This window comes from Neolamprologus multifasciatus, chromosome 22 (assembly GCF_963576455.1).
Source record: "Neolamprologus multifasciatus chromosome 22, fNeoMul1.2, whole genome shotgun sequence".
Taxonomy (NCBI): domain Eukaryota; kingdom Metazoa; phylum Chordata; class Actinopteri; order Cichliformes; family Cichlidae; genus Neolamprologus; species Neolamprologus multifasciatus.
Window position 1 is genome coordinate 23,366,109 of NC_140459.1, and position 576,716 is coordinate 23,942,824.

A 576,716-nucleotide genomic window follows, 5' to 3' on the forward strand; every position below is an offset into this window, starting at 1 on the left:
CAAATCACAACAGTAGCATCAGGATGCTTTATATTGTAAAGTTAAAGGCAATAATAGTGTGAAAACCCCCACCACTCCACCCCAAAAAGCACTTGGCGACTCAGGGAAGGAAAAACTCTCCTTTAACAGGAAGAAATTTCCAAACCAGGCTCAGGGAGGGCAGCCATCTGCTGCAAACAGTTGGAGTTGATCATAGAATGAGAGACCGACTGTGGAGAGAGCCAGAGATTAACAATAAATGATTAAATGCAAAGCAGTGTGTGAACTTGAATTCTTGATTGGTGTTGTGGACCAGTGTGTAATGGCATGGTCACGTTGAACATAAGAGTCTAAGATGATTATCAAGACCTTGTGGTTTTAAGAAAAACAACAATTACACTAGTGTTATGAACTTAAAGTTTAGCTGAATGTGAAAGAATGCCGCTGTTCCTGAAAGGGCATGCATTTAGCCGTGCTGTTGGTAATTAGTGTGGTGGTGGACAGGTTTGAAAAACTACTTGTGAGTATGTGCCCACATGCTCAGTTGTAGATTTTCCTCAACCATTCAAATAAACCAATGCAGATGAATGGATGGCAAAGAAATGATGAAACTAATGAAAAGAATTCGTCAAGTCGTCAAGGCCAAACAGAAAAAAACACTAAGAAAAAAAGCTAAGCTGCAATACATAAAATAACAACAATGACAAAGACTCCATGGCTGAAAGGTGATTTGAAGCGAGCCCCTGCCAAGCTCCCTTTGCCACACAAGAAGGTTTAAAACTGTACAAAAGAAAAGTCAGCTTTACAAGTCTCAAGACACCTGTTTAAAACCATGACAAACAAGCCTAATCAAAGTGTCCACACAGCACAGCGCCTGATAGCCAAATTGGAAGGAGCGCATGGTTGTACAGCCCCACTAACTAGCAGATGCTGTTCAGCTGTGGCATTCATGGCCACAACATCACAACTTCACCAGTGTTTTGTTACTGTTGTCTCTTCTCTTTCCTCTTTGTGCGCCATTTTACTTGTGTGTTGTTTTTTTTAACTAATACACAACTTTGCAAAAAACACTGGACTCACCTTTGTGTTGACTCAGTAACATAATTAGATGAGTCCATTGTTAATTCTTGATGCGGATTGCACATCTTGTGTACTCCGATCCGCTTTTGCAGTTGAGAGAATGTATATGGAAAAAATATGAATGAGGCATCCATAAAATATGTACTTATTCATGGAGATTAGGGGATATTTAAGACATTTCTAATTAAATTCAGCAGATCCAAGGTGTTTTGCGAGAAATCCCCATAGCCTGGGTCCATTTCAGTGATTGTAATGGAAGAAAAGCAGAAGAGAGTGATTATAAAGTAGCAAAATAAATTGCTTTGCATGGTTGCCTCTAGTGGTGTATCAGACCCTTTATGATCCTTTGCAGTATCTTGTTGGCCTTAGTGGTTTCTGTGCAATAACTTGTGGAGAGTATTAATTAAATTTTTGTCCTCGGATCGTGTGTCATCACTATGATTCTCCACTCCATTGCTAAAGAAAATAAATTTGTCATCATATGCACTGCTATAGACTGATAAAAATAACACTTTGACAGCACATCAGATCTCAAACTATTTCGTTTCTTTTGATGGAAATGCAACCTAAAGACAGATCAACTCAAAGACATCCTAAAAATCAATGTGAAAAAATGATGGGGCAGCTAGTCCATTTATCAGAGATTTCATTGTAGCAACTCAAAATGAACTTAGTTTGTATGGCTCCCACATGCCTGTACACATGCTTACCTGTCAATATCAGGGCATGCTCCTAATGAGATGGGGGATCCTTGGGGATCACTGAACTCTTGGACAGTCTGAGGTGCAACCTGGCAGAGTCAGATGAAGCGAAACATAATGTCCCAGAGGTGTTCTATTGGATTTAGGTCAGGCAAACGTGGGGGACAGACAGTGGTATCGATTATTTCATCCTCCGGGAACTGCCTGTATACTCATATGAGGTCAGGCATTATTGTGCACCAGGAGGAACCCAGGACCCACTGCACCAGCTTAGGCTCTGACAGTGCAGCATTTCATCCCAACACCTAGTGGGCAGTGCTAATCCTGTTCCTCCTTGATAAAGGCACAGATACTGATCCTGCTGATGGGTTAAGGGCCTTCTACGGTGGTGTCCAGTTCTCCTAAAGGCACCGGTTGTCTCTGGGAATGTCCTCCATGCTCTTGAGACTGTGACTTTTGAGTTCTCGACTTTATTTTAATAACCACGTTGTAAAATATTGTTTTCCCTCCTCCAAGTACTCATGTTCGTCTATGCATTTTTTATGACACAATACATGTTTTTTTAAGCGTGTACACAGCATGCTCATACATAAATCTGTAAAGCAAAGTGAAGACACACGGTGGGGTTTCCTCTCTGTCCAATACTTCAATGGTGAAGCTGAGCAGAGGGGAAATCTTTTTCTTTTGGTTCCATGAGTAAGTTTATACATCTCCTTGTTTTCTTATTCTGCTTGAGTAAAAAGAAAAAAAGGGAACTTTGTATTTCTATTCTGTTTTAGACGTGCCGGTATATTTAGCTTTCAGCTTGATTTCCCCAACAAATGTTCGAAATGAACCAAAATTGCTTTCCTATTCTCTTTCTCTGTTGGTGCTTTGATTCATGCTGCATCTGATTTTACAATTTTTATATAGTAACTTACTAAGAGACAGTTTAATGCAGGGATGTTAAACTCATTTTACATAATAGGACGCATACTTTGACCCTAAGTGGGCCAGACCAGTAGTGGGCCGGTTTAACCTACACATTTACTCCCTGAGAATGATAGTGAACTATGAATGGCCATGGCAGAGTTCTTTATCAATCAGAATGATCTGCAAACCTTATTCAAATACAATTAAAAGACCAAAATTTAAGCCTTCCTTCTTATATTCCAAAGCAGTCTACTGGGCCGGATTGGAGTCTTTGCATGGCCAATTCTGGCCCCCAGGTCTTATGTTTGACACCTCTGATTTAATGTGTTTACAGTATTCTCGTGTGACTGAAGCCACATCAACAGAGCTAAGCATTTGATTTCCCCGCTGCCTTTAAACTGTGATTACACGTCTCTCTCTTTGCTCTTCTGGCGCTGGTGTCTAAATGTAGATGACAGATTGAGTCCAGTATGAAAAACTACAGAGAGACTCTGGTCTTTTGTGGTTACGTGACATTCGAGCAAAGAGATATTTAAAAGTAAAAAAAAAAGTAAACCTGATATTCTGTAGTTTTGTGTTATTTTCTGTCTCCCCCCATCTTAAACTGAGAGGCTTTATGGAGATGTGCCGCGGCGCTCTAGTGACGGTTGTGAGTAAAAAGAGTAGGTATTGTATGTCGAAAGACACGTCAGAGAGTGGTGGAGAAAATGCAATCAACTACACACTCTGTGCTGGAAAAGCTCCCAGCCATCTGCCTTTGTGGGAAGCCGGTTGAATAAACACAACAACACCAAACCCAAAGGCTGCTGGAAAGGCTCCTTTGTTCAGCTCCTCGGGTATTTCTAAAAATCAAACGATCAGTCATTCCACTTCAATCACCGTCTGCCACCGGTCAGCCCCGAAGTGAATGAGGCAGCAGCACACCTACTCAAATCCCACACAAGTATGAGTGAAGACCTTTCCACACTACTTGGGCACTAACAGAAATTTTCCCACAGCGCAAACTTAGCGTTTCCCTCATTTCTTTTGTTTATCTGCACACGGATCAGCGCTTCTTCTCTGCTCTCTGTAAATCTTTTCACCACAATCACTTGGCTGTGTTAGTACTGCAGGATATGTGGTTTTCCTTCAGAAGAGGGGATTGGCTGAGAGTGGAAGCCGGCCCCTTGGGATTTTTGAAGACAGGCAGGTAAGACCTAGATCATTCTTCCTGTCTGTATAGGGCTTACTGATGCACTCGGAGCCAAAGCAAATGTGTTACAGTTCAGGTTCTAGTGGCCACTTGTCTTTTTGGATCCTTTGTATTCATAAAGAGATGCATTTGGAGAATGAGAAATGAGGTAACGGATCCATTAAATCGAGAGAAATAACCTTGCTACTAATAAAAGTCAGTTTAACTTCCGTACCATTAATGCAATAATGCATACAGTGTGTTACTGTCCTCGTGAAATTATTGTAAGCACTGAGTCTTTTGGACTTTGCTTCACAGTGCCTAGAGAAATCTGATGATATTTTGCTTTCCCAGATTTCTCTTGTGTTGCATGATACTGAAGCATCGTGATCATGATCACAAGGCGTCGACACCTTTCTGTGATATAAATATATTGTAATTAAAGCTAGTGGCCAGCCACTGCATCATAACATGCTAAGAGTGACACGCAGGCCTGAGGGAAGGAGTTTTTGGCTGTGTCAGCATCTGTCTATAAAAACTAAAGCACATTTACAATCAGCCGGCTGGTTGAAAGTTATTATCCAAGGGGATGATAACCTGGTCGCTGACTTTACAAGAGATTATATGATGTCTCAAATTATCTGTGAAAGTAGGAGAGCAAGTTGTGAAGTTTCACTTGCACAGCACGTATTATTGCAACGATAGATGCACTCCACCCTCAAGTCTTCCTTTGTTTTCTTTGTATTATTATAAAGTCTTTACCTTACAGTATAAAGCACCTTGAGGCAGCGGTTGCTGTGATTTGGCGCTGTATAAATAAAACTGAACTGAATTGAGTATGTGCATTTCTGATCATCCACACACCCCCAAATCTTCCTTTTTATGGAGACTGAAATACAACCCCAGATCCAAAAGAACTGTCCATAGAATGTAAATAACAAAGGAATACAAGAATTTGCAAATCTCATAAATGCACATTTTATCAACAGCAGAACACAGTAAACAAATCACAATGTCTAAGCTGAGAAAATGTACAATTTTAAGAAAAAATATTATCTTATTTTGAATTTGCTATATAGGACAGAGCCATGTACAACTGCATAGAATCTTTTTTTTTTTTCTTTTCAAATGTCTGGGAACTGAGGAGAGCGGCTGCTGGACCTCTGGGAGAGGAATGTTGTGCTATTCTTATCTGTTAGGATTCCAGCTCATCCACAGTCCTAGGTTTCCATTTCAGATGTTTATAAGTGGTGAAGGTCAGGACTGCATGATGGTCATTTCAGCACCTGAACTCTTCTACTGTTAAGCCTGCAGCAGTAGTTTAGCACAGTCTTACTGAAACATCAGAATCAGAATCAGAATCGTGTTTATTGGCCAAGTATATGTGCAGACACATACAAGGAATTTGGTTCCAGTAGATGGAGGCTCTCAAGCACAGCAATGTAAATCACACGCACACATAAACACACACACACACACACACACGTCTATATATACATTACACATGCATACACAAAGCTAAACCAACTATAAATAACCAATCTAAACTTATATACATAGAATACAGAAATGAAGTGGAATGAATAAAGTGCAGTTGCAGTCTGGCAGTGGGAGCAGTGTGACAGGTCAACTGTTTAGAAGGGAGATGGCGAGGGTAAAGAAACTGTTCCTATGTCGGGTGGTCCTGGTCTGGAGGCTTCTGTACCGTCTGCCAGAGGGCAGCAGATCAAAAAGTCTGTGTCCAGGGTGTGAGGGGTCTGTGATGATTTTCCCTGCCCGTTTCCTGGTTCTTGAGAGGTACAGATCCTGGATGGAGGGCAGGGGGGCGCCGATGATCCTTTCTGCTGCCCGTACAGTCCGCTGCAGTCTGCTCCTGTCCTGTTTAGTGGCTGCACCATACCAGACTGTGATGGAGGAGCACAGGACAGACTCAATGACTGCAGTGTAGAACTGGATCAGCAGCTCCTGTGGAAGACAGGAGACAACTTCCCCAGTTGTCTCAGGAAGTACATCCTCCGCTGGGTCTTTTTGAGGATGGAGTTGATGTTGGTCTCCCACTTCAGGTCCTGGGAGATGGTGGTACCCAGGAACTTGAAGATCTTCACAGTCGACACAGGGCTGTCTGATATGGTGGGGGGGGGGGGGGGCAGAGTTGAGGGATGTCTCCTGAAGTCCACTGTCATCTCTACAGTTTTAAGAGTGTTCAGCTCCAGATTGTGCATGCAAGAACTTCCCTGAAAAAGTATCATCTCCATGGGAGGACATTGCTCAAAAGCTTGTATATACTTTTCACTGTTAATGGGGCTTTTCAGATGTGGAGGCAGTCACTGCCATAATCACAGGTCCACCCCATACTCTCAGAGATGCAGGCTTTTGAACTGAGCGCTCATGGTCTTTGTTTAGTGTGGAGTGTTCTTAAAACTATGCATTTTTTCCGGTGGAAACATTTGATATATTTTCTGTTCTGTGAATAAGTTAAGCAAATGCAGTGCAGCTCACCACATTTTTAAATTAACTTTTTACACAGGACCATTTTTTTAAAATTGGGTTTGTATACCTTTCCATTTGGAAATAAAAGATAAAATATTGCCTTCGGCATGCAATATAAGCCCTATGGAGTCTTCATGGGCCATAATACAGTATGTCTATACACATAATATAGTCATACTGTAATATGTGCATTACAGATACACATATGTGTAACTATAATGCTATTAAAAGAAGAGTCACACAAAATGTCACTGCTGTAAGTGATGCAAATATGATGAGATGAGATTTATTTATTATTTATTTATTTGTCAGTTGCAGGTCTTTTGCCCACAACCGAGATGACAGACCTTGCCGACCGTACATACAATACACAAACATCACATTGGGGAGACAGGTCAGGCTAGGTAGCGAGGAAAAAAAACATTGAAATGTGTAACACAAAAGGATAATACAGGAATGCACAGATATCAACACACCATAGCACAATAAACACAGACAAGCAACATGGGAAAGTGTTCCAGTGTGTACATCTGATCTGGGACCGCTGCAATCTTCGACTGCGCCTCCAGCTGACCCGATGTCCACATCAGAGGGGAGGTAAGCGTTGGAGGTGGCGTTGGATCCGGGGTAGGGAGGGTGATGCGTCAGTGAGTGCTTATCAGTATATGTATGTGTGAGCGTGTCCATAGTTCAGCTGAGACAGTGTCCTTCGCCCTGCCAGGCTAAGTAAACAGTCTTCCAGCCAACCCAGGTGGCCTTGCCTGGAATGGGAAGGAACAGTCTAAACACAGTCGTTATCAGGGAGTTTTTGTTCGGCTCCAGCCTTGAGCCCACAGCTGGTGCCGAAGGGGTAGCCAGATTATGATGGTAATTTTTCTTTTGCAACAACTCATGAGAATTTCAAGCTGTTCTTTAACACTCCGACACTGGTCTCTCAATCTCCCGTTGGATAGCCGCGAGTTTCTCCATGATGTTATTTATTCTGTCCGCTGCGTGCGTGGTTCTGGTACACGAAGTGACAGATAGCTAAACATATGCCGTAGGCACTGAAAGCGTTGAATGATGAGTCAGACGTGAAAGTAAAGTTGAGGGCTGTTTACTTGTTTGTCTTCATCAATGTACATCTTACAGTGCTTTCCCAGAACTTGTGAAACTACAAAAATACAAAAAATAAATATGCTCAATGAAGAATTATGCATTTGCTTCACATGGCGAACAGATTTAGGTATTTATATATAAATCTCTCCAAATATGCATAAATCAATAAAATATACATCACTCACTACTCATAAAGATGAAACACAATTCAAACTTACAAACAAAGCTTCTCCATGGCATAACACAGGTGGATGTTGAAGGATTAGACAGGGAGACTTCTGATACACCTCATTGTGCAAATCCCCAATACTAAAATGGCTTCCTGCATTACCCCACTCAGGTGACTCTAATCATCCAATAGAAAACAGCTTCCTGTATTACCCCACTCATGTGATCCTAAACATCCAATAGGAAGGAATACAATCCAAACCACAGAAAAAAATCACTTGCCCGCAGTCTCCCAGCTAACCACTAGGAGATGCTAAAATTCTCAACGTGCACATAACATTACATTATTAACCTTCAGTTCCGTGGTGTTGTTATTCTTTTGCTCAAAGAGCAGGTTCTGAGACCTCACGACCGCAGTCAGCTGTTCCAAAATGTAATCCAACGTCCACTCAGAGGTGTTGTTCTGAGTGGACTTTTCCTTGATGTAATCCAATGTACGCTCAGAGGTCTTATTCTGAGTATTCACTGCAGCCGTAAGCGCCTCCAAGCTCTTAACCATGCTGCACTCAGTGAGCCCTTTCTGAAAAGTCGCGCCTCGTCCCATCGTTTCAATCCCAGCGGGCAGCCTTGGGGCGGTTTGAACAGCCGGTTCCACTGTCTTAATTCTCCGATAAGCCAGGGCCAAGCCAGCTCCGATCAGCAAGAACCCAGGTTATCATGGTTCCGAATAGGTAGATATCTTCAGTGTCCTCGATCGACAGTCCCGCCAGGCACACGACCCTCCATGTCTGCCACCCGTCCATCGTGTACCCGGCAGGGAAAGTCCCTCCAGGGCACTCGGGCTCTCCCGAGCCCAGACTTCTCATTGAGAAAAGGGTGTCAGTAGCATTCAGAGACTGTGATGGCTGCACTTACAGCCACACAGTGGTAATACCCACCATGTTTGTGTAGAGGCTTATAAGTAACATTGCATTCACATTCACTTTCTTTAAATATAGGAATTAATTTACAAGACAATAAATAACTAGTTTTGGTTTAGAGTTAATTCACATATCCACATAACACTGCATTCTAAAATAAGTGCGCACATCTTAGTTTACACTGTTATGTATGATTAATCTTTTGTTTTCTGAGTTACCTTATGCCGAGCTCACACTGTGCAATTTTTTCAGTCGCGCGATTCAGGTTCTGCTCAAACTGTACGATTGACTCACAGGGGTTAGAAGTTCGTAGGTCACGATGCCGGGTCTCACACTATACGACCCGATGCTCTGATGCGACCTGAGTGCTCACACTGTGCGTCCATAAAATGAAGGTTATAACAGAAATTCTGTCGCTCGCTCTCCCTCTGTCTTTCACTCACACAGACACGCACACCACCGCCATCAACTTTGCTAAATTGCTAATGAAAAACATTGATCAAGCAGCTGTGATTGAGCAGCAATGTCTATCCAACTATTTTCAGGATAGACATTGCTGCTCAATCACATCGACTATGGTCGTGATAATTTTGTGAGGCCACATCGAAAAGGCTTGGATGAGCTTTCCAAAGTTCTACAAGTGCCTCCATCGCTTGTGTCCAGATCACACGCTGCACTGCCGTGCTGCGCCATCTTTTTCGCTGTTTGCGCGTGCGCAGTGTGAGAAACTGCGGTGACACCCTCACGACGGTCGCGAGGATTTCAAACAGGTTTGAGATCCTCACGACCAAGCGATTGATGATCGGGAGCTGGTCATGAGGTGTTAATCGCTTCTCGTTACCCCACATATACTACACGATGCACGACGCACGATGAAGGCCAAAATCGGGCCGATCGCCAAAACGGTCGCACGACTCAAAAATCGGCTCAAAATGGGCCAAAAATCGCACAGTGTGAGCCCGGCATTAGTTGCAGCTGTTCCAGTCCCTTGATTAAGGAGCCAAGAGGTGGAAAAGGGGCGGAGCGAGCTTTAAAGGAAGACTACAAATTGGTTTATGCCATAACTCGGGACCATGGTGGGGAATTGGAGTTCATTATGTTAGTATTAGTTAGGTTTTGTGTGTTTTACCCCTTCTCGTGTTTTTTGTGGGCTGATCAGCCACTATTTAAGTTTCCCCTTTGTCTCCTTAAGTTAGGTCAGTTTGTTTAAGTTATCAGTAGTGTTGTCAACTTTGAGTAGAGTTTTGTTATTTTGACCTCTTTTATGAGCCCAAGATTTTGATTCTTTTTGCATGATTTAACCAATTATGTTTTTTGGGTTAAATAAAAAATAATTTTTTTGGACTTTAACCTGTGCCTAAGTTTCTTACACTGCTCGGTCCATCACAGAGACCAGTTGATCAGATCCATAATTCTCTTTAGGTTTTAGAAACAGACTGTGAGAGAGTGTTCAAGGGAAAGTAATACAAAAAACACGAGACTAGACAAGGACATGAGAACTAAGCAAGGAAGATAAGGGAGAGGAGAGGGGGAAAAGTGCGTCCGCCTCCTCCAAGAGCCAAAAGGAAAGTGACATGACATTTTTGACAGTAACATTTTTTTTACCGATAAGTGCTGCACAGATAAATTAAACGTTTCTCAGAGGAAAAACTTCTTAAGTACCGACTAAAAATCCCAGTCATGTGGTGTTCAAAAAAGCAAACGCTCATGAATACGTGACACATCCTGTCGTGTCAAACACTTCTGCTCTTAATCGGTGCGGTGATTCAGCAACAGGCACCCACACTTTAGAATCTTAACCCTCTCAGGCTCAAATTAAACTTTTTGTTGCTAATGCACAACCAAGTCCTGCAGTGGTACTTCTGAGTAAAAAAAACCCTCATAAAATATGTATGTGGGGTAATCAGGTTGTTAGTTTTTAACTGCTGCAAATTGGCAACGCCTGCCTCGAGAGGGTTAATAAAGCATTCCATTAAATGCTGAATGTCAGATGTCTCTGGCTCATAGAGCGACAAACAAGATGTCAATGCCTTAATGCCCCAACTCAGGCAATATAACATTATCAAAGGGGACACACATACAGAGTCCACATCAAGAGGTTTGAGAGGTGGTTTCACAAGTTTCTCAGCCAGATGATTACAGGATTCTTTTCCTTTTCATCCACTTTTTACTTCTCATTTAGGACACCAAAAAGTACTTTATTTTGGGTTTAAACACACTCCTTCACAACAACCCGTTAGATTTGTCCCGTAAGCTTCCTCTTTTCTCCTTTGCCCTAAGACTGAGTTTCAGTTTAGTCACTCCATGTGAAATCGTTTAGCTTTTTCCTTTTTCTTCCAGCTTTTTTGTTCAGTTTTCCATCATTTTCTTGCCACACCTGTGTTGAGGTAGTCAGTCAGTCTCTTCAGTGTATGAGCTGGCAGGTTGACTGAGACTCAAGCCTGCCAGTGTTTGTTGCATTTCCCCAGACTCCTTGTGTGTTTTTGTACTTCCTCGTGATTGTGCATGACCTGTTGCCTGACTTTTGGACCTTGCCTTTTTCCTCATCACTTGTTTCACAAACAAACACCTGTGTATGAATATATCTACCTGGATAAAAGATTGGGATTTTTGGATTGATTATTCAATGAGCAAGCTAATCTGGAGGATAGCTGTAAGAGTAAAAGAGAAAGCCACTGTCCTCATTAGTGGAAGGACCACTCCCCTCCACAACTGAGGTACCAGGGAGTTAGAGTGCATGCCCTCATGTTTCCTAATTTTTTTATTTTTATTAGTTTATATTAATTCACCCTTGTTCAAAATACGTAGTAATGCAGGAGCCTAATATAGGTTATGATTTTGACTATCTATATAGTTTATTGAGCACTTGACGGAGTTGTAAAACAACTATTGAAATTAAATTGGGATGCTTTCAAAAGTGTGTGTATATATATATATATATATATATATATATATATATATATATATATATATATACTCTTTAAGCAAGCAAACTACTGTTGAGATATTACTGATTAATAATATACAACTTGAGCTGACTTCTCTCCCTGACTTTCTCATCCAGACTTGTTTAAACATTTTTACTCGCTGCAAAAATATTGCGAACACGAGCCATTGCATCACATTTTCAATTTTGTCTACATCTGCACCCAAAATCACAAGATGCATTGTAATACTCCTTCTGACTCAATTTCGTGTAGTGTATTTCTTGTTTTCTCAGATCATGAAGTGTGCGCATGTTTGCAATTTTTTTTAAAAAGAAAAAAGAAAATAAGCTTGGAGCCATAAATTCCAAGCTTATTTTGACATCAGGTTGCATCAGGCATACAAGTACACCAGCAAAGACCCATTAAGATGTTTACTGGTATAGTGGGGGGGAGTCATTATTTCATCCATGGCTGAATTGATCATTTTTTTGCTAGTGTCATTTTAATGGAGAGAGACAGAATATCAACACATTACATAAAAGTATTGGCATGGCCATGGCCATTGAGTGGAATAAATATTTGATCCCAAATCAAAACATGAAACTCAACAATAAGAGTTTGAAGTTGGTCACCAAGTTTGAACACATGTCAGGAGGGATTTTCGTTCACTCCTTTTTACACAAACTCTCTATATCCTAAAGTTTCCTGGTTGCTGCTTGGCAACCCAAAGCCTGTCCATTTTCCCCTCAATCTGGCGAAGTCATCCTGTACCCTCAGCAGGAAAACCACCCCTTGACCGTGGGGATGGTTTGGGTTTGGGTCATAATCCTTCTTTCAAACACAACAGGTCGAGTTGGTTCCAACAAGCTTGATTTTGGTTTCACCTGCCCACGGCACGTTCTCCCAAGCCTTCTCTGAATCATTTAGATGTTCACTTCCAAACTTAAGAAGGGCCTGTACATGTGCCTTGTTGAGCAGGGGGACCTTGTGGGCACTGTAAGATTACAGTGATGTGGTGTTCTTGGTGACTGTGGTCCCAGCTGGTTTCAGATCACTAACAAGCTCCTCCCATGTAGATTTAAGCTGTTCCACCAGGTCTACAATCTTGTCCCTGATATCCTTTGACAGCTCGTTGGTGGTTAGAGGTTGGAATAGGAAAAAAAAAAAAGATCTTTGGACATGCTTGTACACATTATGAGTTAAGACCAGGAGTATCTGTTTTGAACGACTGATTGTAATCTGTGTCACATACTTAATGTGATGTGATTTTTCTGTGTTTTTGGTTGATATTGGGGTGGCTGTAGCTCAGGTGGCAGAGCAGGTCATCCACTAATCAGAAGGTCGGTGGTTCGATCTCAGGCTGCATGCCAAATATCCTTGGGCAAGATACTAACCCCATGTTTGCCTACTGGTGGTGGTCAGAGGGCCCGGTGGCAGCCTCGCCTCTGTCAGTGCGCCCCAGGGCAGCTTTGGCTACAATGTAGCTTGCCATTGCCAGTGTGTGAATGACTGAATGTAGTGTAAAGCGCTTTGGGATCCTTAGGGACTGAGTAAAGCACTATACAAATACAGGCCATTTACCTTTTTTTTTTTTTTTTTTTTTTTTTTACCATTCTGTGTCTCTAGATTAAAAAAAGTAACATAAAAATTAGAGCAAACTTAGAAACACAAATAAAATGTGGTCATTCACCACAGGACATCACTGTAGTGCTTATAAAATGAGTCCGTACCAACAGGACATGAAAAGAAAACACCAAAAAGAGCAAATGACCCACAAATGCAACGCGCACCAGGAACACTGGATATATGGCCTTTCCTCTTCCCCCCTTAGAAAGGCTATACACAATACATACATCATACTATACATTAACTAATGATTATGGGTTTGAGCCAATAAACACAAGCATTCACCCAAGTGGTAGGTTTTATGTTTTATTCCAAAACCTTCAAAATAAGTTTCAAGTTCAAGAAAGTAGAATAAGCTTAGACACAATGCAAAGCATCATATACAGACAGATAAAATACATTTTATATATTGCAGACAAGCCATGGTGGGTCTTACATATGTACAGTATGTATGTAAACTTTTATATACAATCTTTTTTACATATACAAAAAAAGCCTTGTTTCTATTTTTCTTTGTATATATTTATATTTATATATATATTTATATATATATATTTATATTTATATATAGATTTTTCCTATACTCCCCACTAGCATTTGTACTACAATAATGAAAAAGAAAAACATTTACATATATGTCAATCCATTTTTTCTTTTTATATTACAAATGTATTTTCATAAAAATATATCTCTGTACAAAAAAAGGTTTTTTTTTATTTGTTAACATATTCTCTTATCTCAGAGACATTTCCTCTGCAGTTGCTCTGTCGTTGCACAGTCTGCTTAAGCTCACGTTTGTCCACGTCGTCACCGGTAAATCCTTTTGGTGTACAGCGAGACACCGACACTGGCTCTTTGCCTTTCGCCGTTTTGTCTTTTTTTTTTTTTTCTCGTTGAGGCCTTTAATGGCCATGTCGAACCTGCTTGGGCATTGCGGGTTTTTCAGTCTCACATAGAGACTAGTTGAGAGATTTACAGAACTGGCTTGAAAAAAACATGTTGAAAGAAAACAAAATGAAAATATGGGACTTTATAAGTTTGTTGCCATGGAAAAACTAACAGGAAAAATATCTGGTAATAAAAAAGCAGCTCTTTGTAAATACTTTGCTATATTATACTCTAGATAAATTGGACATTCTGTTTTTAGTCCAAAGATAACACATACTGACAGTTTTTTTTATATATTTTTTTATCCATTACTGCACACAAACAGAGAAAAAGTTGTGGGATTACAGATATTCAACACAGTATAGATAGATAAATTCTGGTGCACTCAGTGAAATGAAATACATTCAGTAGTTTTTGAGCAATAAATCCAGTGATCTGATCATGAATGATCCTACTACCACGCTGCTCGCATTTCACATTGAAAGAATAAAACTCATTTAAGCTTCAAAGCTTTTCAAAATACATCCCTTCCCTCTCTCCCCACGCTTTAGTCCACTAGAAGAGCTGAAATGGGCTGAATAGTGAAGGCAAATTGCATGGAATGGGCCTGTAAAACACAGTGGGGAAGTTGAGATTTGTTGTCTGGCCATCAATATGTGGTGGCAGTGAGAGACGGGAGATTATAAATGATAGCTGATGCAGAACATGTCACACGGCATAACTGATGGATCGCTCGGTTTTTCAATACATGTGCAGTGCTGTCCTGTGCTGCGCGAAGAAAGGGAGAGCCCTTGGTCGGGTCCCTGACTGCGAGGAAAACTCTGTGAAAGACCATAGCTGTGGTGTGTTTCATTATAGAAGAGATGGGAGAGCAGGACAGAACCCAGAGCTGTGACTGGCTGATAACGAAAATGAACTGAAGATGAGCGCCGTTTGCGTCTTAAAATATGCAAAGAGAACCAGGAAGTAGCCTGCTGCTATTAAGAAAGACTTAATTTGGTCTCTTAGAGCACGGCTTCATTGAGAGCTCTGCGATCTGGACTTCACTCTCTTTGAGAACTTTCTGGGCTAACACTAGATAGGTTAAATACTTCTATAGATGTACTGACCATTAAGAGAAATGTATCCATAAAATGGTTTGGCTTGACATAAAAAAAACAACAGCAGAAATAAATTAAGCAACATCAAGAAGTGACAGAATAATAAATCTTAATTTTTTATCACTATATGTCTAATTCTAAATCGTCTAAATTTGGATAACTTTCTTTGGTTTATTTTTTTAAACTCGCAAAGCAAACAGAGGGCAAACACCCAGCCGAGCATGAAGCCAACAACATAAAATCCTGGCCATTAATCCTTGCACACCAAAATACAGTACGACTGAGCACACGGCTCGTTTGGGGGGGAAAAAACAAACTGATGGTGACTCTGGCACGAACCTAACAAGCTCAGATTTTCAGTGAGATCAAAGATTAAAAACAGATCTAAAAAGCCTGCGGACTCTTCAGTGTGTGTGGGTTACTCAGGCAGGGATAAGGGCTTTACCGAAAACCCTAAAAGACTTACATTTCTAATATCTGACATAACAAGAGGAAACCCCTCTTCCCAAAGAAAAAAAAATCCTAGGAAAGATACTGGAATTCCTTAACATAAGAACACTGCGTCTAAAGCATATTTATGATATAAGGGGGTAACAAGGCACTATAATTAACATAAAGTGCTTTGTGGAGGTACGAACATGAAAAAAAGAAAAGAAAATTGTGTTTGGCCCTTGAAAACCTTTTTTTAATCCTTGAATTTGTGGTGAATGAGCCCTTGTTAGTAAAAACAATCATATTTGTGTGAGTGTTTGCTTCTGTATTATGTTAATCCAGATTTATAGTGTAAATCTAGGCAAACGGAATTGCTTCCTCTGGGGTTCGTGAACACGCCGTCCTTATTTACACGTGTTCGTTTGATCATTTTGTGTAAGTTGGGGAAAAGACCGCTTGAAAGTGCCCTTAACAGAAACTGCGATTTAATAATGAAGCCGTCCACTTTGCTGACATATTTGGAGCGATTTCACAATAAAAACAAATGATATGCAACGTGCAACAGCCACAGAAAACTATAGGAACTGAGTAGCAGTTCCTTTGAGATTATGCACGAGCGACTTCTCCGCTCCCTGTGAAATATCCAGGGTAATTCAATCGTTTCCTCTCCCATCAATTCACTACCAGAGCAAGCACGGGGCAATATTCTATCTGTACGGCCGAGATAAACGCGAGCTTTAAAAGTAATAAAATTGTAAAAGCAATTACCGACCCACAGCGAAACTGATTGAAGAAACAATACGGTGATTGGTTTCAAAAGGTCTGGAATTCTGAGGGAAATTATGTACAACGGGCAAATTTAAAGACATAATGTATAATAATAAGAATAACGGAGCAACAAAAATCCATAAGATGAATTTCCTTTTTTGATTTCTAACACACTCACACAAAACTCACACACAAAAAAGGAACTAAAGAAGTGAAAGGGATCTGAGCGTGTCCTGATATTGGGAATGTAAAAATGAATTTTCTTATGGGGTTTGATAATGAAGCCAAAATTAAAGCAAATTAGACGTAATGGCCCAATTTGCTCCTGTGAAATTCGCACACTATTCACCTCACTTAGCAGCTGCAGGTTAGCATTTACAGGTACGGGAGCAGGAAGTGGAGCAGGGTGTTTTTGAAAACATCCTTTCCCTCCTCTCTTTCTCTCTCTCACACACACAAACACACACACACACACACACACACTTAATACGGGTCACAAAGCATTCGTATTTTCATCAGACGTGTCATTCACCAGCCAAGGTAGAGCCCCGCTGTTATATTAGATGACAGTTTCCTCCTGTGTTGCATTTTCAATATAATATTTTTTTTTGCATATCACTCCCCAGTCGCCATAGATATGGGGAAGCGTTAGCAGCAAAGACATAAACACTTTTTTCGACCCCCTCCCAAAATCGTATTTATCATTTCCAATTTAATGCATGGGGAGTAATCAGTAGGCCAGCGACTCCCCTGCTGTCACAGCTCTGAGGAAGCCTTCTGCAACATTTTTATGAAGCGCGAAGACAAAACAAAACATGTTTTTTCTTCTTTTTTTTTTTTTTTTCCAAAGGGGAGCGAGCTGTCAGAAGTGAGCTTGCAAGAAAAAGACCTGAATGTAATCCAGAGGGAACGCATCTCTAACCCGAGCGCCTTCATTTGAACATTTCCAGAGAGCGAGAACATGACCTCACTTTGATCTTTGTTTTCCTAAGGCCAAAGTTTAGCGGAGCTACTGCTGCAACTTGTGTCACCTTTTAATCCAGTGAAACGAGCAAAGCTGGATCCGGGATTAAAAGAAACTTTGAAAAAAGAAAAGAAAAAAAGCAGATAGTGTAATCTAAATACAGATTTGCTGTCTTCTCGAGGAGAATGTGCTACAGTCTGGTTTGTTGCGACAAGGTCCTCAAGGGCCTCAGAGCAGAGGTGGCGGCATGGTTAAAAAAAAAAAAGCCTGTTTTTGGAGCAAATGTCAAGAGTACTTCCCCTTGCTTAACCTTTGATTCAAGTGTGTTAGCTTGAGAAGTGAATTTGTCTCTCTTCAGTCCCTTTGATCTATCTGATCAATAGCTACCAACCAAAAAGAAAAGAAAGAAAAACGATGGAGACTGGATTTATAGATTGTCGACGTTTAATTTACTGGTTTCCGGAGCCTCTGAGTTGGCGTAATCCTAAGATCGTAAACTCAATACTTTCGCTTCTTAAAGCGACAAAAAAATAAAATAAGACAGCATTGCGTGTTTGGTTGGATTTTTAGGGTGAGAACAGATGAGGGGAGCTACAAGATGTGCACATGAACATACGCACTCACACTCGCATGTACAACTCTCACTACAACCTCACTAAGTGCTTTTTTTTAATTTTAGCAGCCCAAGCTACCTTTTCACCCCTACACTGGACACAGCTGCCTCGCCAAGCAGAATTTTATTCCTGCTACAAAAAAAAAAAAAGATGAAGTCGAGTGTGTCTGTGTGTGTGTGTCTCCAGCAAGGCCTTCAAAGACTCACTGAATTTTTAATTCATCCTCTGCCAGAAACTGAGGGGTCCCAGATGATAGTTTTTGAGAACCTCAGGAGTGGATAGCTGGGAAGAAAACTGGCGTCCAGCGACTCAAAGAATAAGGTGAGCAGCATATAAGAGCGAACACAATAAAAATAGCAAATGAGAAAGAAAAAACAAAAAAACGAGAAAGATGAATCGAAACAGTCCAGACTGTCTCCCTCAGATTCACGCACAAGCCAATACGGCGCTGCCCGTCTTACAGTTCGCTTGCACAGAGGCCTCCGTAAGCTACAGGTATATTTCTCGACTTAAAAGTTTACAGGTAAATCCCTTTGGGTTTAGGTGGTGAGAAAAGTCATCACAGCTTTGCTCCCAGTCGTACTCCCCGCTGGCTGCAGTTTAAGGTGGAAGCTTTTCCTCAAAATATGGAGAATGACCAAGAAACCACGTAAAGTTACGAAAAGCGCGTTGTTGTTGTTGTCGTGTGTTCAGATGGTTGTCTTCACGTGGTTTCTTTCTGTTTGTTTTCTTATCGCCAGCAGGTAAGCGCCTTTTCCGCTGGAGATGTTTCTTGAAGGTATTTCAGCAAATAAAAGAATCTTTGTCTTGCCCTCTGCTCAAGGAGCTATAGATGTCCTCAGCTGGCACGCAGGCGAGGACGTGATGCACCTCTCGTCCCCGGACTGAATCGGTGACGTAACAGAGGATGAGTGTGTAGAAAATGGTGGGGAAGGGTGAGGGAAAAGGAGACGATAACCAATGGAGACGATAAAGATGACAGAGAGCAGAGAAAATATATTCATTAATGTCATTTTCCCATGATTCCAAATAACCATTCTATTTTTATAAACAAACTACACTGGATTTATTTTATACAATTAATATGATGGTGTGCGGATCAAAGGGAAGACTGTAGGAGGAAAACCAATCCCTGGTTTTTTCCTAGACATAGAAAAGTCTTCAGGGAAGAAGGTAAAAGGTTGAGTCTGAAACTACATTCTGAGAAACTGTGTCTTGCTTCAACAGTTGTGGCGCCTCAGATGTGCGATTATCTCAGGCTCACGTTATCTATTCTCATAGAAAAATATGAAATCATGGATGCCTGAAGGTCCAAGTTATTTTTGTATCGTGCAGCCAGGGTGACCCAGCGGTGGTGTGGTACTCACCTTCAGAGGAAGCGGTTGCTATACAGCTGTGCACACTGTGCTGACTGTGAACTCTGTCTCATTGGCCATGATGTCAGTGGGTTGGATGTTGCGGTCATACATAGGGTTCTCGAAAGTGGCTCGCCCGTTAGTGTTCTCATGGCCCACGTAACCATTGAAGGGAACTTTGGGTCTTCTTCTAAAAAAACAAAAACAAAAGGAGGTGCGGGTGGAGGTGGATGAACAATAATCTTTATCCACTCCTAGCACCAGATGTTCCTAATGTTGTGAGCATCCACAATCTGCTGTGTCATGGTTACGAAGCAAATTTTCTCTGCAGGGAAGGTTTCCTATTATCACAGATTTTCTCATATTGAGGGTAACATATGCCTTTAGTGGATTTAAAAAAAATTCTATTTGAAGTTAATGTATTTTGGAGGAGGATGCATATACTCAAGCAAGAGCAAACTTCACCAACTTGGAAAGAACTTCAAGTAAACATATTCCCTGTCAGCTTCTCTTATATGCATGTGTTTTATTTCCCTTGTCACTTGTCTTGTGTCATATTGGTCTGCTTCATGCCTCTGCTGCTCCCTGTGTTTGCAGTGTATTGTGTATTTTGAACAATAAAGCATGTGCACCTCAATATTCTAGCAGGCTCACAAGGTAAAAAAGAAAAGGAATCCGAGGAATATGGGTAACCTAATCACTGATGCAATAATATTGCTTTTATAAACATAGGGAGAATGACTTGAATAGGATGCGGCCACTTGGATGCTTCATTTCCTGAAATGTGATCGCACTAAGCATTTCTTCAGCACTGTCAACAAATAAAATAAGCTATCAGAAAATGTTGTTTGTCATTTTTCTGGTCTTATTCAAGGACACTCCTTCTTGAATAGTGAAATAATAAGGATCAGCTTGGAGTTGTAGTGAGCCTTACCTGTGTTTGTAGAGGTACAGAGCGAAGCCTGCAATGATCATGGCTATAAAAGGCACTAGGATGGCTGCTGCCACTGAACTGCTGTTGGAGGCAAAGTTGTAGCCTTGTTGGTCTCTGCTGGGATCTAAACTCTCTGGAAGAGAGACAGACAAGAAGTTAAGACATTACATGAGCATTACTTCAGCGTATGACTACAATTAAGTCCCATAAAAAAAAGTTCCAATAAACAAAAGTGATATTATCCTCCTCAGTTCATTAGTGGAAATAAATAGGATAACAATGTCATAAAATAATTTGTGATGACTGAAGAAGCCTACCAGGAAGACTCCATTTATAAATAATAGCCCGAGCAGCATAAACTGGCTTTTTTTTCCTCTTCTTGGTTTATTGCTTTACTTTAGCTTCATTTCACCCCCTGGGAATGTCAAATTTCATTATCCTAACAATGACTCTTAATTACTGACATCAAAGCCCGACAGCTATTAACTCATTTCAGATTCATTCTCTAATTTATGGAGGTGTGTGTCTGTAACAGCAACAGCGGAGGAGTGACGGCCCACCTGTTTGCCACGGAATGCCAAAAAAGCTCCAATAAAGGACGAGTGACAAACAGGAAGGAATTAAATTAGTAGGTTGTGCGGTGTTTGCCAATCAACCCCCCACCGCACACAAACAGATGCACAAACACAGGCAGACCGCGCTGGCGGTTACACCGCCGAGTTAAAAACACAACGCAAAATGTCGACAAATTAAGTTGGATTCTTTCAAAGATGTCTAGCCCACCTCCCACACACGCATCTGCTTTTTTTAATTTAAATAAACGCTTAAACTTGCGTACACATGAATACCCCGGTATAAGCCCCAACCCTCGGTATTAATTAAGAGCTGTTTGCTCAATCAGTTTGTTGTAGCAGGATGTGCATGTGTGTATCTGTGGACCGCACCCGCTCTTCAAACACCTTTGTCACTACAGCAGATTTTCACATCCACTTTCACCGTGTACACACACACACACACTTAATCTATGTTACCCTCGGCGTAACTTCGCGCTCAATTCCAAATTCCTGCTTGTATCTGATCCGTCTTTGTACCTACACTTTGGCTTCTTTAGTTTGTCTAGCAGCCAATATGGAAGCGTCTCCAGCGTGGGCTTTGCTTTTCAAAAGCTGCTAAATTCCTCTGAAATATGTCACTGCAAATACGAAAGCAGCCAAAGCAGCAGCAGCATTTGCTATTTAACTGTTTATGTGAATACGAGATATGACATCATGTGAGCAGATTAAAAATAAATAAATCTGGAGGACAACGGATCTATTTTAAACATAACAATGTCACAATTCATTCTTCCTCTACTCGTTTCTCCGTATAGCGCAGCAACCTTTAATGAATACCGTGAGCTAAAGAGACTCGGAGCGAGGCAAAACCTATCACGGGTACGTGAGAAATTAACAATGCTTAATCAAGCGTCCCTGACTGCTGATGGAAGCTTAGGACACAAGTAATATTTCATTTAAGTTATTATCAGATTACTATGCAATTTAAGGTACCCACTCAGAAATCACATTAAGCCCAATGTACGGTTTCTGTTATAGGAACTTTAAATTCACGTCCCCAACTTTTCCCATTTTTTTTGTGGATTTGCAGCTAATGTTTAAAATTTATTGATGGATATTTGCTGTTACGTACATGACACATTTCCTCTCTGCTTAACAGGTGGCAGTATTCTTAAACCAGAACTAATAGGAAGAATAATGTATAATTAAAGAATAAATGTACAGCAATACAATTAAAAAAGGGCCTTAAATATACTCTTTTTTTCATGACACATTTCTGACATAAAAGAAAGCCATGTATTGGTGCATTGAAGCATTGTATGTCAGGTGGATCTGACACAAAAGCAATGTTGCTTCAGGTTTAAAGGTACAGTATGTAATTCTAGGGATATTGTTCAACAGAAAAAATAATATTGTACTTATAAATATATACACTGATTAGTGAGCCATAATAGCTTCCAACACACTGATGCATTCTCCTAAAGTAATACTTTAAAAGTCCATAGGAGCAAGAGCTTTTCTTGAAAACAGTGGACAAGAAGGACATTGCCATCCTGTCTTCCTTCTCTCACTCCAACCAGTCACGGCAGATGGCCGCCCCTCCCTGAGCCTGGTTCTGCTGGAGGTTTCTTCCTGTTAAAAGCGGGTTTTTCCTTCCCACTGTCGCCAAACTGCTTGATCATAGGGGATCAAATGATTGTTGGGTTTTTCTCTGTATGTATTATTGTAGGGTCTACCCCTTACAATATAAATTGCCTTGAGACGACTGTTGTTGTGATTTGGCGCTGTATAAATAAAATTGAACTGAGTTAAATTGCTTAATTGGGTCTTTTGTCAATTCAATTCAATTTTATTTATATAGCGCCAAATCATAACAGCAGTCGCCTCAAGGTGCTTTATATTGCACAGTAGATCGTACATTAATAGATACAGAGAAAAACCCAACAATTATATGACCCCCTATGAGCAAGCCCATTGTCCAATTTGTTAATGTATATTTTCATCATCTCTTTCTCATTATATCTTTCTCCTCCTCCAACACTGCTCTCTTTCTCGTCCCTCATTTCTTCCTCACGTCATGCCTCATCTGGTAAACTAAAGTCAGGGTGCTAACAGATGAAAACATGTGCAAACATGCTTTTTTATACCCGATGTTGTTGCAATTAATCTTTGTTAGCAAATTACACATGGGACTATCCTGTCTCCACACAGCTGATAACGAGACGGCTAAATAACAACAACAGCTTGTTATGTTTGAGTCTTGAGTGTCCTAAAAATCCGTCTTTCCCTCTGATAAACCATTTGATTACATGTTAACATCGTATGAGAGTTTATCTGCATTGACTTAAACAATGTTAGATCTACTTCAAAGAAGTTTTCACTACTGTCAGCTAACAGCAGTCCTTACTGACAATAAAGTTCAGGATGTCCTCAACAACTCGCCAGAAGTGAGCTTGACTGACTCATCGACTTGTATCGGACTCCGTTCACAGTTTTACAGCTTGCTCCAGGGTACATAGATTTGGGCACATATTGACAGGTAAACAGCGGACTGACCGACTATATACTCTCTACAGATGAAGGGCGGCCAGAGTTGTTTTTCCCTAATCCTTGATCTTAATCCCCAATTTCCTTAGGGGTGAATAAGTGGCCCCTGTAGCAAGGATTCTGCACTTGAGTAAGAAATCTGCTGACAGCTAGTGGTGAATTTTTACACACTGTACCTTTAACACATAAGGCATGTATGAGTTGCATAATACATCACAAATTTGAGACAGCATACAAGGCGTGGTGAAAAATGTGCCTTAAAAAATACTAATGCACAGTTCATCTACAGCTTGATTAAACAGTTCTTGGGTGCATGAGAAGATCTAAAGCTCTGTTCATGTCTTTCATGGCTGTTTTTACTGCAACTGCTACGTTTCGATCTGTCAGTGGAAGTTTTGTTCCGTCCATTTGCACTTGTGCTTATGTGAGGCGCGGCAGTCTGTCAAAACAGCGACCCTTCAGTTTGATTTTCATTTTCGAGGAGTGGACAATGTTGCGGGAGGCAAATATGGCTTGTGGGGCAGATGGTGATCAAAGATTGTGTACGTGTAGCCAAAAACCTCCTGCGTTTTCAAAGTGCTCTGCGCTGGCTGGAGATGGCAGGTTGGCACACACTTGATGCTGTTTCCACTCAGCGCTCTCCCCCTGGACGCCTCAGGGCGTTTCAGTAGAACGCTACAATAACAGTCTCACCCTGGGGGACAGATTTACAGTGCATAACCCCATGTCTAAAAGAAAAATAATCGAACAGCATGCTCCAGGTCACTCTTCAACTGACGGTTTGCTTTTGAGCTTAGAAACAAACTGTGGACCCTTTGGCAAAAAACTGCTGAGATGGACCCCCATCACCGGGGATGATCATCCACATGAAGGCGAGGTCAGGTTAAAAGCAAAATTTGAATTCTGTGGAAAAATCGTGTTCGCAGTGCAAAAGGAGGTAGATGGGAAATGTCAGATCAGACTGCACTCAGGACAGATACTAACTTTAAATCAGTTTTAATTGATTCAATGTTTTAATCTTATGGGCTTGTTTCCAAAACCTACTGATCACACCTTGTATGTGGACAGCTGTAACTCTTTGAAAAGCACTTCTACATCTCTGGCAGCAAAGATGAAGTTGCTGAAGGAACCACAGAATGACACACAGCAATGAACAGATAATATTTACTACATGAAAACTGCCAGATATGAGGCTACTTGGCAAAGACTACAGGTGTCAACAAATAACTGTCAAAGGAAACATTCTGTTTAGCTGTTTATGAATGTGAGTGTATGGTTTGTGTATACGGATGTCATTTGTGTTTGCCTCTTGCTAGCTTCACAGGCACATGATCCTAAAGAGTATTTACACTTTACAGATAAGTGAAACCCACCACAGTGTATGCTGTAAGAGCTTAAGGATATTACATACATCTCAAGTGACATTTTTTTCGAATAGAAATCCAAAGAAAAAGAAAACAACCAGGAGACCACTCCTGGTTTCTGTGACCAAGTGGACCACTCACTCACCCAGTCTCTGGAGACCAAATTGGCCAAAGCCTTTTCCGGTGACAACTCCCTGGTACACGTAGGAGTTGGAAGAAGAGATGTAGGACACCTGGGGAGAGAAAGGATTGGAAGACAGACGCTTAATGTGTCACATCCCGGCTTCACAAAGGAGCGTATCACCAAAGTGTCAGCAGCTGGTGCACGCAGAAAATGAAATATCACGTCAAAAGGAGCTGAGAGGCACTCGCGTGGCTGACATTTAATGTGACGGGTTTTTTTCTTCTTTTTTTCTGATCCAGAGAACAAACATACGCACACTCAGCCCCGCTGCACACATGTGAGCTTGTTACCCAAGAGGATTACACAGAGGATTCGCACCGGGGCACACTTAAAACACTCGTGTGATGTGCATCGTATGACACATACGCATGTTTGAATAAACATAACCGCATTTACTGTGACCTGCTTTTTTTTTAATTAATCGGGAGAGAGTGTATTAGTGGTGCCTGAGGTCGGAGGATAATATGGGAGAGTAGAGTGAAAGGGGGTGGTGTGGGTCTGTGGAGTCCTGATTACCAGGCAATGATTTAACTGACATTTTAATTAAAGAGAAAACTCTTGGTGGGCCCTCCATCTCCCTAGAGTGACAAGGTTAGTGTGCTCGACATAGTTCACAATGTAGATGCGTGTGTGTATGTTGTGTAAAATCTTTTCAAGTACAACAAGAGGTGTTGTTCTGGACCAGAACCTTGCACTTACACGTCCATCTAGGGACCAGTTGTCCATTTTGAACTTGTTGACAAAGATCTCCACGGGGCCTCTGATCTGATGAACCTGTAGCACCAGCTGAGCATCCTCTCTCTTATATGTACCTGCAGAAAAGGGGTTGCAGTTATTTCGGAAAAACAGACACTCGTTTGATAAAAAGACGTGACATTTGCTCTGAGTCAGCCTCTTGTTGAGTTCATGTCGACTCTTTATTCTGTTTCTGTCTGCCTGTCGTTACCTTGTGAATCCACCGTAGGAAAACGGAACTCTTATGGATAATGGCAAGTCACCAACACTGTCTAATAAATGTATCTAATTTTAAGCTTTTAGGAAACGGGTGCAATGTGGTGCCCTCTTGAAAAATGTTTCAGTATTCTACTTTCATGTTCCCCTCACACTAAAATGCATTTTTGAGGAGGCACAATAGACACGTGCATGTCAGAAGTTTCACCAGCATGTGGCAGGCCGCAAGCAACCCGTGTGAAACATCAAAGGCGTGCAAAAGAAAATCCTGGAGCAGCAACATAAGTCCAATCTCCTTTTTAGAAAAAAAAAAAAAAATCAAATCTTGTACTCTTCTTCCTTGAGAGCCATTTAAAATTAACATATTTTGTCTTAAGACCTTAGTGAAACTTTTGCACTTTTGATAAACTGACTGGCTATGGCGCTGTTTTGCCAAGAATTACTGCAGGTAAAAATACATTATTAAATCTTGAGACGGTTCCCAGCCTCGAGGCACAAAGCGCAGCCTACTGGCTTTAATGAATCTTTAATTTTCTCTGTATTTATATTGTGTGTTCTACACATGACATGCAGCGATAGGCGTGCCATTAAACAAAACACACAAAAAAAGAAACTGCGAAGGTGCGAGAGCCCAATCGTTGCTGCTCGCTGCTGTGATTCATACAATAACTCGCATAGTAACACACAGTTGCTTAAGTTTTATTAAACAGCGTTCCCATTTCACTTTTATTCCCCTTCCAAGCAAGGCAATTTGTAATGAAAGATTATGGCCGACAATAACCAACTTTTTTTGTCACTGTCAATAAACCCCATAAAAACCTACAGTGTATGTGAAGACAACTCAATATAACACCTCTATAATAAAGATATCTGTCAGCCGGTGCCACAGCAGGTCTTACTGATGGGTTTTTAATCGTTTACGGACAAAACCGAGTTCTGGAAATGGGAAAGCTTTGCCTAGGCAGAGGAAAAATCTCATCAGACTTCCCATTTAAATGATGGATCTATTAAAAGATAAAATTCATAAAAACAATCTTAAACATTTTGAAAGCTAGTTAAAAAATGGAAATTTATAGTTTGTTGCTCAGTTTGTCTATTGAAAATATGTGAATACTACATATAAATACTACCAGCTACAGGAGTGAAGTGTCCAGGCTGCTACTGATGAAAATTTGATGATGATTGCAGCTGTGCAGTGATTATACCACTGAGAATAATATAAAATGTCTGCTGCTTTGTTACAGCAGCAATAATCTAATTCAAGCAGAGACCACACTGATTTCTTGCTTCTTGAACTCACTTGAAATTTGGATAAAAGCAAACTCAGTTGGATCTCTGATATGAGAAGCAATTTAGAAGAATTGACCCACACAGACTGTTTTTATAAGTGATGTTTTTCTTTTGAAGATCTTGAGTTATTGTTGTACTCACCTGCCAGTTTAAGTTCTACTCCACTGTGGTCGATGAGTGTCCCATTAACCCGGTTGCTAAAGGGTTCAAAGGCAGTGATGCTCAACATAGCTGGTTGCTTCTTCCCGAGGTACTCGTAGGATCCCCTCCAGAGGGAGTTCTTAGCAAATACACCAACAGGAACTGAAAGACAAAGGAAGGAAGGAATAGTAAAAATAAGGTGTTTTATTTTGCAGAGAGGGTTTCTGCAAAATTAACCTTGGGATTACAAGTCTTTGATATTTGACACATGAGTTTTTGAGACCTCTAGATCTTCAGTTTGATTTTTTTAACCCTAAACCCTCGTATGTTTTTTGTGCCCCCATAGTGAGGAAGTATTGTAATTGCTTCCGTTTCTTTGTTTGACTGTCTCTCAGTTTGTCAGCAGCCTTGAGTCCACAGTTTTCATGTTATTTTTGAATGTGTGATGGTAGATAACAATAAGAACTCAAGCTGATTTAATTTTGGTGAAAATCAAGTCAAGGTTAAGTTTACAACACATGTGAAAATCTGTTAAATAGCTATATTTGTAATAGATGGACTACACAACAATTTGCTAGGCCTTGGTGAACATGAGTACCTAGGCTGGCGTTTGACCTTGACCTTTACTGTTAGCACCCAAGGTCAAAGCTTGAAAACAAATTTCCATATCAGGTAATATATCATATTGAGAGAGCTATACATCGAACTTCAGGGAGATTTGCACTCTCTGAGTACTAAACAATCATTTGCACAAAAATCCTGGATGTAGCAAAAATATTGCAAATTGATATTTAAATTCTGTCTTTTAAAGAATTCGTCAGAAGGTTCAATAAACAAATGTTTGGAATGTACAGACAGATTTCCCATGACAGTTCAGGACACGATTCGCAGTTCCTGCACAATTCAGCAGAAAACCTCAGACTACGAAATCAGCTTAAAGGTCGAACTAATCACTGAAATCAGGTACGTATTGTAGATAACAAGGTTTCACACGACAATTTTCTTTTGTTATAGACTTTATTTGAGCACATTTAGGAGTTTAAGTATGGTAATCTTACATCCCAGGAGTGCCTTTCTTACCTGGGTGCTTGGAGGACGGCTCCTGCACTGGCACCACCGGGCCCCTACCACTTGGGCGAATATCAGCTAAAGAGAGCACAACACACACTATTAACAGAAGAAAACAATAAACCTGAGTATCCTGTAAACAGGTACAGTGTGGGCCTCAAGAAGTGACAAAAGAAGATCTCATTTCTACTTTCACCACAACAGCTCGAAGGTAATTGCAGTAGAAGGATGTCACCATCAGCACTTCCTGTCTACGCCTAATAACCCCTGTGGTGGCCAGACGGAGGGCTGCCTGTGATAGGACTTGAGTCATGTGTCAAAAAGCAGATCAAGTATCCCTGCGGCGTGAGAGACACGGTTTCACAGCTTCAGCGGAAGCGCTTTAATAATGCCTTACTGCACACAGGGGGCCGCGGGAATACATCACAGTAGTAAACATACACCCACGCAGGTAAACAGAGCGGAGAGGGCTTTACTCGCAACCGCAAACAAAGACAGGTATACTGATGGTAGTTTATGAGGACAAAAAAAATCACCTCGGATAAACGCATACAGACACAAGGAAACATGCACATCACACACACACTCCCACTGCCTTGTACTTTATTAGCTGCCAGTCTTTGATGGAGCTGCCCTTCCATCACTTCACCCACAGGCGCTGTTAATATCCTGTATGTGCTAAGGCTCTCTCTTTTTTGCCTTCACACTTAATGGCATGGCCTTAAAAACACCCATCAGCCTATATATTTCAGCAGAAGCCCCGACATGGAATCTATCACGTGGATATCCCCAACTCTAGTGCAGCTTTCTCTTTCAGCTATTAGCATTTCTCTACCCTACATAATCGTATGTCGATTACTCTTTTTTTGCCCCCTCCATATGTATTTAAGTCAATGAAGGTATCTTAATGGCAGTCTATTTGTCTTCTAGACCTTTTTAACACTACTTCACCATTTATAAGAGCTACTTCTGCTAACCTAATCAATGGGAAGCATTGGCCTAATCAAGTTTTGCACCCTTGCTAATGATACGAAGCTTACGCGTTTGTGCGTGCTTCTGTAGGTAATTCCATGTAGTCTAATTGCGTGATGGATGGGCCAACCTACCCTGGCATGTGTCTGAGAATAAGCGAGCGTTAACAAAGCAATTCATCAGGATTAGCTGAATCTGCGGTTTTTCCAAATTCTTTATCTGCCTCAATAATCCTTGTAAATACACATTATGGAGTCGTGCATGATAAATACAGGGTGTTTTAAGTGTCTAATACACGTAGCTATGTAAATGTTGAAAGTAGATCATGTGCACACAGCCATGTGCACACATTTTTAGTCTTACATTGTTTAGCCATGTGAGTGAAATTTAGCATCAGAAAAAACAGCAAAGCAGGTGCATGAGCTTTTTGAGTGTCGAGCACGTCTTCACGTTCCCTCGTGGATCGAATGTAACAATGTTTATACCTGCACACAGAGGCGGTTTCCCTGACCAGCTACCGTCGGACCTGCACGTCCTGTGCTCTGATCCTCCGGCCAAGTAGAAGCCGGGCTGACACGTATAGATCAGTGTGTAGCCCAGGGATGGCAGTTCAATGGCTCTCACATCAGACTGGGCTGGCAGCTCTGGCTGGCTGCAGTGGTGGGCTGCAGAGAGAGGGAGGAGGATTAAAAAAATAGTAGAGAAAGGGGACAAAAAAAGGATGAAAAGATGAGCGAGATCAGGAATCAGATGAGAGACAGTCAAGAAATAAAGGAAAAGTTTATACAGCAGAAGAGAAAACGTGACAATGGGTTAAGACAGAAGTATGTGGGAGATATTAGCCTCAGCTTGTTATTAGATTGTGTTCTTACCAATGCACTCAGGTTGAAAGCCACTCCAAGTGAGGTTTGGTAGGCAGGTGCGAGAAATCGAGCCCTGCAGTAAGTAGCCCTTTCTGCAGCTGAAGAACACCGTACTGCTGATCTGTAAATGAAAATACATTTTAAAAAAAAGAATAAAAATCCAAATAACACCTCAGTTTTTACTGAAGTGGAGCTGCAACTTTGCTATTACACTTGCCGTTGTCGGGTAACTAATCACATTAACAGCGTATTACAGCGTGTCGCTCGGAGTACACCCAAAACCAGAACATCAAAAATAAAGCAGCTGTAGGGGATTCAGCCGCCATTTATTGTATTGCTTATTTATTTCATCATTTCCATCTGGGCCCTTGTCACTCAACTCTGTACAGAAAATAACAAATGAGTACAGACAAAGAAAACATTCTCAATATGGTATCAGAAGAAAGACAGATGTGGGCTGAGCGGTGCTGTAACATCAATATTGCAGTAGCCATTAAGTCATGCCTGTTTGCTCACATAAAATAAGTATTAAAGGAGGGAAATGTACAATACGAACGGCATTAAGGTAAAAGAAAAAAACACATTTTGGGGGTTTCATCACATTTTTAATATATGGAAATCAATTTCTGGAGTGACCACATTTTCTCACCTGGTAGCCCTGGCTGTTGTTCTGATTTCCAAAGAGAGGTGTGCCAGAATCTCCACAGGTAGTGTGACTGGGATCTGAAATACGCCCCCACACACACACAAATACAAACACACACACACAAAAATGCTTTGATAACTATACTAACTATCCCCGCAATACAGAAGGTCCTCTAAACACACAGTACTGTGCAAAAGTTTCAGATTCTCATGCATCACACGGTGCCGTGATTACTGATGGAGGTAGTAGTACAGCTCGCAGAGGAAACATTTTATTGTATTTAGGTGGCTTTGTGATTTTATGTCAGCTGAAATGAATAATAACAGTAAGCTGGGTTCACTTTATAGTTACTTAATGGAGAATATTACTGAAGGAATGAAGCCCAATACTTAATGTTAATCAACTGTTTTTCGATGTGTGTGTCATTTTACTTTTCTGTTCACAAGAACATAAACATTCTCAAACAACTTTATTTTAGCTTATAGAAATAAGATAAGCTATAGTATAGTTATGGTTTAAAGAATAAAGAGATAAAGACAAGGAATGAACGGGACTTTTGTACGAGGTTTCAAAGAGATTTTGAACAGTTTTTTGTGAAGTCATCTTGTTTTCAGTACGGTGAACAAAGCCGCAAAAAGGAAGCCGGTGTTGTGAACCAAGGTTTTGCGAGAGGCAGAATAAAGCAGCAGCCATACAGTAACTGTGCAAATGACATTCATATTTTTTATTGACTGAATCTCACTAAATCTTAGTTTAATCTTTCCAACATGACACATCTGGTTAAACAAAGTCCAGAAATTGACTGCGGCCTTAATAAATTCCTGTTTACTAGCAGCAGGGTCAAAGGTTTGCATGTGTGCATATTTTAAAGTATCCAAATACCACAACAACCCCCAGGGCTGGAAACATTTATTTTATTTATTTAATCTTTAATCTGTTCCTGACTTTCTGAGTGCCTTTAACAACAACCCCCTCATGGCTTTAGCACTGCACACATCACAAGGATAGAGTTTGCATTAATTGGTGAAATAAATCCAATTCAATAAGAAATGTTGTACATTCTATCAATAAGGACCCTGGTGCTGTCAGAACTACAGCAATTTTGTTATGGTGAAAATAGATTTAACTGAGTCCGTGCTTGCGTGGAAAATGATTCAATAAATTCTTGTACTGGCTTTAAATAACTCCACAAGTTAATTCTGACTCGTGGAGTTAAGCAGCTATTTAGCTAGGTCTAATGGTTTTGCCTGTTTCCCGTTGTACTTCTTGGTGGAAAATGGCAACCGGAACTAAAACATGAGCAGAAAGCAGTAATCAGACCAGCCAAAGAGAAGCTTCTGTCAGGTTCAAGCTTATTTTTATATTGTTATATAGAGGCACTGATTTCTGTGCTGTTTTAGGATTATGGACATACCCAATAGGCTCAAATCATCATGAATGCAGAAACAATCATGCTTACCTATGCAAGACGGCTGCGTGCCACTCCAGGTGCCATCATACTGGCAGTATCTCCGCGATGAGCCGACTAGGACGAGTGGCGGGTCACAGAAGAAGGAGACGGAGGAGAGATAGGTGAAACCGCTGTCCTCCCTTCTCCCCTGTGTTGGCATTCCCGGGTCTCCACAAAAAACAGCTGTAAAGATGAAAGCAGAGAGATGATGTGACCCACTGTACGTTTTGCATTTTAAATAGATATTCTTCTGAGGACACACGCTACACTATACGTGGGTAAAACAATGTCAGAGAGAAATCATGACATGTAATTTAATAGCGATTCAGCATGGCGCCACTTACGGAAGCACTGTGGTTTCTCTCCACTCCAGTTGCCGTTGCCTTGGCATGTTAACACAGTGGGTAGGGACAGCTGGTAACCTTGGTTGCAGGAGTAGCTTATGCTGGAGCCCCAGGTGAAGTCTGTCCCAACAACCTGTCCATTAGGGATGGTGGGTGGTGGACCACATACGATTGCTGGAAGGAAACAAGGATGCATTAGAGGACTTTTATGTTTTCTGTCGGTTTCAGTGTTTTAATGCAAAAACTGATAGAGGTAAAAAAAAAGGCTAATCATGCTGTAACCCAAAAATACAATCAGGTCAACGTATACAACTCTACCTTTACAGAGAGGTTTGGTGCCATTCCAGGTGCGGGTCTTGGTGCAGATGAGAGAGGAGGCCCGATCGGCATCCATGGTGAAACCAGGGGAGCACTGGAACGTGACCGTGTGGTTGTAGGTGAAATCATTCCCAAATCTCACCCCGTTAGCCGGCACTCCGGGATCGCCGCAGTTGATTACTGGAAAAACATAAAGGTACTAAAAAGTAGATTCAGCTTGCTACCCTGTTGTGTCTGAGATATTTGACAATTTGATTATTTGCAGTAAAAAGAGCAAACACAAACAAGTTAATAAATGTATATTCAGAGTGACAACAGACCGAGGCTTATAATGAGGTGCTATAGGCACTTGATCCAAGTAGTTTACCCCCAAACTTTGTGTAAAACACAAACTGAAAATGTCTGATGTTACTGAATGGACCATTAACCCTTTGTTAACTTATAAACAACCTATTTTAGATAACACTGGGTTTATGGCACACGAGAGCTATGATAGTGCAACTATCATAGCTCTCTTCTTGTAGTTTGTTTCCTATTTTGAGTTTTTAGGATGCAGACACAAAATCTTGTGTTGAGTATCCGTCTGTGGTCGCTCCCTATAGTTCCAAAATGAACCACATTTCTCCTTTATTGTACTTTTTACATCCTGCAGGGAAAACAGCATGATAGAGTAACAACAGAGAGAATTCCACAGTGTGACTCAGCAGCCTTGCTGCTCAGCGCTGCTGTAAATATCAAAGAAGGAAAATCCAGGCCATATGACAACTTGAGCTTAGATGCCTTGGGACAAAAAGGCACTGCAAAATGTGTACATGCATGTTTCAGCAATATTCAATACAGGGTGAGGGAGCTGGTCCTCTTGGAAGTGGAGTGTCTCCTCTTTTCCCGGCAAAGCCTGGCTGGCAAGATTCTACCTGGAACCACAATACCTTTCCAGGACTGTCATCTCTTGAACAACACACACAGAACTGACGCGCACTGAGATCATTCCCCTCTTGCATAATATAATAACGATGCAAGTATAAGTTTTATGTACAAAATCCAGTGTCATTGCCACATCTTCCCGTTCCAGTAGCCATCTTTGTCAAGCATGGGCTTGACAAAGAGTTTTTCTTTCAAATCAATAGAAATCCTTCAGCCAGAATTGCTTCGCCTCACATGTGCCTCCCTCTCTGCCTCCAGGTGCCCTTCCAAAGAGCTTCAACACGTACTGCATTCACTTCTATGAATTACGTAGTTCTGAAATCCATAATGGGGCTGCTTAGGGCTTTATCCCCTCCATTCAGAAGAAACTGGTTCTCTTAGTGACCTCTATTTGCTGGGGTCTCTTGGTTCTGTACAGCAGCCACACGTCTTTTGTGAGACATGATGACAAAGGGCTGTCAGTCAGGCCCTTGAAATGGACCATGAATCGTACCAATTTCCTCCAGCTGAGCCAGTGAACCACATGAGCGATCCACCACTAAAACAAAGGCCACTAGAAGCAATTATTGTGACTCACATGTTCTCTTACAATTCTTGTGGAGCATTAAATAACTAAATTTTACATTTCCCTTCTCTAAAAGGTCTGGAATGATTTTGACCAATCTGCAAAGCCTACGTGGAAACAAAATCAAGCACAGAAAACGAAACTATTATCATTTAACTATTGATAATCTGACAGTCCTGAGAAGTTCTTTTGTGGGAGCTGTTAATTACCTGAGCACTCAGGCATGTTGCCGGTCCAAGTCCCATTAACAGTACAGTGCCGGGTCAGGAGTCCAGTAGAGTAGTAGCCCTCCCTGCAAGCGTAAGTGATGGATCTGGAAAAAGTCAGGCCATCGTGAATGAGGATCTGGGCATTCCGTGGAGTTCCTGGATTTCCACAAGAAACCACTGCAAATAAAAGAGAGAAAAAAAAACAGAGAAAAGAGAGAGAAACCATTAAAATAAGTCATATTCATTTACCGATAACCAGCACTAGGAAAATAGAAGAGATGTGAAAGATCATTAGGTCTTTGGTGTGGAATTTAATTTAACTTAAAGATCAGAGACAAAAGTCTGAATGATACATGAGAAATTATTTAAACCTTTTTTTAAATTCCTTAATTTCACTCATTTATTTTCTATTTAACCTTCAAACCTTTCACTCTAAAATCCCAAAGCCTATAATTACATATATTTATTTAGTAATATGCATAAAGCATATTATTTCAGTGTTTCTTTTCTTGAAGGTGACTTCCGCATCAATGTAAAGAGTTTTATTTGTATGCATTTTGGAAAAATCAAACGATATGTATTTTAGGGGTGTTTCTCTACAAAATTACTTTTAATTAATCGACATATTTGATGTGCATCATCACTCTGCTTTTTTTCTCTTTTTCTCTGTTCTTCATCCATCCACCCTAACACTACTCACGCTCCCCTGTGTCCTGCTTCATAAGTAACTCTGCTTTGATGGACACATCCTTTGCACAGAAAATCCCTCAGTGTCTGTCCGGCCGCCAGCAATGGTTCTGTTCATTACTGTCTCCAGCTTGCCCCGGGCCCTCAGAGCCCTGTGGACATGATCGGCCTCCCTTAATGACCAGATGTGGCCTGGCCCTTGAAGTCGGTGCCAAGTGAGAACAGGTGGGCAACCTCAGCCAGTGGGCATACCACACACATACCAGAGAGGCATCGACACAGTGTGAGGCGAAGGAAAGACGTGGTCGTGTCGGTGGTGGTGGTGGTGGTGGTGTGTGTGAGAGAGGGGACTGTGTGAATGTGTGGAGGGGTGCTGAGAGCACAAGTGGAAACAGCCCATGAGACTGGATGATGCTTCTGGAAATAACACACTCTGCACTAGGATTATGGAAGAAAAGGGCCAAGTTTATATGGAGAGCAACAAAAGGGCAGGGACAAAGAAATACAACCAGATAGCTGCCAAGAGACCTCGCCAAAATGGCAAACCGAGCGTATCAGTGATTCTATAATTCTAGAGTGCAGAAAGAAAAATGTAGTTTAACACACAGAGGGCAACATAGAAAAAAACAGGAAAAAATGTATGGGTGTCTTTGGAGTAATACTCCTATTACTATAGTACTTCTAAAGCTGATATTAAAGGGAAAATAGAAAAAAAAAACTATATATTGAATATGCACATAGATAACGTTTCGGGTATAAAAACCATAGTCATACTCACTGATGTGTTAATAATCTAAACTTCAAGCACACTCACACACACTTCTTTCCCTTTTCCTTTCTTCCAGATGTTTGATGGAAGAATAACTGTGCTGTTTTGTTTTCTCATTGTGCATAATGTCTTCTATTTCAGCAATATTAATAAAGTGTGCTTCAGCGAAAAGCTTAAATCCATCGACTGCGCACAAAATACACATTCAGCAAACTATTTTGGGGTTTTTTTGCCTCCCAAATGACTGCAATGGAATAGACGCAGTGTTGCACAAGGACAAAAATGCAAACCTTTATAGTGCTCAATAGAGAACGCATTCTCTGTAATGTGCTCTCTTCTGTTTAATCACTTACAAATACACAATAAATGCATATTTTACGAGTTTTTCAACGAAACTGAAAAGGCAACACCTAATTACACAGTCGCTGATTGTCGCGTTAGTAATAACCATTTCCAGCTGATGATTTTCTGATTCTTTTTTTTTTTGGATGTTGCTCCACTTTGGACTTGATGAGGCTACTATTATCATTATTCACTCATTCGCAAGGTGCTCACCCGTCATTAAGAGCACCTTGGGTTTTCATTGTCTTGCCCAACGACATTATGGTGACATGAGGAAACTGAGGAACCAAACCTGCAATTAGTGAACCCGCGCTGCCACCTGAAGCACAGTTTTGGTAGATATATTTCACTCATTACGTGTCTGTTGCACTAGAAATTAAAAAAGTCAAAGCAAACTTTGTGCATAAATTACTAAAATAGAGCAAAAGGAAATGTAAATGTGTTATTTATGTGCTTATATATCTCCCCGTACTTTTCCAGGTTCGGGTTGTGGTGGTTTGCTCAAACAGGTTCTCCAATTCCCCATAAGGAATCTTGAGGTGTTCCCAGGGATATGTAACCCTTCTATCATCTTCTGGGTTTGCTCCAGGGTCTCTAGTTGGACATGTCCAGAATATTTCCACAGTACACAGGGGAAGGCACCGTGATCGGGTTCTCGAACAACCTCTGAAGCAGCTGTTGTATTCCAAGCCCTCACTTGATACTGGAGCGCCAAAAGCTCAAAGGCGAAGGCGGGTTGGAACTTCAATTGACAGCTAAATTGAGGGCTTTACCTTAGTGCTCAGCACCCTCTTTTCCACAATTTGAAAGATTCCACACCAATCCACCTATTGATCCTATCTTACTCTTACCTCACCAAACCCCAGTATTTTTAGAGCTCTTCACTCAGGAGAAGATTCAGTATAATAAAATCTCTGAAAACACACAGATTTTCTGAAGTACAGCACTCACTGTGAAGTACCTAAATTATCACCAGGTATACGTTCACGACTCCAGCTATATGCTTCTAAAGACCTAAAGACAGCCAGCAAATAGCTATGATTTTGGCACTTCTTACTCTGACAGTACACAATCGTTTCATGCACACATGCAGCTCTCAATCAAACCTCACATGAACCTTTAATATCTCTGTAAGGGTGATGATAGAAGGAGACAAGTCCATACTGCATATATCCATTCAATGGTTAAGTTTGACGACTAACATGATCTCGTTCCTGGAAAAGCTCAGAAGTCAGATCCAGTTGTTGAATTGATGTGTGAGTTTCAATTTACAAAAACATGACTCGACCGCCCATTTGTACCAGCCTATGAAAACAAATAAGAGTGTATATTCCTTACCATGGCACTCTGGTTGTGTGCCCAGCCAGCTTCCATTGGCCAGACAGGTTCTCTCCGGAGAGCCCTTCAGCGCATAGCCTGGCTCACAGCTGAAGCGGACAACACTGCCCACCGTAAACTCCTCTCCTAGACGGATCCCATGCACGGGAACGCCCGGATCACCGCACAACCCAGCAGCCTCTCCTGAAAAAAAAAAAAAAGACGAAGAAATAAAAACTAAACGTAGCACGAAACAAATAATTTCTGACAACCCGAACACATATGAGAAATGTGCTCTATATTTTCTCACCTCACTACAGAGTCAGTTACTTCCAAAACACATTTTACTGCTCTTTATTCAGCACGGTGAACACGTAAAAAATGATGTGACTTTTTCATTTCACTGCTTTGACATATCTTTTACACCTTCCTTCAATAATTCCAGGTCTTCCATTTAAACAAGCTCAAAACGCTTAGCACTGCTGCTCATTTTACAAGGCGCCATCCAACATCGCTTTAATAGCGCACAGCTAAGAAAGTCAGCCAAATCTTTATAAAAATGTTGTGTTTATTGCCTGTCGAGAGAACACTGGCAATCTGCAGGATATACTGTATATGGATGTCATGAATTATGACATTAAACTGTCAGAATGGTACTTTATTTTAAACTGCTTGTGTGTCTCTATGTCTGTACTTTGTGGATATGCATTTGGATGTATGGGCTTCCCCACAGCCTTTCTCCATGCGCGGCTATAGTTGAATCCCTGAAGCAAAGCGCTGTTAGAGGAGTGGGAGTACGGGGGGGCGGGGGGTGGTGACGTCTTTATACTGCTTCATAACCCGGCTGAAGTATGGGCATTGATGTTCCTCAGTCTAATGTGAGCAGATTAAAACAGTTTTATGGAGGACACTTTCTTTGCCCTTCAGTTCTGTGACACAGACAGGCAACTCCATCTTTGGTCCACCTACTTTGCTCATTACCTTCCAGCAGCTGCCACCTAAACTCTTTATTTGTTAGCATGCCGTTGTGAGGGCCTCAGTGTGACTGGGCGATGCTATTGCATTTGAATAATCAATTATTAGATGGAGAAATATGCAAAGAATGCAAAGAAACGCAAAACGTGTGGCTTAGCACAGGAAACACCCCCAAATATGAATAGAATTTGGATGGTTACAGTCTTTTCTTATGGATCTCCTTCAGAAAATATTGTCAGGTTAAGCGTTTCGAACTCTCATTCTGGGTGTATTTTTCCATACCAGAGCAATGTGGTGGCGAGCCGCTCCACTGCCCATCCAGCTGGCACATTCTTGTTGTATTGCCAATGATGCTACGCTGACCGATGCAACTGTAGCGAATGACGGAGCCCACTGTTCGACGGTCACCTGAAATCTGGGTGTAAGGAGGCATGCTGGGGCGGTCACACAGCACCACTGTCCGAACAGAGCAAAGAAAAGTTTTAGGCATGTTGAATATGTTGATTTAAAATGAATACAATACGTTATATTTACTAACAGTGTGGGTATCTTTCCTCTGCTGTAAAGTTGTAAAAAATAATTATCTGTAAGAATAGCTAAAAGAGCTGGTGTAACATCACCCCTTAGTTTTTTGGGCTCCTGTTTTGAAGACTGAAATTGAGCATTTTGCCTATTACCGTGTTTTTGTTTATTTAAACCACAGACCAGGAACGATGGGTCAGTCTGACAGAGGAACCAAGAACGCTGCCTAATCTGATGGTAGTAAGCCCAGGTGCCTTAAAGCAGCGGTCTCCAACCTTTTTTGTGCCACGGACCGGTTTATGCCCGACAATATTTTCATGGACCGGCCTTTAAGGTGTCGCGGATAAATACAACAAAATAAAACTAGTACCGGTACCGAAAAAAAAGAAAATTTATTCATAACACCAGGAAAACCGAGTAAATGATAAAAACAATAACAAAATAACGCTGAAAACCGATAAAAACCCTGAAAACTATACATTTCACACCTGAGCCTCAACTCTCGCGGCCCGGTACCAAACGACTCACGGACCGGTACCGGTCCGAGGCCCGGGGGTAGGGGACCGCTGCCTTAAAGTATACCCTCTGTAAATGTCTATTATAACAACAAAAAAATAACACAAACAAAAATATTGTATTTTAATAAGTAAGATTTGAAACTACTCATTGAGGAGATCAGTTCATCAGGAAAGTGTTTACAAAGATCATAAATGAAGCCTTAAAAATAAGGTTTTTGTCTCATATACTTCTATATAACTCTTCAGGAAGAGTTCAACCAATATCGGATTTTCACTACCGATATCTGAAATATCAGCCGATATAAATACACTGATTTCCTTAAAATGTGTTATTTGTACTAATTTATGAGTCTGCTCTGATCAGCTGGTTGTCATGTGTTCCAAATGCATGTGTTGCCAGCAGGGAAGTTGAAGAGTGCCCTCTAGTGGCCAAACTGTGCAACATCAATAACATGACTGAAGGGTGTTTCTCCTGTCTCTTCTTTACTTTTTTCATTTTCATATCAGCTGTTATCAATACTGATACCAATGTATTAGGAAATAGCCAGTATCGGCTGATAACATCGGCCAGCTTATATATCGGTGGGGCTTTGTTTGCAAGCAGAAGAGTTTATGCATTACGAACGTTATAAAGGTTAAAATTTTAAGCAAAAGCGATAACAACACACTACTGTTTTAAGAATTTTTTGGGGGGGTTAAAGTGATCTTTTTCAGTGTGTAATGCAAACAAATAAACAAAATAATATGCCTCATCACCTACAACAACCCAGAGATTACTCACACAGGCATTTGGGTAGGGAGCGGTCCCAGGTGCCATCTCCCTGACAGGAGATCGAGCTGGTGCCCAGCAGGTAGTAGCCTGGACTACAGCGATATGACACAGTGGTTTGGAAGCTGTAGCGATGCGGCCCGCTGGACAGTACCTGCCTAATGCTGTTCTCCACATGTCCTGGCTCTGTGCAGTTAACAACTGAAAGAAAGGAACACAGAGGGGAGCGAGGGAGTTAGCGAGACTGCAAAAAACAACACATTAAGCAATAATCATTTACATTTTCCTTTTTACAGTTAATAGCAAGAAAGATGAAAGAAGACTCTCATACTGGTAATAGACCACATGTCCTGATATTGATATGACTGTCTCCCACATAGAGATGTGGGAGACAGTTTTAGAAGCATAGTTTTTTTGGTTTATTTTTCTTCGTGCCAACTCTGTCCATTACTTTCCCCATCGACTGCTTCCACCAATCCATCTATTCACCCCAATCCAAATGAAGTAGGAGGCAGACTCCGGAAATAAACATTTGCTTCATTAGAGGCAGACTCCTGCCGGCCGTCGTGGTGCAGAGATGGTGATGGATAGAAAGCTCACAGGAGAAGAGGCACCATGTCAGTTTAACACCAGATGGAGAGAGTTAGGGAAGGGGAGAATGAGGGATGAGTGAGGGACAGCACGGGAGAGGGTGGAGGGCTGTGCTGTACAAAGTTAGTGAGAAATAGGCCCTGATAGTGGAGAATATACTAAAAGTCGTAACAGAATGTGAGCTGAAGAATGTTACCAAAGCAAGCAAACTGAAATCTGATATTACCTCAACAAAGTCAGCACACAGTGGGGAGCAGCTGCTGTCTAGTCTATACCGTTAACCGCCACTAAATGTGTACTACGGAGCCAAAGTTCTAATGGCCTCTACAACGCTGTCTGGGAGTGCCTACGCAGCCATTATGCCCCAGTTGGCCCTGCCAGTCTCGCCCCCATGAGTATGCCTTAGCTACAGCCAAAATGAACCTATTGTATGCTAATGTGCCTAAAAGCTTGCTCATTCTCCTGCTCCCAAGCTGGCCAGCACAGCTAAATCATCCCCCAAATACCTATTATAATGTATTCCTTCCATCGGAGCGCTGACCTGTGGTGCCATCATTTACAACTTACCGCATAATAACACTACAAAGCGCATTTGAAGCAGTGGAGCTGCTTCAGCGCGAGGCTTTCCAAGCTTGGAATTCAGTTTTTGAAAAAATGTACTCAGGCAACACACACACACACACACACACACACACACACACACACACACAGAGACACTCCAAAGCGATTCAACACTCATCTACAATGACTGACCTCCTGGTAAATTCTTGTGTGTGGAGAGAGGGGAAGTAAAAGGATGAAAGGAAAAGACGACTAAAATGGGAGAGGGGAAGAAGGGATGAGGTAATTCATCTCTGTTCAACTCAGAAGTGGGAACCCTGGTTACCCTCTCCTCCTCTTGGCCTTCTGTCAAGTAACAGCCCTGTAAGTGGTATGTCAAAGGGTCTTTTTTTCTATCCTACGTCTCTTCGCTTTTATCACCGTAAGACAAACACGCACGAGTCTTCCAAGAAAGGCAAGTATAGCTGCAACTAAAATTGGTGATTAAAGAGGGGCAGAAGACTGGCTGCACTGACGGTGCTCTTGTGTTCCCTGCATTATTGATGGAGCCTATGGACTCTTATAGTTAAAATCTAGACCATGGAAATCATTAGCTTTGTCTGACTGACTCCTGCCCTTAACCTTTTTTCTGCCTTCTGCATCTATTTCTCTCTATGTTTTCATCTAAGAGAAAAGCTAAAGGTTTAGTTAGAACTGAGGTGTTATTACTGCACAGTTTTCCACTCAGGGAGGAAGTACATGCCAGACAGGAGAGCACACTTCACTAAATACGCCTCGATTGCTGTAATTACGGTGATAAATCTGATTGACAACGAGACCTCTAAGCTACTTATGTCTCCACATCAACAGTGGGGATAATGGCCGTCAAACGCACGCATCCTCCACCAACACAGCATTCACATAAAAAAAAGCCCCCTCAGAGTCAGCGTCTGCATCGAAACAAGGCCAATGCTAATATGATGTCACTGCTAGAGCGAAGAGATTTAAAGCGTATGTCTGGGAGAAAATCTCGCCTGCTTATGCATGCAGCAGCCAAATGCGCTTCTCCCCTTTTTTATTAACCAAAGAAGCATTCCTGTGAGACTTGTAACCTCCCCCATCCCATCAGAAGTGTCGAAAAAAAAAAAAGAGGCCACATTCTTTTTCTCCTCATTTAAAACAAACTCATGAGTCCATCAGTCTCCGGTTCTGTCACTGTCTTGTCACATTTAGGGCCCGACCTTGCGAGCGGCCCGTTTCTGTGCCTGTCACACAGCCTCAGTTAGTACGGACTTAGAGACAGACACGAGTGCCTGAGATGCGCCGCTTGTCACGAAAACACTGCCAAATTAAAGTCCTTGCCTCGCTCATTCAAAGCAAAGCAGGGTACTTCTTATTCAGAGCTAAAGCCAGGACGCGGGTCTCCAAAGGCGGCTGCCTTTCATACAAGCTCAAGGATTCTACGATTGTTTCTTGGCTCTCTCTGCATGGTTATTAACTGAGTTTGTCTCTCTGACAGACAGGTGAGCCTAAGGGTGTAACAGAGCCAGCTAGGCTAAGAGGAAATAATACGACATGTAAATATTACCCAGAACCTCCACAGACCATATGGTTGAAACTGCGGTAATTAAATGATCCGGTCTTCTCTTTGAGTTTTCATTTCATTTTCCTCTAATACGTGTCAGTTAAACTCTTCCTCTCCCCAGGAGCTGCTGCGCTCTCATTGTGATTGGGGGAGAGTAAAAAAATACCTGCACCTCCATAAGCAAGGGCGTAGATACAAACTCACTTTTTGCATCAGGTACCAACGCTAGCGTGGTTTCGAATACCTCAACAAGACTTGTGCCTAATGCCAGACTATTGTAACTCATCATTATCTCAGCCTTTGATCCAGCTGATCCAGACTGGTGCAACAAGAGTACTGACAGGGATGACAAAGAGGGCGCATATTCCTCCCACATTAGCTTCTCTTCATTGGCTCCTTATTAAATCTAGCATTGAACTTAAAATCCTATCCTGCTCCTCACATACAAGGTCTTGAATAATCAGGTCCCATCGCATTTATGTATTTTTAACTGTCATCTCTTTCCACAACTTTCCACAACACATCTGGTCATTGCGTTTTCAGTGAGAGAAACTTTTCAGCTGGAACTTCTTCAGTCTCAGCTGACTGCAGGTTTCTTCAACCTTATAAACAGTACATTAGCACAGTGACTGAAACTAGGATCACTAGCGAACAATGGGCTGTGAGGTCATCATTTTTTGTATATTAAAAATGGATGCATATATTTTGAAATGATGGAGTTGTCTTGGATAAACTGTCACACTAGTTTGTCTACACACGGCTAATTAACCAACTTTGTTTCCTTTGCTTTTAATGAAATAATGAACGTCACACTGGCCACAGGATCTGGTAAAAGATGACATCCTGCACATATATTTTTAGTGTCTATCTTCACATGTATTCTTGTAATTGCAGCAATAAGGTACTGAGCATTGATTTGGCACTCACTTTTACACCTGGGTAGGATGTTGCTCCACTGCCCGTTGGCCTGGCAAGTCGATTTTACGGCCCCTTGTAGAACATATCCAGTATTGCAGATGAAACGCACAACATCGTTTAGGTTAAACTGGGTTCCTTGGGTCATACCAAAGGTAGGGTTGCCAGGGTGGCCACAGGTGATGGCTGAGAGAGTAAAGGGAGAAAGAAAGTCATGTCTACACACTTGCTGAGCAGTTGAGCGAATGAATGGGCTTAACACCACCACCTTAGTAAGGCCTGTATTACAAAACAAAAAAAAAAGATACTCAGTAATGATCAAAGCTCTAAAGCCACAGGCTCTACACCAGTGACATGTCTGATTTTTGCTTTAACCGCTGGCATCTTGTAAAGTAATCTTCTTACAAAATTATTTGTATTAAAAGAGAAATACCATGCATTATTTTGGAATAATAATTTTGTCTTTGTGAGTAAAAGTGCAAAACATATATAGAAGCTTCTAAGTAAAAATGCTTGCAGCATTAAAATAACTGGTGATTAGTGCCAGCAGGCCCAAGTATAATCACTATGAACTGGCAGACAGTTAGTGAGCTATGATCAGAACAAGACAACATGTGTGTCCATTTACTAAAAATCACTGCGGCACTTTAAGCAGAGAAAGTCGGATAAGCACTAGCTTACACCACACACAGCTTTACAAATAATAGGTGTTTGCTGTGGCACTTACGAACACAAACAGGAGTATGTCCTGACCAGTGGTGATCCTGTTCACAGACTCGCACTGACACTCCAATGAGCCGAAATCCTGGGTTACACTGGTACACAACGCTGCCTCGATAGTTATAATTCTCCCCAATGATCTGGCCATTCACTATTGGCTCTGGAGTACCACAATGGCCCGCTGAGGAAGAGCAAGAAAAAAAGAAAAAAGTCCCACGTAAGTGTTGCTAATAATGTTTGAAGCAAAGTGTAGTAAAACATTTTAGGGTGTTTAAGCTCTCACCCAGGCACTGGACCTGTGTTCCACTCCAAAGCCCGTTGGACATACACTCTCGCACCCGAGAGCCCACCAAGGTATAGCCCGTGTTGCATGAGAAAATAGCTGTAGCTCCATACACAGTAAGGGTTCCAATCTTGTGTCCGTTCGGTGGAGTCCCAAGGTCCCCGCAGGAGATGACTGAAATGGGGGGAAAAACACAAATGGGTATAGATTCCCATTGTTTAGAAAACAGTTCTGTTTGGCTCCATTCTTTTTGTTTGGGTCAGATGAGCAAGATTTGAAAAGTGTTTAAAGTAAGAAAACTGTTTACACTCACTCTCGCAAACTGGGCGAGGATTTGGATAGTTCCATGTGCTGTTGGCTTGGCAGCGAATTACCCTTTGACCCCTGTAATAATATCCTGGGTCGCAAGTGAGCATCATGATAGCATCATATTGGTTTTGAGTCCCATAGATTAGCCTCCATCTCCCATGTTCCACTGCAGAGTGACCAATGTCGGGGCAGGTGACAGCTGGAAGATCAAAGATCAAACCATAATTCATTCAGATTAATTTTTTTTTTCTTGTTGGTGGTGGTTTTTTTTGTAATGATTTGTTTTTTTTCTACTTGTGACTGCAAACCACTACTATACTCACGAATACATCTAGGTGGGGCCTCTATGGGGCTCCACCTCCCAGACTCCTGACAGATCACTGAGGTGGTGATGGGCCCCGAGAGCCGAAATCCAGGGTTACATTGATAGGTGACTCTGGCTCCTAGAGAGAAGTCCTGGCCAGCAATGCTGCCATTAACAGGAGGAACTGGCATTCCACAGGACATGACTGGGAAAGAAATAAAGGGAATGCAGCAGGTAGGTAAGATATCAAAAACTAAAATGCACAAACCATCTTTGTATGGAGGGTGCTTAGCTAACAACTGGCTTCCTGTACAAACACACTGTGAAAGCCTTCACCGATGTGCAGTAAACATTAGCTTGGGCCACCATCTGCACAATATAAACAGTCTAGTGTAGAGAGAACACATGCAATTCATGTGGAGATTACACCTGGTGCAGACTTGACCAGACACTGAATGGCTGGCACTGGCAGCTCTGAGTTTATGCTTCAGCTGATTTTGTTAGCAGGGCTGGTGGAAAGTAGAATGTGGAAATAGAGCTTTTAGATTTCATGCTTTTGTAATAGAATAAAGGCGAAAATCTGAACACGCACACAAACACATTTCACTGATATTGGAACTCGATGAATGTGACACAAAAGCCTTGTGAAATCTAAAATGCTACTTAGTAATTTTTTAAAATAGACATATATTACAACTCAGTGGTTTTATTTGTTATGTTTTATTTATTTATTTTCTTTCAACAAGCAATTCAATCAAACATCTGTGTAGGTTTTGTTAAATATGGGGAGTTTCAAAGATCGATTAAACTGCTGGAGGTTTTCAAAAAGTGACAAGCAAACAGGCTAAAACCCAGCAGATTAACACATAAAGCAATTTAACTGAAGATCTTCTAAAGCAATAATGAAGTGTGCATCCTCTAAAACTGTCTTAGGGCTGCAGGTGACATTATCAAACTCTAATCTCAGAGATTCAGAGAAATTGTTTTATCAAATCATGCTATCACAATGTCTTCTTGAATCCCAGTTGGCTAAAGTGTGTTTTCTCCTTGAGCAATTCATTACTTTTGAGAAACAGTGCGAGAGTAGATGCTGAATGAATCAGAAGGATAATGGTGAAAATAGTTTTATGAGCAAAATATCGAGGCCAATCAAAACTATCTGACCCCTTTACTGATTTTATTAAACATATTTGTTATTGACTCATCAGTTGCTGCTGCCGACCGCTCACCTTGGCAAAGCGGGACCGGTGCGTTCCACTGGTAGATCCCCTGTGCAGTCCGCGTACAGGTGGCACTGCTTTGGCCAATGAGACGAAAGCCCTGGTCACAGCTGAAACGCAGGGTGCTGCCGAGTTTTGTGCCTGTCAGACTGTGCACTGTGCCATTTACTGGGCTGTTTGGAGGGCTGCAGTAGGCAGCTTTGACAAAAAAAAGGAAAGAAAAGATACAGGAAAAGATAAAACTGAGTGCAACGAGGACAACAAACAGTTACGGGCCAATAAGATGCAGTTGTTAAAAAAGAAGGTGACCGATTAATGTTCTTTCAATAGTCCCACATCCCTTTTTCATCTTCTACCCCAGGTGACATAAAGGAGGATACGAATTCATACAAGTGTTAACCTGCAATTTCTTTCCGGCAAACCCCCCCAAAACTACTTGAGACAAGAAAAATTGATTAAAGAAAAATATTGTTCTGCAAAGCAAAACTGGAGTTTGTGAGCTACCCCAGAGGAGATTCATAAAAGTGACGGGTACAAAAAACCAGGAACAAAGTGGCCGTTGTTGTTTTCGGTTAAAATTGGTAGCGGCGATGATCATTCATCGTGGCAAATGGTGCCGACGATGGAGTCCAGGTTTCCAAAGAACTGAAGGCTCCCAGGCCTAAACTGTATTTTTGCAGATTTCACAATAGCGTGGCACATCACTGCACATCAGCTGAAGATTGAGGGAGTTTAAGTAAAGAAACGCAGATTGTCAAAACGGTTTTCAATTCATGCAACGGGATAACGGGACATAGGAAATGACGCTCGCTGAGGGAACTGCTGACTGCATTACATTTTTAACTTTTCAACTTGCTAACATGTGGGAATGGAAATGGCCTCTCTTTCAAGTTAGTGTGAATTTTTTAAAAACAGACAATCAGATGACTCTCCCCTGCTGTATAAAATCTTAAAGCCATGTCAAAGGTTAGGATGTTTTTGCCCATTTTTAAGCTGTTGCTACCTTGAAGCATTTTTTTTTCCCAAGGCGAGAGGCAATTTGAGCCTTTTCAAGTGAGCTGACAGATCTTTTTGTGGCACAGAAGGGATGTTAGATAAAACACACTTTATGCAGAATTTGACACTGAGGTTCACTAAGAAAGATGTTAGATTTCTTAGGCGATGATACACGGCAGTTCATTGCAGGCCTTGGGCTGTCAAAAGCGGTGTCTGAGCTTAATGTTGAAGAGCCAGACATCTCCACTCTCATCAGGAGGATGGCTTCTCATTAATGTTCTTCTTGATGACTACACAGATAAGAAACAGAAGACATGCAAACCCAAATTAAATACCCTGCAAAGGTACTGTATATGTTCCTCTGCAAGGCCTTTTCCTGTCAGTCACTGTGACTGGCGGCTTCTGAGCCACCCTTTAGTTCAGTTCTTTACTTCTATCTGGGTCTAGCTCATTTGCCCTTCTTCCGTGTTCATTTCTACTTGCCCTGTTATACAGTTTGTCTTTTTGCAATCAACCCTGCAGCTGCCGACAGAGTCGGGCTCACTGTAAGTTAATTGAATCCACGGAGAAGATGAATGGAGCAAAACAGTGAGGGAAGTCTTGGATGGAGAGTAAAAACAAGAAGTAATGGAATGGAATACCTTCCCCTTCAGAGAAAAGATGGATTGATGAGGAGCATAGCTGAACACAGTCCTATCTGTTTCTTCCTTCCCACTAAGATACCACAAAAGGTGATTCCATACAGACCGAGGCAACTCTTGGGTTCTCAGACAGACCTCAGTCTATGGCTTAACCCGCTACAGCAAAATCCGTCAGTGCTTAGGAAAAAGATATAAAACGAGGCAAAAGAAAAATAGGGCAGAACATCCGGTTGGGGAGACAGAAAGCTCCACTGAGAGGAGGGGAGAGAGACGATTAGTCAATCTGGCTGAGTGGTGTTGATACAGAACGGAGGGAGCCTTTTAAATATTTACACAGTCATAATTCACAGCGAGTTATGCAGGTGTCGTATACCAACAGATCCTTCACAGGAGCAGGACAAAACAGAGGAATAATAGACAATACAAGACACAGCGTTTACTAATTCCCGAGTGTTGCAGATGCCTACCACCCCCACTAGGTTGTCATAGAGATGGCTGATATTTCTAGCCATTTCAGCTGCAGTTGGCAGTCCAAATATTGGTCTCCTTTAGAGAGTAAACCGAATGCACCACTGAAGAGGCTGAATTTACAAACGAGGTCCAGAATTCAAGTCAAGTTAATATTCCCCAGTGTACATATGAAGCTGTCAATGTCTGCCATTCCACGCATTTTAAGCATTTCGGTGTTGGCCTTGAATTTCATAAAGACTTGAAAACTTTAGAGAAATTCGATTTCTAAAGAAGCCATGCACCCAATGCTAGCAAATCGCTGCTTTAGACTCACCTGAGTAGCGTATGCGGAAGCCTTTGTGGCTGGTAGTGTGATCGAAGGACCAGTGCAGGTAGACTTTGTTACTGGAACTGGTGATGCTGAGCGGACTGGAATAGTTACCACTTAGTGTGATTAGGAGAGGACTCTGTCTGGATGGGCCTGGATGAAGACATGGGTGAGGGGAATGATGATTTGAGAGGCATCCAGCTGTAAAAATCACAAGACTACTAAAAAGGCACGGTTTTTATCTTTTTTATTTAAGTTTTTACGTTCTATAAATGTGAGATCAATTCTGTAAAGTATATTCTAGTCAAAAGTAAAAAACAAAAATGTAATGAGGACACATAATTTATATACATGTATATGTATATGTGTATATATATGTGTATATATATATATATATATATATATATATATATATATATATATACACACACATATACACACATGTATATAAATTATGTGTCCTCATCTTTATCCAAACATAAGCACAGAAGTTTGAAAAATATCACAATTTCCTAATCTTCTAATGATGGGGGGAAAAATAAGACTTCAGCCCATAATTGGCTTGGCAGCCCCAAGGTTAGCAAATGTCTGTTCCTCTACACTCGGCAGAAGATAAAAAGCACTAATCAGCATCACCAGTGTATACGATCACCACTTTCTCAGAGCAGCCTGGCAGAGATGCTGACTGTACCTCTAATCACATGCAAATGTACAAGGCAGATGTAGATGTTCTGTCACCATAAAAGGGAGCCTACGTTTGATTTTCTGTTACTAGTGGCAGAGAGCTTTGTTGGGAATAGTGGATTTAGCCTTCTGGCTTATTATAGCCTTTAATTGCAGATACAGTATCTGTGAAAATGACTCTTTTTGCCAGGGGATATGTGAAAGGAGATATCACAGGGAGTCCAGCTGGTAATCCAGACCAAGACTAGGAAATGTAATGCTATAAACCAAACAGGTACAAACAGATAAACACTGTCGTTTATGTTAGCACTGATGAACACAAGTTCTCTGTCTTAACAGATGCAGTCACTCACCATCAAAGATTTCAAGCTCATCGAACTGACGGCTGGTCTGGAAGTGTTCGATAGTGAAAGTGATGTTGTAGCCGGGTTCTACCTTAACCACCCAGGAGCAGGACTCAAAGTGGGGAAAACCGTTGCCGGGCGACTGACTCATGATGACGCCCGTGGAGGCTGTGAGTATCTCGTTCATGGGACACGTCACTGTTGACAGAAAGAAACAGCAGAGAGACAAAATGTATGTATTATTGTGACCTACAGGAATGATGATCTGTTCCTGTATTGTCGTTTCATAATTGCGCAACGCATTCAGCAATTGTTCATTTGTTTTAGTGGAATCAATTTACCTTGAAACACAAATTGGATTGGTTAGAGCCATACTGTTGCTGGAGGGCAACTCAATGTGACTAAAAGCATAGCTAAGCTAATTGTCATTCTGGTCCTGATGCTGTCACGGGGAAACAAAGCTGTCCATGCTAAGTCACTCCAGGAAACGGCTTATACATCATATAATAATACTGACTTGCCATTAGCGTATTCCCTCTTCTTTTCCCATTGTGAGTGTGCGACAGATGTGATGCTAACTCGGTGGTTAACGCTCACATCTGTCTCAAAGTGCCTTTTTGAAGAGGCACGTCTGGGCGGACCTCATCCCTCCGCTCATCTCATTTTCTCCCTCGTCTCCACGTCATCCTTTGACATTTTCTAGTGGTTTCATTCCATATTATCAGACAGCACGCAGCGCTCCTGTCTGTTGTGGTTTTGCTGCAGTGCTGTAAAGCCAACCTTTTAATCTAACAGAGATGTCTGCATGCACACTGCGGCCCCATAAACAAGCTGCAAAATGAAAGGATGCAACATGCTGTTATGGCGACACAATGCAACAGCTACACTGTTTGTTTAAATACTACTTGTCTTCACTGTCTATATGCATAGAGAAGATGAAGCTGATGTGTAATAACACTTTCAACAAATCTAAAAAAATCTTTGTAGTTGCACACAAACAATAAAAAAGGATTTTTCTACTGCTGTCATTACAGCTTATAATAGTTTCCATAGAAAATTATCTAAGAACAAATTTTGCCATACCTAACAGTATTTAACTGTTTTAACACAGAAGCCCTGCTGCAACTCAATTTAAATTGCACTGAATTCAAGTCATCCAAGTCATGGTAATCCCAGGCGCTTGAAAGGAAAACAAGTGAACTACTTTAATTTTTTTGACGATGTTTCACCTCTCATCTGAGTGAATAAACCTTAGCAGAGGTTGTCCCTTAGAAAGGTCATTGAGCCACTATTAATCATGTGTGTCATCACATGAGCCAAGATGGGAAAAAATGCGTAGGTCATTACCTCCAGAGGTTTCGGGTGAAACCACTGTGAGGGCTTGCCCAATCCTATAATGTGACCCTATCAAGTCAGCTGATGCAAGATGACTCTCCACCTTTTGATTTTAGAACTGAGGAAGCCTTATGGATGAGAGGTGCAACATCTTCAAGAAAACCTCAAAGAAGTCCAATCATTTTCTTTCCAACCTCCTTAGACTCAATTCATTGCTATTTATACGGCACCATATAACAACGTGATCTCAAGGTGCTTTATATTGTAAGGTAAAGGCCCTAAAACAATAGGAAGAAAATCCCAACAGTTAGACGAGCCTCTAAAAGCAAACATTTGGTGACTGCGAGAAGGAAAAACCTCCTTTTAACAGGAGAGAACAGGCTCAGGGAGAGGCAGCCATCTGCCGAGCCCGCAGATGAAGGGAGGGAGACAGGACAAAAGACGTGCAACCCAACAGTTTAAGTCCTGTTGAAATTATGAGTACATCCATTCCAACTAATAGCAATAAAAAAAAGAGTACATTTAAGCTGTTACCAGCCAAAGGCTTTAAATTCTTTCATCGGAGAAATCATTAAAAACACACACACATACATAAAAATGTACTTACAAACCGCTTACTCAACCAGGTGCTCTCTCTGCATGCGCATAGATTTTTTGCAAGCATTTGTGTTTGTCAAACAAATGTGGCAGAAAACTTTGCTTGGGGTATAAAGTACCTGCCGTGTGCTGCAATTTTAATACCCAAGCACTGTTTTACCTTAGGGCAAAGGAAGCACTTGGCACTTTGAGGTCCTTCACAACAGCTGAGAAATCCTGAATTCTCTGACTCGAGCTCAAGCTGTGTGCCTCTTTTGTTGAGCAATGTGAAGCGACTATTAACTTGTAAATAGGTGAGCCTGTGTGTGTGAATGAACAGTTGTGCATGCTTTGGTTTGTTCATCATCTTCTCTGTGTTCATAGGGGGAAAAGATTATGAAATTTGCATAAAAATATGGCAGAAAGCCTTGGTTTAAACAGCATCTGCAAATAATTCTTCCCGTTTGTTTTACTGGGGTTGGTGTGTCAGCTAGATGGGATTTATTCCCTCAGGAAATTTCGGATAATGTCAGGTAAGCTGGCATGTAAGAATTATTTTCTGTCAAATGTAACCATTTGTTGCATTTGCTACATTTCCCTAAGTATAATGCTTCCAAACAAACAATTAATATTTGTCAGTGTTCTTCATCAACCAAAAACAGCAGTTTTTTAAAAAAAAAAAAAAAGAAAAAGAAAAAAAGAAAAAAGAAAATAGCCTGGCAAAGTACCACTTCTGGCATCGACTTCTGGAAGTAAAGCAACATTAATCACCTATGATCCTAAATTCCGAGAAGACATTCCCCAAGTCTGCAAAAATCATTTACAACGTCAAGCCCCTCAGTGGATATGAGTCGAAAAGGTTTAAATCCGTCAGCGATAGTGGAAGTGATTGCACCTGGAAGTGGCATATAAAATCTAAGAGTGAAGTTCATTAAATGATCAATTCTCCGAGGATGAGATATGTGTTGTCAGTGACCTTTCAGAAAGCCTGGATGTGTCTTCAAAACTCCCTTCAGCTTGTCTCGGAGCTGATGGAAAGAGATGGGCAGGGGCGCTTATCTATAGGCTGCTACTTATTAAACTAATCCACTTTGAAATGAAGCATCACTCTGGCTGTAAACAAAAGGGTATTAGGGGACAAATCTGACAGCTGGAAAAAACAAAAACAAAAAAAAAAGTGAGTGTGTGTGTGTGTGTGTGGGGGGTTGCTTCGACACACAAGGTGAGATCAACGCTGATAGAGCTCAAAATGAAATCTCACTTTAATGAGGCGAGGAGCGGAATAAACAGGCAGCAGGGACAGAGTTCTGTGAAGCGTCCCTTCTGTTTGTGGGGAAACTGTTCAAAGTTTGCAAATATCTTCCCAATCAAAGATGCAGTGGAAGGCTCCACAGATTTAAATGCCCCTATGCATAATTCTACTATATATCAAGCTTGAACTGCTGCATTGCCATTGAGATGGCTTTTAATTAGCATAAGCCGAGGTCCGATAACGAGACGAATGAATAGGAAGGGCCACAACATAAGTATTAATGTGGATCAGGGCCTAACAACTCTTAGAAGTCAGGGATGACAATGAAGATGGGAAACGAAGGGGGTAGCTGTAATCCATTCTAACAAAAGAAGACAGGGGCAGAGAGAGAGGGGGGGAAAAATCGGAGTACGCTGAGCGGAAGAGAGATAAATGAAGAGGCGAGAAAAACAAAAGGGGACAGGGATGAAGAAAGCTACTGTAACTAGCTGGGAAAGTAATGTGATGGATTATTATGCAGGTTTTAACCAGAAATCTGTCTGGGGGATAAACACAGGGACTTGGACTCATCAGAGCTCATTGTGTTTTCATTAATGAATTCAAGCAACACTTTGTACTGATGCTGCAGCTTTGTGTGTGTGATGCCTGAACTCCCTGTGGTCTCTGCAGACAGCAAATGTAGTTAAGGGGCATGGGTTCAATACAACCCAGTGTAATCAAATAGAAGGGAAATCAAATGCTGAACCAAGCCACCGGTTGCTCCGATGGCAGCAAATACGCATCTGGATGACTGGCAACTGTTCTCTGAATTAAACAGCTAAAAAACAAAAGATGGTAGGTTTTATTTCTCTGCCTGTATGCCAGGTTTTTGGGAAGGTAGAGACAGATAGATCTGGGTATTGACAGACACCTGTGTGTTATAAGGTGTGTGGGAATGCACGGCGCTCTGTTTTCAAGCAGCCTCAGACAATGACAAAGAAAGTCTGGGGAACAAAGGCTACATGTGTTATGTAAGAACATAAGTCTGATGTTAGTGAGTCATGGGAGAGAAGTGAGTGTCGAGTGAGGGAGGAGGGGAATGCAGAGGATGAGAGAGGATGCTGGCGCCGAGGGGGCAAGGAACACTGCAGACCCGGCTGTGGTTCCAGGGCTGCTCTCTTGGAAGACTGTCACAGAATGACAACATCCACCGCTGCGTAACCCAGACACCAGCTAGACCGGCGTGGAGCTGCATACAGTATACGTATACAGCGACTCGGTGTGTGTTTGTGTGCGGGGAGTGAGGGCTGCTAAATGTGCAGGGAGGGTTTTGCTTGTCAGAGCTAGAAGTGGTGATTTGATAGGTGCAGCTGCAGCCGGCATGTCCCCTGCATTTCAATGAGCTGTTGCTCTTCGTCTCTTCACTGCCCTCCAACTAAGTCTCTCCCTGTCTCCCTTTCTCGCCTTGCTTTTAAACTCCAGCCCCACTCTCACTTACTCACTACCCTTCTGCTCATTTAGCAATTTCTCCTCCATCTTTTCCAGGCCAGTTTTTTGGCTTTTTCCAGCGTATCCAGAGTTATACTCAAACTGCTCTCTTCCTATCGGTTTATCTTTTGACCCTCTTCTCTCTCCCTCTCATTCGAGCATCGTCTTTTAACTTTTTTCTCTGCTTTCAGCTCCCTCTTACTTCCTCAGCTTTTGCAGTCTCAGGCCTCTCCGTCACCCTGACCTGTGTCTGTGCAGGCAAAATAGGATAAACACTGGAGAAAAGGGGTGCAGGAGGTAGGTTGTCTGTCCTCAGTACATTAGTCAGCACTGAAGCAACTGAACCTATATTAAAAGGCACTGAAAAATTACTGGATTTTATGCATTAGTTCAATTCCATTTTATTTATTTAGCGCCAAATCACAACAACAGTCGCCTCAAAGTACTTTATATTATAAGTTAAAGAGCCTACAACAACACAGAGAAAACTCCAACAATTAGATGACCCCTTTGAGCAATCACTTGGAGATGGTGGGAAGAAAAAAAAAATCCTTTTAACAGGAAGAACCCTTCAGCAGAACTAGGTTTAGGGAGGGGCAACCATCTGCCAATGTTCCATGATTGTAAACACTGTAGGCTTATTCTTGCACATATAGAGGTGCAAATATCTGTCTGTGGGGTAAAAATGGGTGGCAAATAAATCCAGGGAACATACATACAAGGGACTGCCTTGTTCCTCTCGCTTTTTGACACTTTCGGTATTCTCTCACTGGGTGTCCTAAGCACTTTCCACGTCTCCATTATTAGCCTATACATAGTTCCTCTTCCCCTTTCATTACCCTCTTGCTTTCGTCTAATTCTTTTTTGTATCTCTCTCCTTTTTCACCTCATGCTGAGAGCTTTGCATATTTTTCCTATTTAGTACACTAAATTAGTTGCATTTATCAAACTTCGCCTAAACCTCCCTCTCGCCCACCACCTAACCCACAAACAGAACGGGACACACAAAGCATTATTAAATGAGACACACATTTCCAATAAAGAAAGAAAGAAAATGAAAGATACGCTTTTATGATACTGTGAAGCACAAACCCCTTTATGCACCCAGTCTCTCGCCCCGAGGAAAAGTGGCGTGCACAACGTGCAGCATTACGATGTTATAGCGCGTGCAGTGGGTGCTGCGTTCCTCTGGGAGGACGATATCTCAGCATGTAGAGAGCGCCACAGCAGCCGCGCTCGGCCTCATGGGAGCCAAGCATCATCCGCCGAGATGGGAAATGGTACCAAGCTGATATCTGGCTGTCGCTCCCAGACTACAAGCAAAAAAGGGGACCCGCAGGAGCAAGAAAAGAGGCGACGCTCCATGTTTGAGTCATCAGTCCATGATTAGAGCTAAGGGATACATAGCACTGCTGAAAATAAACTCATACAGTCCCTCTTGGAGGATGAAGGCAGTGTTGACTTGTGCTACATATAAAACATTATGATTCATCAGACTCGAAAATGGTTCGATGCATCTTAAGACAGCTTAAACATTTTGTGTGTTCATATTCAGACTGGCCCTGCTGTTTCTGTGTTGGTGCACTTAGAATGTGTGTTTTTTACACCATGTGCTTGATGCTATTTGATCAGCTTAAATGTAGGAGAGGATAAAAATAGTACAGGCAGATAAGATTACTTTGGAATACTGTAAGTTATTTCTTTTGACAGTAAAGTGTCTTAACTATCACAAGAACTCATGACCAGTAGGACTTACCTATACCATATATAGTTCTGACATACTGTTTATTTCACAGCAGCAGAACTCTTTTAAAAAGCCACTTAAATGAATGACGTCATGTTCTCTTTTTATGACATAGAGATGAGATTACCATTTGTCTTCTTGGTGCTTTTTAAGCAAAATATACACTTAGTGGCAGTTACATGTTGCTAGAAGAGGTTAGACCCTATTTTTCTTGGTGCTTGGTGCTATTTCTCAGAGATTTTGGTACATGATACATGATAGCGTCACACAGTTAATGCAGATTTGTCAGCTGGACATTCATGATATGAATCTCCCCTCCCACCATATCCCAAAGGTGCTCTATTGGATCTGACTGAGATCTAGTGACTGTGGAGGCCACTTGAGTACACTGAACTCGATGTCATGTTAAAAAATCAGTGTAAGATTATTTGCCTTTTGTGGCATGGCATGTTATGATGCTAGAAGCAGCCAGAAGAGGTCATAAAAGGATGGACATAGTCAGCAACAGTACTGCGGTAGGCAGGGGCATTAAACAACTGCCATACAGAAGCCCAAATTGTCAAGAAAATATTGCCGAAACTAATACACCTTCACCATCAAACTGAACTCTTAATACAACAGAGGATGGATCTGTGCTTTCGTGTTCTTTATGCTGTTTTCTGACCCCACTATCCAAAAGTTGCAGCAGAGATCATGACTCATCAGATCAGTCAGTGATTTTTTTCAACTCGAAACAGTCTGACCTCTGGTAAGGCATTTTCTCCAGTATATCAACAATTTCTGAAACAAATCCATGCCACATTCAAAATCTCTAAAATGACCGTTCATCCCCATTCTGAAGCTCGGATTGAATTTTTGCAGGTTGTCCTCACTATGTTTACATGCTTAAATGCAATGAGATTATCAAATATTTGTCCTAATGAGCAGTTAAACAGTAATACCTAATGAAGTGGCCAGTGAGTTTATATTTAGGCCATGAGGTAAAATCCCAGTAGACCAGCTGATCTCAGTGGTGGCCCCTGATGACTCAACCTTATGAACATTGGCAAATTTGATGTAGGGCACACTAGTTAAGGTGCTTAAGCTTCTGCAAGATTCTTCACAACCCATCACCGTACTATGTCCAACTCAGCGTTGTATACGTCACAAAAATCACCTCCCAACCATTTGATGTGTACAAGTGTGCTCAAAGCTAGGATATCCAGGGATATATCAATGGTACTCCAGGATGTTTTCAAGTTGTAAACAAACACTTACCATCACATGAGGGTGGAGGGCCCTCAAATTCCAAATGTGTACCTAGCCGACAGGTCAAGATGCTGTTTCCACTTAATTGGTATCCCGGGAGACATCGGTAGCGCACTATATCACCTGAAAACAGTGACGGACAAAGGAGAGCTACAGTCAAGGTCAAGGTCAGAAGCAGTAGCATTAACTGTTATGATACATGTAAAAAGTGCTCCTTATAAAGGATTCTATAACAATACAGAAGTTATCATCAGTCATGTGTTTCAGTGAAAACTGGGATGAATCTGTGGACACAAAAATCCCCATGGGATCCTACAGACACTATGTCAGTGTTGCTACTTTTATGCCTCTGAATAATAAAGGTCAAATACAGTGGGGCAAAAAAGTATTTAGTCAGCCACCGATTGTGCAAGTTCCCCCACTTAAAATGATGACAGAGGTCAGTAATTTGCACCAGAGGTACACTTCAACTGTGAGAGACAGAATGTGAAAAAAAAATCCATGAATTCACATGGTAGGATTTGTAAAGAATTTATTCGTAAATCAGGGTGGAAAATAAGTATTTGGTCAATAACAAAAATACAACTCAATACTTTGTGCAAACATAACCTTTGTTGGCAATAACAGAGGTCAAACGTTTACTATAGGTCTTTACCAGGTTTGCACACACAGTAGCTGGTATTTTGGCCCATTCCTCCATGCAGATCTTCTCAAGAGCAGTGATGTTTTTCAACTTTCAACTCCCGCCACAGATTTTCTATGGGGTTGAGGTCTGGAGACTGGCTAGGCCACTCCAGGACTTTCAAATGCTTCTTACGGAGCCACTCCTTTGTTGCCCGGGCGGTGTGTTTTGGATCATTGTCATGTTGGAAGACCCAGCCTCGTTTCATCTTCAAAGTTCTCACTGATGGAAGGAGGTTTTGGCTCAAAATCTCACGATACTTGGCCCCATTCATTCTGTCCTTAACACGGATCAGTCGTCCTGTCCCCTTGGCAGAAAAACAGCCCCATAGCATGATGTTTCCACCCCCATGCTTCACAGTAGGTATGGTGTTCTTGGGATGCAACTCCGTATTCTTCTTCCTCCAAACACGACGAGTTGAGTTTATACCAAAAAGTTCTACTTTGGTTTCATCTGACCACATGACATTCTCCCAATCCTCTGCTGTATCATCCATGTGCTCTCTGGCAAACTTCAGACGGGCCTGGACATGCACTGGCTTCAGCAGCGGAACACGTCTGGCACTGCGGGATTTGATTCCCTGCCGTTGTAGTGTGTTACTGATGGTGACCTTTGTTACTTTGGTCCCAGCTCTCTGCAGGTCATTCACCAGGTCCCCCCGTGTGGTTCTGGGATCTTTGCTCACCGTTCTCATGATCATTTTGACCCCACGGGATGAGATCTTGCGTGGAGCCCCAGATCGAGGGAGATTATCAGTGGTCTTGTATGTCTTCCATTTTCTGATGATTGCTCCCACAGTTGATTTTTTCACACCAAGCTGCTTGCCTATTGTAGATTCACTCTTCCCAGTCTGGTGCAGGTCTACAATTCTTTTTCTGGTGTCCTTTGAAAGCTCTTTGGTCTTGGCCATGGCGGAGTTTGGAGTCTGACTGGTTGAGGCTGTGGACAGGTGTCTTTTATACAGATGATGAGGTCAAACAGGTGCCATTCATACAGGTAACGAGTGGGGGACAGAAAAGCTTCTTACAGAAGACGTTACAGGTCTGTGAGAGCCAGGGATTTTCCTTGTTTGAGGTGACCAAATACTTATTTTCCACCCTGATTTACGAATAAATTCTTTACAAATCCTACCATGTGAATTCATGGATTTTTTTTCACATTCTGTCTCTCACAGTTGAAGTGTACCTCTGGTGCAAATTACTGACCTCTGTCATCATTTTAAGTGGGGGAACTTGCACAATCGGTGGCTGACTAAATACTTTTTTGCCCCACTGTAGCTACACAAATACAGAAACAGGAATTCATCTCTGTTGTCTTCAAAGGGAATGAGATCACCTGCCCTAGGTGATGCATTTGAGGTGTGTCTGAATGGACTGTGTATTCAGTGAACCTAGGCAATAAAAACAGCCAAAGTTAGAAGCTTCATGAATGCTTCAAAATGCTACGGTTCTGCAAATCTGCATGGGAACAACATTACATACAAAAAGGCAGAAGTGTCAGTGTCGTTGTGTTTAAGTGCATGGGTCTTATTGTGACAGCATTTCCACCTACCAATTTTAAATTCCTTGCTTGCCATCAGAATCTCAGCATTAGGAATGATGGGGGGAGGGAGGCAGTACTGTAGTCTGTAAGCTGTGAGTGCATCAAAGACATGAAAGGAGTTAAACAAAGCATATATGTAAATCAAGAGCTAGAAACAAAGCTAGATCCACACCATGTACAAACCTTGATAGCTGATACGAAAGAGTCCACCCTTCTCTGTATTACTACGGAACCGTATCAGCACCTGATTGGATGTGCTGCTGGGTGGGTCGTTGGGCTCTCCATCAGTAAACACACCTAGTTTCCTGGCTGTTTCTTGTGGACCATCCCTAAAAATGGAGGAATGTTGCAAGTCAACCATAAATGCAAAAACAACAATACGCTGGAAACACCAGCCTATGCTCCAGAGCTCACTTGTATAAGAGCCATAAAGAACCTTAAGGGTCTGTGATGCAAACAAACTACTAAGCCACATGCCAGATTATTGTCAAGCAGCTTCAGAAGAGTATAATCAAGCTGCTCACACTTCAACAAACCCAAAGAGATTACCCCTCGCCTGTTTTGGATGATTATGTTAAAATAAGGTAGAATTCAGAGATACAGTAAGCGTGGAGTGACAGGTCTCGACTGTGGTGCTCCTGCTAACAGCTATCCAAAGGGAGTGTCTCTGGAAGCTGTGGCCCAGCCTTGGCAGTCCCCTGGTGTGGGCATGGCCGATTAAGCCAGCTCCCAGATTCCTGCCACAACCATTCAGCTTAAAAACCATCTGTCTTTGGCTGTCAGACTGGGCATGGGAGATTACAAGCAGCTCTGGAAACGGCTGGCTAGGGACTGCTGCCTGACAGCACTCTAGCCAAGCCGCCATTAAGGGGCCCATTTCCTTGGCTCAGTAGTTCAGTGGATAGATACACAGCAGTGGTAGCTGGAAAATGGGGAACAAGATAGTCCCCCATCTTGGCTCTGTAGGAACTAGCTGGGAAAGATCAGCACAGCGGGGACCATTTATAGATGAGAAACAATACGATACAAAGTGGACATTTTGGCTCGCTTTAGCCATGTTGACTTAAATTATCGATGGTCTAAAAAAGCCTTAAACAAATTTCTATGAGTAGCACAAACAGTTAAACGTAGATGTCACCAGAAAACCATGTGGCTCTTTCATGTGGTCATGTTGCCAGGTTGGCTGGCAGTCAGACCTCCTGTCTCACTGAGAGCTGGGACCTTTGGAAGCTTTGGAGGATCAACTAGAACTGGCAAACATCATGTATGCAAAAACCTGGCTTTGGTGCCACATATGGCAATTTTAACCATGTATTATGGAGGTGATGAAAGGAAGCTTTACCCACTGATGCTCAGTCAAGCACAAAGGCAAAAGTGTATTTAAGACATCGTATTAAAAGACAAAAACAACAAATAATCAAAGATTTAAGAAAGTCTGATAACAAGTTCTTGAGAATTTCTGAGACGATGGTGAAGTTTAATACTGCTTTCCTCAAAATAACTTTCAAAATAACAAACTGTCCGCATTGTCTCATTGAAACTATTTCTGCATATCTGGAGCCTGTTACGCTGTCATTTCTTACCAGACAGTAATGAAGTCGTGTGGCCCATGAACTTGAAGGAGGGAGAAGTTCAGTTTGATGCCAAATCCAGGAGCCACAGTAATCAGCCAGGAGCAGTCAGCTGAGCTTGGATACTCCTCAGGGTAACTCGGGGAAAAGATGGTCCCATTGTCTGATGTGATGTTCCCACCACAAGGCACTGAGAGAGGGGGGTGAAGACAGGGAAAGTGTATATTTTATATAGGCAGGACAGATACATTAGGGTTGATACATAATTCAGGCACAATCAGCAAAAAAAGAGTTTTTCATCCCTCTCTCCTCCTGCTTCTCTGCTCAGTGTCTCTTTCCCACTCTCCTTCACTTTTCGACTGGTGCCCAGGCGCTTGTCTGAGCTAAAGATTAGCCAGTAAAGCCTGTTAGTAAGTGGGGACTTGGATGGAGTGTTTTGCTAAGATAAGGCCTCAACCCTTTCCCATTGGGGCAGTAGAGAGGGAGTATGGAGATGAGGCGAGGGTTTCATGTGGATGAGGCTTTTGAGGTGTGTGTGTGTGTGTGTGTGTGTTTGTGTGTATATATGTACAGCAAGTGTAGAAGGGGTAGATATGTGTGAGTGTGCAAACTCTGAGTGACAGGAAAAGGTTACAAGTGCGTGTACACTGATCTGATCTGGCAACACTAGAACCCCACATGTCGATACATGCCTGATACCCTTGAGTAAAAAAACAACAACAACAAAAAAAAACCAACAACTGCACAATCACAAACAGTAAATCACACTCAACCACTATTCATTGCATCACATAAATGTCTTCATTTGCTTTGGAAATGAACAAGTCCTTCACAGTCCCCAGGAATTTCTAACCACAGCTCAGCATTACATAAAAAATATATCTAGTCAACTCCAGCTTCCTGAAAAAACCATATTATTTCTGCCAGTAATTTTGTTGTTTTGATGTGTATTAAATCTACCAAGCCCAAAGCAGAAAACACAATCACGCAGCACTGCGCAATCTGAACACTCTCTATCTTGCTTACTCTTTTTCTTTTAAAGACTAAAACACCTAAAACACTTTTAAAACACCATTCACTTTCTGATCTAGTAATAATGAATTCACATTTAAACCTAGATTTCTATTGAAACATTTCCAGTTCTTGTTTAAATATCTTCTTAAGCTTTCATGTGCACAAACATTAATCATTAACCACCTTATTCTGTATACGTCACTTCCTGCAACCTCTAGTTTGTATATGTATTAATCTTTCGCAGAATGGTTCAATATTATGATTCCATGATTCCGGAAGCCTTGAGCTAACTTCAATTGCATGAATTTAGCGGTTTCCATTAAGGCTGCTCCCCCTTGTGGAGAAACAAGACATTAGAACCATTTTTCCAACATGCTAGTTAGGAGCATTACCACTTGTGGCTGCACTTATTATGTTACTAGCAGGGGATCTCATTATGGTCACAGACCAGTCAGTGATTTTAAATGACTGTTATCTGCAAACACATCCCTGTAACTGGCCTCAAATTATGCCATCCATAGATATATTTTAAATATCCCTTCAAGGGAATCCTAACAATCCTGCTGGTGGGCAAAGGGAAACCTCATATATACACTGTGGTGGGGCACAGAAATTTAGAGAGCGTAGTAATCGCTGTAGTGCAGGAATCTTAAGCAACCCAGAAGAGGTTTTCAGCTTGAGGACACACCCTTGCATGTTTTATCCTTGCGTTTGTCTTTCAGGTTATACGTTGTGGGCCGCATGTTCACGTTATAAAACTGCCAATTGTATTCCTGTAGCGGAGAGGCCCTTCTGCTGCTGCATCACCTGTTAAATGAGCTATCGATCAGGCCTATTGATTAAACCCCAGACACTCTATGGAGTTGCACCTCCGGTTGACGCATTGACTGTAAAGCTACTTAAGACTTGTGTGAAGAAGAGTATATGTTTGCTTGTAGAGTTGAACAGGCATGAACAGAAGAGTAAAATTCAGTCGACTATCTCTTAAAAAACAGAAAACAGCAGCACATTTGTCAAGTATTAGCGCCAAAACTTCACATGTTGGAACTCCTCATGTCAGTCTTAATACCAAATCAAACAAATTAATTGTGTCCAAATGAGTCTAAATGAAATCTTTTTAACTCCAAAAATGTTAGTCCATCTAAAGCCAGGCCTTGGCCATTATTAATTTATTAAAACATTCACACATGTTAACCGACACAGATGAGAATTGACAGGATCCTTTACCAGCTAGAAAGCTGTTGGGTCATAATAATATAGAAGTTTTAAGCATTATTATAGCGCTTAGTCTGCTGAGAGACATATTTTAAAACGCCCAAAGTCACTTATTGAGGCAATGGTTCGACCTGGCCTTGTGTATCTCAACAGACCTCCAGTTATTTTTTTTAATATTTTCATTTAAGAAAAAGGTCTGTTAATTGCAGCAGTAATAGATTCACAAGGTGTGCAAAGGAACCAACCTCAGAATAAAGTGTCCCTGCATGAGCCAGTTTAAAAAAAACAACAAAATATGTTTTTTCCAAGGCACAGGGAGGCTTTGATTTGTGCATGTCTATGCATGCATTTAAGTGTATGTGTGTGTATACATGTTTATGTATATGTGTGTATATGTGCATGTGCATCTATTTCTTTAAATGTGCATATGTTTTGGCATGTTACTGGGGTTATGAAACCAAATATATGTAGCAAAATGTAGAATTTAAGGTAGGAGGTGAGAAGTTTGTGCTTTTTCCTACTGTTTATTCCCACTCCTAACTACAGTTTTATCAGGGTGAGCCAGGGTGAGCAGGAGATGAGGGGTGGGGGGGTGCTGTCTTATTTAATGACTCATTTCAATGTAAGCAGCTATCTCCTGGAAGTTTTCAGTCTTTTGAATATGTGGCTTTACAGCTGAAGGCCCCTTGTGTTTCTTAATGTTCACAGGCCTCCCAAATACTGCACAGACTTTGTTAATGATCTCAGTGAACTGCTGTCTGTGATCTGTGTTGATTTCGACTGTGTAATTATTGTTGGGGATTTTAACATCCATGTGGACAACCCTCAGGACAACGGGACTAAAGACCTGAGTAACATTCTGGGCAACTTTAGGCTGACTCAGCATGTAACAGAGGCCACACATAATAGAGGACACACTCTTGACCTACTGATCTCCAAGGGCCTGAGCATTTCAAAGGTTACTGTGTCTGATGTGGGCCTGTCTGATCATTACTGTGTTTTCTTTGAAAGTAAAATTTCAGCCCACACAAATATATCAACAGCAGTGATCACAAAACGGTGTATAACCGAATACAGTAGTGAGATCTTTAACCAGGTCTTCCCATTAACACCTGACCTGTCCAGAGGTTCAGTCAATGAGCTCGTCAGTAGCTTCAATGCTAAAATGTTAAATGTAATGGATACTATTGCTCCCATTAAGGTGAAGGTTATCTCTGGAAGGAAAAAGTCTCCCTGGAGAAACTCCACACTGGTGAAAAATGAAAAAAGAGAGTGTAGGAAAGCTGAGCGCAGATGGAGAAAAACAAACCTCCAGGTTCATTATGACATCTATAAAGTGAAACTTCACAATTATAATTTACAACTGAGGAGTGCAAGGGGTCCTACTTCTCTGACATCATCACCAAAAACAGTCATAATGCTCGGGTCTTATTTTCTACAGTTGACAGGCTAACAAACCCTCCTGTGTCAGTGGCAGCTGAACTTCATTCGACCATGGCCTGCAACGACTTTGCCAAATTCTTCACAGAAAAAATCCAAAAGATTAGACAAGCAATTGGTACATCAACAGCAGATTCAGGATATATACTGTGTCCACCAAAAAACAGTTTAAACACCATCAAACAGTTTCACCCTATTAACAGCAAAGACCTGGAGGACATCTTAGGTCAACTGAACTCCTCCTCTTGCTGTTTAGATGTCCTGCCAACAAGTTTTTTCAAAAAGGTCTCAAAGACTTTGGAGTCAGACCTGTTACAGATCGTCAACCTCTCTTTAATGTCAGGTGTGTTTCCAGAACCACTAAAAACTGCTGTAATAAAACCTATACTGAAAAAGGAGAATCTTGACGAGACACACATGAACAACTACAGGCCGATCTCAAATCTCCCATTTCTAAGTAAGATCATTGAAGAAGCAGTTTCTCAACAGCTCAATTACTTCCTAAAACAGAATAACTGCTATGATGCCTAACAGTCAGGTTTTAGACAGAACCACAGCACTGAAGCCGCTCTGACCAAAGTCTTTAATGACATATGTCTGAATACAGACAGTAGAAAAATGTCAGTTTTACTTTTACTGGATCTCAGTGCAGCATTTGATACAGTTGACCACAACCTATTACTCAAACGACTGGAGAACTGGGCAGGTCTTTCAGGAACTGTACTAAACTGGTTCAAAACATACTTAGAAAACTGGAAATACTTTGTATCAATAGGTAACTTCACATCTGAGCAGACAAGTATCACATGTGGAGTTCCCCAAGGTTCCATCTTGGGACCCCTTCTGTTTAACATTTACATGCTCCCACTGGCACAGATTATAAAGAACAACAAAATAAACTATCATAGCTATGCAGATGACACACAAATATATATCACAATGTCACCAGGAGACCGAGGCCAGGCTCTTGGTAAATGCATTGAGGAAATTAATGACTGGTTGTGCCACAATTTTCTCCAGCTAAACAAAAACAAAACTGAAGTAATAGTCTTTGGTGCCAAAGAAAAATGATTACAGGTCACCAGAGAACTTCAATCTATACACCTAAAAACCACAAACCAGGCGAGAAATTTGGGTGTAGTGATGGATGCAGACCTAAACTTAGAAAAACACATTAAGACAATAACAAAATCAGCTTACTATCACCTCAAGAATATTTCAAGGATAAAAGATCTGATGTCTCAACAGGACCTGGAAAAACTAGTCCATGCATTCATCTTTAGCAGGCTTGATTACTGTAACAGCATCTTTACAGGTCTACCTAAAAAATCAGTCAGACATCTACAGCTCATTCAGAACTCTGCTGCTCGAGTCCTCACTAAGACCAAAAAAGCTCTGATGTCTTTACACTGGCTGCCTGTCCGTCAGAGGATAGACTTTAAAGTTCTGATGCTGGTCTATAAAGCTCTGAATGGTTGAGGACCAAAATACATCAGTGACCTCCTGACCCAGTATGAACCTTCCAGATCCCTCAGGTCATCTGGATCCGTTTTTTTATCAGTTCCCAGAGTCAGAACCAGACACGGAGAAGCTGCATTCAGCTTTTACGCTCCGTATATCTGGAACAAACTCCCAGAAAGCCTCAGATCAGCTGAAACACTCAGTTTAGTTTATTTAAATCAAGGTTGAAGACTCACCTATTCTCAGCTGAATTTGAATAAAACACCAAATCCACACTTTTAAGCTTAAATTTCAAAACTTACATTTTAACTACTGATTTTATCTACTGTTCTGATTTTATCTACTGTTTTTTTGTTTGTTTTTTAATCAATTTTAAATCATGCTTTTTATTTGTTTTTGTTTTTAATGTCTCTGTAAAGCACTTTGAATCACCTTGTTGTTGAATTGTGCTATATAAATAAACTTGCCTTGCCTTGCCTATTAAATAAGTTTAATAGGATTATTGTTATGTTTATATTTTTCTGTCGTTTTCGCACTATTGTAACATGTTCATAATAAAGCCTTATTTATATTTATATTCATTCTATATCCATCTACATGTGTGGGTTAATAAGCGTCAAACTACTGGTCAGATATAAATAAGACCAGAATAAGATAGATTTAATCTAGAGTAACTTGTTGCCTAGTAGCAATAGCAGCCTTGTGTTTGAGCTTATTTCAGTGCTATTAATGAAGAATGGGTCGTTATGGAGACAAAGCATACTAAGCTTTTAATTCATGTACAACTTAGTATAGGTGGCAATGGCAAGGATATTAAAGGAACAGTTATAGAAACTGAAATAAAGGATTACTAAGTGCTTTATGGTAATAATAACAATCTAGCGTGGTACTAATAGAGATGCTAATAACAGAAGTTCTTTTTTCTATTTTGCAGACTTAATTCTTGTCATAGACAAAAGGGGGAAACTGAAAAAGGTGTTTTTCTCAAGTATTTGAGTAAAATAAAAAAAACAATCTAAATAAAAAGAACAAAGAGATCAAACAAGAGCACAAATATCTAGTTCTGAGACATGATAATAATGCAAAGTGGGCTAGTGCAGGCAAAATAACAAAAAGAAGTCAAATTTAAATAGTAACATTTATACCCATTGAGAAGAGTATTTTTTACGTGTTATTAATTTTCAATATGCTATGCCTCTACTGCCACGCATACCGAGCTAACCTTCAGCATGGACGGGAGAAAGAACAGAGTTATGGACATAAATCAGAATTGGATTTGCTCTATGCGCTCCCTGAAGACGAGTCTGGTATTCTGGGGGTTTCAGGACTGAGTGATTTGTCCTGGATTGATTCTGCATCTGATGGGTTTTCATCTGACAGTTATCCAGAGTCTGCACGACAAGTATGCGCTACACAAGTATGCTATAAATAGCCTGCAATTATTGAAGTGGTTATAAAACACGGGCTTCTCTTCAATCGTGTGTTGGTTCAACAAATTCAACAAGAGCAGAACACGCGCACGGTCAAAGACACACGGGAAACCACAATCTGCATGTTTGCGCACAACCCTGAGACGGAGAAGCTTATTGCTCTATTATTTTATTGTCACTTTATGTGAAGCAAACAGGGACTACGGGAAGCATTCCTTATCAAACCCTGTGTTTTAGAATGACCTGTCTGCAGCTTTAATAGCTGAACTCTTGCTGTTTTAGCATTAAACCAAACGTTATTTGGGCATTAGTGTGGTTCAGTTCACAGGTGCATTTATGCCATTAAACAGAGGTATCTCTAACCTCTTCATCAGACCACAAACCAGGCCACAGCATCAGGGCAAAAGTGAAATACGGCAACAGTCAGGACTTATTCAAACACATATCCTCACATACAAGCATATGCCCACTTTGAGTACACATGAATACACAAAGTACTGAGTGCATGGATGCATACAGATTACTACATATATGCATTTTAATGGGTAGTATTCATTAGCGGAAATACTGCATTAAGCCAGAATGAAATGAAGCATATTAAATGCTTTATCTATCAGTATTACAAAAATAAACTGTTCATTTATACTAAGTACTGATATCATAGGACAATGCAACAGTGTTTGAATAATAACAATACTAATTCTTCCCATTAACATAATTAGAATAAGAATTTTATTATACCACAATAAGCGTATCGCACACACATGCAAGTATAATTTTCTTTCAGGTCCCTGGAAATAATCTTTCAGCTTCAAACTGGACGTGACTCATGAAAAAGCCCACATACAAGAAAATAACACGAGTGCGAGAATAAACTCTATCTCCTGTTCCCGGCGCCTTTTCACTCGGTTGCTCCTCCTTTCACTCCCATTTATCTCCCCGCTCGCCCATTCAAAGTTCCAGTGTCACGGCCATCACCTCTCTCGGTAATTTTGCCGGCCTTATTGAATAATCGACGCAAGAATGTGGGTCAAGGACGAGGCGAAAGAACAGCATCCATTACTTTTCCTTTCAATCCAGCCTCTCTTTTATTCATCTTTTATTTGTCTCCGCTTCTCTTTAGCGCGGTATTGATTTTTCGCTGAGGAGTGCTTTGCTTCATTAATAGGGGATAATAATTCAGTTTAATTACATTATTCATAATAGATAATCATTATCTCCATGGCCACACTTTGCTCTAATGATGTAATAGTTCAATACGTTACAGTTTTAACAGCAAGTTATGGTTTTATTCGTTTCGTTCTGCGCACAGCTGTCCTCTTGTTTGCTCGCATCACTTACCTTCACAGCGAGGGGAAGGGTGATCCCAGTTGCGGGTGGTGCCGTGCTCACAAGTGAGGATGGAATGTCCCGTCAGCTGATACCCGGGCAGACACTCGAAGGAAATAGACTGGCCCACGTTGTAGCCAGCACCCACCACCACCCCGTAGCGAAAAGGCTCTGGATCTGGGCACTCCTGTAGCTCATAAGCTAAGGGATAAAAGAAGAGAAATTTGCTATTAAAGCTAGATACATTCATACAGCTATGAAACTTAAACAGAGAATCATATTATTTTCACATCAACAAAGTCGATCAGGAAAGTACGTTTCCTAAAGGCTCACTGTTCTGATGATTGCTGTGGTTGTGAACGCTACCCGCATGGATGTTCAAATAGTTTTTCTCTTACTGTCTGAAGTTAGCTAACAGTAGCTATCAAACCACTAAAGACTTGCCTTAATGTGTGAATACTCAGCTTCCAGACAACAACACTGTTATAGCGGAGGATCCTCTATTTTTATTTCCCACTTTCAATTCCCCTTCATCATGTGTCTGTTGTTCCTTAGGCACAACCTCCCACTCACTCCTCCTCATCCCCCTCCGCCTTCTTAGACAGGAGTTTTCAGAGGAGAGAAAAAAAATGCCTAAGGCAGGTTTGACTTGTACCAGAGGAGTATGATGCAGTCATCAGAGGTAGCGTGGGTAAATAATTCTTACTTTTCTTATTCCTATTTTTTTTTTCCTTTTGGATACAAAACCAGGGCAAGCAGTGAGCCTTGAAAAGCACGAATATAAATATGACTAAAGGAATTGATTTCTATGGATCACAGCTTCTCTTTGTAGGAGATAACTCATGCAAATATTGCAAAAAAGGGGAGGGGAGGGATGGTATTTGCAAATATAATGCTTGATTTATATGCTAATGTACACATAATTATGTAAATGCACAATGCTACCTTTCGATTTGCTGGCTCGTTTGCTGAATCCCAAAACACAAACTTAGTGTGCCTGTTGCATTTGCGGACCGGGGGAATTTATTCCTTGCAGACGTGCAGATATGCAATGAAGCCTTTTATTGGCACATGCTAAAGCAATCTTTGAAGTGATCAGCAGTTTTATATACAGCTATTTATCCGGGGAATTCACTGCCTCTCTGCGCTGATTAGTTCTTCAGAGTCAGTTATAGCACTAATTCAGTAATGTTATGGCTTTACATGAATAAATTTCACACTGAAGCGACACTAATAGTACTTAAGTGTACTTGCTGAAATAAAAGTAAACACTCCTGAAGATAATGATTGATTCGTTTCCTTCCGCAAGATGAAATTCATCACTGTGGCTTTCACTCTTATACTGATTTTAGAATTGCTTCAATTCAGGCAAAATAGCTCTGATATTCTTTATACCGCATTAGTTCTGATACGTGCATTTGGCACTCCTCTGCTGAATCACATTTCAGTAACAGGAAAAATGGACTGAAGCAGCCTAAAAGTGCCACAGGTGCTGGAGTAACGCATGCAGAACAAAGTAGCTCTGAATATTGACACTGGCCCAGCTCTGCAATGGGTAAAATAGTTTTGGTTGATATTTTTAGTATTAAAAGCATATAATAAGTCTGCTTCCTCAGACATAATCCAAAAGTTCAGATTATATCCCACCTCTAGTCTCCCGATCTTTTAAAAGGCCATCACATTTGGATACCTACCCTGGTACTCAAACCTGAAGCCAGGCTTGTTCTGCGAATGGTCACTATGGAAATAAATTGTGGTCTCGTGGGAGGTGGTGAGAAGGGAAGAGGGAACATCCTGGCCGCTGAATCTGCCAATGACAGCACTTGTTTCCAAGGGCCCATTGCGTATCTCAAGGAAGTCGTGGTTGGCTTCAGTGGAAAAGTTGAGGAACTGTATGTGGGCTCCTGTTTATAAGAAGTGGATAATGGCCATTAAAAAACAAAATTACATTGTCTTCCCAAAAATACTATCAAAGCTAAAGTAGGCGAGTCATTCCGCTTCTTATTATGTGCAGAAAATGGTTGCAATTCAGTCGTAGCACTCAATTGACATGAGTGAATGGACGGGGCGAAAACAATTGTTTACAATTATACCAGAAATTAAATGACACTGAATGTCCTTTATTTTTGTATTTACAGGGGAGCTGATTTACGCATGCTGGTACTCAAGGATTTGTATTGTAGCTTAGTCACATCAGAAACCTACTTGAGTGAATAGGAAGCAGCTTGTTAAGGTGACTGCTGTCAGGTGGCAGCTGCCAGACTGCTGTTGCACATTTCATCCGTGAAATCAAAAAGGTAAATGTGGTAAAGTAGATTGTGGCGCTCTTATACTTACTTAAAAAAAGTATGAGAGCACCCCTATTTTGTGCGAGTAGCTAAATGCTGCCCTCACTTATCCGCACCAGAAATATGAGTGCGGATTATTCCTGAGAAGTTGTCATGGCAGCTGTATGAACCAATGTAGTTCTATTATACCTTCATGTAGAAAAGAATAGTCGTATTTAGGCTGTGTAACATTCTGGAAGATAGCACGCTTAAAAGAAGGGCTAATGGTGCTAGCTCCATTAGTGTTAGCCACACCTAGCATAACTAATATAGCATTGTATGTGTGTAATGCTACACATTTCAGCAATATTTGAAAAACAATTTAATCAAGGCCAACTAACCCCAAAAATGTTTATCCCACTATTTTTCGTCTAGGGCTCCAGATAGTTGCATTTATTTTAAACTACCTCTTGAGAGCCTTCTAGACACGACTGTCATTATCAAGATAAATCTACATGTACAAACACTGTCACTCCACGGTCCAGCCTTACAAGTTGTACAATTAAAGGTTCTTTAGTGTAGAAATGCCAGCGTGACACGCTGTAAGAGCCTCTCATGTCTCTCACCGTAACCAACTGGCAGGTAGATTCTCCAGGTGCAGTCACTGTTGCTAGGGTAGTTGCCAGGGAAACCGGGACTGAGAATCATGCCCTCCATCTCTTCCCGAATTCCACCACACTGAGCTGGCAGAGTCCAGACAAAGCATTTCATTAGCATCCGCAAAAAAGTGATTCAGCCACATTACAACTATTTTACAAAACAATGATCTGCTCAGTCATCAGATTCATAAAAAAGGATGTGGGTGAGAGAGGTGATGAGGTGCTTGCAGATAGAGCACTTGAGATACAGTTTGAGAGGGTCCCAAAGTAAATACTACAAAACCTGGTCATCCTTTGTTGAATATGTGGAGAAGTTGTCATTTGCTGAAGTATGATGTAATACTGCTTTTATCTGTGTTTGGGTTTATTTCTCTTTCTTTCTTTAAAGCCACCCACTATCTGTAGCAAGCCAAAAAGAACTGCGCACAATGCAGCCTCCCCCTTTTATTTATGTATTTATTTTATTCTATTTTTGTTTTGTTTTTTGGTGGGTTTTGTTTTTTTTTTTTTTGTTTGTTTATTTGTTTGGTTGGGTTTTTTTGCCTTGTTCACATGGTAGAACTTTTTTTTTTGTGCCCATAGCTTACACATTCTCCTGCATCCAACTGGTTTGCCACTGCGTGGCGCAACCAGTTTTACAAGGGCAGTATTTGTAATCGCAATTTAAGTTATATTTTTCTGCACTTTTGTCACATTGGAAAATCATAAATAAAATTGTCAAAATTTAAAAAAAAGGATGACCATCCTTTTACTGAAGCATAACAGAGGTGAAAATGAATTTAAAGCCACAATTTTTTCACTCCAGTCAAAATAGTTACAGATCTTATTAGCAACGATAAAATGCAATGTATTTTATGTTAAAGATATCAAAATAAACTTAAAAAATACTGATAAATGTATTAAACATTTTACATCTAAAGATGACAGCAACTGGACAGGGTATCTCAACCACCAATGAACTCTACAGCCACCTTATACTTTTATTAATCACAAGATATGTGATTTAGCGGTGCCGAGTATGGTATACTTTGCTGTCCTTCATCATCCTCCTTTTATGTTAAACCGCTTATTCAATAAAAGCATTTCTTTGATTGAAATCAAGGACTAAGTCTCAAAAGAGATTTAAAAAAATGCACGGAAATAATTAGAGGAAAAAGGTGATGAGATCAAAGAGGATGAAAAGAGCAAGAGATCATGTCGCCGAGATGAAAGTATACTGCAGCTAGTGGTAAAAGAATTAGCTGACTCAATGAAAAAGAATGAAAGAGGCACTGTTGGGAGGGGGAAACAGGCAAACATGGGGGGGGGAGATTAAGAAATGAATGGGACAAACAGGCTATGTGTCAAATAGAGAAAATCAAGGTGATGTATCATTGTGTCTCTGCAAGGAACAAGTGAAGGGTTAAATGTAATCCTGTAGCAGTGAAAGCCTGAGGTAATCAGGAAACTGCTGATGCCTGTAAACACGATGAATCTCCCACCGACTTCAACCAATCATGGTGTGAGTTGGAACTAATTAGGGTATAGTAGGTTGCTCCAATAAGTGGAACCACTTTGTCAAGGTGTTCTAACAGACAGGAAACACTTAAAGAGAGGAGCTTTTGCAGTTACTTTCAGCGTGTTCGCTCAGCTTTCAAGGTAGCAATATAAATTCACTTTAAAAGTGCAAAAGCGTGCACAGCCTCAAGCAAAAAGACAAACAATTGACTATAACCTTTTCTTTTGCTGTCTTGTTTTAATGATTTTTGATTGGGAACAACCTTGGGAGGAACTTTGTCATCTGCACTATACTATTTAATAATAAAGTAATTCATTTCAAATACTTTGAATCACCCAATGAAGATCCCCAATGAAAGGAAAAAGCTGGTATTTAGAAAAGACACAGGACGCAAACAGGAGGGGGCAAGGACACAAGGAGCAAGTAAAGAAAGGCGTTTTTACCTATGCAGAGAGGAGGTGGGTAGTTCCATCGTCTGACAGTTCCAGGCATACAAGTGATGTGCGAGTTCCCCTGCGAGAAGCGTCCATGCACACATGCACAAAGACAAAAGTACGGGGGAAAAAAGAGCAGGCAATGAATTAACTTGTTCGCTCCACTGTCACTCATCTGTTGCTCCAATTATTTGATCCTGCTGCTTTTCTCTACATGACTTCATGTGGCGCCTAAAAGACTAAATCCATCTGAAGTGACAGAGAACGATAGCGGCATATAAAGAGCAACATACAGAGCGAGAAAAAGACAGGGAAAGAGTGCGGAAAAATTCAAAGCCATTTCTGCAAAGCCAAATATGAAAAACCGACTGGCATTTTTCAGAAAATTTAAAAGCCCTTGCCGCAATTCTTAGAAAATTGTCATGAAAATGGCAGAAAAATGTCACATGTGCATGTTGGAACATAACAGACTGACAAAATAGACTGTTTATAATCTGACAAACTCTAACAGCCAGGCCATTAGAAGTCTTCAAATGTTCAATGTTTTAGAACAAAATCTCAGAAGTCTGTGGCTATAACATTTATTACGAAGGTATTTGTTCAGCATTGAAAGAACAGTAATCCTGAAGCTGGGGATAGGTTTCATGATGATGATATATGTCAAAAGCAGAGGAAAAGCAGTCTGCCAGCTGATAGAAATGAACTAACACAGGAGAACAGATTTACAAAACAAATTTAATTAGAAATGCCGTACAATTTATTTATTAGACCTCAGTGATAAAAATAATGTGATTTGATGAGCAATGCTAAACATAAACACACACATAAAAATATTGTTAATCCTTGTGAAAATGACTGTTCGCACAGTGTTCCCAAAACCTTTTTGGAAATTTGGTCATTTTAGGGAAACACGTCACTGCCACCGCACCAATCGAGCTTACTGAAGTCTACAGAAAGGAAAATGCTAAGCACAACCAGTGAGAAAATAGGAGTGACGTAAATCCAACCTGGCATTTTAATGTGAGAACAAGGAGTGAGAACTGACGGATACACATAGTCTCAATGGAGTACAAATAGAATTTGTGTGAACTACTGTACCCAGTGTTCTCCTCCGATGTCACCATCTGTCTCCTGAAGGACAGATGACTTCAGGAGCACTTTTTTGAAGGGAATACAGAATTCTGATTTCTCAGCACACCAGCGCCACGGCCTTCATATTATAGCTAACAAACCGAGGACACTTGTCAACATGCTTTGAATTTGGATGGTAACTTTCTTATAAGCTTATTGGGAAGTTTAGAAGTATAAAACTACAAAACTAGTAAGTTACATAATGAAATGTAACTCTTGCTTATAGATATTACTTACATTTTATGAATGTACGACACAACTTCACTGTTGGTTGTAAGGTGTTATGCAGCCAATTGTGACTAAATGTGTCTGCAGCCCTAGCTGGCAGCAGCACCACCGTCTCTGTGACAGCAAGTTGGTAAGAAGGCAGAAGGTAAGACAGATGACAGCTGTGCTAATCAGGGCAGCTCTTCATCTAGAAAACAGTTCTATTTGTGTCAGTGAAACTGAAATATAACACTCGGCCACAGCAGTGTGTAATTATATTCCGCACCACCGTGTTTCTATTTACCAAAGGAATACTGACAATGCTAGCGCTGCTAATGTTATCGTCACAAATCAGACAGTATATCACAATGTGCGCGATGTCATGCACACTGCAAAGTCCCACACATTTCAGTGCCATTTAATATATCACATTATTAAATAATCTGATTATGAATTTGTGTGTTTAAGTCTCACTCTTGTCTGTGTGAATTTTCTGACTTTAAGGCTATCTAGTACCATTTTTCTTCCAGCTGTTTGGTTTTTATCAACTAGCCAATATCATCAGCTGATATTAGTTACTGTGGCTACTTATTTGCTAGCATTTCTCATGGCCAGTGGATGAAAGCAGAACTAGGAAAATCACTATTGAACCACGATATGAGAACTGATATTGAATAGTTGAATTGACACTGTCCACTATTCTTGGCAACACACGTTTGCCAAAAACACAACAACCAGCTGATCCAATAAAAGTCAGATATAAGGTAAATGAGTAAATACACAATTACACATAATACATGTTGGGAAAATCTGTTTTGTCTCTGAAATAAAGAAGAAGAAGAGCTTGGCTTTTTAAATCACTAGTGTCAGTCATCAGCAGTGTTGGGACTAACGCGTTATTAAGTAACGTGTTACAGTAACTACGTTATTATTGTGGTAACGAGCACGGTAACTAGTTATTACAGTATGCCAAAATCAGGAACGCGTTAGTCGTTACTGAGATTTAGATAGGGTCGTTACTCGTTACTTTGTGTGGTGGCTATCGCGGAGCTTCCACAGATTCTGTAACATTAGCAAGTGGTGGAGGCAGCAGGTGGAGGAGGGAAAGGGGACGCAGAAGGAAAAGAGACCCGAGGTGGCTGCCGGTCCAAGTGTGAACTGAACTTCAGGTAAGAAGTTATGACCTGCAGGCTATCCGAGTCAGATATAAACCAAGTTTAGGTGGAGTTTATTTTCGTTATTCTGACTTTTTCCGTACTGCGTACTAGCTAGCATGACAGAGTTTCTATACAGCTGGGTGGGTGCTATGAAGTTAATGATGTTGAACTTTATTTTGTTCATAAGTTATTAGAGTTGCCAACTGTACTGTCTGGTATTCAGATAAAATATTACGCGTTTCTTATTGAGGTGAAAATGAACACAGTTTGTCCCATAATTCAGCTACAATGAAAAAGACACAAAGCTGGAGTTATTCTGTGTCTTTGCTGCACAGCTGCCTCTTCTTCTTTCATTCTCTCCCCACTCTCTCCTGTTTCTACTTCAATCATGAAAACTGATCAATGATCAGCTGATCGGCTCTCTTGTTTGTTTATCACCCACTTTGCGCCAGAAAGAGGAAACCAGCCAATGTCGCGTTAAACAACAGCAGCACGTTTAAGCTTGATCAGCAGTTGTTAGAATTTATTTAATATTAATTTCTAGTATCAGCTGATGTTTGCTGGAGCCACAGCTGCAAAAAAGATAACCCCAGGATCCTTTTTTAGGTAGCTGACAGCTGGTAACTGTGCAGGTGCGGATCTAGCAAAGTTTTGCCAGGGGGGCAGGTAGGGCATTAACAGGGAGAGGTGGGCACAAAGAAGTACTTTTCTTTCTTATTCTCATTTAAAATGTCTAGCTTTTAAAAAATAATTATCTGAATCTTACAACAAACGATTGATAGACTGATGCATATATACCATCAAGACAGTGTACATCACTGTCACATGAAAACAAACAGCGTTTGTTTTCATTCAAAGGCTTTATGATTTTTCCTATAATGGTGGGCCGGTCTCTAGTCAAAACGCCCGGGCCGATTTTTTGTCCCAGTCCAGCCCTGTATGCAGCTCATCTGCAGTGTGGTGTTAACTACATCTACATCTTCCTATTTAGAAGGCAGAATTTCCGAGTTCTGAGTACAATCAAAGCACCACGACTGCAGTTTTTGTGTTGGATGTAAAAGGCGCACATGACGCTGTGACGTAGGCTAGAATCATGGCAGCGGTCAATGATGGTCCAGGCGTGGGATTTCTCTCGTGGAAATATGCACATTATCTTTTCCTTTCTATTGGTAGGTGGCACAGTGCACTTGTGGCAAGTAAGCAAGCTGGAAGACTGGCAAAGTTATGGAAGCAACACATTAATAAGAGAATTCTGAGTAAAACCAAAGTTACTTTCCCTAGTAACTAGTTACTTTGAAAGTAACGAGTAACTTGAAGTAACTGAGTTACTTTTGATAGAAGTAACTAGTAATGTAACTAAGTTACTATTTTAAAGTAACTTACCCAACACTGGTCATCAGTATAGGTCTTAAAATCCTATATTGGTCATGATTTACTTCCAAGTTAGTCATCTGGCTTTTACAGAACATAATACAGAACCCATACATGGCACCTGTTAAAGCCAAAGCCAGGGTACTGTCTACCTTATTGCAAGTTTGCAACAGACTATAGAGAATAAAAGTGATCACTTGCAAGAAAACTTGAAATGAACTAAAATAGCCAGAAGACCAAGTCCATCTATTCAACTTCTGTTTCTCTTTTTCTTCTATTCTACATCCTGACATATCAAAGTGCTGTAAAAAAAGAACTGCAGCATGAGCAAGCAAGTGAACAAAAGCAGGGCTGACAAGAGAGACACTATTGAAGGTGAGATTCAGCTTATTTTCGATGGTCATACATGACAGAACTATATGAAAGTTGGAGAGTTTACCTGTAGCGTATATCCTGGTTCACAATGGAATGACACCACGTTATTCATCTGAAGGCGCTCTCCAACCTTGATACCATTCATAGGAACTACAGGCTCTGGACAGTTAGTCAAAGACACGGCTAAGTGGATGATGAATGGAAACAAAAATATGGAGAGGGAGAAACAAAGGGAGAAACAAAAAGAAAAATTACAACAAGAGAAAATATCAAATAAACCTTAATGTCACTCTAAGAAGAAACAAACACTGTTTGAAGAACATGTTTTTTTTTCCCACACGACTTACTTTTGTATTCCAGCCTGAATCCAGCTGCAGACACGCTGATATCAGAGAAAAAGTGGAGGTAGAGTTGGTTGGAGGTGCTGTTGAGCAGAGCTGGGACCGTCGTGCCTTTGCGAGAAGATTAACAGTGGAGTTCAGGAATGTTATCTCCTCTATAGCTGCTCACTATAACTAACTATGCGTGAGTTGCAGGCAAACAGCTGAAAAGCGCGTCTGTTAGCGGCACAATGGTACGACCCATTGACTTTTTCACAAGTAGAGAATTTATTCCAATATTTAAGCAAGTGTTCAGATGATAAAAACCAAAAACTGTTCCAAAAGAGACAAAAAACTGCAACCTGATATTAGCAACTCAAACTAGTATGCCACTTTTCTGTCATCTCTTTACTTCAGGGCAGATCTAACATTTACTTTTGGTCTTGTTCCAAGCATAAGTTCCCTGTTGTTGCATTCTCGCTCTGACAGGAGTCGCAAAGATACTGTAAACAAACATTTGTCTCAACTCCACAAAGAATAGCATAACCTTTGTCCAAAGGCAGCAAGATTTGTACCAGATTAGAACTGAAACTGAGCTACATGTGGCAGCCATCTTTTTTTTTTTCTAAAGAAATCTATGCTTTTGGTTAGTAAACACAATATCTCTTCCAGACTGCAGGCTCTGCTCTGTGAAAAGTAATGAGGCTGTTTTCAAAATATGTTTTATGTCCAAGGTTGCACACATTAGACACGTTGAGGAAAATAAAGGCATATATAGAAATGCATATCCGGCAATACCCGAGAAGCTGCCAAGCATGGTGTCAGTGTTGTCGCCTCCGTCAAACACCTCCAGCGAATCCCAGTTCTGCTCTGTCACAAAGCTGATTACCTGGATCTGAGACAGGGAACAGACAGGGAGAAAGAGGGGGCGGTAGAGGAACACAATTAGTGAAATGTAGACCAAAAAAAAACAGTAAGGAAAGAAAGAGAGAGGGATGAGGGAGCAGATCTGGGAGGATTATGGGCAAGAAAATTAGAACGAAAGAAAGTATGTGAAGCTAGTTACTGTAAGTCAAGGACTAAAAACATGGTATTTGGTGATATCTACTCTTACTTTAGGGTATGGCCTGAAAAAACATAACCCTGCAGAGTGATTAATAGTCCAAGTATGAAAAAAAGATATTTCTATGTACAGCTCACCGGGGTTCCAGAGAAAACAACAGTAGTTATGATTGCTGCGACAGCCTCTCAGAGTATACAGACATTTTTAATTCGGTTCAAAATACATAAAGAGGACACGAAATGTCTGAAAAGCCAAAGAATAAGACACGATTAATAAGGCGATGCTTAATTAGACTCGCCTCCTTTTCCGACTGCGTTCAAGTGGTGGGAATTGGATTTTAAATTAAGAAGACTGTGCGACGTGGCGAATGCTGAATATTCTTCAAAGAGACTAAATCTACAAATGACAGTTGCGACCAGTAGGAAAACCAAAATAACACATGCTATAAGAGTAGCAGTCTAGATACCAAAACTTATTTTGCTGTTAAAACAGAAAAAAAACAAGTAAAACATGCCAAATTCTATGAAACTGACAACGGATTTTGTTTTCCTCAGTCTTTGTTGTCCTTTCTTTTTTCCCCCACTCTCCTTCTGAGCCTCCCCTTTTTTGTTCCCTCTCACGTCCATTCCTCTGCTGTCTTCTCTGTTTCTGATGGTTATAGATCGGATATGAGCCAATTAAGGGGGCTGTAGGGGCGCTGGTGCACCAGGCTCCCGGAGAGACGAGGCAGATCACAGATTGATCTTTCATTAGGGGGCCACAGCAAATGTACCAGCAAGGCACCTCGCTCCTTTAAGTTCTCTTCTAGATCGTGACACTCCAATCTAATGTGTTTCGGGGAGCTGCTGGAGGAGAGCAACAGTATGGAAGGCAACAAGAAAAAAGATGTCTGCATGAAAGAGAAGGAACAGGGGGGCAGGATTCTGCTGCAGAGACATAGATACAGAGCCGTAAACTCTCTTAAGTTTGCAGTGACCGTGTAGCAAATTTGCAAATGTGTCTCTCTCTCTGTAGAAATATTACAAAGAAAAATGATGGCATACTATCATTTGACTGTACCTCCAAAGTCAGAAATGCATATGTAAGTTTTGTGCTGTTTACCTTTTGGAGGATTACACAGTGTCAGCTCTCTGCTGTTATTTCTGGTCTACTTCCCCTCCAAACAAATGCTGGCGTGAAGTGTGGCATGCTAAGTGTGCCTTTGGGCCATGTTGTGTATTTGACCTGCAAGGACAGTCAGCTGAGGTAGGGGAGCTAATAGCTGAGGGACGCCACTGAGGTTATTAAGCACAGAGGCTGAAGCATAAGCCTAAAAACTTTTCTGTCAGGCAGATCCACGGGGACCTTGCCCAGGTTCCATGAGATTCCATCACGCACGCATCGCGGAATAAGAATATGCAAACTGAATTAACTCCCAGGAAAGGAAAAGTAAAGTAATTGAAGAGGTGATTATAGGAAAATTTATTTCAGGTTGTACAATCTCAAGGTTCTGGTATAGTGATCTGCCAAATTTAATTTGGAGCCTTTAAAAAGGCCCAGAGACACTATCACCTCGCAGCTCCCCACAACTGAGAGGCCTGTAAAAGCAATACATATACATATACTGTGTGCAGCACCATTGATTGGTCTTTGGTAAGCTGAAAGCATCTCGTCACACAGAGGTCTGTTGTTAAAACAACAAGGATCATAAAGGCTAGAATCTAGAGGTGGACAACCAACTGTGAATGGCTTTAAAAAAGTGGTCAGAGACAGTTTAAAAAAGAGATTACTCTGCATGCTCAAGGACAGGCTGCTGTAGCTCAGACAATGAAAGCTAATGTGGTCTTACGCTTATATCCTATATGTCTATAGGAAACCTATAGAAAACCTTCACCAACCCAGAACCCCAGCATAGATGCCAAACTCTAACTATAACATGCCGTTGTAAAATATATTTTCAAATGTGATTTTACTTTCCATAAATATAATCAGAGCGGGGTTTCCTTGGGCAACGTGGAATTGGAAAGGGATTTAGGGGACTGACTGCTAACGTTGGTGAATCTGCCTCTGGTTTACCAATCCTATCATCCAGGAGGTGGTCTGATGCCTACCAGAAACTTTATTGTACAAACCTGGATTCCTGATCCTTCGGGAACTGTGATCTTCCACACACAGTTGAGGCTGTTGAGGTAGGGCTCAGGAAATCCAGGAGATAAGATGGTGCCAGTTCGCTGGGTCAGATTACCTCCACATGGAACTGTGAGATAAGAGGATGAGGTTACTTTAAAAGTGTGCAAAATGCAAAGAGAAACAGATCATGTAATAAACATGCTCGTATCAGAACCAGAATCAAAATGCACACGACAACGACATGATCCGCCTGGTTTGTGCTTGCGCACACAAACTCCTAAGGAGTGTTTACAGTCCTCAGACAATGTCCTCCCAGCTTGTCTTGTTCAAGTCACATCTGGCGACAGCACAGGAGCATCTGCTTCAGCTGTAAGCTGTGTATGAGTGTGTGTCTTCGTATAAGCATGTTGAGTTCTGTGTGCGCATCTGTGTGTGTGTGTGTCCATCGGTGTGTATTTGTGACCCTGAGCAGTGCCTGCCACCTGCTCGTTGCATGGCTGAATCTCACTGTATAGCTACAGGCGATGGCTGGCAGCCCACATCTGTGTCAAGATGGAAGCTTGAAGCTCAAAATATCAAGTATGTGAACCAGACAGAAGGAGAGAGAGAGTGAAAAGGCAGTTTTTGTGTGTTTTAAGTATCCGTGTCCTACCTATACAGCTGGGTATCGAGCTGTTCCATTGTGCCAGGGCATTGGGAACGGTTAAACATTCGATAGCGCTCGATCCCTCCAGCACGTAACCAGGGCTGCACTCGAAGCGGACCACAGCGCCGACGGCAAAGTTGTTACCCATTCGTCTGCCATTTCGGGGCTCGGGGACTGAGCTGCACTGGGTGGCGCTGGTCCGTGGCACGGCTGTGAACAGGAAGGATGGTGATTTGATTTGAGTCATTATCCAGGATACTTTAAATTAAACAATGTGTAAAAGGCTGCTGTGCTTCTACGTAACCTGGAGTTAGAGATACCGACCTACTATGCTTTACATTTGAGTAGGGGCTTTAGAAACAAGCAGTTTTAGTTCCTTGCCTTTTAAACCAGGAGTCTTCTGATTGGCTCCCTCAATAAAAACAGAACATATGACCAACTGTGTGCCTGAGATGAACATATTAGGAATCTCCACCTTTGTTGACATCATCCAGAGCCAAAGGTGGGGAAGTCTGTTGTTTCTAAGCATTTACAACCCTTGAAACTTTATCTTTTGACTCACATGGATTACCTGCACATACGGCGTCATGCTAATTATATAAAACTTATTATTTGACCATGACAGGAAAAAAAAGAGCATAGCAGCTACTCTTTAAATGTAAACTACCTACACATTTAATATACAATAGAAAAATCTCACTACTTGATTTTGTGATTTCTTTTTAGTGTCTATGTCAGTGTGATCACAATGCCCAGAACAGACAATACAAAATATGATATTCAGCTCTGCTTTTTCCTTGGCGTTGTTTCAGCGTACTTGCCAAAAAGAAAAGAAAAAAAGGAAAAAAAAGTATTATTTATTCATTAAACATTCTTCGGGGCTGCCACTGCCTTTGGATATCTACAGCAAATGTCATTTCTGGTACAGTGCACTGTTTAAGGGAAATAAGAATTCAAAAAAGCCCCTCTTGGGGGGGAAAAGAACAACGGGGAGTTTAAGTACAACTTTTTTGCACACTTTCTGCAGATGCATGCGCTCGAGCACATCACGGCTGAGACAGCGACTGAAGGTGAATCCTTGCAAAATCACTCAGCAAGTCATCTGATATGGACACGGAGGGGGGGGGGTATTCGAAGAGAGGGAATTAAAAAAAAAGGTAACAGAATTTGTTTCGGAGTGTGTGATTGTGCGTGCGTGTGTGTGTGTGTGTTGCACACTCACCCTGATAGACCAGATGGAATCCTCTAGAGCTGGATTGGCCTTTGGAGGTAAAGCGGATCAGGATTTGGTTGGAGGTTGCTAATGGCAACGACTCACCTGCGATAAGATCAAGGTTTTTTAGCAAACAAATCTTTAGCAAAGCGCTTTGTTCTGCATCAGTTTACGTTTGTGTTGCTTTCTGGTTACTGAATCACCAGCTCTGTTAATTTCCTCCCTCCTGAATGTGAATCCTGGTGACTATTTTTAGGAACTCGTTCTGCACATCCAGCATGAAAATTAAAGAAATGCAAGAGCTAGGGAATCTGCAATGACTGAGCGAAAGAGGACATTCTGCAGGTCTCTGGATATGGATATATTTAGAAGTACTATTCATGTACTGCATTGCAGGAAAGTGCAAAAAGAGAAAAAAAAAACACGTGGGTATCTCATCCGAGTGAAATCTTGCTGTTTGGTCTAGAGCTGTGCTCGGCGATGTTACGCTTTCACAGAAAAACTCACTGGGGTGAAAATATAACATGCTTATAGAAGGCTTTGCACCATCTGTGGTGCATGCAAATGCATGTTGATTATTCAGATTAGCTTAATACTTTGCAGCCACAGAGTACTCTGTTTATCTTCCATACCTGTAGGAAAGCCAGAAATATCTGTCAGGTACATTGTGACTAAATGGTAATCTTGCTTATTGGCACTGATAGCATTGTGCGAGGGTGCAACTGAGCCTCTGACTGCAGTCTGCCTATACCAAGTGACGTCCCGAAGCATAAAACCTGCATTTGATCAGCGTATGGGCCTCACTCTCTATCATGTTCTTGTTTTTCCCGGTTTGATAATTGTTTGTGTTATTCCAGCTGGGCTTAGGCAACTCACGTTCCAATTTTTAGTTCTCAAGAGTTCCCCAGTTCCCCATTAATTTATAAGGTGGGGTGTCAGAGTAGATTTAAAATAGTACAGCATGACTTTTAAGCGCTGGAGAAGCAGCTGCAGTGACCAGACCTCCTGTGACTTTTTGTCCCGGGCTGTTTCCGAATTACGGAATCAAATTCAAGGTTGCATTTTTCACCTGCTGCCTAAGGCTCTCCACAATCAAGCTCCTGGAAGTCTTACTGTACAGCTTAAATTGCTTTGGGTAATTGGTGTGAGCAGGCCTTTTGATAGCGCTCTTTGTTCTTTGGGTAGAAAATTCGATTTTTAAACTACACGCAAGGACAATTTACTAAGAATTTAAGGGGTTCGCCACATTACGAGACTCTTTACTCTAATAGCATTAGTCAAATAAAATGTGATTATACCGAGGTCAAAAACATCTAACTGTGAAACAAATCCTGAGAGTACGTTTTTTGTTTTGTTTTTTAATTCCTAAAAATTACCCATACCATCCCCTGCAATCCCCATTAGCCCATATTGTAATTACACAAAAGAAGAACCCCCATGATGTATCCAGTGTGGTGTAAAATTTGTTGACTGACACAGAACATGATACAAAGCGTGATCATCTCTGTCTCTGCCTCTCTGTCTTTCTCTCAGTGTGGTGCTGACTGGCGTTCTGCTGTGAATCTCATTACTCTATGTCTGCTTGCTGTCACACTGTAGTGGGAGGCAGACGTGCTTAACCTCAGAGGCAACATCTGTGTGTGGATGTGTGCGTGTCTGTGTTAGTGAGTCTCACTGAGTCTGCTCTGTGCTCTTAGGTTTTCTGAGAGCTTCTGCACCTTTAAATGCAGTGTCCTGAGATAGCTCCAGCGGCACAGTTTCTTAATGAGTCATCACCGCGAATGTTCAGGTTCCACTGCTGGATCCCAGAGCATGCTGGCTAGTTTATTAGAGGAACCCTTGCTGTGTGCTGTCATGGTGACAGTGTTTCATAATTTGCTGCACAGGGCAAGTATCCGTGCAGTAAGAGCAAACACGTGTCAGCATGTAACTTACTGGCTCTCTGGCCATTGTCCAGCATCCCGACCACTTTGTCCTTAAAATGATCTTCAGCACTGATATGTGAAAGGTTAACGAGGTCAAGTCTGACTTTGGCTGGGATCAGTGCCTGAATTTCAGTGGTAGTTACTTCTGTGCACCGATAAACAGCGTCAGCGAGAAAAATTCTGGCTGTTAAAAATCACAACTAAACAACAGGTTTAGAGTTAAAAAAAAGAGTTAGTCAAGTGTGGATATCAGGCGGTGAATTTTAATTCTGCAAAGTTACATTTTGTGTTTATTCTGCAGTGAGCTGAAAGGGGACTTTAGCAAACTCTAGTCCTAGATGGCCAGGAGAGAGACAACTGCCATTTCCTTCGCTTTTTTCTTTTTTTCAAATCGATTATTAAAAAATTAGCATTTAGATAGGTGTCCTTGATTTCTTGAATCAGTCATTTTGTTCTTCTCTTTTCTAATTCACACCTTTTTTTTTTTTTACTGTTAATTTATTCCACATTTCATTTCTTCTTATTTTATTCTGTTTTTCCCCACTGCCTCTGATAACTCCCAATCACTGGAATTTCTCTGTAGAGAAAGTATTTTACCTCAATAAGCATAAAAGGAATGAAAGCATACAGCTTTACTGAGATCATTTAGTAGAGAATCTGTTTTCAGGGTCTGCATAATTACAGAAAAAATGCTCCGTGCTTTGACTTCTGTGATTTAACGTGTTTGGCAAATGCCATCCTGCCATTAACCAAAAAACCCCAAACTGTACTGTACATACTGATAACATCTATATTTTGACATGACAGCATGTGTGACGGAAAACAGATTCAACTGAAAACGCAGGAGACAAAAGTTCCACAATCTAAATCAGAGCAGAAACAAGAACTGATCAAATAATGGTATTAATAAAGTCTACCAACTAAAGTAAGTGTGGACCTGATAAGAACCATGTAAAACAAGGACAGGAAGTGGGTGAAAATAAGGTGAAATACATCAGAAAAAATAAATAAATAAAAAAGCTTACAGATCATAATGGAAAACACATGAGGCTAATTCCGTGCTTTGTACGCTTGCACATGTAAATGTTAGTAGATTTGTAAGCTTTGCTGCTTTGGTATGGTGAATGGAGATACATGCTTCTGGTTTGTGCCTAATTCAGTGGCAACGTGTGGGCTAAAATCTCTCTTCCTTTGCCAAAGTGTGTCAGCTTTGCTCTGCCATGCCTGGTTAGATAGCTCTGCGAACCTGCTGCCTCGAGTCCGTAGTTAATATAGCATCCTGTTTATTGAGCTGTAAACTGGATTTTCTGAGGCTGCCCTGGACACAAACCAAAGTAATCATTTTGCTTTTGTCAAGCCACAGGGCGAGGGCAGGCTGAGACGGAGGGGTGCCCTAAACTCGGCACCTTTTCACTCACACCCTCTTCAGAGGTTGAACCTCCCCGATTACAGCCATTGCTTTTATAGCCTATCAGTGCAGTTGTAGTATTTATTACATCCATTCATCAAAAATAATATGGCACACATTTAGTTATTTTTCGCCTTTTAACTTTTAACCTTAAAACTGTTGTCCTTTTTTTTACCATATTCCACTCTCATAACTCTCTTTTAGTGAGTTGTGTGCGCATGTGTGCTTCACTTTCTGTAGACATCTACTCAGCACTGCTACACAAGTGGGCTCTTTATACACTAGTGACACACGAACCACTGTGTTGTATTTGTCTGCAACACACACTTGATTCAAATATGACAGTTTAGGTTAAGTTTAAGTTTAAGTTTGGACTCTGACCTAATGACAGAAAACAAAAACTGGAATTAAGTTACTAAACAAACCGAACATGGACTGTCTGGTTAAACAGTACTATCTATGTGCCGTAGTTCATCATCTGTGGCTTAGAAGCACTAGCAGAACTGCACTGTGCAAGTCTAGCTTTGTAGACACGGCCAAATAAACGACTGAATTTAAGATTATTTAGCACCACTCATGGATGTAATGGGAAGACACAGATATCAGCTCAAAAAAAGTGAAGGTAAAGTGCTTGTTTAAATGTATTTGAATCATACCACCATTACGAAAATTGAAGGTTTTCCTGTAATTGCTAATGTCATTAGCTAGGTTGAGCTTGAGGTTGAGGCATCGTATTGCAATATATATGGAACGAGTGCAACACCGTTACTTTACATAGCAAGCTGACGTCATAAACCATTATCTTATTTATCTTTCCATGTAACAATTAATATTAAAAAAGTATCTATCCAGTTGTTCCACTAGTTTAAAAAAGTAGAATTTATAGCATAAACAGGCACCTTGTGGATCACTGCACTTGTTTGCCTACATAACTACATAATTTGTGTAATACCAATTCAGGTGTATGCTCATGCAAGGCTTGAGCCTGTCTGTAGATATGTTATCCCTGTGACTCTTGTTGTCACTGCTGAATTGTGTTACAGCTCAGTGGAGCCCACCTGCAGCCACCGCGCTTCTGTCTGCGTCAGCACTGTGTCTCTGAGTTTAAACGGATCCTTGTGAAAAGGATAAGTCTAAGACAACAATTTTATTCAGTCCCCTGTCATGTCAAGAATAATGGCTTCAAATAGTCAAACCACTGTTACTGATTTGGAACGAGCTAGTGCTGAAGATGAAACAAAGCTATACAAATGTGCATGAGTCACGTCTTGCCTACCTCTAGTTGCATGTAAATAGCTTCTATTTTTTGCCTCCCTCAAGTTTGATACCTGCTGAAATCGGAATCGTGTATTCAGGCATCTGAAATGTGCATGTGTGGGTACCTGTGTGTGCTCCAGAGAGCGAGCTAAGAACGCGGGAGTGCTGCGTTGCCCCATCGTAAACCTCCACGATGTCATTCAGGGCCGTCTGGAAGAAGGCGAACTGACTGAAGACCACTAGGAAAAACAGACGCAGTCATGAAATTGACATCAGAGAAGAAATGACTCAAAAACAAAACAAAATAAAAGTACTCATCATCCAAAAGAATATTTTCAACACCGTTTGTAATCAAAAACTCTCCTTTAAAGCAAGCTAGATAATACCGCCAGTTATGACAACACAGCCAAAAAAACCTGATATTACAATAGAGATCAGCAATCCTGTCTGGGCTTGATTGCCTGTCAGGAGATGAAAGGCTTTGCAATGACAGTCAATCTGTTGTACAATGTGTAGCTAAATCTCCACTACAGTGCTTTCATCCTTTCAACCCACCCTTTCTACTGCTGTTGCCTGAACATATTCAGCCCCTTCACAATCAATCTGTCTCGTTTACTCGCAGCATATATCGCAGGTGGAGAGTAAAAAAAAGAGCAGAGGTGAAAGAGGGGACTACTGCTCCTCCATCAAAGTGTGGTTCCTTATGTTCTGAGATCCACTTATTTGACATGATTCAGCATCTATAATCTCCAGCATCTTCAGCGATTCCCATTATTTGTGCATCCTCTTCATCTGCGTCTCTGATAAGAGAACCCAGTCATTGCGGCTACACCCACCCTGTCCTCTGCATTGAAGAAAATAGCCTATCATTAGCACTAGTGCATCAGCCTAATGAGAAGTGGCAAGAATGGAGGCGAGAGCATTTGTGGCTCATCACGACAAAGTGAGTTGCCTTGGGCCTCGCTGTCATTTTCCAAGAAAATGCAAATGTGGACTTTAATTATTTCAATTTCCTTTCTCGCTTCGACTCGGCCGAGCGAAATACGCTGCCGACAGGTTCCAAGAAGGATAGGTGCCCGGTCGTTTTGGAGCAGAGCCGGACCTCTGAATGAGCATCATGACCTCAATATTCAAAAGACTGGGGTGAAGTAGCCGAAAGCCAAACACATGCCCGCCACTGCTTTTTTGGTGTAATTTAACAATGATAGGACGTGAGCTTGCCCCTCGAGAGGCATGGTGCTGATAACTCATTAAGGAGCCAGAGGGAAGAGAAGAGGAAGCAGGAGATAAAAGGAGAGCAAGACAGAGCGCCCGAGATAGAAAGTGAAACGGAGCGGGATCCCGAGCAAGCAAGTGAAACATGTTTAAATCTGAGTATACGTGCTTGTGCTGTGTTGTGTTCCTCTTCCGACACCCTTTGCTTTCTGAATAAGTTCCTGCTCTTACAGTATGGCATCACATATTGGAAGAAAACTGTGACCTTTAAGAAGGAAATGCCAAAAAGCGGCGAAACTTCGGAAACTCTGGATCTAATTATATTTCGGTGGATGCGTGCCTCTGAGTGACGTGTTATATGACTAGTGTATAAGGCGGTGATTAAATGGTTCTTCCACAGTGATGTAAAAAAGTATGTGTAGCAATGAGACCGATGAATATAGGGACTATCAATCACTCTGCGATTTAAAAATAAAAAAAACATTTGGTAAGAACTGAACGAGGATGGGAGCTTTTACAAGTTTGACACAAACTTTCTCTCTCCGGTGCAGCTTTCGCTAAAAATATTTAGTTATGGAAACAAACAATCTCAAGTGTTTTTCTTTTTATTCTCTTGCCTTCAGCCTTGAAAAATATGTAGAACTGAGTGAGGCACTTGAGCCTTGTTTGAGCCTGATAAGGAATTTTTTTTTTTTTTTTTTTTTTGGCATTACAGAAAAATTGCATCTTAATTAAGCACCAATAATTAACCACCTTTATACACCGGCACAAAAACACACAATAAAACATCTGCGAGGAAGAGTGTAAAAGAACGCTCTCACTTCTTGGCTTACCGTAATCTTTGGGCACGACTACAGAGTACAAACAGGTTCGTGCGCTGCTGTAGTTACCGGGGTAACCAGGAGACAAGACCACTCCCTCTGTACCAGTGTACTGTCCACCACATGGAGCTGCAAAAAGACATAAATGAGAAATAAAAAAGAGACAACCAAAAAAAAGGAAAGAACAAGGCAAACATGACAGGAAGGTCTACAGCCAGAAGTGGAAGATTCCATTTCTCTCCCCCCTCCTCCTACCTTTCCATCCCCTCTGTTCCATCACTCCTAAATTACTTTTCTTGTCTGATTGGGCTTTCAGTGGAAGATGTCCCCAGTGTTTGTCACAGTGAAATTGCAATGTTTTCCAAGTGTCCGTCTGGGTTAGCCTGGGCGTGCTGAGACCCGGATTGCTTCTACTGGTTAAAGCCCCCCAAAAAATGCTCAGCACACGCTTGTACCCTGAACCCTCGTTTCCCCACGTGTGAAAATCTGCGTGGTATGAGCTTGTCTTCCACCTGGCATACAACTAAAGCTTCACACTGTGAGAGCCATACGATTCTGTGGTGTCAAGGATCTCACTCCCGGGGGGTGAGCTAGTGAGCCAGTCGTGTCATGGGAATATCAGAGAGCAGTCAGAATGACGCGCGTTCCGCTGTGAGCGTGAGGGGAATATATGCAAAATAAGCAGCACTCTTTAAATTAAAGCTGCGCTTGCACAACTATTAATGTTAGCAAAACCCACACAGCTTTGCACATACACCTGTAGGACACTGCTCTGTGGGAAAAATAGCCTAATCGTATAGACATGTTTACACGTGACAAATCTATAAGCACTGATGTGGTTTGTGTTCCTAACAACCGTCTCCAGATGTCAGTGTTTACCAATGCAGATGGGTTTGGGTTTGTTCCAGCTCGGCTTGCCGTCCACCCCCATGATGCAAGTGAGCGTTGGGTCTCCCTCTAGTGTGTAGCCACTGTCGCAGTGGTAGGTGACGGTGGAGCCCAGCTTGAGATTGGTGCCCACCCGTGTCCCATTGCGCACCAGGCCAGGCTCAAAGCAAGACTCCCTAGGGTTCTCTGCAGAGAGAGGTAACGCAGTGGAAAATCAGTGACAGAAGTGAGCAGGCGTTGTTATTTCATGAAAGGATTTTTTTTTTCCTGCATCCAGCTGTAGCCGTGATACTAGAACAGAAGCTGTTTTCTGCCTAAGGTTACTGATACACTTGGATTTCGAACTTCCCTTCCTCCTTTGTGGCTGCGTTTGCTTTCACCCCCGCCCCACCGTTTCCTGCAACTCTGTGCTTTCCTCTGTCAGTAAATATATCTCACTGACTGACTGCCACTTTTCTCTCTAGCCCTTGACGGTGGCCTCTCATCTGTGGCTGCTGGGGTATGTATGGCTGTGGAGAAAGACAGGCAGCTGATTGAGAGTGGCATGGCTCTGGCCCAAGGTCTGCTGACTGCACACAACCGCCTCTCAACCAACGCTTCGCTGTGCAGTCAACTAGAGAAGACAATGCCCATACGCAAGCTTTCTTTGTCAAAGACACACACACACCTACACTCGTACCCTGCCAAACTTCACTTGCACAAAACCTGCAACCGACCACACGCATCAATCATCACTTCTGAGGTCATAAGAAAGATGTCTTGCTCAATTTACCATCGCATTGTTCTCAGGTGGAAAATGTACACGTGAGTGGAGGCCTGTCAATTTGTCACACTTCACACCTTTACTGCTAAAACAAACACGGGGGGGAAAATGCCCAAAGCAATTTAATTCAATCTTAAAACCCAGTCCACTTTCCCAGCAAACGTTAATATTTGATGACTTACACCCAGCGTAGGAAGGTGAGTCAACTGTTTTCTCATTAGGGAAATTTCAACTGACACTTGAGTGTCTGACAGAATATATGTTCAAGAACCTGAGCTGTGTCAACAGGAGCTAGCTGAGTGCAAACTTTAAATAGGGAACACTGTAACAATGTTCATATAGCAGAAGTGTTTCTTAAAAAAGGTTGACTGGGATATATATATATATATATATATATATATATATATATATATATATATATATATATATATATATATATATATATATATATATATATTTCTTCATACATTCTTATATATTTCTATACTGTGTATTGTGTATTTTGTTGTACAGTTATTTTATTTTCAACGTTAATTTTTATATTTTATTTTATTCCTTCCTAGTTAAATTTACCCTTTTTAATTTTCATATTTATTTCCTATCTTATTCATAGCCTTTTCTTTTTTCTTTAGGTCACGAGCAGTTGTGTAAGCATTTCACTGCATATCGTACTGTGTATGACTGTGTATGTGACAAATAAAATTTGAATTTGAATTTGATTTGATTTGAAGTACATGGTGTATAAGATCAAATTTCTAATTCATTGATGACAAAATTAGACACACAGCAAATAAATGTTGAATTTCTAAGCTGAAAGTTGGGGAACTAATGATATCACAGAGTGCTAGGGCCAGGTATGTCTGCTGACTGCCACTACCTGCTCTAAACAAGGGTTGTTTAGACATGAACCTTGTTTTGATATGTCATGAAAAGAAATATATATATTGGTGGTGAAAACATCTTTCAACGATAAGAAAGATGTCAGCTAGGACGCCCTACCCTCACCCTCGACAAAAATACCCCAAGCTTTTTGGGCTGAAGGGTAAAAATGATGGACATAAAAAGAGACAGCAGAGCTGTGATAGATATAGTCGGCATTAGGAAAGGGCTGGCCCTTGGCACAAGCTGGTCTGTAGAAGGTTGGTCACCCCAATAAAATGAGCTGATTTAACAAGCCTTGACCCTGATTTACAGATGTGAGTGAAGATGTTTTTTCCATTTTATTGTTGTGTTTTTAAAGGAGACATTTAGTGGTAAATTGCAAGAGAGCCCAAGATTTGATGAAGGTGTTGGATTAGAGAAATAATGTGCATGTTTTTGTGTGTAAATGTCCTTGTCTGTGTCTTGTGAGTGTCATTTAAATGTGGCTCAGGTATGGAAAGTCTTTGAGTCCACATATTTCCCTGGAGAGCCAAAGTGAAAAGCGTAAAAGACCTAATCAAAGGATGCCTGAGACAAGAAAACAGAAAGACATAAAGACTGCTCAGTGAAGAGGCTGACAGCACCTCGGGCGCATTTTGTAATACAATTTTCAGGGCCGGGTTGACCAAATGCCGGATCAGGCCAACTCGTCGACGTGCTGTCTTCTCACCAACCAGACCCGAACTCGCAGCCAAACGCGCTTTTGTGCCATGTTGTTTGTCTGAAACCGAGGAGGTAATTTATGTATTATTTGGTTATGGTTCATTAGTGTGGAGAATTGGAAGTGGGGTGAGGGAGTTTTTCGAAGCCACACACTGGGTCCATCTGCTCTACCAGATTGGCCATACAATAGCACACACTGCAGTGAATGTTGCTGGGAGTGAGTTAAGGGGTAGACTCTGTAACGCTGTCTTGCCGAAACATTGTTTCTCACTTCATTTAAGGACAGTTTGCCAATGAGTTGTAGGGCTGCGGCGCATAAACAGGTAGAGTTCTCAAATCAGCCGACTGCTTGTACATCAAATCCTATCTGAGTGTGAGCTAAGAAACGGGAAGCTTTGGGGTCAATCTGGAATTGGTTAAGTGTCTGATACCTTAAACAACTCTAAATGAGGTAGGGAGACTTAGGAAGATTTAACACTGCTCTCTCAAGCAAAGCCCCTAACATAGATGCTGTGTCTAATTTACAGCTTCCTCAGCATCTGTGTATTTGCTAGGAAGTGAGGTAGTCCCCTACAAGGCTGAAACAAAAATGCAGAACAAAAAGATGTGCAACACAATCCTTAAACCAAGTGTCCCTCTGTGACCACTCATGAACAGATACATTTGGGTCCCCTGAACAATGTGCTGCGGTCAACCGTGCTTAGACATGAGACAACAAAATGCTGTTTGCTCCAATCTATCAGAGGCCCTTAGTGCAGCTGCACCGATCACGAGCCGACAGTTGTTTGTTTTCAGAATTCCTGCTAGGAGGTGCATGTTAATAATGACACCCAATCAGGCCATAGCAGAAACAGGGAGGTTGCGATCAGGATGCTGCAGCGCAGACAACCCATTCTTTCACTGGAGAATGTTTTCACACTGGTAATCGTATCCGCTCTGGACTACACTAAAGGGAAAGTTAAAAAGAAACAATCTGCAAGGTCGATAAGCAGCAGAGGGTAAATGTACTCTCTCTACGCCAGAGGAAGAATTTTAAAATGTGAACTGTTCGGGGGATAAAGCGGCGCAACCTTCTTGAAATCTGCTGTTTTGTTCACAATTATAAGATGCTGGATTTGGGAAAAAAAAAAAAAAGCCAAAATGAACACTTTAATTCTAATGGAAATGCAAAAAAGACAAAACAACTCTTTCTCCCAGCTTCACTGTTTTTATCCAATTAACCAAATACTGCATTGCTTTAAGGCGTTCCTTAAAGCAATGCAGGAACATGTACCTGTGTACTGGAGCACAAATCCATTGCTGCTGAGAGAGGCGTCGCTGCGGAACGCCAAGAAGAGCGTGTTGGAGCTGCTCTCAATGCGATCGGGAACATCTGTGCCATAAAAGCTACCCAACAAGGGGCTGAGGGAGTCCGGTCCATCATAGATGTGCAAGAAGTCATAACTTGGCTCCAAGCTGAACCTGGTTAAAGAGAATAACATTAAAAATATAATCACATAACTGCTGCTTAGATAGGCTGCAAGTAAGGTAACATAGCTTTACTAGGATGACTTTGAAAATAAAATGCGAAAAGTGGAAAAGGTTAAAAGATCAACTGAAGCATAAATCCCCCCCTCTGTTGAAAAGTCAAAACATATGCGTTGACATTTTTTCCTCTTTTTTTTTTCTACTGAATGCTTACTGGTTGAAGGTCAGAGAGATGACATAGTCCTGTGTGACAGTAACTGTCCAGTCACACTCTCGTCCATGAGGATACGGTTCAGGATAGTCTGGAGACAGAATCAGCCCACTAGGACCTGTCAGGTTCCCGCCACATGGAGCTATGACAAGGAAGAAATCCATTACAGTTCACTGCAGTCAAGGAGCAAACAGCAGTGGCATCTGGACAGCAACTGAACTGCTATCAAACAACAGAGCTGATCTCAGTTTATCTTAAGATGCTGGAATCTTTTATTTTTCATCGCATAGATGTGTGTTTCATTTTATTTGAGAACTCACTGATGAGTGTTCTTCTTAGCATTTATTGTTGGGTAAGACCAACACATTTCTAGTATGAGCCTCCATCATCCCAGTTAAAAAGAAATAAACAACAAATATGATCAAAACAGAGGACACACAATTGTATGGTGTATACTGCAAGTGAACCTCAAATAAACTATATATAGATTACAACTACATGATGCTGCCAAACAAAAAGAGTCTATATAAGTGAGGAAAATATGCAATGTTTAAGCTGGAAGAAGGATGAAACAGAAGTCCTATTAAGTAGTTAAAATAGCCTGCAGGAAACAACTCAACAGTAAATCTTCTTTAAGCCTTTTGGACTTTGATAGCCTGGATTTATATAATGTTTTTTTTTCCCTGAGATTGTGCTGATGGCTGATTATAGCCAAAAAGAGTTTGTTGTTCTCAAAATAAATACTAATCAGTGAGTGTTGGGATTGTGTTTGGTCACCAAGTGTCCCTAAGCTTTGGAATCTGACAAACTACTACCTTTAAATTTTTATTTTTCTAATGCATTGCACAAGCGATCAAAGTGACAACTTATAATGAAAATCAATTTGAAAAACAAACGAAAAACGTACCGGTCAAAAATTGCCCTAAAACAACACAGCTACATAGCTGTAAGAACCTCAGCTCCTACTCTATGTGCTGTGCAGCTTCCCCACAGGACGTTGGAGCAGCAGTTGATTGATCTAACTGAAACCTAGCTAATGCACACAGATGTTCTCTTACCTCATTCTCACCTGTGTCAGAAGTGTCCGATTGTTCGCCAAAAATGATCTAATTAAGCTAAGTGCTAATTAAATAAGGCAGCTAATCACAAGCTCTTAATTGCTATTGTTAATGACTTCACACTGTTTAGCAGAGAACCACGTGCGATAACATATTAACACAAAGACTGTACAAAGAGTGTAGGTCTGACTGAGAGGTCTGTGTTGTTATTGAGGAACAGGATAATCAGATCTCTCTGTCTGCCGCAGTGACTTCAGTAAATGTCGAGGGAACGTGGCAATCAGGTTTGCCACTTAAGATTCACTTAAGGAGTCTGTTAAGTAATCGAGTTAGGAATTTGTATTCTCCACCTGTTCCACAAAAGTCAAGGCCAGTAAGAGGAGATATACAGTAGACTGTATTAGGCAGGCGGCAGGAAATAATACGACTATAATAAAATACGAGGAGCCTCAGTCTTAGCACTTGCACAGCAGTAGTAAAGCTGTGATCCTCATCCATACAGGCTTTCGTAATACGGATGGGGTTATGTTGTAGAGTACCTGTGCATGTAGGAGGGTCTGGCTGCCAGAAGAAGCGACCATTGATTTCAGTGCAGGTGATCCTGTTGGCCCCCTGCAGGATGTAACCCGGATCACATTGGAACACCACATGGTCTCCGGGTTCCCTGCTGTCGCCACCGCGGGTCCCATTAGTAGGCATGCCTGGGTCATTGCAGGAGGTTGCAGTAGACACTGAAGGAGCAAAGAAAGGCTCAGTGAGTGAAAGAGCATTTAATGGCGCACGATTAGAAGATGAAAAGAGGGTATTATTGTCATCTCCTGCAGTGAAATGTGCGAGAGCTGAAACTGGTCCCACCCAGTCATGTTCATTTAACATTCCCATCACTTCCTATCATCCTTCCCCCCTCTCTCTCTCTCTCTCTCTCACCAGAAAACTGAAGAGCGAAGCCTTGTTTGCTGGTGAAGAAGTCTGTGGTGAACTGCAGGTTGATAGTGTTAAAGGTGCTGTGGACGTCTTGGGGCAGCACTGAGCCACTTAGCTCCCTCAGCAGGACACCTCCGTCCTGGGGCCCATCCCAGATCCGAAGCACATCATGGACCTCTTCCGTGTGGAAAACCAGGAAATGAAGACTGAAAAAAACAACAACCAAAAAACCAAACAAATAAATAAAAAAAACAGACTTCAGAGGCACTGACAGTTGATGGACGAGTCTTTGTGATGAAATTAATGGAAAGCAACCTCAGACAAAAAAAAATAAAAAATACACAAAACACCTCTGGAAAAAAGAAGAAAACCCTTATATTTAATTATGTTACAACCCACATGTCCTTCTGATGGAGGGAAGACAAGAAAGGACTGCAATTGTTTTTCAATACATATTAAGAAAAAATTACCCCTGTGATAAAGCAACAGGTATAACGTCCGCATTTTCTAAAATGCAACGATGTGTCTGAAGACAACCAGGAGAAATAAACGGATTACCTCAAACCGTATATGTTAAAGAATCAAATTACAACAGGTAATGTGATTAAAGGAGGCAATGACAATAGAGGAAAGACAAAAACACAGTTAAGGTCAAGTGTAAACGGGGGAAACAAATAACTTTTTAAAGCGAATCACCGACGCCGGATCCAGAGCATTCAAGGGATGTTCCACAATGTCAGTCAAACAGATACATCTGCCACAGCATTTAATAGTTTCAGTCTAGACATCAGAAAGATGATGCTGTCAAAATATCTACCCTTCACTTTGGCTTAGACAGCTGTCAGCCAGCTGGTGGTCCGATGGATGTGAAAAGCACTATAGCGTGCGGTACGTGTGTGCCTGTTTGTAAGTGCGGTAGCCTCGTCTGTGCCGTGATTCATAATGACGCATAGTTCGCAGTGACTGCGTGTACGTTCGATTTTGGACAAGCTGTGGAGGAGTAAAAGGGCAGAAAGTAGTGCAAGCTAGATCAGATGGCATTTGTTGACTTTGCAGCTTTACCCTGCAAGAGAGACTCAAACGTGTATTTATGATCATTTAAATTGTTGCTTTGATTTTTTTCTTCTCTCTCTCTCTGAAACACACTGCTGTCTGGCAAGCCTTCAAAATACGTGACTATAAAGTAATGAGGATGTGCTAAACTGTTGTGCTGACACAGAATAAAAGCATTTATCACACAGTTTATTTGTCTTCTAATGTGCTGCAGCAATAGAAACACAGTCTCTAATGTTGCTTCAAGCGCACTACTTGTACAAATTCACCGATACACCTTCAATAAGAGCTCAGATGTGCACAGGCCAGAGGCTACCCGCACAATGTGCCGTTTGTGTTTGTGTGTGTGTGGATTTTGTATTGGTGTAAAAATGTCAGAAAATACTAAATGGTGGTGCAAAACTTTAGCGGGAAATTAACTAAACTAACTAAAAAAACAACTTTATGTTAATTCTCTAACAAACATTTTGGACCAAGGGAAATTCCTGACACTTTCCCTCATGTTTCAATAATTATAGCATTAATGCAAAGCAACCAGCTGCATTCTGAAGTTAAAGTTATAGGAATATAATGCTTACGCTGCACTTAAGTTCAATTGCTTTAAAGAAAACAATTTGTAGAGCTGTGTATATTTCTATTTCTGTTTTGTGAAGAATCTTACACGAGCTTTAAATTTCTATAAATTTTACCAGTGCTCACTTTTTAAAGAAAAAAAATATGTGACTTGAATGGTAATCTGTTTCCCAGTATCCTGTGAATGCTGGGGATCGTGGTCCTTCACGTGCTTTTACTATTCTCATGGCTTTACACACAGACCCACACAGAGCCTTGAGGTATAGATGATGCAGAGGAGAAACAGCAACCCACTGATATGTCGGGTTTAGCAACAAGTTCCCACCGTTTCTGCATAATTGGTGTCAGACTCCGATTCCCATACTGTCTGATGTGTGAGCAGCAGCCAGAGGCTACCCGCACAATGTGCCGTGTGTGTCTGTGTGTGTGTGTGGATACTGTACGTAACCTACTTGACAAGTGCTGTCGCAATGCTTGTGAAAGAAGTGCACATAAAACAAACATGTGCAGACAGGCGGACCAGTAAATATTCACATAAATGAACACCGATAGCTATTTTAAAGGACACGCAGTATTACATAGTCTTACATAAGCTTTGATGCTTTTCACACAGATAAGTAAACCTGCTACATTTATCAGGCGCATTGGAGCCTTTGTGGGTAATGTGATATAATACTCTCGGATTAAAATGCTATAAATCCTGATGCACACGTCACTTATTTTTACACCACTGTCTGCTAATGGTAAAAACATTTATTGTTAGCATGGCTCTAAGAAAACTGTGAGTTTCTTTTCCTAAATATACCACTCTAATCTATCACTAAAATATAAACTTTAGCGATAGAATTTCTGAGATTTTTCTCAGAATCTGCTATAGGGCCATAATATGCTTTGATGCTGAATAGTGAAAAGTAAAGTTGCACAAGGATTTTTCACTGGCAAATCCTAGTTATGAGCTTCTTTTTGTTTGTGACCTTCATCAGAACTTTTGGGCTTAGCACCACACATGAATATATATTGGTATGGCATCACATTCACAACACAAGCTTTCATCTGATAAGAAACTGGAAGAAATATCATTCCTTCTCATGGTATTCATTTCCCTGCTAATCTTTCTGTTGCTAAAATGCTAATCCTACTAATGCATAGATGAGAGATCTTTACATTTTTTCTGCTTAATGGCAGAGAGAGTTATACCTTTACATTTTTATAAACGCTAAACAAAAGAAGAAAGAAGAAAAAAAGACCTCTTTAGGCTGCTGCCACTGCAAACAAAAGTCTGATGAAACAGATCTCAAACTTTCAGTGGTTTGAATCAAAACGTGGGTGTAAGTGTGACCTTTTTTTAAAAAAAATCAACTCCTGCTGAAGAGCACTTGAGCAGGACAATTGACTCTGAAGTGCAGCAGCAGAAGAAAGCGACTCTCCTTGACGGCTCACAGGTGTAAGTAAACAAACCTTTTGCACATGCCACAATTGCGATGATCTACTGAAGCATTTCTCACATGACCCCAAGCGTCATTATATTTGTAGTAGTTCGAGTGTTGCTCTGCTAATATTCCACATGCTGACTATTCCCTTCACTTTAAGCAAACAAAGACTGCGTTCAAAGGTCTCCATCCCGGTCATGTACGTGCCTCTGACAGTTAGATGCTTGTTATGCAAATGCTGTTATGAAACCCTCAGGTACTGTGATCCACTTACGCTCCACCTCCCCATACTTTAGACAGGAGATGCTGAAATGTTTCACTGAATTTGCCAGATTGAATAAATGAATAAAACCAAAAAAAGATTTTTTTTTTAAAATATATGTATGGGCATCTGCCTTCTTGTTTAGACATATAAATGTGTGCTCTTGTGTGTGTGTACTGAGACAATATTGATTTTGTGCTTGAGCATAATGTTTTTTTGGGGGGAGTGGGGGATTTGCCTAATCCAGAATGTCAGAATCAAGCACAAGTCACATGTTGGACCGACTCACGTGTAGAAGAATCTCATGTCTTAAGTCAACCAAGCTGTTTAATAGCATTGTGCCCAATTTCCAGATGTGTTTCATTACACCTCTGTGTGGAAAGACAGAGGTGTAATGAAACAAGGAGCAAACACAAGATCAATGTTAATCATTGCTGGGTTGCTGGAAGAAGAGAATACTAGCAGGAGAATAAGAAGTTGATGGCAAGCAAAGGAAGCTCTGGATATAAGGATGAGCAGTTGGATTGATAGGATGGACGTGGGGGTGCATGTCGGGATAACTGGTTTCTTTTATAGAGCATCTGAACACCGCATCTTTTTTTTTCCAAGTCGGGAATGAACACTCGCATGTGAGGGATGCGAAGAGAGTGACATCTAGAATACAGAAGGAGAGTAAGAGTCCTGCAGGACGATGGTAAGAACACATGCTGACATTAGAGCTCTCAGAAGAACACGTGCAAGACCATTGAGAATGTACTCGTCTTTTAAAGAACCAATCCTCCTGGCAGGCATTTTTCTTTCACTATTTCCTGATTTTTTTTTTTTTCAGAGGGACCAAGACCAGGAAGACAAATGTTACTTTCCAACTACGAAGCAAGCCTCCCCACTTAACTCAAGTACTTTGCGGGGGTTGGGGCGGGAGTGAGGTACAAGAAAGATGAATGAAACAACATATTGAGAAAAGTGGGTATTACAGTATATCTCGCTAAGGAAAAGGAAATTTGGATCTCTGCGTGCAGTTAACGTTTTGTGGAATCACAGGGAACCATGTTTTGAAGTTTACGGTGAGGGGTCTCCTTTTACACTCAGTCCCCTCTTAGCAAGATAAAATGGTTCAATCAAGTGTCAGAGGAATCGCCGCGAGGAGACGAGATGGAGAAGAGAAGGATGGAAGAGATTTCTTAGGTCTCTTTTGATTCTGCCTTAACTATTTTGTATTCATATGATAGAAATAGAGTGTGTCGGGAATCTCTCATATGAATACAAAACAGTCTAGCTGCAATCAAAAGTCCTGTGGGGAGTCTTCAGAGTAGGTGCATGTGTGCATGAAGATGATAAATAAGTAAGTATGTGCGGATGCGTATGGATATGTGTGGTGTGAAGGGAATGACAAAGAAAAGAGATGTAGAGCGAACACACTCCTGCAACTCTTTTTTAAAACTAATTGAGAGCGTGTGTATAAAGCAAATGTCACAGTGAAAGCTAACCTCATCAATAAGTGTAAATGTGGCCTCTGTGGGACTGTCCCTGTGGGATCATTCATCAGGATGGAGACGCATTTATACAGCAGGCTTTAAAAAAGACGGAACAAACGAGACGGTACGGTCGGCATCTCTTCGCCGGCTGGACACCTGAAAAACTCTGCGGTCACGGCGATCTTTGTCCAGTTCATTTACTGTGAGGCACATGATGTAATAGCATGTAAGCAGTGTTATCATGCAGAAGAAAGTAAGATTGCAATTATTCTTAGGCAGGAAAAGGTGTGAAAGAAATTGGAAAATGAATCAGTGAGATAAAAGCAGAGGCTGAAGACACTCCCCCCCCCCAAAAAAAAAAAAAAAGTGTCCTTTGGTATTGATGCCTTGATGTGGTGAGCTTATGGTAATGGTGAGACAGATTTGTCACTCTAAACTCACATATGGATGCTTGTAAAGTGGGTAAGTGTCATGGTTACACCGTGAAAGAGCATTATTGAATAAGAAGACTTGTCTTTTTGTCTCCAGTAGTGCAGAGGTTGGTGCACCAACACCAGATAATAGCTTGTGCTATCACTGACGCCAAATCCTTCTTCTCACATACATGTTGCGAAATCAGGCCCAATAGTACCATGTCACCCCAACAGAGCACTTTGCTCTCAGACTGCAGGCTTCCTTCTGGTTCCTCAGGTATTTAAAAGTAGGAAACAGACCTTTTCAGTGAGTTCATTGTGAAACCTGGCCCCACCCTTCACAATGAACTCACCCGAAACTCTGGCTGATTGGGACCCACACCCAGTTCCACACCTTGGCTCAGGCGATTAGAGAATCATCAGGGGGTCCTTTTGTCCCTCTGTGGGGGGATACTCCCACTAGGTTTAAATCTGGGACTCTCCACCATTTGACCTTAGAACTGAGGAAGCTTCTCGGATGAGAGGTGAAACGTCTTCAAGTAACTTAAAGAAGTCCAGACGCTTTTCTTTGCAAGCTCCTTTGACTCTTTTTTCAGCACTTTTCACTCTTTGTGTGTATACACCACTCTGCATTTAATCATGACTTATTCCTAATCTCTGGCTCTCCTCCACAACATATCTTTTGTCCTGTCTTCCTCGCATCACCCCAACTGGAAACGACAGATGGCTGCCCTTCTCCGAGTCTGAGTATGTCGGAAGATTCTTCCCGTTAAAAGGGAGTTTTTCCTCCCCACTGTCACCAAATGCTTGCTCATAGCAGCTTGCCTGATTGTTGTTGTTTTTTCTGTATTATTGTAGGGTCTTTACCTTATAATACAAAGTGCCTAGAGGTGACCGTTGTTGTGATTTGATGCTGTAAATAAGACTGAATTCAACTGAATTGAATTCAATTGACAGAACTGCAATATTTGATGCAGTGGGATGAGGCTGACCACATTTAGTTTCTTCTCAGATTTATCCTTTATTCCAATTATAGCACTGATGCCTTGCAAACAGTTAAAACCAAGTTCAATATCATAAATCCAATCATGTTATAAGTGACCAAATTAGAGTATATGTTTTCTTACTGAACACTGTGTTTAAGATGAACATTTACAGCTTCGTTGTTAAGTTTACTATGTGGTCTGCAGCAGTAACCACTGAATGTTACCTCAGTAAAATGGCTCATTGCCTCCCTTATCATCGCAGTTTATTTGATCTTGTTATTATCTCTTCATGCCTATAATCCACTCTTTGCCTCCTACCTATATTTTAATTCCATCAATGTCCCCAGGTAACCCTGTCTCTAGGCTTTATATATGTAAGCGGTCACTCAGCACAACTTCTGGTCTCTCACACTTACTCAGTACAGTTTGATTAGTGTGCTACCTTCAGCTACACCACTTGATACACAAGGAATCCCTGGGCTAATGCATTGCAAATTCCTCTCAATAATGAATTTCATGCGTAGGATCAAAGGCACGAGCCGGAGCATACCTTCTAGAGGAATGCCAGGGAGCCAGAGGAAGGGACGACACTAATGAACCTAAACTAGCAATCACGAGGGACCTGGGAATGTCAGATGTTCAAGATATGCAGCGGCATTCACACATACACAAATCTACGATGACGACATGCCGAACATGTCTTTTTAAAGACATTGTTTGGGATGGAAAGTAGCTATGAATCAGACACTAACCAAACAAAAACACAGAAGTCCTGAAACAAGGAAGAGTAGCACGATTAAAAGTGACACATTAAAAGGATTAACACTACGGCAAAACCTCTGCTGTTGTGTTTGGGTGAGTGTTGTTGTATATATTTGTGACTAGATATTACTCCTCATCAATTATGATTTATTGCAATTCAAGTATACTGGAATACAGAGGCACACATCAAATAACAGTGTAGTGCATATATAAACATGCATTAGGCATGATATACATTATTAGGATGAGTATGAGATCTTGTAGTGGAAGTTAATCCAATTAGTGATAAGAGATCATAGATCTCCCACTTGAACCTTTTTATTGTGTACCTATGGATTTAGGGGATTCTCCCAGAGGCTGAGGTACACTGTGCCATGAGACTTACACGATTATTTAATCAGATTTAATTGATGCTCCATCACAGCACACTGATCCAGTACTATTCTGAATAAATGATGCATTTCTATACCATTCTATATACCTATACCACTGTATGTATGTATATAATATACACACACACATATATATACACACATATATATATATATATATATATATATATATATATATATATACATACAATTTTAAGACTTGGTAAGGACCAGATTATTTTTTTACCCTGAGATATAAAACCTTAGAATTTATAGAAAATGCACTTTCTTTTTACCATGGCTTTAACATCCTAATGACTTCATCATGTGTAAACACGTGTAAACTGCAGGCTCAAAAGAACTCTGTAAACTCTTGCCCAATCTTACATTTATAAGAACACAAATTGAGTGATTAAACAAACACACAGAAGCCTGAAGGTGTTTTTTCTTCCTCCAAGGGCAAGAGTAATGGCTACGTATTGAATTATGGAGGTAAGACGAGGTGAGGCGAGGTAAAGAAGAGCAAATAGTTTCATTAACAGACTGACAACACCAGGGGGTGAAACGATGAAAATACTGAATATAAACTTAAGTTTCTATTGATCAAAAGTGCAAAAGTATCAAACAAGGAATGTATCAAAACCAATACAGCCTGCAAGATCTCTCAAAAACTCAGAGCGCTTGACTTCCTTTTTTTTTTGTAGTCTGACATCTTTAGACTCAGAGGAGGCATTTCCTTTCAACCAGTTGTAACTCAGCTGTTGGCCAACAGTAGCTCACTGAAGATTGATTACACAGCAGCCTGTGAAAGTAATGAATACCACTGCAAAAAGGGGGTGGGCTAAATTGGAAGTATATTGAAAGGTGGTAGATTGAACGAAAGCCTGTAAAAAACAATGTAATCAGAAAAGTAGACGGAGAGCAAAAATAAAAATTAAAAAAAAGAAACCAAGGACTGTTGTTCAGACCTTATAGTGCTTCCTGGGGCCGCCTCGATGGTCCACATGCAGTGCAGGTTGTGCTCGTATGGTGCCGGGTAGCCCGGAGAGAGGATACGACCGGAAGGCTCGTCTTTGATGGTGCCACCACACTCGGCTGAAAAGTAGAGTAAAAGCAGCGAGGGGGAATAAAAGAAGTTAATAATGATTGCTACATCAAAGGTTAGCATACTTAACAGACCAAAAGTTGCATTACCGCACTTCCAGTAAAGTACAGCTCATCGCTTCCCTCGCATCATTATTAATTATTGACATAGCAGTCAAATTCTCCAATGTGACAGACTCCATCATGTAGTTTGAAATTTGAATGATAGGAGGGAGAGCGGCCAAGTCAATACACTCTGTGTCTCTTTGGCTCAGCAAAGGCAATTCACCATCGTAACCGTGATCTCATCTTTGAAAGCTGATGGAATTGTTGACTGAACAACACAATATTCAATTCATCAGACTCCAGTTCACTGCCACTTTTAAGGAAGTGTGAAGCGTGTCAAACGAAAGTATAGGTGCGCAACACGACAGGCTGTGAATGACTTGCTCATCAGACGAGTGCCATTGTTATGAGTGTGTGTTTAGTACTAGTGGCTGCAGTCAGTATGATCTCTCTAGTATCATATCACAGTTCACAAAACATAACCAACATAAACTCAGTCTCTAGAAAATTGTCAATACAAAAACACATTCTGGAAAACAGCAAAGCAAAAACCAGAGCGCCAAAACAATCTGTCAAGAAAAAGGGGAACGAAATCGGGTTCTTTTCTAGTAACTTAAGTAATAAAGTGCTTTCAGAAATACTATGACTGAAAAGCAATTTTCAGCCCTTCCTTCAATTACCACAAACTACTCTGAATAAAAAAAAAAAGAAGAGAAAAAATGTTTAACATCAGATTTTAAGCGTTTTTTTTGTTCCCGTTTTGTGAGGCCACTCTAACTGACAAGAAGATGTTAAAAGTGGCTCGTGTTTCTTTTCCTTCCCCTGAGAGAAAAATGGATCCTTCAAACAGAAGGAAAATTGAGGTCTGGAAATCATACTGATGATGATGGTGATGATGGTCTGTGAAATCCATCAGTGACAAGTAGGCCTTGTACTTCAATACAGCAACTAAACACAGACACGCAGGGAGAAAAACAGAGATTAGGAAGGGGGGAAAAGGGGACTGACTGCAGGAGCACTTAAATTAACATAAGATTGTAGTACTTTACAAACTGACCATCAGAGAGGGAGAAGCTGTGATTTCTCCACAAACAGACAAAAATACTTTGTTACCTTTTATGCTGCAAATATGTCATTTCTTCTAAATGCAAACAAATATATTTCTGTCTTTCAAACCTCCTTATACAGTACATTATACACCAAACAGGCATAACATAATGGCCCACGTCCTCACTTTAGGTTTGACAGCATTTTAGTAGATAAAGGTGAATGGCTTAAACATGAATTGAGCCGTGGTTTGGGGAAGCCCTCGAAGAGGACTGACGGCGGCTCCCGAGCCTGGCAGATCCCCATGTACTAAATAGAAGTGAAAGAATTGAAAACGGGCGAGAGAGTGGGGCATGAAAACAAGGACGAACAACTTGTAGAACTGGGGGATCATATATAGATAAGAACCGGAGAGAGTGTGCTTGGAGGTGTGGTCCCGCTCCTGAAATTCAGATACTTTATCTCCAAATATTCCATATATCATGGGATATATCAGGGAGCAAATGAAAAGTTTTTCTTGATAATTGATGTATTAGAAACGAGGAAAATGGGCAGGCACAACAATTTGAGCGAGTTTGACCGATAGCCGGATGACTGGGTCAGAGCATCTCCAACACTGCAGCTGTTCTGGGGTGTTTCTGGTCTGCCGTGCAGTATCTATCAAAAGTAACAGTGGTAAACTAATGCTGAGTGATGGCCTGCGTGGTCCGATTCAATGAATGAGCTACTGTAGCTCGAACTACTGAAAAAGTTCATGCTGGTTCTGATAGAAAATTGTCAAAATACACAGAGCATCACAGTTTGTTTGGGGGTTGCATAGCTGCAGAGCAGTCTGGGTGCTCATGCTGACCTCTGTGCACTGCCAAAAGACCCAACAATGGGTATGTGAGCATCAGAATTGGACCGCAGAGCAATGGAAGGCTAACTGGGTGGATGTGCGTCATTTACCTGGAAAACACCAGGATGTAATAGCTGGCAGAGGCAATGTTCTGCTGGGAAATCGTGGGTCAAGCCATTAATGTGGATGTTGCTTTGATATGTATTACCTATCTAAAGATTTTGCAGACCATTTACACCCTTTTATGGAAACAGTATCCCCTGATGGCTGTAGCCTCTTTCACCAGAGTGGCCTTTGAGCATCGGTGGGATATGCTAGACAAACAGGTTCGATCCATGGAGGCCCCATCTCACAATTTACAGGACTTAAAGGTTCTGTCAATACCATCTAGGTGCCAGATACCACAGCACACCTTCATGGGTCTAGTGGAGTCCATGTCTCAACCAGATGACCAGCATAATATTAGGCAGGTGGTCACAATGTTATCCCTGACTAGTGTACAAGTAACAACGATCACCATAGCCTACATCTGGTTACTGTTGCTAAAACCCCCCATTAAGAAACAGAATAATACACGCATACAGACAATGTAAAGAGTTTATTCTTAGTTATAAAAAATAATTATTTGACAAACATGTCAAAGATTAAAAATAGAGGTAAAGTGCAAAATAAAAATAAAAATATGAACATAATATTCTTCACACTCCTGCTGAGGCTTTCGGTCTATTTTCAAGCTTTTCCTACCCCTTATTCTTTTTTTGTGCTGAAGAAAACTTGCTGTTTCGTGGATTGAAAAGGCAGTGATCTATCACAGTAAGACAAAGCCATCGCTTTCTTCTTGCCTTATGACCTAAGAAACTACCGCTCAATGCTGCCATAGCAGTATAACTCCCCGAACCACTCTACCCCTTCAATCTCTGCCTCCACATTCATCAAAGTTCAGCTCAGCGTCTCTTCCTTTTGTCTCAGTCTCAGTGGTTTTATTTTTTTCCTTTTTTTCCCAGAATACTTTTTCAGTATGATCACAAATGAAACCCGTGAAGTCATGTTGCTGCTTTGCAAATATGGAATTTCTCTCTCTCTCGTTTTCTGTATAGTGGGTTATCATTTTTGAATGACATTAGATGTGCACACATACCCGAACATAACAATAATAACATCCCGGTGTCCACATCAGATTCAACCTTGCAAATTTCTTCTTCTGTGACTTTCAGTATACACCAGACTCTCCCCCCCCCTTTTTTTAAACTCCGTTCTCCTTCCTGGCCCTTCCCGCTATACCCTTCCCATCTGTGCTCAGTGTGTCCTCACTGCGAGAAAATAATCCCGCCATTACAAGCAGAAACAGTCCCTCATCTGCTCCTAAATTCACTCCGGATGTTAAGCTATCATCTGCAGTGAAAGGAGCATCGGGAGGACAAACGTGTTCGGGGAAATACAGTTTGGCGAATGTTGTTTATATCCAGACATGAAATTACCTGTCAGTTTGGTTCGGAAAGGGAGCAGAGCAACACTATTACAATCACCTTGGCTGATGTCAAAGAACCCCTTTCTCCCTGGTTTTCTTCCTGACAATGTCCAAAAAATGTCTCTGGGTGGGTTAGCATGATACTATATATATATATATATATATATATATATATATATATATATATATATATATATATATATATATGTCTGTGTGCCAGAATATATGCATACAGTGTCTGCGGTGGCTGGCAATAAGTGACGGGTGACTTGTAGATGAACTCTGAAAATAAAATAGAGGGATCTTCCGATAAACTTTCATGAAATTATCTCCATCAAACACATTTTTGAAAGTCTTCAGAGTACAGACGGGGGGGTTAAAACCTTGCTTCCTGGGCTCAGGGTTGCTGCTGATGTAGTGTCTTTTTTTAGAAAAAAAAAAACAGAGTGAAAGGGGGAATTTGCAATCATGATGCAATATGAATATAAAAAGAAAAAATAGAGCACAGTCATTTTGGATGAGATAATGCACTGAATTGCTGGGAAAGCAACCAAATGGATGCCCCAGAATAGCAGCGCTAAAACAAACCACAGAGCTTTTTTTCCAAACTGGTATATTCACATTGTTATTAGGAAGAGGAACTAGGTCATACATCAGCTAAAAAAACTGAAGCCGGCTTGGATTAGCCGTGCAAACTATAAAGAAAACACAGATAAATGCTGTAATATATGAGGATGCAACACATAATGCTACTTTAACCGGAAATCTTTGCCTGATTTTAATACCATATATTGTAACAAATAGCAATGGAAGAAAAGGGAATTACATACTGATGAAAGACATGATACCATAGACTGATGTAAAAGTATGTGATACTGCGCAACATGTCATGCTCTTACACACTGCACTTGAATATGGAAACATATATATATTTATATTATACCGCATTATAGGTCCACTTCACCACATTTCTGAGACAGTTTTAGTTTGTTCACTCCAGATCACTCAATCATGTCTGTCATTGTTTAAATAGCTTTTTTTTTTTTACTTCTTGTTTCTCAAATAACTTGTTTACTTCTCCCAAAATCTCACAGACCACTGATGCTGAGATACAGCTATGATGGCCCCTAACAACATTAGGACTGAGTTGGAAGTATTTTAATACAAATCACAATATTTTCCTAAAGTTTACCAAGTAATCTTGGGGGGCTTTGGCTCACGAGGCACAGTAGGTCACCCGCTGATCGAAAGGTTGTTGATTTGATCCCCGGTTGCTCCAGTCTGCATGTCAAAGTATCCTTTTCCAAAATATTAAGCTTGAAGTCACTTTTACTGTGTTGATTGGAGTGTATGTATGCTAGATAGAAAGAACTCAGACGTAGAAAAAATGTGCTTGTATGAATGCATGTGTGAATGAGGCATGTTGTATAAAGCACTTTGAGTGCTCGAGTAAGAAAGTGCTATTTAAGAAACAGTCCATTTACCATTTAACCAGCGAGTGAAAGTGAAAATAAAAAGGACGGGCAAACCTCCCTACTAAAAATAACAACCCCCCCTCAAAAACTTTACCTACAAATGAAAGTCTTCCAGAGGGCAAACAAGTGACTGGTACCGCTTTAACTTATCTCTCTATGTCCATCATTGCTATGTCTGGTACTTCATGGCACCGGCACCAAAGGACACCTTGTGTGCATCTGTGCAACAGCAACAGTGTCTGACAGAAAGCAGTTTTTTAAGCCTTAGCTATTTTATTTTTGCATTGGAAGTACGTAATTATTCATGTATGCAACAGTTGAATTTAGCATGTTAAGATGTCAAAAACCTGGGTTAAAAAACCCAAAACAAAACAAACTTAATAAAATGCAGTGCAAATCTAAACAGAGCACCCAGTCGGCTAAGGTCTTTGCTGTTTTAAAACTTCACAGTTCAAAAATCTCCAGCCAAATTCAAAGCGATCATACTCACCAACACAGAGTGGAAGGGGGCTGTCCCAAGCCCTCCTTTCGCCCCTCAGGCAGGTGAGCACCTCAGGACCCTTCAGGGTGTAGCCCGGGTCACAGCTGTAAGACACGATGCTCCCTGCAAAATGACCCTTGTCCTCCCGCTTGTAGCCAAACTGGGGAACACCTGGATCCTCGCATTTCACGAGCTCGAAACCTTTAGCAGAGAGCGAGAGGTAAAAAAGAGGCAAATTCGGATGGAGAAGAAAGAAAGAACTGTTGTGCTTTTAATGCGCCAAAGGCAACAAAGAGAAAATTGGACAAAGCAAGCACAAACTACACTCAAAAGAATTTTAAAAAAAAGTACATTGTATTTGTATGCGCAACAGAGTGAGTTACTTACTGGTGAAGTGTAGTTCAAAGCCTTTACTGGTGTTATCCGCATTGCTGATGAACTCGAGCCACATAGAGCTGGAGGTGGAGTTCAGGGTTGTGTCTAGCAGCTCGTTGCCTGTAAACACCCCCAGCAGGCGAGCCTTATTACTGCTTCCATCAAAGACCTGGACGGAAAAGAGAGAGAGAGTGGGAGGAAGTATTGGAATTAGGAGAACCAGGTGCGCGCACGCAGATATGCTAACAAGGCGTCATACAACTCCCACCACCCTCTCACTTTGAGTAGGTCATCCTCCTCCAGTCTGAAATCCCGTGCCCGTAGCTGAATGCCTTTGCCAGGCTGCGTCTGGATGGAGTAGATGCACTCATGGTTGTTGCCGTAGTAACCGGGGTAGTTGGGTGAGAGCAGCACCCCTTGCATACCAGTCACAGATGAACCACATTCAGCTAGAGAAAAAGTAAGAGAGCAGAGACAGACAGAGAGAGAGAAAGAGGTGGTGGTGGTGGTGGAGAGAGCAGAGGACATGTCAATCGCTATATGCTTGAAACTCCGAGTGTATTTATTCATGCTGTCATGTGCGGGGAGATGGGAGAGGTGATGGGGGGAGGAATATGGTCACTGACTAAACCTGAATGTTGAGTGGCACATCATCATAATCACACTGCAATCTGAATATGATTAACACTAATTTCAGCTCTATCTGAAAATTACTTTTTCTGAATCACATCAGGGGGGGAGACTTGGGGGAAGACAAAGTTTTCTATTAAAAAAAATGGCAGCCAGAATTTAAACGGCCACAAAGGCACCCTCCTTTTTTTAACTTTGAGAATGCACCCAAGTAAGATAAGGTAAGGTGATGGGGCTGTCTTGGAGGCATGTGGAGAAGAATCAAGTTTCTAAAATGAGGTTGAGAGTGATAGCAGTATGAAAATATCAAAATGTGTCTCTGGTGCCATCCTTCAAAGACCTGAATTCATCTGGAGGGCAAACCGAAAACCAGCCGGCAAAGCTTCAGACAACTAAACAGAAAGCAGAGCGAGTAGGTTTTTGTCAGGAAATTGACTGACCTACTTTACACACGCCTAAACTCTGCGAGCAAACATTTAGAAACAAATCATGTATTAACCGAAATGCACTGTGACGTCACCATCGCGCTATTCACTCGAGTCTAATTGCTCGTTTTCAGCAGCGTGTTAAATTATCTGCGGTTCCAATTACGTTCCGAGTTTAGACACAAAAAATAAATTGAATGTGCAAATAAAGTAATTCGTGCAGTTTCCAGTGTTTCCACATTAAGTTCCATTTTAATGGTGCTTTTAGTTTATTAAAAGCTGCCACGCTGAGGACAAACACAAGTAGGTCAACGATTGCCATGGTCACTGATGCACCTATCATTATCGTTACGAGCATTAAGATGAATTCATTTTCATATCAGAGCCTAAATGCCCATTAAGGTTTGCCGCATCACAGAATCAACACACTGACCTAAATCTTCGCAGTCTGACCCAACATGTTTCACATGCATTAGCAACAAGCACCATCAATAATTAACATATTTAAGCTGTTTAATGCCGTCCTCATTAGAACGGTGGCACTATGTAATTTGGACAAAGTAAAAAAAAAAAAAAGCTCAGTTTCTGGGAAGTTATCCAACGACCAGACAAAACTTGCGTGTATGGAGGGATGATAATGAGGAGATTTGAAAGGGGAATGCCTCGCTGTCTAACGTGACTGACACTTCTGTACATTTCTTAATTGTGGGGGTGTGTGGAAGGCTAATGTGCTGGTATGGCATTGGGAGATTAGAGAGGTGGGGAGGCGGGGAAGTGACAAAAGCCAAAATAAAGCATGTGACCACCTACCAACACACCTTGGCAGAGGGGAGCTCCACACCCGCCTCCTGCCCCCTAAGCAGACCACCCTCGCTGGACCCTCCAGTCGGTAACCTGGGAAACAAGAGAAGATGAGGGCATCGCCCACTCCGTACTGCAATCCCTTTCTGGTGCTGTAAGGTGGAATTCCAGGATCTTCGCATGGCTCCAAATCATAATCTGGAAAATAGAGAGAAAAAAGTATGAATTTTCAGCACTGGCAAATAAAGAAAGTGGAATAACAGTTTTGTCTGTGTGGGTTTTTTTTATCTGCGATGTGTAAATGTGTGAAACGGGCTAATTAAGACTTCTGTCATGCTACGAAAGTTAAGAAAATATTTCAAAAAGTAAAAGAGGGCTAAACCTTCTGAAATATGACACTTTTCTTCTAAACCCAAGTTCACGTCTAAGGATCAGAAGCCCATATGTCATTTATTAAGATTATTCAAGCAGAGCCTTCAAAGGGACTTTGCAAGTAATGAAACCATTCCAAACATTAAATCTTTCGTCCATTCAGCCACTGATAAGAATTCACACTTGCTATTTTAAGCCATCAATAACAGCTCATTAGATTTCATAAGAATCTCTTCCTTCGGCGTCCTAATGTTGAAATCTAGAAATGCTGTGAGAACAAAGGAGGCAAATTATGCTCTCAGTAGGTAAAGGGTCATTAGTGCTCGTTTCTACTTTATTCATTTAAAATGAGTCCGTTTTCTTGGTGTTAACCTATTTTACTATTCATTCTTGAGTACATGTAATCACAGATTTCCAGAGGACTGTTTGTATCAATAACTTTTTCAGAAACCATAATTATTAAAACTACATGAAGAAATGCATGATTAATGTTCTAAAGCAGGGATTTTACATTCTGGGGCACATGCAGCCCACTTTGATCTTAACAAGGCCGAACCAGACAGTGAAAATACACGATAAATGAGTAGGATTACAGAAAAAGTGATGATAATTCATAGCGGACTGTCCTATATTTATCTGATATTGCATATGTTTTCATTCATTTGCAGAAAACGTACTTTTTAAAATTGTGAAGTCAAACAAAAAAAATGTTCAGAAGGCTTTAAATCCGTAAAACTAAATTTATTCTCACCAGAGAAGGTGATGTTGAATCCCTCATACGAAACGGAAAAGTCAGACAGGAAGCGGATCTGTGCTGTGTAGTTTCCAAACAGCCCTGCGCTGAGAGGCGGAGGCAAGGTGGAGCCCGTCAGCCTCCAAAGTGGCTGAGAGAAGCTGCTGTTCTCTGTCACCAATAAATGATCGTGAGGGCTCTCAAGGTGGAAGGTGTGGAAGGTGAACTGGACACCTGAATACGAGGAGATGAAAGAGCCATTGTTGAAATGTTTTGGTTTTTTTTTTATCTTTACATAACTTATATACGCATAATAATAAACATCACATACATAATAATCATGAAGGTGGAAAAAAACATTGAAAACACAATATTTTCTATATCATAACACATACAGTACAAATTCCCTATCCTTTTCCAAACACGTCTGCACCTGTGCAGATAAAGCATCTGCAAATAAGGCTCAGTCAGTTTGATATGAGTGCTCGACCAAAGGCTGGAGAATCATCCCATGGCGCCGTAGCCTTAGGCCAGCCTCTCAGCAGCCCGGCCTTACAAAGACAGCTTGTTCGGCAAAATAAAAAGGCCACTCAGTAGAGGGAAATGACATTGTAACAGAAATTGAATTTGACTGCCGCATGTGTCGACACGGAGTTTCTCTGCTAACCTTTGCCGTGGGAGGTCTCGATTATCCACGTGCAGTTCAGGTTATGCGGGTAAAAGTCTGGGAAGCCGGGAGACAAGATGGTGCCGGCGTTGCCCTGGATGTAACCTCCACACAATGCTGGTGACGCGGGACGAATGGAAACAGTGGAAGATGGATGAAGGAGAGAGGTGAGCGCAGAAGCAAAATCAGAGAGGACACGAAGACAGAAATAACGGTCCCCACAAATAAATAAATAAATGCTAAAACCGTCTGTGCAATTCCAATGTGGATGAATGCATTTTCCAAGAGGTGCCCTTCAAGATGGCACACAAAAAGACCGAGTGGATGTTAACAATATCATTAGAGAGGACGGGAGAATCAATACTGTCCTTAAATATAAAAGCATTTACAGACGAGGAAAAAGGGAAACATCAAAGGGTATGTTCACTGCCGCACATATAAAACATTTCTGATGAAATGAAGCAGAAACTTTTAAAGTCTAAAACAAGAGTCCTTGAAAGAAATGTTATCGTCTCATATGGATTTTATAATAACTCAAGAATATATAGCTATTTAAATGTGATGCAATATGAAGCAAAGTGCTTAAAATGATTTCTCATGTTTCATCTCTAACAACACACAACAATGAGTTTAGCTTTAATCTCATTTATGTGTGGGGAGAAATCTGGCAGGGGGACCATTCATTTCTAGGTCAATATTATGGAGCGTACCATCACAGCTAGGCAGGGGGCGACTCCACTGAAAATTGGGTTCACATTCTAATGGCTCGGAGTCACTAAGCGTGTACCCTGCGTCGCAACTAAATGTCACCAAAGCTCCGACGTAGAAGTCGTTCCCGTGTCGCTGCCCGTTGACGGGGATGCCAGGATCCACGCAGTGATCTGATTGTAGCTGCAGGGCTGCAGAGTGAAGAGAAAATAAAGGATAAATGACATTTGATCAGAGGCAGACACAAAAGGCTCAGAATTCACCTGCAAGTGTAATTATCATAACGGGTTACGAGGAGGTCAACAAATGTTCAAGGGCAGTTTACTTTTATCAAACGATTCTTATAAATAATTCAAACGCATATCATTTTTCCACAGAAATGAACCAATAAGAAGTTTTCAAAGTACTCTTCTGCTCCACCTCGCGTGGTGAAGTTGTGCTTATAGTGAATTATTGAAGCTTTGCAAAGATTTCGCCACAGAGAAAGTGGAAAAGGTTGCCAGTATATGCTGCAAAGGTGGGAACGAGGCTAGGCAGAAATGTGTAAGTGTGAAACCACGGGAGTGTAAATACAGTCTCGAGCTTGGCAATATGTCAGGGCAGAAATATATGAAAGAAAAACCCATTTTCTTTCTGATTATACGTATTCTAATAACAGTGGCATCGTGGTGAATTTACATTTACATCTACAGCCAAAACTGAATAGCTTTCACACGTGCAGTACAGAAAATAGGCTACCCAATCTACAGTCGGGGAAACAATTATTTGATCCCATGGTGAATCTGATAGTTTCCCTACTTCCAAAGAAACAAACTGTCTCTAATTCTTATGATAGTTTCATTTTAATGGAGAGAGACAGACTACCAACACTGCATAAAGGTTATTTAAATCGATTTGCATGTCATTGAGTGAAATACGTATTTGATCAAAGAACATGACTTAATACTTGGCGAAGAAACCCCTGTTGGCGAACAGTCAGTAAGACTGTAGTTCCTGTAGTTGGTCAACAGGTGGATTTTGGTCCACTCCTGTTTACAGAAACTAAATCTTTCAGGTTTCGTGGCTGCTGCTTAGAAACTCATATTTTCAACTCCTTCAACAGTTTTTCTATAGGACTGAGGTCTGAAGACTGGCTAGGCCACTCCATAGACTTAACGTGCTTCATCTTTAACAACTCTTTTTTTCCTTGGAGATGGTTTGGGGTCAGTGTCATGCTGGAAGGTCCATCCATGACCCATCTTCAGTGTTCTAGCTCAAGGAAGGAGGTTCTTGTCGATGATTCGGCCTTGTTCTTTGGTTCCTCAATTAGCAGAAAAACAGCCCTCAAGCAAAATGTTTCCATCTTCATGCTTGACTGTGGGGATGGTGTTACTTGGGACATACTCGGGATTTCTCTTTCTCCAATCACAGCAGGTGATTGGAGCTCAGTTTTGGCACTTTCTCCCTAGCCTTCTCTGAATCATTGTTCACGGGCAAACTTAAGATGGGCATGTGCATGAGGCTTCTTGAACAGGGGGGACCTTGGTAGTGCTGCAAGACTTTAGTCCATCACAGTGTAGCGTGAGATCAATGGTGTTCTTGGTGATTCTGGTCCCAGGTGTAATCAGATCATTTGCAAGCTCCTCCTGTGAAGTTTTATTCTGATCCACCACCTTTCTCATGATCATCCACACCCCATGAGGAAAGTACGGCACCAGCAGTCACTTTCTCACCAAGCTTCTTGCTAACGGCCTTTGGCAGGACGACAGTTTCGCCCCTGATGTCCTTTGACAGCTCCTTGGTCTTGGTTGTAGGGGATCAAATTCATATTTCGCTCAATGACATACAAATCAATTTATAATGTTTATGTATGTATTTATGTGTTTTCCTGGATTTTGGTTGATATTCTGTCTCTCTTCATTAAATTAGAGCCTGCTCATTTATTAATAAGAGAGCAAACAAATAATTATTCCCCCACTGTATATGCAACAGATGTATTTCTTTTAGCGTCTGTGGTGCATAAGTGAACAAACTGCTTCCTGTGTCACTGTGTTCAAACGTGGTAGGCCCTTACTTTCATAACGTATACGGAAGCCAATGTCCGAGTGGCTCTTGTCAGTGGTGAATAGGAGATACAGGAAGTTGGAGGTGCTGATCAGGAACTGGGGAACTTGTGTGCCCTGGTAACTACCAATTAGTGGTGAAGAGGGAAAACGTCCATCTCGCACCTCGAGGACATCATAGTTAACCTCGGTGCGAAACCTGAAAACACAAAGCAAAGCTTTTTTTTGACTGCACCTCACAAGATCCGAGACAATAATGTATGACTTTAGTAAATGATTGTTGAAATAAAGAACTAAACAATCATAGTATTTGTAATATGCTAAAAATGTATATGTGAACTAGTCTGTCTTACATGAGTATCTCAATTCAAACCTCATCATCTTCATTGTTAAGTCAGATCTACAATAAATGCAAAGCTCGGTTACAAATCAAACAAAGTGGAGCCTGCCCTGGAGCTCCACACCATCACACAACAGTGACAAATCCACTGGGACTTCTGTCCATTTATTTGAAATTAAGCAGCACGAAAGCAGAATATCAAACGAACAGACGGGAGTCTACAGGTAAGATCTGCATTAGTAGATTGTATCAAAAATAAGGTTTCTCATATTCCATAAATATATTTGCCTTCTGCTAAATTATCAGGGAAAAGAGATCAAGAGTGGACAAAGAGCTCATTTTCACTTCTTATTTTAATCTGTGCTTGACTAACTGGATAAAACTTGATGAAATGAACAATCTGTCAAGTAAATGAATCAATATGGTCCTAACCAAAAACAGGCAATGTAGAGAATCCCATCTAAAAATGTATTTTTGACATTTAGCCAGTCAGTGTAATAACAGTGGTAACTGTAAAAAAGCGATCGATGGTGCTTTTGGAGAATCCTGAGACATTTGGCTTTGGTGGGTGTATGCAGTATTTCAATAGCATGTATGTGTGTTTCCGTCTTTGTTGCCTGAGCCACTTCATCTTCAAAGCGTGAATAAATTGCTTAGTTTCAGAACCGTGTCATCTAAATGAAGCGGTTTGTGATATTTTATTGATGTTACATGAAAATTAAAGAGCAACAAACATTTACGCGCTATTCATTTTGCATGGCCCGCTGTTGTGGAAGCGCTCAGGATGAGCCGGGTTAGCGAGGATGAGCCTCAGTGAAACACTGATGTAGCATTTTATCCTACGACTGTCACTCTCTCAAACATCAGGACAAATCACATCCACATCCCATTTCCACAGTCTCTCTTGACAGACCATCTCAACTTACATAGCCCTTTGTATTGTGTGTGTTTGCGTACTTAGGGCTCAGGATATCAAATGAAAGCATCAAACCCCTCTGAAGGACTTTAGTAAATAAAGCAGTATTATCTTGGTTGGTGGATGTGTTGAAGTGCATTAGATCTACTGCATTACTGCGATAAAGGAAAGGCATTGGGAGAGGTTAAAGTGAGACATAACGATATAAGAACACAGTGATACAGTGAGAAGGTAAAAGCAATAAAAATCCAAGCCTGTTATGAGAAAACAGAAAGTGCTGGCACAAGAGCAGTTGCTATGTGGGTGACTCACTTGTCGAAGATGATCTTGATGGGGTAGCCTGGAGGAGCCTCAATGATCCATTCACAGTTAAGGGCCTCCTTGTATAGTTCTGGCCAGCCAGGGGAGAGGATGATTCCACTGGGAGCCTTCAGATCCCCTCCACACGGGGCTAACGCAGAGAGATGAAATGCAGGTAGAGAAAAAACAGATTAAAAAATAAAAAATGAATGCACGTCTATCCTGGATGATGTATGCCATTGCCCACAGATGTTCCCATGCATCAGCTGGGGCTCATCCCATTTCTTTTTGCTGCCAAGGTTTATCTTATGGAAGCTGGTGACAGCGCGCTTCAAGGTTAACCGCTTCTCCCGGAACACGCGTGTCAGTGTTTGTGTGTCTGTGTGCACGTGAGCATTTATTACGCATTTGTGTGCCACCTACGCAAGGAGTCAGGGTTTTAAACATATCATCGAGCCCTTCTCCCATCAAAAAGACAAAACGGGACGTCTTTGATCGCTAGCACAAAAGACACTTGAGTGCGCCGACCCCTCTCCTGCACCCTAATCTCTGTTACAGCTCACTTTGCCGCATCTCCTTTTAACTGCCTATCCTTAACCAGAACACACGGGCACGGTGGACGGCTTCGTTACTGTGCCAGCTCCTCGCTCCCTTTGAAGTGGAATGATTTAATCAGCCAACTCAGCATACTGAAGGACATCTATAAAACGCATTACGCTACAAACGCAGGGGTATGATAGATGGAGGAACACAAAATTGCTGTGGCACACGGGGGTGGGGTGGTGGGGGGGTTGTGACATGTTTTAATAGTGGTGCCTCCTTTGCGTATCACGGACAGAGAACCTGATTAAGTCCCTTGGAGCTCCAGCCATGGTGACTGCACCTAAAGCGGCTAGTTAATGGCGAGTATTATCTAAACTAAACTACTTCTTGGTGATAGTTCATTGAGTATTGAGTCAGGCAGAGATGATTGTTCAGTTCTCTCTATATAAGCAAATTATGGCCGCTGCATCACAAACTGGAAAGAACAAAGCCTCCGGGTCATCACCAGCTTCAATTTGAGCTCAGCTGTCACTGACATAAAGTTACTGAGAATGGAGTAATTAACTATATCTCCTTTAACTATTTGAGAAAAATCAAATTCAGGTGGAATTATTACTATTATTAGTATTATTTTATAACATTTTTGCGTAATTAGCTAGCTATACCATCAAAACTACTACTCGCGATTCAAAGTTTGCTAACGTTTGTATACAAGAGGTGACAAAAACTATTTTTTGGGCGGTATTTGAGGCAAATAGCTGGCTGGGTAGTACCATTGGGAGATAAGAACTGCAGAAGCATTCAGAGAGACTGGGACATCAAACCTCCAAAGTCCAAACTGGTACAGATATTTTAATCTCTCTTTTTTTTCTCCTTAGTTTGTTTTTGCAAGTCGTATTCTGAACTTAGTTTTGAACTTTTTTTGTGTGTGTGTGTTAGAATTTTTTATTATTCTAACCAAATAGTCTTTTATCTTTGGGACATCCTGTGAACCTTGGATATTTTGCATATAGAGGGTCATACATTTTACTGAAGTGCTTTTTAGAAGGACATAAAGTAACTAGTAGAGTGAACACCAAGGTAACGAGGTGCAGTATATAATAAATAAATAATGTGGATTTTTTCTGATATATACAATTTACTAGTCTTCTGTACAGAGAAATGTAATGAATAAATAAAATAGAAACACTAAGGTTCTAGCTCTTTGTTACATGCAGAAATAGAAACGGGGGAGCAATTTGTTTCAATATGAAATGTAGATCATAGATCGTCTCTGACTTCCCTGCTCCCCTTGGGTCAACCTTCCCTTATTACTGGTAACATTTTATGTACTTGTTCTTTCCCTAATATGGTTAAAAGGATATTTAAGAGTGATTGGAGCGTGTAATCTAAACCTTTGAAGTCCCTGCAGCTGTACGTATGTTTGTCCAGGAAGGGGTTTTCATTTGTTCTGCTCCATATTTTTCTTCAGGCATCTTTTAGCAAAAGGATTCATTTTCCTCCAATAATCTCTTCAACTGCTTAGGTGTCAGCCACAAATGGTAAGCCAGAGGTGTCAAGCATAAGGTCTGGGGGCCAGAATCCCCTTCAGAAGGATATATTCTCCCGTTTAGCTGTGTTATACCTCCAGGACAGTCCGGGTGATGAGCTATCAGAAGTTTTTTTTTCTTCTAACGGTACACACGAGCCCTCTTACACACCTTCACAGCGAGGAACAGCGTTGTCCCACACCACATTGCCGTCCTTGAGAATGCAGGAGATGGTCAGGGAGCCATGGGTCTTAACAAATCCGTCCTCGCACAGGAATGAGATGGAACTGCCCAGCTGAAGGCTCTCTCCAAAGCGTTTCCCATTAACCGGCACACCCGGGTCTGGGCACTCGTTGTGGCGGAACGCTTGTGGAAGTGCAGAGAAGAGATGGGGGTTAGGAGCACAGAGTCATCTTTTAGAAGACTTTAGAAAAAAAACACCACTATTACAGACTACTTAATACATTAGCTATAAACAGGAAAAATACTTTCCCTGTTGCTTAAAGTCTTTGCTTGATAATGAAATGGAAAAAGAGTCTATAATTCTGCTGATATTAATCCACATCACATGCTACACGTCCTGTGTGAAGACTCCAAAATAACTGCTCGAGTTTCAAGACAAAACTTATTTTGTCATTGTACCGTCAGCACTTAGCCACTCCAGCATGTAACAAGCGGGAATTTGTTTCACTTAGTCACACTGATTCAACCTGCTGCAGTCATTCTACAGGGTGGGAAACCACACCGTATGCAGATCATCAGTGCCAGATGACACTGCTGAAGTAATCGTGAGGTAAACAAACAAGGGCAATTGCTTTCATGCAGCCTCACAACTTTATCAATCAGGCCTCTCGATGAAATTTCAAGTAGAAAGAGCACAAAGAAACACAGTCATACAAGAAGAGTCATAACCCTGAAACACGGCCTGTAAACAAATACATCACCTCGGCTGCTATCTCTCTCACTTACTCTCACTCTTGTAAACACATGCGATGGTATTTGACGCGTGTAGGTGTTGATGAATCCCTGTTCTGTAGCCACTGGACCCAAACCAAGTGCCAGCTACACCTCATCCATCACAAATATCTTATTCATTAACGCGCCAGAAATTGCCTAAATACAGTTTGGCATGTCCTTAATTAACATGAATGATGAAAGTTGTGTGCTCAGCCCCACAACCTCCTCAAAAACCGTCCTGCAGTTAGATGACACTGTTCTCGGGAACAAACCGTCATCTTCAATTAACTGCTCGTGGCATTCGTTCGGCACGGTTATTTATTTATTCATCTAGCATGCTAATTAATGCATTAGCCGCCATGTGTTGTCCACATTGTGGCTTTCCAGATGCACCTGGGCTTGGTTGATGTCGTGTCTGCAAATGAGCTCGTGCAAAGGGGGTGGGGGGTGGGGGAGTGCATTCTGGCCTTGCTGAGCCGATATAGATTAACATCAAAGAGATATTTTAGTGAGAGCCGAGGTTAAGTTGAAACAGGATGAGCAATCTTCACAGTATACTGTAAACAGGCATCATTGTGCACTGGATTTAATGAACATATAAATAAACAGTAAGAAATCTCTGTCATGGAGGGGATTTGATTTAAATATCCTAATACAAACCCAGCTGCAGCTGCGGCTATCCTCTCAGGGCTTTGTTAAGTGTTAGAACAAAACTTGTATGCCAATGCTGATTCATTGATTCATACTATAAGACATATATGTAAGACTATGGCTCAAATTGACTAAATGTGGCAAATTAGCGTCTGAGTGCAGTGCCTACATACTGTACTCGTACTGTAGGTGTGGTTAGTTTTATGAGTGATTTACAAAAGTTGTGCTGCTTACTAAAAACAAGGGCAGTTGGTTTATTTCAATATCATGCGCAAAAACACAAGATGTGCTTTTTTTTTGCAGTGTTAAGTATCGGTGTATTTATGTTTATATCAGCTTGCATGCTTGATTTAATTAATCTCTCACCATATTTTACAACTTGCGAAAGGAATTCTCAGAAATACGACTGCAACAGGGTCAGCAGCAAAAACCTCTGAGCTCCCACCTCCTACACGCAATCCTGACAATCTGCAATCTGCATTCCCTTTGTAAATACCAACAGCACTTTTTTTTTAACGCCAAAACCCAGGTCGCGCTGGCACACTGAGTTAGCAAATCTGGCCTTAACCATAGTAGATATTTGCTGTATATATTAATATGTAATCATGTTGACTGTATTGTTTGGCTTCTAATTACATTATATTGATTCTGTTCATTTTTTCATCTTTTTTTGGGGGGTTGCCAATCAGCCAGGATTTCGGGTGAACTCATAAGGTGGATAAGGTGGGGCCAGGTTTCACAATGAGCTCACCCGAAACCCTGGCTGATTGGGACCCACACCCAGTTTCAGACCTTTGCTCAGGCGATTAGAGGATCATCAGGGGGTCCTTTTGTCCCTCTGTGGGGGGATACTCCGACTAGGTTTAAATCTGGGACTCCCCACCATTTGACCTTAGAACTGAAGAAGCTTCTCGGATGAGAGGTGAAACGTCTTCAAGCAACTTAAAGAAGTCCAGACGCTTTTCTTTGCAAGCTCCTTTGACTCCCTACCGAGTTATTTTCTTTGGCGTAACGTAGAAGAATTTCAATACCAGGCTCATAACACAATAGTGTGCATGCAATGAGTCCTGCTTCCAAACACTCAGAACAAAGTATAACCATAAAAACGGTTTACCAGAACTGCAGCCAGTGTGCTTCTAGAATTTCCTCAGAAGTCAGCAGCTACCCAGCACAGAATATAATGACCACAGGTGCAAATGCATCTGTCAGGTAAAGATGCTACATCTTCGCTTGGGTTTTATTTAGATGTCAAGTTTCTATTTAGACAATAAAGTGAGGGTTTGTCATTTTTCTTTGAGTGTCTAAGTAATGTTTAGCCAGTTTATGCAGTCTATGGGAGACAAGCACAGAGATACTGTGGATGATTCATGAGCCCTATTGTATGTGTGCGCGAACACTGACACACACACACACACACATACTGAAAACATGCACAAACAATTGAGAATACAAAACATCCAACGGTCAATGTGGGCTTTTGTGATAAGCTTTAAAGACTTCACTTTATCTCCTTTGAGGTACTTACTTGTAAATGTGATGTTAAAGCCTCTGTCTGTGTAGGTGTGGTCAGTCAGGAACTCCAAACGGGCTACATGCGCACTGGTTGTTATGGGAGGAGGCAGGACATCACCAGAGAAGGTCCCCAGGATAGGAGATTCAGCCTGACAAAGACAGATAACGATTTTCTGCTGAGACCAAAGCTATATTCAGCTTAAAAATCATTAAAAAAACCCAAAACAAGATCAGACAGATCCTACAGTGAGGTAGACAGATAAAGCGATAAAGTCCAGTGAGACTGGAAGAAAGGTTGTTTAACTTGTACGCATAATTACAGAGGCTGCTTTTCCTGCTGACAAGCACCGTGACTGATAGACAGGTCAGCAAAGAGCATTTCAAAGTAAGCGAGGACATCCGCTTATGCGCTACCTTTCCCCCATCCTTGATGGAGAGGAAGTCAAACTGCTTCTCCATGCTGAGGTCGTTGAAGGCCAGATTGATTCTGCTCTCAGGGTTGGTGATGATGAGCCACACACAGTGCATATTGTTTCCGTACTCCTGAGGGTAGTTGGGAGATAGCAGCACCCCCGATGGAGTGGTAAAGTTGAAGAAACAGGAAACTATAGGAGAGATAGAGAGATAGAGACAAAGACTGCGGGTGAGAGGAAGAAATACAGATAAGCAACATAAAAATGAGAATTGTTCAGGAGACTGAAAACAAGAGGCAAATTCCATTTCCTTTGCTGACAACAAGCCACTATGACTTGATTCATTTTACTGAATCTGTACCACCTCAAGACACACGTGCCGTAGACATATTTCATAAGAAGGAGACAACTCCAATAACCACCACTGTGCTGACAACAACCTCGGGCGACGTGCAACCTAATACATGTTACATTTTAGAATAACTCCACTTTTGCTGTGTTCACCTTCCTGTCCCCACTATTCAAGCAATTTAAGGTGTCGACCGTGTAAAAACACTACAGACTACATTAGCATTTAAGTCTGGATAGGAACAAAGTGACACTTGAACGATGATTCAGGCACTCATGTTCACTTTCTCATGGGGTCTTATCAGTACCGTAATTGTCGGGCTATACGGCGCTACTTTTTGCACAAGCTTTGAACCCTGCGGCTTTTAGTCAGGTGCGGCTTTTCTATGGATTGTCCATGATTTTTGTCATATCGTAAGACGATTTGTTTTGTTTGTTCCACTGTTGTACGGCACTACGTTGCCTGGCGGAAGGGCATGTGATCAGACACACAGTATCGGGGTTCAAGAGTGGTATGTTGGTCACATGTCCATCCGCCAGGCAACATAGTGCCGTACAAGTAGTGCGAAAAACAAACTTCAAAGTAGCGCTATGCTTTCAGTGGGAGGCGTGGATGACGAGCGGAGATAAACTTGCGAAAAGCAAGTTATGCTCAACTCCACCGGTGGAATCTGACAGCGTGGAAAAGTGTGAAAACATCCATGATCACCAACGGATGTCGAAGGGCTGGACTGCTGCATGATGGAGAGGAGGACAACGCCACGGCCCTTCTGAGGGTGTTCGACACCGACACTGACAACGAGGATTTCTTTGGTTTTGAAAGTGACAACGAAGGAAAGAAGCTGAGAGTGGATGACGCAGCCATCCTGAGCCTGTTCGTTTCCGACACTGGAGAAGAGGACTGTTTGTTCCACTGTTGTAGTGCGCAGGAAGATGGTGGTGAATGACTGACTTTTCTTCTTGTTAAAGCCGTGTCACTGCACCTGAGCCTAAAAGGTAGTCCGAATCTATTTTTCTGGTGTGCTGTAGGTTATTGTTATGTACTACATTTGTTACTCATTTATGAAGCACAGTACATGTTTCGTACTTGTAATTACCGTTACTTGTACATATACCTAAAAAGTTATGCAAATATGTGCCCATAACTTGTTTTTCAAAATATTAATAAAAGGGGTGTGTCTCCAAACAGCCATCTCTTTCCTGACAATTCCCTTTGTGCATATTCTCTTACATATGATAAGTCAACATTGAAACACCTGCGGCTTTTAGTCAGGTGCGGCTAATGTATGTACAAAACAGGATTTTCCCCTGATTTTGGCTTGTGCGGCTAATATTCAGGTGCGCTTTGTAGTCCGGGAAATACGGTAATTGCTTATGCGTGCCTTACTGGTCAGATCCTGTGACCCTTTTCCACAAGACAACAAGACTGCCTAGACCACCAGCAGTTAATTGAAAGCCATGGTTGACATTTTTTGTCAGTGCAAACAGCTGTTGCATTGCTAAATTCTTCAGTTTGTCACTCTTCTGGTGACTACATGCACAGGAGATAAGGCGAGCAATATGTTGAGCATTACGTGACACTTTTTTAGGTGTCAGTATGGACAGAAATTGCTTCTGAAAAGCATCCAGATGAACGTGCACGTATTCTTAGGCTCATCAAAGGGTTACAGATAATCAAAGGCATCATTTTAGACAAGGCAAATTAAGAATGTTTGCTTTACTAAGGTGTCCTAGCTGGATACATTATACTTTTAGCTGACAGTAGGACCTAACAAAAATCAACAAATCTCATTTAAGCATGATATGCTGAGTGACAAGGAGGATAAAATAAGATGCTTGGTAAAAATAAACGTACTGGCAACTCTCTCACTATGAAAACACACAATTGAACAGTTGTACGTTAGTAAAGCATGCGATCACATTTACAGCGTCATGTTCAACGGCAAAAGCAATCCGGCTGCACTGTTTCAACATGACTATAATATTTTGTTAAACGTTAACTAAATAGCCCATTTTTTCATAGTATTATGCAGCCAAAATGACTTTTGGGCCAGGAAGCTCTCTGTCATTCAGCTCTGTGATGTTTATCTGCACACTGCAGCTTTTTGTCCATCCTATTGTCTCATCAATAATACAACAGTGGGTATTATCTGCATGGTCAGCTCTCTTCCCTCTTCTCCTCACCCTCTAATTCTCTCACTTTGTGTTTGTCTTTCATGGTGTTAATTAGCTAATAATCCCTGCTATTGTTTCAAAATCCACAGCCTCTGCAAGGCAAACTGTAAGGATAATGTGACAATTTATTATGCAGCCCTCCCTGCACTCGTCCGTGCGAGCAGTGTTCGATTCATGCACGTGTGTGCGCGAGGTGCACGTCGAATCGGAGGGGAGTCGTCCAGTAACTTACAAACGCAGCTGGGTTTCTTAGCTGACCACTGGTTGTTCTTCTGACAGGTGATGTTCTTCTTCCCCACCAGCTCGAAGGCAGGCAGACACTCGAAGTACAGTCTGTCCCCGTGACGGAAACCTGTCCCCTCCCGCTTGCCGTAAGCTGGAATTCCAGGATCTCCACAACTGCCTTGCTCAATCTCTGCGCAGGTGGACGTAAATACATAAGACAGAACAATTCAGCAAGCAATAGACTTGTGCACATTTCTGTGTCATGCAGAGAAAGATGAATTTGTGGTGTACACAGTACAACTACAGAGAGAGAGAGGGAGAAAAAGCCTGCTCTGAGATGGTTCTGTCCCCTCCTGTTGGGGTTTGTAATGTTTGATAGTTTTATTATTGAGTTTTCTGCCACATCTGTTCACCTAATCATTGTCCCCAGTATATATGCCCCTGTTTCTGTCGGTCATCTGCCACATTGTACTCCTAATGTCACAGTTCTGGGTCTGTTGGACCCAGTATTTTGAGTTTATTATGTTTTGGTTTATTTTTGCATCATGGATTGTTTCTTGTTCTCTTGTTGTGGTTGTGATGATTATTATTAGAGTTTCATGTTTCTGTTATCCATGTTTTAGGAATTGTGGTTTCAGGTATAGTTCAGTTCCATGTGTCATTTTCTGTCTCTCTGTGTTGAGTCCGTGTCTCTGAGTTGTGATTCATGTTTCCTGTTTTATTGTGAAAGTCTTTGTCTTATGTTAGTGTGTGCAGCTTGGTTCCCCCCGTCACGTTAGCCCTGCTCTCTCCCAGCTGTGTCTCCCTCCTGTTGCCCATTCCCTCATTACTACCCTGTGTATTTAAGCCCTGTGTTTTCCTGTGCTCGGTGTCGCGTCGTACCCTCAGATCCTGCCTGTGTGTTCCAGTTAGTGTTTTCATGTTTGGTTTCTGTTTTGTTGGTGCCAGCAATTGACCCTGTGCACGAGAAAATGCTAACTTCCTGGTTTGAGACCGGATGTGGGGTTGTACATTTCCGGTAGCTTTACTTTGCGGTCAATCGCTACTGCGAAGATATACTCCAAAATTGATGTCCAAAACTCGAAAACGGAACGATCGCGTTAAGTTACAAAGAGGAGAAGGTGGGAACACTCACCACTGTTGTGTCATAAAAATCTAATGATCAATTTTGACGTTTAAAGAGTTTAGATCGATCAGTTGTTTACATCATTAAACACAAGCAGAACTGCATTACTGCATGCAGAAGACACATCGTCCACATTCAGAAGCACATCTCTGTATAGTGACTGGTCTTATGATTTAAACAGGCAAATGTTCAGCATTCAAACTACAGGTGAACAATAGTCAAACCAGATGTTTCCCCGTTATGTCGATATCAGCTAGTCAAGTACACACCTACACAGCATGTTAACAAACCGTGAAAAAAAGCCACACAAAAAATTAATGATTGCTGGTAACGGTTTCTATACATTAGTATTTACGAAGGGTATGTTGTGACTTACCCTCAAAATTACAGCGGTCCCTCGCTATAACGTGGTTCACCTTTCACCTCGCTGTTTCGCAGATTTTTTAGTGCAAGTTTGCATGCTTTTTTACGTCCTGCGTCCTGATCGCTGCAGACGATCTCCTCCGTCTCTCCTGTACAGTACAGAATCGCTGCATCTATCGCTAGCAGTGTGACTCTGAAGTGCAGTGCTGTATGTCCACGATGTACACGAAACGTTTTGCACCGTCAAAAAATAAAATTGGCTACTTGATTTCACCTATCGCTGGTTATTTTTAGAACATAACACCCGCATAAACGAGGGACAGCTGAGAAATATAACATTTGAATCCATTTTCTCTTTTCCCCTGAGGCGTGGGGGAAAAATATCGACAAGTCGATGAACATCATTTACAGATATATTGGGTAAATGCCCGAGACATCTATAGAAATGTAAATCGCCACTTTATTTATTTATTTGCTTAACTTGTTTTGGACCATAAACAGGGCGCGAATAGGACACCGGAAACAAAGCTCCCCACAGGAGTTTCTGCACCGGAAGTAGCATATGCTAACGTGCACATAGTCAATAAAGCTGTGGTTTTCAGTTATATTTCCGTCTCAGAGTCCTGCACTTGGATCCACATCTCCACCTGCCCGCACACAGAGCCCTGACACTTAAAAAGTAAAGGTCTGACTATTTATTTAAGTTTTTATTAATGTAGTTAGTAGACCCTAGCTTGTTCTTCCTTGAAGTCTGCTAATGTACTTGTCTGCAAAGTTTGCATTTGCTGACTGAGCTCTGTGTATGACAACTACTCGGATGAAAGATTTGGATTTTACTTTGTCGCCCTCTGGAATCTGAATCTGGATCCTCTTCCTCATGAAACTACAACAGATATGATTATAGCTCCCATTGGTTTTTTCCATCCATCAATTTTCTTTCGTTTATCCAATTCTGGGTTGCACGGGGCCTTAAGTCTATCCTCATCCCCCATAGGGCGAGAGTTGGGATACACCATGGACAGGCTGTCACAGGGCTGACACAGAGAAACAGACATACATTCACACACATTCACACCTAAGACTATTTTAGAATCACTAATCAATAATTTAGAATCAAACATCTCTTTCGCTGAAAGAGGACGTTTGTAAAAATGGTGATTTGGAGTCAAAATAATGGAAAATACAATGAAATACAATACAATGCTGCTTAAGCACCAACTCTCCGATGAACCATTGCAACAGCACATTCCCTGCCCCCTTTTCCTTGCAGCGGAGTAGCAAAATACATTTTTAACTCACGGGAAACACTGAAGGGCACATCGCATGGAGAATAAGAGCGGCTCCACATTATCTGCATCAAGCATTTATGCAAAAGTGTCATTATGGGAAATGCAGTTGTTTACCACCCACAAGATCAATATGGATTTAATCTCTGCAAATTCAGAACGCTGATAAGTCCGGGCTTTGTTTCAGATAACGCAGTTTGTGCATAAACCTTCACTGACTTTGACGTTTACCTTTGTTGACGCCGACATGAATGAACTCCCTGTCTCTTTACGCACTGTTTTCCACTTTGGTCTCTTTACTGTGTCTTTGTTTTCCCAAACTATTACCTTCTAATCGTGCAAATCTCCCAAGTGCTTCTTCCTCCCCCCACTGTCCCATGGAAAATGTACTCCTCGACTTACTGTGTGACAAACTACCTCGTTCGTGTTGGGAGCTGATGTGAGTACTTCACGACTCGTGCGCAAAATGCACCCGCACCTCTGCGACCACTCTTCTTCCTTAAAACCAAACACGCCAATTTCATTATTGCAAGATTTATGCGGCCTCCTTCGTTCACTAACTCTTTTTTTTTTTCTACTTTTCTCAGGTCTTAGATTGCAGATGGGAATGCTGAGGCATCCTATTGAGGCATCTGGATGGGGGAACACAGAGAGCGAATAAGCTCATCCATCCAGGAAATGATGGCAGGGCCTAATACGATTTTAAATCGCACCGGGGGTGATGCTGGGTATAAATCCATACTCAGCCCTAACAATGATCATCATTTAGAACACATATTTAGAGCTCACTGCTGTTTGGATGTATGGCTGTCCTGAGGCCGCCTCATTCACAAGACAACTCATTGATCTTACGTGGAAGTCACCTTTAAAAGGGGTGGTGGGGGGGATGCTGAAAGCAAGTTTTGAGGTGAATCCGAGAGAGAATGAGAGCGAATGGAGGGAATGACAGAAACCAGATCTGTAAAGAGAAATCCAGCTGTAACGCAAACACATATCTACATATTAATGCACACGCGTGCAAACACAAACAAGATCATGCAATCACTTGTTCGTCCCTACACCCATAGGCCTCTCTGCCTCATGGGTCCCTCCAATTACAACTTTAGGAAAAATTGGCTTAATATATAAGAATCCTTTGAAGTGTGTGTGTGAGCGTGTGTGTGTGTGTGACTGTCTCTCTTGCTTAAAACATATTTATAAAAGTGTGTGTTGCACATATGAAAGCATCTTGTACACAACATACACAGGGTGGTAAGTGAACAAAACAGCTGCTGATTCTCATGAATAAGGGAAGAGATGTAAGGGCGTATTTGTCGTCCTTCCCTGACATTCCAGAATAATCCGGGCAAGTTAATGGGACTCGGACTCGAATTACTGTCAACAGCTACACTGCAATCTCCTAAGGCCTGGGATGACAAAAGGACTTTATTTGTCAAGTTTATTGGTATAACCCAGTACTGCACACAATGTCTCAGTGGGCTCTAAAGGCTCTCAGTTCCACTACTGAATCATCACTGAATTGCAGTCGCATTTAAAAGTACATGAAGATAATGGTAACCTTGCAATGAGGCGAAAATTCAAAATTCTGTCAACAGATGCTTTCTCAACTGCTGCTTTGCTAACAGATGATTATATGCAATGTTTAATCATAAACTGTTAGTGCCCTGCACAATGAATGGGCTGGAGTACTCAAAATACAAATGACATGATGCTTTGTCCTCAGTGTTAGCCACTGTCCCATTGGTGCGTTCGTTTGCATCTGGATAACAATAAGTTCAAGTGTTTCATATCACATACCCTCAGTTGTCAGTATAAAGCACGACAGTGGTTGGGTTTTAGGCTCATTTGCATTAATACTGATTTTCTTTGCCAGCGCTGCATTTTCAGAACAGACAGAGCCCACTGCAGAGTGTGAGCAACCCACAACGTATGGGTAAGGTGGGAGTGTGGGTTCTGGTATGACTGTGTTTGCAATTACACTTGATGATCAGGCTTAAAATACAAGTAATTGAGAATGCAAATTAGATTTCGGGTGCTCCAATCTGGGAGGTGAAGTGGTTCAAAGCGTTTCTTCCCCTTCATTAAGTCGAACTCATTGTTTTAATTACACTTTGGTTCGGCATGCTGCTCCACTTTTGCTGTTATTTTTACTGATGAAAAATAAGCATCTGTGGGCAAGGGAGAAGACTTGCTGTGCTTCTGAGAGGCAAACAGCACACTTATCTAGAAGAAAAACCTTGGCAAACACCCCGTACTCACATGCTTTCACACTAGAAAACAGAACGCACACATACTCATTCACAAACCCACACTTGTATCTGATCTTCAAACATCCGTGCAAAAACACACATTGATCTATTGTTAAAGCTCACACACACAGACACGTAATTACACAGAGATAGACGCACTGGTATTAGACAGTAGGATGAATGTAGGTAGATGACCCACTGACTGTTTATGACCAGTTTAGTGAACGCAAATATGAGGTCTTGAAATAAGGTTGTTGTTTTGTATTGCAACATGAAGTACACAGAGATCAGAGGGTCTAAAATGTCATACCTTGTTATGATTTGAATACGTTTCATTATAGAAAATAATATATTATACAACTATATCAAAGTGGCTCCATTTTAATAGCATTCTTCTAGTAGCATTATCGTTACTTAGTCTATCTCTCCTATGCTCCACTGTGTGCGACACGGAGCTGAAGGGAAGCAGACGTGACATGTAGCTGGGGAAATAGAGAGCAAAGGAGAGAAGCAAAACAGCAGTAAAGACTCAAACTGAATTAAATTGAAAAGAGGACACAAACATCACCCATAAATTACTCAAATACTTGTTTGCTTATGTTTGGTTAATGTTTCTTTTTAATTCTTTGTTTAGTTGTTTTGCTGCCTGAGAGCTCCAGACTCAGAGGCACTGAGATCGCACGCAAAAAGGGAGACTTAATTTTCTCCTATAGTTCCAATTACTCTTCTTTTCCTTTTTTTGTTTGTTTCTTTGGGGGGTTTTTTGGTAGATATCATCCACATATTAGTTGTGTTCGTGATATGCCAGTATTGTGGTTGGCACCATCGCCTCACAGCAAAGAAAGTCCTGTGGTTGAATCCACGGCAGGCTGGGGCCTTTCTATGTGGAGCTTGTATGGTCTGTCTGCAAACTCTGGCGTCCTCCCACAGTCCAAGGACATGCATGTTGGGTTAATTGGTGATTCTAAATTGGCCGTATGTGTGAATGTGAGTGTAAATGGTTGTCTGTCTCTCTGTGTCAGATTGGCGACCTGCCCAGGGTGTACGCAACCTCTCGCCCTATGACAGCTGGGACAGTCTCCAGCCCAACTGCAACCCTGAATTGGACAAGTGGAAGAAAATGGATGAAATCGATGTCATATTACTGTTTAAAGTCTCATATGAGACAGATGCATAAACTCCAATGATTATGTCTTTGAAGCTAAACTTGGGATGACACATACTGGGAAGACCAGCAGCCAACTGAAGAAAAATGTGTTGTGTTAGAGCATATGATAGTTAGTCTTGAGCGGTGAGTCACAACGCATAAGCGTAACTGATCTAAAAAGAAATCCACTCCTATTTCAAACTGTAAAAGGAGAAAGTCGAGATTTAAAGTCTAACTATAAAGACTGCTTTTGCTTTTTAGCATCAGTGTACCACCGCACCATGATGACTCACTGCACAACCTCTAAAAAATACTTTACCATTAACATGACTCCCCTTTGATGCTACTCCTAAGATGATTTAACCTCCTAGGACCTGGCGTCCACATATGTGGACATCACATTTTTCGATGTCTAGACCGAAATACTTAATTTTTCCCTACAAGGGCTTGATATCCACTTACGAGGACATTATACTGCCACTGTTCTATCGAAATTTAAAACAAATGTCCTCATATGTAGATCTCATTTTTGTCAGAAACAAAAATCAAGTAAAAAAAAAAAAAAAAAAATCTGGTAATTCTTTGTTTTTACATTCACCAGGTCCCAATCGACGCAAATAGCAGAGAAAAATTTAAATGCATGCCATAAAAGAGTTCGGGTCTTAGGAGGTTAAAGAAGTTAAACAATCCGTTTTAAAATGCAGTTAACGAGCCAGAACCAAAATATATACAGTAACCTTACCTTCATAGGACACCTTGAAGCCCAACGAGCCACTGGTATCATCTGTTTTGAAGTTGAGCCACATCTGATGACTGGTGCTCACGACAAGGTCAGGAGTAGTCGAACCAGACAGACTACAAAACAAGAAAAGCCAACATACACCTTATAAAAAGACATTTCTTTCTGTTGAATATTCTATATCTTTGTGCAATTTTTTATCAGCAGTAGAAGTGCTTTAGCTGTGGACTTGTCATCAACTAGAAAATACAGAGAGACCTTGTTTTTGCTAAATCATTACACAAATTAAGAACTTTACAAATTTTGTAAGGAATTTTAAGCTAAGAAATGTTTTTATCCTATCCCAACACTTACATTCAAAATAGCAGGAGACAACAAAGTGTAAAATGAATGCAAGATCAGTCAATGCCACAGAAGTAATTTAATCTCATTTGAATAGTAATTCCACCCAACTCTAATTAGGAAGGGTATAGCTGCAGAGTAAGTGATTAAGGGTTCTAATTTTAGTGACAGAACATGTAGGATGGTGGGATTGCTACTAGTGTCTGGATAGATTTTTGTTCTCTTTTACAGGCTTTTGGTAATGCGCTGAATGTCTGTGAACTCCTAAGCACTTGTGAGAGAAAGTATAAAATGCTGCGCGTCTAATGTAGCACTAAAAAGCTTGTCAAAAATAATAGACAAGGCTATTATATAATTTCCACCCAGACAAGTTATATCAGTATGCTAATAATTTCCCTGTAAGCTAATCACTGTCTAGAATACTGTCCTTGTTGATGACCTACTTTATGTTTTTGTGTGTTTTTTGTTATCGTCACCACCCTTTTAATTGTTACTGTTAGATCCAAAACAAGGACATTATTTCCCTTATGGGAAAAAACTCTTGTCGCATATTCACTCCAATAGTTTCTTTCTACTGCTAAACTGTCAGAGCACAGTGTCTTGAAATGAAAAGAGTGGATTTGATTGGTTGTGACTAACTGCCTATAAAGCCCATTTATGACTGTGCCGCACTAAGGTTACATGCCTCTGACCATAAAGTTACAAAAAAATATTAAATAATTCCCTGCACCCTGCACGCGCTCGGCTGCACCACTGATTCTCAAAAAATATAGTCCTGAGTTTAACAGTGCTGATAGCTGCAGTATATTCTCCAGTACTAAATTGTTCTAGTTTGTTTGTGTGCAGGAGCGCAAAGACTCAATTACTCTCTCTACTTTTAAAGCATAAAGAAGTCCATAAAGGGGGGAGGAGAGGGAGGAAAATCTTTAATTGAAGAGATTAAGCCATATTCAGTGTTTGTCCTGTGTGTGTTGTTGGTGTTTGAGCAAGTAGACAAAAAAATATGAATGTGAGGATGATCTCACATCAGCAACCCCTTCCTTTGCATACTTCTCCCTCATTTATCTCCAACCTCCCCCTCCTGGTTTCCACCCCAGCTCGGCAGCCTTGCATAAAAATTGATCTATAAAAACTTTATTAAGGTGGTAAATTTCAGCACAATTAATAACAACATCCTGTGAATTGTTATGGAGCATCTGCTAGCGCAAACTCCATTAGGGGGCATCAATATGCAGTTTTGCAATGCTGCGCCACATGGCTGTGATCTTGTTTTTAACAGTGAAAAGAGAGATGATTGACAATGTGGTGCGACATCTATTTTTCATGCCCTGCTGCATCAGGTGGTGATGAAATAAAAGAGAAACCGTAGGAAAAAAAAAAGGGCTGGAGGGGAACAGGAAGACAGACGGGTGCTGTCGGGCGCGGGGGGGAGGAAGAAAAGGCGAGTGTCCCACAAAGGTGAGGAGGAAAGAGAGCGCGAAGGCAGAATATGATTACCGGGAACATGACTTGCAAAACTGAAACTGACGGGTAGCTAAAAGAAGTTAGAGAACAGAGGGTAGATTAAAGGCAGGAGAAAACGAGGTCAAATGAGTCACTCACACGTGGAAGATGGTCTTCTGGTCTCCCACTACCTCGCCGTCTCCAACCGTCAGCGTGTCGTAGCCTCGCTCCAGGTCAAAATCTTCAAATGTCAGCTTGATCACCTAGACAACGGAGGGAACATCAACGAGACAAACGAGGGAAGCAGATGCTTAAATACTCCCTGAACCAAATGCAGAGGAGAGATCTCTTCCCATCTGTGACTCTCTTTTCCTCTGTTCATCAATCCATCATACATCAGTTTTTTTTTAAGATCTGTCCATCAAACTTCCAGCTGTATACACTGTAGTAGTATTTTTACTTATTTATTTTTTGTTATTAGAATTGTTTTCTCCTTTAAATCTCATACTGTGTGACCTAACAGCTCGGTATTGGTATTTTGCTTCCATGCTTCTGTAAGTGTTTACTGCGTCTGCTGATTATGAACTGTTTCTCGCTAATCAAATATCTGATTGCCTGCCAGATGGTCTGCACGACCTTCACTCTTGCCGATCATGCTAGCAGCTTTCAGTTGCCTTCGTGGGCTATTACATGTGCCTCTCTATGCATACATATATATATATATACACACATATATATATATACATTCCAATAGGATCATTAAAAAGACTTTGTTGCAATCTAGTGTATAAATCTTTTCTATGAAGATAAATCATGATTTCTTATGAGTGCAATTTTAGGTCTGCGCTGCAGCTGAAGGATAAATCAGGATAAAAACAAGGAAACAATAATTGCGTCCTAGCCGAGGCAAGCGAAGGGGTCAGCTCTGAACATGCAAACAAAAACGGTTTAATTATAAAAGTGCGGAATATTAATAACAAGGGAAAAAAATAGAGTGACAGAGGAGGCTAAATAAAAATAAAAAAGCCAAACAAGGAAAAGTCTTTGCCTCCTAGTTTAAATTGGCTGCCACTGATTTCCGCCAAATTCTTAATGTTTTCAGAGGGCTGAGAGAGAGCAGGGCCTAATGAAAAAGCTTATATAAATGCAAATTGCATTCTGTCCTATGTTAAACCTAGTTCCTAATGAAAATTGCCAAGGTGGAGAGGAAAGATTGATGGTGTGTAGGCAAAATAGGTCAGATCGCTCGATAAATAGAGTTTCATACCACAAACTCATCTCCCATCTGCCAGCCAACAGGTGAGGTACAGAGGGGGTGAAGATAAAAAAAAAAATCGAGAGGGAGAGAGAGAGCACAGCAGCCATATTGTGAAAGAGTTGTAAAAAAAAGAAAAATCATCCATACTGAACAGCTGACGTAAAACCATGTCTCCGAAACTGTGTAAAATGTAAATATTAAATGAAACAAACACTCCTACAACTTCCAAAGTAGTTGGTAAAAGACAAGAAAATGGAAAAGAAGAGTTTCTGATGCAATTGTTTTGAGAATTTTATCATTTGCACTACTTCATATCACGCAAAGATTTGGAGAATTCAGAGAAATCTCTATACGCTTGAAAGAAAGCTTAAAAAAACCACAATATTGTATTGCCGTGATCTTCAGGCCCCGCAGGCAGCACTGCTCTGAAAGGAGGCGCGACTCTTTGAAAATCACTGCATGGGCTCAGATACACTTCTGAACACCGTTGTCAGTGAACACAGTTTGTTTCTGCATCCATGAAAGCAAAGTAAAACTCCAGCAGGCAAAGATAAAACATTTAGAAAATCATGACCGTTGTGTCCTCTATACGGGGGGGATGGGGTGGGGGAGGTGTCTGGCTCATCCTACACAGCCCCAGGATTTGTGATGCGAGGGTATGGGAGGTGCATTACTGCACACGGCATACCCTCACACAATTTAAACATCTGTTCATATACCATTTATTCTGAATGATATATACACGATTTGGCGCAACATATGCTGCCCACAGATGATCTCTTGCAATGAAAGCCTTGCTTGTTTCATCAAGACAATGCCAAACTGCATTCTTCAAAGCAACAGCACGGCTCTGCAGTAAAAGAGTCACGGTTCTAAACTAGCCTGCCATTTTGTGCCAAATGTTCCAATAAAAACATTTAGTTAAAAAAAATCCTATCATAAATGAAATCCTATTGTAAGCAAGACTGGGGACGACATTTCGTTTTCTGTTCTGCAGCTGCTGCTCTAGAATATTTAACAGTATTACATAACATATGAGCTATTGTAAATACTTGAATAATCCATAGGCACATATACCCGTCACTGTATCCAACAAGGTTGAACTAAGCATTATATATAGAGGGCACAGTTAGTTCATCTGTGGACTGGAAGAAAACCTTGCAGCAGCTCCGTTGCCTGTATTTCTGCTTCTGTCAAGTCAGCTGTAAATCCCTTGTAAGTCTGCTGCTGTGACTTAAGTAAAGAAACCCCAGCTCTGAATGTCTGCCCGAACACTGATTATTTATTAAACTATTACATACACCCTGCTCCTGGTAAATACTGCAGCATCCTTGCGGGTCATTTTTCCACCGCAAACCAGACACGCACAGTTACATGCATAGGTTTTAGGCAGTAATGACAACACGAGAGTGCTTTTAAAAATCATATATATTTAAACGAGTTCATTAACATTATAAGTAGCATATTAATAAGAGAAAAATCTCATTTCTGTGGAGATCATTTGCTTTAAAAGAAGAAAAAAAAAACATGACCTGTATTCAGTCGATTTTTCAAAGCACATTGTTGTTTTACGTTGTCTCAGAGCTTTGTCGGGTCCAGAGGATAGCTCTGTGCAACTTGGTGTAAGTCTGGGAAGTTGGGGCCACTTTTTGGCTTTTTCTGGCATAAATGGATAAACACATGAAGATTGCCAGCTTCAAACAGCTGCATTTAGTATCTTTGGGAAACTATGAAGCAGCACCACTTGACAAAAACCCAAATTACTTATCATGTCATGAGGCTGGTAGGTCTAGCAGAGCTTTGTCACGGCTCGCCCACCCCCCTTCAGACTGAGGCTGTTCTGCCTCAGTCTGCTGGCTGACCTAACATTTCTGGCTGGGCAGGAATAGAAGCCCATTATGTCTCTAAACAGAAAGAGCAGTCTCTCTCCATCTTCATCTGAACCAGTCACAGAGCAAGAGGCAGCGTAAAGTACTGGTGTCTGTTCCAGCAGGCTGCCTCCTGGGTATACCCAAGGGTGTCAATGTTTGTTTGTGTTTGTATACATGCAAGCGAAGGGTGGACTTTTGTGGGGGCATATTAGATCTGACTCCCCGTCCTCCCTTGCCTCTCACCTTACATAGCCTCTCTTCTATCCGGCGCAGTGGAATAAGAGAACGGATTTGTAAAACCATTTTGTTTGCGTTCAGAGAAGGATATTTGGCAGGATAGCAGCTGGTTGGCCTTGAACACAACTCCAAAGTCAATGGTCTGAACAGAATGGCTGTGACACTTTCATGATATCCTCCAAGCATGCTCTCAAAACCTCTCCATTACTCTCCTGTCCATTGTACTCACTCCTTCTCTCCCTCACCACAGGTGTTTCTAACAACTCACTTTGTCTTTTGCTGGCTCGCTTCCAGTGCTCTTTCCCCACCTTTCATTTTCCTTATCGCTCACATTTTTCAATAAGAAAGCTCCCGTCACATGGTGTGTTGAACAGCCCCTAAAGTGTCCTGTAGCAATTATCAAAAGCATAAAATGAGTCATCTGTGTCAGAGAAGCGCTTCCTCTGGAGCTCCTCCCTAAAAAGGTGCAAACTCATCAGGCAGCTGGCAACTAAAGATACCACTTACGGCACCGCTGGAAATCTGTGCTTACAGCGGCAAAGCAAAATTAACACCCTGCATTGTTGCTTCAGTTCTGTGTTTCATGACATTTACCTTAGATGTGTCTGTCGCCGTGATGACCCAAGTGCAGTTGGCGTTGTTGTCATACTGAACTGGGTAGTTCGGAGATGTGATGACACCGCTGGGTCCTCTCAACTGGCCTCCGCACATTGGTGCTAAAAATCAAGACAGAGAGGGACACATGTTCAATGACAGTTTAAATACGTACTTTCTGTTCATAAATCAGAGAAGATAAACTGAATGTTGTTTGCCTTTTGTTCCATTCCTCCATTCATATGCTTCCCAAATAATGACTGTAATATTACCAAACACCACTGGCTAAAACAAAGCCCCAAACCTTTGACATAGCCTCCACCGTGTTTTAAAGATGACTGTAAACACTCACTGCAGTTCATCTCTCCTAACCCCCTCCGTACATACTGATGTTAATTTGAGCCCCCCAAAAAATAATTAAATTTTGTATTCATAGCTCGATAAAACCTATTTCCACTCATTTTCAGTCAAGTTCTTGTGTAATTTGGCAGACCTTCACCTTTTTCTCAAGTGTCTTCTTGACAGCCACCCTCCCACTGAGATCATCTCTGACGAGACTTCACCAAACAGCTGATGGGTGAAGTGAAGGGCCAGATGTATCTCTCAGTTCTTGTCAGGTCTTTGCTCAATCCCCCCCCCCCCCCCCCCCTTTCATAAGGACATGACTTTCAGATACTTTTTATCTGTCTGACTTGCCTTTTGTGCACTACTGTTCTTGTTTTTAGTTGTATTTTAAATTTATTTTAACTAAAAAATTAGTTAGAACAGATTCAGTCTTTTTGCTACAGAGGCTAAAGATACAATTTAAGATTGGTTCGTTGACAGTTACATGTAGACAAAACACATCATCTCTTGAGTTTGGTGCTTTTTTATGCTTCAGTGATTCATAGGTCAGTGTTAGCTGTGCGATATGACAAAAATCTCATATCCCGATGTAAGACATTTATCGTCCTGACAACGATATAAATCACAAAAAATGTAATATTTTCTGTAAATTCTGTGAATCTCGGGAAACTCGACTTGCGTTTAGTTTCTCCAGCTGGGCGTCCTTTACCTGGATTCGAGTCTTTTAACCGATACATGAAACTATACATTTTTAGACATAAGTTGTAACGGCCACCATTTTCTCTCAAAGTTTGAGTCTAAGGTTTATTTTTTAGCACCTGATGGCTCTTTTTTTGCTTCTCATCCGTAAACTCTCTGCATACTCTTTCTTGTGATTCAGTTTATTTTGAAAAGTCTCAACAGGATCTTGAGCTTTATTGTGAAATGTTTACGCGGAAAACACACAAGCGGACAGCGCAGCCACGCGATGGTTTTACCGTCATTGTTGCTAATGAAAACATGTAAAAACAGACACTTGTCCGCCCATAGTGTGGTTATATTAAATATAAGAGAAAGAGAGAACTTTAAGAAATTAATATAGCCACTACAGTGACCGTCAAAACGATGAAAAATATTGCTGTAAACTGTTTATTTTACGACACCACGAAACAAACGATAACGTAATAGGAAACAATAGACGTTTTTATAACGTCATCCGATATATATCGTTATATCGAACAGCCCTAAGGTGGCCTAAGAATTATGGCCTGGTACAAGGACTGGACTGAAAATGAGTGAAGGCCAATGTCCAGAGAAACACTTTGAGAGACCTTTAGAAAACCTGGAGAGCTTTTACTCAGTACTACTTTACCTTCATTAGGTATTTGATGAAGGTCAACAGTTATATTTAATTGGCACAAGACTTTTGCACAGCACTAAAATCTGCATCAAACTCACATCTGGACCGCATTTACAACTAATCCTACTGTCATGGTCCTGGGTCATTTTGACCCAGTGTTCTCAGTTTTCCTGTGGTTTTGTATTTTGTTCCTTATGTTCATTGGATTGTTTGGTTTGGTATTTGGATTCCCCCTGTGTCCATGCTTTTATTGTGGCGTTTGTTCTAGTACCGTGTTCCCGTCCTTTGTGTTCTGTGTTCTCCTCATCCCCTCGTGTATTCATCCTTGTTCTCTGCCTCTCTCTCTCTGTGCTCATCTCTGTGTACTGTGTTGTGTTTAAGGTCCACATCTCGGTGTCAGTATTTTCAGTTTCGTGTCCTCCCCGCTCGGTCATGAGTAATTGTCCTCAGCTGTGTTCCCCGTGTGTTCCCACTTCCCTCATTACTTTCTGTGTATTTATGTCAGACGCTGTGTCCCATTTCAGGGTCTGCACGCTTGAAGTACGCATTTTAAGTGCGGTTACGTCACCGCCACGCGACGACGGCTGTCCCAATTCGAAGTGTACTTGAAATGCATACTCCAAATGCGCCGTCGATTTCCCCAAATATCAAGCGTGGTCCGGTGCACGCTTCGTGGTCCCATATATCCCACAATTCATAGCGCGGCGGTGGGTGTGGATAATTTTGCCGCAAAATACGGCAGAAGGGAGCTGCCAAGAGTGAACTGTCAAAAGTAAGTACTGAATATGACATCACTTATTCATGTGCGAATGTTTAATAATGAAGAACATTAAAACATTGCTGTTGGCCACATGTCGGCAAAGTTATGTGACACTAGTGATGTTTGTACTTTCAGCATTAACTTGGTTTTAAAGCCTCTACTTCTAAATATACATATAGTCGACCTTAATCTTACAGAGAATCTGATGATTTTATGGATAATTAAAGTCAGTCATATATCCACAAACACAACAAGCTGAAAGTCAGTGATATAGATTATATGTGTATTATATATATATATATCATAATAATCTGACAATACTATAATATTGGCCATATTATATTTACATTACCATAGTGAGATGACTTTAGTCTCATGAACAACATTAACTAATTATTATTTACTAGCTACTCTTGAAATGACTGTTCAGTACAGAAATGAAGCCCTTGAATCATGTTTTACAGTCCCGTGGTCTCAGCCTCAGATACTCAACTAATCAAAGTGATGTCATGACAAAAATGATTGACCAACAAAACATTTTTCTCCTTCATTTCTGTCAAACAAAGCTGTATGTAACGTGTCTCGCGGTTAGTATCATGGTTGCTAGGCAACCTGAACAGCGCGACGAAGCATATACCGTCCCATTTCACAAGCCTCTCACTTCCGCACTTCTCGTACTTATAGTACGCACCGTACGTAGTACGCGTAGTGCGCGTGCTTCAAGCGTGCAGACCCTGAAATGGGACACAGCCAGAGTGTCCCTTTGTTCCGTGTTGCGTCGTCCCTCTAGGTTGTGTGCATTTCCCGTGTCTTCCCAGCGCCTCAGCTTTAATTTCTCCCAGTACAGTTTTGTATGACTTCTTATGTTCCTGTTAATAAAGACCTGCCTTTGAGTTCATCCCCGTGTGTCTAGAGCCGTGCATTTGGGTCCTCTCTTGCCTTCACACAGCCGCCGCATGACACCTACTGGTTGTGCCTTAACCCCAGCCTTCAAATATGAAATAATCAACATTGTGTGTATTTCATAGTTAACTGTTTTTTTTAATGTTGTACAAATAAGGTGTCTGAGCCCCATTTTTCTATTCTCCTACAGATGTTCTCCTTTTTAATTCAATCCAGCTGCTGCTAACGGCTGGCGTTGTGATTGTATAGGACAAGTGCATTTGTACAGCTCGAGCATATTTCCTTCCATTTTACATGCATAACTATACTGGATGGATGTTAGGCTTAGAGCACCGCTAAAATACAGGTGACCTACTTTGGATATTGCGCCTCAACACATCCTGTGTAGTCACAGATGAAGCACTATTGACGCTGTTGCTCCTCCGCCAAAGTGCTGCATGCTCTGCCTCTTGCACGAGCACAAGAGGCGAGCAGCACTTTGAAAAGAGGAAGATGTTTGGCAAGTGATTGGTAATGATAATGTGATAAAAAAAATAACATGAAATTAAAAACCACCGTTGCGACAAACTCCAGGGCTCCCTCTGAATACTCGACTTGATTTAGTGTGGCAGTATGAAAAAAGCAGACTAATGAAAGACTCAATAAAACATGTTAATCAGGGTTTTACCACAGGTCTAAAGATATACTGGAGAAAGACTCTTTTTATAAATACTGTCATCTTCAGTAAATAACACATGAAGGAAAACAAACTTGATGATTTCATACTTAAATAAAATAACGAAATGCGACGAGTGCTGCATATCTACAGGGAACACTGTCAAAAAAATGCAAACAACTAATTACGAATCAAATAGCACAATTAGATATTCTGACTGAAAAGAGTAGATGAGCAGTTAGCATACCAAGCATCAGAGTACAAGGTGACTTTCCTTATCAATGCCCGAGGGTGACTGCTTAACACAACTATTAAACACCCTTCAAACTGAAGTACTTTAAGAAAACAGTGTGTACGTGTGTACATATGTGAAGGGGAACCTGAAAGTACTTGAAAGAGCTTTAGCCAACTACCCAGATTTTAATGAATTGTGTCTAAGCGAGGTCCTTTGGGTGCTCAAGCCCCACTCCGTGGCTCCATGCTCCACCCCTCTCTCACCAAATCACCCCTATTAAAATTTTAAAAGAACTTTGGCGAAGTTAAGGAGTGAGTAGAGTAATTAATATGAGTTGTGCTGACAGTGAGGGTGACCTTAACGAAAATAATACAGCAGGAAGTCTACTGAAGCCATCACGTTCTCTCCAATTTCTTTTCTTTTTTTAATCACGGGGATCATTATGTCTGATACATCCTACTCTGTGTACTTGGCGAGAGACATGAAAGTGCAGTGGGCTAAGCGGCAATCAAATCTGCAACGGAAAAAGAACCGCAGCTTGGTGTGCGCAGGAAAGGAGGTACGAATGAAAAGGGAACCATGAATTTTTTATAACGTGAATGAATCTGCACCCAGAGGTTTTTTTCCTGTGCTAATGATAGTGCTGTTCAATTTAATGATGACTAATGCTAATTTAGGATACAGATCTTCAATTATTCCTAGATGATGTTTAATCTTTATTTAAACATGGGGAGCCAGAACAAAGGCACAGTCCCAAAGGTTAAATGAGGACAATCGAAAGGGCAGTTACACTGACTGACTGTGGATGTTACGTCAATGTCTCTTTACACACACACACACACACACACACACACACACACACACGCAGATAAAGAAAGCCAATTTTTCTTCTCCAAATTACGGCCATGTCAAGTCTTGACTGACGAGAAAGAAATATATACCCACTTTTAATACAACTTTTTAATTTAATGTTTTTGAAGCAACTATGAAATGAGATGCAGCTTTCCCATTTAGACACCACGTCTTAGGTTGTTTCGAGAATCCTTGGACTTTGTGGTGTAAAAGGTCTAGTGACAAATTAAAGGAAAAACTTTGGTAGCTCTGTTGCGCTGTGTGAGGCATTTTGCTGGCATTGTTCTGTTCAGCCACTACAAATCAATATTCTCTATCTTATGATGAAACATTTTTATCTTATTTTCTGGGAATGAAGACGCACTGAATGTTCATGAAAAAGATGTGAATCATCTCCTATGCCTTTCACAGCCACCGGATCATCACTCAATTGACCACGTGAGAGAGATTTTTGTTGCTTTAGATGCACATCTATCATTAAAAGATAAAATGCGGAAATACCTGTGAAAGAATGGTACAGTTCAATATCATGACCACTTGCCTAATATTTTGCCAATCCCCCTTTTGATTCAAAAACAGTTCTGACCCTGTCTGTTGTATTGCCCGTAAGATACTTTCCATACTGGCATAAACCTACTCAAAGTCAGGGGCGTAATTTCCGGGGGGGTTAGGGGAGTTATAACCCCCCCAATAATCAGACCCAACCAATATAACCCCCAATAAAAATAAGAATTAACTTGCATAAATAGGCTGTTGATTTTCTTTACTCATGGTACTCATGGCTTCAGGTATTACCAGCAAAATAGTTGCATGTTTAATCATATGGGTATTTACCCAGATTTATTTATTTAGTTAGTTAGACAGAGATCTTGACCCCCCCCCCCCCCCCCCCCCAATGTTCAGCACAAAGTTACGCCGATGCTCAAAGCAAAGCTGAGATTTTTATCTTAGATTATAATTTATAAGATTATAAATTTTCTTAGAATAAAAAGAAACTCAAAGCAACTAAAGGCTGGAGAGACCTTGAATTAATGCAATATTCCCAATTTTACAGTTTGCTTTTATATTTACAGGAACACTAACAGATTTAAATATATATATATATATATATATATATATATATATATATATATATATATATATATGGTAGATTCTCAAGTTACATAAACAATGTACAATGTTTCAATAAACATATAACCATCATTGGTTACCAAATCAATTCTTATCAAGTTATCTTATTGAGTGCTGCATATGAGATGAAAAATGAGGGTAACGCCAGCAGGAAAAACAACAAAAAAAAAAATATATATATATATAAAAAGATCTCTGATCCCTTCCCCGGCCTGTCACAAAATGGCCACAGGTTAGGAAAACATGATTGATGGGCAGCACTTTGCCAGCATGGCTAAACAACAGGAAGCGAGAGAACGCCGGCCAAAGGTCAAAGTCAGGCCAGTCACAACATAATAGTGAATACTGAATCATGATACGGAGAGACCGAGCACCTATACAAAATGACAGCAGACCTGCCCACAAAAGCGACTTGAGCACTTGAGTATGAAATATAAATAGAGGTCACACCGAGTCTACCTCCATTACACAGGTGAAAAGATGAACAAGACACGTCAATCCTTACCTCTGCAGATGGGCCGATCGTCACTCCAGCCTACGTAGCTGTCTGTCACTCTGAGACAAGTGATGCTCTTCGAGCCCTGCAGTTCATAACCCTCGTCACAGGAGAAATGCACTGTGGCTCCTCGCCTGCAGTTAGGTTGCACACAGAAAAAACACAAAAAAAAAAGCACATCAGCACCACAAACCCTCCTGGTGCAATTCACCATTCAGCAGTGGATTTGCAGATGAGGTATAAATATAAAGAAGAAAAGTTTAGTGGGAAAAAAATACACATTTGTTTTGCCTTTCCGCCTGTGATTTCCCATAGCGAGAGATGGATGTTTCCCATTTGTCTGTGTTATCGCTGACCACTGATAGGGAAAATGGCTCAGACAGGAACAAAACTCCATGATCCCACTGGTAACATTTGTTTCTCTGTGCACATTTCTCTATTTGGTTTGGTTTCTGGGGCTGTCTATGGTGTGGCATCAGGTAATATGGTGCATGCTGGAGAACAATAGATGATTTGGTTTAGATGATTTCAATTCAATTCAATAAACTTCGTGAAGCTAAAACATTAATAAAGATCTAGGAGACTGAAATAAGGATAAGTCTGAATTTTGAAAAAAACATGATTAGCACTGCAGTCCTCATATTGCAACGTTCTCTGACTAATGTAGATTGTTTCATTATTAAAACAGTAAATTTTACTGACAAACTAAATTGAGAGAAAAGAGGAAAAAACCACTGAAAGCAGAGAACTAGATTACATTTTTTGTACAAGCCATATACATTTCTAGTGTAGGGAATAAAGACAGAGATAAAGCCTATTAGGGTAAACTCAACTTTAAGGACAGTAAATAACAGAGATGAGAGTCTTTGCTAACCAAAACCTATTTTCTATGATGGCATTGTCTCAGTCAGACAGCTCTTCTTCAGGAGATGTTAACCTATTCATCTGCAGATAAAGTTATATTTTCTCTGAATATACTGATGTACCTGCTTGTTTCTGTTTTTTACCTGAAGTCAGAACCTTTTCTTTTTCCTCGATCTGGAATCCCAGGATCCGGACACATGTTGTGGCCCTGTGCTACACCCATCTGAGACACTGACAGGCAAAGACAGAGATAAAACATTAAAAAGATTCTGACAAAATCAATATATATATATATATATATATATATATATGCTTATCATTAGAAAAATAAATGTTATCCTTGTCCACGGTTCTTAAATTGTCTCAATGGGTGCAAAACTGGAAAGTGAAGTGTAACAAGGGGTCAAGTAAACATAGTGAGCTGGGAGAACCCTGACTGAGCAGGATGGGTCAAAGTTCTGCTGGGTCCACTGAGCGTGACACCTGCTCATTGGCCAGACTCCAGGTCTGTGGCAACGCGGGACAGAATTTCCGACAAAGGTGAAAAAAGCTATGTTAATAGATTAATGTTAATCTTAAGTGATAACTGTTTAATAAACAGGAGGACAACAATGTTAAAAAGTCAGGGAAATTAAGCCAGTATGTAAATATGTGCTTAAATGTCAGGCTTATGCATAGTGCACATAATGCTTTTAATCTTATCCAATTAAAAATAAATCATTAAACAAATACGCTATAAACTATAAAGAGTCGGTGCAAAATCTGAGCAGTAAGCCAGAAGAACTCAAAGATTAAAGAATAAATAAGTAACACTTGAAATTTAAATGACAAATCTAAAAGAGGTTGAAGCTATGTTGAAGTATAACAAATACCAAGAATGCTGCAGTTATTTATGTTACAGTTCTGTGAGAAAAAAATGAAATATTTTGAACTTTATTTACCATAATGCTTGTTTTTCAAATACATACTCCCGGCAGTCAAAAAATGCAGAAATGCAAAGTGAAGTACAGTAAGGCAAATTAATACAAATTGAAACATAAGGGTTAAAAGCACTGTGGGAGAAAGAAGTGGATAAAACAACAGTAAATGGCCTTGAGGCAGTATTGAAATTACCACCTCAAGGCTCCTCTTTTGTTCAACAGGTTGTTATTAAACCCTTAAACATCCATCTCTGTGTCACTCTACACAGGTGACTCATAGCTGTCACGTTGCTAACGTTACAGATATTTGAAGAAAGCGAAATCGGTTGTCGCATAGTGAAATCCAACACACGATGAGAGGAAGAAATGGCAAAGAAAACACGGCCAATGCAGTTACTGCTCTCCATTTGTGAAGTACATCTCTAGCACAGACTGTGTGTCTTTTTTGTCTGTTCCCTATTTGACAGTCAGCAGTCACTCTTGTTTTTCTGGCCAAAGTGTAGTGCAAGAGAGAAACCTTAAAATGACTTTGAAGATGTGAGACAGGCGTCTTCTCAAAAGCCTGACAGATTAGCTGATGAAACAATACAGTAGGTTTGCCACTGATGGAATTCAAGCAGCATATTCCGAGTGTCTATATGCTTTCTGGTATTACACCTCGAGTCACTTGTGTTAGCTTGTAGCTGAGCTGCTGGACACTTGTCAAGAAATTCCTACATGTTATTATATTAAAAGTAGTGCTGTCAGCGTTAAACTTGTTAAAATGACTTTACTGCCATAACCGCATCAATGCTGCAAATCTCCGTTAGCAAGTTAAAGCGGATAGCCCCGTGTGTGGGGCTGCACGGCGCTAACATGTTAATGAGCTAACCGCGCTAATCTGCTTAGATGTGCAAAGGTTTCAGCTGAAGGCACTTTAGGCATCACCTTGCTGGTGCAAAAATATAATTTAATACCTGACATCGTGTTATCTTTGGCATATTTCAGCTTATCATGATTCAACTTTGATCGTCTGTAGACAACGGTGCTTGATCCCATGAGGTAGGTGCTTGAACGATTCATAGGCCAATGTGAGATGACTTCATAAAGATAACACAGAAAATGAGTTAAAAAGCAGCCAATGTTCAAAGAAAAACTTAAAAGAGCTTCAGAAAGCCTGGAAAGTTTTTTTTTTCAAGACCACTTTAAAATTACAAGTCTGGATCCTTGGAAGCAAAATATTGAATTGAACTATTAGGGTGGCTCGTGACTTTCTCATCCTTACAAATTTCTTTGGTAACACCTAACAGTTTATACAAGTAAGTAATTATGAACGGCAATAACATACTTACTAAACTAATGCGTAGTACTAGCCCGTTAATGAATGATAAAAAATACTCGAGAGAATTTCATCTAAAGGTTACAAATGGGTGTAAGGCGTTTGAACATAGTGGGCTGCACAGCTGTGTTAGCGTATCCACAGCATATCCATTCATCTTCTAGGAGGAATGTTTAGCGGCTATTTACATTAATTCAAAAGACATTTAGCATATAGGCCTAAGAAAAGAGGCGGAGAGGCAGAACCTGAAAACTTAACAAACAAATTCCAACTTGAACAAAACATCTTAGTGCAGAAGAGAGAAGAGAGTGTGGCTAGCCCAATTTGGAGATGATAAAATGTTGCTCTGTGCTCTTCTTTCATACACATAACTTGTCAGCTTTCTCAGCAGGCAGCCAATAGATTTCTCTTTCCACAAACAGCGTTAATATATAACAGCCTTCCAAGCCTTTTATTTCGAACATGACGTAAAATGACTGACAATCCTATTTTTGTGTTTGTAAGAGAATTTACTATGAACAAACGATTGCACATTTAAACACCAGTTAGCATACCTACTTTTTCCATCTGGCTTTGGTTACAGTGCATGTGTCATTCTTTAACTGTGGCCTGAGCTGACATCAATAAAAACCTCTACAATGTACCCCTGAATTTGCTAACATCAAACCCCAGATAGTCTCCTTTAGTGCATCATTCGAGTCTTTACGGTTTTCGGTTTCAGAATTATATGACGGAGTGACTTATTCAACCCCGTCTTCATCTCCGCTACAACTAAAAAGATGAACAGCACAGCTCTCTATAGCACTCCAGGCCAAAAACAGTCGGATATCAAATCGCGCTTTATGGACAAGACCTCGAGCAGTATTAGGTGACATTTTTAATAAGTTTCAGGTCAAACTCTGACACAGAGGGGGCAGTAAAAACTTACATCTATTCCACTTTTTCTGTAACATTTAATTACAGTTTTAAAAAGTGTTTGATGAGTGGAACCTGGGGTAGTAATGAAGTTGAAGGCAGTTAGGTATCCATTGATGCCTGTATTCAAAGCACAGGCTTGCAAGGCTGTGCTTTGTTCCTAATTTTAATGACTGGGCGGAGGCACAAAACTCCCTAAGCATTTCAATCAGGGAATATGTGCTAAAAGATTGCAGGCCTATATTTTTACCTTTGTACTGGGAAAACAAAAGACTAATGTTGACTAATTGTTGTATTGTTATATTTATCAAATAGTCCCTGTGTCAGATAGCCAAGTACAACAAACAGCTTGGTAGTTGTTGACTACTGTAGACTACCTTTTGCATAAACTAACAGGGAAACTTTTTTTCTGTGTGCTGTGTCAGCCTTTAGTTAAGCTGTCAGTTACTGTTAATGCCTACCTGATCATCAATAACAATGCAGGTTATGTTCAGCATCCCCATGTGTGAATGTTTTCATGCAATAATGTCGTAATAATGCAGTGATGTGAGAAAATAGTGGTGCTGGTGGCGATGGAGCACTGCCAGCCCTGACTTTACATTCATAAAGACTTTGAAATATTGCTATAAGCTCAGCCTTCTTCATCTTAATCTTTCCAATGCCAAATTATAGATGTCCTTCATGATAGATAGAACTAATTCCACACTTGCATATACTGAATACTTGTCTGGGGGACTTAACACAGTGACCAAATGTGTAAAAAAAAAAAAAAAAATCTTATGGTTGTAGAAAAAAGGGAAAATTAAGGGCTGTAACTTACACACTGATATCTTATGGTGGTTGTCTTTGCTGGGCAACATCTTCACACCCCGGGACTTAAGTTCAGTCATCTTCTTCACTGTAGAGAAAACATAGAAGAGAGATTGGAGTGACATGGCAGAAAGTGATGCCCACGTAGTTCAAAAAAGGCACTGCAGTTATGTTCAAATCAACATTTACAAATCAATTGTGAAACTAATGAAACACTGTAATGTTAGAGAAAGAAGGTTCTGGTTTTAAGGCTCCTGGTTGTCTTTTCCCTTTGGAGTTTCATGTTCTCCCCGTGCCCATGAGAGCTTCTCCAGCTGCTCCGCCGTCCTCCCGCACTCCTAAGACATGCTTGTTAGGTTGATCGGTGAGTCTAAATTGGACTTGGTGGGAAATGGTGTGGAAGTGGATGTGAGAGAGCGTGTTTGGTTGTCTGTCTCGCTGTGTCAGCCCTGTGATAGACTGGCAGCCTGTTCAAGGTACGCCACATTTTGCACTGTGTCAGCTGAGAAAAGTTAAAGATCCCACAGCACAAGATGATAATGAGAAAAAATGGATGGATGATAAATTTTTAAATCTAAAAATGACAATAAAACTGAAAAGATCTACAACACACATTTATGTTCATTTATAAGAGTCACACCTCTTACAGTGGTTCATATTCAGGAAGCGATTTCGACAATCACCATGTTTTTGATTGTGGAAAAAAGGGTTCTTAGCATAACATCATTTCTTCATTAACAGGATGCAAGGGCATCCAAAAACAAAAGTTTAAATGGTTTGAGTTTGGTTATAATTGCAACGGAGATTAAAAAAAGGTAATCAGAAACAGGAGGCTTGTTTAAATGCATATTTATTCGCCAATTTTCAAAAACACTATCAGTATTATCTGAGCTCCCCTTCATAGTCGTCCTGTTTAATTACTTTGACGCTCCCTGACAATGGAACTTCACTTGTTTTCCAAATGTGTTTTCATCCCTTCCTCTGTTTCAGCTGCAGTTTACTTCAAAGCTTATCTGAGTCATGTGTTAAAAACTCTGTTTATTATGTGTCTAGAAGGGAAAAAAAATCTGAATTACAAAAAAAACTCTTTTATTTGATTTGTTAAACTGATTAAAGAGGAAGAAAAAAAAGGTATAAGCATCTTTCAAGTAAGAAGACTAAGCTATTAGATGCTGGGTTTGATGTGGTGTGGCTGATTATTTTCCTACATATAAATAAAGGACACGGAAAACTAAATAAGGTAAAAAGGAGGCAATTAAGATATTCAGTGACTTTATCACTCCAACAAGTCACTGCTGTGGAATCATGGGAGTTGTCGTGATGAGAATATGCAGTGAGAGATGGGAACAGTGGCGTGAGTGTTTAATCTAATTAAAGTATTAGTCTAACGCTTCATTCCGATCTTCGAAACATATTTACCTACCACTGAACCTGTAATCCCACTGGCTCCCTTTTCCAAATCCTTCCCTCATTTGTCTCTTCTATCTTATTTTCCTCCATCGCTGATATTTCCAGCAGATGGCTGGAGGTGAGACCCTTAGAGATCACCTCTTTTGGTGGACAAGCTAATCCTTTTCCCCTGCTCATCCCTTCTCAAAGGTGATCCCTGAACCTCTAAGAGTAATGGAACAGGAAATGGATGCCTGGTACAAAAAGGATTTTGTGTTTGTGTGTGTGTGTGTGTGTGTGTGTGCGCGTGTCCACATGTATGCTTCTGTGCAATTATGTGGCACTCATAATAATGCTCCTGTAATCATCTTTTTTTTTCCTTTTTCCTGAAAGCATTCACAACTATTCTGTGGCAAATGGGCTCCAAGAATAGAATAAAATAAGAAAGAAGCTCATGAAGTGTCTGAAATGGCAGAAGTTCATCATGTGGGGATTACAACTATATTCTGATTATGGCACTAACCAGTCGTTTTTTGGGGTCTCCAAAAATATAAATGATTCTTTGTTGGGAAAATATTAAAATCAAATATCACAGACGTGTAGCCACTGACAAAAGGCCTTTTTAGCAGACCTGAACTGAAGACAAAAAGTGGTCTATAATTTATTCAGTAAAATCTCTAATGAGCCTCCCTCTTTAAAATATCAACCGTTCTCATGGTCTTACCTTGGTATTGGGCACTGAAACCTCTTAACTTATGGTTGCCATCTGAAGTAAAGTGCAGTCGAAGCCAGTTCTTGCTGCTAATGATGGGCGAAGGAAGGTTCGGGCCAGTAAACCTGTAGGTAGAGACGGAGAGCTATAGACTTTTGGAGTATTACCACAGTGATTTAACATGCAAATGCAAATGTAGCAGATTGGAAACAGAGGTGATGCATTGCATATCCCAACACTCCTGCACACTGAATTTATTCTAGGTTAAAGGCAAGGTATGAACCAGTAACTCCAGCACCTGCATTGCCACTGATATACTTCTTCAGCATACAAATTCAACTAATGAATCTCTTCTCAACTTTAGATATTTTAAGCGTCTTCTTCTTTATTTATTTTGTCATATAAATCCCTGCAAACCAAGCGCACATATATACAAACTAAATCCAGTTATATCTGCCAGTGCAAGAAAGTGTCTCTGCTTACAGTGTGCTTCTGTTTTGTGGCATAACGCAATTATGTAATCCATCATGTTACCAATAAAGCCAAGCCCAATGGCAGACAATATATCGCAGAGGCTGGCAGAACCTGTCAGTCTTCCCGGTGATTGTCTTGTTTGTTTATGGTAATTATAGCAATGTTTCAAAATTAATTTGGCCATGACTTGCAGATGTTAAAATGTTACACCTTTAAGATCTATCAAAGGGAGGATCTGGTACTTAAGGGGAGCTGTAATGTTAACAACTCTTAACAAAACTGTAGCCTGGTAAGAAAAAATGGGACCGGGAAAGACCAGCACTGACATTAGCGGAGAAAATGCACTCCCTTTATTGCTTTGGAACAGCAATAGTGAATTACACTTCACAAACACTTATAGTGCCTCCTGATCTGTATGCTAATGAGGGCTGTTGCTTACCAAGCACTTCTTCGGTTGTTAAAGCCAAAGCCTTTTGGGGGCACATCATGTTTTATCTTGAGACACACTAACATAAGCATTCACAAATGCTCCTACACACATACAGTATGAGCACCGACACAGTGAGGGATACATTTGAACAAGGGTTTGCATAAATTCCAATTTCCCTACTGTAAACTGTATATTTTTCCCAGTGATGTCCAACTCATCTGACCAACCTAGATAAGTGTTTAGAGTAGATACATTCTAAGGTGCACCTCCAACTATCTCTCCCATTAATAGAACTGGATACAACGCTTACGAAGGTAAAAGAAAATTACATCAAAATTTAAACTGAGCAATTAAACTAGATACCACAGGTGGGAATCACTAAAACACCGCTACACAATATTATCACACACTCATGATTTTTTAAAAATATCTTATGATGTGATGAGCATTGCAATACAATATGTTGTGATTTATTACCTTTTTTTCAACTGCAAGTTATGTCCTCAACGTTAAACTTTGTCAGTCTACATTTTTTCCAGTAAGATACATTTTTCTCACGTCAAGCACATTAAAACTCCCACAAAAAATGACATAAATGCTGTCATAAAACAAAGTCAGTCTGCTATTAATATCTATCCAAGTTAGACTGCAACTGTTTTCAGAAAGGTTGCGTCCAATCAATTGTCTTGTGGTTGTGAGCATGCAACACTTTATTTTAGATTTGTCAAGCTAAGCATGTCCAGTGTTGGATGTTTTTTTGGCAGAGTCGATTAAATGTAACTTTGCTTGGCTAACATTATCTCAGGATGATGGCGCATGACATCACTGCTGTAGTATTTTAATCCAATTAATAAAATATCAACATTTGGTGTCCTTGTATTGACACAATACTGCCACAGAAAATATTGTGATCCTATGCTGTATTATATTTTTTGCTCCCACCACCAGGGCTGGACTGGGACAAAAAATCGGCCCGGGCATTTTGACTAGAGACCGGCCCACCAAAAATGTGACGTCATTCAGGGGTAAAACCGCAAAGGATTCTGGGAACTTGTGGCAAGCGGTACTAGCGCATGCAGGCTTTCAATTGAACTCAGTTACACAGCGATAAAAAAAAACACAAAAATGGCAAGAAACTGTTGTATTATTAACTGCAATAGCCGGTGTTGTGCCAAAAAGTGATTGTCTGCCAAAAACTGATTTCCGGTATTTGCCAAAAACTGATTGCTCGTATTTAAATTGCTATAAGTAACTTGTTGGGCTATAATATGTGAAACATATGTCAAATGCATCCCTCATGGATGACATAAAGTCATATTGAGCTACAAACAACATTAGTGTAACAAGGTAGAAGCCGCAATCAGTCTTTGGCAGTGACTTTTATATAACCTTTATTTATGCCGTTAAAAAAAAGTCTAATTAACATTAAAAATGTATTTTGTAAGAAGTAGTTGGACAGCAGAAATGGCTCAAATATTACAATAGTTCTGTAAAAATATTTAAAGTGGGGATAAAGGACCGGATTGGTTATAATGTAAGTACAATAACACAGAGTTGTAAAGATACTTGAAAAAACAGATAATTTTTTAATTCCATATATAGCCCCTTTGTAAACGCTGTTCACCGAAGTCTATTTACCAACATAGATATTACACATAAAAAAAACACAAAAACATTGGAAATCAGTTTTTGGCACAACACCTGTTGCATGACAGCCACGGGAAGCCGACGGGTAAAGAGATCGGTTGTTATCGGATTACGTCGTGGAAATTGTTTAAGCCATGTTTCCGAAGTAACAAAGAGCCGATGGATGGCCTATAAGATTGCTAAACAAGGGGGAGGGTGCATCCGACCTCCTCGGCTGTAATTGGTCCAGCCCAGAGTCGATCATGACCAATTGGCCAATCCAACACCTTTCATTATTTATACCCTTCCAAAAAAAATAAATAAATAAATCGATCGGCCCATAAAAACAAAAAATCGCCAGCGGCCCACCAGGCAAATGCCCGGTATGCCCAATGGCCAGTCCAGCTATGCCCACCACTACTAGATACCATACTGCAATGGGATCAGCTACTGGATGATCTCATACAGCTTCTTGAAACATGGCATTCATTTCAATGTCAACTACTTAAATACAAACGTTTTTTGAAAGCATCACTTATGACAGCAACTCAGTTGTGTTGGCAATACCACTTCTTAGAACAGCAATGCATTTCCACCTGTGTTGCAAAACTAAATAAAATGCTCATTTTGAGTACCACCAACATTCCAGTAAAGACTCACACAACTAGCTGAAAGAAACGGAGCGCAAATAGGGCAAAAACCTGAGCCTGAATATGTTAACAAGTAGCTCAAGTGTTTTGCTTATGCTACAAAATGTTTCCAAGTTCTAGCTCTGACAGGTTTGCCACACCATGCAAGTTGATAGGATTGATTTGTTAGGCTTATTATGTATGGAAACGCCAGCTGCCAGAATGCATTGTTCTTCCTACATTGCAGTTTCAGAAATATTCATAATACTCATACTCATAATATGTATTTTAGCTTATAAAAGACACCATATTAATACATTATTAAGAAAAAAAATATTTATATTAGAGGGGGTCATATTTAATGCCTAAACAAAGTTAAATCCATGGATATGCCACAAAGCAATCCAATCACATGCCCCGTCCAGTATTATACACACTGGGATTATCTCAGTGGGTTATTCCTTTTCCCTCCTTACACTGTGGTCTAAAGTCTGCATAGAACAATCAAAATGAGCCTCAACCCTAAAGCTGTGTTTTTTGAGACTGGCCATAATTTACAACAACAACAAAGTGTGTCTGCATGCCTTTGGGGAGGTTTGAAGAGAAGAGGACAGATAACGAATTGAGGGGCCTTATGTTGTGTCTGTCACATGTGCATTTAAAGCTACACCACTAAGAAAAACACAGAAGATCCAAATCACCACCAGCTCTTAGCACCAGGCTGGGCACTGAAACATTGTGAGTACTAAATTTCATATCAGTGAATTACAGGAAATGAACACCCAACTCACATTTATGCCCAAAGGCCTTCAAATGCCAGATTTAATATAAATTCCTCTATTGTGTTGGAGGTCACTGCACTTATCCAAAACTCCCTTTAGATTTAAATGCAATCAGGTTTAGTTTTATTAGAATGCAACACTAAACCTTAGACTAAAGTTTAAAAAAAAAAAAAGCTCTAGCAGAGGATGGCTGGATAGACTGAGAGATTAAGAAATCAATAAATACAGAATGAGGCGTTGACCATAAAAATAATTTCAACCCAAAGTCACACCTGCCTTTCACTGCATGCCCTTTGCTTTGTTCAAAAACTTAATGTTTTAAGTTGAAAGTAGAAGGCAACGCAAAAAGTCCTCATGGAGGTCTCCTCAAGGGTAACGTGGCTACTTCTATAGCTCCTTTTCCCTTCAACCTCTTGCTCTCTGTCCAGCCATATTAGATTTTATGTGGAATTGTCCTGAGAGTGCAGTACTAAATAAGTTTCCATTTCCAGGCCCCAAAGCTCCTGAGTCTGAGTCACTCTTTTGATGATTGTCCAAGAAATGTATTTTGGAGCAAGGCAAGGTGATAGAGGAATCCAGGGGGAGGCAGAGGGGGGTATGCCTCGCACTTAACTGTGGTAACTGTGGGGACTGACCTTCGAACATTACACTGAGACACAGCGGCTCCTGATAAACAGTTTGTTTTTGTTGCTATCTTTTAAATGAATGCTATCAACTTTTCTACAAAGCCTGATAAGTTACAGTTTAAATGTACAGGCGACATCCAATTAAAAGGTACCTAAAGGTGCGTATGCATAATGCTGTTGCTTAGACTTGTATTTTCACGATAATATTATAACTGAAGGTCTTAGGAATATGCAGGTCCAGTCAAATCCAATTACAAAACACTAGCACAGAGGTGCTTTCCATATTGATGTGATGTGACTTATTAAATTGTTAATGCCTTTCAAGGTTTCGAACAAAGGTCATCGTCGTCAGGCAATTCAGCAACCTTTTCCAGTGAAATTGATCCTTTTTTTCCCCTGCTTTATATTCATCGTTTCATGTCATCTGTTTTCTGTTCTTGGGCCAAAGTGTCAAATTGCTCTATGCATAATCAGTAAATGGGCGGAGTTTGGGTGCCAAAGGTCACAAGCTGCACATTAGGATCAAACGCTTTAAAGGGTCTTTCAGTGCATGAATTCGCTCCGCTATATTATCTGATGACCATACATGCGTGCCTGTGTGTATGTGTGTGTGAAGAACGTTCCTATTAATTGCACCTACTTAGGCAGATCAATCAGAGCTCTGCTCAGTATGCTGGTCCAGGCACTTATAGCAGACTGGGAGGGGTCACAGTGACTTTACAGCCAAAACTTTCAGCATTTTAATGAGGCTATGTGAATTATAACACAGGTCAGCTTATCCAGATGTATGTGGAAAACACATGCTTGTACCCGCACTTCCAGCTCTGAATACAAGTAGAGATATTGATAAATGGGCGGAGGTGGCTGTAGCTGTAGCTCAGGTGGCAGAGCGGATCAGCCACTAACCAGAAGGTCGGTGGTTCAATCCCAGGCTGCTCCAGTCTGCATGCCAAATATCCTTGGGCAAGATACTAACCCCATGTTGCTCTCCGATACATCCATCGGAGTGTGAATGTGTATGAATGTTAGATACTTAGCACTTGAGCTTAGAAGTGCTTGTGTGAATGGGTGTGATTGGGTGAATGAATTAGCTGTATAAAGCGCTTTGAGTGCTCGGACAGAGTAGAAAAGCGCTATATAAGAACCAGTCCATTTACCATTTACCATAAATTCTCTTTCTCCCACATTGACAGTCACTATACATACTCTAATGCACATTAGAAAATTACATCCATATAGCATCCTGTTGAGGTAAACTAATCAGTGTGGATGTCCCTTAAGTCCAGAAGGGTAGTATTAAAGCTCTGGGAGTGGAGCTGTACTTATGACCTTTATATGTTACTCTGAGCAGATATACTGGTGTTTTAACCGAACCACCACTGCTCCAAACAACAAAGAATCCTCAATGCTGTCCATTCATTTCTTCAAACGGCAAGCACCCAGGCAGTAAAGAACATCAACCTTACACTAGAAGTTAAAGCCAAAGCACAAAGAGAAGCCCTTTGGAGAATTACAGCATGTCTCATGGGTGTGTGCTTAACTGGACTGGAGCGCTCAGTGATAAAAAAGGGTGTTGCAGTGTATACCGAAACATGCACTGACCAAGCAAAGCTGCAGACCCATCAGCGCCAACATGCCTAGTTTATCTGTAGATTCCTTGCACCAACACTGTTCCTTTCTCTTCCCTCAGCCCTCATGTAATATTTATGGGCAGACCTCTGGCCCCATCAGAGAGCCTTGTTAAATCTCCTAAGGGATTCTTTTCTTTCTTTTCCCACAACTCATTTTCTACCCTCACATAACATATGATATGGACACTGATTGTAAGAAATTTTCTTTTGGGAAGAACAACGCACTAGCCTTTATCTTTGCTTCCGTCTCCTCACTGTATATTTGCAGATTTTTCATTTTTCAGTCTTATCTGAAAGCGCTCTACAAATCACCTACAGTGTTTAAGTCATTTTACAATTACAAGGTTGGAGATAACGCTAAAACTGCCATTTGACCAAATATCCTGCAGTTCATAACCGGTCGTCAAACACACATTCAAATCCAGACCGGAATCTGTTTTTCAAAGACAGGAGTAAAAGGCAAGTGTGCTTTTGTTGAGGATGTATTTTTCTAATTTTGGTACCCATGCAAATTAAAAACTCAGTAGCTACTCTGGCATGATGATTTATTTCTTTCATCTAAGAAGAGGGTTATTCAGCAGCCACACAAGCACAAGTGTTAAGCTAGGAAAGTATGAACTCATTTTTCTCCCAGGGGCATGGTATTCACATCAAACAATAGCTTCTTTCACACTGCAGAAACTTGGACTAATAATAAGTTTGTGCAGATGTTAACAGGAACTTATCACCCCTGTCTGTTTCTACTGTGAGGTAGGATCCATATGATCAGTTGAGAGCATGCCAAAACAGCATAAAGTTTGAATCCAACTATAGGTCTTAGGGCAATACAGCATGTGATAATCTCCTGAGTTGTGTCCACGGGCAGAAATGTTTCACTTTATTTCATTTTCATGAACACAAACTTGTTCTGAAGAGTCAAAATTAGTCAACATTAGGTAATTCAAGGTCAGAGGAGGTCTAAGTACACCAAAGACTGAACTCCAAATTCCACACTATCAATGACACTTTCCTTTGCACTCATTACCTCTGCACTTTGATTTTATATTTTTATTCACTCTTTAAATAGGTCAAGGCTTTAAAACCTCTCAGTTTAGAGTAACGAGTAGGATACTTCATGTGGCTGAATGTGTCACACCTGCAGTGTGCACTATGTATGAGGAAGTTGGACTATATCTGTGATAACCCCGTGTGATTAATGGATGGAGCTTTCCCACTACCTGTGATGCTAAAAGAAAAATAATGCAGCTGTTATAGAGCACTTTGGTTTAAAGAGTCACAGGTTAATTCACTACACAGTCTTATACAGATCTTTTTTATAATATCAGAATTATAATTTCAACTCAATTCAAGTTATTTATACAGTGCTAAATCACAACAACAGTTGCATCAAGGGGCTCTATATAAGGTGAAGACCCAACAATTATACAAAGAAAACTGAGAAATCCAAATGGAAGCTGGTTCAACAAAAGGGCCTGACAGCTGAAGCCTTTGTCTCCCATTTTACTTTTAAAAAATCTAGGAACCAAATAAGCCTGCAGTCTGAGAGCAAAGTGCTCTAATGGTCATCAAGGATTTAACAGGGAGCCAATGAAGAGAAGCCACTATAGGAGAAATATGGTGTCTCTTTCCAGCAGCTGTCAGTACTCTTGCTGCAGTATTTTGGAACAACTGAAGGCTTTTCAAGGAGTTTCCTAATAACAACAAATTAGTCCAACCTAGAATTAATAAATGCATGGACTAGTTTTTCTGTGTCAATCTGAGACAGGATATTTACAAGTACAATAACCTCAGTTTTATCTGAATTTAAAAGCAGAAAATTAAGAGGTCATCCAGGTCTTTATAGCTTTAAGACATTCCTGCAGTGCAAATAATTGGTGCCTGTTATCTGGTTTTATGGATAGATAAAGTTGAGTGTCATCTGCATAGCAGTAAAAATGTACGCTACGCCTTCTCATGAAACATCCCAAACGAAGCAGAATTGGTCCTAGCACGGAGCCCTGTTGAACTCCATAATTAACCTTAGTGTGTTTAGAAGATTCTCCATTTACATAAACAAATTGGAGTCTGTTAGATTGATATGATTCAAACCGCTGCAGCGCAGTACCAGTAATACCTACAGCATGCTCTAATCTGGACTAATCGAGGTCTAGCAGGCCTATAATTAGCTAAGACAGAAGGGACAAGAGATGGCTTTTTAAGAAATGGTTTAACTACTGCCAGCTTGAAGGCCTGTGTTACATAGCTGATAATTAGAGATAGGATGATCATATTAATTAAGATAAGTTAAGTCTTTGTTGCCATTTCACAGTCATACTTAGTACAATTGGAAAACTGTCCCACATCAGCACTAAACACAACTAAACACAACACAATAAACATTTAAAGTGAAAGAAAAATATATAAATTTGCGCAAAAAATGTGTGAATAATAAATTCAAGAATGAATGTTCATTGCACATTACATTGCATCCCCAACATGCAGCTAAACATGTCAATCCTGGTCCGATTGAAGGGGGGACCAGGGAAAACTAATGTCTGACAATGTTTTGGCAAAGTTGCACAACAATTCAATATAAATTTTATAGATGTAACCGGGTGTCATTACTGCTCATGTGAATTATTATTTTACAGAGTTTACGTTTACACTTAGCCAGCAGTTTTAAATATCCCTCAGTGTCGTGTGCTCTGCTTCCTGGTAGACAATTCACTGTGGTTGCCGGTGTGGTTTTTTCACTTTGAGATGAAAAACTTGAGGTATGTTGTTTTTCAAAGTGATCTTGGGCGGTTGCTGTTGTAATGAATTATTGCACTCCACGCGGTTCCTGTAGACGGAAGTAAAAATGCTTCCATCGTGGTTTAGAGGTCGTTAGGCCAACAAAATAAATGGTGCTGAGGTCACACCCACTGTAAATTTCCAGAAAGAACTACCTGAATTCACATTTGACACAAATCAATTGTTCTTCTACTGCTCCATTCCAAAATATTAGAATATCATTCAATAATGTTTTCCACAGCTGTAGCTGTAAAAGTTCCAAATGCCATCTTCAGACCTTTCAATGCACCACAACCATGGACACATGCATACTGGAACAGCCACGGGACCCATGTTTGTATTTTTTGAATATCCCCTATATTACTGGATTTTCATTTCTGATTTCTTGTAGTTTTGTAGTTATTTATCATATCCCTATTGAAAGATCTGATTATAATTTCTCCTTTGGTTTTAGCTCTGTTAAAAGTTTGATGCTCAACACTGCTGAGATTATAAATATTTTCATTCCCTATGTTTTTTGATCATTTCTTCTATGTAATATTCTATTTGTTTATGAAGCCAGTTGGCCAAGTCGTGGAGTGAACTGCGGTAAAAATGAGGTACTTTGGGTCTTTTTTCAAACAGCAAAAAAGCCAAAGAAATGTGAAGGAAAAATGGATCAACAGCACAAAGTCAGTTTGAGCAAGTAAAAAATTTAGTGCAGCTTGTTCAACAATTGATCCCAGCATCAATGGGATTTATTACTCTTTCTCAAAAAGTCAAGACAGGTGTAGACAAAGTCACAAAGAGCTATTGAATGGACTCTGAGAGAAAGCCATACAGAGCTTAATGGCTAAGATTATTGAATGCTTTACTTCACCAAAATGACCTACAAAGGCCCAAATTACTTGTCTGGCTAAGATAAACTAAAGACAAACAGAGACACTGTCAGTTTTCTTCCCCTTTGTTTAATTTCTGCCAAATCCAATTGACATGATGCCTTACCATCATCTACAAGGAAGGTTGTTAAAGACAGGCACACCCGTATACCAATCACTCACATGACACAGTGCAAAGCAATATCGGTGCAGCAGGTATAATCCTCTGGGTACTGGATCTTTAACAGTGTAAAAACAAATGAGTTTCCAAGGTCACTCTTAAAAGTGGCAATGATAATTGAGCCCTCCCTGTAGATCTATCAAACACAACAATAAACAAAAGCCAATAATTTCCTAGGGCCGATTACAGGGACATTATCCTTCTATGCTACAGGGCACTTGAGACAGAGAGAAAGAGGTGGCAAAGCAACCATCACAGCGTGACAGATAAAAGCAAAGTAAACATTTAACACATAAATTATAGGAATGGACAAAAAAAGTCCAGGCGAGCATTATTTTGGGGAAAAAAGTCCATTTTCAAGGCTGTGACTGGATTTAATGCGTATGATTTAAAAAATAAAACAAAATCTCCCACTACCATCCAAGCTCACTGAATAGATCTGACAGCAGCACTTCCAATGTTCAGTTTTAGTTACTGCTCTCCCTTACCTAATAAGTAATGCTCTCTGAAGTGTACAACAACAATGTAGAGGGAAAAAATGACAAGTTGTAGATTTAGCAAAAAGTGGAATAATCTTTACTTTTCTATTTTTTTCCCACTTTTTTGGATAATATTAGCAATCAAATTACCAATACTCTCACACTTTCACATATCTGTATGTGTGTGTGTGTGTGTGTGTGTGTGTGTGTATGAACATATAGCAATTTGCACATGCATCTATGTTTGTTTCTATTTGACTAGATTTCATTTTTCCTCTTTGTATCGTGATGCACTCCAACCTACGGTGTGCTAAAATCACTGCTCTTGGTTTCAGTACATACTAAAACATTTTTTTTATTAGTTTAGAGGTTCATGTGATCATTAAACGCATGCATGATTTAACAGCAGCCCATTAGTAACAGCAACTTACTGGCATTCATAAAACTAAATGGCATATAAACCTATGTTGCTATGCAATGTGCCACTGTGCACTTTTTATGATGAAGGCAGGGAATAGTGCAGACTCAGAATTCTTGCCTTAAAACAATAAGCCCCAAGGCTCCCACGGATTAAAGGTATTAAAGGGCAACACAGTACAAACTGAAATAAAGGCTGACATAAAATATAATGCAAGCTAATTAATCACAAGTGGGGGAAATAAAATGAAACAGCAAATACCATTAAAATCCACCTACATTTATTGTGAAAGCCTATTTATAAGGAATTTAAAGGAATTGGTTATTTTTTTAATTGTTTTTTTGTCCTTGTCCTCCACATTTCTTTTTATTTTCTTAACTAAAACCAAACCAACAACTGTCTGCTTTAACAGCAGGGAGTGAGGGTGGGAGAATAGTGTCACGGCGAGGTATACCGGCGTGTTTGTGAAATGGACCAAAAAGTTTTCAACATAAAAACAATGACATGACCGTGACGTAACCGTGAACAAGTACCTGTCATAGGCAAAAACTATGACTCCAAACATGAACTGGGACCTTTCCAAATAAAGGTAAGGATTAATTGGTAAGGATGAATCAATACTGACTTATTTGTAATGCCACAGTGATGAGAAAAAAACAAATCAAAACATGTACAATTCCACACTTGTACTTGTCCATTAACGTGGATTCAATGTTATTATGCAATCGCAGTCTTTTTGTTGTTTCATTTTTGTTACACTTCTAACTTATCCACACAATTTACAGCTGCTTCCTAGGCTCAGTTGTTTACTTACCTCTTATTGTTAGTTGTCTTTGACTCTTTGTTCAAATTTCACTGCTGTAAACATCCTATTCCAAGATTTCCAAGTTGTTATTTGCAAGAACATGGATTATGTTTGTAAGGTGTCCATATTATTGTGCTTGTAAATGTTCTGGGAATATTGTTAAGTTCAATAGTGTAATGATTTAAAAAATTACCATTGGATTGTGAATATTATAAGTGATTGTCCGGAAGAATTAAAAACTTAAAACTACCAGCATCTCTCTGTCATGACATATGTTAGACTTAGTGCTATCTGACTATCTGTTCAAACTGCAATACTGTGAGTTACCAAGAAAAAAAACAATTGTTTTCCCATAGACCTAGTTATGTGTCTTGGTTTTTCAGACTTCGGCGAAAGGGAGCTGAAAACACAGCAGAGAGATAGCAGCTGAATAACTGAAGTTAAACTGTGTTGTCAGGACCTCTGATTTGTTTGATGTGATAACGTTATTTTCAGCCACTTTTGACAGCACTAACTCAGATGACTTCACTCTGGTGCAAGCATCTGAGGTTGCTTTTATGCAAATTAGCTGGTGCTGTATAGTTTTTAATCACAAAAAATTACGTCCTCCCCATTCAGAACGCTCACGAAGCAATCAGGCACAAAGTGATGGCTCCAAAAGCAAGACAGCTATAGGAAAGCTGAATTGTTCGCATACATAGGAAAGGTCTGTTCTCCATTATAGTCTCGAATGCAGGGAACGCACCGTGCTTTTTTGGTGCAGAAGCGAAACGGTGTGTCTTTTCACGGCGTTCTATGGATGGGATTTGCAGAAGTCTCCAGAATTTTAAATCAAATAAAAAGCAGTATTATCTACTTCTGGTGAAATATTTGAGGTGTACATTTGTGCCTTGCATCTCTTCCTCTGTGGATAAAATCTATTTTCTCTTTACAGAAGTCATCTTCTTCCACCCCATTAGGAAACTGCTGCTTCTAAACTGGATGACAGGAGTTGATTTGATTTGAGGCCGATCTTCCCTTTCTTTCCTGTGTGTTCCACAATCACACCAGCATCACGACTGCGCCGTAAGTCACCACATTTACAAAATCAGTTGGATATACAGATATATCTCTCTGCCATGGGCTTGTCCTTGCCATTGCAAACACTAATATACATCTTTAACCAAATTTATTGAGCCAACGAATTTGCAAATGACGCTGCCAATGTCTTTCTTGGAACATAATATATATTCTTTCTCTTCTTTTTAAATCACTGCCTTTTAGTCTGATTAAATCATTTCTTTTTTTCTTAGTTTATCTACATAAGCAGGACTTATATTACAGCTGAGGCAAGTTTAGTATTGTATTGAGATTCCAGAAGCTTAATTTCTTTGGAAAAAATTGGTGACCTTATTTCCTTCTAATGAGTTATAAAAAACAAAACCAGACTAGGACAGAAAGGTAAATCCTGCAACACATTACATTAAATGAAGCAGCAATGAAACAGAAAGCTGTACATAAAATACACGGTAACTTGTGAAATATTGCAATAACATAGAGACAAACACTGCGACAGACTGGTGGCCTGTCCAGGGCTTACACTGCCTCTCTCCCTATGATAGCTGGGATAGGATGCAGCCCTCCCCAAGACCCTGAATTGGATGGGCAGAAGAAAATGAATGGATGGATGGATGGTTAGAAACACTAGCTCACTTCATACAATTATCTTCCTCCAACCTTTTTTTCCCCACATTTCTAGCATTTCTAACCAATATTTTGTCACATATTCAGTTCAACCCATTCCTGCTCTGGCTTATTATCTGGAGAAACACTTTGCCTTAAAAGTCCTAACTTTGTCCTAACAAAAAAGAGTTAACACTTATTGATCCATGAGAAAAATTCAAACTACAGCCTGAAACTTACTGAGGCATGATTTTGAGTATTAACTGAGCTCGTGAAGGTCAAACCTCCATGCGATGGTTTTTTAAATGGACGATGTAATTATCAAGAACTTTAGCTTCATGTCAGTGTGATGCTAACAGCCTGTAAAGCGTAAAGTGTTTTCCTGGATTTTCTTCATGCTTTTCTTTTCTTTATTAGAAAATCGGTGCTGAAGAAGCTAAATGTCTATTGATTTTTTTTGTTAAAGGCACATGTTGTCAGATGGTTGACTCCTGCATGTTATATGAGGCTCTAAGACGAGCTGTAATGAAAAAAAGAACTCCAATCTAATGGACAGCTGATGGCCTTTTAATCACTTTCCACTCATCCCGACTCGTCTGGAACTTGTGGCACTGCTCACTCAGTGTCATGTGTTACACTGCATTTGTTTTTCTCACTGAGTTCCTAAAATACAGCCAAAGTTTTTCCTGCAAAAGTTTGTTTTACAAGGTTTTTCAGATTATGCGCGTGTCAATTTGCCCAGGTAACGAGATAAGATTAGAAATTTTTAATAGTGAAGAATAGGGATGGGTATCGAAAACCGGTTCTTGTTGAGAACCGGTTCCCACTGTTTCAATTCCTTGGAATCGTTTGCCATTTTTGCAAACGATTCCCTTATCGATTCCAGTCGCCCCGAATGACGTCACCACGTTGCGGAGCGTCATTTACCTGGCAGGAAACATGGCGGCTCAAACGCTAAAAAGTTTGGTTATACTTTACGAGAACGGATGACAACAGGGCAACTTGCAATACTTGCAAAGTAGATATTTCATTTAAGGGAGGAAACACTACGAATATGCAAAAGCATTTGCTCACAAAACACGCGATAACCTTAAATGAATGTCGTGTTTTTAATTCCGCTCCGGACTCGTGAATCTCAACCCAGCAGCGGCGGTAACGTTTGCACGTCCTCTCCCGTTAATACGGCAGGTAAATAATCAACTAACAGTGCATATTATGTTAGCGCGATCTGCCTTATTACAAAACCTGCCATTACTGTGCATTTAGGTGACCATGATGAGAGAGACAGACAGAGGCTGGCTCAGATGCTGGCAGTTCTTGCTACAGTCTACCGGTAGCGTCTCCTTTCAGGCCAGGATAGAAGAATGTCACCGAGCTGTGACTAAGTTTGTGGTAAAAGGCTTGCACCCATTTGCCACAGCAGATGCCCCCGATTTTCGGTAAGTGAATGTGTTTAATTGTAGGCAGGGACATTATTGGATATTCTTGTGTAATTGCTACAGAAGAATATTTATTTTATTATTTTACATTCACAATTTTTTTTCCTGGGGACCCTGTGACACCCCATTGAAGAGCCGTAGGTTGGATCTGTTAAGATCTCACTGTTGGGTTTGTAAGGCCATGTTACTCCTAAATTTCTATCTTGTTCAAAGAGACGATATAAAACAAAGATCTAAGCTAATTGACCTTAGTGTTCTCCTTTAAAAAAAAAAAAAAATCGATAAGAGAATCGATAAAGAATCGAATCGTTAAACAGAATCGAAAATGGAATCGGAATCGTGAAAATCTTATCAATACCCATCCCTAGTGAAGAATATCAAATGTGGGTGAAAAGCTGTTTTGCAGAGAACGGAGTAGAAGAAGGACAAAACAGAGAAGAGATGAGAAGCTTCCAGAGGACACAGAGAATGAGTCATCCAGGCATCACGAACTGCCAAAACCAAACCACACCATCTACTTTCAGTGACTTCCTTTCTGCACAAATCTTCCAACTGTCCACCCACAGCATTTTCTTCCCCCCTGCAGGAGTTTCATATATTCTTTTTTTTTTAATTAGATTGAGGGTTGCTGACAAAGCCCTTCATTTTTCATTCAGAGACTCTTAATGCATGAACTCAAATTGATTCAAAACAATATATATATACAGTTAGGTCCCTAAGTATTTGAACAATTACACAATTTTTTTTTTAATTTGGCCTCTGTGCGCCACCACAGTGGACTTTAAATCAACCAATCAATGTGTGATTGAAGAGCAGGCTTTAATTCACAGGGTTTAATAAAAGTGTTGCAATTGTTGAGGGATTATAGCTAATTCGATATAGAGACCCCAACATCAGAGGCTCAAAAGCAATTGGACTCAAAAGCAGTTACATGGCCTGTTTGTCGTCATTCCATGATGAAACAGGTGCATAGAAGATCCGGAGCTGACTCTGAATGTGTTGTACTGGCGTTTGGTACCTGTCTTACTCTCCTTCATGTTTAGTTTTGGGACAATATGTGATGTCAAAATCAGCATTATCTCCTCGGCTTTCTCTTTCAAATTCAAAACAAGGAAGACATGAGGATAAAGATGAAATGGCAGTGAAGAGTGTTTCTATTACGTCCCACCATCTAGTGGCTGTAGGATAAGAATCATAAAAAGTGCCGTGACAAAGTTAGAACAAACAGGTGGACGATCGGAAAATGCCAATTCCAAATCCAGATGGCTGGCACGGCTGAGAGAGCAATGGAGAAAAAGCTTCTAAACAACGACTGTGGGCTGGCAACTGACCAGGATGTGATCTTTGATTATAGCAACTAGGGGAAGTTTGCAACTGCTTAAGTTAGGCTACAAAATTAAAAATAGAAAAAAGGAATAATGTGTAGATTCATAGGCTCATAGGCAAGTGTTCCAAACCGGATTCACTAACATAAACAAAGAAACACTTGAAGAGAAGTATGTGCAGGCACTAGAGCACACAAGCTCAATTAAATGTAGCACGGTGTTAATTAGCCAGGTATTTTAATTACAAATGTTCAAACACACAAATTTATGTGTACTCACTCTCATGTCGCATCGCCCAAATGGAGACTTGCGGGTATGTTTGGTCTCAGTCTGTTCAAAGTCATCTTTGATCCTTCTGCCACATGTTACACAAAACTTCAAACAGGCCAGGTAGAATTAAGCCTTTAAGTTATGTGGCAAAGTGGAAGCAGGCCAAGTTCTCTTCCATTATACAGCAGAGAGCTGAGATATTCACTCTAGCTGATACAGCCTGATCTCATTTTCCATTAGCTTTTATTGGCCGCCTCGTCTAAATCCATTTGTGGGAGATAACATGCATTCCTATAGTCTTTTATGGCTATACACTTTTTTCCAGCTCTGAAAGATATTAATCTATTTCATGTGTTTCTGCCTTATATTATTGTGTTACTTTGCACAATGCTGAGAGAGCGAGATCACAGGTAAATACTAAAATGGAGAGTGGAAGAATGGAGAACATGGCGAGGTAGGTAAAAAAGGCAATCACTTGTACATCACACATGACCGGGATGAATAAAATCACCATCCAGTTAAAAGAGTCCTCTCCATCTGCTTCTCCTTGAGTCAGCGCTGACATTTAACCCCCAGCTTGGTGATAAAACCACCTCTTCTCTATGATGCAAGTGTGCACAACAATACAAATGACTGGAATGCAACTGAAAGCACACACAGCAGATGTGGAGAAAGAACTTCACATCCAGCCAAAAGTGTTGTTTTGCTACTCTTCACCAGTTAAAATAGAACTTTGTATCAGTTTGCATCAGCACAGAAAGCAGAGGCGAGTCTCTAACCGTGGCTCATTGTCCCTCTTAGCAACATTTCCTGGGATGTGTCATTTTCTTGTTTACCTTAAGATCCATCTTCACCGGTCTGGGGATAAAGACTGTTTTGCCCTCAGCAGAAATTAATGCAATTGCGGTTCAACCGAGGTCAGTTGTGCAATTTTCAACCCTTGCAAAAAAAAGGTGCAAAGTCAGCCTTTAATTACATTCATCCTTGATTTCATGCTGCTGTTCACAGTCGCTCCTTTTTTCCCCCCCAAAGATGAATTACCCACTCAGAGATAAACTCCTAACACCTGACCCCGCACACACGAACACACGCACATATATAGTTGTGTTGTTTTGAATATATAGCTGTTTTAATGCACCAACCACCACCGACAGTTGGCTTACAAACTGCACAAACAAGAGAAATAAATAAATACCCCACTGATCTTTCTTAATCAACGTATGGTGCTGGAAGACAAATTCCACTTATGCGCTAAACAGTGAGTCATCTGAAAAACAATTCTGGATGTCCCCAGCTGTAATCAATTCTCTTTAAAAGTGAAGAAAACAAAATGTACACAATGTGGCAAGAAAACTGACTTTTGGCGATATTTTTCTTTTATTTACTTTAGGCTTGTTTCTGACTCCAGGCAAATATTTCACCAGTTAGGTCTGCTGATAATGAAAAATATTTCTACTGAGTGCTCTTCGTCAATGACAAAGTTCTATTACTCTCTCTATATGTTTCTGTACGTAAAATCTGAATAAAATCTGGGTCCATGGAGGACACTGCAGTGATGGCTGACACATTTCCTGGATCCTCATTCCCTCACTATGAGGATTAATGAAGCCCTAATAGGCCCTCTCATTAGTCTGGATAGTCACTGACTACACTCGAAAAACCTGGAGATGCTTTAACAGTTCTATACCGTTGGGCATTATATAAATAAAAATGTAGAGTAAGCCCAATATGCAAAATGCAAAAGCTATTCGGTCCTGTCCCATAGGGGCTGTCAGCTCAAAGGTGACGTCTGTCACCTGAGAGGAAATCGGAATGATGTGACGTAAAAAGGTTCAAACATGCCCTCGATTCACAACAGCTACTACCCAGGAGTCATTAGAGCGGACAGACATAAATCATTCTTTTGACATGTGCAGTGTGAACCCGTATGATCTCAGCGCTCACATGGCCACACAAGAACCCGACAGACAAAACTGTGCAAACACAATGAAGCCTGGTTTAATGATGCTAAATGACTAGTAATAATCATGCTTCTCTGTCTATGTAGTAATTATCAACACATTAATCAGCAGCATGTCTGCCAGCAGGAAGTGGGCATGCCAGACAGAGCACAGGACAGAGAAGAATGAGTGAGAGGTACAAGAGGTTCAAGCCACTCAGATCTATTAAGAGCAGTTATTTAGACTCCGATTTGTGGTAATTGGGGCTTCTGGGTATTATGAGTAATAAACATTGGTCTACTCGCCATTTGTCACAATGCTCAATACAGAGCTTAGATTGTTAGGTTTTAAAGGCGCGGATGCTTGCCGTCATATAACTGTAACTGAACAATAAATGTCCAGATGAAATGTCCTTAAGAAGGTAAAGAGGCGGTTTATCAACTTGAATAGTCTAACGTTATCCACAGCCAATAGGTTTCTGCAGCACATGGTGCTGAATGCATTTTGTTTGAAGTGGTTAAATGATATTCAGATGTAACATAAATGTCCACAGAGTAAACAGAAAGATGGTAACAGAGACGAACAAAAGAAGAAAGAAACAAAGGCATGCCTGCTTGAGTGAGAAGCAGATTTTTCAACCTAATGGTTTATGAAAAGTTGAATGACTCTGTGAATGTGGAGAGGTAGGCGATGACAGCTCTAAATCAAATCCTCCTGCCTTACGTCTGTATTAAGAGTGTCCTTCACCCTCATCTGGCTATTTAAAGCAACCGAATCCAACACTTACTGGTCTTTGCTCAGGCAAGTAGCACACATCTGAAGACACAGACATTAGCATGCGTGCGCAGGTACAGTTGTAGGTGTTTGCATTGGCATTTGGCGACAGCTGTTTCCCAGCTGTGCGCTCTCTCGCTCAATTTCTGCTCTCGTCACTTTTTTCTTTTGAGGCGAGTTGCTCATTCGCCGAGCAAACAAACTCGATTTGCCTCTCGAAAATGGTTTCGCTAAAAGTGCACGGCAATTGTTATTAATCTCTACTTAGAAATTCAAAAAGGCGACATAATGAGAATGACGGCAGTAACATCAGATAATTGGGACGGGAGCAGCCTAATGGCAGCACAATGGTGGCACTGTCGTTAATTTCGCTCTCATTAATACTGGAGCCCTGAGCAGGAGGCACTTAAGAGGAATCAAACAGCTTGCTGGGGTGGATGTGTGAATGGTGTGAATGGGGTGAGCGGGGTGGGGGGGTGGGGCTTTGATAGCATCAAAGTCAGGAAAAGTTCAGCCAAAAAAAACCAAACAACAACAACAAAACTCTTTTGATTAAGATAAAAATATATATGTTTAAACCTTCAGCATGTGAGTGATGCAGAAAAAGTATAAGTATATAAGTATATCAGTATATCAGTATATAGAGTAAAGATGGGGTATGGTGCCAGGAAGGTACAAGGAAAACATTTATAACACACAGCAACACAAAGTACACTGCAACACAGCAGTTCATAGACACATCTACGCTACATCGTTTACATGAGTTCCCCTATATCTAAATACATCGTGGTAAAAAAAAAGCTTTCATGCATTTGATTCCTCCAGGCCATCAGGGCATCACAGGCTGAGTATGCCTGAGCCTTACTCTGGCGAATGTGATTACAGTAGCTTTGGCAGAGACCTTGTGTAAGCTGTCAATCAACATCAGTCTTTCCCTGACAGAAAGCGAGCCTGCAGTAACACAGTCACTCAGAGTAAAGTAATGCAAGTTGCTATGCTCTGTAAGGAGAGGAGGGGAGCAAAGCCCTGAGGTAGAGCCTTGCCTGGCTAGAATTTGTTGGATAATTTTAACCTTTCCTTTTTGTATCTTCTCTTTTTATTTCCAGCTTTTATTCCCACAGGAACTTTAGCATTTCTTGAAGTTATTCATCTCAAAAAGAATACTGAAAAAAAAAGTTTTAAGGATGGTCTCGGGCTGACAAAGACGTCTATCTGAAAGACATGAGCACGTTTAAACTCACAGAAGTCCGTTTAGTGCAAACGGGGAATACTTTCTTTGAAGCCACAACAATTACAACTGCTTGCAAATCAGTCCGCTACATTTCTGCTGTTTAGCTCATGAAGTTCAACAAAACTAGAAAATGTTTTGATTTTCATTATTTTTCTTTCTTTCTTACTTTTACTGTATATTGATGGGATATTTACACCGAAAGACTATTTGGTAAATGTTGTGATAATGCAAAATGTGTCTGCTCTTGACATAAATCTAGTTAGTTTTGCTCCTCTTGCATAAATAAAAAAAATATTTGCAAATAACATATCTTCAGATTATTTTTTTTAATTTATAATGTTTTTCTTTAATCAGGAAAAAGGCTTTTTTATGTTTCTCGAAAACAATAAAGTATTTATTGCAAGACAAGTAATTATAGCAGATTTATTTTTTTATACATTTACTTGCCTTTTTATTTCTTAGCTGTGACAATGCCAAACGGAAACTGTGATTTGTCTTCCAGGCTGATTGTTTAACCAAGGTAATCAGGAGGTATTTTTTTTTACCACTGTGAGCAAAATATGCCAACCGCACTGTATAAACAATGAGTCATCTCTAAATTATATGACATCTAAGGATGCACATCGTTAACAACCACTGATAGACAACATATTATAATAAGTGGGATTTTCACTTTGTGGTTAAAAAGAAAACAATGATATTCACTTGTCAAAAGCCATTAGACACAAATGTATTTGTTTGCAATATAAATGTGGGATAGAGGAAAGGGCAAAGAAATATGAAAACAATAAAATCGTACCACTTCCTTCGTTTTGAACTCCAACCAAGAGAATTGAAAACAGACCGGGGCTGTAACATGCAAGTATGTTAAAAGCTCTGTCCATCTTCCTTCCTCTGTCTTCCCTTTACACAGAAGACAAAGCATCACATAAATAATCCCACTGGACTCAATTAGGTAAATAAAATATGCGACTTTAATGCCCTGCCCATGAGCGCCCAAATATCGTCCCAATGAACACCATATTATTACCGCTGTGTGAGTATGTGCAGGTGTGCCTGTTGATATTCACAGCCTTCTGTCTTGGGATCTGCCCACAAAGCTCCCTGAGCAGTAGTGTGTGCTTAATAATTAGCATGAAATTCATCACTTCTGCGAACAAACGACTGGCTGGCACAGAGGGCTGCCTCGGGAAGGGATGAATGCTGTGAGTGACTATCATTTTCTACCTGTATTCAGTGATGACTAATGCAATGCCTGAATTTTTTTTTTTTATGTGTAAGTACAAGGTAATAACCAGAACACGCAGAAGACAGAGCAGTAAGGACCTTGTCCTACAGAACGAGCTAATATATATGCCAGAAATAACATGAAGATGAGACTTGGGGTTGGTTAGCATGGTTGGTTAAACCATGTTATGTAAACGGGAGAGAAAAAGTCTAAATGATTCAATTTACAAATTCCCATAACCTGAGTCCAAATAACAAATCAACACTAACCGTGATATCCTAACTGGGTACATACATACGAAATACATGCTAGATGTAAACTGTATACACACCCAAAAATATTTATGGCCAAAATATTAAATGCTAATTTTATTTGTGGAACAAATTTGATCAAATTTGTTCCACAAATAAATGTAAAATGTTCAGTTTAATGGAATCTGGTCAAATTAAATGTTAAATTACACAATTAGCCAATAGCTTCTGTATTATTATGTATTTAGATTGTTACATTTTCAGTCTTATTTGAAGCATCAAGATTTTTTTTTTATGAAATTTATGACAGAAATATAAACAGCTAAAAAAAGGTTTATTATACTAAAATTGTAGATATACTATAGAGTGCTGTATTTAAAGCTCTTTCCAACATATTGTTGGTGATGCTTACTGTAACTAGACAGTCCTACACCTCAGTTACTGTTATTATCTGTATTAGCCACATTTGCAGCTAATGTATTTTGTTATTGAAAAGTTTTTACTTTGCCTTTGTTTCTTTTTAATGCAACATGAAGAGCAAATAAGCATTGTATGTGTTACAGTCTGATGTCAGCATGGACACTTACACACAGCTTTATTCAAACAGATGTGGCTTGTAATGTGATGCTGCATACATTAATGGTCCTTGTAGCCCACACACAAAAACTACACACAGTTATCAGGTTTTTCATGGTCTTTTGAATTTCCTTCTCCCGTTTGAATCATCAAATAGGAAAAGGAAATTTTACTCGACCGATTTTCATTTTCCTTTTTGTGGTAATCGGAGTGAAACAACAAATGGAATGGAGCTCCATAAACTCTATTTGACCTTGGTCTGATTTGGATACCCTGTGGCCATTTAGCCAAAAAAGTAGATTCTGATCATCTGGATATAGCGTTTTCAGCGGGAGAAACGTCTCATCACTCGTTCAAGAGACTCCTTTGGTCTTTTGGCTCCTCCGTACCTATAGCACATCCTTATTGCCTTCCCCCCCCCCTCCGTACTGGTGCCAGTATTTGCTGTCCTGTGTCTCTGCATCTCTACAGTGGCTCCCTCTCTTTCCTTGCACATTTGATGTGAGGACCACAGCTAAAGCCTGAGCTACAGTAATCTCCTGTGGGGTTTTCTGAGCCCTAACCAGGCCAAGGTTTGGAATTGAGAACTTGGCACAAAGAAAAAAAAAGGACGAATATTGACAGAATATTAGAGCACAAAATGCATCATCAATTCCCTTTTAATGTGCTGCAGATAATGTGCTGCGGCGCCTTAATTTTTAAGGATTTGTTTTTAAAAATGGCTCACAAACTAGCTATATCTTAAAAACTATGCATCAGAGATTCAAGACAGATCACTAACAAAGCTGTATTTATCCCATCAAAATGACAAGGCTTCCAGTTTGATAATATTTCAAGATTAAAAAAAAAAAAATCACAAAAGCATACATTTGTTAAACAAAGATGCCAGTCACCACGCAACCTGACAGGTAAGCGTGACAGTAAATACAGCTTTTAGAAGCATTAATGACATCAAATCTAACAGGTAAGCTAATACAGCATAGAAAACAGAAAGGCTTAGGGCACACTAATTACGGATTTTGGACAGTAAGCGTGCTATCGAGCACAAACTGTCGGATGGGGAAAAGATATACAACTCTCATACAGTAGTGTAATATCTGCTTTAATGAACTGGGACAGAAAAGAACAAAAGGAAAAAGACTGGAAGAATCCCAAAGTGGAACTAAACCCTTTGCTAATTTGGCACCAGTTTATATACGACCAGCATCTACAGGAGCAAATGGCCACAGAGGGCTTTCAGAGTTCTTGGAGCACTACCATGTAGCATTACTGAACCCCAGAGGCAGTCCGGATAGACAGGTGATAGACGTGAAAAACAGTTGTTACAATGAGTGACAGCCTAATAGTTGATATTTTATTCTCAAAATTCTGCCCAGATAGCAAAGTCTCACAGATAATGACTTCTAAGAAGAGGAGTTTGTTAAAGTCACAAAGTTCTTTTATGCAGCAAGAATCCATTATGCTTATTAATTTACTTTCAAAAAAAGGATAATAATCATAATTCTTACTGTGACTGTTAAAGCCCTCAAATGCCACATGCTGTCAATAAGAAAAGAATCTGGGCTGACAAGTCTAAAGTAGAAAATCCATCAAATAGAATGTCCATTAACAAGTGCAACACATTCATAATAAACTTAAATTAGCCATAAAAGCCCGACGTGCAATTGTAGCTTTAAAAATTGCACCAAATAACAATGCCTTTCTTTCTTTTTGTCAACACTGAGAACATAGCTCATCGTCTATGGCGGCTAATTTTCCTCCAGCTCGTTGTGAATTTATTTTCTCTTTGACAGTAAAACGACTTACAGGAATCTCAGGCGTGTTACACTTACAGAAGTCTTTCAGAAATGATTTTTTTTAAGGTTTGCTACAATCTTGTAATCTCAAAAGTAAACTTCTTAATAATATTACAATTTCAAGCTGAGGTTAGAGTAATCAGGTCAAGAACCTTTTAGACCCCAGCATGTTCTTACATTTGTACGTACTGTTTTAGAACCGTAGCTACAAAAAAAAAAAACCCAAACAAGTAACTTTGTGAAAAACAAAGAGTCAGTACCCCCATTCCCTTACTAATGGCTTTTATAATAGCCGAAGAAAAGTCAGATTGCTCTCAAAGCAACACTGTTTATCTATTCTAATGGTGCCATTCATGGCACATTAAAAGGGGTAATTTTTCTTGTTGTTTTTGAAAAGAAAATACTAAATTATTGCTCTGAGTTAAAGCTCTATTACCAGCATGAAGGGTTTAAGCAAATGCACTTTGGGTAAAACGAGAGGAAAAAAAGCACAAGCAAATTTGTCAAAGAATAGAATTCAAAAAGAATACTTAAATTCCAGTATTATGAGGTACGGCATACTTCAGTTCAGACATCATTTAATTTACGCTGAAAAGAGATTTCATAACCATGGAAATGAATCAAAAGGTTTCTTCACATATTGTAGGTAATTACCCTACAGCCGAGTGCACCGCCAACACTGGGACTAATTATGAATACAATGGATGTAATGCAAGAGAACCAACACCAATTTATACTGACCAAGTAATTTCACAACATGCCCTTCTTAGCTCCAGAAGAAAGCCAGTAATAGCTGCCTTTGGATAACGTGCCCTTCATTTTCGTGCGCTTGATGCGGGAACTCGTCAGGATTGTAGGTCTTAAAACTTAATTAACCCTTCAGCTCTGGCACTGGTCACCAAGCAAACATACACAACACACAAGGGAATGAAGTTATTACCGTAATTGTCGGGCTATAAGCCGCTACTTTTTCCACAAGCTTTGAACCCTGCGGCTTTTAGTCAGGTGCGGCTTTTCTATGGATTGTCCATGGTTTTTGTCATATCGTAAGACGATTTGTTTTATTTGTACCGCTGTTGTACGGCACTACGTTGCCTGGCGGAAGGGCATGTGATCAGACACACAGAGTATCGGGGTTCAAGAGTGGTATGTTGGTCACATGTCCATCCGCCAGGCAACATAGTGCCGTACAAGTAGCGCGAAAAACAAACTTCAAAGTAGCGCTATGCTTTCAGCGGGAGGCGTGGATGATGAACCGCGATAAACTTGCGAAAAGCAAGTTATGCTCAACTCCACCGGTGGAATCTGACAGCGTGGAAAAGTGTGAAAACATCCATGATCACCAACGGATGTCGAAGGGCTGGACTGCTGCATGATGGAGAGGAGGACACCGCCACGGCCCTTCTGAGGGTGTTCGACACCGACACTGACAACGAGGATTTCTTTGGTTTTGAAAGTGACAACGAAGGAAAGAAGCTGAGAGTGGATGACGCAGCCATCCTGAGCCTGTTCGTTTCCGACACTGGAGAAGAGGACTTTGGTGGTTTTAGTGCGCAGGAAGATGGTGGTGAATGACTGACTTTTCTTCTTGTTAAAGCCGTGTCACTGCACCTGAGCCTAAAAGGTAGTCCGAATCTATTTTTCTGGTGTTATTGTTATGTACTACATTTGTTACTCATTTATGAAGCACAGTACATGTTCCGTCTTCTAATTACCGTTACTTGTACATATACCTAAAAAGTTATGCAAATATGTGCCCATAACTTGTTTTTCAAAATATTAATAAAAGGGGTGTGTCTCCAAACAGCCATCTCTTTCCTGACAATTCCCTTTGTGCATATTCTCTTACATATGATAAGTCAACATTGAAACACCTGCGGCTTTTAGTCAGGGGCGGCTAATGTATGTACAAAACAGGATTTTCAGGTGCGCTTTGTAGTCTGGGAAATACGGTATTATTAAAGTTAAAATGATATCATTAACATATATATGCAATTCATTACATGTATCCTTATAAACCAATAGGTCATACTCCATTATGTCAGCAGCAGCATTAAGAGCAGTGCGAACAGGTCTCAGGTTGGATGCAGGCCTGCAGCCATGCCCACGTCCGTTGCCTTACCATGCCAACACTGTAAACTGATCACCAGTTGTTTATTAAAGCATATGCACAGGAAAAATGGCTGAATGTTTATACAAGCGTTTTTCATGTTGAGCCACAATATAGCCTCCACAGCTGGCCCTCTGTCAAAGGATCAGCTTTATCCCTGATCCATATCATCCATGCAAACAGCGCACTAATTATCCATGCTAAGACAAATCACACTGTTTTTTCCTGGTTCACTGGCCACAGCACCTTCTGTAATCCTCTGTTATCACACAGTTGGGGAGGATAGTGCAGCTAATAATACTGTGATATTAGCAACACTGATCTGCGAGTGATAGAGCGAGACGGCGCTCGGCGTTAATTCTGTCTGCACGAGGCCCCAGACCAGACTAATCCCTGTTTTAATTATTATTTTTTTCTTCCTTTGTACCCTTCCCAACCCTCATCAATGTTCTCTAATCATACCATCTAATTAAAAAACAGGAAGGGCGGCAAACAGGCACCCTCAGTGTCAAAAAAGACGGAAGGGTGTGATGTCAGTGGTAAATGAGCTGCACATGTTGGCACGGGCGTAAAGCTTATCGCTTGTCCAACAAGACACCAGAGAGAGCAAACACCACCCTTGGCATGTCTGTGTGCATACATCCAATTAAAAAGCCAACACCTAGAAAAGCAGATCACCTAAAGAATGAAACTGTTTTTGATGACTAAAAATTTAAAAAATTCTGATGTTAAAAATGAACGTGCTTACAGTCCTGCCACCCAGAGGCGCATTATATTAGAGCTTACTCGAGATAAAGTTTATTTATTTATTTTGGATGTCTTTCTGTCACTGCTTCTGTCTCATCTCGTCTGTGAGGAGAGTGGGATTAAGAAAGATTGCAGTGCTGTGGGATCAATATGATCCAGGCACCTCTCTAGCACTCTCCAAAAATCTCTACCAAGCAAAAAGCCACTTACAGAAGGAGTCTAGTGGATCATATAACCACTGTGCTGTTTGAGCTTTTGCTTCACCTCTGTAAAGGAACAACTGCATTTGCAATGAGTTTAATTGGTTATTTAAAAAAAACACATCCATCTGCTTTAAATGGTTCATACCATACGCGCAACCATTCACACTACTGTAGAATAAAAAACGTTAAAATCATGTCACCAGTTTTCCATGTACGGGTTCGACAGTGCAGCTTAGACTTTCCTATGGTGAATTTCAACACTGCCTGTCACCTTTTGCCTCCCCACGTTTATTGATGCAGTTGGGAAGAGTTTTTATGGAGGCTCACGGCCGTGCAGCCTGTAATTGCCGGTCAAGGCACGTTCACCAGAGTTCATAAAGGTTCCTCTGTAAATATATTCAGGTTGGCCTAGTGTCACCTCATACAAAAAGACAGGCTCTGTCTGATGAATGGGAAGAGGACGGGTATTTCATTGCCACACAAACACACCGCACAGGAGCACCAGACGAGTGAATTCATACCGACTGTACAAACTCCGGCATACACACATGCAACCTGTCCTGCTGTCCCAAAGAAGATTAAGATATATTACACTCCAAACCACTGAGCACGCCCTTGCTTTATTTCACCTTGCAGGTTCCCTCATTTTCCTCTCCTGATCCTTCTTTTCTTCTTTCATTACCAGCCACTAATGCGAGCTTTCCAAGCCTAAAATGCAGGGATATTTAGCCATGAGTCTCAAATTGTGTAGAACAAGACCTTCACTATGTGAGTAATACTGTCCTCTGAGGTGAGAATGACTAAGCCTAAAAAGCTAGTGCATCAACTCAGGAGTCCAGAGTGGGTTAGCTTTAAAGCTACTTACTATTATTTTTAGAGATTTTAGTCAAATGTACTGTTTTCAATTATGAAATTATAATAATAAATACTAAATACAAGGACTTATTCACAGACATAAGATCACTCCACTACTATCGACACAACGGTGCTTAATTCAATGAAAGCAAGCTGAGTTGGTTAAAAATATATATAAACTATTAAGATACACATTATAAAATGCAGTTTTTTGCCTTTCTTGTTATCTATATTTCCATTTATGGAAAGACTGGGGACGTCACAAAGACAGAAGGGATGTGCTGCTGTTGAGCAATGACCCAGATCAGACGATGACATGTCCGTCCACTCTGGGGATGCTCAGGGACCAGATGTTCTGCTGTTACTGCATCAGGGTCACACTGCAAACAAAGATATTTTTTTATTCCCCTTTCTTGTCATAGCAACAACCAATTATATGTTAAATAACTATAATAATTAATTGAATTGTATTAATGTTGATCAGATGCTAAGTTATTTGTCCTTTTTCACTTGTGTCTGGTTTGGATGTTTACATTTAGCTTAACAAATTACTAATCATAGGTGTCTCTGAGTGGCCAGTAATACGATCACCTCATATAAACATCACTATAAGACAACAAGACCTTTTATGCTCAAGGGCTTTATCCTGATACGGAGCACAAATTCACAGTTTCAGACTTTCGGACTACTTTCAAGCACTTGTGGAACATGCAGTGCAGCAGAACCATTTCAAGTGCATGTGTATGTAGTTACACACGGCATCAAACAATCGGGCCTAATGGAATGACTTTGCTGTACTCATCCTTGCAGTCCTGCTTTTACAATTTAAAATGAAAATCCAGTCTCCTCTGTGACAGACCACTGACTGCAGCACTTTTGGCCAATTGATTTCATACATTGCTTTCCTTCTAAGCCGCTCCTCTTCCCACTACTTCTTCCTTTTGTTTTATCAGAGCTAATTACTGTGATTGATTAATTGACCAAAGTGACACCCCTTACAGCTCTGTGACACCCAGTGCTGCACCAATCATACTTGGAGAAAGTTTAAGGAACGACAACCTTTTTCTTGGTTATCCTGAGAAATTGCCTTTATTTTTATTTCACTTTTACTTTTGTTAACTGCTTAAAAAAAAGGAAGGGAGAGCAGAAATATACAGACTATGTGCCACCAGCTGAAATTCAAATTAATTCAACTTTATTTAAATAGTCCCAAATCACAACAACAGTCACCTCGAGGTGCTTTATATTGTAAGGTAAAGATCCTCCAAAATGAGCAAACACTGGGCAACAGTGGAAAGAAAGAAACCTTCAGCAGAACCAGGGTTAGGGTTAACTGATCCTACACTAACTATATGCTTTATTTTTAAAAAAGGAAAAAATTAAGCCTGATCTTTTTAGGGAGGGTTTCTATCTCCCAAATCTGGCAGCTTGTCCCACAGAAGAGGTGCCTGATTCGGATTCATCTGTATGTTGCAGGTATGTGCTTATGGACCTCAAACACCAGGGTGCTCAGATGCCCAAGTGTACAAAACCCTGGCAGAGAACAATGGTGTTGACCAAAAGCCGTCAATATAAATTTCCATACAGCGTCTTTTGATCACACCACAACAAAAGAGCCTCTGAAGTAAACCATCCTTCTTAAGGTTATCTGCACTTGACCCAGGACATGATTTAAGGGATCAAAGCAAGCTGTGGGATGAAGCATCAGTAGAAGCTGCAGATCAAACACGAGCGTAAAACAATTAGTTTCACAGGGGTGATAGATGATGAAAGACAGAAAACAAGAGCATAATTGTGGTTTTGACCATACTGATAGATGACCTTTCTCTGTTAATATAATTAGTTAAATAATTAGAAAGGAAGAAGGAAGACGGACGTGACTGTTAAGCAAAGACGATGAAAAGCTTCGGGGATTACAACTAAAAAACTGTCACAAAAAAAAAAAACTTGGATAAGAGGATTATTTCAAAAATATGTTTTGTTATCGTCATAAATGCACTACGGCACAACTGCTGCAGCGATGCGGACAGTACTTTAGTATTCAAGTTCTCCCTTGAAGCTGCGATGGAAGAGGTGTTTATTAAAGTTATTTCTGAAATATTTTTGGCATAAATGAAATGATATATCTTTAAAAAAACATCCAGTCCATTTGGAGGCCCAGGGTGCCAGTGTGTGTAACTTAAATATGCCTCTGTGTACAAATTATAAGCCATTAGTGCATCTATGTGATTACTAAAAGCAACATATTGGATCCCAAAGGTGCAGTGCTTGGTAAAAACAACTAAAAAGACACCCAGTCAGGGCAGAGTGATCTGCCACATTACCTCCAAGCTCTGTGTGCTCTCTGGTGTCACTGGGATGGGGGTGAGGTAACACATGGCTAGACATGCTTACACAGACACGCTGCTGCATCGGCTGCTCCGGTTTACACGGAATATTGACTGATAAGCTGCTGCACCTGCTGTTTTTAAACGTAACGCAGATGATCAATGACAATTAAAGCTGCATATTAGTCACCAATCTTCATGTGTGCTGAGGTGTAATTTTGCCAGTGGAACGGAAATAGTCACCTTGGGAAAACACAGGTATGCACATGCAAGCCTGGGAGGTTGATAGAATCCATGGCTGAGCTTTTTTTTGTTTTGTTTTTTGTTAACCTTCCTCTCTGCACTCAAACATACCTTCTCCTCTCCAGCTCTTAGCCTGAGCAATGTGACAGAGTGAGTAACACGGTGTAGAGTGCTGGGGTGAGCCAATCTGCAGCATGGCACCAGGTGTTGGAGATAATGTTCAGCTGGAGAATTTCTTGGCGGGTGGCACAAACTTCATCATAAATGCTGCTTTGATCAATGGCACGTTGCGGATTGAGTCCTCAACCAAGTGCTGCTGCTCATAAATCTGAACTCCGGCAAACTTTGAAGGCCCACAGTGGCGCGACTGGCAACAAGAGCTATTGATCCAATGGTCAAGCAAAGGCTAATAAGCAAAACTGTGCTTGAGTGTAGAAAGCTAAAAAAAAATAAAATAAAAACTAGAAAAGAAGTACACAATGGGAGCGCAGACATTTAGGAACAAGCAGAGGCAAAAAACAACTATAGGCAAAAAATAAAGTTTAAAGGCAGACACAGCTACGGTCTGAAGGTTAACAAAGAAACCGTGTGTGTAAGATAGAGAGAAACTGAGATACAGCTGCTGCTAAATAAGAGGGCGTGACATTTGTAGACAGATAGCACATCTTTTCATTGCTCTGATGTGAGATCCTTGAGGTGTCAGGGCATCATAACCATTAGCCCTGAGGGATTTTTCATTTTAGTCCCATAAGCTTTTAAATGAAAAAGTTTACAAGAGTGCAGTTGTGGGACTTTAGTTATGCAGACAAGCCTTTCCAATAGAACATAAATCCACATCCAAAAGTGATGCATTATATATTACTTGTTACTTAATGCATGGCGTTAATTATTCCCTGGAGAAATGAATTTGTTAAACCACTGGTTACATTACTTTTGCATTACTCTGTAACTTGGTGTGAGATACATTGCCATATAGCCATTTAGCAGTATAAACCTCAGGCAACAGTCCCACACATTGACATAAATCCTGATCCTAATGAAGACAAAAAAAATTATTAACACAAAACTGACAGCAACGCTGAAAACCAGCCCAAAGAGCACTTAACAGGGATCGGCAGCAATTCTACTGGAGAAGTGTGAATGCTGTAAATAAGCCTGACCATCACTACTGCTTTTGTTACCTGTTGAAGATCAGGCTCGTTCTACTTGGCTGAGCTCGGTGTGCACGAAGCTGTTAAATCTCTCTTCTTTATTAGCCCAGAAAGTAGATTGTGTTCATCTGGACTTTACGTTTTTTAGTGGGAGAAATGTTTTCATTTTTTCAAGAAATGAGCTTTCTACATGTGACGTTTTCTTACCATCACGATTAAGCACACATCAAGATGCTTTGTGTTAGCATGTGATGTTGCAGAAACTGTTTTGCAGCAGTTGCTTCTGTCCTGGGTGAAATTTGCACTTTGTGATCACATTCTTGTCCCTAGCAAAAAGCTGTGGACAGCTCGACCATCTTTCTACTCCGTCCACATGGTCAGTTAAGTGATTATAGCACAAGTATGCAGAAAAAAGGCAAATAGAAAAACAGTAAAAGCCAATACTTGTCTACAGTAACCCGTGTTTCAAAGGTAATGGGTAGCAAGCTCAACTCTTGAAAACTTGCCATATCTAAATGGTAAAATGGTAAATGGCCTGTATTTTATATAGCACTTTACTAGTCCCTACGGACCCCAAAGCACTTTACATATCCAGTCATCCACCCATTCACACACAGGTGATGGCAAGCTACATTGTAGCCACAGCCACCCTGGGGCGCACTGACAGAGGCGAGGCTGCCGGACACTGGCGCCACCTCTGGCCACCACCAGTAGGCAACGGGTAAAGTGTCTTGCCCAAGGACACAACAACTGAGACTGTCCAAGCCGGGGCTCGAACCGGCAACCTTCCGCTTACAAGGCGAACTCCCAACTCTTGAGCCACTATCTATCACTTTCTACCCATTTTCCTGAGCTTACTTTTATCTTAGATGATCTGTACGCAGGATTTCCGATAACAGCCCCGGTTACTGGATTTCAGTTGACAAATTAGACCATTAAAATGCCTTACAGTAACAACACAGGAATTTACGAGACATAATGTAAATGGTATGGTAAATGGCCTGCATTTGTATAGCGCTTTTCTAGTCCTTAAGGACCCCAAAGCGCTTCACACTACATTCAGTCAGTCACCCATTCACACACAGGCGATGGCAAGCTACATTGTAGCCACAGCTGCCCTGGGGCGCACTGACAGGGGCGAGGCGAGGCTGCCGGACACAGGCGCCACCGGGCCCTCTGACAGGCGCCACCGGGCCCTCTGACCACCAGTAGGGGTTAGTAAACATGGGGTTAGTATCTTGCCCAAGGATATTTGGCATGCAGCCAGGAGGCAGCCTGGGATTGAACCACCGACCTTCTGATTAGTGGCTGACCTGCTCTGCCACCTGAGCTACAGCCACCCCATGTCTGAGAAACAAAGGGAGTAAAGCAAAACATTTGCTTTACTACAGCAGCCTGTTTTGTGCAAAAACAGGCCCGAGCATACGGATAAGAAATGTATTCAACATTCACAATGAGAAAAAGCGCCCACTCAACCGTGACACAGTACACATATTTATGCAAAATGCCCCTCCGTACGCTGCAAATGACCTGTATTCAGATGCTGGAAATCACTGTCTGTGTGCCCAAATGTACATATAATTGTGTTTTAAAGCAAAGCATGAGTGCGTAATCACCTTTTCTTGCACTGTCAGTCAAACGCTGTTCACCGGAGAAGCCGCACGATCACTCACTTCCACACACACGCTCGCCGTGACCGTTTTATAACATAAAAAAATAGCAGCTTCGCAGAGGAGTCCCAGTGGGAGGGTGTGACTAATGAATGTGTTTTCCTCATGGCGAACAACAGTTGGCATGTTCATGACACATCTGCATACGGTAACAACTCTCACAGCTGTAATACAACATGCACATGACTGTATACAAAGCAGGAAAATGATCATCTTGAGTAAAACAGCTGAGTTTAGGAAATCTCACGAGCCCTGACATGAAAAAAAAAACAAGTTTTCCACTGTCTTTTATAGAAGGAGAAGAAAGAGGCATTTATCTCCACAAAAACGAAACACACTCATTTCTCTGGAAACAAAAGAAAAACAGCCCCCGGACTCAGAAAGCTTTTCCAAAGACCACTCATTCACTCACTCACTCTCAGGTGAGTCAACCTAACAGCCAATCAATATATCCAGTGTTCTGCACTCCTCTCCGGCAACTCTTTATCTCTTTCTGCCTCTCTCGTACACACACGGACGCGCTCCCATCGCCAGGACAGGTTGACACAAATCAGCACGCCGGGGATAATCCATAGGCTGGCTAAATGTCAGCGTCTCAATTCCATAAAGGCGTGGAGTTAAAACAGACACGAGAAAGCAGGAGGTTACCTAGAGGGATCAAAACTCAATGGGTTCTCAGATCTCCAAACAGGAAGAAATAAGTTGCATTTTCCCAGGGAGCAATGTGTTTTCAGAGATGGTTGCATAAAGAAAAAAAAATCACCTGGGAAACAGAAAGAGTTTGCAAAAGTTACCCAGATAGAAAAGAAAAAGACGATTTAAGTTTTTGTTTGGAAACACTTTCTTTAAAATGGTGCAATCGCTTAACTGTGATGTGGCATTTTTTTTACATAAACTTTTTTTGTAGAACCGAGGGAATAAAGCTAATATTCAGACTTCTTTCAAGTACAGATTTAGGCACTTTATACTCTCTATTTACAGTATTCAAGCTGCTGTGGGAGTTCCTTTCAACATCTCAAGAGAGCACTGCTGGTAGATGAAAATGTATTATAGTGCTTTGAAAAACAATTGAGCACCTGAGAAAATTACAAGTCAAATAGCTGTGAGTTCCACTTAGTAGCTAGTGGGCAAATGAGGATCTGGCAGTTGGTTAGCATCGGGCATTATTTACATTGCCTCAAAGTGGATGGTGATGGGGAAGAAAATCAATGTGGATGCAAACAGTGTAACAGCAGAGTAATGTGTTCCCCTGGGCAAGCAACAGTGAAGAAGTCCTGTCAGGGTACCGCTGAGCAGAGGCAGAATTCACCTAATTCACTTGCCATTTTTACCAGGCCTTTCCCGCTGCCACATTCAATCCACATGCACATCTCAGCTTGTGGAGCTGGTGTTCAGAGCTGTCTTTTTCTGCCGCCTCTTCAGAATGCTAATTCCGTGGAACTGCCAATTAAAGTGCAGGATGGTAGAGATCGCATCCTATCAAGATCACATTCAGATATTCACAGAGGTGACGTCCTTGTTGGTGACTGATGGTGTTAATTGTGGTTCGTTCTCTCCCTTTAGCAACACATATACAGACAAACATGAGCGCAACAAAGAAACTCAGAACATGCAAGCTTGACTTGCTTTAGTTTAAAATGCTGTGGATCGATGGTTTTGACCACGATCTCTTGGCCCTTCCTTTTTGTGTCAGATCAATGAACCTGTCAGTCAGGTATCAATCAATAAAGTTCAGACAGATTCCCACATATTGAACGACGTTTGCAATCGGATAGAGGGAGACCGACATCACCCACTCAAGAACAAGAAAGCGTTCTTGTCATTTGCAAATACCAGTAATTTATAGTGATATATTTCTTAAAGCCAATGGAAAGCAATACAAGATTGAAAAATGTAAAAAAAACAAACAAAAACAAGTATTCTCATATTAGCGACATGACCCTTTGGAGCTAAACTGTAAACCATAAGATCTGAAATACAGAAACAGCTTTTAAGCTTAGCAGCTGTGTACACACCAGTGTCATGAAATCAGAGAGCGTATTTGCATGATGAGGAGAAGAGAGAGAGCGCATCATCAACCGTCAAGCCCCACTGAGTTGAAGGTTCACTGATCCATTCATTCACTGAGAGCAGAAAGGCTTTAGGTCAGCGTCATCAAACAGCCAAGCCTGACCTCTCTAATTGGCCACCAGCTGCGAGTTTTCAATCCTTGCACCCATCTCTCAACTTCACGTCCACCCTCTTCTTCAAAGGTCCTGCCCTTCCTTTCACATGTCGTCACGAGTGTCTGCTGATTCCTTTACTGCTGTACCATAGCATCCCTCTTTTGCCCTCACCAATCAGCCACAACATTAATAATGATCTTTGTCCTCTTCTTGGAGAGTTGTTGAGAAAGAAGCTTTGAGCTTCACACAAACACACGAGGTTACAACCCTCTTCTCAAATCATCCCTGAAAGGTTTTTTTTTTTTGGCCAGGCACATTAAGGAAAACCACTGCCATGAGGATGCACAATGTCTAGGTTGGTGCCCAAGCTACATTAAAATGAATTCCAAGACCAAAGGTTTACAAGCAGAACAACGCCCTGAGCATCACATCGCCTCCTACGGCTTATCTTCTTCTCCTATTGTATCCTGCTGCTATCTTTTCCCTAAGTAAACCAGCACCCAGCTGCTCACATTATGTAGCAGAAAATGCAATTCATAAGACCGGGCCACATTCTTCCATCGCAATACTCGCTGTGATTCACTTCACTTTCTTCACATCCTTAGTACTCCCCGCTCACTACCTCGACACATAGGTAAAGTGGGCTGATGAGTTTTTAAAAATGAGAAAAAATAGCCAAAACTTTTTCAAATCAGTGGTACAGTATGTGGGTAACACTTAAGCTAGCGAAACAAGAGAAAAACAAGTGAAACAATAGATGCAAGCCAGCTTGTCTGCATCGTGTCCTCTGTCTCTTGTACTTCCTTTTCCTTCCAATGTGCATGATCAACTGTGACTTGCAGTATCCATCGCTTGCCAAAGCCTTTCTGCCTCCTCTCTAGTGACTTACTCCCTTCTGCTCTTCCTTGTTCTTTAAGACAGCAAAGCCATGCTGCAGGTGCACCACTATAGACGCCACTGGCAACAACTGCCACAAAGATGACACAGCCAGTAGAGAACTGGGCGCCTCCCCATGACAACATAGAGCAAATCAAAGTCTAGGACAAGAAGCTGATGACATCGTAAAATATGCAAAAGAAGCACAGTCAGGCGGCTGTCTGTGGGAGCCCAGAAAGCGATCAGCTCTCCACTGGCCAAGCAAAGATTCAAAGAGACTTTAATATCACTTTTTTTTTCAGTTTTAAGACTGCTCAGAGTCAATCAAGTTCTTCTTGGGAAGTATTTTTGCTTAACTACTAAGCGAATGAGTGAAACCGACATGAGGTTTCCTGGGGCCCTCTCACTCTGAGATGACTTCTCATATATTTTTTCTGAACCTGTTTCCCTTATCAACAGTCTTTTTATCCTCCTCTCTGTCTCTCAGAGTCTGTGTCTCAAGTGTTAAATAGCTCAGCCAGTGCTACCCCTTGTCCTTTCCTGCCAACTGCCTGTGGCTCTAACTCCAAAGTCCTCTGTCTTTCTTTTTTTTATCTGAGCTGTCTGTCTCCGACACGATCCTGAAACTAAACCTGCATTTTTATGTCATATCCGAGACAGAGGCAGCATGGCAGATTTTCCTGATGCATAAAAATGCATCTACCTGTATTCAACCAATATATAAATATATATTTGTTTTTCAAGCTAAGCTTGGCTACGCGTGGTCTCGGAAGGCACAAAACGCCGGTGTGTATGTGTGAAAGAATACATCAGCAACAATTCTTTAAGCAGCAGTGAAAATATATTAAAGTGGAGCTGAAAGTGTGAATGCTTTAGCGTGCATGCACCGTTTGTGCTCACGCGGGCTTCTCTCTGTTTCCGCGAGAATGGGGGTGAAACAACACTTTACGGCTGGCGGTGGTAATCGAGCTCTCTAATTACTTCCTGAGCTGAGAGAGTTGTCAGAGAGAGGAGGAGCTGCCACAGATGGTGAGAGACCCACGCTGACGCCAGGACATCCTATCTCTTCATCATTAGAGCCGAGCATGTGTGTTTGTGTGAGACTGAGTAATCGAGAGAATGAGTGCGAGCGTGTGACCATGATTGAGTGTTCAAATTACACTTTAGAACCAGAGACCATATGATATACCCAGGCTGAGTTTGTAATATAAAAGCTAGGTGCTGCCTATCAAACAAATTACTGTTATCGCCCTATTTCATTTTGAAGCTAGTACCAGCTATAATCCAGCTCCACCAGACCTGTACATACAGTAACACCAATCCACTTCCAACCATGCTTCACCACACTCATTCGACCACCTGAAAACAAAAAAAGCATGCCTGTGGTGCATTACCTCTCCCCCCCCTTCTCAGCTCTCTCCCCAGATAAATGCCGCAAGCTGACTACTCACCATTGCGAAGAACCTTCAGTGCCGCTGACCTCCAGCAGGTCATAATCGTCCTCCAGCTGAAAGTCAGAAAAAACCAGGGCAATGGTGTCTCCCGGCTCAGCCAGCACAGTCCAGGTGCAGTCGGCATTGTTGTTATATTCAGATGGGTAATTGGGAGTAGTTATCACCCCACTCTGGCCCCGCAGTGTCCCTCCACATCCGTCATCCGCTGCAGAGAGAAACAGAGATGTGAAAGAATTAATATCAGAAGAAAAATCTTTGCAAAACAAAAATAATCACAGACACGTGAGCGTGAGGTGTACCGATCGCTGAATGTGTACAGAGGGGTTGCGCAGATAGATAATGGTGGTCGACGTGTTCGGCAACAACTCGTCACTCAAGGTGATTTTTATGTAGTTTCCCTACGTTGGTAGTAAAATGATAGCATTATTATGAGGTTGATAATAAATTAAATCTGCCTTGGTATAACCAGTACTTGCAACACACGTTTATTCAAGGACTTGCATGACCTTTAGAGTTATTGTGTGCTTGTGTGCGTGTTCGGAACAGTTACCTTGATCCATCATAATCATCAAATGATTAAAAACAGGAGCACATTTGTGACTGCTGATTTGATTTCTTTAAATCAAAGCGTAATGTGACTGTGCGTTTGCAGACACGTTCATTTATCTCGTCTCCTTAACTTTTTTTGTTTTTTCCCCACGGTTCTCCACTGTGTGTGGGAACCTCAATTGAAGAGTGCAGGAGTGGCAGGTGAGATATTTTACACATGTCAGCCTTCCATGCTGCCCACACCAATGCTATTGGTAATCAGAGATGCCACAAAGAGATATGAGGAGTCTGGAAACCCTAGTGTACAGACAACAGTCAATGGTCACGTTTGACTGTTGAAGTTATCATAATAAAATCTGATGGGGTAGTTTCTGGCTTGAACAAAATGAGTTCAATGACAAAAATCCCTCTCAAACATGGTTAAAGCCTTTTGAAAATGGACACTATTTATATATTTTTATTCTCCTATGAGGGTCTTGGAAGCAAACTTTTCCAATGACAACAATTATATGATTTATTTCAACATCTTCCAAAATTATATTCTATAACTTTTTTAGTCCATTTCTTTGGAAAAGAACCTAGGTGGTACTGTAAACTTTCCACCTGTTAGGAATACATTTATAAGATATACATGGTGAATATCAAGTAAGAAGAGAACTTTTAATTAAGGATTTTCCAGTATACTGATTGATACAGGACTGCCAACAAATATGAATGCAATTACTGAAGCCAGTGTCTGATGTTATCTGTTATTGGCAGATATAAGTCATAGCCAAGTTTCTATTTTATAGCATCAGCCCAGAATTTCAGGATTGGTGCATCCCTACTTTTAAGTTTTTGGAGCTTTCTGAAGAAAGGCTAATAGGACAAGAAAACGTCAGCACACAGATGAAAACATCTGTAGATGTCTGTTTCCACGACACCAAACAAACAAACTATCTTGAGAATAGATAGTTTTGAGAAAAGATGTTGTTGACCATCATCATAAAACTGGTTCAATTCATTTTTTAAAAATCCCTACAATCAGTTGACCCCCTGTGAATGAGTGCTTGGCAACAGTAGGAAGGAAAAACTCCCTTTTAACAGGAAGAAACCTCCAGCTGAACAACACTCAAGGAGAGTCAGCCATCTGCCACAACCCATCAGAGGTGAGGTACACTGGGGGTTACACACCACTTTTAACATAGAGAGTGAAAAGTGATAAGCCAAGAAACGCTCAGTGCGTCATGGAAAGCCCCCAGCAGCCTAATATATACCATAAGAACCACAAGTAAGCCTGCAGTCTGAGAGCAAAGTGTTCTGTTGGGGTGATATGGTGCTTTGGATAAATTCTTCAATAAGATGGGGCTTGATTATTTAAGAACGATGATGTGAAGATGTGGGGATAAGTTAATTGGATAATCCGAATGAATGTGAGTGGGAATGGTTGTCTGTCCCTGTGTGTTGGCCCTGCGACAGACTGGCGACCTGTCCAGGGTGTACCCCACCTCTCGCCCTATGACAGCTGGGATAGGCTCCAGCGCCCCCCGCGACCCTGAAAAGGATAAGCGGAAGCGAATGGATGGATGGATGGATGGATGTGAAGATTTTAAATTCGACTCTGGATTCAACACGGAACCACTGACCAGCAACAGATATGACTTCCTAGCCTTATTTATTGCAATTTACAGTAACAACAATAATAATAATAATAATATTTTTTCCTCTTTTTTTACATTTTATTTATCTTTTGGCTACACATTATCTTTCTGCCACAGGCTAAATTGCATATTTCCAAGCTCAGGAGCATGAAATTGTGTAGTGAGTTACAGCATATTGTTCCTTTGTCTGCAATTTTTGCCATAGGCCAGAGAGAAAGAAGTCATAGGATTTCAAAATGCCCCACAGTGCTCTTACAGTCGTCAGGAAGCGGGGAAAGCAGCATGATGCAACTTAATGCAACGTGGGGGGAAGTGATTAAATTCTGATTAATTCAGATTTGTGTTAATCAAAGCAACTCTTTCCCGCCTCAACGGTGCTTTAAGGAGACCATTAAATAATAAAGCATGCATTTAAAATGTTGCCAGGTTAACTCCCCATGCCAGCTTCTGATATGTTCATTACAGCTATGAACAATGCAGCATGTGACACTGCCTGAAATACAGCCTTCTTTCATTTATAAATCAGTTCACAAATCTGTGAACAGAGGGGACATGTCAAAAGAAGTTTCGAACGACACTTCCACAGTACTTGTGAAGGTGTGTGTGTATGCACGCATGTGCGAGTGTCTCTGAGGACATATCTGCATCACCGCGGAGTGGGATTCATTATATCGAGTGGCCAACTAGCTGTGTGTGGCGGTAAAGAAGGGAGGAGGAGATCAAAAGTGTCTGGCCCTGTCTATCATCCACTCTACCTGTCACCACCACACTCCCCCTGAGGGAGGGCAGGAGAGTGTACGGGCGAGTGGAAACCTGTGAGGTGTGAACCTCAATAGAAGGGAAACTACGACAGAAGGGGGAAAAGAAGGGGATGAAGAGGATGACAGGTGACATGCGAGGCTGGGTAAGGGAAAAGTGCAGGAGGAGGGCGGACGATGAAGAGAGAAGAGAGGTGCGTGGCGGGAGGGGCGAGAGGTGATCGTTGCAGTTGGAGTGACAGGAAGTAGAATGCAGACAGAAAAAAGGATGAGGAAGTGCATTGATATTCCACACAGGACTGTTTCTTCACACTTGAAGGGAAGTCTCCGACTCCTCACTCTTGCCTTCACCTTGACTTTTCCCCGTCACTCTCTGAATTTTCAGAGCCGGCACCGGCCGATGCAAGCACTGTACGACAACGGAGCCAAAGCGGGTTGTACCCACAGAGTATATGAAGCCCGCTCCCCAAAAAACTTCTGAACCGTTCAGTATGTGAGGTGTGCAGAAACTTATTTAATTTTTTTCTTCAGTCAATTGTAGATGTCAGACTGCTTCCCACGGTTGAACAGTGCATTTTTCAGCCTGTCACTTAGGATGTCATGGTTCTCTATTAAATGTTAGGAGCTGCTTCGATTGCTCTGAGAGTCATGGCAAGATATAAGACATAAGCATGACTGATGCATGCAAGCTATAAAAACACATTAGTGTTTAATATGCATCCAGAAATCAATCCTTATATAAGACCAGCAGAAATCATGAAAGCTATATCTGGGACTTTCTAATCACATGTGACCGACTACAACTAAAAGTCAGAGTGTCTTTGCAATAAGCAGGATAATGGATGCGTACACACCAAACATAAAACGTTGTGTCAGTGTGATGCTGCAGGTATGTGCACTGACATTTAGAACTTGTCAGAAGTAAGCTTATTTCTGGAAAGATATGCAGCAAAAAAAAAAAAATAGCGAGAGAGATGAGGTGTGGGTCTGAGCACAGAAAAGCTCAGAAAAGGACGACAGTGGAGACGGAAAGGGTGTCAAAATCTGAATAAAAGACTGATGTTAAATCCTTTATATGTGTACTCGTATGATAAGCAATGACATTTTTAACAGCTAAAGAAAAAAACAAATTGGGCACAAGACAGGAAATGTAAAACATTATCTGTGTCATCAACGGCTGGCTTATCATCTTTGGCCCGACAGTGTTGGCACGTTGGTCCTCTCCTGTGTCCAGAATGGTGACTGTGCCAAAATGTTCTCTCTGCTCCCAAAGTACAGTGCAAGTTCTGCTCTAGCACATATGGGCAGGCTCTATAATTGGAGTGACATTAACAATACACTTATGCATTATGAAGGAGCACTCAGGTGTACACGTTGACTTTTATGTGGCACCAGGAGACCTCAATTAATCACAGGGGAAATTGCCAGTTTCTAAAACTTGTTGGCGTGTAATTTCTGCTGAAAAGGTGACATAATCACATCCTTCAGTGCTTGAGTGATTTTTTTTCCCCCCCAGGATGGAGCCTTGGTGGGAATGGGGTGAGGAGATTGACAAAGCTGAATTGGGGTCTAAACAGAAATTCTCTAGGAAGCAAACAGAAATGAAAGAGGGGACAAAGTTATCGTCGAGAAAATATAAATGACAAAGAACCGTGATTTTGAAATGCATGCAAAATAATCTCCCATTTTAATGTGGAGAAAAGGCATGTGCATGTGCCTGCGTGTGACAGGGAGGGTGGGGGGACTGTGCTGGCGCGTGGTGCCCAGCCATGTGTGCTCCTATGTGGGCTTCCTGACTCCCGGCATGGCTGCAGATGGCATAGAGTCTCAGCGGTCTGCTCAGCAGGCGCACTGACACAAACCGTTGGCCACACGGACACAGTGACACACACACACACACACACACAAGAAAGCAAATGAATATAGATGGTCAAGCAGTTTTCTAGGAATTAATCTTTTATTCAAAGACCAATCTTGCAAACTGAAGTACTATAGTGTCACTTTTGCCTACAGTGTAAGTATTTTCAAGAATCCTCATGTTGTGTCAGACAACATGCACTGGCAGGTGTCGCTGCCACAGGGGTGCTTGCAGGGAAGGACAACTGGCACGAGCGCCTGACTGGGAGCTAACACATGAGGTCCTGCCATGGTAAATAAGATATCAGAATAACCACCGAGAACCAGTGTCAGGTCATGTAGAGGCATGTGTAAATATACTGTATGTCGGTGCATGCGGGCTGGAGAAGCTGGTTTATCCACCTGGTGGAGAAAAGACTAAATGAGCGAGACCGATTGCTCTTCATTCCAAAAACAAAGTCAGTTATTTTTTTATAGCAACTAGTAGCTATAACCAAAGCAGATTTCTTGTTTCTTTTTCTTCTTTCTTTTAAACAAAGCATGAACTTTTTTCCATAAAAATAAATGAAAGGCCTCACATAGGGGGTGGCTGTAGCTTCCTACTTACCTCTGCAGTAAGGAAGGGGGAAATCCCAGGCTGCAGTACCAGCTGAAGTGGCAAGGCAGGACAGGGTGGTGTGACCCTCTAGAACATGGCCCGGGCTGCAGCTGTAGCGGATCTTGTCCCCGATATTAAAAGTAGACCCCTGCTGGTGGCCGTTGAGTAGCTTTCCAGGATTACCACAAGTGTAGCTGGGCAAAGCTGTAGAAATAGAAGGGGGGGGAGAGAGAAAACTGACAGTAAACGAGGCGGGTTGTGGTAAAGTATGTGGCACTGCATCACGTTAGCACTGCCAAGGGCCAGAAAACGAGGGAAAGTCTGATGACAGATTACGACACACAGAGCCATCTGTTCATGGCAACATTTGCATGACCCAAGCAGCAACATCTTTCCAAAACAAACAGATAAACAGATAAAATCTTATCTTCTGAGATGTGTGCACATAGTTACATGTAGTAGCAGAGCTCCGACAAGTTGACATAGTCGAGAAATTCCAAATGCACTAAGTACTGTTTTACCTATCAGGGTAGTCGCTTGAGCACGCTATGTTGACCATCGCTGCTTGTGCAATCATGTAGGTGCATGCAAAGGAGCACGCTCACTATTGGTAGAACCTTGACTAATTATGTATTATTATGTAAATCAAGTTCAGAGGAAGTTCAGCCAATCTCGTGTCTGTGAGCTCATGTTATGTTCCAGTGAAAGACACAGTTTCCATGTACCTTAATGACTTACGCCTGAACAGCTAAGTCTATAACACATTGCTACAGTGCTATATAGGAGTGCAGTGGATTAGAGCTTTGCTCTGCATTTCAGACAGTAAATCCTTAGAGTGTGAGCAAAAGGGCAATGACCAAACATACATCATACACACACACACACGTACTCTGTGTCACCCAGCTTACTGTCCCGGTCACACACTCCCACACAGCGAGGGAGCTGGCCAGAACATGTGCTGGACTTTGGATGAAGCTCAGTCCCTCAACAGGAACTGGGTTGAACTCCAGCGAGGACAGAATGGCTCCTACACAGAAACACAGCTCGCTGGCACCTCGCCATCGTGCTCAAAACACACTCAAGTTTTTTTTTATCCTATCTAATGTCTCCAGCTCTACAACGCATTACCAAAAAATAAATAAATAAAATATTTTTAGTCGTCTCTTACTGACTGCCCAAAAAAAAAAGCATGTCTTAAGAAAATTTTGCCTTTTCTTTAATTAGAAAATGTTTGTCATTTGTTTAAATAACTAGCTCTTAACATTCATAAAGACGAGTGCATGACTGGCATGTTAAGATGCTTCTTGTGATCCTTTTCTAGGGAAAAATATAATGCAATGATCTTTTTGTCGTGCTGCTTTGACGCAGAAGAAATGCTTTAAGTCATACTTCATTTAAACCCTAAAACTCCCTTTTTGTCTCTTTTTTCTTTCTTGTGATTGTTTGTTTTCATGTTTCAGGTTTCCTCACTCTAGTCTAAGCTAAAGACTTCCTCACAGCAAGGTCTAACAAGGACGGATCAATCATTTCACCCCATAGTGCATTCTACAGAGCTGGAGCTGTGGAATTAACTGGCTGGTAAATAAACTGCAAACAGTTTGTGTCCAGTCCACGCAGCAGACAACATGACCTCTACCAGTGCGATTTGAAATGTCTTTGTGTGTGCGCGAGCATACTCTGCTACTCCCAGCTGTGAAGCTAACAGAAAGAAACCACTCCAAATGTTGTTTATGTAAGTAGCTTATTACAACTTTTAGTTAAGTTTTAAAATGTGTCACGAGCCACTTTATGTATGTTTTAACCTAAACTATAATCTCTTGTTAACCTCAGCCAAGTAGTTTTGTTGCACAGACGTAACAGCAAGCGAAAATAAAAGTAAAACTAAACTTAAAAATAGTCTCACACAAACCTCGGGCTCCTTCTCGAACATCATGTGTGTTTTTGACACCGCCAACCTCGCCTTCCTCCTAATTTTATTCCTCATTTTAAGCTGAATACATTATACAGTAGTTCAAGTCAGGATTGCCTACAGCTGTTTTTGCAAATGCACTGCAGCTCTGAACTTTTCCAGACATTCTAAGTCAGACATTACACTGTTTAAAATGCATGCACCCTGGTTCTTGTGACGTCTGATACCCATGATTTGCGTCAATGTAAGATTATTGCAGTTATCTGTCCTGTGCACCACAGCTACCGAGTGGGTGCCCTGCCCACTGCCTGCTTTACTAGGCAGACACCTTTTTCTAAAACCGCAGTGTTTCCAGTAGCTAGAAAGCGGCTGATGCAAACTGCACCCTGCTGTGTGCTAGACGTTGTCGTAACACTGTCTGAACGTCAACTTCAGACAGCTTTCTAACCGTATCCTCCTGACATTTTCAGGAGTTTATATGTGTAAACAGCTTACATGGGTTGATTCAGATGGTAAGAAAAAAAAATATGATTGCGAAGGTGGAACTCATATCTAAGTCATGATTAGATACAAATTTTAACTGTCTGTTAAAAATCATAGCATGAGCAAGATTTCTTGAAGAAACACAATAAGGCATCTGCTTAAAGATATTCATTGTAAAATCCTGTGTTTAAAAATAGTTTCAAACCTTTGAAAACTAATAAAGGTTATTAACAGAATGTGAAGACACAGCCACTTTGTATGTATTGTGTTGAAAGAGATATTAACTGAAGCCAAACTGGTCAGGCTGTGCCTTTATGCAATTCCATTTGTACCATTAAGAGGTGGAGAAATAATCCTAAATTAAGTTCACATCAAGCGATAATGAGGTAAAAAAAAAACAACCCAAAAACAGAAGGAGAGTCTGGGTTTGTCCAATTCTCATGAGAAGGCAGGAGCAGGAAGAATTTCAGTTTGAGCTCTTGTTGGCAGAGGTGGGACCACACGTGAGGAGGCAGAGAAAGCACTTCAGAGAACCGATTGACCCGGAGAAGTGTCGAACTGTGTGAAAAAAAATGTAAAAAATTGGCAAATCTGTCCAGCAAAATTATGTGGCCAGTGCGAGCGGCTGCCCTATTGAGATAGGATAGGTAGGTGAGTCTGATCCATATTTTTTTTTTAATTATTATTAACCTTTATTTAACCAGGAAAATCCCATTGAGATTAAAAACCTCTTTTTCAAGGGAGACCTGTCCAAGATAGGCAGCAGCAGGTGTCTCACAGTTACAGAAATTACTCAAACACAGGCAGCAACAACACACATGCAACAATAAGTGAAAGAATACAAATAAAATAAAATAAAATTCAATAAAATTCAAATAAAAATAAATAAATAAATAAAAAAATCAGTTAAAATGACAATCAATCTAATTGAAACAGTTGCATGTTTCAATTTCTCGACTATGCTACGTTTGTAACATGCAAAATGTTCACATGGGTTTTATGTGTCCGGTGTATAAAGGCCTTAACAGGTAAAACACTGCCTCTTGTGGTCAACGTTTGAATTAAACTCTGCACTGAATCTTTGCATAAAGTATCTTCCTGTTTAATTTTCATATTTGGACGAAGGTATTTTTGACCGACAGAATAAAAATTACTTTCATTTGCAAATGTCAGAGAAAGTTAATACATTCCAGTATTTATACATTGGATCCGTAGATGCACAAATATACATAAAAGCACCAACACACTGTGTAAAGTGATTATGGAGTACAGGGCTGAATGGGTTGGTCTCACCATGTCAACCAGAATTCCCTGATTAAACGAGTCAGTATGTTTGCTATCTATGGATATGCCCTGGCTTTAACACTGTTAACCAACAGCAAAACATCTGAGTCAATTCCACACCCCTAACATTTCCCTATTCTTCTGAAGAGGGTTTTTTAAGAGTAAAACCAGTAGTGACTCACAGCTGCACTTTGCACTTCTGGCTCCATCCCAATCAGTGATTTCACAGCAGGTGTTTCCCATCATCTGTTGAAGGCAGAACACCTGCTCACACGCTAAAGATGCCCTACGCGACTTGCTGCTGATTTACCTTTTAAAAAACCTGGTTAGTACTTTTGTACTCTCCCTCTGGCACAATCCAGCACTCTAATGACAGGCTGACATGTCAATTCCACACTCTGCTGTGTCACAGCCTTTATTTTGACCAGCCGATGCTACCTTATTACAGCTTCCCTTCCAACATTACCACATTAGCATATACACAAGGACTCTGCTCGATTAGCATATTAGCTGCCGGGACTGACTTTTTTTAGTGCTGCAGTTTGGCCACAGGGGGCTCTGTTGCCAAGCAGGAAATGGTTTTGACCCTGTCATTAAACCATGTGAGTCTGAATCAAAGTCACTGTGAGTGTTTGATACTGAAGGCAAAGGATAGAGGAAGACAGAAACATGGAGTGATGCACAGGAACAGAGCTCATTCTTACAGCCGACAGTTTGACTTGAGTAAATAACAGCATCAACACTGGCTGCATTCCATTTTAGACGTGCCAGTACTAGAGCCCTGATATTGTACATGTTGGCTTACCGGCATGCCTAAATGGAACGGAGCCATCGGTAATGTTATTAGTTACACCTGTGCTTTTCCTTCTTACAGTCAGAATGTCTGCGAGGTCTATTTTTAGACTGGGATGACAGATGCGTGAGAAAAAGACATGAACACAGACTGGATGTGTATATTTGTGTGTCTACAAAATAGTGACAGAGACAGCGAGATGAACCAGCTGGCTGATTTCACTGAATTAAAACTGACTGAGGGCGCAGCACTGTCAGAGTGGAGATGTGTTAAGTATGGTAATGCATGGACTCTAATACACATCCATGTGTGTCTGTGTGTGTGTGTGTGTGTGTGTGCGTCTTTGCGTGTCTGCATGTAATAATCCCATCACACTCTTCATTTCAGGTTATTAGTTTGGGCAGTAAATTAAGTCTAATAGTGCCATTACCCATGCAATCCCCAAACAGGGCTAGGCCTGGAGCGCAGATATAGCACATACATTTTTAACCTGCCGGTGAATCATCAATATTGCCTTTACTCCCACAATGTGAAGCAGTTACCAATGAGCAGCAGGATAGAAAAAGATGTATTTGCTTCGCACAAAGGAAGCGAAATGAAGTTTTTGTCTTGGCTTTGCTATTCTCCCTTTGGAATGTTCCAGAAAACAAAAATACAAGTTGAGCAAAAATGACGCCTCTCTTTACATAACAGAAAAAAATAGAATACCGAGGCAGCAGTGTATAAAGACAACCAGCATTTAAAAGCTCATTTATCACAGTCTGTTCCATTCATACCTGCAGGCTAAATCCTAAACATAGAAACTAAGAAAATGGGAGAAGCTTGGGGGGGGGGGGGGGGGGGGGGGGAAGCAACATAACATTTTTTCACTTTTTTCTCCGTTTACTTTACATGTTTTATATATGTGAATTATTTTCCACACAATTTACAGCTTTCATAAGGAAAGAAGAGACATGCATTTCTTCCACCGAGTTTGGCTCATGTCGTTATATGGACTATTCCTTTCCAACTGGTTGCATCCCACCCAACAGCACCAGCCATTTGGTGTTCCTCATGGCAGGTCCATAAGTCACTTGGATGGGTGATTGTGACAAGGCCTGTCCCTGGAGCCCATGTGCTTTAAGCGCTTTCGCTGCAAGTGGTCGTCCTCATCCATCAGTGTAGCTAATTCTACAACACACAGCAGCTAGAAGTAGAAGTATGAGAACACGCCAAAGTGCACACAAACAATCAGCACAGGCACCTTGCCATCCATCGCATCATCCATCCCTCACGTTCTTTTCATCACCTTGCCTCAACTCCCCATCCTCACTCATTCCTGCTTCCTAGAACAGAGGATGGGATGGCCTCTGACCCCAGTGTGATTGATGTGCTCACTTCCTGGGTGTGTTCAAGCCTGTTTCTCTATTTGTCATTTTCTTTCTCCAGAAGAAGGAAAAGCTATCTGCCCTTGCACACTGCCCAACACATCTGTCACAAAACAATTATTAGAAAAGGCTTACGTTGCAAAATAAAGGCATCATGAATCTGTAGTGCTGTAGTAAAAGGTGTCACATGGGCAACTTAACAACTGATAATAACAAAGTAACGACCGGTTTTGAGATTTTTTTTTTTTTTTTTGCAAATTTAGAAAAACTCAGAAACAGAATTTGGTCATGAAGAGTTAAGTCCCGTTTTAGTCCTGCATTGAAGACTCTTTGGCAGTAGTCACATTTCTGCAAATGCATTGTTGAAATGTGAATTCAATAAACCAAAATTCAATAAAACAAACAATTGAAAACAACAAGGGTATGAATACTTTTTGATCCCTTTGTAAAAAGCTGCATGTCATCAACTGCAAGAGCCAAATGATAGGTGGGAAAAGAGAGCTTTGTTCGAGGATAGATTTGTTTGTTTTACTTGGGTTAAGTCGACAGTAGTAGGAGGGACAGAGACTATAAATCTAAAAATTACAGAAAGTGCAAGGAAGAAGAGAATTGAAGCGTGTTGAAGGGATGTAGAGACACAGGTTGGAGCCTGTCTCGGTAAAGTTGATGCAACATCACTCCCTCTGCCATGTATCAGATGGGAGTAGAAGATGCATGATTGACAGTGTAACAGAGCAGATAAAGTATATGCGCACAAATATAGCTTGAGAGATACTACGGAGGTGCAGAATAAAATCCATGCACTACGCAGAGATTTGCTATTTCCTGACTTGACTCGTCTCATCTGCTTTTTTTTTTCTTTCCAATTTCCTTCTATACAAGTTACATCACTGTAAATAAATACAAAGCAACACAATGGGAAAAGACGCGCTTGTGTGTAACGGTAATTTAATCCAAGTCATTTTCACGCAAGACTGCAAGAGAGATCCAAACAGGCAGGTGGCAAGGACTAAACAGCTGCAAAGATTTTGCACCATCATAAATTGAAAGAAATTGCAGTTCCTGGCTCTGACTTCAGCCTGACTCAACTCTCTTAAGACTATTTATGCCTTTATGTATCTGTGCAGGAATTTACATACTTGTATTATGTTGAAAGAGAAGCCACATGTGGGGTATAATAACCTAAAAAGGTCATAAAAAACAACAATTAGCTTTAATGAAATTTACTAGAGTGGAACAAACTTTGAACAAGGAAGCAAAAATAAGAAAAAGTTGCCCAAGCAGGCAAAGCACAGCTCAGGTCAGGCCAAAATAAATCTCCAAAAAGGAAACCCGAAGACAAGGGGACAAAGCAGGAAAGGACGCAGGCACACTGATGAAAAGATGATTAATGAGGGAAGATACAAGACTCTAATAAGTGGCCACAAATACATGAACTCTAATATTCTAATTATTATTTGTCCAAAAGCCAAAACAGATTAGAAATGCCCTGTTTAAATGACCTAAATCATAATTAACCAGTAGGTTAAACCAGTGGGCTAGAACCTAAACAATTTTACTGTTTTAAATTACTTAACTTTCTAATCTTCTTTTGCTGTGTTCCTCCTGTACATACATTGCATATGTTTCATAGTTATAGACTGTATATAAAAGTTGGACATAGACATTGTAACACCACTGATCAGCTGGTGAAATCCCATTGTAAGCGCTTCTGTTGCCATCTTTCTGTTTTGTGTGGCAAGAGAGACATGAATCTAACTTATACTGAACACTAATAACAGAACAATCAAGAAGTAGGTCTGTCCCAAACCATGTCTTGCTTTACAGGCCTTTTTGATTCATACAAGACTATTGTATACTAAATGAGTATCCCCTTGTATTTACCAGACTTTAAACTCATCAATAAAGTTTTCACTGAAGTGTTCACTCAAGGCAGCTGAAGGCTGCTCTCATATATCGCGCTATGATCTTTTGGTTGGATACCTGTTTGTTTTGCAACCATATGCCTCTTATTATCCCTTCCTGGTCACTAGAAGGAATGCAGGTTTAAAGCACTTCCACACTGGCTTCACTTTTCAGACAAAGAAGCTGTATCTGGCTTTTATATACCAGCTATAGTAAGGAAGCAAACTAAAAATTGAACTTCCCAAGCTGAACTTGTGCTCTGTGGATAGTTTGTCTTTTATTACAAATGATTACAGCAGATTTCATTAAGCCTTGACTAGGAATTGGAAAAAAAAAAGTCAATGCATACCTCCACTTAAAAAAGTTTATGGTCTAGGACTAGACTAAATCTATGGCTTGGAAACTGTGCCCTGAAGAAAATAAGATTAACAGTGACCATTATGCTCAAAAGACAATAGATATCTTATTCCGGGAGGCGATCAAACTTCTGCCAAATGAATAAACTGCTGATTAAATCAAATGCACGGCATATTCATAGTCATGCTTTTCCTCATGTAAACACCGGACTGTAACAAAGTCACAACTCATACAAACAGCTGACCTGAAATCTTAACAATCAAATAGGCTATAAAAATACCAAGGGAGGTCCCAAAGTGTAAGAAACGTAGCAGAGAGGCAAACGGGACATCCACAGATTATTAGAATAGAAATAAGCACAGGAGATATGGGGAAAGGAAAATAAAAACTATCGTTACTGAACTAAAGTCATACCAAATTCCTCTTTCCAATCCCTTCTGCGTGTCCCTTTCTTTCCTCTACATCTTCCTGCCACGCATTTGCAAGTGACATTGCAAGATCGATTCCAACACACAGGTGCATTAGCTCAATAAGCAGTTTCTGCTTTGTCAAGCAGCAATTCAATCAATGCCTGCTGTTCCTTACACATGGGCAGGACAAAAGCTGGCAACACCCATCACTTCTGCTTAGAGAGGCTGAGAATGCAAAAATTAACTCACCCCCCCCCCCAACCCCTCCACCCCCCCCCCCCACCCCCCCAGGCCTTGTTGCTTTCTGTCTTCATTTTGAAGGAATAGTAGTTTTACTTCTTCACACTTTGTTGATACTTTGAAAAAAATATCCACATGATATAAAAACTTAGTCTTAGAGTCTGGACCTAAACTACCTAGGTAACTCATTTTAGGATAGAGGATTTCATCTAAATTGCACACTACAGAGGCCAGAAACCAAAAACAGTTTAAAGAATTTCATTTGATTTAATAAATTTACCTTAACATATTTTTTTTTTTATCACAAATTGTTATTTCAGTACCTGTGCCGTGTTCTCTGCAGAACTAGATTGTAGTGATGCATTTTGATTACTTCGCTTAGCCAGATTTAGATAGGCAGGGGAAACCCCTTATCACTACTGCTGAGTGTAATCACATTTGACAGTGTTAATAAGTGGAACTGTGGGTGCAGGTAATAGTTAATGTTTCACTGTGTGTCGCTGCCTCAGTGGTTCTTGGTTGAGGATTCACGAGATTTATTGCGCAAACACAATAAAAGACACACACACACACGAATGCATATAAATACAGACCGGATTGAACTCAAGATATTCTCATTTCCCACGCACACAACAGCAGGTGCAGTAAAAGGGCCAGTTCCTGTGTGGGAGGCGCTGAGGTGTGAAGGAGAGCTCATACAGAATTGATGGCTGCTGACAATGTCTGCAAAACGGAATAATGTGCCATTCAGTAGCCATTCACTATATATGAGACTAAACTAAGAGGGATCAGGGAGCATGAGAGACTTCAAGGAAAGCCAGAAGACAGATGAGAGACAGAGCTGAGGGAGCTGGGAGGAGAGATCAGTACATCTGTGTACAGCCTTGACTCTGTCTGGATTGAAGTATCTATATCCCCCTGGCTTCCCAGGCTTATCTCTCTACTGACATTACTCTTTCAAACAATAAAATCGCAGAAATCCTGCGGTCACCACTGCAAGCTCACGTACACAGGTTCACACAGGGACATTTACACTGAATTAAGAAGATCATACGTGAATATCTGGTGCACTGGTTTGCTAAATGGCTCACAGTTCATCACTGGTGATACTGTACTACAGCGTGTGTCGAAATAATGAAGGTGTACCGATACAGCTGATTTGGCATTACACAGAGCATTGTGCAATTCTGAGATCGGAGAATTGAATTAAAACAAGTCTATCAAACCTTAAAAGTGATAAGGACTGAGAGATAACACTTGAAATCAATACAACAATAAGACTCATCTTTCCCTTTAAAACAATCATAGATCCTGATCATTCTTTACAAAAATGTAATGTATTTCTGGGGTGGGGGTACAGGGGGCAGTGTGGGGCAGTTGACAGTATAAAAGGTGGACTTATCCATGGTGACATCATTCACTGGTTTCTGAAGGCCTGTTTTGAAGCCTTGAGATTAGCATTTTCACTGTCACCATTTTGGTTTCAAAGAAGTGGCATGTGACATGGTGGGGAAGGTTTGACTGTGAAAGTGCTCGCATATCTGGGATAATCCTCCTTTTTGAAACATAGTATGACCAAAATGAGTGACTGAGCCCATAAATCCAACAAGAAAGTGTTTACAGAGGTCAAGTCAGAAAGGTATTTTGACATAGACTTGTATGGGACCAGAAGTCTTTTTGTAATGCCATCTGGCAGTCTTCAGATAGAAAGCAGGTTTAAGGTACTTTCCTTTGGAACCCAGAACAGTTCCACTGTTAATCATTTTGTGTTTTAAAAATGAAACCTACTTAATTTCACATTTCTTGTTACTTAATGAAAGAAAAAATAAGCCATGCCACATCCTCATAAAGGTGCTTAGAAAACTAAAAAATGTTAATTAAAGAATTAGTGCTAACACCAAGTACCCAGTCGCGGCAGATGTCCGCCCCTCCCTGAGCCTGGTTCTGCCGGAGGTTTCTTCCTGTTAAAAGGGAGTTTTTCCTTCCCACTGTCGCCAAAGTGGCTAAGAATTAATTAAAATAACTGATGCTGATTAACTCAACCTGCTATCTGCGAGTAGAATTCTGAGAGTAGAATTACAAGGGTTTACACAATTTAGTAGAACATATTTATTAAAATGTGTAGGAAGAAATCAGGATGAATTGCTACAATTAGTCCAGTTAGAAGCTCACAGCGTCAAAAATGCCTGTGTGGAACTCATTCAAAACAACCAAAATGAGGTCCAGCACAAACTGTGTCGTCTGCAACAGTTATGCACTTGAGCGTGGTTTGGGTTGGAAGTGGCCTTGAAAGAACAGATGAATGGGTGCTAAAGAATACTGAATAGTGTTTTGCTTGCAGCAAATTACAACACAAGAAGAAAATTCCACACAGTAGTCTCCATTTGGCGAAATAAATTCTTTAACATTTGTATTTACGGTGGACACTTTAATTCATCATTAGAAAATGAACAATTTCACCTCAGCATGTGTCTAGAAACACTGTCACTGAAACATCACAACACCCAAAACACATTTAATATTTATCCCCTTGGGAAAATTAGTATTCATTCAAAATGTCATGGCAACGCAGGCAGTGGGTGTCAACACCATTCTTGTTTGACGGCCAAGTTTAACAGACAGGTGGACCCTCAGAGGTCCTGCAGGTGGGGCATAAACTAGAATTCTCAGCGCCTGTTGTTTTCCTGCATTTTGTCTTGCTTTGCCATTCCCTGAGCCAATCCTCTTTCCCCCACTCTGCAGGTTGCCTTGGAAACAGTAAGGGCCCACCAGAGAGGACATTGCGAGGGGAAGTGTTGATGCATAAACGTGTAGGTTTGGGGGGGGACGCAGGAATACAAATGCATCTCTTTTCTTTGTATGCAGTGGTGGGTACGCTCATTAATATATAAGTCAGTGCACTTCCATTTTCCATGTTGTACACAGGGAGATATGACTTCAATACACTGTGGGTATGCGGTATGAGAACAATAAACATCCTAACAATAAATGTATAGAGGCATCCATCAACTCATCAGGGGAGATCAGGTGTCACTTCAATCCACACCTCATTAACCATGTCTTCTTTCGTTCGCTTTACTTTTTCATGACTTTAGTTATCTGACTTGGGTAGTGAATCAACCAGGCGTGGCTTGGTGAAGCAGAGGTACTTTGGCAAGTTTAATCAATACCTTTATTTAAGATTAGCTTTCCCTTAAATTTCACTGTCTTTTAGTTTCCCTGATGTCTGCTGTGGTAAAAGAGGAGCGAATCCCATACTCATCTTGTGCCATGTTTAGGCGTGTGAAAAAAAATATTTTTGATCTAAAACCGCTGATCTTGACATCAAAGGCAAATCAATATTGATATCTGATAATTTCCTATTCCCTTTCACACTCATAATGGCTATCGATTTGTGCACAAGATTATTTATACACATTTTTAGTCCATATTAAATATTATTGTTATTAATATTATTGGGCAAAAGACACTTTTAGTTTGACATGGCTGTGTTATTATAGCTATATAAGAGGAGAGGCAGTCTAAAATGGGATATTGGCAGTAGAACTGACAGGCGTGTTGGAATCGAAAGTGCAAACTGACTGAAAAGTCTCCCAGAATTGAGGGTTATATACATTCATTACTACTTCTTCTAAATCAGGTGCTATTTGCTGCAAATTTGTATCGATTCTGTCTTTAACGTAGTTTCAAAATGCTAAACCTGAGGGAAATACAGGTGAGTGCTCTGTCTGAGGAGAGCAGCACAGCCAGTGGTGTCTAACATCAATTTCACAGCTTGGGTCTTTATGAACAAAGCATTATTGATTAGAGCTCTGTGGAGAACGACCTTCAAAAAATGGATATATGCAAGCAATGTTGCAAATACCTGGTAACCGTGACCACCATGGTAGACAAACAGACTTTTTTTGTTGTTGTCACGTCCTTTAAGTAAACTTTAAAAAAAAAATGCTTAAAAGTTTAAAAATTATTGAGGTTTTAAACTAAATAGCTATTATACTGCTTACCAGCCTAACAACCCATATGGAAAAGATATATATAAATCTTATAAAGTTTGTATCTGTCTTGTGTGAAACTTGTATGAAAAGCATACAAGAGTAAAAACAGATATAAGATCCCTTGAAAAATTATATAATGAAACTTGTATGTTTTGGATACTTACTAAAACAATATATGAAAGTAATGAGAAAGTGGCCACTTTCATGAGTAAATCATGTAAGCCTTATATGATTTACTCATGAAAGTGGCCACTTTCATGAGTTAAGTCATATAAGTTTTTACTATTTCTTTTCCATATGGGAAGGGCAAAAACAAATAAAAAGTTATATAGCTAAACCCAAGTTTTGTTTAATATCAGTTGCTGGTTTCTGGTGCTCTAATGCAGACTGGCACTTTTATAACTAATAAAATATAATATTGCGCACCATGTTAACAAAATGCCAGCATCCTAACAAAGGCCTTCATGCACAATAGGTCAACTGAAGTATCAAAGTGTTGCAGAACAGGGTACTGTACACTCGCTAACTCAGAGAGCTGCCCTCTTTCTTTACGCTCTGTTTCACCAGTTAGCTCATCCTCTTGTCTTTTTTTTCCCTCATGGTCACGAGTGCCTGATCTGCCTGTGTGGCCGTTGGTAAAGCATGACAATGCATTTTTAATGGTGTGCTGGGTTTAAATTAACCAAAAAAAAAAAAGCTGCGAAAGGGCTTTGAGAAACAATTTGTCAATGTTAATAGTTTCTGAGAAGACGCCTAATTTGAACAGTTAAATTGTTCTACCTCTATTATGAGAAGTTTCACTGATTCCACGTGAAGCATCTGTTGCACATATAAAATCGCTTCATATTATTACCGGGCCTGTAATCTTCATCAAGTAAACCACAGTTAGATCATTTACAATAGTATAATATGCTACATTCAATCAAGTATCGAACTGTAGTTATATGGGAGGAGCTGTGTAATTAGAAAATCAATTTAATTGCTGGGTTCTGTTACATGTCTAGTGTTCTGCATTAGAAATCCCTTTAGTTCTGACTCGCTATTATGACAATATGATAATCTGTCATAAGACGCGCTATCTTAACTATCCTCCATTTAACCTCTTGTCTTTTCCCACCCCCAACATGGGCTATGTTGCCTTATTTTTTTAACATGACTCAATGTTTTTTCTATAATTAGCATTTCATTAAAGAATCGTGTCTAAATAGTGTTTACCTTTCTTTTCTTTTTTTTTTCACTTTAACCTCTTCTGGTCTAAACGTATCTGAGTGATTTCAGGTTAAGTATCTTTTGGGCATGCTGGTTTCCCACTACATATTCCCCAAGCCAGTCCCTTATTTTGAGGTTCTCAGGAGATAGTGGATGCTACCATCATGATTTAGTTTTCTACTTATGTAAGCTAAGGTTCCCTATTTTTCTTTCTTTCTTTTTAGATTTAAATAAATGAAGCATAATGATAATGATAAATATATTTCATATATTTTCCCACTAATATCCAATGAAATCAGCAGAACTACAAATCCATACACATGCCATTCTGGAAATATTCAAAGGATGGCTCTAAATCATGTGGTAGTTGGGGGAGATCCAAGTAAAACCCATAAATAAACCCTGTGATCATCTCACTCAAAGCACGTTCTTCAAGAGCTACATTATCCCACATACACAGAGGCAGAATTTAATTTTAGGTGGTGGTGGGTAAACATGTACACACTGACCACGTCACAAGCATTTGACAACACCCAACTTTTCTTTCGTATTTGTTTGGGGTTTTTTTACATTACTGTAATGAGATCCAGATGTCATAATTACTAGATGTGGGTCTCAAAGCTCATAAATATGAACACCATTAACAATATAATTGTGTTTTTTAAGTATTTTGTAAAAGTCTTTACTTATGTGTACATTTTAAAATTTGCACTGCTAGTTAAAACTGGTTCCATTTTTTTCTACATAGATAAAAGAGATTAAAAAAAATATCTATTGAATGTAACATGCTCTTTTCATTTGAAGAGTATTCAGTAGCTGTACTCTGACACACAGATATGGAGTGGTTGCGAAGATGAACCAGTAGAAAAATAGTCTTAAACAGTTGGGGTAATTTTCATGGGTGTCACCAAGTAGATGTTATAAAACATTGACATAGACACTGTGATGAAAACAACTGGTTTTAGACTGTACATTTTTAAGCTTTATGGGAGTGGGAGGCCCGAGCAAAAATCGGCCCCAGTATTTTTGGTCCAGGCGGCTCACCATGAATGGCCAGTAAAAAAAAAAAAAAGTTTTACATCTTAGTTGTTTAGTTGTACTGTAGTGCAGCATGTTACAGTTAAAAGCTACACTTTAGCTATTAGCAGTGGCTCATGGTCAAAGCAGCCATTTATTTTACACGAATCTCTCCCTTCCTAATTATACCCTCCATCTATTTTCTTGCCACGTTAATTACACCTTCCTCTGTCTCTTCCTAATTCTCTTGTTGGGACTGCTGTCCCTCCTCTTGCACTTCTCCAAGGCCAGTGCTAGCAACAGCAATTATTTGCAACTGCGAGGGCTTCTTACTAGTTGTTGCTGGTTCCACAGTTGACGGCCGCTAGCATGTCGGTATTTCGAAACACTTTGCTGCATTTATTTCTAGCGTCTCTTTCTTTTTCTCAACTTCTTCCACACTAAATTCTGTTCTACAAGGTGCATGGGCACACAGGGAAGGTAGGGGAGGGGTTGGCTGAATTTAATTAGATTAGATTTAATTGGTCAATCCAGTGACAGCAATGAAAATAAACCATTGGGCTGCTATCAGTGCTTGCAGGGCTGGTTAACAGCTGCCCTACAAGAAGTGACCTTTAGCCTGTAGAAATAAATTGACCAAAAAAACCCCCCAATTATATTGACCCTTTGGCCCACAACTGGGTTGGCCCACCAGGCAAATAGCAGATTACCAATCCAGCCTTTTGGTAATCTGGCATAATCCTGTCACCCAATATTAACTATTTGCCAACCGTCAACTGTTCTGGCATTCATAACATCTAACAAATGAAAACTAAAAAGGTAAAGAAGAGAATGAAGAAACACCATTCAACCATGTTATGAGTCTTGACCACCCACCAGATGGCACTCCAAGGTGGCAGCAAACATGTTTGCAACACCACAAAACAAGAAGTATTTGATCTGAGCAGAATAAGACAGAGGTTATAAGTAAACAAATAACACAAATGTTAGGGAAATATGTTTATCATATTTATATCAGCCTACTGATATATACAATACTGGATTTTGAAATCAACAAATCACCAAGTATCAGTCTTACAATTCTTTTCTTTCCAGGCTCCTTAGACCAGTCTTAAAATTCCTTTATTGTTCAGGCTCTCTTTCACACAGACGTCCCTGACATATTGCAAACAAGTGGCTGATGTCTGTCAATTATGTTAGTTCTTTGGTTCATACTACTTATCATTCAACTGGGAGACAAATTTGAAGACATCAACACTTTGTTCAGCTTTAAGATAAATATATCATGTGCACTCCTTCGGCATTTCCCTTCTTTTACAGGCATTATGTTATTTCCACCTTTTACCAGCCTGTGGTAACAAGAGTGAAAAATGCGTTAGTCATCTAAAATCATACTCTAACAAAATGTATAAACATTTGCACCTCTACATTTAACTCATACAAAATGTCAATTTTCCATCCCTCCCACTCTAAAAAGGCTAAAAACACTCACACTGCCTTTTGTAACAAAACACCTCCACTTGCTCCTAGTCTTTGCCTCATTACATCACTGAATAGCAACTGCGAATTAAGGCCTCAAACAGAGAACGCTGCAATGCCAAATGATGGGTAAGAGACAATCACAAAACAAACAGGTGTGGCTTCACTTTATGCTTCAGTGATGGCGCATTTGCACTGTGAGCTCAGGCAAGAGCTTGTCAGGCGCAGACAGAGGCAGACAGTGTGACACACTCAAAGAGGAACACAAATCAACACAAGGATAAACACGAATCAGTTAAAGGCCTGGTTTCTATGTGACTATGTGAAGATATTTGTCTGCCTCCGAGTAGTCTAGAGAAGAAGGTTTATTTCTTCACATCACCTCGCTTTTGTCTCCCCACCACCCACCCCCAAATAAATCATCATGAAATGGCCCGGACTGTTTCGCCGCCGTCGGTGTCAAAACAATGGAATGCAACTGAGTATGGCAAACATTGATTCTCTGTAAGTGAAGAAGAACTAGAACAAACACAGCTGACCCAGGTGATTGTGTATTGGGGCGATGATATTATGCCGCGCTTGTTTCTGCGTGCCTCTGTGCATCTAAATGTTTGCCCATATTGTTTCCTAGTTTATGTCTTTGTGTGTGCTATTCATAAAGATTCAGCACTGGGATTTATCACAGTATAGACAGCATTATTAACAATCCAATACAAGACAATCAGCAATCTTATAGCTAATCAGTAACCATGCCTTTCAATACTCAGTATGTGTCTATTAACAGTCAGTGCTTTCCAATTAAATTCACATATTGGTAAATATATAAGAAAATTCAATCAAAAAATCTATACCGAGACTCTGTCAACAAAGCGTTGACTACACTAACAACTTCTCAGAGCAAATATGCTTGATCTTAAATATGACCTTTTGACATTTAGGTGAAATACTCAACTGTCGATAAAGTCTGAAATGGATGACCAGAGAGAATTGGCGATGGATGATCAATAAATCTGGCCTGATGAATGGCTGCGCATTAGGGCCGCCTAGTAAACGGAGAAATGATTAAACACAGCAGCCAAGAAGGAACCGCTTGGTTGATATCAATTAAAGCAATGAGAGAGAATGCACCAGCTCCGGCTCATAGCCATCGCCGGGTATTTCATCACAGATGTTAACATGCGTGCAAGGCAATCTTAATGATATATTAGATACCACAGCCACTTAATGATAAATGCGGGTTCATTCAAATGGCCTTTACTGGAGTCTTCGGCAAATACGCTTTACGCTGTTAAAAGTTTAATTCCAATCAAACTAGCTGGTAAAATGCAATTGAGGGGAAAGACTGCATCAAATACCTGACAAAGGTGAGAAGTTGATTATATATAATCTTTCTGAATTTCCATTCAACTCCGACACCTCGACACTTTCTGGATCAATAAACTGTCACACTAATTTACCTGTGACAGAAGAACGTTAACAAGCCAGTAAACACCATACCATCCAAAACAATAGATAAAAAGTCTGCTGAGGTAGTGCCTAGAGTTTCTTGAGCATCTTGATAGTCGCAGCGTATCCGCCGGCCTTCCTCCCCTCCCACCTGCTGAGCATCTTTGTCACATAGTGCTAACACACAATCCCTGCTAGGCGATCAATACAGACAACTCTTTTTTTTTTAATTTAACCTTTTCTCCTTTTGTCTTTGGTGAGTGAACCTGGCATGAAAGCATGGCAATCCCACCTTTGTATCCTGCAAGTTTGTCCTTTCAACTACCTAATCATAAATGGACATTTAATGCATTCCAAGTCCTAGGATTTTGGGGCCATATTGCTTACACCTAGCACATATTCCTACATCAACAGTTGGCAGTGAAAAAGACATATGCCAATTAGCTATAAAAGAAAAGAGCGCATAAGTCACAGAGCTTTCCACCAGCCACTGCAAAGCCTTCTTTGTGCTGCATGCATCCAAGTACAAAAGGAAATTCATCACCTTAGTCTCAAATGCAGATACATACTTGAGCACACTGTACACACATGCACTCGCGCGCATATTCAGAAGCACGTCTCCACCTCATCCCATCTCAGAAACAATGACACCCTAATCTGAGGACAATACGGGCGCTAATCCACACAAAACAGGGATTGTATGCAGAGACAAACACGGGAGCGGGGGAGAAAAAGAGCTAGCATGCTAACAAGCAAAAGAGGCTAATCCTGATAAGAGATAGAGGCTCGGAGAGACGGATAAGCATTACTGTTAGGGCAAAACCGATGGGGTGGGGTGGGGTGGGGGGGATGAAAAGGGGAGAGGGAGAGAGAAGAGTAAAACCCCAGACATTATAAGATGACAACAAAGTTTTAATGAGTTGGTAATTCACAGTGCAATGTTGATGAAAGCAGATAAAATCGACAAAATATGACAGCTGCCATTCCAGCTAACAAAATCAATGGAAACCATGTAAACATGAGTCTGTGTGTTGTTAACACGCAGTCAGTCACATATATTACACGCCTGTACAAGACCACAGTTTCTTGGTGGTTTTTTTCCTGTATTTTTTTATGTAATGCCACTAGAAAAACAAGTAGGTTACCAAAGTAACATATTTCTCTATGATGGAAACGAAAATCAAACAGATTTAATCGCGAAGAAGGCGATAACGCCAAAAAGATTAGATTGTCTTGGTCGGAGGAGTCAAACTTTAAAAAAATGAACGCAAAGTATTTGATATTAGCTCTACCACAAAGCTTTGCAAGCTCAAACACTATTAATGATCTCCAAGTGTGCGTTGTACATAGCACTGGAGTTCTTTCTTAACACCCCTCGCTGAACAGGGGGCATCGTTTCTAAAGGGGAACTATGACCCCTACTTACTGCAAGCTGGTTGATGGGGGTTATCTCAGGCTGGAATTAATTACATCAAAGTCTACAATCCAGAGGGCCGAGCAGATGACATTTACAAGAGGCCAACTGAGGCGCTTAATTACACACTTTCATAAAGTAGTAGAATTAGTGTGCCAGACTGGTGCCGCACATAAACATTGGAATAACAACGATAGCAACCTTTTGGAGAAGTCGCACACAATGGGGGTTTTAGGGATGAAGTGTTTTGGGTGACATTTTATGCGGTCAAGCTCAAAGTGCTATGTCAGAGGAGAAGTGAAAGCAGTTCAGGTCCCTGGTACTTTTTTGGGGGAGATGAGCTCACTGACTAAAAAATGCATGGCTGTGGAGATGGTTGTGCGCTGTGCGTGAGTAACAGTGCAGCAAATGTGCAGGGTTGCGTTCTTTCTTTTCCTCTGACCTGCTTTTTGCAATGATACATTTCCATCAGGGTGCAGCAACAATATTCCCTCATAGCTTCATCCATTACCTCAGCGCGCTGTGTCATCCTTGTCTTTTTAGAGCTCGCACTTCTTTCACTGTATTACGTCTTCCCAGTTTGTTGCTCTATATTCCTCTTCTCCTTCTCCATATGCTACAAAGAGACCATCTTCTATCTCCATGCTTCACCCTTGTCTTTCTCACCGCTTCCCTCCCAATTTGTTAAGATGCAGTCAGGGTACGGCCTATTGGTGCGTACCCTGTCAGTGTGGAAACAGCAGGGAGCACAGAGGAGTCCTTTCAGAGAAGAAAAAAATAAATACAAGCATGTGACAAACACCTTCACGTTCACCCTGCACACCACAAGCTCTGTATGGATGAGAAGTATAGGAATGCAGACAGCTGCATGCCATCACGCACACAAGCAGATAAACAATACTGGCAACACATCCTACCCCCTGGCCCAGTGTTCGCCTCACTTTGTCTTTCACTCTCTGCCATTGTTATGGTGCTCACACCTCAGTCGCCCTCCTGCTGGGACAGACTTCCTTTCACCAACACACGCTCAGTTCTATAGAAAGTCATATGCATTCCTCACCGACACACAGGTAAAAAACAAAACAAAGCACAGCAGTTAGTTTAGGAAGGCCAATAAGAAGTATGAGAAGCGATTGCAAAACCGTGAAACATTCAGATAATGCGCATTATATTCAGTATTATACACAGCATTGCATAACTGGAGAAAGAATCATATCACACAATGTTTTATCCTTAGATCTTACACATAAGTACAAGCCACTGGAAACCACCAAAGATCTTCTGCCTTGCACAATTTAAAATAAAAATGAGAACATACATAACAAAGCGGAATGAAACCGTTTATAACTCATTTATATTGCATGGAATAGGGAAAACCTGTATGTTTATGCCCACATTTACTTAAACTGTGATTAAATATGTATTGCACACAGTGACACACTCCAAGCTTCAGTTTCCAGCCTTGGACGGGAGGAAAGTAGTACAAGTATTGACTAAAAACTGAGAGCTTTAACAGTGGGTTTTTTTCATGAGACATTAATAGCAAACATTTATTTATTTATCCACCCATCCATCTATTTTTTACTGCTCATCCAGGGCTGGGTCAGGGGGTGGGGCTATGTATATATATATATATATATATATATATATATATATATATATATATATATACATATACTTGGGGTGCAACAATACTCGTATCAATATTGAACCGTTCGATACGGTGCTTTTGGTTCGGTACGCATATGTATTGAACAATACAGAATTTGACGATGACGATGTTGTCTGTGTTGAGAGCTCAGTGGATCTGCGTTCGACTACTCTGCCTAGGCTGCACTGTCAAGTGCAGAAGATCCACTGAGCACAGCGCAAGCTAGCAAGACAGAAGCTAAGTTTGTTGCAACATGGCAATTGCCTCAATGCTAGCTGAAATTGAACCTCCCCCACCCTCATTCAGATCTGGCGTTTGGAACTATCTTGGTTTTCATGTGAAGTATGAGCCTGATGGTAAGCGTGTCATGGACAAAAGTAAAACAGTATGTCGGATGTGCCACGCAATGCTCAATTAGTGGGAACTAGTGCGTTAGCGCAGTTAGCTTGATAACGTGTTGATGCCGTCCAGCCCCACGCACGGGGCGATCCGCGGTAGCTCGTTAACGGAGATTTGCCGCGTTATGGCGTTAATGTCATTTTAACGAGATTAACGCTGACAGCACTAGTGGGAACACAATGAATCTGACTGCACATTTACGCCGACAGCATCCTAGTGCAAAGACAAGTGGAAGCAGACAAAAACAAAAAGCACGCATGCTACAAACTTTACCCGAGTCATTTAGACAGCGTTAGCACATGACTCTCCTTATGGGGACCTGATATGTTTAATATGCTGCTGAGAATATAGCTCAGAAGAAGCGTATAGTATAGCTTTTATTTTGGAAAGAGCCATTTCTCTGTAATAAACTCTCTTTTCCAAAGATTAGTGATTTCTCAGATAGATTTTTTTTTTTTTTATTTTGTTGTTTTGGTAACATTAAATTTAAAAACTGTACTTTTGAGTTAAAATATATATTTATAATTTTAATAAATGACAAATTAAAGAGGCATGAACATATTTTTGTATCGAAAAAATATCAAATTGTAACACCAAAGTCTCAAACCGAACCGAACCGTGAATTTTGTGTATCGTTGCACCCCTAATATATATATATATATATATATATATTGTGTTGCCTGCAAAGCAGTAACAAAAAAAAAACTTCATAGGTGAACATATGCACACACTCTGAAACACTGCAAGCAAACTCATTCAAAGCGATAGGTTCACAGGGAAGACGACCTTTCTGTGCGTGCTCTGGTGCACAGTGAGTGCTACGTTTATGCGTGTTCACAGTGTGTGAGTGCGTGTGCCTGTAAAGCTTGTGTGTGCAGATGTGTGCACATGTCTGTGTATACCCATGGTGTGGGGTGTTGTTTTCCACCCTTTATCTGGAGAGCAAAACAACAACTTGTCCTGACCGCAGACTAGACCCTGTCTTACCGCCCATTCACCCAGAAAACAAATAGAGGGCAAGAAAGAATGAGGGTAGAGACCAAAAAACAAATAAAAAAAATGAGTGTGTCTTGCAATGCTGTGCAGAGCAGACATGCCTGGCAATGACTCGTGGGGCAATGGGAACTGTCAGGAGCTCTTTTCGCTCATGTCGGGTCTATAAAAAGAGGAACAGAATAAAGAAAATATGAAAAATAATTCCAGAAAGGCTCAGATGTGGGATTCAGTATCAAATATTAACATAATGTGAAGCAGGGAAAGGCAGCTGGTATGATTTCAACAAATACAATTCTCCTCTAAACCCCACCAAACCAGTCATTTTGAGTTAGGAACAATATAACGCATCATTACACTTGAGCTAAGTCTAAGAAGCTTGTCTCCAACTTCACTCTCTCATCTGACAAGTACAAATAATTTAGATTGTTCAGAAGTCAGAAAACATTTAACTGCCCCTACAGGGAATTTCACATGAAGAGAAAAGGAGCCAGAAAGAGTAGTTTCTCATAACTGTCAGAATTTTTTCAAGTTTATTTTTTCTTCTCACTTTTGTGGTATATACAAAAAGCTGATTTGAAAAACAAGTGCACCATGGGTACCATGGTTGCCAAAGTTCATCAGCATTTCTTGAGAATTGTCTGACTGAATTCAGTGGAGAATAAAAGCAGAATGTGTGTTTGTGAATGCCAGTATCCATGAAAGATGTATGAATGAGTGTGTGTGTGTGTGAGCTCAAACAGTCTTCATTAGGCTGACGGAGAACTGCCGCACAACAATCAGCCATTAATTAAGTGTCAGAAGCATTTAACGGTCAGACACGCTGGCGGCCGATTCCCATGCCAGACACTAATAACAGCCACAATCTGCCAGAGCGGAAGCTCTGCCTACCCAGACGTGCCAGACAGCCCATATTTTCAAAGAAAATTAGTAAATACACATAGTAAAATTACAACCATAATAGCTAGGCTTCCATTTAATATTAGCTAAGTTCAGGCTCTCCAACTCCATTCTAATCTTAAGCACGTGTTCCTTGCCGTCCTACTCTCAGTATATCTGCTTGTCACTGTGACATTCTCCCTGGAGCACATGAACACACGCAGTATATCCAAGATAGAGAAAGGAAGCAGCTGTTTTTAGGAGCAGCTCTTGATCTGTGTGGTAACTATATTTGACCCACTGTCTCTATGACAAAATTAGAAAGCCATTCTGCTGTTGTGAAAGCAGGTGTGTAATTTGCAAACACACCAGGACCACCAGGGACTTTTTTTGAGACGTTTCTGACCAAGAAGGAAGAAGCCTTAATTGACCTAAATTTAGCTGGATCTCTCTGGAAAAGCAAAAATAGATATACACCATGAAATTAGCTAGAGCAGTTGCAAGAACAACTCAGCTTTACTTAAGTTTTGCAGGAGCTGGTGATTTATAGATGACCATAACTACATTTATCCGAGTCTCAGATAATAAATAATACATCTGTCAGATTAAAATATGCTTGAAGAAAAAATATTAAGATACAGGAAATAATTTTGCTAAAATGTTTAATCCAGCAGGCGGTCCACAAAGTCAAGCTGCATTTGAGGCAAATCAGCTCATCTCAGATCACACATCAGCTTATAGCTCAGTTGATTACCTTTCAAACATCCAACCTCATGTAACCCACCTAAGGTTAATATGCATCTGCAAGCTGTTTTGCAACCCATCTCCACGCTACTTCACCTTTTAACGTAGTATCCAAATTAATTATTTTATCTACTTATGTTTATTTGCTCTTACAGCCTGACTTTTCATATGTTAATGGCATTCTGTCCTATGTTTTCCACATGTATACATGTTAAAGGGCCCAGAACAGACCACTCAAACCAATATGAAAGAAGGAATGACGATATCAATCTACTGCCCATTACCAAGGCAAAAATGGCAAAAACACCAAATTTCACGCTACTTGTGCCGTACAATACTATACAAAAGTCTGGATCCACCTCTCATTTCATTATATTCGGTTATTAAAATGGAAAATAGGTGCAGAGATTTATTGAAAAACGTCAAAACATAGTTGTAAATATATACAAGGCAAAAAAAAATTTAAATCAAGCTTGAAAGTCAATATTGATTATTTAAATGATCACCTTTATTCATCAACACAGTTTGAACTCCTCTAGGTAAACTTTGTTGAGATTTAATTAAGTAGTCTTCGGGAATATTTCTCCAGGCTTGTTAAAAGCCATTCAAAGCTCATCTTTGGATGTTGACTACCTTTTTTGGTGTTCTCTGTCAAGATTATTTCAATCATTTTAAAGTCTTGGTTCTGGGGAGGCCAATCCATGACTGATTTTCATTTTGTGTTTTCCTGTCCAGGTATGCTTTTATTGTAATAGCAGTGTTTTGGAGATCTCTGTCAAACTGAAAAATAATATTTTTCTGCATTCATAAGCTTGTCAATTTTGGCAAGAGCCCCAACATCACTAGCTGAAGACCCAAATCATGACAGAGCCTCCGCCGTGCTTTACACACTCCCTGTTGTACCTCTCTGCTGACCTCCTCTGTAAATACTGACAAAGATTTGAAGCAAAATTTAGATTTGTTGTCGCTGATTTTGTGGCAAGACATGCCAAGTTTTCAGCTAACTGTCCCTTCTTGTTGATTTTGCATTATTTTGTGAATTCAATTAATAAAATGGGAACAAATTATGTGTTTTTGCAGCAGGCCGCTAGTAACAGAGTGCCTAAAGATATATGAGTGATTCATAGGTCAGCGCTATGTGGCTCAATGATTGAAGAAAAACTTCAATAGACAATCAGAAAGCCTAAAGAACTATGGCTGAAAACGATTTAAAAACATTACAAGATCCACCCCCACCCCCACCACCCCAAAATAGGCGTGGTTTAAGACCTTTACATGGTATTGTACTTTTAAAGGGAAATATAAGTACTCCAGTACCCCTAACAAATGAGACATTAGCATAAATGGCAATAATAATAACAATAATGATAATAATAATATCCCCTGCTTGTCAATCCAAATGCCTGCAATAAGAACAGTTAGTATTATCAAAAGCTTAACATAGTGCCTACTGAATGGACTGAGAGGTTAACATCCATGGCTAGCATGAATAAGCAACAGACCTTTTTCTACAGCAGATGTTTTGACCAGTCATAGCAGGTGCAATTATTAGCATTAACATCTTTGTTCCATTTAGCAGTCCCACTAAACCATGACAGTGAGCCAGCACGCACATTACCAGGGCCCTGAAACTAACACAGCTAAAGAGAAATGTCATGATTAATTTTACTAATTACACCTGTGCTTTTCCCGCTGTGATCTGTCAAAAGGTCTGCTGTAAAAAAGCTCTGTACATGTACAGTGATATTCTTTTCATTAGGCTACACAGAGATTTAGGCTAAAAACTGAATATTTGAATCAGATAGGGAGGAACAATCTGATCAAAGAATAAATACCTGTTCTGAAATGCCTGCACACAGGGAAGGAGGTAAATTTTGTTTAGTTTTTACAATATGAAAACCCAAGGAACCAGGAGAAACAGTCAAATGAAGTTGATAAACACAGTTTAATCATCATAATTAAGTCTAATCAGAAACACAGGATCTACCAAAGATATATTTGGTCATACCTGGACAAATGGAATAAAAAGCAATGAAAAACAAGAACATAGCAAAGTTCTTTGTGGATAAAAAAAAACAACTCCAAATTAAGACCTATGTATGTGACTAATACCCTGGCAGAGGTTATTTAACCTGACTTGTTTTGTGTGGTCTATAAATATTTGCAACTATTAACAGACATCACTGCTGTAATTATAATGTATATTAAAACAAGTTCATTTTGGGTCGAGTTCAGGTAAATGTGTTCTGTTTAAACGTACTGGAGAGCTCTTAAATAATTCAGCAATAGCAAATGGAACAAAAAATCATTATCCTCTTAATTTATTTTGCGATTCATTTTATGACAATGCTGATATAAAACCATCATTTACTACCCCTTTCATCTATGCTTTTCAGATTCGCTGCATAATTAAAGCTTTAATTGTCATGGCAGCACAGCCAACTGATATGTCATGCTTCTCCTCTGCTCTCATCCTAACCGGGTGAAGGAAATGGTCTTAAGGGGGAATAATAATAATGACAATAATTATAATATCATCAGCAGTATCAGTTTATGGGTTCAAAGCATTTTTGCATTCACTTTAAGTAAGAAGCCAAACTGCCCCCAGTAAACGCTGCAAAGGTTTTAGTTTTGACAACGCCAGTCAACGTCACTGTGTATGTGAATGAGGTCTGTTGAGGTTATGAAGTATTTCCACATATTTTCTAGTAAAGGCAGATAATTTAGTATGCCTGCACACAGGGAAGGAGGTAAATTTTGTTTAGTTTTTACAATATGAAAACCCAAGGAACCAGGAGAAACAGTCAAATGAAGTTGATAAACACAGTTTAATCATCATAATTAAGTCTAATCAGAAACACAGGATCTACCAAAGATATATTTGGTCATACCTGGAGATAATTTCAGCTCACAGGAAACTGATCAACGTCAGACAATGGCAGATGGTGATGAATCGCGCACATGCAGCAATCAATATGGTCCATCAGGTACTTCTCAGTACGTGCCCCTAGTTTCAAAGGCCAGTTTTTTTACACATATGCTTTTTAGCCACTTTAGACCTAATTTTAAACACTGCCTGAAGATATCTACTCAGATTTATGGTGGCTAGCAAAAATGATCAATATATTGACACATTTCCTCCTAAACCCTGCTCTTCTTGAATCCCTCTGTTTAATGGCCGTCGTGTTTTGTCAATCTTGCCTAGAATAATTGTTTATCCCAGTCAGACAACACTGTATACCATATTTGTTGTTGATACACTCAAAATCCAAAAAGAAGATGTAACTGTTTCACGTTTTTCACACTATGCAAATAAATAAGAATCTATTATAGTGGACTTGAGCCTCCCAGCTCATAATGAGCTGATAGAAAGGCTATCTACCACTGCTACTACTACTGCTACTACTACTGGTAGTAGTAGCAGTACTACTGCTACTACAGTGCTACTACTACTGCTACTACTACTGCTACTACTACTGCAACTACCACTGCTACTACCACTGCTACTACTACTGCAACTACCACTGCTACTACCACTGCTACTACCACTGCTACTACTACTGCAACTACCACTGCTACTACCACTGCAACTACCACTGCTACTACTACTGCTACTACCACTGCTACTACCACTGCTACTACTACTGCTACTACTACTGCTTCTACTACTGCTACTACCACTGCTACTACTACTGCAACTACCACTGCTACTACTACTGCTACTACCACTGCTACTACTACTGCTACTACCACTGCTACTACTACTGCTACTACTACTGCTACTACCACTGCTACTACCACTGCTACTACTACTGCAACTACCACTGCTACTACCACTGCTACTACCACTGCTACTACTACTGCAACTACCACTGCAACTACCACTGCTACTACCACTGCTACTACCACTGCTACTACTACTGCTACTACTACTGCTACTACCACTGCTACTACCACTGCTACTACTACTGCTACTACTACTGCAACTACCACTGCTACTACTACTGCTACTACCACTGCTACTACTACTGCTACTACCACTGCTACTACTACTGCTACTACCACTGCTACTACCACTGCTACTACTACTGCAACTACCACTGCTACTACCACTGCTACTACTACTGCTACTACTACTGCAACTACCACTGCTACTACCACTGCTACTACTACTGCTACTACCACTGCTACTACTACTGCAACTACCACTGCTACTACCACTGCTTCTACCACTGCTACTACCACTGCTTCTACCACTGCTACTACTACTGCTACTACTACTGCTACTACTACTGCTACTACCACTGCTACTACCACTGCTACTACTACTGCTTCTACTACTGCTACTACCACTGCTTCTACCACTGCTACTACCACTGCTACTACTACTGCTACTACCACTGCTACTACTACTGCTACTACCACTGCTACTACTACTGCTACTACCACTGCTACTACTACTGCTACTACCACTGCTACTACCACTGCTACTACCACTGCTACTACTACTGCTACTACTACTACTGTAATTTGTAATTCTATAAAAAAAAGAGAGAGAAAAAGAGTAATGATAGAGAAACTGTTTACCATGCAAATACAGGGGTAGCAGCATGCTTGTTTTCACAGCAGAGGAAAATGTGTAGTGCATGTGTGTCCAAGCACTCACACACAAACACACACACACACTCACAGAGACAAAAGTGCATTCACAACCTGTCCAGTCCAGCAAGCACTCAAGAAAGATAGGTGGGTAGCAAGACTGGAAAAAACTACAGTCAGCAGTGGCTGGGGTAAGATATCAGAGTTTGTCAGAGATGTATTCAAAACCCATTTGCTTCATTACAAATGACATTCATCTGAATAACTTCTGAATCTGAATGCAATTTCCAGCAAATTTAAAAACCGTGCCTAAAGCAGCTACTGGCAGTTTGAGACCATGCTGACATTTAAAGTGACCACTCCCTTTTCCAGTTTTACATGGAGCCAGACAAGAGTCGAATATTGCACACCCAGTTTTGGGGGTTTGTGTGTGTGTTTTACATGAATACTGTACTTAATTGAGGTAATCGGTGTCTCTGTAACAGTTGCATGGTACTGTTTTCTATTTTTGGCATGTTTGTCAAAGCTAAGTAAAAAAAAACCTCCCTAGCAAAAGTAATGCATGTAAAATAATAATAACTTTAACCTAACTGTGTGCTTCACTTCTGTAAGTTGTAGCCGTTCCAATATTCAACTAATGCTCACAATGTGGACTAAAACATAATTTTTTGCCAAAACAGAATGCTTAAAAAAATAGATAACACTGTGAGAAAGGTATAAACATCTGTAGAAAAAAGACAGATACTGCAATATGGCTGATCTTTACTGAATTTTACTACATTTCTCTAAACAAAGGCAATTTTACCAAAGCAAGTGGCAACAGCATCCAAGAAAAACATCTCTTTCAGCATGTTGTAAAACCTCCTCAAGCCCTCACAAACACACAAACAGGGTGATAATATACCCCTCGCGCCAATGTGTATTACTCCCTGTGGAGAGAAAATGGAACATTAGGATTTGCAGGATTTGATCCCAGTCTACACTCTCTTCTTTTGCCTCTGTCATCACACTTCCATTTGGCCAATATCGCGACTTAAGAGGACGAGCCTCATTTTTCAATTAGGCACTAAAACTCACTTGTGCTTCACTGCTCTCTCATCATGCTCATCTAGTCACCCCTACCTTCTTCCCACTCAAAATAATAGAGAAGACAGAGGGAGAAAGGGCGGGGTGGGGGGTGGCGGGGCAGAGTGCCACATAGAGACAGTATTGTAGATCAGCTCTGATGAGTGTGGGAGAAAAGCCGCTTTGTTGGAGTGACTCCCTCTGCTGCTCTTTTACTCCCTTTCAAAAGAAATGTGACTGCCTGTGATGACATTATAGCAAATCATTTCAACACATTTCATTTTTTGTTAAGTCTCCCTCGTTAAAACACAACAAACTGACACACTTTTCGAATGTAAAACAGTATGAAATTAAGTAATAGTGGCGATATGGATAAAGGTGAGGCTGGTTAATAAAGTTTGCACTCATAAAATGTTATATTTTATGAGTGCGTCTCTTTCCCCCTCTAATTTCAGACACCTGCAGTGACTTGCTGAGGAAGCAGACTAAAGAGTCAGACTGCCTGAGTCGTGCAGCAGGGCTGGCTGTGGGTTGCTTTTTTTCTTTCAGTGACCCAGTTGGGAGGCACATTGACTATGCAACTAAGACACAGACGGAAGACAAACTTGGCAGCACATGACTGGATAATCATCACAGTACATTCATATTAAAAAGATGGGGAGGGCGAGCGAGTGAGAACATTAGGGAACATGCTACAGAATATGGAAAGCATCAAGGATGAGATTCAAGGTGCAGCAGAAGCAGGAGGAAAACAGGCAATGGTGGTTTGCAAAGGACTGCAGCAAGACGCTGAGCGATGGAAGTTCATATTTCAAGAAGTGTTTCTAATGTTCTTTGCCTCCGTCTCTATTGCTACAGATTAAAAAGGAATAAAGACTTTAGAAAGATATGGAGAACAGAAAGAGAGGAATAAGACGTTGGGGAGGGGGGAAAAAAAGAGTCTGGTGGTTGCTATGGCGACCAGAGGGGAGAGATTCCAGAGTGGTCTCGGCCATTACGCAGTGTGTTGGGGAGCTGGACTGTGCAGCACTTAGGCTTATTGCAGTGTGGGCTGAAAAAGAACAGATATCTAATATAGACGAGAGGGGCTCACACCAAAATGGTGGCTGGAAAGCACAGTGCTAATAAAAAAAAAGGGGGTTGAGTACTGAGGTGCTGAAGAAAGCCAATCAGGCTGAGCAAAAAAAGAAAGAAAGAAACAAAAAAGGTTTATTTCATTTGAGAAAATGGGAAGAGATCTAGTGGGTGAAACCAAAACACACAGACAGAGTAATGTCCACATAGCAATATATATATATATATATATATATATATATATATATATATATATATATATATATATACATGTACATGCAAATATATATATATAGAGTCACTGATCCCCTCCTACAGCAATCAAATACAAACACTCTGCTAGTAACAAAGCCAAGCTACCATCTTCAGCTAAGCAGTGGAGTCATATATAATAACAAGCACAGCAGCTTATAAGACAGCAGCTCCCTGTACTTGCCTTTAAGATTTAGCAAATGGAAGCACAGTTAATTTCAATTATCTTTTTTCTTGATTAAAAAAAATTATCTAAATGTTGTCATCATTCATTTCCATGATTGAAGATGTTTCTTCCCAAAGAAAGGGTTCTCTGGTCATTTTTTCCCCCGGCATATCCTCTACCGCAATATCATCCCTGTATGGCACAGCTGTACTGTAGTTATAAAAACAACAACAACAACTAAAAAACAGCTTATATGGGATATAGAATAGCTAGCAAAGCTATATAAATGCATACATGTTACTGCTTATTTTTATATTTGCATATCCGCAATGGAAATCCAAACCACACTGAATAGAATTCTAAAAAGATGTAAGTTTAAGGTGAAAATCATTTTTCACATTTAACAAGCTGGAATCACAGCAGAGGCGTGATGCAACCAAGGTGCATTCTGGGTAATGCAACCTACAAACAGCTGGCATTCTTTACTTGTGTAAGTTCATTATTCACAAATCTGCTTTCCCTGAGGAAAAGATTACACCTACGACTTGGACTAGAACTCTTATATGGAGGGAAAGTAAACAAAAAAACTGAGAGAAAATGATGGAGATACAAAAAGAAAGATGGATGCAGGTAACATGTCGTTTAACAGGGTGATTATGATATAAACTTGGTACATGAAATACAGTAGCTACACTTAAGATGAGCTTGGCATATAGTTATAAAAGGTGCTTGCTATGAGACAACAGAAGGAGATTGTGTAGAAATCCATTATGCATACAGTCTTGTGGTTGCCCATTGCATTTTACTGCAATAAAAGAGGGTGACATGTGCAGTTAGTGCAGAGAATAAAGACTGGTCATGTGCAGCGTCCCTTGTTGATATGTGTATTTGGCTCAAATGGAGTGCAACAAGCTGCTTAAACGCACAATAGTTTTGGAGACAAAGAATACAAACTGAGGAAAGGGTAATCTGATATGCCGAGTTCGTGCGAGAAATTGCTGAAATTGAAAAGGCAAGAAAATGAATGTCACTTCACTCATAAGTATAATTTAAACTTCCACGTGGCAAATGGCAGATACAGGTGCGTTCCTGAGATGAGACTGGGGGATCGCTGATTATGTACAATCTTTGGTCAGTGCCTGCTCTTGTTCCCTGCTGTCTATTTCTGCACATTTCTAACTGTGAGCTAATCAAATCAAAGCAGGCAAATACCTCTATGCCAGCAGCTTCTGGTCAAACCGACTTTAAACGTAGCGGCACAAAGCGGTGTGTCAGCTTCCATGACTTCTTCCTGCTGTTTCTTGGCTTCCAGGGTAGTTCAATTGCCGAAAAGTCATTTGAAACTTCACATTTCTCTCACAGCTTCCAGGTATGAGGTTGCCAAACATTAAAAAGCAGTGGAAAAGATCTATTGTGAAATATAACTGGGAGAAATTAGATTAAAATGCAAAATCTCTTTATCTCTTCACTTAATGTTTTACACAAAATCGAATAAAAAACAGGTTTGTTTCGTGTTTAGTGTTTCAATTGGTCACCGTGGAATAAACGAGTGACCAAGCTGCTGTTAGGAGTTTGCTGATTCTTATCATTGTTCATTTTAATAAGTAACTAAATAAAATCGATCTAAGAATGGAGATTCATTACCTCTAGCCTTTGTACAGTACCAGGAGACATTCCATGTGTGCCAAATGGTAAAATGTTTTAAAGGAAGAGCAGAACAGATTAACACAACTCCATGAAAGGAGGAAGAAAAAGGGTGGTGGCTTCACATCTAAGAAATAAGGGGTAAGAGATGCTAAAATTCTGATGTGCATATACTGTGTAATACAGGCCAACTGTGGGTGGTCTCCTGTCCATTCAGTTACAATAAAGCACTGCTATGCTTTATCTCCTGTATTTTTTACTCTCCAATTAACATTCACTCTAACCTGCAGGGCAGCACCACATGTCAACTCAACAGGGCCCCTCTCTTTTTCCCTATACAGGGTCAGTGCAATTGGTCTTGCCAATGTCATGTGAGCTGGGAGACAGGTAATTATTGCACTCATTTCCCCTGGTGCTCCACAGGTTTGCTATCGGCTAGCCTCTGTTGTACCACAGCCACCCCGAGATGTGGATTAATTTTTTTCCCTTCAGATCCCCAAAACACAAACACTGAGGTTGAAGGTTAAAAGGGGGCAAATTTACTTCAACTTAGTAGTGATCAATGTAACTTTTTTTCCCCCTATTATCAAATGTAGTATCGAGTCATGAGCAAAAAACAGAGGATTTACAAGGTTGAAGGTTAATTTACACTGGTAACATTTATCAAGTTTAAGCTGTTTCCCCCCTAAAAAATGGTCATTTGGAATTGTTACATTTTTTGGTTGTTCTTCAAGTAACAAATTCTTATTAGTCCGGTGATTCATCTTTTTCACAGAATCTAAAATTTGGTGTCCAGAACACAGTCAAAAAAGGAAATGTATTGTACAGTGCAGGTTTCTGAACGCTTAGCTTTGAGATGTGCTAATGACAGACTGTAGATCAATAGAATAACAATTTCTACAATCATTTTTGCACTCAAAACTACTGAAATAACAGGGGACCAAGCACTGGGGCAAGTTTAATGCCAGTGTCAACACTTAACAAGTGGATTCACGCAGCTTTATTGACGTGTGTTATCAACAGTACAGTTTGTACATAGGGGTAAATGATTGCTTACAGTACAAAGCAAAAGTAGTTGGTCTTGCAGTGAAACTGTTCAAACTACGAAACACAAAGCATCTGCAGTCTTGGCATTACTTTAGTTGCCATTGTAGTTTTGCAAACTTATTTGCAGCAAGAGACAGTTAAATCATCCAAGGTCAGAAGCTACACACGACTGACAGTCTTGTACCCACTAGTGAGAAAGAACGATGCAATGTCCCAATTGCCTCCCAGTGGAATTAACAAACAGACTCTTTTATTTGGCTTTACATAGTTACACAGTGTGGTCTTGGGCTTTCTGAGTCTACTGATGTTGCTCCAATGAGCCACATCCCTGCATTCACAATATCTCAAAAAGACTGACAAACCCATGTCAGGTAATTAGCCTAATTAGTCACTCACTTGTATTTTCTTCTCCCTAGGCTCACTGCTACTCCTACATGGAAGTGAAGCGTGCTATCATTAATATCACCTCGCCATGGATCATAAAACACTGTATGTCACCATGATAAAAGTGCTAGCCCTAGCATGAGAATGGAGAAATGATAACCCATACTAGTCAGATAGAATGGCTTTAAATTACACTACCAGATGATTGAATTAGTTGAGTACCCATTGGTTATTTTGTACTGCAATGACTCACCCATTTTCAGCCCTTTTGTTACGATAATCAAGAAATTTGTCTCAATAGCAGCAATATCAACAGTGTTTGAAAAATAGCATCATTTTCTAAATTATTTGCATTAATCACTCACAAAATACATTTTAAAAGTGACTTTTAGAACTGAAGATTTTTTTTTAGATTCAGTTTAAATGAAACTATGCACTGAAAGACATTAAAGCAAGCTATGATAGCGGGTATTCTATCAAGATGGAAGTTGAGTTACCTTCATATGCAGCTTTGAATCCCTGCCCGCTGACCGCATAGTCAGAAAGCAGCCACAGTGTGAGCCTGGAGCCCGTACTCACAATTGGTGGAGGCAGCTGGAAGCCAGTTAACCTAAGAACAAGTGGACAGAAGGACATTAACGGTGAGACAAAAAAAAGAAAAAAAATTAAGATCCAATCAATAGCACAGTTGGTTGCAAGGTCAGGTATGAAGCCCACTTCCATCACACCAGCTTCTATTAAGCCAGCTGTTACCTCAGACATTCAAGGATCACTTTTGTATAACGAGGCTCTGAATCATCAGCAAATTATTAAAATGCCAAGACCTCAACAAGACAGTTAACTAATTTCTTTCCATCAGCAAAGACACAGTAAGTGCAATCATGTATTCACAGTAAATTAGAAACACAGCAGCCAGTGTGTGAATAAACAAACAGATAGCAAACATACTGTCAAACTGATTCAACAATCATTTCTAATAACAAAGCCAGTAGTTTGCAGATGTGATATTTACATGGCCATGTGTCTGGTAAAGGCGCTTTCCCCACCAGCTTGGTGAAGCAAACCTGCTTCTAAATAACTCTCTATTTATTTTTTAATGTTTTCATTTTAATGTGAATATTTAATGAATTTTACTTGTAAATATAAAAAAATATCTTTAGCCCTCTTAACCTTGGAAATTGTCCTCCTCCTTTGCAGGATTCCCAATTTAATAAATAAGAAATAAACATATGCTCACTGCTGCGAGTATAAAAACACAGAATATGTCTGATAAAACGCCAAATAACACGACAATCAATAAATGATTTGTTAATTATTGTGATCCAGATTTATACACACTAGAACTCTGAAACCTCTTTTGCAGATTGGTGGTTGCCTCGGATTTGTCCGTGTCATACGCCGTGAATAATGTGCATAATACCAAACAATATTCTCTCTCCAAGAATAGATGAGATCGCATAATGCATACCACAACACATATTACTTATGCATTCATGATATTTGATGTTGTGGCCAAGTGGCCCAGGTGCACATGACGCACACACACCCCCGGACCATGACAGCACACCGAAGGCAGTAGCAAAACATCGGCAAGGCACACGAGTGCACATTTAGGAAGAGTTCTTACATAGTCAACCAGAAAAAAAAGAAAGGGTATTGGCATAACATTGTCAGCTCTGTTGGTGGATCTGCTTATGTAACATGGGGTACAACGCACAAGCATATTTAAGATTATTTCAATAAGCCTACATTTAGACTGGAACGGAGAGTTTTCTGTAATAACAACCAAATTCTATTTCCAAGTGGGCCAATTCTAAAATAATTCAGGTGTTTTCCTATCTCTGAACTGATACAGAACGGTGCCTTTACAAACAAACTCTCAAAAACTACCTGACCAAACGTTCTCTAGCATTGATAAAGTGAAGTGCTAAAAAAGATGAGCTTTTGAGTGTTAAGGAACATCTCGCTTGTGCTGGGCTGGACCCCCTTTTGGCTTCAGAACTGCCTTATTTCTTCATGGTAGAGATTGAGCAAGATTCTGGAAAGATTTTGGTCCATATTGACATGATAGCATCACGCTATTGCTGCATATTTGGTGACCACAGATCCATGACTCAAATCTCCTTTTCTGCCAAATTCCAAAGATTTACTGAGATCTGGTGACTCTGGAGGCCATTTGAATTACGTGAACTCATTGTCATATTCAAGCGACCAGTTTGAGGTGATATGATATACGATCCTGACATGACACGTTATCCTGCTAGAAGCATTCATCAAAGGTGGCTACACTGTTGTCATAAAGGAATGGACACAGTCAGCAACAACACAGGAAGGCTGTTGCATTTAAATCAATACCAATGCTCAGTTGGTACTAAGAGATCTGTGAATAAAATATCCCTAAATCCCTACAAGAAAACAACAACACTAGCCTGAATTGGTGATATAAGACAGGAATGATCCAACAATAAAAGCCACTCAGTTAAAATGAAGAGAAAATCAAGAGTATGAACTGCTGACAGAAGACAGCATGTATCCATGTTTCAGTTGTTTTCTGATCCTACCATCTGAATGTCTCAGCAGAAACAGACAAGGCAACATTTTGCCAGTCTTCTCTTGTCCAGTTTTGACCAGCCTGTATGAACTGTCCCTGTTCTTTTTTGGCACCCAGTGTGTTTTTTTTGCTGCTATAGCCCATTTCTTTCAAGGCTGGATTCGCTGTGCATCTGGAGATACTCTTCTGCATACCTTGGTTGCAACGAGTGCTTATTTGAGTTACTATTGTCTTATTATCAGCTCATATTAGTCTGGTCATTCTCTTCTGTCATCTGGTATCAATGAGACATTTTCCCCCTGAGGAATACTGCCTACTGAGTATTTTCTCTTTTTTAGACGTTTCTCTGTAAACCATATGCAGGAAAATAGATCACCACTCTCTGAAATAGTCAGATTAGCCCATCTGGCACCAATAACCATTGAAAGTCGCTTAAATCATTCATTGCATGACACCAGGCAAGGCAGTCAACTGCTTGAAGCCCCATGCCATTTGGGGGACCCAAAGGGCTGACAAACTTTGAACTTCTGTTTAAACCTAATGACTAATAGATCCAGAATGTGCTAAGACAAAATATCTCCCACAACATTACATCACCACCACTAGTAGGAACCAAAAACTAACTTGAAATTGTATCTTAATTTTGTTACTGGCTATTAGAAAAAAAGACATAATTTGATCTCCTTGACATGGGCCAAAAACTTGTGGTAGGGACATTTGAGGAAACTGGACAAGTGAAGACAGAAGACAAAAAAACATGTACAGCAAATGAACAGGATATGCATATGAAATATGAAAAAACTCTGTTTTTCTTTTCATCTTTTGCTGGTTTGGGGGATCTTATTAAAACTGATGACATTATGAAAGCAGATAACTATAATCAGAATTCGATTTACAATGCAATATAATCTAAAAAGACGAACACGCTATCTGTGCAGTAAAAGCATACCTGGAGAGAAACTCAACCCCGACCTGAACATTACTGAAGCAGTGTGGGATCATCTTGACAGAGAATATAGCAAAAGTTCACTTCAGTTACTAGCTGTAGCCAATTAGCGAAATAACGAAAAAAAAAAACATAACCTTGTAGCCAGAAAACCCAAAACTCTGAGGATGCACACATCGCATTTACTGCTTTCTGTATCATAAGATACAAGCTAGGTAGCCATTATATACAAATAATAAAATATATACCTATTGACCTCAGTAATTTATTTAGTTATAATCCAGACTTCCCCAACTCCAAATCTATTTTTGTTATTGTTGTTGCTGTTCCCCCCCATTTTTTTTTTAAACTAAATAGTTTCACTGGCCGATATTTGCTTCCTGATGTGCTTGCACAACGTGTGTATGGTTCAGTGCCCCCTGGTGGAAATAAGATAAAACTGTATTTTATACTTTCTTTTTTTTCTTTTTTGGTTTATCAAAAACTACTTCCAGGGGGATTTTGTTTGTTTGTTACCAACACAAATTAAAAGGCCACAGTTTGCATTCAAAATATACAAATGTAATAGTGTCAGATAGGAAAATGTCAATGTAAATGACATTTTTTCGCCATCATACCATGTAAGGTGAAGACTGAACCATGTGAAAAAAAACAAATCTATCAAAACTTATGTACTTCTGTTCCAACTTCTTTTGGACATTTAACCTTTCTTATTCTTCAACTCTATGACTCTTTTACACCATTTCCCTCTCCATCTGTGCCCATACAAGCTGCTCTGAAAGGCCCGGCATGTGAGTTGCTGTAGATGGTAATTCTTGTAGATCTGTGAAACAATCCTCGCTGCTGTTTTTTTTTAAATTGATTTATTTTATTTAACTCACAACTATGCACTCCAATCTGCTGCTGGACTTTCTGGCTCGGCTTTTGCACCTTCTGTTCTCACTCGCAAGTCTGCCATGCGCCTACTGCTTGACAGTATACTCGACATTGAGGGACGGAAAGTTGAGCTTTTTGTAAATCTCACAAATGAAGTGAACAGAAATGCTTTTAGAATCTCCCACTCCGAGGTCTGTTTGAGCGGACATCTCAAACTGAGCACACACAGGTTCCCCTTTCATCTAGATGCAAAGTATCAATCATCGTTTGACTGTAGTGCACCTAAGTGAAAATAGTTTAGATAAGTGAGCCTTGTCTTATTATGGCCTGCTTACAGCAGCACTTTTGCAGGTTGCGCTATTCAATCAGTGTTTACCATCCACACAACAGAGATGCCCACATATGCATGCTAATTAAAAATTAAAAATCCAGGTGTCCATTGTGTCCATTGTTCATTTGTGGCCAGTTACCACAGACTGATTAATCTGCATACAGTAATGACTGTGTGTGTGTGTGTGTGTGTGTGTTTATACGTTTTACATCCCTGATTTACAGATTCTAATAACAGAATATGTTGCCCACCTAACTTTTAGCTCATCTTTGAAGTTTCCCTTCAATTTAAAACATCCTCTCTCTCTCTCCCCCTAACTCACTGCCTGTGTATCCCACTCTTTACAATCTATTACATTCTCTCACTTTTATCTCTTAACATTAAGAGAGGCCTCTGTGTTTCAACTAATCCTTAAGTGGGAAAATTGCAAAACACCAGAACCGGAGGGATGTGTTGGACCAAAAAAAAGGTGGAGAGGACTTTATTAAATGTGTGATTTTACTCCTCTCTGTGCGACACACATAGGGGGATATCAGCTAAATGATGGGACACATGTTCATGCAAATGGCTCCTTCGCTGACCGCAAATTGACTTGGAAGGCAGCCATCTTGGTTCAGCAGGCAGGGCGCTGCTGTGAAAAGGGGGTTTGACAGAGGGTATCATGGAGCAGCTAGAGAGGGGAGCAAACTGGCCTCTTGCATAAGCCAGAAATGTCCCTGAATCATATTTCCAAGCTAAGGGAAAAGAAAATGGATACAGTTGAGAAGCACAAAGAAGCTGACTTCACAAGCAGAGGTAGATTAAATTTTGCAGTGTGATATGGGCTGTGGCAATCTGAGGAATGCAGCTGCTATTGTGGGCGGGGGGGAAACAGCTGGGGGATTGCCTGTTATCAAGGAAAAGATGCGAGATATGATTGCAACCGAGCGATATAAAAGAATGGATTTGCAGCACAGGTATCTCAAGTGAGTGGTAAAGTGACGGAGGGAGGACGAAGGAGAGTGAGGGACACGGGAGGAGAGAGAGACACACACAAAAGTTAAGAAAAATGACGCTGTTATGGGAAATCATTGGCTGCTTCTATTATATAGAATGCTGAGTAATATCAGAAATTAGGTCCTCCCGTGGAGAATAATAGGCGTGTGCGTGCATGGCTGCATCCAAACAGAAGAATATATGCTGTGTGTGTAAGTGTTTACATAAGCTCTCGTGTGTGCGTGCATATGTGTGTGTGTGTGTGTGTGTGTGTGCATGTGTGTGTGTGTAGGCATGGAAAAGAGCAGAGGTCTATTAAGAGGGCTTTCCACCTGACTGGCCTCAGCATCATCTCAATGAAGAACCTCTGCTTCCAATTATCCCACCACTACCCACGGGAGCGAGAGCAGGAGAGACGGACAGATGGAGGATGGTAGACAGGGTAAATGTGTAAGAAAGATGGCTGTATTGAGGAGGAGTGGAGACGCTGCGATGAAAGAAAGGCCCGCTGAGGTAGACGGGCAGAACGCAGGCTGGCATGGAAGGCGAGAGGGGCGGATGCAGACACCTCAACAGCCATGAGATGGGCTGAGGATGAGGTAGAAACTCCACGGCTAATACAGGAGTCACAATTCGGGAGACGTGCGAGCACACGCGCATGCTGTTTTTACTCATTCGAATTTTTTTGAGCGCGCATGTGTGTGTGTGTCCTCTAAAAGAAAAATTAATGCATATTCACAGCTGTAAACCGACAGGGACTAAATCAGGTCATTCATCCTTTAATCCTATGCACTTTGTGAATGCGTGTGTATGTGTGTGTGTGTGTATATGTATGTGTGTGTGTGTTTGCAGGGTGGAATGTAACCACAATGCTGATGCAGCTTATTTTCTCCCAGAAGGAGGGAAGAGGGAAGATAAAAAAAAGAAGGAAAAAATAGATACAGCAGCAAGATTTTGATGGCTGAGTAGAGGGGAGACATTAGCCAATAAATGATGGGTGGTAAGAGAGAGACATGGGAGGGAGGGAGTTGAAGTGCAGAGAAAAGAAATAGGTGTGTATTTCTACACGGGTTTGTGCAAGCGTGTGTGTGTGTATGTGTGTGCGTATTCTTTCTATACGAGACCCTGTGCAGCTATATCTTGTCAGTGGTCAAGGCCAAGGGCTGATGCTCTCCTGTGCTCTGTAAGCTCTAACTCTCCACTGACTGCCTATCACACTAAAAAGCAGTGCTTTGAACTAGTGCCCTACCACTGCAAAACACACTCACTCACACTCACACACACACACACATATATGCAGAAGCAATGAATGGCTCTAGTTAAATCTGCTCTGTATATTTTTAAGGCAAAAGAATATATCTTAAAAAAAAAGAAGTTGATATAGTTGCTGGATTCAAAGCTGTGCCCACTGAGCACGCCTGTGTGTGACTCATCACTAGCTCTACTTACAATTTATAAAAAGCTGACCTTGTTGCCTGGTGGAGGTTAAAATGCCCCCCCCCCCCCCCCCCCCCCACACACACACACACAATTTGATTCCCCCGCTTAACAGGCAAAGTTTCACATGCAATTAGGCTGCATCTCTATCAGCCTTCTTTCCCTACTTGTTGGGCGAGCTGTAATGTACCCCGTCACTTTGCCCAAGGCCATGATCTGGCCTTGATAGAGCTGCCTTCAGCTCTCTCGCTTTCAGTTCAAATTCTTGGCATTTAACGTGTATTAACAGTAATCATAGTGGATTTGCAGGAGCTGACACTTTTTTTTTTTCATTTCTATTAACCACTAAGTTTTCTGCCCGTTTAGCCTGTTAATTGCAGCTTAGCCGCAAAGGTAAGAGTGCATCAGCAGCATCAGCAATTTGGAAATCTCACACACAGCTTCCCCAAAACACATCAATATTTCAAACAGGGCTGATGTCTTTTTTTTCTCTTTTTTTTTGACTCAGACTAGTTCTTCCCGTCTCCATCGTGAAGAAAGAATGGGGCTGTGTCGCGCAGCTGATCATTAATATTCATACGTGGGTGACATCACAAGGTGTTTGCGTTTCGCGGCGAAACGATAAGGGGTGAGGGATCCTCTCGGAAGTGCCTGATGCTAAATGCTGATGGCGAGATAATCAACCACAGTCAGTTCCAGCTAAAAGACAAACTGCAGTGAAGTCATTAACAAGCTGGTGTCTCCAGAGAAAGAGAGAGCAACAGTGTGTGTTAGAGAGAGAGAGAGAGAGAGAGAGAGAGAGAGAGATAGAGGCTGATAAGAAGGAAAAGCAGTGGAAGAGAAGGTGAGAGGAGGACTGAGATAGGAGTGGGAGGAGAAAATATTAGCAGAGACTTGAGGAGATTTGAACAGATGAAGTGCTCCAGAGAAAACAGGAACAAATAAATAGAAGTGTATGTGTGTGGGGAGGGGGGGTGTTGGTTGTGAAAAAAAGATAAAATGTGAAAACCGTTTTTTTTCCAAGCAGGGGGGGGGGGGGGGGGGGGGGGGGGGGGGGGGTGAGGAAAAGAAGTAATGCAATAATGGAGACAAGTAAACTGTTTAAAGAGTTTAAAGAGTCATGTAATGCTTTTTGGACTGAAAACAAAAAAGGTGGTAGACGCACGACTTCATCTGCACACAATATCTCAAGTAACGACCAGAGCTGGAATAAAGGATGAGGGAAATGATTACTGATTACTACCTATTACAGTGTGTTATTAAGACTTTTATATAAACTTGGACCCATGTGTTTACTAGCACTAAAGCATCTACAGGTCAGCGAGTGCTTTTGACTGTTTTATCTAAACATTATGCACTTTTTAACAGTGTATTACATCCTCATGTTATTATCTGCATCTTCACAGCACCATACTTAACTTCAAGGCTACAGAGCCGGTTGACCCCGATCTACAGGATATTACAGGGGACCTGTATTCACCAGCTGCTTTGTTATGTACACCTTGCTGGTACTCGGTATTAACTCGGTTGTTACTCAAGAGGCAGAGCAGGGCATCTACTAATCTGAAGGTGGGTGGTTCAATCCTGCTCCAGTCTGAGTGCCAAAGTATCTTTGGGCAAGATATTGAAACCCAAGTTGCTCTCCAGTGTGTTTCTAGGAGCATGAATGTTAGCTAGAATGGGTGTGAATGAGGCATGTTGTATGAAGTGCTTTGAGTTCTCTGATGGAATAGAAAAGCAATACATAAGAACCAGTCCATTACCATTTAGTAGGCTAGACCCCTCTTTACCTTCAGAATTGCTTTAATTCGTCATGACAGAGCTTCAGTGAAGTGCTAGAACCATTTAGAGTCCACACTGGTCCATACTGACATGACAGCATCACGCAGTTGCTGCAAATTCCTGAAACAAATCTTTCCTTCTACTTCATGACCTGGTGGATTGCAATCTGTCAACTGTGGAGGCCTTTGAGTACATTGAACTCATTTTCATGTTCAAGAAACCAGTTTGATCTAATCTTTGTGACATGGTAAGTTATAATACTGAAAGCTACCACCAGAAGATGGGTTCACTGTGATCATAAAGGGACAGAAAGGTCAGCAACAGTACAATGGTCGGCTAAAAGATACTTGGTATTGAGGGGCCCAAAGCATGCCAAAATATCGCCCATACCAGAGCGACTAAAGCAGGATGGAGCCACACTTTAATGTTGTTTGTGCCAAATTCTGAACCTAAGATCTGAATGTGGTAGCAGAAATCAAGTCTAATCAGACCGGGCAATGTTTCTGCAATCTGTTGGGTCATTTTTGTGACCCCATGTGAATTTTAGCCTCAGTTTCCCAGCGTGGTCTTCAGCTGCTCTAGCCCATCTTCTTCAAGATTCCACTTTCTGTGCATTCACAGTATGTTCTTCATACCTTCTTTATGACAAGTGGTTACTTAACTCACTGTTGCCTTCTAGCCTTTCTCCTCTGACCTCTTGAATCTACAAGGCATTTTCACCCAGAGAAATGACCGTTGTCTGGAAATGACAGAGATAGTTGTGTGAGGAAATCCCAACAGATCAGCAGTTTGTGAAATTGCCTGTCTGGCAATAACTACCATGCTGTACTCAAAATCACGTAAATCCCCTTTCTTCCTCATTCTGATGCTCAGCTTGAATGTTAGCAGGTCATCTTGACCATCGCTACATCTCTAAATCCACTGGGTCATTGCCATGGGCTTGGCTTAACAGATATTTACATTAACGAAAGGTATACCCCCAAAAAGTGGACTTCCCAGAACATCATTTTAATTCTTGAACTCTACTAATATAACTTTGCATGATTTACTCTGATGATTCTTTGATGCCCTTCAGTTCATCCTCTGTGAGAAACAAGCCATTTAGGCTCATCTCCCATTTAAGGCATCTTTCTTCTGATTGGCTGAAAAGCAGGTGAGTGGAGCTTTATTAATCACAGCTAGAGTTAAAACCTCATGCTGACAAACTTTGGTGATCTTTAATATAAGCACCCACCACTGTAACAGCATATGACAGAATATGAGGGAAAAAAAGTAAAATGTGTCCATTTTAAATAAATGTCAGAAAAGAGAAGTGTTTAAAACATGAATCACAAATGTAAATAATAATGTAATATTTCTAGCTGACACACTCTCCTTTGCAAATAACAGTCTCAATAACTAGAAGCCTTAATATAGAATTCTAAAATGAACAACAAATCCGCTCCGACACAGGAGAAGTAAAAAAAACACAAATGAATTCTTTGCTCATTCGTTCCCCCTTTGTAGAGACATAAGTCAATTACACTTACAGCACACAAATCAAGGCTGACAAATGGAACAAGGTGACGTTCACACGTCCGCCGTGTTTTCTCCGGGTCCGCACAAATCGCTTTGCAATAATCCTCGGGCCAAAAACAATTAGTGATCAAATAAAACGAATGCAGTGTTGTGCAGTTCTCGCTCCTACGAGAGTGGCAAAGCTAAGTGGTAGCCATGAGATATGCTGTTATTTACTGGCTTGTGCCAGCAGTGGTGTGAGCCTCTCCTTGTGTACATATATGTCAGTGGATATATAGAAATTACGACACGCCGTGACGAAGTCAATGATCCAGGAGGGGGAGAAAAAAAAGACAGATTAAAGAAATGCAAATGAAAACAAACTATGAAAAGGTTATTGCACATTTTAGTCGTACTCAGCTGCAGGGATGTTGAATTTGTTTCAAATGGTGTGCCACATACAGTCCATTTTGATCCTAAGTGGGCCAAACCAGTGAAACTTCCCTTTCTGTGAGCATAAAGAAGTTTAACTACACATTGAATCCCTAAATATATGGGAAAGAAGGGCAATTTCAATAGTATTTCTTAGTTTTCTATAAAATGCTGCTGTAGTAAATAAAAGAAATGTATCAGCATGACTTAAATTGCAAGAAATGTGTGAAATTACAGGACTATAAAAAGTTTCTGTGAATTCACAAAAAATATGCAGCTTTGTTGTTGTTGTTTTTAAACGTAGACCAATTGTATGAAAAAAAATCTATAGTAGATCATAAAAAAGTAGAAACTCTTCAGTAATTTAATCATTACTTAATTATTTGTTGTATTATGAATGGCCATTGTGGAGATCTTTATCAGTAGGAGAGGCTGCAAAATTTATTAAAATACAATTAAGTCCAAAATTTATGCCCTCCTTAACTTCCAAAGCCGTCCAGTGGGTCAGATTAGAGTATTTGCCATGAGGATTCTGTCCACAGGGCTTTATGTTTATACTAATAAGTATTGGGTTTATGTATATGTATTATCTATGGCTCTAATAATGTACTGATAGAGGCACATTTTAATACACTGCACTAAAAATGACTATCCTTATGTTGTTACTGTTGCTGCCATTGGCAGCAGTAATCGCTGTTGCCCAAACACTCATCTTACGCTTTGTGAATGTTTCATTATGCCTAAATAACCAGGTTGTATAATGCCTGGTGCAAACAAGATCAAATCATGCGTTGGTGAGTTAGCCTCACAAGCATCAAGATTTTTAATGTGTAATACGCAGATCAGGCCAAGTGTAGTAGCAGTAGGAGTGAGGCTTGATGAGGAGATGTATATGAAAACAAAAATGTGTCAGTGCTGCACTTTCCAGAACCGCTCGAAATCGCATTCAAATGCGGCCATTTGGATCTTTACAGATGTTTAGCAAACACGAGGCTTTTCACTTGTATGCTCATCTCATCCTCTCTCTGCAATTTAGTGGTAGGTTTTTTTTTCTCTCCCATCAGTTAAAGTTGAAGCACAACTCACATTTCACTTCAAGTCCTGAAATTGGGTTCATGTTCAATTTGCGTTTGGAAGAGATTTTTAACCAAGTGACTTCCCATCCACACGAATGTCATTTTTGTGTTGATGTATTGATGCCGAAGCAGCATTAAGGGTTGCTAGGAAAAGTTCACATTTTGAAGAGAAAATAAAACCCCAACCTTTTTTATTTTATTTTATGAATTAGCTCGCAACAGCAAGCATGGTTCATTCTCATCCACATGTGGTGCTGCTTTTGCTGCCCTTTTTTTTAAACTTCTGTTGCTCTTTCGTGAAGAGATCCCCTCCTCCAGTACAAAGCTCAGAGGGAACAATTACTTTCCCCATATACATAACAGAAATAGAGTTGGCATACCATCAATGGGCATTCATCAGACCTATTTGAGTCCCAGAATAAAACAGGAGTGGGGTATAAAGGTCTAAAGCTTTAATTGGTAGGTTTCACTTAAGAGAAATCTTCCTACTAGGAAATGATATTTTATACAACAGTGTGCTCTAACTGGAAAGGTCTTAGGTAAGGACCTTTCCTGTACAACATCACAGTATTCCTGTGAACAAATCCCCATTCATGAATAAATGTTTTATTTTATTTTCTTTCCCGCTTCATGACTGCGGTGAACAGATTCTTGACCTCAAACCCATCCAACATCTTTGGAAAGAATTGGAGCGCCTACTGTTAGAGAGAGTCCTTGTCAGCCAACATCAGTGGCTCACCTCACTAATGCGTTTGTAGCACAATAAAAGCAGATCTCTGCAGCCAAGTTTCTAATTCTTTCCAGGACAGTGTGGACAAATTTAGCAGGTTTTTAGCCCCCTGTCTTTTGGGTTCAGATGTTCAGCAATCATATATGGGTATACAGCCATGTCACGGTCAAATCAAAAGCATTAATTGTTGATAAATCACTCACGCTGAAGACGCCCTCTGGGCTGTTGAGTGATTGGCATAATTTTGCTTTTGTACAGGGTCGCAATGGATGTGAAATGAACCAATCAAGATGTGATTATAAGACTTAGCTCTATTTGAAGGAGAATAAGCAGAGTGGATTTTGACAGTACCTTTTTTTTATATAGGCTCAAAATAATTGGACAAACTAACCAAATTTTAAATCCCAGGATTGTTTTTAAGAATTAAATGCAAATTCTTTGCAGTCTGTGACTACCTGAAGTCATTCCTGTCCCTTTGCGAGGCATTCAGTGCCGCTACCTTCAGTTAATGTTTGCTGCTGATTCTTTCTGCTTTTAATTTTATCTTTGGTACGTTAAAAGCACGCTTGATCGAGGTCGTCTACTAAACCTGTTAATGTAGCTTCCATTTATTTACCTGCTAGGCAATGTTTAAGGTCACTACAGCGTTGCTACATGGTTACATCATCAATGAACATTGGTGAGCCATTTCTACTGGCATAAATACAATTCCATGCCATGATGTGCTTTCTGTCATGACCTCTTCCTTTCCTCGATGTTCTTCTTGGTTTCATTTGTCTGTCACCTGTCATTTTTGTTTGTTTCTTTGTTTGTTTGTTTTGTGAAAATGAAATTATCGCCAGTCATATATGCCAGTCATCTTATTTCTTGGATATTGTCAACGACCTTCCCTTTAGTTGTTTTATGCCTGTAGATCTAAATATTGATGCCCTTATCATGTGCATCTTAATTGTCTTTTTTGGAATGAAGACTTTATTAATCTGTTCTATTAGCATCTTTATATTTTAGCCCTTCAACAGACTGGGAACCTGTCCACGGTTTACCTCTCGCCCTATGCCATCTAGGATAAGCTTCAGGCTGTATGTAACCATGAATTGGATAAGCAGAATAAGATGGATGGATTAAGTGAATGGATAGATTGTAGTGTATGTAAACCCAAATTGACATCCTTGCTCCTTGCTATGTAGTCACTAATAGTAGTCACTAATAGTATTCTTAGAGCAGAAAATGCAGAGTTAACCTTTAACCTTTTGACAACTAAATAAGCATGACAGTAACTGGTCAAATGCAAGAGGGGTCTAATTACAAGGCAGGAAAATCCTTTTGACACAGCATGGTCATTGTGAACGTGTGTGTGTGTGTGTGTGTGTGTGTGTGTGTGGATGTGCACGCAATATGACTGCGTTATCCATTATCACATTTCACAAGGTGTTTGTATAGCTAATTAGACTGTTATGCTGTGTGTCTCCAAGGGATGAACAGGCAAAAACAAAGAGAAAGGGTGAAATCAAGGAAGAAATACGTGACTACAGCCATATCGAGGAAAAAACAAACAAACAAAAAACCTGCTAAATCAACATGGCTGTAAAAATACACCACAGATTTGCCTAAGCTTCCAAACAAGTGGTGCACAAGGGCAACATCTGTGCTTCATAGTCCTGTAGATTACAGCTAAAGGGAATGTAGTTCCTTTGTTTTAGGGCATGTAGTTCTGTGCTACCATATTGCGTTTGCTGGCTGTTTTTCTGCTGTTTTCTTTCTTCTGTAGTGTAGTCTATAGCATTCATAAAAAGCCGTGTTATTTATCATTAGTAGTAGTAGTATTTGGTTTCAGATGAGTCTGACACATTTTTCTGCAAACACAGTAATCACAGAATGGACAGATTAGAGCATTAGTCCAAATGTCAACTCATGTGGAAATTGGCTGTGAAATGGTATATGGTGCTGCACTGAAAACCTCCTTGCTTTGGTGGCTTCCAGGCTGCCATAGTTGCCAATAGTTTTCATGGAAAATACGGACTTGTCTGTAAACAGTTCCAAATTACTCACCAAGCAGTAGTGAAACTCTGAAAAGTGCAACATAAATCAGAAAAGGAGACGGTTAGCCTTCAAAGTAAAAGTTGCAGGGATGAAGCACAAGTTTTACTTTGAAGGCGAATGTCCTCGGTTTCTGGATTGCTTCTTTCTTGTTTCATTCCACCTTAGAGACTAATATGTTTGCATACATCTTCCATGCGAACTACAAAACTATGCAGCAATCCACTAGTGACCAACGCAATCTCAATGAGCTTTGAAGGATTGCACATGATGACAGCCATAAACCTCCAGTAGCCAATCAGCAGTTTGTCAGGGAACACACAGCTTTCCCTAGCAACTGGTGGTCATTGTCTAGTCTAAAGGTCTGTAACTGAGTCCTAAGAGGATCCAGTAGCTTCACATGAGATGCTTCATTTGTAAGTATATATCAAAGTTTAAAGACTTGACCTTGAGACAATGTGGTGATCAGTGTTTGTTTTTTTAATTTAACCCAATTTCAGCAGAACCTCCCCCCCTTTTATAGTTTACCCCATGTCGAAATGGAAAAATTCATTGCCAACTGGATTTGAACAAAAGTGAGCCATCAGCTGCAAGTCTACAGCTTTTTCTCCAATCAGTGCTGAAATAGCACAGCAGGTTGTAACCTTATGCTGTGCTTCAAGTTAAGACGATTATTAAAAAACTTTGTGAAGTAATCATCTATGAAAAGCTGCAGACTCTTTTATAGACTTTGATGTTATATGCTTAATAACTCAGTGAGCTCTCTGACTGTGTGAACTCTTTTGATAAAATAGGTTTTGCAAAATACTTTCAACTACTTTGCAGTAACCTAACAGCTTAATTGGTATACACCTACAGTAAATGATGTGTTAAATGATTAATTCTTAAATATAAGAGAAGTGAAATGTATACTGCCTACCAACTTGTAGCTTCATTATCCTATGTGCACAAGATCATTTGTAGGTATAGACCAATAATGAAGCTCTCCATGTGTTTCACCATGTGGCGGAGCCCCAGAGATGAGAAAGAAATATTTCCTGATTGCTTGATCTGCGCCCCCAAGTTTTGCCACTGACATCCAATGTGCCTCATTCCTTGTTAGCTAATGCTGCAGTAAACAACCACTACTGCAAGGAGACAAACAGACCGACTGTAGGAGGACTAACTCTCCCATAACCTGACGTTTTACAGTTTTTTTCAACCCCGTGATTCTTTTGCTGTTACTGCTAAGAAAGAATTGTGTATGAACAGAGCTGCTGCATGAAACTCAAAAGTCAAAGTGTCAGTCAACGATCCAGGATTCAACTCAACCTTTTAGAACTGCCTATTCTTTTATCTAAATGACAGCATGCACTGTATTCATGGGCAACTGATGAGAGGCTGAAACTAAAATCTGAGGCAGACTGACATTCCGGAGTCGCCATCGACAGAGCCTTTGCCTTAAAGGAACATAGTTGCCAATAGTTTTCATGGAAAATACAGACTTGTCTGTAAACAGTTGCAAATTACTCACCAAGCAGTAGTGAAACTCTGAAAAGTGCAACATAAATCAGAAAAGGAGACGGTTAGCCTTCAAAGTAAAAGTTGCAGGGATGAAGCACAAGTTTTACTTTGAAGGCGAATGTCCTCGGTTTCTGGATTGCTTCTTTTGAGTTTCATACAGCAGCTCTGTTCCTTTAAGGCAAAGGCTCTGTCGATGGTGACTCCAGAATGTCAGTCTGCCTCAGATTTTAGTTTCAGCTTCTCATCAGTTGCCCATGAATACAGTGCATGCTGTCATTTAGATAACAGAATAGGCAGTTCTAAAAGGTTGAGTTGAATCCTGGATCGTTGACTGACACTTTGACTTTTGAGTTTCATGCAGCAGCTCTGTTCATACACAATTCTTTCTTAGCAGTAACAGCAAATGAATCACAGGGTCCGGAGTCGCCATCGACAGAGCCTTTGCCTTAAAGGAACATGGCCTTGTTAGTGACCTTTGTGTGACGTACACTAGTGGCAGAGTCAAAGTCTTCAGTGACCCCACTGTTCTTTATATTTTGTTAACAAAATGGGAAACAAGTTTATTGGCAAACATACATGGTAGTATAGTATATAAGACGATAACAGGGGTTCTGTAATTCTAACAAGCTTGATATTGGAATCTGGTTTGGACACGTTTAACAGTGTCTTCAACACTGACTGAACTCTCTTAGGCAAGCTTTCTTGTCATTTCTTTACGTAGTCTTCAGGAATACTTCTCTAGACTTCTGGAAGGACATTCAAAGCTCGTCTTTAGATGTTGCCTTTGTTTTGTTCTGTTCTCTGTCAAAATGATCCCACACTGCCTCAAAAATGCTGAGGTCTGGGCTATTTGGCATCTTGATGTAAATGATGTGTTTTTGTGACAGGTTGCTGGTAACAAGCTGCCTAACGACACAATTTAAAATTGGTTCTCTGCTAAGTGGTCTGTCATGTGTATTCACTTAATGGTTCCTCTAGAGCAAAATATAAAGAAATGAAGGGTGACTCAACACTTTTGCACAGTGCTGTATTTTGACATACAGTACTGTGCAAAAGTGTTGAGTCACCCTTCATTTCTTTATATTTTGCTTAGTGTTTAGTGTAGCAGCTATCAAAATGTTGTGCACTCTGTTTACTGCCTTCCCCATCATTCCTCCAAAGCTGTTTTGTACAGATGCCACACTGGTGTAAAGAGATGGACCGATTCGATATTACGTATCAGTATCGGTCCGATACTGACCCAAATTCCTGGATCGGATATCGGCGAGAAATAAAAAATGTAATGCGATCCATTAAATATAAAAAAAAGCACCTCACAAAACTTGCTACATGGCTTAACTCGGCTCATAACCGTAGCACGTTGCAGCAGTGTGGAGCTTCGCTACCAAACCAGCATTTCATCTCCGAGGAAGTTTTCCCAGAGAGAAGTAAAGCAAGTGTGTAAGTTCATCTCTGAATGTTTGTAAAGCATTCCCGCGTTAAGCTTAACAACCAATATATGGAGTGACTGCCTCTCTCCCCCTCCCTCTCCTGCTCCTACTTCAAACGTGAAACTGATCAATGATCAGCTGATCGGCTTTTCTGTCGCGAGTCCGTCTCTCTTCTTTGTTTTTGGCCCACTTCTCACCAGAAAGAGGAAACCAGCGGCTGAACAACAGCAGCACTATTAAGCTTGATAAGCTGTTGTTAGAATTTATTTAATATTACTTTCTACACCAGGATCGTTTTCTACATAGCTGACAGCTGGTAACTGTGCAGGGGCGGATCTAGCAAAGTTTAGCCAGGGGGGCCGATAGGGCATGAACAGGGAAAAGGGGGCACAAAGACATACTTTTCTTTCTTATTCTCATTTAAAATGTCAAGCTTTTAATAAATAATTATCTGACTCTTACACCCAAAGTTTTAATCTGATGTAAAATATATATACAAGTCCATTACTGTATATAGTAACTGTTAAGTCTAATAGACCCTAGTAAGCTATAGTACTTTTTCCTTTGGGAAGGTACCATCTGTGCAGTCTGCAATTTTGTTGAAGAAAGATGTTGAATCTATTTAATTATTATTGAAAAATAATTTATTTCTGTGCATTTTCCTCCCTGCATCAAATTAAATTTGATTACATCGATTAAGCATCATGAGGTGGGGGTGGGGGTAGTTCCCAATTTTTTTTTTTGCTGGGAGTTTGCAACCCTATTAGTTAGGTTGCTTAATATTTCTGCTAAATACTCTTTAAAATACCAGAATAGGAAGGATGGAGCAGGTTTAAGTTTATTAGATTGGTATTACTGAACTATGAAATATTTTGGGTGCAGTGTATTTTTTTTTTTTTACATACAGGTATAACAGAATAGCTTTAGTGTTGTTATTTATTTAAACTTGAGTATAAACTTATACAAAATGCAGCAAGATATTAAAAAAAGTTTTATTGATTAAAAAACACACTATATCGGATTCATATCGGTATCGGCAGATATCCAAATTTATGATATCGGTATCGGTATCAGACATAAAAAAGTGGTATCGTGCCATGTCTTTACTAAAGACATGGCAGCATTTTGAATTTTTTAAGAATCTTTTACATGTTAAATGCAGACAGTGTGCAAGAACTACAATGTCATGATTGTTTAATTTGAGTGATTAAATTGATCGAATTAGAAATAATCTAGTTAGAAGTTAGAGTTGTGCAAGTTTGAATGACTTTCAAAAATATCCAAATGAACATACTGTTCCATCCAAATAAGCACAAAATAAACTTTTCAGAGACAGTCTTCATTTCATTTCATTTATTAAAAAAACAATCACTGTGGAGACATATTCATTATAATTAGTTTTTATTTATTTATGAATATCCTTGTTGTAGATTGATCAGTCCAAAATAACTGGAACAAAGTGAAATTATATCAACAGTGGAAAAAAAAAAAAGCTATGACAAGTTAGCTTCCCTGTCTGCCTGTCTCATTTCACAATGTTAAACCCAGACAAACTGTGCATGCTTTGCACTTATGAGCCTTACTCTGCCGTGGGTATTGTAATTGTAAAATTGTGACTGACGTGATTTGCATAAGTTGTCATGCAAATCAACAAATTGAATTCCCTGCAGTGAGAAAAGCATAGCATCCACCTCCCACCAACCCTTTGTTACGTGGTGTTTATCTGCTTCGATCATGAAGTTTTTGGCTTTGTCTCAGTTCCCGTCATATCTGCAGTTTCTCTTCACGTTAAATTCTCTACAAAGCTGCCAAAATTCCAGCAAACACTTAAATGAAAACAATGCTTATCGCCCGATGCTCATTAGGTTTTTGAACGTTGGACTAATTGGCAAAGATAATTATGTAGTGACTGATAAAAGCCGTATGCAAACCAACAAAGCAAAAGTGCTTCACACAACCTTTAGCTGTATAGCTGTTATTATATGGAATACAGTGCTGTGCAAAAGCCATGAGCCATCCTTGCTTCTTTATTTTTTGTTAGAAAATGGGAAATGGGTGCATATATACAGTATGTAAGGCAAAACAGAAAAATTCTAATGAGCTTGAAAGTCAATAGTTGGTATCATCATCTTTATTGCTGAACACAGCCTGAACCCTCTTAGGCGAGCTTTCTTGTAATTTCTTTAAGTAGTCTTCAATTCTCCAGGCTTCTTGAGGCACATCCCAAAGCTCTTCTTTGTTTTACAGATTGCTGTACACACATACATACATACAAATTTGGATTCATCACCCTGTAAGACCTGTTGTTGCTGATTTTAAGCTCGGTCCTTGTGAAATTTGGCATTAATCAGCATTTTCTCTCAATTTTTCTTTCCGTAAGAAAAGCTTCTTGACAGTCACCCTGCCCCTGAGACCATTTCTGATGAGGCTAGATGGACCATGGTCAGATGCATTTTCAGTTCCTGTGTCAGTACTATTGCTGAAGACCACTTTAAAAAAAGTTACAAGAAAGTCTGCCTCCTTGGAAGCAAAATATAAAGAAATGAGGGGTGGCTTGAGACTGTGAATTTTCAAAGGAAGACTTCACTAACTCAGTATTCTATCCGATCCAGCCAAGTTCAATTTCAGACTTTCTTTTGCTGGAAACATAGACTGCATTTAAAAGATGGACGTAACCACTGTCTCTAAATGAGATGTCAGAAGTATGAAGTGTTTCTCAACCGAGAAACTATGAACGCTGCACTGTTACATAGTAGTGAAGTGTTAATCACCCCCTTAAATCATGCCCTATCTTGTAGTCCTACTGGGTGCATAATTTTCAAAAAGAACATCATGTTGTGTTAGTATTAATATTATTAATAGTAGCAGGGATAGTCCATTAGCAAGTCCATTAGCAGGTTCATACCCAGGGAGAACAAGCTAAAGTCGACTAAGTACATTACTAAAAACTTACATAAGAAATCCCCTAAACCAGCGGTCCCCAACCTTTTTTGCACCACGGTTCAATGTCAGACAATATTTAAGTGTCGCGGATAAATACAACAAAATAAAATGATATGACCCACACAAAAACTCTGGTATTTTGTAAATATAATAATAAACTCGAAATCACTGTGTAGTTGTGTTGGCGCATTTCAGCGTCCTCTTGAAATGCGCCAACAACATTGAAAGTAACATCTTCCTCTCTGCCCCTTAATGCTCTCTGGTCACTATGGTAACATGTAAATATTTCTTTCAAAATAAGACACAACTACAACATGAGAAAAGACCCAGGGAAACCGAGTTAACGATAAAAACCATAAATTGCACATGGGGTTGGGGACCGCTGGCCTAGATAAGCACAATAAAATAGCCGGGCCTTTAGTTCTTAAATAGTAAGCATGAGCTGGCAGGTGCCCGAGAGAAACATGAGTATATATGTACTGGAGATAATGATTTAACTAAACAGGTGTAGTAGTAGGTTTACGATAAATGGTGGTTCTAAGGTGGCCATAGGTGTGAGTGTAAGTATGACTGGCTGCCTGTTTCTCTGCATTGGTCCTGTGACAGGACAGCTGGCTCGATGGATGGGTGAATTGATGAAATTAGCAATACATCCCAGCATTAAACTCATAAAGAAAATGGTTAGTGAGATCATTACTTTAGTGACTCATCCCCTGCTGGCCATTTCAAACAATGCAAGCTTAAGTGAGTTTTGGATTTGCTTTAAAGCAGGGGTGGGCAATCTCAGTCCACAAGGGCCGGTGTCCCTGCAGGTTTTAGATCTGACCTTGGGTCAACACACCTGAATCACATGATTAGTTCGTTACCAGGCCTCTGGAGAACTTCAGGACATGTTGTGGAGCTAATTTGGCCATTTAAATCAGCTGTGTTGGTTCGAGGACACATCTAAAACCTGCAGGGACACCGGCCCTTGTGGACTGAGATTGCCCACCCCTGCTTTAAAGGGCCTGTGCTTTAGGACTACTCAGAGTCAGTCACAAAATTAGTCTGCAAAATGGTAAGGCCCATTCATGTAACCGTTCTTTTTCATTTTACCCCTTTCATTCAGTTAAACTGAAACTAAACTCATTCAGATTGTCTGCTTTTTATGTGATACTATGCACATGAAACCCTTTATCAAGTGAGGCTGTACAAGGCAAAAGGTGCAATTACTGTATGTAATTTCCTTTTGGAGAACTCGTTGTGACTAAAATGTAAACAGGGTGCGCTACATGGCCATAATTATAGCACTATTTGTAGAGGTAATAATTACATTCTTGGAGGCTTAGATGTGCTGGTTTTCCAAAATTTCAGAGTATTCCTTTGACTCTATAAAACTGAGATCACCAGCACAAAAGGGCCGAAAATCGCATATTATTTTTTGGAACGGTGCGCTTCATATTTAATCTTTTATCTCAGCAGGACGACATTTAATTTCATGCTGCTGTTGCAGTGTACCCTGTTAAGTGCATTGATAGGCCACGGGATGGGGGGGGGGATGTCAATAGCAATAAACACAATGAGTGATACACGGGATGCGAGATATAAATTCACAGGCATCTAGTTGATTATTTCTCTAATCTGGGGTTACTGGGTCTAATAATTCTGCCTTACAGGTGGGCAGATGCCATAAATCTCAACATCGTTTCACTTTTTCCCGACGCGGTATGATGAAAAACAAACTATCACTCTTCGTCCTGTTTTTAGCAGTCTGTCGTTAAAGCTGGCGTTGATAAGTGGCAGTCTCTCCATTAACAGCCCAGACTCAAGGGAACCATAAATCCAACAATGTGTGTGCATGTGTGTGTCTCTGTGTGTTTGCTTGTGCATGTGCTTGCACATGTCTGGGAGTGTGCGTATGAAAAAAAGAAGAAGAAGAAGAAGAAGAAGAAGCTATCAACATGTTTACATGGAATGAATGCCCGTTTGCAAGAGTCGTGTTGAATAAGAAGCTTAATCACGATCAGCACAAACTAATAAAACCATGCAGCCTTGAAACCGTATTTTTCACACGTGCAGAAATCAAACCCGCAACTTCTTCCTTTAGATGAAGAGATGAAAAAGACACCACGCAATGTGTTAATATCTCAGGGCTGAGCAGAAGAAAAAGGCAATGCGCATATTAAGCATGCCTGACCCAGCGGGCTGACGTGCGCGAGTCATTTCGCAGAGTGTGTGTTGTGAGGGATTGATGGTCCGGGCCTTCAAGCGGGGAAGAGTTATTGGGAGGAATGAAGCGCCACTATACGTCACCCGCTCTCACCATGACCCGCAGACATTGGCTCTTTACACTCTTGACTCGCCGACTAACAATGTACTCGTTCACACATACAATATGAGACGTGGATAGACAAATTATAGAGTATCTAAAGCTAGATATAGGTGCTGTAAACTACTAAATGCACATCCATATGTTTTTATGTGAGCAGCTACTATAATTGAAGAGAAAAGGTTCATAAAGAGCAGAAAAGTCTAAAAAAAATCTGTTTTCCAGCTTTCTATATTCCATGAAAGTCCCTGTGTGTGTGTGTGTGTGTGTGTGTGTGTGTGTGTGTGTGTGTGTGCACATGCATGTGTGTGAATAAACCTTGATTTTGTCGACACCTGAATCAGCTTGCTGAGATGGGCTATGATCTAGCTCCCCTTTTGTAAGCACAGACTGAGCGCATACACCCGTTTGCACACAAACACGTCCACATATTGTGACACCCCAGCCTCACAGCACTGAGGGCTGACAATAGTGTTAATGCCACTCCCAGAACCATGCGTCAGTGCTCCTTATTTAGGTCCTATCGAGCCCGCGAGCTGAAAATCTGTGCCTCCTCCTCACTCTCGCCATCCCTCCTCTGACACCCCTCTTTTTTTCCCCCCAGACTGCCAAGGCTTAAGTCCCTCTGTTCCATCACCGCATCAATGAGACGAAGGCACGTTGGGAGAGGTGCCTTCACACACCCCAGCAGCTTTTCCATGTGCTGAAATGTACTCGGTGCTCCCTGACTCGTAGTAACAATGTGAAATGTGACACGGAAGTGAGAAAAAGATTGCTTTTCACAAGTGAGAAATGTGCACTTTTGTGCATAGTGAAAATGAGTGAGGCTGTAGAGGCTCAGTCTCACATAAGGTCAGCTGAGTGATGCTTTAATTTTTGGAAGGCCTCTCTGACTGCTATGCTGTAAAAGCACAGACTCTTTAACCCAAGTCACCTGGGGTTAGTGGTGTCTAGCGAAACATTTCCTATTGATAATTTAAATGTCATTTAGCAGCAATAAAATAGAAATATGCTCTTGAACATGGATTTTGTATGCTTTAAACCAGCTATCTTACTACTTTGTACAAAAGGTATAGAAATTTAGGAAAAGGTTAGTCTTAATCTAATTATAATCTAATTAGCATTTATTTGCAGTGATGGTGCGAGCGGGCAGCACAGTGACACGGTGATTAGTGTTGTTGCCTCAAAGCAAGAAGTTTTGAATGAACCATCTGGCCAGGGCCTCGGATAAGCAGAAGTAAAAATGGGTGGATGGATGGATGCATAGTATCAGCATGAAGACTGAAAGTAGATGAAAACAACTGGCCTATTTGTGCAATAAAATGATCTGACACAGCATGTCTAGTTCTATCATTAGACTAATAGACACCACAGAAGCACAGGAACTCGCTAGCTATGGTTAAATTGTTCTTAAGGGAAGTGCGTGTTAAGTGTCAGTCAGTGATATATTGCAGAGGCAAGCAGCTTCATATGTCAAGAAGAAAACATGGAAACTGCCGTCAACAGAGTGTGTCACATGACACCGTCCACAACAAGAGGTTAGTCATTAAAATGCCGGATGGTTTGACATATTTTATGTCTAAAAAGTCATAACCCTCAATTTAATCTTCATATCAAAAGTTGAGGAAGGTGGCTGTAGTAGACCATACACCGTGACTTTTTTAAAAGCACAACTTAAAGCCATGCTGTCCATAAAGAGTGCTAAAGAGAAAAAAGAAAGAAGTAGTGGAAAGGTGAGATGTTTTTTGGGCGATAGTATCAGTTAAGGAGCACAGCATGGACTGAACTGGCCTGGTGGAGGCCTAGATCCAAAGCAGGATCAGTACGTTATCACTTAACAAGGGGATTGTTGTCACAGACAGGATATAGAGCTGGAATAGGCTAAGCCTACAGAGATCTGTGCACTGGCTGTCTGTGGCAACCGACACTTTTAACCCCTAATGCTGTCCAGTCATATAGCATGTGATGCAACCTTGAACTTTGAGTTCTTTTCTTTTTTGTTCTTACTTTGAAAAGAACTACTCTTACTATTCATGCTAAGCTACTTTAATCGCTCCAGCTCTGAATTCAGTGTATATGAAAACGATTGAAAATGGCTAAATGGGTTAAAATATGCAATATAAATATGGTTCTCTATAAAATTGTATACATCTCTCTTTCATGGTTTCATTCATTCTTTTTTTTATTTTTTAAGAGAATGTTGAACGATTTTTACAACAACTTCCACCACACCATCGAGCACCCATGATGAACTTAACCAATTAATCACCTTGCCTTTGGAATGCAATGCTCTGTTTAATTAACAGTAGTCAAATACCAGCAGCAGCTCGTGCTTGCGTTGTGGGATTTAAATCAGTGAGTCTTATTTCTGCGCACTTCTTTTTCAAACACCTGAAATTTCCTTCGAGTTTTCTGTCTGCTTCCCAGGTATCAGTTGGGATCGGCAGTTTAATGAAGTGCTGCAGCAACAGACTGACTCACATATGCATTTCTTAAGGAGTGGCAGTGACTCATAAAGCAACTACTGCAGGAGGATACACGCTCGCAAACACCCACCCACCCACACCCACACACACACCAGAGTGCATATATACTTTGAAATACACACACACGCGCGTATACATAGCTGATTTGTAACCCAGCGTTCCCCTGATAACACCGTTTTTCTTGGCTTTGCTGTGACAGCAGTGAATAAATTAATGGATAAATAAACAAATCCAGCACAGAGTGACTGCTTTGAATAGGAAATGAAAGGTGATCATTTGAATATGAAATTAGGGAAAACATTTTTTTAATTTTATTTTTTTTTTATGACGACTTGAGATCAAAGAAAATATTTAAAGCTTGAAGGGCCACGCAGTGATGCACAGAAAGCACTGATCAAACTTAGCAAAAAAAAAAAAAAAAAAGCATGCAAAACACAAAATGGAGAGCAGCAAGAAGAGATAAGATTTTTGAAAATAGGTGTGGATGGAACGGAGGGCGAAGAGTAAGGAGGATGGGAGGAAAATTACCTCTGACACAAGTGGGAGATGAGAGAAGAGAGAAGGTTGAAATTATCACGTGTGCGTCTGCGTGCGCAGGAAAATGCATGCACGCGCGGGGGTGTCAGTGCAAATATACAAGCGTGTTCTGACAGACGCCTGTTGACTGGTAAAAGCTGCTTGCTAGCTTAATCCCGAGCTCACTCAAAGATACAGTCTGAAGTCTGACGTTATTACAAGATGCCTCTTTTGAAAGGAGAGGAACTCTCATCAAAGTCAACACAAACAAAATCCCCAGCAAGCAAGAACTTCACTGCTTCTCCATCTCGCTCACTGTTTCATCGACCCCCTCCCCCAACTTTCTTTTTTTGTGATCGTCTTTTTAAATTCATTTTCTTTTCCTTCACTTATTTTCAAAGGACTTTGACAGAGAGAGAAACGCTTCCTCTCCTCCTTCCCCACCCCCACCCCTCTGTCCCGCCGGAGCATCAATATACAACAAGGCCCAGAAGTCCAAACAGCAGAAAGGCTGGGTGAGAACAGGGCAACACCAATCCATAATGGATTTTCTTCTCTCTTTCATTTGCTTTCTGTGGGGAGATGCTGTAGAGGCACCACTGGCACAAAATGAGAGATGCAGAGGAGGGGAGGGGAAGGGGAAGAGAGGGGGTGAGAGCTAGAGAGAGAGAGAGAGAGACATATCGACGGGGAAAAACAGAGAAGGCCCGACGGAGACTCGAAACAGTGTCGGTGACAAGAGCGCTTAACATTTTTCTCATTTGTCTGCAGAGGGCTTTCATATGCTTTAAAATGCGAGGCCAAGCTCGTAGCAGAAGGTGACAGGAACTAAAAACATTTTTCGGTGTGGCTTTAATTGATCAAATGGTGAAATTGTCTCTAATTAGGTGAGTGTGTTAGCAAGAGGGCTGCCAAGAGGTTAGCTAGATAGCCTGCAAGCAGCGATATCCCAAAATAAACTTAATTGAATCAATGAATTGAAGCTCTCCGGCTCTATCTTTTATAATTGCAGCTGATATAAATAGAATGTTTACTTCGAAAATCTCAAAACCAAACACGGACTGTATGAGTTTCACGGGAAAGCACGAGGCAGGATTCTCTAAGGGTATTAAATTGGCTGAACTGGAGGAAGTTGTTTCAGAAATTGTTTATTTGAGTCTCCACACCCAAGTGAGAAGTTATTTCTTTTTTGTGGGAAGCTCTCAAGCATAAAATGTGCCCAGAATCCCAGGGAATAACCCCGGATGCCGTCGCAGGGTCCGTATGGTATTAGTCACCAAAGAGTCTGCGCCGACTGCTTCTGAATGCTTCACTGAATTTAATCTTGATAATTTCCCCTCTTTTCCAGTTACCTGTTCATTGCCGTCATCAATACCGTTGAGGGCAAACAACTCAAAAAGTACAATTTAATTGATTAAAATCAGGGTTTTCTTTTCAGATTCCCAAGATCTTTGTAGTGGCTGCATTAACACGGATTTGGGAACGTGGCGCCGTCTTTGACGCAAAATCTGAGCATTCAAAGGGGTGAGTGGTTGGGCAAAAAGTACCAAAGCTTGTCAGTGGAGCACTAATGTACCTGTAACGAGGGGAACTTATTTGTACTTCAGTGAGTTTTGAACCTCTGGTGACACTTTGGTACTTTAATGTAGCAGTGCAAAAAGTGACTGTTCAAAACGGCTGCAGGGTGCCCGTCATTCACGCACTTAAAAATGGACTGGGACAGAATACTTTTCTAATCTTACTGATCAGGTTTATCAAGCTCATATCTGCACCTGCAGGCACAGGGAAAACACAGGCAGGTTCAAATCCAGAACCTTCTTGCTTCTATGCCACCATGGTGCTAATGTATAGAACAGATACTTATCAGACTGTATTAAATGCTTTTCGTTTAACTTAAATGAAACGATTAAACCTTAAAATATGAAAGCAACACTGGTATTTCAATTTTGCATTAATCCAACTACAGACACTTATACAGTCACTTTTTTAGGTACCTATAGACCTATAGACATGGTTTAAGAAAACCTGGTGAAGTTCAAAGTGTTCATCAAAATGAGAAAAAAATTATGATTTAAGTGGCTTTAAACACGGCATGCTGGAGTGCTTGCTGGTGCCACATGGGCTGGTCTAAGCATTTCAGAAACTGCTGCTGATCTACTGGAAGTTTCTATCACAAGCATATTTACAGAGAGTGGTTCAGAAACAGGAAATATGAATGGCAGGTCTCTGAATGAAAATGCCTTGTTGATGTCAGAGGTCATAGTATGATCAAGTTAATAGTAACTCAATAACATCTTGTTTCAACCAAGATATGTAGAAGTGCATCACTCAGCGCTAAGCACACTAAACCTCGATGTATCCACACAGCTTTCCCAGCAGTGTAAAATGAGTGGTCAGGCATATCTATTCATAATTGCAGTAAACATGATGTTAAGTGCAGGTTTCTTGGCAAGCCACATCCATAATATAAATTAACATGGAATTTGTTTAGTGCTTTGGTAAGAGAAGCCAGCACAATGGATTGAGTCGTTAATGAAGACTCATTATTTTTAGATTTTTCATCCTCACTCAAAAAACACAGTCACCAAACCTCTGTTGCATCTATATGTGCAGTTTTTATGTCTTTGAAACTGAAGTCATGGCCCTTATTATTTTACAGAAGTGCTTGATCTTGCTAGCCTGAAATGACTGTTACTAATATGGTAGCCAAATAGCGTGTGTGTGCTTCTAGTGAGGCTTTTTCAGAACATACACAAAATAAACTACCTTGTTCGCAGGTTTCCGGGGCTGGGCGGCCCATCATATACAGACAAGATGTCAAAGTCCTCCTCTAGGGCAAAGCCTTGAAACACCAGCTGTATCCGGTTGTGCTCCGCCGCCACAATGACCCATGTACAGTTGGCATAGTTAGGATAGCCGTAAGGGTATCCAGGGCTTTCTATTGTCCCATTGGGATTCTGTAATGTGTAACTGCAGTTCTGAGCTGTGAAGAAAGAGAAAGAGAAAAAGAAATAGTCAGTTATTGAAAGGCAGAAAGACACGTTAGCAGAGTACAGAACAGCTAGCAGAGTGCTTAAACGTTAAGGATTCTCCAAATAAAAAGACAAAAACCTCACTCATCTACACTCAAGAAAGGAAATTATACAAATGCACACCCACAGTCAAACATTTTGCACCAAATGCAGCAACATCCATTATCACCTACAGCATAAGCCATTAATATTGCAGTGCTAAATGGCTCCCCCCCCCCCCCCCCCTTCTCTCAGCTTTCCCCACCTCTACCCACCTCCATCATCACACGCTTGTTCATCACACACAGCACTGGTCCTACCACCACATTAATAATAGGTTCCCACGTTAATACATGACATAGCTCGAGAAGAAGAGTCGAGGTGACGAGAGGGGAGAGGAGGAGACGTACTTGATTGCTACATTAATTGAAGTCATCTTGCTTTTTTTTTTTTCAACAGCCACTTAAACTGCCTTCAATCTGAGATTTTAATTGTATCCGTACAAGGCTCGGGGTAGATGTAAGAAGCGTTGTCTATGTGTCTGTGAGCGTTTTCAATCTCCAAGCTAAATGACTTGTCTTCGACTGATCTGAGCACAGCAGAGACTTTTAATCAATGTTAGGATTTGGCTGTAATTAATCACTAATGAGGAATGATGTGTCATTGCACTAGCTATATTATGCACAACTCTGAATTTTGTCTGTGCTTTCAGAGTTAATTTACAAATTACTGTGTTTATACACATAACGTTCAATAGTTAAAGAGGCACATTATTCCCAAATCAAATTTCCATATTTCCCCCTGGTCTATGCCACTTTTCCTCTATCTAGATGATTTTGGTGTCACCTGCCGGGCTCGGTAGATATCCACTGTAGAGACGCCAGCCTTCTCTTGAATATGATGGAATGAATGGCCACAGCTAATGACCGCTTGCCTTGTGGAGCAAAAGCAGACCATACAAAAAAATCTAGGTGGAGAAATAACACTACAGCCTGGTGGAAAATGTAGGAGTTTGGTTTTGGGCTAAGGTGCCTCTTAAAACAATATTAATTTGATTTCATACATTGTAAAAAAAACAAAAAACAGAATGGAGATGATTGTAATTTTCTGCCACTACAATACCTGCTTTTTTTCTTCTTCTTTTGTTTTTTTAAATCAAAACTTGCAATGCATAATTGAAAAAGATATATAAAAAGCTGTGACTAGCACTCTTCCCTCACAGCAAGAAGGTCCTGAGTTCAATTCCACCATCAGGATGGGATCTTTCTGTGTGGAGTTTGTGTGGGTTCTCTCCAGGTACTCCGGCTTCCTCCCACAGTCCAAAGACATGCAGTGAGTGGGGTTAGGTTAACTGATGTTTCTTAATTGTCCATAGGTGTGAATGTGAGTGCAAATGGTTGGCTCCCTCAATTGGATAAGGAGAAGAGATGGAAATGGCAATGATTTTCTTTATGTCAAAAAACCATAACCCCCCCCCCAAGAACACTGAATCTGAACAGACAGATTTAAATCCCTCGCTACATCAGGAATCTGGTACCCTATAAACATATTCGTGGTCACACAGAAGTGAGCTAAATAAATATATCCTTGCACATGCTATTAATACAAATGAAGTATATTTCCCTTTTGTTCACTTCAGCCAAAAAACCTGCATCATAATGTAGCCTGATTAAAATGTAATTAGGAGAGTATAATTGCAGGACATCTGTTATCTGGATAACCCACATTATTCAACAACCAGAATGCAAGACTTGCAGTAGATACGATATTTGTTTTGTTCATTTGTATGCACAGACAAACAGGGCAAATGTCTGTGATGAATCAATGCATGCTACCTGAGGGCATAAAAAAAGTGACAGTTTAAATAAGGATTATTGAGTAAACACATTGCAGCTTTGAGACAGGTAAAAGTAGAGGCTGCTTTGATGGGTTGTGGGGGTGGGGTGGAGGTGGACATTGAATGGTTGTGAAGCATATAGACTCTGTTCTACTTTGTGCACATTCTCTGATGGGTAGGGAAAACTCAAAGCCCAAAATCTGTCCATATTTTCACTCTGAAATATGCATCATGTCTGAGAAACCAGCAGGGATTTACAGGTAATAAGGCACCAAGCATGAAGGCAACTAAAGAGACTAAAAGGGGTGGGGCTTAACAAAAATACATTTTACTTTCACTCAAAGTTGAAAAAACAAAGTAAACAAAGCTGAAAAAGTGGGTTTGTTATTGGTTACCCGGACAAGCAAATGCTGCATTTGTTCTCATGGTAGCAATCAAAGTGAATGTCAAAGATTTCAGGGGCTACACACCACGTCAAGGTGTTTATGTATCCTGAATCGCTACTGGAAAAACATCCACCCACCCAAAAGCACATGCACACACACAGATACAAACATATTTTTCTTTCCCAGGTAGAGGAAATGCATTTTTGGGGGGAGAAGGATAAAAGCAGATAGTTTCAGAAGGTTAAGATATAGGCTGTCTGGATGGCATTGGCAGCAGCTCGAGGTTCATCCAGTCACAGTGTATCTGTCATGCCACTGTTGACTCCCAAGGGCCTGTCTGGTCCAAAAACAGGCAGAAGCCTCTCCACCGTCACTTTTCAGTGCTTCATGTGCGCTTGACCTCCTCCAAAAGATGCTAATGTGAGTGCACTCGTACGCAGACAAGAATTAACGTTTGTGGAACAGAATTAAACTACACGTTTAATAGTGCATCCAGGGTTTAGCTATTTGCTTGCTTTAGAAATCTGTAAGCAAGCAAATAGCTTGCTTACAGATTTCTGTAAGCAAGAAATCTGTAAGCAAGCAGATTACAGATGTGTAAATGGCATGTGTAAATGGCATGTGTAAATGGCATGTAAGAAGCGTTGTCTATGTGTCTGTGTCTGTGAGCACATGCCATTTACATGACATGTAAATGGCATGTGCCATTTACACATGCCATGTGTAAATGGCATTTTACACATGCCATTTACACATGGCATGTGTAAAAATCATGTACATTTTTTCCCTCTTCTTTAAGAAGAATCAAGAGAGAAGAACAAAAAAAATGATCAAAGTGAGAGCTATCTTCATCTGATTTTTTATTAAAGCCTTTAAATAGGCTCAGCGAGTGAGCATCCAGCCTCCCAATTACCATCAGGTCAATACTAATATCCAGGTAAAACCCCCACATCTAACTCTCCCACCTGACTTTCTTACCCACAACCCAGTCAATAATCTCCTCATCATCTCCCTCATTACAGCGCCTCAGTTAGACAATGCCAATCAGGAGCTCACACTGTAGAGCAGACAGATTGCAGAGCTTGATGGGGATCAAAAGGGTCTGCCAACCTATTGTACTGAGTAAAGACGAGTAGAGTGGACTGTATTATAAAACAATACCAGGAAAGTTAGGGCGATTGAATTGTTATTAATCACTTTCAGCATCAAATTGAAGAAATAATTGATTTCGTGACTCTTGAGGTGCTACCAGCTGAAGTGAAAACATTACAAAGAGAGTGTGTTCTGCAGCTAAATAAAAGGTTTTCACGCACAGTGCACATGCCATTGCAGCATGAAGCACGCTGTATGACAGGTGATCAACCAGGCAGGAACTCAGGCTCTGTGTTTTATGGACACAATTAAGCGAAGCAAAAAAATGAAAAGAAAAAGTAATAATGATGGAGGATATGTCTGCTGCCAGAGCTCTGCTAAATGCTGTTTTGAATTGTAAGCAGCAGTGCCAAGTGACCAACTCCTAAATTGATAATGATGCATACAATCTTGGACAAAAGACCAAACTGGAGTTTTACGAGAAGCTGTTTTATTCTGGCTGTAGCCAAAAACAGTTATATTCCTGATGAAAAACGGTCAGGCTCAGACTCAGAACTCAATTGTAGAAAAAACAGGCGCTTGAAAATGCACTTCTGTGGCCATTAAGGACCAGTTTGCAACATTATAGAGTTTGGTTTTCATATCGGGGGGGGGGGGGGGGGGGGGGGGTGATAACAGGGACACTTGCAGATGTTTCTGCTGCACCCTGCGGTCATGCTCATTCTAAATTATGCGCAACTGCAGAAAAAAAGGTCACCATAAGATTCAAATGAGGTTAACCGAGGTTCTGTAAGTCTGCTGTCCCTGTTCTTTGAAAACCCAGAGCCTTTGATTAAGTGGATCCTGCACTTGGGGCTTGGATGGATTATTTAAGGCTCGCCCAGGATGCATTATGAAATTAGCATCTGGGAGCTGGTGACCTACTCTGAAGGCCTTCGGTGTAAATCTGCAGGGAAGAGCCCAACCTGCAGTTGACTCTACTGACACACCATAAAGACACCATAAAGACACTGCTGACGGTGCTTTTTTAGCCACCGGTAAAGTAAGAAGGTCATGTTTTCTCAGATTGTGTAAATTCTGGTGAACCAGTGAATGCCGAAGAGCAGCAGAGATGCTAGTTCAGCAATTAGGAAATGGCCATCGTTTTTAAGTGCTTAGCATATTTCATCTTCCATCATGCCATTGGGAACTGTTTGCAGAAGGCTTGTAGTGGAATGTTAACTGTGTGGATGTTCAACAGATATGTTGTCCACTGCTTAGCCCGCTGTGCCACTGGCAGCATCCACTTGGCACTTAGCATCTCCAGTGTGCAGGCTGCCAAATGAGTGTACAGGGAGAGGTGTGACCTTGCTGGGGCAGCACTCCAGGTTCTACCTGCGCCTGTGTTTGTGTGCAGGTGCTGTTGTTTGCTTTGCTGGTGCAGTTGTTCAGTGGCAGACACACAGAACTGTGGTGGCGCGCTGTGACACTTTGATGAATCGATGGTCACCGCGCTGCACTCGGGCAGGACAGCAACCCCTCCGAGAGGAAGGAGACAAGAAGAGACCAAAAAGGAAAGAGAGAAAGAAGCGGGGCTAAGGGCGAACGGGTGGTGGGGCAGACAGACACAAAGCAGACTGAATCCATGGACATATGAGAAAATAGATTTGGAAGACGTGATGCGAGGAATAATAGAAGCAAAGGTGAAATGAGGTCCAAACTGCAGGGAAATAAAAAATAGCAGAATGAACGTTTGCCAGAAAGAACAAGTGAGGGCGACGAGAGAAGGGACACCAGCCAATGGGGGCAGCAGGAGGGGTTGAATGAGTGGGACAGAGGAAGAACACTATATAAGGTGGGATATTTTTTACCTGTTTTGCTGAGGTCACAGACAGCCAGTGTGACATTCACAGCAAGATAGTGCTTAATCTGCACTGCTGGCAAAACCTAGAGGTCCATTTCGAGGGAGGCTTCAGTGGCATTTGTGCGTGTGCACGTGTGTGTATGCGTTCGTTTGTGCAAGTAAAGAGAGACAAGCGTATACACGTGCCTGTGTGTGGAGGTATCATTTGTCTACACATGTATGAGTGTAATCCCTATACCCTGGGTGAGTATAGTGTCTGATGTCTGCATGTAACTCCTCTGCTGAGATACAATTACACTCTCCACAGTGACTATGAATGGGAGGATATTTCATCAAAGTGAACACAATCCCGACATCACAGTCTCATAATGCCATAAAGACGCAAATAATACCAACAATACAGCAGTGCAAATCTTCTTTCTGGACCCCATCAGTTTTTTTTCTCTGTTTCCTTATTCCCCTTGCTCTCACTCTCTCTATCGCTCCCTTGTCTCCCCATCTACCCATCTATGATTCAAGTCTGCCTTTGGACAAAAGACAAAGATGCAGAGAGCATCCTGTTCTTCCAGACAATAATAGAAGTGTTTTATGTCTTATGTTGCGCAAGATGAATGCAGTTTCAGAGAATGAGACTTGTTCCAAGTTTAAAGGGACACTTTAACTCCCCGCAATCAAACTTTATATATTTATATATATATATATATATATATATATATATATATATATATATATATGTTTTGCCTCCAGTGCATTCGATCCATCTGTCTAGAAGAAGCTGCGGTGGGATGCCATTAACGTTCCTTTAATTTTTACATCCTGTCACGCAGGATTTTTGGATTTCCTTTTCCATATTTTCCATCACATACTCTGGGTCCCAACTCTTAATCTGTGAACTCAGGCATTTTCAGTCCCATTTTCAGTTGCCCGAACCACAGCAACTTGTAGCATAACCATTTAAATGGTATAGCACCACTAGGGGGTGTCGTTCTATTATTGTGGTAGTTTGAGAGTCTCCTAAGCTGTGTCCCAATTCAGGGTCTGCACGCTTGAAGTATGCATTTTAAGTGTGATTACGTCACCGCCACGCGACGATGGCTGTCCCAATTCGAAGTGTACTTCAAACGCATACTCCAAATGCGCCGTCGATTTCCCCAAATATCAAGCGTGGTCCGGTGCACGCTTCGTGATCCGGTGCACGCTTCGTGATCCCATATATCCCACAATTCATAGCACGGCGGTGGGTGTGGATAATTTTGCCGCAAAATATGGCAGAAGGGAGTGGCCGAAGAGTGAACTGTCAAAAGTAAGTACTGAATATGACGTCACTTATTTATGTGCGAATGTTTAATAACGAAGAACATTAAAACATTGCTGTTGGCCACATGTCGGCAGAGTTGTGTGACATTAGTGATGTTTCAGCGTTAACTTAGTTGTAAAGCCATATATATATATATATATATATATATATATATATATATAATATTGGCCATATTATATTTACATTACCACAGTGAGATGATTTTAGTCTCATGAACAACACGAGCTAATTGTTATTTACTAACTACTCTTGAAATGACTGTTCAGTACAGAAATGAAGCCCAACAATCATGTTTTACAGTCCCGTGGTTTCAGCCTCAGATACTCAACTAATCAAAGTGATGTCATGACAAAAGTGAATGACCAACAAAACATTTTTTCTCCTTCATTTCTGTCAAACAAAGCTGTATGTAACATTTCTCGTGGTTAGTATCGTGGTTGCTAGGCAACCTGAACCGTGCGATGAAGGCTAGACCGTCCCATTTCACAAGCCTCTCACTTCCGCACTTTTCGTACTTATAGTACGCATCGTACGTAGTACGCGTAGTGCGCGTACTTCAAGCGTGCAGACCCTGAATTGGGACACAGCTCTAGTGTGAGTGCAGTGGCAGCCATTACAGCCGAGCATGCTGCTCACCATGCATCTGTTTAGAGAGACCATACCATTGTAACGGGCTAGCGCAGGCAACTGCCTAACCCCGGCACATGTATGAACGAATAGGGTAGAGCCGTGGAGACCTGGCTTGTATGGTCTTGTTCTGTTATTGCCAAATAAAGGTCTGTTGTTCTGTCTAACTGACTGGCCTCCGAGTTGTCCAGCTAACCTCCACACCACATGCCCGCTGGACCTGCTAGCCGCTCCTTCCTCACTAGACAGCAGTTACAAACTCACCCATGAAGAAGCAGACCACATAAAGTTACATAGTATAAAAGTTGTGAACACTCTGCTGATTCAATAATTGCAGTGCTCCAGACCTTGACTGGCATTAGCTTCAGCACAAAAACTGTCTGCTGAGTTTCCATGGCGGAACAGCTCCTGTTGGTGTTATTTGTTGGTACATTTATCCATATGAGTTCAGCCTTTTCATTATTCCCAAGACAAACTAAAAACATACTACATATGGTAACTATGAGGCAGTCTATAGAAAAAAAGCATCCAGCTGGAATAAAAATTTCAATCTAAAGAAATGCTTCCTTTTGAGTGTGTTTATTGTTTGTATTACTGTAGCCTATCCACAGCTAACTTAGCCCATGAGTACACTTCAAAAAAAAACAATTGTTTAGTGTGTGTGTGTGTGTGTGTACCGATAACTGCTCCCTGGTGGACAGATAAACCCTTCCGCCCCATGGATCCTCTCAGCACCACCATTTGTCTCTTGACGTGTCAGCACGTAAGCACGTCTTGACCGCATCACATCTGAATTAACCTTGCGATGGCCGCCATTAAAATGAAAATGTGCGAGCTAAGTGATCCGGCTCACCCCCATACATTTGGCTAATGTCTATGCCTGAACGACACCTCCTGCCGTTAACAGGCAAGCCAAATGCAGTGGAAGGTGCTAGTGATAGGCTTTGTCCCTCTCAGCCCTCCCTTCCACAGGTTGTTTCCACTGGGCTGAATGGTAATTATTATTTTTTCCTTGAAAGAAAAAAAAGTTTCCATTTCCATAATGGTGCACATTCAAATGCTGGAATGGCTTCCTGTTGCATGAATGTGTCAGGTCAAAATACAGCAGTGATTTCTCTGAGTGGATACTCAAAGAAACTGATATGTGAATACATTTGTTAGCACACACTCTCAACTGTAAATCAGGGAACACATGCTAAGAATACCAGTGCTAATGATGCAGTGTTGTTCTAGTTGCAACATCCTCACTGCAAGCTCTATGAAAGGATCTGTTGATGCCTATGGCACACAAAGTTAATACTGACACGCGCAAGAAACCCCACAAAAACTCACTGTCAAGGCAACGTAGCTGCAGGCTGAAACGTGTGGGGTAAGAAAACAAACAGCGCCCACATGCAAAGATTAAGCCAAAGATTAAAGAGCTGAAGAAAGGATACTAATAAGACACTGAAGAGGGATGCATGCAGAAATGCACATTTGCATGAATGCATGCAAACATTCCTGCCTGTTATCAGGGCTGGCAAAAGAAGCACAATGGAGCATGTGTTCTCTCAGACAGAGAGGAAGAGAAGGGGGAGAGCCAGGCAGTTCCTTCCAGCTGGGTCATATTTAACCAGCAGTATTACCATTCCAGCCAAAAGGACCTGCACAACAGCCACCTACCTACCCCCTGAAAAAAAAAAAAACCCTATCTCTCACTAGGATTTTAGCACCTTTTCCACAGAGATCAGTGTTTTAGGTAGACTTCATCATTTTTTTAACTTTCTTATCAGTACATTCCAACAGCCCTACGGAAAGTTGGTGCTACTGTGAGCAACAGAGCTCCTCAGCAACCTACGCACCAAGTTAATCAATAGAAAATAGTCCATTCAGAGTCGAAGACATGCTGGTACAGTTGATATTCTACGCTTTCAGAAAGACCTCTGACTTTATAGTGTATCAGTCTACATGGGTGCAAATGGGCCTCCCTTACAAAACACGATGAATGTGTCCTTAAGCTCTGTACGTACACTTGCATTTTTAGCAATGAGTGGAGGATGAATAAAAAAGAAAAGAAAGCAAGTGCAGTTCAGTGTCATTCACTGCTCATGACACAAAAGCTGCATGCTGTTCCCATGACAACAGTGTAACAGGAAAGCACACATAAAGACAAATCCCTGTCTTCAAGCATTTCTTCATACTTGAGCGCGCTCTACCCCGCACAGGTGTGCACGTCTCTGTTCAAACATATGTACACACACATGTGCGCTGCTCGAATCATTTCAATTTTATTTCCCAGTCTTCTTGGGGGGGTGAGAAAAGCACAATTACGTGTGAGTCTAATGTGTGAAACAGCAAAAGTCAATTATCAACTCATTGTCATTCTCCTCACATCTTTGAGCTCAGCTCTTTGAGGTACATTAGACCCCACATATTCTGCAGTGATAATCCCACTCACATTCTCCAGTGCATTTGCACCTACATTGCATGAGAAATCAGGGGAAACTACACTTTCAGGACCAACAGCATCCATAGGAGGTGGAATAATTTTGTGACCATGTTACATTATTTTACACCATTCTTCCGGGCAAGACTCATGCTTGCGTGTCTGTCAGATAGTGAGTGGGCATTTGTGAGCGTTCAATCCTTTGTGAGTAATGTATATTAAAACCAGAGAGGAAGCACTGTTCCAAAGGTCAGGTCAGGAATGTCCCAGCAGAACTATACCATCTATCACTGAGAGACGGATGAGCAGACGATCAATCTGCCTCCCTTCAGCTAACTGTGGTGCAGTTTAACCTTTCAACTCAGAGCCTAAAAGCCCCCCAAGGAAGGCTCAAGTGAACTGTGGACCACATTCATAATCAATGGGCCCCGTGCATCGCAGTATAATTAGAATTTATATTGAAATAAAATAAAATGTCACAGCTACTCATTACATTACATAGACTCTGGATTTCCACATTGCTTTAGGTGTTAGATTTAGAGCCTTTAAATCCACAGATATGTGCAAATTACAACCATTAACTTGTTTAGACTGTGAGAAAGAAAAACATGTTTTAGCAGTTTGCATCTAAGTCCTGGAATATAAGTTAAAATAATTAAATAACCATTAAATCATTATTCTCATGTACTTCAGGCACAAGATTGCATCTAATTTGCACTGATACCAGATATCATTAATATTAATAGTTTTTTTTTTAATAAATATCAAAATAGACCAAGCATGAGTAAAGAAGTAATTCTAACAAACACTTTTCTAAAGAATCTGTGTCCTCTTTCACAATGGCTTTCTGCCATACTGTTTTCTTCTCGTCCACTTAAATAGTACTTAAGGATATTTTCCCCTCACCTGTTCTCATTAGGAATTTATTTTCTCAGCAGAACATGTAACACAAAGAAGAAGAAAGAAGAAAACCTGTGGTAACAACAGGTTAAACTGGGTTTGCTTCCCCCCCCAAAAAAAACAAAACAAAAAACAAAACAAAAACTGAGGGCACTCTAAGTCTAGCCGACAAATCAATGGAATGTGTCAGCCTTGAAGAACTTTGATTACAAACTCAAGTACAATATTCTCTTAAAGGAACGATTCAACATTTTGGGAGAAGAAGAGTGTAAATACCAGGAAAGACCAGAAAGTTCACATTTGAAGATGTGTGGCAGAAATTATAAACAGTAGTACCTTGAGATGGGTAAGCTCAAGGTTTAGGCTCCCATAGAGCAACTGAAGCTAGTATGGAAGCAAAAGATGCCCTTGACTAGAGTAGCACCATCCTATCTCCAGAGTAGATAGGCGTTTTAATATTGATATCAATACAGATACTTGATGATTTAAAAATCAGATATATTGGCCAATATCTTTTTTCTATCACAGGTAGAAACAGTTTGTCCTAACACTTGTTACATGTAGTTATTTATTAGCCCTTACTGAGATAATATGACGACGCACTTTAAAAATAATCTTCTTTTATTGTCGCATAAAGCCATGAATCACTTGCTAATATTTTGCACAGCTCTGCTCAGATTGTTTAGCTGTTGTGTTTATGGCATTCCAAATGTGTTGCTAACAGGGAGGCTGCAGAGTGCCTTAGTAGACAAACCTTGCAACACCAAAACTCATCACATGGCTCAAGGGTGTTTCTCCTGTCTTTTCTTTACTTTGTTCACTTTCATTTATCAGCCATTATAAGTGCTGATACTTATATATCAGCAATAGTTGTGCTCTACTACAGTGGAGTGAGTCACTTATGCAACTAGAGCCTGCAATATCCACTAAGAACCAGTGATTTGTGATATAACACCTCCCATATAAATTTTCACGTGATAAAAAAAACAGCTTATCACAATGCTAATATATATTGAGGTCATGTGTTTATTTTCCCTTGTACAATGACCAACAACACAAGCCCAAACATGTCTGAGAGCGAGAGCCATGTGCCAGGTCCAATGATGATTTAATACCTAAAAACAGAGCTGCTTTAACAAACTCCAACAAAGCAGACCAATTTGCAAATTAGCCAAGAAAACTATATCAGCTAAAGGTGGGAACAACAATTCCTTCAAAAACACATTGTCGAATATGAGAAGATACTAGCAGATGATGATGTTTGACCCATATATAAACCGCACTTCATATGACAGGATGCACAAACGGTGGATAAAAAATTAATGATGCAGTTAGATGGTAGAAAAGCAAGGGTTTAAGCAGGTGGTTAAAAACTTGGAAAGGTAGAAAATGTGTTTCCATTTCAATGTTATTATAGAACAACACCGGTTAAGCCACTTCAGTTATTGTTAGGCTAAGTGTGAAGTGTTAAACAGTCATTTAATACTTTCACTTCAAAATGTCTAAAGAACACACTGCCTACACTATAGGCCGCTTTTGTATATTGATATCAATGAGTTCCCATGACAATAACTAATTGAAAAAGGGTGGAAAATGCCCTTAATTTTATTTGTGCTAAACAAAAAATAATAATTCTACTGCCTACAATCACCTATAAATCATTGTTCAGTTTTTTTTATTATGTGTTATTATTATTTTTTATATTTTTATATATATATATATATTTTTTTTTACAAATTTTAACAAATTTCCTAGAGATATCATTTGTAGCTGTATGGCTTACCTCTACTAACAAACCAATAAACTGTTATTTAAAATACTGACAAAGCAATTAGGCAAGCAGCTGCACAGCCTTTTAGAATTTACTCAACCTAGGGGATGACATGCTGTAGCGCGTTAAGTTAGGACAGCTCAATCACTGTGATTATTATTCAGATCCACTTGTGTGCTCCTGTTAACAATATTATGCTATTAATATTAATATGATATCAATTTAAAAAAAAAAAAACATCTCATGTATTATTGGTGTAGCTAATCTGGTTTGTCCTGATTTGAATTCAAACTCACAGTCATTTTTTTTTCATGTGGTATTTTTCTGGTCGACGTCCTGTAGAAAGACATATTTCACACTATCTGCTCCATTACATTGCAATAATGTGGCTTTTATGCTTATGTGTTTTTTGTACCTTAATGTCTTGAATTATTACCCAAAAGCCAACGGCAAAGTTGGTCAACACCAGCCCAAAAGAGCACTTAGCAGATAAAAGTGATGGTGACGGTGATTCAGCTGCAGAAATGGGAAGCACTTCCATTTTCAGTCCATTTACACCAAGTTGTTTCTTTAATTTTTGTGAATCAGATTGTCAGAATGTTGGCAAGCCTTGCAACTTTTGGCAGATTTTGGGATGCTGTGGCACACAGCATCAATACTCTCCAACTTTGAGAGCTAACTTCTATCTTGATTTACCATGAAAAATGTACTAACTGCTTTCTCAGGTTTTATTTAACTTATTTTCAACTTATATCAAATAGAAACCAGAGTGTTTTTCTCCAAGGTGCTGAACTGTTCCTTTGAAGTGCACAACAGTCCTTCTCTAATCAAACAGAATTATCTTCCATTACCGACTACAATATAGAGATGGAGCAAAACACGTATCCTTCTACACCAAAATCTAAATTTGAGCAAGTGTAGGAGTAAAAGACACTCCCACACACATTTACTGCTTCTTCCCCGCCTCGCTGCCACAAAAAGTCTGCAGACAGATTACCTATATGCTCAATAGAGAGAGAGAAGCAGTATAAAGAAGAAAAAGACAAGGACAAGGACAAGATACCTCCTGCCCACTATCTAATCTTCAATCTCCGGAATCACTGATATCTGATAAGACAGTGTAAATCAGGAAGCTAAAGAAATCCCTTCCTGAGCTTTGCATCTTATACAAGACAGACAGGGCATCTATGTCTATCACTCACTATGTGAGGATTTACCATAGCTGGAGAAAATTCCCATACCTGATAACAGCAAGATGAAAATTTGAATCAAGATGGAGGATTCCGTGCTCGAGCTGTTCACAGATATGTGGCTAGTGGCGATGAATTATTGATATGTTTATTTCACCTCTACTTATGCAGGAAAAATTGACTTAGCATGTACGCGCTTGTTCCTGACATTTCAAACCTCACGACGGCTCTATTGTTGTTACAGCCGTTACACATATGGGTGATGCCCATTTCAATCACACTCCTCCACTGGTGTTTGCTGAAAGAGAACAGGCATGAAAATGAAATGACAGCCACTTTCTCCACACAAATCACTGATGTATTCTCATACAGCAAGCCAATTTACCATTACCTGTCCAGTCCCCATCAAATGTCTTTAATGGAGCTCGATTGGAACAACGGAGAAAAAATACAGGTGAATTGAATGACTCATGCTTAAGGAGCTTAAGGGCACATGCTATTCTGCAGCCAGTGAACGTGATGCCTTAGAACTGCCAGAACAGAGCAATACTGCTCCACTCATATTCCCTGGATAAGTGAATGAGCCAAAATATACATTTATTAATTTAATGTTGTTCTCTCCGACAAGCTGGGAGTCATATCAAAAAGAATCCAGATGATTTCGTTGGCAAGATTTCCGGTGGCTTTGGTTGGATGTGAAGTACTGACTTTAGAACTCGAACAACAAGATCCATAAATACATGGATCATATTTAACTAAAGTAAATTTAAATTAATATGATCTTCCTGAATGTTGTTATACCTTTATCTATATGCTCACAAAGTCTGAATGTCTACTTTGTGTTTAGCTTTTGTAAAAACCGGTGAAGACGGTCATGCAGAAGTTGGCTTCAATGCATTTAAGAAGGATTTTTTCTCTTTTTTTTGGAAGGGTTGTATGCAAGTGTGCACAAACTGCTGGGTGCGTGTGTTTGTGTGCGTGTGTGAGTCGCTGTAGCTGTTATCACTGTGACGAAGCACAGTGACAGAACTCTGGCCATCTGGAGAAAGATGACAGTATGAATCACTAGAGAGGAGGACGAAGGAAGAAAAGACGAGGTGGTGAGGGAGGAGAGAAGGAGAAGGAGCGATGGGAAGACAGACAGAGGAGCAGGTTGACACAGCGGCAGGTGGGTGGGGAAGTAACAGTGCTCGTGAGGAGGGGGGCACTGGCATCATCTGAGAGCTGTGTGCACACACGCGCGTCACAGAGACGTGCACGCCGGGGCACGTGCACACACAGCCTCTCTGTGGCACTTTCTGAACTAGCTAAAGACCTGCTTGTCATCACTTTAGTCTAATCATCCTCGAGTGAACGGGGGTGGCAGCTCGCAAACTCATCCAACCTCACACATACACGTGCCCACAAGCTTACTTACAAGCTGTTAGTTGTTGAAATAGGAGTCTGCTTGATGCCTGATAAGAAAATGAACCCTCTAAATAGATAATTTACTGAAGAAAAAGGAAATCACCAGGCACTCAAAAGGCACAGAAACATAGGGCCCAGATTATCTCTCAGCTGGTGTAAGCTTATCCTCCATCTACTACAACAGTTGCATCCTCTCTCAGCCTCTTATTTCCCCTCAAAGCCAGTTCTTGCCTGCTGTTTTTCCCTTAGTGGGACCTCTTCTTCTTCTTCATCTCGACCACCGCGCACTCTCTCTCACCCTCAACTACACAGCTTCCCCCCCGCCCCCTCTGTTCAAGTCAAGCAATAAACATCTGGTTTGCATTCCAACCATTTCTCAGTTTTGAGTAACTTGATCATGTCATCTGTTCCCTCCTTTTCATTTTGCTCAACGGCGAATGTGGAGAGCAGATGGGAGAACGGGAAGCAGCGGAGCGTGCAGATAGAAGAGGATTTTGAAATTGAGAGTTGCAGGCAGACAGGTGAGAGCGAGGTGGGAAACAAAAGGGGGAAGCAGGATGCACGCACATTTGCTGGGAGGAAAATTGGGACACTTGTCTAAGCCGATACAGCTGAGCAGAAGCCAAAGCTCAATTTCCATCCCCTCAGTGTAACCTTTCAAAAGGTTACACTGAGGGGATGGATCAAGATAGGATATAGAGGTCTACATAACTGGATGCCTTTAAACAAACACCCATGTTGGAGGTGAGAAAGTAGTGAAATTTAAGGGCTCTTCTCATTGGATTCGCTTTTGAGAGGTGAAAGCTAAGTCCATCTTTTATGTGCAGTCTGTGACACGATTGCTGTTGAACTTGCTTACGAAATCTAAATCCAATAGAAAACCAGCAGAAGAGCAAAACCCTTATGGTGCGATCCTGTCAGTTGGGGGGAGGGAGGGGGTGGGGTCTGAGGTTAACTGAAAGTTCAAAGGTGTGGGGAAAATAAATGTTGGACAAGTTCAAGTTTTGACTTTTGAAGCCAGCCAATCCTTTATCGATGGTGTACTATGGGGAGCTGTCCATGGTGCTGGAGAGAATTTCCACTGTGTAGCCGATAGGGCGGCACCTGTTGCTGTCCTGGGTGCTGAAAAAAGTCACCTTACAGTCAGTTCTGTAGCTCCCCTTGTGTCAAGTGAGGTGAATTCAAGAATTGTACTTATTTAAAATGAGATATAATGTCTTAGGAGACAGATTTCACTGCTGCCGGATTTGATCAATTGCGAATTTAACTATTTTTTTCATACTTTAAACTTTTAAAGGGCTTCTTTGTTTCTAGTAGGATTCAAAACTAATATACTCGAGTTTGTGTGAAATGTTCTTGGACGTGAGAGAAAATAGTAAAGACTTGATCAAGGTTAACAAGGTTCTATTTCTTGGACTTCTTGGACTTCTTGCACTGGCCACATAAACATACTCTTCCACGCCAGACGCACACACACAGCCCGTCTCTTTCTCCAGGAGCCTCATGCGAATCCAAGCAAATATCGTCAAGTAAAAAAAAAAAAATAATAAAATAAAATAAAGGAGATAAAAAGGAAAGGAGCATCAAGCCCTCCAGTCCTCATAACATTACTGCAAGTTGCATCATGAGCACAACGCCGTGCTTTATATAAAGGAGAGCACGACAGAGCGTGATCTTGCGTGTAAATGGACATGCTGAGAGGCTGTCTCATGCGCCGCTGACGAATGATAATACCGCTGGACTTGGAGTTAAGAAAGCCGAAAACGCTCCCCGGATAGGAGAGGACACGTCATCCTCGATTCCCCCTCCCCTCCATCCCCGGCCTTTGCATTCCCTGCCCTGGTCGTTCAAATGAATGGAGGCTGATAACTGTTTATTGAGCGGCGGGTCCAGTAGGGACAGCTGCTTTTGATCCCTTGTAGACAGTGCGCGGTTCTATTCATTTTTTTCTTTTCTTATTTATTATAATCAGAAACCTTTCACACGTCTCTATCTTTGTCTCAAACGGCCCCCGGGATCGATACTGATATTAGTACAGTAAAGAAAGTCTTGATCCACTAAGACGGCGTAAAAGAGCCTAAGAATGGCTGTCACACACAGCCTGTAGCGGAATCGTTAGCACTTTCGTATACGCGTGTGTACATATGAGCCACACTTGATAAAAGTATGTGGAGACAGAAACGCCAGGAACTCCAAGTCTCCTCTTCCCCACTCCCCCGCTCCGCCCCTCAGCATAGTGTGAGGCTCTGGTGCCGCTCAATGGGAGGATGGGGCAACTGCTGGTGGCTGCAGCACCGAGGGATGTAGCAGACCACCTCAACGCGTGGTGAGTCAAACATATTTATCGACAGCGTTTAAAGTAAAGGTTGTTATACAGTGGGTGGGCGGCTAGATGGATAGTCTAGTGCCCTCTGCTCTTCGTAAATATGTGCGATAAGTTCAAGTCGCTTTATCGGCTCCAAAAGTAGAGCCAAACGGCAAGAAAGTGGGCAATAAAGAGCTCCCAGGGCGCAAATAAAACAAGCAGTCTCCCCCGAATATAGCTGCATTGAGATTTACTCCACGGGAGAGTCGAGGGAGATTTGTCACTATCATTAGGAGCTGAACTGAGTGTGTGATAAAGCTACGCCTTACCGGCGCTGAAACACGTTTTCTTTTCTTTTTTTAACTTTTATTTTAAATGTTGGGTGGTTGATGACACAAGTTGGAGCAAAAGGTGGGTGACAGAGTGGGAGTTATTTTGGTGGGAGGATTTGAGGGTGACGCTGAACCTCAGAGCACACTTTCGCACTTTTCACACATCGTGAAATCGCACGGCCCACTGTGTGTGCGAGCGTATGTGTGAGTGTGTGCGTTTATGGTGATGCCGAAAATGTGTCTATTTCCACTCACTTGTGGATTATGAGCCGTCCAAAAAAGGCATGAGTGGGCTAACACAGAGCAATGACTCACTGTCAAATTCATATTGTGGCCATGGCAGTATTCTTGGCTTTTGCTAAAAATAGTGTCCATTCTCTGGTAGGGAGCCAAGACAGTGATAAAACGGTTGGCTTTCTTTGCCAAAGGACCTGCTCGGGACGGCAAAAATCATTGCGGCTCTTCCCCGAAACACCCTGAGCTCTAAATATGCTCCTCGTAACATGTCTCATAGAAGAAGAAGAAGAAGAAGAAGAAGAAGAAGGAGAAGATTATTTGTAACAGAGCCTCACATTTCAGGAAGACGTCACTGGACGTGGAAGTAAATTATTATTAATGATAATCTGTTGAATGCGCGGGCTCCGGTTGCAAGATTTCCATTTGAAATTAATCAAGGGCAGAAAACCCAAAGTAAGTTAATTAGGCCTGCCTCCCCATGCATGCACGACAACAGATAGAAACTACACGCAAAAATTGTTTATGGGTGGTTGCTTCACAAGTTAAGAATGCTTGTGGATGCGGTGAGGAAGAACTGAGAAGAAGCAGTCCCAAAGAAGAGCGTGACCCACAGTGCGCACACGTGCACGCACACACACGCACACACCTTTTGGACTGAACAGCATCACAATCAGCCGCCCGCTCGACCACCTCGGTGGATTTCCTCATGCATGCAGCACATGCTGCACTAACAGCGAGGGTTTCGTGTGAAGCCCTCATTCACTCGGCGTCAGTACGTCCATGCATCACATTTAACGCTCCCCTCCTGTTTTTAACACAATGCCCAGCTTTGCTCAGTCCTTTAACGAAACCCATCAATAGAGTGAAGGATGGAAGCTCGAAACTCGATCCGCTTGTCACGAAAATAGCCACCCAACCAGCCACCTATAATAACTTTGTGAGGTGGAAGAGCAACATCGGAGCGAGCCTGATCCTAAATGCGCCTTTAGGATGAGCGTGTGCCTGCGTGTTGCTGATGCTGATTTGCATTCAGTCAGGGATTGGGAAAGGGTGGGCGGTGGAGGGGGGTGGGGGTAAGCCTGCTGCATTTTGCATGTCTTCAGCTCTAAAGATGGGGACTTACCCTTTACTGAGGCGACCAGCAGCCCCATATATAAGAACAGCATCCGGCTCCAATGGTGCGCCTGCACTCCCGCCTTCATTAGAGCAAAAATCCGTATTCCGTCCACTTTCCTGCCTGCGCATTCCGGTCTCCTGAAAAGTCCCGTTGCTCCGTCCTGATTTGAAGCGGTGGTCATGGCAAGGCTTTTTCTCTGGTCTGGCAGGCACGACGAGTTTTCAAACGGTCAGAAAAGGGAGATTCACTCGGTGTCGGCGCTGAGAAAAATCCCAATGCATGGAGGAGGCTCGGAGCTCGCAGCTGGACTGAACCATGTCATGCGGGGACCGAGGGGTTCAGAGTCTCTGTCTGAGAAGATAGATTTCACACCTAAAGGAGGGGAAGAAGAGGGGAAGGCAAACCAAAGGGGGACGCGATTCAAGTGGTCAGTGATCTGCCCAGCAAGAGTAAAAATCACAAAAAACCCTCGCCAGCTCCACGCATATAACTGAGATTACCAGATACACGTCAAGAGAAAAAAAAGAAATCAGGAGATTCCTCCTCTAGTTTCTCCGGCAACACTTACTTGTCCTTCTGTCTAATTTATCTCCAGTTAATAAGAGCATCTACGGTGCCAGTAATCCACGCTTTAAGTCGTCATGAGACCGAAATTCAGAGGAAGGATGAACGAACTGGTTAGAACCACGGAGGATATCCGGATCCGAGAAAGATCGCCTGGTTTGAGAAGTTTCCAACCAACGCCGGAGTGTGGTCAGCGATCTTATTGTACATAGGGAAATATGCAGTATGTATTCCCAGTATCTCAGCGCTTGGCCACAGTCGTCTCGGGTCTGCGCGGCGCCCAAGATTCCGACTGCAGACCTGCTCCTTCTCCGCTTTCTCTCTCTCTCGCTCTCTCTCTCTCTCTCTCCCTCTCTCTCCCGCTCTCTCTCTCTCCCGCTCTCTCCCTCTCTCTCCCTCGCTCTCTCAGCTCTCGGTTGGCTGTCCTCACTACCATCACCAGTCATATCATATACCCACATTTTTTTTGTGCTGCAACATCATTTCAAAAATAAACTCATTAAAGGCTTATGTAAGTTATAAGTTTTAGCTTTAAAACCCTTCTCTTCCAATTTCTATGCATTGATTGCCATTCCCGATAATAATAATCACAACCATAACAACAACAACAATGATAATAACAATAATACGAAACCTTTAATACGTCTTAATCAAATTTGTAAAAGTAAGATTTAGGGGAGCCCACCAACAAGGCCATTGTCTCCATCCATTCTGACCAGCAATGGGATTTCCCGGCAGTTTAGCACAGAAGTCCACTTGGTGCTCACTAAACGTGAAATTGATGCTTAACAGGCCAGAACCCTGGCCAGTAAATTTGAATGTCATTTCCACTTTTGCATATGACCGATATAATTAGTTTTTTCATAATGCAGCGTGCGTGGAAACAGTTGGGATAATGAAAGGCGCGTCGGCCTTCAACCCCAACATATATGATGGAGGCCATAAATAGTCTTTATGCGACATTAAATTAAACTTTGCTAACGCTGGATTGCTCACTCATCCTCACCAGCTTGTTCTGGGCTTCAATCTTGCATTTTTTCCCCAGGAGTTCAGGAAATAGATCTAACTGAGATTCTGAAGCCTCTTGTACTTAAAACATTTACTTACAGCTCGCAGGGGAACCCTTACATGCATGTAGCCCAGATGTACTAGGGGAAGGCCCCTTCATCTACTGGAGAGAAATGTTGCAGCAACTTATTTATGTCAGGCACTGAAATACTAAGAAATGAAAGGTCTCAGAAGATTATCCTTACAACCGCTGGATAATTGTTGAAATTCTGGAAGTGATACTGGTTGCCATGACAGCCTAACATGCTGACATGCTTTTGAAAAGAAAAAACCAACAGCTTAAAAATACACATTTGGACTCTGTAAAGAAGACCGACATGGCCATGTATACGAACCGCAGAGGGAAAATGGTCCCTCTGGTAGAAGATCACTGGACGTCAGTAACTTCAAATCAGTTCCTCGGCGCATTTGCGCCATTTCCGCGTTTCGCCTGGATTCATCCAAACGCACCGAGGGACAGCTATGATATGGTGTGCAAAATTGTCTGGAGCAAAGCTACCCAGGTGAAACCTGGAAGAGGTCAAAGTTCACTGGAAATCCAAGCTAGTAAAGACGACACTCCTTCAGTCATCATGTCAAGTCACAGGTAGGGTTATCTGTGGCTATACAGGCTATAACTGACCTCTCCATCATAAGCGATGAAACATGCCGTCATATAGCTTATAAACCCATAAGCTCTGAAATTAACCTCACTGCGAACCCACTATGTCTCATATCACACTTTATCCAGGTTTAATCAGTCTGTCTATATGAAGCTCAAGCAGCTTCATCATTTTGTTCCTGGGGTGTGCTTTCATCTAATTTAGATGAAATGGGAAGCGGTAGGCTCCTCAGTAATTAGTGCTAACACTGTAATATCTAATATAGGAGATGGCAACAGGTACAGACAGTATTCTGTGTTTTTGTTTTGTTTTGTAATAATGCAGATGGTGAAGTTATAATTTGGAGTTTACAAGCGTCTTTAACATAGTTTGTAGTAACTATTGAAACCCAGCATTCAAATGTTTAATACTTTATTGTTCAGTAGATCAGGTAATTTATGAGTCATTAATAATCATGCTGTATAATAATGATAAAGTTCCCACTGCTGACTTCCTATGATATCAGTGAGAACAGATTCCCTTTATATCAGCATCTCAAAAGTCTGCTGTTTGCGAAGAAGCTCCTCCCATCTACTGTTCAGACCTCGTGTTTAGGAGGAGCAGCCAATCAGAACAAATCTGGTTTGGGGCAGCCCCAGGGTTATTAGGGGTTTCTGTGGCTCAGCTAGTAGAGCAGGTCATCTGCTGGTTTGAAGGTCACTGGCTTGATCCCTGACTCCTCCAGGGAGGAATGTAAGTACCTTTCTACTCAACTGGGTACAAAGTTACTATATAAGTGCCAGTTCATTTTATCTCAGTGTATTCATTGCACAGAGCAGTTCAACCTCTGACTGAAGCAGCGCTACCATACAATGTATTCTAGATTAATTGCAATTTTCTTTTTTTTTCCAAAGAAGAAAAACATGGCCGACCAAGTAACACTATGCAACTGTCTGGCTTTGTTTACGCTGGCAGAAAATTGGTCTTTTCTTTTGGATGAATTCAGTTGTTGCAAGGACGTTTTACTTGGAACATTCAGCAAAAATAATATAATAATGACAAAAAAAAATGTGGATAAAAAAAGAGATTACAGTGATGGAAACCTCCTGTTGCTTATAATGAACACAGCGCAAGCCTGTGACGGAACTTCCCAATGTGGCAGGTTTCAGCACTTCTGTTAATACTTCAGTCAGGCTCAGGATTGTTTCCTTTGTTTCCAGTAGGTTACTGCGGTCTCCTAAAAACTCTGGCATTTTAGTGCTCTCTCTCCACAGCAATGTTTCCCCCTTCTTTTATTGAATACCTCAGCTCAAAACAAGTGTCATTGATTGTTACCGTGGCAACATCAGTCATAGGCTAGAGTTAAAATGGGGGTAAAGTGTCTATTTTTGGTAGTTTATTTTAACCTTGACTAATCAAAAAGCAAAATTACAATTGACTGTCTAAACCCACAGGCCAGTCTAAAGTTTCTATTTATATTTTGTGTATTCTATTTAATTAAAATGGCACACAGGCTCATTTTAGAAATCATAACATTTGTTTTGCCTAAAACAGATAGGGTTCTGGGAAAATAAATGGATTAACTGGATGGATGTGGAGTTGTAGCCTCTTTATAACTTATAACCAAGATCCCAAGACTTCATTGGAGATCAGTTGGGCTGCTGTGCGGTCATAAACCTACTGTATAATGTTAATGTACACCATCTGCTCACCCACCGCCCAGAGCTACCATGACGTCTCCGTTATCATAAGCATCCCGGGTCTCACCGGACCGTCTGTTCCGCATCGCAGCTCGACAGTCGACAGGCTGGTGACTAAAGAGTAGCCTCATTAAAAAGTCATGCTTTGAAGCGGGTGATGCATCATACATACAGGTTGGAGCCGTGGACTCTGTGATTCCTTATTTTCTAGGGAAACTGGTTTACCTGTTGGTGAGGGCAGTGAGGTTAGAAGGATCTTATGCAGGGTAACCCCCCCCCCCCCCCAAAAAAAAAAACAAAAAAACAAAAAAACAAAAAAAACAAAAAAACACTGCTTATTTTACCTGGAGGTGTATTATTGCATCTTAAAATGTGATGTCAGAAAGCAGAAAATCTGACAGTATCTCCAATTAAGCCCATTTTGTCATGTTCGTGATACAAGTGACCTTTTCTTTATGCATGATCACCACAGTGATTTAGTATGAAAATAAATGTCATTTCATTTATAAACGCCTTCAAAAAGCATGCCTAACACACGATGCATGGGAAACTAAGTGACATCACTATCACACTTTCTCATTTTCTTCCTGGGAGGGGGGGGGGGGGGGGGGGGGGGGGGGGCGGGGGAGAAGGTGCATACAAGATGACATGAGCTGGCTAACCTTGAAGTGGCGGTAATTATCCTGTGATAGCCTGTTACATGCAAAAAAATCTGTTTAACCCTGCCACACACACACACCCTACGTGTCTGTGTGTTTCTCTTCCTGTCCAGGGCTGAGAAGCAGCAAGAAGACACAGATGATTACACGCACTATGATGAGGACAAGAAGCAATACCACACTGACTTCACCCTTCCTTGTCCTTATCTCTCGGGCCGCAGACATCACGGCCTATCCAATCCCGCACGGGTGCTGAGCCCTGTGCTGAGCCCTGTGCTGGAAGTGGAGACGAGGCAAATTAAGGAAGAGGCGGGCGGAAAAAGAAAGTCGGTGAGGGATTTTTAATCAAATCTAACAACATCTGCTTTTCTCAGCATGAATAAAAATAGCATTATCCGTATTCGGCTAAAACTCGCTAATTAATGCAAGCAGTATTTTCCATTGTTTTTGAATTCGCAGTCCTGTCGGGAGAGGGATGTGCAAGATAAACAAAGGAGTGTTGAAAACTCTCTTCAGAAGATGCAGGTCTCTCAATCCAGCAGAACAGGCACACAGAGCTCTGTACCTGCACCTCAACATCTGGTGACAAATCCTGTCTGCTTTGAAGGCCACACCCCACACCTGCCAGACAGAGAAGGTTCTCTACACCCTTCTAAACTACCCGGGGATGAATGTAGAAGCGAGAAAGAGCAGAATGCAAGTAGGGGCTCAGACAGCTACTCTAGTGATGATAGTGATGCTGTTAGTCTACCTGAGGTGCAAAGTTGTGCCAGCGACAGCAGAAATAATGACTCAGTGGTTAGTGCAAAAGTGGTGAAGAAAAAGGAAATTCCAAGCTCATCTGTTGAGCTGAGCTGCGACAATGAGCAGAATTCCTTTTTTACAGCTGATGAAGACTTTCCTGCTCTCACCATCATCAACGCTGGCATTCCGCTATCTCTCACAGGGCCGCCAGCCTTGGGGAAGATAAAAGGCCAGTGGGAGATTCCCCTTTCATTCCACCCACATGACATACCCACTGTCACGTTGGCAAGTGGCGTGAATGACCCTGTGCAGGCTCCCATCCAAGGCAAACCAGAAGCACCTGAGGCAAACTCGAAAACCAAAGCACCACCAGCAGTCCCAGTGCAGAACGAGGCTTATGACCTTTTGGCCGACTTCCCAGCCCTCCAGCCCCCAAAGAACCCTTTAGCGCTTGGTGGATTGCGTCAGAGGAATCCCAAGACCAACGATGCAAAGGGGAAAGGAGTTCTCATTTCTACTCCAAGCCACTGCCAAAGCTGTAGGGGTTCCCATGAGAGGAGATTGGAAAATTCGCCCCATGAGGTCTCCTCCATCTGTGCAGGAGATCAGAAATCTGTGCTGGACCTTCAAACATTTGGCACAGTCCGCCATCACAACTCTCCCACCATCAGCTGTGAGCAACGGAAGGCCAACAAGCAGCCGCCGCCTAGAGGTAATAAATCTGCCATGTGTCTCTATGCCGTTAACATGCCTCTCCTTCTATTAGGAAGTATAAATAATCTGGTGCTGACAAATATAACTTTATGCCACTCTTAAAGCTTTCTGGAGCTAGAAATACTCTCACATTATCTCTTTCTGACAATGCATTATTAATATTAGAGACACCTTCGTACTTGGGTAATTAAAGACAGGAGAGGAGGAGCAGCAGCAGCCTGTCCCAGGCAGAAACTCTAGAAGATACAAGAGTCCAGCTCTCAGACTGGTACATTTTTTTTTCTCCTCGGTTATTTTTGAAGCCCATTTAACGGAGCACTTTTGTTTCTGCCACGAAGCAGGTGGCTTTACTACTTTGTTTTCTGTCCTTGAGTTCTACTTCCTGATAGAAAAATAGCCAGACGAAACATCAAAGCAACTTTACCAATCACAGGGCAGCGCTTTGCCACCTTTAATCCTCAACAAACACCCAGATGTGCGCACAAACTCACAGACACATCCGCGCTTGCAAACATTGCAAACGCGTCTCTGTGTAGGTGTTAACACACTGTGATTCTGCATTGGTGTTGCTGAGAAGTACTTGCTCACTTGGATGACTCAGTGGGAAAATGTTCTTTTAATGAGGGGATTATTTTGCAGTGGCAAAGTGAATTACACGGTGAGCCTTCCTGTTGGTGCAGAACAGAGCACAGATATAAGCACACATGCATAAGTACATGTTCATTTTAAGTAGAGAGTATGCCTTGTACAGTGGATACAGTACCTCCATGAACTTTGCGCTGGAGAAGTCGTTCCGTTTCTGTTCCAGCTATATTTATATATCGTATGGAACAGTATAATCTATTTGGTTTTGTTTGATTTCCCCTCGCCTTTTTAACAGGTGCACAGCTGTAACTGAAGGTGGCTCTGCTTTGCTCAGTAAATGTGCATATGTGATATACACACTGCTAGCCCTCCTCCAGCAGTTCGCAGCCGGCGCTGATATGATAGAATATACTCTCTGATAGCACGGCCCTGTTGATTCAATAGCACTTTGTCGATCCCCAGAGGGGGAGACTGCAGAAAATTTGTGAGGTTTTTTTTGCAGCTGAGAAGAACACAGTTCTTTTTAGGCTTACCTATGGCACAGGCCAGACAGGACACAGTGCATGCAAAATGCCCATAGCAGTAATCCGCGTTCCCTTGCTGTTCATATTGCAGTTGCAGGTGCAGATGGCGTGGGTGTCAGTGCCAGGTCCTGGGCTAACGCTGCCAAGGCAGGCATGAAGCAAGCAGCTGCCCCTCAGGAGAAAGCCAGACCTTGTACCTTTCAGCAGATAGTTACCATTAACAAAGCCAAAGGTAAACTTATATGTTGGCATCGGCAGGTAATGTGTGCTTGTGTGTGTGCGTATATATGTGTTGGATGACACATTCAGAGGGCATCGGATATTACGTTTCACTGTGGGCCCACATGAAGAATTCGTCACGATCATTCCCGATCCCTTATTTTGCAGTGCTACAGAATGCCATTTTGTCCTTTACTCTGCTGCACCTCAAAGATCAAGCGTTCAGAGTTTTCATACATCCATATATCATTGTCAAATTAATTGTGATATTTTGGCATAATTACTGGATGCAAATGAGGCTTAAGTTGAAATGGCTGCTGCTCCATCTTGCACCATTGCTACTGTTTGTGACATCAATTAAAAATTGCCTTTTATCAAGCTCGACGTTGAACGCTGGCAGGTCTCTGGCACTGAGGTGGTCTGATATCGATATAAATAATAAAGTGTTTTTTTAACAACACGCACGTGTCTTTCTGGTTCCAAAGCAAATATTGAACAGAAATTTCATTAATCCATCTGTTTTCTGCCTCAGATCAAATTCTGCAAGTCAGATATGGTTTTAAGAGGATCAAATTCATATGTATGACTGGAATATGTTAAAACTTTGCTTTTAAATGTGATTAATTATCAAACTTGTCTTGATGAAATTAGGATTTAGATTAGGCATGTATCTGCACATTTGGTCAATGAAATTATGTTTCTAAATTTCCTTGAAAAGAAAAAGAAAATCTGGGTATATCAGCAGCTAAATTGAACGTTTCAGCCAGCTTCCCCTCCAGAGAAGCTGCTTCTGTGATTCTGTGTGTTTGTGCTTATAGTTTAAATGCGGAGGAGCACACGCGGTTGTTTTCTGTATAAATTCAAATTTTTGGCACGCCTGTTTGGATGTGTTGCAGCAGAAGATGCATTAACAAGATGTTTAAACGACAGAGTGATGTAACCACTGCAGAAACTTTGCAAGGCAGTGGAGCTGAAAAATCAACAGTTTTCATGCTTTAGCTAAAAGTCTGTAAATAGTGTTTGAGTGATAAAAATGAATATTATTGATGCTACTTTTGTACTATCAAAGTAAGACCCCCAAAGGGTATCTATACATGGGACATATCGTATTTGAAATGTATGTATCCTAAAAAATATTATAATTTCCCTGGATTCACTAATGTAAAAACTGTTTGTTTGTTTTTTAATTAAGAAAGTAGGTTCAGTATAGAAGCTTCCAGTGTTCTCAATCTTAACTAGTTGTCCTTCATTTATTTTGCTTTTAAAGCTGAATATGGTGCTACTCCAAAAATCAACAAGAAAGCAACAGTTTTCCATCCAGGATCAAATCAGAAGGTGATAACCTTGAAACAGTGCCGCTTTCACCCCTGCAACCAAATCCACTTTGTCAGATTTTGCAACCCTCCTGGCTATCAGGTGAGTGTACTAAACAGTTACTTCTCTACATTAGGGCTGTGCGATATGACCAAAATCTCATATCCCGATATTAGACATCTATCGTCCCGATAACGATATAAATCACAAAAATTTTATATTTTCTGTAAATTCTGTGAATCTCGAACAGCCCGACTTGCGTGAAGTGTTTCCAGCTTTTAACCAGCACATGAAACGACACATTTTTAGACATAAGTTGTAACAGCTGCCGTTTTCTTTGTGAGTATTTATTACACAGCGTGCTGCGGGGGAAAAGCCTGTTCTAACGTTGGAGTCTAAGGTTTATTTTTTAGCATCCGACGGCTCTTTTTTTTTTGCTTCTGATCCGTAAACACTCTGCATCTTTCACGTGATTCAGTTTATTTTGAAAAGTCTCAACAGGATCTTGAGCTTTATTGTGAAAGGTTTATGTGGAAAATAAACAAGCGGACACGCGATGGTTTTACCGTCGTTGTTGCTAACAACGCATAAAAACAGGCGCTTATCCATCTGTAGTGTGCTTATATAAAATATAAGAGAAAGAGAGAACTTTAAGAAATTAATATAGCCACTACAGTGACCATCAAAACGATGAAAAAGTATTGCCGCAAACAGTTTATTTTGCATTACCACGAAACAAACGATAGCATAAAATGAAACGATAGACGTTTTTATATCGTCATCCGATATACTGTATATCGTTATATCGAACAGCCCTACTCTACATATATTTTATGTTTTATTTGTGTTCCAGAGTGAGTTGTAGGGGTTGTACATGCGTGATTATTTTTTTAAAAACAGTATTTTTAAGTGTGCTCAGAGGCCCTTGGCTTTGTTCACCTGTAACCTCAGTAAAGTCTTTTGACATTATGATCTAGATTGCTAATTTTGAGTCTTACTAAATACAGCCTGGTGTTAACTTTGTAAAGAAAAACAAGATAGAATAAAGTATTTGGGCAATATGAATATGCAATGTCTGTTGGCTTCAAGAAATGAAATAGTGACATCCCAGTGGGCCTGTCCATCTTTTAAGTACAGTCTATGTTTAAACTATGGTCAGTCCAATAACGTTGCCAGCTTACAGCATTACCCAAGAGATAGAAACAGCACAGGCAATGACTTTATCGTCCAACCTTTGTCATGCTGAAGTATCTCATACCTAAGGAAAAAAGCTGTTATCATTTCAGCTACATCTGTTTTTACACCTACTTTCACTATATACTTGCAGAGTGGGCGGGTTCTGACAGACTAGTGTTGTTCAAACCAAATACAGCAAGTTGTGCAGTTACCTGACAGAAGCATCACATTCGGTCACGACTGTCACTCTTGCTGCTCTTCCCGGAGGAGCCACTGTGACTGGAGCACTGGTGATATAAAGAAAATGACTAGACATTATTATGTGACTGTTGTGATCCTTTGGTGTATCCTGAGTAATTACTTTTAGACAGCTGGTGGTATGATGCATACAGCAGGAATGTCCAGGAGAGCCTGTTTTACCTGAAATGAAGGTCCATGCTGCTAGTGACTGTCTGAATGAGGTCACCCATTCTTTTACTTTGGTGAATTTTGGATCTTTAAAACATTGCACTGAAGAAAAAGGACCTAGATCTCAGCCTGGCTAAACACCTATGGGTGATTTTTAGTATGTCAGCACCCTCCAGCACCATCATTAAACACCAAATGAATGCATATGCTTTAATGGAGAGATCCATTAAAGCTGTTTGGGTATGAAGCTGTTTTGGCAGCTCCTTTCTAAGACATCCAAGACTCCTTAATCTTCCTTTTGTCTTGATTCAGAAAAGCGTTAGCAGTGTGAGTAAAGCGAGAAGAAAAAAAAGTTTCTTCTCTCCATTAAAAACAGAACACCACATTTTTATATCTTCACCTCTTTCTCACTCTGCCCTTTTTAGTCTCTGACCTATTTAAATTTGGGTTGCACTTTCTTTTAGCATGTACGATGGTGACAGTGACAGCAAGGCTTGCTACACTCTAAGGTTTGCCCCTTTGGCCTAAGCACTCCCAATCCAGCAGGATAATTACTAAAGCTGCAATGCACATTCCCCCTGGGTGGGAGTGGCAATGTGAAGGTCTCTTGATGTCTACTGAGAAATGAATTGCAAGGCGAAGAGCCTGGGCAAGGGAGAGAGACTGGAGATGGAGAAACTGTAAAATGTGTGATGCTGATGGAGAGAGACATTATGAAAGTTTTATTTTTGGCAGCAAAACAGCTGATGCTGAGATTTAAGTAAATGTTTATAGATGGCGTGAAAACGTTATGAGTGCTATCTTAGACACTGACATATCTTCAAATCTTTCAGTCTGTCTTTGTCAGTGTTTTGCTCTCAGACATGTAGAGGTCTAACTCATGTGCCAGCTCTCCTTCTGATGCTCTCCATAACCTAAATATTCTGCTATAAAAGTTTCACAGGACAGAAAGAAAGGCTAGAATCTGGAAAGGAATATCTAAAAAGACCTTGTTCTATCTCTCCATCCTTGATGCTTCCCCTTGGTAGACTGTATGGATGAGAATATTCTGTAAGTGGATGATACTAACTACTTTCTGAAAACCTCAAGGTTACTAAACTAGGTCCTATATATATATATATATATATATATATATATATATATATATATATATATATATACCCACCTTTTGTAAGGGTGCCATTTGTGAGTAGCTAATATCCACCGAAGGGATGTTCGACTAATGCCACTCTCCAGTGATATGCAGCGAGTGCTACGCTGTGGGCTATTGATGAATGAAGTTAGGACAGCCACTGATGTTTCTTCATTAGTGACAGTTTTCTTGCGTCCACATTTTGGCAAATCCAACACTGAACCAGTTTCACAAAACTTAGCAAGCAGTTTGCTAACTGTAGCATGGGAAATGGGTGGTCTCGTAGGGTGTCTTGCATTGAAATCTGCTGCAATTATCAACACAATTTCGATCCACTCCTCACGTGTTAACCTCTTCGACATGTCAATGGCTGCAAACAAAGAGAAACTTGTAAATAACTCATGAAAGAATAAAGTTACGTTGAAACCAAGCACACCATTGTTTTTCTTGTGACATTACCAATAAGTTTGATGTGTCACATGGCCCTCTTCCTATTGAAAAAACAAAAGTTGTATCCAAGATGGCCAACTTCTAAATGGCCACCATGGTCACCACCCATCTTGAGGAGTTTGCCCCCTCACATATACTAATGTGCCACAAACAGGACTTTGATATCACCAACCATTCCCATTTTATTACGGTGTATCCATATAAATGGCCCACCCTGTATATATATATATATATATATATATATATATATATATATATATATATATATATATATATATGCCTGCAATATGAAGTGTTTCTAACTCTCAGCCTCTCAATAGGTCACTTGAGCCACTGTTAAGCATTGATTTAACCCTTTTCTGCCTCAAGAATCGAATTCATGATCCATTAGATACTACCTCAAAGAAAGAGCAATTAAGTTAAGCTCCTCTCATTGCACTAGGGAGTTGGCATACCTGGGCTAGTATTTGGGTGCCATGGCTTCAAATTTAAGAATGAAAAACAAAGCAGAATCACAAACTGACAGTTAAAAATGTTCCACTCTTGGCAGACACACAAAAAGAAACGAGTGGCCAAATTGTTCCATTTAGCAGCCTGATGGATTGGCTTTTGAAAATGTAGGATTTTTAGAAACACGGCACATTTGGGGAGCAGTGAGAGGAGAAGAAGGGATGGCCTCGGCACCCCTCAGCCTGTGTGGTGTAATAGTGGCGGAGACGTAGGCTGAAGTTTTCGCTCTCGCGCTCTTCTGTCTTCGTCCACCTAACAAGCCCGTCTTGAAGCTGTTGCTAGGCTACACTGGTCCGTTGTTATCCTCCGGCTGGTGGCATTTTCAGTCTTCATGTCTGCGTGTTCGCATCGGTGTGTGCGAGTGTATGTTTGATATCCTTAATGCAGAAAAAGACGGAAAGGCAAAGTGCAAAATGAAGGACAAGGAATATGATTAGAAGTTTGACCCTGAGATCCACGAATTACATTAGTGCTTTGTGTGTTTAGCGGCATATCCAATTGATCAGAGTGGTATGATTACTACCTCTGAACATTAGTTAGATTAGTGAAGTTTAAGTGTCCTAATCACCCTGCAGTAAGGTAAGCACTAGATTGAAAAAAATAAGAATCTGTGTGCTTTCGTAATAGCAAATTTTGAGGTTTAATCAAAAATTTTAAGGCAAGTCTGTATACACATGTGCTCAGAACAGCCCCTATGGTAATTATAGTAAACTAAAACTTAACAAAAAACAAAAACTACATGCAAAAAAGTTTAGTTAACTAAAACTAACTGAAACTGTTTTTGAACAGTTTCAAGTAAAATAAAATTAAATGAAAGATAGAGGCACTTTCCTTAGTTTGAGATTTTTAGTGTGGTAAAATCCTTTATAAAACTCGCCTTATTAGCCTAATTTAACAGACAAAATTATTGAGACTTAAATCTTTACAAGGCTGCTTTCATCTGCTTTCAAAAAGTTCTCTTTTTGTATTGTAATACCTGTACTGATTTCCCGAATCTTGCATATGGCATATGCCCTAATAATAACTAATGATTAAATGCAGAGTGTTGCATAAACACAGAGAGAGTGAAAAGAGGTGGGTGTAGAAGAAACACTGCATCACGGGAAGTCCTAGGCCTATTGCAGCACACCTAAAGAAGGCTTTAGGGCCTCCTGATCTACCCAAACTGGGAGCTGGTTCCACAGAAGAGGGGCCTGATAGCTGAAGGCTCTCCCTCCTGTTGTACTTTTAAACACCTTAGGAACTCTGTTGTCTGAGAGTAAAGTGCTCTATTTGAGTTATAGGGTATTATGAGGTCTTCAAGATAAGATGGGGCCTGATTATTTAAGACCTTCTATATAAGGAGAAAGATTTTAAATTCAATTCTTGATTTAACAGAAATTTTAGTTGTTAGGCATGCTTCAATCAATGGCATCGTAGACTTCACAGATCTTAAGTAGAAAGGCTAAAAAAATATTAAATCTAGGCACCAAAATAAGGCTCCACACATTGCCCTAAAAGGTAAACAGTAAAGCTTTCAAAGAATATGGGATGCTTGGAACAGTTTTTTCTTGTACGTTGAGCAGAAGACGCCTATAACTTTTAAGAGCTCCACTGATTGGCTGTAGGTCACGAGAGACACAGTTGTTTCTGGGTCCAGACAGTGTGAACGGTGCTCCGTGTCACCTGTCATGCTAACCCTCGATTTACTCTGAGGTTGCAGGAATTGCAGAACTACAGAAGGATATGGGAATATGATTAGCAGTCGCTCAGACGCATCAGTGAGAATGTGTACAGGGCCGCCTGCACCGTCTGCCACTGGGTTTTCTCCATTAGTCATGGAGGAATCTGTGACATCAAACAACATGATGGAAAATCAAGAGGAGTGAAAGGCTGCAGATGGCATTTCCAAGTGACGGGAAATGATGATAGCCGTCGGCCATAAAAAAGTGCATCATTGAGAGCCCTGAAGCCAAAATGTATCTCATTGTCCCAAATCCTGGAGATGTTTGCTCGATTCATGTGTCAGCTTTCAATGTAGCAGATAATGTTTTGGCTACAGTTTCATGTTGTCTGGCATTGAATGAGCAGTACAAAAGTCTATAAACTACCCTTATATGCTGAAACCTGACACTAAAGTGTCCCAGTGCCTAGAGTCAAAAAAAGTGAAGCCAAGGGGTCGCACTTCATATAAAGTTTTAAGCTTTTAGAGGTCACTCTCTAGTCTGCATTATGTTTTTGGATCACCACCTCCACCTTCTGACATTATCAAATGGAGGGTAGAACAATGCACGAGCATCCCGCGTTGTATTCCCCAGCCAAAATGCAAATGACAAAGCATTATTATTAGTTTTATCATTATTGCACGGCTTTACGTCATGATAAATTACCTCTTGACTGCAATTGTCAACTGGATCTCTCCTCTAATTAGCTAATTTGCTCATCTACGCGGTGGAAAAGTGATTAATGTGATTTAGAGTCCAGCAAAATATGTAATAAACCTTGATTAATGATAAATATTATTTAATAAGAATGACTGAACTTGGCACTTTTTTTTCTTTTTTAAATTATAATTGTGCGATAACACGGGCATGGAAAAGCAATAATCACTGATGCCTGACACAAAACTGTACGTAAAATTTAAACAGGTCCCAGATGTGGGTTATATTGTTTATTCTTGTATTTTACCAAATGGAGTACAAACTAACCAGCCCACGTTGGTTCTGTTAGTGTGTGTTCCAAGCAAAGCATTTAGGCACATAACCACTTGTCAGGAAACTTATTGCTCTTTACAGTCATGTAATGAGTTGTCTTGTACAGTTGAGTAATCTTACTCCTCCTGTCTCCCCTTTCCTCACACACACACACACACACACACACACACACACACATAGAGTGAAATAAAGTGAAAAGGAGGGCAGCACACCACAGTGCACAAGCACAACACGAGCCTTCGACTTGACTATGTTGTCAAGCAGCTGCTAATGTGTATTCAATATTGATGAACCTTGTTCTTTAGCCTCAGCTCTGAAACGTTTGCCCCACCCTGCGAGTTCAAAGGGACTGTCATTATGGTGCAATTCCAAGGAAGAAACGCACAACATTTGGATACACTGCTTATTTTGGTTCATGTCTTATAAAGTATGATTTGAATTATTTTTTAAAACACACTGGATTTTGCAATATTCTACTTCCTGGCCTCCTTTCAGATGAGCAAATATCAAAATATCCAAAATACACATTACTCATATTCATTTTTTTCTACCTTTCTATTGGATGTTTGTACCAATTAGTACGTATTTAATGGTTATAATCTGAAAACAATGTTTTCCCTAGAAATCAACTGCAGAAAAGACCTGCAGTTGACCTTTTCTGGCTGTTAAAATTATCATTGACATTCAAGAAAATATTTATGCTCAAAATTCTGACTAAGTAATCTGATTACATGTAATCTTTTCAGGTAATTTTTTTTTTACACATTTACAATGTGAAATGTTAAAGTACCAAGCATAATTTCTTTAACTAACAATAATTTGAATAAATAAACTTTTGAATTACAGTTTTACTGACAATTATTGCAGCACGTTTATCAGGGCAAACAAACATTATTTTTTTAGTGTAGTGTACAATATCCAAAAATCTGCTATTCAAATAAGCGCAATTGTTAATAGTTAATGCAGTATTAAACAGTATTTCAGAAAAATACTCACTGAAGAAAGGGTGACTTTTAATCACAGTAAGAAACTGTTCAGCAAAGCAGTACCCTGTTCTGCTTGTACCCTGTTCTGACAATGTTATAGTACTTTTCGGCATCATTCACATTTCTAACATAGTGCAGTTTAGGTGTTTTGTTAGCTTTCTTTATTGGAAAAAAACCCTCCCCAAAACAATTCGTACAAATTGTTTTCCTGAATTTTGCAGAAATTTGACCTCAGTTTCATTGTGTCTCTGAAATATTACACTCCAACAGTTTTCTGAACTCACGTCTTTACTTATTTATTGGCTTTGCCAAGGCAAACATGCCTAACATGGTGAGGCTGTTTATCTGTGAAAGAATACCTCAGATCGAGTCCTCATTGACTTTTTTTTTTTGGCTTTACACCTTGTTAAACACTGATTCCTTCTTTCACATCCCAAGGCATGTTCTTTGATCCTTCCTCTTCCTACATTTTTGCTCTCTCTTTATGCTTCAGTCTGTTGTTTGCATTCTTCTAATTATTTGTATAATTGTCTGCCTTCTTCCAGCATTTTGGAGTCCAGCCGCATCAAGCCAACTATCCTCCAGGATTCAGCTGTCCCCGATTTCCTTTCCAACAGGTGAGGCTCCAAACAATCCAATTCTCTGCTGTCCCCAAACCTTTGAGCCAGCTCTAATCTGCATTGCTGAATTTACCTCCAACACGCGAGTGTGTGCATTCCTGCCTCGACTGTGAGTTGGATCTCTATTGAGTCTTTTTTTATTTTGTGAAACTGTCAGCTTGTATTACATATAAAAGTCCTGCCAGTGTGCAATAAATATTCCTCAGAGATTAACCAATCTCTTGCAAGAATGAGGCAAAATATAGGTCACATCAGATTCTGATAACATGCACGTGTCTGTATGAATGTCTTGGGCATGAGCACATTTTGCGTATACGGTTTGGTGTGTGCATTTGTGTGTAAAACCTGCCTCGCGTTATATAATTGAATATGGGGGGGTTGGGTTTTATTTGTGCGGATGTCACTCCTGATGGATGCTCCTCATAAGACAAGCACAATCAGGGATCATTCCTCATCTTGCCTCCCACTCCTTACCATTACTATCCATTATATTTTATTCACAAATTCAAGACCTTACTCTTTTTCCCCCCTCTTTCGCTTTGTTGGCTCTGGTAGATAGTGGTGTCACAGAGAATTTCATGCTGCCACATGTTGTGTCTTTTCTGTCCTAATTGAGAAGGAGGCTGGCCGTCTTTAATAATAAGTCTCATGACCGTTACAAGGCAACGGGTAATGGTGGAGCTGTAGAACAGATGGCTTTTCACTTTGAACCAACACACACACATATATATACTGTAATTATACACTTTTATGACTGCATTCTCATTGAAGATCTATTACTGACACAATACGGTTTCATGGTTTTTCACTGGACTGGTGCTCATTTCCGTCACCTAAGTCTCAAATTCAAATTCAAATTTTATTTGTCACACACACACACACAACCATACACAGCATGACATGGGGGTGAAATGCTTGTAGCTGTACAATGCCCGACCATTAAATGACAGAAAAAAAGTTTTACAGTATTTACAATTTACAGGTTACTACAAAATTTACAAATTAACTTAGGAATTTACAGTAAAAAATGTGCAAATAGCAGAAAAAGCAGAAAATCCTGTTATGATTGTAAGTTGTGTGTTGCCACAAGCTCGCTGAGTGGTCTATGTGCTAAAGTTAGCTAAAGAGAGTTATTGTAACTTCTCAACAATTTCGACATCACCCCCTAAGGAATGGCCTCAGGTAAGGTAAGGTGTTATGGACTTTCATAGAAACAGATATCCATGCCTCTGAATTTTAGAACACCCATCAGAGGTAGTTTGAGGTATCTTGAAATGCCTTGAGGCCCTGTTTTTTGGCAGTTATTTTGAAGCATCTTATAATGTCTCTGCAAACAAAATAATATATAGGGGTATATATTTTTCAGCCAAATTCTCATTAGTCAGACAATTGCTGGCAGTTCTTTCATATGATGAAATATGCTTCATCAATAGCCGCCCAGGATTAATCCTATTGCAGGAGGAACAGATTGTGGAAAAACAAGGATGTTTTGACACTTGAGCTTGGATTCAAGAGCCTGGCAGCATCAGCTACACTCTGATCAAGCTGGATGGGATCCTGTGCTGTCATCAAAACAGAAAAACCCATATAATAAATAAATGATAGGAGGAATTTCAGTGTTTTTGCTCTGTAGTTGTAATGCTGGGACCACCTGTCGATAGAGTTCTATCTTGTGAAATTGTTTGAGAATAACCAGGTACTGGAGCAGAGTTGTATAAAGTATAGGGCACCGATTAATTTCGAGCACATGACTTCATATTGTGAAAATATATGCAGGTTTTATTTAAATAAAGGGAAAAAAGTCAGAGCAGAAGAAATTTGCATGAATGTGATTTTGGAGAGGAAAAATAGTTTGCTGCTGTATCTTACTGACCAAAACTTTACTGAAATGCAGCTTATTCCCCCGTATAGACCAGCTGCAAGCTAGTCTATAGTTTAAATGAAATATCATTTCATTTAAAGTACTTAACTACAGCAAAATGTGTATGGTATTTTTATTTTTTTTTACTAATGGTAGTTGGCTAACCAGATATAACTGAAAGATGATGTGCTTTCTTTTTCTTTTTCTTTTTCTTTCTTTTTTTTTTTTTTTTTTTTTTACCATGGCTGTAAATGCAGTCATGGAGTCTATTTTTTGTTTTTTGCTTTTTTTTTTTAACACCAGGAGATAATAAAAATGATCTAGTCCTGAACTGCTTTTAAATATACAGACTCAGATAAAAAAAAAACTTGCAACATATTAATTGTTGTTATTTATTTAATAAATATTAAGCCAGAATGCAGAATACAATACCACACAATTCATTAGCTTGTAGAACCATTTTTGTTATGTAACGGCTGTGTGCAGGCAGGAAAAGGACCCAAAGTGCAGACTCCGGAGACAGACGTTAATTCAAAAAACAGCTTTAATGCTGAACTCAAAGTAACAAACTTCCAAAATACAAAGAATAAACGCAGGCAGGCAGGCAAAACACACAGCATAAGATAAGGGTAGATAGGGGAGATCGCGACACAGACCAAAGAGAACACAGGGCTAATATACACAGAGGGAGCAATCAGGGAATGAGAGACAGGAGGGAAACACAGCTGGGACAAATCAGGGCTGTTGAGACAAAGGAAGCAAAACCAGATTCATTAACATAAGACATGGACCTTCAAAGTAAAACAGGAAACATAACACAGAGACACAGACTTGACACAGATATACAGCAACTATGGAACAGAACAGAAACCAGAAGGCACAACTCTGACAAACTAAACACAAGGACCCAGAGATCAAAAACAGAAAACACTGGAGCCCAGAAAACAAGTCAAAACAGCCAAACAAACAAACAAAAAACGTTCATAAAAGGCGCAGGCGGCCAGGAAAACCATTCCGAAAAAAGTTCAGGGGGCTGGCCTGGAAGCTGATGGCACAACAGTCCAAACCCGGGAAAAGCAATGGCGGCGACGAAGACAAAGGAGATGATGTCCAGCCAACACCCTGGAAAGTGGCCGGACAGGACGAGGACGTGCAGGCCGGACAGGACGAGGACGTGCAGGCAGAACGAAGACGTGCAGGCCGGACAGGATGAGGTGGCGCTGTGACCTCTGGTGCAGATGAAGTGGAACCAGCCCGTGCGGAGGCCTCAGGCAGAGACGAAGCAGGACGGGTGAGGCAGGACCAGATGGCAGCACGGCAACCGCAGGCGACAGAATTGGTGGTGGCACTGCAGGCGGCAGTGTGGAAATTGCAGGAGGTGGCTCTGCAGGCAACGGTGTGGGAGGAGCAGGTAGTGCCGCTGCAGACGACAAAGACTGGATGGGCCCCTTGGACCTTCCAGCGGAGGCAGGTTGCTGGACTGGTCCCTCGGACCCTCCAGCAGAGACAGAAGGCTGGACGGGCCCCTCGGACCCTTCAGCGTGAACGGAGGACGGCTGGCGCAGTTCTCCAGAACCGCCAGCGGGATCAACAGACGAAGGCCGGACGGGCCTCTCGGACCCTCGAGCAGGACCAGGTGGCAGAACAGATGACTAAGGAGAGGAGTGGCGTGGCGAGGGTGCCGTTTCCTTTGGGATGAGGGAACAGGAACCGGTGGAGAAATGGAGACCTCCTCCTCATCCTCTGACCACATAGCGGCCAGGAAAAAGAGAGAGCTCGCAGAGCTCTCGTTAAGCTTATTAGCCAGTTCTGTGAACGAGAAGAATTTTTCCAACGAGAGGATGAAGGCATGTCGGTGCTTCTGGAGCTAAATGATGTGCTGGCTTTGCTGGTGGAGGCGCGGTCAGTGGCTGTTGATGCGGGAGCGGCGGCCTGGTCTTCAGACAGAGCGGGGATGACGGCAGAGGCTGTACATGGGGGGCAACTCGCAGCGGAGCGGGCACCTCTGGAGCGGCAGACAGGCCCGATGACATTGCTGGAGCATCAGGTGGCCATGAGGACGTCGCTGGACGGCGAAACACAGCGCAGGGAGAGAGACTGCATTGGCAACAGTTTCATCAGGTGGATTCAGAAAAGACTTCAGGATAAGTGGACATTTGGGTGAGTCAACAGCTAAGGACACGCTGAGTTTCAGTAGCTTAGAGCACTAGATGGAAAGTGGCTTAAAAACGGGCTACTCTGAAGCTGAGATTGTGGAGGCTGTCATACGTCCCATCAGTCCTGGGTTAAAATTAAGGAGCTATTTGGAAGGGAAAGAGAATCTCACATTGACCAGCCTGAGACAAGTTCTAAAAGCCCATCATGCAGAAATGGATGCAACAGTACTGTATCAGCAATTAACCAAGGCTACACGACTTGAGTTCCTGATTAGAGTGCTGGATTTGCGTCAAAAAATTATTTTTGCACCTGAGCGCGCCCAGTCTAGCCTAAAGTATAACAAAGAACTTGTTCAAAGTCAATGTTTTCAGTCCATTAGAACGGGTCTTCTAAATGACAATGTCAGAGCAGAAATGAGAGTATATTTACAGGATGAAAACTGTAGCGATGAACTCTTATTAATGAAAATGCAAACAGCCCAGTACAATGAAAGCGAAAGAGCGTTAAAGGCAAAAGCCCACATGTCTTTTAGAACAGGACTAAATGTAGTTGAGCAGAATGTAACGCTTACTGATCCCTGCACAAGCCAGCCTGATACAAAACCAGCTAAACCCCTCAAAGATAACTCCTTATTTGCAAAAATTGAGGAAAGTAACTCAGCAATCAGGGAACTTAAAGGATAGGTAGCTTCACTAGTATAAACTGTCCAACAGGATAGAAGTGGTGATGGTGATAGGCAAGCCAGGGTGTACATAAAGTCAGCTCACAGACCAAACATGTGATGCTGTGCATGTCAACAAGAAAACAGGGACTGTGACTATTGTTTCAAATGTGGCAGTGACTCTCACTGGGCAAAAGGATGTGAAGTAAGGGGAGCTCAGAAGCAGGGAAACTGGGTGGGGCTGTGACTGCGGGACAAGCCACAGCTTCAGCACCAATGTCCCCAATGTGATAACATTCCCAAGGCCCAAAGCTTATCGCATGCATCACCAACTGACTCAGGAAATCCTAAAATTAGGAACCAACCCCCAAACGTGTTCAATCTGAGTACCAAGAAAAGAAAAGTATCACAGCTCGTGGGCTATAAGTGTCTAGTATGGTGTAGAATGAACAACTGCAGAACACAGGCACCGTGGGACACAGGAGCCCAAATTTCAATATTGAGCGCATGCTGGAAATCAGACAATTTACCTCACTTTGAAGTTCACCCCATCAGTGATTTACTAAGTAAGGATAACCTTTTAGACTTGAGAGCCGTAAATGGATCTGAAGTTCCTTTCCAGGGTTGGGTAGAAGTTAGCCTTAGCCTTTGTGATCCGAGAGGAAAAGCTGTAGCTCAGAATGAAGTTTGGGTTCCAATCCTAGTAAGTCACGATGTGGTGCAGAAACCAATAGTAGGATTTAATGCTATTGAGGAACTGATAGAAAAAGACACTACTCAGTCCAGTGAAAGCTTGTCTTTACTCAGAAATTCATTAAGAGTAGGATCAAACAAAGCAGAAGCACTGTTGAACCTTATCCACACCACCAGTAGTGAGATAGTTACTTATCCTGTCAGATCAGGACGCAAAGCTATTGTCGTACCGAGTGGAGACATGCACGGCGTTAGTTGTTCCATCAAAACAGACTTAAAGTTAAAAAGTGAAATGCTTTTTGAGCCGGATGAAAACCTGTCTTTAGATGAGGGTCTGAAATCTAACTGCCAGTTGCTGTATGTATCAGGCAATGCCCGCAAAGTCAATATCCATGTTACTAATGTTACCAAACATGACATTGTTTTGCCACCTAAAACCCTTCTAGGTAACATAAAGAGGGTAACACACAGTTATCTTGTGAATCTCAAAGAAGCTCAGATAGGTTCGGTTGTAGAAAAAGAAAATCAGAACTCACCGAGCTTACCAGAAGGACCTTGGGAACCACCTGTCAATTTGGGCCACCTTAACACAGAACAACAGGCAGCTGTCATGGAAATGTTAAGGGAGGAGTCAGGCGCATTTGCTAAACACAAAGAGGAAGTTGGTTACATAAAAAAATCTAAAAATGGATATCAAACTGACTGATCAGATTCCTGTAGCCAAATCCTATAATGCGGTCCCACGTGCTCTCTATGATGAAGTAAAAAAATCACATTCAGGACTTGTTACAAAAGGATTTTATTTGCAAATCAACCTCACGATATGCCTCTCCAATAGTGTGTGTGAGGAGGCGGAATGGAGGCCTGAGACTGTGTGTCGATTATAGGGGTCTCAATAAAAAGACCATTCCAGACAGACACCCTATTCCACGAATACAGGAAATCCTTGATGGACTTGGCGGCAATATGTGGTTTAGTGCGCTTGACCAAGGCAAAGCGTACTATCAAGGTGAAATCAGCGAAAACTCGAAAAAATATACCGCCTTTACAACACCCTGGGGGCTGTATGAATGGAATAGAATTCCATTTGGACTCACCAATGGGCCTTCAGCTTTCCAACGTAGTATGACTAAATTGAATGCGACAGGACACAAATGGGTTTCCGAGTTGGCTGATTTTAACATAAAACTGAAATACCGACCCGGAAACAGTAACGATGCAGACTTTTTGTCCAGAACACCTTCTAGTATGGACTCATACATGTCAGAATGTACTGAGCTGTGTTCGCCTGAAGTGTTAAGCACAGTACTGAATGCCATTGAAACACAGGAAGAAAAACAACTGGATTGGATATCAGCTATAACGTGCAATCCAGAAGTAAATAAAAAAACTCAGCCAGATGTGAGAATCACAACACAGGAGCTATTACAAGCTCAAAAGCAGGACTCTGCCATAGCTTATATTCTCAACTTAAAGAGTACAGGTGCAAGGTTTGACAAAACATCAGCGACCAAAAATCCTAAAGTAAAACAGCTTCTACATGAGTGGAAAAAGCTGTTTATTTCAGATGATGGGTTGCTGATATGAAAGACTGTGACTTATACTCAGATTGTGATTCCAGAATCTTACAAAGAACTGGTGTACAAACACCTTCACTGCGAAATGGGTCACTTGGGGGTGGACCGTGTGATGAATTTGGCAAGGAGTAGGTTTTATTGGCCGAATACGTACAAAGATATTGAGTTTTTCATCACACAGGTGTGCAAATGTAATATTCAGAAAAAAAAAACACAGTTCAGTGTAGGGCCCCCATGTGTCACGTGCCGGCTACTGCACCCTTTGAAATGGTTTCAATAGACTATGTCCATCTCAAAAAAAGCAGGGGAGGGTATGAGTATATTTTAGTGTTACAGGACAACTTCACCAAGTTTGCTCAAGTCAAGGAAGGTCCGTGAGAAGGGAATCCATGGAGTTAATGATGAGGCCAGATGAAGCACCGGGTGATCCAATTGAGCAGGAGGACAGGCAGGTGGCACACACTGGATGCTGGATCGAAATCACACAGAGGTGATTAACGGACTGCCGTGGAGCATCCGTCAGCGCAGGGTTAAGTAGTCCTCCAGGTAATCGCCCTGATGGGAAGCAGGTGTGCTGGTGATGGCCCAGCCCGGGGGTGTGGCTACCCGAGCATCACACACAGACTCCATAGACACAGGACCACGGACCCTGACAAAAGCATTCTTGTCCAGAGTCTGAGATGTGGCTCTCTGACACTTTCTGAGCTTGAGGTGAATTTGCTTGGAAATCTACTCCTGGGAAGGCTGGCAACTGACTTGGATGCCTTCGACTTGTTTCTATCTGTATGATGGACATCAAATTGTTTGGAAATTGCCCTACAGCTCTTCTTAGACTGATGTGCAGCAAGAATAATTTTTCTATGGTCACTGCTGATGTCTTTCCTCCTTAGTTATGTGGTACCGCACATCCTAATGCTCCAGATCAGCAAACTACCAATTCTGCTGCTTTTGTAGAGGTGCTCACAGTTACTCAATTAATTACGTGCTTTTGATTAGATTAACCTGGCTGCTACTTACTCTGTTAATTCCTGTGAAAGCTGTAGGGGTTGTAAATTTTGCATAGACCGTCTCTGTTTAGTTTTTTGTTTAAAAAATAATAGTGTAACATGTATATATGATGTAATATTTTATAGTTCATCTGAGATCATAGTAAATTCATTGTAAGACCTGTTAAGGACCAGATTATTTTTATTATGTCCTGATATGTAAAACCTTTAGTACTGAATGTCAAAATACTTATGGTACAGTACACTGTGCTTTAGAAAAAACCCACATACATAAATGAGAAACACAGCATGCCTATCACTGAATGGTCTTTCCATAAAGATTCATAATGGTTCCTGCTATGTATGTAGGTGGTTGTGATCGCAGCTTATGGTGCTTAAAATCCACCTGTAACATGCTATATGTATAGATTTAACAACTTCTCCCTAGGTTGTGAAAAAAGGTGAAAAATACACAGTGTGTGATCACAGCACCTACTGACTTTTTCTTGTACTGTCAAACTGGCAGCTTACTGCTAGCAAAAGGACACTAGTGACATTCATCTAAGTATTTACTGATGCATCACTTTGATTAAAAAAAAAAAAAAGCAATTTATTCACAGCATGAAAACCTTGCAGTTTTTATTGTTTTTAATGTCTGAGAACAAATATTGAGTGCATATCTTTTTAATCAGTTTATTTTCCCTCAGAGCGCAGCGTGTGCGTGAGAGTATCTAGTATCTGCATGTACCTTCCACCTTCAAACCACTGTGTGATGATTGTTGTCTAAATTATGACTCTGTTGAAAAATAAAAAAACAGTCCTCTAGCTGTGGTCATTTATGTTCACAATTTGTAATTACGTTCGAAGCTGATTTACAGGGGTTTGTGTCTTTATTCACCCCGAGTGAAGCTTTTGTACACAGCTGTGCCTGTATGTCTGCTTGTTATGCATCATACATTTGATAGGTGGGTGAACAGCCGTTGCCAGAGGAGCCCATTTCTCAGTTAGCTTCAAACAGACAGTCTAATAGCTGCTCAAAGGACACATATGCCTCACGCTGTCTCCTTTATCCCTTCCTTGCTTTTTACTGAGGCAGAAATGTGCCTTGTTGTGGTGAAATGAGTAAAGATTTGACTGAGTCGATGAAAGCTGTAATTAATATTTAACAAAACTCTTTCAACTTACATGGCACCACTGCCAAGTTGAACCAGACGAGAGGCAGAAGAACAGCAGAGACGTAAATGAGCGGGAAAAGGAGAAAGGGAAAGGATAGAGCCTTTTGGGCCTTTTAATTTCTGGCTGGAGTCCCGAAACTCAGAAATAGATCTTGGCTTCTATAACACATGCAATTGAATGATGGTATACTTGTTGATTTTCCATGATTGAAGCTTACATTCACGAGGACATCGACATACAGCAGGGCTGCTTTGGCTCAGATACTCCCTTGATGTTATCTGTCAGTAGGAAAGACGTCTACAGTTTTTTTCCTCGTGTCTTGACATATTAAGCGAGTAAACAAGCACCCCGTGGTGCACGGAGGTGCATGGAGCACAGCAAAACTCACACATACTGTAGCGCTCAGTAATATGGAACACCTCCACCCACTTCTTCACACAAAAGACAGAGGGGAGGAGATGAAGACACAGGAATAAAGTCATGAGGTAAATAAGAAAAAACAAGAACAGGCGAAGAAGAACAGAAAGGGGTTTCTCTGCAATTATCTGATGTGCTGATTTGGTTTATCTTACGCACGTCACTTCAGTCGGCTTAATAAAAAGTTGGGTAAAGATACTAAAGCATTGTCTGTTGTGACGGCATCATCATTTTTATTTTTTGAGCTAGTCGTACTAATCAAAACTACCCGTGACCTGTGGGCCTCAGAACATGAACTGTCACTATAGGTGCTTGAATGTCAGTAGCTTCTTTTCGCCATAGCTTACCTCAGACCCATTTGCTTTATTTGTTTGCTTGTTTTTTTCTGATTTCCGTCTGGTGGCATCTCTTCAGTGTCAGGTGTTGAGGAACCAGGAGACACTGATGAAGTGGGCTCCTAGAACAAAAAGGCACAAGTGGGCAAGGAATAACTCCAGCGGAAGGGGTTAAATGAAGAGGATGTGGGACATATTGAAGAGGATGTGGGACCTTTGATGCCCAACTTACAGCGACTTATGGTAAAACAAGTGGAAAAAGCATCTGCTATGACAACTGGAAATTTATTAGGTACAACACAAATGCTAGGACAAGGGGGAGATATCATCATGCCTGCCCAAAATTGTGTACAAAGTCCCAAGCACAACTGGTGCAATGAAGACGTTGAGTGCGAGGGGAGCTGACCTGATGTTGTTGTCTGCTGTACTTCTTAGGCATCCTTTCTTTTCCATACCTTTCTGCAGCTCTGTTTCTGTAGAGCTTGCAAGAATGTTATAAACTAGTAGCAACATTCATATCTATCTATCTATCTATCTATCTATCTATCTATCTATCTGTCTGTCTGTCTGTCTGTCTGTCTGTCTGTCTGTCTGTCTGTCTGTCTGTCTGTCTGTCTAGAACAACAGTCTTACAAGCTCTACAGAAACAACATGGTGCAGCAGGTGTAACAGATCAGTCCTTAAGGCTAAGTGTAAGCCTTGATGGTGCAATTCCCTCATAGTGTTGCACTGGTGCTATTCATGGGTGAAATGCAAGGATGTAAAGAAAAGGGTCTAGTACAGACAGCATCTTGCAAAATGTCAGATTAAACTGGTTGAACAGTAGTCCTCCAACATTGACAAAACAGAGTTATTATTTTCAGTTTTCTGTTTTGTCAGAAGAGCAGACAAAGAGATGGTTTAATTGCTGTTCATAAATACTATAGAGGTAACCTGTATTATTCCCTCACAGAGATAAGGTTAATAGAGATTGATTGTCTTTACACTTCTGCTATACAACACCTGACTGTGTGTGCAGAAGCATATGTAATTGCTATGAAAATACTTAGATTCCCCTATGAGCCAAAGCTGTTCAGCTTTTTTCATGTATATATTTAAAAATGTCAGCAAAAAAGCTGGAATAGATAGGAAAAGCTGTGTTTACATTTTAGCCACTTGGTTGTTAACTCTAATGCCATGCAATGTTTTCTTTGTTCCAAACATGTAAAATGCACTAGCTCCTTTATGCCAAAATATATTATTAAATGTAAAAGCCTTTAATGGATTTTCATAACTGAGTATAGAGGAATCACTCACAGAGATCAATTAAAAAACAACAAAAGTAGCTCCTTTTACTTGATGATGGAAAAAAAAAACTAAGACAGGTGGCAAATATCCAGTTGACTGCGTTTTTATAGATTAAATTTGCAGAAGCATTATTTGCAGTAGTAGTATTATTCATGAAAAGAAAACCTTAAAAATCAATTCTGCTCTCTGTCATCAAGTGTAGCTCTTTTTACTTGCACCAAAGGCTGAGAACAAAAAATGTCTTTGAAATGAAATAGTGCAACCTTTTTCAATCCCTTTTAAATTCTGAAATGCTTTTCATCAACGGTCTCTTTGTGCCCCTATTTTCTCTGAATTTCAAATGCCATTTTCTCTCTGCTTCCTTTTGTGCACCTCCAGTGAGCATGCGGGATAGAGGCTGACGGCAGTAGGCCTTTATAAGCAAGAACTCCACAGCAAACAGTGAGGGTGACTATCGGTGTCAAACTGTCACAACCCGATCTGTGTAAGACACAAGGCAGGGTGAAGGGTGAAGCGCTACAGCATTTTATGGTTCAGCAGTGCCATTTTGGGAACATGAGCCGAAGAATGAGAATAAAAAGAAGGGCTATTTTTATGGAGCCATCAGACTCTTTCTTCTCCCTGTCTTTACACCCTTTTCTCTCTTATCCCACCTTTCCTCCCATCTGCTCACCCCATGTGACCTCTCTTTTTCATGCCCTCCACACCTTTCTCATGCTTTCAACCTCCTGTCCTTTACCTTGATAACAGCTTGTGCCTCTGAATATGTGAAGAAGAATACTTAGAAGGTATCATCAAAAAGTTCCTATTATTATTTCAATGTATTTGCCATCAAGTGCTTACACACAATTAATTTAAATAAATAGTGTCTCTATATTAACACCTCCTGTCATATTTTAGGTGTGCTATAAACAAAATTTACACCAAAGCAAAATTTAGTTATCACGTTATTTATTTATAGAGGATTTTTTTCACCCCTATAACATTTCATGTCGTATTTGAGAAGAAAAAGCTAAATGATTTAGTTTTACATTTTAGAAATATTTTAACTGCATTTTCTTTACTTGTAGCTAGCTTATGTTTATATTTTCAGTTTATGAGTTTAGCTATGCATTTAAATAGTTTATTATTTCCTTTAAACTGTTTGTCTTTTATTTTTTATATGATTTATCTTACTCCTAGCTAACTTGAGCTACTTAGCTATCCCTGTAACTTACCCTTTTTTAAAAACTGTGTTTGTATTTCTTTTAGCCATTTTAAATGTTTTTAATCTCTTATTCTCTGACTTTTCTGACACACCCTTACCTGCATGTCCCACACTTTAAAAAGCATTGTGCTAGTCTTTACTAACACGTTCTACATTTTCCCATTTATGTTTTTTTTTTCTCAGTTTCAATTTCACTTTAAGTTGACTCTCTTTGTAACTTGTTTTTACACATACAATTCGCGGACTACCATTTCTAATCCTTGAGTTGGCCCTTTTAGTTATAGGCACTTTAGCTGTGACCATAATCAGATGGGTGGCTGGAGTGCTAGCCAATGCTACATAGCTTTATTAGCAAGTTGTATCTATAAGGGTTTCTATATGAGACCCATATTGTGCCAGAGTTATCCGCCATATTTGAAATACAACCACATGTTCAACATGTGCAACCACGTCACAGCTTTTGTTAGCTGTCTAACGTCAGGGTCTGGCTGCTGGGCTCGGGGTCAGCATTCACTCAGCATTATCATCACACATTATAAGTCTGTATCATAATGTCTGGTGTTTTCGTGTTTGTTGGTTTGTTTTTACTTATTTTGCGAGTTGGTTATTAGCCCTCCAGCCAGCCAGAGAATCCCCCGCCACGCTCTCCTCCCTGTGCCGCAAGCAGCAGGCGCACCTCGCAAACGGAGGGCGCCCTTACTCCCAGCAAATAGAAAACCGATCGGTGCCTATGCCATTCCCAATATGCGCTGGCTGATGTCGGGGCAGCATGAGTACGAGCAATTTTTTTTTTTTTGCCGATGCCCGTGATGCCGCCCCGGGCAACCGCCTGTGTCTCCCGTATCAAAAACCGCTACTGGTTACACCCAACACTGCTAGGAAATGCATATAATGCTAGAATATCACACAGTAAAAAAACAACAACAACACCCCCACCCCCCCCCACCCCCCCCCAAAAAAAAAAAAAAAAAAGCGTATTGTAGGGGCTATGGCAATTCAGGGTCATGCCATTCGGGCTCTGCAATGCGCCAGTGACGTTCAAGAGGCTGATGGAGAGGGTGCTCGTGAACATCCCTCGTGGCCACTGCGTTGTGTACCTGGATGACCTGTTGGTGCACGGTGGCGACTTCGACAGTGCACTGTCCCACCTGAGCGAGGTCTTCAGTGCCATCGACAAGCTGGGCCGCGGCTCAACCCTGCGAAGTGCCGGCTGTTGGCGAGAGAGACCACGTTCTTGGGCCATGTGATCAGTGCTCTTGGGCCATGTGATCAGTGCTCAAGGTATTGCCACCGACAGCGCAAAGGTGGCTGCGGTCCGGGACTGGCCGACTCCCTCGAACGTCAAAGAACTGCGGAGTTTCCTGGGCCTAGCCTCCTACTACCGCCAGTTCATCAAGGGGTTCGCAACGATAGCCAGCCCTCTCCACCACCTGACTGATAAGGGTGAGCCGTTTGGCTGGGGTGATGCCTGTGCTGTGGCTTTTACACAGCTGAAGGAGGCCCTCACCAGCGCTCCAGTCCTGGCCTACCCCTGACGCAATGTAGGAGTCGGGGCAGTCCATTCACAGCAGGATGAGGCCGGAGGATGAGTGGTGGCATACTTCAGCCGTGCTCTGGGGCCAGCAGAGAGGAACTACTGCGTGACTCGGCAGGAGCTGCTCGCCGTAGTGTTGGCGGTGCGGCACTTCCTGCCATACCTGCATGGCTGCCGGTTCCTCCTGAGCACTGACTAACTTGGCTTCTGAATTTCAAACACCCAGAAGATCAGGTGGCATCGGACAGGTCGACAGCATGGCAACACTGATGCCCTCTCCAGACGGCCCTGCATGGCTGTCAAGTGCCACTACTGTCAGCGGCAGGAGGAGCGGACCGAGGAGGCACTGGGCGTGACTACTGCTCAGGCCACAGCCAGCGGAGGGGGATGACTCCCATTGACCACGCAGCAGCTGAACCAGGAGCAGGAGGCTGACGTGACGTTGATTCAGGTGGGGGCCTGGCTGGAGGCGGCGCAGCCTGAACCAACGTCCAGACTGGACAGGGGTGTCAGGACAGGGCCTCGAAGTGAAGGCCTACTACTCCCAGTACAACAATCTGGAGACCCACGACGGCCTCCTATACCGGGGATGGCGGGCCCCCGGTCAGGGCAGAGATATTGTGCAGCTGTTGGGGGCCGGCCACTATGGGAATGCCAAAATTCTTCGCCGTCTCAGGGGACGGTTCTACTGGCCTGGTTGTCGATGGGATGTGGAACTTCATGTGCACTGCTGTGACACCTGCATGGCACAGAACGGCCCAACTCAAGGGCCATGGACTATTTCACAAAGTGGCCAGAGGCCTATGCGGTGCCGGACCAGAGTGCAACCATGACGGCAGAGAAACTGGTGGAGGAGATGTTCACCCATTTTGGTGTCCCGGCTGAACTCCACAGTGATCAGGGGCATAACTACGAATCGAAAGTCTTCGGGGAGATCTGTCGGCGGCTGGGGGTGGAGAGGACGAGAACCACACCGCTGTACCCGCAAAGCGATTGCTTGGTCGTGCACTTCAACCGCACGCTGGCCACTCAGCTCGCCATTCTCACCAGCTGCCACCAGCGGGATTGGGACCAACACCTGCCCCTGTTCCTTTGCTCGTATTGGACTGTGGTTCAGGAGTCCAGCGAGTGCACGCCTGCAGCCTTGATGTTTGGACGGGAGCTCTGGACGCCCTTGGATTTGGTGTTCAGGTAACCCCCCGAGCCAGAGATTGATGGTGGGCCAGAGATGGACTACTACAGGAGGCTGAGGGAGCGGTTGCAGGTGGTTCATGACTACACCCGCCAGGCCCAGGCCGGCGCCGGAGTACGACAGAAAAGAGCCTACGACACCAGGTCCCGAGGGGGAGCTTTCGTGCCTGGTTACAAGGTCTGGGTGTATTGCCTGGTTCGCAATAGAGGAGTGTCCCCCAAGCTCTGCAGTCACTGGCAAGGGCCGGTGGAGGTTGTGGAGCAGCTAACAGAAGTGGTGTACCGGATCCGCATGCCGGGCCGGGGCGCATGGTGGTGTTGCACCAGGACAGACTGTCACCGTACCGACCGCTTGCTCCAGCAGCCGCCGAGGCAGGGGATGCTGGTGGCATCCCATGTACTAATCCAAGTGACTCTTCCCCCGCCGGTTATGGTCATGGTTACCATGTGACGTGCTCTCTCTGCGACTGTGTTTTTTTCTGGGTGGAGAGAGCACCTTTGTTTTTGTTGTTGTGGTGTTCTGTTGAATGCTAATAAATGGCTGTGCTCCACTCACGGGAAGCTAGACCAACCGATACCTCTGTCTCCTCCTTGTCTGAGCTCGCCACAGTATGTATACTCTGTTAGTACAATTAAATGCACAGCAAGAATGTTAAAAGCTGTACCAACACCATAAACATACCCAAGCAGTAGAGCTCAGTGCCTCCAACTAGCTTGCAGTTGTATTCAATTCAATTCAATTCAATTGTATTTATATAGCGCCAAATCACAACAAAAGTCGCCTCAAGGCGCTTACCTGTATGCATCTGCACTCAGATCACACTTTTTCTTTTTTCATCTTGTTCAGCTGCAACAATGCATAAGGATGCTGTCAGTCACATGCTATGGAAATTATGTGCATGGAATGTTGGATTTATATGATAGTGCACCTGATGTGATAGGCTGATTGAGAGGAACAGACACAGTCTGGGTTAAAACATCAACCTGAATCTGTGTGTCAGCGACTGCATTATTCACAAGGTAGAACTTGCTGTTCATAATGCTGTGGAACACGTTAGAGACCCGGGTCAATTTCACATATTTATTAACTCTCTCCAGCTCATCTCAGTAACTGAACAAGGTGCCTCCTTCCTTCTACTAATATTTTGTGATTTGGGTAAAAGGGGGTGATACTGTAGATAACTGCACACTACATATCTGCACAAAAGTAGGAAAGGTTTATTTATTTTCCTTCTTTGTCTGGGATGTATTTTACAAGGAAATCATATCTTAATATTTACTTTGTTTTAGGCTCTAAGTTCAGTATGTATGTGTCTGTCATATACATATAACACATTTCTATTTCTGGTTTCCAAAAACTCCAGTTTCAAAATATATAAGCTGAAAAGCTGAAAGGTGCATTGTGTTGTGTTAACTAATTACTGTAGAAAGTACAGTGACTTTGTGATCATTAAAATGTATAAATGTCATAATTGTCACCAATTTGATGATGAATTGATGATGACTCATAAATTATGACACCCTCCCCTTTATAAGTTGCTTTTAAATTGGTATTGGCAATACTGGTCATATGTTTACTTGGTATCAGCTTGGCACCAAAATTGCAGTATTGCACACCACTACTTTGCAGATCTTCCATGGCAACTGAATAAGCATTTACTCTGGTGTACAAGAACTAACAGAAAGCTGACTGGAGATTTTTTTTTCCTTTTTCCCCCTCTTGTGTTTGTTTGAGTTTGATTTTGGCAAGACGGCTTGTGAAAAAAAGTTTGTGATATTCTTTTGTGTCTGGGAGGAAGTAAGAACAAGAAAGAGAGGGACTCTTTTTTTTCTGACCATCAAAGTGATTCCATAAAAGGCATATCATTGCTGGGCCAATATTTCCCTGTCATCCAAACAGCCTCGAAATGCTATCCTCGCCTTGATTTTTTTTTTTATTTGAACTTCATTGTTTGGACATTAGCAAAGGCACAGTTACGCACACAGCAATGCAGAGTGATGCCAGCACACACAGAATCCTGTAGACTCATTCACTAAGTGACGTGAGCACAGATATGCATATTTATGATACCCACACACCAGTCATCCTATCAAAAGCAGAGCTGAAAGCAGTGCTTCTGAACTAATTACTCCCGCAGACACATGTGCACAAGTGCATGCAGCACTTATACAGTACAATGCAAGCTGTTGTGCACTGCAGTGAGGACAATCAATCAATTATCCAGCATCTTGTGACTGTGCCCCGATTTCTTCCCCTTGCCCTCTAGTGTCTTAAATATTTAGACTGTTTGACATCAAATGCATACATGAATGTCAATGAGGCAAATCTCAGTCCCTTAATAGCACACACACACACACACACACACACACACGCACACACACACACACCTATAGACACACACACACACACACACAGATATAGACACACACACACACACACACACACACACACACACACACACATAAATATCTATCTATATATATGGTATGAAAAGCAAGCAGATGCAGTCACACGAAAATCATCCCAAAAACCAAATACAACAGCAAACCCTTTTTTTTCTCCCCACACTCAGGCCCCATTTATGAATGCCGTGTTTCAGGATAGCTAGAAGATTGCTTGTGGACACCGTGCAGGCAGAGAGTGATCTGCTGATTGTTACTTCAGGAAAATTGTATCTCTAGTCTTTGACACACAGAGAGGGAAAAGCCTATTTGAGGCATCCATTTTTTTCTTGTCTTTTTTTCCCCCTTATTCTCCTTGAGAGTGAAACCAGTAATAAGGCAGCCTGAACGCAGCTCTGTGGCGCGCCTGTCAGTCAAGGATCTCAACTGAGACAAAGCCACAAAGTCTGTTTCTTTACACACAGGAATGTAACATCTTCCGCCATTCTTTGTGTAACAGCTGTGTTTTTGGGCTTTAAAACAAATAGTGCCTTCCATTTTTATCTTCTTACTTTTGTGAAGTTTATTCTTTGTGGTGTTTTTATTGTGCCAAGACAAACTGGCCATTTTTACAATAGTGAAATAGTAGAAAGTTTGCATAATATGATCTCATTCCTTCAAAGATCAGGCTACCAGGAGCCTTGGGTTTGCAAACCCAGGAATGAGGAGAACTTTTCATTATCCATTGCAAAAAGAAACTAACCATGCCCACAACAGGCTACAAACATATAACTGCGTCATTGTCTAATCACCAAAATGTACCACCTCTCAGAAGCCACAGGCACAAATTCCTCACTCTTGTTGTACATGCGTCTCAGTAATGCATATATGGTAAATGGCCTGTATTTGTATAGCGCTTTTACTAGTCCCGCCTAGGGACCCCAAAGCGCTTTTACACGTCCAGTCATCCACCCATTCACTCTCACATTCACACACTGGTGGAGGCAAGCTACAGTTGTAGCCACAGCTGCCCTGGGGCAGACTGACAGAAGCGAGGCTGCCATATCGCGCCATCGGCCCTTCTGGCCAACACCAGTAGGCGGTAGGTGAAGTGTCTTGCCCAAGGACACAACGACCGAGACTGTCCGAGCCGGGGCTCGAACCGGCAACCTTCCGATTACAAGGCGAACTCCCAACTCTTGAGCCACGATCGCCCCATATCTACCTGCTTCTCTGCCATTACAGAAAGTTGTTGAGAAATGGACAAGAAATTAAAACTTTGAAGAGAGGGAAGAAGGATTGATGGAATAAAAAACTTTCCTGGGATGAAGAAAATTATTTTATACAGGGCACAAATAAAGGACCAGTAATCCAGGTTTTATATTGCTCTCAGGTCCACTTGAGATCTTTTGCTATTTGATCTTGTTCTTTTCCACCTTGAACTTCAACTGTGGGTCAGTTACAATGGTAATTGCTGACCATGAAGGTTCTGTCATTCACTTTTAAATATTCTCATTCATACACTCAATATCAAAGCACAAATGAGAATTTAAAGCAGTTGCAAAAAACCTCTGAAATAAACACTGAAATATTTTTTCTTCTTCTTTTTTATTTATTTATTTATTTTTAGCACAGAGAGCTTTTCAGCAAGATTTTTAAATGTCAAAAATGAATATCACCAAACTCATTACTACTGGCTTAGACTGTGACTTTGTAGCTTAATCCATTTTAAAATTTGTCACATCTATTTTATTCACATCGTTGTCTTCAGCAGCTGTCACATTTCTTTTAACCCCACTGGGTTACAGTTGAATAGATATGAGAAAACCACTGGTTTAAATTACTGAATAATGGAAAGCTTTCAGCACAGTTACATTAAGTATTCAGCAATATAGACACTTACCAGCCACTCATTAGGACACCTGTTCAGCTGCTAGTTACCGAACATATCTAATCAGCCAATCATATAAAAGCAACACAGTGTAGTTTGGCATGCAGACATGGAGAAGTTCAAACTGAGCATCAGGATTGGGAAGAAAGGCGATTTAAGTAACTGCACATCCAATCACGGAGCTGATAAGACCACAGCAGGTGCCATGTCTGTCAGCAAAGAACAGGCTCATCAAAGTTGAACTATAGAAATAGAATAGATATCTAGATAGATAGAAACAGTAAAAAAAATAGAAAAAAAGAAATCATGGGCTGATGAGTGTTGATATCTTTCGTGATATTCCAATGGTAGGGTCAGAATTTGGCATAAACAACATGAAGGCATTGCTCCATCCTGCCTTGTAGCAACAGTCAAGGGTTCTAGTGGCTCTATAGTGTAGGGCACACTTTGGGCCCCATAGTGATAATGAGCGTCATTTAAATGCTGAGTATTATTGCTGAACATGTCTTGGAGCATGATAACTCACCACAAAGCTCCCTGAGTTCTTGAACATGACAATGACTGTATTCATTATTCATTGACTGTATTTAACTGTAGTCAAATGACACAATGCCAGAGTCACCACATCTCAATCTAATAGATCACCTTTGAGATGTAGTCATGGATGTACTGAATTCTGAAGGCAAAATGAAGGGCCAAACCAGTAATAGCAAGGAACACTTAGTGAAGCAGCATACTGAATACATGTTGAACAAGTATCACTGAGGGCCAATATAGAAAGTAATTTACAAATTATAGGGAGCAATAATTATCTATGTATAACAGGAACTGAATAAAATGACTAAAAAGTATTGGTATCAATTTTTGATGTTGTCATATTATCATTTTACACATCACTAATAGAACTGGCCAAGAATTTCACAGTTGATGCAATGTTGATTGAGTAGATAACACAGACCAAAATTTTATTGTGTTAACTAAATGGTTCTTTTTTTTTCTGTCTTAAAAAAAAATCTCACAGTCTACATTGACAAATGGTCATATTTCCAGTACCCCTGCATTCAAATGTAGGTACTTTGCTTACCCTGTGTTATGTTAAATCATAGCTGGAGCTCCACCGATGGCTTTTGTTCATTACCAAAGCACACGCTTAACTAAAAGTCAAAATGCTCAGACTGAACAGACCGAGCTACCTCTGATCACCTGTTCTGAGCCTAACAGTGAGTCTCCATTCACAGGGTCAATCAACTCAGAATTGAAGGTTACAAGTCAGAGCTTTTTAAACATGTCTTTTTGAAAAAAAGAAAAGAAAAGAAAAGCAACAAAACAGCTACCACAAAAGGAAATACAATCAGAAACAACAAATGTAAATTCTGGCACACACGAAGTGGCTGAATCCCAGGTAGTATGTGTGTTGTGTTTAAGATTCTGTTGGAAAAGTCAGTGTGCTTTTTGCCAAAGTGTTTAGGCACACTGTGCTTATTACGTTGCTCTTGTGGCTATTAACTGCATTGTCAGTTAAACATTTTAATCTCTCTAATCATCCAAGGAAGTCACCCTTGCCTTTCAACAAGCAGTATGAAAGGTGCTGCCTTTTACCCGCTCATATAAAACTGATGGGTTTGAAAATGGCTTTTGTATAAGCCATTTTCAAACCCACTGTATTTCAAGTGTGTTTTGAAAGAACCTCTAACCGTGTGCATTCAGAGGGTTTCACAAAGTCTAATCAAACCTTGCAGAAAACAGCAACTGTAAAAGTCTAAGATTTTATCAAGTTAAATGGAAAAATAGCACTTTCCAGGCTTCTCAAGGTTTAGGGGGTTTCACGCGTGTTGAGGGACTCCAGCCAGTGAGCTCTTTTGCCTGTGGGAGATGAAGTGTTTAAATGAGACAGTGAGGAGTCGACCTGTAAAACACTGGGTTGTGCACTTTAGGAAACTGGTGCCTTTAAAGAGATGTGCCCAGGATACACACGCTACATCAAATTACACTCCTCCCTGTGCAATGCCTTGATAAAATTGTTTGTTTGAGCCTAGAGCATTTCATTGTTTGTGTTACTCAGAGTTAAGCCCCGAGCCTGGTATACACATCCGTAGCAAACACTGGATCCTTTGCCCATCAAAGTCAGCCTCCTGCTGTGATGCAATTACTCTTTAAAAAATTCCTGTCCAAAAGATTTGTGTGCAAATATCAACACCTTGGAAGCAGCATGGCTTTAAGACTGAACACCATGTGTGGCATCCTTAACTTGTATTTGTGTCAGGATGTCTACAAAATCATGTAGATTGTCAACATCTATTTGCAGTAATCCGCTGGAGTTAAATTCTGCTTTGTGGTTTCAAAACTGGGGGAAATTCAGAGTGAAAGTAAAAAGAATCTAATCTTGTTTGCTTCCTGCACTAACATATTATCTGCAATGATCAAATTAAGCAGCACTAGTAAGTGTGAAAAGGTTCTCAAACCTCTGAACTCTCACAATCATCACTATGCGTATACCAAAGTAAGTATACCAAACCAATTATTGCTACTTTCATTATTAGCAACCTTTTCTCTCTGTACCTCAGAGGAAGTATTTAAATGCATTGAATGGTCTTTTTATTCAAAGAAAATTTCTGCTACTGTTGTGTAAAAACATTTTGACTTTAGTTGCTGACTGTAGTTCTTGTGTGTCTCATAATACAATGGGTAGTACAGCTTTTCCTTGCAGTTGTTTGTCTTCAGTCTTTTATTGTGTAGTGGCTCCCTGCCACTGAAGCTTCAGAGCAGGGGCACCAGCTCTGTGGCGAGTATTAAAAAAAACCCTGTTCTTTTGTGTGTTTTATCCAGCTGCAACAGGATTAGTAAAGGTGAAGCACAGCTTTAAAGAAGTTGGATGCCAGTAATAAGGTATATAAGGTAAACACCAGAGTAGACTAAGCCGCAGTTGCACTGCATTAATTTTTAGATGTTGGGTGTGTTTTGAACAAGTTGAGTTGTTATTTCTTATTATTTATCATTATTTTTATTTTTTTTTAATTTAATCAGCGCTTGCTGAGGACAACAGTTGAACGGTTCATAATGATGATTTTCTGTGCAGAAGGGGATACTGACTGTGCTGAGTTTTCTCTGTAAGATGTGCTGCATGATAAAAATACAATTTAAAAAAAAAAAAAAGTTCTCTCCTTGTTCTTCCACACTTCTACCAGATGAGCACAGGCATATGCTAAATGTAAGTCAGGACCCACTTTTGGTTTCTCACAGGATTCAAACTGCACTTTTGCACTTTCAGTACCTTTGTGGCACCTTGTCTTACTTCTGTATTGACTTTTTTCACTCTCTATATTACTCACCTTATCTGGTCTGAAAAGCCCTGTGATTGGCTAAAGTGTCTGGCCTCTCTCTGCAAGCAGAGCTCAGAGGAGGCACGTAAGTCTAGTTTCCTGTAAGACCAGCGGAATAACTATCTGCTACAGTGCTTTTAGAACTGGTGTTGGATTTCACCATCATCTTAGTCCCACGATGCTTCTGGTAAATGTGTCTTCTAGAGTGTATACAGTGTTTTTGCCTAGGGCTGCACTCTTCTGGAAAAAAAAAGGTTTGCTGAGAAAACAAGCACTGCACTACTTTAGTCTGCCTTATAAACATTTCTTATTCTAAAAAGCTCCCTGAATTTGAGTGCTGTACTGTAATAGCGTACTGCCATTTCTACAATGATATTTATTTAATTTCTTTTTTCCTTGATATTCCATGATTAACTGTGAGTGGTATTATTGCAAATTGGAAGCATTTACAAACCACAGCAACCCAGCTGTTAAGTGGCAGAACACACAAAGTTGACGAGGCACGGTCACTGAGTGTTGAGGTGCATAATGTGTAAATTAGCCCAGGGATCTTCATGGCATGGCTTGCCATGGCTGACAAAGTCCTGTAGGTCCCAAAAGGTTGATTCTGTTCATCTGGACATAGCATTTTCAGTGGGAGAAACATTTCAAAACTCATTCAAGTGACTTCTTCAGTCTCAGCTGAGTGCAGGTTTCCCCAGCCTTATAAACAGTACATTTGTACAATGACTGAAACCAGCCCACTGAAGAAACAATGGGCTGTGACATCAGTTCCTAGATCATTAATATGCAAATTGTCATGACCATTGATCAACAACCACTGATCAAAGCCCACTGATCAAAGCCCATTGATTATTGATCAAAGACCATTGATCAATGGCCATAAGTAGAAGTACTCAAAAGACTGGTCCAGTACTTTGTACTTCAAGCTTGGGTCCTTTACCAGAGGCCTGGGAGCTCAAGGGTCCTGTTCCTGCATATTATGTCACCCAGTTTCTTGTGTTGTTTCCATCTATGGCCTGCCTGCATCTTGCATCCTGCTTCTATTTGCTGGATTGTCTCAGGGGCATCTGTGTATGTACATGAATATCTATATCTATCTATCTATCTATCTATCTATCTATATAGATAGATAGATATAGATATATATTCCATGATATCTAGCTGATAATATGGAATAGCGTATAAACCTTACACAGACTTTGTGTGTGATTTCCACCCATTTTCAATCTTCTACGTGTTATTTTAGAGCATTAAATGCCATGAAGTAGTTAGAGTCGGGGATAGAATACCCTCCACTATGTGACCTGAAAATGACACATAAGGGAAAAAAATATGCATTGAATAATGTGCAAAATGGTTTGTGGATGTTTGGCTGTTATTTGTATTCCATAACAGCATGATACCAGGATGGGAAATTCATGCATGTTTATATCTCTCTTTCTATTTTTCAGGCCACAGGTGTCCCTTCTGAAAGTGGCCGTGTGAAATGGCAGCCGTGGTGACACAGTTTTCTTTTCTTTTGTTTGTTTGTCTTCACCCATGACAGCTCTGGTCTGTATAAAAATGCACTAACCTCAGTTGTTTTTCCTTTATTATAATCCCAATAAATATTTGCATCACAGTAGCACTTGGGCATGGGTAATATACTCTTCTATTCTAAAACACAGTACCGTAGTGAAATTTATTAAGTGAGGCAGAGGCAAAGGACGCACAACAGTCATTGCTTTAGTTCGTTAGTGAGCATCTGGATGCTGTGCACGCACAAGTTAGGCTCTAAATACAAAATGCAAACTGTATGCACTTTCCAAATGAATTGAGTGATGCGTAGTAATAACAATATCTCATTGTGCTGGGGTGATAGTGAAATGACGATTATTCAACAGTGCAGTGTCATTTTCGCCAGCGGACCTTCTCATACATAATGCATCCAAATCTTTGCATTTTTCCTTCTTTCTGAGCTACAATGCATATTTCATCAAGTCAGTGAAATATTAAGCACTCTTATGATTTGATATTCTCTTCCAAGAGGGATTTCAGTTTATATATTATCTTCACATCTCTTGCGTCTCCTCCGGGACTAAACTTCAGGGGATGTCTTTATTTGCCATGTTTGTTTACTTGGGAAGATGTTTGATTGGCTAATGCTGAAGTAATGATCAATGAGACAGCCAATCAATTTCAGAGATTATCAAGGCTCAGAGGCCATTGATCCATGAGAGGAGTCGGCTCTGAACGGCAGGTTGGGTCTATTCCAACTCATTTGATTGAAATTAGAGAAGTTCAAACTGTGCAGCCACTCTCCCTCCCTCAGCCCTCTAATTTTATATGTCAGCTGTTATTTAGGTGAAAGAGACTGATGTGTGAAATGTGAAAAGGAAAGATTTATAGGGTGGTATTAAGCTTCTTACTCCCCACTAGCCTATGTTAAAATAAAAAGAGTTGGTAGCTGTTTATCAACAGCTAGCATAATTGCATCAAAGGTTGTTTTGCTTTAAACTACTTCTGAAACCTTTTTTTTCCCTAAATTGTCACTGAAGTGCTACACTTTTCGCCGTGTGTGGTGTCATAAAGTCTTTTTGAACTAATGAAAAATGATCACTTTTTTCACTACCATGTCAAAAGTGATTCTTTGCTGAATAAGAGAGACTGGTAATTCAGTCAATGTGTAAAATTGACTGCTTGTGCTAATTTTAGCACCTCTGCAACAGGTAGTAGAGATTCAAGAAGACATACAGTTGTGTGCTTGCAGTAAATTCTCACCAAAACCAACTGAAACTGTGTTATCTGTTATTCAAATAATAGCTCATATGGGATCCAGCATGCCTTTTACTTTCCCGCTAGGAGTGATACGAGAAAGTTGATAGTAGAAGAATACTAGATGTTTCACTTTGTTCCCAGTCTTTATGTATGATTAAGTAAACTGAATTGAGCATGGGAACACAATGTAATTATTTTCTTAGTTGTAAAAGTGCTTCTTTTTTTTTTTTACACACATAGTAGGTCAGTTAGCTAAAGTTGAGAGTTGCTAAAAGGTCTTTTCCGCTGTATTCTCTGCTTCACCATCATCCTATTGCACACATTATGATCTTTTTGGTAGGATTAATCACATTCATTGGTCAAGCTGACTGCTCTCAAACAGTCCCTCATTTAAAATTGGTCCAGTGGTGTTTGCAGCCAGTTTGTACTTTTATCAGCTCATCAGCTGTTGTCAAACTCTGAAAATGAATTTCAAAATTAAGCATCCTTCCATATTTTATCAAAATCAGATTAGACATGTAGCCAACTTGGCACATCCAAGTTAGAAATTATGCTCTTTAATTAGAGTGCCACCCTCAGGGCAATTACTGTAATATGTTATAACACCAGAACACAGTGCTGATGTATCATCCCTCTAAGCTTCATTAAATTTAGGCCTTTGATATCTGTGATGTCACCTGAGATATTATGCCTGACGGTCGATTAACTCTGCCACTGAGTGGTGGACAATGATCTATTGTGATATTCAGTCTGTTCTTCTGCATATCTTTCGTCACACGTGCGTCATTGCCGCCTCTCTTAAAAAGGAGGTTATGTCGTCTGGCCAGAATCGGCTTTTAATACAATTTCAAAAGATGTTGATGTTTGGTTAATGAGAAAAAAAAAATAAACAGCAATCTGGGCCCAAAATAAATCTGTGACACTTTCTGATAGACCTCATTGTGCCAATTAGATTGCAGACCAATCTGCATAATAAAATCTGTACTTTCTGAGCAAGCACCTGACAAATTGTCTTCCGCCTCAGCAATATCCATTTCATTACTATGTCACTTGGATTTGAATACCAACAAGACATCTATTGTTTCCCAACTAGAGGTGCCAGAATGGCAGGTGTTCAAATTGACAATATTGGCGCAGGTGCAGCAAGAAACAACAAGAAATAGTGTGATAAAGCAGTTTCACACTCTCTTCTCGAGTCTGAGCTGGTTCTTAAATAGCACTAAAAGGGATAAGAATGTCTTCATTGTTCTTTACATACATAATTTACACATTTCACTGTTTTCGTGTTTTCTTCTCTTTTGTTTTGGTAGAAGAAATAGCCAGAGTTTTAGTTAAAGAAAAATGGATCAGTTAACAGCAGTCTGTGTTCATCACCATTCATAAGAACACCCCCCAACCTAAAAACAGAAAATAAGTAAGTAAAGTTTATTTAAACAGCACTTTTTTACAAAGATAAAAATCTTAAAGTTTTGTATAACAATTAAAAAACAATATCAATAGAGAGCCGTGTACTATAATACTATTGTTGGCCATAGTAGAGATATTTAAACTTAATTTCTACTTTACAACTTCTAGAAGAAGCTCAGTTATTACTTTTCTCCTTGAAGTTTTACTTATACCACCTTTGCTACTGTGGAATTCTTCTTTTGATTTCAATTCAACCTTGTTTGCTTCTTCTGTGGTGATTCATAGCACAGACACAACCCAAATTGCCTCTTATAGCTATATATCCATGAGGGCGCATGAATATTGACGTTTTTCACAAGATATCATGTGAGAGTTATCTTCCGTATTGGACATGATAGCACCATTGTTTGCTTGGGAAAGGTATATTTCCTGAATGGTTGGCAGTGATTCCTGATAGTTGCCGGTTCATGCTGGGTAAAAGTTTCTGCACTAAAAAACCTCCTAATGATTGTTGTGGCTTCTAACTGATTGCCATCTTTGCCTAGAAGTTTTCATGTTTGCCTGCAGATGCTCAGTAACTAGAAGTGTGACACTCCAGAAATGGAGATGTTTGTCTTCAAAGACAAAGTTGTATCAGACTGGTGCAGCTAACATGTTTCAAAAGGCTCAACTTTGTCTTTGAAGGTAAATCTCTCCATTCCAGTTTGTGTTGCATTTTTCAGTTTTACCACAGGTCTTAGAGTAGCTGGTCAGCTTTTACAGACAAGTCCGTCACTTCCTTTCAAAAATCATCTGCAGCAATATGCTAGGGACCAAAGCAATCATAACAACATTTTGCCAACTATAGTTGAGGAATACACATTGCCAAGGGGTTACTGACTGGTCTGTAAGCCTATGTGACTGGGACTTCAGCAATCGATTATTCAGCAACTGCCATCAGCTTCCAGCAACCAGTCAAAACTGGTCAGGGAATACTTATTTTTCCTTCATGACCCGTTGTTGCCAGATGGTTATGGACCAGTCACTAGGTTGTTATGACTGGGGCTTTATCCACTTGATCCTACTTTGTCACCAAGCTGTCACATGTTTAAAATAGCAGACAAGTTAACGCAAAATGTTTAGTGGTCAATATACATGACACCCTACCTGGTCTATAGATATTACTAGCAAGTGAAGCAACAGGTCCTTTGTTCATATCTGTATAATATAGTAGAAAAAAAAAAAAAACAACAACTTTTCTTTAGTGCTGGCTTTTATGCTTTCCTTAGTTTTACATTTTTAACTATGCAATAAATTCTTGGTGAAATTTAAATCATACAACAAAGCTTCAAGAGATCTTTGTGCTAATCACCCACTTAAGCAGCTTCTCATAATGTTACAAAACGACTTATCTTGACAGACAAAATTTTTCTGTCAGAAGCTGGGTCAATTCAGAGCAAGAGCAAATTCATAGTTGTGTGAAAAGCTGGCCTTCACTCGTGGTGATCAGCACATTTCTTCCATTACACAACACAGCGAAGTCAAAGAGATTATAAAAGAGAGACATGGCATTCAAAGACATGTTGATCCTAGCCCCTAGTTACTGCTTTTCAACCACAGAAGCGGCTTTCTGATGTCACTCATTGGTTTGTGGACTACGGTTTTACAGCCTGGAGTTTTCATTTGGCCATCGTCAGCTTGTGATTTTTTTGAATGCAACATGTGGATGATAAATCTGAAGGAGAATCTGAGGACACGATGCAAGCCCACTGCACAGGGAGTTTTTAGTCACAAGGCAGCCGTGCTTTAGGGGTCGTCCCCACAGGAAACCATCTGTCTGACATTGCTGGCAGTCCAGGCTCTAATTGGCCTCTAATGTATTTAATGCCCCATTATATGTCAATCACTTGTATTCTTTGTTTCATTGACAATAAAAACTTAAACTCAAAAACCACTCTTTTCATGTTCCCAGCAATATTTTGGCTGCTGTTCTTTGAAGCCACTGAATGTAACTGATTACCGGAGAGTTACTTCCTGGTTGAACATCCCTTTAAAGCATTCTTCTTTACATCACACTGTGTTAATGACAAACTGGAATATGCGATTGGGGCTATAAATATACTGGGAAAATATTCACTGTGTTTAATAAATAAAGTGAGAAGCAGAGTAGAAGTAGCACAATGCTTATTATTTATAATGCACATTGTTTTAGGTACCTGGGCATTGCCTTAATTTCTGAGAATTAAAAACATTATTTTTCTTTTACATGCTTTCTTAAGATGTGCAGCATTTTACTTCCTGCCCTCAAAGTTCTTGTGCTGTCAGATGCTATAGTATGCAATGGATATTGTTTCATAAAATGTTGATAGGTAAATAATTTCATTCACACCACATGGAGTACTAAAATATTAAAATATGGGCACAAAAGTGATTTCTGAACAAGAGGGGACATGACAGAACAGAAAGACTGAGAGTAGTGTTAACTGGCCTAGTTTTTTCTGACAAGAGTTTGGGTCATTTTTCTGTCTGAAAGGTCTATAAGACTTTGTAATAGTGTTTATTGGTCTGAAATGTAATTTTTCAAGGCTAGCAGCTGAATTGTACAGGTCCCGCTATGGCAATTTCTCATTGCTGCTGCACTGGAGGACAACATTTTTGTGTTTTTTTTTTTATATACTTGTAAATAATTTGCTAACAAGTACACAATTACGGTTCCTAACATGTTGTTCTCATATTTTCCAGCAGTGCAGTACAAGTCTGATAAATAGTTCTGTGGCTTATTTTCTGTTAATGAATACAGCGTACAATGGCAAAATAATCCGTCACCTTTGTATTTCTGTCACTTGAGGACCTAGTTGACTTGCAATGTAGTGGAGTGGCACTTTGTTCTTTTGAGAGTATAATTTGCAGAGGCACTCACAGCTGGAAAGCATGTAACTGCCTCAGAGCTCATTTTCACTTTTGTTTCTGAATACACATTGCATAATTATCACTTCAGTTATGTGTTAATATATGTTGAATGACAAGTTCTTTATTGAATACTTGGATTAGAAAAAAGTAAAGTCTTTTATAAATGATTACAGCAAGTGCCTTTGATCAGCCGTGTGGTTCAGTAGTGACAAATTGACTGATTTGTGTGATGGAGACGCTGAGCTGGAGATGTTGCTGATGAGATGCTGGATGCTGGCAAGAATTATTTAGAGCCTTGAAACCTTGGCAGCAATTAACAGCATTTGTCATCTAATATGTTGAGATTAAAAACCCACCAAGCACCAGACATCCATCCATGGACATTTTCTGGACTAAATGGTTGGCCAGTCATGGCAGCCTTTCATAAGCCCCAAAATATGTCAGGGTGTCAAAAGTGTGCAAAGTGAAATGGCGTCTTCTCAGATCATTTAATAGACATCTAAAATATTTATTATACCCACTGAGCAGTCTAATTGTAAAGTCTAAAGTCTAAAGGCTTATGCAAAGCTACCTATGCTAAAATCAGTTAGTGTTGTTTTAACAGTTATATCTTTAAATATAGATGCAAGCATTGGGAATGCATCTTGTATTTGGTGTTTGTAAACTAAACCTCCTAACTTAATAAACCACTGTATTATGTGTTATATGAATGTGACAGTTCATGGGCCTATATAAATTAATTTTAATGTAGTGATACAATATGAAGCAGGAGCATATTTTTGTGAATAAACAGTCCTGTGCAAAAGTTTTGAGCCACTCTTTTTTATATATACTTTGTTAGGAATATGGGAAGTTGGTGAGGCAATTTAGTGAAAGAAATCGCTACATGTAAATACATGGAAATAAAGTATACAATGAATACAACTGATTAATGCACTGTCATGTTAAAAAATGAATCTGTTGCCAATCTAACAGTTTCCAGATTATTATATGATGGATCAAAATCTGACGGTACTTTTATATGTTCATAATTCCATCGATCAGCATGACTGAGCCTCCATCATGTTTCTGGAAATGTATCTGATCTAACAAACTGTTGCTGTGTGTAGCAACATAGAAAGGTGTTACACCTGTGTGTGAACTCTTAAAGTACGAGCACTCACTGTTATACTTCTGTCCTGACCTCCTCCACTCATATTTGACCCAAAAATTTGACTTCAACACACCATAAGAATGGCTTCTTGACATTTCTTCAGGCTTTGGCGAACAGTTGACAGATTGACTGAAGGGTGGGGGGCAGCTATTAGGTCCTGTGTCAGGTCTATGTTATATTGTTTTTTTCCCCCTGTTTCTTAAAGACATGACTTTCAGATGCTCTTCAAGTGCTGTAGATAGTATTTAAGACCAGCCACTTTTGTCCTCCACTTGTCTGGTTTCCTTAAACTTTTTAAGGACATAATGCACACCATGCTGAGATGTGCCAAGTTTAATTTGGTGTAAAAATACTATTTACTATCAATCTGTTACTGTTATTTTTTATCAATTTAATTAAAAAAGGTAACAAATAATGTATCTTTGTGACAGGCTCCAAGTAATACAGTGTCTAAAGATATGATTTAAAATTGGTTCTTTGCTATCTAACTATTGTCTATTATTTGTAGACACAACAATGGTTTGTTGAAAAAGCAAAAAAGTTCCCCTGAAAAGAGTCTGGAATAAGGACTGCACTGTAAGTGATAGGGAAAGCAGTCAGTGTCTGAAGAACAACTTTGAAACACCTGCAGAAAGTCTTATCTGAAGTCTTAACTATTGCTGAAGACCACTCCAGTTTGATTTGTAAAAATTTGGGTAATTAAAAAAAGGACCTATGTAACCTGAGTAGATGCTGTGTGGCGATCTATTGACAAAATATCTCATATCATTTCATCAAAAAGGAAAAACAAATAAAAAACTAACAGATTAATATTGATACTAACTGAGTGGCAGAAAAGTAGGACATAGTCAACAAGACATACATGCCTAGCTTTGGCTCATTGAACTTAGAATCTGTCTGGCCCAATCTTAAATGAATCAATAAATGACTTCCTTGATTGATTTGCTGTCAATCTCAGGACATTCGCAAATGATGCCATTGGGCTATTTAATATTATTCCTGGTTAAAATTAGACTATAGCTTTACATATCTGTTCAAATTCTCTTAGTTTAATGTGAGGACTTCAGATGTGCATATTATATACTCACAGTTGTTCTTGTGTCACTGCATATATATAGTCCACTTGCACAAGGGCTGATGCGTTTCATCCAGGCTCTGATGACGCTAGGTGAACAAGTGATGAACCAAGTGATAGAGGGGACATCCCTTTGTTTTTAACCAAATTTAAATCTAAAGAATTGTCTTTTTCAAGGTGTTTCTTCAACAACCTGAAAAAAAATCTCTCTGAAAAGTTAGTGCTGCATGGAAAGGCTTTGAACAGTTATACAGTTGACCTTAAAAAATATATATATATCACAGTTGAATGTACACCATTTACTACAGGCCACTTTTTGTACAATACTCACTCTGAAAGGCGTAACACACCAAGCAGGCCTTTGGATTGCACACGCAAGAACTGTAAATTTTAGCTGTATCGATTAACACCAAAAAAGAACATCAACATGAAGACATTATTACTCATGGTCAAAAATAAAAGACAGCTAAACCTCCAGAAAAGATTTTTTTTTTTTCCGAGTTACAATCATTTTGAGTTACAATGACTCAATATGAAATCTCAAGGGCATCACTTCAAGTTTGTGAGCATATTGTGCCCGCAGAAGATCAACATCCCTCTCTGACGAGCTATGAGAATGATGACTCATTGAGAAATGAAGATAGAACACACAACAGCGGAACAATATGAACACAGAAGAAAAAAGAGAAACCGTAGCAGAAGACTGAAAGAAAGATAGCATTGTAGGAATATACCTCCAGTCTCTCATTCTGTGCCTGTGCTGCCAGCTAGTTCTTATAGTAGACTTGTTTGGGTGTCTTAAAATTAAGTAGCACACTGTATCTATAGATTACCTTTTGAGGGCAGTGCCTTATAAAGCTTGGCATTTCCAGCACCGGCTTCTACCATCTCAGTGAACTTTATAAAATTTTTAAGGCTTTTCCCCGAAAGAGGACGCAACTGATGAGATGAAAGAAACGTCAGCATTTTAGTTACAAGAGTGACCTGGTCGCATTTCTCTTCTCCGCAGCTATTCAGCATGTGGTGTGAGTGAGTTTTTCCATTGTCTGTGTTCCTCTGAGGCCTGATAAGAAGTGTGAGACACGAGAGAACCTTTATTCATGAGTCATCAGCATCCTAACCCGCAAACAAGTGCAGCGGGTGACGGGGTAGAGGCGGAGGAGGGGTAGGGGCTTGGGGGTGCGGAAGGGAATAAGTGCAGAACATAAGAGCGTAAAAAGCATTCAATTAAGACATGAACTGCAGGGTTCATTAAGCATGAGCAAGCCAATGAAAATGACCATCCATCAAGAGAGAGTGCTGTGGCAGCGCTGGGAAGTCTATGCAGGCATGCGCACGTACAGCATCTACAATTGCTATGGGGGGAAAAAATACCCAGTTTTGATCATTTAAAGAAGAGTGTAAACTATTAGAGCACATTCTATTGCTGGTTTTAACTGTCGCAGGTTAGAGAGCAGAGGACACAGAACACATTGTGAGATGGAAAATAAAATACATTGCCAAAAACGTCACACTAAAAATGACATTTGTGCAGGTTTATCCTGAAAAAAGTAAAGCAAAGTGAACCACTTACCATATGTTTCAGTTGGATACATGTCTTTCTGTGAGGCTTTAAGAGGTCATGTCAACACTTGTGTCTCGCTTCCTTCTTTAGCACCTAAAGGTGCACATGCATACATCTGAAAGACTGTGACAAGCTGTCTGCCATTACTTAATCCACCCATGCCTTTCACTTGCATGCTTGCTTGTGGTGAAAACCAGAACATATGGGCACATATGGTACAGGCAGGTATGGTTAGCAGAGATACAAATCACCGAAGACCAGGGTTAATAGCTGAATGCATATTCTGTTCTCTCGAGGAAATGTGATTCAGTACAACTTGTCATATGCTTCTTTAAAAGAGCTAAAGGCTTTTTAGCCATAGTAAGCCATCAGGCAGCTGTTTGTAAGTGGCCTTGCCATCAAACTCTCAACAACATGCTTTCTGTGTTTGAATGTACTTGGTGTTCATTCGGTAATCTGGCACCATAGACCAGGCCCTTCACTTTGAAGAGTTTGATTAAAACAAAAGACGACAGCAACTGCATTTAGTTGCTTATACTTAGAATAGTGTTCTAGTGTTAGTTAGATAACCTCTGCAACCCAACAAGTCAACAAATATCTGACTCTAACGCAGGCCGATTAAAATGTCTGCATGGTGCCAAAGTGCATCTGTATTTAAAAGTGCATCCACAAGCAAGTCCTAAGTGTGTTTCTGTGCATTTGTGCCATACCGCTGTGTACTCAGTAGGAGAAAAAATGCCTGTTTTCAAAAGAAATCAACCGTTGAGTGTTCTGAGAATAATTAAAATGAATTTGCCTTAGATGAAGCCTTCATTTTCCATTACTTCCCTCAGTCTAAGTCAGGGATCATGTGGCTTTTAACAAATACAGAAACCCTGCACTCTTGCTTAGTAAAATCCTACTTAATATGCAATGCAGGGCAAGAGGTAAAACGTCTGGAGCCAAACAACTCTGAACCTGTTTGAATGCAGATGAATACTAATAGTTTGACTTCTGTAGCAATGAGGCAGTGCCTATAGCAGGATTTGTTTATACAGACAAAAAGTACAACTTTATTGTTGGTCTTTTTATGGGATCTGGATCCTCCATGAATCCATCCATCCATCCATCAGAACTAGCTCTTTAAAAAGATTATGCAGGTTTCTAATCAGAAACTACTTGATAATAATTGATGGTTTCACTGATTCATTAGCCCCTAGCCAGAAAAAAAAGCCTTTATTCAGGCTTTGGTTGAGATGACAAACAGCAGACTCTCAGCTCTTATTAGCACATTATGGTTAATTCCTGCTTTTTACTTTTTTATTGATTTAAATATACTCTGATGTGTCAGCTACAGTGAGTCTGTTAACAGTGTTAATTCTCTCTGCCACTCTGGTCCTTTTAACACAATGAAAAGGACCAGAGTCATGAGTCATTTTCATACATTTTCTGTATGAAAATGAAATGCTTTTGCTACTACTGTTTTGAACTCTTCTCTGAACAGATGGGATTATTGATAAATGTTCTAAATTGAATCAGGAAATCAGTGGTTACACAGTGTTTTGAATCCTTCTGTGTTTGTATTTGTACCCTCTCAGGCTCAAATTAAGTTTTTGTTGCTAATGCACAAAAGAATACCTGCAGTGGTACTTCTGAGTAAAACTCATAAAATATGTATGTGGGGTAATCAGGTTGTTAGCTTTTAACTGTTGCAAATCTGCAACGCCTGCCTTGAGAGGGTTAATTGGTTAGCAGATTTAATGATGAAAGACTGCAATTTAATGGCTAAGTTTGGCAACTGGGAAGCTCAGGCAAAGCAATTACAATTCTCAAAATGTCATAGCTTTGTATGTAGATGCATCTGACAAAAAATGTATTAGAAACTCTACTAGAAACTCTCACTTGAGGAGTGCTTCACAAAGAAGGCACACCTTGGGTACCACCTGCCTCAATTGTAGTCGTATATCACTTCAAGCAAAAACCAACAATCCCAAATGGGTCTGTTTCCACAGACTAAATATCCCTAGAGGGAGTGTGAAGAGTGCACAAGAGCTGTCTTTTCTTTTCTCACCTAGCAGTTTCTAATGCACATTCACCTTCAACTGAATTTGACTATGGATTGGGGAAAGCACAGGGCAGCAACACAAAACCCAAAGGGCTCTGAAATTATTTACAAAAGAAAAGCAGTCCAAATGCTTCACTTATACATTATCTATTTACAAAACATCATTATTAATGGAGGAGTAAACAACATTAAAAACTCTATAAAGGCTTTCCTTGCATTTACTCAACATTTACTCATTGAGGCTTTGACGTGAGATTAGTTTTGATGCCACATTTTAATGCTGTGGGAAAAGTTATTAAATATTCAAACTGTCATAATTACAAACAGTCGCTCAAACTCAAAGCTTGAAGCTTTCATTTGATCAAGCTTGGGAGTCCTTGACCTTCGTTCTCAGCAAATATCTTGTTGATCAAAGGGAAGACATACATCAGTGTGGGCAGAAAAGGGGAAACATAACAAAGCAAAGTCTCTCAAAAGGGCTGTTGTACAGTTCATTAGACAAGGACATATTAAGAGAAAAATCTTCAATGTGCTGTAATAGTGTTTAAAGTCGGTTATTAGCTCATTTATTGCAATTCTAACAGTTAGAGGGGAGGTAAACAAGATCAGAGTGTCATGAGTTTAAATAACACTCCCAGTCATCCCAAAGGTAATTACACAGAGGTCAATGAGCAAAGGATGACCCTAAAAAAATAAATGGCCATCAGCGATCAATATTTCATGCTTACACACAGAATCCGCCCCAAACACATACACGCACTTGAACATGCTGTCCCTCCCAGGCAACGTGTGGCTAATCTGAACACTCCTCCGGTCTGCTCAAACAGAATGCGGAGCCCAAATTACATTTTAATGGCCTTTCTCTCTTATTAGCACCGTGACATCTTTGCATGCACGAGAACAAGATTAAGCTTTCAACCTTTCTTATCCCTGTGTGGTTTTACCTGGTGGCTGGCTAAAAATATCACACCTAAAGAATTTGTAGTAGCTAGCACTGCATTCTCTCATATTTCTCGTTTTCATTAATAATTAACAGAAGGAAACAAAATAGACACTCAACTAATACATGAAGAAGAATGCCTTAATATACTTGTTGTTGGCATTAATCACAATCAACTTAATATACTTCATTTTTGTACATAAGAAATCTGTTACTTCAAGCTAGTACGCAACAATAAAACAACTCACACAAATTTTCACAAGGTTTAATTTATATTATTTTTCTTAGAGTAAGGAAAAACATAGGCCAGTAGTTCTTAAATGTTTTGTGGTTCATCATCTGCACTACACTGCTACAACTGAATGCCAAACTTTGTTTACCTGTATAATCTAATATTATTTTCTAGTAAAAAATATGATTTTAAATAAGTTGGTGTTGATAATAATAACAGGCAGCACGGTGGCACGGTGGTTAGCACTGTTGCCGCACAGCAAGAAGGTCCTGAGTTCAATTCCAACATCAGGCCAGGGTCTTTCTGTGTGGAGTTTGCATGTTCTCCCCGTGTTTGCGTGGGTTCTCTCCGGGTACTCCGGCTTCCTCCCACCGTCCAAAGACATGCAGCTTGTGGGGATAGGTTAATTGGAAAATCCAAATTGCCATTAGGTGTGAATGTGCGAGTGAATGTGAGTGCGAATGGTTGTCTGTCCCTGTGTGTTGGCCCTGCGACAGACTGGCGACCTGTCCAGGGTGTACCCCGCCTCTCGCCCTATGACAGCTGGGATAGGCTCCAGCGCCCCCCGCGACCCTGAAAAGGATAAGCGGAAGCGAATGGATGGATGGATGGGTGTTGATAATATTTAGTTGGTTCAAGTAATGAAGTTCATGCAGGTTTCAGCTGAATATTAATTGTTGTCTATTTGATATATGAATACAAATTCCTTCCAGTACCAGTTTTAAATGCTACAAACGCACTACTTTTCAGTTTTCATTGAAGAAGGAGACAATCTGTCCTATTAACAAAAAGTTAATATTGATGTATTTTGTTTATATATATATTTTTTGTATTATTATGTCTTTTGTATGATGGAGTGTTACAAGCAAAGGATTTTTTCCCCACCTTGCAGCAATTTCCATATAGCTCAGGCTGTGTAAAGATGCCCCTGAGACAATCCAGCACATAACAGCAGGGTGCAAGATGCTAGCAGGCAGGGCATACATGGAACGCCAAAACCAAGTGGTTGACATAGTATACAGAAACATCTGTGCTGAATACGGCCTGGAAGTCCCGAGGTCAAAATGGGAGACGCCCCCTGGGGTGGTGGAGAAGGACCAAGCTAAGATCCTGTGGGACGTCCAGATACAGGCGGACAAAATAGCGGTGGCTAACCAACCGAACATAGTGGTGGTACTGATCAATGTAGCGATACCAAATGACAGCAACATCAGGAAGAAGGAACACGAGAAGCTTTAGAAATACCAAGGGCTCAGAGAAGATCTCGAGAAGATGTGGAGGTAACAGTGGTCCCAGTGGTAATCGGAGCACTCGGTGTAGTGACTCCCAGCCTAGGTGAGTGGCTCCAGTAAATCCCAGGAACAACATTGGAGATCTCTGTCCAGAAGAGTGCAGTCCTGGGAACAGCTAAGATACTGCACAGACCTCTTGTAGAGGACCCGAGCTTGTTACCAAGAATGACCAAGAATAGCTATTTTTTAAATATTGATACATTGATATCATTTATATATTATTATTTTGAGATCATATGTATGAAGATCACTTGACAGTAGTCACTGTTCTTCATATCAGGATTAATGTAATGTAAAGTTGTAGGCGTGACATCCATTTAATACTGCTGTGACATTTGTATTGCAAAGCAGCTCCAGTTGCATTTACACATTTCAAAGAAAGTTCTATACATTTTCAATTTACAGGCTGCATATAAAAGATAAACTTCTTGGTCAAAAAATGTAAAGTAAACACAAAACCGGGGAATGCTGGGCAAAGTGACATGGAAATATACCAAGCAACACAGATGAACCGAGGAACAGAGGTAGACACACGCTATAAATACACCCAAGGTAATCAGGAAATGACACACAGCTGAATCTAAAGGGCATGGCGAGACACCGACCTTCAAAGTAAAACAGGAAATTCACAAACTGTTTTACAAACACAAACTCAGGGACACAAATAGATCACTGGGCGAGAACACAGGTAGGAATAACAAAACACTGCACACAAGAACCAAAACCCTGAGAACAAGAAAACAAGAACTATTCCAAAACATAAGATAATACTAATACTGAACACAAAATGCTGGGTCTAATGACCCAGGACCATGACACCACGAGCCCTGAGGGGACAAACGTCTGGTTCTAAAAATGATTCTATGCTTATATACAATAAAAGGACCTGTTTATCTCTGACTAATACGTTTATGGCTTTGACAATTAGTTTCAGATGTATGTTTTGACAGTTTCTGACAGTATGTTTCTGACAGTATGTTTCTGACAGTATGTTTTGCACTAAGTACCGCAGCAATTTCCTAATGTTGTAAACCTGCTCAACATTTGGCAATAAACCCTTTCTGATTCTGATGTTAGTTAATATAGAACAGTTTGCAATTTTTGAATTTATGGTGCAATTTAGACTACTAAAGCAGGATATGCTCGATAAGTGTGCAGTATCCTCAGTTTCTCAGTCAGATACATTCCTTGCTTGTCACTTGAAGTTTAAAAAAAGAAGTCCACAAAAAAATATTTTATACACAGTCCATATTTCATATCATTGCACACACAGTAACAGCTGAAGAGCATCAGCTTGTAAGCAAACAGGCATAATTCTCCACAGTAGAAGTTGCTGTATATATCCAGCCTGTCTTTCACTAACTGCATGTATTGCGTTATGTGTTCTCCGAATGGGCTTTCAACAAAGTGTCTGACTGAAAACATGCCGGTCTAAATTGAATTCACTAGTACAAAGCAGGAACAGCATATTAATTTAATCATTCAAAGATTAATGCATACAAGATAAGTGGTCTTCGTTGTCTAGACCTCATTCATTATTTTCATATTTGGTGACATCTTATTATGCATTATTACCTTCCTGCTTGACACTGGGAATATGTTACTTGCAAAATAAAAATCATACTGACTGTAAAGCTCAACTATATGTGGGACTGAACTTTTAAATGGCTCAACTGAATTAGGATCCCAGTGAACACCTTGAAGAGAAATAAAAAAAAAAATCAAACAGTTTTGCAGTTCACTAACTTAGTTTTCATTTGTAAGACTAACTCCCTTGCATACATGTGATACCTTACATGGGGTTTGCATGCACTGGGTTGTTGGGAAATATTAACACTGTGAATCACTTTTGCATGCAGTAGCTTGATCAAAATTGATTTCATGTAGCGAGTTAGCTTCCCTTGAAGGCTTTGGCTCTCCTACGACGTGATACTAAATAGTCCTTCACAGCGAGCTGCTTTTGATAATCTGTAACATTTTTACGGTGTACTGGGAAGTGGTGAAATCTGAGATGAGCCAAAAATGGTTTGTGGTTAGATGGTGATTTGAATTCCCAGTCTCACATCTGTGCTTATTTTTATTTTCCTTTATTTTTATTTTTTTGTTTTTCAAAATCATCCCCAGTAATCTGCTGTTCAAAGGGTAAATGCACTAAGTAACATTAGGAGTACTTTTAAAACACACACAGTCGCACACAAGCACACACTTAAGCTCTCACACCACTTGTTGTTCCAATACCTTGCTAAGCCCTTTGGTTTCCACTGTGTTTGGCATTAACTCACCCGGGTGTTGCGATAAACATGATCAGAGATTTCAAGCCCACCACAAAGTCGGCACTACTTTAAAGTTGAATGTCCTATTTTTTTAAGTTTTGGATTAAAAACATTCATCAAAGGTTTAACTTTATAGAACTTTTTGGAAAGTTTCACAATATTAAGTGTCACTGAGAATTACTGTAAAGGTTTGCTTCAGCTCTGCAGAAGAACAGAAAGAGAAAAAAAACCGTGGGTAGCACTTTATGGAAAGGATCCAGGAATTATCATAAATTTATAAATGACACGCATGAAGGAGCATTAATTAATTCCTGCACAGCCTTATGAACCGACAGATACATACATGATTTAACATTATCTAATATCTGTTTTAATGCAAAATCAATACATTCATTTACAGTCTAGTCTGCAGTTAATCAGCTCCAAAACTGACCAGTAATGGTAATAAATGTATGTTTAGTGAGATATCAAATGATTAACTAAGCATAATTTTATCACGTTGTGGGCCTTCATATAAAAAGGTTTAATGCTGGAGAGGAGAGCTTTCCTGGTCATCATGAATGCTTTTTCAAGGACAAGCGAGCAAACAATATTCATGGATCTGTTTTATTTATACGGCACAAAGGTAGACCAAATGTGCTCTACACAAACTGCATAAATATAATTAAATAACAGGTTAAGGTTGTTTAATCAATAGTTGCTCTAAATGCCTGTTTCCATGAAATTAATGTGACTATGGCCTTCTGACTTTTCAATACAAGTGAGTCAATACTGAGGGAAAGAAGAAGAGAATGGATCAGGGAGACAAAAACAGCCTGACTGAAGGTCTCGGATCCACAGGGAGATGCTAGTGTTGATTAAGAGACTAATCAGGTACAAGCAAAAAAAACAAAGCACGCACGCACGCACGCACGCACACACACACACACACACACACACACAGGAGAGCCATATAGATGTAAATTAGTTAGACTGAGGACCTGAAGAGGTGATGTGATGCTTACATTAGTAAATAAAAAATGCTTAATAGTTTCAGAACATTGATTGATATATTTTGTAACAAAAGGCACATTTTCCTTTACCTCTCAGCTGCCTACAGCTGCCTGTTGAGACCTTCCTAATTCCAAAAAATAGGACTTGACTCACAAAAAAAAAACCATATCAAATGTTCTCGTGAACATTGATGGCAGCTAAACATCTCAAAAAAGTTAGGACAGGGGCAACAGAAGGCTGGAAAAGTCAGTGGTACTGAGTGATTGGGTGATTGGGTGATTGGGCATATAAAGAGCATCTTAGAGAGGCAGAGGAGTTCCTCAGAAGTAAAAAAAAAAGGTTAGAGGTATACCAATCAGTCAAAAAGAACTGTTCTCCTTATTCTAAGTCATTAAATAAAACTGCTAAACACTAAATGTCATGGTTAATCTGCTTCCTCTTGTCTTTCGGCTGCTCCCTGTAGGGGGTCATAAAAATCCACAGAGACTCCTGTCTGACCTCATCTGTCAGCATGTCCATCACCAAAGCAAACAAGAAGGGGCTCAGAGTGGTTCCCTGATGTAATCCCACCCCCACTTTGAATCCATTTCTCCCACACCTTACCGCTGTCTCGCCATCCTCATGTCTTGCACCTACCTTATATGCTTCTCTGCTCATGTTTGGTTTTGCCTCAAAGGTATACCTTTCTTCCCAAATTATTACCCACATTTTCCAGCCTCTTTTTACCCAATTACATAAAGTTCAATTACTGCGCTATAACCAAGATAATCACTTGGATATTTATTATTTTATGTGTTTAAATAAAGTTAAGTGTTAATAACTTGCAAGTTCTGTATTATTACCACCTTTTATCCACTTTGTCATTCTCCTATTACAAAATTGTAACTGAGCTACAATAGAGTGTGCCACTTTTAACAGTATAGTTTTGGACAGACCCACAAACTGCAGAAGAAGACACTGATATAGATAATAATGTGAATGCCTTAGCTGTTGCATTAAATAATGAAATGTTGTTGCATTCATGCAATGCTGCTAATGCAAGTGTATTCCTAATAATTCATGTGTTATTAAATTACTTATTTATTTGTTTTATTCAATTATTTAATTTTTCATATATGAAGTAATGTATGAATTCATTATAACCTATCTTTCCTTAGCATAATGTGAGGTTAGCATAAACCATTTAAGCAAGTAATGTATAAAATGTAAATTAAAAATGCTCCACACAATTCTTTTGTGCCTAATTGGTGTTGGTGAACCAAGCGACCTGAATCTTTCTGACCTGAGCGTAGGGTGAAGACTAAATAATTATTTATTCTAATTTGCAAGCTGTTTTTCTGTCTCAGAGTTTTGCTAAGTTATGTTTTTTGTGCAATTATATTGTAACTTACTGACAAAATTACTTATAGTTTTCCAGACAAGACAAAATGTATAAACAGACTAAAACAAAAGAGGACGGGAAAAAAACATAACAAATATTAAAACCATCCTTTTGTGCTCCTTTAATCGGTTGCTCATACACTCTTTCCATGTCACCACCATGCCTGATATTAAGGACAGGGACTGGTGCTTCTCATGATCAGAACAATATTTTCACCCACTCTGTCACTAGCAATCAGTGGAGAGAAGAGGGGTCTAATCAGAGAATATTTTAACGTGTAAATCTTGGTTTCATGTGTCCAAAGATTTCTCTTTTTCCACAACAGTGCAGGATTCTTTAGATGCTAAAGGCGACTCTTGATTGTACACCTTGACAATGATATGCGCACTTCCTCGACTATGTTCTTGACTTCGGCTGAATGAGGGTTTTTTAACATTTCAGCAGATCAACATTTGCAATCCACTCAAGGGCTTTTTTTCTTCATCTACATGCTTTGCCATGGAACAACGAGGAACACACCACACCTGGTCATGAAACTGCTTGTTGGTTGAAGTATTTCTGAAGTTTTGAAAACGGAGAACTCTGTTTCAAAATGATTCTATTTGGCTAAACAGTTAATGCAATACTTTTGTTAAACCCCATGAATTAAAGCTGAAAGTTTGCACATTGGTAAGCTGATTTTAAAAGACTTTGGTGGTTTAAAAAAATAGAAATGTCTAAATCTTTCTATACCAAACTAATATAAGCAGAGTAAATTTTAAAACAGAACAGTATGAGGTTGTTATAAGTAGTAAACAAAAAGGCTAACATAAATATATACTTTTTAATAAAAAAAAAAACTTATTTTTTAAGTCCCCTTTTAATTAAAAAAAAGTAGGATTACTGCATGTTTGATAGGAAACTACATCATTTTTCCATTTACATACACAATGCACATGTATTTATTATGTATTTATGTACATAAAATAGACTGTAAAAATTGACATATCCACTCATTTTGAACCCTCCGACATGTTTTATGATGTTGTTGTTGCTGTTTGTTTATCTGGAGCAGGGGTGACCACATTTACAGGAAAAACTATGTTATCAGCTGTTGCAAGCAAGATTAGGTAACAAAAAGCATCACTGTTCAGATACAATGCAGAAATGCATATATATATATATGTATATATATATATATACATATATATATATATATATATATATATATATATATATATATATATATATATAAATACTAGAATTTTAAAACAACAAACATTAGAGCACAAATGTCTTGGGTGGTCTGTACTACATATTACACTGTTTTATTTGTGAGATAATTGCATTAAAATGCTCAATATGGCTTAGAGACATGAATGGTACTAACTGATGAGTTGTGAAACCATTTACCCCCTGTAGAGTAATCTTTGAAGTCAGCCATTATAACAATTGAGTCTTTGGCACATCCTTGGAGCCAGCCGCAAGTGGCTATTTAAGGAACTGCACGCATAGGGGTTTACACTGATACTCTACTGTTTTTCCTGTTGTGCTAAACTCAATGCCTATAATGCTAGAAAAGCTAGCCAGTATCTGTGTGTGTACTACTCACACAGACATAGCAAAGGATAGGATGTTTCCCTGGCTGTCTCCTCTTTATGACAATTATTATGTGAATGAAACTGAATCTAACTAAATTGAAAAGAGTTTGGTTGAAGATTTGTGCACTTTTATAGGAAAAACAATTCTTGACTGCATATTAGAATAGCATATTAATATCTCCTTTGCATTAACAATACATTAGCTTCCTTCCCAAATGGAAATGACTTCCAGCAGGTTCGTCACATTTTACAACAAGAGACAAAATTCCAGGCATCCATCAATATGATATCACAGTCATCATCATGCATTTCTAAAATCTCTCTTCAATAAAGCTGAACTATATCTCGTGTGATTTTTAGATTTGTAGAAAATTTATGAACAACAGCTAATTGCCTATGGCATGGTGATTAGCTGCTTCACACAGGATACATCCCACGGTTCCAAAATCCATAATCAGACACTGGATGGAAGCTACTTTGAAAGTCTGGTTTATGTGAAGAAGCCCATATTTCTAAATTATATACTTTCACCAAGAAATATAGAACTACAGTCTAATAATCTAATTGTACGTGTATTTGTTTTAATATAAAAGCCGACTAAAATAAATATGATGTAGTTATATTTAATCTTAAGGCAATATAGTCCCACCCAGTTTAAAATTCATTTATTCAACACGTTCCTCTGTATTGTAACAAGAGAGGAAAGATTTCACGTTAACAACACATTCAAATTATTTAAATGCTGGAAGAGCTCTGCAAACAAACTCATCTACGTTATAAATAAAACAAGCACATGTAAGCACTTTCTCCTTCCTTACAACAATACAAGACTGCCCTGCTCCTGAACTAAAGTGAAAAAAAACATTGCCTCAGTATGGATAAATGCAAATACACTGTGCACAGGTAGACTGATAAAACTATTGCAAAACCATTGATTCATTGATGTGGTTACTGTAATAAAAATGTGTATTTTAGACCAAACCAATCTTTCCCTAAATATAGGCAACAAAGTTGAGACAAAAGACCATGTATGCTCTCCCTCTCTCTCTCTCTCTCTGTATATATATATATATATATATATATATACAGAGAGAGAGAGTTTAAAATATTGTTTATCTCCAGAAATAGGTTACATGACAGAAGAACAATGTCAAAGTCATAGACCTTTATTTTAATGTACATCTAGTGTCATAATAATAATATATTTCTTCTTATTAAAGGCATATTGACACAAACCATAAGTTAAATCCTTGGGGGTTTGTGTTTCATGGAGGAGTTGACAGCTATAGTCGCTGCATTACTACATGAGATGCTGCACAGATAACAGAGCATCAACTGGTATGCAACTTTTCCAGAGTGCCGTTGATCTCTTTGGCCTCCCACAACATGTCAGGGGTGATGCTGGCAGTGAGAATATTGATATTGCACGGTTTATGATTGAACATCGAGAGCCAAACAGAGGACGCTTTATGGTTGGACGAAGTGTGCATAATCAAAGAATTGAAAGATTGTGGGGTGAACTAAACAGAGTTGTGTCAGCATACTTTAAAGACCTTTTCCTCTTTATGGAAAATGTTGGGATTTTAGATAGCACTGACCCATTTCATATTACGGCTCTTCACCATGTATATCTTCCAAGAATTAACAGATCTGTGGATGAATTTGTAAATCAGTGGAACCATCACAGCTTAAGGACAATGGAAAATAACTCCCCGCTGCAGCTGTGGACTGTTGGAATGTTGCAGCTTCCTCAGCATTACAGAGTCTCAGTCAAGTGCACTTCAGACATCGTTCTTAACATCACCAGCAGTTGACGTCTGACTTGAGGCAGATGGACCCCTTGAGTGACGATGGAAATCATGGGATAGAAGTTTTTTATACAGCATGCTGCATGCTTCAGTTAAGTTATTAGTAAATTTGTTTGTGTTAATTAAAAAATGTATTTGAGTGCCAGACACTAAAAATTGTGAAATATCATAATATTGTAAAAGGTCCAAGACTATTGTTTAACCCCCGACCGTGGCTCAGGGGGTTGGGAAGCATATCTGTAACTGGAAGGTCACCGGTTCAATCCCTGGCCTCTCTGTTCTGGTCGTTGTGTCCTTGGGCAAGACACTTTACCCTACCGCCTACTGGTGTTGCCCAGAGGGGCCGATGGTGTGGTATGGCAGCCTTGCTTCTGTCAGTCGGCCCCAGGGCAGCTGTGGCTACAACCGTAGCTTGCCTCCACCAGTGAGTGAATGAATAATGGCATTGTAAAGCGCTTTGGGTGCCTTGAAAAGCACTATATAAATCTAATCCATTATTATTTAGGTAAGGTAAAAAGACTGGTTTTATCTTCATATTCACTTGTGCCATTTAAATAATAAAAGTAGACAAATAAAGTGTTTAGACTACACTTTTCTTTCATGACAAACCATACTTGTCACAGTACAAAATGTTACAGTATATGTTACATATGATTGTATGATATACTAATTTATCTGTTAATAAGCAGGAATTATGATTCATTCATTAAATAAAATATGTTATACAAACCCTTTAAACTCTTTTTTTTTTTTAAAGACACAAATTACATAAAAAGTAGGAACACAGAACACTTTATTTGTGTATTTCTACTACCCAGAGGAAGGAAATAATATTCTGCAGTAACAGGGCTGGTCTTAAAAAAAACACAAATGAAAGAGGAAAAAAAAACCCAAACAATCTACAATGAGCCTTTGTTATCAAGTAGTGCAGTAAAATACGCAAACAAAATCCTTAAAACACTCCCTGCAAACCAGGTTATGTTGTTTATTATTATTATTATTATTATTATTATTGTTGTTGTTGTTGTTTATAATACTTTGATAACATATAATAATTTGATAATATTGTAATGTCATATAGTGTGATATAATGTTCATATTCCAACTGTAACATAACCAGGTTTGACCAAACCAATGTCTGTCACATTTATAAACAACTTTGCTGCCAGTGTTGGAGATACTATCTTTCCACCTTTTAGTATGTAGGCTTACACTTTTCAAAACTTTACCAAAACCTAACAAAAACATTTTTTAAACCTGTGAGTTAAGCTAAAAGTTAAATGATATTAATACAAAGTGTAAGAGCCAATTAAAGGTTAATTTTATTGGTACTTGTAAAATGATTGGAGGAGAGATATGCATGTTTGATGTTGGGAGTGTGATTTCTAGTTGGTTTCAAAGTGGTTTTTTTTTGTTAAAGGCATAGAATATAGAAGTGCAACATTCTAATGTGCTTTTTAGTATTTTGGGCTTCCGGCACACTGTAATTCCGTAGTTGGGGAGTCGGATAAGCTGGAAGCAACACAGTTTTTTTGACCGAGTCTTGCCATGTAAATGAAAAGTTCCAATAAACATCTTTAACGCAAGAAAAGTACCTGGACTAGCTCGCGTTCAAATGCATGTTGCCGGACTGACTCCTAAAGGTGGTACAGAAGAGTGAAATAGAGACGAGTGCCGCCATTACACAAGTCAAAAAAACTCGCTTCACCGACATGTGGAGGATCGGGTGCATGGCGCTCGGATGGAAGGGCGCAGCCTAGCGAAATGTAAGATAAAAGGCGCTGCTTAAGGATACTGGCACAGAACCGGATAATTCTTGGGATTATTCTTTAGAAGAAGGTAACAAACTCTCTTATTACTTCGTGCTGTAAGAGGAAAGGACGTCTTTCGGAGGCTCGTTAAGTTTGGTGGAAAACGAAAGTGAAACTTAACTGTGTGCCGTCGTCAACCCCGCTCTCTTTTCTCTCTCTGCCTGTGGGACCGCATGTTGTAAAACAGGATTTGATGCAGTCAATGTGGAGTTTTTGGCACGTTATGAAGCTGGTTTACACTATGTCTATTAAAAATTCTAAGCAGAAGACAAATAGTGCATGCAACTTGAGCCAATAAACCCCTGCAACTTATAAGATGGCAGATGAAAGAGAGGTGGGAAGAACATGTAAGTTAACAGAGAAGGCTTTGGAAGAAAAATTACAAAGATGTATTGCCTTAAGAAGACGAACATTAGGAACAATCACAGGCAAAATAAAGGAGATAAAGATAATGATGAGTGATGCTCAGAACCTTCAAAATTTGAAAGAAAGGATGGAAAGTGACTTTGCATTGGCTCTGAATGAGTTTCACAGTCACAATAACCAGGTTATGAGCCTTTTGTCTGAAGAAGAAAAAATATTTGACCAGGGCAATTGGTTTGAGCCCAAAATGGCAGCAGTAAGAGAGTTTATGAAAACAACAAAGAAATGGATAGCAGAAGATCATAAGCATATGATTCCAAATGAAGCTGAGCAGCAGGAGCACATTACAGATGACTTGGAAGAAGCTGTTAACCCAGAAGACAGCGCATCACAGGTTGGAGCTAGAAAGGATGCAGTTCATAGCTCGCGTGGGTCTCAAATCAGCCGAGCATCTACAACATCTAGAGTTTCCTCCACTCGTGCTAAACAGGAGGCAGAACACGCAGCCTTGCTGGAACGAGCCGCGGCATTGAAGAAAAAGCAAGAACTTGAGTTGGAGTTGGCCAGGATTAGGCAACATCTTGAGCTTGAAACAGCAAGAGTCAAAGCGGAAAAGGAAGAGTTAGAGTTGGAGACTGCATTAGCAGAAAGTCAAGCAAAATTAAAGGTGCTCAAAGAATATGAAAGATCTGAAGATGGTCTGAGCAGTTATGTGTCAATACAAAGATCGCAAGGTCGAGGAGTTAAAAAGGAAAGAGTTGGCATAATGCTCCCACAACAAGCTGATGTGAGTAGTCATGCTAATTCACAAGTGCAAAACTCACAGGTACCACAACTGTCTCATCCAGTCTCCACTCATGGGCTTAATGCTCACGTTAACAGAAGTGATGATCTATTGTCAGTCATGCAGAAACAGAATGTAATCACTGAGTTACTTGTGAAACAGCAGCAGCTGGCTCAGTTGCCATCGAAGGACATTCCTGTTTTTAAAGGTGATGCACTACAGTATAAGGCCTTCATAAGAGCCTTCGAACATGCAGTAGAGCAAAAGACTGATAACAACCAAGATAAGCTGTATTTTTTGGAACAGTTCACTGCTGGCGAACCACAGGAGCTAATTCGCAGTTGTGTACACATGACTCCTAGCAAAGGTTACCGCGAGGCCAGACGGTTGCTACATAAGCACTATGGAGATGAGCTAAGGATCGCAAGCGCGTTCATTGAGAAAGCACTCAAATGGCCGCAAGTGAAAAATGACGATGCAAAGGCATTAAATGCTTATGCTATGTTCCTGACTGGATGTCGCAACACCATGGAGGATGTTGAATTTTTGGAAGAGATGGATAATCCCACCAATCTACGCACAGTGATATCCAAGCTGCCCTACAAAACCAGAGAACGTTGGCGTGTAGAAGCATTTGAACTCCAAGAAAAGAGGGGCAAAAGAGCAAGATTTGCAGATTTGGTGAACTTTATAGACCGCCAGGCTAAAATAGCTATGGATCCACTCTTTGGTAATATCCCAGACTACCGTGCAGTGACAAGTGGAAAGACTGACCAAAGGGAAAAATATCCAGCAAAGAAGGAGTTTCGAGGAAGCAGTTTTGCCACCAACATTTCCGCCGAGAACAAAAGACTACAAGAAACAAATGTTAAAACTGAAAATTCAATCAAGACGGTGAGTGCCTTTGAGAAGCCATGTTTGTATTGTCAGCAGCCTCACACTCTTGCTTCTTGTGGCAAGATTAAGAATCAACCACACAAAGAACGTGTGGATTTCTTGAAGTCAAAGGGACTCTGTTTTGGATGTTTGGTTTATGGGCATCTCAGCAAGTTCTGCAAGCGCAGAATGGAATGTAAAGAGTGTTCACTAAAGCACCCAGACATTCTGCACATGGGGAAAAAAGAAAGCTCTGTGGAAACAGAAAGGAAGGATGTTACTGATGGTAATGAGGCACCTTGTGCTCAAGTTCCTGTCAGTCAAGAGACTTGTGGGCTTACAGGGGCCGGAGAAGAGGAGTGTGTGCTCTCTATAGTACCAGTCAAGATCAAATCTAAAATGAGTGATAAATATATAGAGACATATGCCTTTTTGGACCCGGGAAGCACGGCAACATTCTGCACGGAAGATCTACAAAGGAAACTGAATGTTAAAGGAAAGCCTACACGGATACTTCTAAGTACCATGAGTCAAGAAAAACCAGGAGAACAGAAACTCATGAACAGTTTTGTTATATCAGACTTGGAAGTGTGTGGGTTGGAAGATTCCAAGTTCGTTGACTTACCCAAGGTGTTCACTCACACTAGTATACCTGTGAGTAGCGGAAACATACCCAAGCAGTCAGACATCCAGAAGTGGCCTTATCTACATGAAGTGAGGCTACCAGAGATAGAGGCTAATGTAGACCTGCTTATAGGAGCCAACTGTGCAAAAGCAATGGAGCCGTGGCGTATCATTAATGGACAAAATGGAGGTCCTTATGCAGTGAAGACCACCATTGGTTGGGTGGTGAATGGACCCATGAGAAAAGAACTAAATGACTCAGAAAGCAAAGAACCACATTTCTCAGTAAGCCGTATCTCCTTAGTGGAAGTTGAGAAGCTACTGGTCCAACAGTATAACATCGATTTTTCAGAACGTAATTATGATGACAAAGAGGAAATGTCACAGGAAGACAAACAGTTTCTACGAGCAGTAGAAAAGACAACCATCTTTGAAAATGGACACTATAACATTGGATTGCCACTTAAGAATGAGAATCTTCAAATGCCAAACAACCGTTGTGTTGCGGAGCAGCGGATAGCATGTTTGTTCAGGAAGTTTAAGAAGAATCCTCAGGTTTTTGAAGATTATAAGTGCTTCATGGAAAACATCATCACCAAGGGCTATGCAGTTCCAGTGCCAGACCACCAGTTGAGCCGTGACGACAACAGAGTGTTCTATATACCACACCATGGGGTGTATCACCCGAAGAAGAGAAAGTTGCGAGTCGTGTTCGACTGTACGGCTTCATACCAGGATATGTCTCTAAACAAGGAGTTACTGCAGGGACCGGATCTGACTAACACACTGGTGGGTGTTCTTTTAAGATTCCGTGAAAAGCCGGTAGCACTGATGGCAGACATTGAATCAATGTTTTACCAAGTCAATGTATCAGAAAAGGATGCTGATCTTCTTCGTTTTCTCTGGTGGCCAGATGGCAAGCTGGATGAGCCCATGAAGGAATATAGGATGATGGTGCACCTCTTCGGAGCTACTTCCTCACCGAGTGTCGCCTCATATGCGCTAAGAAGAACGGCAGAAGATCACAAGGAAGAAGCATCTCCAGAAGCTGTTCAGACAGTCCTGTGCAACTTCTACGTAGATGACTGTCTGAAAAGTGTAGCTACAGAAGAGGCTGCAGTGAAATTAGTCAGTGATCTTCGTGCTCTGTGTACCAGTGGAGGGTTTACATTAACAAAATGGACAAGTAACAGTAGAAAAGTGTTGATGTCAATTCCTGAAGAACACAGAGCCAATGAGGTGAAAGATCTGGATCTTAGGCATGATACTTTGCCAGTTGAGAGAACTCTAGGTGTACAGTGGAACACAGAAACAGATACCTTCACTTACACTATAAGGTTGCAAGACAAGCCAATGACCAGAAGAGGCATTTTGTCAGTCATTAATTCAATTTATGACCCTCTTGGCTTTCTAGCACCAGTCATCTTGCCTGCAAAACTTTTGTTGAAAGATCTCTGTAAAGAGCAGCATGGTTGGGACAAGGAGATCAATGAAAAGCATGCAAAAATTTGGAAAAAATGGAAAGAAGACATTGTACTCCTCTCCAACTTCCATATGAGTAGATGCCTAAAGCCTACAGGTTTCGGATGCACTGTTGTTGCGCAGTTGCACCATTTTTCCGATGCTTCAGATTACGCATATGGAACTGTCTCTTACCTGTTGATGGAAAATAGACAAGGCAAGAGACATTGTGCCTTTCTCATTGGGAAATCAAGAGTTTCTCCGCTCAAGCAAGTCACAATTCCTAGGCTTGAGCTGACTGCAGCAGTGATTTCAGTGAGGATGGACAGATTACTGCGACAAGAACTTCAAGTTCCTCTGCAACAATCAGTCTTCTGGACGGACAGCACAACTGTGCTTAGATACATTGATAGCGAAACATCTCGCTTCAAAACATTTGTTGCAAATAGAGTTTCACTGATTCGAGAAGCAACCAAGCCATCACAATGGAAGTATGTGACATCGGCAGAAAATCCTGCAGATCAAGCAAGCAGAGGCTTAAAGGCTAAAGATCTGTTGGAAGGAGGTTCATGGATTCACGGGCCGAACTATCTTCTAGATGAAAACGAATGGCCAGAACAGCCAGTAAGAAAGAAGGAAAACCTTCAAAATGATCCAGAAGTCAAGACTTCAGCAACGGTTAATATACTGAAAGTTGGGGAAGGCATGGAACCAATGAAACGTGTGATTGACTACTATTCAGACTGGAATAAACTGAAAAGAGCAGTAGCCTGGATAATGAAGCTAAGGAAGGTGCTGTGGATGTTAAAAGAAGAAAGACAACAGTACTCAAAAATAGTCCAGAAGAATGAAAATGATCCTGAAAAGCAAAAGTTAAAGTTGCAAGTGCACATGGAGACAGGTTCAATATCTAGCAGATTTGTTTTGGACTAGATGGACTCGTGAATATCTTCCACTTCTGCAAGAGCGCCAGAAGTGGCTGAAACTGAGAAGAAACTTCATGGTCGGAGATCTTGTGCTGCTGGTGGACAGTTCTTCTCCACGCAACTCCTGGCTCATGGGGAGAGTGGTTGAGACGTTGCCAGACTCAAGTGGAACAGTCCGAAGATTGAAAGTAAAAACTAAAAGCAACATCCTGGAAAGACCCGTTAACAAGTTGTGTCTTCTGGAGGAGGCTTCATCCAAGCGATGAAGAGAAAGAATGTTTGTTCATGGACATTACAATTAGGTTGGCTCTTAATGATTAATGTGTAAGTTAGTAATTGTTTAGTTCTCCCACCTAACCAATTAGGGGCCGGATGATGTAAGAGCCAATTAAAGGTTAATTTTATTGGTACTTGTAAAATGATTGGAGGAGAGATATGCATGTTTGATGTTGGGAGTGTGATTTCTAGTTGGTTTCAAAGTGGTTTTTTTTGTTAAAGGCATAGAATATAGAAGTGCAACATTCTAATGTGCTTTTTAGTATTTTGGGCTTCCGGCACACTGTAATTCCGTAGTTGGGGAGTCGGATAAGCTGGAAGCAACACAGTTTTTTTGACCGAGTCTTGCCATGTAAATGGAAAGTTCCAATAAACATCTTTAACGCAAGAAAAGTACCTGGACTAGCTCGCGTTCAAATGCATGTTGCCGGACTGACTCCTAAAGGTGGTACAGAAGAGTGAAATAGAGACGAGTGCCGCCATTACACAAAGTTCTGTGTAAAGCATAAATGCTCAAATGGGACACTGAAATAAAACTCATCTCATTTGAAAATTTACATTATGTGGAATAGTTGAACACAGGAAGCATTTGAGAAAACTTAATTCTATATAACAATGAGATTTGCTCACTGCAGGGGTGCTAAATAATCTAATGTTACTATGGGTCATATCAGAGACAAAACATGCCATATAAGCAGGAAAACAAATGAACTAAAATCAAAAAACAAAAAATGCCTCACATGTATAAACTGAAACAAAATTATTCCATCCATTCTCTTCGGCTTATCAAATCCATGTCTGATTTGAAAGTAGTGTACACTGCATGAACTGGTATTTAAGCTGTAATTTGAAAGACACACATGAAGCTTATTTAAGCTATACAGTCCTACTGCTGTCCAGGGTGTACTTTGATGCGGGGTTAACAACATTAACAAAAAAACAAGAAAATAAAAAATGCATACGCAAAATACAAAAAAAACCCAAATCCTCATCATGTCAACAATCTTTAAGAAAACACATCATGCTCTTCCAAATCCTGGTGAATTCCGTATTGCAAAATCCATGTCTGATTTGAAAGTAGTGTACACTGCATAAACTGGTATACGAAGGATATTTTCACAAGTATTGGCCACTGGAAATCTGCAGTTAGTGACGAACTCAAGGCTTGGCTTTGAAGAAAAACCCAGGGCTGGTATGCTGTCACATCCAGTGCAGAAAGCAAGAATATCTTCCAAAGAGACATCATTTTCAACTATAAGATAGAAAAATTACAAAATGATAATGAAATTCTGACTAAGACTATTGATGTACAGATACATTAAATTACCAAAAGATTAAATCAAAAGTGAAACATGTATATTTTTTAAAAATTAAGCTGTAATTTGAAAGACACACATGAAGCTTGATTAGGCTATAGAGTGAAACCACAATGTCACAAAAAGAAGTTAGTGGAGACCACAACATATTAAACATACGTGGATGCAGAAATAGCCTATTATTTGTACTCAGTATACAGGATTGGTAATATTTTATTTATTTAGTTATCCTCCTATTTATCCTGTTATTTATTTATCCTGTTAATACACTGAAGTCAAACTGAAATCACATTTGGATACAATGTTCTTTGTAAATCCAGCACTTGCATCAGTACTATCTATCGACCTTTTTTGTTATGGTGTCTATGTCTGTAATTTCATGATGCTGCTGCACAAAAGTGAGAATTTTGATTTATGGCCAAACAATGTGCCAAATAGTAAACTCACATTCTGCCTCCTGAAGATAGTCTTGCCAGAAATCCAGGGTCCGGCACTCGTCTTGAAACGCATTACTCCCTTGTTCGGAGTGAAGGATCTGGAATAGATTCTCCATATTAGTTGCTCTCAGAGCCATTCCAGCTTTCACGAAAAGGCACTTCATCTGAAGAGGGTATGTCTGTAGCGCATCTAGGACACCTAGAGACCTCAAGCCATCTCTGTTAGTTTTCTTTCACCAGACATAACTGAGTTAATAACCTTTGAGTTACAATCCTCCTCTAAGGTTTCATTTAGGCAAATTTACTCATAAAATATGTCTTCAAAAGTTGATATTGTTACAAGTCCTTTAAAATAGCAAGAAAGCAGAAACACATAGAGGAGAAAAATTAAATACAAAACAAAACAAAACAGGCCGCTAATCAGCGTCAACCGAAACTGTCATCACTATGTTGCAGCTGTCAGGTGGAGCACTTTGCCTAAGGACAGTCAAAGACTCCTTGTATCTGGATTTTTAATGCTTTAATCAGTAAAAGTTGATGGCAGGAACTGCTATGTCAACAGTTTCACAGACTGTTGATGGAATTTGTTGCTTCATTTAGATAATTTTGGCACTTCATGGCCATGTTTCTCAAAATACAGACAGATAAAAACCAGCGTCTAACTTGCTGCAAACTCATTTTCCATGTGTGTTTAGAGGGGTGAAAAAAAACAAGCAAATCGCTTACAGTTTAGCATTTATCTTAGAAAAAATCTGTTCAATAAATTCAATTGAGCCAGAATCTAATGCAATACTTTGTTGACACACTACTGTGTAGTACCTGAGGTTACACTATAATAAAGGCAGAAAGCCTCTGAAGTCATCTCCTGCCACACGGTAGGATTGCTGGAATAGTAGATACTCAACTTGAAATATCAAAGACAGAGACATGTGTTGTGAACAAATTGACTGATATCAAGTTTCCACTAAATATTTTTGAAAAATAAATAAAACAATGTGACCTTTTAAATCCTCCTTAAGCTTGGCTAAGGTTTACTTAACTAATGTTAAAGGAGGATTTAAATGACCCAGTGTCAGTGGTTCAAGACACATTGCAGCCAGTTCAGCTATAATGGTGCAAATACATCTTTGTATCAAGATGCAAATGAAATCTCACATCCTCCCAAATGTATCCATGGCAATAACAGTCTGCGGAGGATGTCTCCCAGATTATGTCCGCTGAGATTATGGCAGCTAAACATACATTAAAATTAGCTGTAGGTCTTAATGCCACATCCCATTACAGAGAAGTACAAATTCAAACATGGCTCCAATGACATACAGAGATAATAATGTGCTGTTTTGGCATCTTCAGTTAGTGCATTAGGAAGGCACATAGTATGTTACACATACAATTTCTGAAGTCTCAGTCCAGATTGGCATGCAGCATTGAAAACCCATGATGGATGGCGATCAGATTTAAGATGTGGCACTAATGGCATTCAATTAGGATGCTTTCAAAAGTATTATATATAATGTATAGTAAAGTTTGTTCCAACAACTGATTCTCCTTGAGACACTTGAGAACAGTTTTTTTTTTTTTAAGATGCTTGGCAGATTGCTTGTTCTATGCATCTTGGGAAATCTGGCACAATTCAGGCTGTCTCTATGGATTTTGCCTCTGAATGTGATTCCAAGTGAACTCAATGATATTAAGATCAGGGCTCTGTGGGGGCCATACCATCTGTTGAAGAACTCCATATTGCAGAAGAGAGTTCTTTGTAACATCGGCCATATGTTTGGATTCTCTGTTATGATGGAGAATAAATTTGAAACTGATCAGACACCTGCCTTATCTTCTTCTTCTTTTTTTTTTTTCAGCTGATCACTTTAGGGGGCACCACAGTGGTTGTTCTGCCTCCATCTCACTCTGTCCCTCACTCACTGTCAACTCCAGTTTGACCTTTTTGTGAAGTTACTAAAAATCTAAACATTAACTGTATAATGTGAAGGCTTGTGAATCCCTGTTTTGAAATCTCCACGGTGGAATTTTAGTCACACCTCACCATGAGAGGGTGACGTCCATATACTGCTCACGTGCAGTTCACAGGCACAAATATATGCCGTGGCTCATCACAGCTGGAGCAAGAAACTTCTTGAATGAGCAGTATGTACAACTGACCGCAAAGCAAGCCATATTTGTCAGGTAATTCTATTAAAAATGCTCTACAAGGTACAAAAACACCAAAAATATGGTTCAAAAGACCAGATCAGTGACTTGAATGTTAACTAGCAAGCAACCTTTATGCTAATGTGTCAGTCAAAGCAATAATCCCCCAAACATTATGGCTTTATAAGGGTAATTTGCTCTTAAGAAGAACTCTATATTGCATTAGACGTAAATTAGCAACTGCTTCTTGTATCGACTGTATGAGCACAATTTAATAAATTAGTGCAACAAAGCTTAACAAAGTTTGTTTTCCAAGTCTTAATTATACTCATGTATGGAGGCTGATTATCGCTATTTGTGTCTGGACAAGAAAACTCTCAGTCTCACTGGCAACCACCAAACTATAACTTAACAGTATCTGATCAACATCATGTCATGGCAATTATTGAGCAAAAATCACCCATAAAAGCTTGTGTTTTCTGACTTGTTGCAATGGCCACCACACCAGTATGGCTTTAGTGGGTGTTGCATGAAAGGGAAATCGGCGGCTGTGCAAAAATTGTGATCAACGGCAAAAAGAGCACTGTAGAAATTTGTTATGTTCACCAATAAACCAATGAAATTCTAACTAGTCTCTTAACTACAAATAACAGAAGACACATGTGATGTTCTGTGTCTTACTTGTGAGTCAGTCAATAAAGCACAGTCCTCCAAATCAATACTTTAATAAAGTCATTCCATGCGTTTATAGAAGGAATAACCTAGTGAGCATGGTGTGTGGGGGTTGATCATGTTCCCATTCCCCTAAAAATTGCTCCTCCTTTTCACTGATCACACATATGTATTCCGAATTTTGCCTCACGTAGCTCTCCTTCCTCCCACAGCACCGTCTCTCCCCTGTTAATCAATAAGGGATGGCTCTGCACTTGTTTAACCTAGCACAGCTCCCCCGCTTGAGTGTGGATCAGGTGACACACCACATTAATAAATAAATAAGCAGAGGGAGGGAGAGGAGCACTTATCACAGTGCCAATGATGGGACAATTATCTCATGGCAAATAACGCTCTCCCACAATCACCTGCCAAAATCGAAGAAATCGATAGGGCTTGGAGGCGAGATAGAAAAAGGGGAGGGAGGTGGGAGTGAGTGAGGGGGAGGTGGGAGTCAGTGGGAGGGAGGAGGACAGAGGTTAAACAGAGAGGAAAACAGAGAGGAAAAAAAAACTAGGGGAAACAAAACAGGTAATGGAACAGACCTGCTGTAGGTGCTGTTAGTCATAATAGTGGTTTACTGCTATAAGCATCTGCATGTTAAGTTTTATCTTGAATTTGAACATCTCATTTTACTTTATTTAATAAACTATTCCTTTACTATACCATGGTTTTGTGTTTTTGTGCTGCATTTCTCATGCTCTCTTCAAATTTGTTGGTTTTTCTTCTTTGTGTTCCTCATCCCTCTCCCCCTTCACATGTTTAGTGTTAGTCCTGGCATCCTTGTGTAGTTATTTGTTATTTGGTTAATTCTGTTTTTACTTTGAAGCTTGTTTCTTTTACTGTCTGCTTTCCCTCGTTTGCGACTTTTTGGCCCCCTTTGGTCGTTTCACCTTTGTTTGATTGTTTCCACCTGTGCTGAATCACGGATCACCCCTATGTGTTCAGATAGTTCAGAGGAATGTACTGAAAAACAAGTTGAACAGAGCAAGGCATTCTTTGTGTTAGATTGCTTGATAAAATCTGAAGCCCCAGTTAGAGGTAACAGAGGGATGGCCTACAAAGTGAGATAACTGGGTTAGCGAGCTAGCTTGATATTAAAGTCAGAGTTTTCTGTGCCATGTAATTGTTTCGTTTTACCTGGCTAAATCACCATGGTTACTTGTGCTGAGCAAGTAACCTGATCAGGAGCAGGTTATCTTTAAAGTTTCATTTTAAAATTGGGTGGAAGCATTCTTGCACTATCTCTGCCAATGAAGTTATGTTTTTGGCAGTGTTTTTGTGTTTTTGTGTATGTCATTCTATAATTTTTGTCTGTAAACACAACAGCTTAAAAGTTGTGATCAAATTCTGATAAAACTTTGTAGGGAGAGTGGGGCCATGTTAACAATAAATTAAATTGTGGCTTAGCTCCACCAAGGTCCTCAAGGTCAACTTAATGATTTAATGGTCAACAACTGACTGAAAACCTTTTAACTTAAAACCAATGTTTGTGCTATTGTGTTAATAATAGACACATTTAGACACATGTAACACCGTAGATGTGTATTATAACAATCATGATACAGTAAATATTTGTTTAAAGTTTTGATGAAAAATAACAATAGGTTTTCAGACTGACTATGAGTATGTTGACTTGGGATACAGTGACAGGTTATAACTGTTTAAGTATATAACAATTTGAATACTTTGCAATGTTCCTGAATACATATTATTGTTTTTGGAAAACAAAATTCATCTATCCATCCATCCACCCATCCATCCATCCATCCATTTTTGTCCACAGACACTTCCTGTCCAGGGAACATGAAGGCATTCTCAGGCCAGCCGAGAGATAAAATCTCTCCAGCATTTCTTGGGTCTGCCCGCGGGCAGATAGTAGTGACAGACTGACAGGTAAACTGAGAGCTTTGCTTTTACTCTCAGCTCTCTCTTCACTGCAATGGACCAGAATCGTTCACGTTCATAATATATTAATAAATAATATTTAATGTTTAAATGGCTTGTGTTGATTTCATGTTCTTCAGAGATTTTTCATCGACAATTTATCAACAGTATTTGATAACGTCTCCGATGGAAGTAGGTGACATTCATAAGGATCATACTGAGTCACGTGACATGTGAAATGTGACATGTGAAACAGCCTTTTTTTTGAGCGGGCACAAAACCTGAAGCACAAACTCAGCTATAAAACAGAAAACTAACTACTGTTGTGTTACCTGTTATTGCTGACTGTGGATTTAGACAAAAAAAAAAGCCTGCCTGTGTTGAACTTTGTTAATCCAGGTTTTCTGTGAGTTCTGACACAAAAGAAAGCATCATCATCATTTGACTTCATTATCTTATGAACAGTTGTTGAAAAGAACTTAACAGTAAAATGCAACACCGTTGGTGTAAATAACACAAGAGAGCAATGCTGCAGAAAATCATTAATGCTGGGAATTCATGACCATCATAAGCATAAGCAATCAAACCAATATATTACCTTGAGTTTATGTGATAGAGCTCAGAAACGTCAACTTCTGATACAATCCCTTAGCCTAATAAAGAGGGGCTGTGGATATCACTAAAGTTTGTGGCCATTTCAAAGTGAAATTAATTTGGAATTTGTGATTCTTGCCATTGTAGAAATGTTTAGCTGATTTAGAGTTTAGAAATGTGTTAACATAGAATCTAGAATTATTGTAGAGACATTGACACTGCCCTCAATGTAATAAAGGCCTGATGGTGTCCTGAATTTAGGAGCAGAGTATAGGAGACCCTCCCCAGTTGAACTGTGAAAGTAAAACAGAGAGGAGTTAATCCTGAGAGGAAATTCCCCAGAGAATGTTTGGGTGGGGGTCTCAACATTTGACCTGGATAACTGTGGTCTGGAAGGGAAATGGTTTTTTTATGACCTCTAGGGAGTCACCTACACCCACAGTGTTTTAACTGTCACGCACACTCACTTATGTGCACACACACATACACACAGGTATGCTACACAGTCACACACGAGCACTCACATAGACACAGAGTTTGCAGCACACCGTAGGGGGGTTTTATGATGGGGACGCCTCTATAAAGCTGGCTGTAACTGACAAAGGGGTGAAGATTTTGCAGAGGGACACACCGGCCTCGTCTTCCCTTCTAGAAGTGCATGCTTAAATGAAGATGAATAAAGATGAATAAAAGTTTTGTGAAAATGACTACTGAGTTCCGGTGCCGTCTCTGGAAGTTTCGACGAATAAAAGAACAGGGGTAAAACTGATTTCGCAACACCATCCATCTATAATCACACTCGGTTGCTTTTGTATGAATATGTCGATTTTTGGTTGCTGTTATACTAAATAAATACCCAGTGAATTAAAGACGTGCAGTTCCCACAGTTCTGTTTTTTTTTTCTGTTTTGTTTTTTCAACTCTCAACTCTCATCAACCTTGTCTCTGTTTAGATTATAAAAAGCTTTGATAAACCTATTGTATTCCACCTTCAGCTTCCATCAGCAGACAAAGTTAGTGTCTAGACAGAGGAAACAGAGAAATATTTAGCTACACAACACCCACAGATTGGTTTTCATGAGAAAAAAAAACAAATGGAGAGAGTGTTGTAAAGGACAGCCGAAGGCTGATCCAAGTATATAGAATTATCTTAAAGAGGTTATAAGAGCATAAAGTACTCGCTCCAAGTTTTTAATGGTACTCTATTGCGTACATGTTTTAATCTCTCTATGAACTTGTTATAGTCAGGCGACAGATAATGCTGCTGTATGCAATAGGAAATACTCTCCACTATCTTTTAAACATCATTTGTTATTGTTGTGCTTACAGTTTGTAGCCAGTTTGGCCCCCAAGATGTATACAACAATTTAACAGAGGAAATGTAATATGCATAAACGTAATACTTATCAATGTGATTGTAATTCTTTTTTCACTTATATGCTATTAATAAAATTTGTAAATGAATTCTGAATTTCACCGGAAGTCAGTGAAAGGCAAAGAATATGGATGATGTGCGTTGGGTTAAGTGGGGAGTAAATGTTGTTAAATCAATTTTCTCAAATAATCTCTCTTAAGGAGTTTTTTTTTTTTTTTTTTAGAAAAGTAAAAAAAAAAATAAAAAATAAAAAATAAAATATGAGCGACTATGGCCTTTGCGATGCATGGCGCTCCCTTCACCCCAACAGTAAGGAATATACTTTCTTCTCACATGTTCATCACTCCTACTCTCGTCTGGATTATTTTTTGGTCAGCAGCTCACTGCTGAGTGACATTTCAGACACTGAGATTCACCCTATAGCTGTCAGCGATCATGCTCCTGTATCTTTAACACTAATGCACAAGAATAATACTACGCCAAGTAAAAACTGGAGATTTAACACATCACTACTTAAAGATGAAGACTTTATTAAATATTTTAAAAAGGAATGGACTTCATATTTAGACTTTAATGACACTCCCGGAACATCTGCTTCTGTTCTATGGGAAGCAGGAAAAGCTGTGATGAGAGGTAAAATAATTTCTTTCTCATCACACAAAAAGAAAGAAGAAAACAAAAATATTCAGGAATTAGAAAAAACCATCAAATCCTTAGAAGAAGCCTACGTGTTCCACCAAGATCAAGAAATAATGAACAAAATATGCAAAACAAAACTAGAATTAAATGAAATTATTAATAGAAAAACACAATTCCTTGTACAAAGACTTTGCTAGCAGAATTTTGAACACAGTAACAAATCAGGTCGATTTCTAGCAAACCAGTTAAAAATAAATAAAGAAAAAATAAACTATATGTGCTACTAAAGATTTATCGGGGAACACAATATATGACCCTGGAAGAATAAACAACATTTTTAGGGATTTCTATGAAACTTTATATTCACCACAAATAAACCCATCTAAAAATGAAATTGATTTGTTTCTTGACAACGTAAGTCTTCCAAAATTACTAGACAGTCAAGCAATGGCACTGGATTCGCCACTGACGCCAGGTGAACTCCAGGAAGCCCTGATAAGTATGCCCAATAATAAGGCTCCAGGTCCAGACGGCTTTCCTGCAGAATTCTACAAAAAATTCTGGACAATTTTGGCACCAGTATTCCATGGAATGTTGCAGGAAATCGAGAAAAATGGCAGACTACCACCAAATATGAATTCTGCCAACATTAGTCTCCTGCTAAAACCAGGAAAAGACCCTTTATTTCCCTCAAGTTATCGTCCAATATCCCTTATAAATGTAGACCTTAAAATAATCTGCAAAGCTCTCTCAAAGAGATTAGAGAAAATAACCCCCCTCTTAATTCATCCTGACCAAACTGGTTTCATAAAAGGTCGGCACTCCTCAACAAACACTCGTAGATTACTTAATTTAATAGAAGGGCTCCCCCGTGCCCTGTGGGGGAAGGGCTCCCCCGTCCCCCACAGGGCTCCCCCGTGTCACCTATTGTAGCCAACCTTTACATGGAGGAAGTGGAAAGGAAGGCTCTTGGCTCTTTCAAAGGAAGAGTACCCAGCCACTGGTACAGATATGTAGACGACACCTGGGTCAAAATCAAGACACAAGAAGTGGAATCCTTCACTGCGCACATCAACGCTGTGGATAAAAACATCAAGTTCACCAGGGAAGACACAAAGGACGACTGTTTGCCTTTCCTGGACTGCGCTGTGCACATTGAAGAGAATGGCAACCTCAACATCGAAGTTTACCGGAAGCCCACACACACAGACCAGTACCTCCTGTTTGACTCCCATCACCCTCTGGAACACAAACTTGGAGTAATTAGGACCCTACACCACCGGGCAGAACATGTTCCCTCTAAGCTTGAAGGGAAAAAGAAGGAACACACACATGTAAAGGAAGCACTTAAAACGTGCGGCTATCCTAAATGGGCATTCTTAAAGTCAGCAAAGAGGCACAGAAAAGAAGATCAGACACCAGCGAGGGAGGATAAGAAGGACAGACGCAACAACATTGTCATCCCCTATGTAGCCGGTGTATCAGAGAAACTCAGGAGGGTTTTCTCCAAGCATGACATCCCGGTGTACTTCAGACCCAGCAACACACTCAGACAAAAACTGGTTCACCCGAAAGACAAAACGCCAAAACACAGACTTAACAATGTGGTGTATGCCATACAGTGCAGTGAGGAATGCCCAGACCTCTACATTGGAGAGACCAAACAGCCACTTCACAAGCGCATGGCACAACACAGAAGAGCCACCTCCACAGGACAAGATTCAGCTGTCCATCTGCATCTTAAGGATAGAGGACACTCCTTCGAGGATGCCAATGTTCACATTTTGGACAGAGAGGACAGATGGTTTGAAAGAGGAGTGAAAGAAGCCATCTATGTCCACTGTGAGCGACCATCTTTGAACAGAGGCGGTGGTTTACGACACCAACTCTCTGCCATCTATAATCCAGTTTTGAGATCCCTTCCCAGACGCCTTAACGCCCTCTCACACCCTGGGCCATCTGACCTCAGGAATTCGCATGATAAGGTGGGGCCAGGTTTCACAATGAACTCACCAGAAACTCTGGCTGATTGGGACCCACACCCAGTTCCACACCTTGGCTCAGGCGATTAGAGGATCATCAGGGGGTCCTTTTGTCCCTCTGTGGGGGGACACTCCCACCAGGTTTATATCTGGGACTCTCCACCATTTGACCTTAGAACTGAAGAAGCCTCTCGGATGAGAGGTGAAACGTCTTCAAGTAACTTAAAGAAGTCCAGACGCTTTTCTTTGCAAGCTCCTTTGACTACGATGACCTGGATGACTGAGAACCTTCACAGACTTAATTTAATAGACTACTCATACAATAAAAACATTGAAACCATAATATTATCTCTAGATGCAGAAAAAGCATTTGACAGAGTTAACTGGAAATTTTTATTTGCAACTTTACACAAATTTGGTTTTGGAAACTCTTTCATAAACTGGATAAGAATATTATACAATTCCCCAACAGCTCGTATCAGAACAAATGACCAGACATCCTCCAGCTTTTGTCTCCTGAGAGGCACCAGACAGGGATGCCCACTCTCCCCTTCACTTTTTGCAATTTTTATCGAACCTCTAGCAGCAGAATTTAGACAGGCTACAACAATTAAGGGCATAAAATGTAAGAACGTAGAACATAAAATCAGTCTCTATGCGGATGATGTGTTGCTTTTTCTGCAAAACTCACAAATCAACCTCTCTGAGGTAATTACTCTAATAAACTGGTTTTCAAGAGTTTCAGATTATTCAATTAACTGGCCAAAATCTACAGTTCTTCCCATTAACTGCTCCTTCCATAATTCATCTTCTGCCCCACTACAATCTGGAAATATTAAATATTTAGGTATTAATGTTTCTCCTAAGCTTTCAGACTTAATTAAATTAAACCACATCCCACTTCTAAAGAAAGTAGAAGGCGATCTGACTAGATGGAAATCTCTACCCATATCACTCATGGGAAGGTCGCCACTATAAAAATGATGATCTTGCCAAAAATAAATTACTTATTTTTAATGATCCCTAACAAACCATCACAAGATTGGTTCAGATCTCTGGATTCACATATTTCTAAATTCCTTTGGAAAGATAAACCCCCGCATATCAGCTTAAAAACGCTACAAAGAACCAAGGATAGAGGAGGATTAGATCTGCCTAATTTTCACCAATACTTCTTAGCCAACAGGCTTCAGTTCATCTCCGAATGGTTAAAATGTACCCTCTTAGATGAGCCCTGGCTAGATGTTGAACAGGCACTATGCAATGATCTAGAGATTTCAGACCTACCATTTATTACCTCAAACATCAAAAGACATGAATGCTTTAAAAGGATCAACATTAGCTTTTCTCTGACAGCATGGTGGGAGTTTCTAAAAATAACGGAGTCTTCATTAATCCCATGCAAACGTACACCTATCTGGAATAACCCTGACATATTACAAAACAATAATATGATTAATTTCCCAGAATGGAGTTGTAAAGGAATTAAATACTTAGAACATATATTAGAGGGAACAGAATTTATTCCATTTGACAGACTAGTTACACAATATGGGATCAACAAGAAAAGATTTTTAGAATATCAACAAATTAAATCCATAGTAAAAAAGAAATTTAACCTCAGTCAAGTTGAATTACAAACACCACCAAGTGTGGTTCAATTTCTTACTCTTAAATCCCCAAACTATTATCTAAAATATACAGAACACTTTCTAAAATAGATGAATCAATATCCCTTCCTATTGCAAAGTGGGAAGCAGATTTATCAGTCAGCTTAGACCAAAACGTCTGGTCTCAGATTTGCTTAAAAACCTTTAAATTGATTAAAAATCCCAATCTGCAATTAATACAATACAAAATACTGCATAGAGTGCACTATACAGGTCATCGAATGTTCAAGATGGGCTTTACATCCGCCAACAACTGCTCACACTGTCAAGGCAATACACCAGACAGTTACATCCACGCTCTTTGGTTCTGTCCACCAGTGCAGAAGTTTTGGCACGAGATATGTGAGGACTTATCAAAGTGTCAGAAATGTAAAATTCCAACCTCCCCTTTAGTATGCTTGTTGGGAAATTTGGATGATGTCACTACAGAAACTAATACAGTCCACATGGTTTTTACTGCCCTATGCATCGCCAAGAAAATGGTCCTCATGAACTGGAAAAATAAAAATAATCTTAATTCTAGCCAATATAGAAACGATCTAATAGATCACATTAGTCTCGATATAGCCTCTGCCACCACATTAGATCAATCCCTCTGGGCTCCTTTGATCGGCTCCATCACCTAGCGGGGGTAGGGGGTCGTGGTTTGGTCCCGCCTTGGCTATTGTGGTTGATGTGGAGGTTGGGATGGGCTTAGGGCACCTGGAGGACCCCTAGAGACGTTATCCCTGGAGGGCTTAACCCGGGGGTTGTGTTCATAACCTGGTTAGTGGCTCTGGTCGCTCTCAGAGGTTGTTCTCCTCGTGGCCGCGTGCAGCGGGGCAGGAGGATGGTCTGTGCTGGCGGACGTAGGTTACTGGCCTGGTGGCCAGGCTGCCCCTGAGTGGATCCGGGGCGGGCGTGGGGGTTTGGGGTTCGGGGTGCTTCGCCTCCGTGCTGGGGCTCTGGCTGGGCCTTGGGGGCTTCGGTCCTCGTCGGTGTGTCGCCGAGGTTGTGGGCGGGTGGGTGCACGGGGGCTCAGCCCTGGCGCGGGGGGCTCTTGTGCATCGGCCTAACCGAGGGGCTCTTGAACTGGCAGGGAGGTTGTTCCATCTTTGCAGGAGTCCACTCTGCAGGTGGGGGAGAGACATAGGAGAGGTGGAGAATAAACTTAACCTGGGTGTCTGTGTCTTGTGTAGTCTGGGAGATGATTGAATGTTGGGGTGGGTACAGTTTCCTCTGCGGTGGGGTAGGGTGGGCTGCCCCGGGTCCTGTGGGGCTTGGCGGTGCTGCTACCGTAGTCCCCGGTCTGGATGGGCCTGGGCTCCCTTGCCTTGGTGGATACCGGAGGACGGGGGGTGCCTATTGGGGTCAGCGGGGGAGCTGGCCCTAGGGAGGGACACCCTCCCCTCCCTTCTTTTCCTCCCCATCCCCGGCTGCCTCCCTCTTCCCGCTCCACCACACCCACCCACACAGGTAGGGCTTTGGGGTGCGGGTGTGTCACCAGGGTGCAGGGGAGACATTCCCCCCCCCCCCCCCCCCCCCCTGTCCTCTTCTGGCCACCTGTGCCTCAATTTTATCTCACAACTTAGACATCCACATTACTTACACTCTCATAACACACACATATATATATATATATAGGGCCTTGAGGGTGGGCACGTTAACGGTGTCCAGTAGACGGTCTGTGTATTCAAACCTACCTCTGGCGCCGGTGCCCACCTCTCAATTTTAAATCCATGTAGACATTGAGGGTTCTCGGGAGGGGCCGTGCTAACACCTGCTGCTCTCTGGCAGCAGCACCATGCTCTCCCTTGTTTTAAATACACTTTAGAGCAACACGCAGCAACACTACACTTGAGCGGGAGGAGGGAGGTATGGGGTCTTAACACACCCCCGTTCTCTGCTAGCCATCGGGGCGGGGGGGCTGGAAAGAGCCCCCCCCGCTGGAAAGAGATGCTGGCTGTCCGATTGGCCTCCCTGCTGCTGCGGAGCCTGGGGCGGTCTGCTTGCCTCCACCCCGGAGGGAAGGGTAACATCTCTTGGGTCTGGGTACCGTTTCCCCCTCTGGGGGCGAGGATACCTGGACCCGGGGTATAGAGTATGTTTGGGGAGTGTGATTGTGTGTACATGTCCATTTACATTTATTCCTACGTTGGGTGAGTGCTGAGTGTTTGTATATGTGTGCATGAGGGTGGGAATGCATGTCTGTGTCTGTGTGTGCCTGTTTGTCTGTGTCTATATGTCAGGTCGGGTCTTAGACTCCACCTCTCTGGGAACTCCCAGGCCCTCCAAGTGTGGAGGCCTATCTCCCCTCACCACACTCCCTGCCGGTGACTGATGCCCTCAGGGGTCGGTGCATTGTTGGTTCTTGGTGTCCGGGGCTGGGCGCTCAGGTCATGTGCCAGCTCACTCCCGGTGGCTACTTGGCGGGGCCTGGCGCCTGCTGCTCGGTCAGGCCTCTTCCGGGGCGCGGAGGGCCCTCGGGCCTCCGGCCTCTGTGCCTGCGGCTCGGTTCACTCTGGCACAGCTGGCTGCCGGCGGAGCTGGCGGGCACGCCGGTGCAGCCCCCTCTAGCTTCTGCCCAGTGGCTACTGGGTGACCCCTCGTCTGGGGATCCTCAGCCCTTCCCATGAAGGTGGCACGGATGCCCCTCCTTGGGCTCTTGCACTCTGGGGCCTCTGGATGTCTGGGGCCTGGATCTCCTCCATGCCTGCTTCATGCCCTGGGGGACAGGGCTATGGCTCTCTACATCCTCTTGCAGACCATTACATGGGGAAACCATTTGAATACAAGCGCGCCGATCCACACAGGTGTGCACACGGGTGTTCACTGTTCGTAGACTTAAATTACACCTTTCTTGGCTGCTACTTCAAAGCACATTGTGCGCTGTCTGTCCTGCGTGCTGCACAACAACATTCAATATTTAGTATTTACTGCTGTTTACACTTAGCTAGATTAATGCGATGGTGTTGTGTATAGTATGTTGCTTTGTTTTGTTTTTTTTTGCTTGTTTTCTATTCTTTTTCTCTCAACAGGTGATCCCGGAGATATTTCCCCCCCCCCCCCCCCCCCTTTCTCACTGTCCCTCTCCCCTTCTGTTTTTCTTTTCCTTCCTCTTTCTTTCTCCCTTTCCTATCCCTCACTCATGTCTGTCCCGTCTGTAACAACTGAAAATAAAATAAACAATAAAAACAAAGGTCGATCAAATGGACCAATACGGCAATGCCATGATGATCCATTTGGCAAAATAAATCCATTGGGTATCCTTGTTGGTCTTCAGACAACAATTCTGATGGCTAAAGAACCAAATGGGACAGGCGAAAAAAAAAAAAAAAAAAAAAAAAAAAAAAAGTAAAAGTTTTGAACGTAGGACATTTTATGTTTTAGAAACATAAATAAGGACAAAAAAAATTCAGTATTTTATTGCAAACAAGATCTTTAGACTGGACCTTTTCACTTGTAATATTACTGATCTGACCTACTACCCCGCAACAGCAACACTTTATTAGTAATCTGTTTTTCTGTCTGGTTGATAGAAATACAACAACTCTTCCTGTATAGCAAGTGGAACTCTATGATAACTCCTACTGCAGCTGCTGTGTGAGACTGTAAATGTAAAGCTTATGTGCACATGTAGAGCACAGTGATAAACATCTCTGGAGGCCAGAGGCGTGACAGGCAGACATGTATTGAAGCTGCATTAGAAACAGATGAGGCTGAAAGACTGAGGTAAAAAAGAGGTGAGCGTCAGACTGACTGACAAAGTAGAAATGAGAATATCTTTTTTAACTTTGCGGGAGCCACAAACACATATTCTCCTCTGAAGGTGACCAGTGCCTATAGCCACAAAACAAGGTGTTTAATCTAGTTTTTATGAAGGTGGATGGACATTTTTAAAGGTCTCCGTTTGTTATAAATGACTTCACACTGAGAACATGTCTCTGCAAACAGGCCGTTTTATGCACTTGGGCCATCGGGTGAAGTTCCCTCCTTTACTCTTTCAGCCTGGGAACTTGTCTGTGATGAAGGGAAAACAGCTTGGTGGTTAAACTGCCCCCTTTTCTTCTTCCTTCCAATATATTTTCATGAACTGGTAATATTTTGTTTGTAGCGTGTTATTTCCACCATGCTGTTAGGAGACATTTAGTCATCATTAGGTTCCACGTTCAAGAAGCTGGTATGCATATTTCAGTTCACTTGGTACTGGGTTACTGTTTGCTTGCATGCATTCAAAACCATTATTATCACCAGATTTTGGTAACTTTGGATTTTACAGTGTGTTCAAGCCATGCGTAAAAGCTTTTATTGCTACAGTTATACAGTGTTTTGTGTCTTACATGTGTTTTAAACACATATGTTGTGAATTAAAATCGATCTAAGTAAAAACTGGCGTGACAAACTTCCAAGACTCTGTATTTGTCAGTGATCTTTACTGTTAATGTGATGTTGATAGAAGCTTATATTAACACTGCAGACTACGCACTTGAGTTTTCCTTCTCAAAGTCAGGCTGATGAGCCGTGAGGACTTGTCATTGTAATGAGTGAGCCTCATTATGAACCAAATCACCCAGTTCTCTTAGGAATTCAGCATGAAGAGCACTCTTTTTAGGTAATTAATCCAGTACACTGGCTTATAAATGCAGCTACTGTACACACTCAATACTTTACAGGACTTGTTACCTCGGTCACGGTCAAAAATATGTTAAATGAGACTAACGAGGCCTCTACGGGAAGTACCAAGAGAACAACTTTTGGAAATTCCTACCACCTGGTGTAGACTATGTTCTATAGATTTTAAGTAATTAATAACATATTAAATTTGCTCTAATAAATACATAGAGTGAGGAAAGTTGTTGTTCAAGCAGATACAGCTTACAGAGATGTGGAGCATCATTCAGTGTTTGGGGAAAAATAAAGAAACCAGCAAAAAAACAACAACATATACGCTCTGAGAAGAATCCAAAATATTTAAATGTCAAGCTGGAGAGCTGTCACGTTCTAAGCATCCATTTGAACTTTTCTCATCTGATGCCTATTCAGAGTATCATTCAGGCTATGTCGTTTTGTTTACTCCCCCATTCTTACCAGTTCAAATGACAAACAAGTGATATGCTGGGAAAGGAAGAGTCGAGAAAATCTCAGCTCTGAGAAAGTTGTCATCCAGAGTGCTGATGTGAAAGTAGAGCAGGACAGAGAGGATTGGTACATGTTACAGTAAAAGATGCATTTACTCTCAGCACCAATGTTTAATGCGTTGGAGCTATGGCCACTCAGACTCCACTTTGGTTTTAATTATTAACAGGACAGCGCTGCTGACAGATAAGCTTCCTGTCAGATGTTGGGGAAAAAAAGGCCAAGGCAGAAAGTCATAGTGTGCGAGTGTTAGGAAAAGGAAGCACACCAGAGCGTGTTTAGGATGGGGCTGATGACTGTGCTTGATGTGGTGGCATCTCCACACCTGTGCTGCCATCTGTGCCCTTGCACCCCCTGTGACCGCTGGCACACAACAAGTGTCGCACAGAAACCTTGATGAACACATCTCATTCTCCTGTCCTCTGGAAAGAAGACACAAAGACTTTTATAGACTTAAATAGATGAATCACAAGTGAGATCAAGGAGAAGACTAGCTGGTCTCTATCTGTAGGTGAGAAAAAAATGTCTGTTGTTTTAAAATGATTCTTTTACAGTAATGACTCATTGTGGGAATACAGCCACACCGAAGATAATGAAACTCTTATGGTATAATACGGTATTTTTTTTTGTTGTCTTTTGTAATTAAAGCCTCACAGGCATAGAGGCCGATTAGCAATAACCTGTCAACCTCCAGTCACTAGGGAAAAATAATTGTTCCCAGACTGCTTGGCGTGTGGTTGCTTGGGTTTGCTGACTGTCTTTGGATAATACTAGTTACAAAAAAAGTGCTGCTCCAAGAACCTCTTGGTTGCAAGCAGATTGCTACAGTCGCTTGTTGTTTGCATGAAAGAGGCAGATTTGTCTGCAAAGACTCTCTAACTAACCACTGAGAAATAACAGACCTTGACAAAGTGTAAATGGAGAATGTTTACCTTCAAAGTAAAAGCTGCAGACAAAACAGCGACTTCCATACAAACTACAGCTGAAGACGCTGGAATCTGCTAGCCACCACATCAATCACAGGAGGACTTCAGTACAACGGATTTCACCTAGCAACTGATAGTGACCTTTAGCAACCACTTGCAAACTGGTTGAGGAATGCATGTTTTTCACAGTCACCTAGTGGTTTCTTGCAATCCCGGACTGGTCTTTATGCCTGTGTGACTGGGGACCAAGTCAAGCCTGAGTCTCACTCTGCTCAGGTCTGACCATCCATCCATTCTCTTCCACTTATCCTTTTCAGGGTCACAGGGGGGGTCGAACTTATCCCAGCTGTTTTAGGGCGAGAGGCAGGGTACAACCTGGACGGGTCGCCAGTCTGTCGCAGGGCTACCAAACCATTTCCTATGGGCAATTTAGAGTTGCCAATTAACCTATCCCCACTAACTGCATGTCTTTGTGACATGGAGGCCGGAGTACCCGGAGGGAACCCACGCAAACACATGGAGAACATGCAAACTCCACACAGAAAGACCCAGGCCTGATGGTGAAATTGACCTGTGAGGCACCAATGCTAACCACCGTGCCCCCATGTAACCCATTTGATCAAATTCACATAGATTCTCAGCTCTCAATTTAATAAGTATGCATAAAATATTATAGCAGCCCAATGCTGCAGTATGGATGATGTTCAACTAAGTAAATGCTTCTGTTTCAAGTTCTTTAACCTTGCAGTGTTTTGACTGTTTACTTGCATTCAGTGTATGATTATTGTAGGTGTGTGTGATGTGGTTCCCAGTATTTGTGTGATCAAGAACAGTGTTTTAGCTAACTTCAAAGTTCAGCAAGCAATGGGCCACCATGGCCAAAATCCCTTTAGCCATTAATCAAGTCTGGCCAACTTTCATCTTGATCCCCTTAAGAGGTTATTAAAATGTTGAATACAGCAGTAACAAAGCACCAGTCAGCTGTACTGTGCAAGGAGTAAGGAAGCCATGCCAAAAGCCGAGATGGCACAGCTAATGACAGAAAATAAGTTACATTTATTGTACATGGAGAAGGACATGCTCATTGAGAATATTCAGCAAAGGAAATGGAGTTGGTACATAAGTAAATTTATAGTACTTTAGCAAAATTTATATTATTGTACTGCTCATGGAAATAATGGTGAGGGCAGTAACTCTAGACAGTGTAGTATTATTTCTCTCAGTAGGAACCTTAGAATAAAGGGGATTGCGATGTAAAACAACCATGTCATGCTGTAAGATCCAGCTGCCAGACCTTTACTGTAATTTAGAGTGCTCCTAAAAGCTGCTACAAAGTGTGCTTTTTTATCATGGCACATCTTGTTTGGTTACAGTAAACTGTAAAAACTACAGCTTGTCTTTTACAGGGATTTACTAATGTCATGGCCAGGGGCGGTTTCTGAGAAATCAGTAGATTGACTTCAGATTGACATTTTAAAATTTGATTTCCATGACAATAAAAACTTCTAATCAGTGAGGTTTTGAGGGGTTGTCAAGTAGATTTTGTTTATTACCAGTGGAAAACAAAGCTATACCAATTTACATCTTTTAACATCGTGGTTTTTCAATGTTAACGCATTTGTGCAAGTACAGCAAACATTTACCTGGATATATCTGAGAAATGCACATATAAAGGTTATGCAATAATAATAAGACTCTGGTAATGAAAAGAAATAAGAAAGGCACACAGAGAAAGCAACAGGAAGACTGAAATAAAACAAGTGACAGAGAATTAAAAGAGGAAAATAAAATGACTGAAGTTCTTTTCAGGATCATTCAAGGGAACTGCACGTGGCTCAGAGACAAGAAAATTTAATCAAACGCGCACTAGCATTCAGACTTACATGATGACAACGCAGGTTTCACATCAGACATGCTTCCACCGTCCAAATCTCTTTCTAGCCACAACAATTCATCAGCGTGGCCTGGCGTCCTCCATGTATGCCATTGGGGCAATGCGGGAACATGAATGCAGTGCTTAGTTTGCAGAGATCCACCAGGGAAGGCTGTACCCCGAGGGACACTATGCACCTCCTAAGTGGATCACTCTGTGTTGTCACAAAGTTTTCACAAAGCTCAGTGGGACAAGGCTGTGTACTCCTTTCATCACCAACACACTTAAATAAGCGCTGTCAGGCTTGCTAATGCACGCTTGTGGCTCTGCAACTTTCATTGAGCGTCCGCACACGTTACTGTGCATCAGCCCTGCATGTCCACGCTCGATGATGAGAAACCATTAAACCATCACCTTCATCCACAGTACTTATATATCATTAGCACCTGTTTTTCCCCACTGTTTGTTTGCAGTGCAACTCATAGTGGTCAGAGCTGGCCAAGGGCAGAGTTGGACACCAACTCAGCAGGTCGCTGGCTCTAATTACAACCAGTCATTGGTTAAATGCTCCCTCGGTTTTCCTCTCACGCAGAGCAGGGACAGTATAATGATGTAATTGAAAGGCTGTGTGGAATGAGACGATCAGGGAGGAGAAGCAGTGTTCATGAAGCTGTGAGGAGGTTAGAATAAGGCAACGGAGGAAGGGAAGGTGGTTAATCACAGATATAGTGGGCGCTCAACGCATTGGAGAGAAAACGGGGAGAATGATGCGATGAGGCTGATTTCCTGAAACAGAAACCAATAAAATATTACAATTTATCCTCTTCCTCTCTAAAAACATTAGCAAAGTGTAGACAAGCGTGATGAAGACCAGAAAGGACGTACAAGGGTTAGGATGGCAACAGATGAAGGCAGATAACGAAGGATGTGACAGGTTGACTTGAAATACTGAGAGTAATTATAATCATATAGCTCTGAGCCTTTGACTTTAAGCGCTTGGGATTTTCTGCTCTCTGGTCTTTGAGGTTTCCTGAGGTTAACACAAATCTCTGATTGAGTGCATTACTCTGCAGCAGCCTTCAGATTAAAACATTTTTCCTGTCCTAATCTGCAGCCTCATTACAATATGAATATTTCAAAAGACAGCCACATGAATCTTTGGTGTGGTGTAGTGCCGTACGATGCTGCAAATTTTGGTATTGATCTGATAACCAATAAATACAGGGCCAGTATTGCCAATATCAATACCGATACTTAACTTACAAAGGCAGCTTGTGTAGTGGAGAGCAGTGTGTCGTGATTTATGATTTATTTATTAATTAGCACAATAAAACCCACCTTTTTGCTTTTCATGTATTTTGAAACTGGGTTTTTTTGGAGACCTGGGATGTAAATGTCCCTAACTTGACCTGACAGTCAACAGCAAAATGTTATTATATACAGACCTTTATCATAGTTCATGTTTGAGGTTTTTTTAATTTCCATTTTGAAATATTTTATGATCAGGCTGCCAGAGTAACAGCTATGATAACCTGGAACAGTTTGACATTAACTAATGTTGAAGATCCAGCACCAGTCATGACTGAAACATCACTTTCACCACTGTATGAGCTACAAGGTTATTCGTCCTCTCTCTGTAACGACTCTGACAGTGTTCTCTGTCTCTGCACTGGGGTCCAGGTTTGTCTCAGGGATTTCCTTCCTCTTTCCTTCCTCGTGATACGATTGATGTATCAATCCAATACCAGTGCCAGTGTTGATCTGCCATGCGTTGATCACTAGGTGTCAGTTTCTTTAGTGTAGGCTAGAGATGCCGACATCTGAACATGGAGTGACTTGTCACAATGAGAATGCAATGCTATAAGGATAATATTATAGATTTAATGTTGTGTAGCTGTGCCATATCAAATCCCACAACAACATGTTTTTACATATTGTCTCCTTATTATATGTAATTACATATTCAACACTTTAAAACTTTAAGCCTTTAAGCTTTCCTTTTACATTCCACCTCCCTATTTCTGCCCTTCTCACAGTTTTTCTACCTCTCTCTCTCACTCTCTGTAGCTGGTATTCCACTCTGGAGGCTCTCTCCTGGTAGGTGGTTAGATGCTAATCCTCCTGGTGTCTTGAGTTTGATCACATCAGTTGCACCATACCCGCGGGCCCTCAGCGTCGATGGGATTCTTTCACCCGAACTCATGCACTTGCCCACAGACACAAATATCCCTCCACTTAACAGCCCTTTCTCCTCCCCCCCACACCAATTTCTTACTCCTTCCTTTCATCCAAATCCTCTCATTTTCAGCTCTTAGCCCATCTCCAGTCTTTTATAGTTTACGATCCCCCCGACTTTCATTTTTCTACTTTCTGTGCTCTGATGTGACCTCAGAAATCGCAGCTGAATTACAATTGAATACCTTAAAAACGTATTAAAATATCCTGAATGTCGTTAATAAAGATCTCAATTCCCACTTCTCTCTGACAGGATTCTTTGTCCCGCACGCCTAAACTTGGATTAATTTTGAATATATTATATTATAGTTGGGGTTTAATAAATCACATCTGGTGCAGACTTAGCAAGTGTTCCACTTTAACTGCAAAAGCATTTTTTGCATAGTTTCCTGCTCAGTCACATTTTCTAACCATACAGCTTTTATGACTAGTTTTCATTTGCATTACTTATTGTTTTATTATTTTTGCAGCAGACATCTCCAATGGGCTTTTTTGGATTTAAGGGATGGCTGAAAGAGCTGTGGGAATTTGTCTCGAGCCATATGAAGACGTTTTTTCCTTTCAGTCCTTTCATATCCATCGTTAGATCACTTATTCAACTTTCATTCTAATTTAAGAAGATTATCCAAAGGACCATAATTATCATGATCTTTATTCCTATGTCCCTCACCCTCCAGTCTTACCTGAGATTCCTTCTCTACCTCTTTTCTAGCAGCTCTCAGCTAACTTAAGTCCATCTCACATAATGATACAGAGCAGAAGTATAGAAGAGGATGCAAGCAATCTAATATCTAATACAAAGACTGGTGGAGGTCGAAATATAATGTTGGAGAGGTAGTTAGTGTGAGAGTTCATATGTGTCCCTGCCTCTCTGTGATGTAGTTTCTGACAACACGTACAGCTGGGATCTGTACGGAAACACGTACCGCCGTTACGTATTTAAAATACAAAATGTGAGTAACTGTATTCCCTTACAGTTACCGTTTAAAAAGGTGGTATTCAGAATACAGTTACTTACTTATTACACAGCGGTATTTTCCTGTTTCATATGTTCGGCTATGCCCTCTCTATTTTTGGTTTCCACGCCCCAAACAAAACACGCATTAAGAGGCTCTAATGCCTGTGTCTCAATCTTGCGGCCCATGTTACCCCTACTTGCCACCCGCATAATGACATGAAGAAATATTAAAAAAAATTATTCACAAAAATGATTTAATATGAAGGCAATAAGCAGAGTGTTACAGGCATAGCCCTAAAGAATGGAGCTTCATGGGCAGTGTAGTCCGTGCTGCAGGGAGAATGGACTGCCATCCCCGTTATGTGTTTGTGAGCGCGAGGGAGGGAGAAAAAGGACAGTCGAAAAGTACAAGTTGTCACAGACCAGAAACGGGAGCTGGAAGCATGCAAATATAATAATAACCACTGCAGCCAAAAAGAGTGGCTGACGAGCCCAGCTGTAAGTAAGCTATTAAGACTCGGCTGTACACTTTTTTCGTGTTTTTCTCTGAAACAATAAGTTCTGTTGAAGCAGCCTTTCAATGCCTCTCTCTGTCTCTCGCTAGCAAAGTTGGCCCAGACAACAAAGTAAAGCTAGTTTTCGGCTACGAGCCCGACACGGAACCCGAAGTATTAGCCAGAGGTCGCTTTACTACAGTTCGGAGCCGCGGACCTGTTTTATATGCGCGTGAAACAGTTTTCTATACGAGATCGTTGCATAAAGTGCAGCCTTACCTTATGTCCACTGTACTGTTGCTCATTTTATATTAAGAATTAAAAATCTAGTCCGTATTGGTATGGCAAGTAACCTTCAGTAAAAGTAATATTTAACACAGCAATAGTACGTTCATGTAGTTGTAAAAAGCATGATAATATAATAGGTAATCTAAAGTATTCAGAATACGTTACTGTAACGGAATACGTTACAAAATACATTTTGGGGCATGTATTTTGTAATCTGTAGTGGAATACATTTACAAGTAACCTTCCCAACACTGCCTATAACCAAATAGAAATGGGATGAGAGTTAACTCAGACCACTACAGCTTCTAAGCTAGCAAGACTTATCGGTTCATACTAGCGTTAATTGTGCCTATACACATACACCGCACACACGTACCACATGTTTTGTATAATTATAACAATATGTAATTTATGACCAGGTTACACATATACATTTCAAATACTTTACATAAGTAAGATGCCTGTCATTTGTTTAAAGATATAAATACATTCAGCAAAATTCCAATCTCTTCCGCACTTCCACACTCACAGGTAGTATTTTAATCCCTTTTCAACAAATGGGGAAAATGTTTAATACATGCGATTTGACGGCTACAGCTTTTCGGCTTTACATTAGAAGACTGCAGACAGCTGTTCTTTTTTTGACAAGACATGGTCACATGCACATGTAAATGTACTGCAAGATGAAAGCAGCGAGGATGAAACAATAATAGGCAGGTACATAGTCACACTGTACCGCCACTGCTTTTATAACTAGGTTGCACTGAGCCCACCTCATCACCATCGACTCTCTCACACACACACACACATACACCAAGCTGGCGGGTAATTTCAGCAGACAAAAGAGCTGTGTGTGCAGACTACCATCTTAATGCACCCTGACATAAGCGAGCAGTTTTGAAACAATACTTTTCGATCACAATGTGTTTGTGTTTGCATCGGCTCTGCCACTTCAATCAAGGCCTCTTTGTCTGTCTCTTGCCACTTTGTCAGCCCTCAGAGAGGCTTCAGCACCAAACTGTCTTAAGGGCATTCAGCGCAATAACTTGAGACCATTTAAGAGATGCACTTGTGCAGAAACTCTCATGCAGGTGCATGAACATTTTGGAGACGTGGGAAGCCGGTGACACAGGTGGTAAGGTTGAAGCCAGTAAAATTTAGATCTGCCACGTAATTGCTCCATGTCTCATTCACAGGATAAATTGATAGAAAAAAAGCTCAAGTACCTGATTTCTACGGAGAAAATGTATTTGTATTTATACTTTAACGTTGAAGGTGGGTGATGGGAGGCCGACATTTGTATTTGCACTGTGATTTATTATAGGAATATTTCTTGTAGGTGTGCTTGTGCTGTAGGCATGATTCTAAAAGTCTTGATTTCTTTTTTTGGCACATGCCATTTTCAGCTACTGTGCATATGTAGACTTTAAATGAGGCCCCATAAAGAGGTTGGCAGATGTGTTCCGTGAGTTATCTCTGAGCAATTTTTGCAGTGTGGTAGGGTGCATTATGGGGTGGGGTGCTGCTTGATCTACGGCAATAATTAGGCTTGTGGTATTTGTCAAAGCAGCTTCCACATGAATACCAAGACCGAAGGCTTGCCAGCCGAGCGTTGCACTGCAACAACATGATCAGTGCTACAAGCTTTTACCTGTCAATGATTTTAATCTTGCGGCCGATTGGTCAAATCAAGCACATACACATGAACACACATAGAGGCGTTGGAAATACTTGGCTGCTGACAAACTGCTTACACACCTCTCTGTGTGCCTGTGCCTTGAGTCAAATTATCCAACACTTTTCACACAGGGAGCACTTACACAACTCTCTCCCCGCAGGGGCTACATTGAAGGTGTCCTTCTGCTAACAACACTATCATGGACAGACTCTTATAAACACACTTTCCCGAACACTCACACGTGCTCACACGCAGACATGCAACTATGTGCACACAGGTGGAGTAATTACAGACATTTTAATCACTGAACTCTACTCCCGTGGGGCACAGCAGACATGGCAGGGAGTGGGCAGAAGTAGAGGTCCTTGACTGATTTCAACCTTGGCTTAATGATCATTGTATGAGCTTAAATGCTTTGCTGCAGCTACTATGGCAGGACTGAACACAGCTCTAACTTTTCCCTATTCCCTTAAATAAGGTGGCACACTGGTAGTGTGAAACACAACAGGGCTGGCTTCCCAGGATCATATCACCTGCGTTTTGTTCCACATTAGTCGAGGGAAAGGAGAAGGAGCGCACAAAGCCAGGGAGTCTGCTTCAGACTGCTGGGCTGAGCTTCCTGAAAGGACGAGACCTCTCCTTGACCCCCCCACCACTTCCCACCCATGCCTTGCAGTTCAGTAGATTAGCTGGAGCACAACAGAGGCCAGTGCTATCGCTGGCTTGCAGCTTCCACAACCCCACTGGCCACACAAGATACTGCTCTCACTCACACAAACACACAAATCTGTGTGTGCTACTTGTGGCCACGCATGAGCCACCCACTTATAATGTCTTTGGCCAGAATTCTTGTCCCTGTGCCCGAAGGTTCATTAGTGACACTGAGGCCACTTCAATAGGAGCAGCACTCCCAGAGAGTTTTGTTGATTCTGTATAAAAATATACACATGTCCATATTGTGTTACTATCAGTGTGTATCTGTGAATATCTATCTATCTGTGCAATCAAACAGCCGAACTCTGAACTTAAGCAACAGTACTTTACACTGTAAAAACTGATGTCGGGATCAACAATTCAGTGCCTAATTACTTCAAGGTCAATTACAGCAGCGCTCTGCTTTGAAGTTTTGCAATGCAACATCAAAGGTGTTTTTTTTTCTCACCCCAGGATTTCAAAGCAGCAAGATGCCATGGAGTAATGTAACAAAAAAGAAAAGACGTGAAAATGAGGGTAGACATTCACGTTAGATGATTTCAAACATAAGAACATAAGTAGATTTCTTTTAGCTGATATTCAGTGTGACTTGTTGTATGAGCTACATAAGGTATGCATTTCTGTGTAAAAAAGTTTCTACAGCAGTCTGTGATATAATCCCCATAAGAATTAGTTTATGTGAGGCAATTGGCTAAATACAGGCAAAAACCCATCAAGCATTATTCCTCAAATATATTGTAGTTCGCAATTACTGTTGCTCTTAGTCTTGGTTTGTCACTTTCCAACAATGTCTTGCAGTTGACTTTGAAAAGTACAAGCTGAACCTTACAATTTGTAACCATTCTGAATGAAACGTTATTACTGAAGTGTGCAAATTGCAATAATTTAGAATAAGAAATCATTACCGTAGACCTATTAAGGAACTGGATTTGTTCAAGTATTTGACTTTGGACATTTTGTCTGTTATAAAGATTGAAATATAATTTCTCAAATAATTTGTTACAGTGGCCACGCTCAGACAGTACCTGCAGTCCCTAATACAGCAAAGGCTGCAGGATCAACTTCTTTGGGGTGTAATTGAAGTTGTTGGCCAAAGGTTTTGGCCGAGGCACCGCTTTTATGTATTTGCCAATAAAAGCATTTTAAACTTATGAAATCATGTAATCTCTGTGACAGTTTTTCACTATATAATAGAAACATGTAATTACAAACAGAATGAAAACTCTGTAAAAGCAAATATTGTGCCACTGTGCATACAGCAACACCAAAAAATCCAGGAAATAACCTTCCTGCTGTGAATCTGGTATAAGTAATGCAATCCCCCCCCCCCCCCCCCCCCCCCCCCGGTCCAAAAAAAAAAGAAACAATGTCTCATGTATTCAGTATTCAAATCTCCTGTGTACGAGGAGCTGCAAGTAATTGTGCGTCCCTGACATCTGCGTGCTTGTGATATTTCACATACAGTTTCAAAAGGTGGCTCATCTGCCGAGCTTCATGAAAGATGTTTGGTTAATGTGAGGTAAATTACTAGCGGTGTCCTAGAATATAACATTCAAGAAAAATGAAGACAGGGATTTAGCTTTTCCTACGGGATGCACAATGTGCTGCACTACTCATACCAATAACAACAACAAAAAAATGGCTAACACACTACCAAATACACAGAGCAGTAATTGGGTGTTTTTATGAATATGAAAGCAAGCAATTTACTGTGTTGTAACATCGGTGTGTGAGTATTAGATAAAAACAGATACAGTATTTATCCAAATGCAGGGATTAGAAATGAGACTGTGGACTTCCGGTGAAGATGGTTGGCTAGAAGATGTGCTTTCACTGTGTTCCCGCTCCCACCTGTATTTATTACAGTGTAATGCACGCTACTGTCTATATTTTCATCTAAACTAGTGACTGAAAATTTTGGGAATACGCAACAGCCCTAAATATGCTTTTGGATGAGAAGTAATGTCGAAACAGACGAAGATACAGACTCGAAAGATGACGGCCGCGATGACGAACAGTGCTAGCCAAACTGACATGCTAGTAGCAGTGGGCGACCAGCCCTCGCCCCCGGTGGACACCGCAGCTCTCATCCGTGAGGTGACTAATAGCATCAGTGAGGTAATTGACCAAAAATTGTCTACACTGTCTGGGACACTGGAGAAAATTTCGTCATCGCTGGAAAACGTCTCCAAACGCGTCACGGAGGCAGAGCAGAGAATCTCAGATGTGGAAGACGGGGTGACTGACCTCACGGGAAGACTGGCTGAAGCTGAGGAGAAGATTAAGATCATGGCAAAAAGCTTGGATGATTTAGAGAACCGCAGCAGGCACGACAACATCCGCATTATTAATCTGAAAGAAGGCGCGGAGGGTGAGAGTCCTATTCTTTTTCGTTTTTGTTTTACTTACTTTTTTTTTTGTTTTGTTTTTTTTCTGGTTTGTGATATTTTGACGTTTATCCTAATTTCTGTATTCTTATGCAGTTTGTGCAGATTGCATTACTGCAAGAGACTCACCTCACAGATTCTGAACACTTAAAACTCTAGCGTAATTGGGTGGGACAAATTTACTATTCTTCTTTTAACTCTAAAAGTAGAGGCATTGCAATATTGATCCATAAAAATCTACCATTCACTCTAAATACTATTGCAAGGGATAGGGACGGACGATTTATTCTGATTACTGGGCTTTTATATGGGGAACAAATTCTATTAGAAGTGTTTATGCACCAAATACTTTTGATAGATTGTTTTATTCAAACCTTCTGGCAAAAACCTCCTCTGTGTGTCCGAATCACGTAATAATTGGTGGGGATTTTAACTGTGGTTTGAGTCCTGACACTGATTATAATCCACCAAAATCTCAACCACCTTCAAAAATGGCAAAGGTTACAATGGATCTGTTCAGATCTTGGTCTTTTTGATGCCTGAAGAGTTTGTAATCCACATGTGAAAGACTTTACATTTTTCTCAAGCCCCCATTTTTCTTTTTCCAGAATTGATTACATGTTTGTTTGTAGATCTGTCCTTGACAGAACTCGGGGTTGTCTGATCAACACATGCACTTTCTCAGACCACTCTTCAGTCTCAATGGAGTTATTACCACCTTATTATGATCCCTTGTCTAGACACTGGCGGCTAAACCCAGCTCTCCTTAGTGACCCCGAATTTGTAAAATATTTAGAAGATCAGTGGGAACTTTTTCTTTCTACAAATGAATTACTGGGGGTTAGTGCTTCTACTCTATGGGAGGCGGGTAAGGCATTTCTAAGGGGCTCTATTATCTCTTTCACCTCAGAGAAAAAGAAGAGCACCTTAGCCAAACAGTTAGTACTTGAACGCGACATTACTAACTTGGAGAGGGAGTTTAAGAAATCCTTGTCTGTTTCTGTGCATAAAAAACTGGATGCAGCCAGATCAGCCCTGACCAACTACTAACTCAGAAAGTGGAAACTGCAATATTCTATGCAAAGCATAGATTATTTGAATCGGGCAACAAACCTGAACGCTTACTTGCCCGACTTGCCCAGGGGAAAAAGGGCTCTTATGTAATACCCTCTTTAAAAGATAAGGTGTTTTACAATTCGAGGCTAAACTTATCAGCAAAATAATGAAAGCGTTCTATCAGGACTTATATCCCCCTGAGTGTCAAAATACTGTAGACGCTAGGAAATTGTTTCTTGATAATGTTAATCTCCCTATACTATCAGAGGAAAGTCGATTAGATCTTTGCAGTCCTACTAGGGCGCAGCAGATCTTAGATGCAATCAAATCCTTACAGAGTGGAAAAGCTCCAGGCCCTGATGGGTTTGGGCCAGAGTTTTATAAAAGAAAATGGCCAAACACATGGTGGGTCCTTTATTAAAAATGTATGTAGAATCTCTCGAGAGGGGCACACTTCCACCCACCTTAAACCTTGCCCATATATCCATGATCTTAAAGAAGGATAAACCTGCAGATCTGTGTACATCTTACAGACCTATAAGTTTACTCGGTGTAGATTGCAAGATTCTGTCCAAAATTTTATCTAGACGATTGGAGGAGGTTCTGCCAGTTCTGATAAAGCCTGACCAAACGGGTTTTGTCAAGAATACATACTCCCGCTCCAATGTACGCCGACTCATAAATGTTGTGCAGAACACCAATTATAGGGCTCTTGCAATTTCATTGGATGCTGAGAAAGCATTTGATCGGGTGGAGTTGGAGTATCTATTTGATGTTTTGGAAAGATTTGGTTTGGGATCTGAATTTGTCAAGTGGGTCAAACTGTTGTATGGGGCCCCAGCTGCAAGGGTATTGGTTAACAGCTCGGTCTCAGATGTTTTTCCACAGGGTAGAGGAACGCGTCAGGGATGCCCCCTTTCTCCCCTACTGTTTGCACTTGTATTGAAGCCACTGGCAGAGGCTGTAAGAACTGACCCTGAGATCTGTGGGGTAACCTTGTTGAATACTGAATACAGAATTTCCCTTTACGCAGATGACGTGTTGCTCTTTCTCACTAAGCCAGAAACATCTATTCCTGCACTGACACATGTCATTAATCAATTTGACCTTTTTCAGGGTATAAAATAAATTGTGATAAATATGAAGCTTTGCCACTGGGTGATGGGGGGAGGTGGGACACTCCTCCTTATTTTCCTTCCAGGTGGTCGACCACTGGTTTTACATATTTAGGTATTAGGGTGTCCGCAGACACAACAGAGTTGTACAAGTTGAACTTTAAACCAATTGTGGCCTCAATCAAAAATGACCTCAATAGGTGGTTTGATCTCCCCCTATCTTGGATGGGTAGAATAAGTTTAATCAAAATGAATGTTTTACCCAGAATATTATATCCCATACAAATGTTGCCTCTCAGGATCAACAGAAAAACATTATCAGAGATTGAGGGATATCTTTCTAAATTTATATGGCATGGGAAGAAATCTAGACTAAAGATGCAGATTTTACAACTACCTACAGATGAGGGGGGGCAGGCACTACCTAACCTTTTATATTATTTCTGGGCTTGCCATGCACAAATAATCTCAGGGTGGTTACATTCCTTTCTATACCAAGGGAAGCCACCAGTAGATACTTGGTGCTGTGACCCTCTTTCGCCTCTTAGTCTTTTATCTATTGATCTGGCTGACCTTCCTCTTGGTGTCACAAATAATTTCATTTTGATGCCTACACTTAAGGTTTGGTATAATATTGCTGCCCACGTCAGAAGAAGAGGTTTTTCTAGTGCACTACAACCTCTAATATGAATAAAGCTTTTCTCCCAGGTATTGGCATTAGTATATTTGATGATTGGCGTTCTAAAAATATAAGATTTATTTGCGATCTGTTTGAAAGGGGTAGTTTTATGGCCGTTAATCAAGTTCAAATTAAATATAATTTACCACAGAAACACTTCTTTGGGTTCCTACAAGTAAGGCACTTTGTAAATTCCCTAAAATTTCCAGCCAATCAACCAGTTTTGAATCCTATTGAAAGCTTTTTTCTTAAATTTAATGAGGAAATAATCACAAAAAAGAAATTTGTCTATCTTTGTTATGGGAAATTATTGTCTTTGAATTTTGTAACCACTGATAAGGCCAGGGTTCGGTGGGAAACCGACCTCAAAGTTCAGCTTAGTGCAGAAGCATGGTCCAAAACTTTTAGATCTGCCAAGAAATTGTTTTCCTGTAACAGACTCCAGGAATGGCTGATAACCGTCAAAAACCTTCAGAGCCTCTGAATTCAACAGACCATGTGCCGCTCGCTTAAATCGGCATTCATATGTGTAGCTATGTGTTTTGTAATAAACATTTCTGCTGATATTAATGACCAAATTGCAGTTGGGACCTTAGTAAATATTTGTGTAGAAAAATGAATCAATATCTAGATTTTCCAGAAAAAAAATGTCTCCATATGCACTAAAATAACTTTTAATGCTGTTTTGGTAATGGAATTTATGCCTCTTATGGCCCAAGAGCTTCTTGTGGTGGTTTTGTGCAGGAGTTTCTAATGTGGAGATGTGGGAAATTGCAAGAAATGCAGTATACTTGGCCAGTGTTCTGTTTAAATCCCACATTTCATTGACTTGCCCCCCACTGCTACTGTTGATCTGATCTCCTCTTGTGATGGTGCCACATCACCTCGTACACTTCTCCTATTTGCATGGTCATTTTAGTTTAGTTTTGCACATACAACAATCCTCAAAAATCTGCCAACCCACCCATGCACTGTTTGACAACACTGATACACCGCATGCTTTTAGCTCAGTTTAATAAATCCTTGTTAATCAATACTCAGTTGGCACCGTGACTCCATTCTTTTACTGCAGCTCGTGAGCTGATTGTGACAATAAACACCCTCAATTTAATTTAATTTAATTTATTTAGGACAGTGCATGTTAATGAACATAAATGTAAAAAAAAAATTACATGAATGTAAACATGCCAGATTATAGCCAAAGGCTAATTTCCATCTGTTGTCCTTAAACATAAAAAAAATAGACAATAATTCATAAAAATTCATCATTCATTCATAATAAAAACTCCATCACCAAACTTACACATACACACCATTCTGTTCCCAAATAAAACATTAAAACTATACAACTCATACATGATCACACACTTGATTTGTCCATAACCAGTTTTTAACCTTTGCCTTAAACAAATTGAATGTCGAGCATTCTCTAATGGGTTGAGGAAGACTGTTCCACAGATGGCCACCCTTAACAGAGAGGACGTTCTGCCCAAATGCTGTCCGTCTGTGGGGTATAAACAAGTCTCCTCGGATTGTAGCTCGAGTGGTCCTGTCTGAGCTTTCTTTATGCCTAATGAACTGCTTTAGTGGTGGTGAAGCAAGGGAGTGTAAGACTTTATATTATTAAACACACTCTTAAGTTTCACTAAGTTATTGAAGTTCAGTAATTTATGTTTTTTTAAACACATGACAGTGGTGGTGGGAAGTCGGTTTTTTGTCAAGTAGTTTTAAACTTCTTTTATAAATGTTTTCAATAGTTTTAAGTGTTGTTGGACAAGCAAGTGACCAGGACGTCAAACAATAGTCCATATGAGAGATGATCATTGAGTAAAAATAAGTTTTTGCAACATTCATATTTAAATTATTACGTATATGATTAAAATTTCAATTATTAAATTTAAGTACCTGGGACACTTTATTTATGTGACTCTTGAAGGATAATGTTGGGTCTAGAATGACCCCAAGATATTTAAATTCTGGAGCTAATTCAAGCTCTACTCCATCCAGGAATATGTTTGACTGCTTCAAGTTTAAGGGGTGTTTTGAAAAATACATACAGACAGTTTTTGAGGTGTTCAACATTAGGCATGAGTCCTCCAGCCAGCTATGCATTAATGCTAAAGCAGCTGTAATATATTTTGCCACCTGCTGGACACTATTTGCTTGCGTATATATAACTGCATCATCCGCATACATTTGAGCAAATATATTTGGACAGACTTCAGGTAAGTTACAGTGGGGCAAAAAAGTATTTAGTCAGCCACCGATTGTGCAAGTTCCCCCACTTAAAATGATGACAGAGGTCAGTAATTTGCACCAGAGGTACACTTCAACTGTGAGAGACAGAATGTGAAAAAAAAAAAAAAATCCATGAATTCACATGGTAGGATTTGTAAAGAATTTATTCGTAAATCAGGGTGGAAAATAAGTATTTGGTCAATAACAAAAATACAACTCGATACTTTGTAACATAACCTTTGTTGGCAATAACAGAGGTCAAACGTTCTTACGGAGCCACTTCTTTGTTGCCCGGGCGGTGTGTTTTGGATCATTGTCATGTTGGAAGACCCAGCCTCGTTTCATCTTCAAAGTTCTCACTGATGGAAGGAGGTTTTGGCTCAAAATCTCACGATACTTGGCCCCATTCATTCTGTCCTTAACACGGATCAGTCGTCCTGTCCCCTTGGCAGAAAAACAGCCCCATAGCATGATGTTTCCACCCCCATGCTTCACAGTAGGTATGGTGTTCTTGGGATGCAACTCAGTATTCTTCTTCCTCCAAACACGACGAGTTGAGTTTATACCAAAAAGTTCTACTTTGGTTTCATCTGACCACATGACATTCTCCCAATCCTCTGCTGTATCATCCATGTGCTCTCTGGCAAACTTCAGACGGGCCTGGACATGCACTGGCTTCAGCAGCGGAACACGTCTGGCACTGCAGGATTTGATTCCCTGCCGTTGTAGTGTGTTACTGATGGTGACCTTTGTTACTTTGGTCCCAGCTCTCTGCAGGTCATTCACCAGGTCCCCCCGTGTGGTTCTGGGATCTTTGCTCACCGTTCTCATGATCATTTTGACCCCACGGGATGAGATCTTGCGTGGAGCCCCAGATCGAGGGAGATTATCAGTGGTCTTGTATGTCTTCCATTTTCTGATGATTGCTCCCACAGTTGATTTTTTCACACCAAGCTGCTTGCCTATTGTAGATTCACTCTTCCCAGTCTGGTGCAGGTCTACAATTCTTTTCCTGGTGTCCTTCGAAAGCTCTTTGGTCTTGGCCATGGCGGAGTTTGGAGTCTGACTGGTTGAGGCTGTGGACAGGTGTCTTTTATACAGATGATGAGGTCAAACAGGTGCCATTCATACAGGTAACGAGTGGGGGACAGAAAAGCTTCTTACAGAAGACGTTACAGGTCTGTGAGAGCCAGGGATTTTCCTTGTTTGAGGTGACCAAATACTTATTTTCCACCCTGATTTACGAATAAATTCTTTACAAATCCTACCATGTGAATTCATGGATTTTTTTTTCACATTCTGTCTCTCACAGTTGAAGTGTACCTCTGGTGCAAATTACTGACCTCTGTCATCATTTTAAGTGGGGGAACTTGCACAATCGGTGGCTGACTAAATACTTTTTTGCCCCACTGTATTGATAAAAAGAGAGAACAATAAGGGCCCAAGAACAGATCCTTGAGGAACCCCTGTATCACAGTCTAAATATGGAGATTTAACCCCATCCAACACCACACACTGTTTCCTGTGTGAGAGATATGAGGCAAACCACTGAAGAGCCTGACTGGAGATATTAAACTGAGTCAATCTGGACAACAATATCTGATGGTTTACAGAGTCGAAAGCCTTCTTCAGATCTAAAAATACAGCTCCAACACAGGGACTCTTGTCCAGCAAGCTCTTCAAGTTCTCCACTAACATACACAGGGCAGTATCTGTGGAGCGATGTGCCCGAAAGCCAAACTGCAATGGATGTAATGAGGGTTGGGTGTTTTCTAGGTGAGCAGTGAGGAGTTTAACCACCCACTTCTCAGCTATTTTAGATATGACCGGGAGTATGCTTATGGGGCGATAATTAGCCATGTCAGTCTTCACACCTGCTTTGAAAATTGGTGTAACTGCAGCAATTTTCCAATCTGTTGGAACAATGGAATGTTCAAAAGACATATTCAAAACATGAGTTATTGGACGTAGAAGCAAATCCATATGTTCCTTTAGGAAATTTGTGTTAATACCATATACATCAAGTGCTTTTGATTGTTTTAAACCTGTAATTAGTTTAGCAACTTCAGTGTCTGAAATATGAGTGATGGTGAACAAATTTTGACCAGCATCATTCACATTATCAGAGCATACGACTGAGTCAAAGCGCTGACTGATCTCCTTAACAGATGAAATAAAGAAAGTGTTTAAGTTACTGGCAATAGATAGAGGCTCTCTAACAATAAAGTTATTTACATAAAGTTCAATTGTATTTTTACTTTTGTTTGAATGACGGCTAAGTAATTTATTTAAGTGTTGCCAGATAATTTCACCATTACCTTTAGCTCTTTCAAATATATTTATAAAAAAAATTTGCTTTGGCCTGTCTCAAACTTCTTGTTACTTCGTTCCACATTGAAGTAAATCTCTGTCTATCCAGAGTTAGACCTGTTTTTAGGAACTGTTTTAGTAATTGATCTCTTGTTTTCATTAAATTCTTGCACTCTTTGTTTAACCAGGGCAAATTAGAGGTTGTCTTTATTTTTTGTCGACCTCTAATGGAGTATGTTGATATAACATCCTTGACAATGTCAGTGAAGTGACTGCTGCAGAATTGTGGATCACCACTACACAATAAAGGCTCCCAGTTAACTGATGCTAATGCTTCTGCTACATTTTGTCGCTGACTTCTTGGTATAAATTCATAAAAGGATCTCCTATTAGATGAACTTTGAAAGTCATTCTTAACCCGTGATTTTATAAGTTTTCTAGAAAATAATATAAAATTGTGGTCTGAAATACCAGTGATAAAATTATAAGATTTAATAATTCGCTCGGGCTTATTACTGAAAACCAGATCTATTTTAGTTTTAGAGTGTCTCGTTATTCTTGTGGGTTGTTCAATGTGTTGAGTAAAGTTCAAAGTCTCCATTATGTCCTTGAGTGTTTTTCTGTCCTTTCCACAGTCCCAGTTGACATTAAAATCTCCCATTACAATTATTTCATTAGACTTATTATTTATAGTATGATATTTAAGTAATATCTGTAGTTGTTCATAAAAAATATTCTTTGCGGAAGGAGGACGATATAAACAGATCAACGTAAATGGCATTTCTGGGGAAAGAGTGATTTTAACAGAAATATGTTCTATTTCGACATCTATTGGTGAACTAAGTAAAGAGCAATCCAGGTGTTTTTTTACATACACAAGTATTCCTCCTCCTCTTGTTCCAATTCTATCCCTTCTGAATACTGTGTACTCTGGAAAGACAACCGCAGACTCAGGAGAAGAACTTGTGAGCCAAGATTCAGAGATACCCAAAATAGAAATATTGAAATTGCTTAGAATATGTTCCAGTTGCTCATGCTTTGGTAACATACTGCGAATGTTAATGTGTCCACATAGAAGATTACTTTAGCCTGATTAAATGTCTTGCAGATCTTTGTTCCTCTCTAACTTTTAATAGCAGGATTTCTTGTCCTTTTGTTGACAATGCTATGAGCATTTAATGATGAGAAACCCTTTACCGGAGACTGTAGTTTGGGTACAGCAGGTGGGGGCCCAGGCATCCGCGTTGGGGGCCAAGGCAGCCGAGGTGGAGGCCCAGGCAGCCGAGGTGGAGACCCAGGCAGCCGAGGTGGAGACCCAGGCAGCCGAGGTGGAGGTCCGAGCAGCCGAGGTGGAGGCCTGAGCAGCTGAGGTGGAGGCCCAGGCAGATGAGGTGGAGGCCCAGGCAGATGAGGTGGAGGCCCAGGCAGCCAAGATTGAAACCCAGGCAGCTGAGGTGGAGGCCCAGGCAACCGAGGTGGAAACCCAGGCAGCTGAAATGGGGGCCCAGGCAGCTGAGATGGAGGCCCAGGCAGCTGAGATGGAGGCCCAGGCAGCTGAGATGGAGGCCCAGGCAGCTGAGATGGAGGCCCAGGCAGCTGAGATGGAGGCCCAGGCAGCTGAGATGGAGGCCCAGGCAGCTGAGGCAGAAACCCAGGCAACTGAGGCGGAGGCCCAAGCAGCTGAGGTGGTAACCAAAACAGCAGAAGTGGAGGCCCGGACAACAGGGGCGTAAACACTATTAGCTGCAGGTGTAGCCTTACTAACTGGGACGGTGGTTGGAGCACAGTTAGTTGAGGTGGAAAGCAATGCAGAGATAGCTGTGCCCATAGGCTAACTAGGCTAATTAGTTGTAGCCAGTCCAAATCACTGATGTTTGAATTAGGTCCAGGATTTAGTTCTATATCACCAGCCAAAAGTAGCATCAGAACAAGTTTCAGAATCTCCAGCGACAGTTGTGGTATATTTGATTGTTCATGTTTACCTGAGGTCTAGCATGACCAAAATCCAAGAATCTTGTGAACAAAAGATGTTGACTCCATTTGGCTGGGAAAGTGGTATAATTATCCAGCTTTCTTGGACATGTCGAACTCCACAGAAGATAAAAATGTATAAAAGCAAAAAGACAAGTTGATGTCAAGATCCAGGGGTTTTTAGATGTTTTTTTAGGTGGATTTTTTGGCAAAAGCACAGGACCTGCCAAGCTGTGTGTCTGCACCCTAGCAGCCATCTTGAAAATCAAGATGGGACAAACCTTTCACCTCAAGATGGGACAAACCTTTCACATATACATGTGTGCATGTGCAAAGAATGTTGGGTACGAACATTCTACCCAAACATTCTGTGCAAAGAATGTTGGGTACGAACATTCTGCCTGAAAATTCTGCCCGAATATTCTGTGCACAGAATGTTGAAGAAACATTCTGCCTGAACATTCTGTGAACAGAATGTTGGGTATAAACATTGTGAAAGGAAAATTTCGTGCACAGAATGTTGAGCACAAAAACTTAGCTTGAATATTGCGCCTGAACATTCCGCCAAAACATTCTGTGCAAAGAATGTTGGGTGCCAACATTCCACTCGAACATTCTGTGCAAGGAATGTTGGGTATGAACATTCTGTCTGAAAATTCTGCCCAAATATTCTGTGCACAGAATGTTGGGTATGAACATTCTGTCCAAACATTGTTTGCGTTGAATGTTGGGTATAAACATTCTGCACAAACATGTCGTGCACAGAATGTTGAGTACAAAAACTTCGCCTGACTGTTCCGCCAAAACATTCTGTGCAAAGAATGTTGGATGCGAACATTCTGCCGAAACATTTTGTGCAAAGAATGTTGGGTAGGAACATGCTGCCTGAAAATTCTGTGCAAACATTCTTTCTACAGAATATTGCGCACAAACCTTCCGTGCACAGAATATTGGGTAAGGACATTGAGCATGAACATTACGCTTGAAGATTCTGCGCAAAGAATGTTGGGTATGAACATTCTGCATGAACATTCTGTGCACAGAATATTGGGAACAAACATTCCACATGAACATTCTGTGCACACAATTGTGGGTATCAACATTCTGCCTGACCAATCTGTGCACAAAATGTTGGTTACAAACATTCTACATGAACATTCCATGCACAGAATATTGGGTACCAATATTTCGCATGAACATTCTGTGCACAGAATGTTGGGTACAAACAATCCAGACAAACATTCCTTGCACATAATGTTGGGTACCAACAATTCGCCTGAACATTCTGTGCACAGAATGTTGGTTACGAACATTCTGCATGAACATTGTGTGCACAGAATATTGAGTACCAACATTCCGCATGAATATTCTGTGGACAAAATGATTGGTACGAATATTCCAACTGAACATTCCACGGACAGAATTTTGGATACGAACATTCTGCATGAACATTCCGTGCTCAGAATGTTGGGTACCAACATTCCGCAATAATATTCTCTGCACAGAATGTTGGTTACAAACATTCCGCATGAACATTCCGTGCACAGAATGTTGGGTACCAACATTCCGCCTGAACATTCTGCACACAGAATGTTGGGTACAAATATTCCACACAAGCATTCCCTGCACAGAATGTTGGGTACAAACATTCCGCATGAACATTCTGTGCACAGAATGTTGGATACAAACATCCCCCTGAACATTCTGTGCACAGAATGTTGGGTACAAACATTCCCCACAACCATTACGTGCACAGAATATTGGATACAAACATTCCACACAAACATTCCGTGCACAGAATCTTGGGTAGCAACATTCCGCATGAACATTCTGTGCACACAATGCTGTGTATCAACATTCTGCCTGACCATTCTGCACACAGAATGTTGGTTACAAACATTCCGCATTAACATTCCATGCACATAATGTTGAGTACAAACATTCCACATGAACATTCTGTGCACAGAATATTGGATACAAACATTCCACACAAACATTCCGCGTTCAGAATGTTGGGTACCAAAATTCTGCATGAACATTCCTTGCACATGTGACCAAGTGTTCGGCGGGGTTATAAAAGAAATAATAATAAAATGAAAACGCCACCTAGGGGAATTTCACCCCCAGGAAATATATATTTAAGAAAAATAAATAAAAGGAATAAAAAGAGGCTGCACAGATTCAAGGATGCACACCGAGGCAGGTTGACTCCAATATTAAAACAGTTTTATTTATAGTTAAAATAAATAAAATATTAGAAAACCAAATGTAGCGTCGTTGTAGTGTCCTAAAGTTAAAATAAAACAATCATGGAACTCACCAGCAGCCGTGGACCCAAAAGAAAATCGCACAAAAAGAAAATCACTACAGCCCACTCGATGCTTTACAAAAGGAAGTGAAAATGACGCACCACCTGAGGTCCCAGGGCCACTGGCACGTCCTCTGTTCACTGAAATAAAACACAGAGAAATATGTTAAAAGAATAAAAGGACACTGAGCGTCAGGCTCGCTACAGATCATAAAAAAACTAAAACCAACTTTAATAACAGAAATCACAAACGCGCACACACACACACACACACACACACAACACTGGAAGGCTTACGCCCCACGAGTCAACTAAAACTCGTGCTGGTAGTTGTCCAGGCCTCAACCACAAGCCGGTCTGGCTCCCCACAGGCTGAGATCGGCAACTGAGGCAGTTTAAGGTTCCCAGCACGACACTCAGGCAGAGGATCGCTCCAGCCCGATCACAGAGGCGTGGGTACAAGCAACAATCCAGAATAAAATAAAATAAAACCAGGCGAACCAGACAAAGGTAAGCCTACTTAATAAAAACAATTTCACGACAAGACAAAACAAGACAAGACAGCAGGCTCCACCGAGGAGGAGCCCTCACAACAGCAGCTGGGAAGGCGTTTCACTCTTCCGATTAAGGTCGGGCAGTTTGCCACGGAGATGTGAAGGCAGCAATCAAACCCTAAAACAATAGATAAATATAACCTTAGCCCCCGGTAATTGTGAATGCTAATAAAAGTAGTTTTAACGGCTTACCCCAGGACCAGAGGCGCTATACTCTCACTGGGGGAGATAACTCGAGCACCTCTCTCCGCAACGCCGGAATAAAACAGAAACTGCCGTGCTACAGTAAGCCACAAAAACTGTATTACTACAGGTTCTAGTACTCGGAGGGAATCGGAGGTTAAGCGAGAGCCTACCTGTAGCTGTCATAGCATCTACTCGCTTGCTGATCAATCCATTGTAGTGTGCCAGCATTGACTGCCGCTTTTTGCCAAACGGATGGGAGAAATAAACCAGGAGAACACCGGCTTAACTTTATATGGACTGGCGCCACCCTGCAATCAATATGCAGGTGGGTTCCCAATTAACCTAGTTGCGCAGCCAAAAGCGAGCGCAGGAGAGAGCGAGAGCAATAGAGCGAGCGAGGGAGAGAGAGAGAGAAAAGGACAGGCGAGTAGCCTATCCGGCTACACACAGAATGTTGGGTACCAACATTACGCCTGAACATTCCGTGCACAGAATATTGGGTACGAACATTACGCCTGAACATTCTGTGCACAGAATATTGAATTCCAACATTCCGCATCAAGATTGTGTGCACAGAATGTTGGATACGAACATTCCACCTGAACATTCTGTGCAAAGAATGTTGTGTACGAACATTCCTCACAAACATTTTGTGCACAGAATGTTGGGTATGAACATTCCGCATGAACATGCTGTGAACAGAATGTTGGGCACCAACATTCCCCCCGAACATTTTGTGCACAGAATGTTGAGTACAAACATTCCATGCACAGAATGTTGGGTACACACATTCCGTGCACAGAATCTTGGGTACAAACATTCCGTGCACAGAATTCTGTGTACCAACATTCCACCCGAACATTCTTTGAACAAAATGTTGGGTACAAACATTCCTCCTGAACTTTCCGTCCCGAACATTCTGCATACAGAATGTTGGGTGCAAACATTCGTCACAAACATTCCGTGACTAGAATGTTGGGTACCATCATTCCGCCTGAACATTTCCCCCAAACATTTTGTGCACAGAATGTAGGGTACAAACATTCCATGCACAGAATGCTGTGTACCAACATTCCGCGTGAACATTCTGTGCACAGAATTTTGATTACGTACATTCCGTCTGAACATTCTCTGCACTGCATGTTGGGTACAAACATTCCGCCCGAAAATTCCATGTTCAGAATGTTGAGAATGAACATTCAGCACGAATATTCTGTGCACTGAATGTTGGGCACAAATACTTTGCACAAACATTACGCCCCAACCTTTAGTGCACAGAATGTTGGTATGAACCTTCCGCACGGACATACCTGCGGAAGAAGAGTTGATGTAACAGAGTGGGAAACATGCCTTGTCTGAACTTTTTTGAATAGGGCTGCTGGCACCAAGTTCACACAGAGCATGCCTTACATAAAAAAACACAAGAAAAAAACCCAATAACAAATAACACAAAACACTAACTTCCCTTACTTTCATCATTTGATGATTGTAAGGAAATTTGCATTTCTATTATTTTTATCCCAATATACTGTAGTTTAACCCTTTTAGCCGGTCAGAGCGGGCACGCTCCGTTTTGCGTAACTATTTTTAAATCCTGGTCACACTGCAATCACATAAGCTAGCGCAATAATTTTTTTTGCATATGAAACCGGAGGAGTTGTACTTACATCTTATGCCGTCAGCTTGTCCTAAGTCACAGTTTCCTTCCACATATAGCTTTGCAAAAACTGCATAAAAAGCACTTACAGCAACAAAAACATAATATTCCAGAAACACGCTTTGCCGATCCGATCAGCTGTTTTTTAACACTTCCTACGTCCATCAGCGCGAACTATCCCATGTCCGCCATGTCCTGCCCGAAACCGGAAGTGACGTCCTTTTGCGGAAATGTAGTTTTTTTTACTATCAGGGCTTTATGAGCCTATGCTGGTGTTTTTAAAAGTTATGTTTGACTTTATGACTTTCTGTGTCATTTCTGGGATGATTAGGACTCATATTGCACTGATGGAAAAAATTTTTACACAGTTGTGTACTGTATTTATTCTTATTGTATTCTAATTTTTTGCTTCATAACTTTTGCACTGTCCACTTCCTGCTGTGACAAAACAAATTTCCCACGTGTGGGACTAATAAAGGTTATCTTATCTTATCTTGCCTTATCTTATTTTCGTTTTTCCTGCAGTATATAAAAATTGGTGTATTTCAAAAATAAAACTATGAAGACACTCAAAATAAATTTCCTGTGGTGGGAAACTATTTTGTGCAACTTTTTTGTATTTACAGTTTTGAGGGACAAGCCTCTTAAATTTCTCTAACTAGAAATATATGTTAAAAAAACAAAAAACGATTTAAATTTTTTTTGTAGTTTATTGCACTTTTTGGCAATTTATGTAATTACTATGCACTTAATGCAGACATATTATTAAAATTTGGGCTATAATGGCTGTATTGATGTATATCAACTTGAAATGCTCCCAAAGATGGCACTACAACATGTAAAAATATAATATAAGCTCTGGCGGACTTGGTTCTATGGTAGGTCTTAAATGATTTCCAAATGATTTTTTTTTTTTTTAAATTTCCATTTTACATCGTGACCCAACTTTTGTAGATCCTGGATTGTAGCTTATTAAAATGTCTTACAGAGACATATACTGAGATTCAAACATGCACGCCCCTAGAATCCGTGAAAAATGTATGACAGGAGAACTCAGGGAATGTCGGTGGTTTGTATGATGAATCCATCCCCCAGTGCTTCCCTGCATTAGCATTGCTAATGTGAGTGAAATGTTCAGGACTGGTGCCATTAGAAATACCAAGTCAATCTGGACACCAGTGAATGTGTACGGGTTGTCTGTAGTTGGATGGCTTCAAGCTTTCTCACTCACACACACACACATACATGCTATCTTGAATGAAAATGAAAAGTAGCCAACTACTTTGGTACTCTTTATTCAGCCATCTCAAAGAGAATGTGTATGAAGTAACAGATATGTGCTTGTGACAAAATATGTGTTTCTATGCTATATGTACAGTGCTGTGCAAAAGTCTTAAGCCCTCATTACATTTTTTATAATTTGCTTGCAAGGAGACGAACTTTCTTGAAATCTTGAATCTGTGAAAAACGGCAACTTGTTAAGACACCCAACACTCACCTGTTATTCATTCAAGCGTAAAATCCACACCTTAGCTCAAGCAGTGAACCGGCACTGTGTCTACATAACTTAGTAGTATTTGTGTCTTTTCTCTGTATATGCTTACTAGTAGAATTTCAAGCAAATGGCTTAATGGGTGGCTCAATACTTTTGCAGGGTATTGAAAATGTATTCAAATATTTGTTTCATTATATGTGTCTGCATCTACTTGTGTTTGTGTGTACAGGATAGCAACCTACTCCAATGCAGTTTTTGGAATTCTGCTCCAAAATCTTTTATAGGATGATGTAGAGAAGATATGAGGGAGGCCAGCAACTGTGCTTACTGTATATCCCCCTCTTGCCCTTGAGCTGGAAGCTCTTACGTATCTTCACCACAGGTTACCTCAGTTCTTGGCATCATACCTGGATGTTCACTCTGACAGGGTCCCAGATAATCCAGATTGTCGCCTCTCTTTCCTGACAGCTCACATATTTTTAAGCATTCATCTCTCCTGACCCTCACACAGGCAGCTCCAAGCACCTTCCCACAATGCAGCACAGTAAGATGAATGAGCCTCTATTGGCTCACTCCATTTGAGTGTTTCAATGGGAATACCTGAATTTTACAAAAGCGCTTATACAAAGGTTTTACACAAGGGTTGAAGTCCCACAATCTTTCATAGGTGTCTTCTGCATATGTAAATGTGCATCCTTATTGATGCATGCATACATACTTATGGTAATCCACTAGGTTCTGACTGGTGGCTTCCCCAAATCCTACTGACAGGCAGCCCACTGTATCTGATAATACACTATAATCTTTACTCAATTTCAATTCAATTGTATCTATATAGTACCAAATTGCAACAATAGGCACTTAATTTTGTAAGTTAAAAGTGCTACAATAATGCAGAGACAACCCAAGGAATCAGACAAACAAGAACTTAGTGACAATGGAAAGGATAAACTTCCTTTTAACAGGAAGAAACCCCCAGCACCTCAAGGCTCAGTTATGGGCAGCCATCTGCTGCGAGCAGCTTTAAGCAAGGTAAGGAAGCCTGGACAGAAGACACTATGTGGAAAAGAGACCAGAGATCAATAATAACTAATGGTTAAATGCAAAGAGAATGTCAGTGTGTATTTGGCAGTACATAAATGTCTATGCATGCATCTCTAAGGCCTCAGTCACACAGGCCTAGAGACCGCAACATTTATCAGCCTCTAGGTGGTTGCTGGTGATTCCTGTCTTCAAAGCAAGAAGTTTCTCTTTACATTTGTGCATTACTGCAGCAATTTGCACATTTGAAAAAGTACAACTTTAACTTTAAAGATAAACAGTCTCCGTTTACCTCTGACTTTTCACATTTCCGCTTTCATTTCACAGTGTTTTTGTATTTTTTTTGTCAGTGTTTCCAGATAAGTTGTCTACTGCGCAAGCTTTTACAAAAAACGTTTTCAGTGCAACATTGTGACCAAATTCACACCAGCAATTGCCAACAACCAGCAAACACATACCATCACATTGTGAAATACAATATTTACCACAGTGACCAATAGCTACCAGGAAGGATACCAGGGCTTGGGATATTATTACATACGAGATACAGATCTTTTGCTGAATCACACAGCAAAATAAAGATAGTGATGTATTCAATTTCTACATAGTATGTTAGCTTAGCTTCTTAAACGTGATGCTTTCAAAACTTCCCTTAGGTTCTCTCTCCTGTATTGTACAGTCTTTATCCTACAATAAAGCACCTTTAAATTACAGTACTGCGATCCACAATGCATGAAAAACAGACTTACACCACTGCCAAAACATTTGTCCATGACTCTAGATGTATGCTTTTAATGCTGTAAGGTCCTCTCAGGTCATCAGGGGCAGACCTTTTAACAGTTCCCAGAACTAGACCTAAGTGTACTGAGGGTGCTTTCAGTAACTGTGGTCCTGTTCTTTATAACAAGCTGTCTGCTGACCTGAGGTCAATTAGAGCTGTGTTTACATTTGAAAACAAACTAAAAACCTTTTATTCTCACAGGCTTAGACTTAACAACTATGTGTGTGTGTTGTGTGTATATGTTAACTTGCACTTAGTAAAGTTTGTCGTGTTGTGTTTAATGCCTTAAGGCAAATCAGACACATTAGGTTTTTACTATATGTGCTTTATCTTTTATGTTAAACCTTGTTGGGTTTACGTGTAATAAAATGTGTTTTATAAATACAATTGGCATTGTCAAACCAATTTATATGAGTCTCCACTTTCACTGGCCATCCTGATAGTGGTTTAGCTCAGAGAGGATTCTGGACACACAGCAGAGTGACCCTGTTTTCCAGACCTATTGAGCAGAAAACCTTTGGATACTAGGAAACAGTAAAAAGCAAGAATTATGAGTAGATGAAGTGTTGCATTAAAAAAAAAGATCTTATAAGTAATAGTTTGTCCAAGCTCTTATAATGGCTTGGAGTTACACTTTAAATTTAAGTGACTGTGTATGTGCTTTCAGTTTAACGTGGCTGTAATTCGTAATGTTCAAGATCTACAGAATGGAGCTTTGTTATATACATACATTTAGCTTTGTAAAAGCATTGTAACAATTACAACAATTTTTCCCCTTCCTCATTTTTTTCACTCTTGTTTTTTTTTTAACCTACACCCCACCTGCCTCATAGGGTGGCCTTTCATCAGGTCTGATAAGTTGACATTCTCCCACCTATCTGTTATAGCAAATCTACATAGGTCGTGTAAGAAACCAATGACTAATACGATTGTTTAGCTGGAGGACTTGTTTTCTAGAAATAAAAAACAACTTTACATAAAACTAATTTGAAACTTCAATTAAGTTCTGACTGAAATGTTATCACTTAATGAGGAAAAACATTAATTAACAATTTTGCCAAAATTGTTGATACTGTACATATGATTAAATTGTTCGGTGGCAATATATTTAATTTGTTTTCTCACAATCTCTATTTTTTTGTCATACAGATAATGTATGCAAACTCAAGGTCTGCTCTTTCCCCCAAACACCATTGCACCAAAGGGTTGTACTAGTATGCTCAGTCACAGGTTCTCAGCCTCTCCATGTCCACTCCATCTTGCTGCGGTGCTTAGTATGCGAGCATGTAATATCCTGTGTTTGCTTTGACAATCTCATAAGCTCATTAATTAGATCCATAAGTCATTACACTGCGTGTGCTGTGAGACTCTACAGCGTTTGCACTTGTTGAAATTACCCAACATGCTTTAAATGGAACAAATGAAGTCTGGATATTGCCTCCACATGAAGCGACCAATGTATCAAGTGAGGAAATGAGCAATATGCTGATACTAAAGTTCTGAGAATTTCAGCACAACTATTACCCAAATGAAAAGAAAAGCGTAATGTATATACCCATAAATGAAAGATTGCTATATGACAATAGCAAAAAGATGATGTGTCTGCATTCTCGTGTTAGGAATGGAAAGCAAATACAAAAGAGAAAGACATGAGGGATTAGAAAGAGAGGGGAGAATTATAAATGAGGAGAAAAGGAAAGAGCAGAAGCACACAGTGGCAGGGGGGCAAGAGGGGAAAAGTAGTGAGGAAGTATGTAAGAGAGGAAAAGTAATGGGTAAAACAAAACAAGAAAAAAGGCGGAAGAGACAAAGGGTGGGTTTCAGGGAGGGGTGGAGGGGCTCGGGGGTTGTTAGTTTTAATTGGGCCTCAGGCTCTGGGACACACAGCGACAACATCAAAGGTCAGATATACATCAAACACTGCTGGGAAATGTCGACCAACATCGGGAATGGTTGTAGGGCAGAAAGTCAGAGAGACCAAGAAAGGCCATTGGCAGCAGATATGTTTTAGAGGCAAAAAAGAGCTTCTCTACACTCAGGAATCTGCAGAAGAAAGGGGGGTAACATGACTGATTAAAAAAAGATTAGGACAAAAATATTCCATATTCTATTATTGACAGCGAGGGTGATTGATCTAGCAACCAATGGAGTTTCAGAGCTGGTAAAAAAACAAAACAAAACACTTAAATGATCCACCGTATAGTATTGGGTGATATTATGATTGAACACAGTCACTGTATGGAACAATAGTGATCGATCTCAATTATATTGTCATGGTGCCATTAATGCTCACTAGCTAAAATCGGCATTATTATGCAATTAAAATAGTCCTATCAAAAGTATTCCTTACTCCTGAGCATTTTCTCAAAAAAAGAAACAAAAAGAACAAAAATCAGTGCCAAATTATGGTGCACAGCTCTGTTTAAAAACGGATGGGTGAAAAAAATATTAATGAGGATGCAATGTTAGTTTTCTCATTTTTCTCAGCAACTAGACTTTAATTTGCCAACTGCAGATTTATCAGGTCAAGGTGCTTCTTTATTTTATGAGATGCATTCTTCAGTCTAATGTTACCAAATCATATGATTATGCTCATATATATCCCACCAACAAATAATGGTGATGCCAGACTGGTTAAATTTGAAAAACTAACAAAAACAGAAACAGAAGTGGGTGGGTGATTTTTTTTTCTTTCCCTAGCTTCACCATCTTCTTAATGAGAGACGATAAATTAACAGAACTTAGCAAGAAAAAAATCATTAGTAGAGGTTACTTAGGTATGTTTCCTTTCCCCTTTAAGTGCAAATACTGTATTGGTATGTCATTTCAGGCTTGCTGGGTCATTTAACATGGCAAGAACAACTGTCCAAAAAACCCCAACCCTCCAATTAAACCAGGTAAGGACTTTAACAGCAGTGTCAATGATGTACCCTGTAATTATTTTGAAAAATATTTTCAGTCACAGAGCACATTACATTTAAAACATTCCAATACAAGCACATCAATATATACCACTGAGAGCCACTTAAAGACCCTAGTGACCCATTCATTGAGAAAACAAGATAAAATTAATCACCATTTAGGTGCCAGGCTAACTATGTTGCAGCTGTAGTTAGAAGCAGTGGCAGCTCTCAAAGAGATAGTGAAATAGTATTAATTGCCAATGGCCTCCTCAATTACTCCCATGTCAAATGTATGGGACGTGTGTAGGATAGATAGGTATATGTGTGTGGTTGTATTCATAAGTTGGTTGGATTCATACTTTTAGTGTGTATGCATGCGTGTATGTGCGTGAGTGTGTGTGTGTGATACATAGTGTATAGAGACTGGATAACATCAGGATTAACCCAAACTGACACCTTCTGATAGACTTCATGTCAGACTCATCCCCTGCTTCATTACTCCCACTGACATACACACAGAAATGCATGAACGCAAACGCAAACGCACACACACTCCCCACTGCTGTCTACTATGTAGCTCCATAGAATTGGCAGAGTGAGCACAGTGGGAAGAGGTGCAGGGGTTGTGAGGAATAGAGACAAGGCTGATTCTGCCTTTTATTCACTGTGATGAAATCAATCATTGCTCCCAGAAGGGCCTATGATTTATTATTAGCGGGGGTTTTGGGATTGTGTATATGAAACTGCACGTTCTGCATCGTCCTATGGTGCAGTTCTGAAAATGACATATAGTCAGTGGTGTAACACAGCACTGACAGGCCCCAGTGTTAATTGTTTTTATTTTTTATAGGTCCCTCATCCAACCACGTGGAGCCATACGTGCAGACGTGAGTGTCCCCTTGACTGAAATGTCAAAATGTCTCTACCACAGTGCCCATAATGGTAGGTAGTGCATGACTGTGTGTGCTTTAACTTTTCAAAACTCTAAATGATGTACTTCTGAGAGGAATATATGACTGATTTCTACATCATTTGATAAGTGGCATATTTGGTAGAATTATATTACCTGGTGAAAAATATCTGTGGATTTGTACTTAAAGTAAACCTTATCCTGATCCAATCTATAGCAGCACAGAGTTTGCTGCACAGCTTATGAGTAAGACTGCTGCTAATATTTATCAGCACAAACCTGAATTACTGTGGCATAATGTGAAGCCAAAAGGTTTGGCTCTTACTGAGGACTTGAATTCACAATGAACATACACACCTTTCACCTGAGGTGTGGTGATGTTACTACAGTGGGTTCTGCAATATATTTGCAGGAAATATTGCAGAAACATGAACATGCACGGTAGCAGTCAAGCAGGATTAGATTTCAGCCTGCCTTGCATCGACACAACTGCAGCCTTAAGCACTATCATGCCAGCAATGTCATGCTTAAAATCCCTGGTGCTACCGAGCGGTGGTGCATAGGCTGTATAACTACAAAGATACAGTGGGCAGAACAGTGTGATAGAAGTTTATATTTTTGCATATCTGCCACATCAGAAGTGGCAAAAAAAAAAGTAATCTGCAAAGATAACTGATAATTGCCTTTTTTTCCAGCTCTTTTTGCAAAATATTACTCCAAGAGCTATCTTACCCAGAGAGCCTGTTAGCTACAAAACAAGCACTTTTACTTTGAAGTGGACAATTGTCCCATGGGACCACAAAGCAGCAGTTTTGAGGTTGCTAGTTCCAAACATTTTTTGTCTCTATTAATAATTTAGACCCATAAAGATTGGAACATAGAGCCCAGGTTGAAAAGCAGTGGATTTTCACTTAGTGTGCAAATGATTACCATTGATATTTTCCTGTTGTACAACACAGACTGTAATACTTGGGGTGTCAGGTGCTGGACACAATTCATGCTTTATTTGGCTCCTCACCGTAGGACCATGAAATGACAGATGAGATTGCAAACGGAGGGCACAATGGAGGGCATGAAATCATCCATCTATATTTGAGTATCTGTCTACTAAGTTGTGTTCCACCTGTTGGCCTCTTTAGGCATCAGGCCTGTATTTTATGTTTGGAAAATGCTTAGAGTAGGTGATGTGTAATAAATGATGTTACTTCATAACCAGAAGTCTAGGTTATATTATCTTGTGCTCTCTATCTTCTTAAAAGTTCCAGAATACCTAGACAAGCTGTGCTAATGTTTTGTAGGTATTTCAGTGAAATGTGAACAGTACAGTAATGGATACTGTGAATTCATTAAGTACATTGCAGGAGAACAACACCACCCAGCATGTTATAACATTTTAAGAGAGCTGGGTTTTTGATGGAGTGCAGGTCGACATCATCAACTGATGGACACGATCCAGTAAAATGTGTACAGGCAGCTTTACAATCGAATCTAACAGTTTATAATGCAGTTAATAATATGAATGTGACAGAAGTCAAATGTCCCAATGTGACTGTCACAGGTGTGGCAGAGCAGGAACTGCTTACTGCAAGTGAGCTGGACTAATGAACATATAATAATTTAAAACGTATACTATTAATTTATTTACCAATCAACGGTAGAAGGCCTGGGGAACGTGACCAGCAAGCTGGTACTTTATAATACTGATTTTAAAGTTTGTGTATCACTTTCTGAATGAAGAAAAAGAGTCTTTTTCTCCCATCTTTACTCTTTCTAGAGGCTCAAATTTCTCTGCTGAGTCTTTGGAATTTTACCAAAAGGAAAAATGGAGGAATGTAAAATGATTAATTGGCTTGATATAAAGTCTCAAGTATGAAATCCATTTAATTTTAAAACAGAAATAGTCATAAAAGTACTGTATTATAGACTCAAGGGTTCAGTATTTCATTGTCTTTTCACATATCAGTCATTAAGTCATTCTGACTGTTCATTTCCTGATGACCTCAGTCCCCAAGCCTGCTATAAAACTAAATGATGTAAAAAGAGGGCATTAGGTAGATCATTTGAGAGCTTTGATGAATTAAAAAGATTCCATATTTATAAAATACCTTTTTACTATTGAATGTGACACTGAAGACGATTGGGGATCCAGACTGTTGACTGGAAGAATTCCATGATGACAGAGGGTCTGTTAGTCTGATCTTTCTCTTCTTTTTCTTTTTCTTTTTTTTTTTTTTTTTAATAATTTCTAAGTCCTTGCTGAGTGCAGCTACTGCACAGCTGGAGACTCAGGTTGATGCCCGGAGTACCAACTTAGTTGTGACACTCTTGTTGCTTTCATGAACACCTGTTGCTCATCTGAGTACACAGTAACAAGTCAAGAAGACTAGAAAGAAAAACAGAGTACTGACACTGCTGCTCAAAAACAAAGATTAGTTCTAGGTCTCTGCCACATCACTGCTATCATCAGGGAACATGGAATAGACTTTTATTTCATATATAAAATTAGGCTAATTTCAATGCATATTTGTATTCTTATATTCTTCTACAGTGTGTTTGCACTCTTTGTAGTTCAAAATAACAATTGTTTATCTTATACCAAGCCTTGGTGTGACCCTTCAATTCATTCACTGTCTTATCTCTCTTTAAACGCTTTATTCTTATTGGCAGCAATTTAAAAACAGAAGGTTTGAACAATCCAATGTCTGAATCCAACTATATTAGGGATATCCAGTCTCACTGAAATTATCTGAAACTTAGGCCATGAGCGTCTACCACTTTAACATCTATCTGCCCTTTCCCATCCATCAGTTTATCACTTATCACTTATCAAGTTCAGGGTTTGAGGGTATTGTCTATTGCAGGGTTACCACACCTGACACAGCCAGTTTAGAATCATTAGTTAACCTAATCCATGCATGTTTTTGTACAGAGGAAGCCAAAGTACCCAGAATGAAAAGAAAGGCCCTGGATATCAGCCCTCTTGCTGTGAGACGACAATGCTAACCACCACCCCACCACGCTGCCCACATTGCATTTACATGTCAGAAAGATGTGAAAAGCATAAAATAAATCCTTTTAATTAAAGGCCACATTAGACTGTAAGTATGCCTCAGATCGGTGAACAGTAATGTTCATATGTTACAGATATCCTACAAATAAAGCTGCACAGATGCCTGTACACATGGCTCATAATTCACCTGGCAGTCATTTAAAAGTCATCCAGTTCCTATTTTCCTTTAATGTTTTTTTTTTAAGTTAGACCTCATTAGATTTTATTGCTCAGTATTTAGCTCGTGGGAGTTTTATTAAAGGGTATATCAAAATAAATTCTAAGCTCACATTAACTGTTAGAAAAAAGCTAGAAAAAATGTTGCAGGTTTTGATGAAATGTAAATGCACTCTATCACCACTTTGTTAAATAGACCTGTTCAATTGCTTGTTAAATATCTAATCAGCCAATCACATAGCACCGACTCAGTGCAGTTAGGCAAGATGCAGACATAGTCAAGTTGACAGGCTAAAATTCAAACCAAGCATCAGAATGTGGAAGACAAGTGATTTTGAATGTGGTGTGTTGTTGGTAACAGACAAGCTGTTCTGAGCATTTCTGAAAAATGCTGCTCTACTAGGATTTTGCCCTAGAGGTTTACAGAGAATTGTCAGGATATAAAAAAGAAAAAAGAAGGAAAAAGCAAATATCCATTGCGCAGCAGTTTTCTGGCTGAAAATACCTTTTTGATGCCAGAGGTCAGCTCAGAATGTTCAGGTAGCTTTGAGTTGATAGGAAGGCAACAGTAACTCAAATGACCACTTGTTACAACCAAGTTATGGCTGTAACAAGTGGTCATCTCTGAAGGCACAGATGCACGCAGAAGTCACAGGATGTCCACACTGCGTGTTGCTCCTCTCAGCTTAGAACACAAAACTGAGGCCACAATTTGTGCCAGCTCATCAAAAATGATGGAAAATAGGGTATATTCTGGTTGTTTTGGGGGTTTTTTTAGGACTGACTATCTGCTGTGAGACTTGGCAGTATTTTAAGCAGCTGCATGAAGCATCATCTGCAGTGTTTTTTAATTAGCAGGTGATCCTTGTCAAAGGTTTGAATGTCTTGCCCTTTAATGCATTTGAACCATTATTTTCATTATGCAGATGAATGGCTCAAATTATGGTACAGAGAAAAAGCCCTATTGCACTACTGTAGTTATGCATGCAACTGTTGCCGTGGATGCTCAGTTAAGTAAAAGCAGATGACAGTTCATCACTTTAAGACATGAAGTTCACTTAGTCTGTAAGTGCCCTAAGAAAAAAACCCCCCACTGATTATCTGTTCTCAAGTGGGCTGCTCCTGGAAAACTCGATCAAAATGTACCTTTTCTGCAGATAACAAGTCCATCAGTTTCACCAAGCTTTAGGCTCAACAATTAACTTTACCTCACATTAGAACCCACATCAATGCTTCCTACTTTTTGAAATGGCAGACACATTTCAGCACAAACTGTTGTGGGCGAATCAGGTCCTCATGGTGGGATTGCTAAATGGCTTCTGTGGTAGAATAGTAAGAAGATGGGGACTGCTTGGGCCAAGAAACAGAAGGAATGAACACTGAGCGTTTGAAAATCTGCAGTTTAGAGCCCAAATGTGAAATTTTTGGTTCCAACCGGTGTGTTTGTGAGGAGCAGAGATGGTGAACAGATGGCATCTGCATGTCTAATTCCCATCTTGAGGCATGAAAAAGGGGGTGTGATGGTGTGTGTAAGTATGGTAGTGTGTGTGTGTCTTAATGTGGGAAGTAGAACACAAAAATAATATATTTACTTTAGTAAATGATGATTTTGAATACTGTTTTACTTTTGCTTCTCTACATCCACATAGTTGTTCTGGCTGCCTGTGTTAAAAATATGGTACCCTCATACTTTAATTGGCTATTATATAACAGTATGATCAAAAAACAGGCAGTTGTCAAAGTAGTTGTACTTGTAGTTTTGAGTACTTGAGTAGTTTTTCATGATTTCTGTTGAACTGATAGCAGTTAAAATCAGAGGAATTAAGCCCTGGACTCAATTTGCATTCATATTAAAACAAAGTCTCCATAGAAGACAATGAGAGAGAAACTCCAGGATTGAGATGGCAGAGAAGAGCCTGGAGCACCATCATCTAGTAAACCAAGTGAACTGGAGAAAAAAAAGTACAAAAATATATAGTCTAAGAGAAAAATGAGCAGAAGGAAGAATGTGAAGTTACAGATAAGAAGCTGTCCATTGTGTTTGCCATTCAGTTTGACAACAGAGCAACAGGGCCCTTCATCTTCCATTGCTACCCAGGTCTTTTCACTAATGTGCCAAAAGTATATAGAGTAAAATGTTTTCCACTAACCAGTTTTATGTGTTTATGAAAGTACTGACATCCAGTATTTATGGTAGAACGTTTAAAAGAACAGATTTTCTTATGTAATGTAACAAGACCTTTTGCTTTTATCATAGTAGTTTTTAATTCTGATAAAGATACAATAAAGTCTATGCCTACACACGACCGTGATCCTGACACACATGCCGACACACTAAACCTAAGCTTTGTTGGCTGTTTATAGGACATTCAGCAAGCTGCAGCTCCATGGTCCTTGGCCTATGTACTGTGTGGATGAAATGGGAGCTGGCAAAATATTTTGGTCATAGCTCACACATTCTGTTTCTTCCTTAGAGTTTATTTTTAAGAGAGGATTTTGGAAAGATTTAGAAAGATTCCAAAGAGGGCACTGAGTAAACTGACTGTGTGTGGGACTTTTTTTTGGTTTTGTTTTGTTTTTGGAATTATGCTATTTTCTCTGGACTGGCGCTAGTTTGTTTTGATTCACACCCCCTCTCCTTCTGCTCTACTCACTGGTTTGGTTTCCTTACTGTCTCCATGTCTTAACCAATTTGCTCCTTTTGTTAGAATTTTATTTGATCACTGTGCCTGGCCATTGCCTAAATTTTCTAAATGATAGATAATAACTGTGGGTTTTTAGTTTTGTTTTTTTGGGGGCTTCTGAAGTTGGGAACTCGCACTGGTTAAGACTGAACAATATTAGATGAATAACACAGAAAAAGATTTGTTTGAATCATGAGTTTCAGATGACAAATCCTACTGTTGATCCCATAACTCAGTGGCTTTTGAATAGTTTGCCTAAATAACACAAACATATCCAACTAGAATAAATGTAGTAACTTTGGCGATTCATTCATTGTCAGACAAATACATTTCTCCAGCATTGCCTTAGCTGCAACTTACACTGAGCATTAATTAGCCAATGCAAGCATGCAATAATACCAAGCTGGTGAATGGTTACACATTTTCTATTGTTCTAATTCTAACTAGCATTGTCTTTGTTACAGTAACATAAGCATTTAACACAAAACATGGCTACCCCCTTGACTCAAGGTGTTGGAGATGAAAGCATTAGATATAAAAAAGTCACTACCTTGGCAGTAGAAGAAGGGATGTATGTGCTAATGCTAAGTTCTCCAATTATAACAACTGCAGATTTTAACTATTTGGATCATTTATTGGTCCACGCAGAGTCCTAAAATTATGTGACATTACAGTTGTCATGTTTTCTTTGTTTTATATAGTCTCTAGCTTTTACTGCACGTTGAGTGGTGGAGTGGTCAACATATTTTCTCAACAAGCAAAAGGTTAATTGTTTAGTTCCAACTGTAGACACAAATCCCCTTTGGGTACATGTCAGTAAGGACATCTGGTGTACAACTACCAAATCTAAGATGCTGTGATGACTCCTAATGGATTATTGTTTCATGAAATCCAAGTCACATAACAAAGATTTGTTTCAAGTGCTTTTATTCACTAACTTGAGTCATGGCGAACTTTTTACTCTTTATGCTGTTCCAGGTCAACTTTGTGTGTCTTGTAACTCTAGAGCAGTTTTGGAAGACAATAAACTTCAATGCTCCATTAAACTGGAAGGAAAAGTTAAAAATAATGTAGTAATCTAACAGGTAAGAGTCTTTCTAGCTAAGTTAAAGTGAATGTTTTGTTTAACTTGTAAACTGACTTCGAGTTGCATAATGACAGGATGACTTAAGTGTTAAGCTTAGTACTTGTCATGGCTCTTCTTAGCTTCATGTGCTGCATGCTGACAGGCTTACCTGTCATCTTTCCTTCTCTATGCACCTCCTCCTGTTCTTCTCCTTTTCTGCATATTACCTTTCTTTCTTCCCCTTTTCTCATTTGTTTCAGCGTATCACAGTGCTGATCCTCTTTCCCATTTTGTCCATCACTCTTCATTGTTTACATGTCTGCGGAAGGTCAGTTGATCTGGTTTGGGACTGTGGGAAATGTTTCAACTGATTGTTCATGACACACACGCACAATAGGCACACACACGCAATGGGCCCTTCACTTTATCAAGGGCGGAAGATAAACAACTCTGGATAGGGTGAGAGACAAGGTGGGGATGTTAAATGTGCTGCTCTAAATGTCTTCACACATCGCCTGTTAACTGATGCTGAATAAGGGCATCTGTCCTACTCCGGAAGATCCTGGAGTGCAGTGTTTGTGTGTTAGCCTGTGTGTGTGGTTGTGCCCGTGTACGTATGACCTTTGAAGACTTGCTGTGTTTGCAGGTCTCCTCTTTGCAACAAAATCGACCAATTAATCAAGAGGTCAATTACCCAATTTAGTACAGGAATAGGAGTGTGCTTGATCATAGTCAAACAGTAAAGCAGCAGTAAAACAAACTGAAAAAGAGTTAAATGCAGAAGCCAACAAAGGTCCTATAGTTTAATGTATAGTCTTCAATGAAGAGTCTGTTGTTATATATAAAAAAGTTATAATGTTATTACTATTAATTTTACAGCAATACAGTCAATTAGAGAGTAAAAGTAGTTCAGTATGTAGAAAACCAGTTGACAGCCATAATGGTCTTCAATAGCAGATGACTTTAATTTAAAATCAACAAAAAGAAAAATAAAGTTCACTTCATAAAAGACAAACAAACACAAAAACTAATGTCATTTACCTTTTCTATAAAACTCTCAGCAGTGAAATTTCAAGGATGAAGGACAAGACTGATGATGAGATTTGAGGGAATATTTTAACAACACCTATTCATATTCTGTTTTTTGTATGTATTTGATACATGTCTTTCAGCACATGTCATTAAAACATGTTTCTTGAAACCTTGCCAGGAGCTGCAGCTAAAACAGAGACAGACAAAATAGGACTTAAGAAAGAGACAAGTTCTTTTTTTTTTCTCCAAAAATCTGTAAGTCCCAATCCTGTGTTAAAATACTCTTTTATGAATTAATCTCTTCTTTCATCCTTTCAAAATTTGGTTTAAAGACACTATTAGATATCCACTATGAACTAGTGAACTATTTTCCCAAGATCCGAAAAGGTTGATTCTGTTCATCTGGACGTAGCGTTTTCAGTGGGAGAAACGTTTCGTCACTCATCCAAGTGACTTCTTCAGTCTCAGCTGACTGCAGGTTTCCCCAATCTTATAAACAGAACATTTGCACAATAACTGAAACTAGCCCAGTGAATGAACAATGTATGAACCCCATTGTTCATGCATCAAAATATTTTTCCAAGATCATCCTCCCCAATTTCTTAAACGACGGCACAGCACATACTTGTGGTAAACTCATGACTTGCTAACTTTAATTAATTTTCACTGATTTTTTGGAAATCTTTGATAACTGCAATCATCTTGGGATCTCATTTTGCCACTTTTTACAGTAGCGTCTAATCTTATTGCACAAAGAAATGTGTTCTCTATTTTTTTTTTATTGATTGGGAATTAGTTGCCATCATGCAGCTGCAGAGGCACCTGTATGATAAAAAAAACAACATTTTTTTAAATAGCTGAAGATTCTGCCTTCTTGAAACATACCTCAAACAATTAGTATTTTTTTCAGCCTAACAATGTTTTTCTTTTACAGATCAAGTGCAGGAAAAAATATTCTGTAATCACGGACAAAAACTATTTCATGCATTCTCAAAAATGTGATTATAAAGGAGTGGATGAAGAAGAAGCACTTATTTGTGGAAGTTTGATTATATTCTCACATTGCATGAAGGTTTATTCACCAAGTGTCTGACTCCAACAATGTTAGATCCACTTAAAAAAGGTTCTCTAACAGCAGCTACAACAGCAGTGCTTACTGACAGACAACTTCAGCATATCGTCAATGACACACCTCAGAATCTAAGTCATTGGTCAGAAGTGAGCTTCTCTGACTCATTGACTCATTTCACCAAACTTTACAGCCTCCTCCAGTGTATATAGATAGCATATTAATAACTGACTGACAGTCTACCCAGATAGATAAAATATTCAAAGACCCAGTAAAAGAGTCTGAGACAGATATGGTCCAGAGTCACTTTGCTATCTGGATATACTTACTACAGAGCTTTTGATGACTCAAAGATAAAAATGTAAAGTACAGCAAAATATTTAATTGACACATATTTTGTTTTATCAAGTGTTGCTATTATTCAAACATGTTAAAATATAGTTGTTGTTTTTTTAAATATAAAGGCAGTCATAGAAACAGGTGGCCATCAAATGTTTTTCATCTCTTTTTTCTGACAAAAAGATGGTTGTCCACTTGTACTGAGATGAGTAAGAAAATAGAATTCACTTCAAACAGCAAGCTGCAATCTACTGGCACCTGACATTTTACACACTGAAACTTAACACACTGTAATGGATCATTTTAATTTCTTCTTTTAAAATTTTCCACCATATATTTTCACATTGAGATTAAGAGTGTTTTTGCATGTCAGTGAGCTGATATGCCTTTCTTGCCATCTACACTGATTCTTTAGCTGACACACAACTCCTTATCATAAATGAATGGTAAAATGAGCTTTTATCCCCTCAGGCAGTCATTTTTGAATGTTTCAAATGAATGACATAGACAGAAGTTTCAACATCATCTCTTTAGTTGATGATCTATCACTAAACATTGCTTTCATCCAATGATTCACAGTCCATGATGTTTAGTCTTTACCCCACTGTAATCCTTTATTTAGCTGTTAGTAGTGGTTTGTGTTTGTCTTATACTCATTCAACTTAATTATTTCAGTCCTGTTTCAAACACTGACTCTCTTTTTTAACGCAAACTGCTTTAAGTTTTCTCTCCTGTCTCCCAGCTACATGTTTGTTGTCCTTTCAGCTACAGTGTTTGACACATGTTGATTGCTCATCGCTGTGATCAGTTCTTAAATGTATGAAACAGCCATGCTATTAATGTGACAGGTGTCTTACTGGTGATCCTACAGAGAACAATTTGACCCTGCAGCTACCTTCCATTTTACAGAGCTTTATAGTGCTTTTCACTGAGGGTCACAGGTTTCCTGTTTTCATAGATGCCTTTGTGGCAGCAGATCCAACAGTAAACACAATTGAAGCATCAGCAGTATTAGTTTCAGTAATTATAGTATGACCGGTCAAGGCTGACGTCATTATATTTCCATATTGTTATCTTTATGACACTGAAAGTTTGATTCTAAAAAAGCAGAGATAGAAAATATGAGTGAAGAAGAGGTTAAAGTGAAAATAAATGACACAGGGGGAAGAGGAAGAGAGGGAAGGTTAAGAGGGAAAGGGCAGAGAAAGAAAGGAGGAGGACAAGGACAGGCAAAGTTGAAAGCTTGTGTGTGTGCCTCTACTTCTGCTGCTACAATCAAATGGTGTCTGGATTCAAGGTGACCTTTGACACCCGTTAAGAGCAAAAGAGGTGAATGATGTAGATAGATCATTTTGTGGCCATATCTGTCCACTTCTCTGTGGGTTGAGACAAATTTCTAAGGGTCATGTAATGGGAGCCAAATATCTAAATATATATATTTTTTAAAATGAAACCTAATGACTAAGCAAATTATTTATGTCAGTTATTAGCCTAGTGAAAATCCTCCTTTCAGTTTGCAGACACAGGTAGTTTTCACTTCCGGGTCATTGTTTTTCATTTGTTACTTTAAATGCTCCTCGCCCAGGGTCTGCCTTTTGGTCTTTTGGTTTCTGCTACATGATGCAACTTTAATTGTAAAAAAAACCAAAAAAACAAAAAACACAGGCTGTGCACTGCTCAGGACTTGCCAAGGCCAAGTATTCTCCTGAGATCTGACATTTCTAACATTCTGCATTTCTCTCTCTATCTTTATCTCACTGGCTTGTCCTCATATCGCTCCTTTACTCACTCCAAACCAACAGTGGGTGTTCAAAGCTCCATCAAGCATATAGTTGCTGCTTCTGTCTGCGCCTTCCGTCCTTTCTGTCGGAAGATAACAATCCAGAGGTTCTGTGCTCCACAGATTTCGATTCTCCACACTTTTCTTCATATATCTTCTCTTTTTAACCATGTATTTTTCCTTCCTTCTATTATTTTTTTTTGTTTTGTTTTGTTCAGCCATTCTGACCCAGTTTTCATCCTTAACCTGTGCAATATCAGTATAAGACAAGGTCAACCCAAAACAGAAGAAAGGGCTCCATACTCTTCATTCTCCTTTCTGTTAGGTAATTCTGCAGAATGCAATATTTCACTACGGCATTTAAACCTTGTTTTGCAGTCCATCTGGACTGTGAGGAAAAAGATATAAGAAGATGCTGGAATGGAGGTGAGGGGGCATTTGATCTTTTTATAGCTGTATTTGATATTTGAATGACCTCACATAACATGTTCCGCAAGCGTTATGCTTGGCACTGGCTAGACTAGATTGACAGACAAATAGCCAGATATCTCAGTAGATAGCTTGATGGATGGCTAGATAGCAAAACAAATCAACAAAAGAGGAATTAGGAAGAGAAAAAATGCAGGACACAGGGGATGAGTGTAATGCAGCTGTGTGCTGTGTGTGTGTGTGTTCTCACCATCCGTCAGCTTATGGTTTACACAGGCTTTTCTAATGCATCAGTGCCCTCAGCCTGTTATAGCTTAGCAACGTGCCTGCCCTTAAATATATGAAAATCTGCTCCCTCCAAGCGTGCAAATCAGCATTTTTGGAAACATGCAAGCAGACACAGATGCATGCAAACACACACACACACACACACACAACCTGACAGTTATGCAGTACAACACTTTCACACACTCACTAGCATTACAAGTCATGCAGTCTCACGCACACACGCAGACACACACACACACACACACACACACACACACTTCAAGTCTGAAAGTCACATTGTGATGGCTTGAAATGCCTTTTATGCAGATTGAGTACAAGCCCTCAGCTGATCAGAATCTAGCCTTCAATTTGATATGCGACTAAAAGGAGCAATGTCATTCCAGCTGGGCAAGTGCGCCTGTCAGCCCTCACAGCTGCCACTGCAGCCAACAATCGGCAAAGCAGTTGACTTTCATTCTGGCCGAAAAAATCCTGCTTTACCTGCTTGTGTGTATTAGGAATGTAACAATGATCCAGATTCGTGGCTCAGTTAACACCTCTTTCTTTTGGCTTCAGTGTTGATAAACATGATTATCAACACTCAATCATGATTGGCTCATTATTGGAAAACTAAATGACATAATAATCTACATTCTGACATATTTACAGTTTGCCTATTACCTAACCAATCTTTAGACACTACAACTTTCCCCAGACCACCATACTTTCAAATGGCATTAATGTTACTAATATGGTTAATCAGTATATTACCATATAATGCAAAATTACCGGAGCTATTTCTCAATGCTGTTAGTCCCCCCGCATTTACACATATTTTGGTTTCACCAAAATCAGAACAGTTCCCTTATGTCCACCAGCTTCAGAATTGAGCTTAAAATCCTTCTTCACACATATAAAGTCCTGAAAGATCAATTCCCATCATATCTTACCTCAAGCCTTTAGGTATTAGGCCCATCTACAGTGTTAAAAAAATTGCTATATACTAAAAAATGGTAATGTTGGTAATGTGATAATGTAATGTTCTGCCAGTACATTAAGTATTTTTGTTTTAATCAGAGAATTCCATAAATGGTATAAAACAATGTGTGGTTGAAGAATGTGAAAAAAACAAAACATTTTTACAGATTTCCTTCAACTGTGTAACATGGAACCAGCTCCCAGTTTAGATTCAGAAGACTTACAGCCTCTCTACTGTTAAGATAAGCCTTCAAGTGTTCCTTTTTGATAAAGCTTATAGTTAAAGCTGCTATGCAGGTTGAGGCTGGTGGGGAACTTCTCATGATGCACATTTCTTGTTTGCTCTTATTCCCCATAGGATTGTATGAAAAGTAATGTTGCCCTTGTCTCTTCATATTCTTCTTCTTTGTCTTTTCTTTTCCCTCATCCCGAAACCAGTTCATGGAAGATGAATGGTCCTCCCAGAGATCTCTTCCTGTTACAAGGGAGTCTTTTTCCCCACTGTCATCAAGTGCTTTGCTCACTGTCGGATTGTTGGGGTTGGCTGACATACCAGAAATGTCACTGCAGTTAGCTATAACAAAAAAACCATAGCCTTCTGGATGTGTCTCTGTCGCATATTCCCCTGGCTTGTTTGTGTTTACTTTGAGTTGCTGCACTTAACTTTTACATCTCTATTATTAATTCAGTGAGTGCTCAATCGTGATGTCAGCTGGTCATGCAGAGGGAGTTGGTGTTGTTGTGAGACTGCAAGATAAAATCACCACAATAGTGGATGTATGTAGGCCTACTGCAAAGTCATCTGTTTCACTTATGGAACATTATACTACATGTGTGTAACATTTTAGTGAGTGTTGTTACCAAATTATTTTATGTAGAATTTTAAGTTCTGTTTAGTCAGTCAGGAAAAGAGTTAGAATTACAGTATAGATGAAGGGTTTGTCAGTTTTACACTTGGAATAATCTTGTGATAGAAACACAGTGTGTGCGTGGGTAATCACCGGCACATGCATGCAACATTGCCAGGTATGTACTACCTCCAGTAAGAGATGGCATTTGCTCATGTGCTGACCTCGGAATTTTGCCCTATGGCAACAGATGTTGGACACATATGTGACAGAGCACAGCACATTCACATGCGCATACTAGGGACAGAGTGTTGACAAGTCCGACGCAGCAGTATGCAGCTCACTTGTGTGTAAAACCCTCTTTGATATTCTGTGCATGACTGCTGGCTGAGGTTAGAAAGCGGATCACATCTATTACCTTGCTAATTCTACAGCTTGGCCTTTGCATAATAAAATGCATTTTCTTTGAAAGTGTGTGTGTGTATGTGTGTGTGTGTGTGAGGGGTGAATAATGGGAAAAAAAGACATGTTAAGTAATCAAAACATGTTGGCAATGACTTAATGAGTGAATCTTGCCATTGTAATATGGGCCTCAGATGGTAACTGGGTTAATGAAAGAGGTTTTTTTCGTCTTTGGTGCTTTGGCTGCTGCCTGGTGACAAATGTAATGTTTTCACTAATCGTCCCCTTCCTCATCTAATACACTACCTCCCACTACATATGCCAGGCATAATTGTATAATAGAAAAAAAATGTCTTGTTAATATTCATTGTAATTTTTTAATTTGCTCCCATTTAAAAAAAAAAAAAAACACAAACCATTGTACATTTAAATGTAGTCAACCTCACCTTCGTGGTCATTTCACTGCATACCTTTGGACTGCTTCCAATACATTTGCTATTTTAGACTACTCCCCTGAAATCTTACAAATCTTGCAGTCGTGTACCTACTGTTTCACCCTGTACCTCAAATATGCAAAGCCAACAAACATCAAACCAATCTCCTGTCAAACCAATCTGATGTTCATGTTGTGGATCATCGGTGATAATGGTCTCCAGCTGAGTCTTCAGCTCTCACCCTGAGATCAAACAGGAGGATCCAGTGGACAGGGCTACAGTGCCCAAGCCCAAAGGTGATGTATTAGGGCAGCAGTGCAACTAGGATCATGATAGTCATACATTTCCACGTTCACTCAGTTCTGTTATTTGAATTTGTCCCCTAAGGTCAAACTGTCTATGATAATATATTGTTGCCTTTTAGAGAGAACATTGCATCACATCACCCGTTTCCTCAAAACTAAATTTAAGTTGAAGCATCACTCTGGAGAGACTGGAGAAAGTCCAGTGTGCACACCTAGTACGCAACAGCTATGGATTGTATCAGTTCCAAAAGCATCCCCACTTCTTCACAGTGCTGCATACTGTATCCGCTGTGTCATATCATTGTACAATTCAAATATAACTTCTACCTACCTATTCTCCTTCCACGTAAAATGTATTTATCATGTTCACAGGGAATTATCCAAAAAGTTCAAGAGGTGTCTCAGTCCACAACAACATGCAGCATCTCCTCAGGTTAGTCTTGGACGTATGTACCAATTAGTGAGGAACAGAAAATCTCCAAAGGAACTCCAAATGGAAACATCTCTCTAATGTACAAACTACCTGAACCAAATCTTGTGGATAGGAAAAAGACACAAAATGAAAGTGAGAAAAACCACCATTGAGCAAAACAAAAAAACAAAGTAGCTCCATCAATATAACTTCAAGCTTAATCTTTTGATCACCCACTCATCAATCAACTAGTAATTTTCTAGTAATTTAACACATGCTATAACAGGTTTTCACAACAAAGGCAGATTGCATGACTCCACCAATAAAATAAGCACCGCATACATATGCATTTTCAACTGATAGTGACACAGTTTCCGCTAGGTACCTGTTGATAAGGATGCAATGTGAGAAGTTCCCTTCCCCCTCTTTATTCTTTATTTGTGTATCATGTTACTGTTGCTTGAGTGCACGCACACTTTGAACAAGAGAGCTCCATTTCCTCATTGCCGCTTGTGGGGTCCTTCAGTTGAGTGATTAGAAAAAAAGAAAATCCAGCTTCAGATTACTACTGATTACAGTCTAATTATCACTTGGTAGAAAAAGATACTTCAGCCCATCTTTGCACATAGCATTCAGCGTTGTCGATGCCAAGGTCAGCCCATAAATTGAGATACACCTTTCTTAGAGCATGTTGCTTCTCTCTTTACCTTGTGACCAGGTGGCTGTGTTTTGGTGGAGTGCCTTTTCCAAACTGCATGATTAAAACAAATCGAGAGGCCAAGAATGATGCAGAAAATGCATCATTCTCTCACTCTCTTTTTCTAAGAGAGAGTTCAGAGTAAGGGTGTTAAGGTGAAAAGCTTAAATGATGGAACCTTTTACTGCCAGGTCCTAAAAACGAGTGGAAAGGAACAAAGAGGCACATATGAGCTGAAGTTTGATATGGTGCATATAGTACTTGTATGAAAGGAAACTGTAGAAGAGCAGAGTTGGACTTATTGTGATGCTAAGCCTCAAACCAGTGAGAATGACACATTCTGCATGATGAAACCTTGGGGAAAAAAAAAAATTAGGAGCAAATGAAAATTTCATGCCCCAGTGCTTCCACAGCAGCCTGGGTTACCTCTTCTATTTCGAGTCCCCATCCTCAAAACATAATGTTCTTAGAGAGGAAAGGGTTTTCTAACATTTTTTTTTCTCATCCTCTTTTTCTTTGGCTGTAACTCTTTCTCTCTCCTCTTCTGTCTCCACTACACACTGTTACACTCTGATCCTTAATCTCATGCAGAAAAAAGAGAACCATGGCACTCTTACCCCATTTTTCTCTCTGCAAGTTTTTGCACGTACTAATTTGTTTCCTGCGCACTAAATCCCTTATAACAGCATTTAAGAGGAATCTAATTCTTTGTTTTGCCACATTTAAATAACTCTGTAAGGAAGCCATTTTAATGCAATTTCATGCTCTAAACAAGAATGTTGGGGGTTGAGTGAATCAGCAATTTGCAGAAAAGTCATGGTTTAACATCAGACTAGAAAGCAGAGAGGTTTGTCAGGAGAGAACTGACAAAACAAAGATGGGAGAAAAAGCTGACAGGAACACTAACATGGAAACTACTTTAAAAAAAAGAGTGAACAGGGAAATAAAATCGGCTCACGGGCTTTTTGATGGTAAAAGGATGCATGCTGACACATCACAGTAACAGTGACTTGTTAACTTCCACTAGTTTCCCAGATTTGCGCTTACAGAAGATGTAAATACCCCAAAACACCCTTAACATTGGCCACAGATAAATTCCTGTTTGTGTTTATGAAAAACATGACCAGTCTTAATTATGTGTATTAAAATAATGAATCATATTTAAAAGTCACGATACATATTTTTACATTTCTGACAGTTACAGTAAACCCAGTGATTCAGTAGTGTGGGCGGGCTTGTACAATCACATTTTCACCCATATATGCAAGGGATTGTATACGCTTAAGCCTCAATGTATGAATGAGTGCACATGGATAAAGCACATATTACAGTACATGTCAGTAGTAAAAGGTCTGAAGCCAGATGAAAGGCTTACAAATCTGCAAGGTCTTTGCTGACAACAGCGGAGGACAATATAGCATGAAAGCACATTGAAAATAAGAGTAACAAGAGAGGACAAATGAGACATCAAATATGTGAACCAAAGCAAACAAGCTACTGCTTAATCCAATCAAAGCCTTGCAAATTGGGGGGAAAAAAACCCCACACAGGGATACAGCTTGTATGATTTTCCTGCTTCCTTAAATGCCTGATTTTAAAATGTTCACATTTTAGTAAGGAGTAGGAAACCTTTGGCTAAGAAACATACAAGGTCAAACAAAAGGACAATTTCACTCCAAAATCAGACTGTCTTTAACCATACCATTCAACAGTGGAATCAGGTCAAGTGCAGCACGGCCACGAGTTTGTCTTTGATTTAACAAGTAAGGCTGGACGATTTAAGTAATGATTGGTCCTTATTGATCACACTGACCTGTTGCCCACCTCAGTTAAGTTCTCTGACCTATTTAGAGCTTTAGCATCCTCTTCCTGTCCAATTCTGTAACTGTTTCTCTGCAAGGAAGAGTGCTTGCCTAGACTATGATTTTAGATCAGATCCTTTTATGTGTGTTGCTCAGGAGCAGGTCCTCCATTTAGAGGGTTCGTGGTTCCATCTCCAGCTCCTTCAGTCAGTCAGCATGTCAAAGTGTCCTTGGGCAAGATAATGAACCTCAAAACTGCCCTTGAAGTGTAGGTGAGTGTCTGGGATAAAAAAAAGTTTTTTATGTATGTATAGTACAAAAAACACACAGTTTTAACAGAGTTTGTGATTGGTGAGTGCGGCTTGTAGTGTATTGCGCTTTGAGTGACTGTTTAGACTGCAAAAGTGTTATAAGAGACAGTCCATTCTTTCATTTGAAAGGAAAACTGACAAGACAAGACGGAGACATGAAATGAAGACTGACTGCACAAGTGAAAGTGAAAGGGCTAAAAGACACAATAACAAAAGAGAGAAGCAGAGGAAAAACTGACAGGACGAGACAGACTGCAAGAACAAATCAGTTCAGAGCTTCTCGTTTTCTGTTTAAGGCAAGCAAAATTTCTGCAGTGAGGCAAGCAAGAGACATCAGGGAGTCACACACAGTGATCCACTCAGCTTGAAAATGACCAGTGAGGCAGGCCTGACAGAGCAACACAATGTTGAAAAGAGTGAGTATCAGTCCAAATGCATGTAACACTGACACAGGGGCACGTGAGAGTCAGAAAAGTACCAAAGAAGCGTTTTTAAAAATGCTGATTTCTCTCACGAGTTGAAAAAAAATAATGAAACAAGAGGGTCAACAACCGCAGTTCCTCTAATGGCCACTTGAGGCTCAAGTGAATCAGTCAGCATAATATACACTCCAATTTTGAAATGTGAATGCAACTTTAACAAAAAGGACACATTTATTTTAGTCATCTTAAGATCACTACAACCAAAGTTATGTTTTTTTTTTTTAAAATTTATTTTATTGTATTTTCTTCTCTGATTTCCTCACAAAACACAACTGAAGTGTTGGTGGGAAGACGACAGATGAACAGCTGTGAAAGTAGCAAACTATAACAGTAAATAGCAAACATTTATCTACAGTAGTAAATGAATTGTGCGATTAAAACACACATTACCCTGCATCTTTTTGTCTCTGATAATACAGAAACAAGAACCCTGGCTTCTTTCACTTCTTTGAAGAGCGTCTCAGTTCAATCCTGCAACTACCCAAAAACACTTCCATGGTGTTGTATTTACTTGCCATTGTGTTTTGTTTGCAGCATTTTTTCTATTAGCTGGTGCTTTCTTCAGTTGCAATGTCTTTGAACCTTCAGGATCACTGCGGTTATTGCTTGACACACCCTAGTGTGCCACACCTGTGTCCAATTGTCTCCCCTCAACCAGTGTATGTTCCATAACTCGTATCCAAATCTAATCCACACTTTGAATATAAAAGTTGTTCTCAACCAGCTGTCCTATGTGGCCCTGCAAACACTGATGTGCTGATGGAAAGCCAATCCTATTCAGTGTTAGACATGGAGGAAACTCTGTACACTTGCAGATATGAGTTCTGAGCGATTTTTTCAGTGCTGCCTCAGTAATAAAGAGAAACAAAGGGTTTTCATTTGTACATGTTTGGAAGTCAGTTTGTGCATGTGATTGGAAAGTGCTTCAGAATTAGTCTTATTTTCACTGTTTTCCTTATAAATGCTAATATTAAGAACAAGAAAGAGCAAATAAATGAAAACGCATGCTGGACATGAGTTTAATCTATCCATCTAATAAAGTTAGCAAATCCCCCACCTCCGCCCCACGTGGATTCTGAGTTTGCTCTATCTTGGCCCGCTACTTCTGGATTTGTTTGCGTAGCTGGTCTGAACTGTGCCCAAACCTTGAAGGTGTCCAATAAAAGACAAGTGCACAACTGTGGGGATCACGCAAACGTTTTAAAACTTGAGTCGTCAATCATTCCAGTCCAAAAAAAAAGGACTCACTCTTTCGCACATCACATATAAATCTACTCTGTGGACGATGAAGAAGTGGATTGGGTGGTAAAAAAAAAAAAAAAAATTCTACGTGTACCATTCACCATGAAGGAGCAAACTACAAACTCTCACAGCCGCTTTTTAAATCCACAGGAGGTTGAGTGTTTGATGCTCTTCAGATAATTGCTTCAAGATTTCAAGCTTCCTGTAGCTATAAATTAAGCACATTTTGATTAGATGTTTTGGTGGTAAATAGTAAGTGACACAGGGTCCTTAGCTTTCCCAAGAGTTAAGCTATGTGACACCCCTCTGTGAAACAATTTAACAGAAAGAAATAGCTTGGGAAATGTAGATAGATGGAAGGAAACAGAGCATTTCTACAAAGGCAACCAAGCACTGTATCATTACAACATGAAAGGGAGAGTCTTGTTAAAGGTTGCCATCTGCCACATGCCCCAATAGTCTTGTGCTTCTTAATCCCTCCTGCTGGGCTAGTAAATTCCCCTTTAATTAGAATGCAAATATCACTAATAAGGTTAATACACTAAGGCCTGTTTTCCTGTGACCAAGGCATAGACTGGGAAGGAAATTAAATGATCCCAAGAAATTGCCCGTATTTTATTTATTTATTTTTTTGCAGACGCAGCTGTATGTGTGGATATGTGCGTTCTCTTTACAGCCGTTGTCTACAATCTCCCAAATTGTGTTCTGCCAAAGATTAAAGTGAGATAAAGGTGTAGAGTGAGAGAGCTCAATCAGAGAGAGAGAGGGACAGAGAGAGAAAACAAAGCAAATAAGAGGCCAATAGGAAGCAAAGGGAGAATCTGAGCATCAGTCATGATTAGAGGCAATAAAACCAACAGTGGCCCATCAGCAATAAAACAGAAGGGGAAGGTTATGCTCATTTTCTTCCCCGTCTGTATATCTGCATACATGTGTGCAAAATAAGCATGTGTGGTTGGTGACTACTTTCTGACATGCCCTCTAATGCTGTTAAAGTTTTCTTGTCTTTGCAGAAAATAAAGCCCATAATAAAGCCCAGGCACCTGAAGTACAATGGGATGCCGTATTGGGAGGTAGTGTGCGTGGATGGGGAAGGCTTGGAGAGGAACAGCGTGAACGGCGTTTGATGGGATGAGAGAAAGTTTTTCAGAGATGCTCTAAGGCCCATTAGTGAATGATGAAGGCACAAGTTGCAGCAGAATTGCACCTGTGAAAGTGATGGCCGGGTAAACACCGAGGCTGGGCTCACGTAAGGCTCATAGAGTAACAATTGCAAACAAATTGCTGAAGCAGACTGTAGTGTGCCACAAGGTTACCTTCACCTCCATGAATCTTTAAAGAAGGCATCAATGTTTAAAATATGAGTTCTACAGCGAGTGATTGCCCCTAAATAAATGCAAAGCTTTGTCAGCTGAATGTTTTACCAATCAAAGCTAATGTCGTCTAGTTGCCAGAGTGCCCCCCGCCCCCGCTTCCCCTTCCTAACCCTCTTGTTTGCTTGACACATTTCACAGATTGATGTGTGTGTTGCGAGATAATACCTTTTAATCGCGGGTCAGATTTATAACCCAGCCAATCTTTTTTTTTTATTTGATATCCTTGTCGTGATTGATAGATATCATCAAAATTAAAGGCTTAACTTTGAGGTCAGGAAGAGTGATTTGCTGTCAGCGCTTCTTTAATACTGAGAAGGGGAGCCGGCAAGTCGTTTCTCTTTGGGGACAGCCAGGAAAAAAAAGATGATGAGGACGAGAAGGAGTAAGAGGAGGAGGAGGAGTGGTAAAGGGGGGAGGGTTGGTGGAGGATGAGAAAGGTGGAGGACTGCATCTTATGAGGTTATTAGGTTTTAATCAATATGGTATATGGCCAGAGGATGATTGGAAAACAAACCTAATCTGGGAAGCAATACATCTCTCATTCATCTCCCAGGCTCTCGCTCTCTCTCTCTGGTGGATCTGCCTGGCTCCTATTGACACTTTATTCCATTCAATACACATCAGAGCGAATGTTGGGTTCCTGTAAATAACAACCACTTAAAAGAGGCAGGCCAACAAGCATCTGTGATATATGAGAATCTTGCAGCTGATGTGAACTTGTGGCCGATGCAAAATATGGAAGCAGCGTTGTGCAGGTAGAGACATTTTCGAGCCACATTTTTTTGTCATGTTAATAGATTACCAGGTACACACCTATTGCAACAGAGGAGAAAAGACAAGCTGGTAAAGGTTAATTTTAACACACCACATAATTTACCATAGTCATCCATGTATCCTGTTTTCTTACATGATGCACATATAAGTGTTACGCATTCCATTTTGACACAATAGCATGTTTTCGAACCCTTTAACCCATTTGTAATGTTTTAAATTCAAATGATCAGGATTTTCACATCAAGATGAAATGTATGAGGCACTCTGCTGAAGTACATATCCGGGTATATTGACCTGGCCTGGTACATTATTAGAATATGTGCCAGGCCAGCTTGGGAGACACCCCAGAGCAGATCCAGGGCACACTAAAGGGATTGGGAGCAGCTGGGGTTTCCCCCCAGTAAAAGCTGCAGGAAATTGCAGCTAAAAAAAAAGGGAGGGGTACTCATGGCCATTAATGAATTAGGAAAATTATAATAAAGTGGAAGCACAGATTCTAACACATAGCTTGGAAGATCTATAATTATACCTCCTAAATGAACAGACTCACATAAACACAGACGCACACATTTGTTGCTATATACCAGTCATAAGCAGTTTTTCACAGCTGTGGAGTCTGAGACCATACAGGAAACCTCGCTTATTCTTTTACTGTTACTATAGAGATCGGAGAGGATGGAATAATTGGCTCTTGTCTCGTTAAGGTATCCTGAAGATCATCACAACACTAAGTTCAAATAACTTCATCAGATTGATTCTCACATTCATTTCAAACCGACAAACACGCACATGCTCATATACACAAATGCCTGAGTGTACAGAGTCACCCATGCATGAAAAAACTGCAGACACTGCTGCATGTACATTAAATCAGTTTTGCAGATGCCATCTTTTAATCAAGAGGCCTTTAGATCACACGGTTGTGTACAAATACATGTACACAACCTGAAAGGGTATCATGTCTGTACTGTACTGTAGATGTCACAGAGAAATTTTGAGTTGAGTGCATAATGCACAAGCGACTGCAAGAAATCTGGTGTATGTTTAGGTGTGTGTTTTTCCTTTTCATGCAGTATATTGTTATGTGATTATGAAACACATAGGGACTTTTCCTTGACTGTATGTCAAACCTATTCAGACTTGTGGGGATTTACCATTTACAGCAGTGAAGCAGTATATGTGTGTTCAGTGCCTAAGGGCTCCATAGTGAAGGTCACTTAGGGAAGGATGCACATTTTGTAACTTTACCCCTGCTGTTTACCCCCCCTCCCCCCAATACAAAAGTGTGTTACATCAGCTCGCAGTTCAGCACAGATGTGGATATGACAGTGCCCTTTCCCTCTCAAACTGCCACCACATCGTGCCTTGGTCTTTCCACATGGTAACAGAACCCAGGAGGGAGATCCTGCAACAGAGCATGACTAAATATTTCAGGATAGCAGATGGTCAGGACTTTGACAGTACTTTTGAAAAAAGAAAAAGAAGAATATGTAGACTCTGGTTTCATGGCTCCTGGCAAGTTTATTGCAACATTTTTGACCGAGATGATATGCTGAGCAGCCTTGCAGAAGTTACAGAAGATAGCTGACATTTATAGAAAAATTTAGTCCAGTGACATATAATTAAGTTTCACTGAAATGGAAGCCAGATACCTGTCAACAATAGGATTTCAAAATAAGGGAAATTGTCCGGAATTTTGCCCTGGGCAGTCCGCCACATATGCCACACTCCATATAAATAAGGTTGCACAGCCCAAATCCCAGTAATCTAATATTCAGTAAGCAATCACTTGCTTTAAAATATTACTTCGACAAGGATTGGGTTAACTAGTTCCATAGCTGGTTTTTTATTCCCTTGTCTCTCAAGCGAAATCCGCTTACAGGCCCCATGTAAACATTTGGAATACAGTAACACCTGACACCCTTGTTTTCCCACTACAGTGCTCCACATTTTATAAACAGCGTGCTTCATCTGTTTAAAAAAACGTTTTGTTAATTCATTGCTTTTCAATATCAGCAGTCAGGAGATCAGATGCTCAAATAAAATTAAATAATTTAAAAGACAGAAAAAATGGTACAAAAAAGCTACCGAAACATTTGCAGTGCAAAATACAATGAATAATTACATTAGACAAAAATAGGACTTATTCACCTAGATGGAAAAATTAAGAAACTAAACACTAGAGATAACTAAATATTGAATAAATTGAGTGTCTATGATGAACGCCATTGTTGCTGGGACTGGTCAACATAGAGGTTGCTGTTAATAAGCATGAAATTAATTTTGTGTCAAGTTTAGAGTTTATGTGACTGCTCTTCCAAGGCTATACTGAGCCTATTATAATCCATGCTCAAGACAGCACTCTTGATCTGCAGTGTAGTGCTTCATTAAATGTAACAATGTAATTTTAATACAGAAAAATTGAAGAGTAAGATCAGACTCAGCTGATTTTTTTTTTTTTTTTTTTTTTTTTTTTTTTTTTCGCCTGTCCCATTTGGTTCTTTAGCCGTCAGAATTGTTGTCTGAAGACCAACAAGGATACCCAATGGATTTATTTTGCCAAATGGATCATCATGGCATTGCCGTATTGGTCCATTTGATCGACCTTTGTTTTTATTATTTATTTTATTTTCAGTTGTTACAGACGGGACAGACATGAGTGAGGGATAGGAAAGGGAGAAAGAAAGAGGAAGGAAAAGAAAAACAGAAGGGGAGAGGGACAGTGAGAAAGGGGGGAAGAAAAAATATCTCCGGGATCACCTGTTGAGAGAAAAAGAATAGAAAACAAGCAAAAAAACAAAACAAAACAATGCAACATACTATACACAACACCATCGCATTAATCTAGCTAAGTGAAAACAGCAGTAAATACTAAATATTGAATGTTGTTGTGCAGCACGCAGGACAGACAGCGCACAATGTGCTTTGAAGTAGCAGCCAAGAAAGGTGTGATTTAAGTCTACGAATAGTGAACACCCATGTGCACACCTGTGTGGATCGGCGCGCTTGTATTCAAATGGTTTCCCCATGTAATGGTCTGCTAGAGGATGTAGAGAGCCATAGCCCCGTCCCCCAGGGCATGAAGCAGGCATGGAGGAGATCCAGGCCCCAGACATCCAGAGGCCCCAGAGTGCAAGAGCCCAAGGAGGACCACCGGAGGGGCATCCGTGCCACCTTCATGGGAAGGGCTGAGGATCCCCAGATGAGGGGTCACCCAGTAGCCACCGGGCAGAAGCTAGAGGGGGCTGCACCGGCGTGCCCGCCGGCTCTGCCGGCAGCCAGCTGTGCCAGAGTGAACCGAGCCGCAGGCACAGAGGCCGGAGGCCCGAGGGCCCCCCGCGCCCCGGAAGAGGCCTGACCGAGCAGCAGGCGCCAGGCCCCGCCAAGTAGTCACCGGGAGTGAGCTGGTACATACCTGAGCGCCCAGCCCCGGACACCAAGAACCACCAACGCACCGACCCCTGAGGGCATCAGTCACCGGCAGGGAGTGTGGTGAGGGGAGATAGGCCTCCACACTTTGGAGGGCCTTGGAGTTCCCAGAGAGGTGAAGTCTAAGACCCGACCTGACATATAGACACAGACAAACAGGCACACACAGACACAGACATGCATTCCCACCCTCATGCACACATATACAAACACTCAGCACTCACCCAACGCAGGAATAAACGTAAATGGACATGTACACACAATCACACTCCCCAAACATACTCTATATCCCGGGTCCAGGTATCCTCACCCCCAGAGATGGAAACGGCACCCAGACCCAAGAGATGTTACCCTTCCCTCCGGGGTGGAGGCAAGCAGACCGCCCCAGGCTCCGCAGCAGCAGGGAGGCCAATCGGACAGCCAGCATCTCTTCCCAGCCCCCCCGCCCCGATGGCTAGCAGAGAACAGGGGTGTGTTAAGACCCCATACCTCCCTCCTCCCGCTCAAGTGTAGTGTTGCTGCGTGTTGCTCTAAAGTGTATTTAAAACAAGGGAGAGCATGGTGCTGCTGCCAGAGAGCAGCAGGTGATAGCACGGCCCCTCCCGAGAACCCTCAATGTCTACATGGATTTAAAATTGAGAGGTGGGCACCGGCGCCAGAGGCAGGTTTGAATACACAGACCGTCTACTGGACGCCGTTAACGTGCCCACCCTCAAGGCCCTATATATATATATATATATGTGTGTGTTATGAGAGTGTAAGTAATGTGGATGTCTAAGTTGTGAGATAAAATTGAGGCACAGGTGGCCAGAAGAGGACAGAGGGGGGGGGAATGTCTCCCCTGCACCCTGGTGACACACCCGCACCCCAAAGCCCTACCTGTGTGGGTGGGTGTGGTGGAGCGTGAAGAGGGAGGCAGACGGGGATGGGGAGGAAAAGAAGGGAGGGGAGGGTGTCCCTCCCTAGGGCCAGCTCCCCCGCTGACCCCAATATGCACCCCCGTCCCCTGGTATCCACCAAGGCAAGGGAGCCCAGGCCCATCCAGACCGGGGCCTACGGCAGCAACACCGCCAAGCCCCACAGGACCCGGGGCAGCCCACTCTACCCCACCGCAGAGGAAACTGTACCCACCCCAACATTCAATCATCTCCCAGACTACACAAGACACAGACACCCAGGTTAAGTTTATTCTCCACCTCTCCTATGTCTCTCCCCCACCTGCAGAGTGGACTCCTGCAAAGATGGAACAACCTCCCTGCCAGTTCAAGAGCCCCCCGGTTAGGCCGATGCACAAGAGGCCCCCTGCGCCAGGGCTGAGCCCCCGTGCACCCACCCGCCCACAACCTCGGCGACACACCGACGAGGACCGAAGCCCCCAAGGCCCAGCCAGAGCCCCAGCACGGAGGCGAAGCACCCCCGAACCCCAAACCCCCACGCCCGCCCCGGATCCACTCAGGGGCAGCCAGGCCACCAGGCCAGTAACCTACGTCCGCCAGCACAGACCATCCTCCAGCCCCGCTGCACGCGGCCACGAGGAGAACAACCTCTGAGAGCGACCAGAGCCACTAACCAGGTTATGAACACAACCCCCGGGTTAAGCCCTCCAGGGATAACGTCTCTAGGGGTCCTCCAGGTGCCCTAAGCCCATCCCAACCTCCACATCAACCACAATAGCCAAGGCGGGACCAAACCACGACCCCCCACCCCCGCTAGGTGATGGAGCCGATCAAAGGAGCCCAGAGGGATTGATCTAATGTGGTGGCAGAGGCTATATCGAGACTAATGTGATCTATTAGATAGTTTCTGTATTGGCTAGAATTAAGATTATTTTTATTTTTCCAGTTCATGAGGACCGTTTTCTTGGCGATGCATAGGGCAATAAAAACCATGTGGACTGTATTAATTTCTGTAGTGACATCATCCAAATTTCCCAACAAGCATACTAAAGGGGAGGTTGGAATTTTACATTTCAGACACTTTGATGAGTCCTCACATATCTCGTGCCAAAACTTCTGCACTGGTGGACAGAACCAAAGAGCGTGGATGTAACTGTCTGGTGTATTGCCTTGACAGTGTGAGCAGTTGTTGGCGGATGTAAAGCCCATCTTAAACATTCGATGACCTGTATAGTGCACTCTATGCAGTATTTTGTATTGTATTAATTGCAGATTGGGATTTTTAATAAATTTAAAGGTTTTTAAGCAAATCTGAGACCAGACGTTTTGGTCTAAGCTGACTGATAAATCTGCTTCCCACTTTGCAATAGGAAGGGATATTGATTCATCTATTTTAGAAAGTGTTCTGTATATTTTAGATAATAGTTTGGGGGATTTAAGAGTAAGAAATTGAACCACACTTGGTGGTGTTTGTAATTCAACTTGACTGAGGTTAAATTTCTTTTTTACTATGGATTTAATTTGTTGATATTCTAAAAATCTTTTCTTGTTGATCCCATATTGTATAACTAGTCTGTCAAATGGAATAAATTCTGTTCCCTCTAATATATGTTCTAAGTATTTAATTCCTTTACAACTCCATTCTGGGAAATTAATCATATTTTTGTTTTGTAATATGTCAGGGTTATTCCAGATAGGTGTACGTTTGCATGGGATTAATGAAGACTCCGTTATTTTTAGAAACTCCCACCATGCTGACAGAGAAAAGCTGATGTTGATGCTTTTAAAGCATTCATGTCTTTTGATGTTTGAGCTAATAAATGGTAGGTCTGAAATCTCTAGATCATTGCATAGTGCCTGTTCAACATCTAGCCAGGGCTCATCTAAGAGGGTACATTTTAACCATTCTGAGATGAACTGGAGCCTGTTGGCTAAGAAGTATTGGTGAAAATTAGGCAGATCTAGTCCTCCTCTATCCTTGGTTCTTTGTAGCGTTTTTAAGCTGATGCGCGGGGGTTTATCTTTCCAAAGGAATTTAGAAATATGTGAATCCAGAGATCTGAACCAATCTTGTGATGGTTTGTTAGGGATCATTAAAAATAAGTAATTTATTTTTGGCAAGATCATCATTTTTATAGTGGCGACCCTTCCCATGAGTGATATGGGTAGAGATTTCCATCTAGTCAGATCGCCTTCTACTTTCTTTAGAAGTGGGATGTGGTTTAATTTAATTAAGTCTGAAAGCTTAGGAGAAACAATAATACCTAAATATTTAATATTTCCAGATTGTAGTGGGGCAGAAGATGAATTGTGGAAGGAGCAGTTAATGGGAAGAACTGTAGATTTTGGCCAGTTAATTGAATAGTCTGAAACTCTTGAAAACCAGTTTATTAGAGTAATTACCTCAGAGAGGTTGATTTGTGAGTTTTGCAGAAAAAGCAACACATCATCTGCATAGAGACTGATTTTATGTTCTACGTTATTACATTTTATGCCCTTAATTGTTGTAGCCTGTCTAAGTGCTGCTGCTAGAGGTTCGATAAAAATTGCAAAAAGTGAAGGGGAGAGTGGGCATCCCTGTCTGGTGCCCCTCAGGAGACAAAAGCTGGAGGATGTCTGGTCATTTGTTCTGATACGAGCTGTTGGGGAATTGTATAATATTCTTATCCAATTTATGAAAGAGTTTCCAAAACCAAATTTGTGTAAAGTTGCAAATAAAAATTTCCAGTTAACTCTGTCAAATGCTTTTTCTGCATCTAGAGATAATATTATGGTTTCAATGTTTTTATTGTATGAGTAGTCTATTAAATTAAGAAATCTACGAGTATTTGTTGAGGAGTGCCGACCTTTTATGAAACCAGTTTGGTCAGGATGAATTAAGAGGGGGGTTATTTTCTCTAATCTCTTTGAGAGAGCTTTGCAGATTATTTTAAGGTCTACATTTATAAGGGATATTGGACGATAACTTGAGGGAAATAAAGGGTCTTTTCCTGGTTTTAGCAGGAGACTAATGTTAGCAGAATTCATATTTGGTGGCTGATTTTTAAATAAGCCTGTTTAGCAGTTTAAGTGGCTTAAATGCTTGAAAAAGCACGTCGTAAGTTATTGTGTATGGCTGCCTTTATTTGTATTATTAGGAAATATTATTTTTTAACACCAGAAGAAAACCTTTTGGAACAAAATGTAATGTGTTAATTTTTAAAACTTTAAAAAAGGGTAGGATGTACATATATGGAACTTTGGACTGTTGAATCTTACACAATGAAGATTATTATAAAAAGTTGGGTTTTTATCAATACTCATGTAAGTGTGTGAGTGTCTTAACCAGTGTTGGGATTAACGCGTTATTAAGTAACGCGTTACAGTAACTACGTTATTATTGTGGTAACGAGCACGGTAACTAGTTATTATGCCAAAATCAGGAAGTTAGTTAGTCGTTACTGGGATTTAGATAGGGTCGTTACTCGTTACTTCGTGTGGTGGCTATCGCGGAGCTTCCACCACAGATTCTGTAACATTGGCAAGTGGTGGAGGCCAGCAGGTGGATGAGGGAAAGGGGACGCAGAAGGAACCATATATAATAGATATAATTTTATAGATATAAAGATATAAACCAAGTTTAGGTGGAGTTTATTTTCGTTATTCTGACTTTTTCCGTACTGCGTACTAGCTAGCATGACGGAGTTTCTATACAGCTGGGTGGGTGCTATGATGTTACTGATGTTGAACTTTATTTTGTTCATAAGTTATTAGAGTTGCCAACCGTCCCGTCTGGTATTCAGAGAAAATATTACGCGTTTCTTATTGAGGCGAAAAGGAACAGTTTGTCCCGTAATTCAGCTACAATGAAAAAGACACAAAGCTGGAGTTATTCTGTCTTTACGCTGCACAGCTGCCTCTTCTTCTTTCATTCTCCCCCCTCCCTCTCCCGTTTCTACTTCAATCATGAAAACTGATCAATGATCAGCTTATCGGCTCTCTTGTTTGTTTATCGCCCACTTTGCGCCAGAAAGAGGAGACCAGCCGATGTCGCACTAAACAACAGCAGCACTTTTAAGCTTGATCAGCAGTTGTTAGAATTGATTTAATATTAATTTCTAGTATCAGCTGATGTTTGCTGGAGCCACAGCTGCAAAAAAGCTGCTGGTCATGATATCGGTTTGGTTATCTGGTGAGAGGGAAACATGAAGATGAAACCAGGAGATGTCCTTACTGAATCATCAGAGCTGAACAGGTGATGGAGAAACAGGTTTACCTTTTAGGTGACATAAATGAGTTGAAGGGAAGCTATGAACTGTTTCTGAGAGACAGATAACACTAGGATCCTTTTTAGGTAGTTGACAGCTGGTAACTGTGCAGGTGCGGATCTAGCAAAGTTTTGCCAGGGGGGCAGGTAGGGCATTAACACGGAGAGGTGGGCACAAAGAAATACTTTTCTTTCTTATTCTCATTTAAAATGTCTAGCTTTTAAAAAATAATTATCTCAATCTTACAACAAACGATTGATGCATATATACCATCAAAACAGTGTACATCACTGTCACAACAGCGTTTGTTTTCATTCAAAGGCTTTATGATTTTTCCTATAATGGCCAGTCTCTAGTCAAAATGCCCGGGCCGATTTTTTTGTCCCCGTCCAGCCCTGTATGCAGCTCATCTGCAGTCTGGTGTTACCTACATCTTCCTATTCAGAAGGCAGAATTTCCGAGTTACAGTACAGTAAGTTGAGTACAATCAAAGCATCACGACTGCAGTTTTTGTGTTGGATGTAAAAGGTACACATGACGCTGTGACATAGGCTAGAATCATGGCAGCGGTCAATGACGGTCCAGGCATGGGATTTCTCTCGTGGAAATATGCACATTATCTTTTCCTTTCTATTGGTAGGTGGCACAGTGCACTTGTGGCAAGTGAGCAAGCTAGAAGACTGGCAAAGTTATGGAAGCAACACATTAACAAGAGAATTCTGAGTAAAACCAAAGTTACTTTCCCTAGTAACTAGTTACTTTGAAAGTAACGAGTAACTTGAAGTAACTGAGTTACTTTTGAGAGAAGTAACTAGTAATGTAACTAAGTTACTATTTTAAAGTAACTTACCCAACACTGGTCTTAACAAACATGCAACAATATTTTGCAGTGTTGGTCAAGTTACTTGAAAAAAGTAATCAGTAACTAATTACCAATTACTTCCCCCAAAAAGTGATCTCATTACTTTACTGATTACTTATTTTCAAAAGTAATTAATTACTTAGTTACTTAGTTACTTTTTAAAAACACGATTTACAACCTGAATAGGTGATAAAGCAATAGATCTTTCAGCCCAATTCTACTTTTTCTGCATAATCCATCATACAAAATGTAATCAAATGGAAAAGTCTCTTTTTAAAACTTGTTTTATTAGTTTTAACCTTTTAACTTTATGCATCAAGCAAACATTAAATTGTATGCAACATTCTCTGACTGGAAGAAATTTGTTTAACATTTAAACCTATTTTCTGCACATTCCAGCACATACTTTTTTTTGTGTGTGTGTTTACACTCACTTTTTCAAATAGATGCAAGTAAAACACAGCAGAAAATAAATAAAGTCAAAGACTAGGGGTCCTGTTGCTCTATTTTCACCTGTAAACCAGGAGTGGGGTAGGCGGAGGTTTGCCCTGGTGCAGGGGTGCCGCAGCGGTCAGTTGAAGAATCCGCGAGTTTCTCTGTGAGTTTCCCATTACGTGGTAGTGCACTCGGTGCTGCTTGGAAGTTTAGGGGTTTTTTTTCACTGTAAAAAGAAGTTTTCTTCCCATGCAGAGCGGACACTAATGTTTTTGTCACTTTTTATGGAATCAAACTTAAAGTAAGGTCAGTACTTCCACGCTTTAAACGCTGCATGCTCATACTCTCTCCCGCACTCGATATATTATCCACTGTTGATCTGCACACATGTGTTGTCACGAACGTCGCACTTGCTTACATCACTGTCATGAGACATTCTAGCAAAAAAATCACGGTTTTAGTAACGCAGTAACGCAACGTTCCTACGGGAAAGTAACGGTAATCTAATTACCATTTTTGCAATAGTAATCCCTTACTTTACTTGTTACCTGAAAAAAGTAATCAGATTATTATCAGCGCCCATCTCTGATAATATGTGATGCTTTTTGGCTTTTATAAGTTGTAGTCTTGAAGAAAAATGGAAATCATTGCATTTTAGACCAGAAAAGACAACACTGTTGAATTAATTCCTTGTGTTTTGCTCTTGACGTGACCTTCCAGCCTTCATAAATGAGGTGGGCACTGCTTCACCTTGCAGAAAAATGCAAAGTTTATCCAGTTAACCATGAGTGTTCACCATTCCTAAGCTGTATTTAGTCAATCACTGGAGTGGTTTAACTGGATAGTCAATGTTTACAGAGCCTTGCCAGACTGCAGCGAGTCATGAGAAAACTGGAGCCAAAATGGGCTCGACTTCCATGACATAAGAGGTTTGAATGGAATCACAGCTGGTCAGAAGCATGCAGAGGCATATTACAAACATAAATTCAGTATTCAAATTTAAAAAGGAAAATATTGTTCCATTATGCTTTCATATTTGCCTCTTTATACACCAGCTCCTAATCTGGATTAAAGTACACACCCCTACTCGTATTTTTCTGCACTTTGTTGTCTTCTTTATGGGTGCTTAATTTAACTGAAAAATGGAAGCTTTAACAAAGACATTGTCTCTTCATATAATCATTATGGAGAAACAAGTAAGAGAGACAATCAGTGTATTAAGGAGCTGGAGCAATGATTTAGAGAAAAAAAGAGGAGGACAAAAATGGATGCTTGTACCCGGTCATTGATATGACTCTAAATTACTGAATTTTATCCTTCAGTTCCCTTTCTAGCCCAGTCTGCAGTAACACCAGAACTGGATGTTCAATTGCATTAGAGCCATCAATGGACTATGGATCAGAAGGTTAAATTATTAATCAGTTTGTGTCTACTGTTGTGATTGTAAGATTATATCATATATATGTATTGTCTATACATAATCATAAGCATGTTTTTAAGCTATTGATATCAGTGACAAGTGAATTCTTTTTAATTGTATGTCTGGAACTTTAAATGCAAACTCCTTCTCCTCAGAAACAGACACACACACCAAAGTGGACACCCCAAGAGCTTTCTGTATTTGGAGTAGGCCCAACTCATTAGGGTGATTGTCTGAGATGCGCTTTTGACCACAGATCATGAAGTGCATAATTGGCCCTGGATTTGCAGTGAAGAGGGAGAATATATAGTGAGTGCCTGTCTATGTGTGTGTGTCCGTGTGTGCCTGTTTATGTGGCTGTCTGTCAGAGTAAGTATTTTTGCATGAAAGCAAAAATGAGATGCAAGTAAAAGCAATTTTCAATCATGATCCAAAATTATGTTCCCATATCTGTATAATTTATGGAGCTTAGCTGATAATGTTAGGTCATTCAAAAATTAAAAATAGCCTGGGTCCATGATCTCTACACTGCATTTTTATTATGAACCAAAGTTTCACATTTGAGCCTGTGATGAAAATGTCATCGTGTATTTGTATGACTAAGTTGCATACTGGGTGCCAAATTTAATGTAAGCTGTGTGCTGTGATAGTTTTAGTAGAGAAAATAATGGTTGTATGTGGTTCAGGACAAGAGAAGATTTGCATCGAGTTGTTCAACACTTTTTTTCACTTTTTTATGATGCTAAAGTTAATAATGCAGTTTCTTCATTGGGAGAGATATATAATGTAGTAGGAGCACACAGGGGGTCAATAAATCATAAATAAGGCTTTGAAGATCAGTAACAGCATGACGGCTCTGTCTGTCAGTTTGCTACTGTATTTTTTCCCTCCATCCGCTTTTCCTCATTCCAAAATCCCACACAAACTTAATCTCCATCTTCCACTCATAAAAAAGAGACTGGATGATGATAGGAGGGGAAAGACGAAGAGATGTGAAAACACTTTGGTTGATAGGATAGAAGGCGATGCAGAGAGGCAAATGTTTAAGGCTTTGCTTCTCTCTGCACGTTGATACGTTTATGTTCCAATTATCTGCATGAGCGAGGCTAACTGATTGGTCCAATATGACTACAATGGCTAAATAAAAAAAAAAAAACAATAAGCACTTACATCCTCATTCATAATACTAGAACCTGTTTATGTCTCATGTAAAAATCAGTTCCTCCTTAATGCAACTGTTTATGACTGAACATCAATCGCATAAATATCTTACTTACATATCTTACACTTACTCTCACTTCACTTTGAACAATGATAAGATTTGTAACAGCAATTAATGCCAATGAGACTATTTATTAGAAGAGCGAGAACTATTTGTGTGTTCTGTTGTGTAGCGTAAAGTGATATACACGTATTGATTCCATTCATTAAGGGGCTGATGGGAAAAAAAAAATAGGTGACAAGAATCAAAAGCAGATGTTTGCCAGCTGGCAGTACCTGAATGCGTTACACATTGCTTGTTATTAAAAATTATTATTCTTTTACTCCCTGTTGAAAGTAATGTATTGCACTATAATGTTGAGCCTTATGTTTTCCCAACCCTAATATATTATAAGCATAAATCATCATCATCATTATCATCATCCCCTGATAAAACTGGCTAAGACCCAACCCCCAGTTAGCACATCTAAGAATAATATGATGAAAAGGGAAATATTTCCTCTGTTATCTAGCTTTGGCTAGATAGATGGGGGTCACGCAACATACATTCAGCTTGAACATCATTCTGGGTTTGAGGGCCTTTTACTACAAGTTTTGCACTAACTTGGTGCCTTAGAGCATGGCTATTCAACTAAGAAGTTAGTTGGGCCAGATTTTCAAACCGAGGAATTTATCTGGGCCAGATGTTTTTTTTGAAGCCAGTAAGCAGCAGATCATGATCAATTTCAAACCCACACAACTGTATTGAAAAACAAGTAAATCTGTAAATCTGGTGACCTCTCACAAATGCACACCAAAAGGTCCATTTAAAAAAAAGGGAGCTATAACTAAACTATTTTTTGCACATTTGAAATAATAATAATAATAACAAAAAACATTTTGATAATTCCCTTTCAAATTAAAATAAATATTTTGCTGACCACTCACTTTTCCTGCCATGGATGGAGCCCCATCCGTCACAAGTATACAGACACACATATCCAGACCATTTTCCTCAAAAAGAGCTGAAATCTTCTCAAACATTATTTCGCCAGCTGTGTGTCCCCCTAACGGTAGTAAGCCGTGAGCCGTGATCTCCTGCTATAGACATTACATCAGTTTTCTTCAGGTCATCTAACAGCATTTCAAACTCTTCTGACGCCAGAACTTCAACTCTACTAATATTTGAACTGTCCTACAGGGGTACGTTTTTAATAGCAGATGTCACACTTACTTTAATTTTTTCATCACTTTTCACCGCATCCACCATGGCCAGCATGCAGTATTTCACCGTTTCAGAATCTGTGAAAGGCCTTTTCTTCTTCGCCAAGAAACAAACATGAAGGGAAGATGCTGCAGCTGTCTCTTGGGCTGTACAGGACCCTCACCATGGTAGTACAACTCCGGTTGTAATATTATTAAACTCGGTAAAATGAATAAGTATTTGTCAGTCCAGGCAGGGTTAAACCGACAGTTTTCATTGTCAATTTTGCGCTTTTGGAGTGAGAAAGACATGCTGTTGTCGCATCATATATTACGATGATTGTTTAATATGTTTACATCACGGTGCATTGTGGGTTAAATATTGCTAGGCTACTAGGAATGTTGCATTCACAGTCTACACTACGCTGTAGGAATTTTTTAATTTTTTAAAAAATTAATTAATTAATTATTTTTTTGCGTTTTCTCTGTGTTTCTGCCAGGACCACAGGCAAGGCCACTCGCAGGTTGCTTCTGGGCCGCATTTGGCCCACGGGCCGCCATTTGAATAGGCTTGCCTTAGAGATTTGTAGCGCTTCATAGATGTTACTCACACTGTACCTTCACATTATTGTCCCTAGGCACAATTAATTTGAAGTAAGTGGTATATATTCACATTGCAAAACTTTGTAAATTTTAGTTTTCCTCCCTCACGCCATTCTGTATGCATGAAAATGCAAATCTGCCCATTATGTTGATAATCAAAGAACTTGTGCAATACAAATAACAACTTAATTGTAAGCAATTACACATAACAAACAATTAAATTAGAGCAATACAGCTGATTCTGCCAATTGGACATTTTGTTCACTTCCAGGTAAATATATTCCCTTTGATTCAGGAATGTATAGTCAGACTTCTTTAAACCTGATTTCAGAAAAAAAATGCACAGTTAAGCACACACATAAACATTGCTGAAGTCACACTGGACTAAAGTGAATTAGATAGTCTGTTTGACCGAGTCCCAGTCACCTGTAGAGAATGAACCACTTTGTAGGCGATCCGCACAATCATAAAACACGATGGTAACGTGTACAGTGACACTAAAACTTTAGTGTAATCACATGAGAGATAATGCATTTAGGACATCGATGTGAAGGGCAACCAGGTCAGAGATTACTTTTAGTAACTAATAAATGTTACATCAACCAAAGCCTACGAGGTCTATTCAGTTGGTACAGCAGCAGCGGACACTTTGATTCTCCAGTCAAGTAAGATTGATGATGAACATGAAAATATATTTTCAATGATTTTGTAGCCACTAAAATGCTTTGTGAAAATAAAGCAAAATGCTTGTACAGCAGTTTTTCAGCCTATGGAAAGAGAGCCATTGAATGCCGAGGTCATGTAGTCATGCATGGAGGACTGCCAATATTGGGAGACCTCATTGCTGGAGTGTAAATCATTTAACTGGTGCGGATAATCATACTCGAGCTTGTTCATGGACAAGGGGAAAAGAAGAAATGTGAATATCAGAGAGATGGGATAACCACGATTTTTAACAAAGGGAGTTTATTTGAGGAATTGATTTTGTTAAACATCCACAAAAAACTCAAAACGATAATAAGAATATCTTGAAAAGAAAAAGACATTTTAATCATCGCATATTTGCATATTCTAAGCTGCATTAACCAGTGCATGCAGGAGCATCCAAGACCGTGTAGCCAAAATGACTCATCAATGACAAAAATCACAACTTTGCCTTCTCAACAGCCCGGTCTTACAAAATATTCTCAAATATTGAATCTGTTTATTTCCGCGTTCATGGACACCAACTGTCAATGAACTCAAATTTGTAAGTAATGCATTTCAATGGGAAAGTATTTCATGGAAGAAGCAGATATTTTTATAGGAAAATGTCAGTAGGTGCCACCATAGCAACCAGAAAACAAAGTTTTAAAAGATGTGGCAACAACCCAATTTCTTTCATTTGAAAGTAAATATGAGAGCAGAATGATGAAAAATCATATTCATGAAATAATGTCGATGAACACACACACACACACACACACACATAAAAGTTGTGTCTAGCAACATGAATCAATAGATGTAAAGGTCTTGACTACATCACAAAGTGCCATGAGACCATGTTGTTCTGACAAACATACCTTATTTCTCTGTACAACTAAATTAGAAGAGCACGCAAGTTATAACCAAATGGATACTGTACATATAAGCTTTTCCCCATCTGACAAAATCTTGCATTATAATAGCTGCTTGTAGGGACTATAGTATTTTTTTTTCTTGATTTTGTGTAGACACTCACTGCATTTGGGTGCAATCCACTGTGGCTCTGAGGATTAGACTTTCACATTTGATAAAAACATTTTATCCCTCAACGTCAGACTGATTTTGTATCCACACAACACATCAGTGGAATTCTTTGTCTCTGGTTTGAGACTTGAGAAATGTGGCACAACAACACAGCCTCTTCTGACAACACGGCTATTGTTTTATTATACAGTGTTGCCTCACCATTTGTATCTTTGTTCACTGTGGATTTAACACTTTTCTTTATTCAGTAAGAAATAGGAATTCCATGGAAATAGAGAGACACTGTCACAGCACATATGACGCACTGTTTAAAAAATGAATTTCTGTCATTTCTTCTTGCTTCTCTAGATCCATGAAGGGAATTCCTAGGACAAAAAAACAAGCCAGGTAGAAGTCACACACCACATGTTCACATTAGCAACACAAAAGCACATAGTTTAAATGTTTCAGACCGCAGTTAGATAACATGCATATCTTCAGGTTCACCGATTCACTTGCTTTCTTGTGTTGTTTGAGTTCAAAAGCTGACCTTAGTGGTTTGTTTTGAGGCATTTTTAAAGATTATCTTCTTTTTTTTAAAGGGCAGAAATAAAAACAACACACCGACACATGCGCTAATTTTAGCATACACAAGTAACAGCAGATGCAAATACATTCTCCCACGTTCTGATACAATACAGATATCCATGTGGTCAATAAAATGTAAAAAGAAAACACACTTTGGTCTGTTTATACAGTAATGTTTATGCATTAATTGGTCCTTAATGTTTTATATTTTAAGGGCCAAATTAAGTTGTTTTCATAAAAATATGTATTATGCTAACAGAAGGAATCTCTAAGTTCATGTGCAGTCTTGACCTTGAGTTCTTGTCATTGTGGGAAAAGAAAAAGTCAGGAAATCACTAAAGAAATTATGAGATCGTATCAAGAAACCATTAATGTGTGCTACAGATTTGGAGTCAAATTAAAGTCCCACATTAAGATACTACAACGTGAAAGTATAACAACGAATGACGAGAGGACGAGTGCAAGAACGTGGCCCAGGGACAACACTCTTGCTGTAAAGCTTTCTAGTTCAGTGTGTAAGGTTTTAGTGAATGATGAAACACAGCTTGTCTTCACCTACCCTGAAGTCTCTGCTTTACCAGCTTTCTGTCCGCACTCTAGTGGCTCCTACAAATCATTCATAACCCTGGTGCTAGCCTACAAACGAACCACTGTCTTAATGTCAGATCACGATTCAAACTTGCACTCCGGCCATGCAATCATACACAATAGCTCTGTTGCTCTGCTCTGTCCTGTATTTTCAACCTTGCAGTACTGGAATGATTTTTCTGACCTAAGAACAACCACTTCTTTCTCTGTGTATTAGGGTTGCGCCATTTGCTCCAAAGAAAAAAACTTCATATAGTCTCCCTTGCCGGATTGGAGATGACCGATAGCATCGACACCGGTGCGGGTGGCAGAGGAAGTTAACGTGCAGCCATTATGGTAGTAGTAGTAGTGCTATCCACTCTCCATAAAGCACAGTGTGTAGCCCAAAACTCTGTGTTTCTTTCTCATCTTTGAGCTACTAACAGTGGGAGTTCAATTTTTACTTCCAGAACAAAGAGATTTGCTAATCATGCGCAGTTAACAAAGGTGGAAAGTATCAGCTAAACAGCTTAAACAGTATTAAGTCATTATATTTGCAGACTCTATATTTTTTCCATAGATCTAGAGTTCCTCTTACTCTTCCGGTATGTTTTTAGATGTTTAAAATGGCGCATCCTGCTCTCCCCCTAAAGTAGTTATCCTTTTTGTGGACTGGTGGAATAAAAATAGTTAAGGCGATTATATAAAAAAAGTCTTTCTCCAAGTACACAGACCATTTATGCTCCAAAAGTCTAACCAAAAGAAAATAAAGAATCAGTCCAGCAATCAAAAATATCCTGATTCTTGTCATTTGATGATGACAATGGATCAGTCAAATAAATAACTACAATCAAAAATATCATTCCAATAGCTAAATAAAGGGATGAAAAGGAGCAGCATTCACTCTTATTCAGCAGACAGCCTCACTGTGGATAGATCAGGTGGACATTGGATGTATTTGTATTCTGCTCTTAGCCAATTTCTTAGCTCATTCAAACATTTTACAACTACCTGCACAGCAACAAATTTCAAAAAGCAACTTACACAAATGGTACTGCAATCTGGCTGGTTGCTCTGGTGGTGTCCTGCAAATGATGTAGGCCACTTAGATTATTTTAGAAATATTTAGTGGAAAAATCTTTTCTGTTAAGAAGAGATATGATGTGACTCCAAAATTTAGAAATATAGTTTAGTCTGTTAGAAAAAGAGAAGGAAGGAGGAAAAGTTGCAGATTTACAAACTTCTCTGCAGTTTCCTTCCATCTGTCACCCAAAACACCCCAAAGAGACTGTGTCCACTCTCCGACTGCCTAACGTGAAGACACAAAAATCAATAATCAAGAAATCATTAAAAATAAAACACATTTCCATAAAATGTGACTAAAAAATGTCATTAACATGGCCTACTAAATATGAGACACCTTCATCCAAATGTCTGTTAAAAAATGATCTAATAACTGATGAACAAACCAATTTTTCTCCATGATACCGGGGTGCCGTCAGTCTAAATAAATCAACCCCCTCCCAGTCATATTAATTGTCATAATACTTGAAGCACAGGTCGAGAAGAAGTGGCAGCAATCTTCCACTCAAGCTCATTAATCAGCACAAGAACTAAACTTTGTTATACCTCCTTTTAAAGCTTTGCTCTTAGCCTGTCATACCTGGAAATGGAAGACACAAAAACCCCACTGCATTTGCTGTTGACTGACCCTTTATTCACCATTTACCTGAATTCAGACGTCTCAAAAACTGTCTTATTGGCTGATATGTAGGGGTGCTTGTCTGGATTTAACACCTGGCTCAGATTAACTGCTCACTCTCTGTCTTCTACTCCAGCTGGCATCCATTTTTGATGTTTGTGTTTTGGCTACTTTATATTTGATTAATTATCTTTTAAGTAAATGTTTTGTGTGAATGCTCCACCTTACCTGGAAGAACATGCAAAATCTCCACACATGCAGGTCCCACTGAAAATGGACTGGGCTGAAAATCTGTGAAAAAGCAATGAGACATGACTCGAAACTTTCACACAATATTGTACATACATGTGTAATACAAGTGTCCCCAGAGTCATAAAAGAATAATGGAAAATTGTTTCTCAATATGCTGCTCCTTTGTCCCAGGAACAAACTATTCTACAGAAAGTTCAAAAATGTACAGAGCTAGTTGCTAAGTGGGAATGTAGGTCAGGATAAAAGACAGTGGACTCTCGTAAATTCCTTTCTGATCATTTAAAAACTGCTTTGTCTTTTTATTTCACTTGAACTGGGACATGTGTGTGTGACAGTTTGTATCCTTTTTTTTTAATTGTTGTAACAAATCACATCACTCTTAAAAAGATTTTGAATCCTAACGAGTCTTACCTGGCTAAATAAAATATCTAAAATAATAACAAGTGAATAGAGAACTTGTTTGGTTACAATGTAATGTATCCAACATGATTGTTAGTTGTTGATGAGCCAGGTTGGAAAGAGTTGCGGCAGTGATGTTGATTTCAGTTTTTGTGTGCAGTTTTTTTTTTAACTCTCTTTTTTACATTTTTTAAGTTAGCCGGCAGATTTTTTTGTCACTTTTCTGGCGCTTACTAAACTTGTTTACACTTAGTGGCGTGTACTAATGAGAAATCTCTCTTTAGCAGCTGCAAGAAAAGAGCTTCTTGCATCAGATCCAAGCAGACAACAACGGGTCATAGTCCCATCAGTGGGGGATAGAGGCCAAAGCAAGGTCTGGGAACAGCTGACCTGTTCTGCAGGTTAGACCGGGTTGTATTGGGTTATAGTTGCAGGAAGTAAGGGACGGATGGTGTGATCGTTTGCCTACAAATTTATCTGCAGTTTGGACTTTATACTTATACACTCATACTGAGGCAATGTGACAATTAGACGTAATTCAAGAGTAATGATACAACATGGCTATTTTTTAGATGCTGTCATTTAAAGAACACACTATACTTAAACTAAATTAAATGAAAAGTAATTCCATCTGTAGTGCAATCACCATAATAACCTTCATGAAGACAGTACACACAGCACTGCCATCTAAACACCACATGCATCTGAGAAAAATTAATACGATTAATAAAAATAAACGATGAAAAAAAGATGAAAGAAGCTACAGAGGTGGCAAAATTTTATGGCAGTAGAATGGAAGTCAAAAATAGAAAAAAAATAGAGTGAAAAGAAATTTACCACCCAGAATATTATGTCTTAAGATCTGGGTTCTACAAAATTGTTAGACAAACCTGTTTGACTGGAGGATCAAAATCTATATGAAATTTTGACTTGACTAGCCTGTGAGAGATTTATTTAATTTTATTTATTTATTTATTTGCATAGTTACAAAGGCAGCTCTCTGCTCTATTCTTAAACAGAACAGAGTGTAATATAGCAGTTCACTCATTTTGCCTTCCACTAAATTTTCACCCGTTAGCTATCGTCAGACCAAGAAAGAGTGTGCATGTGTGTCTGTGTGTTTGTGTGAGCAAGAGAGAGAGAGAGAGAGAGGTGCAATCTGTAAAGAGCTATTTGCGCATCCATTGGTGCTGATTTTGATCAGTTAGTGTGAATACTTTGATTTTAGAGATGCAAATCAAAATGCTTTTTTGTGATTACGGTTTTGTTTGGATTTAAAAGCTAGCATTGGCACCCTCCAGACACGGCATCTTTTTTATGTTTTGCATTTCATGTTTTCCAGGACATAATATAGTTCAGTGTATGAACGATAACAAAGTCCTGAAGCTGTAGGGAGAGCTAAGCCAAAACTAAACAGTGTCATTTTCTCATTGTCATCTTGATTAAGGCTGATGAGCAGTTCTTGTCAATCTGTAACAAAAAAATGCAAAATCTCTGCTGTTGCTGCTTTGGCATCACTTCCAGCTACCATGCATTTCTATGTCTGGTTGTAAGACAGAAGCACTAGTTGACACACAAAATTGCTCATCATGTTGATCTAGAATCACAATGACGATGTAGAGATAATCTGAAAAGGATTCACAGCACTTAACTAGTTCCACATTTGCTATGTTATAGCCTTATTCCAAAACTGATTATTTACTCTCACCTCAAAGTTCCACACAAAATACCCCCATAGTGAAAAAGTTCACATGAAATCTTTGAAAATGTATCAAAAATGAAGAACAAAACTATATAATCTACATGACTATTTAAAGCCTTTTTCATTGCTTTTCTCTGCAATTACGAGTCTTTTTTTAATGTGATGCTACAGGCTTGGTAGCCCTATTATTGGGTAGTTTCTCCCATTCTTCCTTACAAATCCTCCTAAACTCCATCAGGTTGGATGGAGAACATCAGTGCACAGCCATTTTTATATCTCTCCGGAGATGTGTAGTCATGTTCAAGTCTGGGCTCCACCTGGGCCACTCAAGGACATTCACAGAGTGGTCCCAATGTCTTACCTTTGGTATATTGGCTGTGTTTAGGGTCCTATTGGAAGATGTGCCTTAATCTGATGAGTTGCTTCCATTTTGCCACTCTGATTGGTGGAGTGCTGAGGAAATGCTTGTCCTTCTAGAAAGTTCTCTTCTCTCCACAAAACAATCCTGGAGCACTGTCAGAGTGACCATTATGTTCTTGGTCAGCTCCCTAACTAAAGACTCTTAATTACAGACTCTTAGTCTGTATGTGAAAAGAGTCCTGTTGGTTTCAAACTTCTTTCATTTACAGATGATGGAGACCACTGTGCTCAATGGGACCTTCAATGCTTCTGAATTTTTTCTGTACCCTTGTCCAGATCTGTATATGTTATATTTTTGGTGGGTTTTTTTTATTTTAATTTAAAAAAAAAATTGCAAGCATTTCAAGCAAACTCTAATCGCTTTGTCATTACAGAGTCATGTGTGTAGAATTAGACTGTTTAGACAGTTTAGAATATGACATATGGAACAAGTGACTCACTGTGCATACTTTCCAGATGTGCTGTATAAACTGTGAACTTTGAACATGAGCTAGTTCATTTTAATCTGCATTAACAGAGCTCGCACATATGAAGCCTGAACTTATGGATACTTACTGTATATCAGGCAGGCTCTCCACAGCTTAACGCTGCTTCTTATCTTCAAGAGAGGACTGAGTGCTATCTTTATTTGTTGCCTATCTACCATATAATTTAACACCGTCTCATCTTTATGGAAAATATCTTGGGTTTCATCCATTCAGGTCTCAATTAGAACAGACTTCATCAGATGTAAGAAGGACAAAGAATAAATGGTTGGCTTCTTCCCCTTCATGTACTGGAAGTTTAAAGGGTATTATAGATTATGTGTGCAATCTGGCCTTCCATCTGGGTCTGTTGTGCAAAAAACTAAACTCAATCTATCCAATAACCTTCAACTTAGATGAGGAAAAGAAAGGAAGCATGTTTTCTTGTTAAGTAAATCAGCCTTCTAAAGAAAATGCTTACCAGGAAGGTGACCAATCAGGTAAGCCATACACAAAGCATAAAATCATGTGGCATGTATCATTTCCAAAATAATCTTAACAACCAAATCTTCGAGGCCTTTTTAAAAAAAAAAAAGTAAATTTAAGAAGTTATATTTGAACCTGTTAGGCACTTTACAAGTGCCTAACAGGTTCAGTAAAGTAAAGTATATTTTGGTCCACTTCTATTAAGGTGTTTCTGCACCAGGTTAACTGATGGCATGGTACAGGCAAGTGTGAAATTAAAAAAAAAAAAAAAGCAAAGAAAAACAAGGGTTGATTGAACTCTATGAGAGAAATAAAATTTAATTTTTCCAAGTGATATTCCTTCATTAGCTATTATGGTGTGGTTGATTAATAAGGGTACACTTCAGTCCAAAACCGTCTGACTGCAAAATGTATTTTTAAATCCCTCAAACCATTCAGTGATGCATGAATGGGAGTGTTGACATCCTGGAAGAGTGCATTCTCATCAGTACAGAAATGTTTCACCACAGGATAAAAGCCATGGGCCAGTCAAGTCTCAGGGTAAATTAATCATTGAGTGTCTAGGAAAGAGAGAAAAACAAGCAAAAGAATGGAAGCTGTTATCATTTTCCAAACTCTGATAAACATTCGTTGTCTTCCACTTATCCAAAGTTGGGTTGTGGTGGCAGTGGGCTAAGTGGGGTATACCAGATGTCCTTCTCCCCAGCCACACTTTTCAGTTCCTCCTGAGGGATCCCGAGGCGTTCCCGGGTGAGAAAGCTGAACCACCTCAACAGGCTCCATTCGACACGCAGGAGCAGCAGCTCTACTCTGAGATCAATACAGCTTAACCACACTATTTGTCAATGAAAACCAGTCAAGTATTTAGCGGAAGGAAGGCAGAAGAGGCAGCATACCCATTCAAACTAAACTTTAAATTGATTTTTAAAGGATATCTTTGCTCAAGAGGTGAGACCTTCAACTTATTTCTTTTAATTTGTCACTTGTCTGCAGATAAAACGCCTATTCATGCGAGATGAGCTATCTATGTAACATTATTAAAAATATTTAACTAAATAATAAGTAAAAAAATGATTTTCCAATTGGATTCCTTTATTATTCACTCTCTAATCAGGGAATACAAACAGAAAGTAATTTGAAGCACAAAGGCAAAGCATTCATTCCTGCTTGTCCCTGATTCGAGAATGAAACAGCTTCTGTCTGCCCACAAATGATAAGCTATTGATCAGGGTTACATCTCTGTCACTTGGGCTATTGGACTTTTGATGAAGGTTGGCATAGATCACAGGAAGTGATTTTTATGACAGGCACCACATTTCGACAACAGCCTTTGCTTGCCTTGCTGAAAAACTTTTAGTAGCAGTGAGAGCAATGAAGATAAAATAAGAAATGTTTTAACAGTATGACAAAAAAGACTGTGTCTGCTGGAACATATAGACGAGCATTATTGTTTAACATTCGTGACAGCAACAGGGACATCAGCACTGGGAGTGTTTCCTCCCTTTGGCATTGCCCTCCCTCCATTCAGCTTGTTAAAGGCAGCCTTGTGTAAGCACCCCACCAGCCTGTTAGGGGAGGGATAATGAAGTAATCCATAGTCATTACTCAACCATCACCCTTGGTGTGCACAGGCCGCCATGGACCACTTAGCTGGAGGTGTGTCAGTGAGTGTGTGTGGAGGAAGGCAGCCAGCGAAGGCATTAGCGCTGAGGGTTAGAGAAGGTTGGTGTGGGACATAGGGACAGCATCCAGAGGGTCTGTTGAGAAGAGGTTGAAGGACGGGGAGCCTGGCAGAGTGTAAGTAGGCCTGCTGTGGTATTCTTTAATTAAAACTGAAGGATAATTTGAGCATTTATTGATCTCCATCCTATAGCTGGGGAAAAAGGTTCCTCTCTGTTGATATAACCTACTGCCCCTGGAAGGGAGGCATGGGTGAGGAAGGTGTGAGAGGAAGGGAGGATAGTTCAGGAGGACAATAGAAAAAGGTGTGGCAGCCAGGCAAAGGAGGCTTTATGTTGCTATAAAGTTCAATGTTATCATCCTAACCAGGCGTTCAGGGACCAAACCTTGGAATAAGCAAGGCGGCACACGCTACATTCCCAAAGATGTTGATTTAAGACTATTTGTTTTGCCTGTCTATTTATTTTGCACGATGGCACAATTTACAAGAGGCGAGCAGAGGGAGGCGCGCAGGCCCGATGCAACATCAAACCCAACAGCATGACACACAGCCAGACCCAAAGCCAATTCCCAGGTATTAGAGTGCTTTAAGTTTTATGATCCCCTATCACAGACCCTAATATAATTACCCTGCAAGGGCACTCTGTCTTTCAGCTACAGGGGGTGAAATGGGATGCTTGAAGAAAGGGGTAGCAGTAGAAGGGATGGTAATGGTGGCAGTGGTGGGTGGATGAGGGGCCACTTGGGAGTGAGAGAAGGCACAGAGGCTTAGAGATGTATCCAATATTGTATTTTTTTTCTTGTAATGCATAACTGCTCACCAACAGTAAGTAAGTAACACACAATGCAATAAGACAAAACAGTGGCAGTCCACTATCATATGGGCAGTGACCCTAGCCATGTTGTAATTAATTAATTGCCTTATTATTTTAATTAAGGAGTAACACCCCATGTGAAGTAGAGTCAACAAAGCACCTAAGAGTCTGTAATTAAGAGTCTATCCTCAAGGTCGGCCACGGGCATATCTGTAAGGATGAAGACTGTGGGTAGTATATGTGTGCGTGTGTGTGTGTGTGTGTGTGTGTGTGTGTGTGTGTGTGTGTGTGCGTATATGTGTGTGCAGCTTGTCCTGCCCTCCAGTTTATCATCCTACATGTTGTTATATGAGACTAGTATGATTAGCTCCTGTCACAGTGACCCATAAGTCATTCTTTCCCTGACACCTCAATCTCTACTCGCTCTGCCAAAATGTGAAATGTGTCATTGTGGCTACCCTACCATTATGAATAAAATAACCATCATTAGGATGTCTCATACTGTATTATCTGTGTCCCTGTCTCTCATGCTTGCACTGTAAAGCACTAAACAGCACAGCCACAAGGCCAAAATGTGGCTTCAGAGATTATGTTTTGTTCTGTGGTCATCCTCGAGAGGTCAAGCAGCAGCTTTAGAAATTACTCCATTGCCTCCTTTTGCACACTTACCCTGTGGCTAGAAATTGGAGTGTCCCTCAGCCATTCATGGGTTCTGGGCTTGTTACTGCCTAACTTTCCTCTTAAGGCTGACATATGAAGGACAGAAAAAAAACTAAGTTAGTGCTAATGAAATAAATGGGAGCAAGACAGAAGAGAGAAATGTCCGGATGACAGACAATAAGCTCTCCAACAATCAAACTGGTTGTTTGACTATTGTTTGATTATTTCTGAAAGAATATATGTTATCTTTTTATAATATTGAATCATTTTTAGTTTAAAATTGCAACAGTTTTACTAATTTAATGATTATGATGAACAAAATGGAAAGCTGATGTTGATGTTCTGTTTTAAAAGAAAAACCCATTTACAAAATCAAGATTTCAATCTGTCTGTCTCACAACAATAAAACTTATGAACAAAGTGTTTGTGCATGTGTGTGCGTGTGTGTTTGAGATGGAGAACAATACATATCCAGCTTTTAGACTGCTATATAATATAACCATGGATATGTCTGGGATTATATTTGTGATAAAGCCAGAGAAAACCCAGCTAAAATTTTAAATATTCTAGATTAATATGCAACCCCCCCCCCCAAAAAAAAGGTTGCATGTATCCATCTTTATTTTCTATGAATTTTTCATTTGAAGATGTCAAACTTTGTTGGTTTGTTGAATTATTCTTATTGAGTGACGATGCAAATAGAAAAACAGTCACTTGTAGCAAATGATTAAGCCTCCAACTAAAAACTACACTTGGTGTACAAGAAACTGTCCATGAGTCACAATCCACACACTGTTATAACCACAGGCCAAAGATGGAAAAGTCACTAGCAACAACAAGGGTGCAAATTTAACTGGTTGGCTGCCCAGATCACACCCCTCAAGACGTGTGTGGTTCCACACAATGGGGGGTTTTCCCCTCACAGCCCAGAAGTTTGCCTGATTTGCACTGTTTATCTGCAGTTTTTGAATCAGAAACAGTTCATTCAAACTGACATTTTCAAGTTCACAGTTTTAAGAGATATTAGACGGTGAAGTTCTCAAACACTTGAAGTCCTGGAAAGTCTGTTCTTGACGCATCATGACTCAACCGTGCCATGTAGGCATTATTTTTGGAGAGGATGAATTCATAGTGCACAACACTGAGTGTTTGAAAAAACAAATGTGCATTCTCCTGGTCATGCCTCTCACCCGATGAATCCTTCTGCACAGACTCTGATGCTGTGTCTCTGCATAAATTTGAGGTAGATAGTAAGATCACTTTTATAGCCATAAAAAATGAACCAAATGAGATTTATAATCTGTAGTCACTGCTGACAATGTCACAAACCCTTGTTTTGATTAAAAAAAACAACAAAAAAAACCAAACTTGTTTTTCAATCTCACTGGTCATATTTGGCTAGAGAAGGCTGATAAAAGGCAAAAAAAAAAAAAAAAAAAAAAAACCCAACAAAACAAAACAACAACAAGCAAGGCAGCAACTCTCCAGCGTTAGACACCACAATCTACTCTGGGTATACCAGCCAATAAACAGGACTAGAAAAAAAGCTGATAATCCATCAGAGAAAGAGGAAAAGAGACTGGCAAGAGAAGTTGATGATAGAACTGAGATGGATAGACCCTTAAAAAAGTGTCTATTGGTTTATAATAGCTGCTCTTGCTTAACTGTGTGAAAATACCATTTCTAATTTGGAATATATCTGCATTATGCTCTCAAAAACAATTTTCTGTAACAAAGCCATTTTCATCTTTGAAAAGTGTAGCTCAGTTCCCCACACCTACTCTGAAAAGACAGCCATCTGATAATGTTGCAACGCTTTGGGGTAAAATATTGCTAAGAAGTGGAAAACAAGAGAAGACTTCTGAAAATAACCTCTTAGAAAATCAAAGCAGCGTGGAGTGAAGAAAAGGACTATGTGACAACCCCGAATCACATCAGGAATTAACTTGTGTGCATTTTGTACATATGAGATTTCTCTCAGCACAAATGCAAAAGTTACATTTGCACCCTAGCCCTCTACTCACAGAATTTGGAAATGCATACATTCAAACAAAGCCACCAAGCACAGCAAGACCTGGTTCTGTCAGTGTCACTGAGTCAAGTCTTATATCAAAGAAAATAATATCTGAGTCATCTGTTTCATGGTGAGCCTTTGTTTTAACTTCAGAGTGGAAGTGATGGGTGTGAGACAACAGCAGTGAGGCTGCTCTCTGCAGAGACACTAATCCTTGTGATGGCATTATCAGCCACACATCAGCCTACTATACAGTAGGCAGGCACGAGTGTAGGACGCGCTCTGTGCTGTGACAGCTGGGGTCTTTATGCTCGGGAGGGAGGAACAGCTCATTACTGAAGATGTTTTTCAGTGTTTTGATGGGTAAATAGAAAAACTGCTATCAAAAGCCGGCACTGACAGCCACCACATTGCCTCCCACTTAATCTGGATATGCATGAATGAGAAAAAGGATAATATCATCAGCATACTGTCATATCTTCTCTTTTTTTTGTAAAAGGAAGTGAAAATATCAGCTGCCTCTTTTTCAATCAGTGATTTGTATATCAATGGGCAGCTGTCAATGGGGGCACTTTGAAGTGGCAGTTGGGAGATAAAGATTATAATTAGCCTCTTGCTGTGAGTTGGTGAAAAGAGCTGCAGGTAAGGAGAGGTTGATAGTGTATTTTGCTGCTCCCTCCTACTCTTTTGCAACACACTTCAAAGACTGAGATGAAAAACCAGTGGGTGTAAAAGTCAATTGCCTCCCCAAAAAAAACTTGTGGAGGATGGATGCAATCTGACTGCGGCGTGGTGATTGCGTTTTATTGTCCAAGTGCTTCGGTCTTAATGTGTCGCTGTATCATCATTTGGCAACTCACCCTTATACCCTTTGCAGATGCTTCTGGCCAGTTCATTGCTCATCGATCCATCACATGATTGCTGTTTGCCTTTTATTTGGCAAGAGATATAGGGGACGGTATTATGTTGTTTTTTTCCTCTTTTTCCTCTTTGGGTGAATCTTTCAGCAATCTGTTGCTGCAGCGCTGTCAGTAAATTGTATCAAAGCATATACTGTAAATATGTAAAAAAGATTCTGATGTGTCTAAAAAATCTAACATTTGTTTTAAACATGTGCTATGCAACTTCTTGACAGATTAAACACTGTTTCGCTATCAATGTGTGGCTAGAATGCAACATAACATACAAATTAGACCTTCCCCACAAGTCTTAGTTGCCTCAGCCTGTAATACAGGATGGATTTATTACAAGAATACATAGGCTGAAACATATGTGTGCTCCTAATTATTTTTAGCATTCTCAAGGTCTTTCTTTACCTTCCCTCCAGCACCAACAGTGTGCTGCACTAGCCACTGATTGCTTAAAAAGTCTGTTAATCTGTTATCAAAAACTCCATCAAAAAAAGAAGAAAAAAATCAAACTGAATATCTTTGTGAGGAAACAAGATAAGGAATCAATGAAGCCTTTAAAGATTAGGCAACTACCATTAGGTGTCAGACTTTATCAAAGCTAGCAAGTAAGCTAACATTAGCCAATAGAATGCTAATTTTATGTAATAAAACCTTTTCAGTCAAACAGAAATTTTAATTTCACGATGTAATATATCTTTTAGACAAGTTAAAAGCAATTACTTTCATATGTGTTTCATATTTTCAAGATTGAATTATGTTAACTTGGAAAGATGCATTGTTTGTGTTTTTACAGGATTTTAATTATGAGTTATTAACAGTGTTGGGTAAGTTACTTTAAAATAGTAACTTAGTTACATTACTAGTTACTTCTCTCAAAAGTAACTCAGTTACTTCAAGTTACTCGTTACTTTCAAAGTAACTAGTTACTAGGGAAAGTAACTTTGGTTTTACTCAGAATTCTCTTGTTAATGTGTTGCTTCCACAACTTTGCCAGTCTTCTAGCTTGCTCACTTGCCACAAGTGCACTGTGCCACCTACCAATAGAAAGGAAAAGATAATGTGCATATTTCCACGAGAGAAATCCCATGCCTGGGCCGTCATTGACCGCTGCCATGATTCTAGCCTATGTCACAGCGTCATGTGTACCTTTTACATCCAACACAAAAACTGCAGTCGTGATGCTTTGATTGTACTCAACTTACTGTACTGTAACTTGGAAATTCTGCCTTCTGAATAGGAAGATGTAGGTAACACCAGACTGCAGATGAGCTGCATACAGGGCTGGACGGGGACAAAAAAATCGGCCCGGGCATTTTGACTAGAGACTGGCCATTATAGGAAAAATCATAAAGCCTTTGAATGAAAACAAACGCTGTTGTGACAGTGATGTACACTGTTTTGATGGTATATATGCATCAATCGTTTGTTGTAAGATTGAGATAATTATTTTTTAAAAGCTAGACATTTTAAATGAGAATAAGAAAGAAAAGTATTTCTTTGTGCCCACCTCTCCGTGTTAATGCCCTACCTGCCCCCCTGGCAAAACTTTGCTAGATCCGCACCTGCACAGTTACCAGCTGTCAACTACCTAAAAAGGATCCTGGGGTTATCTGTCTCTCAGAAACAGTTCATAGCTTCCCTTCAACTCATTTATGTCACCTAAAAGGTAAACCTGTTTCTCCATCACCTGTTCAGCTCTGATGATTCAGTAAGGACATCTCCTGGTTTCATCTTCATGTTTCCCTCTCACCAGATAACCAAACCGATATCATGACCAGCAGCTTTTTTGCAGCTGTGGCTCCAGCAAACATCAGCTGATACTAGAAATTAATATTAAATCAATTCTAACAACAGCTGATCAAGCTTAAAAGTGCTGCTGTTGTTTAGCGCGACATCGGCTGGTTTCCTCTTTCTGGCGCAAAGTGGGCGATAAACAAACAAGAGAGCCGATAAGCTGATCATTGATCAGTTTTCATGATTGAAGTAGAAACGGGAGAGGGAGGGGGGAGAATGAAAGAAGAAGAGGCAGCTGTGCAGCGTAAAGACAGAATAACTCCAGCTTTGTGTCTTTTTCATTGTAGCTGAATTACGGGACAAACTGTTCCTTTTCGCCTCAATAAGAAACGCGTAGTATTTTCTCTGAATACCAGACGGGACGGTTGGCAACTCTAATAACTTATGAACAAAATAAAGTTCAACATCAGTAACATCATAGCACCCACCCAGCTGTATAGAAACTCCGTCATGCTAGCTAGTACGCAGTACGGAAAAGTCAGAATAACGAAAATAAACTCCACCTAAACTTGGTTTATATCTGACCCAGATAGACTGCAGGTCACAACTTCTTACCTGAAGTTCAGTTCACACTTGGACCGGCGGCCGCCTCGGGTCTCTTTTCCTTCTGCGTCCCCTTTCCCTCATCCACCTGCTGGCCTCCACCACTTGCCAATGTTACAGAATCTGTGGTGGAAGCTCCGCGATAGCCACCACACGAAGTAACGAGTAACGACCCTATCTAAATCCCAGTAACGACTAACTAACTTCCTGATTTTGGCATAATAACTAGTTACCGTGCTCGTTACCACAATAATAACGTAGTTACTGTAACGCGTTACTTAATAACGCGTTAATCCCAACACTGGTTATTAATCCCAGAATCTGTAACTAATAAACAGCTTTTCAAATTTTCCAAAGTAAAAAAAAATCCACTTTAAATGTGTCAACATACAGCCGTAAGCTCATCTCACCATTATTTAATCCTGTGTCTTTTTTAAGGAAAGATAAAATGGTCAAATAGCAGTTGATGCGGCAACTAAATAATTAAGAATCTACTGGTGGTGGTCAGAGGGCCCGGTGGCGCCAGTGTCCGGCAGCCTCACCTCTGTCAGTGCGCCCCAGGGTGGCCGTGGCTTGCCATCACCAGTGTGTGAATGTGTGTGTGAATGGGTGGATGACTGGTTGTGTAAAGCGCTTTGGGGTCCGTAGGGACTAGAAAAGCTCTATACAAATACAGGCCATTTACCATTTACCATTTAAGTAATTTAGCTACATTAGAGGTAAACTAATTAAACTTAATTTAGTTAAACTTTACAACTGTAGACTGAAATCAAAAAGAAAATTGTTTTATCATCTAGCATAGTGCACAATCCTAATGTCATATAATTATACTAGTGCTTCACAACTGATAGTAGCGTAAGCAGCATGGTTAGCCAGCTTGACATTAGATGATACTCAGGTATACAGTATATACACTGGTGTCTTATTCCCTATACAACATATATGACATACAGTACATACAGCAACATTCCAGGGGAAGACCTAAAACTCCTTTGGGGTGTAACTCTGCCAAATCAAACATGAGGCGCTACCCACTGTTTCGGTCTCTTGTGATAAGGTAACAGCTGAAAGTAGCTTCTTTTTCTGCTTATCATGTTTTATGACAGACTCATGCACATCTTATTACCATTTTGCCAATGGTAGCTCACATGCAGATTGCAAACAAGTGATGGACATAAATGCAAGCCATGCTGACTGCAGATCACATTAAGTCCGAGTGTTAATGACAGTTATTTTGTGAAGCTGTGCAGAGCTCCCATAACTACATTTTTTATTGCATGGACACCTATATAATTGTTAAGGTAATACAAATATTATCATTTGTATAATTATCTCAGGTGAACCAAGAATTGTGTAACGTCTTGGACAGGCTCTTCAGAACATGGGAAATGACTCATACCTGGATCATTATCTCTGCTGTCATCAATACAGCATTGAGACTACTCTTGTGGTATGCTAAAATGAGACTTGATTAGGGTCATCTTGACCGGATAACTTGAAATTTCAGTTTGTACACCAGTGCCAAAAGGCCAAAGACTCCTGTTATTTCTGTAATATGTTTGATTAAGTCATCTCATCAGCTTTTACAGCATGTATCTGTTTTAGAGAGCTTAAGTTTGTCAAGTTCCTCATGTCTTAAATTATTTTCAATAACAGATAGTGAGTGTTCGAGGGTTAGGAGACTAAGTGCTTTGCAAGCGTTCTTGTGTTTTTTTATTTTATTTATTTCTTCTGTGGCAACACAGTTGAGGACAGACCAGGGTTGACGCCTTGAATTTTGTTCTTTGCTGGATGACGGACACCCCATTTGCCAGATGCAAATAAAGAACTATGTCAGGGCTCCTAACTCAACACAGCTCTTTATTTCTTTACAAAGTGCAGCTTTTCAGCTGAAGTGTTAATAGATGGGTAGGTCTCGGCAGAGAAAGTGGTAGTCTTGAGGATAAGAATGAGTAATGCGTCTAACGGTAAGTTCCACTCACAGGGTGCACATGAACTTTAACTCACACACTGAGAGGTTGACTTATGAAGTTGTAACTCATTCTAGAAATGCTAACTTCCAGCAAATGTGAACCGATTTACACTGATTCATACAAACAGTCTGCTGTATGGAAAACTACAGATTAAAAGAAAATTAATTTAAAAAAAACTGCAGATGAAACAAAACAGTGTTTTTTTCTGTTGAATAATCAAATAACTTAAATATAGCATAATCTTTTTCACAAAAGGGACACAATGGAGGTTTATAGCCTAACTTAAGAAACAGTTAACCACAGCAGAATTGTTAAGCTCTCAAATGATTTGTCACGATACTAAATTGTAGAGACGGCACAGTAGTAAGAAAGAATTCATGTCCATTTGCAAGGCAAATTTCTCCTCTGGAGAAGCATCCACATGTATAGTAAAGGAAACCTTTTTTCATATATTCAAAGTGAGAAATGACACACCTAAAGACAGCTGGAGGCTTTGAACAAAGCCTTAACCACATGTTGGAGGGTTTTGACAATATGAGGAACCATTCACGTAAGAAATGGACGCACTATTATGGTATATCCAAACATATTATAATGTCATCTTTGTTGAAATCTTTCCCTGCTAGTGTTCATTATTTTGAATGTGTACACTCTATTCCCACTGCCATTTTACTTTGTCAATTATTTAACTTTTCATATCATTTTTCTTGTTTCATTTATAATAATTTAATGTTCCACTACTTGCATGATAATATGCCAATGACTTTAGTCAAACAGTGTGGCCTGGAGCCTTTACACCTTGGCCTTTTTTTCAAGCTGTACGATAAGCAGTTTGAGGCTACAGAAAAAAACAAAACATTCTAATACTGTTGATTTCATATTTGTAAACTGAGCTACACATGTCCAGAGGAAACTGGGAGAAGGGAAATGGAGCGAGTCTGTAATCTATTAAACATTGTAGCTAGTGTGAAAGTTGGGAAAACGGGGTCTTTGTGAGATGAGACCATTTTTTCCTTGTTGTGAAGTAGTTCTTAATCAAAGAGAAACAGGCTTAATGATGGCCGTCTGTGCCTACAGTTTTGGCCACGATCCCTTAAAGAACAAGCTCTTGGCAGATGCCATTATGAGTGGGATTGTGTGTGTGTGTGTTTTCTCTCAAGTTTTGCGATTCACCACATTAACAGAAGACCCACACTCGTTTCTTGTTAATGTGACAGCTGTGACATATTGTTTATGCATTGCATGGAAAAGGCAGAGCAATACTCGTAGCACGTAAGTGAATTCTCCGTGTGATGTGTTGCCTCTGTAGAAACACTTTCATTCCTGCACAATCCACTCTGTGAAGCATATTTTTACAGTTTTAATTAAAAAGATGGTACTGATTTGAACTCTTATTCTGAATGCATTTGCCACATCAAAACTCAGGAGTTGGCAAATAAATTAAAGACGAATAAACACAATCCATATATGAGGCCTGTTTCTCTACTGTAGCTTTGTGATTTAGGCCGCTCAGACAGGTGCAGTTTTACATGGAGCTCATGCAAGGCTTTGCTTTGATGGTTAAAAATATGTATCTATTATTTAGATGAAATCTAAATTATATTAATCTTCTAATTTTAGCGTGTATGTTTGGTATTGTGTATGTATATTTGTGTGTGTAATCCAGTTCACAAAGTACAATGTAATCTTTGCTCATTATTTTTCCAAATGAATGCATGTTTGCCACCGACAAATGCAGTCATCCTCGTGAACAAACTTAAAAAAATGATCTTGATGGACTGTTTAATACTCTGAATGATTAGATTATTTATCACGCGGCATAACATCTATTCTAACGCAGTCTTGTTTGGCAAATAACATTTCCATAAGCACCTGTGGTTTCCTCCCTGTTGCTTAGACAGATGTGTATTGTAAAAATGTGTTTTCATTTGAATTGAATTGAATAATTTCATTTGAATTGAATTAATTTGACGTGTCAGAAACGATAAATACACACGGGTTTGTGAATTTGAGGACCTTTGGCTGAAATCAACTTATATTTTTCCTTTTATGGCGTGCATGCTTTAAGTCTGTCAGCTGGATATAGTTGACTGCATATTTTAACGCGGATTTGGATGTTGGCTGTTGTTTGGCGGGGGTCGATGCCTTAGTACACACACATGAAGTCAGTCAGTCTCACAGAGCATCAGCCAGCACAATTTCTATGAGTTATGTTTCACTTGAGGGAGAGAGATAGGGTGACATGACTAAAACCCTGCCTTGCTCCCTGAAGGCGCCACATGTCAACCATCTTCTGGGGCCTTGTCAGCAGCCAAAAGGTTTTAATGGAACTGTGTTCTGGGATTTGCACATGTCGTCGGTCTTGTTCAAGAGACGGAGAGTGTCGAGGGGGGGGGAAGAGAGAAAAGAGACCTCTTTGAGTGTCAAGCCGATGAAAGGCGACACGGCGTCCGCCAACAAAATAGCTTCTTCAGTCTTCTTATCCTTCCCTGCCAACACACACAGATCCAAACTCAAATCGTCAGCTTCTCTTCCCGAGATGTTCTCTGTAAGCTCGAGATAGGCTTGGGTGTTTGGTGATTGAACAGCCGGGCGCCTATTCTGAACTGCGCATCTTCATTTAACAGGCATAACACCTACTGCTACAGAATGCAGTTCAGTTTTTTGCACTCGCTTGGCTCTACTACAGTTATTTTTTTCTTTTTTCAAATTTCAGATACGCTCCTCAAATCAAGTATTCATCAAAATATCTAACTGGGGGAACATTTACAACTGATTGCCAACCATTTTATCAAAGTAACATTATTTAAAATGCCGAGAACAAAATTAGCTTCCAAATGGAAGCACAGCCAGTTTTCCATCTGTTTATATTGTTTTAATGGCATTTGCTAAAGCCTGCCCCACTGACATGTGTGCCATTAAATGTGAATGATAAAACTTCCCCCTGAAAAACAACAAGCAGCTTGGCACATTTTTATGTATGTTCTGATTTCAACACTGAACATTTTAGAATATTTTTAAATAAAATCAGATACCACTGTTTTCTTTTTGAAATCCCCCTATGCTATACGGATAAGTGATTAATTTATTCATTTATTAAAGCTAAAAGATTTTTTTTAATAAATTAAAACTTTTCTGCTGTCTCTGTCTCAATAATGATGGCATAAAAAGGCATTGCAAATGGAAAAAGAAAGAGTTGATGAAAGTCACTATAAAGACATAACCCAGACAGATTTATGACAGATTGTCATAAATCTTAAAAGGATTATGCAGGTCAGAAAAAAAGAGATGAAATTACTGTAAACCTCAGTGTGCCTTTCTCCTATTTTTCCCCCTCTCCTTTCTCACTTGGCTTTTAGCATGCTGATTTCTCAGCAGCCATTGACCACACATGACCCTGGATTTAGTATCGCTTCATGAAACCTGTGGGAGAGTTGAGTCTCGCATTCATTTGTGTGACTCTACAGCTGTTACCGCAAAGCACTACATGTGGCTAATTACAAAGTGATTTCTCTTCAGGACTGTCCCGCATTTGTCATCAGACATATCCCCCCGAGTGGCTCTCCCTAGGAAATGCCTTTGATTTTATTATGAAGAGAAAGCAAGTTAATGACAATTAACTCAGTATGATTACCTTTTTTTTAAACACCCAGGGGACATGCCTGCGGTGGTGTGTGTCGCGCTATGGTGGCATTTAAATGTGATGCCTCATGGTTATAAACTACATCTTGTCAGGACTGTGTTGCATTTAGGGCTGCAGCTAATAATTATTATTATCTTCTATTGTCAGTGATATGTTGATTATTCCATAAGTCACCAAAATGTCAGTATTTTTTTTTTTAAATGCCTAATTTGAAGACAGAAAATCAACTTACAGCAACATACTATTGTCATTACAGAGTATTCTTGACATACTATTATATGCAATGCAATAGTATGGCTAGTATAAGCTGTATAGTATAAACCTATACAGACGCCCTTTTACTAAGTGCTAGAAGGAAGTCTGTAATTAGTCGTTCTCTAGGATTGGTGTATTCAACAGGATTTTACTTAGACCTGTGTTTAGGGATGATTGGGTAACTAAAATCTGTCTTAAACATAAATATAGAGCAAAAAATACAGCTTCAGGCATTTATTTCAAGCACAGATTGAGTTTTTAAATCCTTTGAAATGCAGACCTGAAGCCTGTCCTCAAAAATCTGCAGAGGGAATACGCTGTGTCACAGTTTGTCTCTGTTCTGTTTTGAAATTTCTCACGCCCTTCACTTCTGGCTTTGTTTAATTTCCTGCCCCCCCTGCACCACCTTGATTACTATCACTTCTGTTGAATTATCCAGTCAGCCCTCTTGGTATAGTTGCACTTCTCTGCTTGTCTTCCTTCCCTGTCAGATTGTCTCTGAGTGTGTTGTAGCCAAGCTTTCAAGCAATTTCTTACATTTTTAGCTCGTCAAGCCAAAAGCCTGTTGAGCTTATGCCTTGGCGTGACATCCAATGTCCGGCCATGAGAATCACCACTCCTGCCAAACTATTTGTCATATTCTAGTGAAACTTACATGCAGTGATCACCTAATGCGCCTTCACCAAAACTGGGATCAAACTCAAGATCACAGTTGTCAATCTTTTGCACTTTTTCATTTTTACAGCATAACTCTCATGAAACACCAAAGTATTGATGGCTTGAAATATCACTTTGCTACACATGTTGCATACTAGTATCCTGTTAGATGATGATTGTGAAATGAATATGGAGAATATGATCTTGTTAGTCGACACCCACATCAGGACGGCAGGGTTGGGGCTCTCCTATCACCCCTATGTAGTCAAACTTAAGCACTTTGATTTGGTTTTGAACAAGATTGATTTTCCTTGAATTTGACTGTTTGATTTCTCTTTGAATTTTTATTTTTATAAGTTCAATACAACCAAAAGTCGTGCAATATAACCAGCAAATTACAAGGAAATGTATCACTTTCTTTTCTGTACTTCAGACATATAACTTATAATAATCCATAAATTGCGAAGGATCATGAGCATGGTTAGACTGCTACGTCACTGATGCTGTCAAGCTATTTTATCAGCATAAAAGCAATTTCACTATTATTTAAATGTTTTTACGGTGTCACAAAACCTCGTCAGGTTAAAACTGCACGCTCCAATGATGGTTCGTCCTTCTGTCAATCATGGAAAGTGACTTTTTCAACCATTTGTTTCGTATATTATCAGTTTGTTAAATGCTAATTAGTTGTTATTATTCCCAGTGAGCCGCATGGTTTCATAAAATTAACAAATGTAGTCATAAGGAAAGGTTATGATGATACAAGTGAGAAGACTGTTAATATGATTATGCATATTTCCATAAATATTTATTTACTTAGGATCTGTGGCCAATTTTAGCTTTATGAACTGATTATAAAAGATGGACATAACCATTATGATGACACCCTTTAGTTCGGGGACACTCATTTTGAAGCCTTAAATTCAGCAGTAATTGTTGTCGTCTTGTTTTATGAAGCTAGATGTTGTGTCTAAATTTAAACCCTAATTTTTTTTTTTCATATTTTAGTACAAAAGGAATAAACATTTCTGAAATAAGCAATATTGAAGGTTACCACCTAAGATCATAAACCGGTTAGGGAAGTGTAATGAGATCATAGACTAAGGAAGATAGTTTTCTTCTTAAATAATGTGGAGTAAATTAAGGAGGTGCAATTAAAAACAGCACAGGTTTAAGGTACTTCTGCGTTGGATTCATTTTTCAGATTTGGAAGTTACATTAAATCTTAACCTACAGTAAATACACACTTTCAGCTACATATTAGAAATCTTGATTTTCTACCTTACTGAGGTCATGTATTTACAATACCACAGTAGCTTGTATAATACCGCTTCTGTTTACTGGTGATCAAAGCTTAAGAAAACATATATTTTACCTTTTATGCCCACATGTACACAGGTATATTGGTAATTGTAGCGTTTTCAATCCATTTGAACCTTTCCTTAACATATAAACAGCCTTTTAAGTCACTGAAAATTAACCCTCTGAAAAAAATCTTTTCAGGATTATGATTTTCAGAAACTCTTTTTATTGAGAAATTGAGATTGTGTCTTGCAATGTCAAGAAAAAAATCTTTGAAATCCCTTTTTTCTGCCATTTCTGGCTTTCCTGTTTGTTTGTTTTTTAATGCTCTGGATCGTCCTCCAAAGAGTATTTTACATTTTCACATGGATGGCGATATTTTTCACAATCCTTGTTTAAAAAATGTGTGTGTGTGGACATTTCCTTAGCATTCTAGCAGGGACAGAAAAATATTCATAGCAGTGATTTTAACTTGATGTCTACTTGACATCTCTTTAACCTCTGCACTAACTGATTAAGCTAGGTGGCAAAACACAGATGGATCCAATTGAACCTTCTCAAACACATCAGGTCAACATTTACTTTTGTACATTGTAATGACTTTTGCGGTAGATACTTTCTGTGCCCAGTGAGGAAACTGTTCCCACTTTCAAAACATCCAACCGATGTCCCTCAGAAATCACACATTATCAAATTCAAAATGTTGTAATGAAGCCTTTTGAGGAATTGTCATTACTATCTGTTGTAGTTGCAATCTAATATGAACCTCCAAAACATGAAAGATGATACTGACTGGCCAGTGCTCAATATAAATGATATCATCAAATTTTCATCTCCCTCCACTTTGAACCAGAGCGCACACATACTTAAAGCTGCAGCGCAAAACCTCCCTCAAACTCAAAGACGCTTGCCCAACTTAATGTCATAATCCCTTCCATTTCATCAGAGCTGCATAACTACCACCGTGACGGCCCAACTCGCTTACCCATGGAGAGAACACCCAACCATCCAGTCTCATCAGGTCTATTTATCAGAATGATCTCTTTAAAGTCATCTCTCCCCATCCCATCGGCCTACTTACAGCCATGTCATATTAGCGCCCATAGATAGTCTACCTCATTCACATCACAACATCACTGTGCTTATTCACTCATTACAGAGTTAAGGGCATCAACTCTGTCTTTACTGGGATTAATATAACCGGATACTTTGTCAACATGTATGAGCATCTCCTCTGAAGAAACTTATCTACCATTACATAACGCATTTATGAAGCAGTTTTTGCTACTGACAAATGGCATACAAATGATTTTGCATTTGTATGCCTTCTATTTCTGATATAACTGTCAGAATAGTTTCTTAAAAGCTCCCTCGTGCATAATTTAAGCTCATTTAATGATGGTTGATTGTCACTCTGGCAGTTTGACTAAATGTTTCTGAATTCTGTGTTACATTTCAGAGAGACTTTTAATCCATATGCAGCCCATGTGACTTGTTCTGTGTCCCTTAACGATACCCGCTACCTCTTCCTTTCCTGTTATCCAGACAATCCTAAATGCATATCCAAAGTCTTTTTTTCCCTTTACCCAATCCACCTAATTACTGTCCCAAAGGGTTTTAGTCCTCGGATGAATTACAGTTTTCTCCACTTGCTTTTGAAACATGCTTTTCCAAGTAGCAGGGGATAAGGCACCATGGTTGACTTAGAAAAGAGATCATACAGTGAGTGATCCTGCTAAATCCAGCAATGGGGGGGATGTGAGGCCAGAATATTCTCTGTTGCTGTTCTCATGGGAAGAATTTCTGTCTTACATATAGTAGAATATTGATTCACAGTAACATGCATCTAGGGTCATTTGTTATTCTATTTGTTTTCCATTAAGAAACATAAGAAAGGACTCACAGTACGGGGTAGTATTTACACACTAATGGTCCTTATTACTCTTTAGCAAGTCAGTGAGAGACACAATAAATACTGTACAATTGGATATTTTTCTACATGCAAGTGGAGATGATTGAATATCAGCTAAATACTAAGAATAAAGGTCAGCGTGTGCAAGGAGAGAGGATGTTGGCTAATCGAATGCTCAGTGGGTGTTTTTACCATTACCCTGGTGTACCATCATCAGCAAATGACAGGATCAGTGTACTTCAAATAAGTGTTGGGATAATAATATTTTAGAAAAACCCTCTAAAGATGGAATACTTGCTGCCCTATGAGAAATAAAACAAATGAAATGTGTGTTAGACACTAAATATGCTGATGCGTTTTTCCTAAATCAGTTCTTTGTTCCTTAACATTTGGACTCCAGTACAGCTGCATTTGCACTTGAATGGCTTGAATTACAGAAATCCTTCCAATCAGGCAGATTTGCAGCATTTTAACTGACACGAGCACTTCAGAAAACCTCCTCTCAGCAGGTTTGTCTTTTTAATTAAAGCCCCTCCTGCCGTTGCCCTGCTATGTACCCATTTTGTTGGCATAGGAGCAGAATGTATCCCACATTTATGTTTCTATTATTGCTCATCCTGATTTTTAATCATTTTTGTTGTTCTTGTTTTGAGATGTGTCAGAGTTTTCAAGATTAGTGGAGATACCCTGAATACTCAGTATTGAAGGGGTACTAGTTAAATATTTGATTGTGACATCAAAGATCATAGATCCTGTCATGGGCTCTAGTTTTTCATTGTCATAATTTGAACCACAGGTTCTGCTCTGTTTGAATTTTTTATTTCCTGGCTATTACTGTACATTGTGAGCATTAGCATTTTTGTTCATGCTACCTTTAACACTGTCAGTAGTTGGGTTCTTAATCTGTTTATCCCTCAGCTCCTTTGTGTATCCTTGTCTTGAACATTTTGTTTAGTGTTTTTATTCATGTTTATGGTTTATTTTCTGTTTTACTCTAAGGGTTTTCTTTTTGTGTCCGTGAAATCTTTGTTTCCTGTCTGTCCTTTCACGATTTTCTGTTAATATCTGCTGTTGATTGTGTGTGTGCGTGTGTGTGTGTGTGTGTGTGTGTGTGTGTGTGTGTGTGTGTGTGTGTGTGTGTGTGTGTACATGGCCCTGTCTTCCTTTTGGTTTTGTGTTGTCTGTGTTGTAGTGTCTACGTTTCCACTGTGTTTGGATGTACAGCACGCTTTAAGTTTGCAACCTCTGCTTCCTGCATTCTCAGTCTACTAATGATCTCTTCACAAAGCTATATTGTGACACCTACTTGTCTAATAAACACACACATTTTGTTAAAACTCCAATCTATCAGTTTATTACACAGACTGAGATAATCCTGATGCAACAACATCAAAAGACTTTTCTCTAAATTGACACAACTCCTGCCAAGCCACTGAAGGAATTAAGTCTCCTTTACAACAAGTGAGTAAAATAACAAAGATAGTTGTTAAAACTCGCTTACAGCTTTTCACTTTTTCTAAATGAAAACCTACAAATGAAATCAGTCAGCAGTAAGAAAAGTAAATACATATACATATTGTCAGTTGTATGTGGTAAATCTCAAGCTTTTAATGGCATGCTATTAATTATATATGTTACATATTAATTATCTTTTTTACAAATGTCTTGAGCAACCCCTGATTGATTAAATATCAGGGGTGGATAAAAATGCTACCAAAATGGGAAAGGCTGCAACAATTTATTGAAATGTGTAAAAGCAAATTTAAATACTCTAGATAAGGTAAATGCAGAATTTGTACAATTCTCACAAGCTTGAAAGTCAATTTTTGGTGTAACTGCCTTTTTCAGTTTCTTCAAATGGACGCACATGCCATGAAAAAATATTCCCAGTTTGGGAATAATTCCTGTTTGGGAATCACCTTAAAAACATTGCCTGTCAAATTGTGCATATTTTGTAGATTCACAGTAATGGGAAAAACTTATTGTTATGATCAAAACTTTGATCATAACATCACATTTTGCAGGAGAGAAAAAAGCAAAATACTATAAAGCAGCCAAAGTAAGCAACAAAAAGAACCTCTTTGGACTGATGAAATTAATAATAATTCGATTGCACAAAGTCCAAAGGTTATATTAAAGCTATAATAAAATAACTATATATACACAGAAGACTGAACAGCAGTAAAGAGAAATAATCAACCAATGAAAACATGAAGGTGGAGTAGGAAGTGACAGTCTTGTTTACCTTCCTTGCCTAACCCTAAACTTGAAGACGGTAACAGGGGAACACAAAAAGTAAGTAAAAATTAAGGTTCCGGAGACTTGAAGAATCAGGTACACCGTCTTGGCAGAAAATGGTGGATCTTGTTGATCTTGCTTTTCCCCCCCTTCCTTTTGTTCCTCCTTGGGGTAGCTGTGGTTCAGGAGCTAAACTGAGTCCTCTACTAATTGCTGGTGGTTTGATCCCTGGCTGTCAAAGTGTCCTTAGGCAAGGTACTGAACCAAAATTGTGTGCATGACTAGAAAAAGCACTTAACAGCACAGAATAAAAGCACTGTGTGAATGTATGAGTGTGTGTGTGAATGTAGCTTATACTAAAAAACACACTGAGCTTGCAGTTAGAGTAGAAAAGCACTCTATTCAAATTGTCATCAGTCTGTAAACACATTTACTGGAGATAGCAACTTTCAGTCACTGTGAGGAATTTAAATTCAATACATGGTGCGCAAGAAATGCTTCCAAAATAATGTGATTCTACTTGTGATTCCTATACTACTGGCAGAATTCTGCTGTAGAGAGGGTCACCATCCTCTGCACCTGCTCAGGCTAATCACCCACTCAGAGACTAAGGGGTGAGAGGGCTGAGGGCAGAGAGCACACAAGCATGTGCCAACCTGAACCACCCACTTCACCTTCCACCTACGTGTCTTCCTTACCTCTCCTGTCCTCTCTAACACACCCAGTGCCCTTTCTCCTCTTCCATCCTGATTTGATGCTGTTCTCTGCGGAGGACTAGCCTTTCTGCTGCAGGTGCCCTGGAGTAGAAAAATCATCAGAAATTCAAATGACTCGTCTCCAAAATGCACCGCAGAGTTGTCGCCCCCCTACTTTTACTAACTTTCTGTAATATAGCATGTGGATGCTTTGTTCCACTGGTATTCCCTTTACTCTGCTGTTCTTCTCACTCAATTTCTTTGCGCATGCATCCACAGAGGTACATGCTAATGTGAATTAATTAGTATTGGCAATATTTATAGCTCCTCAGAAAAGCCTGAATAAAGTAATTTAAAAATGTTCAACTTCAAGTAAAAGCACAGAAACATCACGGGCACACCAAAAGTAAAGGTGCTAATTCTTAAATAGCAGCCTACGGCTCTAAAGATAGATAAAGTCAGTGGTACATATCCATCTATCAAAAAATAGATAACAAAAACAGACAGAAGTCACTACTGCTGTATTACTACATTTTGCAGTATTTTACTGTTCTATCTTCTAAATCAGAATCAGAATCAGAATACTTTATTAATCCCAAAGGAAATTAGGGATGAAATCACGGCTCAGCAGTGGTGGTGTTATGTTTTTGTATTTCTTCTATTCCTGGTGAACTCTGCTGTCACTCCCTTCCCTAGTTGAACCCAGCCAATCAGCATTTGATCGATGCATAGCACCATCCAGGTTGAGAAATAAGCAATTGGAGTCCTGCAAGGCAGCACATTTGCAGTGACTGAAAACCCTCTCTGTATACTGTTTGCAGGGAAATACATAAAGAAATGGGCACAACTACAATACCATAGATGTCGCATGTGAAAGTAACTTTGAGATACACTGTAGTTGTGGTAGCCAAATGAGTTTTAACTCGTAATTTGAGCTTCTTAGTGGGGCAAAAAGATAAAACTGAGGGGCTCTAAGATTATTATTGAAACAGGAGAAAACAGAAAAAAATAAAGTGTTATAAAAAACAGAAATAAAGTGAAAGACTTTTACACTCTGCCGGTCTAAGTGAGTCTGATTAATCAGAATCTTGTCTCCAAATTGCCACAATAATGGGTATTTAAATGAAGCTAACTAAGAAGTATAACTTTAAGAATGACAAATCCTTTTTATTTGGGGCTTAAAGGTTGAAAACTGTGAGCTTGAAAACTAATATATTGAAATTTTGAATTGTATCAAATGTTTTAGGTCACATTTTAATTTGAAAAAACTAACTGTATCACTGTCATATAAGTGCACCGAAGTTGAAAAAAAATCCCCTATCCCTCATGTTTTAGGGTAAAATTGAAACACTCATCTAAAGCAGATTTAACTCTTTTCTTTTCTTTTTTTTACTGCAGCTTCCTCTATGACAATTTAACAGAGATCTGTGAAGCATGAAACTTTATTGGACGCATAAACTTGCTGCAAGAGGTTGAAGATATTGGAAAGCTGTCATGGGAAACTGCCCTCTTTACTGAGCTTTCACTACTTTCCCCTGAATACTCAAGCACTAACATGAATTATGCAGATAAGCAGTGGAGAGATAATAGAAGAAAAATCTGTTATGCTGGTGGGCCTTGTATAGACTGACAGATTATGGCTTGCAACTACTCTGTCTGTGTAAGGCACTTTCGAATTCCCTCTCATTCACCTAAACAAAAGACCGTGCTATTTCTCTTGTAAAACAATGGCGGACAGAGAGCTTGGATTTATTACGGAAAGCAACACCTAGCTGTGTCTATCAGTGTCACTGGAATTTGAAAAGTCCTCCAATATACTCAAAAGACTATTCTTGCAATTGAAATATGCTTTATTCATTCAAAATGAATAAATAATTAAATAATCATCAAACTAAGTGTGCTTGTCATAACCTGAATGCCGGGATTTCATTTGACCTAATTTTCTTTTTTTGTTTTTTAGTGTAGAAATAAAATAGTGTCTTGTGTTTATTTTTTAAACAGAACATAATAACAGAGCCTTCTTTTCTTATAATGTTAGAAATGAGGGGGTATGGTGCTGAATACAATCAACATTGTAGTAAGATGTGAAAATAAACCTTCAGAATCGAGAGAATATTGTTATTGAAGTATTTTTTCTACCTCCTTCGTCTCCTATTCAGCCTCCAGTAATTGTCCAGGCAGATATCGGAATAGTAATTATTGGTATTTGTTGAATATTGACTCCACATTGACAGCGTGATATGAAAAAAAAAAAAAAAACGACTACCAGCTTAGTTTGCACTTTTATTTTGCTCCCTGTACATGAACAAATACTGTGGAAACAAACAGACCATTTGTTCAAATTAGACATGCTTTGATCACTGTATTTTGTAGACTTTGAAAGAAGAGCGGTAGCTGGCGTTGCTGGTGCATCCTGACGGTGCTACTAAACATCAAATGGGCATTATGAGGACAGTGAGCTACGCTGTTCTTTGAAAGACTGCTGAAACTGACAAGTACACAACACAAGCCAAGCAACTTTGAAATAAAACGCATCTCATTATCTTCCCCGCACTGAAAATATCCACCTGAAAAGCCTGCACTCAAAAGTTGCTGGGTTTCATCCAGTTGTCCCCACTGAACAAAAACACATTGATCATGAAAGGCAGTCAAGGCTCTGCTACCTGCGCCAGCAGTTCTTTTATCACACACTCTGCTGTGAGGAAGTTCACGGATCATAAATGTGCAACATCTTAATGCACCCCGTAGCACGCATCGTTCGTGCACAGAGAGGCTACCTTTGAGGCATTCGTGGCGAGCCGGTGCAGGCCTTGACAACAGGAACATAACTTCAACACAGTTACACCATCTCACACACTTCACATGCACTGACGACGCAATAACCAGCAGCTGATGGAAGATATGTCCACACCACAAATAGACTGGAAGTGAATTATTAAAAAGGAAAACAGTCATCTTGTGAATGAAGAGTGCAATAAAGGAAAAAAGAAAAAAAAATGCATACCTTTTTCCTACATTTCACAACAAAGACCACAGTGTGTGCTTTGGTAGGTTGCCAGAATTCTCCTGAGGGCTTTAAAAGCTAATATCCTGCAGGGATAGAGAGGTTCACTGTGAAATAAAGTGGCTGCTAAACTAGCCTGCAAATTCTTGCCCAGTGGGCAACAAAAGTGTTACAGTCAAGGGGAAAGTAATGCATCTCTGCTCACAAAGAGAAGGCAAAAAAAATTGAAAGGAAGTGATGTTGAAAATGCATAGTATAGAGTTTTTGTACCCAACGCCGCGGAATTGGAGAATCAATTACTGTGACACATAATTTTCCATTTTTAATACTTTTTTGTTAACTTTCTTTTTGTCAACAGCACATTTACTTTTAGACTTTGACAGTACCCTATGTTATATATTGTAGGTGTAATGTAACTTTTTGTATAGTGGTGCTAGTTATGCCGCCCTTCCAGTAGCGTGCACACATACACAATAAAATAACAACAACAAAAAGAAAAACCCCACAGCATAGCGGATGAAATTTTCACTTCAAAATGAAAATGACGAATTAAAAAGCCTGATTGAGTCACAACAACAGGAGGAGGAGCAGTTTAGACCACTGTTAATAACTATGCTGATTTGTCTCTGCAACAAAACTGGAAACACTCAGGAGCTGTAGGCAACACTGAACAAGCAAATATTTATTAAAACTGTCAGTAATCAACATACAGAAATTACGTACAACATCAATAGTGTTATACAGCGACTCCCTATTAACAGTATTAATTCAACATTTTTATTTGAGGCTTGTTCTATACAGCAAATATTGGCTTTCTGAATGTCATGACAAAATGTCATGCAGTCAATGGAAGTGCATATGACACTGATATTGGTCTGTGGATGGCTATTAGGCGATTGTATTTGGCCTGAATGTAGCTAATATTTTCACTGGACTCGTTTAAATGATTTTCTAATTTGGTGCAAAATATAGATTGATAGTAAATGTCACACCTTATCTGATCCGCACTTGTAGCATCGCTATAGCGCAGTATGTATCTTCAAATCACTCAGAGACACTGTGGATTATTACAAGGGTGCAGAGACAAAAATTGAGTCATGATGGGAGTAATTGCTATAATATTACACAATATAGGAGGGAGCCCTGAACTCGAGAGATTGGCCATGAGGGGATGACATTTAAAAAGTGCCTCCAGAGAGGACCCATTGCCTCTCGCAGTGGGAAGCCTTGTAGACATCCTTGGCTGCTTTAATGATGCTTATTCATCTTTACCTACTCACCCACCATGTCAGAGACATGCGACAATTATTCAAAAGGTACACGTTCATTCTCAGACACACACATATATATTTTTCCACAGCGGACTTGATTTCAGTGATGCATTAAAATCTTTAGAGAACAGATAAATATAACCATCTACAACTCACATGAAAAAATAGGATTTAAGGGTATTGGAGAATTCTCGATACATTTCTGCATGAATATGATCTGCAGCATCATCAGATTCCAACTAAACCTAAAAGTAAAACAGAAAAACTCAGTCAAAAAATGAGAAAAAGATATGAGACTTTTGTGAACTAATATTACTGTACATATCTCTGAGGGGTTTTCAGTAAAGCCAATTCCTCCGTACAGAACAGTGCTGCAGCTCCAGTGTAGGTTTCCTCACCAACATTTCCTTTGGATTAAGGTCAGAGCTTCGACTTTGATGTTCCAGAACATTAAGTTTATTCTTTTTTTAACTATTCCTTGGTGAAACTACTTCTGTTCTTTGCATCGCTGCAGCTTGACCAACTTTCTTTTATTCAGTTCAAGGGCAGATGTCTATTTACTTTCTGAATTCTGTTAGTGTATAGAATTATTTGCTCCATCAATGATTAAAATGCCGCAAAAACAGGCCCAAACCAACATGAGGTTGTTGGTGCCGGAATGTGCTGGTTTCCTTTCTCCAAACATAACTGCAGATGGACAAGATTGCTCTCTTCTTTAGTTCTTGCAGCTCTGCCATGCAGGACGTCATTGTCCAGGGTTCTCCTAATGGCTGAACTCATAAACACCTGACAATATGAAAGTGACTTGTTAGGCTATAAATTATTAGGTTTCTTTTGAGAAAGGCCCTTAGATATCTCCTATGACACAGTACTCTTCTACAAACCTGACCTGTCATCCTATAGATTTTAATCCCTTTCAAAATAAAACTCGCAACTATACAATTATGCACCATTTTTCTAAATAAACGAAATGACCAACTATAATATTTTGCTAGGTGTTTTATCTTCTTGGTTATTTTATATAGAAAGAAAGTGTGAGAGGTTTGCATTCTTTCAAGCAAGACTTCAAAGTTCTTTTATTCTGTTGCACTTAGGCTACCTTTGGAGTTTTTCCGACACACTCTGCCTTTACATGAGTAGGATACAAGTTTTACTTCAGTGGCTTTGAGAGCAGGAAGATAAGTGGAGATGTGCAGTACTTCATTTCCATGTAAGGATCCTGTTTCCACTTGATTGGCCTTTCATCACACAGCATGTGACTCAGACAATGAAGCAACAGGAAGAGGGAGCAGTGAATAGAATGCATCAGAAAGGAGATGAAGCACAGTCTTGGGATGGCAGGTAATGAGACAACATGACAATAAAACCCACCATCAAAAGCCCGAGGTGCCAACACCCTTCATGTTCGGGATGGAACGAGGGTGGATAAAAGAGAAGAAGAAAAAAGAACAGTGGGGGAAAAAAACAGCTCATCAATAAGTTGCTGCCATCCTCTTCTCTATTTATTTATTTCCTGATATAAGTCAGATCAGAGAAACCTTACGGAGGAAAAAAAAGATTAATGTCTCGTTTCCTAAGCGTCTTCATTTATTCCACATTGTCATTTTATTACGACAGAAAATTTGAATCCTTACATTAACAAAAGCTCATCTGACACCCCAATACGGCAGAAAAATGTCAATCTTCAAAGCTGTGCCACTCCTACATACCCCCACGTCCAACTTTCTGTGTGTTAGGAGGAAAAATATAAATGCAGAAAGTTGGGGGAGTGAGGGCGACGGCTTATTATGACTCCCACTGGAGGATGTTCAAAAGAGCTGTGCTCTGACACCCGATGTTCTGGGTTTGTTGCTTGCTGTTTTAATCTAGCCTGAAGATATATGTTTATCAAAGTGAATTTTCAGTGTCTGTTTTCAAGGCTTTGCCGAAGCTTTCAAATCTCCCAGAATTCAAAGGAGCAGGGCAGAAAATGAAATGATGAAAACATCACCAGCTCAAATTTAACCAGATGTAGAAAGACAGAAAAACAACAAAACACTACAGTAATGTGATGATTGTGTGACTGTATATTGATATAAAAGTCAGTATGCAAGACTGTGTAGGAGGAAAAACATTGCTATGAGTCATGAAAAATACTTTTGTGTCTAGATGAAAGACGTTTCCTTTATTATCTCTTATTTACCTCAAAACAGGTACAAAAAAGAGTCCGTTTAGGATTTCAGTGGGTGATTAGGCAATTTAAAAAGGGGCTGTGACATTTTTTGCTTTTTTGTGTGGCAGTGTTTCACTGTTCATTAGTTACTAACTTTGTCTGCTGTTTTGTATTAGATGGGTATCATACAACGTTGCTATCAGAGCATTCTTGCTAAGAACAGCAGCCTTCTGTGTCTGGAAAAGTGGTCGATAAAGAGCAGAAATGCAGTGGAAGCAAAATTACACGAAGAAGTGAAATTGCTCAGTAGAGCTGCAGTTTGTTGAGAATTTTATGTGGTTTTATCACTCTAAGTGTCACCTTACACCACAGCAATTCATTGTTAATAACAATTGATTGGCGCTTCTTTAAGTGTTCCCATTCTTTTATATTGCATCACACCTTGTTTTCCACTTCATTGGAAAAAAAAAAGGTGTTAAACCCATTCTGCCTTGGTACCTTTTGGGAACCACCTCACAATTTATGTTGACAGAGTTGAAAATTGATCATTACATAGTGTAGACGTTGGGTTCATTTCCATCCATCCATTCATCCATCCATCGGCATTCCTAAACCAGATCATCATCTCTCTAGCAAGTTCTGGGTCTACCTTGGGTTCTGCTCCTAACTGGCCCAGAAGGCCTCCAAAGAGTAGCACCCAGGATATAAACACAGTTGTCTAAATCATCTCAATTGGCTCTTTTCAACATTTAGGAGTGTGGCAGCTCTACTATGAGCTCAGCTCTACTCCCCATCCTATCACAACGTCTAAGTCAAGCCACCCAATGGATGACATTTTTGCTACTTATATTCTTAACCTTACTTTGTTGATCATTGTCCAGATTTCACAACCATATGTGCACACTGGCTGAGAAATCAAAAACATTGCTTTTCAGCGTAGCTGTCTTCACCATAACAGTCTGGTATGTTGCCTGCATTACTGTTGACAAATCTGCTGATCCAGCTCACACACCTTCCTATCACCTGTAAAAAAGATTCTAAGACACCTGAACTCACTTGCCTGAGGCAGCCACTCGTCCTCAACCCAGATGCAGAATTAAACGATTTTCCATCAGAGAACCATGGCCTTAGACATGGAGGTGCTGACTCTCATCCCAGCGATTTCACACTACTCCATTGGATAATGAAAGTCAACTCAGACTCCCACAGTATAGACTACAGGTGCTGCCAGGGAAAATAGTCATGAGCTTTTTATAAATCTATAAAACATACACAGAATAGATGGTAAAACTCTCTTGAGAATGAGCTAATGTTGACTCCTCCCTTATCTACAAGTGGTCACCACTGCATGTTTGGCTGGTCAAAAGTATTAATACATGGCCAGATACATACAAACACCCCCATTAATATTTGGTTGAATGTCTCTTAGCAAGTTGTATCACAACCAGATGTTTTGGTACACATCAACAAATTTCTGGTATCTTTCCGGCTGGATATTTGAGCACCATTCTTAGCAGATTTACTAGTTCTTTAAGCATAGTCCACACATTTCCAGTAGGGTTGTCAAGCTTTGGGACGACCATTCCAGACGTTTAATGTCAGCGTACTCTATCCATTCCACAACTAGTGATGCATGTTTTAGGGTCATTCTCCTGTTAAAAATTCCAACTGTCTCCAGGTTTAAAACATCTGGCTGTTGATTGGAGTTGAAGTTAAAGACTTTGGTAGTCCTCCTTCTTTATTATTTCATCCACGTTGTGTAATGTAACAGTACTATTAGCAACAAAACAGCGCCAGAGCATGATGCTAACACAGGCATGCTTAACAGTTGGTTTCAATGGCTCACCTTTACTCCCCCCAAACTTCCTCTTCGCCATGGCCAAATGGTTCAATTTAACCCTAAAACCTTTTTCAAGAAGGTATTTGGCTTGTCCATAAATGGTACATTTCAGGCAAGACTGACGGTATCAATGTTAGTGTTCCAGCAGTGTTGCAGTTCATGGCAGAGTAAAGTCCTGGTGGTTCCTGGGTTGCTCCTGAACATCCTAACTGTTGTTCTCTCATTTGAGGTTAAACGTTTAGGTCTTCTTTCAGACCCTGGCATAATGATAAAGCATTCAAATAACCTGTGCTTACATTAAACTGATGAACTTAGAATTTGCAGCTCTCCAAGAGCCAGGAGACTTTCCCAGCTTGTATAAATTTACAGTTCACCTTCTTATATCTTCAGAGTTGTAGCTTCCACCTTTCAAAACAAAATCCAATAAAGCATTTTTTTTTTAATGGCCAGCAAAGGGTTACTTCTCTCTTTGCTCTTGTTGTTCATGAACTCAACTGTTAGTTCCAGGTCAGTGAAATTTGTAAGAAATTAGGTTCATCCAAGGTATATTGCTTGTGTATGACATGAAAAAAGCTAAATCCATCTTTTGTCTACCGGTATCAGCCACTCTGCTACAATTAAAATCCCCGACCACTCTTTTTTTTTCCCCTCATTGTCTCTACAGGAGTTACTACAGGATTCCCAAGAATGTTCATACCTGCAGCTTTGACATTTAAGCACCATGGACAGTGACCTTACAGATGCTTACACGTGCAAGTACCCAGAACAGCTTCCGAGTTGTTGATTGTCACGCTGTAGGGAGTTTATCCCTTACAAATACATGTTGCCACCAATTCTTTGTGCACAACTGTGTATGCTTCTCTAATAACCATTTCCTAAGTTCAAAGACTGTTTTGTTGCAGCCCACTAGCAGCAGGGATTTAAAATCTTTTAACAATTATTCATCTGTCAGAACAAACAAGCCAAGCAGTTTTCCTACTACTACATAACCTAGTCTATCTGGCACTTCCTTGAGTAAAGGTGCTGAACCGCAATTAGTCTTGTATAGTACATTATGAAACAAGAAATCACTCTGGCACTTTCCATACATTTAGAGTTTTACTTCTTGAGTCTTTCTTTATTGAATTTATTCAAATAAGTTCCTGCTTGATTCTGCAGTGATTTCCTCGGCAGACATAAACATGATTTACTTTATAATTAGCCAGTGGTTAAACAATACCTCACAAAGCAGCGCATGTTATTTGCAGACTTCCCAGGTGGTTCCCTGTTTTGTTTGATTAAATATTATTTCTTGATTTTGTACTTATGATCTATAATGAGATTCATGTTTTTGAGTTTGAAATGTGGAGTTCAAAAGAGAGAAAACGTTGAGAGCATGCGAAAGTAATGTGGGAAAAAAATCCTATCCCTGTCCTTGAAACACAACCTTTTTCTTTTAGAAGCATTAGAAGGAAAAACACTTGAAAAATACTGATTGTTTTACCGTGATTTGGCATGTTTAGTTCAAAATTATACTTAGAATGCTTGTGGTTCAAAGCAGTTGTCAACATAAAGAGACAAAAGCTAAAAGTGATGCGCTAGATAAGCTGACAATCTAGTTTGCTTGTTGCTTTTATTGCAAGAAGGGATCCCCAAATAGTGTTTGTTGTTTGTTTAGTTGACTATTTTTTTTTATAAGTGGTGTGCTCTTTCTGCCATAGTGTCAGTTTTTCTACTTTTATCCACACACTCCTATAATTGGAACAGCTAGTGTAAACACTGCACCTTTTGCAACAGAAGAAAATCCTCTGAAAATGTAAAATCTTGTATTTTCAGTTGAATGGATGAATCAGCATAGTGTGCTGCATCACATGACAACACAAAAGGTCTGTAAATGTAAAAAAAATATTTCCATGTTTCTAAATGCCATTTACTGTCAGTGTTTGATATGCACATGAAAGGTCTGCTTTGCCTGAGGCCTAGTTCACTGTGGAGTCTCTGAGGCTTTTTTAACCTCGCCTCTTTTTCACAGCAAGACGCGTCACAGAAAAGCTGTTGGAGTCGACGCGTCGATAATGTCGTTAGTAATTTAACAGAGAGAAAGAGAAGACCATGAGGAAATGCGCACTACGTTTTTATGTTTAAACTACAGTCAAGTCAGTGCACTGACTGTTACATTTCTTATGGAAATTACAAAGACATCAGGTTTACTCTTGTGCAGAGATGCACAAATTTGAATTTCCCTGGTTTATTCAGATTTTTTCTGACAGGAACTGACAGGAAATACATGCTCCCCCCCCCCACCCCCCCACCCCCACCCCCCGAACTGCACAAACAAGTTGCATAGTGTCCTCTTTTTTTACACAACTTTCAAAACAAAGTGCTCTACTACTGGAAAGAAGCACAAATAAATAACTTAAATTAAGTTGCTACACCCACCTTTCCAAACAAAAGCAGGTGCAGCAGAATTATAGAACAAACCGAAGGTCAGCTATTTCCATCATTTTCTAGTATATTTATAAGTTCACCAGATGTCAGGACACACACCAGTTTCTCCTTTTCCCACTCATCTCCAGCTTTTTTTTTTCTTGTAACTGCTGTGACTCTTTGCTCATACTGAGGCTGCTAGCTTGTGATTGGCTCTGAGCTCCGGATGACTTTAGTTATAGCCACTTTCACTTTGTGGATGAAGCATCATCTCATTATGAAGGAGAAAAAGTTAGCACACATTATAGCAGACAAGTTCAAATCTCATAAACGCTCCTACTTCTATTTATGTATGTTTTGGCACATGAGTTGATCATTAAAATGATTGTTGAGTCACTCTTTTAGAAGAAAAAACAGCCATGAGAAAGTAATTTTCTGTAATCGTAAATAATGTTAAAGAAGTGTTGCCACAAAGTGGCACTAACAATGAGCAGGATGTACCAGAGTCGAGTGTGGGAACCTCTTATTGTGTTGCTCCAGCCACTTGACTAATGCCTCTACAGACAAAATAGATCAGTAAGAAGCTACCATAGCAACAGGGAACCACCCTGTCCTCATGAAGCCCTCGGGACCAAGACAAAAAAAGATGAGGAAGGAGGGGTAATTTGAGAGAGAAGATACAGCATAGCAAGGAAATTTTAATGAGTAAGTTTTAATTGGCACATTTGTTTGAGAAAGAGAATTTTAGAGTACTAATGAAAGAATCAACCAAAATAATGTTGCCTTCGCATGCACACTCGGAGTAAGAGGAACTAAGAATGGGTGGCGGGAGGCTAGGAAAAAAAAAAGGCAAAACCTGCTAGGAAGGCTGTGAGGGAAAAAAGAAGAGTGGGATGGAAGAGACGACAGCAGGAGTCGACTGGAGAAATGGCTGTCGTGTGCAGTAGCCGCTCCTCATGGGCAGTGATAACGAAGTGAGATGCTATCTAATTATATCCTGCTTACCAAATCGATTTGAGCCAAAACCAACAGCAAGTGCAACAGGCGAGAAATCTATTCCCAGCACTGTCTACTGCATAAAGGAATCACGCAGGAAAATTGAAATCATCAATGACCGTCAGAGAAAGCGGATGGTGGTGTAGCTACTGGCATTCCAGTAGTGATCAGAGTCTTATCCACACATCTGCTAGACACCAATCTTGTGCACAAACCTGGAAGCACTCCCAGTTCCTCACACTGAGAGGATTTGAGCATAGTAGCAAAACAAAACCACTGCTAATCCATTACCTCACAGCAAGTTTCTTAGCATTTGACTTTCTTTGAAAGTCTGAAGAACAAAACTAAACTAAAAAAGAGTAAGCCACTAGGGTTTTCTATAGCCCAGAATGTGTGGAAAAAAAGCTTTAATATAATTAAAGACCAAAAACAAAAAGAAGTCAGTGGCTATGCTTCTCTGACAAGACAAACTCCCACAAACCAAACTCTTCCTGGGAATATAGTGTCAATTAGCAGCTGTGGAGCCTATCCACCTGTCAGGTCTGTTGTCACACAAGGATTAATATATTCAGTGGTGGGCTGAGAAAACAGCCACTTCAGAAAATCCCCAAGATGTTCTGTTTAGGTTAATAGAGTCAGTTCCATGTGGCAAACATGTATCAAACATGAAATGCAGTCTGTCCCCTCTATGTTTTGCCAAAAAAGCCACAGCGAGCTGCTGCAGCTGCTTGTGTACTGACTTTGATGATTTATTCATTTCCTTCGTAGGCTGTAAATGTGTCTTTTATAGCTACAGCACATGAACTCCATGGCTCATGGTGCAGAAGTATGTGAAAAAGAAAGGTAGCGAGGGAGTAGCCAGGTAGTGTTTGCACAACATGGTTGCTCTGCTTCTGCTCGGGTAAATCAACAATCGTACATCTATAACTATAATGTGTAGATCTAAGCAATAAAGGAAATGTATTTCACTGGTTTAGTACTAAAATTCCTTTCAGTTTAGAAGTATCAAATGACATATTTTTGTAGAATACTGTAGTGTCTCACTTCTTCATTTGTTTTAATACAATATGTCACAAGAAATCAAGAACCTGGTCAAAAATGCACTTTAAAGGTAGCAAACAGCAGGCGATTTGGAAACACTTCACAGGGGCATAACACTAAAAGCTTTTCTTTATTTTGTAGGTGCAATAACATATTAGAAAAGAAAGAAAAAACTTCTTCACTGATACACAAATACAAAAAGACCACAACTGGACACAGTATAACTAACATACATATTTTTCTGGAGGCTACAGAAGCTGTCAGGATTCAAAAGCGTTCACACTGACTTATTAGTTGCCAGACGCTGCAGAGTCATCAGTCTGTGTGGCGAAAGATGTTTTTGTTTCATCAAGAGACTTTCTGTCTGCCCACTGAAATGCCACTGAGCAGTCATTAGGGCCACATTAACACACGTTAGTGTTCGCAGAAGAGGGCGTAGCAGTGGTTGTGGTGGTGAGCAAAAGACCAGCACGAGGCAGAAAAGGTAAGTGCAGATAGAAGGAAATGGACAAAAGCTGCCCTGTGTGAGCAATGAAAAAGGTGAAGGGTAAGAGACGGGGCAGGGAGGTGATAGATGAAGGGAAAAGAAGAGCCCGCGCTGACAGCAGACGCCTGATGAAAAGTGTTCGGTGTACAAGTGTGCACCGGTTAATGAAAGGGAAACAGCAGCATGCTTTCCTATCATTAGCCCTCATTAGCCTCCCTCTCTGGGGGGTGTGCTGTGAATGCACTAAGGAGGCGGTTGGAAGGAGGAAGACGCACGACAGACAAAGAAGGAGGTGTGTAATGAAAGGGAAAAACAAAAGGCGAGGGTGGAGTTTGAAGTTGAAAGGTGATTCACATCTGTCAGTGCGCACAAAAGTAGCTGCTTTGACTTCACTGCCTACACACACACACATAAGCCTATCCAGCTATATATCCAATATATACACACTATACTGTATAAGGTCCTGTAAAGTGACTAATTGTCTCCTGAAACACTATTAGTTGCATGATTACCAGGTTCCTCTTTAGTTAATTACACAGACTGCTCTTGCTTGACCTCTGCCAGCATGATACAGTACATTACTTCACTTCTCCAACTCCCACTCCCTCGTTCCCCACCATCTATTTCCCCCCTTGTTTTCCCATGTTTTTAAAAGTTCAGTCTAGAAAGTGTAATCCCTGTATACTTGTATTCAAAACCACCTAGAAAATTTGAGTGGGGTCTTTTTTTTGTTGTTGTTGCTTTTTGAGTTTTTGTTTTTAATCCCCAAAGACAGAATCAGCACAACCTAAAACCTCAGTGAACTAAATGGACTTTGCCACTTGTGTGGTTTCTGTTTCACAGGCTTATAAGCTAAAATGTACTGCACAAATAAGCTATTTTAGGTTTACCAGCGGTATAAACCAAATAAAATTCAAATTTACAATAAGAAACTGTGGTTTTGTCAAGATGCAATCACCAGCATCTGATGAAAACCCAACGTTATTTATTCATAGCTGAGTGGAAATTAGCTAAGTGAGTTCTTGAGCATTTCCTATTTAACCATCACAAAAAGTAAGTATAAGTTTAAAAGTTTAGTGCATTTGTCAAGCACACTTCCCTGAACCCTATTGCGCTGGCAAGAGTAAGACTATAAACACAAAAATGTTGGATGAGTGAATTTCCTGAGACAGATACCTTGGAATTAGGTGTCCTGATAGTAAATCCTCTTTTGTTGGCCCATCCTTCAAACTGATTCAATTTGTTTCACAAGGGCCAAGCGATCATTCCTGCACAGTGCCAGACATAGCTAGATACATCTAGGATAATAAGGAAAAAAAAGAAAAAAAAGAGAGAAAAAAAAAAGAAAAAACCCAAAAAACCTTTAAACATAAAAAGGTTAGAATGCTGCATCTGCTGAAAGAGTTAATGTGAAGATCATCCTTTCCTCCCTTCTGTCTATACACTGCTCCATACTTACTGCCCTAATGGTTGCCTAATGTGATTTGATTCAGATCAAAGTGCTATGTAGGCTAAATGTGAAGTGCACTTGTCCTTAGGTATTGGAAATGGCTGTTTGACTTGAGCCCTTCTGTGAGAAGAAAAAAGGACCTCCACATTAAGAAGGCACTTCTAGAGGTGGCACAATGCCAGGTAAGTACATCACTGCTCATTGGTAACATTGTTCGACTATATTATCACTGTATATACAGGAGCACACTAGTAATATATATAAAAGGAATGATTACAATGTATGTATAGCTTCATAAACAAAAGACATATTATCAATGTCATATATATATACGGTAATTTGTATTTAATATTGGAGCTGTTCGTTGAGCTGAGTGGATGTGTGCCAATCATGATGACAATGCAGGATCAAGTGAATAAGGCCCCAGTGACACAGGCTTATAGGCTTATGGCAATCACCTGCTGCAACCAGCTAAACCTCCTGTGATTCAAAGAGACAGATCTGTCCCTTTGAATCAAACACTACAAACGCTGTCCTGGGACAATCTCCAACCAAAGCAATCACATTGAGGTTTTTGGTGAATTACTGACTTTGCAGTTGATGTCACCGAGTAAGACCCTGCTACTTTCAGGAAACAGGTAATTGTATCATGTCCAATATGCAGGGCAGTTCTCAAGCAATGTACACATGATGTCATGTGAGGAACCTCTATATGGTTAATTCAATTATCTACCTTCCACCCTTCAATCCAGTAGGGATAATTAGGTAAGCAGCAGACAAGCAGACAAGCAGACACTTGGCCAATGGCTCTAAACAAATGTGTTGCTGTGTGCTTGTGACAAATACACTGAATGGGCTTTCAAAGGATTATGATCACTACAAAAAAAAAAAAGGAGGGGGGGCATGGCTTGTAAAGGGGATCCAGTAACAGTAAAGTTATTCAAAGTAAGTTTTAGTTAAAGTATTTGATTAATTACATGTAGATGAGTAATTCCAAAACAATACAAGAGTGCACAGAGCGCATTTTTTCAGCTTCTTGTGACATTTGAGGTATGGGTTTTCTGCGCTCGGTTTATAGTCTGCACTGTAAATGGTGCATGTGAAGGATGTTCTCAGGATGCCGCACTATTATTAAGGCCCATACAATGTGAAACGTTAAATAAGACTTGCAAATCACGAATCACGCCAACTCTTTCAAACAAGTGCAAAAACCTCAGTAGTTTACCCTTTACCAAAATGTTCAGCATTCCGAATTTATATAGCACAATTTATCAGAAGTGGAAGAGCTAAACTCAGTCAGAACGACCTGTTCCCATCAATCAAACATGCACACACAAAAGCAGCATCTTTTTTCTTTTTTCTTTTTTTTTTCTGCAGAAAGACCAAAATCCTGTTTACAAAATGTTCATGCATTCAAGAGTTTAGAGTTTGAGCTAGAACAGATGGCTGAATATATTTCAAGTTGTTCTTCCACAACCAGCCTCTGATACTGCACTATTAGAATGGGCATATTATTAATATTTGAGGCATTGTTTGGACTTCCACCTGAGATCAGTTTCATCTTATCGGCAGACTGTCTGGTGTCTCTTGTGTGTTATGAAAATGTCAGCACATTTTGGTGGAGAGTGCTTTAATATTTAAAAAGGAAGTGCTGATTTGATTGGCCGTGATTGATGCCAGCTTCAGACACTCCCACAGATGCTTGATTCAACCTCTTCTAGTGCCCCAGTGACACATTATTACCAAAGAAAATCTGCCTGAGTCTGCACTTTGACTCACAAAACAGGGTCCAAACTGTTTAATAAGATCAGTCTTTCAAGCCATTGAATAAACACTACCTTCACTTGGTTGCTAATGAAATTGGTAGCCATTTAGAGGTCAGTTTATGTGATCTGCCATTTCTTTAGTCTGCTTTCTAAGCTGCAAACAGGAAAAAAGAGGTCCTTGCCTTTTATTTACCACTTCTTTTTTGACTCATTCTGCCAATCTCTCTCCTTCTCTAAGCCGTCTTCCCCTTACAAGCTTAGTGGCTTTGGCTTCAGCCGCAGCTCTGTGTGATTTTATCACATAAAAAGAGGAGAGATTTTCCACTTCTAGTTTTCACAGGTCTTAGGTATAACAAGGTAGGAAGTGAAGGAGGGAAGCACAGGGGGCCATGGGCAGCTAGTAATTTTGAAAGGAGACAGGCAAATAAGATGTGGATCTTGAGAAGAGTCAAATTGGATGGAGTAAAAATGTGAGAGGGGCCAGTTTCATGAAGATGGGTCAAAAATTGACTTGGTGTGTTGGCTAAAGTTACCTGAAGAATGCAATTAGCATGTGTTGCTGTATCTGTGAACAAGGTTATGGAAGAGAGACAAGCGAGATAGAGATGGTAAATCCCTGCAGGTACGTAAAACCACCGGGGAACGTTGCCTGGAGGAGAGAAGATGAAAAAGAAGGTGATTGACATTCACTTTAATCCACAATTCATCACATGTCATCCAATTTTTATGCCTAAAACATGACAATAGTTACAGAGTAGTGCGCAGACAATGAGAGTGGACAGTGGGGAGCAGAGAAAGGAAGAGACAATGAAATAGAGAAGGAGGATGACACAGAGAGAATTTTCCCGGACTAGATGACATACAGCGAAAAATTGCAGGAGACTTAAGAATTTCGAGACTATTTGGGATTTGCAGAAGATGAGAGGCTGTACGAAAATATAGCATGAAGAGAGGAAAAACAAAAAGTTGCAAACAGGAGGTGGGAAATAACTCATCCAGGTGGGTGAATTACAAAAAAAAAAAAAAAACACACAACAGCAGACTAGTCATTATATTGCTGCTAAAGACCAGAGTAGCTCACTATGCCTGGTAATTATTCTGCTGCTAATGACGCTAACACTGTCTTTGCAACTCCACTGTGTTTAATTTTGCACATCAGACAACAAAAAGGAAGCATTGCGCTCATGCTGCAAATAAGCCACCGAGGAAAACAAAAGCATAAGCCTATAGCAGATGAATGCTTCTTCTCAAGGAGAGAGAAACTAAAGCAGTACTCAAAGGTGAAAACTGATGGTGCACCAAACTCCACTGTCATATCAGTAATTGGAAAATCGTATAGTTGGCGTAAATAATACATTTCATGGGTTCTTAGTTCCCACGCCACAAACAACATGCTCATAAATAGCACAACAAGCCTTCAACCTCTGCTGGTAAACAGGTCACTATCTCTAATGGTAGCTCTTTTTTGGCCCATGAATGTTTTACCTGAACTTTTACCTACACATTTCTTCTATTATTTTTTCATAAGCTATGGTTTTCCTCTCTCCAGTGCGCTAGGCTTTTATATTTATAGTCAAGAAAACTCTTTATTTAAAAGCTCAAATGGAAGGAAGTCACCTTACGGAGTGAGAAATAAAGGGTAAATATTCCATGCTGTGAGTAAGTTGTCAAGCTGTGATTTTTTGCTTTTTTTTTTATTATTTTTTATTCGTCCACTGCCAAATTAGGTAAAACCCAACCTTCAAGGGTTGCTCTATTTCTTTCAGCTGAATGGGTAGGGTTAGTTTACAATGCAAAAACTCTCCACTCTTTCTCACTCCTTCAGTTGTGACCCTTGTTGCAGATGCTTTTTCTCTAATTAAAAGTAGAAAGAAGCTGCCAAGCAACTGTGGTGAAACTGCGGAACACCGTTCTTTCCAAGCGCGTGCATGCACGCACACACAAGCATGGATGCACACGCCCATTCACAGACGTGCGCAACAGATTGCACATTGACACTCTCAAACAAATCTGTTTCCAGGAGATGTTGCCCCTGACAAATCACTTCATCCGACCTGTCTGCATACCCTATGTGCACGGTATTTCCTACAGAGAAGACTGATAAGATTTGAATTCCATCACAGCTTCCTCCTTGCCTCAGGCAGCATAGCCATGGTGAATTTTGTGCTGTTTTATCTCGTTAGCAGGCTAGCTGTATCTGTAAACAGTGCTTTACAAGCAAGACTTGTACTGCAGAGTACAGTAACTATAATAGAAACAAAAATACACACAGTCTATGCAGCCAATCAATGTCTTCCAAAAGCAGAAATCAGAAAGAAAAAGAAGCAAATAATAACAGTCTGAGCTATTATACTAAAACACTCCTCTACAGTTGGAATATGACTGGAAATAACAACATATCTATCTTCAAAGTCACTCTATTTGGAGGGAAGTTTTTTGATCACTGCATAGGAAGTTTTCTCAGTTGCAATAGAATCTGTGCAATTAACTGAAAGCTGTGTAGATAATGAAACGAGATTTAGGCTTTCTTATTTCAAGGTAAACAATTTTGACATATTCGTCAATCACAATTCTTCAGTGACCAAAATTAGGTGATCCATAGCATCCATGTTAGAAAGCAAGTATAAAACATATCAGGCACATGATTATATTATTTTCTATTCTTTTTCTATTCTTAGGCCCTTATACCTAACTGCACTGTATCTTCAACAGTTTGAATGCAGCAGTATTTAGAAAAAACAAACATGGCAAAAAAATGGACTAAATAAAAAAGCAGGGTGCAAACAACACAGAAATGAGCAAAGAACTACAAAAGAAGCATATCCACGGGACACTCACAAGTAACTGACAAAGCTTGGGTAGACATAAGTCCAACACTAAGGCCTAAACCATCAAAGGCCAAAATGGTGTCAGTTGTGTGCTTCACAGCAGTGTTTCACTTTGTTTATGATGGCTGAAAATGGTGTAAATAGAGCTTTGCAACATTGCACTTGATCTTACCTTGACAGTGTCAGAACACTCATAGTAATTTGGTTTTGTTACCATTATTATTTTCCATCTTTTACCTTCTTCAGGGCCAGGGAACTGTTCGCCTGATATATGTCTTCCAGGCTTTTGCCTTACTGATTGACAGTAACTTGCAAAGTAACTGTCAAATAGGTACTCAGTTTACTTTACAAAACACCATTATTTTAGGGAATGTGCTAAGAATTGTGATATGGATGTGTCACAGTTGGATGTCTTTTTTGTTTTAATGCATCTGGTTTTCTCATAGCCAGTACATGGGGCTTCAACTGATAACCCCTGGTAACATCATATGGACATAGAACTGAACTGTGGGCAATTCCCTGCGGAAATGCAGACTTACTTAAAGTGTGGTTAAGGGCTCAAGATGGCTCTGCAGCAGATTCCTGATGCACTTGACAATATGACAAAGGGACTGTCCTAAACCCTGACAGACAAGCGCAATGCCACCTCAAAGTCTACATTTCTGTGATTGTGGACATTGGGCTCGACCCTGGACTGCGTTTAAATGTAGCGTGACAGCATTTGTCCTGAAAAAATATATGCAGTTGCATGGAATTTTTTTTTTTTCAAGTGGAACAGCCACAGCATCACTCATCAGCTTGAACTCTGACTTTTATGATGTTGTGTAGCTGTGTATAAAATGGTTTTGTTTGTTAATTTGTAAAAACTAAAATACCCCCATGTACTATTTTAAAAAATTATGTCTTTATAGTATTTTTAAGGGGATACAACTTATATATTTGGCTATTATGCTTATGCTGCAGGGTTACTATGTAACTTTTCAAGGTCAGTTTAACTTACATCGAAGCTGGTGTTATACTGAATCTTTAAAAAGATGTACAGAGCTAAAGTTAAAAGGCAGTGGCACCAGTGAAGCCATAAATATATCAGACAACGTGCAAGGCATCATTTAACTAATAAAGGGAAAAGTGTCCCATGACTTTAGCAGCTGGCAAGTCTGGAGATACGGATGATTATGATAATGTGTAGAGCACTCGTCAGTGAGGGGATATACTGACATTTGATTAAAGAGTGGCCTGGTTATGGGCTGAATTATTTAGATGAACACACTGATGGAGGGAGCTTGCAAAGAGAGAGAGAGTAAGTATAAAATGTATATAAAGGATAGTGCTGTGTGATACTGCAAATTTTGGTATTGATCCAATACCAAGTGACTACAGGGACAATATTGGAGATACCAGTAGCAATACTGATACTTTTAACATATAAAGACAGCTTATGCAGTGGAGAGTAGTGTGTGTGGATAATGAGATGAATCATTATCAGTTTATGAATTCTGAAAACATTTTAAAGATCAATAAATTAACATGGTTTTTTTTGTATTTTCAACAATAGTTGGTTAATACAACAAAACAAATCTTTCAGCTTTTCAAGCATATTTTTAAACTGGGTTTTTTTGGAGACTTAAAATTGAAATTTGTCATGGCAGAGTAGCCGGTGTGTTTGAGGTGTGGACCCAAACCGCAAACACTGGAGAAATTCATTTTAGTTCATGTAGCGCCAAATCACAACAACAGTCGCCTCAAGACGCTTTATATTGTAAGGTAGACCCTACAATAATACATACAGTGAAAACCCCAACAATCATATGACCACCTATGAGTAAGCACTTTGGCGACAGTGGGAAGGAAAAACTTCCTTTTAACAGGAAGAAAACTCCGGCAGAACCAGGCTCAGGGAGGGGCGGCCATCTGCTGCCACCAGTTGGGGCGAGAGAGAGAAGACGGGATAAAACTCGTGTTTAAACAAAAAGTGAGCCGTTATTGCAGCTGATCCAAAAAACTGAAAAACAAAGCAAAGTGAAACAAGGGTGAAACTAAACTGAAACCTAAACTGGGAAAAACTATGACTAACTATGAAAACTAAGACATGAACATGGAACTGAACATGAAAACGCAAAGATAACGAGAAAAAGTCTAAACATAAACAGAAAAAAAAAACCTGTGACCTGACGAGACTTGATATGAAGAGAACAGATTGATGTTGTTATTTAATTTTCAAATAACAAAAATAAAAATAAAAAATACAAAAATATTTTATTTAAAAAGTTCAATGAGCTTTATATTGAACTTGGATAGAAGGAAAGCATCGATCCTATTGCACTAGTAGCAATCTGATATCAATACCAGTGTTGGTATTGATATCAGATTGATTGATCAGTACTTGGATGAGAGGGTCGAGAGCTCACTTTTCAGCTAGCAAGTTTGATAACTTTGATGATTCTAAGCAAAAAAGTAATACAAATGTAGAATTTCTTGGCCGGTCGATACACCACAGCCAGTCTAACATGGTACAAATAAATGGATTACAGTAATAACATTACTTTTTCAGCAACAAGTCATTCAGTTATCACATTATAGTTTCAATTTTATAATTTTATAAAATTATTATAAAATTATTATAAAATTATAATAATTTTATAAAATATTATAAAATTATAAATTTTATATTTTTAAATGTAGTAATTACAAATGTCATTTAACTATATGCTGGATAGGTGGATAGAAAAAATTTAATAAAATGTGGCTCATTTTCCCCACGTACTTGTGTTACAATCAGCTGATTTCAGTTTGTGTGCAGTGAGGAAGAGATGGTGGAGCTTCTCAGCAGGGGATATGCAGACATTATTCTGTTTTTGAAACTATGAAACTGACCTCACAGCCCATTGTTCATTCAGTGGTGCTATTTTCAGTCATTATGCAAATGTGCTGTTTATAAGGTTGGAGAAACCTGCAGTCAGAGACTGAAGAAGTCACTTAGATGAGTGACGAAATGTTTCTCACACTGAAAACGCTACGTCCAGATGAACAGAATCAACTTTTTGGAGGTAATGCCATTAAAAATCCCTCAAAAGGAACAAACAGCACAAACACTGTGGAGTGGTCCAGTTGAGTGACTCGAATTAGCTGAGATAACCTTCAGATGGCTGTTGCCAACACCCTATCTATGAATCAAAACATCTGTGTTGCTAACTTGAAGCCTTAACAGCATCCAAAGGGATAAGTTGTATCACACTGAAAGTTGTTATAAAGGTAAGCTATAGAGAAGTTTTTTTTTTTCCTTATCTCTCTTTTTTTAAAACTACGCTGTAAACATGCCCTTTAATGCTGTTAAAAGGGCCATTTTCACATGAGAATCTGTGGGGTTTGACTTTTCAAGCCAGTCTCAAGTGGCCAATAAATACAGCATATTTTTTAACACAACCTCAGCCCTGGGAGGTTGTCCCCTGGGATGACCACATGGTCCTCCTGGCATGTTTTTTTTTAATCCCAATTATTTTGTGCTTGTAAAACTAAATAAGCACAATTCCTAGACACAGACTTTTCCCAATTCAAGCAAAAGAATGCTCTCCTCGAGTATCTCTGCCTGTCATGTCAACAATGCTGATGGCTCAGAGATTAAAGGAACCTCGAGACCACCATTTTTAAACACTCTTGACTATTTTGGGGAACAAACTAATCCCCATAAATCTTATCAAGGATATGTGAAAAACCCAAACATATGTGGAGGAGATTAGTGCAGAGTTTTGGTCTTATTCTCGATTTCCTCACTTCAGATAACAAGGGTGACAGATACGCACACGCCCACACGCACACTCATTTGTTCACCATTGTTTTCTTTGAAACTTTGAAGGGCGATAACAAAATCCTTATCAATCCCAAGCATTGAATTGGGCCTTTTGAGACCCGTACGCATGCACACAGAAACGCTCACATTTACCGAGACACTTTGCTTCTTAGCCTAACTCCACATCTAGCCTGTTACTCACGCACTGCTGAGTGAGGCTGGCACTGGTTTGGTTTGGTTGCTCTGCTTTCTCAGCTCACATTGTGTCATCCCTCATTACCTCCAAATGCCTATAAACGAGTCCAATCTACTGACGCCTTTTGAAGTATAGGATTGGAAAACTGAGCCTTGATACAAAGAGTCAAATCACATGAAAAACAAGAGGGAAGGGAGGGAAGAGTGCAAGAGAGACATAAGTCTGGAGGGAAAGTAAGAGAGAACGCTCGGGGAGGAATGTATAGACTGAGCGAGGGACTGTTTAAAATTTAAGACCAAAAAGGACAGAGCCAAGAAGTAGATTATGGGTGTTCTGATTTGATTCTATGGCAGATATAATGATGGTTAGTTTTCTATTCATCTTCCCAGCTCAGTGGGAGCATAGTAGGCAAATCGGGTTTTAGGATCTGGCCAGTGGGCAATGAGGAGGGCTATTAAAGGATCATTACCATCTCCTGCCATTACGGAGCTGTTGCTCTGGAGGAATTACCTTGGTAATGAGACCAACCTGAAACTGACTGCTTGCAGCAAGCCTGACGTACATTACATGAGAACGCTGTGACACACACCTACACACACATCCAGACAGACTATTTGGATTGATGGTTCTCGCTGTTGGTTTCTCGCACGGCGGTGTGTGCAGACGCACATGCACGTAGACGCCCACTTTCCCAACAAAATGCTTGAGAAGATGCGTAGGAGTCCAATTAATCCTTTTGACAGTTGTTAGTGTGCTTGACATTAGCAGGATGCCACTTGTTTTCTTTCATTTTACTTGCCCCTCCGTACTGCTCTGTGTCCGTGTGTTTGCTCCCTTTCGCACATTAAAATGCTCTTTGACACGGTGCCTCCTGTGTGCACTCTGGGGCTTGTGAGCTATGAGCAGTCATTAACCTGAAATGCTATCTTGGAAACGCATACGCTTTCTGACAGCCGCAAAGTATTTTTTGCCGCTGATCTACTGTGTAATAGAGGGTAAGGGGGAAACAATTAAAGCAGTAGACGCTGCGTCTTATCTTGTAAAGACAAATGAAAACTTGCACATTAACTCACATTAACTTTGTTGTGTTTTATTTTGACATTAAAAGTAAGCTGGGAGTGTAAATATTTAAAAGAAGCCCTGTTAGCACACAATTATTTAAGTTACTCCTAAAATTATATTTCAGCCAAAAGCTGTATTTAGAGCAGCAAATAACCTCTGGGTCTGGAAGAAGGCTGTTACTGGAAGGAATAATGCCCGTGTTGTCTATAATGGATACCAATTATGTAACTGGGAAAATAAAAATGAATTACTTCAGTCTTCCCTGCAGCATAGCACAGACTGTTCCTTTCCATCTGTAAGCTCTGTATGTTCAAAACAACCATTATCCATTAGATCTACATGGCTACAGCCACTACCATGGTTTTCAAGTAATGGTTTTAATTTTAATGTTCGAAGCAGGAACAGTACAGTTCACCGCTGGAATCTTTTGTATTTTGTTTTCTGCCATAATTAAATAGGACTAAAGAACAGTCTTGTAGACAAACTGTGCCTCACCCGTCAGAGTCATCATGCTGGTATAGAAGGCATTTAATGGGTTGCTGGTATAAGCAAACTAAAACAAGACTATGGGAGGCAAAGGCATGTTCACTGTAACTTAAGTGGCTTTGTATGCAAACAACCCTGCGTGCTTTGAACCATAAAGCTAGCTGCTGGAACTGGAGCCGCTGTAACTATCAGCTTAACATGTACAAGAGGGTGCACACATAGACATTTGTATTGACAGTGCCTTTCCAAGGGCAGAGCTCATTCCAGCTTTATGATGGACCTAAAGACACGCTGTGGGCAGCAAGGGCTTTGGCCAAAAGGACTTTATAGCATCATAAACACAGTTATACCCCATCTCACCAACATAAATACATGCTGGAGAGTTCCCAAGAGGACAGCTTTTAAGTCACACCTGCACTCGAAGGAGGCAGCCGGCATTCCTGTGAGGAAATCAGGTGAAGATGCTTTATGATGCTGTACTAATTCAGTGTGACAGCAATTATATTTGTCACAAAAAAAGCCCCACGAGCACATTAAAACTTCCATCTGGGATCCATATGATGCCTGCATTTCACGTCCCCACCCTTGATCAGATTTCAGTGTTGTTCCCTTAGTGGTGCTACGTTTGCTGCTGCGCCACGTCTGGGGGGAAGAAATGCAAATATAATTTTACTGTCTTATAGAATATGAGAAAGGCAACAACGCTGGATGGATTCTGCCCACGTAAATAAGGACATGGACACTTAGAGAAAGCCCAGAACAGTTTTTTTTTTTTAATTGAGGACCTCCCTTGTGATAACAGGGTGTTAAATGGGAGTGTGAGGATATCAGCTGAAGGTCTGAGAGGTAAACTAAAGGGCAGTCATTGTGTTTGCATCAGGAAGACAGAAAAAAGTGTCAGCCTGAATAGTAACATTAAATAGTTACATTATAAACATTAGCCACTAGTCCCCTTTTAAAGACTCTTTAACTCTAAATTTATCGTAGGCACTATTCTATGTATTTATTTACATTTTTATTTATCTGCTTTTTAACCTGAAGTGAAGGCATTTACAGGTGGTGGTGGAGTGCCACCGCCTTCAATTCTGGTGCCATGTGAAATTATGGTGATGTCCGAAGACGGTGCTCATTATGGACAAAGTGTAAGTTTCAGGTCTCGCAAGGTTTTGCTGTTGGTCACATCCCTCCAGGTAACACTGCCTTTGCACACATGAGGGTTCCCTTGGCAATGGAGAATGGACAATGGAGTCCCCAGATGGGGTACTTTGATGCAACCCACTCAGTGAATCCAGGAAGAGTGGGTGCTCTGAAGCATTGCACTGTACACATGCACAGATGACAGCTGTGGAATTAAAGAAATTATTTTACAGCTACAATATATCCTGCAGCATTAACATTGCATTAACAATATAATCTGCAGCATTGACATTGAATTAAGATGGTTATTAAACCTGCTGGCTTTACATTAACCTTTTATTACAGGGGCAGTCATAATAATTGTATACACACATTGCATTTTGTGCTTATTAAAGAGTTAAAGCTCAGTCAATTAAGGGAAGGTCATAAGCCTCGTTCGGCGCGATGTCCGGGTGCTCTATTGTGTAAGTGACTTGGAGCTTACAAAACACATATAGTGCATATAATCTAGAAACAGGCTTGAGCAAAGGCCTGAAACTATTCAGCAACCTGTGGCGTTTGAGTTTGCTTAGTAACAGGTGACAGAAGATGTGTCAAAAAGAAGACAAGTCCCTGGGGATCTTCAGTGTCTGTGTTTATCTCTTAAAATTGACCATTGTCTGTAAAAAATGCAAATAATGTTCTTAAGATGCAAATAATGTTCTTGGAAAACACGAGAAGGGGCGTCAAACCCTGACATTATAAAAGCAGTTGCTTGTGTATTTTTGGGTGGAGATCTATGCTGATTGTGTGCAGCATCCATCTTCCTGCACGTGTGTTCAATAAAATCATTGTTTGACCAGACTCTTCGGGACCAGTGTTGTTTTGTTTTCCTCCTCAATATCTTTGAGTTCGGGTAACACAGCACAGGAAAGCAACCTTCTATTCTACTGGGGAAACCCTCAGTCTGCAGACACCAGTTGACAGTGGTATAAGTATACTCACCCCAACCTGACAACTCTTACCAGCAGCCAGAGTGGAACAGTGTGCAACCCCTCTTCAGCAGACTGGTTCCAGAACCCAAGCTGTGCACTGAGGCAAGCCCAGCGGCGGTACCATTTGACCTCAGGAGGAGCTCAGGCTCCTTGCCCACCAGAGAGGTAACAATCCATGTCAGTTTCTGTAAGGGAGAGGTTTCCAAGCTCTCTGTCTTTGACCGCTGCCTGATCCACTCTGCTCTGACCTCTATGGCTTCACCTTCAGGTGGTGGATCCATTGGAGTTCAATGGATTTAAATTGTCAAATGAACAATCAGTATAGTGCTGATCTTTGGCATGCATTAGATCTACCATTCTGTTATAAAACCTACTTAAACCCATATGCAAATCAAGAGAAACATACTTAATGAAGAATCCACAGTCTGACCTGAATTTGGCTTCTTTTACATAAGCAATACTCATTTTCTCTCCCCCTCACAGCCCCTGCCTTCCTAGCTCATTCTCTCCCTCTCTGAGCTGCACTAACACTTAGGCAGAGATTTACATACACAGAGCGGGAAAAAGGGATTGGAGTGTGAGAGCAGGGTGGAGAGAGATTCAGTGTTTCTCAGAAGCAGACTGAGACAGAGCGTTTCACTCTGTCAGTGTGAAACCAGCCATTCAGTCTGATAGGCGTCAAGCATAATAATCCCAAAGGAGGACAGAGATGTATGTGTGTGAATGAGTAAAATGCTGTGTGTGCAGTCTGGTCGGCAGACTGGTGTATACAGTTAGGTGAGAATATCCATATATGCAGTGTATGAGGAACATATCAGTGGCGTGTGAAATTTGCAGTTGTTTTATCTTCGCGCGTGGACACATGTCTCACTGTTTTCTTGAATCTGACAGACGGAGATTTGTGTACGGTGCATGAAAATCTATAAATTGCGTGAAACGTTGCGCCGTGCACCTGATTTATGCTAGGTGCTGCTCCACGCTAAGCCATTAAAGAGGAAAAACTTCACAACATCAAGCTAATCCACCATCACACTCAACAACTTTTCAAGAAATAATATTTTAAGTTTCTAACCCCCTCGCCCCGCAACACTCTAGTGGTATGGATCTAGTGAGGGAAATTGGATTTCTGTAGTGCTCGGGAATTCAAGTGAACATGACCAGCTTGTACATCTCCAAAAGTCCTCAAGAGTATGGCTGGCAGATGCTTTCTATAGTAGGGGGGGGAAAGTCACCTGCTTGTTTGGAGATGTCCTTGTAAACATCCCCTCTCTTGCTATTTATCTCTTTCATGCCTCACAAGAGTGGAGCAGGTGCGGTGTATTGCTCAAACATGACAAAGCACCATGGAGCACCGAGGTGTGCATTGTTTGCTCTCCCTCTCTCCCCGTGTGCCTTCCAGCCATGCAGATAGTGAGTCCCCCGTGATGTCAGGCAAAGCAAAAGGTTGTTTGTGACATAAGCAGTGATCCACACCACCACCGCCGCTGCCATCATCCCATCCCCTCTCTCTCTCTCTCTCTTTCCCTGTGGTTCCTTTACTCACACCTCTCTGCTTGTCTGGGCTGCTGTTTGTTGTGTTACTACATAGCAGATGTTTTGGTTTGCATCTCATGACTCCAGAAAATGGTCAAATTTAATAATCATGTTTATTTGTTGCTGTGTGGATCAGCTTAAGCCACACCACACCCAAAACACACACACGCACACACACACACACACACACACACACACACACACACTCCTATACCCACTTTTTTAAAAAAGTCACACATTTGTCCTCTAAGTGTTGTTGCTTGCTTTATTGTTATGGAAATTGAGTATTATTATCTTAAATCCTCTAATTCCAAAGGCCCTTTACTGTGATCTGATAACACAGAATCAAACATTTGCAAGCACCCTTACAAACATTTGATCTACACCGCTCTTGGTTTTCACAGAAGATTTGCTTGGATTGGAAAATGCAGAACAAGATAAAGAAGCCTTTTAAGACCATAGGGATGAGCTTCACCTGCCAGAGTGGCTTCTTAGGGAAAGCGGGGACAGTGCCATCTAGTGATGGTGACTCCCTGTGCTAAAATGGAACAAATAAGTGGATATGGGAAAGTATTTTCTTTATGTTTACATCCTTTAGATCCTCATGGACCAGACAACGTGGGAAAAAGGCACTCACACGCATTTGAACATTGCCTCAATGAGCTGAGAAAGGCAGTTTATGGTGCCCTTGAGCAGAACATCCCATTGAGGCTCCATGTAGACATAATGTTGACAATGTGTGTTCCTTTGTAATCCAATTACCCCGCTGACCCAGACTGCCCACACGTCTACCTTGTTAATACGCCAGCAGAAACCACCAGATAGTTCACATCCTTTAGGTCACACTGCTAATTTAATACACTCCAGATCATTTCATTTTGACCCCTGACCTCTGATCAATTGCTTAAATGATAAGATGCTCTTTTGGGAAAGGTAAATAAACCTGAAAGAAAGCACATTAGATAGAGGCAAGGGGGTTAGAGATGAGGTTTATTGTAGGAAAATCAATCGGAAGCCAACTAATTATGTCACACTCAAAAACAATCACAGACCCACTTTGCTCTTGGATTCATGGAAAAAACAAGATGTACAGCCCATGAAGTATCTCCACAAAATTACATTTTAGTGAATGATTGTCGAACAGCATGAGGAGGGATGAGCGAACGGTGTGATGAGGGTGTAATCCAGGGTCAAGGATTGATATTTGTAGAGTGGCAGCGTCAGTGTGGATAATGGCTAGTGAGAAGTCAAGAACCATTTAATTTGCTCTCCCATTTGCCTAATTTAAGACCTCCATTTAGATTTTGTCTTTTGGGGCTACTTAAGATAATTCTCCCATAATTAAAATGGACTGTGTCAAATCGAAAACCCATTACATTATTTAAGAAACGATACCTCCCAAATACAAATGTAGCTACACATGACTGCTGAGTAGCCCCTAAAGACAGAGGTGATTCTTTGTTTAACAAATATAGAGCATAAAATATATCTAGTGGAAAAAAAAAGTCCAGTGGAAATTATCCCACAAGATTCAGACATCCGCAAAAAAAATTATCAGCAAGATAGTCGATGAATCACCGTGACTCCAGTATACAGACTGCATGAGTCTCCCACGAGTCTTTTAGATAAGATGTATATCTTGACAAATATCAAATAAAAAATGACCCTTTTAGTGATTCTTCCTTCACCGAGCTTTTGCTCTTTTAAACTGTTTGCATTAAGCGTAACCTTAGATAAATGAGGACGATGAAGCAAATCCTTTTCAATTTAGAGAAAATATCATATCACGCTAAGCTCAGAGGCTGCAGCACTTACACTGTGAATTGCATTCCATAATGATTGATCCTTTTACACACTGACAGCAGGGGGGTTGGGGACTGGACCCACTTGACCGTTCACTGAGAAGCTGAGGCCATCGTTTCACATACAGCACACGTCGGAGGCAACCGTTGCACAGGATTACTAACAGAAAGTTATCAAACAAGTGTATTATTCACCCCGCGCATGTTAATGTGTGGATGTTATTGCGTGCCACCGAATGCCTGATACCACCAAATTGGTCTCTACTCACCAGTCTGATGTCCTAGTCAAGCTGGCAGCAGTGATATGAGTAATGCCCACTATCACAGAGAGGCAGGGAGTGGAACAATTGGCTTGTCAAATAAGAACCACTTGACAACTTCTCAAAGATCAATTATGGTCAGTGTCCCGATCAAAGCAGTGACACGTGTGTAACTGTGTTGCACATGGCAGCCAGGGTACGACTCCCTTGCTCGAGTAAAAGTCTTCTAATAGTCTTGGTCTCAGTGGTTTTATGCTCCAAACGACCACTGCTGATTGCGTGACAAATCGTTAAATGATACGATGAGCATATTATACTGGTAGCTCAGATATTTAACCATCTGCTCAAAAACACAATTACACCTTAGCTCAGGCTGATGTGGCGGGAAATGGAGGAAGAGGGCATCCTATAATAACATGATGTAGACATTAAAAAGTTAAGGTGAAGACAAATTCAAAGAGCACTTCTCTGCAGTGTAATGGAGCTGACTTACAGTCCTCAGCCCCCACCCCTGACCTCACAAGAATCCTCTTTCCCAAGCAGATGAGGCTAGTGTGACGGAACTACAGGCAGGAGATGTGATTACCAGATCTCAATCGACTGTAATTCACCTGTCATCCCCGTCCTTAATATGCATCCGCTGTTCTCCAGTGATCCCAGACATTGAATGACACTGGCTCCTGACGTTTGATCCAGCTCATGGACATTGATGTTTGTTAATTATTGAAACAATGGAGTGCGAAGCAAAATGAGCTAGTGGGGAAAATAGTAGCCAGCCAGGTTAATTTGGGGTTCATCAAATTACTGTGTGAATTAGAGTGATGTCGTAAATTACAACAGGCCCGTAATGAAGAAATGGAAACTTAGAGAAAAAGGAAGCGTTCTGCAGCACCAGCAGAAAATACCTCCACCCAGATAATTAAATAAAAGCACAGCCTACAAATTAGAAAGCCTTTTGTATTCTGAAAAGAGGGGCTATTCTGTGGGCTGTAAAAATGGGAATGACCTGCACATGGCCTAAAGGGGAAAAGAGGGAAAGGACAGATCTCTGCTGTGTAAAACCGCGAACAAGCACAGAGATCTGAGGAGAGGGGGGAGCAAAAAGAGAAGGAGGTCACGCACCAACACGAAAGAGTTAGTAAATGGAGGACAACAGTAGGGCGTATTTTACTGGGAGTAGGTAAGAGGTAAGGGCTGGCAGAGGCAGGGAAAGTGATAAGCTAAAAGAACTGGAGAGAAGTGGAGGGAGGCGAGGTGAGCAGGGGTGAGAAATTTCACTGCACCCCATTTCTCTCTGACATTCTTCAGCCCATCTCCTGAGCCCATCCATCTTGGATGACAATAGCCCCCTGATTTGCATACCAAAAACGCTTTTCCGATATGCGCCTTCCAAGTCATTGCGAGAGATTAGAAAATATCGACAATTATTGACAAACCCCAAAGCACGGGCGAAATTCCATCTGTAATATTGCATCTACCATTTTATTTTCTTATTTTCTTCCCTCTTATGAGAGCACATTATTGACTCAAAAATCTGATTGCTGCTGCCGAGGCTTATGAGGAGAGTTGGGGCGGCAAGCAGTTTTGGCTTGCTGTGGAAGTGACTGTCGGTGAGTTTTGGATTCTCCGTTATTGCTTGTTTGTGCATATTTCCTAATGACACAGACTTTAATTAAGATAATCATCACATTGGTACCCCACATGGCTCTACTGTGGGGCCTTTGCAGATTAAGGCCAGGTCTGTAGAAACCCCATGTGATCAGTTATTCTGCTTTTGGGCAAACCTTGTGATTACAATGATAAATGCATGACATAAAAGAGAGGATGGGGATGGAATATGGCACGCAAGAATTAAAGGGCCATGGAACAATTGCTGAGATATTAAGGAGCATCATCAGTCCAGAACTCACAGAGAGAGATATGGGAAATGAATGCAGTTAATTGAATAAGTCAGACACCATAAGGGAAGCCAGTTATTAAAAATCCAAACTATCACACAGGCACGCAAGCATGGTATCAGCACCTGGAACAAAATGGGAAAGCACCTCTTCTGTTCACGAAAAGAGAACCAGAAAGCAGATATTCATTGACGTAAGAGAGATCATTTCCACATATGAGTCTTTGCCAATAGATAGAAGTAGAACAAGGGAATCTTAAGTTTCCTTAATGCCCTACATCAGACTTTAAAGTGACTCCGAATTCCTTACTGTGAGGCCAAAGATCTCGTTAAGAAGTACAAACTGTCCTTTGTACTACAACAGAACAATCTCCGGTCCCAAGCTAATTAAGTTTCTTGTGTCCTGGCGATTTGTTGTTTCTTAATGAGAGTGCCCGGCACTTCTCCCAAGTCCTATATTGTAATTAAGCAACAATGGGAAGATGACGTGGTGGAGGATAAAGAGTGGAAAGAAGGTAAAGTGGAAAGTCGTCCTGTCTGGTGACCTGCCCTCACAAGCTATCTCTCCCTCTCTCCCTCTCTGTCTCTGTATTCCTCTCTTGACTGGCTTCTCTTTTTCCAGTAGGCTGTTTGACAAGCTGCCAGTTCTAATGCCCTCAGTGCAATGTCCCTTGTCAACTCCCATAAACTCTTATATCTATCAGAGCTTCCTCTTAACAAAAAAAGAAGCTTCCATTATCAAAGTGATTAAAAATGATCTTTAATTCTGGGGACAGCCAAGGGTACGGTGAGTTTAGACAAAGAGCCAGTTGCAATAAAGTTGCATCTGCATATCTTTATTGCATTCTTTTTGTTGCCTTCTTTTTTGTAACCTGCTTCTCCCTCCTGCCGACATTTGCCTTTTGTCAGGTGGCGCTCCTTTACTCCGTTTCTGCTCCGCTGTCTCTCTCGCCGCATCAAATGAGAAGTGTTAAGAGTCGATTCAGTAGCGTACACGGATCAATAGATCGCGCTGACCCTGACACCAAAATGTAAATGCTGTTGTTAGATAACGGCTTATGGAAAATCCACTCCATCACACAGATTTAGGAAAAAGGGGCTTTAAAAGATGCATATTTTGATTTGTTTTTTAAACCCAAAAAACCAAAAAAACCCTCATTTGCATATATAATTACTTAAGTTCAATTTGCTAATTATAGCATTAGTTGACATTGAATAAAATCAGAGAACATCGCCACATATGATCTTTTATATACCAGATTTTTAATTAGTGCATTAAGCTAAGTCGAGGAAAGATGCAATATCGCCATGTCTGAAACCTCCCACCAAGGTGAGATAAAATAGCAGGGGGATATAAATGTGATGTAGTGTGGGGAATAAAAGTTGTGGTGATGGTGAAATACCTTAAGAGCATAACTCTGCCATGCATCAAAAGTACATGCTGTCAAACTTGTTAATTTAATTACCTGAGTTGTGTTGGGGATTTTAAATGGCTGGGGAGGTAGTTAGTATCTGTGCCAGTGGAGGCCACCTCGGTGTCAGCCGGCTCCTCTCACTCACTTCCTCGCATCCTTTCCAGATACACTGCCAGCTTTTTGCAAGTAGTGCTTCATTTACAGTTAGAAGGTGGTGGTGGTCAGGGGTGTGAAGAGGAAAAGGAGAAGCAGAAAGGTACGGTGAGGGGAAGAGCAGCTACCAGAGAGGAGTAAAAAGAGGAATAGCTTTGGATAAGATTCTGAGCAGGAAAGTGAAATGCAGGGAAGCTAAAATGCCATGACAGGCTTAATTAGAACCATTACAGAGTGGCCATCTGGGGCTCACAAGGTTGTCTCTTACTCACAACAACAGAATATGATTAATGGAAACCCACAAAGTGATGAGTACTAATGTTTACTGCAAAAAAAGAAGACGGGTGTGTTAAGAGTACATCTGACACAAACGAGAAGTGGCAACTTGCAATGTGAAGCTTGAGTGCAAATCACAACATTTTAAATGGCCTTTCAGATGAGAAATTGATCAGCTGGATAAATGCATCCGGTAGAAGACCTTTTAGGCAAGGGATGCAGGGATGTGCTAAGAGAAGATGGAGGACAGAGCGTTGTTTACTTTCTTTGAAAAGATGAGAGTGCAGGACAGGATGGGGACGGGACGTGATGAGTTCTCTTAAAGAGCAGCACTGGACATCAGACAGAAAATGTGATGAGGCACAAAGGCCTCCCAGCGCATATCAAACAGATGATTTCAGTCTGAGTGATGTTGTCTTGGTATTATCGACTGTATGGTGAGACTGAATGATAATGCCAGTGGCTGAAGAAGAGGACAGGTTAAAAAGTACATGGGCAACTCTTTGACCGCCCATCTAATGCATACCAAATCCTTTGTTCTGCTTTGTAGCTTCACACTCACAAGGATTGCATCTATCACTCCCGCTGTCTGTTTATCTCACTTGTTTGAGTGACTTCCAACCTCAGGTGGTTCACAGACTTTGTTTGGCATTTGTCCGGTTTTGCATTAGCATTCTCTGAAGTGATGCAACTCTGCTTTTACTTTTCCTCTGCTCAGTGTCAGATATGAAAATAATCTTTATTTTACATTTCGATACCAGCGAGCGACTGTATGTAAATGGACTCTTTGTGAATGTCGTGGTAATTTGGGGATTTTAATGATTTCTTTACACTGTTCTTTTGCCAGGATCTTCAAAGTGTTTAAAAAAATAATAATCCATGTCATGAACCGAAGTTCAGTACACAAGCTGGACAATACGCACAGGAGTACGAAAAATACATTTTATTTCAACTAAAGGTGCCCCGGAAGGGTCAAAGGAAAACACGCGAGAAACTAGAAAAACCAAGGGACCGGGGGATGAGTTACGCAGGAACGCCGTAATCGGGACTGTGGGAAGAGTCAAAGCGGGGCCGTGGGAGCTGGAGGGAGGGGTGAGGGTCCGCGGGGGAGCTCCAGGAAAGTAGAGGCGAGGGTCCGCGGGGGAGCTCCAGGAAAGTAGAGGCGATCGGTACCGGAGGCGATCCAAACTCCAGACGGGCAGGTGGACAGGCAGGTGGCTCAAAAACACGCCGAGCTGTTACCGCTGTGAGATGACTAACGGACTGGCGTGGAGCAGCTGGCTGGGCTGGATCAAATAGTCCACCTGATAATCGCCTGAGATGGGATGCAGGTGTGGAGTTAACAGCCACACCCGTGGGTGTGGGTGTGGGCATCCCATCAACTCCTCGGACACCGGGCCACGGACCATGACACATTCCCCTTACTAATATTTGGGTAAATGTCCCTTAGTAAGTGACACATCAACCAAACACTTCTGGCATAATAGTGGGCGGATATTTGACCACTCTTCTTGGTGGATTTAGTTTGGGATCATTGTTATGTTGAAACTGTGCCCAAGTTTCAACCATTTACAGCACCTGCTGATTTGTAGTGAAGTTAAAGAATTTGGAGATGGCATTCATTCATTATTCCATCCACTTTGTGCTATGTACCAGAACCACTCACAGAAAAAAAAAACACAGTCCATGATGTTACCACCACCATGCTTCACAGTTGGTTCACTGTTCTAAGATCTGAAAGTCCTTACTCTCACTCCTGAGACTAAGATAGTTGTGAACATCCTAACCAATTTCCTCTTATCTGAAGGTGACACCCTGGGTCTTCTTCCAGACCTTGGTAAAGTGGTGACACATCCAAATTCAGAATCAAAATCAGAGAAACATTTGATAAAGATATAGGTATAAATATAAATATAAAAGGACAAGTGCATGTGCAAATATGTTCTGGTGTACAAAAGTGACAGGGTGCATTGAGGTGTGATTAATACTGTTCTACATCTAAGTGGATGAATTAAAGAGTCTGATAGCAGTGGAAAGGAATGGCCTGTAACGTTCCCTCAGACAGCAATGTTGAAGCAACCTATTGCTGAAACTGCTTTTCAGATTGTCCAGTGTGTTATGGAGGGGCTGGGAGTCATTGTCCATGATTGTCAGCATTCTGTCACTGATCACCTCCTTCAGGGTGGCAAGCTTCATGCCAAAAACAGACTCGGCCTTCCTGATGAGGTTCTTCAGTCTGTTTGCATACTTTGCTTTGATGCCTGAACCCCAGCACCCCACAGCAAAGAAGATGGTGCTCACAAAACATATAGAGCAGCCTGCTGCATACATTGAAGGATGTGAGCCCTCGTAGAAAGTAAAGCCTGCTCAGACCCTTTTGGTAAGCAGGATTGGTGTTGGCAGATTACTTGTACTCATGTAGAATCTGCAGTTGTTTAGAAATGGCTCCAAGAACCACAAGGAGAAAAAGCAGTTGGAGAATTACTTGCACAAACTGTTATTCATTAAGAGCATCCACCATTGTAATGGTATATATTACCAGACACAGAATAAAACCAATTATCCTTTCCACCAGACCCTCTCCCTTTTTACTCTTCTTTGCCTAAAGCCTTGAGTCAGAATGGCATTTCTAAAGACAATTCATTCAGTTCTTCTCATTCAAACAATCACTTTATGTGTATACATAATTTATTATATACGACTTAATAATTAAAATCAGCACATTTGTGTTTAGCATCTTTATGGACTTGCTATACTATTACATAGCTCTGCGAATGGCATTTTTAACAAGGTTTTCTGGTATTTGTTTCTGCAAAATAAATACATGGATACACACTTAAAAGAAGACAACCTAAATATATCATTAAGTTCTATTATTGACCAGAACAAGGGTCTCTGCTCTTCTGGCAACTCCTCATTGCTATTCACTGCTGCTATCTATAGTGCTATGAACGTCTCAAACAACTGTTTATCGGATCCACTTCACCACTTCCCACTCCCCGGCAACATAATTAGATGTTTTCTCAACATCTAATTATGGTTAGAAAATAGTTCCAAAATGCAAGCTGTGCCAGTGTCGAGATGCAACCTCAGTGTCAACTTGGTATATTTCTTGAAAGTCACCTGGACTTTCTAGCAAAAGACAGTTTGACTCAGAGAACTGTTTTAAATTCTGTTTTTTTTTTTAAAACTCAATTGAGAAAAGACTATCAAGAAAGAAAATCCTGCTCCAGGGTACATTTCTCATCCTACTGAGTTGACTTCACACTAAAAGACTTGGCATCGCACAGCTTACAACGTTGAAATGAAGGAGCAGAGAAGACACAGTTGTAACATTTACCAGTTCACCACTAACTACAGACTGCCACTTAGTCACCAAATTAGTAAAAAGAACCCCATATTTGTTTATTGTAATAATCTGATGGATATTTCTTATTTTGTAAGACATTTTGGCAAGACTTCTTTGTACATGGAAACAACTTCAACATCAATACTGGCCCTGACTCAAGTAAATGCAATGAGAAGTTCAAGGTTATATGAATGAGCAGCTCTTATTTTGGCTAAAGGTTGTTTTCCATATAGTGACTCCTGCCTGCTACACTCTGTGTGCAGAGGGAGGTGGATGCAAACACACAAGTGTGCTTATTCACTAACAATAATAAACATTCCCAAGGCTGACCATCAAAAGGCAGTTTTAAGCCTAATAGGAAGTCTTAACTATGAAACACACCTTTGAATGTGTTTTACAAAAATGAGAGTTCAGCCTTTTATAAGATTTCATTTCTCTGATGGTCAAAAACTAAAATTGCTCAGCTGTTATAGAGTCAGTGATAACCCACAACCTGCTCACAGAAGACAGTCACACACAAATTCAGTGACTCTGTCCTTATATCTGCGCTCTATTGAAAACACCAACTTTATGACTGCATGTATTTTAGCTAGAAAAAATGATACTCTCCCTAACAGGTGCAGCATTATTTAATTCTAAATTCCAGCTAGTGAAACGTTCTTTTTTCACATTTATGTATCACTCTCACTACCTATTTATTTCTCTATGTTCTGTATTGTGTTTTTTTTTCTTTTTTGATGTGGTATGCACAGCTGTAAAAGTTTCTTGTCCATATTATAGTAAAGTAATATTTCCATGTACATCTGTATTTCAACAGCCTTGCATTTCATTGCTTGCATCTTGGTACCTACCTTAGGACCTCTGCCACCTTAGGATACTCATAAATAACATCTCACCTAAAATCAGGCCTGATATTTCCTCTGTCAAGCCATCAAGAAAAGGTTTTTGCTGTTCTGATGGCCTTGTGAAACTCTTTCAGTGGATGAACAGTTGAATTAGGTTGTGTAATAATTCTGCACAGCAGTCTCTAAAATCATGAATTGCTTATTTCCTGGCACGTCAATTTAAAAATAGTACCAAGTAGTCACAGATGTAATAGTTTCCTTGGTTCGGCTTTACAGCAGGGTCTCGGTCGGGGCTGTGGTACACTCCTTGTTTTTGCTTTCCCGCTTTAAGATTTAGGCTGTCAAAAATGTTTATTTTTACATAAAAATCTGACCGCGTGCAGCTTAAATCTTTAAAGATGACTGACTACAAACTGACTAGCCACTGCTCTAACAACCCACACTAGTAAACCTTGTTACAGCCTTTCTGGAAAGAAAAAAAAGATAATCCCTCTTCGCTGTGGTTTTAAACCCCACCCAGGAGACATGGGCATATTATGAGAACGATGATTTCTGTTTGTGCCTCCAAGCTGTTCGTGTCCGGATAAGTAAACTTCCATGTTTGCTGTCAGTGTTGGTGCTCCCTCAAACATAAGAAGAGCAAAATGATTCGCTAGTAAGGGAAAGGAGACCAGGTGTCTGCGAGAAAGTGACATAAAAACACAGAGGAGGAGAGGAGGACAGAGAGCAATAGGGCATAGCGCTCGGGAAGAAAGGAAGAGGAGCAGAAAATGAGGTAATGAGGGACGGAGGACAGAGAAGAGAGGGTTATAGCATAAAAAGAAAGATGGCGTGAAGAGAGAAGGAGAGCAGAAGCGGAAAAAAAGAGATGGAGAACGGATGTCCATATAACACTGGAGACTCTCACAAAGCTGCTGTCGTATTCTCATTGTAACAATAGCAGCAGATTGAGTTGGACAGGGTTCACAGGCCTGAATGCTAGCCAGTCAGACAAAGCTATTGAGTGGCTCGCCTGTGTTATCTGGCCTGCTGTTGAACACTCCCCTTTCTGCAGCGGTGAACAGGCTCAGGTTACACCGCTCAGTGATAGGCTTTAGTCAATCACACTTCCCCCTCTGGTGAGGAGCCACCTCGGGCACAGCTCTGAAAGCATGCAACACAGATTAAAAGAGAGATCTAAGGACTTCGTCAGAAGCTAGAAAAGTGCTTGTTCCATACACCGACAACGATAGCCGTTTGCAGGAATTTCCCCTCAAAGTGCAGCTGCTGGGTCAAGCTGTCATTAAATATCATCCTGAGCTCGACACGACAACAATAAGTACAGCTTAATCTGTTACTTGCTTGTTTTGTTTAGTTTGATATATGGATTTGTCCTCAGCAGCGTTGTCATTGACCCGTGCGTTTTCTAATTATCCAATTCTCAAAAGGACATCATAACAGCTAACTGCAGTACATGATCCCCATTATTTCTCCATGAGATGTCATGTTTATAATTGGAAGTATTATCTCATTGATCACAGCTGCTATTGTTATCATCTTAATTACCACTACAGAGTCATTTAGATGGTAATTTGGCCATTTCTTACCAAACGTGAAGCCATCCATCTTATTCACAGCGTCCTTTGGGATTGGCTATTGTTCTTAAAGATAAACAAGATATTATAAGATTTTTGATACTTATTATATTTGGTGTATAATCTTGGGTGTCAGCAGTGTAGTGGGATCTTTTAAAATAAGATGTACAACAGGCTGACCTTTTGTCCATGGCATCCCTTGTTTCTGCTTCTACCTTCTTGGTGACTTTTGTCACAAAGGTCTTATAAATATGGATGCCATCTGCTTGAGGCTGTAATGCAATTTTAGAAGTAGGACTTTTTCTTTTGTTTTTTTTTAAGTGGGTTGAAATGTTCAGTTAGGTTGTAAAATTGGAGCTATACAGCTTCAGCCAAGGTTGCTCTTTGATGCATTTTATCTTATACAGTGACACTTATTTCTCTCAAAGTTTGTGCCACTGCATTGCAGACAAATCTGATGGAAGTGCAAAAAAAGACAATGGAAGATATGTATTTTCTATACTGCAACACATTTTATATGAACTCTGGGGAAAAACAAAAAAAAACAGGAGCTCATATAAGAAGGGATGGTATTTTGATACAGTACATTTTATTCTACCTAATATTACGGATAGTGTGCTTCTACTGGATTGCTGCCAGCTGTGCAGGATGTTATCTTAATTGTCATTTCCAGCAATATTATAACGGCATCACATAGAACACAGAAATCCTTAATAGAAATCTGTTGGAAAATATCATAATGCCAAGATGATTTGTTATTATCTGTTTTGTAACAGAAGAACCAACAAAGCATAAAGCTAAAAAAAATGGTGTTGTAATAAAATAACTCATGACTGTGTTAACTGTGTTGTGTCAGTAAAATCTAAGTACTAATGTAGTAAAGATTAAGCTGATTGTGCTTTGTGCTTCTTCTTTTTTTGGCTTGCTGTATAATATGAATTAGCATGGTGTTTGCTAATGTCCTCTGGTTGGATGAGTCATTTATCCCTCTTGTGTCATATTATGGGCTCAAAATGTGGTCATAAATATTTTGTACTTGTAAATCGGTTTTGTACTTGTAAATCAGGATTTGTATGTGTAAAAAAAATTTGTGTGTGTGTAAAAAAGATTTGTATGTGTAAAAAAAAATTGTGTGTGCGTAAAAAAGATTTGTATGTGTAAAAAAGATTTGTGCGTGTGTAAAAAAGATTTGTGCGTGGACTTAGCCAAAAAAACCCTGCAAGTTACAAGTACGAATTTTGACCCTATTTTTCTTCCTTTCATCTGATTGGTCAATGTCATGTCAATCACAAATGTAACAATCCAACCAGAGAACAGATGGGTTTGGCTGTCGGAGGGGTGCTTTTTTGAACTGCAGGTCTTTGAAGGGTAATACAGGTTGAAGCTGGAGGATCTCTATATAAATATCCGATAGCAGCTAGGTCCCCTAACTTTCAGTTGCTGTTGAAAGGATAAAGTTGTGGTATATCAGTGGTTAGAAATACCATTATTACTTTAGGATTAGTTTAACACAAAGTCAGGGCTGACCCGGGACCATTGCTGTGAGTCACAGTGCGCAGCATAAAAGTCCTTTCACATCGGACGCAGGATGTGCTGCTAATGCTAACTGCTAACTAAAAGCAAAGGATCCAGAATTTGTTGCTGGCTGCTGAGCTCTGTGGGTTTTTGCAGCAGCTCTACCAGTACTAGATGCACCTGCTCCTTGTCTTTTCTATCTCCGACTTTATGTCCTCTACAAGAGTTTCTGGTTTTTTTGCTAGTTCTTCAAATGTTCAATAAAAACATCTATGCTAATTCATAACGAAGAAAGCTTTGTAATGAAGACTGTCATTTCCAAAACACTGCCCGCCCCCAGCCCGCGGTCCGCAGCGCTGTTGAAAAGGCTGTGGAAGTCCCTATATTAAACACGTAGACCTGTGACACAAAAATCACCAAACTCGGACGACCACAGACTGTTTTCCTTCGTGGTGATGAAGGAAAACGCTGGGTTGGCATGTAAAAGGGCATTTATTCCCTTCAAAGACCTGCAGTTCAAAAAAAGCGCCCCTCCAACAGCCAAACCCATCTGTTCTCTGATTGGATTGTTACGTTTGTGATTGACATGACATTGACCAATCAGATGAAAGGAAGACCTTTCATCCACACACAAATCTTTTTTACGCACGCACAAATCTTTTTTACACATACAAATCTTTTTTACGCACACACAAAACTTTTTTACACATACAAATCTTTTTTACACACACACAATTTTTTTTTACACATACAAATCTTTTTTACACGCACACAAATTTTTTTTACACATACAAATCCTGATTTACAAGTACAAAACCGATTTACAAGTACAAAATATTTATGACCACATTTTGAGCCCATATCATATCTCTGGGTTGATCCCTAATGACCCTGTAATGTTGTGAAACTTTGCACCTGCACATGCGTCATTGTAACTGCATGATTAGTAACCTGCAGGGGAAGAAGATGTTTATGCTTCTTTATGAGGGCAATTCAGCCTTTTTAAGCTGTTTTTAAATGGTGATTCTATACATGCATTAATATTATTATTTTTTTTTTATAAGCCACTTATTCAGGTTCAGGACCCAAAACTATTTGGCTTGGTTTTAATGTTTTTAAAAAGATTGTCTAGACATTAGCCAACCATCTCCCATCTGAAACAGCACATTCTCACTGCACTCATGACAAACTGAAGCTTGGTTAGAAATGGCTTTTGATTACATTTTGCTGTCAGGTTATCTCACTGATTTCCAATATGAGAAACAAAAAAGCCTACAAAATTCGTCTTTGGAAAGGAGTTGGGATGAATGGTGGCATAATCACACTACCTTCCTGACAAGAGCTTAATCCTGTCTTGAATAGTCTTTTGTTTTTGGATTTTAACATTTCTGTTGCTGTTTGGCTGGGTGAAAGTCCGTGGCTTGGGATAAAATACACCTCTTCACTACCCTGAAAACACGCTTAAGTGTAAGCGAGAAGCCACTCTGGCATTTCCTTGGTTAACATGTTTGCACATCACACAGCACTGATGACACCAAGACAGAACCTTTTCCAGGAACACATCACATCTATTTCTCACTTTGACAGACCCCAGCCGACCTCTTATCGGACTAACCAGAACATGGAAGAAAGACATTAAGGCAGTTGCTAGTTTGTTATAATGTGAAGCCTACAGCTGTCAAGCATTAATGGAAGGTGACTTGGGAGTCAGAAGGGGTTGTTATCTTCTTCATTACCATGAAAACAAGATATACATCTGCAGTGAACACTTGGCTATGATCTCTGATACACTCAGGAACTTCTACTGAAGTCTATCAGCCTACCCTACACATTTCGAGCTGGTGCTTACAGAGTGGTGCCGACATTTCCGGACCAAGCATCAGTATGTGAGAAGTTGGGAGTGAAACTCAGAAATATTACAGGCCACATGGGATACCCTACATTACTTCAACTTTAGTACATTCTTACCACTGCTTCCCCAAGCCTCTCAGCACATTTCCTAATGGCAGAATCATGGATTCTTCAAAAAGAACCTGATCTGAACTCAATACAATAAACAATTTATGCACCATAAATCCTGCAGGACCCATTTTTATAGCATTTTTTTTATAAGCAACAGTCTTATAACAAAAATGTCATGTTTGCTTTATGGTGCCAACATGCTAAGAGATTGGAAAAACGTGTAGCAAGAATAGGCTCCAGAACACCACGAGGCTCTCATCTTGTTAATTCTCCTCTGTCTTCATTGTTGCTACTTTAGTGCATTGCCCTAGTTACTGTAATTTAGAAGGTATTTGCCACAATCTGACATGATGAAACCTCCCCTACGAACAGTGACAAAAAAAAACAACAACAACAAAAAATGTCTTTCATACAACATTTAAACACCATTATATTTCTTTCCTCAGAACCTTTCATGTCTTTTCTTTTCCTTATGGCGCACACCCATACATTCACTCAAAACAGCATTTTACACACAACTCAAGAGGAACATATATCATTATCAACAGAGATAAAGAATCATTACTTTGACAGCTTCGCAAACAGCTATGTGACCCTGAGTGTGGAAGACAAATTACAGGATGTTGTCCCGTGATGATCTAAACTGCAATCTTTGTGCACATGCAAGCACATAGAGCTGACTTTTAGTGTGGAGTCGTCATTTTCAAAAATTGTCAATAACCAGCCTTGGTGATACCCTTCATGCAATTGCAAGCGCGTCCTTGGCAACGATACCCAACTGCAGGAAAAGGCAGAGAACGCAGACAGAAAATGTGGATTGCACAACACTGGACATCTTCATTTCCATTTAATACTTGCACAGCTGCTGTTATTGTGTATATATATATATTATATTTTATATTTCTTCATACATTCTTATATATTTCTATACTGTGTATTGTGTATTTTGTTGTACAGTTATTTTATTTTCAACTTTAATTTATATATTTTATCTTATTCTTTCCCAGTTAAATTTACCCTTCATTCTAATTTGTGTTGTACAGTTATTTCATTTTTAACTTTAATTTTTATATTTTGTTTTATTTTATTCCTTCCTAGTTAAATTTACACTTTTTAATTTTCATATTTATTTCCTATCTTATTCATAGCCTTTTCTTTTCTTTAGGTCACGAGCAGTTGTGTAAGCATTTCACTGCATATCGTACTGTGTATGACTGTGTATGTGACAAATAAAATTTGAATGATTTTTTTTTTTAAAGGAGAACACTAAGGTCGATTAGCTTAGAACAAGATAGAAATTTAGGAGTAACATGGCCTTACAAACCCAACAGTGAGATCTTAAGAGATCCACAGCCTACGGCTCTTCAATGGGGTGTCACAGGGTCCCCAGGAAAAAAATTGTAAATGTAAAATAATAAAATAAATATTCTCCTGTAGCAATAACAAAGTATAACATAAATTATTCTGTAGCAATTACACAAGAATATCCAGTAATGTCCCTGCCTACGATTAAAAACATTCACTTACCAAAAATCGGGGGCATCTGCTGTGGCAAATGGGTGCAAGCCTTTGACCACCAACTTAGTCACTGCTCAGTGACATTCGTCTATCCTGGCCTGAAAGGAGACGCTATCGGTAGACTGCAGTGAGAACTGCCAGCGAGCGCCAGCCTGACTCTGTCTGTCTCTCTCATCATGGTCACCTAAATACACAGTAATGGCAGGTTTTGTAATAAGGCAGATCGCGCTAACATAATATGCACTGTTAGTTGATTATTTACCTGCCGCATTAACGGAAGAGGATGTGCAAACGTTACCGCTGCTGTTGCGTTGAGATTCACGAGTCCGTTAAAAACTCGACATTCATTTGAGGTTATTGCGTGTTTTGTGAGCAAATGCTTTTGCATATTTGTAGTTTTTCCTCCCTTAAATAAAAAATCTACTTTGCAAGTATTGCAAGTTGCCCTGTTGTTATCTGTTCTCGTATGGTTCTCGGGAATCATTTGCAAAAATGGCAAACAATTCCAAGGAATTGTAACAGTGGGAACCGGTTCTCAACAAGAACCGGTTTTTGATACCCATCCCTAAGCATGATACAAATGTACAAATCACACACACACGTGCAGACACCCACATGCTAATGCAATTTTGTTAAATGAGCTACAACTAGCTTCAAGTGGTAACTCTCAGCAGTGCGTGGTTACTCCATATTAAGGTTAGATTTGGATGTCACCAAATTTTTAAAGTTTCACGTTTGCAGTAATAAAAATAAATATCTCTACTGCCCAATTTTATTTTATATTTTTTGTCTTTTGATTAGCAAGAAAGTTAAAGTTGAAAAAGAATTCCCACTATGAATGGAGGTCAGAGAAACAAGTGTTACAAGTACACGTCTGTTTCTAAATTACTTGTAAATCATTTAAACCATATGGAAACTGTTAGAGACAGTACAAAAGCAACTTAATAAGATGTGCTCTATTTAAATATGATGCCAGCAACACATAGAAAAAAAATGCCCATAATTATGAAGATAGTGAGGACCACTGAACTTGTAGATTTCATCATTTACAGTGTCATTTAAAAAAAAGGAGAGCGAGAGAGTAAATCTCTGGGAGAGACAGAACAGACAACAAGGCCGAAAGGCTATTTGAACGTTCATTATAGTCCAGATGGCACTGCGTCGAAATTATTGCATCAGATTTTGTGGCTACATTTACAAACAATATATTAAACTCTAATCCCATGTAAAGTGAAGAATAAATTAAAATAAATAAACAAGCAGATGTTCAAAAAACAACACCAATTCACTTAGGATTATCATTTGAACAAATGATACCTTACCTGTCTTCCTTTAAACACTGAATATTTGGTATTTCGCACAAAACACAAACAGCATTCAGAACCAAAAGAAGTGATGGAGGGAAAACGAAAGGGGTCACCCATGTTCTGGGTTTAGTAATTAGCCATATGAGACTGACATAAGCGACAGATCACCTAGTTCACCTAAATGTCATCTCTGCAGGCATGTCACTAATTTGGCTACTAATCTGCACGCAGGTTGCCATGGGGATTAGACATATTTTAACTTGCAAAGATCAATTAGTTTGACAGAGCCTGGTGAAATCTGCACGCCATCCGAGTACCTCTGAACCAACATTTTTACATTCATGTAGTCATCAAAACACATCTATCCTATCATTTATAGAATCACGTGTTCAGAATAGATGTTGCCAGCATTGCTGAGTCAACCAGCCTACTCTTTCACTTCTTCTTTTTTTTGGCACATGGATGTGCTTTACAACTATTTTGGATCCCTAGCCCACATAGGTATGTTGTGTATCTGTGTATTTGTATGCGAGCATGGAATCACATTAGAGAGTAGCTGATAGCTTAAACCCTCCAAATAGGTTTTTTGACACCACATGAAAAATCATCCAAAGCACTTACACAGATGGAAGACAAAATTAGGCAAGTGTGACAAATACCAAAGCAAACCAAACACTTGTGCTAAGAATTAATATGAACTCAGTCTTAATGATGCTCAAAGCAAGTAAAACTAGAAGAAGGGGTGAATTAACAAAGTTTTCTTAAAGCCAAAACAGTGGCTCACTGATAGTATCTGAGAAAGATATTCGCATGCCTGTTAAAGTTATCTTCATGCCAAAATAAACCATGCATTCTAATTCTGTCTTGAAACATGGTCATGCTATCCTCTAAAATAGAATCTCATGTGAAATGTTTTGTAATTTTATAATGACTGTGAAGAGCTGACTCAGCTCCAACCGGCCTTTTTCTACAATTTTAGGGCACAGAAAGCAATTTGATAGGTTAACAGGTTTAAAATAACGGGCTCTGCTTAATAGTTGATAACAAGTCATTTTCAGTCACTGATGGTTTGCACCACCATCAACACACAGCTTGCCTGCATCATTTTAAACCTGGGAAATACAGTATAAATAGCCACGGTAAAAAGTACATTTTTCAATTTTATGGTGTTATGTATCAGTAGATTATAAAAGAAATCCACCTGATCCTCATCAGGGTCATAGAACATATTGTAACATAGCGTGATATATTACACCATGTTATTATTTAATTAATAAAAATTAAATTAAAATGCAGGAGCAGTGTCAGGAGCTGTTATTTCAGTGATTTTAAGGCCTGATAAGACCCAGATGATTTTTGTCTGTCCCAATCAACTTTGGGTAATGACATTATATCATTGACGTTACAAAGATTCTTCAGTTATCTGCGTGCCTGGTGGATAGAAAACAAAACACACCAAACAAGCTTTTTCCTTGCTATGCACTCAAACTACAGTCAGCTGGTTTCTGTTCCTGTGTGGGTGTTTACAGGGGAGATATGGACATCATGTCACGATCCGGCTGTGTGCAGGTAGGAGAGGACCTACATGTAGACTCACAGAGACTAGTGATGTGTTGGTCGCGAACAAAACAGCTCTTAGAGCCGGGTCTTTGACGTGAACGACGCGAGCCGGCTCTTTATCGCCAGCCGTGGGGGATTTTTTTTCTTTCTTTCACCCTCTCTCACACTGTTTTTTTCTGCTTCACTCCGCACGCGAGCCTTGTGCTTGCGCTGGGAAGAGGGGGGAGGGGCGGTAGTGCAGTAGCACAGGAACAGAGCAGGAGGGAGAGACAGAGAAAGAGAGCCAGGGACAACAGTGTCACATTAGAAAGGTATAGTAGCCTAATCATCCACAACTAGGGCTGGGCAAAACGATTATTTTCCTAATCGATGAATCTAGCAATAAATTTTTCGATGCATCGATTAATCTAACGATTCATTTTTTAATCCGATTCGATTTCGATTCGATTAACGATTTTTTCCCCATTATTTGACTTGTATAGCAATTTCACATTTACTAATTTATGTATATAAATGAAAAACACAAATTTATTCATTTGAAGACCTTTTAATAAAAAAAAATTGCAAAATAAAGTTGTAGAGGTCGTACAATCAATACAATAGAGATAGCATTTAACAAGAAATGAAATGTGCAAACATATATAAAAGGAAAAGTTAACAAAACATTTCAAATAAACAGCAACAATGGTGTCTTTAAACAAACAAAATGTAACATTCACTTTGCATTCTGCCAAAAAGTGCTCTTCATTCACAAATCCACAATAACATTGTAGTACAATCTTCTGTTTTTAACAAAAAATTAAATGTTTTGCAAAACAAATATAACAAAGGAAATCATAGCAAAAAATTAATAATATACAAACAGCAGCAATGGCGTCTTTGAACAAATAATGAAATGACAAGTTACCCCTAAGTAGGACTCTGTGACCAGACTTGTCCAAGCATCAGTGGTAAGTGAGATTTTGGATGTGGCTTTTTTTAGTTCATTCCTTAGTTTCTCCACTGAAGTTTCATACTTTCTCTCCATCATGCTTGTAAAATGCATGATGGAGAGTGTAACCTGTAACCCGGCAGAGTGTAACCTGTTGGAAAGTGGTGAATCCCTCACCCACAGCAAGTGGTCTCTTGTCTTTTAATATCATAGATAAGACGCTCTCGGTAAGTACAGCCACCTCCTGGGGGGTGCATGGTGTACTTCTTCTCTGACAGTAGTCCTCCAGACTTTTCTGTTTGTTCCTGAAATCATAAATCACACACAGCACACAGATGAAGTCGAATAATTACAAAATAATTATATGGAAAGCATAATATCAAAATAATTTGATAAGGATCTGGTTGAGATGAGATGAGTTATGCCATGTGCTTTCATAGCATAACAGTAAAAGGTTAATGATAATCCCCAATGTTGAACATATGATATGCAGTAATCGTGATGGCTGCAAAAAATAACGTTTAAACAGCCATAGCTGATGGCACCTTTACTGGTGCACTGCTTTCTAGTCATTAGATGGCATAACTTTGTCCTATAAGATCAAGCTGGAGAAGCATTATGTATAAAAACAGCGTTCAAATAGGATGAAACACATTAAATTTGACAAATCAAGAGTTCGTTGTCATTTTGCTTTTGCAAGCACTTTAACAATGTTGTAACAGTGTCCACGACAGCTACGTTTAGCAGGTGGTGCGTTATCCTTGTTAACATTTTTCCTGCGGCCAATTCACTGTCTCACATTTTCGTCTTTCGCCGATTCTGATAATCAGCCTGCGCGCATTCCGACTCATTTTGCATGAATTAACGGGTAAAAACTAGCGTTAGTAAAAAAGTTGAAAACCTACGGTTTGTCCTTTGCAGAAGCTGCTCCTGGATGCCGTCGTGCTTTCATGGTAGGCCATTTCCACCTCACAAAGCCGGCAAACGACTGAATCACTTCCTTTTCGGTTAAAATATCCCCATACTGTAAAACTGCGTGTTCGGGTGGAGTGGTTTAAGTCGACTGCGACCGCCTCACTCATGTTGCCGCTACTCGCTGCCGCCATGTCTTTTTTTGAAAGTGACGACGCATCGACGCAGATTTTTTTACGTCGACGTATTTTACACGTCGACGTAATCGATTATGTCGACGCGTTGTCCCAGCCCTATCCACAACTATTTTCAGATAAAGGATTCAGAAAGTTTATTCATGCAGGCCCATATGACAGAGAATGTGCATCTTTTTTTTTGTTTTCATATTTTAAATTTATATTTAATTGTGTTGTGGTTTGCAGTGTTTTGTGTTGTTTCACCTTAAATTTGTTTAAAAGGAAAAAGCTGAAAATTTAAATAGTTAAAAGTTGAAATGTGAATAGTTGGTTTTTGTATTATATGATTTTTTTAGTTCATTTTATGCGGAGTGAATAAATAAAAGTATATTTACGATGGCCCCTAGAGACAAAGCACATACAAACTTCAAAACACGTACGAGCCCTGAAGCACCTACAAACTCCAAAACACGTAAAAACTCCAAAACACGTGCAAAAGACAACAGAGGTGCTCCAGGATGCTAGTGGCTACACAAGCCAGCAAGTACCAATGACCGGATTTAATGTGTGGTAGTAACAGGTAAATGAACATTTTTTTTAAATTATTTGAATATATATGTGTGCTTGTGTATAAATATACAAACAATACACATATGCTTTCATGCTTTCAATTGTGTAATTTAAGTGATCTAGGTAGCTGTGTTTTGGAAGTTCAGTTAACGCTAGCAATGTGTTTTGGAGTTTGTACGTGCTTTTTGTCTCTAGTGGCCACTGCAAATATTTATATATAAACATATATAAATAAAACCACTTTATTTTTACATTCGTAATTCCTTTTGTGCATAATTTTATATTGTTGTTAATGATAAATTAACTAAAGCAACAAAACAACCCGAAGAGCTGGTTCGGAGCCGAAAGATCCGGTTCTTTTTAGTGAGCTGAGCCGAAAGAGCCGGTTCTCTAAAAAGAGCCGGAAATCCCATCACTAACAGAGACGGGACTTAAACTTAAAACACAGCTTTATTTGCTGAACAAATAAAAAATACAAAACAAGGGACGGGGGAACAGGAAACGCATGGGGAACACAACTGAGGCAAATTACACATAACCAGACAGAGGATGCAAAGCTAAACATAACATGTGAGACGAGGTACCTTCAAAGTAAGAGAAGCAAAGCGAAACATGGTGCACACAGACAGGAGACTACCAAAGTAAAACAGGAAGTAGAGGGAACACACAAAAGCAGGCGCAGACAGACACGGAGATATGACTGACTAGGGCAGGGGTCGGCAACTGCATGCAGCTCTTTAGTCTTTATAGTGCGGCTCCGCGTGGTTTGAGAAAATAAATTAGAAGTATTTAGTTGAAGCGTATTTTATTTATGTTAGTTCTTTTTTAACTTGTAGTTCTAAATTGGAAGATTATTGTGATATTGAAATATAAAAATAAAATTATATTCTATTATTTTTTCATCGCTCAAAATAAGTGTCACACTCGCGGAAGCCGGTATACTCGCACAAACGCCGTGCATTTATCGAGACTTTCAACCCCAGGTAGGCCAATTATGGATCTTCGGATCCACATTATGTCAGCAGCTGTTCTCCACTGTGAACTATGTTAAAAACAAACACCGCTCACGCCCCACAGATGACAGCTTACAGTCCAGCGTAACGATGAAAGTGACTTCGTACAGCCCAGTGCGCTGTGCGCAGAGGTTCAGGAGCAGAAGTCCCATTGTAAAGATATCACGGCAGACCCGACGATTTTTCCATGACGATGTTTCTTCATAGGCCACTTTTCACACACGGTTGCTGTACGCATACAGCCGGCTGTAGCTTTTCAGCTCACATACCAACACAACAGCACAGATGGCACAGACTTTAAGGCGGCGACGCGTGATTGCGGGTGCCGCTCAGGTGCGTTCGCCTCCCCTGCAGTGGCGCTGCAGACCACGCCCCGCCACACACATTAACCAGGTAAAATACATATTTAGGCAGAATTTTGCAAATATATATTTTTCTTTCTTTTAGCGGCATAGTGCTTTTTTCCCAGTTATTTTTTAAAAGTCAGGTCAAGGCTCCAAAAGCCCAAAGGCGATATAAGGGTGGCGGCTCACAACAGTTTTTGTTTGCTACATGGCTCATTTTAGTTCAGCTGGGTGTCTTTCCTTTTGTTATATTTCTTTAAGAGTTCAAAATGTGTTAATTACATGAATAAAATGTAATTTTCTCTGTAGCACTTCATGGATTTCATAAGCAACGCACCTTAGTTGTTCACATAAAGCATAAAAGTAAAAAACAATATATACAGTGTTATCTTCATTTTAGATGTCAAAAAGTATTTGCGGCTCCCAGTGTTTTCTTTTGCGTGGTCCAAATGGCTCTTTGGGTGTTAAAGGTTGCAGACCCCTGGACTAGGGAAACATGGATAAACATGACAGGCAGGGGGGAACAGAATGAAACACAAGGAGGAAAGCAGGACACAGGAACTCATGACAAATATAAACACAGACACACAGAAAGAGACAGAGGGTGAAGACACAAGAGGTAATCTAATAATCAAAAGTTAAACAGAACAACCTTGGCACTATAGAATAAACTCCAGACTAACCAAATGGACTTAAACATAAATCATAATACAAAATGACAAAAACACAAGAAAACTCAAACGCTGGGACAAATGACCCAGGGCCATGACACATCAATTTTATTTTTATTGCACAAAAGAACAAAAACGTGATGGTAAAGTGCAAACTGCATCCAGGACAGAAACAACCCCATTATACTGCTAACACAACTGCAAGGATGTGCAAAGGCAGCATGCTAACACAAAGCTAGCCAAGAACCCAGAGTGATGATAAAGCTGAGTGTGTGCTGACCCCAGCCCAGCAGCCAGACCCTGAACATCAACAGGTAACAAAATTATTTATGAGCAGTCAGGTTTGCAGCCTTCATGTCTACTTATTCATGTTTCTACAGTAGAATCACTGTGGCCATTGCTTTATAGTCTCTTTAGGTTGGTTTTCATCTTTGATCTTTGTGTTGTATGCTTTCTATCTATACATAAACACTGAAAGAAAATTCCTATGTGTATCCTCATTTGGATAGGGATTTGTGTTGGTGTGTTAAATACAAGACAAAGTGATAATTATCTTTCAGGTCAATTTACAGAATAAAAAGAATCACTTTCTTAGACGAGTAATTAAGTAACATACTGCATTACCCTTAACAACATTAATGAATTTGAGTAACGAGCCCATCACTGGTCCTGACACATAAAACCTTACAACTGAAATGCTGTGTTTTTTTATTTGACTGTACAAAAAGGCTGAAACAATTCACCCATCAAGCACATATGGATAGGTAAAATGTACCATTCTTCTACAATTCTGATCCATTTGGTCATCGTCTCCTTTCATATTCATTGTCTGTAGTCAAAACAGGCGTTAACAAATCCCAAACTGTACCCTGGAAGATCAGAATGGTAATAACAAACTGTACAAATGTACCCCTTCTGCTGCTTCGTCTCACACTCATTCTTTCACCCTGACGTAGTGCAATAAAGTTCAGATTACAGAGCATGTTATGATTTCATTACAGTGAAATCAGTGCAAGCCAGTGGAGGATGGTGTTTGAGGGGTTCTGTGAATACATCCCAGTCCTTTCCACTCTTGTGTGTCAGGATTTTTTTGTACTTCCAAGAATGGTGTATTTTCCATTATATTTGTTCGACTGTTGATCTGTAACGGCTGGTTAATGTGTCATGCAAGAACACTGGCCAGTGCGCTCATGATCAAAATTGAAAATTGTGGCTGTAATGCCTCCATCCAGGCTTAAATGAGCAAAAGGGGAGTGTTGGCTGGTTAATTCTGCAGGGGCTCTGTGACAGTTTTGGACCATTTGTTGCAGCCAGTTGATATTTTAAAGAGGCCAATTAAATTAGCCCTGTAATCAAAGGACCTGTAATTTTAACACTGGTAATTCTTGGGAAACATTGAAGAGGGCCAATTGGGAAAGGTCTTGAAAAAAATATGTTCTGTTTATCTGTTTATACCTGAAGCACCAATACACCATCAGCATAGAATTATGTTACAGTACCCAAGTCCTAGATGACATTTAGATAGCGATTAGAGTGTAACATTTAGCTTATTAGAAGTACAGATCACACCAGCCCTATAGCTATGAATATTAATTACAAATTAACACAAAGTTTCATGGTTAGATCTTTGTTTTATGCCTCTGTTGTCAACGTGTTGGTATATAAAAGAGGCCGTTTCAAAGAGCAGATTTTGACATGTGACAGTAGGAAAAATCTGGATGCAACAACTGGAAGACAGAAATTCCCAATGCTTTAAGAAAATTGTTGCATGATCTTACTTTTGTGATTTGTATGGGTAAGTTGCAGTCTAATGATTTAATTTGTCACCATAAATACAAAGAGTCCCAAGTTCTGCAATATTTGTACTAAATTTGATTTAATTTGTGTCTATTGATAATGACTGAATTATGATTTTTCTTATCTCTGGTTTTGTTTTCACTGTTGTTTTTGTGTTTCTTCCTACTACTTCCTGGCTCAGGAAGTAGAGTGGGTCATGTACTGATCAGAAGGTTGGTGGATAGATTCCCCAGCTACTGCATGTCAAATTATCCTTGGAGGAGATACTGAACCCTGAGTTGCCCCTGATCCGTGTGAATGTGGGAGTGAATGTTGGAAAAGCACTTAAAAGAAGTGTTTATGGATGTCGACATGTATGTGAATGAGTAAAAAGGTCTCTGAGTGCTGAGTTAGAGTAGAGCGCTACACAAGTATATTTCAGTGACCTTGAAGTCGAGGTGTGAATTTCAAAATCCTGCATCACCTCATTCTGAAGTTCTCACATTCAAAAACTTGGGTGTCCACGCCATCCACCCTCCCTGTGGGACGACGACAATATCTCATCACCATTAAAATGTTGTCTACAGCTTTTTTGTTATTTAAAGTGATTCATATTAAAGTTAAAGTTAAATCAAATTAAGAAATTTGTATTTTGTAGGATTTTTTTTTATGGTGGACAGCGGATCTATTTTATCATGTCCACTGTTTTTCTTTGCTTACATTTTGGAATTGTGCTGGGTATAAGTTAAAAAAAGAAAAAAAATCCTTACTTCAACACGTGTGTGTGTGTGTTCCTGTCTAGCTATCTTTGTGAGGACCGAAATTTGCATTCTACTATACTTATGAGAACCAACAGTCACTTGTGAGGACACACTCACCGGTCCTCACAAGTTTGAAGGCCTTTTTGAGGCTCAAAATGTGGTTTTAGTGTCAGGGTTACAATTAGGTTATGGTTAGGTTTAGGGTAAGGGTTAGGGTTAGGCATTCATTTTTAATGGTTAGGGTAAGGGACTAGGGAAACCATTATGTCAATGAAGGTCCTCACTAAGATAGCTAAACGGGGTTGTGTGTGTGTACGTGTGTGTGTGTGTTACAAGTGAATTTCTTCATTAGAGCTGAAGGTGAATGTGACGCTCTGTGTAGTATCTTTGTGCCTCCTTTGTTGTGACCTCACAGCATTTCACTAGAAGGGCACCAGTTACACACATTTACTACCCCTCCCCTCCTCATCGTACCACTGTTATTCCTAGTACGATGAGGTAGTATAGTATAATAAAATATTATAGTATAATAAAAATAACTACTCACCTCTGTAGCTGTACGTGTACAGATATTGCAAGAAGGCAGGAATGCTCTCAGGAATGCCACATACAGTATGGTATGTCTGATTCTGAAATTCCCATGGAAGGCCCATATTTTCAAATATTTATCCTGTTTGCCAAGATTCAAGTTCACATGTACTTGTCAACAAGGCTACAATGACAAAGGACCTAGATCATAATGTATTTATTATGTGTTATTCTTCTGGTAAAAAAGCTGGAAGGAATTTGTTTCTTTTGTTTGTCATTTCTTCTTTGTTCCACACTAACAAATTATTTCTGGGTACACCTTTCTCTACAAATAAGCCACATAATAAAGCGTGAAGACCTCAGTGCCTCGAGGCATTGCTTGTGTTTTATTTGAAAACTTTTCCACTTGTAAGCAGCAAGTAATTGATTCACAGCTACAGGATGACTGCAGGACACCATTCTTACACAGGATTCAAAAATACATTGGTTCCAAAGGGCTCGTATTTTACATTGTGTTTGTTTAAACATTAACCCAATGCCCCATTGTTATCTTTGCCTTTTGGTACAGTCAAATACACACTCTTTTATTCTTGGACTCATTCTTCGGTCTGAAACAAGATATTTTAACTCATTTTTCCAGTCAATCGACTTTATTCTGATTGGTTGGGTCTCTCAAATCAGCCATATTAACGCTATCTGCTCTGAGTTATATCAAACAGAGGCATAGCACAATAGGTCCACTTTCAAATTATCCGCTCTGAATTTCCCCTGAATTCATTGTGTGTTTAATCGCAGGGAACTCTTTTGAAAACAAACAAACAACCAAGATTTCTTTTTGTTTTATCACTTTGCTGCCTTTGTGAGACATAGTTAGCACCTTGAGGTAGAGCTTTGGTGCAGAGCTCATTTTGGCAGCTTTAAATTTGACATAAAGTGTAGAGGAAACAATGAACAAAGCGGAGGCACAATCAATGTGAACATTTTCCATTACCTTCATGCAGGGCTGAAAGTAACCAGCTTCGTGACTCCCCCGAAAATTCATGCAGTACTTTTAGTGAGGGCAAAGTCTGTACTGGCAAGGCTCCAGCATAAGTAAATCCCACACTTCTTGGCAACAAGAATCTCTGCATAGCTGAAATCTTGCCCACTCTGTAGATTTTTGTACCCTTGTTTTGTTATATCCTACATTACTGGTTGTAAAATCCAGGCAGCCCCCATTTTTAGTAACCGAAGGAAAAATGCACAAAAAAAGAGCAACTTTGTTCTTCATAACCCTCATTAGTTGAACTGTTAGAGTGTAGCACAGGGGGGCTGATTGCCTGAACAATACTGTTTGTTAATCTGATCATGTTTGTGTTTGGAACCCAGCAAACAAGCTGCCATGAGCAAGCTGAAACAGTGAGCCAGACCGAGCTCTTGCTCCCCCTGCAACAAACCACACACACACACACACACACACACACACACACAGTAAGCGTCAGCCTCTTCTCCCAGGCTAAATAATGACGATCGGAGGCACATAGCTTAGGTGATTAATTATCCATGTCACCAGATGGGACGATGAGGAAAAAAAAAGTCTGATTTTCTTTTTTTCCCCCTAAATGCATTTCAGAGTGTGGATTCGATTGGGGTAATGGCAGCCATATGTTGATAGATGACCAGAGGCTAGTATTAATCAGAAATACAGATATGGGATGTTACCAGGACAGACGACTGTATGTGTATGTGTGTGTCTGTGTGTGTTTGCAACTCAGCAGTAGAGTATTTAGGTCTACAAACAATCGAAGAAAACAGATTTGGCTGTATATAGAACTGTATGTTTTTCCTTTGCAAATATATATTCAGATTTGTATAGTCTGGACTCTTTACTGAGATATTTTCAGTCTACCTACTAAAGTAATAGCCAATTTATCACATGCAGTAAACACTGTTGGAAATTATTCATGAAGGAACCAATAAAATTCACCCTTTTTAACATTTGAACACTTTCTTTTCCACCAAGGCTCAACCTATCAAACACGCCTTAACTCCATCTTTTTCTTAACCAATTTAGAGATAGCCTAAAGTGAAAAAATAATAATAATAGTAATAATAATAAATAAAAGTCGGTGGGAAAAAATAAAGCACCTAGGTAAGAAGGTGTGTCAGTTTTAATTAATTAATTGGCTCTTGTTGTCTCTCTGTTGTTGCAGTTGAAAAGACTGAAATCAAAAGGACAGGATCTTGCCTAAGGGATCCTGGGTACGCATTGGGGACCACTTATGTAGTCCGGTCAAGCGCAGAGACTGGTTAGGGTCATTTTATCCCTCATTACATGGGTATACAAATATTTCCACCCTGGAGCCAAATCATTTTTCTTTAACAGCTTTTTCAGAAAATTCAATCAAAATCTGAAAAACCTTCCCTGTAAGAATAAATGGGAGTAAAGGCAAAGTTCATGGAGACTGGAGTAGTATAAGCTTCCATTTCATTAGTAAAGGGCAAGTTTACTTTTTTGAAAATGATATGTTATAGTAGGAATTTAGCAGGAACAGACATTCTTGACAATTGTATCACAAGAGAGCTTGATATATTATAATATAATGCAATCATGAGCAGCGGCATCATTTACAGTAATAATATAATAGTAATAGTATAATAATCATCACGATTAGTAGTAATAGTATGAATCCTGCAACTCTGCGGCGATATATTGGATGAAAAATTAGGGGAAATGGATAAAAAGAATTAGGCATAAAACATACACTACATACATATATCATTTCAAAACAAACCACTGCTTTAACCTGCATGGACTGAGGAAGGCCATTTCAAAGCTTAGGAGCTACATGGTTAAAACTAGAGTGGGGAAGACTTAAAACACCCTCGTCAGATGAGCAGAGGCCAGCTGCTGGAATAAGGTCTCAGCAGTTCTGTTATATAAGCAGAGGCCAGGCCAGGCAGGGGCTTTGTGTGTGATTAATAAATTCCTAAAACAAATTCTAAATGTCACTGGAAACCCATGAAGGGAGGCAAGAATAGGGCTTGCAAACAATTTTATGCTAGCAACTGTGTTTTGAACCAAATGCAGGGCTGGGGAGGGATGAGTGGTGCAAGTGAAAAGTTGCAGTATATAATATAACTAGCTAGGAAAACCTCATGTTATTGGCTGATAGTATAGGTTTGATTTCTCTTTTTTTTTTCCTTTCTCTTAGTTGAAAAAAAAAAACCCAAACAAAACAGGAATGAATCAAAATTCAGTTGCTGGAAAAAAACGTAATATCAATGTTCATGTTTGATGATATTGCGAGTTTATAAGTACTAATTTGCAGGAAAACTTTTAAATATTTTAATGAATCGTTTTAGATTAACCATGTGTGAGTGTTTATAGTTATTCACAGAGTTTCAGAGATCAAGCAAAGGATTTCAAGTCTTTCTCCACAGGGCTGAGCTCATAAATCACAAGGTAGTTTGGCAGGTAAGTTCACAGTTTTCACTGGTTGTAGATTTTACTGATCCAGTCGCAGGTAAGTTCAATTAGTCTCTCATAAGTGAGGATAAGTGAGGTAGGAATTTATTGTTTCTCCACAGCTTTGTGTGCAAATCAAGCATCCTCAGCTTTCACAGGTATTTATTCATGTGTGGGAGTGGGTTGAGCAGGTTTGGCCACAGGAAAGCCGGGCTGGCACACTAAGACAAAATCTGCGACTGATGAGGACAAATAAGTATGTAACATTGCTCAGCAACAAGAAAACAAGCTTTAATTACTAAAAAGGCTTTAATCTCACTGCTACTCAACAATCTGACACTGGGAAGGAGGTCTTAGGTTATATCCTGCAGCTAAGTGCCAAGTAGTGGAAACTAGTCTGCTTATACCTTTCCATATCTGGGAAGAAGCAAGCACAGTTAACCCACATGTAAAACAGAAAGATGGCAAACAGGGGAGAGAAGGTGGTTTAGGATCTGAAAAGACAGTTGGAATCATGACGGATATGATGTTGAGGCCAACAAGTCAATGTGTAATGAACCTTCTCAGTGAAACTGTTGGTGCCTAGCACATGGAGCTTAGTTTTGATAGGGCTAAGATGGTGAAAATCCAGTTAGTAATGGTACTAAAGCTTTCACGGAGGTCGGTAAGGCACATGTGAGCCTTGTGAACATAGACACAGTCCTGTATCCCCATGGATACAGTGCAATTAACTGTTGCCCTCAACACAAATACTGTTACACTCAAGGTTGCTACAAGGTTACTTCATAGCAGGAACACGTGGCAGATGCCCTTGCCTGCATTGTTGATATTAAGTGCTATATTTCAAAACACATGTCATGCAATTTAGGTTTGGTGAAGGCAGCGATGCCATCAAGCTTGGCAATCAGTGTTCAAAAGTAGACAAAAAATTTAAAAACAAACAACAAGAATAACAACAGCAAAACATTAATTTAAATGGTTTTGAATATGAATGGCTTTAATCCTCGGACAAAAAGATTGTTATTCCATCCTTGCAGCTCAGAACCCTTTGTTCTCTTTAAACTGCCTGCTTTAAAGCTACAAGGCAATGAAGATTTTAATTCAATGTGTTTTGAAAGGAGCTCGTGTCAGTGGTTGTCTTACAGAAAACTGGTCGTTCATCGAAAAACTTGAAATAAAGTTTTGATCAGCAGTAGAGGCTTTGCTTTTAGTGACACGGAGTGGCTAACGTGATATTTAAAACTGCAGCAATATTGGTTCACTATATGCTAATGGTGGCTTAATGTTTGTGGCTGAAAATCAGTTGGGGTCTGAATGCAAAAAAGAAGAGGTTTTATGTATATGAGGCAGAAAATGAAATTCATTTGGGTGGCAGGAAGAGTGACCTCGTCACCTATTGATTCCAGCCTGTCTGAATGGCAGATCATCAGAATGTGAGAAGCACAGTAATTATGAAAAAGTATTAAGCCACCTTCTTTTGACAAACTTTTGACATACCTCGAACTTCCTGGGGCTTCAGATTATAGAGAGCAATATAAAGATTGTTTATCTTATTTGTATTTACTGCCAGGGGTATTCCAGGTATGTCTTTTAAATAGAGTGATACAGGAGGGACCTGGAACCAAACAGGGGATAGGGGGTTGATGTTAGATCAGAAAAAAAAAAAAAAAAGGGGGGGGGGGGGGGGGGGGGGGGGAGTGCTGAAACAGGCTTAGAAAACATTAGATGTGATTTTGAAGCTTTTTGTGCAGTGTTTGTATTGACTTGAATAACCCAAGAGTATGTTTATGCTAACTGGCTACGCTGAGCAAATCTGATTCATCATTAGATGAAAGCAAGACACTGAAAGTATCAAGGTTAATGAGGCCTTTCAAAATAGTAGCAGGCGCTGGTAAAACGATTAAAACACATTCTCAGGAATAGCTCGACATTTTCTAGAAAAAGAGAGCAGTAAAACCTCCTCTAACTCTCTCCAAGATAAAGTGAGCAATGCACAGCTTGTTAAAAAAATGGCAGGAAAAACAAACAAACATGTAATAGAGAAAAACAAAACAAAAAGAAGAAATGTTTCCCAAACAACATGTGCCAAAAGGCAAGCTTTTGAAATCCTAAAAATCACAGCATTTTTACCAGTCACCATGTCTTCTGCTGTGGGGTTGAGATGTCATTATTTAGTTTGTTGTACGTCCGTTCTGACAGCAACTTCACACACAAACACACACACGCACTCACACCTGAGATATTTATTACTTACTTTTAAGTGAGCCACATGCCAGTGTAGAGTGCAGATTAAGGACGATTCCCACAGCACAAATCTGGTAACTTGGAAAGACAGTGCCTCAACCAAGGCAGTGTAGGAGGGCGACTATAGATTTTTTTTTTTAACTTGCAATGGCTGCTAATTAATTCTTTATGTGCTGCACTGAGAGCCGTCATACTAATGGTGTTTATTTGGGTTTCAGTCAAGCAGCTGAAGGAATAGATAAATGTCTGAAAGAGGGATGGGTTTGCTGTCCCGAATTTCTGTCTGACAGCCACAACAATAACAGCTTTTGCTTGTTCCCCTGTCACTTACTGTAGCTGACAAGTTGTTCTGAAATCCAGCTCTAACAACGCAAGACTGCTGCTCACATTCAGCTCCTTTCACTTCAAGGCTTTTTCACATTCTTGACATCAAAATAACACAAACAAGTACACGTTTACTTGCTGTTTCATTAAAAGGCTGTACAGACAACTTGCGAGGAGAATAATCACATTCAAACCTAACTAATAATATACATGTTCTGCTTTGAATATTCGTTTTTTTTTTCTCTCTAGAGTGGGACAACACTGAGCCCTTTTACTCCAACACCAAATAGTAGTTTGAAAATAATAAACGTCTTTAGTCATTCTATCAGCTTTGTGAGACTGCAGTTCAAAATAGAGCAACAAGCAGCAAGCAGTGAGGTAAAAATTAATGTTATGGTACTGATAAGCTCTGAATGAAAATGTTAACACCTCAGTGCACTGATGTATAATCTATGATGAGCATGCTCATTTCTTATTAATCCCATGGCCCAAATGGCTAAAATCTTTCCCCTGCGCTTTTCAACAAAAATGTGTAGCTTTTATTTTAGTTTTACAGTAAATGTAATGTAATGTTTGCAACTGTTGCATCCCAGCAAGAAGCTCCTGGGCTTGAATTCACCTGTTGGATGTATGCATGTTGGATTCATTTATGATTCAAAAGTGGCTTTAGGTTTTAATCTGAATGTGAATGGTTGTCTGGTGACCTATCCAGGATGTACCCTGCTATTCACCTTGTGACAGCTGTGATAGGTTAAAGCACCTCTGTGACCCTGAATAGGATAAGATGAAGATTATATGTTAGGCTATATCTGTAAAGGTTTGCAGGTTGCAGACTCAAATGGGAGCTTCAGAGACCAACAACTTCAGGAGCAAATAAACCTTTATTGGGGCAATGCAAGTGATCCAGGTGGTAGCAGAATAATATAACCTCACAAAGAGCACACACTAGCAGAGCAATAAGGACACAGTATGCGTCAACAAAGAACAGATGAAAACTGAGGCTTTAAATAGAATCAGAAAGATGTAGAGGAGATCTCCAACAGAGATGAACTCTTGACAAGAAGAACGAAGAAGACGTAAGCAAGGCTACAGTCAACTAAAATACAAGAAATGTAATATATTGTACTCTAGACACTAAGGAAAACCAGATAACAAACATAGCAAGAACTAAAGACTAAACAGAAACCAGCAAATAAGCACAACCATAAAATCCTTAATATAATTACAAAATTAAAAACTCACAGAAAACTCTAAAAAACCCAACATAACCAAAAGATCGTGATGATATTAGAAGTGAAGGAATAAAATTGTCTGTCCTTTTTATTTTTCTTACACTTTCTGATAAAATGATATCATTCTGATAATGTATGCCAACTGGTTGTACAAGGATTTTGGACGGGACGCTCGCCCTTAATGACACTGATTTCCAGATAATAACAACAGATGTTAGGAGGATAATTAAATCATAATCAAAACCTACATATATTTAAACAATTCAAAAAGACCACGAATATTCAAACTGGGTATGGTGCTCAAAGCATACCGCTTCATGGAGGCTTGTAGAAAAACTCTGCGGAAGCTTGTTTGATATGAGAAATTACTAATATAAAGTGGCTGCATCAATATATATAGAAAGGCATTTTACAGCAATTAAAGCTGTTTTAAAAAATCCCTAAATGGAGCTCCATGTCTCATCCACTTCAAACAAATGCCGTAATTGCCAGTAAATATACTTTTTTAACCCAGTGAGCATTTGTTTTGCTATGGCTACCTCAGGTTGTTTTCATTCTGGACTACTACATGAGCGCTCCCCATGAAAGAGCAAGTTCCAAGAATAGAAGTTTACTTCATTTTAAATTTAATTAAAAAAAGAAAAAAATATTAGCATAAAAGAGCTCCCATTTAACAAAAGAGACCTCCAGCAGAACCATGGAGGGGTTGCCATCTGGCACAACCGGGTTGAGGGGAAAGAGATGACAAAAAGAAGAGGCTTGAAAGACAACAAACAACAAAGGAGGCACTTTGATGTGAGTATTGTTCAAATTAAAATTTACACAGTTTAGGGATCGCCAAGGTGATTGCATTTCATTGTCAGGGGGAAATCTTCAAATTGTCAATTAAAGGTCCTGAGATATGACATCCTGCTAGGACACAGTATATAACACCAGAGGCAGTGTCATTCTACAACAGAAATGTCATTGCCCCTCCATCTGTTGTTTCAGATCAAAGCAATGAAAAAAAAAAAATTCAGACAGTCCAACATCATCATTCCTACAGCCGTGCTGCTGCCACGGCTATAACATATCTTCCATGTACATGTCAACAAGTGCATCCAGGATGTGATTCATACACCTGCATGAAACTTCTAATGCATCTCTCTGCCTCAGTCTGATTAGGTCTGAAGATGAACTGTATAGTTTCTTATGATCACAGTGATATAGGGACTTGTGAAACCAAAAAGACTGCTCTGAGATGTGTAGAAGGGTAGGTGGGGAACACTGAAACAGAGAGAGACAGAGAAGAAAGAACAATTAAGAAGTCTGTGCGATGGCTGGAGGAGCAGTAAAAACACACTTTGTTCTATTTATATTGTTTCTGTTTTCTTCATTTGGATTCTAAGCAGATTTTTGTTTGTCTTTAGCTCAACAGTCTCAAAATCCCAAACTAACCTCAAGAAATATCCTTTTCTTTTTTTTTTTACTTTGCATAATTTTACTTTTATTTATTAGTTGTAGGTATTGTGCTGAACTTATCCATAGGCTGTGTTACTCGGTAAAATAATTTAATATGCATTAGCCTTTTCAGTTTTTACAAAAACGAATACATCACTCCCCATAAACAAATCATTTTCTAAACTGTTGCAAGTGTTGCATTGCTTTTATGTTATTCTGTGTAGTTGCTGGGTACTGCTATATGTCCATTATCTGACATATTAAAATACCAAATGTCAGCTATTGTTTAGTAGCCTGTTTAAGCTGAGAGCAAGGTCAGTGAAAAACAGCCTATAGAGCATTTTCCAGAAAAATGGTTGGCAGTGATTCTACTGTAGGAATGAGTACAGGCAAATGACCATACATAACATTCATTCCTGCATTTATATCTGTTGAAAATGGAGCTTTGGTGCTTGTTCATCAGGCTTGGTCTGGGATTCTTTACTGCTGTGATTTCATTATAGACTGTTGAGCACATGGTAGATAACTAAGTACTGTTTGCTCTTGGCACATTCTTTTCTCTCCTTTACACACAAAAAGACACCATCTACTCGTCATGAAAGTAATTAAAGACCATAAATAGAAAAAGTAGTTGTTATATTAGTAACTGCACTGTGATTGATGAAAGTAGTAAAATAATGTGTTATAGTCCTGCATTGTATAGTATGTGTGTTATATTTATCTGCATTACATCTAACCTAGTCACGCACCGTTGGCTGACAATAAGTAACGGTAACACAAGACTTACCCCTCACAGTCTAAGCACCTGTGAGGGTACTTAGACTTCAGCTATATAGCATAGGTATGTGTTTTTGGCTATGCGTTTTAAGGTTATTATAGTATAGATGTCTAATGTTCTGGTGCCAATGCACAAAACTGTGGTTTCTCTGTCAAGAAATCTAGAATCCAGCCCAGCAGAGAGTTTCCTTACCAGCTGCTGGGGGGTGATTGTATTAAAGGCTGAAATGAAATTGATGAATAGCATTCTGCGGTATGTGTGAATGCAGAGTGTTGGATGAAAAAGTTGGTGCTGTCAATGAAGTGGTTGGGGCCATATGCAAACTTTAGGGGATCTAGTACGGTGATGACGGAGGAGAAACTATGTCTGACCAGTCGCTCAGTGCATTTCATACTCATTATGGAAGTCAGTGCTGCAGGGCGTTAATCCAATTCACCATTGACTTCTTTGGAACCAGGCTTGATGGTTAGATTTCTGAAATTCATGGAGACCATAGCCTGGCCCAGGGAGATGTTGTCAGGGAGGCAATTTGCTAGCTGGTCTGCACAGACTGAATACTCTCCCTGCTGTCTGGACTGCAGCTTTGCATGAGTCAAGTCTGGATAGAGTTCCTTAGTGTCACAGAAGTTGTTGTGCCCTCTCTACGCATATTGGTGTTTTGTTTTCCTGATGACCTGATCTAAGAAGCCCTTCATCTCCCAACTGGAAGACACAGGCCATGTAGTGTAGATGTCAGCAAGGCTTCTGGTTGTCATTTGTGGTTACAGCCTTTACTGCAGTTATGTCCCTGATGCACTATGAACCCAGTCACTGAGTCTGTGTAGTCCCCCATGCAGATGTGCTGGTCATAGGTGGCTTCTTCCCTGAAAACATTCCAGTCTGATCTCTCAAAGCAGTCTTGTAGGCCTGTGGCAAATCTTTTCAGCCCAACCATGATCCTACTTTGTACTGGCTTGGAGCGTTTGAGCAGTGGTCTGTATGTTAAGAGAAGAAGGACACAAAGGTGCACTGACTAACCCAGCTGTGGGAGAGGGATGGCTTTGTGTGAGTCATCATTATCGGTGTAAAATAGGTCAAGCGTGTTTTCAACCCTTGTGGCAAAGTTCACATGTTGGTAAAACTTTGGTGTTACTGTTTTCAGGCTGGCGTGGTTGAAATCCACAGACACAGTGAAACTGCAATCAAGATGGGCCATCATTAGCAGTAGCACAGAGGAGGGCCATGCACCACAGTAGTTACTGGGATTTTCCTTAGTATACAAAATGGGCAGAATCTATAATTTAAAGAGTCAAACTGCCAACTCCTGTTGGCACATCAACACAGCAGTCTTTGGTAATAAAAAAAAAAACACAAAGTCTGTGAGTGTGGTGCTTACCTGGTGTTGCAGTGCCTCTATTGTAACTGTGCAGATTGGTGTTAGCCCCTGTAGCTGGATGGCTGTATCAGAGAGATTATTGTGCAGCCACTTTTCAGTGAAGATAAACACACAGCAGTTTTTTTTTCATTTCAGACTCTTTGGTCAGATGCATAAATCAGTACAAGAAAGCCTAAATATGTTTTCTGAAATTGATGCAGGTACAACCAGAAGAGTTCAGCATTCTGCTAAACACGTGCTTCAACACTGTCTCACATCACCCCGATCACTTCCCCCAGTTGATATATGGCCGTGGGGAAAGAGAGTGGGCTTCTTACATCCATACAGACAGACCAAAAAAAAAAAACACAGCAGAGGTGGTATGAGTAATGGGGGTACCTGAATGGGGTCAATCTGGTGTTGTCACACTGAACATAGCTACCATCAGCCAGTGCCACAGGGTCCTTTATAGCCCCCCGCACACTATTACCCACCTGCAGACCCACTAGGCTGAGAAAATGGAAAGTACTTTTTTCTGCAAAGCCTGTTATACTTACCTTTGCTGTTTTTTAATCTTTGCTCTCTTTCTTTTTTCTGGCAACTCAGATACAAAACATCATACACTCTTAGTACAAAACCCCATTGTTTTCTTGTCAGTGCTCTTTGACTATATTCCGATATAATATTACAACTTCCGCAATGTTGAACAAATGTTGAACTACAGTTTCCCTGTAGAGATTAATAAAGATTTTTTTCCCCCCAATATCTGATTCTGATTTAACCCAAAGGAATTCCTCTGACTGTGTGTGAAGGCACAGCGCATGCTTGCGTGCTCATTCAGTACATCCATAAATATTCCGAGCCAGATAAATGAGACACTTTGCTAGTTTGGGCACATGTGCAAGTGCATGTGTGGTTATGTTTCCGTGTCAGTAGAGGAGTACTCTTGCTTGGAATGTGTTCATACACGCAGTCACGTGAATGAAGCTGAGATGTTGGAGTTGAGCTGTGAAAGTGGCAGCTGTCAGCACTGTGGTGTGTGTGATGTATGAGTTCATCCGTCACTGCGAGACCCCTTTCTGAGGAGGGGGTGGAATAGCAATCCAAGATCATTTCCAATTCCTCCCTCGGCCAATTCTTGTCTTAAAATATGTTTGTTTGTTTTTTATTGTTTCTCGTGGAGTTTAATTTGCATTTCTTTCTTTCTTTTTTTCTCTTTGTTTATATGTTTGCAGAGATAAGTGAGACTGGGTAAATATTGGTAGTTTCTTCTCCGGCTTTCTCCATGTTTGGGTGTATTATGATGCAAATGTTTGTAGATGGGCTACACGAGTGAGAAAACATGGGCATGCAATCCCAAGATTAAACTGGAAAACGCATTATTTCAGATCCATTTTTAAAGCCATATGAATCATTGATGATGTTGCAGATGTGAGCAATAAATACATTTAAATATAAATATATACAGACTCACTGAGAGAGTCTCACTGATCTAAGTATGTTAAATGCAAAAAGCACTCAGTGTTTTAACATTTATGAATACATATTCAGATGCATACATTCCTTTAGTCCTGTGTAGCTTCCTGGGACTGAATATCAGGGGATCCAGTGGTGCTGAGAGGCTGCCAGCTGGCCTCACTGGGGTCAAAGACCACAGAAGAAGAGAAAAGCTGCAGAGCTGCACTATGACACATATACATAAAATGTAAGAATTTGTGGGAAAGAGAAGGAAAGTGGATGCAATATTGTTTGTTCAAAAGACTAAGATAAAGCTCATGAGACAGAATAAAAAAAAAAGAATGCTGACAAAAAGAGATCTCCAAAAAACCTCAACATAACAAAGTGTATTCCTTGCAGGGCAAAGTTGCTGATGCTCAGTGTACTATACTTTCTTCTGATCCATACCCTTATGTCTCGATTAATAGGCAGTTAAAGGAGATTTGCATAATGAATGCTTAAACAAAAAAGTTTTTCACATGAGTCGCTACATTTGCTGACAACACTCTCCAAAGCCTCCCTTTTTCTCTGCGCAGGAAATACGGACAGCCTTGTGTACTGTATGTCTTTGAGATAAAGTGCAGCAACAGAAGCAGATATGTTACCTCATGTCCCTTTACTTACTCCCCACTGAGTAGTCATCACTAGGATCCCTTTACGGCTGTCCATTCTGTCCTCATGAATTACATCTCACATAATTTCCACCTTTGTTCATGTACGGTGGTGCCAAGAGCCCTATGTCTGACACATGCATAAATCAAAGAGCAATTCATCGTTTGGATTAAGCTTGTTGAATGCAAGCTATCTCTGGAGTCACGCTGTAAAGTATGGACCTGAGCCTTCTATACACACCGTGCCAAGAGCCAATCACAATGCTTGACAAGTGCATATAAGCATGTTTTATATTGCTAGTTTTAGACATCACCGTGTTTACATCAGTCATGTTAGCAGAAGGGCAGATGCCCTTCAAAAACAATGCATCATGCACGCTGAGATAAAGACATTGCACATTCCAGTTTTTCCTCATCTTAATACCCAAAGTGTTTTCTGTTTGAGTTCTCTTTTTATCGTTTCTATTCCAGGGCATTAATTACTGCCATGTTGCTGGATGAAGCTAGCATTGCAGAGATAGTTACAAGGTGTCCTTTGGCAGATGCAACAATATTGGATGCCATCAGATAAAAGCCCTGTTTTAAAAAGCAATAAAGTCCACATTAGGAAACTGAGGATTAACTCAGCATTCATGTGGTGAAAACAAATTCAGAACAGAAAATCAGAAAATGCAACTTTTTTAAGCTGAGTTGGGTTGAGTTAGTCAGATGAAAGTTAATATTTGGTCAACTATAAGAGAAGTTTGAGTAGATTAACACATTGCAAATATTTTTTTTTAAACATATAACATTTTAAAGCAAGGATTTCCATTACTAGATTAGGCCTCAGTCACACAAGTTTTGAGACCTTGTGGGTGATCATCTGGTGACCAACGGATATGGGTGAAAAATATTTATTCCAATGTCACACAGACTCAGAAATGGTCAGGAATAATGTCCATTCTGCGACCAGTTGGAGAGTGGTTGCTGGAGATTGCTGGCAGTCTCAGAATCAGAATCAGCATACTTTACTAATCCCTAAGGAAATTATGTGCGTTGCAGTTGCTCCAATACAGTGACAGTAACAGACTAAACTATTTAAATAATACAATATGTTGCAGATTTACAAATTCAAGAAATAGCACTAATATATACAAGTCAATCAATAATAAACATCAAGTGAACTGTGAAAAGTGTCACACGAACCAGAAATGGAGAGCATTCGCCTTTAAAGTAAATTTGACTTCAGCTCAGGGGCAACTTTTATTTTGAAGGCTAATTTCTCTGTTACTCTGTTTGCGTTGCAGTTTCTCAAGTTTCATGGGGTAATGGTTAGTGTTTGCAGACAAGTCAGTGGCTTCCGTGTCAACAGCAGATGACCAAAGCAATCACAAGGAGGTTTTTGGTGCAGCAAACTCTTTATGACCGATTTCACCTGGCAACAGCCAGCAACCGACCGTTGCAATTTTCTTCCTGGCAACTGGGGTGTAACCAACCAATCTCTACGCCTGTGTGACTGAAGTCTTAGTTAGAAAAGATTTTTATCAGCAGTAATTATAATACCAATTCAAGAAAGGTAATTATTTGCTGAAAACACGAAGATAACAAAGTCACTGGAATGATTAGCTGACTCAGGAAATCTGACCATGAGGGCAGAACATGAATGCAGGGTAAGTTTGCCAGTCATAAGCGTACAGTATGTGTCTCATTTGGGAGATCTGTGTTTTGCCCGTTGTCAGCTAGTTTCATTTTCACCTCTTGCTGATTTGGTTTAGACATGACTAACTTCTTAGTTTAAAGGAAAAGCAAGGATTTAACAGTCCCTATTCATATTAGCCCAACACACTCAAAATTGACACTCAACAAGAATATTTAAAATGTTGAGTGTTGGGAGTTGTAATTATGTTATTATGTGTTATTATGTCCATAAACAAGGTCACAGAAGGACAGCTGGTGTGCCTATTCCAAGAACAGAAGTATTTGACGTATTTGAATGAGAATGGGTCCACTGTTATTCGCAGCAGCACAAATCCAGGCGTAAGAAATGACTAACAGAGGCAAATAAATCATCTATATTCAGTCTCTTCACTTGTTGTCCAAAACACTTCCATGGCACCAAGTGACAAAGTTCTTTGTTTTGGCTACATTTGGAGAATGTGACTCGTGCAGCAAACACGTGTTTGCATATTTCATAATAATCGCATGACATCTATCTCCAAAAATCTGGTTACACTATATCCTGTTACGTGTGCCTTTCAGTGTGGGGGAAAAAGAAGAAGATGAGCAAAAAAAGAAAACAATAAATTGCAGGACTCAACAGAGTTTCACATCGTGAAATGATATTAACAGCACTATCCAAATCACTTTGAGGCAATCAAGCTTACTGTGCACAACAACCAAGCCCCCCCCCCCCCCCAACACTTATTCTCGCCAAGAAAGAAATGGTAACCAAAGGCCAATATCTGTGGATGAGGCATAGAAGCCTGTGGGATTTGCACAATGTTGCAAGGCTGCCCCCTAATTAACTGTATTCCTCTGACAAATGCTGTTTGTTTGTGAAAGTTCTGCTTTCATTCCTTGAACTAGCTTTCTGCACATTATGGTCTTTGCTTCCGACCAGATTAATGGCCAGTAGAAGTGCGGTCGCTGTGATCCTACCTGACCTGTCTCTTCATCACCAACATTTAATAGGATGTTGCCATTAGCAACACAAACAACCCTTTTGCATTCCAGGCAAAAGGAGGAGGAGAAAAGAAAATGCAAGTTGTGGGCTAGCAAAATGGGAAGCGGCAGAGAGCGGAATGGAGGATGCTTTAAACCACTGAGCTCTTTGCCGCTGCTATCAAGTGTCCACAATTTCCTCTTGTCTTAAGCAACACATCTTGTTGAAGACAAAATCATAAAAATACTTTGATCCCAAAGGCCAAAAAAAAGTATATTACTGTTGTTCTCGGTTGGCTGAATTCATAATTTTTTTTGGTCCTCCAGGCTTCTTGGTGTCTCTATCACTCTGTCTTGTGTTTGTCTAATGGTTTCTGAGTGAGCAAAATTCAGTGTTAATGCATCACTACTGCTTGTCAGGTCTGCTGAAATGGACTTTGAAGAGCATGTGATAGGACACAAAGCTAGAGGAAATGAACAACCCAAAAGCCACACCATGACTTTATTGACAGACTGTAAAAACTCTTGACAAAACACAAAAATGTTTTCCTCATTCTGCTCACTGTGAAAACATGTTGACTACTTTTAATGTAAAATCATTGTGTCACAGTATCATTATTCATTCTACACAAACGAGTACTGCAATTCAATCTAGATAAAGCGAAAAAGGTTGGAATTATTAACACACGCTGCTTTCTTTAGTCAGTTATGACATTCAGTTTTACCTGACACAACACAACACAACACGACATCCTGCATGTTCACAGACCTCATAGGCATGTGATCACATTCACATACACATCCACACTTTAGATACAAGAGGATAGCAACTAATTTCATAACAAAACATTATAATATGACCTTTTGAAAATCATTAAGGCTAGCAATTTGATTTGTTATGGATATATTATTGTCAATAAAGGACATTATGTCAGAAATTCATTTTAAAGACATTTCCCAACTGAGAAGGCCACCATGTGCAAACGTCTTCTTCTGTGATCAAAATTTCCATTCCATTCTTTCTTTAGGTGGTCTTGTCTTCTTTCACTTGGCATGTTGTTATCTCGCCCTCTTTTCTTCCCACCTTTCACTGTTTTAATCCAGCAACATCCTCTCCTCGTCTCTTTTTTCTGCAACAGCTTTGCTCTGCTATTCCTTTTCCATTTCACTTCTCACTGCATGCTCTGTTCTTGAACTTCATTTCCACTTCCATTAAATCTATATACATTCATCTCCCTGTTTCTGCCCGTCCTTCGCTGTCCGTCCCATGTACCTCCTTGCTGTTTCTATTTCCATTTCTTGTCATCTTTCTGTCTTGCTATTGTTTACGCTGTGTGACTATGTGTAGCTCTGCTGGTACTATGCAACTCTTTGTGGTCTGATGCCACCAGACAGATGTTTAGAATTTTGTGAGATGCATTCTAATATCAATATAGCCTGAAAAGGGGCTATATAAAGGACTGAAACTTTTTTTCAGATGTATGCCAACTTTCAGAAACACAACAGAAACTTGTGAATGTATATACTTAGTTTCCAGTTGAAATTAAACCTAATTGTAGCTTAATTTTATATTCACCTCACCACTGACCAGCCAAATGTGGCTGCTTCAATTCTGTTCACAAGAACACAAATCTACACTTTTTTCCTTTTTTCCTCGCTGTCCTGGAAATATCTAAACAGATTGTAACCAAATGTAAAATATAAAAAACCTGCTTAAGTCATTTATTAGCACCTACATTTTGCTAGACAATGTCTGTAATTTTAGCCTTAAAGTACTAATATGTAGCTGCCTGTTGTAGTTACTTAACATTACAGCACAGAGTTTTTGAACCTTTATTTATACAAGTAGTCCCAATGAGACTTCATACCTCATTTACAAACTAGACAAACATATGAAAATTACAAGAATAAAAGAAACACTGAAATAGTTTACACAATCATATCATAAACAAGAATAAGTTCCCAGTAATAATTTCACAAAATCATTTGTACATATTTTAAAGTCTCCAAATGAGAAGGCTGTAATTTTTACAGTAATTACCCATCCATTTATTTTTCTAACCAGTTGTTCAGTTCAGGGTTACAGAGGTGCTGGAGCCTGTCCTAGCTGTCACAGGGTGACAGACAAGATACACCAATTTACGACCACTGATAAACCTCTCGTGCATGTCTTTGCTGGGGGAAGCTAGAGTTCACAGAGAGAATCCATGCTGTGCTTGCATGAGTTCTCTCTGGGCTCTGTTTTCTTTTTAACAGAATAAAAACATTCACAGCTGGCTGGGGCAGTGAGGATGTGAATACAAAATTAAGTTACCATTCATTTCAATCTCAACTGGAAACTAATTACATATAACACAAGCGTGTTTCAAAAAGTTGGCATACATCTGAAACAAAGTTTCTGTCCTTTATTTGGCAGGCTACGCGGATATTAAAAAACATGCTGGGAAAAAAAATAAAAAACCATTCCTGTCTGGTAGCATCAGACCACAAACCATGAAAACGACACAAAAAGGGCCCACGCTGGCTGGTTGTTTTGAACCCAGAACTTTCTTGCTGTGTGCTAACAACTGCACCACTGTGCTCCTCTTACCTGGAACTATTATTCATTTATCACACTAATAACCATGCAGCAATGTCAAGTGTTTCAGTGAAGTGGGCCATTTTTGGTTACTGCTTAAAATCTCTGTTACAACCTCCAATAAATTTACATAGGTAAGGTTTTCTCTTAAAAATCTAATGTTCTGTTTTGTTTGCTCCCATTCTTCTCCATATGTTTTTAATAAACTAGGCATACTAAAGGTATTATAAAATAATGCGTTTAGTACCTAGTTTTCACATTTACTTGTTTGCTTGGTGAATCACGGACAACAATATGATTAATTTTTCAAAATGTCAAAGATTATATCCATGCCAGAAAAATATTCTAATTAATTACAAAGTTAAATACCAGCTTGCCAGAAAACTTTTGTGCAAGTGCTTCAAGCAAAATCATCTCATGCATGATGTATTAGAATGTCATATGCCTCTTTAATTATAAGGGAAGTACCCATTTTCTTGTCATTTGTAAAAAAAAAAAAAAAATACTGATGGACAATAGTTAATGTTTAGTAAGCTTTTCCCTAGACAGAAAACTTTTCATAAATACTTATAGGACAAGGGAGAAGACAGTAGTGTGATATATGAAAATGTTTTATTATTTCTTTACTATGAGAGCTTCATTTTACATTAGTGACACTTGATCATCAGTACAAAAACTTTACTTGAGTCAGCTCAGCTTTGGTGATAGAAGTCACCATCATTTACAGTAGCGTACCTACAACATCAAACAGCAGCTGTGTTTTGTTAGCATGTTGGAAAAAAACAAACAAAAGTATGGCTTTATGGCTTTTTTATATATGTATGTTGCTATTGGTAGTTGCAAGCATGTGTGTGTGTTGTGTATTGCAAAGATACAATCGTCCCTCTGTAAAACTCTCATTGCTGCTACAGTATCTGTGTGGTGGCACAGGGCATCAGTAAAATGCTAATTAGATGCTGCAGTGGAGCATGGGACAGAGCAAGTGGACAATCACCACAGTGAGAGATAATTTCACACTCTGTGCCCTGACAACTGTCTAACGGCTGCTCAAAGCACAACTGGCAAAGAGGGCCTGCTCAGCAGCCTCACTTCAAGCTTAACTACAGCAAAAACACATACTATACAAGCAGCACTGCTGGCAAGCATCCATTCCATCAGCAATATAACAATCTAACAAAAGCTACTTTAACTCTTTGTTTTTACATTTGCAACACTAATATTCATAATATATTATGAATAATATTTCAGTAGTATGGATATGTGCCTTATTTGACAGCAGAGAACCTGTCATGGTTCAAGGTTTTGTTTGGGGTTTTTTGTTGTATTTTTTTGTGTTTTTATTATATTTGTTAGATTTGTTGCATTCCTAGCTTCTCCTGACTTCAGTATTCCCAAATACAATATAAAGATAGACCTAGCTACCAGGTCTGAAACGTGAAGCCAGTACAGAAGTCCTTTGAACTTCCTTGCTTTTTAATGACCAACAGAGCAGACTGAGGCCTATCTACGGGAAAACAGCCCTTGGTTCTCTTTTTCTGCGACCTCAGTTAAACAACTTCCAGAGGATGTTAAGGACTCAATAACTGGTTTCAGATCAAACAGTAAACAACAATGTTTATTTTATAAATAATGATAATTATTATACAGAAAGGAGGATTATTCAGTATATGCTGTTGTTTTTTATTTTAACTCTCAGCAAGTTTTAGTTCTTGCTTTTGTTCCTTTAACTCTCCTTTATGATAGAAGTTGATTCTGCTCATCTGAATGTTGCATTTTCAGTGAGAAAAAGTGTTTCATCAAGCGACTTCTTTGGTCACCCACTGAAAACCAGTGATGGGAATAACAGCATTACAAGTAACGGTGTTACTTTTTTCAGTAACAAGTAATCTAACTAATTACTATTCCTATCGTTACAACGCTGTTACCGTTATTAACAAGAAGATGCGGTGCAGTCGCGTTACTATTTTTCAACAAACAGACGGCTGAAGCTGTGTTCAGCTTACCGCACCTTATATCAGTTGCACGGAAGTAGCTGTCTACGTAAATACTCTGGGCGCTACAGCTTTAAGCAGCTGCGCGCACTCTTTCTGGCAAACGATCACTTTTTGGCACAATACCTGGAGCTAAGCGGGCAAAACAATTTCATGAGTGCTGCTGTTTGACTGAGGAATAACAAAGTAGTTGTGGTAAGCCTATCACACGACCACTTTAGGATGACAAAGCAACAAGATGATTTATACCAATTTTTAAATTTTATTGACCAGAGTCATGATAAACAATATATACGCGTGTTTTTTCCTGAATAGTTTCGTCACGTTTGCTGTCTAAGGACAGCGCTAGCAAGTACTCTCTGCTTATGACCAAAAAATACAAAAAAACAAAACAAAACAAAAAAACAGCCCTTTTGTGTTGGTGGAAAAATGTAACATGTCGACCAATCAAAAAATTATTTGGCAACATGACATTTGGTTGTTTAGGAAAAGGGGGAAGTTTTAGGAGTGACGGCGAGAGAGAGAGAGATAAAGAAAGACAGCAAAAAAGAGAGAGCGCGAGTTTAGAGATGTGAGAGATTTGTGACGTTTAGCGTGTTTGGAGTGTGTAGTTAATGTGTTGTCTTGTGATACACCTGCTTCTGTCAGACCTGCAGGTGTCAGGCTGTGATGTTCTCCTTTATAGTGGACAGAAATTTTTGGAGTGGCACAAATAATTTGTATGACATCTTATTGAATACAGAACAGCTGATTGTTCTGTAAATAGTTTGAAATGGTTCTAAAAAAGGGTAAAAGGTAAATGGCTGCAAATAACTGTTGTTTGCAAAACGTGTGCATATGATTTTAAAATTGACAATTTATATTTGCATTTAAAGTTATGAAATATGCTTCATTAAACATGTTTGTGGTTGTTACAGTAAAAAACATAACTTTTTCTACTCGGATTTTATGTTTTTTTTGTCTGATTTTAGATCAGTTGTGTTAATACAGTATGTCAAAATGAAAACATAACTGTAAATTCAGACACGTGGGGCTGTGCTGAAAAGAATGATACCAAACAAGGCAAAGCAAATAGTTTTTAAAGGTGAAATGTAGAGGAAACATCAAAAGTAGTTAAAAATGGGCAATTATACCCTGGACCCCAGAGGGTTAAACTTTTTTTTTTTTTTTAAGTAATGCAATAGTTACTTTTCAAGTAATTACTTACTTTTAGAATCTTGTAACTCAGTTACTAACTCAGTTACTTTTTTGAAGAAGTAACTAGTAACTATAATTAATTACTTTTTCAAAATAACTTGCCCAACACTGCTGAAAACACAACGTCCACATGAACAGAACCAACTTTCTGGAGTTTCCTTACATGGATGATTGAGCACGCATTAAGATTTTCACTTGTGCTTTTTCCCCACCTCTTTTTTTTGTTTTTGTTTTGTTACTGCTCCTTTCTTTTTGAGGTCTTGTATTTCTTTTGTACTTTGTTAGATCATCTGTTTGTGTCCAGTCTCCTACCATATACATAAACGGCAGTTGGGTGGAACGCAATGTCCATCTTGGCCACAGTATTCATGATGGCAGAGCAACATGGTGGCTTCCACAAACTGGTGCTCATATATTTTTAATGGATTAACTGGACGTTTATGAGAACACGTGAATTTGTTTGATGATGCAATTGCATACGAATGACAGTATATTTATGAGTACAAGATTCTTTTGTCTGTTACATAAATTCTAAAAAAAAACAACCAACTTTTTGTATTAAAAATGATTCAAAACTACAAAAATAGTCCAGATTTACTTTTGCTTGGCTGTTTCTCTTCAGTATTCATCAGCAGAGGCAGTGACATAGGGCAGCAGGGACAGAGCAGAAAGTAATAGACAGTAAAAGAGATGACTGAGAAAGGAAAATATATTTTGGGTTCCATTGTACAGTCCTGTAATGGAGGCTTGCCTTGTTTGACTGATAGGCACTTGTTGGTTGTTTGGCCCTTTGGCAATTTACCAAATGACACCTACTGCTGCTTCACTTGCCTTGGCCCTCAATAGTCTTGCTAAAAATAACCCTTTGGTAGCAGTGTTCATGCACCCACACACACATAAGGCTCTGCTAAATGGTCTCCTACTTTTCTCCCAAGTGGCGGTACACTGCAAATGTTAGTGATTAGCTTTGTGATGATGATAACCTAAGTCTATTTTTCTGCTTTTCTCTTGCTCACTCTCCGCCTCCCTGTTTCTGTGTCGCTTCCCGTCATACACACAGTCACACATTAGGCAGGTCTAACCACACTGGTGTTGTTGCAATAGGTCGCGTTATGTGTTAGAGTCCCTCTGGCCATGGTGTTCAGCTCACATTAGCTCTTCTCTACCAGAGGATGGGCTATTTACACATGTCGCCAGGCAATTAAGAGGCTGTCTGACATTAGGGTTTCTGGAGAGAGCTGACAGCATTATCACATGTCAGGCAAGGGAAATGTGAAAGCACAAATTGTTGCAGTTGGACAAAGAAAAAAAATGAGATATATTCAACATTGTCTTTGGAGGTTGATGACACATATTAGCAGTTTGGCTTTTGTCCAGTCGCAAAGTGAACAGATGAAGCATGTTGTGGTGGCCTGCAACATAGAGAAAAGGCATTTGCTAAACCTATCCAACAGCATACCTATTCACCAACTCATTCTTATTACTGTAAAAAAAAAAATATAGTACTGTGCTGTTTAGTATTCAAACTTCAGAGTATAATACTATACTTAATTACTTCTGTAAATCTTTATCTATAAAAACACAGTTTCTTTTGCTGAACAGAGTCTGAATCTCCTAGTACATGCACTGTTAATTTAGATCTTCTTGAACGACTGTGTGACATCTTTTGACCCAATTCCTCTACGCCTTGCACTGCATGGTTGCAGCAATGCTGCTAGCCATTCTGAAGAGTGGCTGGCACATTTGACCAATAATGTTTTTTAACTTGTTAAAGCCAAAGCCCATTAAGTCTCTTTAGCAATCATGATTGACTAAACCTGGTAGCTTCTTTTTGCCAGCATAAAAAGGGTTTATTTGACAGCACCCATTGGACTGACCAATACTCAGAGCAATGGGAAAGTCCAAGATACACAAAGTGAAGGTCTAAAAAGAAAAAAATAATTCTTCACCTTTAAAAGTTTCTTGGAGTCATTTCTAAACAACGTTTGATTCCAAGAGCTCCATCAGTTTAAATTATTATATGTAAATACAAGTTATTTAGATGTGTCACCACTTTACCATCACTTTATACTTTTGCGCTCACCGCCCCAAATGAACTCATACTCACATCTATTATGATTCTTCTGAAACTAACTTGCTGCAGTTAGCTCAACAGTTTCTACCTCTGTGATGGGCTTGGTATTTTATAAGCAGCGCTGGATAAATGACTTCTACAAATTCTCTGCAAATAAAACAAGGGAAATGAGACAAAAAGGTTTAATAATGATGTTGCTAGCGTCCCTAATCTGGGTGTTTTACTAACTTAATTTGAACCAAAACCCAAGTCACACTGTTAACTGCTGGAACAGTCACCCATGCCCAATACTGGTTTAACTGTATGCCATAACTCAGTAACAGAAGACTTCTCCTTTGTTCCTGGACTTCTAAAAGGACAACTTTCAGATTTTAAAAAATGAGCCATTCGTTCAGCCCATAATTGTGGTTATGGTTCCTGTAGTATTGAGCAGGCTGTTCAAAGCTGGCAGAGATATCTGAGCTTAATGTAGTTGAAATCAATAGCAAGTCCAACTTATGAATGAGACAGCTAGGAACTACTTTAGAGGTGGAAACTGTCATTACAGTAAGCAATTATCGTTAGAAGGATTTGTTGCTGCCGCTATTTTGAAAGCCCGTGATTTATGACAGCCTGTTCATGGTTTAGATGACTGTAATTCTGGAATAAACAGGGACTTCAACATTAAAGCCCGTGTATCTGGAAAGCATTCATTCAAAAAAATGAATGGCAAAAAACACAATTTGATAGATCCCAGCAGAAATTTGAATAAATGTTTGCTAGCTTTGTATATTTTTTCTCCCTGATAGATTTGCCTTGCCACAGCAGTAGTATCGGGTAAGTGAGATTCTCAAAAGGTCCATTCCGTGGATTAAAATAGTAGTTAACAACTGTGAAGTCAGTGGCGTGTATCACGTCACAGAGTCAGGCTGGGCGAACAAATATGACTAAATGTAAAGCATCTCTCTTGTTTTCCAACACTTCTGTCTAGTTGATACACCTAAAAAAAAACTAGTTCCTCAATAACATACCAATATCTTCTTCCTGCTCTCTCTGCTCCTCAGTGGGCCTCATTATACCTTGTTCATATACACAATCGCCCTCTTGTCATGTGTTTAACAAGTAATCCATCTTTTCTGGAAAAACCAACCATTTGTCTTGGCCACTCAACAGTTACCAGCATTACATGGCTGTCATGTGTCTTTGAGAGAGTGTGAGTGTGTGTGTGTGAGAGAGAGAGGGAGAGAGAGAGAGAGAGAGAGAGAGAGAAAGAGAGACATAGAAAGAAAGCATGAAAGAGAAAACGCCACAGTACAAATTTGACGTTTCATTTGCTTTCAGTGCCATTTTGATTACCCTGTCTCTCTCTTCTTCTTCTACACGCACACTTTCTTTTGTGCGCAAAAATACACACTCGCATGTCACCTCGCATGACTGGCAGACCCCATGCCTGCTCCCCCGGGCACCGTGGTCCTTTTATTAGAAATGTATTCTATCAGTCCTTTTAATGTAAAAACGCAATAAAGTCATTTCACGCCATGTTGAGCAACTTTGCCACATTATTGTTAGGTCTCTGTGGCTTTCCATGGTGGGACACAAAGACCCACATCTTCGCACACACACACACACACACGCGCACAAATACACTGATCAACCTCATGCACCACCTCTGTGACAGTTGGAGCAATAGAAATGAACAGACGAATAGCTTGGAAATCACTGTGTACACGAGTGCAGCAGTGGCACCAGCAGTTAGGGAATAGGCTAAGCATCGTTGAGCCTCTGAAAGGTCTGTAGCATATGGATTTAGCTGGAATGTCACAACATACAGTTTGATGATAACGCACTGATTGGGTTCATAGTCAAACTGAGTATCGGTTTGACTCTGCTGTCTACACTAAACAATGAAATCATCAAACAGTCTTACTGGTGGGAAATACTCCTGCTGGAAAATAACTGCTTCGTTTAGCTTGCATGTCGTATGCTGTATCTGTTCTTTATCCAACCTTCCGCCCATTCAGCTGTGATAAAATATTGCTTCATCACTCTGTCATCCGATAAACCCCTTGCTGCTACTCTTGTCAAGACACATTCAGACATGACAGATGATAATCGGCAAATTCTAATTTTTCTCCCTCAGACCTCCAGGATTGAGGCAACAGCCCACAAAACAACCAAACTTCTACTTCTATAAACTTTGCGCAGCGAGTACTCCAGGGAGAGGGCTAAAAAGACAGTGGTGAAAAGCTGATAAGTTATGCAATCAAACCAGTCAGGGGAATGCTCATTATTGTGTGTGGTTTTTTTATGCTTGTTTGTTTAGCTTTTCCCATTCTTTCTCTCCTGTTTATCCCTCAATGGCAAACTGTGTTGGCTCATCTGAGGACTGCATCTCTGGGTAATATTGCACTCTTCTCCATTTGATATGCATCCCCACCTTGCTGGTTGAAAATTTTGCTTTTACAGTGTGCCAGGACTGACACGGCAACTTTTAAATGAGGGTTCAAATCACTGAGGCTTTATCCTTTCTTCCATTCATGTGGCTGCTTTGTCAAAAGCCAGTTTTGTAGTGAGAAAGATTCAGTGGCAGGAATGAAAGGCAGTTTTGGATAGAGGTCTGGAAAACGCATAAAAAGAAACGTGAAGCTTATAACATAATTTGTTTACAGAGAACAATCAATTAGTGTCTTGAGAACTGATGGTTAATTTTTTTTCTGCATGGCGCTATTTGGCTGACAAACCCATTACTGTTAATCAGCAGGAGCTCTTTGACCACTTTGGTACTAATTTGGGATAATAGCAGCCTCTTTGTTCTGTAAACAAACCTCTCTGCCTCCCTCAGAGGCAAGGTACTCCTCTGAATGATCCGCAGATCTTGCTGTGTCTGCCCATCATTCTGCTGTCTCTAGAATCTAATTTTTTGACAACCGCGACTCAACAAGATGAGTTTTTTTTATGGAACATCATGCAGATCAAGGAATGCAAATTAACATTTTTTTATTAGTATTATTGCTTAGAGAGCTTAAGTACATCTGCAACAATTTGCAAATCCTTCTGGCTTTTTACTGATGAACATTTCAAACTTTTACTCATTTTTCAAGCAGAAACGCTGAATATTTCCACATTTTCAAGGGCTTTGAAACCAGGATTTGGTTTTCTTTTGTATCATTGAATATTTCAGTTAATTAAAAATTATTTTGGTTGCGTTGTTGTCATTCTTTATTTTCTTGTATTTTAAAGACAGATATAACCAACAGCATTAGTGTAAGTAATTACTGTAGCCTTGAATCAAACATTGCCTATGCCAATAAGTCGCAACATTCAAATGACAAGCAAATAAAATGAACTACATAAATGATCCTATTATAATGTAATGGATAACTTATGGGACTGTTGCAGGGGGGAAAAAATCCCACTATATGCTCAGCTCATTTTTGTGTTATTCTTTTTTATTCCTTTTTCACACATCTCCACTGACACTCTTTGTTATACAGACTCTGCTCTCACAGTAAATCGACTGGCTTGGCAGTGAGACAACTGCTATTATTTTATTCAGGCACATTTTTTACAGGTTTCTAATTATTTAATAATTTGTCAAGAAAACATCCAAATAATTGTTCTCCTTTCAAGTGAAAGGAAAAGCTTGAGTGCACTAATTTTAGAGACTAAAAAATTGTCTTTAACTTCCTGGTGAGGCCACAATTTGTACCTAAATTATAGGAAAAGCCATCTCCTTTCAAATCATGTCTTCTTGAAAGCCAACAATACTTTTTGATGTCTATATACTTGACTGAGTGAAGCATCATGCAAGTACCCCAAAGAGACCCATTACAATTTGATCAAGGATTTTTGAAAAAACAGACAAACTTTTTTCTTGCTGCAGTGACCATATTTGTAACACCAGAAACTCAAAAAAACAAACACACACACAGAAATCTGTAAAGAAATTTCTTGGGTCGATCACATTTTTTAAATCAGGTGGATAGGAGTTGTGGCTTGGACTTTATAAGCTGTTTTTGTCTGGGAAGTGCCGAGTCTATTTCAGAGAAATTTTGACAGGTGGTTATAGTCAGTTACACAGATTGCCATCACCTCAGTAAATTTACCTGCTGCTTCACTGTCAAAAAAGTAAGCAATTGACAGATGACAAGCTAATTCATTTCAATATTATTATCTGATTTGATGATTTAAAGCTGTGTGTGTGTGTGTGTGTGTGTGTGTAGAGGTGTGTGTGTGTGTGTGTGTGTGTGTGTGATTGCCTCTTACTTGTCATGTTTGTTCAGACCACATTCTCTCTTTCCCCCATAAATGGTTGAATCTGATTATGGTGCCCTGCCTGAAATGGACTCACAAACATTTCAACCTTAAAGGTATTTATCCATCTGTCTGTCAGTGTCTCTGACTATCTGTGATTTTGAGTGTGATCATACACATATATTTTCAAGTAAACAATCTCAATCCAGCCCAGGTTGTACTGCAGTGAAGGCTTATCGCACAGGTGCCATTCACAATTTAAAGCTGCTCTTGTTTGCAACTTTTTACCCACCTGTACTTATGGAGAGCAGACAGCAGCCCCACACCCTGACTGTGACTAGCAGGAGAGACCAGGCATGAAAAACGCTATATGTTACACATACAGTTACAGTTAGTTGGTTGCAGACGGCTTTGTGTAATTTTTGAAATAAAATCCCTGGGATAGGAACTGAATGAGATACTAAAAATCTGCTTTTTAAAAAAAATAAAAAATAAAAGCCTCTAATTACTGTTTGTTATCAAGATGCCTTTGTTAGTTTTCAAAAATAACACAGAAATATAACTTATTTTCAAAATAAAAGCTTCCAGTTAGGTATTGAAATCTACGTGCATTCATTAATATGTCAGGCTTTCAAATTAAAACTAATCTTTTTAGCAGTATTCCTTTGTATTCTTTCAGAGCTCTTAATGTGACATATTAAAATGTTTTTACAACATTTTGTGCAACTGTTTCATGCTGGCTGAAAATCAGACTCTCACATAATAGGCATACAAACAGAAGTTCAGAAAACATGTTGTTAAATCATTATTGTCCCGATATAGGATAAAATCAAACCATCTAGAACTGAAAATTGAAATTATATATTTTTTCTAATTCTTCTCCATTTTCTTTATTCTAACATAGATATGACTCGTGTTGTTGTTGTGTGTGACAGGAGCGCTCATCACAGTTTTATTTACAGCTTGTCAAAAGTGTTTTTAATGCTTTAATGCTTATTTTTTAAAGTAGTATAAGGACTGTTCTTTGGGTGGCCCTAATCCGCAATTTTGGGCTAAATCAATGTCTTAATATAGTTCATACAAAAAAAAATAATTAATGAGTCACTTAAATATTGCTAAAACTGCTCTATTGACTTTGATAAAGCAATCAAGATTGTAGCCTATGAATTTTCATGTTCCCTACAGTAGTCATTGAAAGAATACACTGAAAAAAAGGGATTGGCCATCTCTTGAATTTATGTAAGCATCTCGTGTGTATTTAACACAATTGCCTCATGCTTTCAAGTTAAGTGTAACTATAGAAACTACAAATCTCAAACTCGCGACACTGCACTTTGGATCGTGGTTTGAGGAAGGCATCCATCTCAGTCAAGCTGAGCAGCCACCTCTACTTTTTTTGGTATACCGAAAAAAGTAAATTGGGTGGTTGTTACATTACAAAAGTCTTCCTTGTGATTTGAACACAAAAATTTCATGTTTCTATCTTGAACGTAATTGAATCATGTATGATCTGTATGAAATTCAACAACTTAATTTTTTCTTGTTGAGATGACATGATACAATCTAGTAAGAGTCCTGCAACCAGGATAAAGATAAGAGGATGGTAGTTGTTATAAAATATATATTCCACCTCAACCAGCTGTTTTGGTCTATGTGTATGAACAACAGAAGACATTTGCTTGAGTACACCCCTACTGACCTTGTAATGTTTCATGCTGGTCGTTAGAATTGAGCTGTTTCTGTCTTTTCTAAAGGACTCAATCATGGGCTTAAAAGAAGTGGAAAGGACAAATTGCTATTCACATCAAAAGCATTTTACCCTTTTTTCTGTGCATTTATACATTTGCGAATGCGTGTGGGCAGTACACAAACATGCTCACTTAAATGAGTGTGATTACTTGGCCTGTGAGGATGCACTTCACCTCCGTGTGAGTTGTGTGGTGCTGCAGTGCTGTGATCGTCCTGACCTAGAAAAGCACCGAGACAGAGAGCTGAGACTCTCTGCATGGTGACAGAAGGAGGGGGAATCCAAGAGCTGGTGCTCAGCTTCACTGAGCCAGGCAGCAGTCTCACTCTGTCAGTAGCTCCCCTAACCACTAACCGAAGTGGTGCCGTGGAATGCTGCCGCTCCAAGATGAGGACAGGCATCAATCAAAAGTTCACCCTAACCCTCTGAGAAACAATTTTTGAATAATTTGACTGCTCGTATCACACTTGTCTGCTGCATCAAAGATGCTAGCTTTTCCTCAGCAGCAAATCAAGCATGATCATAGTCATCTTTCAGCTCGCCATGTTTCAAGTTGCAATAACATGATATGCTTTGACAAGCAATATCTTCCAAGCATGTTTATGAAATCTTAATATCAATCATTCTCACACAACACACAGTTCAGACTCCACATGCTGTCAAATTCCACTGATGGATTATTATTTCTTACACTGCTACAGAGGACATTACTTAAGACCATTACCCTCTACCAGATTTGTGTAGCTTTGCGTATTTTTAGATGTCGTTATATTTTTGGGTAATTAAGCCTGTCACTTGCTAAAATGCTGTCAAGAGATAAGAGAGTTGAGGCAAAAAATAAAGCACATCTGTGGTGTTACATGGCAACTGAGGCAGGTGGGGAAGAGGAATGTCCTCGGAAGGCCATTCACAGCTGCACGATAGATTAGTCACACATCCTGACAAAATACACGCTGGCACACATTATTCTACAACATCAATCAGGCTAGAAGCATATTGTCTTTCCGATTAAAAGATCCTGTGCTCCATACGAAGAGTCAAATTAATTTTCTTTAATTACAGCCCAGGCTTCCCACTGTGCACCACAAAGACATGTGGCTTGTCCCACAAGCATCCCCTGCTCGCATTATTCACTGGCTGAGAATGACCCTGACTTATATTCAGTAGAAGTAATGTGATGCACAGGGCTCAGGTGGATATCCTGTATGAAGGAGCATCCAATCAGTCATGGCAATCAAAGCTAACAACATCTAACTGCAACAACCCCTCGCTGACTCACTCACTTGTGGTAATGTCAAGTGTTTCACGTAGTTGGACCTTGTTTTGAGCTACAGAGTGTTCGGATGAGGTGAGATTCACCAAAGAAGTGGAAAAAGTCATTTACAGTCATACGTCCAGAAAAGAAGCTCATAACGTGCCATTTGCAATTTTGAGTTTGCAATAGTGGAAAATAAGTGCAGATCTGTTTTTATAGATACAGTATTTAAATGGTGCTGGTTTGATTCAGGCTGGAGGCACAAATCTCTTTGGGGTTACAACAGAAAGGGCATCTGGAATAAAATTATGCTGAATAAAATCACATGAATCACATACATACTGCTTCACTGGGTGAATGGGTTAAATGAAAAGGACTAAGCAATTTCCTATAGGATTAATATAGTAGACATTACGTTATTATTAGTAGCTTTTTTCCCCTTTCTTTGAAGAAGTGCCTTGAAATTTTGTTGGCACTGTTACAACTCAGTAATAATGTAATTATAGTGGGGTAAGAAGTTGGAAACAACTTGGTAATAATATGAATATTTCAAGTTATGACCACTTAATCACCAAAGTAATATCCAAGTATATATCTCGTATCAACAGTGGTAACAAGCTGAGTTATGTTACATTGAAATTTATGTTATTGGGTAACAAAACATGGGTAATAATGTGAAAACAAATTTATGCCTGTATATTAACAATTTTACAATGATCTACTGGTAACAACATGATACTCTGTTTGTAATAAAGTTCTAATAACATTACATTATAATTTTTATAGACAGACTTCTGGTAGCAATGAAGGGAAACATAAAAAATAAACTAAATAAAAACCTTATTTTATCGTCCTGGCCATGTCACAGTTCAGCTTACTTATCTTTTACTAATAAAACAATTTACCTGACAATTATTTAAAGCTTAATAGCAAATTTAACAGCAAATTAAAATAATATTAATAATAATAATAATAATAATAATAATAATAATACTTTAAAAAAATCATGAAAAATATAATTATAATAATAAAAATAATAAGTTACCTTTAGTTAAGGGATATTTGACTTAACATGAAATAATGAAACAAATACAATTAATGTTACAAAAAAATAATCAGGGCATAATCTCACGTGAACGTGTTTGGAGTGTTAAAATTAAGTAGAAAGGAACTATATAAGTACCACTTGCCATTTTCCATTTAAGTGTGGGTTTAACTTGGATTAAAGGATGGGTGTTTAAACTTCTTCTTTCTATAACACACTTTAAAAACTGTGTCTTCCTTCTAGCCTTAAAGAATAACTCACCCACAGAATGCTAACTATGTTAGGCATAGCACATAGGCACAGACATGTGCTGGCATATTTACAAGCTTACAGTCTCAGTTAAAAACTGAAAATGTATATTTATTTAATAATGTCTTTAAGTATTGTTCACAATGTGAAAAAAAAAATAACCATGGGCCCAGATTAGCCATGTGCCAATAACACAAAAAATACTTAACTTTCCTTGGTTTACAACTATGGCATTTAACCTTTCAAAATAAAGGCATTGGCTTTCACAACAAACTAATAGGATAAGAATTACTTAATATGATAAAAGAGAATATACATGATCGTTCCTACCTGCTACCATGCTTGAACAGTTTGTCGTTTGTTTGTTTGAATGATTCCTTTTTGTTTGAAGTCTGATGACTTTATTTTGAAAGAGGAAAGTGGAAGTCTGTCTGTGAAGTAATCCAGTGGAAGTCAAAGTGGAAGCATAAGTGGAAGTCAAAAATCATCAAACAGTATTACTTTATAATTTTGAGATCACGACCAAAAGTTCAAATATATACAAATATTACCATTTTATTGCTAGCAGGTTATTATATTGTTACTAGTATGTGACTATTCTATTACTACTTTTGTATCATAAATAGTTTTTCACATTATTAACCCACCATTACCACATTATTACTGGCTGTTACAGGAAGTGCTACTGATAGTCTTTTAGTCTTTACAATATTTTAAACACATAGTGAAAAACAGATCAGTAACATGATGGGTTTCTCTTTGTGGTTGAAGTGTATAGTGTCTTCATGACAAGATCTAAGGACCTCTGGGCATCCGTTAGCATAAAAGGTCTGCATGACAGACTGGCACGGGATTTACATGACCTTTGTAAACAAATAATTTAACTGTAAGGCCAATAATCTACAAGTGGGGCAAAAGACCAGGACTGAATGCCCCAGCAAATTCAGCCTGACAGCAAAGTGTTGGATGCCAAAAAGAAAAGCCAGGTTGCTATGAGTATGTCGCTGGTAGAAGGCCTTTTTGGAGTAACATGCTTTGGGTTGAAGAATGAAAGTTATTTGGTCGCAGCAGTAAGAAACTTTTCAGGAGAGGAACGTTACCCATCAGCACGGTGGGCAAAATGCTAAGGTTTGGAGTTTGCTTAGGGACTAGACAGCTGGCAGTTATTGAGACAGTCTATAGAATATTTGAATCTATCTTAAATCTCTAGTTGAACAAGACATAGACGTTTGAACATAATTACATCCAAAGCCAAATAATCAAGTAGAGGTTTATGGAATGGACTTGTTACAGTCAAGAATTTAGTTCCAGCTGCAAAACTGAAACATGCAGTACTAAAAATAATAAATAGCTTCTGAGACAAAGGTATTATTACTATTTCTACAAGACTATAATATGTGATTTTCATAAGCTATAAACTATAATCCTCAAAGATAAAACAAAAAAATTGAAATATTACTGATTTAGAAAACTGAATACATGAAAGCTCACAGTAGTTTGGACGTTTCTTGGATGGTATTCCAATTTTCTCAGATGTACTAATATCATATATTGTGGAAAAATAAATTAGCATAAAAACAAAATATCCTTCTGATGTCGAATATACCACCTTTATTCATAGACACTGTTTCAGAGAAGATCAAATAATTGTTTTTTTGTTTTAAAAAAGCCACATTGGGACTGTTATTTTTAACTTGACTGTGTATGAAATGGAAAAATGTATTATTCTAGCTGATATAAACCAGCCTAGCTTTAACTTCTTGGGTCCCTCCGGGCATTTAAGACTCCGTTCTTTGGAGATCAAACAGCTGGCCTAACTGCAGTTCTGTCCAACCAATTAACATACTCTATGTCCACAAAGGGATGAAAGTTGACATCCTGGTTATATTTGGTTTTGGGGTAAGATTGTTGTTCTATTGAACCACTTATGCACCCTTTGGCAAAGCTACCAGCCATGAACCAAAGCACAACGAATAAACCAAAGGGAACAAAAGAAACTGAGATGTGATAGCAGTTGATTTGCCAGAGAGATCACTGCTCCCTCCTTACACAGTCATGCACAAACTGACATAAAGACATAAGTGCACTATATATATATATATATATATATATATATATATATATATATATATATATATATATATATATATATATATTGCACTTTTTAAAAAAAAAATGTGCATATTTATTTAATTCAGAAAGCGTGATAACCCTAATTAATCCTTTCTTTTTGACAGCACTAAACAAGTTTACCTTTCATCAAATAACTAAGCACGCACAAGCTGGTTTCCTTATTTCTCTGGAAGGAGGATATTCTGAGTTTGAAGGTCTAAAATTGGAATATGTCATAGATGCACATTAAATATCCTTACTACACTAAGTACTGAAGGTCAGCCTTTGCACTGTACTTATATTGCATGCCAGTAGGCATGCAATATAGTACAGTGCAAAGGCTTATTTCAGGTTATTTCAAAGGTTATTTCAAAGGTTATTTCAGCACTTCGTAACTGAAATAACTTTAAAATACTTCTTCTAACAAGTAAATAGATTTCCTCTCTTGGAACAGAAGAATTACATTCGTACAGAATATTTGTGGAAAACACTATCCTGGATTTTACTGATATCTGGCATCACGTTGTATAACATATGTTTTTCTAACGGTGTTAACTCTGTGAGGTTGGGTCAATTATAAAATCTTACCCTTTCATGACTGAGAAACAAATCAGACTTGCACATTGCTCTCCAGGTAATAATGCTTCATCTTCATAGCGGTGAGTGTGATGTCATCTGACTGGAAAGGCTATCAGAAGTTTTTCAGGAAAAGCTACACCGATGATTTCACTTCTCTTTTGATTCGTGGTATTTAGTTATACACAGATTAGCAGATTAGCGTTTTTTGTCACCGCTACCACTTTAGGAAGAAACTCTAAAAGCATCTCCAAGGCAAACTTGTTAAAAAAATAACTTTTAATAAGGCTGAGTGCAGAAATCCAAAGTATGACAAAAAAAAACTGCTGATAGCTGAAACCAAAAGATCACAAGGAAACTGCACTAAACACGAACAAAAACCAGATTATGAAAATAAAAAGAATAAAACATAGTGATAACTTAACTTATTTGTGGTTTTGGCGCCTCTAAACCTTTCAGATTGACATATATCAGATTTTCTTAATCTGTACAAAAAAGCTCAAAAGCAAAAACAAACAAACAAGTGGGTCGATCTCCAGTTCCCTTAGTTTGCATACTGAAGTACCTTTGGGTAAGATATCAAAACCCAAGTTGCCCCCTGTGCATCCATCATTGTGGGTTTGTGTGTCTGTGTGTAGTAAGAAAGTGCTGCTCAAATTAAGCAGAAAAGTGCAATGTAAGTAGAGTCCATTTAAATAACTAACTCTGCTTTTTCCCCAGAGTGAAGTGCTGAACTCCTCCTTAAACATGCCTGATGTCCCCTGGTTTTCAAAATGCTGACTTTACACATGTCAAACTATTGACACAAAAGTCAAAAAACAGTGGCTTGGCCAAGCAATCTCTTCAATAAAAAGTATCAGTAAATGATATAAACACATTATCAGTCATGACTACAAGCAGCAGCCTAAGCTGTAGAAAATATACCTCAGCAGTTTAGATGTAAATTATGACAGGAAAAATAATAAACCAGCCTAGTATTGATATCTATTGCCTCAAGTTTTTAATGCATAAAATTGAAACAGCACAACCACAGACTGAAATATGTGATAAAACTCTACGTGAATACCTATCCTATGTGCAACACGATCTCCTGGTGAGTTCCTGTGAAGTTAGTATCACAAGGAAATATGAATGAGCTCTAAATAAAAGCTGTTTTAACAACCTAAAGCCAGAGTTTCTATTAAGCTAACCACCCCATCAAACAACAACAAAGATCTACTAAACGTGACTTGGAAATATGTAGTCATTAAGACTCACACATAAATATTCATACTGCACTTTTGCATAAATTACAGACATAAAAAGAATTATCCATGTACCAACCAAAACCAAAGCAAAGTTCACAGGCGGCACCAGTAACATCACAACAGAAGTTAGTAGCTAGCAGACATCATTACGTGACAAAAATACCTGTGAGCAGTTCTAGCAGTCTTGCGGGACATCACCAAACAGAAACTCCAAGTAAACACATTACGACATGACGGTAAGGGGCACACTGAAACAATAACCGAGGCCATGAATTTGACTCTTTCATGGGCCACTCTGTTCAAACAAGGCAACGGGCACTTAAATCTGTTGGCTATATCTAGGCACTGAAGTTACAATATTGCATTTCTAAGACTTCAAATGCACTGCAGCTTAAGAAAACACCAGCAAATAGGAAAACACTGCAAAAGCACATAAAACACAATGCTGAAAAAGAACGAAATGAAAATAAAAATAGAATACACGTAGCAAAATAGGAAAGAAAAAAACACGTAAAAAATGAAACTGTTTCTGGGGACACAATAATATGACGGAACACCTGCAGAAATGACAATCTAACAATAAACAGCTGATAGCAAATGTGTATTTATAGTTATTAAAACACACATTAACTTGCATATTTTTCTTCCTCACAACACTGATGGACCCTTTGCTTCCTGTAAGCATGTTTCAGTGCACTATTTCACATGTTTTTGTCACTTACGTTGTGTTTTATCCAACTTCTATTGTGTTTTGTGTGCTTTTGCAGCATTTTTCTATTTGCTGGCAATTTCTTAAGTTGCAATCCATTTTGACCTCTTGGGGCCACTGTAGCCGAACCTCCATTTTGACTGAAGTTCACGAATGCAACATTTATGGAATTACATGTGTGTCAGAAGGGCAGTGCAAGATAAAACATAATCACAAGCAAATAATTTCACATACTAATACTACCATACTACTGCTGTAGCTAACATGCTAAGTTAGTATTCAACATAACATTAGCTAATGTTACTTAGGGGTATTTTATTAGAATTAGAATGATTTTTATTAGAATGAAAATGGCAAATGCCAAAGTATCTTTCCTGATAAGGCTTAGTTATCCAAACACATCATCAAATTTAATGTGTACCACCTGTGATCATGGGTAAAGTAACGTCTTTGAGAACGTTATTTTTGAAATAGCTCTTTTTCTTAAAGGATCTGTTTATTTTGACATACTGGTATTTTTCACCAAGCTTTTCTTTATACAGTATGAGAAAGAAATATAGGAATCAGAAAGCATCACAGTCAGTGCAGCCACCTGCCTCCATGCCCAGAAAAATTTATGGCTAGTCAAACCTGGACAATGGGGGGGCACTTAAAGGTAAAGTGTGAGCACAGGCTAACAGCTGCACACATATTTATCCAGCAGCAGCAATTTACGAGGAAGAAGGCCTGTCGACAGATGTGACTTGATGGGTTGTGGTTTCAGGTGGGGAAGGGGCTGGGGGAGGATAAAGGGTAGCAGAAATAGCAGCGGTCAGAGTACGGCTGTATATGAACGCGAATAAGAAGTGGATTGTGTATGAAGTGTTAAGAAAGAGCTGCCCTTTTTTTTCCCACAGCCTTTATCTTTTTGTCTTTCTCTGACTTGCCAAGGCTTACACAGGCATACACACAGTACTCAAATGCACATGGGCCGTTTCACTGAAGGGTCAGGCTGAGAGGAAGAAAAAAGAAGGGAGAGGATGGCGGTGGGGTGGGCAAGCAGTAAAAAATCGTGATAATGAATCCATGCAACAGAATGATAAATGATCGCAATGAAATCAGAACTGGTTTTAATGACAGCATAATGAAGACGGGTGAAATTGAGGGTACGAGGAAAGAACATGAAAGTCAAAGCAGAGAAGAAAGTGCCAAATGTAATGAAAGTGGCAGAAGGGAAAATCTATACAAGACAGAGCAAGGGAGAGATGGAATGTTAGTCCTCTCTGCTGCAATAAGCCTCCAGCAGCGAGGGTAAGAGGCAGAGAGGCCGGGATTCCTGACAGAGCCTTATCTCATCTTCAGCCTGGAATAAAACCCATTTTCCAGCCCTGAGACAATAAAGCACAAGGTTACCAAACCTCACACCCATGACACCCCTATTTAGAGAGAGGCCTCGGCCCAACATAAAAATGCATAACGCCACCACCGCACTGAGAGATAGTGATAGTGGATAGTGGATGGCACAAGGGGCCAGTCTCGTTTTGTCTGTGTATGCATATGTGCTTTACGATTATACAACCAATGGTTGTTAAACTTTAATGGGTAGTGCACCTGAACTATTGGAGCAGAGATGCTTCCTGCAACCTTTTCTTTTTGATTGGGGTTAATATAATTGCAATTTTAATAACCTTGAAGAATAGGATTGAAATAGTGTGAACTCTAGGGTTGTATGAGTGTTCCTGCATGCATTTAAACAATGGAATGGATTGACACAACTGCCTCGTGCATGTTTGTCTGTTTTCTTTGGGATTCCTCTCCCCTACACTTTCATATGGATGCGACAAGTTGCCCCGCATCATCTCTAAGTGGATTGAGTTGTATGATAGGCATATCAGGCAAAAATGCCAGACAAATCGTATTATGCGATTCTCGCCTGTCATAATGGAGGACAAGTGTTTCCTGTCTGTCCACCCACCATCTATCCATCTGTCCATCCATCCACCCATATGAGAGCACTGCCTGTCTCCCTAAGCGTCACCTGAGGAGAAATAGAAACGAAGACGATAAGAAGATGGAGAGAGAGCAAGGACAAGCATGAGAAGGATGAGGGGAAAAGACAAGAAGCCTTGGTGGATTGCTTGGAGCTAGGAAATGCCCACGTCTTCAAGTTTCTTGTCTCATTCGCTCACAAAAGGAAGGCAGAAAAGTGAAATGTCTGCTGTGACAGAGAAATACACTCTGGCAAAGGGAGATGCAAACACAGGGTGACTTAGGCTAACATTTGCCCAAAGCTAACGCCTGCTTGACTTAACTATTTTTAATATCTCTTTGTCTTTGTTTGCACAGACATACACGCGCATGCATAAAAAAGGCTTTACCCCAACACTTATGAATAATATAAAAACAAACCACCATGTCGAACAAAATAAGCATGTTTTATATGCTAATTAGGCAAATTAATCCAATGCACGTTTGGCATCACGGGGCAGTTGGGGCAGTTCACAAAGCATTAACAGCAATGTCAAGCTAATTGCAAGCGTGTAGCAAATTTATGCTCATTTGGCTCAGATATGGCCACAGCTACCTCCCCTGCGTGGCCTTACCTTTTTCATCAGAGGGAGACATGCAAAACTGGCCCAGGACCAGCCACTATCCATTTGAGGGAAAGTCTTCTCTGCCTTGCTCATTTAAATGAAATAGCTGTACCGTGCCAGGCGTTGGCATTCACCAACTCTTTTAATTGCCTGAAACACTATAAAGCAGGAAAAAGAGCTATTTGTCTGGAAAGTACACTTATCTAATCTCTCTTGAACTATTTCGCTTAGAAATACAGCTCTGGGGAAGTCAAGACAATTAGCACCTTTTAGAACATATTAGGATAGATCTTGGGCAAATTTCCAAAGGCATTTGGGGATGATGTGATCATTTGAGGATTTTAGGTTGGAACTTGGCACTACTGTTAAATTTAGTGAAATCTTTCACTACTATCCTTTCATTCAAGGTCCTTAAATTTTGTTCCAGTCTGAATATCATTGCATAGATATTGTAAAGGCCATGTAGTGGCTATTAAAGCTAAATTCATTCAAAGTAATGGACAAACCAGTATGCACACATACTGGACTTATACAGTTAGCCAATAGCACTATACTTTTACAGTAATACTGACTGTTAGGTGGCCAGGCAATGTTTTGCAACTGATTCTGTTACTAGCATTTTGCATATGTATATATGTACATATGCAACGTATATATATGTATGTATGTATGTATATATATATATATATATATATATATATATATATATATATAATATATTATATATATTATATATATATAACCACTATAATGTGGTTAAGTACAGAAGTTATCCATATGCAATGTTTAGCTCCTACAATATCACAATATCACAAACAATATCACATACTTGCTATGCAAGATTTGTAAGGCTGGGTCATATAGTTAAGCATGCAAGGTGGGCAGCATTCCATTACTTTGGAGTAATTTCTACAAAATGGGACGAAAACCATATGAAACCACACAGAAAAATAATTACAAAAGTGCTTCGGAATTTGCTAAATTTTAGATGAGGTAATATTGCAAATTTAGTGAAGATTTACTTCCTCCATTCCCACCCCATCTTTACTTTTTGCCCCTATCCCAAATTTTTGAGATGTGTTGCTGCCATCAAATTTAAAATGAGATACTTTGAAGGCATGATCAGGAGGTGACTCCTCCAGTCTGCATGTCAAAGTATCCTTGGGCAAGATATTGATCCTCGAGTGTGACAGTAAAGTGCTATATGAATATTATGTGTGATCGGGTGAGTGATCTGCTTTTAGTAAAAAGCGCTTGTGTTCAATTAGAGTAAAAAAGTCATATAAGAACCAGTCCTGGTGCAACAATTTCAGGCCAAATTCTGTCTTAAAAGAACATGACTGTAATATAAAAAAAAAAAAACAATATAGTTGCTTAAACAGCCTGTCACCGAAAAACACAGCGCATTGTGAAACTGTGGAGTATAAATGAGGTCCTAAACTATTTAGCAGGAGAAAAACATTTTACTTTTAAGACAAAATCAAGCTTGTGGACACTGAGCAGCTTCACTGTTTGAGATTTTTTATCTTTATTTATATTATATTTCATTTGTAAGTTATTTGTAAATCAGTATAGTCATTTTGCACTGTCTTTTTTGGAAATGAGGAGTACTATAGTCTGTCGATACTTTTGTTCATTTGATGTGAATACAAATTAAATGTTTTTTGTTTATAATTGCATAAAAGCCATCAACAAAATCTTAAAATCCACCTTACTTTCACAGTCTACAAGAAAACAGCGTCACAGGCCAATCTCCACAATATTACAACTTCCATTAAGATTGTCTGCTATTATTGCAGAAGGCATTTTCTTGTAATTGCCGACAAAACAGCACTTGAATGCATGATAGACTCCTGTTCCCATCATCTGTATTCTGAAGTAGGAGATTACAAAGCGCACTTGAAGGCAACACCACCACAAGGCAATTTGCAGTGTGAAGAATAGCTATACTCAGCTAGCATTATTTGACAATGATGAAATGTGAGCTCTACATTTTCCTTCAGGTGCTTGAGACAGAAAACTGTAAAAGTGTGATGGAGGCTTAACTCCTTGGCCAGCATTAGGGAGTAAGCTCAGCGACTTGGTGTTTTTCTTTGGTAGTGCACATGAGTAAGTGTGTGTGTTTGTGTGTGTATGTGTGTGTGTGTACAGAAGCCCTTTATCAGATGCTGGCAGAGTGCAGCACAGGAGGATCGATAGAGCTTTGGCCTGAAACAGGGAGACAGTACCTGGATCTCGGCCGGCCTCCACCTTTCCTCTCATTGATCTTCATTACCGCAACAGACTGGAGCTCGAGCAAGAAGGAGATGGACGCAGTGCCCAGTACACACAGCAGCATATACCATATACACTCTCTCTATGTATGCATACACTCGTGCCTGTACAGACATTAACCTTACAGGGGCAGTAATTTCCCCATAACTTTCCCATGCAAGTTAAAACTAAATAACATAATAAATGAAAGTACACCAGGCAACATCCAACATCAAAACTGCAAATATTGTATATCTGTATTTTAAGTGTTTAAATTGTGTTATGTGATTATGTTTTTATCAATTGTGGCTAAAAATAGACAAATAATAAAATAAACAGATCTTCAGCTGATTTTTCAAACTTTATGGTTTGCATAGAAATATAAATAAACCACAAAAAGGGGAAAATAGCAACAGAGTAAGAAGAAGACTACGGCAAACTCTGTCTCAAGTGTGATAGTAAATTCCCCTTGAGTTATGTTTGCTGAAAATAATTAATCAAGGTCAACTTTGAAAGCTGGGTGATTCTGAAGGCTTGTTCTTCAGAATGGGGTGCTTCTAGTGTCTACTTTAGATCAAGTCACTTTTATTTTTATAGCCCATTATCAGCTACAGAGGGCTTCACAAACACAGGGACACACACACACACACACACACACACATATACACTACCAGTCAAAAGTCTGGATGCACCTTGTCATTGGTTTTTCTTTATTTTCATCACTATTTACATTGTAGATTCTCACTGAAGGCATCAAAACTATGAATGAACACATATGGAATTATGCAATAAACAAAAAAGTGTGAAATAACTCAAAACATGTTTTATATTTTAGATTCTTCAAAATAGCCATTCTTTGCTTTGATTACTGCTTTGCACACTCTTGGCATTCTCTCAATGACCTTCATGAGGTCTTCACCTGAAATGGTTTTCCAACAGTCTTGAAGGAGTTCCCAGAGATGCTGAGCACTTATTGGCTCTTTTGCCTTCACTCTGAGGTCCATTTCATCCCAAACCATCTCCACTGGGTTTAGCTCAGGTGACTGTGGAGGCCAGGCCATCTGGCGCAGCACCCCATCACTCTCCTTCTTGGTCAAATAGCCCCAACACAGCCTGGAGGAGTGTTTGGGGTCATTGTCCTGTTAAAAAGTAAATGATGGTTCAACTAAATGCAAACCAGATGGGATGACTTGTCGCTGCAGGATGCTGTGGTAGCCATGCTGGTTCAGTGTGCCTTCAGTTTTGAATAAATCCCCAACAGTGTCCCAGCAAAGCACCTCTGCACCATCACACCTCCTGCACCATGCTTCACGGTGGGAACCAGGCATGTAGAGACCACAATCAGAATCAGAATCAGAATACTTTATTAATCCTGAAGGAAATTATAGGTTACAGCAGGCAGCACGCTAATGGCGCATGCGCACTTACAAAGGAACCTTCTGACCAAACTTTACACAAACATCACATTGAGAAGACATGTCAGTGTCATGATCCGGCTGTGTGGCAGGCAGGAGTTGGACTCAAACGCAAACTCACGGGGACATACCTTGAACTCAAAAGCACAGCTTTATTGCTGGAAAACAGATCACAAACAATACAAAACTAAACTGTGAAAAGCAAATTGTAATGTACACCAGGAGACACGGAGAGAATCACACACAGCATGAGGGAGATTGCGACACTGATACAGAGAAACACAGGGCTTAAATACACTGGGAAATATTGAGGGGAATGAGACACAGAAGGGGAGCACAGCTGGGAGAAATCGGACATAACGAGACCCAAGGGAAGCAAAACTCAATACATTCACGTAGGACACAGACTTTCAAAGTAAAACATGTAACATTGACGCAGACTTGACTAGGGGAGACAGAGCAACTAAGAAACACAGAGAACAATAACAGGGAGACACAGAGGGCGGCTAACTAAATACTCAGAAAACTAAAGAGAATACAAGAAAGCCAAACTAAGACACTAGACTAAAGAATAAACTGGGGCAACAAAGAGAACTAAGATCGTAATACAAAGACTCAGAGACACAAGAAACTCAAAACACTGGGTCACCGACCCAGGACCGTGACAGTCAGAGAGGTAGGCTGATAGGAAAAAACAGCAAAAATACATAACATGAGGTGAGAGGAGGAGAAAAAACTCCACTCGGATTGAGCTCCTAATTAGAGAACAGTTTGAGAACAGAAAAAACACCCCAGCACAAAAAGCACATGACTGTCAAGACACCATAGAAACACAAGACAGGCAACAGGGGTGGGTAAGGGTAAGAGAGAGCCAGTGTAGACAGCGCATCCAGTCCTGCAGCATGTCTGCGCTGGTCCAGTCGACCTGCCATCTGCCCCCGGAGGGAACAAGCATCGAAGGCGTTTGGAAAGGTAGGGGGGATGAGTGTGTATCAGTGTATGTGTATGTGTATGCGTGTGTGTGTCCTGAGTTAGCTGATAGAGTGTCCTTCGCCCTGCCAGGCTAAGTAAACAGTCTTCCAGCCGACCCAGGTGGCCTTGCGTAGGGGAGGAACAGTCTAAACATCGTCTGTTATCAGGGTGAATTTGTTTTGTTCATATTCAGCCTTGAGACCACAGCTGGCGCCGAAATGGTAGCCGCATGAAATGATGGTGGTTTTTTCTTTAGTCCGAACAACTCATGTGAATTTCAAAGCTGTTCTAGCAGTCCGACACTGGTCTCTCAATCTCCCGTTGGAGAGCTGTGAGTTTCTCCGAGATGTTATCAATCTTGCGCTCAAAGAGCAAATTCTGAGAACTCACGACCACCGTGAGCTTCAAGGTTCTCCAAGATCTTATCCATGCTGCGTTCAATGAGCCCGTTTTTAAGTCACAAACTGTCCCATCGCTTCAATCACAGCGGGCAGCCTTGTGTGGTTTTGAACAGCCGATTCTGCTTTCTTTAATCTTCGATAAGCCAGGGCCAAGCCAGGGCCAAGCCAGCTCCGATCAGCAAGAACCCTGTTATCATGGTTCCGAAAAGGTAGATATCTTCAATGTCCTCAATCGACAGTCCTGCCAGGCACACGAGCGTCCATCGTGTATCTGGCAGGGAACGTCCCTCCAGGACACTCAGGCTTGCTTTTCTTTACTTGTGGTGTCTGATTCACACATGCTCCTCTGAACAGTTGATGTAGAGCTGTGTCTGCTACTAGAGCTCTGCGTGGCATTTATCTGCGCTCTAATCTAAGGCGCTGTTAACTTCTGAGCCTGGAGACTCGGATGAATTTATCCTCAGCAGTAGAGATGACTCTTGGTCTTCCTTTCCTCATGTGAGCCAGTTTTTGTGACTGCACTTGTGGGCACATTCAAAGTTATAGCAATTTTCCAGACAGACTGACCTTCAGTTCTTAAATTAATGGTGGACTGTCATTTCTCTTTACTTAGCTGATTGGTTCTTGCCGTAATATGAAGTCTAGCAGTTGTCAAATAGGGCTGTCAGCTGTATACCAACCTCACTTCTGCACAAAACAACTGATGGTCCCAACCCCAGTAAGAAGGCAAGAAATTCCACAAATGAACCCTGACAAGGCACATCTGTGAAGTGAAAACCATTTCAGGTGACTACATCATGAAGCTCATTGAGAGAAAGCCAAGGGTTTGCAGCGCAGCCAACAAAGCAAAGAGTGGCTACTTTCAGGACTCTAAACTATAAGACATGTCAAAGTTATTTATCATTTTTTTCTTTGCTACACAATTCCATATATCATGCGTCATATATCTGATGTCTTCAGTATGTATCTACAATGTAGAAAGTAGTAAAATAAAGAAATACCATTAAATAAGAAGGTGTGTCCAAACCTTTGACTGGTAGTATATAACTGACAGGCAAAAAAATAATAATTTGATACGTGAAAAAAACATACCCCTTGTGTCAGGTTTATATTATTGGATTGTCATTTATGCTTAGAAATATTTACTCAAATATGCTTAGAGTTTTATAATCAATTGCATATTGATAGAGGTGTGATCCTTAGTAGTCTGCAAAGACTTTGTGTTCATTCCAGAGTGTTCTGGCATACACACTCAGATCCTAGGGTCATGGGAAGAGGTCGTATCTTTTCTTGCTGATATATGGTATAGCAAACACATCTATATCTGTTTCAGTCTAAGTGCCTTTTGTTTAGATGAACTGCTGGACTTCCAGACCAGCAGGTTTAGGGAAGTCATTTATGGGGTCACATCTTGACAACCCCCCCCCCCCCCCCCCCCCACACACACACACACACACACACACACACAGACGGTACTCTTTGTTCACATGTGTACCTATGTTAATGAACCTATGCATATTCATGTAACCTCAATAAAAGAGCAGTTTTACAAGGGAGCAGACGAGAGCGACTGGGGTCAGGCGAAGGAACGGCGCTTGCCATAATTCTCTCCCTCGTGCACGAGATCAAAGAGCTCTGCTTGGTGTTCAATGCTTTTGCAGTGTAGTTAAATTGTTTTGTTCCAGCAGTGGGCCTGTGCTAGACAGACCCATCACCTTGTATTTAACATGTGGGTAACATGACTGGGAGAGAGTGTGTGTGTGTGTGTGTCTGTCTGTGTGTGTGTGAGAGAGAGAGCGAGAGAGAGAGAGAGGCAGAGAGATATGAACAAACAAAACTTGGGAATCATCAGAAACCCAATATGATAGTGATGAAGAAAACGCACATCTGCCCTGTATCTGCGTATATATAAATAATTCTGCTGAATCTACCAGCTAGTAAATGCATTTACAACAGTACAACAGTTAAATGCAAGCTAAAAGAAGTGTGACTTTAATAGTATATATATACAACTAGTATCACGGCAAATTGGTCACCCTGTTCATCTGCATGAAATAGACTTGTGTGGAGAAATTGCAGTAAGCAGAGGGATTTTTAAAAAAACAAAATTCAATCCAACATGAAAATAATCACAGAAATCTGCAATTTCTGCATGCAGTACTGTAACTAGTTTAGAACTCTTCTTAGATTTCTAACTACCCAATTTCACGTAGTCTTACAAATAAACTTGCAGCAATAAACTCTGTGTCTAGTCAAGATGAAGGCATGAACAAGTTTTTCATAGCAGTGGAGGATAGGTTGTATTAAGACCATATTACTAAGATGAAAGAGGGCTGCATGTCTTTTAAATTAGTGTGGGATTTGAAGCTTAATTCAGAGTCTAAAAGACTGAACTTCTGGTTTTATCCTGTCAGTTAACTTACGTAACTTGCGAATGAGCAGATTGAATTTGGTTTTAGTGCCAAATAGGAAAAACTTCCATTTTGTCTTCATTAAGGTCTAAACAATGCACTCATCCATTTGTTAAAGTCTGTTAAACACAAAGCTAGGGGAGCTCAGTACATCTTTGTCAAAAAACTGATCCAGGAATGCACTTCCCATAATGCAGCTCCTCACCTACACTCTATGTCACTGCCTTAGAAACTGGTTGAGAAATTTCTCTAGACGAGTAATAGGGCAGGTTACCTGGAGCCACAGATGCAGAAATATTGTAAGGAGTAATCATTTATTTTTCAAATCTGAACCCACCAGTTAGAAATGTCAGTGTCATATTTACAAGAACATGTGGACTCAATAGCACGACCCAAAGAGACCAATGCAAGCTTAACTCTTTTATTTACACAAGCAGCGTTGCAGACGGGATTCAGGTAAGTAATCTCTGATAAGTATTTTGCAGTACAACAGATGGAACAGTGGAGTGCCAGAGGACTTCCAGAAAAAAAAGAACAGGTTAAAGGTGTTCCCAGTGAATCAGAGGAATGAACTGTGCTCAAGAGTATTTTTGGATTCAGTTCTTACGTGGCTCTCTTTTTTGAGTTGCAGGTGAGGAAAGCAGGTGGAGAGTGGGCAGGCAGGTGAGTACTGACAAGGACTTACATCTCCTGGTTTGCAGGCAAATCCAACTCAAGGCAGGGAGACTATGGGGGACTACCACTACAAGGGTGAGGACAATCTGAGAAAAAAGAGCAAAGGTTTCAGCTGGGCTTTTATTCCAGAGGAGTGATGAAAAAATGAGAAGCAGGGATGTGCATCTGGATGAGAAAGTTGGGCAGCCCCGCCCAATATTGGAACAGGAAGACAGAGCAGTGCCCACACTCCACCTGAGTGCAGGGGAGAAAAAGAAATGAAGAGCTACTTAATACACACAAACTTAAGCTAATGTTTTTACAGGCGACATGGATTCGCAACAGTAAATATAGCTGTGCAATCACTATCATGTTTACCAAACTGTTTGCAGTCAAGTGATTATAGTTCTCAGCATGGTTAATTAGGAAATGTGTTGTGTGCACTCTACTCTTTATTTATTATCTTCACAAGGAGCTCTAGTTTGTAGAAATAATTTCTAGATTTTCTTACATTCAGCTCCACCATCGACAGCTTTCTGAACATCTCAACAGGATATAAAGTAAATATTAAACAAGATCAGAATTATTAAAACATCTCAAAGATGATGTGGTTCTGGCGGATTGACTATCCACATAGTATAACTGTATTTATTTACAGTATATCCCAAGTGGGTGCCTTTTCTGCTTTAATATTTCTACAACAACGACAACAAGAAAACTATCTGTAAACACATTTTAGTCAAGCTCCAACTTTCAATTAAGCCGCTAAAGATTCCTCGTAGCACAGAGTAGTATAATTACTTCATTCAGTTTAGTTATTGGACAGAATGTCCCCGACAATAGCAATAACAAACAAGCAAGCCAAAGCTGCTTTTTGGGGAAGGGAATTACTTGAAATACCCATGTAATCCTTTAAAGATTTTTAAGCACCCACAAGTCAAGACAATATGAGGTCAACAAAAGCAAATGCGCAAAATCAGCTGGTTATGAAGGCAAGTCTGGCACGTGGATTAGAGGCATTGTTTTCTCGCTGCTGTTGTGTCTCTTTCTTTACCTTGTCTTCAAGAAGCCAGGCATTTAATATGCGGACACCGGGGAGAGGGAGTTAAAAAAGAAAGAGGAAAAGCAAGAGAACAGAGCAAGTGAATGAAAGGCAGTTTATTGAATAACCAAAGCTCTCAGGTGCCATTCTCCCCTTGTGACTTAAGTTAATTCAATTCTCCCCCTTCCCATCAAGCCTCGTCTGGAAGTAGACGGCATCAAAGCTGAGCCGGAAAACACTAAATGATTGTAACTCAATTGTTGCCGGGCCATCATTGATTGTTTGCCCGGAAAGAAGTTGGAAGAGAGACAAGACACTTATTTTCTCCACCTCTCCCACCCTCAGTAATCACGTTTGGGGTGGATGTGCATGTATATGTGCATGTCTGCACCTGTTAGAAGGAAGAGACTTCTGTGTACTCAGCTGTAATGCCTGCTTGCAATGTATATGCAGCACGAATTACACACAAAGTAATAGGGCGATAGAATTGCACTCTTTGGTCACACATGTAAGCAGATGGACTTTTAATTTAAGTGCTTACAGCGCAGTAGTGATGGGATTTCCGGCTGTTTTTAGAGATCCGGCTCTTTCGGTTCGGCTCACTAAAAAGAGCCGGTTCGGAGCCGAAAGACCGGCTCTTCAGGTTGTTTTGTTGCTTTAATTAACTTATTATTAACAATAATATAAAATTATGCACAAAATGAATTACTAATGTAAAAAAAGTGGTTTTATTTATATGTTTATATATAAATATATGAGGTGGCCCCTAGAGACAAAACGCGTACAAACTCCAAAAAGCACATACAAACTCCAAAACACATTTCTAGCATGAACTGAACTTCCAAAGCAGAGCTACTAGATCACTTAAATTACACAATTGAAAGCATGTGTGTATTGTTTGTGTATTTATACACAGGCACTCGTATATATTTAAATAATTTAAAAACAATGTTCATTTACCTGTTACTACCACACACCAAATCCGGTCATTGGTACTTGCTGGCTTGTGTAGCCACTAGGTAACAAAAGCTCAACACTGCGCCTAGCATCCTGGAGCACTTCTGTTGTGTTTTGTATGTGTTTTGAGTTTTTACGTGCTTCGGAGTTTGTACATGCTTTGGAGTTTTTACGTGTTTTGGAGTTTGTACGTGTTTTTACGTGATTTGAAGTTTGTATGTGGTTTGTCTCTAGGGGCCACCGTAAATATACTTTTATTTATTCACTCCACATAAAATGTAATAAATAAATCATATAATACAAAAATCAACTATTCAAATTTCAACTTTTAACTATTTAAATTTTCAGCTTTTTCCTTTTAAACAAATTTAAAGTGAACAACACAAAACCCTGCAAACCACAACACAATTAAATATAAATTAAAATATGAAAACAAAAAGAACATGCATATTCTCTGTCATATGGGCCCGCATGAATAAACTTTCTGAATCCTTTATCATCTGCAACTGAAAATAGTTGTGGATGATTACTATACCTTTCTAATGTGACGTTGTTGTCCCTGGCTCTCTTTCTCTCTCTCTCTGGCTCTGTTCCTGTGCTACTGAGTGTAACTACCGCCCCTCCCCCCTCTTCCCAGCGTAAAGCACAAGGCTCGCGTGCAGAGTGAAGCAGAAAAAAGTGCGAGAGAGAGGCTGAGAGAGAGAGAAAAAAAACCCAAAAAACCACGTGACGGCTCGCGATAAGGAGCCGGCTCGCATCGTTCACGTCAAAGACCCGGCTCTAAGAGCCATTTCGTTCGCGAACGACCCATCACTACAGCGCAGGTCAACTCGACTCTTCTTGCACAGTCCTACACCTTTACTGACACTGACAGGAAGACACCTAAAAGTCAAAATCCTCAATTCACAACGGTTACGTTTTTCCTTCGATCAAGAGTTTTGTGTTATAGTCTTCAAAAAACACTTCTAATCAAGTCCAGCTGCATTACACTCAGTAAACAAGGGGAGCTCTGCTGATTTTATAGACATAAAGATAGACAAAATGTTTAGTGTACTGACTAAAGGCAGGGATATTCAGACAGTATGATGTCCTCTAAAGTTGAAAAAAAAAAACCCAACTGTTTATATTACAGCTGACATCTTGGCAACTAGCCATTTTCTTCAGAAAGTCAGAGTTGCCCTTACTTGGTACAGAGGGTCTAAGAAAATATGCATTATGTGTAATGCAGGATCCAATATCTGGAGGACTGACCCTTTGGATGGATAGTTACATGCTGTAAACAGTAATAAATCACTCCAATTTCAGTGCATCCAAAATGTATGCACTGAAAGTCCTCCAGATTGTAATATAAGGTGAAACCATCCCAACCAAATAAGATAAATTTTTCAGGCAACGGGGGTTTGATAACAAAACATTTTTATCTTTCTCAAGTTGACTTGAGACCTGCCCAACAGGACGGCAAGGAGGCAAATGCTATAAAAGGCATGACCTGAAATGATTTTTTTAAATGACAGTAAAAAAAAAAAAAAAGTAGCATTACAGAAGACAAAAGAGATGTCAGAGCCACGGGAGGGAGGCAGAGTAGCTCTTGGGTGTCATCCATAGATGGACAAATAGCAGCTGTTATTGACTAGCCATCTTAGAATGGCATCATGCCTGAGGGGAGTTTCTGAGACTGCAGCTCCATCAACCGCAGAGGGGAAGAGAATGAATGCCAACATACAGGGGACATAACGTAACACGAGCGTAATGTAACCTAATATAATGCCAAAAGTCTTGTTAAAACTAAATGTCTGCTCAACGCCTCGGAAAGCTACAGCGTGGGGGCTACTGGTCCTTCGTGATTAAAGAAGCAAGATGAGATAATCAGGAGCACTCACCTGACTGACATACAGGGAAAGTGAAAGTTCTGCTGCTCTGCAAATGCTTTTTGATTTGAATGGTGTAAATCATTGCAATATAGCAACGGCACAGCAACAACAGCGGGAGCAGTGCCATCTTTCTTTGTAGCTAATAACAAAGCGACATGCTCGACCTCAATCAGTCTTTACTGTAACTATGTTGACGATCAATATTCATTGTGTTGACAATGGTGTTTGAGGTGGAGAACCATCATTTTGGCACAGATGTGAATGAACACATGGTTAATGAACAAAACTGGCACTATCCATAGGACTAGACAGGGGTGACCTTGTTTTTCCTGGTGGGGTAAATCCCTGAGGAGTTGCTTTAATGAGCGCAGTTCTGTGTGCAAAGTAAATAAATACAGAAAGCAGTGCATTGTAAATTCCTTAAACATCATGTTTAATTAAAAAAAAGTCTAAAAACAGTATATGAAATCTTGAAGCTCAGAAGGTTTATTTTCTTTTTTTTTAAATAAAATATAGTAAAGAAAATTTTAAAACACGTTTGCAAACTGAGGAGCCCATTTGCTCCTTGATACATCTCATTAAAGTTGGAAGAAAGTCTTCTAGATGTTGATTCATGTTATTCTCTATATTATTATATGTTGCTAAGTATGCTTAGTGCTCATATTTTTAAATTCCAATTACTTTGGAGTTCACAACAACAAGTTTATTTTTAAGTAGTCTTCAAATCAAGGATTTCCTCTCAGTTCACTGTCTAAATCTGAAATTCTGAGCGCAATGATTAACTTGTAAGGTCATCACTTTGTATGATTCATTAATCAATTTAATAAGAAAGAAAATTGTTAAAATGTGTCTTGAGGTAAATATTTTTTGAGCTTAAACATTAAAAAAAAATTAAACACTTTAAAAGAAAGCAAAGTGTTAAACCCTGTTACATTGCAGAAACAACAGCTCTACAAGTGCTTTTTTTCTAGCAGACACTGGTGGAAGTGGTCCAAGAGGGTGTGACAGACAACATATAAACATAAATTCTTAGACCCCTTTGGCAAGTGTTTAGGCATATTTTACCATAACTAAAGCTAGTTTACGGTTCTTGGTTGTCAGAAACTTCTGTTGCTTGAGTTCATGCTGGGTTTATTTGTTCTCCTGACTATATTTCCTTCATGCGGCTTCATTCCATGTGGAGCATCTTGCTGAGTCATTAGAGTCAAACAAAATAATGGCTAAAAGCTCATTACAAAAAAGACTGGGAACAAAGACAAGCTGCCAAAAGTTGTAAGCAGAGTGGCAGTGTTCATTAGCAGCAAAGTTTTAAAAAGTCATAGCAAAGTTTAAGTAGCGAAGAAAAAAAGAAAAATGTCTTACTAGCTAAATTTATTCCAACTCCTTCATGGCCAAAATTCACTTAAATTAAAGCTTAAAGCTTTTTCATTGTGTCATCTCAAATCTTGGGTAATAAGAGTACTGTATGAAGCCAAAACATTTAGGAATGTATCACAGTCCAAGTTCTGTTAACTGCTCGCCAATCAGTTTAACTTTCACACCACAGACCAGGGTGACGCTCACTCACAAGCCATTAGCAGTACAATCTTTTGTAGACGGTATAATCACCTAACTCCACCGAGCATGTCATTCCAATTGCTATGGTAATTAGAAGGCCTTGCTCTGACTGACAGGACCTGACTAACTGTAGTTTGCAGGCATGTCTGCATGCACGCAGCACCCAAAGCTAGAACAAAGAAGGGTGGCAGAGTTTCTCAGTGTTATGTGCTGTTTTTAAAGATTATAAAAAAGAATTCAAATTAAAACCACATTATTTTTTAAGCTATATTTATCCCTTTTTTTCCTTTTTAAGAGCTTTCAGCATTAGCAAAATCATCAAACTGCTTTTAGTGTGGTTGATTAAAAAAAAATAGCCTGGCATATTTTGGCCACTGAGCAGGAGTCTGCTGAGATAGAAACCTGGCTTTGGCCTCAGTGCATTATGGAATAATAATAAAAATAATCACCCTTTGAGATTAAAGCCACAAACAAATATTTAGACCATTTCCCACAACTGTCTCATGTAAATTTACCTGACATTTACTGAAAAGGATGACACTGGTGTAATACAACTTGGGACTTTTTTCATGGATATGACAGAACCCATACGAGGCTGCATGATAATAAGCATTCAAATGAAATGTGTATTTTTGCTTAAAATATAAATAATAGAAAAAGCATTAGCATCAAACATTGGCATTAACAAGACCAACAATTACACTGTGAGCATTCATAGCCCTTCAATTATTAACAGATAATACACATCACAGACTACTCACTGCTTAATCACCAAAGAGCCACATTTTCTGCTCTAGCAGACAACGTCAACGAATTGCACATGTTGACCTACGCAAAGTAGTGAATAAGACAATAAGTGACACCCACCTACCCTGCCTAACATAATAATTAAATTGCATTTCTAAAAGCAGATTTGTTTGGGGGGTTTTTTCAATAAAAGATAGCGCCACTTCACAACTGCAGCAGAGCTACCACTTGAAATTTTCAATGATTTATAAAGCAGTAGACGTTAGATTTTAAACAGAAGTAAACAAAACTGGTTTGTTGAGTCTAGTCGACAGCTGCTTGAAAGCCATTCACTGGGAAATTTTAGTGCTAAGCTCAAATTTGCATGTCCCGTGGCTCTTTCATTTAAAGGGTTTTACTGAGAATCTGTAAAATTTTAATGTGATAGACATGAATAACTAGATCCTTGATTATCCTTTTCAAAAGTATCCCTTAGATCCGCTGACATTTTGACAAACTTTTCTCACCGCAGACCAGCATCCCGTGGAGTCAATCTTACGCACGGAGAAAGACAAAGCAAAAGAAAAAAAGATTGTGACCTCCTTCAGGGGGCATCCTGACATCATCCGCAGTGGCGGTGGAGACATGGTGCTGTCACAACACACTGCGTGTGAGGGCTGGCTTGGTGTCACAAGCTTTGACACATTGGGGAATGACCCAAGCTGGAGCAATGACTGTGACAGTAATGGAACAGGTCTCTGGCAAGAGGGTGTGGAGTTGGGCTGATGGCAGGATAAAAACAGGAGAAGCTCGAGGGTTGCACTGTGGGAGGGTGGTTTGTTGAGATGATCTGAGAGCTAAGGCATACGACTAGACAGGATCACTGAGGATAGCTGCAGCGTTATTTAAAGCAAAGCACAGTTGAAACCCGACAGGTGACGAGCTTTGTGCAGCATTTGTAAACATCATAATATCACTGTCAAATTAATAGTGACAGTTTTGTTGAAAGGAATAATAAAGTGACAGCTTTCACCCCAGAGAGTTCCGATTGAGTCCCATTTTTGGACTTGAGTTCTATTTGTTTTTTGTTTTGGCCCATTGTGATGAGTTGGGAGTGAGAATCCTCTCATTATTCCCATAAATCTAGGGTGTCACAGCATTGATGTGTCATATCTGTGTCATGGAGCTTACCTGTGAGATGACAGCAGCTTTAGCAAATCAGCAACATTTGATGCCCTGGAAATGACAGGCGGGAGCCGCTGACGTCATAGAGTCACAAACAAGGCAAATGAAAATGTAATGGTAAAAAAAAGGAAATCTTTTAGTTTAGTGCAAATTCACACACTGCATAATTCTTCTGCTAACATTTCATTTGTCATTTGTTATGTCGTAATCATAAATATTCATGTAATGTGATTTAAATTATTAGAATAGGTATTTAACAAAGCTGTGTAAGTTCAATAAGGAAGATCCATTTTTTTTACATCACTTCCAATTTTTCTCTAACGTCAAACTCAGTACTGAAATCATTAGTTCAATCATTTCCTTGCCCGCCTTCCATGAGCCAGTCAGCATCTGTTTTGTACACTTTAAATTTCTGCACTTGTTATTCTGACTTTCACACACAATTTTTTGCATCTTGCTTTCTTTCCATCTCTGTCTCATAATGGTCTCTCAGAATCCAGTCCAAGCCTCCATCTTCGTCTTTACCACCACCAGTATTTAGACTTGTCAATAAATCCTGCCGTTGCTGGTTCACCATTCCACACTGAATTCTAATCATCCAATAGCATGAATAAATCATGCTCATTTTTCTAAATGATGTCTTTTTATTTGATCCTGATAACAAGTAAATTACAGAAAAATTCTATCAAATATTTTTTGTGCAAGATATGGGTTAAGAGTATGGGCCTAAAACAAAACAGCAATTTGATTGATGACTTGTTTGGGGTCATCTTCTCATGCACCTCCAGACTGATTTCACTCAGCGCCTTTACACTTGTGCATCTGAATGTCCTCCAGTGATTAAAAAGGATGATTGTTTACAACTTGATTTTAGTGTCTGGCA

The 576,716-nt window shown here is 40.1% G+C and overlaps 2 protein-coding genes and 1 long non-coding RNA gene across 19 annotated transcripts; 1 reads left to right on the forward strand and 2 right to left on the reverse strand.

The window, feature by feature from the left end:
• Window positions 1-6,651: 6,651 nt before the first annotated feature.
• LOC146493520 (uncharacterized) lies at window positions 6,652-7,937 on the reverse strand. Its single transcript, XR_014871817.1, has 2 exons — window positions 7,650-7,937; window positions 6,652-7,486 (listed from the first exon to the last, which is right to left on the reverse strand). It is a non-coding gene; the product is annotated as an uncharacterized LOC146493520 (long non-coding RNA).
• A 7,440-nt stretch (window positions 7,938-15,377) lies between these two features.
• Window positions 15,378-280,501, reverse strand: csmd2 (CUB and Sushi multiple domains 2). The gene is made up of 72 exons (XM_085147768.1): window positions 279,618-280,501; window positions 260,580-260,796; window positions 232,455-232,567; window positions 197,762-197,956; window positions 192,348-192,555; window positions 154,360-154,472; window positions 152,257-152,334; window positions 148,427-148,514; window positions 147,429-147,553; window positions 140,704-140,825; window positions 136,903-137,006; window positions 134,962-135,074; window positions 128,056-128,238; window positions 125,302-125,492; window positions 124,901-125,036; window positions 121,939-122,133; window positions 119,708-119,846; window positions 118,151-118,338; window positions 116,100-116,288; window positions 115,390-115,506; window positions 114,741-114,956; window positions 113,627-113,815; window positions 112,041-112,210; window positions 111,774-111,930; window positions 111,396-111,587; window positions 105,897-106,023; window positions 97,607-97,809; window positions 97,219-97,410; window positions 95,625-95,763; window positions 95,217-95,404; window positions 91,588-91,782; window positions 90,721-90,837; window positions 88,798-88,911; window positions 84,092-84,187; window positions 82,876-83,079; window positions 82,226-82,350; window positions 79,850-79,946; window positions 79,079-79,183; window positions 78,796-78,914; window positions 74,500-74,569; window positions 72,526-72,642; window positions 71,327-71,536; window positions 69,645-69,833; window positions 61,756-61,933; window positions 60,356-60,501; window positions 60,182-60,262; window positions 57,958-58,071; window positions 50,336-50,524; window positions 49,305-49,451; window positions 46,893-47,081; window positions 45,683-45,868; window positions 45,364-45,558; window positions 45,051-45,224; window positions 44,775-44,948; window positions 44,060-44,233; window positions 40,429-40,617; window positions 38,890-39,063; window positions 37,654-37,836; window positions 34,518-34,694; window positions 32,820-32,999; window positions 32,502-32,675; window positions 32,167-32,340; window positions 30,711-30,784; window positions 30,071-30,182; window positions 29,684-29,863; window positions 28,239-28,304; window positions 27,159-27,320; window positions 25,476-25,588; window positions 24,738-24,825; window positions 20,128-20,260; window positions 19,206-19,383; window positions 15,378-18,722 (listed from the first exon to the last, which is right to left on the reverse strand). Exons 1-71 carry the CDS (start codon window positions 279,790-279,792, stop codon window positions 19,224-19,226), a joined length of 10,806 nt encoding a protein of 3,601 aa, XP_085003894.1. The 5' UTR covers window positions 279,793-280,501; the 3' UTR covers window positions 15,378-18,722; window positions 19,206-19,223.
• A 541-nt stretch (window positions 280,502-281,042) lies between these two features.
• On the forward strand, window positions 281,043-320,560 carry LOC146493522 (uncharacterized). 17 transcript variants are annotated; one of them, XR_014871815.1, is made up of 8 exons: window positions 281,054-281,829; window positions 284,297-284,513; window positions 284,616-285,639; window positions 286,842-286,982; window positions 288,237-288,385; window positions 296,184-296,255; window positions 318,440-318,508; window positions 320,388-320,414. XR_014871815.1 is itself a non-coding variant. In XM_085147773.1 (8 exons), exons 1-7 carry the CDS (start codon window positions 281,495-281,497, stop codon window positions 318,452-318,454), a joined length of 1,953 nt encoding a protein of 650 aa, XP_085003899.1. In that variant the 5' UTR covers window positions 281,054-281,494; the 3' UTR covers window positions 318,455-318,499; window positions 320,388-320,560. The 17 variants fall into 17 exon arrangements, 15 of the variants coding, with proteins under 15 accessions (XP_085003902.1, XP_085003904.1, XP_085003905.1 ...); XM_085147773.1 differs by having other exon boundaries at window positions 318,440-318,499; window positions 320,388-320,560; XM_085147774.1 differs by having other exon boundaries at window positions 281,055-281,829; window positions 318,449-318,499; window positions 320,388-320,560.
• Window positions 320,561-576,716: the final 256,156 nt, after the last annotated feature.

What these genes read in the sequence shown, in the direction of transcription:
- csmd2 (XM_085147768.1), bottom strand. Translation starts at nt 279,792, where the DNA reads ATGACCACCGCTTCAAATCAGGACGGAGCAACGGGACTTTTCAGGAGA. An exon ending in ATTCCATCTGGTCTATCAGG is followed by an intron (nt 83,080 to 84,091) that starts GTGAGTGTGCAA and finishes TCCTGTTCACAG; the next exon opens with CCGTGCCACGGACCAGCGCC. An exon ending in CCCACCTCCTCTCTGCATAG is followed by an intron (nt 72,643 to 74,499) that starts GTAAAAACGCCT and finishes GGACTCTGCCAG; the next exon opens with CTCAGTGTGGTGGAATTCGG.
- LOC146493522 (XM_085147769.1), top strand. Translation starts at nt 281,495, where the DNA reads ATGCTTTTGAAAAGAAAAAACCAACAGCTTAAAAATACACATTTGGAC. An exon ending in CAAGCAGCCGCCGCCTAGAG is followed by an intron (nt 285,640 to 286,841) that starts GTAATAAATCTG and finishes TTCATATTGCAG; the next exon opens with TTGCAGGTGCAGATGGCGTG. An exon ending in CCCGATTTCCTTTCCAACAG is followed by an intron (nt 296,256 to 306,200) that starts GTGAGGCTCCAA and finishes GCATCTCTTCAG; the next exon opens with TGTCAGGTGTTGAGGAACCA.